The sequence below is a fragment of the Lemur catta genome, chromosome 2 (genome assembly GCF_020740605.2).
Source record: "Lemur catta isolate mLemCat1 chromosome 2, mLemCat1.pri, whole genome shotgun sequence".
NCBI classification, from domain to species: Eukaryota; Metazoa; Chordata; class Mammalia; order Primates; family Lemuridae; genus Lemur; species Lemur catta.
Window position 1 is genome coordinate 130,283,135 of NC_059129.1, and position 514,428 is coordinate 130,797,562.

Genomic DNA, 514,428 nt, shown 5'->3' on the forward strand with positions numbered 1-514,428 from the left:
CCTTATTTTAATAAAGTGCCATACTTATCCCAACCTTCATCAGCCACCACCCTGATTAGTCAGCAGTGATCAACATTGAGGCAAGACCCTCCACCAGCATAAAGATTATGACTCACTGGAGGGTCAGATGATTGTTAACATTTTTTAGCAATAAGGTATTTTTAATTAAGGTATGAACTTTTTAAGATAACATTTTAGATATAATGCTATTGCATACTTAATAGACTACAGTATAGTATAAACATAACTTTTATATTCACTGAGAAACCAAAAAGTTTGTGTGACATGGTTTATTATAATATTCACTTTATTTGAGTGGTCAGGAACCAAACTCACAGTATCTCCAAGGTATACCTGTAGTTGGAAATCAGTTGCCTTATCCAAGGCTTCATGAGGTAAGTTGGGAAAAGTAGTGCTAATGCTGAAACAGTGTGGAAGTAGAGTCCTTCCTCATTGGAGTACTAATCATTTTACCAAATATAAGCCATAATGGAACCTTTCTTCTGGAAGTATAATTTGGAATTCAGTATTTAAATGTATATTGTGCTGTAAAAAGTTATCTTTGATAGTTTTATGTCACTTCTTACCATTGGAGTAGAGAATTAGGTTCATAGTTTGACTGAGTCCATCTGACGCCAGGCAGAAATATTAAAAACACGCACAGCATCATTTCATCTTTGTTCACCTTGATTGGGGTAATTTATAGACATAATTATAATATCTATGCGAGATATTAAACTACAGATCCAGTTTTAAGTTGTGTGGAGGTATAATTTCAACTATAGAGATGGATTTCTATATACTATCATTCAATGGTTACAGTGAAACAAAATTTTACCTTTTGAATTTTCCAGTGGTATGTTCGTTCCAACCTTTGGGTTTTCATTTACCAAATTTGGTTCTATTGACCAAGTGCCCTGTATATCCTTTGAAAAATTTCTCTATGGAATAATGTTTTTCAGTATTAGAATCATCAGAGCTAATTTCAGAAAACATGGTTCACTATTGTATGTTGGCTCTCTAGCTGCTCCCAGCTGTGAGACACCTGTTCACCCCTGAGAACACTAAGTTCGTCTACCTATTAGATATTAGTGACCTAGTGACATTCCACAAATGAGAATCCACTGATTGGACATAAGCAGACCTTACCAGTGAACCACTCCATGTTCAGATAGTTCAAATGCTTCCTTTTGAAACTAAATGTGAGGGCAGTCAGACCACATGCTTCCTTGTATGGTCTCACTAGCCAAAGCTATAGATTGATTTCCTTTTGGGGACAGTAGCTTTATTTTAGCTATACCCCTGACTCAGATCATCTGTTTTACAAATGAATATTAAAAGATTTTCTCAAGGAGGAGGACTGGTTGAGAAGGAATAGGTAAGTTAATGCAAATTTAACTTCTTTTGGGAACAGGTACAGGATAACTGATGATTCATCAGTGAAGAACTTTATATTTTACAAAGTGTTTTCATGTTTTTTTTCCATTTGATGCATAGAACAATAATATGAGGTTTTTTTTATTTCTGTATTACAGAAGAGCAATATGAGACTGGAGAAATTTGGTAATTTGTCACAGTTTATTCTAAGAGAACAAAAGCACCTAGAACTCCTCTTGATTCCTCTGTTGCCTCTTTTTGCTAAGTCATGTCTAGCAAGTAAAAATAAACAATCTACTCATCAAACTTATTAGATTATCATGGGAAAAATAAAGGCAAGGGGTATGTAATTATTTGATGACACAACTATGTATATCAACAATATAGATAATCGAGGTCCAGCACTCTTTTCTCCTCAATAGAAAGATCATTAACAAAATTACTCTAGAAATTTATTTTATCTTTGCCTGCTCTATTGAAGTGAAGTAAGTGGCCACCCAGTATGATTGAAGATTTCCAAAAATGACTCCTTGTTGCTAATTCCTACTACCAACTTGTTTTGGGACTGATTTCCCTTTTCCTGACAAATTGAAAATATTAGGATCAAAATCACTATGACCCTGGAATGAATTACAATGCCCAAAGCCACTGTGAAATTTGTGCAGTACTAACAGAGAATGGGAAGAAGAAACATGGTCTTGGAAAATTGGTGCTAGCAGGGGTGATTACCTATGCTGAAGAGAGTGGTATCAGATCAAACAAGCATAAAATGATATCAGGGATCAGACATGCTTTGCTGGAGCATGAGCCGGATATATTTGGGGCAGGAGGTATGTGAACTGAACATAAATCTTCATGTTTAGAGCTTTACAGCTTTTCCTCAGGCTAGTCCTGGATAGGTTTAATTGTTAACTTTCTCTTTTATTTTTCCTTGGTGATTTGCAGATCAGATTTATTTCAAAGTCCAAAGTTTGTTCTGTCTCCCCTGCTGCAAGCTCAACCTGCAAACTGAAGACTCAAGCTGTGTCCCTTCTGCCTCTCATAATTTGTAAAGCAAAATTTGTAATCTGTACACAAAATGCTGTATGGGACGTGAACAGCATTCACCATTTCTTTCTATTTGTTTTGGTTGTGAGTAAAGCAATGCTTTACAGCAGGGGTCCCCAACCTATGGTGAGTTGTATAATTATATATTACAATATATAATAATAGATATGAAGTACATTATATCTATTATACATAATAGATATAAAGTATATTATATATTGCAATATATAATAATAGATATAAAGTACACAATAAGTGTAATGCACCTGAATCATCCCAAAACCATCCCTACCCTTAGTCTGTGGAAAAATTGTCTCTCATGAAAATGGTCCCTGGTGCCAAAAAGGTTGGAGACTGCTGTTTTAAAGGAAGAAGGTTGAAGGTGAATCTACTGGTAAGGAAAGATGTGAAATTCAGTGCTTATCAATAAAGATAAGATAATCTGCATCGTAGGCACCGCCCTCCATCCCAGTCTCACCCCATCCTCCATACCCAACAGTTACTCTTTCCTCTAAGGCATGTTTTTCCCATTAATTTTGTCAGTATGGTCTCAGGACATTAAGGAATAGGAATATTATAGATGAATCTATTGATACTTATGACTGAGTAATATTTATTATATGGTTTTGATGTCTATAAGTAAAATGTTCTTTGAATATTTCCAGGGTCACTATCATGTCAATTTTAAGTAGAAAAATACTGATATACTTTCAGAATAAATCTAAAACTTCAGGGAAGCTTACTCAAAGCAGTATTAATATTAGGATAAAATGATGCTTGCCAGGGAATGAAGAACCTTTCCAAAGCTTGCATCCACCAGAAGGGCAGTGCCATGCTCAGACTTCAGCATTGGTATATTGTTTAGGTCAGTTCCAGGGACAATGACAAAATTAGATCTGAGCTTTCTTTCCTTTAAACCCTGTTAAATTTCTGAACTACTCATTAGGCTTTTACATAAATGTAAAATCTTAAATACTACACAATTGTAGTATATAATTATCAATTATTGTCCCTATGCCATAACACTCTCATCTGGATTGTGACCTCTTGGGAGTTCATTTCTAAAAAATTAACCAAACCATCTAAGCATCTCAGGTAACTCTAGTGAAACCAATTTGGAGACAGACATTTGGGAACCACTTGAGCAGATGATCTCCAGCTTATGACCTAATTGATTCCTGGAGGGTTAAAACACAAGCTCATGTAAATCAAACATTTATTTCCTGTAGCCACAATTGGGACTCCATTACTAGAAATCCATTTCGTACCTTTAAATACCAAAATTATCTTGAAAATAAATAGAAATAACCAAAAATATATGCTTTAACAAGCATGTCTTAAGTATATTAAACAAAACTGTTAATTGGAAAGTATATTCTAAATATTTTGAGAAAATTTTCAGCATTGACTAAAATGCCTGAAGTGTCTTAGAATAATAGTTCAAAGAGTTTGGATTGAAGATGACTCTTTTTCTTTTTGGTAAATCTTTCAGAAATGAGTATTTTTAGGCATTCTTCATTTCCCAAAGATCTTTGAATTACCTTCAAATTTAGAGGCATCTGTCTAAGAATGTCACTACCAACTCAAAGCCTCTGGAAGTTAAAGTGGTAAATGCTGGGGAAGGGGCTGTTAACATGGTATCATAAAATCTCCTTTGATTCCTTAATCTAAATGCAATTACAGTTTGATGAAATCTTTATTGGATACTGGTGCCCATATGTGTTGCCATTGGTTATAACTGTAAGACAGTTTGTGGATTTGATTTTTGATCCTTCTTTGGGGTTAGAGAGGGGTTCTCCTTTATTATGAAAAAGTATATAAAGGAAGAAAGTTATGCATGTAGCCTATATTGGCTTCTTCAATCATCATGGAATTTGTAAGTCCTATAATGGCAAAGCTTGCACAACTAGATATTAGGAAAAGACTAGATACCGCAAAGACTGATCAACTTCTTCAGTTTCTTTTATCCAATGCCCCAAAAAGAAGAAATCCATTTAAGTGTTTGCCCTTTTGCTGAGTGTAAGACCTTGGACAAATCATCTGCTGTCATAAGCATCACTTTTCTCTTCTGCTAAATGGGAGTAATAATACCCTCTCTACCTCCCTCAAAGAGATCATGTATTATTCACAAGACAAAACCCTCAAAGTGAAATGTAGGTTATTTTTATGTACTCAGACATAAATACATAAAAGTGAATGGAAATTATTAGGAACATGATATTTCATAATACATCTGAATTAATTTTTCTTTAAAGCTTTGATCATTTGGAAATGGAATTATTATGGAATTTCCCCTTCAGCCAGTTAACAACAACAAAGGGATCATTCTCAGACATATTCATTATTATTGTTATTTTTAGAGATGGAGTCTCATTATGTTGCACAGGCTAGACCCAAACTCCTGGGCTCAAATGATCCTCCTGCTTCAACCTCTGAGTAGTTGTCTTTTGTGTGTGTGTGTGCCTCATCCCAGTAGTTGTTATTTTAATTATTAATTTGCCAATGCGTCTCCTATTGACTCCTCAAAGAAGTCTTCCCCAGCCATAGACTATGGTTCTCTATTTTGTGAAAACAATACTGATTTTTTGAAGTGTTATTTCTCTTGTCCAGGAGGAAAAGAATATAGCCAAGAAAACAAATGAGATTAAAAAATAAGTGTCCGATGGGTTCAAATAAAATGGACAAAAAAGGCAATTAACAAGTAATGTTGCACTGACAGCATCCAGTTTTCTGGATGAGTCAGGCAACATAAAGCTTTCTATTTTTCCGAAATAATAATAATAAACAGATTTGAGTGCCTGAATTGTTCCCCTCCTTCCCTGTAGTTACTGTAAATGCAATAGTTAGATGTGAGTTGAAGAAGCAAAAGTGATTTGAAGAAGTAAATGTCAAAGCATTTTCCTTAGGATTAGCATCATAAATGATGCTACTTTTCCTTATAAATGGAAAAAGGGTACAGGATCAGATTCTTGCCCACACTGAAATGTAATGGGAAACAACATCGTGATAAATTTCACCACAGTATTTATATATTCCATAATACAGAGTGAGTGTTTCCTAGCCAAGGGCATATTTCTCAAATTTCTAGTGGAATGAATCAGACTTTGTAGACAGGTTAAAATCTTCCAACACTTCCTAGCTGCATATCCTTGGGAAACTCATTTATCTCTTTGAGTCACAATTTTAAAAGTTTAATGGAAATACAACACCTATTTTAAGGGTATTATGTACTGAGAGTACATTCTCTCATAAGGTGGAAATTATTTTTTGCAATTTTCAAAGGAGAAAATTGAATCTCAGGGAAGTTAAAATATGTCTCATAGTCAGGGTTCTCAGTCTCAGCATTACTGACATTTAGGATCAGATAATTTGTTGTGAGGGGCTGTCCTTTGCATTGTAGGATGTTTAGGAGCATCCCTAGTTCCTACCCACTAAATACCAGTGGCAATCTCCCACCACAGTCATGACAATCCAAAATGTCCTCAGACATTGCCAAACATCCTCTAGGAAAAACATTGCCTCTGGCTGAGAATCACTGAGCTAGATTCTTCCATTGTGTCTGAATTTTCAGTACCTATCATGTTACCTTGTGGATAGTAGGTGTTTAATAAATATGTTAATGTGTTTGCAACTGGGTTTTGTTGGCAAGTGAATACCACTAAAAGCCATATGGACTTTCAAACTCTCATCTATGGGTAGAATATTGCATTCACATGCTTTGCCATAATGTCCACTCATAATTTAAATAAAATTTGTGTAAATTATACTTACCTTTCTAAACAGATGAACTTCAGCCAAGTAATGTACTTGATAAATGAAATGACTTTATTTACTCTTTTCATATGCTTTTTTAATATATGTCTTAATGTTTCATATTGACTAAATTTATATAACAGATACTATGATGATTCATTTCCTACACCTCAGCCAATGACAATAATAATCCATACAGTGCATTAAATTTTGATATAATTTCATTTGTATGGCATGACCTGCTTTAAAGATTTTCTGTTCATAAGTTATACTAATTATTGTCTCAATGTAAAGTTTTTATAAACCTGGCAGCTTATTTTAGATAAGCCTTACATTATTAAATTGTTAGATGTTTTTAATTAAACTAATTTTCACATTGACAGAGAGGAAGGTGTGATGATTTACCCAGGATTGAAAAGTCTTTGTAACAGTATGAAAGAATTTGCATATGCTTTATTGGGAACCGTAGTTATATTATGCTATCTTGAATCCTGAAATGATACATTGAAAAATTGTGTTATAGATTACTAATGCTTAAATAATGTGAAAATAATCACTGGACAATTAATAACACAACCTTTATTTCTGTAACAGTAAATTTGGTGGAATATGGAGCAGTGTTTCAAGCTGTAGAAAATAGCTCTCTTAGATTTTTTTTCTTGATTCTCTGATTTTACCTGGAAGGTTCTAATCATTTGTTTTTTGGGGTTTTCCAAGGGGTGAGTAGAGTTCCTGGCATGCAGTAGGCATATAGTAACTGTTTTTTAGTCTTCTTGCATTGTTCACTCTCCCTTATTGACTCTTCCCATCCCCAATGTCCTATTGCTCCCCAAATTCTGACCATTGAGCTTCCATCCTTACTGCCATTACATTAGTTCATATGGCCCTAGTTCATATTCCCTTCCCACTGAAGGTCACCCTGCCTCAAGTCATGTGCCCCTCCACTCCATTTTCCACAGACCAATGGTATCTTTTTGAAACATACAATTAAATTATTTCTTCCACTCACTACTATTCAATAGCTCCCCATTTCCTTCAAGACAAAGTCTAAATTCTAGCATGATCAGTGATGTTTTTTCTGACTTGGATTCTACTTTCCCATCCTTCTTTATGCTTTACCATATCCTTTGTGAATTTTGTACTGGGCTACTTGCAGCAGCTCCTCTAGCACCATTCTCTCTCCTCTCTAAATGTACGCACATGCTTCCCCTTCTGTCTAGAATCCCATCCGCAATTCAGGGCAGCTCATTTTTTTTCACTTCTCACTAGGCATTGCCTCAGACTATCTTGCCTTGACTTTTCTAGCGTGGGTTATTGTGCTCCTCTTTTGTGTTCCCAGAGTATCTTGTGAGGTGGCCTATCATGACATTTTTGGCAATGTACTATAATTGGCTATTTACTTATTTGTCTCATCCTTACTCAGTTGTAGGCTCCTTGAGGGCAAGATATGTGTCCTATTCATCACTGAATCCTGATTACCAGAGAGCCAACTCAGTTAATAAATTCAAGTTCTTGTGAATTGCGCTGCAATAAACATTCGAGTGCTAGTGTCTTTTTGGTAAAATGGCTTTTTTCCCTTTGGGTAAATACCCAGTAGTGGGATTGCTGGATCAAATAGTAGGTTTACTTTTCGGTCTTTCAGGAATTGCCATACTGTTTTCCATAGAGGTTGTACTAATTTGCAGTCCTACCAACAGTGTATAAGTTTTTTAAGAACCTGGTTGGAACTGGAGACCATTCTCTTAAGTGAAGTATTGCAAGAATGGAAAAACAAACACCACATATACTCACCATTAAATTGGAACTAACCAATCAGCACTCAGGAGCACATAAGGATATAAAACTCAACAGAAATCAAGCAGGTGGGAGTGAGGAGAGAATGAGTGAAATCACACCCAACAAGTATAATGTACACTATCTGAGTGAGGAGCACACTTACACTTTGACTCAAGCTATACAAAAGCAATTCATATAACCAAAACATTTATACCCCTTTAATATTCTGAAATTAAAAGAAAAATTCAAGTTCTTTTTCTTCTGTTCCAGATTAGCATCAGAAGATATACTTACTCTGAACACAATATGTTCAGCTTGATTTTCTGGATTCTGGAGGTTGGTGTCAAGGACAGTAAAAATGATTCTATTGTGTTAAGTGACCTTATCCTGTGAATGGAAGAATAATCTGTTGGAGGGAGGGGCTGACACATTTGCATATGTCAAAATTATGCTGTTTGTCTAGCTGACTGCCCTATAGAAGGAAATTATTTGTCTCAAAACATGTGGGCATTCTCTAAGACGGCATTGTCCAATAGGAATATAATGTGAGCTACATATGTAATTTTAAATTTTCTAGTAGCCACATTAGAAAAGTAAAAAGGAACAGGTGAAATTAATGTTATCAATAAATTTTATTTAACTCATTATATTCCAAATATTGTCATTGCAACATGTAATCAATATAAAAATCTTTAATGAGGTATTTTATATTATTTTTGTACTTGATCTTTGAAATATGGTATATGTTTTATACTTTTGGCACATCTCAATTTAGATTAGCTATATCTCTAGAGCTCAAGAGCGACATATGGCTAGTAGCTACCATATTGGAGCTTAAGTAGAACATGTTAACTTAGAATAGGACTGCAAATATTTCCAGGGTTTGTATTTAGGATTCTTGATGCTGTGATGAGATAATGTTTTTCCTTCCATGAAGGAGACACTAATGAATAGGTCCCAGAGAAGAATAACAAGAAGAGTGAGGAAACACACATGAATGGCATTACACATCTAGTAGATCTCAAGAAGCAAAATCCAAACAGAGAAAGTTCTTTTAATTGTCCTTAACCAAAGGCCAGATGGTCTGACGTAGCACTTCCTAGACTGTGTGAGGTGCCAACGGGGGTTCCCAGGGAAAAGGGTTAAATGGCTAAATATGTCTGACAAATAATGGGTTAAATAGGTAGAGCAGGGTTTTTTTACTGAATGATTTATGATAATTTTTACAAAGAAATATATTTAAAAAATTATACAAGTACTCCATGAATGTATTCACTTAAAAAAATTAAGGTATTATAAAATCTCTCCTGGATGGCAATCTAATCCCATTTCCCAATCCAGAGATGAGTATCATCCCAAATTCTGTTGCTGTGCTGGAAAATATCATTCCAGATTTTTTTATATACATTTACAAACACACATATGCACTTAGGTATATTTATAGTGTTTTATTTTGTTGTATCATACCATAATTGTTCTGCTCTTTGCTTTTTTTACTTAACAGTGTATCTTGGATTTTCATATTAAACGTGTGTATGCGTGCCCACACACACACAGCCAGTCAGGGTTTGGGCATGAAATAGAATGCAATTCAAATGGTTCACGAGACTTTAGTGAAGAGTCTAACACAGAAGAATGGGTAGGGTTGAGGGAGCTAACTTGTGAGAGTGAGCCACCCAGAGACTGGCAACAGGAGGGACTGTTAGTAGCCATAGCTTGAAGGGGAAAGAAGAGGAAATAAGAGCTGGCTGTCCAATGGGAGCTTAAGTCTTGGAGGGTTATAGCTATGACTAGAAATGAGGTACCAAACAAGGAGAAAACAGGTGAGAAATGGTCTGACCTATCTTTCTTCCTATCTTCTGCTGGTCTCTCCTGTTGTCTGAATATCATGGAAAGCCAGTGTGTGATGGGGCCTAGGTGATGCAGTTTACAGGGCCCAATCTCTCAGGGAACAGTGCAGGGCAGAGAAAGGCAGAGAATGTCTCTGGGAATGGAGAAGAAATGTAGAATAACAAGAATTCCTTCCTTATTTGTTTTGCTACTACATAATCTTTCATAGATGGATGTACTATATTTAGCTATTTGACTTGTAATGAATAATTAGGCTACTTCTAGTTTTTCATTTTTATCAACACTGCTACAGTGGACATTCTTGTATGTATCTCTTGTAAACATTCATAAGTATTTCTCTAGGATAGATGCTAAGAAGTAAACTATAGGTCACAATGATTGTACATTTTAGATTTTAATAGACAATTGTCATCATTGTCTTCCAAAGTTGCTATATTATTTTCCAGCTGTCAGTGTGTGAGAATACCTGTGTCCTCATAAAGTTGGCAGTACTTGAGATCAGAGATTCTAGAGCTTTTCTTACTATTTGGCCTTAGAACTCTTTTTTCTCCTGAAATTCTAGTAACATTTTGTTTGTAGAATACATTTTGAGAGACATCGATTTATTGGCTGGAAGTTTTTGGAGCCATCCACTTAATAGCTGTGTGGCCTTGGTCAAGTTTCTTAGCTTCTCTGAGCTTCAGTTTCCTGGAATTAATAATATCCATTTTTCAGAGTTCTTGAGAGGATTAAATGCACTTAGGACAGTATCTGGCCCATTGTAGAAACACAGAAGGTGGTAACTAAAAAGGTGTTGGGTGAAGAGGGAGAGGATATGTTTTAATGAGGTTTTTAAGGAGAAATTTCTTTTGCTATTCTTGAACTTTTCTACCAAAATTTCCCTAAGGGCAGAGGAAGGTTACCTATGCCATGGGGTTCTGAAGTTGTGGTCTTTCAAGCTATCCAACACACTTGTGAAGTGGTTTTACCTTTAAAAAGTCACAAAAATATTATTTTTGAACCAGTAATTTATACTTTTTAAGGTATAAAATAAATATATTTTTAATTGTCAGCTAAAGTTATTTTTATGTAAAGTCTTTGGGCAAAATTTGTGAATAAGAAGATGTGCCTTCTTTACCATATAGTTTCAAGTAAATTGCTATTTATGCTACATTAAGGGGCTCAGCCAGAAACAGTGCTGTCATATGTATTTAAAAATTACTTTTGAGCATGTATTAATTGCAAGGCACTATGCTATAAATTGGGAATAAAGTGACAAAGCGACCAAGTTTTTGTGCTTAAGGAACTTATAGTTTAGTGGTATAGGCAGATAACAAGTAAATAAACACAGAAGGAAGATGACTACAAAGTATGACATTTATTTTGAAGGATCTTGTAAAGAATCTATGTAGTGGACTGGAGGGGGACTATTTTGAATAGGATGATTAGGAAAGGTTTTTCTAAAGAATTATCATTTTAGCTGAGTACTGAGGGAAAAGAATGAGCCAGCTACTCTAGGATGTGGGGGAAGACCATTCTAGGAAAAGGGAATTGTAAGAGCAAGGGTTGCAAGTGAAAGAAGTTCTTGGCACATTCAAGAAACAGAGAAGACACTTGTTTGTTGCACAGTAGATACTTGGGGTGGTCTTATGAGATAAGGAAGGAGTAGGCAGAAGCCAGATGATGTGAGGTTTTGTAAGTCATGGTAAGGCATTTGAATTTTATTCTGTGAGCAATCTAAAGACAGCAAAATTTCTAAGTAGGGGAGTGATATGATTTGAATTTAAAAATCATTCTGGCTGTCATATGAATAATGGATCAGAGAGGGGAAGAGAGAGACCAGTTAGAAGGCAGCTTGGAGGAGGATGTGGGAGGAGAAGGTAGAGGTAGGTGGATTTAGAATATATTTTGGAGGCAGAATTGGCAGGATTTTGTAATGGATTGGATGGAGGAGATGAGAAAAAGGAAGGAGTAAAAGATGACAAGTTTTGAACTTGAGCAAGTTGAGTCAATGGTAGTGCCATTTGCTGAAATAGAGAAGATTTGGAAGAGAAAGCCTGAGCTTCTTTCAGGCATATCAAGTGAGAAATGACTGTTAAAATATCTATAGGGGTATCTCAGGGAGTTGATAATTACAGGTGGGTAGAAGGAGTCCTTAGCTCAGGGGGTCTACCCACCTGGGGGGAGGGTTGTTAAAACACTAGTTGCTGGCACTATCTCCAGAGTTTCTAATTCAGAAGCTCTGGGGTGGGAGCTCTGGGAAATATGCATTTCTAACAAGTTCCCAGGTAACGCTGAAGCTGCTGGTCCTGGGACCACACTTTGAGAACCACTACATTAACATGAAAGTGAATGAGATCACCTAAAAAGAGAATGTAGGTAAGGAGACACAAAGAATATAGGATCAGGCCTGAGACCTTCAGAATTTAGATGCTTAGAAAGAGAATTATCCAATTTTTGAAATTATCCTCAGAGGAAGTTCTCTTCCAAACCTCAAGCAAACTTATTTCTCTGGGTTTCTAGCAGCTGGATAGTATAAGTCCAGAACTTTAATAATTGAAGAATTTTAGCAGTTTGAATAACCTTCATCAAAAAAATGATTCATTTGTAGTAAAATAGGCATCATTATTTATTTCATTGCATTTTCATCCTTTGAAAAAAATTATCTAAGTAAAACTTCTTAGCCAAACAGTATGGAAATAGCCAGAAAACTTTGCCTGCCCCAAATATATTGAACAAATAGAGGTTTTGCATTTTGTTTCACAAAAGGGTTAGAGGTAATATTTTCCTGTTTTACCAGAAACCAATGAAGGAATCCTGTTGCTTTAATGCCTATTTTCTCCTGTGAAGAATATTTGTTCAGTTTTTCCAGCTGGATATGATGTATTAAAATCAACTGGAATAGCATAAATTTCTCATTAAGGGGCATAATTCATAATGAATATGTTGGCAGAAATGAAATATTTAATGAACTGTTTAAAATAAATCCAAATCATCAGTGGTTATTACACTGATTACAAAAGAAGTATCTTGTTATATAGAATAGAATATTTATGAATGTGTATTTTCAATCATTTTGAATACTGACAATGCACTTACAAAACACTTCAGATTGATTAAAGTTTCTCTGCCCTAAAGGACCAGTTTTAGTTATTAAATTTCTCATTGTCCTCATATCTTTCATGTGCAAGCTTAAAGGAAATAGAACATTTCTATAGTGACTCATGGCCATAAAATCATTAGAAAACTTAAAATATTGAAATGAATAATAGAAAAAACTCTATGTAGATGTAAATAAACCTTGCTTTTAGATTCTCTGTGCCGTATATTTTATTTTCTTATTAGGGATAACTATAACTACAGGAAAGCAACAAAAAATGTTTCATTATTTCTATTTTATTTTATTTTATTTTTTAGCTATTTCAGATTTTTTTAAAAAAAATCCTTGGTATGTTGAGTCATTTGTAGCAATTATCAAAACATCAATGTAGACAGGTTTCCTAACTTAGTCTGAGGTTGTCCTTATAATTTGATATCCTTTAACTTCTTGGAGACACTTGGATGACTTGTAATCATGTGATCTAGTCTCACAGGAAAATGGTGATCACTCACATTTTGAAGAAAAATGCTGTGGCTTGGTAGAGACCTTGCCTGAAAGTTATAGGAGGCCTTTTTTTTTTTTTTTTTTTTTTTAGTTTGAATGAGGTTTTAAATAATTCACAGAAGTGGTCAAAATATACATGACTAATTTCTGTATAGACTTGAGTTCTCTGCTACTTTGTTGCTAATATAATGCTAAGAAAAATTTATGAAGTCCACGAGGCAGAAGCATCATAGGCAGGCACAGTAGAAATGTATGCTCCTCCTCCATCTCTAAACTACTCCCTCCTAGCCCCCTTGGCATTTGAAAGTATATCATTATACAGATATTTATTTCTTTGTATTAAGATATCACATATGCAAAATTTTTTTTTTACTTGACACTTGATAAATTCTGTTCAGTAATATTTTACACATATGTGTTGTCAGACACTGTAAAAATTTGGGGGAATAGAAAATTGAATGAGGTAGCATCTTTGTTAATTTGTTCACTGTCCAGGAAGGAAATATAGACATGTTAAAAATTGTGCAATGAACTTTCATATGTGCTATGCTAGAAGGGCAGAATATCGTGAGGACACAAATGAGGGAATGACATGCCATACTTGCTAAAATGTTTAGAAAAATTTCTTGCTTCATAGAGGAAATGATAATTGGATGTTGAAGGATTAATAGATATGTTCCGGGTAGACAGGGAGCTAGAGTATCCTAGATAAGAAGAGCCTTGTAAATTTAGAAGGCCTGGAGCTGGAAAGTAAATTGCAGGCGGTTGGGCATAGGTGGAATGAAGAGGTGATGAGGCAAGGACAGGAAGTGAAATAAAATGGGAGAGGAGCTAAGGGTTTGAGTATGAGAAACATTTTATACCATGAGAAGAAGGCATTTAGGAATTTATCCCATTATCAAATGTGGGGGAGCATAGAATGATTTGAATCAGGGAAATGATATAATCAGATTTGTGTCTGAGATAATTTTAGTCATGTTACAGAAGATGGAATAGATGGGGAGACTCTGGAGACAGAGAGACCCTTAGAGCACCATTGCAGTAGGTGAGCTCAGGTAGGAGAGGACTTGGACTGAGACAGTATCAGGAGCAGAGAGAGGGGAGCAGTTGGGAGTTGGATAGTGCCATTCACAGAGATAAGGAGTATATCAGCAGGTACAGTTTGGAAAGAAAGATGATTTCATTTTGGGCTGTATTGAGGCTCAGGTGTTTGTGGATAACCATGCACATAAGGGGCACTTGATTTAGATGAGTTGAATGATTGAATAAATGACTACATGAGAATGGAGCTAGAAAAAAAAAAGTCTGGGCTGTAGATAGAGATGTCACCAGCACACAGTTGGTAGCTGAAGTCAAGAGAAAGGAGAAAATCACTTAGGGAAAACTTGTAAAGCAGGAAGAGATGAGGGCCAAGAATAGAACCCTGAGGAACACCACTATTTAAAGAGCTGAAAAGAAGACTGAGACGATGTGGGCTGAGTGGTAGGATGGGAAACCCAGAAAGCATAAAGTCACAGAAATCAAGTGGCATGACAATTTTAATCATGAGAGAACAGTCAGTAGTTAAATGCTGGGGAGAAGTCAAATATGCAGAAACTAAAAAGATCCCATGAATCCTTCAGGAAGTAATTGACAACTTTTGCTTGAGGAGGAAGTTTAAGTAGTGGTGAAGTGGGAACTTGCTTGTAGTAGGTTGAAGAGTGAATAAGCGGTGAAGAGAAGGGGTCACCTTGTGTAGTCTTCTTTCTTGGAGGTGTTTTTGAGTGGTGGTGAGAGATACAGTAGAGGGTCAAGAAGAATGCATGCTCAATGGAGGATTTTTTATTTACTTTTTTAATGTTTGTTTATTTTAAGAGAAAAGAATCAGAGAATGATTATAGGAAGAGTCTTAAGGGAAAGATGCACAAAGAAGAGAAGTTGAGAATAAGGAGAGAAGTTCTAGTACTGGTAAAATGATAAAGCACACACAGAAGGGGCTAGCCTCAAATAGAATTCCTGCCTTCAGCACCATTGTCTTCCCAAATAGGGTTCCTTCCTGCACTATGCATTCAGTTCCAGGAGCAATCTACCTAAAACAAGCACTGAATTAGGAACTAGGAGACTTGGATTCTAGTCTCACATCTTGTCCCGTTGAGTTTTATGATCCTGAGCAAGTCACTTACCTTTTCAGGTTGCTTATTTTTTAAACTGTAACAATTGAGTAGGCTCTTTCCAGGTCCATCTTTCTGTTTCTTTGACCATTTTTGCATACTAAAGTATAAACACATTTGCTAACTGATAACAGCTAAAATGGCATCTGTCTTCAGGTTCATTTGTGTTGTAATAGTATTCAGAACCTTTAAGAAAGTTTGAACAATTTAGATTCCAGATACGAACAAGAGGTGGGGGATTTGGGTGGGCATTTGACCTTCCTGGTATCCTGGAAATCATGTCACATAGATGCTTTTCCACATATGTGTAGAATTGGTCCTGCCTCCTTGTGTTTAAGATGAGAAGTGAACTAGGGAACAGTGGTTAAAATTTCTTCCAGACCCTGGTAATGAGGGAACTTTTAAAGCCTACTGGTAGTAACAGTTGATGATAACTACATTTCTCCAAAAATTCTTTGCCAATCCAAAAATTTTGGAGTTATCCTTGATTCTTTTTTTTTTTTTTTTAAATTTCATCCCATATTCAGAAAACCCTGTTGGCTCTATCCGTAAGATATATCCAGAGACTGATCAGTTCTCACTATCTCTAGTGCTACCAGCCTGGTCCAATTAAGCCACCATTATCTTTGTCTGGATTATTACAATAGTCTCCTCATTAGTCTCACTGCTTCCCCTCTTGCCTCCCTACAAACTATTCTTCTCAAAGCAGCCAGATCATCTTATTAAATCATGAGTCAGATCATGTACTTCATGTGCCCAAAACCTTTGAATGGCTCCCATTTTGAATAAAACAAATTCCAATGGCCTAAAAGGCTCTGCATAAACTGGTTCCCATTTGCTTTCCCAGGCACCCTCAAACCTTAGGGCCTTTCATAGGTTGTTTCCTCTGCTTGGAGCACTCATCACCTATATATTCTCAAGGATAACTCCCTCACCTCTTTCAAATCTTTGTTCAGATGTCCCCCTCCCAATAAGGCCTGACTAACCATTTAAAATCGCATCCTGTGCTCTAGTCTCTACGTTACACTTCTCTTCCCTAACCTTCAGTTCTTATTTTCCTAAGAGCACTTGTAGCATATTATAGAATGTACTTGTTTATTATGTTTAGTATTTGCTTTCTATTTCTCCCTGGTAGAAAGAAATAAGATATTTTTATGTGGTTTGTTCATTGGTGTATCCAATTCACTTAGAAAAGTGCCTGGCACATAGTAGGCACTCAATGAATATTGACTATTGGTGAATTAATGATAATATTTACTTATTTTCACTTATATTTACATAATAATTTAGAGGTTTTAAAATGAATTCACCCTATTTTTAGGAGGTTTTAGTAAATATGGAAATAGCTTGGGGGAGAGTAACCCAGTAAAAACAAATGTCAGCCATATAAGTATGAGAGATTCACCAGAGAAAGCAAAGCCCCAAGGGACTGGAAGAAAGGATATAATAGACATTTGACACACAATGACCCTACAAAATCCAATATATCCAGGTGCTTGTGTGAGATGTTACCAGTTGGATTAATGATTTGTTAGTTGGGGCTATAGAAAATAGGAAGATGATTCCACAGATAGGGTAAAGAAGGCATAAAAAAAATAAGCATTGTGTAAGTCACAATTTCATCTGTATCTGTTCCTTTTTCGGACACTATAATCAGAGAATATTGTGTTTGGTTGGTTAAGACACCAGATAAGAAACAGGAAAATTTGTTTACTTTTAGGTCATGACAAGATTTTTGTATATGCGGTTTATTCATTGAGCATATAATAGGGAAAATACAATTTTGCAAGCAATTTGAAAACAAAAATGAAGGAGAATTGATGTATTGGAAGACTGGGGCCTTTCTTTTTGAATGGGCACATTCAGTCTGTGATATATAGCCTAATGATTCCTTAGTGGTAACAAAAAAACTCCGAAAGAGTTTGGTTTTAAAATATTAGCAAATTTAACCTAAGCATAATAGCATTGCAAATATCTGTCTTATATACCTGAGGGAAACAAAGCTGCTTCAACCTGCATCAACAAACAAATATTTTTTTTCTCCCTATAAAGATAAAATATCCAACCAGAAAATAACCATTTACTTTTAGCTATAATAACTAGACCACATTATGAAGCAACTAGACAACTGGGATAGCTCCCTTAGGCAGAAAGAGATGATGCTGTGTGTTATAAATTCTACCTGTGGTTATCTTTTACATTTAACCAATATAATAAAATGAAATAAAACCTGATCTTGTAACTGGAACATGTGTTGTGAACGGAAAATTAAAAATAAAAGAAGTAGAGGCCAGGCATGGTGGCTCATGCCTGTAATCCTAGCACTGAGGCAGAAAGGTCACTTGAGGTCAAAAGTTTGAGACCAGCCTCAACAAGAGTGAGACCCGTCTCTACCAAAAATAGAAAACATTAGCCAGGTGTGGTGATGCATACCTGCAATCCCAGCTACTCAGGAAGTGGAGGCAGGAGGATCAGTAGAGCCCAAAAGTTTGAGGTTGCAATGAGCTATGATCACACCATTGTATTCTACTGGGGGCAACAGAGTGAGACTCTGTGTCAAAAAAAAAAAAAAAAGGATTAGAATTCAGAATATAGGAATATGCTGCTTTATTTTTCTCCAAAATAAATCTAGATATAGAAGATGTGTAGTTTGTTAGAAAGATATTAATTATATATCTAAGTATTCAGTTAGAATATAGAAAATAACAAAATCTGACAATATGTTACTAAAATAATGAATTAACTCTAATATTTACTATTGTTCTTTTCACACATATCATAGACTAGCTTTCATGTTTAAATAACTTCCATGTAAAAATATGCATAACATGAAACTGTTCTTGTAAGCTATTCTAAGACTTTGTTGCATTTACCTGTATAGCAAATTTTTGAAAAGTAGAAATTAGAACCATGTAGTGGTTTCTCCCAAATTTAACATTTATATAGCTGCAAAGACAGATGTTCAAATTATAGGATTCTCCTTTATGATATATTTCCTTTAACTCTAAAGATTAATCTAACTCTAACTTTTCCATTTATAACACCTTTAGAGCTATATTTTGTTTTTTTAATTGAAACTCTGGCCTCAATTCTAGAAACTAAATGTTAAATATTAACAATTCAATACTGAACTGTTTAATTATTTTAAAAGAAAAATAGTTCTTTCTTCCCAATCCCTTGAAATCACAACTATTAAAGATAATGAAACCAATGAATAACTATTCCAGAAAACAATATTTAGCCTCTCACAATGGTAGCAAGATTGTCATCAAGACAGAGTATATTTGCATGTTCTAATATGTGGGTGGAAATTACCTGGAGGTAAATAGAATTCTTTAAATTAAAAATGAATGACCATTAGTCATTTAACTATGAATTTTTAAAACATTAATTATCTCAGGAAGGATTCTATATGCAATCAACAGAATTCCTAGTGGATTTTGGCTTAAATAATATACGCAAGAAGTCTGGAAGAAAATGATTTCAGGTTTGCTATTGCAACTGGGCAATATCATTTCACTTTGTTTGCATCTGCATGTTTTCATTGACCTTCCCTTTGTGGCTTCAAGATGGCCACAGGAGCTCTAGGCAGCAAGACCACACATCAGCATCCCAAGTAGAAAGACAGGGGCCGAGACACAAAACTTTCTTCTTGCAAAGTCTGTCTTTTTTATCTTGGAACAAAAAAATTTTTTTCCAAAAGTTTCCCAACAGACTTTCTCTGAGGCCTCACTGAATGTTAACTATTGTCCCATGGCTACTTCTAGCTCCAAGGAACATGGGAAGGAGAGTATCTAATAAAGGAAAATAGGGTAATGGGATTTCTGTGACTGGTTTGTATTAATCATGGGTCATTTTCTAGGGCCAGCAAAAAGGCCTACCTTGCCTCAGATCAAGGAATCTTAGCTAGATACCTGAAAATAACTGAGATTCTGTTAGGGAAGAGTTGACAAGATATAAAGTAATATTCTTGCCTGCTGTCACAGAATATGGCTAAGATGCAAAGCTGAAAATAAAAAGAAACCGTATTCCATCTATTGCATTACAAGACCCACCCACAGTTGGGGCTGGCCATTGTCCTTTAGGGCTCACTGAGATGTGCCAGTTTAGAGAAAAGGAGACACCAACCCCTTGCACACTTGTAGTCATTATGGGGGGTGGGGAGAGTAGCGTGATTTGGGTGAATTTAGTGTTTGTAAAGAAAAGCTGTTCCCTCCTCTCTTTCTTCAAGGCCAAGGCAAGAAGAACTCCCAAGAGAATAACTTGAAGATTGCAATGGCTACAAGAAGAAGATTGGCATTTGGTTTCCTGAATGACATCTACTCAGGTTTGCCTCTTGGATCCTTTGGTAGCACAGTTCTTGGATGCTTTGGTAGCGTAGATACAAGTGACTAAGAAAGCTGATGGAAACTACTTGTCCCATTATCTACTTCTTTGCTTTCTTATAATAGATGCTTGTTATGTGGGATGGTTTTATTGACTCCTATGCCCAACAATACTGCATAGTTATTGATATGTGAGGCACAGTTGTTAGAGGTTAATGGTGATATGGCTGGGTGCTATTTTGATAATGTTTCAGACTGGGAACTAGGAATATCCAGATTCTCTCTTCTCCTCTTCTCACTTCCTCCAAGTTTCTACACAAAGCACAAATCTAAGAAATGATAACAGAATGGCTACAAGAATCACATTATCAATTGTCATGCTAGGTTCCAATAACCCTCTGGTAAAGTAGAATTGGGAAATGCATTTTAGACTCAAGCCCTAAGCAGTGATTCTATCCTTTTCCCCCTCATTTCTCAGATAGTTCAGGTGTGCTTAATAATGGAGAAATCAGCAGAAAAGCTAAAAGGAGAAAAAAGTGTGTGAAAACAGATATCCCTGCCTAGACCCATAGCTCTTGCTTGGGTTATGATGAGGTTATAAGAAGGTCTTTGAATCAGATATGGAATTAAAATTTTAAAATGAACAAAACTAATTCTAAAAAACTGGAATCAAGCTTTGTGCAGCGCCAGCATCCTAGACAATGAAGTTTACCCAAGGCATGATTATTGCTAACTAAAAAACTGAAATCAGAGTGTTCTAATAACTAAAAGTGGTTAAAAAATTCTATAGTCTGAATACAATAGTGAGAGAATAGTTTCTCAGAAGGAAAATGAAGGTCAATGGAAGAGGTTTGGTTCAGCTTTATGGAAAAAAAAACCAAACCATTTCATCTTTGTAACTCAATGAATTCTCCAATAAACCAGTCTCATAGATGTGTTTATTGTGTTGTTTGTATGTGAAGTAAATAGTTCTCATATCTGTGTTGTAGTTTGTGTGTTTATATAAGTATATAGGTATCTATGAATTAATTTATTATTAGTTATGAACTAAAAATCTAAAATAGAAAACTTATATTAAAAGACAGCACATTATTTAAAACAAGTGAAGGTGAGTGGTAAAAGCCAGGCACCAAGGAATATAACTGTGGTGAGAACTGGTGCAGTGAGTAGGTTATTAATGTTTATCCAAGCACTCCAGGAAGATTACTCATGGAGTAAATATTATTCTTATGAAGCATATATTCTCCTTATATGCTTGCTATGAGTCAATCACAGACTTAATTTTGAGCTTTCTAGCAGCCAGTGTAAAGAAGAAGCATATTTTGATATTTGATTCAAGGTGTCATAAGATAGAAGCTAAGAAGTTGCTTAAAAATATGGTCATCATTAATAGTAATACTAAGACCATAAAGAGATGTCCCCTAAATGTCTCAAAAGAACATTGTGTACTATAAACAGCAATACTTTCAACATCATCCTTGCTGAGAAGCTAGTGATGAGTTTCCTAAGGTTGCATAAAGAAATAAAAATTTGGATGAAGTAGCTATGATAACCATAGGCTACAAATCAAGTAGATGATATAACTACACAGACTACAAAAATAAGTGTTTCACCTAAGACAAACATTGTACTATTTTTTGTGGGGGTGGGGAGGAACCCATAAGATTTTTTCATGGCTCCTAATTTTGTGTTTGAATGTCAGGGTCATCTGAAATTAATGAAATCATAAGCAAGCTGACATTTCCATTGTAGTTTCCTCTTAAAGGCGAAAATTGTGTGTTAACATAATATGTAATCTAATTTTGAAAAGAATGCAGATCAACTGGCTTTTGTTTAGAATCAAATACTAATTTATTTGCTCTTTCTAGTTCTTCAAGCTTAACTGATCAAAATAAAAAACGTGGTTTGATAGTTATTGATTACTGCAAAAGAGTTTGGAATATATATAAAAGTAGGCTTTTAGTAAATATTTGTCAAATGAATAAATGAATGGGTGATATTTTGCTTTTAGTCATTCAATGGACAGACTGCTGGACTTTCTGCCTATTATGCCCTATTTATGCCTGTTATGTCTGGGACAAAATTTGAGCACTTCCTATTGAAACTGAGACATTTAGCAATATTATTTTAATGCTTTAAAATGGTATACAAAATAATACCATTTTTAATAACATGGATGCAGGGCAGGTATGTGAGTGTACAGCAACTCTTTTATTTTTAACCTTCAGAGTGAAATCAATGATTACAATAAGGACTTGACCCAAAATTAAGAACTGGAAATACTTAGTAACCAGTCATTAAGAACAACATAAATGTAGAAGCTATTTTCTTTAGCAGACTGTGTCTATGTTGAAATCTGTAATTGGCAAAAACAAAGTAGAGCAAAATTACATGCAGAGGGGAAAATAGGCAGTTGCAACTCCTTTGTACTTTAGACTTTCCCTTCCTTTGTTTTACATACACTGGAGCAGACTATTAGGACTTGGTAAAATTTCTGACTTGGAAATCCTACAAACAAATAAACAAACAACAAACAAAAACATGCTAATTTAGGGTAAACTTTCTGGAAAACAGAAGACAGTACATGTGACCCTCCTCAGTTATATCAACACTTGACTTTATTGCCAAATATAAGTCCTCCTTTTCTTCCAAGCTAATCTTGTTTCTCACCCCTGTAATGTCTTTTTGCCCTCAAATATAGTATGTACCATCTGGAAAATCCTTCTCTTTGTAGCTTTTTACTAATCCCTGTTCTTTTTCCCCTTTAAAACCAAGCTCAAAAATTGCCTGCTCTATGAAGTAGTTTCTGATTGACTCCCTTTGACCAAGATCCACTGCTAGGTGTCATTTCTGTTCTTGTGTGTTTAAGGAAACATCATTATTCATGGTGATGTTGCTACACCCTGTTATACCTTTCTGGCATTTTTATATTTGCAATTCTTACCTATTTTTGAATAGAATACCTCAAAAGTAATGTTTGAGAAGATAAAGGAAGTGATGTATCATGTAAGGTAATTTGGTTTTCTGGAATTATTTTATCACTTGGTTAGCAGTAAAATGATTTGATTTTGCAAGACATGCTCCTCAGAGTGTATTAGAGCAGTGTTTCCTGATAAGGGACGCTGGGAGCATTAGAGGCTTCTTAAAGATCATTTTATAGTCTATCAGAAAATTTCATATTTTCAAAGAAGTCTAATGGAAGTTTTGGTTTTCTAAGGTAAGACCACTTATGCTAACCAAACCATTAGGTTTCTTTACTTTTGGCTACGTTATATTAATCTAACAGGATAATTTTGTGCTTTTGTAAATAAAGCAGTTCAATTCTTTGCATCTGTGAAAAGAATATAAAAGACCTCTTTGGTGATGATAGGATTCAGTTGCCTTTGAGACCCTCTTCAGACCCTCTTTGTTATAGGTAACATATATTCTACAGTTTAGATATGCTATATTTCATAACTTATATTTAAAAAGATGCTTCAACCCAATTTTTGCTTTCTATAAATGTAACCATTTTATAGCAATGTGACATCAAACTGTTTTCTCAAAAAACAATGGTCACATATTTAGTGTCTTCCATGTGACACGCAGCCTTAGGCACTGTTCATTTATAATCTCATTAATCTTCAAAACTATTCCATGAAGTTATTATTTGTATTTTAATATTAAAGAGATGGGGGCTGAGAAGACATGAGTATTTTGAACAAGGTTACCTAGTAAGAAGAAGATCTAGTATTTGAAAGTAGGTCTGTCTGAATCCAGTGTTTACTCTTTCAACTATTCTATATTTCCTTTCTATGAAAAGTAAATGGAAATACAAACTATGATAAGATTTAGAAAAAATATAACATTCAGGTCAGAGGGTAAACCTCTTAGATCTAAGTTCTGTGGGTTTTTTCATGTGCAGTTAGGTGCTTTTCTATCAAGCAACTTTATTTAGATTCTAGTTCTGCACTCTGTGTCTTTAAAAAGTATTTTTTTTTTATCTCTGCCCTTTCCTGGATTTAGAGCTCTTTACTTTCTGAGTGATTATTTTAACCTCATGCTCTTTCCAACTAGTGATTCATTTTATCTGGACTCTGTATATGACATCCTATTTCTCAGAGATGTTTGCAAACTGTTTTGTTCTCTTCTAAATGAAAACTGAAAGAATAGAGACAAAATGTATCTGATCTCACTCTTTAGTGGAGCAAGCTTTCACCACTGTAATTATGTCCTCCAAGAAGCTCATGGTTATTGGATGACTAACATTGAAGTATCTATTTGCTACCAAAAACTGCAACTATTTGTTACAGTAATTTTGCTGCTATTTTCCTCACCAAATCATTATTTCTGAGAAATGAAGGTCTATTTTAAAATGAAAGTGTTAAGCCCATTTCAAGCTCAACTGTTCTTAATTTTACAGTCTGCTTTTTTCTGCCTTCTTTCAGATTATTTTTTATGATTCCATTGTATGTTCACTTTTGGCATGTTATTTATTCCACTTTTTAAATTTTGTAATGGTTGTTCTAAGGTTTATAATATGTATCTTTAGTTTATAGCAGTCTACCTTCAAATAATATTGTAACACTTCACATAAAGTTAGAAGAACCTTATAAGAATAACACAACAGCATATTTCCATTTTCTTCTTCCTATTTTTTATACTGTTGCTACTCGTTTTCCTTCCATATTTGTTTTAAACCACATAATACATCATTCCTATTTTTATTTTAGACAATTATCTTTTACAGATATTAAAAGAAGAATGAAAATACCTTTTATATTTTATACATTTGTACATGTTTTTTGCCATTTTGGCATACTTTCTTCCTTTGTGTAGATCAAATTTTCCATTTAGTATATCATTTCTTCTGCCTGAAGAGTTTTCTTAAACATTACTTGTAGTGCAGGTCTGTCTGCTAAGGTGAATTCTCTCAGCTGCTGTTTGTAAGAAAAAGTCTTTATTTGACCTTCTTTGTGAAAGACATTTTCCCTTGGTGTAGAATTTTAAGTTAACAATGTTTCATTGTTCTGTTTTGTGGTTCAAAGGTGTTCTTCAGTGAGTTTTGGCTCCCATATTTTTTTGATGAGAAGTATGCTGTCATTCTTTTATTTGTTTCTCTCTATATAATGCTGTATTTTTGTCTGGCTACCTTCAAGATTTTCCCTTTAACCTTTAGTTTTAATGTGCACAGATATGTTTTTCTTAGGGCTTATCTTTCCTTGGGTTCTCTGAGCTTCTTGGAAATGTTATTTGTTGATTTTCATTAATTTTTTGTTCTTGGTCAGTATTCCTTCAACTAAATCTTCTATTCCATTCTTTCCCTCCTCCTTCTGTAGTTACACATGTGTAAAAACTTTTGATATTGTTTCAGAGCCCTTGGTTACTATATTATATTTTTTTCTCCACTTGTTTTTTTCTTTGTGTTTCAGTTAGGAATTACGCTACTTTAAATTGACCTATCTTCAAGTTCACTGATTTTTATTTTCACTTTGTTTTGTCCAGTCTGCTGATAAACACATAAAGGAATTATTCATCTCTAAATATTTTTGTTTTTGAATTTTCCCTTTCATTTTATATTTTCTATTTCTCTACTGATAGTTATATTAAACTATTTGTATAATTGTTCCAACATATGGGACATCTCTGGGTTTGTTTCTGTTTATTATTTTATCTCTAGACATAATTTTTTCCTTGATTTTTTTTTTTTTGGTTTGTGTGTGCCTAGTAATTTTTAACTGAGTACTAACAGTGTATATAAAATAACAATATAGATGGAGGTAAATAATATTTTTACCCAGAAATAGGGATACTTATTTTTCTGCCAACAGAAGATTGAGTTGACATAGTCAGGAGTTGAACCAAATTTGGGTGGTGGTGTTGCTTTAGTTATCTTTAGTGCACCACAGTCTTTATATTATTCATTGGGGATTGCATTATCTTGTGATTATTATAAGGCCTGGAGTGAAAGAGCATTTTTCTCTGTATTACTGCTGTACCTCTGTTTTTAGCAGGCCCTTAACACCTGTTCCATTGGGGAGGCCTCTCTCCATGTCCCCTCTCTCAGCAGTAGACTGCTATTTCTGGTGACTTGATAAAAAGCTCATGGTTGTAACTCTTTCTTTTCAATTCTCCTGAACCAGCCTCTAAATCTGAGTGCCTAAGCTTTAGAATTGGGGTTTTTCTATGAACAACTCACTTTTAACAGAGTGGATTTCTTGACATCTTTGCCCCTTTTGAAGCTTTAAAATGTGTAAATAATATTAAATAATTATTTGTATGTACTTAATCTTTTATCTTTGCCAAGGATTTAAAGCTAAATTTCAGTCTCTATCTTTATATCAGGTTTCAATCATCCTGGGTGGCTTCAGGTACTTAATTAAACCTATTCCTGTTCCTGTTTTATTCCTTGTCTTTCTCCATCTGCCTTTCTCACCATTTTCCTTTTAACACCTTAACTTGGGCTGTTGACCAGTGATAGAGAAGAACATGTGATTTGGTGCCAAAAATTTTATAAATTTCACCCTCACCTAGATCCTTATTATGCCTTTAAATTCCCCCATCCAGCTGCATTTTTATTTATCTCAGTTCCATTTCAATTTTCCTATTCTGTACTTCACCAAATCCTCCCAGGCATTATACTAGGAATTAAAAATGTGATCAGATACAGTCATTGACCTCACTGAATTTTCAGACCAGTGCTGGATATTGATAATTGATCAGATTTAGCAACAGCGCCTTATGTTTGCCTTGCATCTCATACTTTTCTCCAACTCAGCTGTTTTGGTCTAAGTGTTCCTTCAATTCAGAATTTTTGCTCACACCATTTTCATTGGCTGGAATTTTACTCCCCTCCTCTCTTCAAAAATGTATGACTAAATTAGAGTGGGTGGGCTGTATTCTGGATTGTGTGGGTGTGAGTGTAGAGAGAGAGAGAAAGAAGGAGAGAGAGAAAATGAATGTGTTCTCTCTACTAAGGGAAGGAATGTAAAATGTAATAAGGGGAAGAATTTGCCTTAGTTAGGAGGAGTGGGACACTATACCTATGAGAAATATAGAAAGGAGAAATAAGGGTGGATTTTTAGATAGGCGAGAAACATAAATAGGATCTTCCTTGGTAGGCTTTATGTCATGGGGGGCAAAGTCCACTGAGACTGAAAGAGTGGTATAGAATAAGGATTTAAGAGATAGTGGTAAATTTTATTTATTAGTCTCTGAGAAACAGGAGACTAATTGGGGCCAAACTAAAAGATTGTTGATCAGTGCTAAGGGACTGGCTGAAGTTGAAAACCATGATTTTAGTTATCACCAATTAATTTAATATATATTAACCAAATACATATGTCCATATGTCCAGCTATTACCTCTCCTCTAAGTTGCATACCCACGTTTGCTACACATGCGCGTGCGTGCACACAAACACACATACACACACACACAAACACACACGCACTTACTTAGAATTCCCACAGGGTTAATATTTCCCAAATAATTTATCCTTTCCCTCTCTGAAAACTCCACCCTACTTTCTATATTTCTAATGGTGATAAAGAGTGATAAAGACTTCCTGTCAAATCTCCCAATTTAAAAAATTATTAACTCATCTCTGAATAAACATTTATTGAACAATTGATTGTTTCAAACATGAAGGATTTACAATAAAAAGACAGGTTTGAATCCTCCTACCTTCAAGGAATTTGTGAAATTTACAAACCAGCCATAGACAATTACAGCGTCACTCCTATTTATTATATTGCATTGACCTCTTAAAACAGGGACCAGCAAGCTACAGCTCATAGAACAAATCAAACCTTCTGCCTGTCATTGTATGGATTGTGATCTAAAAATCCCCCCCACACTTTTTATTGAGGTAAAATTCACATAATATAAAATTAACAATTTTAAGGTGTACATTTCAGTTTCACTTTATATATTCACAATACGGTACAACCATGACCTGTATCAAGTTCTAAAACATTTTCATCACCTCAAAAGAAAACCACATACACACTAAGCAATCACTCTCCATTAATCCTCTCCCAGTCCCTGGCAATCATCACTGTGTTCTCTATATTTACCTCTTCTGGATATTTCATATAAATAAATCTTACAATATGTGACCTTTTGTGTCTGGCTTTTTTTCACTTAGCATGTTTCTGAGGTTCATCCACGTTATAGCATATATCTGTACTTTATTCCTCATCATTTTCATGACTAAATATTATTCTGTTGTATGTATACATCACATTTTCTTTAGCCGTTCATCCACTCATGGACATTTGGGTTGTTTCCAGCATCTAGATGGAGTGTGTGTGTGTGCGTGCGTTGAGGGTGAGATAGGAAGGAAGGGAAAAACTGGCTGTTGTGAGTAGTACTGCTGTGAATATTCAGGTATATATATTTGTTTGAGTCCCTGTTTTCAATTCTTTTGGGTATATACCTAGTAGTGGAATTGCTGGGTCATTTGGTAGTACTATGTACAACTGTTTGAGGAGCTGCCAAACTGTCTTTCACAGTGGCTACAACATTTTACATTCCTACCAGCAATGCAGGAATGTTCCAATTTCTTCACATTTTCACTGGTACTTGTTATTTTTCATTATTAAATTATCATCCTTCTGGGTGTGAAGTGGTATCTTATGGTTTATATTTTGTATTTCAGCATCTTTTCATGTGCTTGCTGACCATTTGTATATCTTCTTTAGGAAATGCCTCTTCAGATCCTTTATCCACATTTGGCTTCAAGTTATTATCTAGTGTCCTTTCATTTCCACCTAAACAAGTTTATTTTAGTATTTATTATAGGGCAGGTCTACTGGTGAAAAACTTAGTTTATATTTATTGAAGCATATCTTAATTTTGTCTTCATTTTTCAAGAATAGTTTTGTTTGATATATGATACTTGAGTGATAGGTTTTTCTTTCAGCATTTTAACCCTTGTCATTCCTCATTTTCTGACTTCTTTAGTTTCTGCTGATAAACTGACTGCTAATGTTATTGAGGATTCCTTGTGTCCTTCCTTGTATAGTGTTAGGGTTAAGGTTTCAATGCTTTCAAGATTTTCTCTCTATCTTTGACTTTTGACAGTTTAATTATAATCTGTCTTGGTGTGGATCTCTTTGTGTTTATTCTTGAGATTATTGAGATGCTTGTATGTATAGATTAATGTGTTTTTTAAATCAAACTTGTGAAATTTTTGGTCATTATTTCTTCAAATATTGTTTCTGTCCTTTTTTTCTCTCTCTTCATCTTCAGGAGTGGCTATTATTTATATTATTGTATACTTACTTGATGGTGTCCCATAGGTTTCTGCCACTCTATTCATTTTTCTTTGTGCTCCTCAAACTATATCATTTAATTGGCATATCTTCAAGTTTACTGATTCTTTCTTCTGCCTGTTCAAATCTGCTATGGAAATACATTTATAAATTTTTTAATTTCAGTTATTACATATTTGAACTCCAGATTTCTTTCATTCCTTTTAATAATTTCTATTTCTTTGTTAATATTCTCTATTTGCTGAGATATTGCCATTCTGGTTTCCTTTATCTCTTTTCAATGGCTTTCTTTAGCTTTTTCAACATATTTAAGACAGCTGAATTAAGGTTTTTGTCTAGTTAGTCTAATGTCTGTGCTTCTCAGGGACAGTTTTTGTTAAATTCATTCTGTACTTAGGTCATATTTTCTTATTGTCTTCATACTTTGTAATTTTATTATAAGCTGGACATTTTAAATGTTATAATGTGGTACCTCTGGAAATAAATCAGATTCTCCCCTCTCCTCAGGGTTTGGTTTTGTAGTTTCTGTGTGTTGTAGTTGTTTGTTTGTTTAGTCACTTTTCTAAGCTATTTTGTGACATCTGTATTCCTCGTTGTGGATGATCTTTGAACTCTTTCTTTAGCTTGTGTTCAGTTAGTGTTTTGATAGAGTTTTTCTTGAAAGCCTAGAATAAAAAACAAAAGCAAAAAAGAACAAATAAAGAAAAAAGAAAAGAAGTAAGGAATAAAGAAAAAAGAAAAAAGAAAGGAAAAGAAACTCTTATAGTTTTTACAGGTTTTCTCTGTGTTGGGCATTCTTTCAATTAAGCCAAGCTGTTTATAACTCTGCAGTAGTCTTTGCTTCCTGCTTATGCTAAGTCTACACTAGACATCAGCCAGAGATGAAAGCCCAGGGACTTCTCAGATATTTTCTAAGCACGTGTCTTGCCTTGGTCATGCACATGGCTTTCTAAATTCCCATGTTTGCATGGGTACTTTCCAATGCCCTTATTTCCTCCAAACACTATCTTCCCTGCTTTTCCTCCCCAGCCTTTTGGCATGTCTATTTTTTTACCTCAACTGTAATCTCTTGCTTCAAGTGGCAGTGGGTTGTCCATTCACCTTACAATGTTTTCAAAGAATTTCCTCTGCATAGCTTCTTTTTCACCTGAGAGCATTCCAAGTTAGATGAATCAAAGTCAAGCACCTTGCGTCATTCCTTCAGGTGGACCCAGAAAGGCCAAAACAGACAAACACAATTCTTCTTCAAACAAGATCTTCTCTGCTCTCTCACAAACCAAAGACCAAAGTCCCACACTGGAAATGTATCACCAAGAAAGGAGGGAGGTGAGACAAGAGCAAGGAGAAGTGCTGTAAAACTTTCCTACCCTTTTAATATTGCTTTTTTCTTGGTTCAGCATTCACTTGATTGATATAAATCTTTGACTACTTTTTAGAGTTCTGACAAAGTTGATTTTGATAGTTTTGCTTCATTTTTTTGGTGTTTCTAAAGTGGGGTGGGCCCTTGGTGCCAACAGTTCCACCATTTTTGCTGATATTGTCTCTACAAATGGTTTTATATTTGAAGACATTTTAAGAAATCAAAAGGATATTATTTTGTGGCCTGTGAAAATTACATGAGATTAAAATTTCAGTGTCCACAAATATTTGGACATATCCACAGTCATTTATTTACATATTGTCTGTGTCTGCTTTCATGCTACAGTGGTAGAGTTGAGCAGTTGTGACAGAAATAGTATGTATGGTTGCTAGCCTAAAATTTTGCAATCTGGCCCTGTACGGAAAATGTTTGCCAACCTCTGTTTTAAAGTCTCTCAGCCTCCAGTGTTCTTTCTACCTGTTCTAGCCTGCAAATTGTTGTTTTAGACATCTTCATTCAAAATAGCTTTAATTTGTTTCAAATCTTCTTGGTTTGGCTTATAAGGTGCTTTTCAATTTGACCCCAACCTGCCGTTTAAGCCTCATCTCCTATCCCTTCTCCAGGTTCACTCTAATTATATTGTACTTCTTACTCTTTTCCTCACATGGCATGTTCTTTCATGAATGTTTATGTATTGACATATACTCTTATTTCTTAGAATGTCCCTTTAAACTTTTCTTACCTGTGAAATCCTGATTGTTTCTGGAGTTGTTGAATAGTGGCTACCCAAGAGTTAGGCCCACCGAGAACCAGTGAATGTAATCTTATTTGGAAAAAAAGGCTTTTGTAGCTATAATTGAGGTAAGGAACATAAAGTGAAATAATTCTAAATTAGGGTAGTCCCTAAGTCCAATGATAAGTTTTCTTGTAAGAGAAGAGAAGGGGAAAGTGCATACAGAGAAGAGGGGATATAAGGACAGAGGCAGAGATTAGGGGGATGTGTCTATAAGCCAGCAGCCAGCAGAAAGTAGGAATGAGGAATACAATGGATTCTCCCTCAGAGCCTTTAGAAGGAACCAAGCATGCCAGCATCTTAATTTCAGACTTGTGGCCTCCAAAACTGTGGGAAAATAAATTTCTGTTGTTTTTAGCCTCTATGTTTGTTGAAATTTGTTATAGCAGCTTTAGGAAACAATACACCTTCTCAAAAACCCTGCTCAAATGACATTTTATTAAAGAGTACTTGATTCCCCTATACCTAGATAAAATTACCTGTTCATTCCTCTTTTGCATTATATAGCATTTACCACATTTTATTTCAGTTTATCTGTTTACATGTTTATCTTCTCTAATAGCTCTGAACTTGTCCAGTATAAGAACTTAGTTGTATTTTGTCCTTCACACGCAGTATGGTATTGGGCATAGAGCAAGTGCTCAATGTTTATTGAATGAATGGATGATAATAGAATATCAGGTGACATAGCAAACATTGCTTGGAGTCTGTTTATCAGCATTCTGTACTGGTTCTGCCACTTAAAACTTCACCACATGTCAGTCACTTTGACCCTCAACGTGCCTGTCTATGTACCATGAGAGTGGAAGGTCAATAAGACCTTATCCAGATGTAAAATTTTAAGATATATTATTTCTTTTGAGTGATTTCTTTCATGCAGTTTCCGTTTTTGTGATTGAATATGGAGAATAATATCTTTTAGATTACACTTCTAACACTGAATACGTTTAAAAAGACTAAAGATGCTTCTCCTTTCCTTTATTTCTGGAGTAAAACCAGAAATAATCTGATATAAATATGTGAAACAATTTCTGTTGTTACTTCCACAGTAAACAAATTTTTTGGCTTTAAGAGTTGAAGTTTTATGTTTTGATAATTAATCTAGCTTTGGAACTACAATTTTTCAGAAAATATTTTTTCTAATAATAGTTATTAATCATTTGAGGTACACATATTGACATTTTAAAAATAGATGCATATAAAATACACATATTTTATTATATAAAAGATAAACTCAACTATAATGTGCTAACTAATTCATTGTTTGTAATCAGCTCTGAAATTAATTTTCTTTTTATATATAGCTCAAATTATGTACTTTTTTTCATGGTCTGTTTTCAATGTTTCTGTTGTGGTAAAATGCTAATACATCAGTCAGTTGACACAGGCACTTGTGTATCTACATGTGAAGAAAGCCAACTAAAACCAACAAAACATGTTATTTGTACTTTATTTGCATCAATGAAGATGTACCTTTATATAGGCCCCTCTTCAAAGTGCTATTAAAACTTTGACTCATCAAATCACTTGCAAGGTAATTATCCCCACAAAGAGATAAGAAAATAGAAACATCAGTATAGTTACAGAATCAAGGCTAAAAGTGAAATCAGTAGCTGAATTGGAGTCAGAAGTTGAGAACCCAACTTTTCAGTGTAGCCACATGTTATTTTGAGTGGAATTAGAAATCTTTATAAAGGCTCCTTAATTCAGGGAGCCCTTAAAAACCATGTCACTAGCTTAAAATGGAAGGAAACCTGGAAGTCTCTTGCACTTCAAATTTTGATCTTTTTTCCTATGCTGTTCTCAGACTTTTCCTTCACTTTTTTAAGTACAACCCATTTATTGAGACTATCATGTACACGGACCTGTGCCATTGGTTACAAGAGTACAATTTGATCTGATCATTAAAACCAAGGGTCCTCTCGTCTTTCTTCTTGATTGTGTAAGGCATGTACAATTCAGATATTTTCTTGGTGTAAATTTTAGTGGGACAGTTTAGAAGAGATCAGAAAAGGCAGCAATCAGTGCAGATCAATGTTTTCTGAAGGCCTCTAAGCAAAGAGATGACTGGAGCTGGGCTTTCCAGGATGGGTGAGACTCGCATGGCAGGGAGAAGATAAGCCTAAGATAGAGAGTCAGGAATGAGAGTAACATTTGTGGAGATGGTGTAGGGATGCATTGATAGGTGAAGATTAACTGTGAAGCACAAGTCAGGCTGGAGAAATTCACATTTAAATCATCTTAGAAATATAATGTTGTGCTCTTTAAAGTCTTATGGAAGATTGAACTCTTTAAATTGAAAAAAAAGAAAACCTCATGGTTCTTTGAAGTAGAAAATCCCTTTATGAACTCCAACCCCCAGATTTACATGTGTGCTACATATATCACAAGTCTTCCTATGCAGGTACTAAGATATCTCATTCAGCACTGGGACTGCTAACTTCATTCCTGAAGTTGGAATGCACCCCAGTTCATGTAATTTCACTCTCCTACAATGTTTAAATTACTTACTTACTTACTTAACTAATTGTGGTATTTACTTTTAAAATTTATTTTATAGCTATCCTGGCATTTACATTTTCTTATCCCTTTATGGAATATCAATTGATAGGTTAATCTACTGAATGATTGCTTCATCAATTTCCTGTACCCTTTTCCACAATAATCTCCAAAGATAGTTGAAGACATTCTTGGAGATTGTAGTACGTGGACTTGGAATTATAGCCTACAAAACTTCCATATCTCATTAACATCTTTGTTACATTTGTTTTTGTTGTTGCCTGCTACAAGAGAGCAATTTTCATCTAAAGCTTGAATTGCCTCAGGAATGTGGGAACAGTTAATCTTATTCACAGTAATTGTCAAGGAAGAATGAAGGGAAACAGTTACAGATTTAAAAAAAATAAAAGATCACTTTTAATTAATCCCAATTAAAATTTAAAATGTGACTATCCTATATATGAGGTTTGCTACCATTGAATTAGCAGAAATAAAAACCTGTCAGAGAGTTTGGGTCCTATGTCCTTACGATGGTTGCTCCCTAGAAAGATGAATTATACTTGCTCACTTTACAGTTGTAGATACATGTGCTGAATTTGATAATACCCACTAACCAGAAGTTAAAGAAAGTCTGGCTTGGCTTTGTAATCTCTGGGCCACAGAAGAATACTGTCAAGCCTATTTGTTAATCTTCTCCAAGTTATGTTGGGCACTAAATTCACCTTTCTTTATATCACTAGGGACATTGGTTATTCAAACCAAAACATTTTTGATAGTGAAAGGCGGTGCTAAAAATTAAGTCTTTAATTAATCTATAAGATTTATAGATCTATAACAGTCTTAAATTAATCTATAAGAAGCATATCTTGAGTCTGTCCCAGGCAAACCAGAACATATGAGTGCAAGCCTCTTCCATCACCAATTGTCTCCCAAATTCTCCTTACTGCTGTGAATATGATCTATACTAGCTCAAACCCCACCCTGATCTTCTCCAACTCTTCTAAAACACATTTTAGAATTCTGAATTCATGATCAGCAAGCTTCCTCCACTCTGTCTTTGTGCTCTTTTCCACTAAAAAGCTGATCAGAAGATTTGATGATCATCGGAGCTTTGTCTGTGATATTTATTGCAGGGTACTTTGGCTTGGCTTCTTCCTTCAAGAGCCCTTAATATAAGCACATTTTTTTCTTTCCTTTTGGATTGATCAGAATATCCAGGGAAGCATCTTCTAATCTCCTTCATGGAAGGTACAAACCTGGATGACGATTAGGGGAAGAGGGCAGAGGAGTGGGTCTCATCATTCAGTATGCGAGTAGTGTTCGCTTAATTTCCTTGCTTTCAGTATGATAGCACCACACTCAACTATGTCTGATGTTCCCTATACAGACACCTTTGTTTTACCCTTTCCAGAGAAGAGATTTCTAGGTACTTTTTTTGCCCCCAAGGTGAGAGAGGAGGGGAGTTACTTGGCTATGTGGAGTGAGTGAGGGGATCTGAAGAGCTATCTATTTCTCAAACTTCCAACCAATTCTCTTATTTTTGCCTTTGCCTTCACCTCTACATTTAGAGGTAGTTGGTACTTCCAATTTCTTAATGTGGGTTCTGTGGTATAACTGAAATTGCTTGTGTTTTCTCACTGCCAACCTAGAATTCACTTTCCTTGAATCTTTTTAATCAGTTGCCTTTTATTTCATTTTTTGGGGGCTTATTTTTTTCCTATTTTCTTATTTCCTTTTCTCTGTGCCTTATAGATTTATACCTAAAATCTCCTTATTGTCATTTTAATTAATTTATTGAGGGAACAAAAGTAAATGAATGGGTTTGAGTTTCCTTTTTTTTTTTTTCCCCAGATCTAGCATTTTTAAATTAGATTTGTTTCTGTTACTTGTTGTTATTATCTAGAATGCAGTTTTGGTATATTGGGTTTATATGTAGCACCTTTGCTGAACTCTTTTATTAATTCTAAAAATTAGTCTGTAAATTCTCTTGAGTTGTTCTATGTTTAATTCTCTATCTAAACCACTCTAGTCAGTCTTCGAATCCCAACACATGACCAAATTTCCTCTTGCTGGGGCTACCAATATCCTTCCTGTTGCTAAATCCAGGGGATACTTTTCTGTTCTAATCCTTAGTGGTGTGTTTCAGCAACATTCCACACAATTTACCCATTCCTCCTTCCTGAGCTACTCTTTTTTCTTGACTTCTTTAGCATTTCATCCTTACAGTTTCTCTTGTACTCCTCTGAATGTTTTGTCCGCTTTGATAGATTCTCCTCCTTCAGCCACCAGCCACTTGGAGTTTCTTAAATTTTATTCCTTTGCATTTTGTTGCTACTATTGTTGTCATTGCTATCACCAACAGCAACTGTCATTGGCATCATTACTAATATATAATTAGCTTTCATAACTTCCACAATCCTTTTAGAATACGAGGTTTCTAAGCCTTTGAGCTTAAGAAATCAACTCCACAATTTTCCTAATTGTTCAAGTAATTGAAAAATCTACAGGCATATTATGACTTGTAGGGTAGGAAAAAATGAAGTTTAAGCACAAAAAAATTAATTAAACAAATGCAAAGACATCTAAGAAATTATTATATTTTAATCTTCAGAAGTTCCAATTTGGGTTTATAGGTGGCCAACTAAACTAGACAGTATGGTTTATTGGGGGCAGACACCAGAATCAATATGGACTGTTCCCAACTATATTAATTATATAGCATCATATATTGATTATTAAGTACTTCTGTGGTGAAATGGGTTGGCTGGTTTGATCATGCTAAGGTCACCCAATAGAAATGCAACATATTTGAATGGCTGAAAGGATCTTATTCAAATATGGAAAATAGCATTATTATTAAGCCTGCAAAGCAATTCTTTTCATAAAAGTTTTGAACTTCAGTGAATTATCCATACTCAAAGACTAGACCTGTTTCAAGAAGATGTTACCTTCTCTGGCACAAAAATCATCCTTTATTAGCAAAAAAATTATCTCATTTGTTTTTATGTAATGATAATAATAGTAGTGACTACCATTTATATTGAAAACTATTAGCTTACTAAGCACTTTCATTTAATTCTCAAATTAACGCTACCAGGATAAATATGACTATTCCCATCTTCTTCATGAGGAAACTAGGATTTGCAGATGCTGTCACTTTTCACAGCCCCAGAATTAATAAGTTATAAAGAAGCTGGGATTCAAATATAGGTCTTATCTGACTGCAAAACTTGTGCTTCTAATTTGTAAACTATGCTACTTCCCTTTATATGTGGCAGCATTTGTAAATGTTATAAACTATATGTAAATATTATATATTATATGTAATGATTGTAATCATTATATCAGATATATATCAGGTGGATATATATCAGATATATATAATCATTTATAACTGATATCTGATGTATATAATTTATACCATGTACCTATAAGTACCAAGAAATTTATATTCATTCTCACTGCTAATACCTTAGTTTAGTTCATTATCTTCTCCCACATTGATTACTTGCAACTTCTTTTTTAAATTAATTTTATTGAGATGTAATTTACATACAGTAAAATACAAAGATCTTAAGCATACAATTCCCCAAATGTATATACCTGTGTAAGTAACACTTAAATCAAAATATGGATCATTTCCATCATTCCAGAAGATTCTCTCTCATTCCTTTCCAATTGGTCTCCCCAATCCTACCCAAAAGCAATCACTCTTCTGATTTCTACTTGTATATATGAGTGTAATTATCCTTGAAATGGAATCAAACAGTATGTAATCTGGTGTCTTTTACTCAAGATTATGTTTTTCAGATTCATCTATGTTGTTGCATAGATCTGTTATTTGTTCTTTTTTATTGTGGAGTACTGTTCCATTATATGAAGACACTACAATTTGTCCATTCTCTTGTTGATAGATAATTGAATTATTTCTAGTTGTTGTCAATTATGAACTTTCTTATGAAAGTCTTTTTGTAGACATATGTTTTTATTTCTTTTGGGTAAATATCTAGGAATGAAATTGCTTGATAATAGGACAGGTTTATATTTAAATTTACAAGAAATTATCAAACATTTTTCTGAATTTGCTTGATAACACTTCCTTCATCAATTTATGACATTTTCATTTGCTTCATATCCTTACCACTATTTGGTGTTTTTAGTCTTTATGATCTTTATAATTTTTACAATTTTCATGTGTATGAGATGGTATCTCATTGTATTTTTAATTTATATTTCCTGGATGACTCATTAGCTATGTTGAACACCTTTTCATGTAACTACTGACCATTTGTATATCTTCTTTTTATGAAGTGGCTATTCAAGCCTTTTAACCATTTTAAAAACTGGGCTATAAGTCATTTTATCATTGATTTGTGGGAGTTCTACACACAGTCTAGATACAAGCCTATTATCATACACATCTATATCTCTACATCTGTCACATACTGTCTCCAATCTGTTACTGGCATTTTTATTTTCTCACAGATATCTTTTGAAGAATAGAAATTTTTAATTTTGATATAGTTCAATTTATCATTTTTTCTTTTATGGTTAGTGCAATTTGTGTCCTAAGGTATCTTTTCATTTCTCAAAGTTAGAAAGACACTCTTCTCTGTTTTATCCTAAAAGCTTTATATTACATCTTTTAAACTGTTCTCCTTGCCTTCTCGTATTGTTCAGGTTTATGTTTCTCTTCCATTTAGTCTTCACTTTTCCAAATTTCAACTGTAAATGATGTTACTTATCTTTCCCCCACCAATTTCAACCTTCTTAGCTATTTGCTGTCATCTTTCCAAACTTCTTTGCATAGTTTACAAAGCTTTTCATCATGTCTTTCTCTCTCAGAGGAACTTCCTGCCTTTATCTCCATCCTCTGCTAGTATCTGAATTGGGCTTTGTCAAACCACTTATATTTCCATTAAAGCACCAAACTCTCTTTTACATTTGGACTATTACAGTTTCTCTGCCTGGACTATCTTTTTGCCTACTTGTTCCTCTCTTCAACTGGGTAACTCCTATTTGTTTCTCTGTCTTGGTTTCGCTGTCACATTTTCCTGGAAATTCTTTCCTGACCTTCAAAGACAGGAGCTCCTCCCACATAGTCCCATAGCACTTTGAGGTTTCCCCTATTATGGTAGTTTCCACACTATTCTGTACTAGTTGTTTACCAGTTATGTTTCTCACTAGACTCCAAGTTTCTGGAAGGGAAGGGCTATATTTTGTTCACTATGATGTCTCCATTACTCAATAGAGTTCTTATCATGTAAAATGGGTAAAGGAATATCTGAAATGGTGAATAGGGTAAGTAAAGATAGCATCTGTGACCTAGTAGACTTTGAGTCCTTGAATCCATCATTGTTAATAGAAGATATTTATTTCCCATTTTATGGTACCATTTAAATAAACTAATAGATGTGTAGTACAAAACTATTAGGAAAGAATAGAGAAAAATGAAATTATCAATTATACTTACTGCCTTCAATGTCTAATAACTGTTAATATTTTGATGTAATTTCCTTGTAGTCCTTGGCATGCTATTTTAAAATAAAACAGATCAAATAGTATATGTAGTTTCAAATTTTAATAACTATTTCTTAAATAACCATCAAAATAAATCCATGCAAAAATGACCAAAGTGAATTTAAAAAAAATACACTCATAGTTTTATTTTATTTATTTGTTTTTAGAGACAGGGTCTTGCTCTATCACCCAAGCTAGAGTGTAGTGGCATGATCATAGCTCACTGTAACCTAAAGACCAGGCTGATTTTTTAAATTTTTTGTAGAGATGCAGTCTTGTTATATTGCCCAGGCTGGACTCTAGCTCTTGGCCTCAGAGATCTCCTACTTCAGTCTCCCAAAGCACTATGATTACAAGCATGAATCACAACACCCAGCCTAAAATATACACATAGTTTTATGTCCAAAAGATTATTATTCCCTTCAGAAAGACAATGATGTTGCAGTTGTTCAAATATTTTGGGAGTGGCCCTTCATAATTGCCTTTAGAACCAAACAAATGTAATTTCTTCAGAAAAGATGGCTATTTTAACTCATTTTTGACCCAAAATGTATTCATTTAATTAACAAATTCTTATTGAGTTCTAGGTACTATTTTAGGTTCTGGAGATTGAATTGTGAGCAAGACACTGTTCTGTCTGTCCTTTCAAGAATCTTAATTCGTTTTCATTATTTAAGAGTTTTGAGAATGATTATCTATTCTCGGAAAATTAAACCCACACTAAAAGGATGATTATTTGCTATGATTAACGATATTAAAAATAATGCATTACAATTCATTGAAGAATTTTTATATCTACTTTAAAATATTTTATTAATACCAACATAGTTGGAACAAGTCACTCTTTTGAAAGTGACCATAAATTGTGAATAAGACCAGGTAAAATGCAAATTTAACAAAAAATCAGCAATACTGCTTTATTGTATTATCTCATTTAAAAGTGCCAAATAAACACTTTTTAAATGATTTCCTTAGAACTGGAAGCTTTCATGGATAAATTGGATTTGAAATGAATTTTGAAAAAGGGCAAATGCACATAAAAGATGTAAAAATGGGTGTATATTTTTTATAGAGTGAGAGGAAAATGAAAGGCTTGTTTGGTTAGAAAAAGAATGAGTAGGAGAATGGGATGAAACTTTATCAGTGGCTTTCAATTAACGGTCACATCAAGATTACCTAGATTAACTTTCAAATATATGCCCTCACTATTCTGACAACCTTTTGGGCATATTTGAGTCAGAGTTTTCTTTCACTGGTCTGTTCCCTACACCTGATCTTCCCCACCTTAGGGAAGGGAATGGTTGAACATAGTTACCATGTTTGCTTCTGTGAACCCCTTCCTCAATTACAGGACTTTAAGAGCTATGTTAAGAAATTTAGACATTATTCTGTTGGCAACTGGGGTTTAGTGTAGGTTTTGAACAATGTAATTGAAAGGATAAAGGCTGTATTTTTAGGTATAACAATATTTTGGTGGTGTGCTGGTATTATAATAATTGTAGATTTTATGCTACAGTGAGGTAGGAACACAATATGTTTCTGTTTAAACAGGAGTAATAATTTAATTTGTGTTGTAGGTAAGACTGTAGTAAGATAAAGCCTTTTCTAATGAAATGTTTTATTGGATCTAAAAATTTAGATACTTTTCTTGCTTAATTGTTCAAAAGTTGGCTGTGAGACTCTGCAAGTAGGTTACTGCCTTTATTAGAACTGTTATAAAAGATGTCTATTTTAAGCAAATAGAGCAATCACCTGTAATGTTTATGCCCTCAACAGATGAAAGGCCCAAGGGAAAGGAATTCAAATTCATTTTCTTTATCACCTAAGTTTTTTTCTGAGAAAAGATCATTAGTTCAAAGGTTAAGGAAAAAGGAAAATTTGTAAGCTCAGTTCATATGGTTTGTTTCTATTACACTCAATTTACAAATTTGGAATAAAGGTAGTGTGATATGGCACTGCTGCTAATTTGTTCACTAAGTTCAGATAAGGAATAGATTGTTGGGGCCTCAGTTTTACCATCTATAGGACTACAGTAACATGCCTATTTTATCCATCTCATATGACAGTTCTAAGAATATTTTCAAATAGTTATTTTCAAATCATATAGCCACAACATTAGGTAAACATTAGTGTTTCTGTTATTTCTTACCTTCTTTTTACCTTTATAAAATTTCCAAGTTTCATTTGCTGTAGGTTAACATATGCAGCACAGTAATGAAAATGGTTTTATCACATTTAGAACACATTTCAATACTTCAAATATAATGAAGTTTATTGTATAAATATGGTTCTAAAAGGTTTAATACTAATTAGGCTCGTAACTTGCACTTGAGAAATAGTTGCAAAACAGTTACTCTCTCTGCATTACATGACGAATAAATGAGAAAACTCTGTAAGCTGCCTGGATTTGATCTTCTTAGAGAAAGGCATTAACTCAAGATGATAATTTTAATATTCAGAAAGAATATATCCATTCATTTATTCAACAAATATTTGAGCACCTATTATGAACCAGGCATTGTTGTAGTCACTGGGGATATAGCAGGGCATAAAACAGACAATAATTGCAGCCATCATTATGCTTCCAGAATAATTGTGTTTGCTTTATGCTTTTCAATTATATTTTTATATCAATTTTTAATTTATTTGTTTTTCTTTATATTTTAAATTAAAAAAACTGATACATAATAGAGGTACATATTTGCAAGGTACATGTGATATTTTGATATGTTCATATAATGTGTAAAGATCAAATCAGAGTAACTGGAATATCTATCACATTAAATATTTGTTTTTTCTGTATGCTAGGAATATTTTAATTATTCTCTTTTGACTATTTTGAAATTTATAATAGATTGTTGTTGACTATAGTCACTCTATTGATCTATCAACTATAGTCACCCTATTAATCTATCATACACTCAATTTTATTTTATCACTTTAAAAATAAATGTTTGGGCATTTGTGGTAGAATATTATATGGCCAAATGTATGTTTGCCAGTCCATCTGCATGAATCCATGGAGCCATTGATATTTTCTAATTGTTCATGGAAGTTGATGCTTTTGGTCCTATCTCTAGGTATAGTCCTATGCATAATAATCAGTCCACTACAATAATTGAATATACAGTAAATTTTGCTTTAATTCTTATCTTTTTTTTTTTTTTTTTGAGACAGAGTCTTGCTTTGTTGCCCGGGCTACAGTGAGTGCCGTGGCATCAGCCTAGCTCACAGCAACCTCAAACTCCTGGGCTTAAGCGATCCTACTGCCTCAGCCTCCCCAGTAGCTGGGACTACAGGCATGCGCCACCATGCCCGGGTAATTTTTTTTCTATATAGATTTTTAACTGTCCAAATCATTTCTTTCTATTTTTGGTAGAGACGGGGTCTCACTCTTGCTCAGGCTGGTCTCGAACTCTTGACCTTGAGCGATCCACCCGCCTTGGCCTCCCAGAGTGCTAGGATTACAGGCGTGAGCCACTGCGCCCGACCTAATTCTTATCTTTAAAATATTTGTTTTACTCTGTTAATCAGCCAACTTTTATAAAAATGTTTTGAGTTGCTTAAACTAAGAGGTTTTATTTTCTAATTTTTGTTGTTCAGTGCATAAAGTCCAATGAAGATATGGCAATTCCTTTTTTGATTTAAGCAATGTAGATAGCCAAATTGGACAAATAAACTGAAAATTCTCACTGGGGCTTGAATTATCTTGCTGAACCCATGAATTAAATATAAGAATATAAGAAACGTCATACTAGATTAAATCAATTGTCCACGGAGCATGGTAGTTTATGGAAAAGCATGATATTTGCTCTCCACGAAATTGATCTATCTTGAACATCCATTATATTCCCTTAGTGATGTATTACATGTCAATTTTCCACAAATCAATTTTCTACAAACACCTTTTTTACCTCATTTTTAATTTTTAGTTAGTACTATCCCTTTAGTAATGAGCTTATTACCATTTATGTATTCTTCATTTCCATATTCCAATGACTGTGTAAACTTTACTTTTCAAACTACCCACTAGACTACACTATAATTTGAAATATATCCCTAACTCATCTATTTCTTTCTTTTATCTTATTCTTGCTTACTTCTTATCTTTCTCACTTGACAAGTTTGAATTTTCAACTGATTTTATGTGGAAAATTTTACATCCTTTTGCTCATTGATAACCTAGACTCTTTATTCTATAATGTTCTTTATGACAGAGAGCAATGAGAATTATGCACATGTTCATAAAAGGAGAGTGAGCACAATTTTGTTTATGGGCAATATTTACTTTATTATCATATAAGGAAGATGAGCATTCTGTTCTTTTTGTTACAGTAGCACATTAAGTCAGATGAGATAATAGGTCAGATATTTTTTGCTAGATCTCCACTACATTTTGTTTTAAATAGATTTCCCAAACCAAAAAATCCTGATAACACTTTTTACCCTGCTACAAATCACAAACTGAGTGTAATGAGATTTCATACCAGTACTGAGTAAATATTCATACTAACGATACTTCTGAATTCACATACCTTTAGCATTCTTTGCTTATAGATTAGTGTATTGACCTGTATTTGTTAATTTGCATGTAGCTCATTCTTTTAGTACTTCTCCTAAACTTCCTAATAAAACCATCCCTTGGATGTCTGCACATGTATTATACCCTGCCTCCCATAGAGAAGCCTTTATTTCTAGAAAGTATATTTGGGTGATCTTGTCTCCTCCTTTCTCAATGTCTTCTTCTTTTCTTATGTTTGTCCTTGTGGCTTCTAAAGTTCACTCTTAAATAATTATCAGTAAATTTGATTACAATTTCAAATTGATATGTTTAAAATTAGTTTTTTCTTTAACACCTCTAATATGTAATTTATGCATGTGTATAGACCTGGTATGTTATGATCCCCAAGCTTGTTCTCTTTAAAGTGATTTATTTCAACCAGCCTGAATGTGTAGTTTTTACCTAGACTTTTAAAATGAATTTGAGAGTCAATAAATCTGAACATTTAATTTTTCCTTCAGTACAGCAATGTGACATATTAAAAACAATCACTTCTGAGGAACATATATTAAAGCTAAATGTGGATTTGTTCTCTAATCCTCAAAATCATAATTAATGGTTTAAATATACACAGAAATTTTTACGTATTCACTGTATCTATAAAGTATTCCAGGAAAATCATGTTTAGGGCTTATCACACTGGAATGGCATTATCTAAAATTGAAGTTAAATGGCTACTAGAGGAAGTAAGACACTGTGAGACACTGTGAATACCTGTGGCTTGCTCTTCTTACAACAGACATCTTCTTAGGGCAGAGACAGAGAATTATTTAGTCCTATGTGTGAAGATAGGAACTTACTTTTTCTGTTTTCCTTGAGTAAACATGTGGCTGCTTCCTGAACTGAGATTTTTTAGTCTAAAGCGTGTGTACCTGGTTCAGTGCATTATTTGTGGAAAAAGAAAAAAAATTCTATCTGCTTTAGATTGTCTATGAAAAATCTGACACTTGGGAAAAAAGACTAGGTCCAGAACAAGAAAGACCTTTTGTTCTTGACTGGAGGCATCGTTTCCTTCCTGGAGTTTTATGGAACACACTGAAAGTATCTGAAACTGCCTCATGTGGTTTGTCCCCTCTGGCCTGACATGGTGTCATGCCACAGTATACCAATGACATGAGCAAGGTGATTATAAGCTGACCGATGAGGGGCTCAGATAGGCTGATCTCTCTGCTTTGCAGATAACACAAATAGCTTTGAACAAGAGTGGAAAGACACAGTGTCACTTGTCTTTTCCCTCTGAGAAAGCCAGGACACATTCTGCTCAGCCGATATGTTCCCGGAGGAATGTGATTTAACTTCTACTTTTCACACAGTAAGAAGCAACACCATAGACCTGTCGGGAAGGTGATGGCAGCCTGGGAGGAATTTGGATAAGTGTTTGTCACTCCAGTGTTTTCATGTGACCTGACTTCCATTCTCAATTTAGTTACATCTTGACCTGAAAATGCAGCCACGGTTTGCCTGGTCTTCACTTGGTTTGCCTTAATTCATGATGTGCAAGCCCTTCCTCCTCTACTCCCACCCAATGCAGTCTTGTCCCCTTTTCCCTTTCAACCTAGTATTAGAGCCTTTCCTTAGATGTCTACACATGTATTTACACTCCGTTTCCCTCTGTAGAGATTTTACTTCCAGAGAGAGGAAATGTATTTAAGTCCCTGAGATATATACAAACATATCCACCCAAAACCAGCCTAGGCGGTTCCCCACTCCTTTGGCCAGATCTGACTATTCACATATCTGGCAGCTTCTTTAAGACCCCTATGGTAGTAAAGGAATTAATTTTCCCCACTTCTCCCTAGCTTTTCTCCCTTCCTCCCTTTATCAAACGACTGATTTTTATGCATGAGATAATAGAAAAGCCTTGGGTGACCTGTTTTTTTTTTTTTCTTTCCTTCCCTCCCCCTCTTTTTTCCCTTGCGGTAAAATAGTGCTGAAGAAAGAGGGCACTAGTGTACAGCCCAGATCGCATCCTTACACCGTCTGGATTAGAGCTGAGGCGTCTGCAAACCGAGCGCGGTCGTGGTCCTGTGGCCCCGGGACTGTAGAGCTACCTACCCCGACTCAGGTACGTCTCAAGTCCATAGCCTCCAGACAGACTCAGGTGAGCGCACACTTCCTCGCGGTGAAACCCACCCACAACGGCAGCCAAAGTCCCAATCTATCAGATTTCCCTCCCGGTCCCAGGCGCATCCTCGCTTATTCTTTTAGTCCTGCATCCCCAGGAAGCGTTGGGACCCACGGGTGCCTGGGTTGTGTTCCTCCGTTTGCCTGCTTCACCTCCTCTGCTCTCCCCACCCGCTCCCATAGCCCCTTTTTCGTCCGACTCTCAACCTTGAAAAAGAGAGCCGAGAAGGAACGAGACAGGGAGCCAACTTCAGCCCCGCAGGCGGCTGAGATTTGGCGCCTCTGTATCCGAAGCGGTTGGGTTTGAGTATGTACCTGCAGAAGCTGTGCGAAGTGAACAGAATGAGGGTGGAGGGATGGTGGAAAAGCGAGGGGAGGAGTGTGTGTCTGTGTGTGTGTGTGTGCACGCGCGTGTGTGTAAAGATCGAGGAGGAGGGAGATTGAAAGAGCAAAGAGGGGTCAAGGAATTGCCATTTGCTGTTCAAAGCGTCCCTTGCAGGCCCCGCGGGGTTGTGTCTCAGCGGCTGGATCCAGCTCTGTCCAGGGTCCTGAAGGCGGCAAGGCTCAGGCTGCCTCGGAGAGAGCGACAGGGAAGCTCCCCTCCGTTTCCTTGGTAGCAACTAGGAAGAGCCAAAAGGTCCGGATTTAGGCGAGTGCGGGAGCCCCTCCAATCCCCTCCCCCATCGCAGGAAACAAGTTACCTTGTCTGCACCCCTTCTCCTTGAACATCTACAGTAAGCCTGACTTCTTAGGGGGAAACATACCAAACTCCTACATGTGAAGACTTTACCAGTCGTTGCCTTAGTAACTAATGTGGATTTTCCTCAAGCTGGCAAATGTATATTTACTGCTTGGATTGTATGTCAGGGTCTCTTCATCCCCTCAAAGTTAAAGTAAAAGGTGCACCCCCTTGTTCACGTTTATTTTAAAGTAGAGCTTCCACCTTTAAATGAGTTTCTAAATTTTCTTCTGGGAAAAAGTTGATCTTTTCAAATTCGGAAAGTTCTCGGGTTGAATGACCTAGCTCCTCCTCTCCTCTCATTTCCTTTGGCCTGCCGCCCACCAAGTCAGAAAGCACGATAGGTATTTGGGGACCAGGAAGTGACTTGAGGCTGGAGGAGCGGGCAGGTCCATGGAGCTCTGCGCCGCCCCAGACCGCTGAGAACTCAGGGGATAGACACACCACCTTCCTTGTTGACCAGAGCTGCCTCCCAAGCCGCCCCTGCAGCCGGTACCAGGATGTGCTGAAACGAAATGGACGGGACAACTATTAACATCACCGACCCCAGAGTTTTAACACAGGTCCTCTGGTGACAGGGCTTTGATTTTCTCTCTGTCTTTTGTCAGCAGCGTCCAGCTCACCGCTGCCAACACGACGCCCATTGTACTCTTGATCAATTTACCTTGATGCACCGGTGAAGAACCGGGATTCGAATTCCGCTAAAAAAACGCCTCCAGTGTGTGGAGGCGGTCGTGGAGGACCAGGAGGAGGCGGCGGCGGGGAGGGAGCCGGAGGTGGAGGCGGCAAAGGCGCTGGACGAGCAGTGCTGGCGAGGGGACCAAGCCGCGAGAGGCAGCGTCGGGCGTCTTGGTGGTGAGCGCCCACAGCCTGCAGGCGGGACCAGCGTGGGAACACGGCTGGCAGGCTGTGGACCTCGTCCTCACCACAATGGTCCGGCTCCTCTTGGTTTTCTTCCCGGCAATCTTTTTGGAGATGTCCCTTCTCCCCAGAAGCCCCGGCAAGAAAGCGTTGCTGGCCGGAGCCTCTTCTCAGCGATCGGTGGCCAGAATGGACGGAGATGTCATCATTGGGGCTCTCTTCTCAGTCCACCACCAGCCTCCGGCTGAGAAGGTGCCCGAGAGGAAGTGTGGGGAGATCAGGGAGCAGTATGGCATCCAGAGAGTGGAGGCCATGTTCCACACGTTGGATAAGATCAACGCGGACCCGGTCCTCCTGCCCAACATCACTCTGGGCAGTGAGATCCGGGACTCCTGCTGGCACTCTTCTGTGGCTCTGGAACAGAGCATTGAGTTCATCAGGGACTCTCTGATTTCCATTCGAGATGAAAAGGATGGGCTCAACCGGTGCCTGCCTGATGGCCAGTCCCTACCCCCAGGCAGGACTAAGAAGCCCATCGCGGGTGTGATCGGTCCCGGCTCCAGCTCCGTAGCGATTCAAGTGCAGAACCTGCTCCAGCTCTTCGACATCCCCCAGATCGCTTATTCAGCTACTAGCATCGACCTGAGTGACAAAACTTTGTACAAATACTTCCTGAGAGTTGTCCCTTCTGACACTTTGCAGGCAAGGGCGATGCTTGACATAGTCAAGCGTTACAATTGGACGTATGTCTCTGCAGTCCACACGGAAGGTAGGCATTATATTTGGGAAAGAAAGATACTGAGAAAGCCAGGGCATTGCATGATGTGCTTCTGGGATCGTAGTATCATTCCTGTTTGTTTCTGGCACTGTGGGGAACAGACATTACCCTTCTCAGTACACACCCACCCAGGCATTGCCTTTTATCCTCATTCCCTTATGATTATAGAGTAGAAAACTGTATCCCATGGTGTTTCTAGGGATAGTAGCAGCTCAAAGTATATCAAACTCTCCATGCAAAGTGTCCAGCTTTAGGTTTGACTTAGATGCTTGCCCTCACAGTCTGAGTTTGCTTTGGAAGGCTTATTGTTCAAGGTGTTATATTGCCCTTCAGTGACTGGCTATGACTGTCCAGGCTTAATGAGCTAATCTAGTGTGAGTGATTAGGAAAAAAAAAAAGTCACTTTCTCACAAATTGGGCTTGAAGGCTTTATCTTGTTTCTAACAGGGGAAGGTATTTCTTTGTCCTTTTGTGCCCCTTGTTACACATGCAAAACTTCCCTGTGAATGTAGGATTAATGCAGCCATCTCCCTCAGCATATTGGAAACATATATTTTTAAATTCTGGAGTACCTTAGTTACAATGGAAAAGTAAATAATATAAACCATTTATTTTCTTCTTACTTCATATGCTAGAATTATCCAGATTCCCTCACTTCCCCAAGAATTATCTTGTTTTATATGAAATAGCCCTGACGACCTCTTGAATTTAAGTTCAGTGTCTGATCTTTCTCTTCTAACACAATGAATTTGCACATTAGAATTTAAAGTTAGACCAATTATAAATTGCTAATAAAAAGATAGCAGATATCAAGTTTAAAATGGCTTTTTAAAATGAAATATGTTTACCTACGGTTAAAAGCTTTGATTTTTCCAGAGACATGTACATGTGAATTCTCAAAGAATTTCTTATACAAAGATTTTCTTTATTCCCTTCACCTTAGACTATATAGATTTTTGGATAAAATGAGATTTTGAGCTCATCTACTTAACTCATCATCTTAACTCCCTCAGTAGGTTTATGAAGAAACTGAGGCCCTGGTAATAGATTTACATGTAGGACAATTCACATTTATTTGCTGGCATATAGAAGAGAATCTTGATGATACTGCTGCATTCATATTTCTTAAAATCATATTATTTTTTAAAAGGCCATAGACATGACTTTATATTCTTTTACTATTTCCACAATATTCAGTTAGTGCTGTGAAGTCTGATTATAGAAATTAAGAAGCATTCTTACTGAAGTGGCTATATGGCTATTGTTAATGAAAATTGATGCTTTAATTTAAAAAGTAAATAAATAAATTCAGAACAAACAAAAACAATGTAGAATTACACATTATAATTTCAGACTTTTTTTGGGGGGAAAAACTCTGCTGTGATGTTGTGACTTACAACAACTGATTCAGGTTTCTGAATCTTAATTTTTAATCGTGAACTGCATACTTTTTGAACAAAACTCATTACTATTTTAAGACACAAAATTAAGTTCAGATGTTAATTCCTTACATTTTAATGTTTAAACATTAATCTTTCCTACATTTTTTAATGTTTAATATAGTTTCCTCTCATGCTTAGATGGAACATCCTGAAAGCACAAGTTAAAAATGCATCGAATATCAGCATTGGATGGATCTCTCCAAAGAGAATGGCAATTATAGATTGAATGTGATTTATTTAAATATTTAATAATTCTCCCCTATTGAGCTGGATAATTGACACTAGAAGTGTACGTTCTTCCTTCAGAAAGAAGTAATACTTCATCATTTTTACACAGTAGTTTTATTTTCCATATTTTATTATAAGATAATTTTATTTTGGGGAAAGAGGAGAGAAGTCCCCCTTCAATCTGTTTTCCAATTGCATCACATTGCTGAAAATAATTGCTGGTACTGGGTGCTTCCTGAGAACTAGAATTATGATTTTGGAAAATTAATTGGACTTCTGTTTGCTGATCTCCTTGAGGAAGGACTCATATTACAATTTCACCCATGTGTTAGTTTGGACTATTATGTTTTCTGTCTTCCTTCTGATTGGTGTTGTATGGCAGACATAATGTCTCTATAGTATTTATACTAATTGATTCCAGACTGGAATGTGTTCATACAACAGCATCATAGCTAACTTTGGTGTTTATTTTATTGACAAGAGACTACACCATTCACCTTGCCATTTATATATAATATCTTGTTTCTTCTCAAAGGAAACTAGTTACTTCTCTTACCAGATATAATATCTGTGAAAACTAAATTGCTTTTATTTTCTTCTATCTGCAAAGATATTTTGTGTAAGCTCCTTTGTGTGAACTCCAACTGAAAATTCATTTTTTTCTGAGTCTTTGCCCTCCTTCTTCTCAGGGACCCTTTGTGTACTGGCCTACAGGCGCTTTCTTAGATCATTTAGTAATTTTCCTGCTCCCAGACTGACGGGGTCACCTACTGGTGACAGTTCCCTGTCAAATAGCAGCTAAGACCACATATCAATGTTGTCTCTGCCATCTAAGCATATTCAGCAAGGAATCAAATTTGTCTGGATATTGGTAATTTGGAACTTAGAAATTTCTGGGACCTCCAGTGACCTTCACCTCTCCTTTCCAAATCAGCCATTCCCTAGGCAATTTATTATCACCATTTCTTATATTAGAAGTTAACTTAGTATAGTTAACATCAAAAGCACTAAGTGACTGAACTATTGTACCTTCATTTCTGTAGTTAATTTTGATGACTTTACAATCACATTTTTTAAATGTCCCAATTTTTAACATTATTTTATATTTATATAGCTTGGAGGTATTTCTGTTTTTTTTTTTTTAACCAGTTAAAATTTGGTTGTTATATTCTTTTCAATCTTTTATCACATCATTTGTACCACATTTTTCCTCTGGCCATAACAACTGCCAGTTTACCTGACATAAAAGAGAATCAGTGCACATAAAGTTACCTGTGATAGACTCTCCAGAAATTGTTCATAATTGGTTCCTTAGGGGAATGTTAAGATGGATCTGGCCAGAGGGAGGTGGAGTATTGAAGTAATAGAGCCTTATCCACAAATAAAATTCGAATGTACTTTAGAGCAAGCTGCTCACCTAGAATATGAGTCTTTAAATTTGCTAAGTATAGAGTATAGAGATAGCCTACTTCTGCGAAGAGTATCTCGGCCAAGGACACTGTATTTCATTCTTCTGATAAAATGAAGATTCCTCATCAAAAAAACAAATTTATCATTTTGAAAGTTTGTAGGAAACAATACTTAAAAATGATTCTAGTTGATTAAATTCAAATCACTGAACAAGTCCAACAAAGAATATTCTTTCAGTTTGTAGCTTCAAAAAAGTTTTTTTTTCATTGGATACATTTTCATTCATTTTAGCCTTTCTGTCTTAGTATTTTGTCTCTGATAGTCAGATGAGTATTGATATGATAAGGGGTCTAGTGATGCTGCTTCCCTCCTTTATGCAAACGTTCACTTTAAGGTGGACTTTTGTTTACAGTTAGGTTTTCATTGTGGTGCAACGTTTTTTTGGCATTTGCTTAAATTTAATATAAAACTGGCCTTTTTTTGGCTTCTTTTCAAAATCTGATCTTTTTAAAATACTTTTTTCTGTTTAATGTAAAACTTAATTTAAAAGTCTAATAGCATCGGAGGACTATCCTCCTAAATCATAAACACATAAGTTAACTGTTACTTTAACTAATGCAATTACATATAATAATTTTATATCTGCTAACTATCATATTTCCTATTTATGCATCTGTAACTTTACACCTTTCTTGTCTTGATTGCAACCTATTTAACAGGAAATTACCTGAATAAATTGCTGTATTATATCATATAGTAAGGTACAGGAGTGTGAAAGGTTATTCAGGCCAACCAATTAAGAATTCTTAAAACACCACTATTACATGCTTGCCCATGCTCACAGTTTTCTGATTGTGTTCAGGGTTTTTAAAGAGAGTTGTAGAATATAGGAGTTAAATTCAAAAGCAGAATTACACCTGACTTTCAGTCAGTTTTTCTGAATAATGACGGATAAGGAATAAAGGAATAAAATGGATTCCTTGAAGTTTCCACCAATTCTCCATCCATGACTGGGGGTCATCCAAAACAATACAAACTCCCCTTCCATGTGACATTTATCATCAATGAATCTTTTCTCTTTTATACTGTACCTTACCAGTTTCTTCACCCGTATGTTCTGAATTTTAGTTTCTCCACCATCATAGCTGACTCAAGTAGATCTTAGATCAGTTTGTATCCCAAAATCTTTAAAAAAAAATTCTATGCTGCAATTAAGCCATATTTCTTTCCTTTTATGCTTTCCAGTTATTAATATTATTGTTGTTTTTCTTTTACTTGTGAAATTACTAGATTAAATCTGCCATTCAAGTTATCCATTAGTTCTGCGATTCTGCTAATTTATCTTAGCATCCCAGCTTTGTGTTCTTGGGACGAATGACCACCAGAGTTAACCAGTATGTAGTTTGCTGGTGAAGGGGTATGGGACTTCACTCTTGATTCTGTCTTATTTGCGTTTCAATATATGTAATGAAATCCTGAGAACATACTACCTTGTAGATAAATAAACAACTGTAAATAGTTTAAAGGAAAAGCCATGACAATAGATAGCTCTAAATGAAGATTTACTGGAAAAAGAAATTTGAAGACTTAGTCTCAGTTACTAACTAAGTAGTTTACACTCTAAAGGGAGTACAATTGGATTACATGTAAAATAAGTAAAATCAATCATTGCAGTATAGATATTTAAAAATATGAGTGTATACAATTTTAGAGAACACTGAAGGAGAATATTAATGGTGTAATTATTTAGAGAAAAGCTAGAGAAAAAGGAATTTTGGCTAGTGTTTTTTGGGGGGAGAATATAGTATTTGTAAAAGTTAGAAGCAGTATTGAAAGTGTCCTCATTCTGGGAAAAATAAGAAGGTCTACTTAGCTAGAGTAAAGAGTATGGACAAGGAACTAAGGATGAAGACAAGAGTGAGTTTTAATATTCTGTAATTACATGAGTCTTTATGGACATGAAGGACAAGCAATGGAGGATCTTGAATCATGTGCCAAAAAATAAAAAAATATATGTCCAAGGAGAGTTTGATATCATTCAATTAAAGCAAGTTTTTACTGAAATATGTAGGGGAGACCCATTGGATGGGAAAGGTGAAAACCAACTTAAAAAGTTTAGTTATTGTAGAATGCTAGGTGTTAGGCTGTTAAAATAACTGGAGAGTATAAAAAATACTCCAAAGAATCATTTATGGAAGAATTTGGTATAGCAAAGAGGGACAAAGAGAGAAGAGTTGAATATACCTTCAGTTTTGCAATCCAGGATGATTAGGAGAATTTTGGTATAATTAACAGGTTTATGATGCATAGGTTTCAAACTCATAATTCTTTACATTTAAACAGCAATGCTTACATTTAATATGTTCAACTTGATATGAACTTTGGCCAAGAGAACACATATTTTTAGCAAGCATTCGTGAGTGGACAAAAGAATAGCTAGGGATGAGTTATAAGGTACTTTATTTGTGATTTTAAAAAAGTGTTCACATCTAAGTAATACCTTGTTTACCCATGACCTTGATTCTCTTGATGAGCTACCTGTATACTTCATACTTGAGAGTTGGTCTCTAAAGCCCAACCTTTTACATTTAAAACATTTTATAATGTGATCTTTGCAAATGCTATTGTATAGCTCCCTAACTTCTTTTAAAGACAGTGCTCAATTTAATAGATACTTCCCCTGAATATACCAAGTAATCATGAATATAAATTGTTACATGTGGTGGGATACAGTGGCAATCATGGAGCCTGTTGAAAAGTATAAAGCCATTTATTCCTGCCCTAAATGGCCTCAGATTGCCATATCTTTGAATTTTGATCTTTGGTTTTTTTTCCTTGTATGTTGGCTAGACTTATTCAACTCATTTTTAAATTATTAATCAGTATTTACTGAACAGATATGTGCATAAGATTAAGGTGAAGACAAAGATGAAAAAATAGACACTTTTATTACTTTGAGTGAAGTGGGACTCTTCTTGATTCTTCTGCCATACTGTTCTCTATGACTATATTTGTCCTGCAGCAAATTTTGTAAGAAGCTGGCCTGCATACGGTAGGTGGTGGTAGTAGCTTCTATTTTGTGTTTTTATCTTGTGGCTTGGCAGTTGTCATTCTTCTTCAGGCACTAAAATTTTTCTCCGAGTGATCTATGGAGCTAATATGCAATGACTGTTTTATGAATATAACTTGATGGGCAGTGGCTCGTGTGATGTCATCATAAAGAGACTTATCAAAAGCCATATTTTTAGTATACAGATTAGTAGGACCAAAAAAGGGTGGGGGACCACAGTCAAGGACAGAATAGTGTAGTGAGCATCTACAACCACTGAAAAACTCATAGCACATGCTGTTCTGATATTATGTTGGAAGAAGCATCTCAATATGAGAAGATAGTCAATTTTCAGAGAGGCTGTAGTTGAAAACCAGAGTCAAGGCAAGACATAAAGCCTTGTCAAAATTATTTTGCTGTCTTATCCAACAAAGCCTCATTATTAGAATCCAAATTCTTGTAGAAATATTTACTTCTTTTTCCTATTTAATTGTTATCTATAAATGTCTACAATATTTTCAATCTTAACTTACACAAGAAATTATCATTTTGTCTTCAGTCTCACAAGAGGCTTTGCTTTTTTAAATTTTTAAGGCATTATAGTACCAAATAAAGCTTTAATGTTATGATGAGAATTTATTTGCTCAAGCAGAAACTGGGTGCTCAGAAATCCCCATTTATCAATTTTAGGATTATCTATTTTATTAACTTCATAGCCAACACATTGGAGATTCAAGTCAATTATCTAAATGATTCAGGTAGAAGCCTTAATGGGTGATTGAAGCATAAGATTTTGGGGAGCAGAAATTCTTTGATTACCAAGTAGCTTATTTGCCTTCTAATAAAGAAATTTATTAAAAACACATGCGTCTGTTATGCACCATACACTCTTCTTGGTACTAGGGACACATAAATTAAAATAAAAATAATCACAATAATAACTATTATTGTTGCTATCATGATTACTATTATCCTCAAGGGTCTGATAATCATTGGAAGAGATGTAGAAATATATAAGTAGTTGTAGGCTTGTGGCTTATAAAAACACATTTAATCACCTTTTTGAAAAATGCACAAAAGACTATGGGAAATATTGTATGTACCTCTCAGTTTCATTTATAAAATGAGAATGATAACCACTACCATGTTATATACTTCACAGCAGTATTTCAGAGAACAAGGAGATGGTATACATAAATACTTTGCATTGCTTTTGCTAACCTACCACCAAAGAGTTAGATTATTCTCAGCTGATGAATATTGAGCAAGCATAAGAAATCAATTAGTCAGGTATATATTTTTCATCCCTAAATCTAGTAACATGAGAAGAAAATGAAATTCATGGTTAAGATAAAACTGCATAGATTTTAGGAAATTTTCTCATGTTACAAATGAGAAAACAAAGGTCTGGAAAAAATAAAGAAAATGACTTGCTCAAGACCATAAAATTTATTAGTTATCAAAGCCAGGACTAATTTAGGTTTGTTTTAGATACTTTCTTAACCAAAGTTTGTTTGTTTGTTTGTTTGTTTGCTTTTAACTCACATGATCCACCCTTATGCATTCGAAGTCCATATTATCTAATCCAGCTACATTCTTCCTGACTTTGCTGCTATCATTTAGCCGCTCATTCTTACCACTAGTAGTCTGTCTTTTAGTCTCCACTCTTGGCTTAGTTTTGGGTGATTCCAACACTCATGTGTCTAACCCATCAATACCTATCACCATAGTTTTTTTTACCTCAACTCTGTGTTCTTTTTCTTCACTTCAGCCATCCACTCCTAACCACAGTCTGATACCTTGAAATGCCAAGAAGTGTTTTTATCTCTGAACTCTTAAGCACCAGAAAGCCTCTGAAAAATAGAAGCCTCTTCTGTTCTTCAACTTCTTTTGCTCCCAACTCACCTGCTCTCCCCAGAGAAAATTAACTTCCAATTTAGAGTGACTACTCCACATGAAGCTCTATTTGAAGAGATTATAAATTAATTATTTTTCTTCTGACACCTTTAGGCAGAAAAATAAGTTCAGAAAGAAACACCTTATTAAAATAAAAGAAGAAAGGATTCTTTCTCTGTGAGGGTTGTGGTTAAGAGTGGGAGATCACACTTTGTCAGATATCTCTGTGATACCATCTCTACAGCAAATAACTAGGAGTGGTATAGAGTGAATAAGAATGAGGAAATCATAGAAGGGTGACTAGTGTTGGATTCCAGAGGTCTGGGATAGGATTGACTGAAAAGATTCATGAAATTAGCCATGCTTAGAGAGCCATCGTGGTAAAATGTACAAAAAACAATCCTCTAAATTTATTGTGCAGACCAGATATGACAGTGCCCTGTGTAGTGCTAGGTAAATGCAAGATGTCATTATTGTTGTCAGGTTATTCTAACATTAATTAAGAAGATGTCCTTAGCCTAATGACCCTGTTTGAAATAAGTACAGGAAAGTTCTGGGGTGAGATTGTGAAAATAAAGAGGTAAAAGGTATATCTTGCTGATTTGCTAACATTGAGCAACACATATTTGACTTCTTATTCTTTCCCTTCCTAACAATTGCACCCACAACATGTGGACCTGTGTGAAAGTCCTTTAGTTGGACAGCTTATTTCACAGATTTTGTTAGATAAGATAATCTGAGGTGGTTTCTTCTGTTTTCCACGATACTGTAACATATTTTATAATTTGTTTGTTATAAATGGCAGAAAAAAAGGATCAACAAATTGCTGACAGTATGTTCAAGAGGAGAAACTGTTTACAAAAGACTTTAAAAGGTGATATGAGCATATTGAAATAGTGAAAATAACTTAAAATAGACAAATAATATCCCCTTTCCTAGATACATAGGTATACTATCTGTTATTTTTATTTTTTGATCAACAGATATTACTCAGTTGGTAAAGAAGTCATGTCCAGATTTCTGTCTTAATTAAATATATGTTTAGTGAGCACCTTCTCTGGGCTGAACTCTGCAATAGTCATTGAGGAACAGACATAGATGAAATGTAATCCTTCTATCACCATATAGTGATTGCTATTCAGTTTGCTAAATGCAACCATAGGAGTAGGTATGAGGTAGATAGATAACAGAGAGGAGTTCACTTAGCTCTTTCTAGGCCAGGGAAAGAAGTGAGGGAAACCTCATAGAAGTATTCCAGAAGAGGTGATATTTGAGGCCCCCTTCATTACAGGAATAAGAGAAGGAAGCAAAGGAGTGAATATGAGTAAAAATATTAACATAGAAAACAGAGTATACTTTGGACACTCTAAGTATACTGCTAATTTTGGAGTATATGTTCTGGGAAAAGGAATAAGAAAGGATCACATTGAAAAGGGGGAAAGAACTAAGTCATAATAAGACATGCTTATCAAGCCAAGCAATTTAAACTCCATTTTGTAAGCATGATGAGCCAATGAAGGATTTTAAGCAGGAAGGAACCATGATCAGATTTCTATTTTAGAAAGGGCACTGTGAAAGCTTTGGAGAAGACAGGTTAAGAAAAGAAGTGAAATTGGACATTGGAGGCCATTGATGGTTGCGGGTAGTGGTGGAGGAAAAGCCATTTTAATTAATTAATCAATTTAGTCAAGAGATGATGAGAGCTTCACTAAAGAAAGTGTCAATGGGAAGAGAAAGGAGGAATTAATTTGACAGCTATGTACCAGGAGATTAGGATTTAGTAGCTGAATGGTTATACAAATCAAGAAGAAAAAGAAATCTAGGATGACTCCCAGGTTTCTATTTTGTAGGACTAAAAATGGAATAGTGGAGGGAAGCACAGATTGGGAAAAAATGAATCTTAGACTAGTTGAGTTTGCGGTATCTACTGGACAATAAAGCTGAGAGATCCTATGGGCTAAAGCTCTAGAAAGAGAGGTACATTTGATATTTGTCAGCAAATAGCTGTAGTTGAAACCGTGAAAGTAGATGAGATTGCTAAGGGGGAGCACATAGTGTGAAAGAGAAGAAGGTCAGGGGCAGAAATTTGGGGAAGGTGAAAATGAGAAATAGGATACAGAAAAGGGAAGGAAAAGGAATAGTCAGAAAAGTAGAAAGATAAAGAGGAAGAACTAGGAAAAAATCAGGTGCTATGGAAGCCAAGGGAGGAGAGAATTTCCAGAAGGTAATAGGGACAAAGAGAGCTGACAGGAAAGACAGAGAGGACCATAGAAACAATGCTCTCTACTAGTACTGTCTTATTGCATTCTTGCTGCTATAACAAAATACCCAAGACTGGGTACTTTATACACCACAATTACAGTATTAGACTGTCTGAATTTGCCTGGGTTCTCCCTTTTACCAGTGAGTTTTATACCTTCAGATGATTTTCTTATTTCATGATAGTCTCATTGGATTTCAGATTAAAGAACTCCCTTTAGCATTTGTTGTAAGACTGGTCTGGTGGTGATGAAATCCCTTAGTTTTTGTTTGTCTGAGAAAGTCTTTATCTATTCTATATGTATTGATAGGTACAGTATTCTCGGTTGGCAATTTTTTTTCCCTCAGCCCTTTGAATATTTCATTTCACTCCCTCCTGTCCTGTATGATTTCTGCTGAGAAGTATGTTGCCAGAAGAATTGAAGCTCCTTTATGTTATTTGCTTCTTCTCTCTTGCTGCTTTTAGAATCCTCTCTTTGTCCTTGACCTTTGGAAATTTGACTATTACACCTTGGAGCAGTCTTATTTGGGTCAGATCTATTTGATGTTCTCTACCTTCCAGTACCTGAATACTTATATCTTTCTCTAGGGTTGGAAAGTTTTTTTGCTATTATTTATGGCCTTTGCTCTTTTTCAACTCCTTTTTGAAGGCCAATGCCTTTAAATTTACTCTTTTGAGCTTATTTTCTAGATCTTGTATGCATTATTTATTCCTTTTCATTTTTTTCTTTTTTCTCCTCTGTATTTTCAAATACACTGTCTTTAAGCTCAATGATCTTTCTTCTTCTTGATCAATTCTGCTGTTGACACCCTCTGATGCATTTTTCAGTTCAGCCAACATATTTCTCAGCTCCAGGACTTCTCTTTGATTTTTTAAAATTATTTCAACCTCTTTGTTAAATTTCTCTGATAAATTTCTGAATTTATGAATTATCTTGGAGCTCACTGACTTTCTTTAGAATTCTTATTTTGAATTCTTGATCTGAGAGCTCCCATATCAATGTCTTATTGGGGTTGGTCGCTGGTTCCTTGCTTTTTCCATTTGGAGAGTTCATGGTTTCCTTTTTGCTATTGTCTCTTATGGACATATGTCTAGGTCTTTTCATCAAAGGATTATTTATTTCTGTCTTCATTGTCTGGGTTGGTTTGGTCTTTCTAGTGATATGTGTTTAGAAGTTCTGTGCTGTATGCCTGTTGAATCCCCTTATCTCTAGATTGTTACCTCCTCTTTGGCACTAGATGGTGCCCTAAGCCCAGGTTTGCCACTGCTCTAACAAATTCAAAGCACTGCCCATCCTGGATTAGGGGATGTCACAAAGGGGGTTCCCTGCTGTTTGGGGAAACTGGCTAGGGGTTCATGCCCAGTGGATGCATGAACACACCACCTTCAGTGTAATGCTGTTGAAACTTATCTCTGATTTGGTGTTCTCTTGGTCTTCTGCTCATAATTTTTTACTTTTCTCTGGCCCTGAGATACTCCAAAGCCTCAGTTTTGAATTCTGGGTTATTGGTGGTGATCATCTTGGCACTGGAGAATTGTTTTTGGTTTTCTTTGGGGAAGAGTGAAGTGATATTGCTTCTACACCACCATTTTGGTGACATCAATGCTTGAGAATGGGTAAATTATAAACACTAGAAATTTATTTTCTCACAGTTCTGGAGGCTGGGAAGTCCAAGATAAAGGCACCAGCAGGTTTGGTAAGGACTGCTCTCTCCTTCCAAGATGGTACCTTGTTTCTGCTTCCTCCAGAGGGGATGAACACTGTGTCCTCACATAGTGGTAGGAACAGAAGGGCAAAAGGGGCCTAAGCTAGTTCCCTCCAGACCTTTTATAAGGCACTAATCCATTTATGAGGGATGAGAGTGACTTAATCACTTCTCAAAAGGCTCCATATCTTAATACCACCACATGGGGATTAAGTTTCAACATATAAATTTTGGAGGATATTCAGATAATAGCAAGTAGCCTCCACTTCCTCCTAGCATCTGCCTTTCCAATAATATTTTGATTTCTAAATTTATTGGAAGAGCAACGGTTGAGAGGAAGTGGAAGCTGCTAATATAAAGCATTGTTCCTGGAGACTTAGAAGGGAAGGTGATTGATACAATGGTAGCTAGAGAGAGATGCACTTCTAAGTGAAAAAATTATACAGGATGGGACAGATTTAAGCAATTTTAAAAGCTGATGAAAAAGAATGAGGACAAAAAAAAACTTTGATGATAATTGACAAAGCAAGGTTGCTGACAAGGCAAGATAACATTGTGGCAGGGCCAGCCTTCAATAGAAGCTTTTCCTCTAGGTGGTGACGTAGTTAAGTTTTGGGAAGAGGAGAAAAGAAGGTTTGAAAATAACATTTGGTAGCTTTTGTTTTCTCAATTATTCAGTGAAAGGAATGGAAAGGGAGAAGAAGCAGTCAAATACCAATGGAGCAGATTTTGGAGGGCCCAAGTGAGAAACCATGATTTCTAGTAGTGTTAGTTCATATAATTCTGATATTTCTTCAGTAGCATACAACCCCCAGATACAAGCAAGGAATTTCAGCTTTCATAGCAGTTCATTAACTTGGCCACCTGCTGGCCCAATGTCCAAAACACCAGAATCTTTCTTTAATTAATTTCATAGGCTACCAGGTGTTCACCAGATATCACACACTAGAATTATCCTTTATTAAGACACTTTCAAAAGGCCAGATAAGGAAATTGATATTACTTAAGATTATCATCTGAGAGATCATTATCATCCTGTCTGCGTAAGGCTAGGTTTCCAGAATATTACATACTTAACTTTGTTTGCTTCTCCTGAAGAATTGTCTTTTCTAAATTGCATGTTAATATGTTTTCCTTTTTCATTTCTTAAAGGTCAGAACAAGGATTGGAAATATAAATAATGCTTTATAATTTTCGTGAATTTTTTTGTTGAAGATATTGCTTGTGTTGTTCAATTCCCCTTGCATAAAGTCCATTGTAAACAAATTCTTTTTAGATTTTAATTCTACAAAACCATTTGTTTCTCTTGAAGAGCTAACATGTTTCATCTTAATTGGTAGTGATAATATTATGTTTTCTGTTTTTCTCTTGCCCACCAGGAAGCTCAAAACTAAATTTAATTCTCAATCACAGAAAATATTCTAGCTTATGTGTGTAGATATTAGCTTCTTTTACTTCACATCAACAGCATTATTTTTATATATTTTTATAATTGTAAAATGTCTTAACTCTAATTTGTGAGGAAGCAGGACATTAATATATGTAATTGGAAGACCCCCCTGTAGGTACAGATCCCTACTGAAATTTCTATATGTTATGAAGAAGATGGTAATGACAGGGTGAGAGTTTTTTTAAACTGTGGAAGGAGGAGGTATCTTACATTCATAGTTTAACATGCTAAAGATGGAAGAAAAATTTTCTATATACCTTGTGTGTACAGAAGAATCTTGAGTGTTGGTCACATAACATAAAAGAACCGTGCTCCTTAAGATTAGTTAGAAAAGTCCTGAGTCCTGGATCAGATGCTCTGCCCATTGCTGTCATCTCCTCCTTTAGTGCACTCTGGGGCCTGCTATGAGGCTCTGCTTGGATGTTTCACCTCATTTTGGCTAAAAATTCTCTCTCTACTGGGACTTGTGAATTTGTAAGCTTTCTTTCCTGTTTTCCCCTCTTCTTGTCCTTGAAATAAAAATAAATAAAATCTGGGAAAAAGAAATCTGTTTGTAAAGTGACTGCTCAGTGACAAATGGAGAAGGAGCTTGCTTTTTGCCCACTTCCTAACTTTACCTGGTGTTTTCCTCATGTGCCTTCTGGACCCAAATTGCTTGTAGTCTGGTGGGTGGTTTTGCTGTGTGTTCTAGGTAGGCACAATACCTAGGATACTGTTTTCTACTTCATTCTTCTTTGTGCTAAGGGCAGCATGATTTAACTTGGGAAACTGAGCTTGATGTAGGATGAGACACTAAAGGATACCCCATGTCTCTTAATCCTGCTGATAGGTGGTCATTAAATCACAGAGAGTAGAGGGAGGCACTATATCTGATACATGTGAGGGATGATTTACACTTTGTTTTGGCAAGAAAGGCAGGATTTGAAACCATGAAAAGGCAAATATCATCTTTTTCTTCTATATTGGTACATGCAGAAGGAAAGTTTAGTATGTAATATTCTTGATCTGCCATTTTAAAAGTAAAATCTTACTTGAAAAGAAATTACTTCTTAAAAATGAAAAAAGTCAAGTGAGTGATTAATTTTTGAAGTTCTTATATTCTTCCTTTCAGTAGGTTATTTTTAGGCTCTCCTTGGTGCAGAGGAATGCACTAGAGGAGTCTTCTCAAACTTTAGTGTGCATAAAAATCACTGGGGGAATTTGTTAAATTGTAGATTCTGATTCAGTAGGTCTGGGTGGGCCTGAGAGTCTGCATTTCTACCAGGCTTTCAGGGGCTACTGATGCTGCTGGTCCCTGGATCATGATATAAACAGAACCTCTGGAGGTTTTTTTTCTGATAATGCACTTTTTTGATAGTGTATTATATATGTTTTCTCACACATTTATGAAGGATTGCATTCACAGTCATTTATATATGTCTAAAGGCAGTGTTTTATACTCCTTAAATGGCAGAAAATGGCTTACAAAATGTGCATATTTAGAAAATTATACCATGATATTTATCTATTCATTTCGTATACTCAATGATTTTTAAAAATGTGCATTAGTGTATCCTTCCCCCCTACAGTGTGCTTGTAGCCCTAGCTTGGGTGAGGCAAATGCATTACATGTAACCAAAATGTTTGTACCCCCATAATATCCTGAATTACAAAAAAATGTTGACACTTTATTTTGTCTTCAGATACTATTGCTGTATTAAAGTCAGAATAAAATTCAAACTCTGATTAATTTCACTATAATCTTACAATAAAAGCATTTTTTTAATCTTAAAAATATGCATAAGCTAACCTGAAAAATTGCTGAATGTAGCACTGTAGTTAATCAAATTTCTGGTTACATGAATGCCTTCTCTCATTAGCATATCCTGCCCCAACAGAATATCTCCCCTGGTGGAATATAAACTGCTAGAGGGTGAGATCTTAGTTTTGTTTTGTTCACTGATGTATCTCAAGCAATTAGAACAGGGCTTTGCACACTGTAGGCACTCAATAAATATTTGTTCAATCAAATTAAATACGGAGGGCTTTTGTCTCAAATGCCTTTTTGCTGCCTTAGTAAGGAGTTTGATAATCCAAGAGCTTGCGGGGCTTCACATCAATTCTTATTGCCTAGTGCTATAAATGTAAATGAAACAAGGTAGTAGGGCTATTTATTCAATGTCTAAAAAACAATTCTGAATTTTTACTGAATTCCTTATAAATTATTTTTTATTTGCTTCTTTCTCATAAAATTGGAATATAGCAGGAAAATCCACTTAACTGTATGTTTTGTGAGTAGACTCAATATCACTCTTTTACCTTTCTGATAATTGAGGAAAAAAAATCATTACATTTACTGTCAATTAAAACTCCCAGATGTTAATTTTTTTTTCATTCTCTTCCTTTGTATGAATATTAGTATCCAGTACTTTCTATTCTTGTTAGACTTCATTGCCCATATGCAGTGGGAAGTGTTCTGAGCAGGAGGACCTAGGTTTGATCTCACCCCTTCTATCAACTACCCCTATGACTCTGGACAAGTCAATGAAGTCTGTCTTCTCATCTGTGAAGAGTCTGTCATGCCTTTCTTCCAAGCTTTCTTTGAGGACCAGATGAGCCAATGTGGAAATGCTTGGGAAACTGTACACTTTTATATAAATACAACTGGTTGCATTATATTCTACCATAGCTTATATTATTATTTTCTCATTTTCACTATTAATATTTGCCTCCTATCCTCTAAATTTCTCAGAAAGTTATAAAGCAGCCATGACTATTCAGAATTTATTTTAAATGATAGATTTTTATGCTGAAAGAGACATGTTATCTAAGTCCCTGATTTGAAAAGGAAAATTAGAGTTTAGGGAACTTACCTGAGGTTGCACACAGCTAGTTTCTACATGATGCATGGCTGTCATTGTAGCCTGGCTTTTGCTCTCCTTAGTCCCTGGAGCATTTCTTGATCTTCACATGATCTGCCTACTATCTGATTTTCTTCCGTCATTAGCCTTTGTAGGTTGGCTTGAAGGGCAAGCCTCAGCTTCATATCAACCAGTCAACCAGTTAATCAAATTATTCTACAAATACAGTTCCTACTAATCATTAAGCAGTGTGCCAGGTATCAGGTATAAAAAATAAATCCAAGTGTTCAGATGTTAATAAAGTTTGATAACATAAATATCTGTAAGACATTATATAGATATTATGCTATAATACAGTAAAATAATATTCTCTATGTTTCCAGATTTTATTGATACCTGCAGTTCTTGTCATTGCTTATTTTCCACAAGGAGAGATAGAGACATGGTTATTGCTACATCAACGTGAGAGGGTGTAGAGTTTCAAGGGAGGAACTGATTACTTCTAGCTGGGGATATCAGGTAGGTATCTTGGATAAGCGGCATTAGAACTGAGTCTTAAATGATAGCTAGTCTTGCAAATGCAGAGCTAGGTGGAAACAGAATATCACATGAACAAAATCATGTGAATAAGGGCTCTGAGTAAAGTGCTAACAGGTGTATGGGTAATGGCGAGCTGTTTAATTTGTCTGGAGTAGAAGGCACCTAGAGAGGATTTGTGGAAGAATGGTTGGAAACGTGCACCCAAATGTCAGAGTGCTAAGAATGTTAGAATTTGAATTTGTCTTCCATCTGCTATGTTAGTCAAAATAGAGTAGACCCTCTTTTGCAAATTTCTACCGAAGACTGATAAATAGTGACTTATTTTTAATTTTCCCTGCCCACTCACTTTTCTGGGACTTTTTTCCTTTTTGTAGCATTTGTGCTAGAAAGTAACACCTTTGTAAGGAAGTCATCTTCTTTGTTTGTCTGGCAAAATGTCATTAATCATAAAGTCCATTTACATTTCCAGAGCAACATAAATATTTGATTTTAGGAAGGATGCAGGCAAACATATTGCAATGTTTTGCAGCTAGAGTTGCAGCCTCTGTGGACATGTGGCCCGCCTCTCAGTGAAGCAAAAGGCATATCACAAGCTGGTTTCTCAGCTGTGAAATGCCACTACTTAGGTCACATGCTTCAGTTAAAAAAACTGCCAGGAGCAACGCCTTCTTCTTGGCGGAGAGGCGTGCCACCTGTCACCCAAAGCTGCCGTCCTCGCCAGCATCACGCATGGATAACTTTGCTTCACTTCTGCATGTGGGGAGGTTATGTTCTCTGCCTTTTGCAGCGTACTTTTATATGGTATTTATCTAGTGGAGAATTTGGTCTGATATTTATTGAATTGGGGATTATTGTTCATATTTATCAGGCCCAAATCTTAATCCAGAGGAATGGTTATAACCTTGGGGATGGCACTTGGGTAAAAATGTGAAGTTTTTCATGTGAAAGATGGCATATGGCAGGCATATTTCCCACCTGACACTTAGCCATGATGCCACCGTTGGTGACATGGCAAGATCACACCTTATGTCACTCCTTGATAGTATGCATGGATTCCTGGAAATCAGCCTTGGAGAACACACATTCTGGATCTATTAGAGACCATGCCTCATCAACTTTTAAGGCATACAAAACAAGAAACATAATTCACCTCTTCCCGTGCAGGTAAAACACTCCATATGGCACATACCTTATTTCCCCAATGTCTCTGTAAGGTCTGACATGACATTAAGCATAAAGTGCTTGATTAATATTAATATTTGTTGAGGGAATAACCAAATGGTCATTCTGCTAAAAGGTTATCTAATAGGCACTTGGGCTGGCCATGGTATTGAAATCCTTTGGCTTCCTGTTTCTCTAAGAACCTGTTAAAACACTGAGTGTGCCCTACCTTTATGAAGAGATGCACATTCCTGATGCAATAATAATACCATTTGGGCACAAATGTGGTACTTCAGAGTTTTAAAAAAGTATTTTCTCTTGAATTTTTTGACTGGTTCAAGAAAAAAACCATATTAAAACATATACTTTCCAAAAATGTTTCAAATGTAATTCTTGTTTTTGCCATCTGTTCTTGTTATGGGTTAAATTGTGTACTCCCAAAAAAGAGAAGTTGGGATCCTAATGCCCAGTATCTGAGAATATGACCTTATTTGGATAGAGAGATTTATAGAGGTGCTCAAGCTCAAATGAGGTCATTAGGGTGAGCCCCAATCCAACATGACTGGTATCCTTATAAAAAGGGGAAATTTGGACACAGAAAGAGACATGCACACAGGAAGAACACCATGTGAGGATGAAGACAGAGATTGGGATGATGCATCTATACACCAGAAGCTAGGAGAGAGGCCTGGAACAGATTCTTCCTTATAGCCCCCAGAAAAAACCAATCCTGTAAGCACCTTGATTTCAGATTTTTAGCTTCTGTAACTGTGAGATGATAAGTTTCTGTTGTTTCAGCCACTCAGTTTGTGATACTTTTCTATAGCAGTCTTAGAGAACTAATACAGTTCTAAGGTTATTATATTGTAAAACCTGCTCTAAGTTTAGGCACTTGCTTAATGTGTTGAAAAAAATAGTCTTTATGGTGCAACCAATGCTCATCTGTTACTGGACAGTTAATTGCTCAACCTTTCCCCTTTCCCCACCATGTGACCTGCCATCTTCTACTCATAAATGATAATATAACTCAGATGTCTGCTTTTGTGATGATTAATTTTAGGTGACAACTTGACTAGATTAAGGGAAACCCAGATAGCTGGTAGAGTATTATTTCTGGGTATATCTGTGAGGATGTTTCAAGAAGAGATTGTCATTTGAATCAGTGGGCCAAGTAGGGAAGATCCACCCTTGTCCAATGTGGGTAGACACCATGTAGCAGACCGAGGGCCTAGATAGAACTAGAGCTGAGACCCACTTCTTATCCTGCCCTTGGATATCAGAAATCCAGGTTTCCAGACATTGAACTCCAGGCCTTGCACGAGTGGCCCCTCAGGTTCTCAGGCTTTTGGTCTCAATCTGAGAATTATACTGTCAGCTTCCCTGGTTCTCAGGCCTTTGGACTTGGGCTGAGCCATGCCACGAACTTCCCTGCTTCTTGAGCTTGCAGATATTATGGAACTTCTCAGTCTCCATGGTCACATGAGCCAATCTCCCTAATAACCCCCTCTCATCCATCTCTCTCTCTCTCTCTCTTTCTGTCTCTCTCTCTCTCCCCCATTGGTTCTGTCTCTCTGGAGAACTCTGACTAATACAGCTGTTATTATTGATTGAGCAGCACCATTGATTGAGCATTTATGTGCCAGTCACTGTGTGGTTGTTTTATGTACATTACTTCATTTGGTCCTTCCACTAACCCTATAAGGTAGGTAGGTATGATTATTATTTTGGAAAGTTTAAAAATGATTCTCTAAGTCACACAGGTAAAAAGTGGCTGACACAGAGTTAAAACCCAGCCAGTCTCATTCCAAAGCCCAAATGTCTGATCACTATATAATTTCCTGTATAAGGAGCCACTAAGATACTTAGCAGCCTTATGAGTTTTGAGCTAGATATTGTCAGCATTTTGAAGGCCTATTTAAATGAGTAAGGAAAATGTAAATAACTAATGCAAAGACTGTATTACCATGAGTCAGGCAATGTCTTAAAAAATTCAGATCCTAGAGCCATATTGCATCCAACACACCTGTTCTTGTCAAACAGGAGGACCACACAGCCCAGCCTGTTACCACTTCAGAAAAGAATAAAATAAATGCATACTAGGTCTTCCTTTTATTTTCTATTCATGGTTTGAAATATGTGTCTCTCTGGAAAAGACAGTTCTACTGTAAAGCTCGCTCTTGTTTGGCTGCATAGTGACAGACAGAGGGAGGTATTATTAGAGGGTGAGAGATGGCTACACATTGATTTGTTTTAAAGCACATCTGATCCTTCTAGAAAAACCTTTAAATATAGTAACTCCTGGAAATGATGATGAAAAGACATGCCTTCTTCTTTTGTGTATCCAGAAAAATCCTATAATTAAAAAAAAAACACAGACACACCCATATTTCTATAAACAATGGATTTTTTCATTGGGTAAAGGGGAAGAAAATCTTTAGCCTCTCTCTGGAAATTTTTAAGGCTGTAGTTCTGGGGAGTTTACTACATTTTTAACTTTGACAATGCTCTTAATTGACTCATTCTCAAAAGCAGAATGTACATACTACCAGTTGATTTTCCAGTATAGCACTAGTTCATGTAGAAGCCATCCTCTCTTACCTGGTCCATAGTGTGATTACAGGCACATGGTTGTGAGATTATTGGTTTTTTATTTTTATTTCTTTGTTATTGTTGTTTTTAAGAGGAATTCAGATATTACACTCATTTGGTAGGGCCAAGTAAGCCCCTAAACCTGAGAACCCGTGATTCTACGAGGAGTGACACATAGGCTCAATGGCTTAGTAACAGAGCAAGGCTGATGATCCCTTCCTGGGAGGGGCCTACCAATGACTTTGGCTTACCAAGAGAGCAATGAGACTTTTAAATTTTGGTTCCTCCATTTGTAGTTAAAGTTCAAGCAGACACACAATAGAAACCGTGGGCCTGAAAGAGGGGGATTAGTGGTTAAGAAGGAGGCTTCTGGAGTCAGGCAGATCTGCTTTCTTATGCCATCTTTGTCATATTAAGCTGTGTGACTTTAAGCAAGTCACTCAGCATCTCTAAACCTACTCCTCAAATCTGCAAACCAGAGATTATAATTGTACTTAATTCTCATGCAGTTATCAAGATGAGAGTAAGAACTCAATAAAATACATATGCATATACATACAGGCTAATAAAGTGGAGGTCTGATATGGTGTATTCTACTTTGGTTAGCTTCTATTGGAAGTGACTTTCTTTCCCTCTGTGCTCTCATCCTAGATCTTTTGCAGAGATCCACTACAGCCAGCACAGAATTTATTGGTAGAGGGGAAAAGAGGAGGTTCCGTATAGAGAGTAATTTGAGGGATGCCTATAGAGCCCCTTAGGCATTTAACAGCTTCCCTCCCTTAACTACTTTTCATCCAGGATATTTTGGGTGCTTAATATGCTTCTGTTAAAAGGTAGTACCTTTGGAAAGTGTATTACTTAAAGCTGTTACCAGTTACAATCTCAGGGTTTTCAGATAATTGTTCAGGATGAGCATGGCAGAATGGTGCCTATAGGGGAGAGCCAGTCCTACACAGGACAGTTGGAGGACATCAAATGTTATTCCTATTTCATAATTTTTAGTGTGTTTTAGCTATGAACACATGCATAACATTTCCTGAAGGTCCCTGATGATCATCTTTAATCATCATCACTATCATTTCCTAGGCATACTTATATAATCTTGGTTTATATAAAGTAATGGCTTCTATTATGTACAAGGGGGCCATCTGAAAGGGCACTAGGAAGGAAATACTGGCTGCACAGGGTCGGGGTAGGCTGAAGTCATAGCAACAAGATCATGAAGCTAAAAGTAGACATTTGCAGTGCTGATTGTAACTTTCTTGGGTAGGCTATAGCTTATCTTTCTTGTGATTCTTATAGCTTCTATAATAACTCCTCTCACATATACTGCAAATATTAGTTGAACTAAATTGACTGCTGTAGCTATGAGGAAAAAAAATATATATATATTGTTTTTGTCTGAGGGAAAGAATTAGAGATTTGGGGTGATTTCTGTAGCCAAACTTTTGTCACATTGTATTTACTTTACTATTTTACATTCCCCTTTCTTAGTCTTTTATGGGCCACAAATTCATTCTCTTTTTGGTTTATATCTTAAGTTTTTATTTTTTTCTTAGAGCAACAATTCTCACTTTTGGCTGCTCCTGAGAATTACCTAGGGAGCTTTAAAGCCTATAGATGCCCAGCTCCAGCTGCGGGGGCACTGATGGAGGCTGGAAAGCAGGCTGAAATGTCCACATCCCTTCCCATGGGGAGAAGGATCTAGAAGCAGAAAGAGAAGAAGGGGGTAGAGAGTGGGCCTGGTATTGCAAATGTAAAGGGTGAGCCTGCACTGGCATCATCTATCGTCAGCCACCTCATCCTTCCCCACATTCAGCCATGGGCCTCCTTGCCATCCTTCAGAACGTGAAGGTTGTTCCCCTAATTAAGGTCTTGGTGTTGGCTGTTTCCTCAGGCTGGAATCCATTTCCCTCAGATGGTTTTGTGGCTGGCTGTTTCTTTTCATTCAGCCCTTAGTTCAAATGTCATTTCCTCAGGAAGTCCTTCTCTATCTATCTAAAAGATTAGCCTTCCTCTCTCACATTCTATCCTATTGATTTGTTTTATTGTTATTATGCTGTTTACTACTATTGGAAATTATCTCATGTATGCAATTCTTTGCATATTTCTTGTTAGCCTCACCTACTAACAGGACACTTTGTATTTCCAGAGCCCAGAACAGTGTCTGACATCCAAAGGATTTGCAATAGATACTTTTTGAATGAATAAACTCAAGATTTTATGTTTATAACAGGAATGACAAGTATGTGTCTAGACACGGCCAATTCACTTATGACATCCTTTCTCCAAGATTCAGTAGCGTAGTTCTCAACACAGTTCTCAACTGTCCATCACTACGCTCAAGATAAAACCTTTTTTATATCCTTCATTTAAAAAGTACTTTTCTGTACATAGTTTTTATAGTTGAGGAAATTGAGACTTAAATAGGTTAAAAAAATTCCATTTCTCTATTCATTCTTTTAATTCATTCACTCAAAAATATTTATTGAGAATTTAGAACACAAAAAGCAAGATTCAGGTTTTGTTAAACATGCTGGGAATGGTGTTTTAGGACTTGAATTCTTACAATTTCCTCCCCCCAGGAAATTCTGTTTCACAGCCAGATTTGGGGACCACTGTGTACATCATTTTATTAATACATGAGTTTGCCTCACTTTTAACAGAAGAGTTAAGGTGGTTCCACATAATATATGGAGAGTACCATTTATAGGACTTTCAAAGAAAATCTCTAATTTTGTTTAGCAACATAGTATCAGCCTTTGAGCTAAATCTCAATCAACTAAAGACTTGCTTCTGACATTTAAATTAAATTCAACAGTTATTGAATGTGAGGGATAAAAAGTAAGACATGCTTCTTAATATAGACTCTTTAAATCCTTCTTAAATAGAGGAAAATAAGTTACAGAATCTTGCGATTCCCCTGAATTTTATATAATCATGATTTGTTGGGCTGCTGGCAACATGTCTTTTACCTTGTAAGGTGCATAAGGATGCTTAATGTGTCCTGATTTACTGTTAAAGTATCAGCTTTTTACTTAAACTATTGTGAAATTATCTACCAGGTGATAAGTACTAATACCCAAACTACTTTTTTATTATTTGCATTCTGTGGATGACTGAGGAAAGAAACAAGAAGGAAGCACCATATTTTGTCTCTCTCATATATTCAGATTGAACAGTAATAGAATAGATTTAATTGTATGTTAATCTATAAAACTTATATAACATTTAATTTTTCTAGAAGGTAGCAAGCTCTTTCCATAACAAGCTCTGTTTTTCCTAACCAGTTTTCACTTTCTATAACTTATATTTTATCCTAAGGTATCTGTCAGCAGTAAAATATCCTATCCATACACAGTTCTCTATGTGCTCTCCACAGAATGTTGGGCCTGACATATTTTATGTCAGGAGACATAGAAATTCATTTCTCACATTTATGGAGAAGAGAAAGGAAAAGAAAGACTTTAGAGACAGTCTTTAGATCCAAAGAGACATTAGGAGATTCAATGTACACTGAGCACAATATTAATATATGTTACTATATTTCTCTTTTAATGCTCTACCAGAAATGTTTTATAGAAAGAACAGGACAGATATTCAACTGCCAGAACAACGTATATGTACATTTCTTTTCCCCCAGAGGAAAGCACTAGGGAGTTGAAGGAGAGGGATGTCTGGGATGTCTGTGTCATTATTGGTGTCACCAACAGTTGTCTCTCTTATCTGATATGACAGGGAAGATACATGGGTGGATGTGGAGGTCAGGGCACAGGTGGTGGTGATTGTGGTGGCTGTGTGAGGGGGTGGGGAGAGCTGAGTGCTGGCTAAATGAAGAGATAGGAATGGGAAGGAACAGATTTACCCAGACCCAGGCTAAGCTTCCAATAAAGGTAGGAACTGACCTGTCTTGTTCATGCTATGTTACCTGGCGACTAATACAGTGCCTGGCACATATCAGCTATTTTTTAGGAAATATGTTGAATGAATGAATAACTGCTTACAGAATTATGCCAATTTTTTTGTTGATGAGGATGAAATTTAATAAGTAGGATGAGTGATGTTTAGATGAGTTTCTCGGTTCTAGTATAATCCCCTACACAAAATTGGCACATAGGGAAGTTTTGTAGCCCAACTCCTAGCATGGATATTGAAAGACATACAGATTTTAATATTTTAAATACATTTGAAAGGACTGGGGACACTTTTTAAAAAATTTTAAGAGAGCATGCTTTTGTTTTCATTTTCCATTTAAAATTTTTTTCCTGAGAAAGTCATTTCATCCAAAATTAAAATTACTCTAAAGTCATGATTACCAGTTCCTAACATGTCATATTAACTTAATTATTCTTTCTTTTGTAAACACCAACTCTTGGACTGAAATTTTAAATACAAATCGAATGAGTCTGTCATTGAGTGGTGTGTGTTTGTGTTTGTGGCTACAGAATTTCAGGGTTGGGGAGGTGTGCTTATTTTCTGACAGCACGTAGGCAGCATGTAGAGAGCAATAAATAATTTCACTCAGCAGCTGTAAAGATGGGTAATCTTTGGTTTTGCATTTGTAAATAAAATGAAATAAAAATGATTGCCAACAAAAAAGAGGACATAACTGTAAGAAAACAACTTGAGGAAATAAAAGCTGGATTGCCAGTGTTAAAAGAAATGCATATTTACTTTATTTAGTAAATTTTAATGAACTGTATTTATACACATAAGCTTATTAAATAAAAAGGCAAAACAATTGGATTTAGTCAATCACTAAATTGATTTAAAGGGAAGTAGTTAGAGACTAATCAGTGAGGAAACCTCTCCAACTGACTAATTAAGTTTGTTAACATACTTACTATTTATATGAAGTCAGTCTCACTCAAAACCATACAAAGAATGCTTTCACATAATAGATTAGAAATTATATTTTTCATTTTCATGGCTTACTGGGAACGTTGACATGTTTGGAATGTAGTATCTTTGTGTATAATCAGTTATTTTTTAAAATTTATTTTTCTGAAACTGTCTCATACTGGACAATATGGGCAGCAGGGACCACAAAACCTATACTTATAGGGGACAGACAGATGAGGCAAAAAGGTTGTCCATGCAGAAACCTGAGTGAACAAGAGCCAGCACTGTCTCCAGCCAACTGCAGTCATGGGAGAATGTGGGTCTACTGTTGCCAGATCTCTTATTTCAGGAAAAGCTAGAAAGCAGAATTTCTACATGAACTGTCCCTATGTTTAAATTTTAGCAACTAATTAATTTTTTAAAACACCACATGGACCAAACAAAGCCTAACTGTGCCAGCTTGAGATGAATGATGTTTGGACTGACTTAGGTAATTAAATGTAGTGGGAAGAGTACAACCCTTATAGCTAGATACCCTGGATTCTAACTAAGCGATAACTACATGTAGGACCTTGGGCAAGTCACTCTTTTACTTACAGCCTTTTCATTTTTAAAATTAGGGATTTGGGCCAAATGATATATAATTTAGTTTCTCTTTAAATTTCACAACATCTATGGTTTTGTAAGGAACGGTAACTGATCTTCCCATTCATTAACATTCTCATTTTCACATGAACAATGCAATTTCCCCAAATATTTGAAATCTGCCTACTATTGGCCTTTCTGAGAGTTATTTATGAACATTTGCTGAAACTGACCAGAGAAAATACTGTCAACTTGCCTCAGAGTCTGAGCAAATTGTTAGCAGAGTTACAGTACTTAGCTATCTCCTGCTGTAGTAAACATACTAATAAGCTCTCACCAGAACTGTGAACAGATGCAGTTCTTGAAAACACAGTGTCCTTGTCACATTTACATGTCTGTCTCTCCTAGTGAGGCAAGATTTGCTTGTTCTATCCTAGTAAATATTCTCCTTTTTGTCATAAGCAGCTCATAGTTCATGAATTCAGTAGAAAAATGGTTGTAACCAGTATCTTTAATATACAAAACCCAAGCAATACAGGAAGATACGCATGACATGTAATGACAAGACATTTTTCTTTATTTTGTCACACAATTTCTCTTATCCTATTGCACAATTCCTTGGAACCAGAAATAAGAGTAGTACCTTGCCTTTGTAGTCACTTTTCAATGTGTAACTTTACATGCTTTAAATGCAATAAATGTATCTATGCAACATCTTATGTGGTAAACTGGGAACCATCCCCAGTGTAGTGGAGCAATCTGGGCATCACACGTAAGCACCTCTGTCTTTGCTGATAACTAGCTGAATAACCTTGAAAATTGCATACCTTTCTGAATTTCCCTTTTATCATCTCTATTTTTATTTTTTAAAAAATAGCAGGGTTGTTGAGAGGATCACAAGAAAACAATTAGATGCAAAACATAAAGAGCTGTATGTCAACAAGATAACATGCTATTTAGTCATTTACCTCATTCAAACATGAGCAATTGAAGTACAACTTGAATAAAGGAGCTTGTTGGAAATGGCATGCTGCTGCCATAATTTTTTAGGATTTGGAATTGGCCTCCTAATTCTCTCCTGCCATTACTTCTTCCCCCATCTTAAACCATGTCTTATACCTTAGCAGTTTAATTCATTTGTGACACTGGGTATATGGAATCGAACTCAGAATCTCAGAGAAAAAGGTTTTGCCTGTTCCCTGGATGACCTTAAAAAACATTCCTTTGGATTTATTCTTTAAAGAATTATAGGTTTAATTTCTGTTTTTTTCTTCTCTGTGGACTTCTTCCAGTTTTTTCACATTAGTATTAGAATTGAGGACTTTGGGAGATTGTAATGTCACATACAGAATTATGTAGAGAACACACCATCACCTTCTTTTTGCTTACTGCTATGTAATAAACAGTTTCCTAAGCTGCTACCTAGTTGCAATATTTATGATTTAAACTGGTGGCTTGATATTCTGGATATAAAGGCACACCTCAGAGATATTGTGGGTTCAGTTCCAGACCACTGTAATAAAGCAAATATTGCAATAAAATGAGTCATACATATTTCCCTTAAATAAAAGTTATGTTTACACTATACTGTAGCCTTTAGGTGTGAAATGGCACTATATCTAAAACAATGTTCATACTTTAATTGAAAAATACTTTATTGCTATAAAATGCTAGTGATTGTCTAAGCCTTCAGCAATTCTTAATCTTTTTGCTGGTGGAGGGTCTTGCCTTGATGTTGATGGCTACTAACTAATTAGGATGGTAGTTGCTGAAGGTTGGGTGGCTATGGTAATTTCTTAAAATAAGACAACAATGAAGGTTTTTTTTTTTTAGGTCCTGAGCTTTGAGTACATTCAGTACTTTTATTTATTTATTTTTTAAATTTCAGAATATTACATGGATACAAATGTTTAGGTTACATATATTGCCTTTGCACTGCCCGAGTCAGAGCTACAGCGTGTCCATCCCCCAGACAGTGAGCATTGTACTCATGAGGTGTGAATATACCAGCTCCTCCTCTCCCCTCCCACCTGCCCGACACCCCATGAATGTTACTTCCATATGTGCACATAAATGTTGATCAATTAACAATAAAGTCTGCCTCATCAGTTGACTCATCCTTTCATGAATGATTTCTCTGTAGCATGAGATGCTGTTTGATAGCATTTTACTCACAGCAGAACTTCTTTCAAAATTGCAGTCAATCCTCTCCAACCCTGTTGCTGCTTTATCAACTAAATTTACATAATATTCTCATTTATTGTCATTTCAACAATGTTTATGGCATCTTCACCAGGAGTAGATTTCATCTCAAGTAAACACTTTCTTGGTTCATCCATAAGAAGCAACTCCTCATCTATTCAAATTTTAACATGAGATAGCTGCAATTCAGTCACATCTTCGGGCTCCACTTCTAATTCTAGTTCTCTTGCTATTTTCAGCACATCTGTAGTTACTTCCACCCCTAAAGTCTTGAACACCTCAAAGTCATCCATGAAGGTTGGAATCAACTTCTTCCAAACTCCTGTTAATGTTGATATTTTGACCTGCTTCCATGAATCACGAATGATCTTTATGGCATCTAAAATGGTGAATCATTTCTAGGTTTTCAATTTACTTTGCCCAGATCCATCAGAAGAATCACTATATATGGAAGCAATCATTTTACAAAATGTATTTCTTAAGTCATAAGATTTGGAAGTTGAAATTACTTCTTGATTTACGAGCTGCAGAATGGATGTTGTGTTAGTAGGCATGAAAACAACATTAATCTCCTTGTACATCTCCATCAGAGCTCTTGGGTGATTAGGTGCATTTTCAATGAGCAGTAGTGATTTGAGAGGAATTTTTTTACTGAGCAGTAGGTCTCAACAGTGAGCTTAAAATATTCAGCAAAGCATGCTGTGAACACAAGTGCTGTCATTCAGGCTTTGTTGCTCCATTTATAGAGCACAGGCAGGTAGATTTAGCATAATTCTTAAAGGCCTAGGATTTTCAGAATGATAAACAGGCATTCGCTTCAATTTAAAGTCACCAGCTGCATTAGCCCCTTTACTTAAATCTCATGAACCATCCTATGCTACCTTCCAACTTTTTTTCTGCAGCTTCCTCACCTCCCTCAGCCTTCATAGAGTTGGAGAGAGTTAGGGCTTTGCTCTAGATTAGGCTTTGACTTAAGGGAATGTTGTGCCTGGTTTGATCTTCTACCCAGTCCACTAAAACTTTCTCCATATCAGTAATAAGGCTGTTTTGCTTTCTTATCAATTGTTGTTCACTGGAGTAGCACTTTTAATTTCCCTCAAGAACTTTTCTTTTGGATTCACAACTTGGCTAACTGGCACAAGAGGCCTAGCTCTTGGCCTATCTTGGCTTTCAACATGCCTTCCTCACTAAGATTATCTCTAGCTTTTGATTTAAAGTGGGAGATGTATGGTTCATCCTTTCACTTGAACACTTACAAGTCATTGAAGGATTATTACTTGGCCTAATTTCAGTATTGTCATGTCTCAGGGAACGAAGAGGCCTGAGGAGATGGAGAGACAGGAGAATGGTCAGTTGGTGGAGCAGTCAGAACCCACATGACATTTATTGATTAAGTTCACCACCTTATATGGCTGTGGCTTGTAGCACCCCAAAGCAATTACAATAGTAACATCAAATATTACTGGTAATAGATCAACATAACAGATATAATAATAATGAAAAAGTTAGAAATAGCGTGAGAATTTCCAAAATGTGACTTAGAGACACAAAGTGAGCACATGCTATTGGAAAAATGATGTCAATAGACTTGCTGGATGCAAGGTTGTCACAAACCTTCATTTTGTGAAAAACATAGTATCTGTGAAGTGCATTAAAGGACAATAAAATGAAGTATAAAACATATTAAAATGCCCTTTATTTTAAGCATTTGGGATATTTATTGTTTTTGGCTTATTTTTATTTTTCCTCAAATATATCCAGTAGTGGGCTAGTTTACAGAAAACCATTTCTTGAGAAAAAAAAAAAAGCCCTAACTTACAGCATTTGCTGATTTCCCTGGCAAATTACTCCTACCATGGCTGGTTTCAAGCTATTGATTTTTTGTCATTGAACAGGGAGTTGGACAGAGATATATCTAAGATCTCTTGGGGTATTATAAGCAGCTCCAGTGCATCACTACACAGTACTATGATGAAAATCTTAATAAACATGGAAAAGAAACAACTCTGAGTATCACTTCATCATTAATTTCTTGTTACTTGTAGACTACATTTAATGTTTGCATAGTATTTTATGCAGTGACTACTCTATGGTATATATTAATGTATACATTATGTATGTATCTATATAACAATTTCCATATTGTTTTTTATTAAAAAATAAAATAAATATATCACTATTCTTTCAAGATTAATTTTTTCCATTTGATTTTCTTTTTAGTTACAAAAATATAGTTTATTTTTTTAGAGACAGGATCTTGGTCTTTCACCCTGGCTGGAGTGCAGTTGTACAATCGTAGCTCACAGCAGCCTTGAACTCCTGGGCTCAAGTGAACCTCCTGCCTCAGTCTCCTGAGTAACTAGGACTACAGGCATATGCCACTGCGCCCAGCTAAGTTTTTTATTGTTTTTATAAAAACGGGGTCTCACTATGTTGCCCAGGCTGGTCTCAAATTCTTGGGCTCAAGCGATCCTTCCACTTTAGCCTGCTAAAGTGCTAGAATTACAGGCGTGAGCTCCACGCAAATATTATTTATACTCACCAGCCTCAACCTTTTTCTAATGAGTGATAATACATTTATTGATTTATTATATTGTTAAAATATTACAAAACTTATTTCAGTCATGTTCTATCACATATTTCCTTATAGTGTGGTTCTTACTTTCTCATAGTGGATATTATTGAGTAATTTTTTTTTTTCATAAAAAGTATTTTGGTATCATAGTTTCTGAGATGTCACATATCAGAGTCCCCTAAATTTCTAAATATTATTCCATTGTCTTTTGGTAGACATTGTACCAGGAGAAAATCTGTTGAGATCCCAATTTTATTTCTTTTGAAGGTAAGTTTATTTTCTTCCTGTCTGGATGTTTGTAGCATTCTTTATCTTTGTGACAACAATAAAACTTACAAGTATGTATCAAATTGTCAAATTTTTTTTTTTGTACCTGATTTAGTTTAATTAAAATATAATGACTTACAAATATTAACATTTTAGAAAAGAAGACTCTTTAAGCAGGCCTCATTAGCAGATAATGCTAAAAACTTGGTGAAATGTTTTATACACTTTTTACCCTGATTTTTCATAATGTGTACAATAATGTTAAGAAAATTTTCAAATAATTAGCCTGTTTCCTATCTATTTTCAAATCACAAACTGATAAAAGTATAGTAAAATGTGGCTTGCTCTTTCAGAATCCATAAATATATATATAAGATGTTTTGATTTTATTTTCTAGTAAAAAAAAAAAAAGCATATATACTGACCAACAGTCTGCGTACCGTCTGGGGAATGGTCATACTTGAAGGTGCTGACTTGGGGAAGTAGGGGGTGGGGGGAGGGGATGGAGGTATGACTACATGGTGAGTGCCAGGCGCACTGTCTGGGGAATGGACATGCTTGAGGCTCTGACTCAGGGGGATGGATAAGACATGGGCAATATATATAACCTGAGCTTTTGTACTCCCATAATAAGCTGAAATAAAAAAAAATAAGTTATCAAATTAATTTCCATTAATTTATTAAAGTAAGAAACTAATCAGCCTAAAAGACTGTCGGTCAGTATATATGCTTTTTTTTTTTTTTTTAATTCACTGTGTGCATAACCTTGTAAAGCTTCTGAATTTCCAAGTCTCCCTCTAGTTCTGGTTTTTGTTCTTTGTGATTTTTACTGCCCCATTGCTCTGTCTTTTCTGGTGGCAGAGATTGCTATTCCATGTTCTGTTCTGCATATATCTTTTAAGTTTTGTGGGTTTTTAAAAATTCTTTCTAAACTATTTTTGTCCTGTATTTAGATTTGTCCACTTTATTTCTAGTTTAGTTTTCTGCAATTCCTGTTTTATTATTTTTCTTCCTTTAATGTGATGTCTTTTTTTTGTTACTCTGTTTTTAATTTGGCTATAATCTGTTCTTATTCTGGCCTGCACTCTTACCTCATTCTAGTCTTGTTTAATAGAAATTATATTTGTTTACAAATTTCATTTTTGAATATTAAGTGGATATTTTCTAAAATTGCCTTTTTTCTTCAAAAAGTACTCTTTAGGCTCTCCCTCACCCCTGATATGCCTTCATAGAGTTGTTTCTTTATTTCTGTGCTACAAATTTTATTTTCACAGACCCCTGCTGACTATTTTTCCCTTTTTCCATCTTTGAGTCAGGCTAAGTCTGACCAGGTCTGATAGTCCAAAGTAATCAACAGACACCATCTTTCCTTGGAGCTGCCATTATCTGCTCCTCTGCCAGCAACCTCCTCTTGCAGATCTGTGATTGGACGGTAGTGTGATTTCAGGACACCCAACATAGCTTCCAGTGCAAAGTACCATCAGAGCACTCACCCAGCAAATTTTAGTTCATGCTCCTACTTGTGAGAGGACTGATTAGAATTCAAGTTGAGGGGAAAATTCTTTGAAATGAGGGAACAGACCTCTGATTGCTAGTTTGCTGTTTCTTAATCCAGTCCCATCAATTTGAGAGTTTGTAGAAATATTGATTGGATTCTAGAAGATCATTTTTTGTGTGTGTTAATTGTTTTCAAAACTTATTAAGATTTTTTTTCCCAATTCAGACATTATCTTGAACATTTTAATAAAAATTTAGGAAGAAAGCTTTCTGTTGTTTTCTCATTTATATAATTCTTTACTCAAGAGTTCTACATAAAAATAATCACAGAATTTTGTTCGGTTTTCTACCTTATAAGTTTTCCTTATTCAGTTCTACACGCACGATTTAGTCAACTCATTTTTTAAGCTATAGTTTAGGCTTTTGTTTCAGTACAGCAGCCATTCATAGGCTACATGACACATTATACCATGTATCAACATTATGGATCCTTATTACCTCTTGTGTTACATACTGAAGTCAAGGAGAGTCATACACACTATGTCAGCATGTACGATAAGTATGATTTCCATATCACTGCAAATCCTGTATTAATGGAATAGGAATTAATGATATTTAAATGTATGGCATATTCAAGTACAGTCAAACTATTACCTTTGCCAATTAAGAGGTGCAATGTCACAGAAATACAATGCATTCCAGAAACTATTTGTGAATTATTTTGGATTCATATGCATTGTAACTTTTTCCTTGCTTCATATTTGCATAATTACAATTTTACCTGAATTTATATGCAAATTAACTTGGATTCTCTGAAACATACCAATTGCCTAGATTAGCATGCTGGTTCTTAACCAAGAAACTCCAACAACAACAAAAAAAGGCAAATCCAGGATGTAAAATTGAAATAGGTAATTTTTAAAATGGATAATCCACAAATAGTTAAGAATTAGCAAGTCTTCTCCATGAATCTGTAAATATTCCTGGAGTGATATGCATGTGTGTGTGTACATGTGTGCACATGTATGTGCTTGTTTGTATTAAAAGTGTATTTATTATTATTTTTAATTTTAGAGTCAGAGTCTTGCTCTGTCTCATAGGCTGGAGTGCAGTGGCATGATCATAGCTCATTGTAACCTTGAACTCCTGTGCTCAAGTGATCCTCTCACCTCAATCTCTCAAGTTGCTAGGACTACAGGCGTCTGCCACCATGCTCAGCTAATTTTCTTTTTTGTAGACATAGGGTCTCTCTTTGTTGCCCAGGCTGATCTCAAATTCCTGGCCTTAAGAGATCCTCCCACCTTGACCTCCCATAGCGCTGGGATTATAATTGTAAACTACTGCATCCAGCCCTGAAGTGTAATCAATATGAGAATTATAGCTATATTATTTCCATAGTGTTAAGTTGAATGATAGAATTGTTACATGGTTTTCATCTTAATTCTTTAAATCTATTTTCATGGGTTACTTTAATCTAATTTAAAACTCTTTGATTAATAAATATATAACCAATATGAGATTTAACAATAAGCCCTGCAGTTCTGTACTAATAATGGTTCTATCTATGCTTTCTCCATTTTCAGAAAATATTCAAACATGCAAGATTTGTGTGCAAATTCATTATTGTTTACTTACATGTGACGATTTTCCTGATTCTCAGTTTATAACATCTGTTCTACTTCTTTGATCCACTAATGTTTAATTTTGTACAAAAAAACAAACAAACGAAAAACCCAAGGGGTTAGATGTGTTCATTTTAAATCTTTTCTTTCTCATGATGAACATTTGATGATCCTGATAGTTACAGATATTTTTCTTGATATTAAGTCATTCTTAATAAACCATCTATATCTAAGTACTAGATGGAAATTTGCATTCTGTTTTACCTTATTAAACATGACTGCCAAAGTTTCTAGATAATCTTTAAAGCCCTGAAATTTTTATCTTTATTTATCGCTTTTTCAAATTTTCTTATAAAACTATTCTATTAATAATATTAAAAAAAATACACAGAATCACTCTTAAGCCTGTACCATCTAGGAAAAGCATCTTTCAGTTCTGAATTCTTTCTTGATCTCTAAACAACTACTTTAAATGCAGGAGAGAGCCTTCTTAATGTTCACTCTGTAAAAAATATGTTCATAATTTTCTTTATTATCAGGTTTTCTGTTCATTCTTAGAGTTGACCTTGAAGGAAAAGCTAATGGCTTTGTGCTAGTACGGGTTCAGGCTGTGTGTGAACCAAATTCAGATCTAGCTATACTCCTGACCACATGGAATGAAATTCCCAAGGTGAACAAAGGAGATGTCCAGGCAGGAGAAAGCAGAAGGAATGTCGGGCAATTACAAGCAACAGATGTCCACTCCATATGGGGATGTGTTAAAGGAATCATAAAGTAACAAAGAACAAATAGTCATCTTCATTATCGGAAGTACTGTTTTGGGAAAGAGATGTTACTCTCATTCCATGCGGTTACAGAGGTCAAGAATAGGACATATGGATAGGAGGTGCAAGAAGTCAGATTCCTATAATTCAAGAGGGACCCTCCCAATAGAATTATGAAATTGAATGAACTGTATAGTCAGTCTGTGAGATGCATGTTACTGGTGAAGGCTTTTGAATAGAGGTCTAAGTTGCTCATTAAAGAAAAGATTTTACATAATAAGAGACAGATAGGGAGAGATAACAGTAAGTATGTCTAAATGTACCACTCCTACAAATGTGACATTGAGGGAATGAGCTCAGATCTTTGAGAACTTGCTCTGCTAAAAATGATTATATAATACTCAATCCTCCAAATTTCTAATAAAAAATGTTGACACATTTATTCAATACTTGGGTTCTCTGCACTATAGTTTAGATGCAATTTTATTTTTGTCTTTCATGTTTAACTACATACAGTATAATCCTTGCTAATCCATGCTTACTGCAGAGTTCAGAAACATAGCTAATTCTCAAAACACATTTTAGCTAATACTTCAACTGAACTAGTGAATTTTGGTATTACACCCCAACTCTGGCATTAATAAATTTCACTGAGAGAACAGTGTGATTTATTAATTGATATGATGTTAGCAAAATAATTAAATTTGCTCATCAGCAATGAAAACAGCAAACAGATTAGGAACTTGGTTATTTGTTTATTTATTGCTTGACTATGCATTCAATACAATATATGCCTTAAATCTCCTGGGTAGGTAGGCAGTGTGTAAATTAAATTTGTGTTTCATGTTAGACATGTTTCAACCACTATTATTGTAAAGAGGTCTTAGATACACATTGTGCTTCTAGGTAACAATTTGACAGTAGTTTAGAGAGTCAATTACCAAACATAAATGTCCTTTTGAAATGTTTAAAATTTATTTGAATGGATAGAACAATTTAATAAACTAACTGTTATGATTATCCAAGTATGAAGGTGTTAAATAAATAAATAACCAAACCTGATTCTCGGTAAAGTTATTTAAAATCATTTTAAACAATTTAAATCATGCCAAAACAGATTATAATTAGCATACCTACCACAAGTTCATTGTTATACAAACAAAGACATAGAATGAGAACTAGGTTTAGATTTTCCTTATTTTTAAAAAAGCCCTCTTAAATTCTTAAAAAACAAACAGCAACAACAAAACAAGATTCTAAAGATAAAAACTCAGGAACGGAATCCTATAAATCATTCTGCAAGTAATTCTGAAAAGGCTGTTAAAATAGTTCCCCAAACCTCATGTTTGTATAATATTATGACTATGATACAGTGAAACATGATTTTTTAAATTCTCATAATAGGGAAAATGATCTGGTTTTTATCTTTCTTTTCACTAATTTGATTTTGATCAACTCTAATCCTGTTATTTCAGGGGTTGACAGGAAAAAGTTATAAAACTTTTTGAATTTTAAAAGTGGCTTATAGCTTACATACAAAACAACTCTAATATTGGCAATAATTGGCAGGATTCATGGAATATGTAATTTAAATATTATTAAATCTCCAAATAACTTTTTTTTAGACTTTGTGATATGCTAAATGATGTCATTGCATCCAGTCTTTCTATTTTATTCCTCCTGAGGTTAAAACTAAAATCCAGACTGGGTGCGGTGGCTCACGCCTGGGAGGCCGAGGCGGGTGGATCGCTCGAGGTCAGGAGTTCGAGACCAGCCTGAGCAAGAGCGGGACCTCGTCTCTACTAAAAATAGAAAGAAATTATCTGGCCAACTAAAAATATATAGAGAAAAAATTAGCCAAGCATGGTGGCACATGCCTGTAGTCCCAGCTACTTGGGAGGCTGAGGCAGTAGGATCGCTTAAGCCCAGGAGTTTGAGGTTGCTGTGAGCTAGGCTGACGCCACGGCACTCACTTTAGCCCGGGCAACAGAGCGAGACTCTGTCTCAAAAAACAAAACAAACAAACAAAAAAAACCTAAAATCTATTAGCAAGATGGGGAGAGAAGACCCAGGAATGTGGTAAGTCATGAGGAGAGTTTGTTTGGAATTAAAATTCAGGCCACAGCTAATCTACAGAATGAATAATCAGATAATTACTAAATTATTTGTCTTGGGAAAGAAATGATTGCTGTGAACCCATGATACAGCCCACCCAGTTGAGAGTAATATCGGAAGAGGAACATTTATATCATGAATCAGTAAATAAAGGTAAATAATTGGCTTGAGTATCTTGAGATTCTAATGCTGTTTTGTGACTATAATTACTTAAACAAAATATGATTTTTACATAATAATGCTTCCTCATAAAACAATAAAATGTTACTTATTTAATTCAACAATCCTTGAACATCAACTGATAATTAGATATTTTTAAAAACTGAACTTTGAAAATGTAGGCCACACTGTCTTTTAAATTTTTAATATGAAATTTATGTTTCAAGTTGGCTGTGTGACTTTTTCTCCTTCTTGCCCTATGTATTTCCTGTGAAGCTTCTAAATTCCTAACAGTCTTTGAACTATTAAACTTTTTATTTTTCTATGTCAATGGTCACTGAACATAAAATCCATGTGGAATTTTTGAAATACAGATATTAGCAGACTTTGTTTTTTTGTAGATGTACTCTAAATATTGAATATCTAGAAGTCAAGTTCCAAAATTATATTGTTTTTTAAATTTCTTGGTGACCATGGCTACTTCTTACATTTGGGAACACATGATCCTGTACAACTCCTGGCATACTTAGCATATCTGAACGTAGTGGTTATTTTTGAACATTTTATTAAATATCCTTTGCCACATTGTAAGCTTTTGAATGACAATACTCATATTACAGTACATTACATTAGTGCTATTTTTTTAATCTTATAAAGTAACTTCCACATGCTAAACATTTAAAATATTTTTATGACTGAATGACTCTAAATTATTATGAGTAATAGGCATATGAAGTCTTTTTTAAAGACGCAGATAAGATTTTAATATGTTTGAAATGTCTTTTATCCTGTTTATAATTGTTAACACACATTATTCAGACTCCCTGGAGGCCAGTTTCTAGCTGCATCCACCAGACATCCTTGTAGGCAGTACCCAATTCACAGAATTATTTTCAATAATTCATGAGTTAAGTACCCTTGGCTGTGTTTAAATAACAACGATTCCAAATTGAATTTAAAATATGGCACAACATTTTCATATGTTGAAAGATTCTTAACATTGGTTTATGAACATTATGGAAAGTATTGGAAGGCTAATGAAGCGATCTATGTTAGGGTTTAATGTGCCTTTTGTTGTACTACCACTATCACCATCATTACTATTTCCACTACCACCATTGTTTACTATATGCTAAATGCCATGCAAGGTGTTTTAAATATATAAGCTCATTTCTTCTTAACAACTCTGCTAGGGAAAAGGAAATTGGGCATCAGAGAGTTTAAGTAGCTTGCCCAAGGTCATGCAGGTATAAGGTAGAGGAAATGGTATTTAAACCAACATCCTAAAATATATCTTTATCTCCTATACTCTTCTGCCTTAATAAATAACCCAAAACATAATAAAAATGTTTATCTGCTATGTGCCAGTTTCTGTGTTTGGCTCTAGGGAAATGAAGAAGAACAGGACCTGGTCGCTACCACTTGGGAGCTAATAATCTTGAAAAAGGCCCCCCAAAATACTTCTCCATTCTTGTCCCAGCGATCTTCGTTTTTTTTTTTTTTAATCTAACAAGTTTATTCGTTGATGGTGGTCACCAGGACCAATTTTTAATGCCATTTAAAAATATCCGAGGAAAGCTGTCATAAAGCATAAAGAATATAAATGAGAGAATACATAGGAAGAGAATGGGCACATTTCTAACATTTAATACACACGATTTTATTTAATACTTATAACAGTTTTGTGGTGTCACTTTCATATAAGATTTATGAAGGGGAAAAATGAGACTCATGGTGATTAAGAGATATGACTGAGATACCTAACTTGTTAAGCAGAAATGTCAGATTTCAATCTCATCTGGTGACATCCAAGGCCTTTGCATTTCCTGTTGAACCGTGGCATGTTCCGTATGGTTTTGGTTCCTGATTTCTAGTTTGGCAACCATGAGAAAGGGAAGGTTCCCTAGCAAACCTGAGATTCATAAAGCAGCAAGTTTTAATATTATGACAGGTAGATTAGTAGAATCTATGTTAAAATAATTCACTGTACAAAGATATAAAAATAAGAGGTAGTAAAACCAGACTTAAGTAAACTTGGTTAGATACTATTCCAGTGAGGAGTGCTGATTAACCTGTTTTGTCAATTCGTGGTGGCAGAATCCTGACCTTACTAGTCATCCAGGAATCCACTTGGTTCAAATGTCCCTTGAAACGATTATCAGGAAGGATTTATTAGCTTGGGACCTTATAACGTTAAAAATATTAGTTGAAAATGGCTGAACCCATACCATGTAATGAGAACTATTAACACTTCACTGAAATATAATGAAATGTAGCAATTAAAGTACTATAAGGCAGGGCTTGCTAAAAACTTCTAATTCACTAAGGAACTGTTGAAATAATTAGCCTGTGGGACTTGGGAATCACCTGCTTTTTGTCTTTTTGGATTTTTCTTCCAAATTTGCGAGTCATGCTCTTTGTTCATGCTGTTCTTGTCTCATCCTGATCTGCTTCTTTGCATCAAGGTTATGATTACATCAACAGGAAATTCTTGGGCTCTGTCCATATGATTATTATTCAAAGGTCACTTAAGTACAGTCTTCATCTATTCTCTTTAAAGGGGATTCTTCTTCTAATATACTTTCTGTTAGATAACTTGCATCTAGTTCCTCTCTTTGGCACTAGAGCTGTCCTGGGCCATTCCCCACCACCTCTATGTTTTTCTCTGTAGTGGAAGGAAGGGATTTTATTCTGCTTAATTTCTGGCAGAAGAAGAAATTCCAAGTAGGAATCTAAGCTAGAAATGGATCTCATGTTTTGCAGAACTATGAATGACTTATCAGCATCATGCTTAATGTTATTATATATCTTTATTTGCTTAGGCAGTTCTAGAGTTTTACCCTTTAATCATGTTTCTCCTAAAATCATGCAGGCTCAAAATGCAAGACTTTTTGGAAGAGGTAGCACGGTTTCTTTAAAAGGTATGACACATTACTAAAATCTGTTACTTTTTGGTTGTCTCAGGTTGGATCCCTGGGAGGCAGACTCTGAGATGGAGATAAACAGGAAGTTTATTAGCAATGTTCTTGGGATCCACATATGTGTGGGAGAGGGAGAGAAGGAAACATTATCAGGTAGGGGACTGTGGTACAGCCACAACAAAACCTTGGTCAATGCTATCGAGAGCTCTGAAGCTGGTATGTTGTACCCATCAGAGTTGCATTTAGCTAGGGCAATGGCCCAAGCCTTTATACCTCTATGTTGATCAGTCATTAGATGCACGCTACTCAAGGTCATGTTGTCATGCCCTTGGCTGAATCAACTCTTTTGAAGGAGGCAATTCTAGAAGAAGGTTGTCTGTTGAAAATTGTCCCAGTAGCTGGAGAATAATCCTTCAGTGCTAAAGACAGGACCTTGGCAGCACAATGCAGCATTTATGACACTAGTATTTCATGAAGAAGAAATAATGACATAGATTAAAGCAATATTTCTCAACTTTTCCAAACCATTCCTCCTTTTGATAAACATAAACTTATTTCTAATATACTGAACTGAAGGAGGAGTGGTATGATTCCTGGTTGATAATCTACATTCTTGGTATATATCCACTGGACGAGAGTATGTCCTGAGCCCTGGTATTCATTAGGATGTTTCATTTCCTTTGCTTTCCTTCCATCCTAACTTCCTTTCCCAACCTCCCTTATTCACAAGTCTGAGTTTTAATATCACCTGATATTTTCTTCAAAAAAACCCCAAACAAACAAACTAAAATCAGGATAAAATCTGCACAGCAATGTTTAGATAGCTCTTCATCCGTTTATGCATTATTGTGTGATCTCCTGTGATAAATGGTCACAAAAGATCAAGTGATTGATTTTAAAAGGAAGAACCAATAGATCGTATTTGTTTTTAAATTTCAAATGTTTTTAGCAAGGTTCCAGCAAAGTAAATGAATAAAATCTAATGTTTTTTGGTCCAGAATAGAATACTAACCCTTTTTTAAAATTGTAATAATATATATTCAAGGTGTACAACATGATTAGGGTACTAATTCTGAGGTCAGATGGCATATATAGCATATCTATGTTGAAATGTGGGGATTATGAATTTATGCCATATAGAGGAAGAAAGAGATTGGGATGAAAGAATTAATTCTATTTCTTTCTTTCTTTTTTTTGGAGACAGAGTCTCGCTTTGTTGCCCGGGCTAGAGTGTCGTGGTGTCAGCTTAGCTCACAGCAACCTCAAACTCCCGTGCTTAAGCAATTCTTCTGTCTCAGCCTCCCAAGTAGCTGGGACTACAGGCATGTGCCACCATGCCCGGCTAATTTTTTCTATATATTTTTAGTTGTCCAGATAATTTCTTTTTATTTTTAGTACAGACAGGGTCTTGCTCTTGTTCAGGCTGGTCTTGAACTCCTGACCTAGAGTGGTCCTCTTGCCTTGGCCTCCCAGAGTGCTAGGATTACAGGCATGAGCCACCATGCCTGGCCAGTTCTAAAGCAAAAAAAAATAATGAACTGTTAAGGGATCAAAGGAGAAATTGATGATAAAAGCAGAAACTCTCTACAAATTTCTGAGGGCGCTTCATATATTACCAGCGAGCATTCCTTAAGTGTTTATCCCAAGTGTTTATGATTGTGTGCTAGGTGCCTGCAATACAAAGATGAATCAGGAACAGCACCTGCTGTCAACCAAATTTCTGTTTAGTGGTAATGCACGGAAAAGATGTGCACAAGGGTCTCAGTGGCCACCTGAATACGTATGTCCACATGCTTTCTCTCTTAGATAACACACCTGAAACTCTCCTGGCTCCTACACTATCCTCTTTGAGATTATTATTATAGGTTATTTAATTATCTATGAGGGCAATTGTATATTGTATAAAAAGTGTAATAACATATCTTAAGGTGTACTTACTAAGACTGAGAGTATTTGTCATTATGATTGGAGAGATGGGGAGAAAGGATGGATCTGGAAGGAAGAAGGTAAACTCATCAGTGTGCCGAACCCTATGTTAGTTTGCTGATCTTGGCTAGAAGTGGGTGTCTGGTCCTAAGACTGAAGAAGTCAACACATTTTCAATGTGGGTTAGAACATCTACAAATACACTTTCTTACAAATGGATGTTTGGGGTTGGACTTTTGAGCAAGGCATGCTGTAGTAAAATGTGGAACTGAGCCTAAGTGTCAAAAGACTTCAGCACTTATTCGCTATGTGAACGGCCAAGTTGTTAAACTTTACTTATCTTTGTATTTTGGAACTAATACTTGGCCTATTTATATAACAGTATCAAAGGGCACAAACCTGTATGAACACATTTTGAAAACTATAAAGCACAAGGAAAATGTAATAAATTATAAAATTATATGTGACCTTTCAAATGTCATCAAAATAGGAAATTCAAGAGTGACTGCATATTGTTGCCTGCATAACTAGGGGGAAAATGACTAAAAAACTTACAAGTATGGTGGGGCCAAGAGCAATATAATATGTAACCTAAATTTTTGTACTCTCATAATATGCTGAAATAAAAAAAAAAGAAAAAAAACTTACAAGTATTATAAAGTTTAAATGGCCTCAAGGATAAGCATCATCTGGAAAGGATTGGGGAAAATAACTACAATTGAACAAAACCTGGTGTGTCTGCACCTGGAAAGATGAAATTCTAAAACTGAATTTTGAGGAAAAAATAGACATATGGGGATTACAAAAGTAACCAGCCGTGAAGATAAGCAAGTGCATGTAGGGACATCCATATGTGGGGAGGGAAGGAATATTGATACTATTTAGAAATTTTGATACTAAATAATCTCAATAAATTGGTAGTTAATATAACATATGAATTAAAATCTCTAAAGATCACCAAGACTAAGGATTGTGCACTTGTTTTATCATTTCAGGAATATTAGATTTTGGGAGTAGCTACTCCTTGAAATCTGAAAGAGGTGCTGAGATAAAAAGATAAAAATTCTGCTTTGCCCAGGAGGTTGCCAGCCTGAAAGAGCACATGTGCCAAATGTTGATGGGTGAGAGATTTCGAGGCCACATCACCTCACATCTCTTCTCCTCCTCTCTAGACTGGGGTTGGAGATACAGGGGCAAGACTGGTGCAGCCCTTATCTTGTAAAGGCGAGGGGTGTGCCATTTCCGTCTTTTTGCCTGGTTGCTTTCTGTCTACGTGCCTGCTTTTTCCTAGAGGGGGTTTGAGAAGAATACTAGGGTTGACAGTGTGTGGCGACTGTGGTCTCTTGCCTTTCAGTCCTCAAGCGTCCCCATGCCTGAGAGCTCACAGGGTTATTGGGACTCCCTCAAATTCAGGGCTGCTCATCTGGGCTTAGATCAACGTCCACCCTGAGACCAGAAGTCTTTTAGCAAATGAATCTGTCCCCCATGGGACATTTTGTGTGTATTTCTCTTGCACCCAGGGTTGTTCTCACCTTTGGCTTGTGAGTGGCTTTGAATAGCCACTTCTTGGCAGGTTTCTTTATTAATATATTGTTGTTTGATTTCAGATGTTGGTATCAAAGTAATGTTACCCAACAGCCTTATTTTTTAAATAGCTTTGGCCCTTTTTGCTTTTGGCTAGAATTACTTGGACTTCTTTTTCCATACGTAATAACAGTTTTTATTGAATAGCTGAGAGTAATAAATTTGACACGAATATCCCACAGGCAATGCCTATTTACTTTCGCATAACAGTTTAATGACCTTAAACCATGGTTCTGTGACAAGTAGACACGTCCAAAATACCTGTCCAAATTACATATAATCAAGGTCTGTGGCAGCTAAAGGAAATACAGTTCTGCTGCCAAATAAGAGCATTTTAATTCATAGAAACTATAATTTGCTATTCTTGCTATGTCGACTCTACATCATTTTGCCTTTTATCATTCAAATAAGGATCTATTTTCCAGAGTTTATGTACTATGAAACAATGTAGTCATATATTTTAAATTGGATTTCATTTATCTCAATACTCTGAAGGCTTCCTGAAAGTATTCTGTATGGAAGAATTATTAGATGTTAGCCCTTTGCAAATTAGAAGGAGATATTTGATACACACCAGAAAAAAGAATATTATTACCTGATTAACAAAGCAATGCCACCATACATTTTATTGTTAGAAAGCCCACTGCCAGAATCTAAAATAAAAAAGGCACAAAAATTTCTCTTCATTTAGTTAACAAATATTAATTGATCACCTACTATGTGCCAGCCTCTATGCTAGCCCTGGAAATTCATCAGTGAACAAAATTCTCTGTCCTCAGAGAGCTTATATCTTACTGGAAAAAGACAACAAAAATAATAGATAATAAATTACATAATGTTTTAGAAACTAAATACTATGAGACTACAGAGCAGGGTGATGGTGATAGGGAGAACCAGAGTGGGTTATATTTTAAATTAAGTGGAGAAGATAGCTGCACTGGGGAGGGAGAATCTCTGTGAAGAATTGGAGATGAGTGTATCAGTTTTCTAGGGCTGTCATAACAAAGTATCGTAATCTGAGTAGTTTAAAACAATAGAAATTTATTGTCTCACAATTCTGGAGGATAGAGGTCTGAAATCAAGGCATCACCAGGGTTATGCTCCCTCTGGAACCTGTAGGGGAGAAACGTTTCTTGTCTCCTTCTAGCTTCTGATGGCTCCTGGCAGTCGTTGGCATTCCTTGGCTTGTGGCTGCATCGCTCCAAGCTCTGCTCCATCTCTTCGCATGGGTTTCTTCTCCGTGTGTGTCTCTGAGTGTTCACTCCTCTTTTTATAAGGACACTGGTCATATTGGACTATGGTCTACTCTAATGACCTCATCTTAGCTTGATTACATCTACAAAGACCCTATTTCCAAATAAGGTCACTTTCACAGGTGCTAGGGACCAGGAATTAGGACTTCAACATATCTTTGTGGGGGACACAATTCAACCCCTAACAGTGAGATAATCAGCCATGCAGATATGCGTGTTTGGGACCCAGGGACCAGTACAGAGACCCTAAGGAGGAAGTATGACTGCTGTGTTTAAGGAGCTTCAAGGAGGCCATTCCTCTGGTACAGAGCAAGTGAGGGGAGTAGAAGGCCAGAGGTCAGAGAAGAACCAGGGACAGCCCAGCCAAGGCCTTTGTGGCCACTACTAGGACTCAGCTTTTTAATGTGGGATGAAATAGGGGGTGTTTGGGATTTGATTTACATCTTAAAAGCTTTACTCTGGCATTCTGTTGAGAATAAATGACAGAGGCAAAGGAGGATGCAGGGAATCTGACCAGATGCAAGCTGCGTGCAATATTCCAGCTGAAAGCAGATGGTGGCTTGTATCAGGGTGGTGGCAGTGGAAGTGGTAAAAAGTGGCTGAATGGATTCTGGGTATGTTTTAAAGACATATCCCAACAATTTCCTGATAGTTTGGATGTAGATGTGAGAAAGAAGACTCAAGGGTGACTCTAAGGATTTTTGGCATGAGCAACTGGAAAGAGAGGGTTGCATTAGGTGATAGCAGGAAGCCTTCTGGTGGAACAAGTTCAGAGACAGGATTAGAAGCTCAGTTTAGGTCATGTGTTATCAGAGATGCCTTTTTAACACTGGAGTGGAGATGTTGGGCAGTCAGTTGTATATAAAATACTGCAGTTGAGATCTAACAGAAGAGCTGCCTCGTGCCAGGTAGTATCTGTGCAAATTAGGCAAGGTGCACTTTCTGGATCAGTGCTGTCTGGGCTGGGCATTTTAGCTCCCACTTTCTCTCTTGCCTGGGAGCTTTTGTGTGATATTAGCTCTGCTTACATCCGTCATGAGAACTGTGTCCAACAGGCTGTTTCTTCTCTTCCCCACAGGAAGCCAGGTTCTAGTTTTCATCTGTCTCAGTCAGAATGACCTTGGACAGGTCTGGGGAGAGTAGGAATATAAAGATAGGTAAAGAAAGATAATGAAACTAGGATATTCTTCCCAGGGACGCAGGGGTTCTGTTCTTATATGGCCCTGCCAGGTGAGAAGAGGTTCCTGCTGGGAAGCCTGTGCCCTACTGGGGCTCAGGGACTGGTCCAAACATGAGAGTCTTTTCTTTGTCTGTAGCTGCCAGTGACACACACGGTTTCATACACTCTCATTTTAAAATTTATGACTGAAAGATACTTACTGGTTATTTACTGTTAAGATAATAAAATTTGGACGATAAAACTGACACTAGTATATTTTAAGGATTACTGAGAGTTCTGAGTATTCTAAGAAGTGTAGTGGCTGCTCAACACACGGCACCCTTGCAAAGTCTGTCCCGTGCTCGCCCACGCCTGCACGTTGATGGACTTACCTTTGTTATGGTTGAACTATCGGCACTGTCCTGAGTTTGTCATGCTTGTCAGTTGCTGTTCTTTTGGCATTTGAATGCAAAATAACCATTAACTTATCTTTCTCATTTTCATTTAATTTGTTATGGGTTTTGTGATTGAAACTACAATAAGGAGTGAGTGACACATATTTAAAACAAAAATATTTGAGGCCCAATTTTTCAATAACTAGACTTGAAGATCCCTGAGTGTTGTGGTTCAAACACAAATATGAATTATTCATACCACCACTGCTAAAGCATACACAGACAGATACCCACAATACGTCCATTCCTTCCAAATTTTATTTGAATAGTGGCATTTCAGGGAGGAACAGGAAGACATTTACCTCCATCTCGGTGGATGTCAGTGGCTGCTATATTCCAGGGGCTGCTCTTATCCTCTCTTTGCCCTATATTGCTCCTTCTTGCCTTCTCTTTCCCATTTACAATTCGGCACTAAGGAAACAGACATTTTCCTCAACACAAGGACAAATTAAGAAGCAGTGTCCTGCTATAAAACAAGTACTATCTCGACTGAGTGTTGGAGATGTCAGTAGATTTCTGTTGAACTTTGGAAGAAATGAAAATAATAGTTTTCCACTGCTTATAAAATCAGAAAATTAATATCATATCTGGATAGTGAAGGGGGTGATAATCTTAGTTAGCCTAAATTACCAGGAAGTTCAGAAGAATATTCCTTACCTTTAAAGATTGCTTCTAAATTTTCTAGCCCACTTTTTATTTTCACAAATATTTGCTAAACACTCTCATATACTGGGCCCTGGTCTGGGCACAGAGCCAATTCCCTACTTTACTCGGCAGAAGGAGTTGGTCCAGGAGGTCAAGGCAAGGCGGAGCTTGCCTCAGGTGAGCCAGGGAGGCAGCTAATGAAGATGGCAGAACAAGAGCAGAGACTGAGCTGAGAGGAGGAAGATAATGTAGTTAGCCTGAGAAAGGTGTTCTGTATTCAGATGAAGCACTGAGTTTTGCTTCAATTTCTTTGACAAAGCAGATGCTGGTTTAGTTGACATATTCAACAAAATACAAGCAAATGAACATTATTAGGCAATAGATTTCTTTTGTTGCTCTCTGTGTTAGGAGAAGAGTAGCATTGTCAGCAGAAATTTTACACAGGATGGGAATGTTTCCTAGTGTTTAGTGTAACATCACATCTGAAGCATCTTCATTATTATTCAGGTTGAGATCTGCTGGTGTGATGGAAGATGAAAGACTGGATTTTGTTGCTAAATTCTTTTCCTGTGCCATGTCTGAGCTGCTTTTCTAATGTGTTGTTTTTAATGGCAGTCTGAAAGGCCTCAGTATGAATAACCCACTTGAGATAGCAGCTGTGGAAATACATTGTTTAAAAAAAAAAGAAAGATTCTGACTGTTCATCACAAGTGCTAGCTAGGACTGACATTCGGATATGTATCGGTTCAGCCAGGGTCTATTGGGAATGACTGATATTCCTAAAATGCTAGGACAGAGAGATTAAAGAAAATGAAAGAAATGTATTTATCACCGTTCAACTGGCATAAAATGCAGATATAGAGGTAAAGAAAGATTTATGTTATTGCTAGACTTAACATACTTGTATGAACTACAGGGAAAATTATCTTGTTACTATTTATAGAATGTCATATAGTATTTAAAACTAAAAATTTAAGCAGGAACTTAGAAAAACAATGTGACTGGAGCATTTTAATCATCCAATTATATATTTTGTTCTTGTAATTTTAAGAACATGATTCTATAACCATTATCATTGCTGTTACTCAGAAGCACTTGTTGCAAACACTGTGGACTGGAAATCAGGTTGAGCAGTATGAAGTTCAGAGGTGATTTTTGGCATAAAAGCAACACTCCATTCAGTGCCTTAGATGCATGATTTGTGAGATCCAACTTTGAGGTGATGGATGGGATAGGAAGGCCATCTGTGAGGCAGGTGAGAGAGAAGAAATGGGTAAAGTAAAAGGTGGGCAACCTCTCGTGAAGGAAAGACCCCAAATTTATCTTCCTTATTGGAGCAGATTAGTGGAGAACAGCTTTTGTGTTTATTTATTTTTAAATTGTTAAAATTTTATGACACTTTCATTATTAAAGACCTCTTATCTTGTCTCGATTGTCAAAAAGATGATCCTACTTTTTGTTTTCTTAACTCTATGGTAAAAAGCTAAGGGAGTTTGTCCAATCTCTGCCCTCCCACTTTGTATGGTACTTGGACATGGAGAGCAAGTATCCAAGGCACTGAAATGGTTGTTTCTTCCTAAGCGACCCATAATAGAGCCTAGTCTCAATCACAAGAATATAGAATATTGATAAGTCATGGATCATCAAAAATGAGCAGACTAATGTCATCTTTTAGAGGTAAGAGTTGTAGAGGAATTAACGACTGCAATTTTCCTAGTTTGCCACAGTGACAATGCAAAATTCTAAAGTGAGCACGGCACTGACAGACTGTCACCAATGAAGTGGGTAAACGTGCAGTTTTGGTGGCCCAAAGAATCACAGTATCTTCAAGAAATTATTAGTCAGAGGGGGCTTTATAGTTTTTACTGGAGGTGGTGATTTTGCTTTGTTACTGCATAAAAGAAGCTGATGTTGAGGTCGATGTAGCAATTAAGTTCAACCACTATTTTAGACATTGCTAATACAAGAATTTTACATATACTATTGTATGGGTGGCATGATAATACCAATTACTTTCCCAAGCTTTCCTCTCCTGGGTATCCAAACTTCTGCTTCCACTCCTCAAGGAAGGAATAATATAACAAAACACAAAAACAAAGGAAATCAAGTCCTACCTTTTGTGTTTTCAAAGCCTACATCCTGGGGGACCACAGGATATAGACTTACACATGATCCAAGGAGAGTCAGTTCTTCACTCCTGAGACTAGAAAGGGTCCTTCAGTGGTGAGAGAAGGGAGAAAGTTACAAGGTAAGCAGAAGAGTTAGATGTTGAGGGTTCCTGAGGAAGAGACCCCTTCCCTCTCTCCTGGGTGGAATCTGTGGTTCTCTGACAGTTTGGGGGGATCTGAGAGCAGGGAGGACCCAAACCTTAGTGAGAGATGGGAGGATGGTATGGGTTAGGGTTGGGGGAGGAGAAAGGAAAGGAAATGCAGGCAGCAAGATTATCTTTTTGTGTTCCCAGTTGTGGCTTAGAAGCAACACAGTAGAAATGGCTTCATGGTGTCTAGGTAGACAGGGCTGAAACAATATCATAGAGTTCTCTGTATCCCCACAAGGGTGAGGACAACACACTGTTGTCTGTGTGCTCAAATGTAGCATGGAACTGGGTGCTCACATGTAGCCTTACATATCCCCACTGAATTTCCTACAACCCTCAGTGGAGTGGGGGCAGCTAAAGGGTTCCCAAGTGCTCCAGACCAGAGGGATGGGGGAATGGCTCAGCAAGAGCAGGACCTGGAGCAGGCTTGATGTTGGTAGTGAAGGGTGATGCAGTGGCATCTGAGAACAGATGACCCAAGCCCAGGAAGAACAATGTCTATTCGCAAAGCATAATTTAAAACCTGTGGAGTCACTGAAGTACTTAGAGATAAAAGGGCATCTTGACAGCAACTTGCTCAAAGCTGTTTGAAGGTGAGAGTGGGAGAATGATCAAGCAACTGTAATAACATGTTAACTCTTGGGGAATCTGGGGAAGAGGACACAGAACTTACTTGTATTTTCTGTGTCTGAAATTATTTCAAAATAAAAAGTTAAAAAAATAGGGAGAGAGGAGGCCAAAAAAAAAAAAAAAAAAAAAAAGCACGTAAAGCACATAGAGGGTATTAAGCCTAAATTTCTGAAGCACAGCCAAGATAAATTACATTCCTTATTTGTCATTGTAAATTTACCTCTGTGTGTACATTTTTACTGTATTTGAAACATTTTTTTGTGTGTGAATAGTTAATTTTGCAGGATGTGCCATATCATTGAACGGAACTAAAGTCTGTGACAGTGGACATAGCTGCTGGACCATTCCATCCTATATGTAAAGAAATCTGGAATTATGATTTTAAAACCATATAACATGTGATTATAATTTTCTTAGCATTTTCTTTGTAAAGAACTAAAATATAAACTAGTTGGTGTATAATAAAAGTAATGAAATTCTGAAAAAAAAAAGATCTGCAGAATATCATTTATTCAAAAAGAGTAGTTCTGCAGTGCTGAATTAGTAGTAGCTGGAGGCCCCCCTCTTTACATCAAAAAAGAAAAAGAAGAACAGAGCTACAGAAGCTTGAGGACACATAGTGGCAAGAGCTGAAACAGAGTGGTAATTTTTTTTAAGCTGAAGTTAATAGAAAGTGAAGTGAATAGCCTGAAGCAGCCTATAGCTTGCAAAAAGATGAGTTTTGGAAAACTTGGGCTTTAGGTGAGTTAGTTAAGTGGCAAAATGTCTGATTCTACCTAGAAGCACTTATTTCAAATTCAATTTAATGCCTTTATTATTTAATTCACTGATAAGTTTACATTAAGCACTGTGCACTTGGGTGTTATGGGAGCTACAATGCACTAGGCTGGGTTGTAGCTGTGAACATTTGCTTTCAAGGTATTTGTGAGTTTCTAGAGGGGGCAGACATATATAAATGCAACCATGGACAATAGAAGGTAATACTAACTGCACAAAATATATAAATAAAATGCTGTGGCAACAAAACAAAAATTATTTTTATTGGAAGGACACAAAAGGTTTTTTGGAGGAGGTGGCATTTTAGCTGGATTTTGAATGTCAGTAGGATGTTAGTGGGTAGAGATGGGAAGTTAAGGATGGTCTTTTTGAGAAGAACATGAGCTAAAGTGTAGGCATAGTGAGGGTGTAGAGGGGACTGGGTGGATGGGGCATTCTCCGCGATGCTACTTTGGGAATGAAAGTAGGCATGGTGGAGCGGGTCTCCAACTGGGCACATTCTATGGGGTCCTTGGTTCCATAAAGGAGTTTTGTGATTACATCTTTTTAAGCTTTTTTTAAAAAAGCTTTTAAAGCATTTACCTTCTTTCCCATCTGGAGTTTATTTTGATAACTGTTTTGAAGTGAGGATCCCATGTCATTATCTTTGACACCTTCATTTCTCCACCCCCTCACACATCCAATCAATCACCAAGTTCTATCAAACCTACCTCTAAATATTTCTCAAATATTTCCATTTTCTTTATCCTCATTCTCACCACTTCATGCTGCAATCATTTTTTACTAAATTGCTTCAACAGCCTTTTAGCTAGTTCTGGCATCCACATTTCTTCCCTTTCTGATCCATTTTAAAAAGAAAAACCAGATCAAATCATTCACCTGCTTAAAATTCTTCAGTAGCTTTCCACTGCCCTTAGGTAAAGTCTGAAATCCCTGATATATCCATGAGCCCCACATTACCTGGCTCCTGCCTACTTCTAAAAATTCATTTCTTGCCACATACTCATTATGCTCTGTGTTCCAGCCATGGGGAACATCTTTTAGTTCACCATACCCTTCTCTAAGCCAGATGCCTCTTCACTTAGCTACCGCTTCAGACCTCAGCTTGCAAGTCACTTTCTCACAGAAGCATTCCCTCTGAATAAAGATGAGTACAGGTTACTCCATCCTTTAAAATACCCAGTAGCGCCCTACACATCTCTTTTAGCATATATCCAGTTACTTATTTTATGTGGATGACTTCCCCATTAGACTATAGACTCACAAGGGAAGAACCTTGCCTGTCTTCTCTTTCCAGAACTCAGTGTGGCTTCTGGTACCTAGTGGACGACACAGATAAATTTATTGACTGATTGAATCCATCCTTTCCCCTATTGCTTTGTGATGTATCCTTTGTCATTTATTAATATTGTCAGCCCAAAGAAAGAAACTGAGGCAAAATTAATATGGAGAGTTTATTTGGGCCAAGGTCGGGGAATGCAGCCCAGGAAAACACTGGGAAGTACTTCAGAGGACAAACAAGAGGCTCAAATTTTTAAGAGAAAAGGACAAATCAGGAGAGGTGGAGATTATGAAAGTTGTTCTTCAAGAATTCTCATTAATTAATGACTAAATGACATTGATTAATTATTGGCTATACATTGTTGAACTATAGGGTATGAATTGTGGTGTCCAGTGTATGGCACTGTTAGGTTAATATATAGCTGTTGGTAGCAACATTCAGTCTAGAGTCCTTATAGCAGGTGGATTACTTAGCTCAAGGGGGTAGCAGGAAGTGACGGCTGTCACATTTCAATGCCTCTCTGGGCCTGATAATTTAAAAAAGGCTTTTATTCCTCAGATAAAAGGTTTCATTACTTTCCCAAGATCTTTATTTACACATCTGTTTCTAGGCCATCTTTTCTCTTCTAGTGATTATCTCTCTCTCTCTCTATATCCATCCATCCATCCATCTATCTATCTATCCATCTATCACTGTCATTATCACTATTTATCTATTTTTCTGGACATTATTCTTTCTTTTTCTTTTCTAGATTAGTCCACAAATCCTTAGGATATTGACTAGGGTCATGCAAAACTGTGCTTTGGAAAGAACTGACAAAATAGTTACTGTTCCCAAACAGAAGCATGTAAAGCATCTCCATTTAGTCATGCCTTTATTTTTTTTTTATTTTTTTATTATTTTTTTGGGACAGAGTCTTACTTTGTTGCCCGGGCTAGAGTGAGTGCCATGGCATCAGCCTAGCTCACAGCAACCTCAAACTCCTGGGCTTAAGTGATCCTACTGCCTCAGCCTCCCGAGTAGCTGGGACTACAGGCATGCGCCACCGTGCCAGGCTAATTTTTTCTATATATATTTTTAGTTGGCCAGATAATTTCTTTCTATTCTTAGTAGAGACGGGGTCTCTCTCAGGCTGGTCTCGAACTCCTAACCTCGAGCGATCCACTTGCCTCGGCCTCCCAGAGGGCTAGGATTACAGGCGTGAGCCACCACACCCGGCCTAGTCATGCCTTTCTTTAAGTTTCCAAGGAATATTTGTAATTTTTAACACTATAAAATACCTAGAAGAAAATATAAGTGCGTGTTTATTTAATCTCTGGACAGAATATGATTTTCCAAACATTAAAGCAATGGAGGAACTGACAATAGAAATGGCTGATTGACATAACTATATAATAATGGATGTTTAGATACATTATAAATAAAAGGGAGAAACTAGAAGAATAGTTGAATAGAGATGCCAAATGGCTTCTCTCTTCACCACATGAATAAATGACACAGATTGATTAAGAGATATACTAATACCTCAAAGAAAAATGGGTAAAAAACTTGACTGGTTTTCAGAGAAGAAATTTAAAATGGCATTGACTATTCTTTTTAAGTAATTCTGATTCTGACATGTCATCGCTTGCCTCAGCTGTTTTTAGATCACTTGTAAGGCTCCTCTCTTCAGGTGGATGATACCTACTAGGTTTTTAAACTGGCTAGATCGTTTGTTAAATATACGTTACAACCTTTAAAAGTTTTATTTCAATATCTTCCCAGTCCTTTTTTATTTAAATCTCTAAGTATAAAGAAATAGAGGAAAGTGCTATTTTCTATTATTTCACAAAAAGAGGAGAAAGACCTTGGTACTTAGTTGACTGTAAGCATGTGTCAATCACTGCTTTTTTCAACTGTATGTTGATCTCAATAACCCAAGAATGTATTGGCATTTTCTTTTATTGCCATTGATCAACATGTTAACTGCTTTGAGAAATCAGGTCTTTAGTTTTCTTGGCTAATTTCTCTCATTATTTACTTTTAAAACTGAGAACAATACTTTGATGTAACTGCTGAAAGTTCATGAAATTGGTAAGTTTATTTAACAAAAATTTACAAAGTTATTGCTTTGTGTTAGCATAGTCTACATGCTGGGGATATAGACATATAAGCTGTGCCCACTACCAAGACAGTGCTTGGGTGTGTTAGTGTTATAGTGTGCATTCTTATGATGGGTGATATATATATCAGGTTTGAAAGGAGATAACAAATAATGCCCCTCTTCCTCTTTCTAATTCAGGAATGATTAAAAAGAAATCAGAGAGAGATAGTAATCAAAGTATCACTTTTCTTTCATTGGCTGAATTAGAGTATTTGTCTTAACTTATGGGTGATAGTTATGCAAGTTCTGACTTGCCATTCTGCCCTAGGTCATTTCACTGAATTTAATGTATCTATCTAAAGTGGCAGCTTTCTCCCTGAAGGACAAAACCTGTTCCCATGCTTAGAATATAAGCTACAACATAACCTCAAGACAGGTTAACAGCAAAATGTATGCCCCAAGGCCAGACTACTCTGTAGGGGAAAGGGGCTGAATCTGCATGTTTGGCTGCTCCTTCCCAAAGCTGCTAATTAGGTAAGTCTTACCTTGGAGTGGCCTGATAGAGGGCCAGATACTATTCTCACCTAAGGAGTGCAGTTTTCTGTTCCAGCATGTAATGTGAAAAGTGGGAGATAAGCATATTGAGTTTAATACCAAAGCTTGTGGTTATTACAGGGCTGTGACTCTTTCTCTCAGGGGGAAGAGATCATGAATTTATCCTACTCTTACCTTCATGAACTCCTTCTCCCAATACCAACCATGGATTCTTAGTCTGTCTTCCTGGGACCACTAATGGGCAGTGTAAATACGCGGTGAATCAGAACTGCATATCAGTTAAATTGATTCTAAGACTTTGCTGCCCAGGAATAGTAGTCATTCCCTACTCTAACTCTCATCTCAAGTCATGTCTAGCCTTGTGATTAACATAGCTCCCGGAAAGTTATTCAGGGAAATCAAATGGCAGTATAAGGGTATTCCAATAATATTAAGATGGCAATATAAAAATATTCCCAAATGTGAATTCTCCCCCTTTATAAAATTACCACATCAAAGAGATATCAAAATTATCTTTTGTCTGAAATTTTAAGGTCCAAAACTTTTACATTAAAATTTAGAGAAATTAACTGTCAAAATTAAGTTACCCATTTTCTCTTTCTGTTCAGACTCAGATAGAGGCATGTGTACTCTCAGTCTAGATAGAACTGAGCTCCTTTCATCAGCTGCAGTTTGAGTTGCCTGGTATTGGAATGAGTAAAGTTCTTTCAATCCTTAACCTCTCCTGTGGCTCAATTATTTTAACTTTTTATTTTGATATAATTATAGATTCACCTGCAGTTGTAAAAAATAATTATGGAGAGGCCTTAGGTACCCTGCACCTAGTTTCCCCCATGATAACATCTTACGTAACTAAATCCCACATCAAAACCAGGAAACTGACACTGGCATTGGTACAATCTGTAGATGTTATTCAGATTTCACCAGTTTTACACATACTTCTGTGTGTATGCATGTTTGTACATGTAGCTGTGTGAAATTTTGTCACATTTGTGGGTTCATGTGACCACCACAATCGACACAGGCCTTTTCCATCATCACAAAGATCCTTTGTGTTGCCCCTTTAGGGTCACACTCACACGCTCCACATGAACTGATGCCCAACCCCTGTCAACCACTAATCTGCTTTCCATCTCTATAATTTTGTTATTTAAATAATGTTACATAAATGAAATTATAAAATATGTGACATTTTGAAATTGAAGTTTTTTACTCAGTATAATGCTCTTTTTTTTTTTTTTATATATATTTTTTTTTATTTCAGCTCATCATGGGGGTACATAAGTTTAGGTTATATACATTTTCCATGTCCCACCCATCCCCCCGAGTCAGAGTCCCAAGCGCGTCCGTTCTCATTCTCCAGACAGTGCACCTGGCACTCATCATGTAGTCATACCTCCATCCCCTCCCCCCCCCCACCTCCCCGGGTCTGCACCTTCAAGCATGACCATTCCCCAGAGGGTGTGCAACGCACTCATCATGTAGGCATACACCCATCCCCTCCCCCCACCCCCCATCCCAGTCTGATATCCAATTGGTATCCTTCCCTGATGTACATTTAGGTGATGATCAGGGAAACCAGTTTTCTGGTGAGTACATGTGATGCTTGTTTTTCCATTCTTTGGATACTTCACTTAGTATAATGGGTTCCAGCTCTCTCCAGGAGAACCAAAGAGATGTCGTATCATTGTTATTTCTTATAGCTGAGTAGTACTCCATGGTATACATATACCACAGTTTACTAATCCATTCGTGGATTGATGGGCACTTGGGTTGTTTCCACATCCTTGTGATTGTAAATTGTGCTGCTATAAACATTCGGGTACAGGTGTCTTTGTTAAAGAATGACTTTTGTTCTTCTGGGTATATGCCCAATAATGGGATTGCTGGATCAAATGGTAGGTCTACTTGAATCTGTTTAAGGTATCTCCATATTGCTTTCCATAGGGGTTGCACTAGTTTGCATTCCCACCAGCAGTGTATGAGTGTTCCTGTCTCTCCGCATCCACGCCAACATGTGTTGTTTTGGGATTTTTTGATAAAGGCCATTCTCACCGGAGTTAAGTGGTATCTCATTGTGGTTTTGATTTGCATTTCCCTGATGATTAGGGATGTTGAGCATTTTTTGATATGTTTTTTGGCCATTCTTATGTCTTCTTTTGAAAAATTTCTATTCATGTCCTTTGCCCATTTTTTGATAGGATTGTTTGATTTTTTCCTGCTGATTTTCCTGAGTTCTAAATAGATTCTTGTTATCAGTCTTTTATCTGATGTGTAGTATGCGAAAATTTTTTCCCATTCTGTAGGCTGTCTGTTTATTTTCATGACTGTTTCTTTGGCTGTGCAGAAGCTTTTTAATTTAATCAGGTCCCAGTCGTTTATTTTTGTTGTTGCTGCGATTGCCTTAGGGGTTTTCTTCATAAATTCTTTGCCTAGACCAATGTCTGTAAGAGTCTTTCCTACATTTTCTTCTAGAATTCTAATTGTTTCCCATTTAAGGTTTAAATCTGTTATCCACCGTGATTTGATTTTTGTGAGAGGTGAAATCTGTGGGTCCTGTTTCAGTCTTCTTCATGTGGCTATCCAGTTTTCCCAGCACCATTTATTGAATAGGGACTCTTGTCCCCAGAGTATGTTTTTGTCTATTTTGTCAAAGATTAGATAGTTATATGAGGATGGTTTTATATTTGGGTTTTCTGTTCTGTTCCACTGGTCTGTGTCCCTGCCCTTGTGCCAATACCAAGCAGTTTTAAGAACCACAGCTTTGTAGTATAGTTTGAAGTCTGGCAAATCAATACCTCCCATTTTGTTTTTATTGCTTAAGATTGCTTTTGCTATACGGGGTCTTCTCTGATTCCATACAAAGTGTATAATTATTTTTTCTAAATCTGTGAAAAATGATGTTGGTATTTTAATAGGAATTGCATTGAATCTATAGATTACTTTGGGTAGTATAGACATTTTAACGATGTTAATTCTTCCAATCCATGAGCATGGTATGGATTTCCACTTATTTACGTGTTCTGCAATTTCCTTCCTTAGCGTTTCATAGTTCTCTTTATAGAGGTCCTTTACCTCTTTAGTTAAATATATTCCTAGATATTTTATTTTCTTTGTTGCTATTTTGAAAGGTATTGAGTCCTTAATTTGGTTCTCCGATTGAATGGTATTGGCATATATGAATGCCTCTGATTTGTGTGTATTGACTTTGTAACCTGAGACATTACTGAATTCGTTAATTAATTCCAGGAGTCTCTTGGTTGAGTCCTTGGGGTTTTCCAGATACAACATCATGTCATCAGCAAAGAGTGAGAGTTTGATCTCTTCTGTCCCTATTTGGACACCTTTGATTCTGCTCTCTTGTCTGATAGCTCTCACAAGGACTTCCAATACTATGTTGAAAAGTAATGGGGACAGTGGGCAGCCTTGTCTGGTTCCAGTTCTGAGTGGGAATGCTTTCAGTTTTTCCCCATTCAGTATGATGTTGGCTGTGGGTTTGTCATATATGGCTTGTATTATTTTTAGGTAGGTCCCATTTATGCCTATGTTGTTAAGTGTTTTTATCATAAAAGGGTGTTGAATTTTGTCAAATGCTTTTTCTGCATCTATTGAGAGGATCATATGGTCTTTATTTTTGCTTCTATTTACGTGGTTAATTACATTTATAGATTTTCGTATGTTAAACCACCCCTGCATCTCTGGGATGAAGCCTACTTGGTCATGATGAATTATTTTTTTAATCAGCACTTGGATACGATTTGCTAGGATTTTATTGAGAATTTTTGCGTCTACGTTCATGAGAGAAATTGGTCTGTAGTTTTCTTTTTTTGTTGCTTCCTTTCCTGGTTTTGGTATTCATGTTATATTGGCTTGGTAGAATGTGTTGGGGAGAATTCCATCCTTCTCAATATTGAAGAATAGTTTATGTAGGATGGGCACCAGTTCATCTTTGTATGTATGGTAAAATTCAGGTGTGAACCCATCTGGACCAGGGCTTTTCTTTTTGGGAAGGTTTTTTATTGCTGTTTCAATTTCAGTTGTTGATATTGGTCTATTCAGGAATTCTATTTCTTCCTGATTGAGCTTGGGAAGGCTGTGTGATTCTAAAAATTTGTCCATTTCCTCCTCATTCTCCAATTTGTGTGCATAAAGATTTTTGTAATATTCATAGATAATGTCACGTATCTCTGTGGCTTCGGTTGTGATTTCTCCTTTCATGTTCCTGATGGAAGTTATTAAAGATTTTTCTTTTCTGCTCTTGGTTAGTCTAGCCAGTGGTGTGTCTATTTTATTTATCTTTTCAAAGAACCAACTTTTTGTTTTATTAATTTCCCTTATAGTATTTTTGTTGTCTTTTTCATTTAATTCTGATTTGATCTTAATAATTTCTCGCCTTCTGCTGGGTTTGGGGTCAGTCTGTTCTTCTTTCTCCAGCTCTTTGAGTCTATTCATCTTAATGAACTTATTGTCTAGTTGTAAATTGTCTGTCTTTTTGAAATAGGCATTTATGGAAATGAATTTTCCTCTCAGGACTGCTTTAGCTGCATCCCATAGATTTTGATAAGTTGTGTCACCTTTGTCATTTAATTCAAAGAATGTTTTGATTTCTGACTTAATTTCTTCCTTTACAAAATTGTTATTCAGGAGAAGGTTGTTTAGCTTCCATGACTTTGAGTAGGAATGAGAGTTCCTGTTAAGGTTCATTATTATTTTTATTCCATTGTGATCTGAGAAGATGCAGGGTATGATTTCTATTTTTTTAATTTTTTTAAGACTTGCTTTATGACCTAGGATATGGTCAATCTTAGAGAATGTCCCGTGAGCTGATGAGAAGAATGTATATTCAGTGGTTTTCGGGTAGAATGTCCTGTAGATGTCAGTCAGGCCCATTTGTTCTAGCATTCTGTTTAAGTCTACTATGTCTTTGCTTATTTTCTGCTTGGAGGATCTGTCCTGTGCTGTCAGTGGGGTATTAAAATCTCCAACTATTAAAGTGTTGTTGTCTATGATTTGGTTTAGATCGAATAGGATTTGCTTTATGAATCTGGGTGCACCTAGATTGGGTGCATATATATTAAGTATGGTTATGTCTTCTTGTTGAATTGTGCCTTTCACCAGTATGTAGTAACCGTCTTTGTCTTTTATTACTTTTGTTGGTTTGAAGACTAAGTTATTGGAAATTAAAACTGCCACACCAGCTTTCTTTTGGCTACCATTTGCTTGAAATATCAGGTTCCATCCTTTTATTTTCAGTCTAAATGCATCTTTGCCGGTTAAGTGAGTTTCCTGAAGGCAGCAGACACTTGGTTTGTGTTTTTTTATCCATTGGCCCAGTCTATGTCTCTTGAGTGGGGAATTCAGGCCATTGACATTTAGTGAGAGAACTGATAATTGGGATAGATTTCTGTTTATCTTATTGGGTAGAACTTCATTGCTATGTTTTCTCTCTTGAGCCATTGTGGTGGCTAGAATTTGATCTTTAGCTCTTGGGTGGTTTTACATTCGTGGGTCTTTGTTGTGATGATCCATGTTTAACTCTCTTTTGAGTACTTCTTGGAGGGGTGGTCTTGTCTTGGTGAATTCCCTCAGTCTTTGTTTATCCGAGAATGTCTTAATTTCTCCTTCATATAGAAAGCTTAGCTTAGCTGGGTACAAGATTCTAGGCTGGGCATTATACTGTTTCAGAAGAGTGAGAATGGGGCCCCGACTTCTTCTTGCTTGTAAAGTTTCAGTTGAGAAATCTGGCGTAATTCTAATGGGCCTCCCTTTGTATGTTACTTGTTTCTTTCTCCTTACAGCTCGAAGAAGGGTCTCTTTAGTGGATATTTTGGTCAGTCTGACGACTACGTGGCGTGGTGTTTTCCTATTTGCTATGAATCTACCAGGGGTTCTTTGAGCTTCTTGAACCTGTATATCTAAAGTTTTAGCAAGGCCTGGGAAATTTTCTTCTATTATGTCTTCAAATAGTTTATCCAGCCCTTGCTTATTATCTTCTTCACCTTCAGGGATGCCTATAACTCTCACGTTAGGTTTCTTCACATAATCCCACATTTCTTGAAGACTCTGGTCTTTTTTCTTATTTCTTTGCTCTATCTCTGTGACTGTCTTATTTAATTGGAAAGAGTTATCTTCGATTTCTGAGATTCTGTCTTCTATTTGATCTACCCTGTTCTTGAGACTTTCCACTGTGTTTTGTAGCTCCCTGAATAAATCCCTCATTTCTAGGAGTTCAGTTTGGTTTTTTTTCAATACGTCTATTTCTTTAGTGAATTTTTCTTCCAAATCCTGGAATTTTTTTGCGGTTTCTTTGCGGTGGATATCAATTTTTTCTTGTATATCATTCAGCTTATTTATAACCCAAGACTGAAATTCTTCTGGTAACATGTTGGTATTCTGAAACTGGCTTGTGCCAATTGGAGGAGAGTTGATATTTCTCTTTGGGGGCGAGGTTTCCGTTTGGTTTTTTGTGCTCCCCATATTTTTCCGCTGAGCCCTTCCCATCTGGCTCTATCGTTAGATCTTTTCTCACAGCTTTAGTCTAGTTAACAGCACGTCTTGTACTCTGTTCTTAGGCTGTGGAACAGTCTAGGAATGTTGCTTCCTTTATCTATAGGGAGAGACTGTTGTGTGCTGTTTAGAGTTTCTTTTTTCTATCTCAGTTGGGGGACTGCTTCTGATGGGTCCACCCCCAGAGGGTTGGCTTGACCTAAGACCAGTTTGGCAAGTTAAATCATTGTGTTGCGGACTTTCAGTTAGTAGGCAGGATTCACACGATTTGCAAGCAGAAAGCCTCTTCTCCCTCTCTTCCCCCCCCCCCACCCGGCTTTTTGGTTCTTCCTCTGGATGTGTGGTTTCTGTCTCCTTCAGCAGGAAAGACACTGGCTAGGCCGAGGAGGCAGTGCCCTCACTCCCTCAGTGCCCCAGCTGCTGCAGCTCCCACGGGCAAAGGTCTACACTGTCCCAGTGTTCCCAAGGTCCGGGCTCCACACTCTTGCGTCTGGGGAAGCACTCAGTGTTCACACCTGGGAAGGGGACCTGGAGAGGGTCTATGGATCAGGGGATGGAGCCTCCTGAGGAGTCACCTGGCACCCTATGGCTCTGCAGCAATTAGACCTTGGCCCGCACAATTGTTCCTGCCCACCCGCAGATCACTGGCACTGGGGGGTAATTTTCAGGGTCCGATAGGAATCACAGCTGGGGGTCTGGAGCACTCAGGAGTATACAGTAGCTCCTGGGCTGGAGGGACACCGGAAAGGAGAAAAGAAAAAGAAAGGAAAAAAGAAAAGAAAAAAAAAAAAAAAGGAGAGAAACAATATGAATAACAAGAAGAAGAAAGAGAAAACAAGAAAGAAAAGAGAAAGAAAGAAAGAAAGAAAGAAAGAAAGAAAGAGAGAGATAAAAAGAAAAAAAGAAAAAAAAAATCCCACTTTAATATTTCAGGCTCGGGGCCCCTCGCCTCGGTGCAGGTCCGCGTCTGTCCCTTTAAGAGATAGGGCACCACGGAGACCCGCCCGAGTCCAAGCTCTCTCCCGCCTATGTCACCTGTCCTCGGAGCTCCACGTCTCCCGCGGTGATTCTGCACCAATTTCAGCCAGATCCCTGACCGAGTGGATGTGGGGGTCAGTGGGGAGATCAAGCCGCTCTGCTGTGGGGCTGTACCCGCCCCACTCGCCGGTGAGGCAGGCACGGCCGTCCCGCACTCCGCTGTCTGTTTTCCATCCCGCACTCTCCAAATTATCTCGGTCTGATTTCTCACTCGCCTCTGTTTTTTCCTGTTCCCCGTGTCCCACGGTGATTCTCCGTGGGTTCACACCGCCGTTCCTGTGGAGAAGCAATCCTCTAGCGTTGTGGCAGGTGGAGATCCACGCCTTCCTCTCTGGGAGCACAAATCCAGGAGGTCACCTCCACTCCGCCATCTTCTCGAGAGAGTATAATGCTCTTGAAATGTGTTCAGTGTGTTGCGTGTACCAAGAGTTTATCCCCCTTTTTGGTTGAGTGGTATTTCATCACAGGGATGTACACAGTTTGCTTAATCATTCCCTACTGAAAGCCATTTCAGTTGCTTCCAGTTTTTGGATATTACATATAAAGTTGCTATGGACATCCATGTGCATGTTTTTGTGTGGACAAACTTTTCATTTCTCTAGGATAAATACCCAGAAGTGCTATTACTGGATTGCATCATTAAGTATATGTTTAGCTTTTTTAAAGAAACTGCCAAACTATTTTCCAGAGTAGCTGTACTATTTTACATCCCCATCAGAAATGTATGATTGATACATTTTCTTTATATCCTCACCAGCATTGGTGTTGTTACTATTTTTTATTTTAGTTATTCTGTGTACTAATAACTCATTGGGATTTTAGTTTGTGCTTCTCTAAAAGCTAGTGATGGTAAGCATCTTTCCATGTGTTTATTTCTCATGTGTATATCCTTTCAGTGTAATGTCACCTCTTCTATTTTTCTTATTTTCTAATTGGATTTTGTTTTTACCGTTGAGTTTTGAGAGTATGTTATATATTCTAGACATGAGTCTTTTGTTATATATGTGATCATGGGCCTCATTTTAAGATTTAAAAAAAAAAATAAAACATTTGACATTACGAGACCAACCTCACAGTTGTGAAATTTTAAATGCCAAGCAAAAATTTGAGCTACTAGAGTTATAATCTCAAGCACAATAATGTTTCTAGAACCAAGTGTAAACCCAGTGTACAGATGCCTGTTACTGTTGCCAAAGATTCTAACAGGAGTTCCATGATATTTCAGAAAAGGAAAGTGGACAGAGGCAATCCTGTTTTAAGTCTTACCATGACACCAGTGTATGTCAGTGGTCCAGACATCATGATCTATACATTTCAACTCCACTCTGAGAAATCGTTCATCAAGATGTTAGTTTGGCAGCATGCATTTACCATACATGGGAACCACCTAACTATGAGCAGGTCTCCCGACATAGTGGCTGCCACCTGTGCCTCTGGCTATGAAAGAGGCTATGAAATCTGCTTTCTGGGGGCAGTTTTCCTCTGTCCTCACATATGTTTCTTCCTTAGCTGAAGCATTGGGTAAAGCTGCTGTTTGTTCTAATAGTTGAGCCCTTCAGAGTCCCATGAGTGGAGGAAATAATTGTTTTATAAATTTAGGATTATATTCTTCAACTTTGCTGCATTTGCTTTTGTCATTCAACAATACCTTTGGAAATCCTGTCAAATCAAATGATATAATGCTAATTTATTCTTTATAATACTGCATAATAGTCAACAGTATAAACATATGACAATTTGCCTAACCTTCCTGAATTGATGAGATCTAATTTCAGTGGCGGTGCAGACTCATGATGGCTATTCTTGGTATCTATACTTTTGTGCATGTTGCTTTCTTTGAGTGTAGACAGAACCTGTAACTTACTTCTAACCAACAGAATATGGCAAAGATGATGGAATGTCACTCCTGTGATTGTTTATTATGTAAGCCCCTGTCTTCCTGGCAGATTCACTCTAGCGACTTTCCTTTCTGGCTTGATGAAATAAGTGGCCACTTTGAGGAAGCCCATCTGGTAAAGGACCATGGACCTACTTTAGGTGACGTTTTAGAGCTGAGGGTGGCCTCCGGCCAAGAACCAGCAGGAAGCCAGAGGCTTCAGTCCTACAGTCTCAAGGCAATGAATTCTACCAACAGACCGAATGAGACTAGAAGCAGATTTTTCCCTAGTCAAACCACCAGATAAGAATGCAGTCTGGATGATATCTCAATTACAACTTTATAAGACCCTAAGCAGAGACCTCAGCTAAGATGTGCTTGAGTCCTGACCCACAGAAACTATTAGATAATAAATGTGTGCTGTCTCTAAATTTGTGATAATTTGTTACCCAGAAACAGAAAACCAATACAACTCCGCCCCCCCCAATTTTATTTATTTATTTATTTTTGCCAGTGGGAACAATACTAAATAGATATTCTTGTTCATATATTCTTGTATTTGATGCCTTTATTTTATAGAACAGATTTTTTAGGAGGGTATTACCGTACATTCTTTTAAATTTTAATAGGTAATACCAGATTGTTTTCTAAAGAAGCTCTAATGATTGACACGTTACTAGCAATGTATGAGAGTATATTTTTTCCTGCATCATCACTAGCAATGGGCCCTAACAGAGGTTTACAATTCTTTTCAATCTCAAAGGAATAAAGAGATACCTCATTGTTACTTTAAATTTCACTGCCTACCAGTGAGTTTGAGCATATTTTTTATGTTTCTTGATTACAGGGCTTAGCTCTTCTGCGAATCACTCTTTGATATTCTTTGCCAGTTTTACCCTCTAGTTTTTTTTTTTTTTTGGTATCCTTTTTATTTTGTAATGACAGGTCTTTGTGTATTATAGATATTAACTTTCAGTCCTATATGTTACAGATTTTTAACCCAAATTGATTTTTTTTCTGTTGACTTTGTTTATGAAGGACATTTTTGTGGTAAAAATAAAACAATAACATCCATGTCCCTTCTGTGTGCGAGGCCATAGTAAATCCCTGAAATATGGAGCCAAGTTTCTTAGTTATTTCAATAGCAAATCACAGCCTCCTTGAGGCTGTGGGGTTGTGAAGGGTGACTCTTAAAAGCTTGTGAACAGGTTCTGTGATGTCAATAGATTAGTTTCTCCATAATTTTCTTTTTAACTCTTATATTTTAAAACAACATATAGGGGAATGAAATTTGGGGCAGCGTATTTAGTACTATTTACCTATGTCTGGCATGAGACCTACTTTAGTAGCACTCTGTGGCCTATAACTTAGCTGCTTCTGTGCTTTGAAGAGCCAGTCTGCAGATCTGACTAAGAAATAGAATAAAATCAGCTACGCTGATTCCCACAAGTGCCTAAAAGGCCTTTATATTAAAGCTCTACTTACTGTAAGGTGAGATTTTATTGGAGCAAAAGAAACTCTCTTACCTGTAATATAATCCCTGTTCCATTGGCTGGCTTTAGGCCATTGCTGTGCCAGTGTGAGTCAGGGCAAGTTCAGCCACAGAAAACCACACAGACTTTAATTGTTAGGCCCCACACTCCCTAAACAATTAAAAACCAGCCACACAGTAACAATAAAATCCACAGAAAACCAATGAGGTCCAAACCCAGGAGGCTTAGGGTTATGAAGGCATTGAAGGTTTCCAGCCTTCTTTCTTGTCCCTCTGTGCACTGCCCACATTCTGGTCCAGGGTGTATCTCTCAGAATTTCTGGCCCATTAGCACATAAATTAGGGCTGGAGAGGCCCAATCAATGACATATCTCTTCATCTCCTGAGTCTGGGAAAAACTTGAAAATTACAACAGGAATACAAATGGATGATGGGAAAAATGTCTGGTTTTTTATGGATAATGATGAATTAGAGAATGCTGCTTGGCCTGTAGTCATACTTGATCTCTCTGCTATGCTTCCCTAATCTGTGAATTGAACTTACTGACTCACAATGTCATGCCTTGGGAGGGCAGAACCTTCTTGGTCATGGACGAGAAGAAAACATGTGTGTCTTGAAGCCTTTGCTTTCTGAAAAAGAGAAAGGAGCTGGTCGATTTGTTTGAGTTCCTTCTTTCCATTGTCAGGATCAGAGAAGTCTCTCCTTCCTTAGGCAAGTATAGGTGAGGAGGCAGAGAGTTCCCTCCTGGGAAGTAGAGCTCCCTGGCTGCTGTGGGAATGTGAGGAGCTGGGTGGCTGAGTGCTCCTCCAACATTGTGATAGTGTATGTACAAGGCTTTTCATAGCTGATGGGGTCCTTAGCTCTGACTGGGATTTGGGTCGTTGACTGGGAAATAGGAGTGTGACACTGAAGCTGAACTTAACAGATAAGTAGAAGTGTGCTAGATTTCTGGCAGCTAGAATGGCATTTTAGGTAGAGGAACAGCATAAATAAGGGAGAGAGCTGTAAAATTTAAGGATGTGTTCAGGGAGCAGAAGGGGGTCCAGTGTGGTAAGAACACTGGGGAAAGTGGCTGGAGCTGAGAGTAAAGTCATGCTGGGACTAGGTTGTGAAGTACATTTTATTTCATACTGAAACTTTGGAGTTTATCCTAAAGAGACTCACTTAAGGTTTTGAATATGGAAATCATTTTTATAGTATTTGCATTTTTGAAGAATAAAATGTGACCAAGTCTATCCCTGCAATGTTAATAGAATTAAGGAACAAAAACTCAGATTAATTGAGGGGGGAGTTAAGTACTTTAATTAGTATAATATGTGATTGGAGGCACTTTGCAAACTCACGGAAAAATCAAGCTGGAGAGACTCCAACATGGTGGCATCTTTGAATTGTTGAGATTCATGCTACCACCTTCCATTTCCCCAATATCTAACCAAATGCCCAAGCTGTGCATTTTTGTTTGAAATAATTTCAAAGCCATGCTTCAATTTTTCCATTCCCCAATTGTCTTCATCAGTTTGGGCTGCTATAGCAAAAATGTCATAGACTAGGTGGCTTAAACAACAAGTGTTTATTTCTCACAGTCCTAGAAGCCATGAAGTCCAAGATCAAGGCATCCACAGGTGCGGTGTCTGGTGAGGGCCTGCTTTCTGTCTTGTAGAGAGCTACCTTCTCCCTGTCTCCTCACATGGCCCAGAGACTGACCTCTAGTCTCTTTCTTTTCTTATAAGGACACTAATTCCATCATAGGGGCTCCACCACCCTCATGGCCTTATCTAAACCTAATTACCTCCCAAAGACTTCAACTCCTGACACTGTCCTAGTTGGGGTTAGAGTTTCAATATATAAATTTGGAAGGGGAAGCACAAATATAAAGTCTGTAACACCAACCATCTTCACCTTTTCCAAGTATTCATTACCTCACACCTTGGTCATTTTTGCCTGCCCTAATCGTTTGGCAGTCTTAACATTGTCATGTGGTTCAGGTGTTGTATTATTTTTAGGGATTAGACTCATGGCACAGTCTCTCCTTCCTTTCATGGATCTGATTGATAATTTACACATACAGAGTCATATGGGCATGGAATTTTTGCTTTATTTAGTTGTGTGCCTGGATTAAAGACTCCAGCAGGCCTTCCAACTCTCCCCAGATTGAGCATATCCATCTCGTCACAAGTGAGATGCTGTGATGCATATCTGAGAGGGCTTACTGCATGGAAACTGGAAGCCCGATGCCTGCTGCGTCTGAAGAAGCAGAACCAAGAGGAATCAAGGGATGAACATAGACCTTCCCTCTAACTTTTGAGGCAATGTGACTCCCACTGGAAACATTGGCCAATAAAATTAGGCTTCTTACCAATAAAGGATGGCCAATTAGGTTCATGCCAATTTCACCAAATTGATTTATTTTTTCTCTCTCCAAAAGGAGAAACAATTTACAGAGTAGAGATAGAGCCTGAGACATTTCCAGTAACACCATCCTTCCCCTTCCCAGAGGTCAGAATAAAATCTTCAATTTTGGTTAGGGAAAGAACGTGAGGTGAGCAGGAGTAGGATCTTCCACCCCATCATTCATATTATATAATACCTTCTAAGTTTTAGGCATATATCTTTTGTTTCTAATTTGGAATCTTCTTGAGACCAGAGCCCATGCATATTGCTTCAGGTTTCTCTCATACCAATATATATTTGGAATGCAAACAGATTTAGTTTGAAATATGCAAAATGGTATGGCAGGTGGGAAAGCCTCACCACCACTCTATATCTAGATAAGTTTGCCTTTAATCCAATAATTGTGTGTCTTTGGAAGATTTTTTTTCAGTTTCCAGGGTGTTCTTTCTTTTGGCCTTCTCTGACTATTGCCCTCCTCTTTCCATGTATGCTGTCTTGGTTATGCATGGGGTTAATTAAGAGGTTGTTCTCAGAATATTTGTTGGTTAACACACACTCAAAGCATTTGTGAGTACACTAGTTTTTACTGTTGAGTTAATAGTCAAGGGAAGAGACCCTTTATGAATAGCTCAGTCAAAAACAATCTATATTATACATTCCTGTTCTCCAAATCCTTCGTGGTTAGCCTAACTAAAGTTTCTTGTTTTAGTCCCAGGCCCATGCATTACTGTATTATGTATTATATCCTTCTGTGAGCTCCTCCTTTTTTTCTTTTCTTATTTCCCACCCCTTCTTACCTAGAAATTATAATTCTTCAGTCTCTATCTTCTAAAAAAGCATTCAGGTTCTCCAACTCCTTCTTCCAAACATACATATACAAATCCATCAAAGTTCTCAATAAAGGACTGCCAGAACCCTAGAGCCATTCTCCTTAGGTGCTATTTATCAGTATAAATAGCAGCTTTTTTTCTATTATAGTTAGGATAATATACTCTTATTTCTATGTTAATATTCTCCTATGTGAGTAATAGGGGAATAAATTTTAAAACTGTATTAAGAAATCTCATTGTTCACATCATATCAGGCCTTTTAAAATATAGGATGAAAATGAGTCTGAGGATAATAAAATTTTGCAAAATCTTGTTTAGGGGCCCAGAATTTAAATGTTTTTTTTCTGTTGATAGTGATTATAAGAAGAAACAAAAAATCCCAAACTTTTCTGATATTAATTAGCCACAAGCCTTTCTTAGATATAGGTACATGTTGGATACATATAGATAAAACTAGAGACAAAGAAATTTTTAACAAAAAAAGAACAATTTATTAACCTTATTAAATTAGGATTAAACACAATGAACACAAGGTCTCTACAAACAGGAGAAAGTGCAAAGTGTGAGAATGCAGCCCCAAATTTCCTACTGAGGAAATTTGAGTCCTGGGTATGGTAAATCTATGGTGATTGTCCCTTTTCCTGACCTGAGGAACCTGCTCCCTCTAGGTAATAAAAACCAACAGAACCAGTTGGTCATAGCCTTTTCTGGTCATTGCTACATTATAATAGAACTGAGGCCTTACAATTCTATTTTCTGTCATATATTATTAGCATTTATATGCCGTAAGTTCTGGAATAAATCACAGTACTATCTTTGCATGACTGCTACAGGACATATTACTAAATTTTCTTTACTATATTAATCATTTAATAAGTTGAGTAACACTAGGAAGTCTGGATTTTAAAAAAGTTACTTAGGTTACTGTATGTATGCATAATTAATTATTTCATACCATTGTTAATGGTATGATGTCAAATACTGAAGAAAAACGTTATTCTAAATGGCATGTACTCAAGCATAGCAAATACTTGGAGACTCATTTCAGACTATAATTACTTGCAGTGGAAGAGGAGAATAATCAATACTCATTCAGATATGTCATTGAGGATCTAGTATAGACTCATGACCGAACTCTCAAATCTCAGCAGATGTGTTAAGAATCATGCACTAGTTTAAAGAGGGAACCCACGGCAGTGGTTGTATTTTTTAAAAAAGATAAAATCACATATGAGCTGCCATAGGACAATTCCTCCAAAGAGCCAAAGGAAAAGTTTTATGAGTAGTCAAAATTAAAAGCTACTATTGAATTCAGTTGTTCAGAGAATAGTATATTATTCAGTAAATGACCAAGGAGATAAAAATGCACATAAGGTCAGCACTAACAGGAATATGTATGTATCATTGAAATTGAAGTTTCAAGTCAATGTCTGTAGAGCAAAAAATGTCTTATTGATCCCTATAATGTTTTTGTTCCTTTTTTTTTTTAACATTTCTTCAGAAATGTTAAGAAACATGTGGTTTGCTGACAGCAACAGGGAACTGTGCCTTAAGAGGGGAATCTGATGGCTTGCTCCCAGCTGTCCTGGCTCAGCTTCACAATCACTGTGTTTTTTTTTTTTTTTAAATTTCAGCATATTATGGGAGTACAAATGTTTAGGTTATGTATATTGCCCTTGTCCCCCCTCCCCACCCTCGAGTCAGAGCTTCAAGCATGTCCATCCCCCAGACGGTGTATATCGCACTCATTATGTATAACGTTTTTATAAAATTTGATCTTGTCATTAAAATTGCATGTGATGCCTTAAGTTTACTGGTATCACCTAAAGACAACTAAGAATGCAATTCTGACTTCATACCCAGTGTGAACTCCTGTTCTGGTTCAAGTTCTCCTGATGTACCCCACTAGCTTTTGCCTGGTTAGCCTAGTATGGTCAAAAAGGTGGGCAGATTTAGCAATTTAAGGCAGGGGAAACCAGCATATCTGTGCTCATTTTCATGGCATTCTCGGCTATTTAGTGAAGCACATGGAATCTCTGGAATGGGAGAGTTTTAGATGGTATTTATTTTTCCTCTATGCCCCTTGCCTTCCTTCAGGTGCTGCTCTACCTTCCTTTTCTCCATAAACTCTTCATTAGTGTTTCATCCTTGCTCTGTGAAGCCAGAAGTAAGCTCTCCTTCTTTGGAAATGTCTTCATGTTTCACCTGTGCTGCTTCTGTGTCACTTATCACTTCCTGTTTGGTAGCTCTCATGTTCTTGTCTTATTCCTCAGCAGTGCAGTGTATTCTCTGCATCATATTTGTCTGCCTGATAGGGCTTGCATAGTGTCTGGCCTGGGGGTAGCTTCGATAAATGTGTTGAATGAATGATGAGCTGCAATTCTGCCATGAGATTCATGGGAGCAAAAGACACTGGATTCAGGTACAACAGCTTAATGTGGCATTTTATACTGGAAGGTTATATACTCTCTAACATCCTTGCCAAGTGACCTCCCATCCTTTCCTTGAATCTCCAGTGATGGGGAACTCATCTCCTCTAGAGGCAGCACATTCCATTTCAAACAGCTTCAAGTGTCAATCTCTTCCCCTCTCTCCTGACAATGTTTTGATCCCAAGATTCAGATTTATTATCAGTCCAGCTAAGGCTACTACTCTAACTTAATTGGCCTAAAAATATTCTCTTGTTTTAATCAGTCTAAAGCCTAGAGCTATTCAGATTCTGCCTGTCTTTGCTGAAATTTTCTTCAGATACTTCTTTTGTTTTTTCTTTTAAACAGCTTTATTGAGATATGATTGATATGCAAAAAACTTTACATCTAATGTATTTGATGAGCTTGGACATATGCATACAACTGCAATGCTATCGCTATTTTTAAACTGTTATTTCCTTTCACAGATTCAGAAAGATAGAAGAGACCTGGAGACTAGCTAGTTTAAATTCCTGACTTTCCCATTGGTCAAATCAAGCCTAATTAAGAGGAAAGGACTTGCTGAAGGTCATTTGCCTTAGTTGCAGTCATCAGCTACATAGGAAAGGAGGGTGCATTCCCAGTGACTGGCTTGCGTAAAGGACTCAGTGGCTACTTATTCAACATATTTTTGTATGTAGTGATATCATATGCCCCAATGGAAGCTTTTTGCTTTTGAAATACAGTATCAATGGCATGACCTTAATTACAAGCATAAAAAATGTCTCCCTCCTCTCAACCCCTCACTTGTTCACTTGCTGGCTTATCCCTCACAACCAGGCAGAAAACTGTTTATCTTCTATGGACTGATTGAGGAGTGATGTTGGGTGGATGTTAATTCTTAGAAAGAGCAAAGAATCAGGAATTCATCATAGGAACATGCTTGAGTAACAAGTTTGATGACATAATTTTTAGCTATGAGACAGTTTTGAGTCTCAAAAAAGGGATAATTTGTTATAACGTTAAGTAGCGTTTAATGTTATCCACTGCAATGCATTTGGGTTTAGTACGGGAAACAGATGATATTTGGTCTGAAAACACTCTGTGAATTTACTTTTTTTCACAGATTGTTGCTTACTTTATAAAAAATTTCATGTTCTACTATGCCAGAGAATGACAGTTATGTTAGGTTATATAACTGGCAATAGTAAACTGGAGAAGTAAGCGATTTGGATTAAAAGGTGGTTCTGCTTGTGGAGAACATACTCAAAATAGTTGATATTGTACATACCATCCATACTTAAACTTTGTTTAGGAACTAAAATACAGGCAATCTGCGAGATGATATGTTAATTTTTAGGGAGACTTTGGTTAATGGGTGATTGCCAAAGTAAATTCTGATGTAACTCTTTTCCTCATCTCTCAGACATTCCACTCCAGAAAACTCTTTGTATCTGCATTTTAAAATATTGTTTTATTTTAAATTCATGTTCTGGCTAAATTAGTTGACTTTTGATTATTTAAAAATTTTTGGTAGAAAACAAAATTATTCTACTTAATCCTGTAAGTAGAATAAATATACGAAGATGTAGGATAGGTGTTTGTTAGTACAGGGTAAGAGTAAATTAGTAAATGTGGGTGAGGAAAATTTGTTGAATAGAATTTCATAAAGGCTTATAACTCTGGAATGTACTTGCAAAACTCTGTAGTAAGTTGTATTTTTCTGTCTTGTATTATAGCCAGTTTAAACACAGTTACTCTATAAAAGCTAAAGCTATTTCTATGTTCTCCGGGATGGGTTACAAATTGCCTATCCAGTATCTTCTCCATTTACATTCCTCCACCAAAAGAATGTTCCAGCTTCAGCAATCTCCTTTACAATCCTGGAGCACACCTAGAACTTTTATCCCCTGCTACTGCAGTTTCCTCACTTGAATGCCTGAGGAACTAGTTCCGATTCATGCACTGGTAGGGGCCAAACCTGGATTATCTGTCAGTTTCCTTCAAATGACATCTGTCCTGATTTACATAGTCTGAGTTAAATATTTCTACAGCACATTAACTTACACCTCTATTTAGTGTGTACATCAGCTTTGCCTTACGATTAGTTTATTTTATATTGATCTATTGAATTTAATTTTTATGATCTCCTTATTTGCCACACATTATCCTCCTGTTTAGCAGTCCTTACTCCTATACCTAGTACATTGCTTCTCACAGCACACAAGCTTCATAAATATTTATGGAAGTGATACTACTTAATTAGTAATTCTTCAATAAATCAGCATGGTTAATTCTGTTTATTTGAGTATCATAGTACCTATCCAATCTCTAAAATTGGATAATAAAGGATGGGAGAACAAAACAAAATATCTAAAATATGGTAACTTTTAATTTATTAGCATAGTAAACTTCAGAGTATATGGATCAAGCCACTTATTTCAATAGGATAACATGTAACCAAATGTCTTGGTAAGTTGCTTGTCCATCTGAAAAATATATTGACATTGTTGTTCTTCTGTAGAAAACCTACACAAAAAGACTATGATTACTGATAACCGCAAATAGTCCTAACTAGTAAAAATATTTCTTGAAGTAATTCTGAATTGAAAGAAAATATCCAGCTTTTTTTTTTTTTTTTTTTTTTTGAGATAGGAACTTGTTCTGTTGCTGGGGCTAGAGTGCAGTGGCCTTATTATAGCTCACTGTAACTTCAAATTCCTGGGCTCAAGTGATCCTCCTGCCTCCGCCTCCTTAGTAGCTGGGACTATAGGTGTGCATCACCATGCCTGGCTAATTTTTCTATTGTTTTGTAGAGACCAGCTCTTACTATGTTGCTCAGGCTAGTCTTGAACTCCTGGCCTCAAGTGATCACCCTGCCTCCTTGACCTTCCAAAGTGCTAGGATTACAGTCATAAGCTACAGCACCCAGCCCATACAGCTTTTAATAGCATTTTTCTTTTTTCATGTGTACTCTTATTTATAGATACTTTAATATTATAATTATTGTACTGTTTTTTTTATGTTAGGTGTATAGCTAAGCATGTTGTATAGATTATGGTCAATTTTCACAAGTTATTAGGTAAGTGTTATTATCCCACAATTACCTAAAGTTAATCTTACCACCTATACATTTTTTCCACACTTTTCATTGAGAACTATAACTTGCACACAGAACAATACATGCAATTCATATGGAAAGTTTTACAAATAACTATAAAGCAAATATCTGTGTAAAAACTACTCACACCAAGAAATAGGACATTTTATATAGAAGATTTGGAATAGCTACTGAAGGCAGAGGGAGAGGAAACTAGCAGGGCCAAGAATCTCCCTGTGTATTTTGCCAGTTGCCAACTCATTCCTTTCCTCTAGTGCTTACACTATCCTGACTTTTATAGTAATAATGTCTTTGCCTATTTTTCTGATTTTGCCACCTAAGTATGCATCCCTAAGCAAAAAGACTTTTAAAAATAGACTTTTAAAATAATTTTTCAATGTTTGAACTTTATATGAATAGAGCCATATTGTATATATTCTTTTGTGGCTTGTTTTTCTTAACCTTATGTTGATAAATTCATTCATGTTGCTGCATATAACCTTAGTTTTTTCATTCATTTTTAATACTGTACAGTGTGCATTAAATTGATATGCCATAGTTTATCCATTCTACTGATAAGAATGAGTATGACAGTATGAGTTGTTTTCAGTTTGGGGCTATTTTGAACAATGAGCCTTGGTGCATGCATTTTTTTTTTATTTCAGCTCATTTTGGGGGTACAAAAGTTCAGGTTATATATATTGCCCATACCCTCCCGTCTCCCCGAGTCTGAGCTTCAAGCGTGTCCATACCTAGCAGTGGAATTGCTGGGTCAAAGGGTGTATGCCTCAACTATGCTAGATAACTCCACACTGTTTTCCAAAATGGGCGTATAAATTTATATCCTCACCAGCAGTGTGTGACAATTTTTGATGCTCCAAATCCTGGCCAACACTTAGTATTAGACTTTTCAATTTTTTCCCCCAATCTTAAGGGTGTTTAGTGCTAATTCATTGTTGTTGTTTTTTAATTTTTTTTTACTTCAAAATGTTAAGGGAGTGCAAAAGTTTTTGTTATATAGATACACTCCATAATGCTGAAGTCAACCCCATCAAGAAGTGAGTCAAAGACATGGAAAGAATTTTTTCAAAAGTAAATAGACAAATGGCCAACAGACATATGAAAAAATGTTCAATATCACTAATCATCAGGGAAATGCAAATTAAAACCATAACGAGATACCAGCTTACCCCTGTCAAAATGGCCATTATTAAAAAGTCAAAAACAACAGATGCTGGTATGTGTGGATGCTAAGAAAAAGGTGCACTTATATACTGTTGGTGGGACTGCAAATTAGTACAACCTCATTGTTGTTTTAGTTTGCGTTTATTCTGTCACCAGTAAAATTGAGAACCTTTTTTAAAAAAAATAAGTTTATTGGTAATTTGGATTTTCACTTTTGTGAATTTTTTTCAAGTTATTTGCCTATTTTTCTTTTGGATTGTCTATATTTTTAAAATTTATTTGAACTTCTCATTGAGTTTGCTGTATATTGAGATTATTATGGGTTTGTAAATATCTTCTTCCATGCTGTGGTTGTCTTTCCACCATTTTCACGGAGTCTTATGATAAGCAGAAGTTTTTAATTTTAATGTAGTCAAAATTATCTCTTGTCTTTTATGGTAATTTTCTGTCTTTAATTAACTCTGACTCAGGGGGATGGGGCGGGACATGGACAATGTATATAACCTGAGCTTTTGTACCCCCATGATGAGCTGAAATTAAAAAAAAATCCCATCCCAAGATTATGAAGATATTTACTTATATCCTTTTCTAAAAGTTAAATTTTCTTTTCAGATCTCCCTTTGAGAAAGAATGAAAGATTTAATTTTTTTTCCTTTTACAGTTAGGTTTTTAATTCACCTGGAAGTGATTTTTATATATGAATACTCATTACAGTTCTAATGACTGAAAAGTGTCCTTTTTGTATTGCTCTGGAGTGCTAATTTGTTATAAATCAAGTGTCACTTTGTGTGTGGAGTTGTATCAGGACTTCAGTTATATTCCTGTGGTCTAAATGTCTATCCCACAATAAAAGTTCACCATCTTCAATACTATGGTTTTATATAGGTCTTGATAACTAGGCAAGTTCTTCCTACCTTATTTTACTTCTTCAAGTGTGTCTTGGCTATTCTTGGACCTTTTAATGTACATGTAAATTTTAAAATTTACTTGTTAACTTCCACATACACACAAAAATAACCCATTGGTAAAATGGAGTGTATTGAATCTAAACATTAATTTCAGGGAAAATATTTATATTATTGAGTTTTTCAATTTGTACATTTGGTATATATTTCAGGTTTTTTAAGCATTCTTTAATATAATTCAACAACATTTTATAATATTCCTGTAGTAGTCTTATACATTTTTGCTGGGACTTTTTGGAGGCACTTGATGTTTTTTGAAACTGTTATAAATCTACCTTTGCTCTTGATCATAGCCCATTGGAATCTTCTGAGACTTTATTTCTTCTCTCTAACTTGTATCCTGTTTTTTCCTCTACTGAGCTAATCCCTTTATTATATAAACATAATTTGTATCTGATTTTAAAAAATCCTTTAAGAGCTCTACTATCTCTTTTCTCTTTCCTTTCATGGCCAAGTATTTGGGTATGGCAGTCTGCCCTTCTGTCTCTGTCTTCTTACCTCTCAGTCAGTTATTTTCAAATATGCTGTGATCTGCTTCCTTCCATCAACTACCATCTGCCCTGCCAAAAGACCTTCTGATGATTAAAGCCAGGGGCCATTTTTCAAAGTTTTTATGTTGACTTTTCTGGATTATAGAACATTGCTGATAATGATAACAGTATTATTAATATCCATAGTAATTATAATATGGTAATAATATCAGTGATGAAATAAATAGTAGCTAATTGAGTATCTTTTGTGGGGTAAGACTTTATATCCACTACTTTTACAAACCAGGTATTATTATCACAGATGAGATGGCATTTCCATTGTTCAAGGTCATGTTGAGTAAGTTCTACAGGGAAGTATGTCTAATGGAAGAGTCTAACCTCAGCCAAGTACTTCTCTCTTCCTTAAATTCTGGGCTCTCACTCTCCTCTGGTTCTCCTTTTGACCATCCATCTAGCCTCTTTTTCTTATTCTTTCTCTTGGGTTTCTCTTCCATGGCCCATAGCCTCAATCTGGCTGCTCTCCATGGTGCTGACATTGGTGCTCTTCTCACTCATGTCTCTCCTTGTATGATCTCATCCCCTGCCACAACATAAACTGTCATGTAGCACACCAACTTCTTTACATCTAGGACCTAGCATGGTGCCTAGTTCATAGCTATTGAATGGCAAATGAATGGATGAATGATTCTATAAATTGATGTCTACTAAATTCATGTTTCCAGCACAGCCCAGCCCTCAGCAGACTGACAGATCTAAAACAATCTTATATCTTCATAGGATGGAGTCCAGAAATCACATCTCAGTATTTGCAAAACTGAGCTTATAATCTTTTCCTCCCAAACATGCTCCTCCTCCTATATATCTTATCCTGGTTAAAAGCACCATTCTTCATCTATTTGCTCATTCCAGAAATCTGGCAGTCACAGAACTCTTTTTATTATGCCAGCCTCAGAAATCTCTTCTACCAATGTAGATGCCTTTGCATTCTGGTCTTTAGCAACCCATCTTTCTGGTACTGTCTTTTTTGAAGCTCTTAGGAGCTTGATGTGTTGATGATTTAATGAACTATTCTAGAAAGAATAGAAAAACTGCAGATTTTACCCTTTTTGGGATAGAGGAACTTATTTTTCCTTATGAATAAAAGTTGTTCTTTCAGTGTGGTAGCTTATATTTTGAGATTGCCCAAGAGAGTGTCATACAAGGACCCACTTCTTGATTTATTTTTTTTTACACTTTAGGTGTCTAAAATAATGAAAGAAAAAACTTGTGAAGAAATTGATATTCAGATGCTTTGGAACTTAGTTGAGATTTCCAAAATTTTTCTTTCCAATGTTCACAGAAATGTGGCTGATAATATTAAACTGTGCACTTCATTAAAGTTAACTGGTGAACAAATATTTAGTTTTCTATCACCTCAGTCTTTTCAAATGGAGTCACATTAAATTCTCACTGCAGGGATCTCTCTGTACAGCTTCTGTGTAATATCCTTTGGGGGTCTCTTGCATTCTGTGGCTGTCCTTTTGGAGTGCTGGCACAAGGCCAGAGGGAACAAAATCAAGGTTATAAAGTTAGAACAGAAACTTTTATACCAAATGAGATGAAATTTGAAATTATAATTTTCTACATAATGACATAGATACTTTTAGATCCATTGGAAATCCTAACAGGTGCTAGTCATAATTTAGGAGACTGGTTTATGAAATTCTACTTTAACAGCATTGGATATTGTGGTGGACACTGTGATACTTGGTTTGCTGCTCGCAGTGTCACTTTTAGCTGACAAAGCCCTTCAGGGATTGCCCAGGCCAAAGAGGTTATGCTCCCCTTCTGAGGCAGGAAGAGGGACACAAAGGCCGAGCTCTCTCACCCCACCTTGGCACATTGTGTCCTCAGAATTCCCTGTAGTGGAATTCCATTAAGACCCCATCACAGCCTGACATCTTCCTCCACCCAATCTTGCTTGTTTCACTTTCTTTTCATTTCCTTCCACAGGCGTTGATTCTAAAAGCATTCTGTAATAAACATCCTGCATGCTAATATCCATCTCAGAGTCTGCTTCCAAGTGTACCTAACCTGCAACTCCCACCACATAAAAATTGGATGCAGCTTTGCCAGAGGAGCATAGCATGAATGGGAATGCTGTGAGGTTTTTCCCTAGCACAGGAAACTCAAAAAGGTTACAAAGCAAACAGATTCATTCATCCTGGCAACACTTAGACATCAAGCACTCTCAGAGATACAGTGATGATTAAGGCAAGATTCCTGTTCTCTGGTGAGGGAGATAGATACAAAGGAATGCTCACGATATAACATCATAAATGCTATCTCAGAGGATTGTACAGTGCATTTAGGGAACACAGATGAAGGAGCAATTAAGATTGCCTGATTTCACAGGAGGAAGCATTTGGTGGTAAAGTTAAAATAAAGAAAAGAAAGAGAATTCCAAGCTGGCAGAGCAGCTCATGAAAAAGCACCAATGCACAAAGGGAATGACATGGTCAGGGGGTAGCTTTGTTTGGCAGCTGTGTAAGATGTCTGGGGAGAGGGTCAGGGTAGGATGAGGGTGGAGAAAGGTGAAGAGTAATGAAAAAATGACCTAGGAAAATAGTTTGGGGCCAGAGATAAAGAAGGAGCTGTTGCACAGTGATAATGTATAAAATGAGGAGATAAAGAAAGTTGCCTAAAGACGACAAGTTTTTACATGGGGAGCATTGAGGAAGAGCAATTAGTGAAAATTACTGGAGAAGTATCAAAGTGGCAGAAGGAAAACTAGGAGAACATTGCTGGAGAGAACAGAATTTCAGAAAGGCCAAGGTCAAAACTGTTATGTGTTCCAGAGATATTCAGTAGGATGAGGACTTTAAAATAATATTGAGCCCCTAGTCGGATGGACTAATAAATGGTGGCATATTCATAAATGGAATATGTTACAGTAAAAAAAAAGTGACTACAGTTTCATGAAAGAAAAAAACATAAATCTTACAACATGACATTGAGAAAGAAAAGTTAAACTATAAATACAGGTTTAATTAATTTTATGGGATAAAACTGTAAAATAAAGATATAAAAATGGGTCCTTTAAATTAGGGAAATGGTTGTTCTTGTAAGGAGAGAGAGGTGATGATCTGAAGTGCACATGAAGGGATCTGCTGGGTTCTGGTAATATTTTCTTTCTTGATCTGAGTGATGTTTTTATGGGTATTTCCTTTGGGATAAATCTTTGGGCTGTATGTTTCTGTTTTGTGAAGTTTTCTTATTCTTTTGTTATTTAAAAAAATAAGCAATTGGAATGATTAATTTCAGAATCATGGTGGCTTTTGCTTAGAAGTTTAGTAGATTGGTGGGTGTTGGAAATCTGATTGTCCTGAGTTGAGAGAATAAAAAACCAAATCCAGAAATGTGAATTGTCTCTTTTGTATATTGATGGGAAATAGAAGAGATAATATGGCACTTTGGAGTAAGTAATCTTTAAGCTAGTAAACTTGGTACTTCTAAGGAGATACCTTCACTTAAAATTTATAACACATACAAGTATACAGGAATAAGTTATAAATACCCAAAGAGAAACATTGTAATAAATGATTAAAAACCCATGGGAGCAAGCAAAAAATTTAAAACAAAACCCAGGTGTTTCAAAGCTTTGTTCATAGTTGTCATTTAATGTAAATATGATGAATTATTGCTAGAACCTTGGAGCTGTAAAAGAAACTACTTGAAAAAAAGATGATTAAACTACCTAAAAGGACAGACAATTCAAACATATTTCATTAAAAATTTACCTTAAGGCACTAGAATCTTTGATATATTAGTATTTTTTAGTTTTAGCATAATGTTTGTATTTTGTTCTATTTTTGATACAGCAAAATATAACACATTTAACTTCATTAAAACCAGAATTTTGAAGTCCACAGTAAATGTCCTTCTTTTAGAGTCGAGGAATGTTAAGAATAGCAAGAGACCTTTAAGATTACTCATTCAACTTGCTTATTTAACAGATTGGGACTTTGAGGCCTTGAAGACTGACTGTCAGTACCCAGGTCTCACAGTTATTGGAAAGCCTATCTAAAGCCCAGGTCTCTTGCTTTCAGTGCAGTGATAATTTCACTACAGCACCTTCGAGTAATATCTCATCGATCAAATCTTGCCACAATAGATTCTAAACAGGCTCTTAGGTTTTGTTATAATAGAATCTGGTCTTTACCATTACAGAATGTCCTGTATTTGGAAATTGCTTTCTTTCAAGTCATAGATGTAATATATGGTTAAGTGTTATTTGTATTCTGTCATGGGGTGGTAACATTTATTTAGGAAGAATTCATCTTTTTTGTAGAATGTGATTAGAAGGTGACTTGATTAATGGAAGTTCTCTTTAAATGCAACTCACAATGCAAGCCTAGATTCTGAGACAGAGGGTCAACTGCATTGTCTTGTCAGCTTCTAATGCAATATGAGCACAGTTGTGTTGCTTCATCACAGACCCTTAGATATCTTTGTGGATGGCAAGTGCTTCTGTTCTCATGATTGTGGGGAGGAAATGAATTCCTGGCTCCCTTTGGTGGTGGGCCCAGGCCATTTTTCACATACCAATGTTGGCTTTCAGGGAGTTTATTCATAGTCTGCACATATTCTTCTTATAGAAAAGTTACACTCTTTGAACAATAGTGTCCTATGTGACGTACCGTGTGATGCTGTGCAAAACTTATTGATTTAGTTCTCATAAGAATTTTTTTTTACCATTGATTCTGTCATTCTGTTATAAGTGCTACATCTCTCAGAATGAGAGGAACTTTGTATTCAGGCATCCTGAAAATCTTTGTATCCACATTATCACTTATAACTCTAAACTCAGTTAAATCTAATTGACCTAATGGTACCATTCCTTATGCATAAGAACTAACACCGTTTCCAGATTGCAGGTGCCTTGAAGGCTGGATAATTTTCAGGCATTTCAGTGCACCTAGTATGGTGATATGCACAGAGTAAGTTCCCAATAACCATTAGCCAAACAAATGCTTTTTAGTTTTACCACTTCATGGATTCTGTAGTTCCAATGGTAACTAATTTGCTCTTTGACCTCTGGGCAGAATTTGACAACAGGACTCCAAATACTTTCTCCCTCTCTGGCCTCGATGATTCTCTACTATGCCTTTATCCCAGTAACTTGAATTTGAAAACTTACCCGTGACACCATTCCTACAATGTTTTGAGCCTATTACCAGGAGGGTGGCCTTCTATGAATTCTTCTATTCCCCATCTCTGATATTAAAAAGAATTTAGTGCATTTTTTATTTTTTTCTGTGAATATTTATATTAAATACTGTTACGATTCCATATGAGACAAAACACAGAAATACAATAAAAAAGTAATACATAAAATACATAGAAACATCTAAGCAAAATGTAGTAGTATGCTAACTTAAACATGTATTTTGCCGTTGTCTTTCTGCATAGCTCTTTTTCTGGTTTTAATATTCACTTATCTTAAGTGCTTCCAGGCACTGAAAAACAGCCCCAGGGCCTGGCTAGGCTGAGACCCCTTAGAGGTTTCCCACGGGCAACTGCAGCTTTGCCTCTTACTGGCCTGAAGTGACTGTTCTTACTGTAGCCTTCACACCTTCAAGCCTGGAATAAAACTGCAGTTGTCCGCAAAATTCTGAGCTCTCCAGGGAACTCACAAAGTCTCTCTCAGAGGTTGTTGATTTCTGCTCTCTTTTAATTACCTCTCAATTGGATTTACCCCATAAAACAATAGATGTTTGCTCATTTGACAGGTAGGTTTGGGGAAAATGGACATTTAATATATCTATGGATACTTTTCTGGAAAGCAGGCAAAAATCTATACCTATATACCTATACCTATACATATATGTACATGTATATGTTTATGTATATCTATATTTATCTATCTATGGATTCTAGGAGGCACCTTTCTATTCCTCTCACTTGAGGACCTCATTTTCGATATGAGACTTGGGGTTATCTGGGTGACCACTTTACTAATATATGGGAATGCTTTTCTCTCCTTTTAAGTCTTCTCTCTTCGATCCTCTAATTATTGGGTCTTAATTATAAAAGTTTTTTGTTATGAAGTTGTTTACTTATATTGACTGGCATTAATTGTTTTCTACTATCCAGCTCCAATTTGCTTTCTTCACTTTATGCTGGAGATGTCTTTGGCTTTCACAGAGATTTATACTTTTCAAAGTGCTTTCATATGTGTGTGTGTGTGTGTGTGTGTGTGTGTGTGTGTGTGTAAGTATAAGTGAGAGAATATTTCCATTGATCTTCACATTGACCCTGTGAAACAGGTAGAACAAAACTTACAAATGTAAAAATTGAGAGTCAGGTAAGTCATGTGATTGCTAAGTTGCCAGCTGATAAATGGCAATGTTTATGCTGAATTTTGGATGAAATGATTCAAAACTCAGTGTATTTCCATCATCTTCTACCAGCACCGCAGAGATGGCATGTAGCTTACTCTCTGTTTGTGCTCATCTAGTTCCTTTTCTCAACTAATCAAGAAATGACTCACTTTCTAGGGCTCAGTTCAAGTCCTCCTTCGTCCTGAAAGCTGTCCTTGACAAAGGCAGTCTAGAGTTATTTCTCTATAAATACTTGTTATTTGTGCCACTTATTTTGTATTTACTGATATGCTGTTTTGCATGGTTGAATACGACATATTAGATGTTTACAGATAAGGAGATGTCAACCAAACTGAAATGAAACCAGGCAAGAAGCAGCAAGATATTGTTGTTTACTTGGAGTCTTAGGAATTGCAATTCAGGAGACACAAACTCAATATGAAATTGAATTGTGTTTCCAGGAGAGAAAGGAGAGAGAATGGTTTTAAAGGAAAAAGGAGGAAGAAGTTTCAAAAGTTACACAAGTCATTTGACGAAAATCATGATTGGCTGGGATGTTGTCCATACATGAGTTCACATATGATTGCCTGCAAGGGCGGCAGTTGACTAAATTCAGCAATGTTCAGGATACTGCAGTCTTTTGCAGTTTGGCTCAGTTTAAAAGTTCACAGCAAGTTCTTGGTACAGCTGTCCTTGGGTCCCAGCTAACTTATCTGTAAAGTGGGGAATAATTAATTCATTCAGAAAATATTTGTTGAATGTGCACAGTGGTGAACTGTGAGGGAGACAGAGGAGTAAAACAAATCATCAAGAGTTGCAAGCAAGCGTTAAATGATTTAAAAAATAAAACCAGAGGATAAAGTAGTGACTGCAGAAAGGATCCACATTAGATAGGGTGGTCGTGGAAGGTCTTTCTAAGGAAGATGATACTTTACCTGAGACCTGACAGATGTATAGAGCCAGCCTTGCAAAGACCTGGTGAGGACCTGTCCAGGCAGGAAGACTTGAGGTTTGAGAGAGCTTGGTTTATTACAGGAATAAAAAGAAAGCAAGTGTGGCTGGAGAGTAATGAGCAAGCACTGTGGTCATACTTGTAGGGACGAGGTTGCTGAGGAAGGAGGGGTCAAATCATGTGGGGATTTGAGGCAGCAATAAGGAGTTTGGATTTTATTCTAATTGCTATAAGAAGGCAATGGAGAGAGCAACAAGGTCCTCTTGCTGTTGGAGGTGAGGAATGGATCAACACAGAAAAGCACTTAGCACAATGCCTGATAGTTAAGTGTTCAACATATTTTTATTCTGCCTTCATATATATGTTTTATACACTCCTCAAATGCAAGGGCCATATATATCATGCCATTATATTCCCTATACATGTGGCACACTATGACACAGATAACTTGAAAAGGTTTGCTAGATGTGAAAGTTAGCCTAGTGTGCTGCTATGTAACAGCCTTTTCCATGCAGATGACTTGCACTGTTCTGAGTAATTCAGCTAAGCTGCCTGATTTTGCCCATTTAACATCATCTCGTACACATGAGGTTATCTGATGAGTTCTGTAATAACAACTTGTGCACAGTGGAGTGTGTAAGTATGCATAATTCTCAACTCAATCTATATTTAATTGCCACTCTGGAAAAACATTGACTTTTGTATGATTATCAAAAAAAAAAAAAAAAAAAAAAAAAGAACAGCACAAGTATAAGAGATAAAGAACCCACTTAGCATCTTGGAAAGGGAATATCTTCAGAAAAGTTCTTTTTCTCTTTATTTGCCATACCATCTGCTTTTCAGATAAGCAGAACTAGTGAGTTCTTTATTGAGATACATACTGTTACTTAGACTTTGAAAGTTTATTTCTTCTTGGAAATGCCAAGCATTTGGATTTTTGTGTGCTTTAGAGCATGTATTCTTTTTCTTTCTGACAGAGGAGAGATTAAGACAGAGACCCCTCTATCCAGGTTCCCCTGGTAAAGGTTTCTTCCCAAATGGCAGCTTCCCGAGAACCATTTGTCACTGTTTATATGCATAAGAAGTAGGAAAATTTTTATATTTTTCCTTTGTATGTTCACATTCAGATCACTCACTCAGGGACATGCACTGATTTTTAAATTATCTGCTGTTTGGAATTAGAGATGTCTCTTGGGTTTTATGCAACTTCAAATCTGAGCCAATTTATCCCTCCTCTGAATTGGTGGCCCTTTTTGTTGTTTCTTCTCATTTTCTTCATAGAAGGTCACCTTTGGATGATTAATAAGTACCCTAGCTTGAGCTTCAACATACATTTAAAAATATTTGTTTGATTTGCAGCCATCTAGCTCACTTTAAAAACAATCAATAGAAGGATAAAACTTAAGTAAGTTAAGGGCAAACCATTTTTTTCATGATATTCTCTTTTCATCTTCTTACGTCTTCAAGCTCCATATTTCTTTTTGACAAAAACATCAGATAAAATCCAATAGCAATAGAGGAGCAAAGACATTAAATCAAAAGTACTCTTATTTCTTTGATATTTTCAGTCTTTAATAGTTTTAAGTGTGATTTAATTTTTTTCTCTTAACCAAAATGGAAATTTCCTGGGGGAACAGATCATACCATGTAGTCATGTTTCTCTATGATACCAAAAAACACATAGTAGATTGAATAGACACTCAACAAACACATAGCAAATTGAACAGAATATTCTGAGACACTAGATTTGCACGTTGTTTGATGACTCTCTCCTATAACTTAAAACCTCATGATATCCTACTTGTGACAGTAATTACACTATATTTAACTTCTGAGCCCTTGAATTTGACATGCTGCAAGAAAACATAGAGTACAAACCGAGCTTTATCTTATGGTAAGTACATTGCTGCATTTATATAATTCAGGCCCCCCAGAAGAAAGTGTATGCACTCTTTATTTTAAAGATAGAAGACTTCAAAATGGAGAATGCAAATGAGGGTGGCTTAATTTCTTTCCTCTTAAATTTGTGTGGTGCAGCACAACATTCTTCGAAGCTATTTTACTGAAGGTCACAGGGTATGATGCTAGTGATGTTTTGATGTCTAGAACATTGACAGTTTTTCTCTCCAAGTTTTTGCATCAAAGCTTATGAATGACAATGGAACAAATAGTACTTTTCAGAGTAAGGTTTCATGAAAATAAAAGTGTATGATTCATTTTTCTCAGGTGGATTGTGATAGATTTTGACAAACCATTAGCCTGTAGCCATTTCTCATAAGAATGGGTGAGTTTATGTCTGGTTTGGGGAAGGTGCTTTGGCCCATAAATACTTAATACTTTCTTTGGACTGAGAAACACTGTGCTGGATGTGATTTCTTGTCATAAATCTCAAATTGAGCCAGGTATTCCTCCCAAATCAGCTTTCCTTAATAAATTTTTAGGTCTGTATGTATGAACTCCTTTTAAATAATGACTACATATTTTGACAGCATGTTGAAACTGAAAAGGGAGAGATAGAGGAGATATATATATAATATATATATAAAATATTTAACTTGTGAACTCTGATATTTAATTTTTCTACCTCAAGAATTTGGAAAATAAGATCTCATTTATTAAAAACAGCTATGCTGTTACGAACATTGTTTTGAGATTTCAGTATAATAATGGTTGTTTAGAGTCTACTAAACTGACAAAAGTAACTTTAAATAATGAATAAAGTTACAAAGAGTTAGAAACTGGTAGTCTTGTACATTGCTTGTATGATTGCTTTTATAATAATTAGAAAACAATCTCGGATATGTTCTAAAAATAAAAATGTGTATAATTTTTTCCCAAGAATTCCACTTTTTGAGGATATAATTGAAAGTATGGAGAGAATTATATGCATGAGCAAATTCATTGAGGCATTTCACATAATTGCAAAAACAAAACAAAACAAAACTCAAATAAATGAATAATAGTTGTGGAATGCTTATGTAAATTAGTATGCCTCCATGCAGTGGAACATTATGAGGCCTTAAAAATCACGGTTAATTGGCATCATAAACATGATAAGAATTTTTATTGTACAATAGTAAATAAAAGTGGGCTGACTCCTAAATTATATTATTTTCATATTACAACTATCAAACTGATTAGAAAGGAATGTATTAAAATTATAATATTAGTTATGTTTGGGTGATGGGATTATTCATTTATTCATTCAACAAATAGACTATGTAAACCACGTATATTTTCATTTAATTCTTGCAATAACTGCAAATTTGCATTTCTTTAAAATAGCCCCATTTTAAAGAAAAAAATACATAAATAATAAGATGCTTTAGATTAGAAGCTTGATGTTCAAGTTTATTCTTCAGTTATTTTTCCAATACTGTGGATACTGAAGATATAATATTAAACAGATTCTTTACTTTTTCTTAAAAACGTATTGGTTTTAACAATTGCTTAATTCAGGATTAAGCACATGAAAATTTCTTCAAACAACTCAGAAAATCTGTACATAAGGTACTAAGATTAAAGTGCTGGTCAAAAACCTGATTGAGGCAATTGTTATTTGAGAAAGAATACTGGGTAACCGCCTTCAAAACTATTGATTTTTAAGATACTAGCATTATGACTTTAAGCATGTTACTTCTCTTTGGTTCAGTTTCATCATCTTAAAATGGTGATAATAATCATAGGGTTGTCTTGAATATTGAATATATATACACACATACACTCTTATATGTATGTATATACAATATATATACTATATGCATATGTACATATGTACCACATGAATATATAAGATATAATTTATATATGTAGTCTCTCATACTAGAGCAGTGCTTGACACATAGTAAGTTCTCAATATGTAGCAGCCAGTATTGCAATTCTGTTGGTCTAGTTATAGCTTTACTTTATAATATTCCAGGTACTCCCATTATTCATTCTCAACATTTCTTGATAAAATTATCTGCTTAGTCTGCAAATGCAGTACCAACTGGCAAATTTCAGTTAAAAAAATTGGGAATTAAGCTGTACAGTTATTGAAACCTTTTTTAAATAACTAGCTTAATTAATATACATCTATAATTTTGTAATACTGTCTTACTACTCAAATGTCTGGCACATTTCTTTTTCAGTTTATTCCTAGGAACCATAAATTTGCTACTCCAATTGTGAATTGAAGCTTTTTTCATAATGTTTTTAAATGTTTATTATAAAAGCTGTTGATTTTGGTTGGATAATCTTGTATATGGTCACCATTATGTGCTTTCACTTTACTTCTAATTGGTTTTCTAGCCTATTCTTCTGTATTAACAAGTAGACAAACATATCTGCAAAATGACTTTATTGCTTTCATCTAATATTTAATGATTTCTTTATTTTTTTGTTTTATTATATTGGTTATCTATGTATAATACAATGCTGCAAAGTCGCATTTATAATAGGTATCTTTGTTTGGTTTAAAATATTTTCAGTGTTTAACCCTTATTGTATTTATTATTTGTAGTTGATAGATACCATTCATTAATTAAAGACAGACTTTATTTATCTTTAACTCAGCATAATTTTTAAAACTCAGGAATAGGCTTAGAATTTTATCAAAGTCTTTTCCTCACATTCAAATGATCACGTCATTAAACAGTTAACCCATTGAATCATCTTAACAATTTTTCTAATGTTAAGTGATCATCATAATTCTAGAATAAACCCTTTTGGTTTATTCTTCTGTATTTTCTTTGCTAATATATTGTATATATAATACTCTTCTATATTTTCTTTGCTAATATATTGTACTTAGGAATTTTACATTGGTTTTTCATGAGATATAAACATCCATACTACATTGTGTGTGCATATTATATTTTTCCAGTTTGGTTTTCAGTTTTATATGCTTTTCAGGAATCAAATAAAGAATTGATTAACTTTCATTCCTTACTATTGTTTGAAGCTTGAAGGTTTGATAAAATGTGCTCATTAAGTCATCTGAGCTGAATACATTCTGGGGGTGAGATAAATCTTTTAATATTTTAAATTTCTTTTGTGGTTACTGATTTATGAATAATTTTCAACTCTTGTTATGTCAGCATGGAAGTTTACATTAGTTTTTGGCCCATATAGATTTTCTGATTTTGCCATAAGATTTTATCTAATTTTAAAATATTTTGTTATATTTATCATTATTTCTCTCACTACTCCCTATCTCTACTTTTATTTCCAATGTGGATTACTTGCATTTTATTTTTTTTCCTTGATTAAATCTGTAACAGATTATATCATTTTTTTCTATTTTTTTTAAAGTCTTCTATTGGTTTTATTTTTTGTTATGTTTCTTTTGGAATGGCTTTTATTTTCTTAGCTCCTATTTTTTGTTTATTAATTTCTTTTTCAACTTTTTTGGGTTCATTGTGTTCTATTTTTCCTAGTTTCTTGAGTTGTATGCTTGTCTATTAATATTTTGATGACATTGAGTTTGGATCAAAAAATCATGTTTATGATGTCCTCTTATATTTAATTGAGGATTATAAAATATTTCTTTTTGCTTTATACTTCTTCTTGCTGTAAAACTACTTTTTTATTAATACATTGCTATTCCTCCTTTTCTTTTTATTATTATTGGTATTTGCCTAGTGGATACACTTAACTGTTTCGCACCTTTCTTTCTCTGACATTTTATTTATTTATTTAGTAACTTGCATATAGCTGAAAGTTTAGTAATCCAATCTGAAAGTTTCTGTTTTAATTAGAGCATCTAATTTACTTGTCTTTATTGTGATCACTTTATATTATACATTCTTTCTGCCATTTTATTTTATGATTTCTTATTTCCTTGTTTATTTTACTTTTTAAAATTATTTTTATTTATTATTTATTTCAGAATATTATGGGGAGGCAAATGTTTTGGTTACATGAATTACTTTTGTACAGTTTAAGTCAAAGTTAAAAGTGTGTCCATCACTGGAATAGTGTGCATTGTACCCATTAGATGTGAATTTTCTAATTGAGGGCTGAAATTGGTAAGTAATAATGGTTGGAGGTGGTCTTCCCAGAGGAAGTGAATACAATTCCCTCAGTGAGTGAATTTAGATTCTATTTGTAGAGGAGCTTTGTGGGAAGAGAGCGTTCATGTCTGTGACCAGGCAAACCTTCTAGGTTACCCGGAGAGTTTGCTTGATGGATGCAGAGGCTGCTTGTTCACAAGCGGACTGGAAGTTATCTGAAGCACCCTGGGGTGCTCTTGCTTTTTTGTCCCAATAATATCTGTAAGTTTCCCGTGGCAGATTCTTCATTTTATTGACAGCTCTAGTCTGGAGGAACCATGGTGCGATAAGTAGTACAGTAATTCTGCACCTCATCATCTGCTACCCAGTTGTGCCTTCAGTTCCTGCTGTCTTTGATCTTGGTGTTCTTCATGGATTTTGAGAGGAACATTCACTTTGTTAGTAGTCTTCTGTCATGTCTTGACAGTGCTGCAGGTTAGCTCTATTAGATTTTACCATCAATCTGATCCCATCTGCCTTGTATCTTCTAGAAATTCCCCACTGTTCTGGTCTGTGGCTGGCATCCTTCCCAGGTTTCTAGTGCTACCATGGATTCATCCTTATTTTTAAATCTCTTCTGTTGTTTGAGTGGCATCATGGGAAGTAGGAAAGATTAATACATATGCTCAGATACCCATCATGAAGCAGAAAAACTCCATTTTTAGTTTTAGCAATAAAAGTTTCTTTCCTCTGAGGAATCAGCATAGTTTATTTTACAAAACTCATCATTTTTCTTTTGGTCTAAGTATTGAATAACCATTCCAGAAATATTAAGTGCTGGGTATTTTGCTACAGGCTTTGCACATGTATGTCTATATTTTTATAACCATGAAGATTAAATATTATTTTTTTTCATTTTACAGATCAAAAACAAATGCCTCAAAAGTTTTAATTAGTAAGTGATTTTAAACAACATCAAGCTTTCCAAAATCATACTTTTAAAAAGAATAAATTGATTTAAATATATAACACTATAGACTTCATAGCACAACTTAAAATACTAAGTTTTATGATTTTGTAATTTTGTCCAAGACTAGTGCTATATGTGATAATTTCTTCATTGTAGATTTTCAGAGAGGACATCAAATGTTTGCAATGATTTTGGAAGACATTGTCTCTAAATCTACTAAATATTTAGTGTCTTCAAATATATCATTGTATTGACCATTTTCTTTATCCCCATGGAGACAATGATCACTACAATATGTTCATAAATGTGTGTATGTTTATAACATTTATATCTGTATCACAGATATAATGTGATATACTGGCAACAATTAACTTCATGATCTAAGTATCAACTATACCTAATTCTATGGCATAAGAATTGGTTATACTACACTAAACATTTCTGGAAAAAGATCTCCAAAACAGTTAAATGATAATATTCATGAATAGAAATGAAACTGAGAACATTTTTATAACATTAAGCACTTGCTTATCTTCTAAACAACTCATCTGTAGTTATTTATAATTTCAAGAATTCAATGCAGTGCATTTCTTCAGGTTGACATTAATAAGGACAGAGGTCAGGAAGAGAAACATTCTTTAGGTTTCTTAAAATAAGAACTTTTAAAAATTCAAGACTCTTATTTAAACAAGAGAAACCTGTCCGTGATGTGAATAAAATTATGTTAATTATCTAATGTTAATGACATAATTTAAGTGACTTAAAAGCATTTGTTAAAATGCTTTACCATTGGTGTAACTTTCTGGCACGCCAAACAGGTTTGAGTTTCAAGAATGATCCAGGCTAATTTTTATGTTTCTTTGGTAACTACTTCTTGCCAAATCATGGCTCCTGTAGTTAGATTAGAAGCTGTTCTTATATTCTCTAAGAAAATATGAGTAGACAAAACTGTCTTTTCCACCTCCACCTCACAAATAGTTAACTTCACTTCATTTTTAAATGATAGTTCAATTGGGGCAATTATACACGCACAGAGAACATTGTGTCTTAATTCAGTTATTATATGTGACTGTTTTCTTTACTTTCTGGTCATTTTCAAAGCCTTTAGTAGGGGTATAGCTGGTGTTTAGATCATAGGGATGATGTTCTCTTCCTGCTTCCCTCCCTACCTTTCTCCTTTCATTCCTCCACTCCTCCCTTTTTTCTTTCTTCCTCCGCTCTCCCTCTTCTTTCTTCTCCTCTCCTATCCTTTCATTATTTTTTCTGTCTGGACGTCATCATTTTACTCTTAAACTGAAAGTATAATTTATAAGTTGAGATTCTAGGTCTATATTCTAAGTATATCTGAGGCTAAGGTCATAGTTTTGTGTTTATCACTTTTATTAGTGCTTTAAGCAACTAAGCTTTTTTGTGCTCCCCCTTCTCCATTCTGAGTTGCTATTTATATGAGTGAGTGCTTATCATATTTGCATATGTTTTATTCTAATTCACCTACTCAGAATCCTAATTAGTGGTGAATTACTCCTTCATTTTATCATCTGGTTCTTGAAGGAAACAGCCTACTCAGAAAATGTTTAAAAGTAATGGAAATTAAAACATAACCTGAAAGTGAATTCATGATTTAATTTGATTGATCAGAATACTGTATTTATCTTAGCTTCTTAAATTTAAGATTGTTTTCTAATCACATTTTTGTTTTTAATCTACTTTTAAAAAATTCTGAAGAAGTGATATATTTCTATTCATTTCTAGGTTACAGCCAGAAACAAGAGAAAAATAATTTTCAGTTTCAAAAATTCCTGCTTTATGATGTTGTGTAGATCCTAAGGGAGGTTTCTTATAATAACAAAGGGATCAAAAATTGACCCAAATAGTGGAACAAACTGAATTAATCTTAATGAAACCTGAACTAAACACAAATATTTGAACCACCACTTGAAAAAAGGTATTCTTGACAATTGTTACCTTTTATTTGTGATTATAAACATAATCTACATTCAGTACATAACATTTCTAAAATACACGAAAATATAAAAGAAGGAAAAATCAACCACAACATCATCACAAAGAATATTTACTATAACATTTTGATATATTGCTTTCCTAAATCTTCCTTGGCACATACATGTTTGTACACAAATACACACATATTTTTTAAACATGCTGCATATATGGTTTAAGTTTTAAAAAATTATTAATTTTATTAGTTCAAGTTGGAGCCAAGCTCATTTTCTAAAGTGACTGAACCAGAGCATCAAAATATTCTCTGCACTAAACAATTATCTCATTTCAAACTGATCTATTACAGACAAATTTTCAAATCCTTAAGTGTTCTTCTAAATGGTCTCATTAGTTGAATCGTATCATTTTAACTTGTTATCACTAGAGGATAGGCGAAAGATTCCCTTGTGTGTTTAATTATTGAAATTTTAAATTTTATTCATTAATTTGAGAAGCTCCCATGAACTTTACTATTGAAAAAGTTTTAAGCTCACTGTGAAGAAACTATTTTAAATTCATTGCTGCCAAACTGTTTTAAGATCTCAAGCTAATGCAATAACCATTCCTGTAGAAATAGAACTTAAGAGCTGTAGTGTATGATCCATTTTGGCTAAACTACTCTCAGGAGTAGGGGTAGATTCAAGGTTGTTGAATCTGATTTGGAGGGGCTTCTTTAAGAAAATGAATATAAAAATGGTATTACACTTGGCAATGTTGATAAAAATAGATATTTCCATAAGTACATTGCTAGCCACCCCGCCAGGGTGTTGGAAGGAGCCCATATAAATGAATAGCCCTGAAGCTTGAGGATTTCTTAGCTTCATATTAAATTTGTCTTGGCTCAAGAGTTAACATTAGTTTTCATTTCAGAAGCATAGTTACATTTCACAATATTACACTACTGAATGTGGATTTATAGTTACTTATTTCCTTGGAAAGAAATAGTGAGGGCAGGAGTGGGGAAAACCAGTGGCTGTACTGTAGGTTCTGCATCCAAAACTAAGAGAGGGACTATTTACCTGAAGTTTCATGTGATGACCTCATCCATGGCATATTATTAGTGCATGATATGTCAAAGTTCAGAAATTAGAAAACGAAACTAAGCTGGTAGCCAAATGAAGGGAAGATCAGAAGCAGAAACAGAGATCCTGTCTCAGGATTTCAGAAAGTAATGGAAAAAGCATTCCCAGGGTATAATGGGAAAGTAATGGGAAAGGCAGGTGAGCTGGATGGGAGAGCCATCTGAGCTCAAATGATCAGAGATGGAATGTGATGGACCTACCATAGTGACAATGAGCTAGGCCTATTCTCAGTTTAGCAGGGTAATCGTGAGTGAACCTTCCCAATTTTATTTATTTATTTATTTTATTTCAGAATATTACAGGGGTACAAATGTTTTGGTTACATGGATTGCTTTTGTACTGCTTGAGTCAAAGTTATAAGTGTGCCCATCACCCTGATAGTGTACATTGTATCTGTTAGGTATGATTTCACCCACCCCCCCTCCCCTTTCCACCTGCGTGGTTTCCATTGACTTTTACTTCCATCTGTCCACATGAGTGCTAATTGATTAGTTCCAATTTAATAGTGAGTACATGTGGTGTTTGTTTTTCAATTCTTGCTATACCTCACTTAGGAAGATGGTCTCCAGTTCCATCCAGATTGTTGCAAAAGGTATCAATTCTTTTTTTATGGCTGAGTCGTACTCCATGGTGTATATATATCACATTTTATTAATCCACTTGTGTATTGTTGGACACTTTGGTTGATTCCATATCTTTGCTATTGTGAATTGTGCTGCAATAAACATTCTTTTTCATAACAGGTCTTTTTCATAAAATGACTTTTTTTCCTTTGGGTAAATACCCAGTAGTGGGATTGCTGGATCAAATGGTAGGTCTACTTTTAGTTCTTTGAGGAATATCCTACTATTTTCCATAGAAATTGCACTAGTTTGCAGTCCCACCAACAGTGTTTAAGTGTTCCTTTCTCTCTACACCCATGCCAGCATCTATTGTTTTGGGACTTTTTGATAAAAGCCATTCTCATTAGGTTTAGGTGATATCTCATTGTGGTTTTGATTTGTGTTTCTCTGATGATTAGTGATGTTGAGCATTTTTTCATATGTTTATTGGACATTAGTCTATCTTCTTTTGCAAAGCTTCTGTTAAAGTATTTTGCCCACTTTTTATGGGGTTGTTTGATATTTTCTTGCTGATTTGCTTGCGTTCTTTGTAGATTCTGATTATTAGCCCTTTATCAGATGTATAGCATGTGAATATTTTCCCCCATTTTGTAGGCTGTTTATTTGCTCTGTTTATTGTTTCCTTAGCTGTGCAGAAGCCTTTTAATTTAATCAAGTCCATTTATTTATTTTTGTTCTTGCTGTGATTGCCTTTGGGGTTTTCTTCATAAATTCTTTGCCTACGCTGATATCTAGAAGAGTTTTCCCAACATTTTCTTCTAGAATTCTTATGGTTTCAAACCTCCCAAGGCTCCATCATGAAGAAATAGAACTCCAATTATGAACAGACCAATTATGATTTTATATTGCTGCTTCAAGCAATGAAATTGAAGCAGCAATAAAAAATCTTCCAACAAAAAAAGTCCAGACCAGATATTTTCACAGCTGAATTTTATCAGACCTACAAAGAAGAATGGATACTCATACTGCAGAAATTATTTCATAACATAAAGAAGAAAGAAATTCTCCCAACTCATTCTATGAAGCCAATATCACCTTGATACCAAAGCCAGGAAAGGACACAACAAATAAAGAAAACTGTAGACCAATGTGCCTTGTGAATACAGATGCAAAAATCCTCAGTAATATTCTAGAAAACAGAATTCAGCAATACTTCAAAAAAATAATCCACCATGACCACGTGGGTCTCATCCAGGGATGCAAAAATGGTTCAACAGACAAAAATCCATGAATGTGATTCACTACATAAATGGAAGCACAAAGATCATGTAATCATCTCAATAGATGCAGAAAAAGCATTCGACAAAATTCAGCACCCTTTTATGATAAAAAATCTTAACAAAATAGGCATAGATGGAACACACCTCAAAATTATAAAAACCATATATGACAAACCCACAGCCAACATCATACTTAACAGGAGAGAGTTGAAAGCATTGCCACTCAGAACTGGAACAAGACAAGAATTCCCACTGTCACCACTTCTATGTAACATTGTGCTGGAAGTCCTAGCCAGAGCAATCAGGCAAGAGAAGGAAATTAAGGGTATCCAAATTGGGAAACAAGAGGTCAAACTATCACTCTTTAATGATGATATGGTCTTATATCTAGAAAACCCCAAAGATTCTGCCACGAGCCTCCTGGAATTGATAAATAAATTCAGCAAAGTCTCAGTTTACAAAATCAATATACAAAAATCAGTAGCATTCCTATACACCAACAACAGTCAAGCTAAGAATCAAATTAAAGACTCAATACCTTTCACAATAGCTACAAAGAAAATACCTAGAAATATATTTACCAAGGAGGTGAAAGGTCTCTACAGAGAGAACTATGAACCACTGAGGAAAGAAATTGCAGATGATGTGAACAAATGGAAAAACATATCATGCTCATGGATCAGCAGAATCAACATTGTTAAAATGTCCATATTACCCAAAGTGATTTACAGATTCAATGTGATCTCCATCAAAATACCAATGTTATTTTTCACAGATCTAGAAAAAATAATTCCATGTTTCATTTTGAACCAAAAAAGAGCCTGAATAGCCAAAGCAACCTTAAGCATTAGGAACAAATCTGGAGGCATCACTTTACTAGACTTTAAGCTATACTACAAGGGTATAGTAACCGAAATAGCATGATACTGGCACAAAAATAGAGACATAGACCAATGGAACAGAACAGAGAACCTAGATATAAAACCATCCACATATTGTCATCTGATCTTTGATAAAGTAGACAGCAGTGTATTAATATACTGGTAAAAAGAATCCCTATTCAATAAATGGTGCTGGGAAAATTGGATAGCTACATGTGGAAGATTGAAACAGGATCCATATCTCTCACCACTCACAAAAATTAATTCAGGATGGACAACTTTCCAAATTTTAAATTGTGGAAGCAGCACCTGATTTGGAATCAGAAAATCAGCATCTGAGTTCTCTTGATACCTCTTTATAGCCATGTAATTAGGCAAGATTTTAATATCCCTGAGTTTCAGTTTCCTCATTTGTGAAATAATGGTATTAAGGATTTCTTTCATTGTCTATTGATATGTAACAAATAACCTCCACATTTAATGGCTTAAAATAACTTTCGTTTTTTTTTTTTTTGCATGAATCTGCAATTTATGCAGGGCTCAGTTGGCACAGCTTATCTCTGTTTTACTTGGAGTTAGCTGTGGTGGCTCCAAGGATGGGGGTTAGGGTCATCTTCACTCAGTCACTTCACTCACTCACCTGTCTAGTAGTTGGTGCTGGCAGCCTGCTGGCCGTGGCTAGAATACCTCTCCTTGTGGCTGCTTGACTTCCACATAGCACGGTGGCTGGTTTCCAAGGGCAAGTATCCCCAGGCATCTGGGTAAAAGCTATATCACAGTTATGACTTAGCTTTGGCACTCATCCAGGCCATAGTCACAGGTTTGCCATGATTCAAGGCGAGGGAACACAGAGTCACCTCTCACTGGAGGAGTTATAATTCACATTGCAGAAAGAGCATGGGATATATTTCTGGGGCTATCTTTGGAAGATACAATCTATTGCAAGAATCACTGTAGCACACATTTATCAAGAGCACTTAATATGAACCAAGAGATTTATATACATTATCTCATTTAAGTTTTCACCACAGTCCTCTGAGGTAGGTACTGCTATTTTTCAGATGAGGAAAATGCAGTGTAGACAGTCTTATTTCACCAAGAATATAGACAATAAGAGTTGGAGTCCAGATCTGAATCCATATCTCTAGAGTCCATACTCTTAATCCTTCATAGCAGAATTGTATTCAGGATTAAACAAGAACATATACATAAAAATGGTTTAGAAATTATAATTTGTTATGCAAATTTAAGTTTTTTAAAAGAAAAAACTTTGGGAAATTTTTTAGAAATATTAATGTTTCAGATTTCAGACATATAGTGAATGGTATCTGGTTGGCTTAACAATTAAAATAATATTATAATGAAGTTATTGATGATTCCAGAAGGTAAAACTTCTGAGATTCTTGTTTTTTTAAAATTCTCTCTGATTATTTCATTCTCTCATCCCAAGCATCCTTGGCCACCCCTGTATTTCCCTGAAAATATAGGCCACATTTTGCATTTTCATTATGGAATCTGAGAATCTTGAAACTGTAAAAAGCCTTAGATTTTATATGGTCCAACTCCGTTTTGTGTTCCTAGTGCCTTGAGATGTGGTTTACAGGAGCTTAATGACTTTTGAGAATAAATATTGATGTAGAGTATTTTTCCTCCTGGTATTTTCAAGTAAATGTAAAATTTCTAGCAGTTTATATGGCCCTAAAGAATGACAGACTTGGGGGGGGATTTTATTTTTAATTTCTTTTAGTGGTTAAATATTTGGGCATTTTTATTGGAATTTTTTCCATCTATTATTGTTTAACCAAATAGCAATGCAGGAAGAACAAATGATAACATTTCCATGTTCCGAGAGCTTGTAATGCATGGGAAGCAGACTTCAGAAACAGTGACTGGTTTCAACATAGCAAAGATTTATTATCTAGGATATATGGCCTTCTTCTTGAAGTGTAGTGTTTCATTAAACAAGACAAAGAATTCCCATGTGTGTACTTGAGTATATTTGGGGCAGAGAAATCAATTTTATTTATACTACAAAACACCACTCAGCATTTGTCCTATGTGAATTGAAGCCTTCCATGAAGAGGTTGTGTGCAGCGTAAAGCCAGAACCTCTCTTGGAGGCATTCTGTAATTCACTCAGAGAGGCTGCATGAAGTATCTTGGGAAGATGGCAGGGATTTGTGGCCTCTGGTTCACCTTGAGCTGAACCTCAAAACCACTTCTTCATTAAGCTACGCTACTCTGTGCCTATTTGAGATAGAAGGTCATGTTAGGATGGCAGCAGCATGTTGTTAAAGGTCACAAACTTTAGCCTGGGACTGTCCTGTGTGGCCAGTATTTGGATATCCATATTGCAGAGACTTCCTCTACAATGCCAAAAAGACCTGGCTTGATTTATGAATATTGTGTGGGTGCAACTTTCTGACTCCCTAGGAAAGTCAGGTTGTCATCTCAGAGTCATAGTTTCACCTGAGTCCAGACTCCAAAGGCTAGAGTCATAGATGTCAAAATTTTTTGTTTTTCTATCCAGAACAAAAATATCACCCAGAGCACAGACATCCATTTCCCAAGCTAGACATTTTTGGTAGTCAGACAATAAATTTTCAGAAGTATTAGCTTTAGAAAGGCTATTATAGGAAAAGAAATTCCAATCATCAGTACTCAACCTGATGCTTCATTATATTATTAAGATGATTAGTGTAATGGGAAGTCATGGAGAACTCTACCACCAGAAAGTTTCAAATCACACTGCTATGGCTCAAGATCTTGAGACTTGGTTAAAAAAATTTAATTTTATTTTCGATTATTTTCTGAGGCTCAAGGGTTTAGTTTTCCCTACCTCCCTCCTTCCATTTCTTTCTTCCTTTTTTTTCTAAGAAAAAGTCAAATAACTTTGTGAGGAATTCTATCAGTCAATGCATTTATGAGTTACAATGTTGTTGTTGCTCCTGAAAGTAAATAATGAAATAAAATTTCTTAAGAAAAGTAAGTGGAGGATGTCAGATATTCAAGAGAAAATGAAGATTGAACAATTGAGAATTAGTTAACTAGCTTTTTAACTTTTAATACATTTTTTTAAAATACCATGGTAGGTAAAATCCAATATTATGCTAAGATATAGAGAAAACTTTATGATATGCTATTTCTTCCCATTAGTGAACTTACCTTTTGCTATAGTTTATTAATAATAAAGTTATTTGGTATTTCTAAAAGGGAAAACCTCAGAGATTCTTATTTTTTGTATTAAATTTTTATTAATTTCACCAAGAAAAGACTAAGAAGGGGGCAACTAATTTCTGAGAAGTTCAATATCAAGAAGCAAGAGGTTTTACTCAAGTCTGGGCTGTGACATTGTGGTGCAGAGTGATTTAATGGTTGGACTAGCCCCACTGTGAAGTTCCTTATACTTCCAAGAGGGAGATAAATATATGCACAAAAATTTATCTGCCTGTTATGTGTTTTAAACTTTCTTTGTTAGGTATTTTTTAGACTGTAATTACCACTATTGGCATTACTAATGATCACAGATGGAAATTCTCGCCACTTTTCTAGTCAACACAACGATAGTAAATTAGAGGAGATCCTAGTGTGCTTTGTTTCTTCCAAGACCTCCTTTATCTCTTTTGAAGAAAGTTGCTCCATAATAACTACTAAAACATCACATAATGCTTCAGGATTTAGAAGAGTTAAACACTATTTGCTTCTCTAAGTACTGATTTAATCAGTTAAGGCTTGAGTGCTGAATGGTACACATTCCATTGATTATGTCATTGAGCAGTGGGTGAAGATGAATTTGTCTGTACTTTCCTAGAATGTTATAATCCTAAAGTAAATTTCAAGACTGTTTTTTCTCCTGCTATATTTCTCTTTTTGTGTAGAATTCTTAGAGGTAACCTAGAATTTTTAATGTGACAATATGGTAGAAAAAGTGGTATCCCACAAATTAGGAGCTCTGGGTTTCAGTGTGGTATTGCCAACTGACTTCCTCTGTGACCTTGAGAAGGTTTCCTTACTTTTCTGGATCTCAACTGTAAAGTGGGGGTTATGGAGAAAATAATATCTAAGGATATCCATGTTTTGAATTATATATGATATTTTTAAATATATATACATAATTTTAATGAAATACAGATAGTACACATGCACGTGCTGACACTTGCAGAGGCTGTAAAATGGCAGTGATACATACCTCTTGAAATCCAATGTAATCACACTTCAGTGGGACAAAGAGTTTATCAGGAAGACTAATCATATATTGTATTTGCTGCCTGGATTGGTCAACAATTACTTGTGAGTGAATTTATTCATCCAACAAGAGTTATTGAGTTGGAACACTGCCCAGGCACTCTGCTGGACAAAGCTGATATGGATATGATCCTTACCTTCAGAAAGTGCACACATCAGTATATAGGCATTAAGCAAATAATCACATGGATAAATACATGGTTATGTATTTATCTGTATATTGGTTCTATGAAGGGAATGAACTTCACAGGATGTGATGATGGAACCAAGGTGGGTGCCACTTTATATAGGATGGTCAGGGAGGACCTCCATGAGTAAGAGACAGAGCTGAGAGTCTGGAATCTGGATGATGAATAGCAGTAAGCCCAGAAAAGGCAGAAGGAAGTAAAGGAGTTCCAAGCATGGAAAGCACTTGCTAAATTTGAAAACAAAAAGTCCAATGTGGCTGCAAAAGTGAACTGACAAAGTGGCAAGAAGAGTAAGGCTGGCAAGACAGGGAGGCTGGAGGTCACATGGGACATTTCAAGCCATGAATGAGTTTTGGATTTTATCTTAAGTGTTAGAGGAAGCCACTAAAAGGATCTGAGCCAGTAAATAAATTGATCCAATTATGTTTAAGAGAACTATGATTTCTAGGTTGAGAATGGATTGGAGAGGAATAACAGTAGATGTGGTGAGACCACATTGAAGGATGTTGCAATAGTCAAGGAGAGAGCCAATGAAGACTTGAATTAAACTAATGGTAATGAATAGATTCAACACACCATAAGGAGGTGATATATTATAGGTGAGGAAGTGTAAGGAAATAAAATAGTTTCATCATTAATGGGCATATAAAATATATCTATATTAACTTACATTATAGATAACTTTTTTCATGTGTGATACACACACAGGTATGTGCAAGCATGTGTGTGTGTGTGAATTGTCATACATTTTATTGTTTATCCTGCTCCTTTTACTTGTGTTAACAAAAAAAATCTATAATTACTCCTATTTTACAATGGCTCCAGAAAACAGACATATGTCAAAGATATAGGTTTTATGCCCTTTCTGATCCTTCAGAATCAAAAGACCCAACTTCTTTGAAAACTAGTATTGATGTTCCTTCCTTGGAGAAGCCTTTCTTATCCTTCTCAATTGGGTGTAGGCACTCCCTCCTCTGGCCTGCACTTCAGCACCCTGTACACAGCTGTAATCATTCCTTTGCAGGTTTGACTCTTTCAGAAACATATGAGCTCATTTAGTGCATGGGCTCTTTTCCATTAATTTGTCCCCAAAGACCTGATTTTTCCTGGCATGTACATTCTGGAAGACAAAGAGATTATGTTGATTCATAGGATATAATTCTTTTTTTTTTTGTTTTTTTTGGAGACAGAGTTTCACTTTGTTGCCCGGACTAGAGTGAGTGCCGGGGCGTCAGCCTAGCTCACAGCAACCTCAAACTCCTGGGCTTAAGCGATCCTACTGCCTCAGCCTCCCCAGTAGCTGAGACTACAGGCATGCGCCACCATGCCTGGCTAATTTTTTCTATATATATTTTTAGTTGTCCAGATAATTTTTATTTCTATTTTTAGTAGAGGCAGGGTCTCGCTCAGGCTGGTCTTAAACTCCTGACCTCGAGCGATCCACCCTCCTCGGCCTCCCAGAGGGCTAGGATTACAGGCGTGAGCCACCGCGCCCGGCCCATAGGATATAATTCTTATCTCTCTCTGTCTGCTGGTGATAGTGGGAAAAGTGGAGAATAGAAAGTGACTTATTTGAGTTTGTCCATTTCTGCTATCATCTCTCTGTAATTACTCAGAGATATTGGAAGCTATGATATGGCAACCATAGAACTTGGCAAGGTGCCATTGGAAGGGCCAAATCAACAATACCTATGTGGTTCATCACCTTGAAGCTTTTGGAATTGGAATCTCAGAGGGGCTCTAGTCCTACAAATGACTTACTCTGCACTGCAATATCATAGCCTAGGCCTGTCTAAAATGCTGGATTCCTAATATTGGGCTTCTCAGAAATAATGTCTCCTTTCTTGGTTTTTATTGGTAAAAATTAATAGTGATTTAATACCAAAATGGAGAACTGGATGCTGGCACATTCTTATTTTTAAACTATTAATTAAATTATATATTTCTTCATACGCAGAAATAGGGAAAGAAATACTCGATATAGATGAAGGGAGATTTCAGAGAATGATTTCCACTCAGGTTCTTTGTAAACTTTCCCTTTCTATTTTATTTATTTATATTAATATATTCAGCCATCATGTTCTCATTGAATATGCCTATCTTCCATGCCCATCCTATTCCCTCTCAGAAGTCCTCTTGCCAAAATGCCCCGTGAAGATTTTGAATAATGGACATAAGGACTTATTCTCCATCAGAAGGTGTTTGTTAGTGATCCAAGGATGATGAGGGGAAGCCCCTGGGCCCCAGCTGCATTGTAGCATTGACAAAACTGACCTTTCCTGCAATCCTCTGCTTCCAGCCCCTCATCTCCTTGGCATCATGATACCTACAGCTGCCCACTGCTTTCAGAAAGATCTGCAAAACCAAAACATGTTAGGATGTCAAGGCTTCAGTGGGTGACCTCTCCCAGGGCCATCTTTCTTTTCAGGAGAAAGAGAAAAGTAATGTCTTGCTAATGGCAAAATTTCAGGTATCAGTGAAGGAAGTATCCTGGGTTACAGGAGCCTTTGCCAGCACATTTAATAGCATCATATGTGAGACTTATCTTGAACACCCTGGCCTGAGAGCAGATAAGATGCCCAGTAACATTTACTAGGTTGTGTTATTGGCACTTCTTTGACCGGGCCTTGCTCAGCATCCCACATAGGCATAGCATGTACCCCTCTCTATGGTCTCCTGGACCCACCTGACTCACCCCTACAGGCTTGTACTCAGCATATTGAGTGGGACTGTGGACTTCGGAGTCTGACAGCCCAGGCTGTATTTCTTCTCTCTCATTTACTGTATGTGGGCACATGAGCAACATTTCCAAGCCTTAGGTTATCATCTGTGAAATGGCACATTGCGGGTTTCTGAAGACAAAAGGAGATGAGATAATGAAAGTAAAGGGCTTCGTTTGGTACCTAGCATGTAGGCCTCAAGAAATGCTACCAAAATAAATAATAGACTCTCATATGGTGCTTACTATATGCTGATATTTGCATATATTGAAATAATTTAATTCTTACAACTCTAAGAGGTGGTTACTATTACCTCTATTTTATAGATGAGGGAGGCAAGGCATAGAGAAGTTGAATGACTTACCCAAAGTCCCAGAGCTAGTAAGTAGGGGAGTCAGAATTTGAGCCCAGGACACTCTGGTTCCAGAGTACTTGTTTTTCACCATTCTGTAATGTTACCTCTCCTGTAGATTGAGGATATTACTATAAGAGTATCGACAAAGCCGTTGGAAAACTCCTCCGTATGATCTGAATCCAGGTGAAGTGCAGGTCCAACCAGGACTCTGTAATGCACAGTGGTGTGAAAGAACATTTCCTACCACGACACAGAAAACCTGGGCTAGCCTTATAGACCCACAATCAGAGACCTCAGAGATTATCCAGCCAACCCCTTCACTTTACAGAGAAGGAAAATGGAATCCAGGCAGTGCAGGAACTTGCACGGTCATGGTTAGAAAAAGGCAGAACCAAGCCCTAGTTAGGTTTCATAGAACTAAATCTAAGGTCTTTTAAATTCACTACATTTGCTGTCAGAGATTCTCATGTCCTTTGAATTAAAGGCATTTTTCCTTCATGCCCTAATTTCCTTTTGACCCTGGGTAAAATCTATTTTGATTGGGTTAAATGGTATTTTTTACTGATAATGTAAAAGACATAAAAAGTGGGGTTAAATAGGAGGAGACCAAGTGCTTAGTAATAGGGTTGAATTAATTCCACTGAGCAAAAGGTGGCTAAAAGTAGCTACTTGGAGGGCTAAGGAAACAGCTGTACCCTGCTGAATGTCAGTCCAATGATGCTGGGCAGTATGTCTTTCTATTAGTTCAGGTTCACCTAATGAACTTGTTCTGTAGGTGGACTTGTTTTTTTTAGTATGTTGGCTGTTTCTGCAGGGAGGTGTCTTGTTCCCTGCTTTTCAGTGACTGCATACCTAAAAATGAGTATTGGCAAAAATGAATCTGCAGGCAAGATAAATTTTAAATGGTTGCACAACAAATGCTTTCTCTTCTCCTACAGTAATACACTTGTAAAAGAAATCAGATTGGGAAAGGAAAAAGCTGTTGAAAAAAAAAACTGCTAAGCAGATGCCTACTTTGAATACTGAGAATATGAAAAATGTTTTGACACGAAGCTCTAGATTATGAAAGAGTGCTGATTCATATTGTTCTAGAATCACCAAATGCTTATGCTATAAGGAACCTTAAAGATCTTCTAGTATGAACCCCATATTTTGAACATGAACAAAGGAGAATGATACACAGCTCAAGGTCACAGCTAGTTAGAGGCAGTCAAAACTCCTGGCTCTCATCCTGGAAATTTTATTGTGAAATGTCATATAGAGTATTATATTAGTCTGCTCAGGCTACTCTAAAAAAATGCTATAGACTAGGTGGTTTAAACCACAGAAACTTATTTTCTCACAGTTATGGAGGATGGGAAATTCAAGATCAGGGTTCCAGCTGATTTGTGTCTGGTGAATGACTTGCTTCCTGGCTTGCAGATAGTCACCTCTCAGTGTGTCCTTACATGTCCTTTCCTTGATTCCTGCTCACAGAGTGTATGAGATCTCCAGTGTCTCTTCTTATAAGGCTTCTAATCTTACTGTATCAGGCCCCCACCCTTATGACCTCATTTAACCTTGAGTATCTCCTTATTGGCCCTATCTCCAAATATAGCCACATTGGGGGTTAGGGCTTCATCATATAAATTTTGTTTGGGTTATCATGGGAGCGGGACTGGTGGCTTTATAAGAAGAGGAAGAGACACCTGAGCTAGCATGCTCAGCCCCTTCATCAGATGCCGTGCGCCCCCTTGGGACTCTGCAGAGAGTCCCCACCAGCAAGGAGGCTCTCACCAGATGCTGCCCCTTGACCTTGGACTTTTCAGCCTCCATAAATGTAAGAAATAAATTCCTTTTCTTTATAACTTACCCAGTTTCAGGTATTCTATTATAAGCAAAAGAAAACTGACTAATACAATCCTCATATTTGACCCCTCATTGTTATGACATGGCTGCTGCACCTCCAGGCTCAAGTCCATTTACTGGCATAAAAATAGAAGAAGGGACAAAAAGCCCAAGAAGCAGGCCATCTGCCATCTGACTTTTTCAAAATGTTTCCAGAAGCCTCACCTGGCAACTTCTGCTTAAATCTCATTGCCTGGAATTAGGTCACTTAGCTTGTCTAGTTGCAAGGGAGCCTTGGAAGGGAGATGACTTTCACTATACCCAGTCATCCCAAATGAAAGTCACTGTTTTTTAAAAAGTAAAGAAGAATGAGGAAATAGATAATGTGTAGAAAAGAGTCTGAAACAGAAAACATCCTGATGTAAGTAATTAAGAACCACAGACTTTAGGGTCAGACACATCTGAATTCAAATCTCAGCTTTGACAATTTTTTTGGCCAAGTTATTTTTTTTTCTCTAGACCTCAGTTTCCTTTGTAAATGGAGATAATTGTAACAAAATGAGGGAACAAAGTTCTAGTAAAGATTAAATAAGATGATTGAAACGTAAGGTCTCCATAAATGCTGTTTTATGCCACTGATTTAGTGTCATGAGACGTTAGTGTTGCTTATCCTTCATGGACCAAGTAAAACTTTGATGTCTTTTAACTTCAATAGACAGAATGTTCAGGACACCAAGACATTGAAGCTGGTTAAACAGGTTTTATTCAGCATTATTCCCTATTAAAAATAATGCCCCAGCCTGAGCAAGAGTGAGACCCCGTCTCTACCAAAAATAGAAAGAAATGATTTGGACAGCTAAAAATCTATATAGAAAAAATTAGCTGGGCATGGTGGCGCATGCCTGTAGTCCCAGCTACTCGGGAGGCTGAGGCAGTAGGATCGCTTAAGCCCAGGAGTTTGAGGTTGCTGTGAGCTAGGCTGATGCCACGGCACTCACTCTAGCCCGGGCGACAAAGCGAGACTCTGTCTCAAAAAACAAAAAAAACAAAAAACAAACAAACAAACAAAAAATAATGCCAAAAAGATATTTAGACACTATTCACTCTGCTTTCTAGCCTTTTGCTGAAAGGGAAGTCATCAATGGGCCAACGATCCTGGCCTCAACCTGAAGTGCTTCCTTGTGTTGGAGAAGAGATGACCAGGCCTGCAGACAAGCTTTTGTAGGAAATTTACAGTAGACAGACAGGGTGTCCTGAGCCTTTTATGTCTTTTCTTAGAGCAGAGGCTCAGTAGATTATTAAATCTACATCTCCCAGACTCAACGTCATTAATCCTTACATTTAAAAGGAAAGGAAATGGGGAGGATGACAAACTGCTTCTTTAATAAATTTGGGGGACTAACACCAATTTCAGGATTTCTAACAGGAAATCTGTGTATGCTACACATGCTCTTTCAATACAGGTATGTAGCTATCACAGGGAGTAGCACATGGCCTGTGGTCAACTTTGCTTAAGAGCAGTCACTAACACATTAGCATTTCTTATTTCCTTTAGGAAGAAAAATTGTTACATAGGCATTATGAGAGGTTCAGTTTCCTTCTGGGAAAATTTCCCAAATACCCTGTACTAGCTATGTTTGGCATAGTATTCAGTTTTCATTCCTCTGCATTTTTATTTCAAACTTATTTTTATTAACAAAGTAATACATGATTATTGTAGATAAATTAGAAGATAAAGACAATAGAAAGACATAATTACACATAATTCTATCATTTAAGAAAACCACTGTAAACATTTTTATGCATATTCTTTAAACTTTCTAAATATATGTAAATGTATAAATATACATTTTTAAAAATTGGCTTTATATTACTATTTTATACTACATTTTTATACTATTTTTAACCATTTTTGCACTTAACAATATGACATAAATATTTTCCATAACATTGAATACAATTGTAAATCATCCTCAAAAATGGTTGCATATAGTCTTTTTATAAGTACATAATGATCAAACAACCTCCTTTTGTTGGACACAAATTTTTTTTTGTTTTTGTTTGTTATTGTTTCCAATTATGTGCTGTGATGAAGATCTTCAGAACTAAAACTTGTTGGATAATAAAATTATTTTCTGAGTCAAAGGATATGAACATAATTTTAATATTATTTGTGGCATTGATATTACAAATTTTCCACCAAAAACACGGGAACAGTTTGTCATACTGTCAGCATGAACTCTTGACAACTCTGAGTATTACCGTTAAAAAGTATATACAGTTTTAGTGTGTCTGTGTATGTGTGGGGGTATTTTGGAGTACTTTTTCTGAATTTGTTGCTAGATAAAATCTTTCCAGTCTTGATTATGTATCAATACCACATAGGTAGGGATAATGAACAGATGTGATAGGGCTGCCTCTGTGAACCTGCGTCCTGCATGTGGAAATTTCAATGAAAAAATGCCATTTTTTTTTTTTTGCAAGAATGATGATATTTTTCCAGAGGTATTTTTATACCACTTAGATTTTGCCTTCTCTTAATTTCTTTCTCCATTTCGTAAAGAACTTAAGTTAGAGAATCAACGAACTGGGTCATTGCATAAAGCTCTAAATGGGTACAGTGAGGTATACATGTGTGTAACTCAAAGAAGACTCAGAATAAACAAATGTAGACTTTCAATGCATTGTTTTAAAGTAAAACACCAAAATCTCAAAAATAAAAAACAGAAAAACTTCCTTCATGCAAATGTAGCAGAAAAAAAAAATCTAGGGGCAACCTGGATGCAAGGTGACTACGAGTGGAGAGTGAAGCACTGCAGTAAAGAAACAATCACGAGGTTGGGTTTTATAAATAGGAACAGGGACATAAAAGGAGCTACAGCTCTTATGTCAATGCTAAAGCTTTATGTCCACTTTTAGATTGTACAACTATAGAGAGACATGGAGAATATTTCCTGCATTTTTCTATGTTTTGGGAAATTTACAGTCATTATCACACATAATTTAATAATCACAAGTTTTTGAGACGTATATTATGACCTTCATTTTACACAAGAGATATCCAAAACTTAGAGAAGAAAATACTGTAAGGTTATCCAGCTCTTTATTGAAGATCTAGAATTCAAACTAGATTTGAGGCTGTGTGAGGGTCATCCTCATAATCACCAGGTATAATCAGAACACCATGCTGAGACCACAATGAAGCAAATGGACAAAGATTACTTGGCCTCAATCCTATTGCATAAAGAAAAATCCAGGTTGTGGTAAATCTCTTGTCTTCTGCTTGGGTGCTATATCTGTATCTGCCCAAACTGGGATAGTTAGAGGTGGGGCTAGAAAATTGATGGTAACAATGATTCCTTTTTGTTCTTTGTGATTGCCCTGTGTGAGAAGTTCCTTCACTGACCTTGCATATAAATTTCCTTGCATTCTACCACCTGGAAACCCTGAGGCAGGTGATGACTCACTCACCTCTGCCTGACCAGACTCAGTGCTGACTGTTAGAAGACTTAGCAGGTGTTTGGATGGAGGCAGGAGAGCCATAACATTTTCTAGGTATTAAGTGGGAGAACAAAACAAATTAAAAGGTTGCTAGAAAAGTTTAAAGAAATAGGGGTTGTTTCTCTGCTGGGTAAAGAGAAAGCTGAATTTTGACTTCTAGAAGAACCCTTTCCCCTTCCCTTCACAAAGAATTTAAACCAGCTGATATCTGTCTCAGCTGAGAATAAAGAGGAAATGAATTTGGATTTTACTGTAAGGAATTTAGCTCAAAAAGAAGAATTTTCTAATAGTGACGGATGTCGAATATTGCAATAGAATTCTAGAAGTTGTTATGAAATCAACTTTCTTCACCAGAATTCTTTTTTTATTAGTTTTACCTTTTATTTATTTATTTTCAAAGTTCGAAACATTAAGGGCTGCAAATGTTTTTGTTACATGGATACCTTCTATAATACTTAAATTGGGGCTTTTAGTGTGCCTGTCACCAGAATAGTGTTCCTTATACCTGATAGGTAAAATTTTAGCCCTCACCCCTCCCACTCTCCCCTCTTCTTGGTTTCCAATGCCCTTTCCACCTCTTTGTGTGCCCATAGTTTAGCTCCCAATTGTGAGAGAGTAACAGGTGGTTTTTGTTTTTCCATTCTTGAGATACTTAACTTAGGTTAATGGTCTCCGGTTCTATCCACGGTGCTGCAAAAGATATTGTTTCATACCTGAGTAGTATTTTGTGGTGCATACATATACCACATTTTCTTTATCCACTCATGACTTGATGGGAACTTAGGCTTATTCCATATCTTTGCAATTGTGAATTGTGCTGCAATATACATTCAAGTGCAGGCGTCTTTTTGAGAAAATGACTTCTTTTCCTTTGGGTAGATACCCAGTAGTGGGATTGATGGGTCGAATGGTAAGTCTACATTTATTTCTTTGAGGAATCTCCATATTGTTTTCCATAGAGGTTGTACTATTTGGCAGTCCCAGCAACAGTGTATAAGTGTTCCTTTCTCGCTACATCCATGCCAGCAGGTATTGTTTTTTGACTGTTTAATAATGGCCATTTGACCAGGGTAAGGTAATATCTCACTGTGGTTTTAATTTGTGTTCCCTGATGATTAATGATGTTGAGCATTTTTTCATGTTTTTTGGCCATTTTTCTATGTTCTTTTGAAAAAATTTTGTTCACATCTTTTGCCCACTTTTTAATGGGATTGTTTGGCTTTTTCTTGCTAATTTGTTTAAGTTCTACAGATCCTGGATGTTAGCCCTTTGTTGGAGGTATAATTTATGAATATTTCTCCCATTCTGTAGGTTATCTATTTACTCTGCTCATAATTTCCTTTGCTGTGCAGAGCTTTTTAATTTAATTATGTTCCATTTATTTATTTTTGTTATTGCTGTATTTGCCTTTGGGATCTTAGTCATAAATTTGTTGCCTAGGCTTATGTCTGTAAGAGTTTTTCGTACATTTTCTTCTAGAATTTTTATGGTTTCATCCTTCCATTTAAATCTTTTATCCATCTTAAATTAATTTTTGTATATGGTGAAAGATAGCGATTCTGTTTCATTCTTTTGTATGTAGCTATCCAGTTTTTCCAGCACCATTTATTAAATAGGGCTTCCTATCTCCCAGGTAGGTTGGTGTCTGCTTTGTCAAAAATCAGTTGGTTGTAGGTAGGTTTTATTTCTGGGTTCTCTATTCTGTTTCATTGGTCTATGTCTCTACTTTTGTTTTCTTTTTATTTCAGGATATTATGAGGGTACAAACATTTTGGTTACATGTTGTGACTTTGCCTCACCCAAGCCAGGATTGGAGGTGTGCCCTTCCCTCATACAATGCTCACAGCATCCATTTGTTATGAGTTTACCCACCCCCACCTCCCAACCCCCAGTGAATATTACCACCATGTGAGCACCTTAGTGTTGATCAGTTAGTGCCAATTTAATGGCGAGTACAGGTGGTGCTTATTCCATTCTTGTGATACGTCACTTCAGAGGATGGGCTCAAGCTCTATGCAGGATAATATAAGAGGTGCTAGATCACCATTGTTTTTTGTAATTGAGTAGTGTTCCATTATATACATATACCATATTTTATGTCTCTACTTTTACCAGTATCATGCATTTTGGTTACTATAACCTTGCAGTATAATTTGAAATCAGGTAATACGATGCCTCCAGATTTGTTCCTTTTGCTTAAGATTGCTTTGGCTATTTGGGCTCTTTTCTGTTCCAAATGGAGCATAGAATTATTTTTTGGTGATCTGTGAAATACGACATTGGTATTTTGATTGGGATTGCATTGAATCTGTAAATCACTTGGGGCAGTATGGAGATTTTAATGATGTTAATGTTACCAGTCCACAAGCATGGGATGGTTTTACATTTGTCATCTACGATTTCTTTCATCAGTTTTTTGTAGTTCTTCTTGTAGAGATCTTTCACCTCTTGATGAAGTATATTCCTAGGTATTTTATTTTCTTTGTACCTATTGTAAATGGTATTGAGTCCTTGATTTGAATCTCAGCTTGATGTTTATTAGTATATAGAAATGCTACTGATTTGTGTATACTGATTTTATAACCTGAAACTTTGCTGAATTTATCAATTCTGAGAGTCTTTTGGCAGAGTCTTTAAGGTGTTTATAGAAATGCTACTGATTTGTGTATACTGATTTTATAACCTGAAACTTTGCTGAATTTATCAATTCTGAGAGTCTTTTGGCAGAGTCTTTAAGGTGTTTATAGAAATGCTACTGATTTGTGTATACTGATTTTATAACCTGAAACTTTGCTGAATTTATCAATTCTGGGAGTCTTTTGGCAGAGTCTTTAAGGTGTTCTAGATACAAGATCACATCGTCAGTGAAAAGTAAAAGTTTGACCTACTCTTTTTTGATTTAGATACTCTTTGTTTCTTTCCCTTGCCTGATTGGTCTGGCTAGGACTTCCAGTACTATGCTGAATAGAAATGTTGACAATGTGCACTTTTGTCTTACTCCAGTTCTTAGGGGGAATGCTTTCAACTTTCTCCCATTTCGTATGCTATTGGCTGTGGTTTTATATAGCTTTTATCATTTTGAGGTATGTTCATTAATTCTATACCTGCTTTATTGAGGGTTTTTGTTTTGAAAGGGTGCTGGATTTTATTGACTCTTTTCATCCATCTATTGGGATGAAAATTTGGTCTTTGTTTTTGCTTCTCTTTATATGGTGAATCACATTTATTCAGTTGCATATGTTAAACCATCCTTGCATCCTGGGATGAAACCCACTTGATTGTGATGAATTATCTTTTTGATGTGCTGCTGAATTTGGTTTCCTAATATTTTGTTGAGGATTTTTGCATCACTGTTTATTAGAGATATTGATGTGTAGTTTTCTATTTTTCTTGTGTCCTTTCCTGGCTTTGGTATCAAGGTGATACTGGCTTTGTAGAATGAGTTAGGGAGGATTCCCTTCTTAATATTATGGAATAATTTCTGTAGTATAGGTATTGATTCTTTTCTGTAGGTCTCATAGAATTCAGCTGTGAATCTGTCTAGTCTGGAGCTTTTATTTATTGGAATATTTTTTATTACTGCTTCAGTCTTACTGCATGTTATTGTTCTATTCTGAATTTTTATTTCTTCCTCATTAAGGCTTGGGTGCTTGTGTGTTTCCAGGAATTTATCCATTTCCTGTACCTTTTCTAGTTTATTTGCATAGGGATTTTCATATTAATAGTATTAACATATGATATTTTGTGTTTCTGTGGTATTAGTTGTAATGTCTCCCTTTTAATTTGTGGTTGAGTGTATTTGGGTACTTTCTATCCTATTTCTGTTTAATCTAGCTAGAGACCTATCAATTTTGTTCATCTTTTTAAAGAACCAACTTTTTGTTGATGCTTTGTATTTTTTTTTTTTGGTTTTGATTTCATTTAGTTCTGCCCTGAGCTTTTTAATTTCTTTATGCTACTAGCTTTGCTTTTGGTTTGTTCTTTTTCTAGTTCCTTGAGGTGTGACATTAGGTGGTTAATTTGTAATCTTTCTGTCTTTTTGATGTAAGCATTTAAGGTCATGAATTTTCGTCTTAACATTGCTTTTCTTGTATCTCATAGATTTTGAATGCTTGTGTCATGATTATCATTCAATTTGGAAAATCTTTTATTTTCATCTTAATTTCATCCTTGACCCAAGGATTGTTCAGCAGCAGGTTGTTTAATTTCCATGACTTTGTATGGATTTGAGATTTCCTCTTGGTGTTATTTTCTAGCTTTATTCCACTATGATCTGAGAAGATACATGGAAAGATTTTACTTTTTCTGAATTTGCTGAGACTTGTTTTGTGGGCTAATAAATGATATACATTGGATAATATCCCATGTGCTGATGAGAAGAAAGTATATTCTGCAGTTTGGGTGTAGAATGTTCTGTAGATGTCTGTTAAATCTGTTTGTTCTAGAGTCCTGTTTAAGTCCAGTGTTTCTTTGTTGATCTTCTGCCTCAATGGTCTGTCCAGTTCTGTTAGTGGAGTGTTGAAGTCCCTCAAAATTAAGATGTTGCTGTTTATTTCTTTGGTTAGATTGATTTATGAATCTGGGAGCTCCTGTGTTAGGTGTATATATATTTAAGATTGTTATATCTTCTTGCTGTATTGCTTCCTTTAATGACTGTCTTTGTCTTTTTTTTTAACATTGTTGATTTAAAGTCTATTTTATCTGATTTGAGAATAGCTACTCCTGCTCACCTTTGGTTTCCACTTGCATGGAATATTTTTTTCCATCCCTTTACCTTGAGTCTATGAGTATCCTTGTGAATTAGACGGGTTTCTTAGAGACAGAATATATTTAGGGTGTGTTCTGCCATCCATTTAGCTAATCTATATCCTTTAAATGCAGCATTAAGACCATTTACATTCAATGTTATTATTGATAGGAGAGATATTGTTCTGTTTATCATGTTGAATGATACCTAGTTGCTTTGTTTTCTTCCTTGTGTTACTGTTTTATAAGAATTATGAGCTTTAACTTTTGAATATTTTTATATTGGTGGTAACTGATTGTTCTTTTCTATGTATGGAGCACTTTTAAGCATTTCCTGTAGAGCAAGTCTAGTGGTGACAAATTCCCTTAGTGTTTGCTTGTCTGGGAAAGGCTTTCTCCTTCACTTATGAAACTAGTTTTGCAGGACACAAAATTCTTGGCTGGAAGTTATTCTGTTTAAGAAGATGAAAAATGGTAACCCAATACCTTTTGGCTTGAAAAGACTCTGTGAGAGGTCTGCTGTTAGTCTGATGGGTTTCCCTTGGTAAGTAGTTATTGCTTTTTGTCTAGTACCTTGTAGGATTTTCTCCTTCACTTTGACTTTGGTCAGGCTTATGACTATGTATTTGGATGATGTCCTATTTGCTATGAATCATCCAGGTGTTTGAAACCATCTAGTATCTGGATATTTAAATCTCTAGCAATACCGGGGAAGTTTTCCTCTATTATTCTCTCAAATAGGTTTTTCACGCTTGTTGGTTTTTCTTCTTCTTCTTCAGGAAAGCCTGTAAGTCTTATATTTGTTTGTTTTCCATAGTCCCATATTTCTCTCAGTGATTATTCATTCCTCTTTGTTCTTTTTTCTATATTTTTTACTACCTGAGTAACTTCAAAAGCCTTGTCTTCAAGCTTGGAAATTCTTTCTTCTCCTGGTCTAATCTGTTGTTAAAGCTTTCTGCTGTACTTTGAAATTCCCTAAATGATTCTTTCATTTCTTTCAGTTCTGTTATCTTTTTTCTAATGTTATCTATCTGTGGTGAATATTTTTTTTTTTTTTTTGAGACAGAGTCTCACTTTGTTGCCCTGGCTAGAGTGAGTGCCGTGGCATCAGCCTAGCTCACAGCAACCTCAAACTCCCAGGCTTAAGCAATCCTACTGCCTCAGCCTCCCGAGTAGCTGGGACTACAGGCATACACCACTATGCCCAGCTAATTTTTTCTATATATATTTTTAGTTGTCCAGATAACTTTTATTTCTATTTTTAGCAGAGACGGGGTCTCGCTCAGGCTGGTCTCGAACTCCTGACCTCGAGCAATCCACCCGCCTTGGCCTCCCAGAGGGCTAGGATTACAGGCGTGAGCCACCACGCCCGGCCTGTGGTGAATTTTTTATTCATGTCCTGAATTTTTTGTTTGTTTGTTTCTTTGAGATGGTTTTCTACCATCTCCTCAATTCCATTCATCTTACTTGCCATCCATAATCTGATTTTCAGATCTGTCATTTCAGCAATTTCCTTTTGGTTGGAGTTTATTGATCCAAACTTTGGGTGTGTTGAGACAGCCTGTTTTTTCATGTTGCCAGAGTTTTTATGCTGGTTCCTTCTCATCTGGGGTCTTTTCTCTCAGCTCAAAACAGATAGCCAATATGGTACACCTGTTCTCCTCTGCTGGGACCTCTGTTGCTCAGTGAAGATAGGGAGATAGGGATGCATCCCTGGATGATGTGTTTGAGTCTCATTCCAGAAGCTTGACCAGCCAGGAGGTGGGCAATGTACTGTGAACCTTTAGCTCTGTTGCTCTGCTATGTCTCCCTTATTTCCCTGTGATTGTCACTATGCTGCTGTGGCAAGGCCAGGCCCTGGCACCAGATGCACATGTGGGATGTGGCTGGCTAGCAGGATAGGGTATGCATGTGGGATGGAAGGGTTCTGCTGGGCAGGGTGTGCATGCATGCAGGCCTGGATGGTTGAGGTACCAGGCACATGAGAGGGGCAATATCAGTGCAGGGTGCGGTACAGGGTGTAGCAGATACACAGGGCATAGTGACCCCACAGGCCCATAAGGCATGGAAGGGAGTGAGCCCTCAGTGTTCAGCTGGCTAGTGGGTCACAACTCACATGCACGGTAGAGCTGGGACCCAGGACACAGCAGACATAGCACACTCTCATGAGGCAGGGTGCCTATGCAGAATGGAGCAGGTCTGCAGGGCACAGTGCTCACATGTGCTTGCAGGTCAAGGAGGCCATGCAGCAGGGCAAGTGCAGGGCTCTGTGCCAAAGGCACATAAGCAAGATGGCATGGGTCTGTGGCGTGCTGTTCACTCAGATCCAAAGGCTGCAGCTGCACTGGCTTTCATCCTGCTTGGGGCCTTTTAGTCAGCGGCAGTGGTAGTGGGTGTCAAGGGCTATGGTGCTTGCTCCACCCAAGTCCCACAAGAAGTGTGGTTAAGTGGGATCCCCCAGGCCACAGCAGCAGGTGCTGGGTGGCAGTGAAAGGGGTGCATGTCACCTAACCATGGGACACACACCAGTGACAGGATTCCCTGCCTCCTTCCCACCTGGCAGAGGCAAGGGGGAGCCAGCAGTCACAGATTTGACCCCTAGGCAAAAGTAGCATTCTGGGATTGGATATTACAGTGGCACAAGCTATAGTGCCCTAGCTTTTTTATTAATTTAAAAAAATTTTTAATTTTAATGGATACATAATAGTTGTACATATTAATGTGTTATATTTGATGTTCTGATATAACCATACAATTTGTAATGATCAAGTCAGAGTAATTGGTATATTCATCACCTCAGGGATTTATCATTTCTTTGTATTAGGAACATTCCAATTCCCCTCTTCTAGTTATTTTGAAATATACAATATTTTTAAACTATACTTGTTCTGTTTTGCTACCAAACATTGGATATTATTCCTTTTGTTTGACTGTATTTTTGCACCCATTAACCATCTCCTCTGTATAACCTTTCCCCACTATGTTTCCTAGCCTCTGGAGACCATTATTCTCCTCTCTATCTCCATGAGATCAATTTTTAGCTCCCCCATATAAGTGAGAACATATGATATTTGTCTTTTTGTGCCTGGTTTCTCTTAATATAATGTCCTCCAGTTCCATCAATGTTGTTGCAAATGACATGATTTCATTCTTTTTTATAGCTGAATAATATTTCATAGTGTATACATACATTTTATTTATCCATGCATTCTAGCCAAGTTCTTCAAACATGAAGGAGAAATAAAGACTTTCCTAGAATTCTTTTAAAAATGGGATAATATTGTTCAAGATATGCCAGAAGGCATACTAGTCAGTTGGTAGAGACTGGTCTATGACCAAAGGAACCAGACCACGAAGGGATTCACCATCAGAGGAGACTGGGTGTACATGAAACACGGCAGGAATTAAGAGTGTCTAGTGCACAAGACTAGTAGATCTTCCAAAGTAAAAACATTCCTTTTTTTAACAAAAGTAAATAAATATCTACATATTTTCCCAGTATGAATGTTTCCCTTTATATAACTAATGTGTAGACATGTAAAAATGAGCAGCGTTGAATACAGTTATTTGACCAAGAAAGTGTATGAAGATGCAATAACAGAATTTGAACTGAGTTCCACATGATGGTTGAAATGTGACTTTCACCACCAAATGAAGCACAGATTATTTCTTAAATGAGTCTCCCATATTTTAGAACTAGAAGGAAAAAATCAATATAAGACCTAGTTTTCAGTGCCTATTTTTTTTACCTGTATGATGTCAGTTCATACAGGTGGTTATGAAATCCAATACAATTGTATTTCATGACTCAGTGAAACTTAGCTACCAAATCACTATAAATCAATCTTTTACAAATGAATTTCTGTTGACTTGGCTGGAAAATTATCATCATCTGACTTTTCAAAATCATATGCAGCTTAGAAAACTCTGACCTGTAGCCATTTTTTTTCTCTTCTGAAATAGTTTCAATTTTTACCCCCATTTTAGTGCTTTTCTTAACTTTACCCTTGTATAGACAACAATTCCTACTTCTATTATTTTAAAATACTTTTATTATCATTCATATATTATAATAGAGATTTCTTTGTAAACCCCATGTTCTCCCTCATAAATATCCCCATCAATTCTGTCTAGAAGCTTAGTTTAGAGCATATCTTGATTTATTCTCTGTAAATCATTTTTGTCACATAACTAAGATAAAAATTAAGATTTTGCAACATAGTACATTTTATATTTTATGGACTTTGTCAGATGCTGCTCCCCCCTTTCTTTCACACTCTCTAGGATTTAGGCAACATCACAACAGTGAGTAAGTCTGTTATGAAATCTGTATGACGTCACAACACATACATAGCGCTTTTCCATTTTGCTATCTGGTAGTGGTGTGCCAGATGCCTCACTAGAGATCTTTATACAGTGTCATTCTATAAATCGTGACCCTTCTGCTCCAGTGGGACTTCTCTACTCATTGCTTCTAAAAATACCTCTTGAAGATTCACATTCACTCCCATTCATCCTGAATGCCAAGCTTTTGCTCACATTCTTCCAGGCCCAGTTTTAGTCCTACTTTTCCCAAGAGGTGTTCTCTGATTATCCCTGTTCTCTTATCCCAAAATCTAGCATTATGGTATTTTTCTCTTCTCACATAGCATATATGGCTCAGTATTTTTGTGATATTTTGTGTGCTTGTGCGGTGCCCTCACACTTATCTTTTAAGTTCACAGAGGAAGCAGCATAAAATGGTGGTTATGAGCAAGAACTTCTGAAATAGATGTTAAATCCTAGATCTGCCACTGTATCCCTTTGGGCAAGTTCCTTAACCTCTTTGAGCTTCCATATCCTCACCTATAAAAGAAGGGTTATAACTTCTCTATGAAGTTATTGTGATGAATAAATGAAATGCTTAGGTGTTTAGCCCAGTGCCAGACATAGTAAATATTCATCAGACTGAAAGAAGAGCCAATGTCCAATATTTCTTGGCAACTCTTAAAGGGCAGAGCACAGGGATTTTTTTCAGGTTAAGAGTTCAATTAAATATTTGCTTATTGAAGGAAAATAAGCAGCTCTCTACCAGTCCTGAGTGTTTACACTTATATGGCCTTTTTGTTTTTTAGGGTTTTATTATAAGTCACTTTCCTATATATTCACAACTTTCTTCAAGGCTGTAGATACTAGATACAAAGAAGTTATCTAGATAAATTCTTCAATACAAAGACAGGCAAGGAAATCCCTGAGTGGCAGAATGTGGGGGAGGGGGCGGAGGGTGGGCTTGTGACAGAGTGTATTATTTTCAGTCTGACATTGTTTGCTCGTGATCTGGTAGACAGCCAAAGAGTACCTGTCCCCTAGTTTCTTTCTATTTATGGAAAATCTGTTTATATTTTAAGTCTCAGAACAAGTAGCACTTCTTTTAGGCAGTTTTCCTGATTCCTAATCTGTAGCACCTCTGTTAGATACTTGTACTTGTCCTTGTCATGTCATTAGTTTTGTTATTAGTAAATGAAAGTAAAGCAATTTTAAGCTCAACGGGGGTGGTTTCCCTTTCATTTCTTATGCTGTTTACATCTAGTACTATTACCAATATAATGGGTACAATAGGGTTGTTTTGACAACCAAATAAGATAATATTGACAAATGTAATTTTTAAAGTATAAAGATTTATAAAAATACAAGTTATTATTGTTCCTCATACATTAGGGCTACTGTCATGGAAATTTATATGAGAGTTTGGAGCCTTTCAAGCATCACGAGCGAAACGTGCAGTCTAAACGTAGACCAATGTGTAATACTTAGCTCTCTATCAATTTGTATAGTTAAGAATTGCTGTCCAAACAAGAAGGTGTATATTCAGAAATTGGGACAAACATTTCATGGAATCAATTGAGTTATTTGGACATGTTAAATTATGAAAACATACACATTTAATTGCTTTTTGTTATTAAGAGAAACAAGCAGTAACCTAGGAGTCAGAGCATGTAGAACTGCTCCAGTTCTAACATCAACAAACTTCATGCCCATTCATGACAATTTCACCTTTCTGTGCCTCAATTTCCTTGTCTGTAAACTGAGGGGTTTGGACTGAGTATGTCTAAGGCCTTTACTACATTTAAAACATAAGGATTTTCTCATTCTAATGCAAAGAACATTCTTGCTCATTTAACCTGCAGGTGTTTTGATAAAGAAGCAAAATCATTTTTGTGATTGAAGTGCAAGGGTGGGCACCTTAGCAGTAAAATTATTCTCCTTGTAACATAATCTTCTGACAGACTGACAGTGACTTTCACCAAAAGAGTCTGCTGGTGATGTCTATTTACCTTGTAGATTCCTGATCCTGCATTTATTGTAAAAAAAGAAGCATCTGACTTCCTTCCTCATGCCCTCTTCTGCAGATGAAGGAGGCATTCACTTGCCAGCTGCAGTTTTCTCCCTTATAATCAGTCAGTGTCTCTTGTCTGGGCTGTGACATGTTTCCACAGTCCATGGAACTGAGGAATTTTGTGATGTGTTAATGCTTCCATTTGGGCTTCACTGAACAGAATTAGGTCGCTGAAAGTGGTAGAATTAAGAGGAAAATACATTAATTTGATCATTTAATCTTACAAAAAAGGAAATAAGAAAGCTTTCCTTTCAAACATACATCAGTATCTTATTAGGTTTCATTACAATGCTCATGAAACTTTTGTAGACATTGAAATCTAAGTCTTAAGTGCTTTTTGAATACTATCATTTTTTACAATTATTTGGACCAAATAATTGTTACACTTACCTGATATTTATCTTAAAAATTTTTGAAAACCACAGCCAAATTGTCCACTAAAAGTTTGAACTGTTTTCACCATGAGTGAATATATTTATATCTTGCCATACTGAGTATTATTTATCTTTGAAATTCTGGCATTCTAATAGTGTCTTGTTTTAAGGTACTCTTGATAATAATGTTAGTGATTTTTTTTCATATGCTTGTTCCCCACTTTTACTTATTTGGTTTAAATTGCTTTTGTTTATAACTTGTATCTATTTCTCTATTGGGCTATTACAACAAATGCACTTTTTCTATGCATTTAAGTATCTAGAACTATCCTAAATACTAAAGATGTATCATTGAACAAACCATAAAAAGTGTCCTCATGGAGCTTATCACCTAGGGAGAAGAGGAAAATATAAAATAAAAATCAGGTATATGTACAGTCATGTACTGCATAATAAAATTTTGGTTCAACAACAGACTACATTTATGACGGGGGGCCCATAAGATTATACTGTCATATTTTTACTATACCTTTTCTATATTTAGATATGTTTAGGTACAGAAATACAATTGTGTTACAGTTGCCTACAGTATTTAGTACAGTAACATGCTGTACATGTTTATAGCCTAGGAGCAATAGGCTATACCATAGATCCTAGATGTGTAGTAGACTGTACCATTTAAGTCTGTGCAAGTATACTGTATGATGTTTGTACAATGACAAATTCACCTTACAACATATTTGTCAAACGTATCCTCATCATTAAGCAACATATGACTATACTGATGTAAAAACAGAGGGCATTCTTAGGATTTACTGGGAGTCTATTTTAAGCTAATTGATCAGAAGCAGCTTTTCAGAGAAGGTGATATCTTTGTGGAGATATGATTGATAAAAACATTGGGTAGCAGAGGGTCTTTTCAGTTTATGGAAACCCAGAGGCATGGATGAGTTTGGGAAGAGAAAGATGGCCATGGGGCCAGAGAAGGTGAGGGAAGGGAAGTGGGAAGAGATGGGGCCAGAAAGTTGGAAGATTCAGTCGATGTGCAGCCAGGGAGTTCAGGGAAGGAGTTTTATTAATAGTTTTATTCCAAGATTTTGGGAAGCAATTGGAATTTTCTGTAAAAGGGTGACATAATCTGATTTATGCCTTAATAGATGGCTTTGGTTGCTAGATGGGTAATGAATCATTGGGAACAACAGTGAGAGCAGGGAGACCAGTCAAGAAACAAGGGTAAGAGCTGATAGTTACTTGGTATAGAGGATGCGGTCAGTGGCCTGTCTAGATTCCCTTTAGCCACGGGGTGCCCCAGTCTCCCAGCTACTATCAGAGATAGCTTCTACCAGTCCCAGTTCTCACCTTCCTGGGCAGCTATGCCTCCTCTCTCCTCTTGCAGACCTTAGCCAATGACTGACTAATGGGGGGGCTCCCTTGTGTGAAGGTGGAGTTAACACTATGGTATCATGTGTACTTGAACTTCCTTGCGGGAGCAGCCTGAAGCTAACCTTTAGCTGAGATGACATTTCTGTTTAGCTCTGCCCGCCTGTCCTTCTCTGCTTCTCTTGCTTCTCTTTTCTTCAATAAATTACTTGAACAAGGATCTTCATCTCAGGCTCTGTTTTTGGGGAACCTGGCCTAACACGTAGTTTAGGGTGGCAGAGGTTGAAATAGAGGAGAGAGAATGGATTAGAAATGTTCCAGAAATAGTGTCTACAAGAATGGGTCTGGAATGTGAGGAAAAGACAGAAATCAAAACAGTTCCTAAATTTAATTATTGAGCAGCTTGGTGGGTAAAGCCATTATTTATTAACAGGAGATGTCTGGAAGAAGATTTTCAAGGTAGAGAAGGAAAAATTTCTATTTCGGTTTTTAGATTTGTTAAGTTTGAAATATCTATAAACAAATATAACAGGTAGGAAATTGAATAAAATAGTCTTTTGCTCCAAGGGGCAGTTCAGTCTGAGATCTATACTTGGGATTCAACTGTGGTATTCAAATGGTATTGAAATGGTATTTGAAGGGATGCAACTAAATGGGGGTATATAGGGCAAGAGTATAGATGAAGAAGAGAAAGTTTCCTAGGACAGAATCCTGTCATGACAATATTTAGGGGAGTGGAGAAGGAAAATCAGCAACTACACTGAAGAGGGGTCAGTAAATGGTGAGGAAACCAGGAGAAGGTTGTGTCACAGAAACCAAGAAAATAAAATGTTTCAAGGAGGGTATGACTAACCATTGAATGCAGCTTGGTGGTCAATGAAGATGAAGACAGATAACAGATCATGGGATGTGGCAGTCGGGAGATTACTGGTGACCTTGACAAGAGAAGATTTTTACGAGAGAAGATTCTGAGGTGATGGGTTTGCATATGGCCCAGATCATCAAGATGTACACATTAAATGCGTGCAATGTTTTGTATATCAATTACACTTCAACTAAAACAAAAGAGAAAAAATACTAAAAAAAGGAAATGTGAGATGAAGAAGCAAATATATTGACTGAGGCAACTATTATTGCTGTGAACTGGAGTAGCAAATGAGATAGTACCTCAAGTGAGACAAGGAGTCCAGGGATGTTTTTCTTTTTGATTGATTATCCAAGAGGAAGGGATCAACTGCAGGAGAAAATCCTTGAATAGACAAAGGTGGTGGGATCTAGTGTCTGTGAGCAGGGGCTGGCCCTATCCTGAAGCAGACGCACTTCAAATTTGTAACTGGACTAGAAAAATGCCAGAGAATATAAATACCAATGAAGAAATGTTTGTAGATACTGTAGGGGGTAGCTGAATTAGTTTTTGTCTAATTGTTTTTGTGTTCTTATTAAAATAAGGACTCCAACTGAGATGAGGGGTGGAGTGGGGCCAGTAGTTTGGAGATTTGAAGAGAGAAGAGTAAGGATGGAAATAATCATGTTAGAGACTAAGAAAATTTATTTACAGGGATCATGTAGTATAATTTCCTTTTACTATTGGGTATCCCTTTTGGTATGTGTGCTCATGAATTTTAAATAAAACCAGTCAGCAAAGTGGTGAGTTTTTTTTTCCAGTCACATTTAAATGCCCAGGTTTACACATGGAATAGGTGGATGGTTGGGTTTAACTAGCACTAGGGTTTTGTTAGGAAAACAAAAGGGAGTTAAGGCATTTTCAAGGGAGTGATTATGAGGGTAGAACGTGAAATCTAAGCTGGGCTAAGAGGTAAGTGAGAGGGAAAGTGGAAAAAAATAGCAAGATTAATGGGGTTGAAGTTTTTTATGAAGCTGAAGAAATATTGCAGTAGGGGTAGTAGAATATATGAGCTTGAAAGATAAGAGGAGGAAACAGAGTCTGAGATGTTCGATGTCTGTATTCAGAGATATTATAGACATCTGTGATAACAAGGTCAAAAGTGTGACCATGGATGTGTGTGGATCATAGGAAATATCAATGGTTGGGGGAGGTTGAGAAACTGCAAGGACATAGTATTGGCTGCATCACTCACAAGGGTAGTAAAATCCTCAAGTTTGTGGAGAGGAGTAGGGAGCTAGAGGCTCCTAAGGTGGGGGCTAAAGTTGTCAGGGAACTAGAGGGATAGGGAATTGGTAAAGTGTGAGGTTTGTTTTATTTTATTGATTTTTATGAGTTTTCAGTTTTTTAAAGTGTAGTTTATCATAAGAATGATATACAATAGAAACCAAAATATAAGGCACAAATCTCCCATAATCCTATCGCTTCATCAGAGGATGGTGGATTTTGACTAAGCCCTGTAGCTGTTTCTGCTCTACTTATCTCCTGCCTGGTCAGGTGTTCCTTTTGTTTTGCCTACTCACTCTTCATGGAAATGTTGCAGGGCTTTGTATCACCACCAGTGGCTGCCTCGTAGCCTGGCAGCCAGCTGAAGCGAGTCTGCAAAGAAACAGGGCCTTCCCCTGTGCTGGTATGACCTCCCTAGCCCATGTGCTGATCTCTCTTGCATGGTTAAATTCTGGGACAACCACTATTAATCATGCTTGTACAATAGAGCAGCAATCCTTCTTTTCACAAAACTTGTTTCATTGTGAATGCCCTAGCTTAGATAATTTCTCATTATTTTCAGAGTTGATTGGTTACATTTGATTGCTCTCTTTAATCCAGCCAGATCTTCTTTCAGTCCTAATTATATTTACAAATTATTTGGCAAATCTGTTCTCTCCATTCCCTGTGATTAACAAGTCCTTATTCCAGTTTGTAAGAGTCATTGCTGCTATGGTTGTCTTGAACATCTGCTGATTGTTTCTGGACAGGGAATTATGGGGAGAGTGGAATGGACGCTTTCAAAGAGTTGGCTGCCCAGGAAGGCCTCTGCATCGCCCATTCCGACAAAATCTACAGCAATGCTGGGGAGAAGAGCTTTGACCGACTCTTGCGCAAGCTCCGAGAGCGGCTTCCCAAGGCCAGAGTGGTGGTCTGCTTCTGCGAAGGCATGACTGTCCGAGGACTTCTGAGTGCCATGCGGCGCCTTGGCGTTGTGGGCGAGTTCTCCCTTATCGGAAGGTAAGTCTCTCTCGTTCTCTCGCTTTCTTTCTCACACACGCTTTGGCACACATATGCTTCCTCTCACAAAACAGGATTTCCTGTCTTCAAAGTGGGCAAGATGTGCAGTGCTGAGCTGAACATTAGTTCTGGAGGTAGTTGGTGGTGGGGATACTGGCATCTTCCTGACAGGCAAGAGCAGAGCAGTGGATAATAAGATGACGAAACTTCTTCAGAAAAAGATGGGAAAGTATTTGCCAGAATGTGTCCTAGAGAATTATTCTTTTCATTTGCTTCACCTACCCCCAAGCCAATGTGTCTATCTTCCTTCTCTCCTTCCTAAGCACAGATATTGGTGGATGGGTATTGGTGGATGAAGGGCAGCAGTGAAAATAGAAAACATGTAATAAGATTTGAAATGTACAGAGTTGTCCAAATACAAGTAAAGATATGCAGCTGAACTCTGGGACTTGATAACATAATCTCTTGTCACACTTATGGAGGGCTAATATGGATGCTTTTCAGCATTTGATCTCCGAAATTGTAGGTGGTAGGTTCCAAAATCTCTGCACTCTTTCTAGATCATATGTACTTGTGTGACAATAGATTTTCAATATCATTGTGTTTTTCGTGGGTTTTTTGACCTAACAGGTATATTGTTTAATTTGCCTTGTTCTAATATTGCGTAAAAGAACTGCTCAATTTTTCCAAGGAACCTACTGAGTTTACCTAAGTGAAAGCCTCCAGTGGTCTTCAACCCTGTCACACTCATCTTCCAAATCTCTTCACCTCCTTCCATTTCTTCTGCTGGCTAGATTATAATCATATTGTACCCACTGAAGGACCTCAACCATTGATCCTGTGCTCTGGGAAGCTGGGTACTAATGCTGTAGACATTCTCACTGGACCTTCCCTTTTGTCCTTGTGCTGTGGTTATCACTGCAGTAGTAGTAAGAATAATCTTCCCATCATCTGGAATCAGAGGTATAAGATGCACTTCAGAGACTTTTAAGAAGAAGATAGGATAGAAATACAAATAAATGAATAAAGAAACAAAAAGGTACTCTCCAGGCATGAGGAAGCATGGAGCCAAGGTCAAAGTATAATTCAAGATTAAGACAATTGTTGAATGTGGGTAAAATTGGCTCACTGGCACAAAGAGTCAATTTGACTTCTTCAACATGGAGTAGTTTTGTGAGGCCACTTAAAGTGTTCGTAAGAATGCAGGTCTTTTAAGAAGGAGGATTTAAACAAGGTATGTTATTTCTTTCAGAAGTGAAAAACATGTAAGTAGCATTGTTGAAGTGTGTCACGGAGTAATGTTCTTACTATATGCACCGGGACAGATGGTGTACAGATATTCAGTCCTTCCAGTTGCTTTTATAAAATGACTGCTTTTATGAAGGGTGCTGGTTTTTTTTTTTTAAAAAAAAACCTCATGTTTACCATTTACAAAACAACAATAGTCTGTTTTGCAGAATTTATTCTCTTTAATATCCTCAAAGAGGCTATATACCTGGGTTCTGGAGATCTTGAACAGATGTGGCAAACATGAGCTTTGGGGTATATAGACTGCCTAATTGTGATATATAATTGCACAAAATTCTGTGGTGTGTAATTGGAGTATAAAATTTTTTAGATTTTATTCATTAGCTTTTTAAAATTTCAATAAATGTAGGGGGTACAAGTGTTTTTTTAATTTTTTTTTATTTCAGCATATTATGGGGGTACAAATGTTTAGATTATATATGTTGCCCTTTACCCACCCAAGTCAGAGCTTCAAGCATGTCTATCCCCCAGATGGTGAGCACTGCACCCATTAGGTGCATATATACCCATCGCCTTCTTCCCCCCTCCTGTCTGCCCGACACCCAATGAATGTCATTACTATATATGCACTTATGTGTTATCAGTTAATACCAATTTCATGGTGAGTACATGTGGTGCTTGTTTTTCCATTCTTGTGATACCTCACTTAGTAGAATGGGTTCCATCTCTATACAGGATAATACGAGAGGTACAAAGTCGCAGGTTACAGAATCAATGTACAGAAATCAGTAGTATTCCCATACGTCAACAACAGTCAAACTGAGAACCAAATCAAAGACTCAATACCCTTCACAACAGCAACAAAGAAAGTAAAATACCTAGGAATATATTTAACTAAGGAGGACAAAGACCTCTACAGGCGGAACTGCGAAACACTGAGAAAGGAAATAGCAGAGGATGTAAACAGGTGGAAAACCATACCATGCTCAAGGGTCAGCAGAATCAACATTGTTAAAATGTCTATACTACCGAAAGTCATCTACAGATTCAATGCAAACCCAATTAAAATACCAATATCATTTTTCACATATCTAGAAAAAATAATTCTATGCTTTGTATGGAACCAGAGAAGTGTTTTTTGTTACATGGATAAATTGTTTAATTCTGAAGTCAGGGCTTTTAGTGTATCTGTCACCAGAATAGTACATTGTACCAGATAGGTAGATTTTTATCCCTCACTCCCTCCCGTTCTTCCCCCTTCTTAGTCTTCAATGTCCATTTCACCACTTTATGACCATATATATCCCTTGTTTAGCTCCCACTTATAAGTGAGAACATGTAATACTTGTTTTTCCATTCCTGAGATATTTCACTTAGGATAATGGTCTCCACTTCCATCTAAGTTGCTGCAAAAGACATTATTTCATTCCTTTTTATGGCTGAGTAGTACTCCATGGTAATATATACTACATTTCCTTTATCCATGGAGTATAAAAATTTACTCCATCATCATTATTTAAAAGCTGGGCAGGGATGGTGATGGCAATTTAAGCCTCTCTGGCTCTTGCTTACCTCCTAATAATGCAACTGAATGCATGCAAGCATTTCTGAGAGTCTCACATGTGCTTGCTTATGAAGAGGTCAGTTTCATGTGATATCTATGTCTTTTATTCCTCTTCTCGGCCTCACCTCTGCTCGGTCCTACTGACACACCGTAGGGAACTATCACAATGACCCTGAGCTTCCAAGGACACTGCTCCCTGTGCCAATGGTTGCTGTCACTGACACCCAGAATCCTAGAGATGGTGAAGCTATGTCACACTCTGCCAAATTGAGAGAAAGTGCCTCTCTGCCTTTCTGGGCTACGTTCCACAAGGGTCTATCAAGGTGATGTTGACTTTTAATACTATATCTTAGAGGATTTTGATGAAAACAGCCTTTTTAAATTTTTTGTTCCCAGTTCTTTCTCTCTTCCCTGACATCCAGATATGAGTCCATAGAGTGCTGAGCTGGGGACAAAGACAGGTAGTGACACTATGCCATACTTGGAATTAGCCTTCCTTTCAGATGATTGATTTTCCCTCTTCCTGTGGGATGAATTCTATGCTAAATGCTGCTCTGTCATTCATGCCAATGGACATGTGGTGGGCTGTTTCCCTCATTTCAGGAGACATGTCCAGAATGTTCCACTTTAGCCTCAAGCTACAATTTCTAGCTACCCTAGTAATGCAGTCAAACCTCCTTTGAAGTCAGTTTCTTTTGTAACACATGGTATGATTCTGGCTGCTGTCATAGTCACAGGAGTGTATTGTATAGGTGGTGATTGACCTTTTTTAATACAGATGAAAATAAGTAAATCATAGTATAGATTACAGCAAGAGAGATTTAGTTAAAAAAAATTAGAACTTCTCAAATGAAGATTTATATGCCCTTGTCTCCATGACTCCTGTTTTCCCTCACACTTCACATGCTATGTATCAGGAATTTTTATTGGTGCTACCATCAAAACATATCCAGATTTGGACAACTTATCACCACTTCTACTGTTATCATCCTGGTCCAAGCCACCATCATCTTTCACTTGGCTTATTGCGATAACCTGCTAATTTACCTTTCCCTTTCCTGGCCATCTAGTTTTAACATAGAAGGCAAACTGATCTTTAAAAATTTGAGTCACATAATGTCACTGTTTATCTTACATGCTCAATATTGTAAGATGCTTTTCCATTTTGTTCATAACAAAGATTTTACAAAGGTCTTCCAACCCCCATATTCTATCATTGGACTGAATTTTTTATAATGGAATAATAAACTATAATGATAGAAAAACAGACTTAAAAAATAAGTTATCGGAGGTAAAAATATTCTGGCTTTAATAAATGTGGGATAATGGAAATACAAAACAGAACAAAACATGGGTTAAGAGTTCTAGCTCTGCCATGAAGTAATAATGTGATCTTGTTTACTCAGTGACTTTTGTCTCTGAGATTATTTTTTTCCCCTATAAAATAAAAGATTTGGCTCCATATAATCTTCAAGTATTTTTCTAGTTCCAGAATTTTATATGAAGACCCTATGAACTAACCTATGATCAATAGGAACATATTTATGGGACAAATTGTCTAATGTTATTCAAGGGTGTGGACTGATCAATTTACATTTTCTTACTAGTTACCTTTTCAAAAGCAGAATTCATTGAATAAACTGGTCAATATTAGTGTCTTAATCTGTGGTCATGGATTATAGCCAGCAGACCCACAGCGGAATCAAACCTTTGACTTTGGACAAATTAGCATAGTATTCTCAGTAAGCAAGTTAACTAATCATAGTCAAGCTAATCATTATGTAAAAGAATCATTCATTCTTGGCTGTATGAAATTGCCTTTTTTGAGATGCTTCTCAGAATTATGCTCACCATATCTGTAATAGTAATTTTACTGATGATGGTGACACTGCTGTTGCTGCTAATAGCATCTGTTTAGGACTTAACTATATGCAGGCACTGTTCTAAGCCCTTTGCGTATATTAACTCGTTTAATTATCACAACCATGTGATAAGATAGGTACTAATATAGTTCCCATTTTGATGTATGAAGAAGTAAACTAACTTGTTAAAAAGTACCTCAGCACCAAAGCTAAGATTTTAACTTAGGCACTGCAACTTCAAAATCAGTGCTCTTTATCAGTAAGTTATATTATGTGTCAAGCCAAGATTGTTTTGTTTAAGAGACATTGGCATTAAAATTAGTTTCCTTTCAATTTTATCTCTCTTCTAAAGATTTATTTCATTGTTTAGATTTACCTTCTTTGGGAAAATCAGCTGACGTATCTCCTATGGGAAAATTATTTTACATTTCTAATTAATATTTCTTTGCATCTTTTTTATTTCTCTCCTAGTATTAAATATTTTATATGGTAATTCAAAGAAGGGTACATTTAACCTCTTTTCAAACTCCTTATTTTTTATGTTATGAGACTCTGCAATATCATTCTCTGTGCATACCAGCCTTTATCTATAGAACTATATTTATGTAGAAGCCAATTTGGAATGAGTGAATGATATTTCTCTAAAATCCTAAGTTGTAATTATTAAAATTCTCATAGTTAATGGATGGATCTGTTCTAATTCTTATATTGTTCTTTTATTTGAAGAAAGTAAAGTGGAGAATTATTTATGTAATAGCTATCATTTGTTGAGGGTTTGGTATATACTAGGCTATTATACATGTTTTCTCCAGTCCCAACAACAACCCTGAAAGATTGATTTGAAAGGTAGAGAAGTTAAACAATTACCCCAAATTACTCAGTTTAATAAGTGGTGGATACAATATTGAAATTTACTACCATACCATATCATCATATAGACATGTAGGTATTGACTTGTAACCTCCTCAACTGTAGGAACCAGGTTTTAACAGAATTGTCTATTTTCTCCATCATGCCTAACATAGTGTTTTGGATGGTAACTCTTCAGTAACTATGTCTGAAAACTTGGAAAGTAGTAGAGAGAGCAGCTGGCCTCATTGTGTGGCCCCTGATTTCCCTTTGATATTCTAGAATCAGTCAATTTTACCTGGTTTGGTGAGGGTTGATACTCTTCAATAATCCTGCACCTCTACAATTTGTCTGTAAAATTGAAACATATATGTACCTACCTCTTGGGTTGTTGTTTTTGTCAAATCACAGAATGCCTGCTTGCCTGGTAACTCATGGCTTAGTCTCAGTTGTAGATCCATTGTGGGTACCTTAGCTCCCTCAAAGACACACTCGTCTCTGAGAGTGAGTGAGATCCTCCAGGCTTTAGTCTGATGCCTGGACCTCCACCCTGGTTTTCTCATCTTTGGAAGCCCTTACAGTAAGTTTACATTCTACCTTGCCAGGAGTCTCTGATCAGACATACTAGGCATACCATATTTATTTATAAATATTTGCTAGCCCCTTTTACTGGAGTATGACCACATCTAGCTTTTTCACTGTTCAAAATAAACATACAATAAAGATAATGAAGTCAATAACCTTTAATTTCATCCCCTCTTCCTACTATATCCTGGCCAATTGAATTTTAAATATGTGGTCCTTACATTTTAAATTCCTGTCCCTTATCAGTGTGTTCCATTTTATCTATCATCTGTCCCAGTGCTGTGATTTTCTCACTCATTAGACCAACTTTGCATCACCTGTCACTGCAGAGAAACACCCTTTATCTAAAGTTTGATCCACAAAAATGCTAACACCAAGCTTTTCAGTTGAAAGTACAACAAACACATTAAACACACATTCAAAAATGGTTGGAATGGAGCAATGGCTTTATGTGGAAAGAAGGCTACAGCTTCATTTAAAAAAAAAACGAAGTACTTGGTGTTTACTGTGTAATTTGAGGGGTATTTTTCTTTTGGAACCTAAATGCATATTTGGAAAAGTGACCTCCATACCCTTGAAATATAAGATTACTATGGTGCTATGTTCCATATACTTTTTTAAAAAATAAAAAGTGAGTTATTTTAGTTTTCATCTTTCCATTATGGAAAAAAATGGGTAAAAATCTAAAGTTTGCAGGCTTTAGGCAAAATTGCAAAGGTTATGTATTTTAAAGTAGATGTAGACTTTCAGTGAAGTGTGACATATCCAAAAATGTATTATAATCAGGAGGCCAGCAAGGCTGATGAGCATTTTCTGGTGCATAATGGTCACGACTTACAGATACGTAACTTGGCCTTCTCTCAGCTCCCAAGGGCAGAAAATGGTTACAAACCTGCTGACAGGCTATACCTTTCTTAAAACACTCCTGTTCCAAAGGCAGATTGATGAGAGCTTTGTGGAAAATTATATTGTTAGAAAAAGACTGTGAGAAATGTGTGCTGGGGAAAGAGAGGGAATTTTGTTTAGAATCCTCGGGAGAATAAACATTATTTGTAAGCTATCAACAGATATTTTGAGTATAGATCTCAGATACAGAAATGCTCAAGATTTCCACAATAATTTGGGTGGCAGAGTTGCATTAAAATTAATAATTATTAACCCATTCTTTATACTAACACCTATTCCCATGTTCCAGATAATGAACATCTGAAAAGTAAAAGACTCCACTTTCATGGTCCCTTTTTGCCTTTAGGGTATTAGAAACATGGTGAGGGGGGGAGGATTTCTGGTGCCTTCTGTATCTATGAGCCACTGTTCAATTTGAATGGATGAAAAAGGAGGTCATTATGATTCAGTCCATTTTGTCTTTGAGGCTGATCGGAGTCAAGAGGGAATTTATCTTAATGCATTCTTGTATCCGCTGTGACAGTCCCTACTTGGCTTCACATCAGAACCAGAGGAGGTGCTTAGAATATAGATTCCTGGCTTTCACCCCAGGCCAACAGTAAAATTTCTTGGTGAGGACTTTGGATCTTCTTATTTTTTTAAACCTCAAATGAGCTTGCTTTCAGAACCACTACCGTATGATGACTAGAGCAGTGCTTTGCACTCAGGCGGCGTTCACTATGACTGAATTGCTTACAAAACATATTCGAAAGGGAAGACAAAATGAAAGTTTAACTTCGCTTCCTTTCATTTCACCATTTCAGCTCGCTTTTTTATTTCTTGAAATTTACTTGCCTTCAAGATTTTTTTTAAAAGTACAGTTATATAATATCTGAGAGTAGTAAATAATAATAGTAGTAGTAATATTCATAATAATAATAATAAAAGTCTTTGCAGCTCTGCTTATTTCCTGTGTTTCTATTTTTCCCTGCTGGCCAAACTGGCCTAATGGCCCAACCCCTGAAAACAGAGCTAGTTCCAGTTTTCACACTAACCAAGATATAGAGTAAGAAGCATTTAAACATGTGGCAAGTTTAGCCTCAGACATCTGTGAGTCTAGGGTCACCAGGGGCCGATCAATGAACTGATCTCTTGCTAATTACCAGAATTGGGGGCTGATGGCTAAGTTGCTCTTGAAATTAGACCTTCTCCACAGCTGCCTGTCTGTTTATATCATAAACCTGGGGAAGTTTTTAAACACTTTAGCTTCTTGGGCTCTACCTCTTTTAGATTCTAATTTACTATGCCTGGGCAGGGACTGGGGAATTTATATGTACTTTTCAAATCAGCTTTATTGAAATTTACCAATTTTAACTGCATAATTTGGTGATTTTTGGTAGCTCTATACAGTGACATAAGTACCACTGTTTCATAACAGTCATGGTATGAAACATTTACTTCACTGTACAACATGCCTTAGTGCCCCTTTGCAGTCTTCCCTCCCCAACCTCTGGAACCATGCAACCACTGAGCTGCTTTCTGTCATTACACTTTGGCCTCTTCTAGAATTTCATGTAGAGGGAATCATATAAAATAAGTCTTTTGTGTCTGACTTCTTCCAATTGGTATATTGCTTTTGAGATTCACCCATGTTGTTGCATATATTACTAGCTTCCTCTTCATTGCTGAGTAGTATTCCATGGCGTGGATATGTCTCAATTTCCCTATCCATTCACCTGTTGGTGGACATTTGGATTGTTTTTAGTTCATGACTATTATTAATAATATTGCTGTGAATATTCATGTACAAGTCTTTGTGTGGACATATATTTTCAATTCTCTTTAGGAGCTATCTATATAGCTGTGAGATTATGGGTCATAAGTATATGTTTAAATTTATAAGTTACTTTATAAGAAACTACCTATTTTACAAAGTGGCTGTGCAATTTTGCAGTCTCACTAGCAATGTTTGAGAGTTCTAATTCTTCCACATCTTCACCAAAATAGTATTGTCAGTCTTTTTACTTTTAGCTGTTTTAGTGGGTGTATAGTGGCATCTCTTTGTGGTTTTAATTTGCATTTTCCTAATGACTAATAATGTTGAACACTTTTCTATACTTATTTGCCATTTTTATATCTTTTTTGGTGAAATCTCTTGCATGCAACTATGTCCATTTTCTTTTTAGGATGTTTGCCATCTTATGGAGTTATAAAAGTTATTTATAATTTTTGGACACATGTCATTTATCATACATATAGGAACTATTTTCTCTCAATATGTGTCTGAAATTTTAATTTTGTTAGTAGTGTCTTTGGAAGATGAAACATACTTAATTTTGACAGTAAAGTTATCAGTTTCTTCTTTTATGGTTTATGTTCTTTGTGTTCTGTCAAAATTAGTTGGCCTACTCCAAGGTCATAGATATTTTCTAGTTTTATAACTTTTGCCCCTATATTAGATATATGATTCATTTGGACTTAATTTTTGTATATATTGTGAGATAAAAATGAATGCTTTGTTTTCCTTTTGCTCTAAGAATCCAGTTGTTCCAGAACATTTCATTAAGATGACAATTATATCCCCATTGAAATAGCTTATCGTTTTTTAAAAACAATTGAATATATATATGTATATATGTATACACACACTTTATTTCTTATCATCCTTCTTTATTTTAGATTAGTTGAATATTTTAGCATTCCATTTTATCTCTATTTTTGTCTTACTAGCTGAGATTATTATTTTATGAATAGTTGATCTAGGATTTAAAAATATTTCATTAAATTATTATTGTACATATCCCAAGAATATTATACATCACATATGGTGTAAGAACTTTATAGCAGCATATTTCCATTTCTCCCTCTTGATCTAAGATTCTATTAACACTCTTATCATATATTTTACTGTTATATTTATTATTAGACTCAAAATACATTGCTGTTATTTTTGCTTAAGTGATTATTCAAGAAATCAAAATTGAGAAAAAAATTGTCATCTATAATTATCCACATAATTAGTATTTATGACTTTTATTTCTTTGTATAGATTCATACTTTTTCTTTTCTCTTTCTTTCTTTTTTTCCTTCCTTCCTTTCTTTCCTTATGACTTTCATTTCTTTGTATAGATCCATATTTTTTCTTTTCTCTTCTTTCTTTCTTTTTTTCCTTCCTTCCTTCCTTTCTTTCCTTCCTTTCTTTTTTTTTATTTCAGTATATTATGAGGGTACAAAAGTTTAGGTTATGTATATTGCCCTTGCACCCCCCCCAATCAGAGCTTCAAGTGTGTCCATCCGCTAGACAGTGCGCATCGCACTCATTATGTATGTATACACCCATCCCCACCCCCCCATCTGCCCAACACCCGATTAATGTTATTCCTAAATGTGCTCTTAGGTGATGATCAGTGAAACCAATTTGATGGTGAGTACATGTGGTGCTTATTTTTCCATTCGTGGGATACTTCACTTAGTAGAATGGGTTCCAGCTCTATCCAGGAAAATACAAGAGGTGAGATGGGGTCTCTCTCTGTCTTCCAAACTGGAATGCAGTGACCTCATCATAGGTCACTGCAATCTCCATCTGACTCCTGGGCTTAAGCAATCCTCCTGCCTCAGCCTCCTGAGTAGCTGGGACTACAGGCACGTGCTATCATGCCTGGCTAATTTTCTATTGTTTTGTAGAGACAGGTTCTCTCTTTTCCTCAGGCTGATCTCAAACTCCTGGCCTCAAGCACACTTCCCACCTCAGCCTCCCGAAGTGCTAGGATTACATGCGTGAGCCATCACACCCAGCTAGATCCATATTTTCATCTGGATTAATGTCTTTCTGTCTGAGGAGTGTCCTTTAATATTACCTGTGGATTGATCTGCTGAGATAAATTCTCTTCCACTTTTTTTTTTGTCCACAAATGTTTTTACTTTGTCGTAATTTTTAAAAATTTCCCTGGTATAGAATTCTAGGTTGATAGTTGTTTTATACTCTCAACACTTCAGTGATATTGGTCAATTATATATGTATTTTTTTGACTTGCATAGTTGTTGAAGAAATCTGATATACTTGTTTTTCTGATATATATTATCATCTCTGATAGCTTTTAAGCATGTTTCCTTATCACTAGTATTCATCAATTTGTTTATAATAAGCTTTGATGTAGTTTCCGTTGTATTTATGTGACATTAGATTTATTGAACATTTTAGATAGTTTATTGTTTTTTAAGAAATCAAATTTGGAAAATGGTTGGCCATTATTTCCTTAAATATTGTTTCTTTCTTTGCCATTCTTTTCTTTCTACCTGAGATTTCTATTATATGTATGTTTGACTTCTTGATATTTTTATTCAGGAAAATTATCTGTTCATTTTTTTCCTCTTTATTTTTAACAGTTTCTATTGCTCTAGCTTTGAGTACACTGATCTTTTCTTTTGCAGTATCGAATCAGCTTTTAATCCCATCGTGCACATTTTTTACTTCAGATATTGTATTTTTCATCCTTTGTTTACTTTCAATTATTCTTCTTAACATGGTCATGTTTTTCGCTGCCTTCTGTAATACACGGGAACATATTCAGAATAGCTGTCTTAATGTTCTTGTCTATCTTGCCAGAAGAAGCTTTCTACTGCAGTTTATGGAGGTATGGGTTATTTTCAGTATTGCATAAGTTCCGGGACTTCTTGTTCTATGTTTTCTAGTGAATCTTTCTCCAGCGTCGTATGGTTTCTTCTCACATATGTTCACATTAGAACTTAGCGAAAAACTCGAGGGGATCCCTTCACAGATCTCTCTTTCAGTGAACCTCTCTCCTTTTCAGCACTCTGTACTACTAATTCTACCTGTCTTGACCTTTCCAAACTCTGATCTATCTTTTCTAGTTCTTTATTCAGTTTCCCCTTCCTTTCTCTGTAGCATAGAGACTACTACCAGATGGTAATATAGGCAATTTGGCTTATCTCTTTGATATTAATTTTCTGGGAAATCATAGTCCTGTACTGATATGTATACAGTGTCTGACAAAAGTTGGCTGATATATTTTATTTGGTGTTCTAGTTGTTGAAGGCAGGAGGGTACCATATTATATTCCCACTAACAGTGTACAAAGGTCCTAATTTCAATTTCTCCGTATCCTCACTAACATTTGTTACACTTGTTATTGTCCTTTTTTTTATAGCCATCTTAGTGGGTGTGAAGTGATACTGTGGTTTTTACTTGCATTTCTCTCATATTTGTTTATCTGGAAATATCTTCTTTTCACCTTCATTTTTGAAAAACACTTTCACTGCATGTAAGATTCTTGTTTAATAGCCCCCCCCTTTTTTTTTACCAGCACTTTGAATATGTCATCCAACTACCTTCTGACCTCCATTATTTTTCATAATAGATTACCTCTTAAACTTACTGGGTTTTTTTTTGTATGTGATGATTGTTTTTCTCTTGCTGCTTTCAAGATTTTATTCTTTATCCTGGCTTTCACCATTTTACTATGATTGGCTTGAATCTTTTTGTGTTTATCCTCCATGGAGTTCATTCTTGCATATGTAGATTAAAGTTTTCCAGCAAATTTTATTTTGGAAAGTTTTCAGACATTACTTCTTTGAATATTTTTTGTGCTCCTTTCTCTTTTTCCACTTCTTCGGGTACTCTTATTATATGTATGTTGGCACACTTAAAGATATCACATATCTCTCTGAGGCTCTGTTCAATTTTTTTTTTTTCATGTTCTATTTTCTCTCTGTTCTTTGGATTTTATAATCTTCATTGATGTATTTAAAGTTCACTTAGTCTTTCTTCTGCCAGTTCAAATCTACTGTTGAATGTTACTACTATGTGCACACCAAAACATTTGTACCCCTGTAATATGCTGAAAAAAAATCTGTTGGGACTTCTGGTAAATTTTTCATTTTGTTTATCATAATCTTCAACTCCAAAATTTCATTTTGGTTCCTTTTTGTAACTTCTGTCTCTTAACTGGTATGCTGTATTTATCTAGACATAGCCATCATATCCTCTTTTACTTCTTTCAGCATGGTTTCTTAGTTCTTGGAATATGTTTATAATAGATACTTTGAAGTCTTTGTTATAGCTGACATCTGATCCATCTCACAGGCAGGTTTTGTTGCTTGCTTTTTTTTTCATGTGGGTAAGTCACACTTTTTCTTTGAATATCTCACATATTTTGTTAAAAACTGGACATTTTTGTGTAATATAGCAACTCTGGATACCAATTCATTTACCCCTGCTATGAGATTTATTTTTATTGTTGTTTGTGTTTCTGTCTTGGGTAGGCTATTTTGTGGAAGTCTATTTCCTCCAGTGCGAAATCACTTGAACTAATCTTTTTTTGGATCTGTGCTGTGTACTGGATCATTTTGTGTGTGAGGAAACCATGGCTCAAAGAGGTTTAGCAACTTGTCCAAAGCCACTTAACTAGTAACTAGAAATAAAGCTATTCAAATAAAGATTTGTCTGGCTTTAGAGTACCCTGCTGTGTAAACAGAGTACAGTGATAAAGGCTGCAGAGGAACGCTATTTGTTCAGATACTTAGCAGTGTGTATTCATATTCTATTTTCTGCTGTAACAAATTACCACAAACAATGACATATTACAAAATTTCAATACTAAGCTGGATGTCAGGAAGTCTGAAAAGGGTCTCATGGGGCTAAAACCAAGATATTGGCAGGTCTTTTCCAGCTTCCACAATCTGTCTACATTACTTGGCTCATAGCCCTCTTCCTCCATTTTTCAAAGCCAGCAGCATTGTGCTGAGTCTTTCTCACACTGCCGTTTGTTTCTCTGGTTCTCTCTTCTCATTTCCTCTACCATTGTTAATGACCCTTGCATTTAACTGGGGACATCTGGATAACCCAGGACAATCGCCCTAATTTATGGTCAGCTGATTAGAAGGCTTTATTCTATTTGCCACCTTAGTTTCTCTTTGCCATGGAAGCTAATATATTCACTGGTTCCAGCAATTGGGGCATGGACATCTTTGGCTGGCCAATATTCTGAATGGAAGGCCAAAGAGAGGATAGGTAGTTAGTTGCCTGTGGAAAAGCAATGTTTAGGAAATATTTGGTGGAGGGGTGAGGGAGACTTAAAGGTTAGTAGGCTAAGAGAAGAATTTGATAGAGAGGAAGAATTTTAATGTTATATGAGGTAAGTGAGAGGTAATCGAGTAAGATCTTAGCATAGTAATACTCCATGTGGGGTTGGGATGAGGGTGAGGGCACTATACTTCTGCAGGGCAACTTAAGAGTCTTGGAGGGTAGATTAGTGGTTTGAAATTCAAACAGTATTTGTTAGGGCCCTAGGATTTGTTTTTGTCATTATATTTAATATTATTAGAGCATAAAAAATGCATACCATTGTCATACTTTACAGAGAGGGAGATAAGTTTTGGAAGGTGAAGAAACACTGACTGCTAAGTTGATGGGGAAGATAGGATCATGAATAAATTTATGAGGGCTGGATTTTGAAAAGAGAGGCAACCCTTCTTCCTCTGATCCAGGAGAGTGAGAGAATGGCCAGAGAGTAAGAGATGGGCTTTGGTGATAAAAGGGTTCAGAAGAGAGAATGTTCTAGTACAAAGGTCCTTTCTACTGCAAAGCCCTTGGTCCTTGTCAACACTAATCATATCCCATCTCTTTTTGTGGATAAACTAATTTTGATGAATAGTAAAATAATTAAGAATCACTGCTTTAACCATTCTAGACAGTAAAAATAAGTAACCTCTTGTCAATGATAGATGAGTCCAGGGTTTTATCTAAATTCTGCAGAATGTTGACAATCGCACAAGAGAAATCAACATTTTTTTCCCCTAAGGTACTCACCCAGAGTTCTAGTTTTAGTTCTAATCTATGTCAGGTGTGTTCACATATTTGGGAGAATTTGGATATTTGCTTTTTATCTGATATTGCTTAGAGTTGAGCTTGGTTTCTATGTATTTTTAAGTCAATATTGAAAGTTGAAAAAAATCATGCCTCAAACATTCCATTTTAGTAATTTTTACACTTTTTTCCCTTGTATTCATTTTACCCCTGCACAGGTATATTCCCTAGAGATTGCTAGAGGTATTTTTTTTAAAAATGTAGACATAGCTTTAGGCATTTGTGGAAACACTACACAATAACTAGGGGATATGACCTTAAGGTATTCTGGATTTGGCATTCCTTTCTAGTAAAGAAATATAAAGATATATTTTTCCTTCTTTGGTCACTAAATATCCCACATTGTATAGTTATTAAATTTCATTCTAGTCAATGCCAATGGGGATTGCAAACCTAACTAAGTGCAAGGGAGCTGGAATTGCAAAAACTGTTTCAGTAAAGAGGTACAGAAGAGCAAGCAAACTGCTCTTCTGTACCTCTTGCATGTTTGCCAAAGTAGAATATTGAAAATTATTAAATCAATGTACTGATTTTGCTCACGATATCCTATTGGAAAAATTCACATTGATTGTTATAAAATCACATAATTAAGTTTATAATTGCCTAAAGATAAGCAAGAGTTTATTAGCTATTTTTTCAGGTGATTAAATTAGGGATGTTAACACTTGGATCCCTAAGCTTCCTGCCTTGAGTTTTCTGTGAAGAGGGGAAGGTGTTTGCTGAGCCTGACTTTCTGTAGAGAAAGACTTGTGAAATGCAAATAGTTTTCACCTATCCAAGATCTTGTCATCTCAAGGCATGACTTGGAAAAAATATACTTCCAGACTCATTCATTTTGCTGTTGCCATTTCTCAGGTTCTTGCTGGATTTTTGCTGCAGCTATCAGTTTCTTGCCACATGGGCCTCTCTGTGGGACAGCTCACATGACATCTGGCTCCCCTAGAGTGACCCTGAGGTGGGGGGAAGTCATGGTCTTTTTGTTGTAACCTAATTCTGGAAGTGATATCCCATTGCTTTTGCCATATTCTATTCATTAGAAGTAAGTCACTAGGTCTAGCAAGTCAGGGGGCAGGACAAATTACACAAGGAACTGAATACCAGGAGGCATCTTAAAGGCTGCCTATTATGATAGTATAAATGTAATCACAGTATTTGCATTTGTAATTCACTTTCTCTGATTAAGTGAGTTTGTTTTTCAGTCATTTTATGGTCTTTTTTATTATGGGTTATAATAGTTGTACATATTTATGGGGTGCATATGATGTTTTGATACAGGCATATACTGTATAATGTTCAAATCAGGGTAATTGGGGTGTCCATCACCTCAAGAATTTGTCATTTCTTTGTGTAAGGAATATCCCAATTCCACTCTGTTACTCTGTTAGCTATCTTAAAATATATAATAAATTGTTGTTAAATATAGTTCCCCTATTGTGCTACCAAATACTAGATCTTATTCATTCTATGAAACTGTATTTTTATACCCATTAACCACAACTCTTTATTTCCCCTCCCCTTCCCTAGTCTCTGGTAACCATTATTCTACTATCTCTATGAGTTCAATTTTTTTTTTTAGCTCCCACATATGAGTCAGAACAAGTGATATTTGTCTTTAAGTGCCTGGCTTATTTAATTCAACATAATGTCATCCAGTTCCATCCATGTCCATTGCATATGACACATTTCCTTCTTTTTATTGCTGAATAATATGCCATTGTATATATATATCACATTTTCTTTATTCATTCATCCGCTGATGATCACTTAGGTTGATGCAGTACCTTGGCTATTATGAATAGTGCTGCAATAAACATGGGGGTGCAGATCTCTCTTTGGTATACTGATTTCCTTTCTTTTGGGTATATACCCAGCAATGGGATTGATGTATCATATGGTAGTTCTATTTTTGGTTTTTTGAGGAACCTCCATACTGATCTCCATAGTGGCTGTACTAATTTACATTCCCAATATGGTCTTGTTTTTAAAGCTATTATGCTAATGAGTTTAAAGCAGGAATTAGTGTGGAAATTGTGCAATGACACCATTGGAGGACATAAGTACCCTCTGCTAGTGTTATCACCTGAGTTTTCTGCTATTTGTGGTATATACTTATCACAACCTCTGCTTTCTCTAAATGCCATCTATTTAAAAAGCTTCACGTAAAGCCTGTCACCGTTTGTCTGGACATGCTTATGTAGATGATGTTTCCTTGCTGGATTTATCATAGTATCTATAGGACCTGGAAGAGCAGTATATTAAAAGCAGGTGCATTTTAATTTCTTGAAGTTGGTTTGACTTTCTAGGTTGTCCTTCAAAATGGTAAATAGTAAAAACAAAACAGTACAATGCACTTAAATATGAATGCAGAATCCATCTCATAAATCCAGCATATCTTCTTCTGAGTTGGGGAAAAGTTTTTATTTCATAAACTAGAGTTTTCAAATCTTCATGCACAGTTTCTATGGTAATAAATTAAGATATGAATGCTATATCTTCATAGTGAGATAAGAAAGGCCTAATGTCTTCCCTATAGATGATATGGTATGCATTGCATTAGGTCTTGAAAATATACTGGTTATATATCATGGACATACTCTTAACAAAACCTATATGTTATAATAGCACTGTGGCTTTGGGAAAACCTCTAACCCTCTTTCCTCACTTATAAAAGGGAGACAAAAATGTACAAAATAATAACATAGTACCTATGTTATTTTGATGATTAAATGATCAAATATAAGCATAATAAGGGTAGGGTCTTTGTTTAGCTCATTTATGAATCCCCAGAACACCTATACCAGTGCTTCAGACTTCACAGGTATTCAATACATACTAAATATTAAATAATGTGTCCAGTTCAGTACCTGACACACAAGAAACGCTTAATAAATGTTGATAATTGTGGCTATCTAATCAACAATAAAATAGATTTCTCTAGGAATCAGCAAGGATACTTTAACTGGAAATAGTCGAGCAGAAGTTATAGAATCATCCTTCAGGAACTGTAAGAGATTAAGATATTAGGAGATTTATTAGCATGCATAACTTAAGTCATGATGTGTTGTAACTGCTCTTTTAGAATTGATGGATCGACAGGTTTACCTCTATTTGAGGATTAAGGAACACAGCTGTAATTTGAATGTCTCCCCGAGGTCTTCTCTGGTCAGTTGGGATAAGGAAATCAGTAATAAAGACTCAGAGATCTTGACATACGAAAATTTTGTTTTAGTTTACTTGGCTCTATCTCTTCTAGAATCAACAACTTCAAAATACTTGAAAGGAAAAAAATCTGTGAGTCTTTCTTCAAAATAAATTAAATATTGTAGTTTTCTCAGGTTCTCCAAGCAACAATGAAGTGGTATCTATTATGTATTAAAATAATTTGTTGATTCAGTAAGCTTTTAGAAAAAGAGGTGATTAAATATTTTAACTAAGTTATTTCTCTAAATAACCAATAAATTGCATCAAATAATTACTCTAATAAAATCGTTTGTGACTAGCAGCCATAATAGTCAGAAATACCTGGATTCTAACCCCAATTTCCTCATTTGTTGCTAAGAAATCTTGAGTAAGTTACTTAACCTGTCTATAAAGTAGTACCAATACTAGCACCTACCACATTAGGGCTACTGCAACCTTAATGAAGGTAATGAAATTTAAATGCTTAACAGAATTCCCCCAAGTGTCATTAGAACAAAACATGTTAGCTGTAAATTTTAGTCTTGTATTACTAAATGGATTCAGTCTGAGCTTTCTTTTCTTTTTGAGGCATTAAGTATTTGGCTTCAAATCTATGTGGTATTTTCCTAACAGAGCACCAGGAAAGGAAGCAGCAAAGTAAGTGAGCCCTCCATGTCTGACTTTTAGACCATTGTTCCAATTCAAGATTTCCTAATCCAAACCCAGTGGAGTAACAGGAACTGACATGTATTCCCAGAGTGACTTTCTCTGACAACTCACAGCAGGCTATAATAGAATAGAATAGAATAGGCTGAGCTACTTCTTTAATCCTAAAAATTTTAGATTCTCTTCATTCTCTTTCTGCTTGACAAGTTCTGAAAATAGTTTGTACAAGTTAAATTTCATCTCTTTCCTCTAGGATACCGTTAAGTGTGTATTTTAAAAATTTTGCTCTCTTTGATTTTCTGTGTAGCTTAAGGTATATATTTTTTCATATGCTTAATGTTCCTAAATTCCCAGCATTCAGTTTTAGAACTTCTATTATATATCATAATAAAACCTGATATTTACATGTTTGCAACTTTTTAAAGCCAGGTAACATATGAGTGCTATTTTGAAAACAATGAATTCCATTTCTTTCTCAGTTATCGTTATTTACATGTCATCTCTGCCTTCACTGAATTTTTTTTTTTCTAACTGCTGGTCTCATTAAATGCAGTTTTGAAATTCTGGTTTGGCCATTTCTTGTTCCTGCCTTGAAAAATGCATTTTAAAGTATAGTTGTAGCCAAGAAAAATGACTGTGAAAGACCATAGCCTCAGCCATACACGTACTGCTCCTCATAGGTCTACAGAGATTATTTTTTATAACAGGCCTACAGGACTCTTTCTTTTTATGTATTATTTTGGTAAACTTTACTTTTTAGAATAGTTTTACTATTTTTAGAACAGATTTACAGAAAAATTGTTAAGGTAATACAGTACAGTTTCCATATATACTCAGCATCCAATTTCCCATGTTAGTAACAGCTTTTATTAGTAGAGTACATTTGTTACAATTAATGAATCGATATGAATACATTATTATAAGAACAGTCCATATTTTATTCAGATTTTCTTAGTTTTTGCCTAATGTTCATTTTCTGTTTCAGGATACCACATTACATTTAGTTGTCATGTGTTCTTAGACTCTTCTTGGCTGAGAAAGTCAGTTTCTGAGACTTTCCTTGTTTTTGATGACCTCAGGAGTTTTGAGGAGTACTGGTCAGGTATTTTGTAGAATGTCTCTCAACTGGGACTTGCCTGATGATATTTTTCATGATTAGACTGAGGTTGTGGACGTTGGGTAGGAAGACCACAGAGGTAATGTGCCATTCTCATCATATTGTACAGGTTAAGTATGCCTTATCTGAAATGCTTGGGACAAGAAGTGTTTCTGATTTTGGATTTTTTTGGACTTTGGAATATTTGCATATACATAATGAGATATCTTGGGGATGTGACTCAAGTGTAAACACAAAATTCATTTATGTTTCATATGCACGTTATACACATAGGCTGAAGGTAATTTCATACAATATTTTGAATAATTTTGTGCATGCAACAAAGTTTGTGTACATTAAACCATAAGAAAGCAAAGGTGTCACTCTCTCATGTCAGTGCTCAAAAGGTTTCAGATTTTGGAGCATTCTGGATTTGGGATTTTTGGATTAGGGATGCTCGATCTGGATCAACCTGAATTATCTCTTTTGATGTTGACTGTGACCATCTTCTTTTTGTGTATTTTTAAAAAGATAATTTGCTCATTTAAAGGCCATTCTCATTTGGATGCTAAATATTTATGCAGATATACTCATGTTTGGGACTATCTGGTCTAGACCAGCTTTCCCACTGTTTCATTACGTACATCATCCACTGGCACTGCTAAGATGAAACTGGGTAAGGGACAGCCTGGTGATTTAATTCAAAGCTATTAATCCACTTAAGAAAGCATTCTAATCTGGGGTGGTGGTATAGGAGTGAAAGTATGGGTTGAATTTAATGCTTTAGAAAAGGGTCCTGTGAGAAGTAGGGAGTGGTCAGAATGCAGACACATGGGCTCTTCATCCTGGAAGTAATTTATTTTCAGATAGGAAATACAGTACCAGACTACACACCACTGCAGAATTCCACTTGTACAAATTGGGAGAATAGAGTATATTGAAGAAAACAAAATTAACTCTCTCACATGCACATGTGTTCTCAGGACTACACCTGGTAGTGCAATTCAGACCTAAGGCAGCAAGACTAATTTTAGAATCCAGGGCCTAAAATGCATTAGCGCCCCCAGACAGGACATGGCTTGGCTGGACTAGCAGAGAGATGACCTTATGATCCCAGCTAAGCCTTTGAAGAAGGAATGGGCTGGTTTCAGTGTAGTGTCAATCAAATGAACACTCTGCTCACTCATTCACATGACAAAAAATTAAAGGACAAGGTGCCCATTGTTTAAATTGTGCAGAGTCTGTAGCATGCCCAGACTTAGAACTCAGAATCCCCAATTTTCCTGTTCCTTATTCCTTTCTGTATCTTTTAAGGGTTTTTAAAAATATCCTTAAAATGTTATTTATATTTTTCTTTCATTTCTTAACTTTAAGTTTTATATATTTTATGTAGATATTAATTGCTTTTTTTTTTAACAATATAGGACCAAATCATATAAAAGATTTGTTAGATTTTGTTGCTGCTTATGTTAGGTCCCAGATTTTCCAATTAAGCATTAGTTTATTTTCATTGATGATGAAAGGTAAAACTAAGATTTGGTTTATTTTTATTCATTGTGCAAGAGGGAAAAATAGTCTGCACTGATTTTTATACCATGAGGTTATACTCACAGAATTATCTCTTTTAAAGATGAAATAACATGTACTTTTTGTCTTTACACACAAAGCAAATTAGATCTTAGAGCTCTCTGAGGGATAAATGTGAAATATATATTGTGTGGAGTCGTAATTGGTGAATTTTTTTTATTCATTCAAAGTTAGATGTGAGCCAACATCTTTTCTTCTGTTTCTGCCTTACAAGTTTGTAACTTTGATTATTTTCATTTTTTCATCTTTTGTTTTTACCAAAATGAACTGTAGCATCCAAATGTCATGAACTTAAACTTTATTAAAATTGGTTTTCTTCACCGGAATTTTATTAGCTTCTTATGATTTACTCTTTCCAGCCCACAGCCTAGTTGTTCTTTTAACACACTGTACTTTAGGTTTAAAATGATCTAATAAAGTGGTACTGCTAAATATGTGACCCAAAGCAAAGTTGAGTCTTGAAGAAAAATTCACTTTCAATGAATATTTTAAAAAGTAGACCTTTCTGATTAGTCTAGGTATAATAGCAGAAGATATAATCTTAGTCTAAATATAAATAACCCCAATGTGACAACACATTTAAAACCCACAGGGTTATGAAATGTATAATTATAATAGAACTTCTACTGAGGAACATTTAAGCCAAGGAAGGGATAACTCTATTTTCACTGCCCATCAACCGAGGATAATTTGCAATAACACACCTCAGGTACACAAATAGATGTGCAGTGCTCATGGATAACAAATACACTTCAGCAAGAGATTGCAGTGAATACAGAATGAGCTTAGAAGGAGGCTAGGAAACTTGAAATGTTCACACATAACTTGCCACCTTTAAAAAAAACTGAACCAAAACAAAAATCCATAAACTCTTCCAAGAGTAATGGTGAGAAATGAAATGTTTGAGGCACTGAATAATGAACTCTTCAGGATAGCTTCAGTTCACGAAACAAAATGTCTTATCATCCTAAGATATGAACATCTTCAAGATTAAGAAAACAACCCAAAATAACTTCCAGTTTTCAAGTGAGAAAAGAAAATGTAAAAAAGGAGATATATATCCTTAACTCATCACTGTGTTGAATATAAGTTCACACTGCCATGATTACTGTTGTATTCTGAGTATATCTACAGTACTCGGTATATAATAGTCACTTAATATGTTTTTGTTGAATGACTTCAGAAGGAAAATATCAATAGAGAACAAAATTATGGCAGTATGTTAGAAATTCATAGGTTGATTCAAGATATCACTATAGCTCAAGCTGTCAATTTCTTTCTTCTCCCAAACAACTAGCAAGTAAAGTAATTTTGTCTCTTTGTCCTTGGTCAGATGTGCTAAGGACTGAATCTAGTAAAAGGTGAGAAGAATAGATGAATAAATACAGGGTCAGGATGACTGACAAGGAAAATCAGTTTGTAATCATTTTTTTCAGTAGGAGTTATTAATAAACAAAAGCAGAAAGAAAAAATATAGTTAATAAGAGGATATAAAAGATTATTCTTGGAACACATAATAGTAGAATTATAGGGATATGAAAGAATCAAAGAGGTCACTACAAAGGAAAAGTGATTGAGAAGGTGTAGTTGTTTTTGTAATTAAAAAGTTGTGAAAGGTTATATCAAGCATTTTCATAACTTACATAAGAAATTCTCATTTTACTGAAAGTAATGGAAACTGATTGGACATAACATAAAAATTATTAATCTACTTTGTTATTGAACACTCTAACCTTTTCATCCCCATATAATTTTCATAGAATATACCTTAAAATTTATTTTATGGTAAGCCATAAAGGTTTGCAACACTGGGTTTGCAAACAGATTTATTTCATTAATAAGCAGGAAAGACAAGAAGCTTGATTCTAGAGTGCTTTGTCCTCTAGCAAATTGTTTCTCTCCGAAATGTATTTTCTAGAGTTCTCTTTAATAGAATGTCCAAACGACAGGTGGATGAAAACTTTTTCTCTTTTGAATTTGTCTTGATTGCAAGAAATTTAGCTAATTTCATCCCTCAGTTCCCCCTAAGTCAGTTACAGCTGTGCATGCAGCATTATCTGAATTGGAAATATACTTCAAAAATCATTCATATGTATGTCCTATAAGGAGAACAAGCAAAACTCTGATGGCAACAATTATTTACCTTTTCCTGGTACTCAGTTCGAGACCAGCCTGAGCAAGAGTGAGACCCCGTCTCTACTAAAAAAATAGAAAGAAATTAGATGGACAACTAAAACTATATAGAAAAAAATTAGCCAGGCATGGTGGTACGTACCTATAGTCCCAGCTACTTGGGAGGCTGAGGCAGAAGGATTGCTTGAGCCCAGGAGTTTGAGGTTGCTGTGAGCTAGGCTAATGCCACAACACTCTAGCCCGGACAACAGAGTGAGACTCTCTCAAAAAAATAAATAAATAAAATAAAATAAAATAAAATAAAATAAAATACTTTGCAAACTCTATATTATCCATATAGGATATGTTCACAGAAAAACACTTATATTGGCTAAGTGGGTACTATCTCTAGCATTGCATATTTGCATAGCAGTGTTTTATTTTTTGTTTTTTTTTTTTGGTCTAGAGTGGGATGAGACTCAGTAGTTCATACATTCTCAGGGTTAAATCACTAAAACATTCCACTCTAGTGCTTTCTTTGAAGAGAGGCACTAACCAAAGACAAAGTATCCTAGACAAGCTGGGTGTCAATATTTCCTCATAGAATTGGTAACAAAAATACCTGCTTTGCCATATTAATTGGGTGTGAGTTTGGTTACTAGAATAGGAACAAAACCAACACTTAATCTAGAGGTAGGCAGTTCAGGGCTGGTAAGTCAGCTCTATTCCATGAGGTCTTCTAGAGATTCAAGTTCCTTCTAATTTGTTCTTCCATCATCCCCTCTGGTGTGCTCATTGGCAGGGTATGAGATGACTTACTACATCCTCTATGTTCCAGTCATTGGAAAGAGAAAAGGAGACAAGCGGAGACTCCCTTTCTTTAAAAGAAGGACATGGAAGTTTTATATATTCGTCACTTCTCCTCATATCTCATTGGCAAGAACTTTGTTAAAATGGCACATTTAGTTTCATGAGAGATTGAAAAGTTTGTTCTTTCTTCTGGTTTGCCCATGTGTCCAGCTAGGAACTTGATTATGTAAGAAGGGGAGAACGGATTTTGGGAGACAATTCTCATTTTCTGTCCCACGTCTCAGCTCTTAGAATTACACTCAGGGTCAAATAAAGTGATGAATGGAGAGGAGATGTGAATATTAACTGGTACCACAGTAAAAATGGTAATTACTGGTCTTGAAATCAGCTGCTAGGACTGGGGTGGGAACATAGTTCAATGACCTTAAATAAATCCCTGAATTTTAGTTTCTATCTATAAAAAGAAGGCCTGCATAGGTGATCTCTATGTGCCTTTTCCATGTCTTGTATTAGGATCATAAAATTGTTCTTTGTATCTTTCTTAAGTAACTCTGTGATCCCCACCTAGAACCTTTGTGCCTAGGCTGATTGCTTGGCTTTATCCTGTCTAATTCAGATACTTTTCTCTCCTTCATCAGTTTTCCCTCCTTAGCCTGACTCCTGATGTTGGTGGTTCCAATTTCTGACCAGGCTTCTGTCTTTTGCTTATGGCCTAAATACCCACATTTTGTCCAGTTCTTTGTGCAGTTTCTGTAAGGATAGGAACACAGTTGAAAATGGGAAGATATACCTCAGGAAGTATGGCAATAATCAGGCCACTTAGTCTATAAATCACACTTGGAGTGGGCAATTAAATAGGTCTCCTCCCCACTGAGAACCCTGAAGCATTGTAAAATGTAGGACCTGGAACACTGCTGGATTTAGCCAGGAATTCAATATTAAAATGGGTCACCTCGGACATATAATAGCATTTGTCAGATGATAAAAAAAAGTTTAACAGAATGATCATAAATCTTGGGTTCAACCTGGGCACTTAGCTTCCACCTATCTTGTTTTAAATCAGTTTAAAAAGACAGAAGGGGAGATAATTACGATCACAGAATCTTTGACTTAGAAGAAAATGTAAAGGTCATTTCACTGAACTTTCCTCCCAAAGCAGAAGTGTCTCTCTAACTTCCCAAACATGTTTGTTCTGTTTTTGCTTGATTGGAAGCTCACTACTTTCTGAAACAGCCTATTGTTCTACTGTTTACAATATTGAGAAATGCTCTAATCATGTGTGTTGATATGTCTTTTCTGTTTTTTAATTACCTATATGTGGATTATCTGAATGCGTCTCACTGAACGCTGTGAAAATCCACTAAATTGTATCCTCCTTGACTCAGAGATTTGTTACTTAACACTAAAATGTGAGCATAAATTCAGTTCCATTATTAACCAAATCTTTATTGGGTCTGTGGTAAGCAGAGCACTGATTTCCCATACCCTTGTATCTTATCTTAGTCTGATAGGCTATGCTATGCTGCAGTAACAAACAACTGTAACACTTTAGCAGCTTAAAAAAAATAAACATTTATTTATTTCTCATGTTGTATATCATCTCAGATTTGTGACGGTCTGCTTCGTGCTGTCCTTACGCAGGGATGTAGCCTAATGAAGCCTTCATAATCTGTAAGGCTAGTCAACATGGAAGCAGCAAAGGATTCAATTAGAGTGCTTCCCTTAAAAACTTCCCTTAAAAACTTTTACCTTGAAGAGACCACATAGCTTCCACTCACATTTCACTGGATCAACTGTATCTCATGGAAGGGGAGTATAATACTGCCATGAGTCTGAAAGGAGGAGAACCAGAAATATTCATTCTCCAATAAAATATTAACGGCAAACATGTAGTATTTGGTAAACAAATAGCTGGTTTATTTTTATCTCCATGTGCACAATACATTAACCTCTTTCCAAAAGAGAAAACCTGGAAGTCTCATCCAGTGACAGCATAAATCTCATAGACGAATGACATCTGGATAATATGCAGTAGCCTCCATATCAGATCTGAATATGGCCTCTAGTGATCTGGAGACATAGGAATTAAAAATAAAAGTTAACTTCCTCTCACAGTCTGATATACACTGGCTGAAGTAAAATAGGATAACTTTGATAAACATTCCAATTTAGAAAGGGGATAATGAAAGACACTGGGTTAGTCTGGCCTAGAACAATTCTGCTGTCCCATAGAGCCAAGACTGTGAAAGCTGCCTACCTTGAGGGTGGGGACTATTCCTTGCATCAGCCCCAGTTCTTCTACCTGGGAGTAGCTTGCTTGTCCATTGTTCTCTGTGGCCCTCTGGGAGATTCTTTTTTCTCTGTTATCCTTCATAGGCATATCTGAAAAATGGGTGCTGGAGAAAGTGTCTTCTCTCAGGCCTGAGCAGCTTTCTGCATCCTTTTCCTGCTACAGATGCTTGATAGCTCAAGGGTTGACTTAAGCCTAGATCATTGGCATTCACATTTAGTCCAGACCAATGATTTTTTTTTTTTTGAGACAGAGTCTCACTTTGTTGCCCGGGCTAAAGTGAGTGCTGTGGCATCAGCCTAGGTCACAGCAACCTCAAACTCCTGGGCTGAAGCAATCCTACTGCCTCAGCCTCCCGAATAGCTGGGACTACATGCATGCGCCACCATGCCCGGCTAATTTTTTCTATATATATATATTTTTTTTAGTTGTCCAGATAATTTTTATTTCTATTTTTAGTAGAGATGGGGTCTTGCTCTGGCTGGTCTCGGACTCCTGACCTCAAGTGATCCACCCGCCTCAGCCTCCCAGAGGGCTAGGATTACAGGCGTGAGCCACCGCGCCCGGCCTGAGACCAATGATTTTTAATGATAGTTAAACTCTAAAACTTTGTGGGTGTCTTATCTATTTGATTCCAGTCAGCACTTTATGCTATATAGCAATCTCACCCACAGTTCTTTGTAAAACATGTTTCTCAAGATAGCTAAATTCTTTAACTTTCTCATTCACGTATCTCTAAATCTTGTCTATTGCACATATTTTCAGACACGTAAGATTAAAGGAGAGTAACACCATTAAGTTCATTTTTCTGGGAGGTATACCTATAGTTAGATCTCACTCTGAGATGCCTTAACCCATTCTGAAATGTATGAAATGAGTGCTACAGCCTTACCCTTCATTTGACCATTTCCTGAATGACTTAGTTTTACTTGGCCTTTGTTGCTCAAAGACTATGAATTTTATTTTTCACTGTTTGGGTTGGGAAACAGTTGCCTCTTCTCTGTATTCCTGAATTCAGGGACACTTTTGATTTCTTTTTCATTCTTGATTGTGAGCCAGTACATTTTTTTTCTGACCAAATCTCTTTCTTATAATGCTTTGACAAATGCAGCTAATAGCTACCTACACATATCAGAGATACTATTTCTCTAACTTCTTTTCTGAGAGTTTAGAGCTTATTATATATATGATCTGTCTACCAACTTAATTACAGGTGACAGTTTTACCAGATGTTTCCCCACTGCTTAACTGATAGCAGTTTCTTCCCTATCTACTGCCTAATTGCTATGCCAGTGCCACATATTGTAGCTTTATTGTTGTTGTTGTTGATACAGCTGCCTCCTTTTCTTGTACAAATGTCTATATTAGTCAAAATATGCTAGATTATTTTTTAGTAACCAAAACCCACAACATTTTAGTGGTTTAAGGCAATAGATGTTTATTTGCAGTTTGCGCTCTATATATATTGGGTAATAGGGGTGATGTTCTACACTGTCCTCGCTCCAGGGTATAAGTGATGGAGCCTCACTATTTCTGGTGTTAGTGAGTGTTGTAGATGGAAGGGAACTTTAAAGGTTTCTGCCTAGAAATAACAAATATCAGTTAAATTCCTCTTTTATTGGTCAAAGTAAGTCGTATGACCACATCTAACTTAAAGGGAAGAAGAAATGCAGTATTACTGTGTGTCTAGAAGGAGAAGCAGCAGGAATCTTGGTTATCAGTATTAATGACTACCCTGCTCTTTTTAATTTCTATAAAAGATTGGTTGATTGTGTTTAAAGTCCAGAAGGTCTCGAGCTCTGCTTGTGCTAGTTTTTGCACAGAGAACATCTGAATTTGATTTCATTATTCAAATGTCTGTAGAAATAGAATATATTCATCAACTAACTATAATAATATTTGGATATCTGCTAAATTTCAGCATAAAGGAAGAATGAATCCATTATAAAATATATCAAGACTGGATCAAGAATATTTACTTACTTATAGGGATAGAAAGTGTTTTATTTTCCAAATGAGGGCATTCATAACTCATACCATACCATGAAGTCTTTGATCAACTAGAATTTGCTTCTAAGTTTCTGTTAATCCCTTACTTATGTCTGAAGTATGAATTAGGGGATAATTTTAAAGATGTCTTTTAAGGGTCTTAGGACTTTTAAAATTTGTCTGGTGGGGGGGCGAAACTCATATTCTTTTAAAAGATCCATGATACCCAGTAAACACAGAGTACTTGGGAGGCAGAGACATATTTCATGAACAACAACAAAAACTGATGTTCTTTTATTACTGGGTTAATTCCATTGAAATTTGATTTATATTTGCTAAGACATGAGAAGAAAAATATCTGCAACAACTAGGCACAAAGGTACACATGATGAGCAATTTTGCTTCTTCAAAAAAACCAACAAAATGAAAGAAGACAAAAAAGTCAAATAAATAGAAAATATTTTTGGAAATTATTTTCTACAGTTAGTATGGATAACCAGGCAAATGCAGCATCATATGGGGTCTAGTAGAATGATTGTTTGTTTATTGCCATTTATGTTCTTATTTTACTGTTCAAAAGCTCTCAGAACTGAATATCTACTTGGTAAAATAGCAAGACTTTTGTCTTTTACAGAGTGCCCTCTTTGTCAAACTAAAGTCCCTTATATTTATGTCTACACATAATTATCACAGTCATGTAAAGTGTTTCCAAAAGGAATTAGTTTTTCTCTTGTGGCTACCATAGGTAATAGAATTAACAGGAATCTCAAAAACCCCTGTGGTCACTGTATCATTGAGATGACTGGAATAGCCCTTTCTCTAGTTTCCTTTCTTCCAGATATCTTCCCTTTCAAATCCATCCTGCACCCTACTGTTGAATCATTCTTTCTGAAAACACTTCTTTGTCCATATTAGATTTCTTACTGTTTATAGAATAAAGTCCAGATCTCTTGCCTTCAGGATCCTTCACAGTCTTTACAACCATTGCTTTTCTCTTCCTCAGTGTGCCACAGACATCCTCATTTCTGGACTGAAATATTCTCCCTGCCCTGGCAATTTGTACTCGTACTCAAAATCCCAGAAGACTCCCATGAATATTATCCTACTCTTAAAGTTTAATGTTGAAACTTTTTATCCCCCCCCCCCATAACTTATACATTCTGTTTATACAAAGGTGTGCAACTATCAAGTAATGAGATGATCTTATGAATCAACAGGATATATTTTCTAAATTCTTCACAAGACCAACCTTATGGTAAATGCTGAATAAATGTTTGTTAGTTTATTGACCTTGAGACTTTGGTTTAGTCTCTATCTCCTGGCAAAACCATAAGTGAATCACAAAATTAGACTATCTATTTTAGTTTCTTATTCTTTAAAACCAGAAACTCTTTTAAATGATGATACCGGCCAGGCGCGGTAGCTCACGCCTGTAATCCTAGCACTCTGGGAGGCCGAGGTGGGCGGATTGTTTGAGCTCAGGAGTTCGAGACCAGCCTAAGCAAGAGCGAGACCCTGTCTCTACTAAAAATAGAAAAGAAATTATATGGACAGAAAAGAATAGAAAAGAAATATATATAGAAAAATTAGCCGGGCATGGTGGCACATGCCTGTAATCCCAGCTACTTGGGAGGCTGAGGCAGAAGGATCACTTGAGGCCAGGAGTTTGAGGTTGCTGTGAGCTAGGCTGATGCCACAGCACTCTAGCCTGGGCACCAGAGTGAGACTCTGTCTCAAAAAAAAAAAAAAAAAAAAATGATGATACTGCTTGCCTCATTTCCAAGTAACAAAAATACTTAGTTCAAAATTTCTGTAGAGATTTTATTTCTTAACTGGATAACACCATGTTTGTTACTTATCAGTGTGAATTAGAATCACTTTTCGCACTTTAAAAAACTGTATTCTACCTCCAAATACTCTAATTTAACAGATCAAAGTGAGGACAAATATTTCTACTTTAAAAAAACTCCATGAGTAATTTTTGTGGGAACTTACCTGTTAGAAACCATTGCTCCAATAGGTTAGAATCCTTGACTATGCCTGTATTTTTCTCAATATGAAGAAACCAAACTAGTCTTGATCATCTTAAAAAAGTTCATTATAACCTTCAACTCCCTCCTTTTTACTCTATTTTTCATATTGGTTCATACTATACTGGTTTTAGGTATGAAGCACTGGTAGTTCTAGGACTGACTCCCATCAGGCACAACTCAAACTTATTGCCTTTATTCTACAGTTCTTCAAAATGTATCTTATAGACCACAGTTCTGCAACCTCAGCTGTCTCCCTCACCAAGAAGAGTGTCTTTCACCCTCTCCTGAGGTTCTGCTATCATGAGGGAAACCACCAGGAAAGTTCATCCCTTTTAATAGGTGGAGATTTGTATTTCCACTGCTGAAGGAACAATTGAAGTCACCACTGTGGTTCTCTCTGAGTCTCGGCTGTTCATGGCCAAGAATATTACAAGTTTTCCTCTAAGCTGTGTTGGGGTTTAGAAAAATGAGGTTGGAGAGCCCTGTTATAGACCACCTGAAGCAGAATTATCCAAGTGGCTTTGTAAATATGCAAATTATTCAGCTGCATCACAGACTATTCTCCATATATATGAAAGTTTGAAAACTACTTTAAACCATTATTAACTATTCTATGGTATAATCAGTCATATCAAGGATAACAAACCTAAATCATAGATTAGTGTGAAGCTCCATAGGAAAGCCTCGAAGAAATGAATAGTTGGAGCTCATCAGATTAGTTCATTTAAGGGGCAGCCTAAGCTAATATGCAAAAGGATGCTCCCCAAATCCCATAGTTTAAAAACAGAAGCTTGACTCTCTCTCACTTAATAGTCCAGATGTGAGTGGTCTGAAGCTGGCAGGGTGTTGTACCCACTAAGGTCATTGAAAGACTCAGACTGGAGAATTGTCTCTGTCATACTGAAAATGTGACTTCCTTCTCTCAGTTTATGGCAATGGGCTCAGGAATTGCCATTTCTTGGTTATCCAAAGGAGGGGAAAAGACTAGCTTTCGTTTTTCAAAAAATGACATGCAAGTGATATATATATCATTTTTTCTCATAATTTGTTGGTGTGCATTTAGTCTCTACACATGCTCACACTTAGCTGTACGGGAGATTGGTGGCATCTCACTGGGTAGCCATGTGCCTTCCTACAACTCCAGGGTTTTCTTTAGTTACAAAAGGACAAGGGAAATGGATGCTTTGATCCATGAGTGGACTCTGCCCCAAATAAGCTCTGTTATGTTTTGTTCTCACCCTAATTTCTCATAAGAAACTAGACTTCTAAAAAATATACACACACACATATATATGTGATGTCTAAAAAATATATTTATTTTCATATAAAATATAACATATAGAATATGTAATTATATAAAATATTTAGATATTTACTTTTATTATTTTACTAACAAATATAAATAAATATATATATATTCTTTGCAGTTGGGAGTATTGTTAAGCAAATTATCCAACTGGCAGAAGACTGTGGCAAGGAATCCAAAGTCTCACTAATATTTATTTAAATTATATTAATTACCTTTATTACACAATCTGCAACTGTATTACAAAAATACTTTGATCTGGCACTTTTTAAAATTTGTTCTTCCCAAAGCCATTCTATTTGTTCTATGAGCCTTCCAGTGACGTGTGTTTGGTAATCATTTTGCTTTGCTTTTCTCAGGAATCCAGTGCTGACTAGTGCAAGCTTCGTGCGTTTGCTTCTTCTACGCCCTTTGAAGAAGAGCACTCTCTCTTCTATTTTTTTTCACTGTGCAGAGGCCTCCTCTGTTCTCTCTGTGCACTCACAAGGGAAACTTGGCCAGGTGCAGTAGCTCACACCTGTGGTCCCAGCATTTTGGGAGGCCAAGGCAGGAGGATCACTTGAGGCTGGGAGTTCAAGACCAGCCTGGGCAACACAGTGAGAACCATATCTCTATAAAAAATAAAGAAAATTAGTAGGGAGTGGTGGTGTGTGCCTGTAGTCCCGCCTACTTGGGAGGCTGAGGTGGGACTATCACTTGGGCCCAGGAGCTGAGGCTGCAGTGAGCTATGATCATGCCACTGCACTCCAGCCTGGGTGACAGAGCAAGATCCTGTTTAAAAAAAAAAAAAAAAAAGCAGAGAGTGGGGAGCATGTGGCTCTGTAACATCACCTGTCAATTCCGAAGTACCGGAGGAGCTTAGTAAAGATACCCTGTTGGTTTACATAAATCTCCATGTTAACATTGCACATTCCTTTTTCCTGGATTTTTCCCCTCTCATCCTAGCAATTTTCAGATTTATTCATTCAAAATTCAGTTGTTGAAAATGTCGTCTATAGTGGGCCACTGTGCCAAAAACTAGGAATGCAGAAACTGTTTCTGCCCTTAAAGAGTCCATAATGTATTAATAGTAGTGGAGACAGAAGCCAAACCAATATGCACAATAATGCTATGAGTGTTGAGATTAAAATACAAATGAGTATAATGGCAAACATTTGAAGTTTAGTAAAATAACAATTCCAAAGCTCCTGCTTCTTAATTGTTGATATTTTTCCCTAAGTATCATTTTCTCATTGCTATTCCTGTTTTACTTCATTGAAGACACTTTTACATTAACTTTTTATGTCTCTCAAATGTTAAGATCCTTGATCTGGTTCCCATGCAATGGACTATTTTACTGTTTTCCTCAGTGACCTGGCCTGCTTTCCACTTTTGTGGGATTCCCACTAGCTTTTTGAGCCTCTCCCAGCTCTGGGTTAAGCCGCCATGACATCCTGCTGCTTTTTCCATCTGTCCATGTTCCTGTAGAAATTCCTATTCCAATTCCTAAGTACGAGGTTAATGTGATGAGTTAGCTGACTTTTTAAATTTTCTTGCCTCTGAACTCTTCTTCCATCTGATTGCTTTCCATGAGCATCCTGGCCTGTTGACCTGAAATATTGACACTACCACTTGCTGCTCTCAGACTCCCAAGTAAAATAAAAGATGCTTTTATATCATCATTCTACTCCACCTGTTAGAGGTTTTATGTATTTCAAAATCATTTCTATTCTCCTCATTTTGTTAATAAAAAGCTGAAGTACAGCAAGGATATGAAATTTGATTGTAGTGTTAACAGTAAGTAGGACAGTTAGGATTTGAACCCAGGTGTTCTGATTTTAAGCATTCCCTGCAGAAGCAGTATTTGGCTCTTTCCACAAAGGTTATATCTGCTGTGAAAAACTTTTCTAAGACATTTACTTTCCACTGAGGTAACATAAATCTTTCTCCTGTTAATAACACATAGAATTTCTGGATATATTTTAATTAATAAAAATTCTGACTCTTAAATAAAGGAAGGGAAATCTCTGGGTGCCAGCATTGAAGGAAAATTTAAAATCAGAATTGTAAGTTAAAGTGTTTTGCTTTGGCAGCTCACAGATGGGAAGGCAGGGATGTCAGATTAAGTCCGGGTATAAAGCCTTGGGGCTAATGACTGGCATGAGTACCCACTGGGAAATAGGATCTGTGACCTTGGATTACATTAAAGGGATGGAAATTAAAACCATGTTCAAGCTGGGCCTTTACAGGAATGAAGTGAAAGAGGATGTGGAGAAAGTTTGCTCATCTGCCCAAGGAAGTAACAAAGAACTTGACTCCACCATAACCCAGAGTGGAGAATAAAATATTCCTGGGAGAAATGGAAATCCGAGACCAGAGCTACAAATAGACATGGAGTCTGAAGTTATTTTATGAATGTTTTGCTACACTTCTTAAGCCAAGCTATTAATTTTAAACCATTCTGATCTAGTAAACACCCTGCGAGTATTAAAAAAGCAAAGGTGAAGCAATTATATAAAAACCAAACCAGGGTACATGGAACTCTTACAGCAAAAACAAATACAAAACACTAAAAATGAGCTCATGAGAAAAAATAGAAAGCACACAAGGAAATATCACACCTTGAGGGAGTCAGCCAACATACATTAGGAGGAGGAGTTCTCTTGAAACTTGAGATAATGGAGCAATCACAAAGAAGCCATGTATTAACAATAATCTCTGCACTGTTAGAATAACTAAAAGGCAAAAGGGAAATAGAGTCATAAATAACAAGAAAAGACAATGACAAAATAGCTTGCAGATTTGAAAAAGAACAAAATGAAGCCTCTGCCAATGAAGAAACTAGTCACAAAAACTAAAATTCATGAAATGCTTATAGAGATCATTATATAACCAGAGAGATTTACAGGGAGATAAATCTGAGGAAATTACCCAGAATGTAGCACAGAGGATAAAGAGATGAGAAATATGAAATAGAGGTTAAGAGATATGGAGGATAGAATGAGAACAGGATGATCAATTGGAACTGCTTTTAAGAATGTGAGTGCGGAGAAGTTATGATTTGCTGTGGATATGCAACTGCATGAAATGACCCTTCTGCTTCAGATTCCAAGATCATGATATAATCTTTGTCTAAAGAAGCATTGTAGAAATGGCAGGACATTTGGAATGAGAACTTAAGTACATCCACTTTCCTGGGAAGGGAATGGGGAAGGGGTGCATCCAAGAAAAGGTCCCAGGATGGATTTATTTTATTGTTGTAAACTTTAATAGCTCTAATATTATTTTTTATCTTTCATCTATGTATATGATATAGGGCTTAGATGTGTGTGCCTGTGTGTATAGAGTGTGTGTGTGTGTGTGTGTGTGTGTGTGTGTGTGTGTGTGTGTGTCTATCTCTAATCTAACTATTTGGTTAGTCATTACATTTTGGGATTTGATGTTTGAAAACTGCTACTTTATGTATCTAGTAATTAACACCCCTTTTCTGCCAGTCAGACATGCCTGGCTGGTACAGTAGGGCAAAGAGGTCATCTCTCTCCTGACATGGGCTTTTGAAGAATTTTTTTCCTTATCTATGAATGGTTGTTCATACGTGGAAAAATGCTCCTGCCTCCATCAAAAAACTTTTCTTCTGACAGCAGTAGTCAGTAACAAATGTGTTAATATAATAAACCAAATCTTTCTGGTGGAAGGATGGCAGAACTTAGAAAGAGGCCAGTCTAGGCAGCTGCTGGTCTCTGCTGCTGCTAACCAAGCATTGGCTCATTAACTCTACGGATGTTCTTTGAGCACAATGGGCCAGTCACTGTTCTAGATGTTAGAGACAGAGCTGGAAACTAGACAGAGTCACCAGGCATCCTGCTGTAGGTTTGGAAATGCATGTCATTTGCATAGTCTGTCAGTCCTTAATAGGCAAAGAGAGACTACACACTTGAATCAGTGTGAGACATTTGGAGTGGTCATTTGCTTTGTAGTGATTATGTATGCATCACTGGATACTTGCCCACAAAATCTCAGCATGAATTTCACTTCTCCTTCCTCCCTCACTCATTGCCAGTAAACTGATGCATACTTGTCCTTTCTGCCATTCTCTAGGACATTGTCTAGAACTTGTATTCTATCTAGATCTTTCAGTCACATAGAACCTCATTTCTCTTCTGGTTGTTTACACATAACATATAAACCTGCTCAGGTGTAAATCTTAAAAATAATACAAAGCAAAACAACAATAACAACAGAAGAAACAAAAAACAATCTTCCCCATGTCTTCAATGCCACCATTTTTGCAGGGTAGGCAGCACATTTTAGTGTTTCTACACTGTTGTTATCACTTCACTCTTCAATCCACTGCAGTCAGATGTTTGCCCCTCTAGGCCTGAACCTGTTCTAGTAATGACCTCCTAGTTGTAGTATCCGAGAGACACTTTTTTCTTTTTCTTTTTCTTTTCTAGAAAGAGTCTCACTCTGTTGCCCAGGCTAGAGTGCAGTGGCGTCAGCCTAGCTCACAGTAGTCTCAAACCCCTGGACTCAAGTGATCCTCCTCCCTCAGCCTCCCGAATAGCTGAGACTGTAGCCATGCACCACCATGCCCCGGCTAATTTTTTCTGTTTTTAGTAGAGATGGGGTCTTGCTCTTGCTCAGGCTGGTCTCAAACTCCCGAGCTCAAGCAATCCTCCGAGGGATCCTTTTCCATTCTTGTTTACTTGCTCCTGAATTATGATTACTGAATTTGTCACTGTTAAAAATCCTCTTTTTCCTGGTCTTCTCTTGTGATTCTATTCTCTCCTCTTGCTGTTCACTGTATCCTTTTCTCTCTTTCTTTGGCAGTTCCTTTTCTGCTTCTTTTGTCTCTCTCTTTTCTTCTGCTTCCTCCTTAAATGCTGTTATTTGATAGGGTTCCTTCCTTACAGTGCTTCATTTCTGACTCCATCCCCTGGGGGATTTCATTCACTCTGAAGGCTTTGGCCACCACCATAATCTCTCCTGAAACTCTGCCTCCACACACATATGTACTCTGTGTGCATTCACTACCACATCCCAAAAGCAACACACACTCTGACATCTGAGGCTGAACTCACCACCTTCCTCCTCTCCTTCCCCACTTGTTCCTCCTCTTACTTCACTGTCTTAGGGAATATGCCCCAAACTACTGCCCCATCCCCTAAGCCATACACTTGGGAGTTGTACACACACACTCAAATCTATCACTCTATTTGGTCACCACCTTTTATGTTTTTACCTTTTCAAGAGTTTTTGGCTATTGAAGAGGTTTTAGTCCCCTCTTCTCCATCCCTATAGCTACTCCCTTAGTTCAGGTGCCCACCAGTTCTCATCTGGATTACTGTCACAACCTCCTAGCCCATTTTCTTGACTTCAACATTGCAATTTTACTTCCCCTAATCTTGTCTCTATTCCCATTTGTTCTTCACATTGCTGTATCAAAATGTGGCATCCCCCTAATTTGAGTATTTAAGGTTGTTTTTAGTCTTTGGAGTGGAGTTCAAGCTCCTTAGCCTTGTAGTCATGGTACTTCAAGATCCGACTGCAGTCTGCCTCTCCAATATCATCACACAACTGCCTCATCCTCTGTGCACATGCTGTTCTCTTGCTCCCCTCTGTGCCTTTGCATGCTCTAGCTCTGCTGTGTGGAAAGGCCTCCGAGTCCCCTTTGCCTAAGTCAGTCTCCCTTTTGGGAAGCTTCACTGACTCAGTCTCTCCCCAGCCTGTTCTGGAGTCTGGGTTAGGTTTCCTGTCATCCTGCCCCCCTCCCCTCTGGCATCTCCTTCCATTGCATCCTGTGCATTTCATGTCGTGACATTACTACAATGTGTTATGATGGTTAGTTGAGTAGGGTGATCACAACACGATTGTGGGCTCCCTGAGGGCAGGGACCAGTTCATACTTGTATTTTTTCCCCCACACATTCAGCACAGTATCTAGTACAGATGATGAAGCCTGTGCTATACGGAATGATTTTCTTTGTTGTGGTTCCTCTCTATTCAATCCCATTATTACTTTTATTTTCAACTTAAGCCAGAGCATTTCTCTCTGAGCTACCCTGCTGCAGTATTCCAAATGGATTTGATGTGCATTTAAAAGTCCCCCCAGCTTCAGGGTCACATCATTATTCCTTAAGACTCCTCTACCTGGGGCAAAGCTTGATGATTTTACCTAAATGAGGGAGAAAATATTGAATCCTCTCTGCTTTTTATCTTGTATCTTTTGGTTTAGTTTATATTTCATTTTCTTTTCCTCATTTTTCATCTTTTTCAGATATTTTCTTCATTCCTCTATGCCTCTTTGATTTGATCCATTTTCTCTCTCCTTTCTCTCACGCTGACACTAAAAGCAATCTGTCACCTTTTGTTCTTTCCTGTCAGTCAATCTCTGGTCCACAATAGATTAATGTTGACAAGTGTTTGTGTTGAATATAAAATGGTTTCTCTCTGTGCTTAAAAGGGAATACGCAGTGCACAAACAAGTTGGGGGAAAGGACTATTTATCACAAAAGAATTTGGAAGATTGGAATAAACATATTGATCTATTGCAATCTTTTGATTGCACTAAGATCAGACCACTAACTAATCATTTGGAATACTTACTAGCCTCTTCACACTTTACGATTGCTTACTTTCCAGCATAAACAAGATTTATTGTGCTCTAAGACAATCTATAAATGCTAGCATTCACCTTACTGAAAAGGCAAAATCTGTGGAATAAAAATGTTCTACCATACTCCTTTTAATGCAAATGTTTATAGTGATATTTTGAAACAAATATAAGTCATAACAATTACATGACAGTAAACTGAAATAGGAAAAATGGGGCCATTATCTGGGTTTTTAAATTAGCATAACCAATTTACAGAGCAATAATGGGACATACATGGAGGAAAAATATTATTCTGGTTACAGAGGCTGGGCATTAAAATTTATAGAGCTGGGTTAGAATTATGGCTCTGCAATTTATTAGCCACTTGGTCTTAGGCAAATCCTCAGGTTCCCCATGCGTAAATTTGCCTAAGAATTAAAAGGGACACTGTTTCAAAGTATTTACCATAGGCATACAAAATACCCAATGTATGTAAGTGAATCATTAAAATAATGATCATGATTAATTGTGTCTCTCATCCTCCTGCTCCTTTATTTTTGTCATCCAATTTACATGCCTAGTCTCAGAACTCTGCATTAAAAAGTAGAATAGAAAATATTACAATGAATTGCATGTACTAAAAATTAATGTTTTTGTGAAACTTTTCAGTTATACAGATGATTTGACTGATATTTTAAACAGACTTTCTTGGCCACTGTGTGTAGTGTGAACTCTAGGTGGGCACAGATGGAAATAGGAGCTTTTGCCATTGTCTAAGTGAAAGATAATGAGGAAAAAGACCAGCATGGAAAGAATAGTGTTGGTGAGAAGTGGCCAGATTATGGATATAGTTCTTGAGTAGAAGCAACAGGTTTTGTTAACATGCTGGATATAAAGTAAGAGGTTTCTGTAGGACCAAACAATTGGAAAAATGGATTTGCCTTTTTCTGAGAAAGGAAAGCCTATAGGAGGGGTAGGTTTGTGGGGTAGAACAGAGAAAGATAGAGTTTGATCTGAGGCATATTAAATTTTACATGTCTATTATCATGGCTGTAGAGATGTTAAATAGGTAGTTGGACATACAAGTCTAAATTCAGAGCAAGTTGTGGGTTGAAGGTGAAAATTTGGGATTTATTAGGAGATTATATATATATATATATATATGCCATTATTTAAAGTCATGAGACTGGATGAGATCACCAAGGATGTGAGTGGACTTAGAGAAGGGATGAGGTCCGAGGACTGAACCCTGGGTCACTGTGGCATCTAGAATCTGAGGAAATAACCTGAAGCAAGTAAAGAGACTGAGACACTACAGCCAGTGAGAGAGAGATTGACACCCAGGAGAGTGGTGTCCTGGAGCCAGGTGAAGAAAGTGCAGAAGGAGGGAGTGATCACCTGTGTCCAGTGCTGACAGTAAGTCACCAAGTGGAGATCATGCATTTAGCCACTGGTGCAAATTGATGGTGCATAAAAGCACCATTTGGGTAGGGTGGAGGCAAAAGCCTGAGGTCTATATTTTGTGTATATATGGGGTTTTAAAATACATAATTGTTATTTGTTAATACATGTTTCTGTTTTTACCTTTTTCTTTTAACATCATGTTTTTAAAATTTATTCTCAGTTGTATGTCTAGGTTGTTGCTTTTTATTAGTGCATCTAGCAAATTTTAAACGCCATTTCTCTAACAATGGAGACCTAAGTAGTTCCTAAGTCACTGCTATAATGAACATTTCTGTCTCCTTTTAGACCTGTGCAAGTATTTCTCTGGGATGGATACCTAAGACTGATTACTGGGTCATGGGAACAGGTCATGTGCATTCTTGATGTTCAGGAAATACTGCCAGATTATTTTTTTGAGTAGCTGAGCCAGTTCATTTTCCCACCAGCAGCATATGGGAGTTCCATATCTTTATAACTTTTATTACACATGGTTTCAGCCTCTTTTTTGAATTTCTTTGTCATTCTAATGGACAAGCTGTGGTTTTACAATGTTTTAATTTGCATATCTCTCATTACTAATACTTTCATAATATTTTCATATTGATGTTGGCAATTTGGGCTTCTCCTTTTATACATTTGCCTATTCGTATATTTTCTGTCCAGTTTCATGCTCTTTCACTGAACTAGCTGTTTCATTTTTGAAGTCTCCATTATCCACTAATGACATCTTCTTTGTCATTATTTGCTAGCTGCCCTGGCACTTGGTGACCTCTCTTTATGATTTCAGAGTCTGCATTACAGTTTTCCTCTTCATTTTATCTTGAGCCTTCAAATCAATGATTTAAAATCCAACTAAGACTTTAGATTAAGGCAATCTTAGATTGCCTTAACTTTCTCAGCTTCATCAGCCAAGTCTCTAATTGAACCATCAGGGGCATCTTTTGGGACTTTTCACTTTTAATCTTTCAAAATAACAGCTTCTCTCTTTTACTACAACAATTTTACCCTCCAACTATCCCATTACTTAACTCCCTATTGAACTTTCCAACACATTGACCAACATCCCTCAGTACCTATTTGGTACCCAGCTGCAAACACAATTCTGTCCAGAAAGAATTTAAGGACTACTGAGCCAAACGTTTTCCTCTGCAAGAAACCACACATACCTACAGTGAACCCACATGGCATTAAGTAGATACTGCCCCATATGTCACTCTTTATTTCTGGCTCAACTGTCCTAATAGGTTGTAAATTGTTGAGGGCAGGCATGTTAGCATAATCAATATAACATGGGAGCTAAGAATAGGCATCTTGGACCTGGTGGTCTCGGTTCAAGTTCTGACGATCACTTAAAAGCTTAGTTTCTTTGTGCGTTTGGTTGGTTGTTACTCCATTGTTGTGAGGAATTCAATGAGTTACTACATGTAAAGCGCTTAAAAAATGTCTGGAATATTGTAATAAAACATTAACTATTGCCATAAATGTTCATATCCCCTCTACTTCCAACCCAGAAACATGTTGTACATGTTGACAATCATGTTTTCTGAATGACTTGAATGTGAATGCCATGTATTACAAGTAGTGGGTGAATATGAGAACTGGGAGTGAAAACAGAAAGCTGTAAATGCAGCCATTTTCTATCACTCCTTTTCTCTACTTTTGCCTTGGCCCACAAAAATGGGAACTTCCCAGACAATAGGAGGAAACTTTTCACCTGTCTCTCAACCTCCTCAGACCCACTGTCCAGGAGGAAGGCTCTGCTGAATGGTGAGATTGAGAGGATTACCAAGTACCCCTGCTGGAGCCCTGTTTTTGCCTTTTCTTCCATTCAGCCTTCCTGCAGGGCAAGTCCCTTCTCCTCCTCTCCACTGGTACGTTTACAGGGGCAGGCCTTGACCCTGTGTAGGGAGGTGCCCATCCCAGAGGATGTAGGAAAGCCTGTGTTTGCCTCGGGTCAAATTAAATTCTCTAACACAAATTTACCAGCAGTAAGACTGATATTTTGATTCTTATCTGATTTCCGTGCTTTATCACTTAGTTTGTCCCCTGAGAAGTGCCCATAAGATAGAGTTAAGCGAGGAGACAGAGAGCGGGAATAAATTTGGAGACACAGATAGAAAGGGAGGTGGACAGTTGTAAATAAAAGGATGGAGGCTTCTTTGTTTGTTTTTCAGAGTAGAAGAGTTCATAGAAAGGCAGTGCTAATGATGAATGAAGAAGGAATGGATTCAAGGGCAGAAAGAACCGAGAGAGGAATGGCTAGGACCACTGTCCTGATTTGTCTGGGCCCATCCAGATTTATCCCTATGGTCTTAGCATTTTGTCCAGTTTAGCATTGTCCGAGACAAAGTATTCCAATTTGGATAATCAATTATACAGTCACTATAAGTATGATGGAAAGAATGACTTTTGTTGGTGCATTATAATGGGCAAAAAATAGATGAACAGTCTCATGGGAAAGGTGATTTTTAAATGACAGTTACCTATTAATACATGTTTCTAGTTTTAAATATCACCTAAAAATTGTGTAACATAAGGCTTCTTTGAGGAAACAGGGTCATTAACATAAGGATGGCCACAGAGACTGTTTTTATTTATCTAGTTCAGTGGTTCTCAAAGTGTGGCCCCTTAAATAGTATCAGTGTCATCTGGCAACTTGTTAGAAATGAAAATTCTCAGGATCCACCCAAATGTGCTGACTCAGAATCTTTGAGATTGGGAACCAGCCATCTATGTTTTAATAAGCCCTCCAGGTGAATCTGATGCACGTGAATGTTTAAGAACCAGTGGTTCAGTTTATGTATAATATTGTGAAGGCAGAAATATTATTTTGCTATAATCTATCAATCAATTAATTATTTGTTAATAATCTATAAAAAGCTCTGTGTTGGGCGCTTTATCCTGTGAAAGATATACCAGAACACAAAAATAGTAAAAGAACCCATCTCTACCCTGGAGAAGATTAAAATCTAGTTGGGGAGATGGCATCTACACCCATAAGAAGTTGTCTAATAATAGAAAATGGTGAATGTCTAGGCAGGCTAAAATGGCTATTGGAGTTGAGAGAATTCCCAATTGGAGAGCACAGTTAGGAAATGCTTTGTGGAGGACATAGACCTCAGAGAAGAGAACAGATGGGAAAATAACAGGGACCAGGGGAGTCTGACTGGGGAGACAATATCAATTTTCACTAAAGAATGATCAGCAACTGAAGAGAGCAGTGTTAACGTCCACAGGGCATTGCATCAGACTCATTGGGAAAAGATTCTGAGGTAAAATATGTTTTGGAAACTTGGGATTAAACAAAGTTAAATAAGCTTCTTTTACTGCATATACTTCTCAGAGTCTTTAAAATGCTAAAGAGAAATGTGGTGCTTCAAAGGGGATTATGGTGTTTACTAGTTTAGTTGTGTTCCTCAGAGAAGTGGATGCCAGATAGGATTAGATCCCTGAAAACGTCTCTGAAGTGGAAAGTCCTTGAATCATCAAACCTCATGTGGCTAACAAGGCGTCCAGCATGAAACCCACACCTTGCTTATCCTGTTCACTCATCTGAATTATATAGCTGATGAAATAGATCAAAGGGATGTCCTGTGGGATGTCTACAATCCAGACCTCTTTAGACTTTATTATAATACAGGGTGAGAGAAATAGCATAGTCCTGAGGCACAACTGTAAATGAATAGTGCTGTTCATCCCCTGCGAATGGCAACTGTTTGTGATCCTCTTTGCTATCTGTAATAAAAAGAAAAAGAGCACATTTGCCAAAACAGTGGTAGCATGCCACTTTCAAGGAGGTATCTGTAACAGTAAAACTCACAGAAGCAGAGAATACAGGGAGTTGTTCAATGGGCATAAAGTTTTAGTTAGTTAAACTAGATGAATCCGTCCTAGAGATTTGCTGTACAATATAGTGCCTACTATTAGCAATATGGCATTGTGCACTTCAGAGTTGTTAAGTGAGTAGATTTCATGTTAAGAGTTCTTAACATAAAAAACAAAACAACAACAACAACAAAAACCAAACAGATACAAAGAAATTTCAGGAGGTGTTGCTTATGTCTATTACCTTGATTGTGGTGATGGTATCACAGAAGTTTGCGTATGTCTGAACTCATCAAATTGCACACGTTAAACATGTGCAGTTCTTTGTATATCAAATTATAATTCAATAAAGTTGTTTTAACAATAAAGTTTTACTCATCTTCTTTAGCAGTACCACATCCAGCATGGCATCTGAGATGAGGGCTACTGCTTGGTTGAGACGGTGGTAGACGATGGTCAGTCTCCAGGTTCCATTTGGTTTCTGTGAGAACTAGGTCAGAGAGTTACATAGAGATGTGATAGCAACACCAGCCCTGCCTCCTTTGGGAATTTAATAGGGCAATAATCTCTAACCATCTCTCAGACCCAGAATAAAATGCATATTTTTATTTGCTCTTACTACTTTGGCCAGAGGTAGTAGGCAGTTTCAGTGGTTTCTACTTGGTCTTTCTTAAAACTAATGATCTAATATAGCGGTGACTCCAACTGCCAAGTCTATCAATTCTAGTTATACACTCAGAGCCTGGAGGAATCACCACTGGGTGGGGCCATGGACCTTGGGCCCACCCTAAACTGGACTTGGGCTGAAACTTCATTTATTACCTGGCCATCATAATCCCCTACTGTAACAGAAAGACTATAATAAAGCTCAGGGTTTCTGGGTATTGATGTCGATTCAGACCCTATGTCCAATAGTGTTTGAGATGTATGGGCATTCCCTTTCCCCAGTGTACAGTTATGTAAATATATGACAAAAGAGCTGTTTGGGGAAGGACCAGGGAAATGCAAGTCCTTCCTCTTAAAGACCCTGCCGACTCTTCAACCAGATGTCTCCAAATCTGAAATTTGGCTCAAGTCTGAACTGAGCAAGGGATGGTGACTTTCTATTGAGGTAATTTCCTCAGCCTTCTGATCTACCATTCTTGCTTACTTGGTTGTAGGTATTAGGAAGCACCCTTATTAACCTTTAACCTATTTTGTCCTAGGAATACCATACTCTAATAACTGTCTCTACGACCCCCACTAATGTAAACGTCTTGGCTGATCCTCCAATCCTTTTTGTTGTTACAGTAGTTTCAGCCTCCTGGCTCCTGGAGGTAAGGCCTCTATCATCCTTGTGGATATTAACAAGCCTATCTCTGGGACTTGTTAATCTACTCTTTTAACAACTCTGAAGTGCATAGCATAACACCATATTGCTAACAATAGGCACTATGTTGTACAGAAGATCTCTAGAATTTATTCATCTGATCTAACTATCACCTCTCCTAGACCCGGTCAGCAGAAGAGAATCACCATTGAGCAATTTTGTGATGCAGGTGTCCCTCTTACTAGCGTATTCCCAATAGTGGTTGGTGTGTCCACTGGGCTTCCCATAGGACACAATTCTCTGGTGGGGTGTCTGACAGTACATAATATATCCTTTACAGCATGCCCACTCGGCTCAGCCTCTTTATTCCCTCCTCTACCATTTGCAACTCAGGTGTATCCATTTTTCCCAACATTGGCCATTGCTTTCTCCAGGCTTCTAAGAGTTACCCTAGAGTTTCCCCTGTCCCCTGCCATCCTTGCCAGGGTATTGAATCCCATGTGTCCAAGTCAATGAATTCTTTCTTTTCAAGTCTTAAATCATGACCCTCTCAATTAAACCACCTCAAAATTCAATCCCAGGGGTAATTTCCAGGCTCCTGCTACACATGCTAGCTCATTCTTACAGCCTTTTTAGTATCTAATCTCTTTCCTCACTCATCAGATGCAACATGTCCTTAGCAGGGCTGTGCTGGGACTCTGCCTGTTATCTGCCTGCATGCCAGCAGAGGAGGTATGGGACAGCCCCTGAGGGGGTACTACTGCATTGTGGGGGGAGATCTTTGCAGCATTTTTAAGCATGGTAGAAGTGCTTGCTCTCCCTAGGGAAGAATGGGCTACCTCAGTAAGCTTTGCAGGTTTACAGGGTCTACAGAGCCGACATCCTCTGAAGCCTCCATCCAAATGTCTTCATCTATGCTTTAGGGTCCCAGATTTTCCTGCTGGAAACTTGACTTTAACATATACTTGCCATGGCTGAGCATTGAAACATTTCTGGAGCCCTGCAACTGTAACAGGTGGGTCTTTAGCCTGCCACTCATCTGCATATGCCTTCCACTTTGGGAAATACTAGTTTCTTGGCAAGCTACCAACAAGGCTCTCTTGCTCTCATACTTTAGTCTTAAACTGCTTTTCATGGTTTTCACTTTCTGATTATGATTCTGCAAAGTCTTACTCCAACTTAGCATTAATGAGACAACACCTGGTCCTTCTAGTGATTGTTCCCATCATCTCTGTTAAAGGTGGGCATGCCTACACAGGGAATATTCCCCTAAACATTCTTCCTAACTCTCCATTACTAAAGTCTTTAGCCATTGGGCTATCCCCTTCGTCCAGGAACTCTGCATAGTCCATATACCCCACAGAAGGGTATATTCTTTGTCTTCTTGGCAGTGAGTGAGCCAGTATCCAAACTTTGTCTTTCCATCTGTTTTCTCAGATCACTTCTGGTTTCACTTGTGATAGTTCAGGTCCTCCAGGAGGTAAATGCCAAGACCGTATTAGATGTGCAGGGGAATTGGGGGTAGGGGGTTAAAGCCTATGAAAGATAAAGGGAAGGGAGCAGGAGAAGGTGGAGAGAGCTTTCAGACCACAGTGCAAATCTGAAATCCATAAAGAAGAGGGGAAAGGGAAGAGAATTGGGTGGAAAGAGTCTCACATTCAGTGCAGTGCTAAGAAAGTTTTGGTCAGGTTGATCTGGAGTTTCAAGTCAAGTATGTCCATTGGAAGAATCCTGTGTCTTGCATTAGTTCTCTTGCTGTACTGTTATTGGTTATGAGGAGCTCATGGGAAATGTTGTCTCAGTGCAAACGTGAAGGTGGATTTGTGCCCCACAATAGATCTGAGTGATACTTTTCATAACTGCCAAGAGGCCTACATTTTCAAAATGATTTGATCATGGGATTTCCTTGTGACACATCATCAGAAGATATTCTGTGGAACATACTTTTAAAAACTCTGGGATTTATATTTGTGTTAAAATTTGAATTACTGATATAAATCATTTAGGAAGGCATATGATACCTTTTTTGATGTCCTCCTTTCATTCCTTTTCTTTGGCCCAGAGAATGCTCTGTGTTTTTACTATATTTTAAAACAAATATCTATATAGCAAATTACCATGTGATAGTAAAATTTCAAGGCTTCTGTCTTAGTTCAGGCTGTTAAAACAGAATACCATAAACTGGGTGGTTTAAATAATAGACATTTATTCTTCATAGTTCTGGAGTCTGGGAAGTCCAAGATCATGGTGCCAGACAATTTGGTGCTTGGTGGGGGCCCTTTTCCTGGATTGCAGATGGTCATCTTATTGAATCCTCACATGGAGGAGAGAGAGATTAACTCTCTTGTGTTTCTTCTTATAAAGGCATAAATCCCATTCATGAGGGCTCTACCTTCGTGATCTAATTACCTCCTAAAGTCCCGACTTCCAAATATCATCACATTGGGGATTATGGCTTCAATATGTGAATTTTGGGGAGAAAAAATCAGTCCACACTTCTATAAGTATTAACTTGTGACAGTGCATATGAGACAGGCACTCTTATTATATCCACTTTACAAATTAAGATTCTGTGACTTAGAGAGATTACATAATTGCCCCAAATCACATAACTAGTAAGTGGCTGTGCTAAAAGTTGAACCCACAGTCTGGTCCAGAGTCTGTGCTCTCAACCACTGTGCAATGCTGCCATGTGGGCATTCCTTCGTTGTTTAAGCCCTGCAAAAGGGCCTTTGGAAGCTGATGCTGAAGGACTCTGAGTGGCTTGTGTGACATAACTTGGATGACTCAGATAAACAGGACTCCAGTAGCCAGAGAGTGCACTCCCCAGTGAACATGTACACAAGTATGCACTCTTTAAGTACATATTATTTGTACCATGGATCAATGCATATATAGCCTGCACTACATGCTCCATGCATACCAAATGGATTATGCAGCTGTACCAGGCCTTATAAGTTTATTTTAAGTATACACAGTCAGAACTTTTTCAAGATGCTCATATATGCATTAGTAGCTGGTTAGTGTAGGATCTGTGGGATTTGAAGCCATACAGAACTTCACTTTTATTAACAATGGATTCTTGAGCAAGTTCTTTTACTTTTTTGAGCTTCAGTTGTCTCATCAGAAAAAGCAGCTATCACTACACCTATCTCACACAGTTGCTCTGAAGATCACATGAGATGAGAGGAGTGAAACTGCTTAATACTGCCCCAGTACTCAGGAGTGCAGTACAAGTTGAGTTAAATGGAATTAAATCATCTACAATTCTTAATACGACATGTGTTTTTAATGATATGAACTTGTACTGTGTTAACCTGAGCTGTCTTCAAAACATACACCCTGCTGGTTCTGCTCTGAAGCCCAGCCTTCTTATTTTCCTTTAGGCTGAAATCATCAGGGGGCCTGAATTCTCTTCCAAAGCTCTCCCACTGGTTGGATACAGAAGCTATATTCTATGTGATTCAAAGCTAGAAGCTGTGATTCTAGACAAGTTCCTTTCTTCTGTGGGCACCAATTTCCTCTTTTGTTTCTAGGTTGAGATTCCTAGATTCAGAACCTTGCAGAGATGCTGAGTTGGCTGCAAGAGAATCAACAGAGAGGACTTTAAAAAACTACAGTTGAGGGCTTTACCTCAGTGATTCTGTTTTACAGCATTTTGTTCGTTAGAGTAACACCAGCTACTATAAAAATAAATTTATGAAGTTTAGTGGTTTAATACTGAGAAGTTTACTTCCTGGTCATGTAATGGTGTGATGTAGGGATTTCTCTCCCCTCTGTGGGGATTTTATCTTCTTTTATACTGTTGCTCTGTCATCTACCAGGACATTAGAGTCCTCTGCTTCCAGCTAGCAGATGGAGAAAATTGCATGTAGAAGTGCATGCAGAGTAATGCACATTCCTTTCTCCTAGCTGATACTGACTAGCACTTAGTCAAATGGCACACTGAGGTTCAAGGGGTTGCCTCTAACTAGATGGCTACATCCTAGGGGCAGATTTGTGTTGAAAAGGCGAGTACTCCTTTCTTCTGGGGACAGCCAGCATTCTCCACTATAGCCAGGCTTGTGACTCAGTGGACTTGATGGCACCTAAACTCCCTTCCAGATAAGATTATCAGACTATATGGCTAAAGCACAGTATGTATAGAGGAATCTTACTTAATTTTTATTTAACAAATTTCTTAAAACTTTTTGGAACTCTGAAAATTAAATCTGTATCCTAAATCTGAATTCCACAGGGAAGAGAAAACCAGAAAATATTATGTAAAACTTTATCTCTTATCTAAGTTCCCAAAATTTTGGATGTTGGAGCAATCAATGATTACTGTCACACTTTGTTAATTCTCTTATCCTTTGTGTGTATGGATAGCAAAAATTTTTCAAACTAAATGGAAGTATTTTGTTCAATCACTATACCAAACCTTTTATCAGAATGAATTCCCTTGTTCTTCAACACATGTAGATTGTGTTATTTTTGAATATAATGTTCTTATTGAGTGTTAATTGCATGCACCTACAGCTTTCAAAGAAGTGATAACTAGATACTGTCAAACTGATACCAGCCCATTTTCTCTCTTGTGTTATGAATGTGTTAATTTATAAGGTGGATTAGCAGGAACTTCACAAACCCTTTATTTTGGGGCTGCTTGATGATGTGAGGGATAAAAAAATGCAGATATATTGCTTCTGTTTAAAATTCTATAATAAGGCCATGGGCAGAAGTGCTCTAGCACAGAAGTTTTTATTGATAAAGGCATCAATTGACCCTAATTTCCTGAGCTTTTAGTGCTAGCAAAGAAAGTACATGTAAACACAGAAAAATCTAGACATATTTCCCTTTAATTTTCTTAATATGCGCTGCATTTGGAAAAGACTCCATGTAATTGTGTTTAAAATCCTTTGGAGCACACTCAGCCTACCATCTACATTTTTGTGTAGCTTCATAGGGTCCTATAAGATGGGTATGGTTGGTGTAGTCCAGGCCATTGGGTCTGATATTCAAGTGTGTAGTGCCCCAGTTGAGAATTTCACCTTTGTAATAAATTTCATTAATTTTTGTGATAATTAAAAAATAATTCAGATTTAAGTGTTTCTTTCTTGTAAGAGTTTGCTAGACAAAATAGTGCAAAAAAAGGTTAGAAGAGGATATCAAACTTTAAAGCAATTTAGAAGTGTTGGTTACATGTGCTTTTGGAATGCTAACCATCACGAACAAACACAGCTGGGGAGGTTTCTTGTGTGCAGAGTTCTGGAATAGGTATAAAGGAATAGAACCAAGGTATAAGGCAGTGGCCCTGTTTTAAGCCACTCTATGGCTTGCCCTTGTAATGCCTTGAGACATATTCTCACATCCTGTGAGGACAGGGGCTCTGTCTTTATAGGGTTCTGGCATCCTAGCCTTTAACACAGAGGTGGTCCCTTTACAAAGTGTTATGTAATATTTTGTTAATGTTGCATATATGGAAAATACAATGACTCCATTATTTTCCACATTTAATCTATTTCTAATTGAAGTTTTGAATAATGTGAAAAGTGGCTTCAGGATGCTTTGAGGTGTAAGTTATGTCTTTTAAAGTACAAAATATTGGTAATATTCAAAGACTTTGTTAGACAACAGCAAAGGAGATCATTGAATTATGGTTCCTTTCTCTACAAGCCAATCTCTTATTTTTCTTTTTGAACTACTGTTTAAAACTCTTTCATAGCATACAAAATTTATTTCAAATGCTAACATTCATTTTATGGAAAACTTTTATGGTGTTCTGCCTTGTTCTTTTCTTTTTTCTCATTTCTTTTTCCGGAATTATTTATCCCAGCATGTATATTTCAGGTGAATGAATGTACAAGAAAAAAACTCTAAATGGTTAGCTGATCTGACAATGAATATTCAAAAGGTTAAAGCAACAAAAATAGCATGGAGGAAGTTCCAGAAGCTTGATGAATTATGTGGAAAAATTTTGGAAATTTATTTTTCAGTTGTCAGTCTGCACCTGAATTGTTATTGTAACAATGCAATATATCCTTCTCCCTGAATTAAGTACAGAAAGACAAAAAAAAAAAAAAAACAAAAAACAAAAAAAAAAAACTATACTTAGAAATGATACATGAAAACTCAATTTCTTTATTTTTTCCTCTTTTTAAGTTAGATTCAGCCCTTTGTCTACTTTCACTCCTGTTCTGGGGCACATAGGTTTTCTGAGTGCTATGCAACCTTTATGTTGTAACCAAGCTGGGAGGCAGCCTTACTTTGCCCTAGTTAATATTTGGCCGTTTACCTGTTCTCCTCTTTCACACATGCCACACAAAAACCTGCAGGCATGTGTAGAGTCACAGACAGGCTCTCCCAGGGAGGTGGGAGCAGAGGACCATTATCTATAGGATGTGGGACCTTTAAAGCCCAGGTGGAAAAAGTTCAAAGGAAGGAGCAGGCTGATATACGCCATAGCAGAGGAAGACAAGTAGGGGCATCCACAAGGCATGGTCAGCATGATTTTCTATATCCTAGGAAAGAAAATCAGGACCATCACTCTAGCGCCCTTATTATTGGGGACCCTATCTTGCTATTGAGTGTAAGGCAGAAAGCTGTGATTGAAAGCAACTGCAGAGAAACAGGAAGTAGCGGCAAGACTTTGTGGGAGAAGATAGGGCCTACAGTGTACACCTGATAGGGAAGGGTGATTTTATTCCTGTCTTCCCAGACCAGTCCCGTGGCTGGTTCCTTAATTTCATCGTAGATGTTCTCGCTACAGAGAAGGAGGAGTTGCCATCCCAGGTCTGAGATCTTGATACTGTCAGTTGGCAGGGTTATTATTCCTTAAAAACTGCAAAATTATGCCTAGTTATTATTCTCTTCTTGGTTTTGTGCAGCTAGATGGGTAAGTGGTGTTAGGGTCTCTAGGAGCTCAGTTAATAAGCACATTCATTCTCTCTCTTTCTCAGTCTCCCTAAAATATACTTGATCCTATTGGTCCTAAGATACAGACTTGGAAGTGGTTACTTTCTTCAAATAATCTTTTATCAAAGCTCTATTTTAGGTACCTGCATAGTTATTAGTTAAGTCGTGTTTCAATTACTATTATCCTGCAGAGAGAAGGAGTAACAGGCAGGACAGGCTATATATCTGGCCATAATACCATCAAATACCACCCAAATCCCAATGATTCAAAACAGACGGGCAGCTCAAAATATAGAGAACCAACTTGCTTTGGTGGGAGAGAGAAAAAAGTCATTCGGGGTCTAGCCTAAACACTTAGTGACTATTTATTTATTACAGATTAAGTTGTTTGTCTGAGCCTATTTTCTTATCAATAAAATGGAGCTTATAACATTTTCCCTGGAGAGTTGTCGCAAAAGTCAGAGATAATGCACAGTCTTTGACATATAACAGACATTAATATTTAGGCACTTTTATTCTAATCAGTTTCTCATGACTTTTCCCTACTTTCCCCTGTCCCAAATGTCCTCTTTCTCTCTTTCATGCACAATGCTCAGGCCGCCTGCCATCCTTCTGTGATTTCTCTTTTTTTCTTAAAGGTTACGCTGATTCACTGTCATCAGACTTCACCTGTGTGCAGACATAGAAGCAGTTGAGGTTTGAGTAAAGTAGAAGGACATAGTCCTGTGGGGTTACAGTGACTTAGATAGCACAGGCATGTTATAGAGGTTAGCTCCCCGTCAGGTGACCTGATGCTCCTTCTTGGTAACCCAAGAAGGCTAATACCATGACATGCCTTCAAACTGATAATCCTTAAATATTTTTCAACTTTTATTTAGAGTGAGCAGATAGAGTTTCTATTGAAAAATACTGTATACTTTTTCTGTGTGTGTTATAAATTAAAGATTCATTATATGCAATGAAAACAACATAAAATGTTAACTTTTTAAAATTATCTTCTATTTCACAATTTTAAGTCACTCATAAACAGGTAGCATAGGTTATTCACACAGAGAAAGTGTTAGCAAGACTAACATCCTCTAAATATGTTCCTTGCCTTTCCACTACTGGGTTAATAAAAATAGCATCTAAATAAATATTTACATTATTTCTGGTGCCTGCCAATCTTTCTCTGATCTACTCATGTCAGGGTAACAATTGACTGTTTGTTGATGTTGTTGTTGTTATGTATTTTGGTGTTAAGACTTTTATCATTTTATTTCACACATACATATATGAAATACACACACACACATACACACACACACACGCACATACATACACATATTTCTCCCTAGAAAAAAGATAAATTACTGGCAGTATTTTGTTAATCATAGTCATTCATTTTGTGTTATAATTTTGAGTAGTCTCCAGCTCTCAATTTAAATAGTTTTTCCTCTTAAATTCTTATAAATGCCAGTGATTATGAACAGTATAGTTTATTTTTTTCAAAACCATGATGACCTGACTAAATCAATGAAATTTTGAAATCCTGTAAAATAATATAAAAATTTCATCTGTGGGTAAAATCTTAATGATATAATACTAACATTGATATATTAGTTTATAATTTCTTAACAGTTTACCAAATAATTTCATATCCATTACTCTAATTATCCCTGACAACAAACTCATTAATCAGTCATTATTAATATTCTAGACAAGGACTAGAGACACAAATCTTTTCATTTACCCAAGAGTATGAAGCTGGAAATTGGCATAACCAGAACTTAATTCTAAATCCTTTGGATCCAAATCCTATGTTCTTCCCTGGCCATGTTGCGGGTAACAGATATTTTTATTTTTAGAAAATTGAGCAAATGCTCCAAATCTTAGGTTAAGAGTCAGAAAGACAAGAATAGAAAACCATCCCCCTGGGATGATTTGTCCTAGAGAGTGCAATTAACTTGGTCCCAAAGTGCTTTAAAGATCTGGGACATTTTTTATTAAGTAGGTGAAGGTTGGTAAAATTTGCCAACTTTTTCCATTTTGACTTCATTCACTTCTTTGTACTTTAAATGTGATTTCATAGAGCCAAGAAGAAATGGACTATCACATAAAAGGTTGGCAGTCCACGGCTACAGGGATTTGAAATACCTTTTATTCTACTATGCAGGATTTCTGAATATATATATATATATATATATGTATATATATATATATATATAGTCTACCATATGTATAATACATATATTTGAAAGATTCATGGAAAATGGGCTGGAGTCAAGTTACACAAAACAGAATGGTGGTTTGGGATGGAAGGGTGTATTTTGTTCATGGAAAGGGATGTTAAAAATGTCTCAGGTATTATTGACATGTGAGTATCAACTAATAGGATTTTGTTCATTTACACTATAAATCAAATCAGTATTATTATTTTGGATTCAGTGTTTCACTTAACTTTGATGTTGCTGATAAGTAGTAGACACTTTACTCTCAAGACATTTTTAGAATGTTAGGAGTTAGGGGGCAGGAGTGTAGGAAAGATAGAGATTGAAATAAACCTTCCAGCTTTAAGGGTCTTATTGCTCTTAGGAAATGTAGTAATATTATTAATACACTCACATTTTATGTACAAAGGCATCTCAAGTAGGGAATTTCTACTTTGCACAATGTGATTATATCCAAAGAACAGCCATGCTATATTTTCTGAAGGTACTGTTATTTGGGGATGCAGGATTGAGGTAGAATTATAAGCTATTACATTTTCAGTTGCAATATTATCGGGGTTCTCTTGGCTTTTACACTTTCAGAATTTTTCAGTGACTCAGCAGATTGAACTGGAATGGTTGGGGAAGAGAGGAGAGATCACAAGGAAGGAGCTGAGAAGCTTGGCCTTAAGGGGCAAAAGGAAGAAAACCAAGTCACAGAAGGTTGGCAACTTATCCAAAGTATCAGGGCTTCTAAATCTATGTTCTTGAACTCTATATCCTCAGAGTTCTATGAAATCTTTGACATAAGGATAATAATAACCCTAGTCCATAATGTTACTGTAGTATTAAAGTAGAGAATAAATGGTAAGTGCTTAGCACAGTATGAAGCAGACACACTGTAAGATACTATAAGGTTATAATGACACTAATGATAATAATTTTACATCATATGCTGCTTTCTTTACCATACCACACTATAGTAACACAAGATGATTCAGTGCTGGGACCAGAGTTGGCAGAAAAGCTGCTGCTCCTTTGTTTCTATAATGCAGGAAAGTGGCTGGATTATGAGTAGGTGTGGTAGGGACAGGGAGGAGGGTCTGAGGTGGGTGGAAGATGGAGGAAATGGTGAGAACAAGACCCAGGAGCCTGCTCATGGCACTGTTGTGGAAGTTAACATTCCTTTACCAAACATCTTAAGTCCACCTCCTACCCCAAAGCTAGGAAAAGTATTTGAAAAAGGGCTCATTCACCTACCAATTCTTTATTCTGAATAGATGATCGTTCTCCAAAATAAAGGAGACCCATTTTGCAGCAGTCCCCCAAATGCAGGGGTTGCTTGCATGGCATTGAGAACCATGCTGCTTACCCCTGTGGCACATAGACAGGCATGTGTGTGCTGAAGAATGGAGAGCATAGCAGGAATGGGAAGGAACCTTTTCAACCTCACAGTAACTTGAGTACGGGGTGAAATAGAGTGCCTGTTCTGCACTCTACCCTTCTGATGTGACTCTTTCAGAATAAAAACCTTCTCAATATAAAGTAATTATAACCTCCTCAAACTAATCATTCCTCTGCCTTCAGCTCCATTGACTTCTTCAATTTCTATCAGTGTTCCTTTCTATTTGAGTTATATAGGGAGAGGGGGGAAAAATTTGGTTTAACTTGCTACAGCATTTTTCAAAATTCAGGCATCCCTTGAGTTCTTGGAAAGTAATGAGCATTGAGTTTGTCTTTGGTCCAGAGAGTTTTTATCCACTCTCTTGGCAGAAGTTGACAGTTCTGACATTTGGTCATTCGTATTTGGTGACCTGTGCTTCTCCAGTGAAACTCTAATAGACAACCCAGTCTGTAAAAAAAGCAAAGCAAAGAAAATGTGTGTTTTTTTTAATTGCCTGCTATAGCAGATGGACAATTTGTATTTTAAGATAAAAATTGAAATTTTTTAATAAATGAAATTTTTCCTGGGTCTCTTAGATGGGAACAGTCTGATATCATTTAATCAGGTTAAAATATAATCAAATAAAATAAATCCAATTATCAGGAGACTTTTTTCTTACACAACATCCATTGAGGGTTAAGTTTAATTGCTGAATAATGTATCAAGTGGCTAGAACAGAATTTATTAAGATTTTATTTGATAAAAGCATCCACAAACTTTCACCAAACATCTCAAATTATACATTGTAAAAATCCATAACTATACTTAACTTTTTATGAGCTGATAGTTCAAATAATAAATGGCAATAAGCTAATGAACAGAAGTATTTATTTTTAAACTTTTTGCCCTATAAATACTAATTATACAGTTCTTTATTTAAAATTTCATTTTTATATTCCACTGACTAGCCTGGCTCTTGAGAACAAAGCTAACCCAGAGGACAGACAATATGTGTATCAGTCAGGGCTCAACCAGAGAAACAGGACCTTAGGAAATACAGATATGAAGAGATTCATTGCAGTGAATTGGCTTACACAGTTTTCAGGGCTGGCTAGGTGAGTCCAGAACCCACAGGGCAGCCCTCAGGAAGGGCAGGCTGGAATGAGCGGAAGCTGCTGTCCACAGGTGAAATTTCTTCTTCATCAGGGAAGCCTCAGCTCTGCTTTAAGACCTTTGTCCACCCAATTATCTAGGATAATTTCCCTACTTGAAGTCACCTGATTATGGAGTTTTAACAACAAAATACCTTCACAGAAACACCTAGATTGATGTTTGATTGAATAACTGGAGGCTGTAGCCTCATTAAGTTGACACATCCAAAGACCGTCACAATGTGTCAACATGCAACAGACCCAAGTGGATACAAAGAATTAATGCTAATCAACTGCTTGATTGAAAGAGGTCTTATCTGTGCATTTCAAAAAAGATACGAATTTGAAGATGTTTCAGAATTGCCTTCTAATTCATGGTGTAGCTCCACATAAATAAATCAGTGGGTGACCTGGGTGGGTTTTTTGTTTGGAGACAATGCCTGAATAATCTAAACCAGATATTAATGCTTCAGGACTATTCATATCACCACATTGCTATGATTGGAGGGCATGGGCTTATCTTCTTCTTTTCCCTCTCCATCTTCTTTCTAGTCCTAATAGAGAAAACTGTTTTTTCATTAAATTAATTATTTGCTGCTATAGTAAAGAAGGAATAGGATTTTTTAACATATAAAATAATGTTGAATACATGGTGGTTAAGTTCCCAAGCTAGCCCCTCAAAACTCAGTTCAAAGATCAAAAACTGTACTCTTTAGGTATACCTACACATATTTGGAGATTTCTTCCCTAAGGCAACTACAATTTGAATTTATAGCTAGCTTATGAAGTATACATACACCTAACTAACTCGTTTATTAACTTATTCTCTTATTCCCAATAGGAGAATTATTTGTAATTGTTTCTCATAAGCTAACATTTCTTGAGTTTCTACTATATGCTACATTTGATACAAGATGCTATGGTGCAAACCACAAAGGTGAAGGCTTTTCAGAGCTTAATTGTACATTCAGTTCAGGGTAATTGGTCCTGTAATAAGGGAAGCAGAAGATTCTATAAGAGTCTATGGCAGGGACACCAGGAGTTTGCTTCCTTTTGCTGAAGGAGCTAATAGCTAAACTGATGTTCACCTGGTTTAAAGCAAGTGGGAATGGGAAGAGCAGGAAGATAGAAAACATGTGCATGGAGGACAAGAGGTAAGAGAGAACTATAGCTTCTGAGGTAATTTTATCAAGTTGAAGCACAGAATTCAAGATGATAACGTTGGAGTGTCCAGAGATTGAGAATGAGGAGGCAAATAAAGGCTAGATGTTAGACCTTCACCTACAGAAAATCAAAAGCCTGCAGAGAGTTGACAGTAATAGAGAAAGGAGGGGAGCAGATGTACATTTTAGAAAATTCTTTCTGAATGTAATATAGACAACAGATTGAAGAAGAGGATCTTGTAAATTCAGAGAAGTTAGAGGGTGTTTCTATTTTATACGTCACGATATACATTCCTACTGACTAACTCAGTGCTTTGAATATGGTAGGCATTGATTTATTGATGTATTCTTTCATTCATTCAATATATATTTGTTGACTAACTGCTGTATTAGTGAGGGTTCCCCGGAGAGATAGCATCAATAGGATAGACAGATAGATAGACACATGAGAGGGAATTTATTAGAGGAATTGGTTCATGTGGTTATGGAGGCTAAGAAGTCCTGTGATACGTTGTCTGCAAGCTGGAGACCCTGGGATGCTGTTAGCATGGCTCAGTCTAGTTTGAAAGCCTTAGAACCAGGGAAGGCAATGGTGTAACTCTCAGTCCAAGACTAAAAGCCTAAAAACCCCAGGGGTTGCTGGTGTAAGTCCTAAAGTCCAAAGGCCAGAGAGCCTGGAGTTCTGATTTCAGAGGCAGGAGAAGAAGAGTGTCTCCCAGCTCCCAGAGAGAGAGAGAGAGAGAGACTAATTCACATTTTCTCTATTTTTTTGCTATCTGGGTCACCAGCTGATTGGATGGTGCCTGTCCACACTGAGGGTGGATCTTCCCACTCAATTCACTCAGACTCATATGTTGATGGCTTCTGGAAATATCCTCACTCTATATCTCTCTTAATCCAGTTAAGTTGACACCTAAAATTAACCATCACAACTGCTATGTATGATACTTCTTGCTATATGCAAAGGGGATAGTACTGAATAAGACTGGCATGTTCTAAGCCATAATGGATCTGGTGAGAGAGAGGAAGAGAGAGAGAAACAATAAATTAATATATAAAATAATTATATATTATGCTAGGTGTCATGAAGAAAACCAAAGGATTACTCTGATAAAGAAGAACAGCAAGTGCCTACCTTAAGTAGGGTTGTCAGGGAAGCCTTGCTTAAGGAGATGGTAGCCTTGAGACATAAATTGGAAAATGTGTATTTTAAAATAAACTATGAAAAGCAAGATCATGTGGGAGATACAGCAATGACCCAGGGAGGATATGATGAGTATCTACTCCAGGATAGCGGAAATGGTCATGGAGAGAAGTGGTGGATTTTAGGACACTGATGATCCTATGGGACCAGGCCATTAAATGGATATGGGAGCTGAAGAAGAGGGAGGAATGCAGGATATCAGCTAGTGGACGGTAGTGCTGTTTCCTGAAGTAGAGGTTCTAGGAGAAGCAGGAGGACCTTTATGATGGGCAATGGTAGATTGAGTTTTGTGCCCTTGTATTTGAAGTGATTGTGAGATATCCTAGTGCAGCAGTTACCAATCTTTTTAGCACCAGGGACTGGTTTCATGAAAGACAATTTTTCCATGGGCCAGGGGGGTAGGGATGGTTTTGGGATGATTCAAGTGCATTACATTTATTGTGCAGTCAAACTTCTCTGTTAATGATAATCTGTATTTGCAGCTGCTCCCCGGCACTGGAATCACAGCCTCAGCTCCACATCAGATCATCAGGCATTAGATTCTCATAAGGAGAGGGCAACCTAGTTCCCTCACATGCACAGTTTACAGTAGGGTTCCCACTCTTATGAGACTCTAAAGCTGCCGCTGATCTGACATGAAGGGGAGCTTAGGCAGTGATGTGAGCAATGGGGAACGGTTGTAAATACAGATGAAGCTTCACTCACTCACCCACTGCTCACCTCCTGCTGTGCAGCCAGTTCCTAATAGTCCACAGACTGGTACCCGTCTGCAGCCCAGGGATTGGGAACCACAGTCCTAGTGGTTATAGCCAGAGAGAAGTAGGATACACAGCACAGATCTAGAGCCCAGGAGGGAAGTCTGAGTTGGGCAGAAATAGGAAGAAAGGAAAAGTAATGTCTCAGCAGCCACACGGAGGTGCCATTTCAAGTAGTAAGTGGGAAAGAGTGTCAAATTTTGCAAACCAATCAAGATAAATATTGGAAACTGCCACCAACTATGGATATGGATTTTAAAATAGTGACTAGTTGAAATCTTCTGGAGTTGGGGTTTGCCACGTGAGTGCTTCTGAAAGACACTGGGGCACTAGGGAGTTGAAGAAACTAATTTAGGTAAAGAAAGAAATGAAGAAATGGGCCAGGAGCAAATGTGGGCATAAAGGATGGAGCTATCTTGGTGCAGTGGGAGAACTAGTATCAAGGACCAGGAAGTCACTGAGAAGGAGAGTAGAAAAAATAGGTGATTGTGGTCATAACGTGGGACACCCAAACGTGTGGTGCCAGTGGGGAATCACTTCAAGGTGATCATAAGGTCCAGAGTGTGGTGTGGGCACTCTTTGAGCTGGGCAGCACTGGGGCTGCCCAGAAACAACTGCGGCGTGGTGGGCTGCGCAGCTGAGGTAGAGGTAGAGTTTACAAGAAGGAGTCAGTCTCAGACCAGACTGACTGTGAAGGCTCCAGGAAGAAATCCAGGCAGGTTTCTTGTGCTCAGGTCAGGGCAGATGTACCCAGGCAGGCAGGAGACTCTAGCTGGAGCTTGGCTCTCATACAGGTGCACACATCACACATTCATATTACATGCATGATGTTATTTTTAGGCATTCACCAAGAGCTGCATATTTTGGTATTTCTGGAATTTGATATAGTCAAACCTCATTCGATTCTTTCTTTTGCTTAAAACAGCCATGGATTGAACTCAGAGACAAGGATGTGGTCATTATCCTCAGAGAACTCACAGTTAAGTAGGGGGTGGGGACAGAATAAGGAAACATAATTGTAATACAGTGAGATGAATAATTTAACAGAGTCATGTTCAAAGTGCTATAGGAGAATAAAGGAATAACTACTTCTTTTGGGCATATATAGAGGAAGTCTTCACATAGAGGGTAAAATTAGATCTTGCTTTTGAAAAATAGATAGGACTCCACTAGAGAGAGAAGCTAATGGGGTACAGGTAGGAATTGCCAGTCTGAGAGCCGAGCATGAACAAAGGCATGAGAGAGGCAACAAAGAGCATGGTATTCTCAGGAATGACAGGACTGATTGGTCTGTAACACAGAGTTTGTAGGAGATAGAGGAACTCAGGATGGGAACACATGATGGTGGCAGCTGGTGATCCACCTTGCTCCAAAAGGATATTCTGACTCTACTAATCCAGAAATCCACCTTATAATATATTTGGGCTAAAATAGGCCTATTTTACGATGGTGCCCCTATTTGACTTTTCCATGGTCTGATTGTGATGCGCCAAGTTCATCATTCCATGCTTATTACTGTTTTCTATAGTGGTCACTCAAACCACCACTTTTTGCTTTTAAATATCGGTGTATTTTTCCAGAAGGCCAATAGAATAAGATGTGCCTAAACATGAGTGTTAGTAATTCCAATTTAGTTTTAACAGTACAAGGAAATCTCATAGTCTAATTTATTCTCTTCCTTTAATGACAGTTGAACATGTATTTATTTGTTTTTCCATGTGTATCAGTATTTCTTCTTTTATATATCTTCTCTCTCTGAATCTTGTCTCTTTTTTCTCAGCCACTTTCTGTCCCCTTTTCTTAATTGCTTTTCTCCATCATACTTCCTAAGGTACAAATCTCTAAGTTTCTTTCTCCAAAACTTGTCCTTCCAAGAAACAAAAAATATATGTGAATAATGTTGTCAAATCATCCTAGTTTTTCTGAGGTCTTATTAGAATATTCTTCCTATAAGCAGTGACTTTCTTTTAAATAATTTTAAATACTATTACTGATATTCTTAAAATGTGTGTTTTGTCATTTAAAAATTCACAACAAAATCAAAAAGCCACCTTTTCCTAAAGATACTGTATATTATGAAAAAGTTATTCTAATACTATTTTGTAAATCTGACTCTAGTATATATTAGATTTGTCCATATGAAAAATGTGCTAATGCCATTGTGCCTTAATTTTTTTTCTTTGTGTAGGTAAACATTACTAACAATAGAGACTGAAAATCAGGAATATATCAACCATTATTTAGAAATTTAATGCTTTTTTTCTTTTTTTTTTAATTGTTTTTCAATCAACCTATCCAGTTGTTTATAACCCCAGAGTGGATAATTTAGTGGCAGAAAAGCGTTGTAGGCTGCTATTTTGAGAAGAGTATAAAAAACTGCAGTTTCAGAAGTGCCATTTAAAATCATTGGGTCTACATTGTCATCTTCTTTTGAATGGTGAATTCTTACTTTTGTTACCATGTCAACAGCTGGACCTGAAGTTCAATCTTCGCTGGCCTCTAGTGGGAAGATACTCTTCAGCTAACTAGTTCTTTTAGAGAAGTTTATTAAAGCTGGCTAGACAATTTGACAGTGTAGCAGAAACTGGGACTAAAGGAGATTGTGGCTTGAAGGTGCCACATTTAGCATGGAAAAGATGTGTTTCTCTAAACTGTAAAACATTCACAGCAGAGTCACTGTGTACTGTCATGAGCTGCCTCACATACTTAGGTCAAGTTATCACTCAATACATTGTTGAGAATATTTCATTGGCAGCAGAATCTTTTAAGAAACATTTTCCAACTAAGCACCACCCACCAGAAGTCACCTGTTGTCTGAGCAAAGTGGTGCCCAGTTAAGCAGCCTACTTAGTTTTAGTTTCTAAGACATCTTTCCAGATCCTATAATATTGTAAAGCTAGAGAAGATTTGGTACAGGCAAAGTCTAAATGTTCTGAACAATAATTATTTATTGAGAATTATTCTTACATGTCAGATCTGTGCTAGGTACTGGTTACAAAAAAAATAAATAAGACTGGAGGAGCTTTGTGTGGGTTTATACTTCAGTGAAAAGAAAAATACGTGAAATTACCTAGTGATATGGGTTCTTACAGTTAAAGAGTGCAGATGAACCATAGGCAAGTGAGGTAAGATAAGAGGAAGCAAAGTAATCAAAATCTCTCATTTACTGTGACACACAGAATACCCACTAGAATAAGTTAACCTTTGTGTGTGTTCTTGTTGAAAATCTCTGCAGTGTGGCTGCTAAACTGTAGCATGTTCGTTGTTGAATTGATCACCCAGACAGCAGTAGGTTTGGCTGGTACATTGACTTTATTCACTTTCTTCTCAACCGATCATATCGTTCTGCTTACAGATGAAGCCATGATTTGTAAACATTAGCACAGGTACAATAGAGTGCCCAATTAATAATATTTTAAGACATGCATCTGGGCAGCTAGATATTGACATGAACTGTCATGAAAAGTCTTTAATAATTATTGTACTCTCAAAACATTTAGAGTAAAAGACAATTATACCAACAATAGAGTCATTCATTTATGCAATCAGGGGAGGAATATAGGTGCCTACTGTGTGCCAAGCACTATGCTAGGGGCTAAAAAGGCAACATTTACTAAGACATGGCCTCTACCTTGTGTGCTTTCAACAAGAACATTCACAAGGAGCTTATGATCTATATGAAGTGATAGAGACATTCTTAATTACAACACAGAATGAAAGGACTAATAGATGTAAGTAAAACATGTTTGGGGAGCATCAGGAATAGAGGAATATTTGCAAAGTAAAGGCTTCCCAGAGAAGGTGGCTTTAGAGCTTAATTTTGAAGGAATAGCAGATTTTGTAAGATAGATATTCTGTTATTGCAATAGTAGCAAAATTCTTTTATCACATACATTTTTCCAAGTATTTTGTTCTGCATCTTATTTCTTTGCAATGTATCTTTTAATCATCATAATAACCCTGTTAGTCAGGTACCATTATCATCTCCATTTTAGGGATGGGAAAATTAGCAGGCTTAGAGAGGTTAATAATTTGTCAAGGTCTCCCAGCCTGTGTGTGGAGGGAAATCACTTGAGAACCTGATCTCTTAACCACCAAAACTAAACCATTTCTCACTGTAATGGTGAGAAGAATAGATACAAGGATCATGAAATCCTTTGCATCATTTTCTGACTTTGGTGATTGGAGTTTAGTTTTGGTGAGATTGTGAGATATTGAGAATAAGGTTCAGTTTGTGCCTTTCTTTCATATCCCTTACAATGCCGTGGGTGAATTTCCTAGTAAATTACAGACATGAACACTTTTTTGTTTGTGCAAAAATATTTTGGAGCAAGAAGTCATTTACAAATACAAAATACCACTTTTAAAATCTTGGAAATAAAGGTGTTATCTGAAACAAGTGCCATGACATTGATTCATGAGTATTGAATCTTTATTAAGGAAACTTTGCAAAATAATAAATGATGTATAAATCAGTGATGTGCTTGCAAGATTCTGACAAAGTCGGTTAGTATCAAAAGAACAGACATAAATAAATTAGTTTCTTCTTGAATAAAACATATGAAAAAATCAGAAGGATGAAAACCTGAAGGGATCCAGATCCTGCTTTAATTATATGGGTAGTAAAATATACCAGCCATAAAATGTTAGTTTCTCTGAATATATCCACAATTTCAGATGTATTAATAACATCCTGCCTTTTGCTGTGACATTGCATATCAATTTTGGGAGGCTCACTAGGTAAATTTAATGTTTAAATACAAAGGAAACTGAGAAAAGAAGGCGTGCTTTCTATCACAATATGGTTTGTAATATATCCTTCTAGAAATAATATTATAAGGCAATATCACGGCTGCATCATATTTAAATCTGTTCTCTTATTTCTTTAGTGGAAAGATTTGAAATCACCTACCCAGGGTTTGCTTGATTTCTCCATCTTCACACAGCCAAATTATGTTATGTTTTAGAAATGATTTTGTGACTTCTTTTTTCTCTAAATCCCTTGATTGCTCAAGCCCTGGTTATTTTTAAAAGCTTTAGATTTTCTTTGCACTCATTTCTCATTTAGAGTTTGAAATGATATGATCAAATACATCTGCCTTAAGAAATAGCATTCAAATCAGTATCTGGGTGGATGGATTTGAAGTAATTTTTTTTTTAAGTAGAAAGCATTTTATTAACTAAGTTTCTGCCCATGGGAATATTTTAAATGTGTGAGGATAAAGAGAATATGTTATCTTCCCAGCAGCTGGTGTGAGAAAGCTGTGGTAAGCCTGTTGAGAAGAGGCTTTGATAAAGCCACCAGGGGGTGGGAACAAGACTTTGGCATCTCTGGTAGAATTTATGCCTGAGTTCCACGTAAGGAAGAGAGCAGTTCTGAAAAATGAAGAATGAATGAAACAGGAGTTAGAATGGTCAGTCTGTGGGACAGCCCAGAGTGGTGGTTTTCAAACTGTAGGACACATCCCATTTGGTTCGTTATGGAATCAATTAATGGATAGTGACCTTCCATTAAAAAATGAAATAGGATCTGCAATATAAGGAAAGACCTTGGGACTTTGAATTCAGACACGGGTTGTTTAAGTCCAGGCTCTGCCATGCATTAGCTCTTGGTCATCTTTCTCAGATTGTGGTCAGCTCATTTATAAAATAGGGATGCTCATATCTACCACTTTGAATATTTGTGAAAATTAGAGATTATGAATATATAACAACTGCATTATACCTGAGCCAATGAATGTTTGGTACCCTCAGGGAGACGAAAACCCAGGGGTCTGTCAATGGATATATAGACTAATTATATTAATATTTTGAGAGCTTAACATGTTCTAGACACTGTGAAGCAGATTCAAACTGTTTAAGTCAAGGGAACAGCAGAGGAACTCGATTTATTTGCCCAAGTGGGTGACTGAGTTTTAGCAGAGTTGGGGAAGAGTATAAAAAAAGCTTCCAGTCGCTGGCTGGGGTGTCGTCATGGCCCAGAGGGGGTGTCACCAGCACACAGAAGAGAGGCAGCTCTCACTTCAGGAAGGCAGGAGTTGTGAGATGGGGACTTCTGGATCACCATTTCATCTTCATGCAGAGTTGGGGAACCTGCAGCCTCAGGGCCATATGTAGCACTTCAGACCCCCAAGTGCAGCCTCTTTACCAAATCCAAACTTCACGAACAAATCCAAATTTGGATTCAGTCAAAATTCTGACAGAGTTTCACCTGTAATGATATTAATTACCTCAAAGCGTGAAGAGAGAGTTAGGTTGATCAGTTACTTAACTACTACTTAATGGAAATCAAATTTGCACCAGGCCCTATGCAAAGTTCTCTGAATATAATAATGAACAAGACAAGGTCCATCACTTTTGAGGTGAGGGAAGTAAGTATGTTAAAGCATAACACTAATTGGAGTTAATTGCTGAGGCAACAAACAAAGCCATAAGGAGGAAGGAGCTGAAAGATTATTAAATTAATTAATTAAAATGACAATGATTTTTCAATAGCAAAGTACTAATAGAAATGTACCATAATGTAAATATAGGGGTAGGGTGACCCCTCATCCTGGTTACCCAAGACCTTCCTGGTTTTAGTGTTGAAAATATTCCAATCTAGGCCAATGGGAGACACCTGGTCACCCTATATAAAGGTCAAAATCAAATGCCAACATAGGCCAAGTAAATTAATGAAGTAGGGTAAGTGTGAGAAAAATAAAAGCACAAACAATAAAAATTCCAACTTATACTCCATCTAGGGCAGAAAGGGGAACGATAGGATTTATAGTACTCCATGAGCGGCAGTTACAAACTATGACACACAGGTAAATCCCATTGGCCACAAGCTAAGAATTGTTGTAACCTTTTTTTAATGGTTGAAAACAAAATTCTAAGAAGAACAATATTTCTTGATGCATGAAAATTATATGAAATTCAGATTTCAATGTCCACAAATAAAGTCTGTTGGAACACACACACAAAATAAAAATAAAATAAAATAAAATAAAATAAAATAAAATAAAATAAAATAAAATAAAATAAAATAAGAGACCAGCCTGAACAAGGGTAGGGTAGAGCTTTTCTTTGGGGGAGAATAAAACCAAGAGTTTGTAAGCCTTCTCCATCTCCCTGGCTAAAATTTCAGTAAATTCTACATTGTTTACAAATACTTCCATTAAAATGATGTTTACTGCTGTTGTTTTTTGTGTGTGTACATGTGCACACACTTGTGTACACATATGGGAGTGTATAAGTGGATTATTGTGTACAAGGAAGGTTTCATGAAGGTAGGAAAGAACAGATTCCATGGATATGTAGAATTATATGTGTGTGTGTATGTGTGTGTGTATGTGTGTGTGTATCTCCATATCTGTGTGTCTTAAAAGTATCCTCATATAATGGATACCACATTTAAATTTTTAGATACATTTAAATAATATCACTGTTTGTCAGAAAATAATAAAATTCTGATAGCTATATTAAGCATAGAAAGCAACGTAGACACAGATAGTTACTTCATTAAATTATTCAATTTGATTTTGTATTCCCTCACCTGAAACGAAATGTACGGTTAACTAAATGTGTAATATCAGGTCCCAATGCTAAAAGTGACTTTACTTTTAATGATTTTTTCACATTGCTGAATTTCAATGTGCTTTCAGAAAGATTGTCTGAGTATGCTGTTTTTAATAATTTTTCACAAAAATGTTAGCCTGAAAAGTCTACCTATGTTCGTGAGTGCGACTTTCTCTGCACATATGTCCCAATATTTTGTGTTAGAATTTAGCATCATGGTTTATTCTGTTTTCTATATTTCATAATCTATAGATTAAATTATTTTAGAAGCAATTCAGAAACTGATGAACATTCTTTTTAGTATCTCCATTATAACAAGTATATTTCATTTTTCCTTCCTCTTACCATTCCTCCTTTCTATTCTTCTTTCCTTCTTTCCATATATAGACTGAACTCCTCATGTGCCATATGCTGGGAAAAGTGGTGAAAAGATAGACACTGCCCTTGCCCTCATAAAGTTACAGTAAAAAGAAGGATGAGGTTTGAGAGTGCACAAAGGAGGAACATCTAGCAGAGACTGGGAGTGTTATAGAAAATCCCTGTGTCGAATGACATCTAAGATGCTACCTGAAGTATGAGAAGCACATGACCAGGCAAGCCAGAGCGGGGATGAGGTGCAGAGTGTCATAGGCAGAAGGAATAGCATGTGCATGGTGTGGGGGACAAGAAACACATTGGAGGGAGAGGTAAGAGACGACCACAGGGAGGTAAGAAGGGGCTCCTCTCATCATGAAAGCTACTGAAACCAGGGAAGAGTCTGTATTGTATCATAAAAGCAACAGGGAGTTACTGATGCCATTTAAGCCTGTTCCCTCCGAGTTCCACTTGAGAAGGAATATATATATGAAAACAGCCCAAAGCCACTAAACATCTAGTATAGACTTAGACCAGAGATCAAAAAATTTTTCTCTGTAAAAAACCAGATATTAAATAATTTAGGCTTTGTGGGCCATATGGTCTTTGCAACAGCTAGTAAACTCTGTTGTTGTAGTATGAACACAGCCATAGACCATATGCAAACAAATGAGTGAGATTGTGTTCCAATAAAATCTTATATACAAACATAGAAATTTATATTTCATATAATTTTCATGTTCCATAAAATACTATTCTTTTTGTTGTTTTTTTAATCATTTAAAAATGGTTCCTAGATCATAGACCATACAAAAACAGGCTCTGGGCATGATTTGGCCCACAGGTTCTAGGGTGCTGAACCCCACTCTAGAGAATAATTCAGATGTGCAAAGTAGGTAGTAACGTTTGGCTGGTGGCTGAAGACATCTACACAGTAAAGTACATGTGGTTAATCTCTAACTCTAATTCCAATGGCAGAGTGCAAAGGTACTTTAAGCATTATGTACAATTGCAAAGACTCTTCAGTTGATACTTTTGAGGGACAATACATATTTTTATTTATATGTTCTGATATGTTTAAGGAGAATTAATGTTTTTTTAAAAATCAAATCCTCCAGCATCCCCACCCACTGTAGATGGAAACAGGCATTATAAGAAAGACATACATGGACAATGTATCAGTTTAGGTTCTCTAGAGAAACAGAACCAATAGGAGGTGTGTGTGTGTGTGTGTGTGTGTGTGTGTGTGTAAAATTGGCTCACATGGCTATGGAAGCTGAGAAGTCCCAAGATCTGCAGCTGGATACCTTGGAGAGCCAATGGTACAATTCCAGTCTGAGTCCGAGGGCCTGAGAACCAGGAGAGCCGATGGTGTAAGTTTCTCTCTGAGTCTGAGTCCAAAGGCAGAAAACTGATGTCCCAACTCAAAGACAGTAAGGAGAGGGGAGAGGAGAGAGAGAGAATGAATTTTGTTTCTTTCTTTTTTATTTATTTATTTTTTTTGAGACAGAGTCTCACTCTGTTGCCCAGGCTACAGTGTTGTGGCGTCAGCCTAGCTCACAGCAACCTCAAACTCCTGAGCTCAGGCAATCCTATTGCCTCAGCCTCCCGAGTAGCTGGGACTACAGGCATGTGCCACCAAGCCCGGCTAACTTTTTCTATATATTTTTAGTTGTTTGGTTAATTTCTTTCTATTTTTTAGTAGAGATTGGGGTCTCACTCTTGCTCAGGCTGGTCTTGAACTCCTGACCTCAAGTGATCCTCCCGACTTGGCCTCCCAGAGTGCTAGGATTACAGGCATGAACCACCACGCCCAGCCTGAATTTTGTTTCTTACTCAATCTTTTTGCTCCGTTCTGGCCCTCAATGGATTGGATGAGGTCAACCCACGCTGGGGAGGGCAGTCTGTTTTACTCAGTCTACTGATCCACCACCCTGTGGTGCAGTTAAGTTGACACATAAAATTAGCCATCACAGAAGAGAAATGGGCTTATAAGTCAGAATGACGTGACTAGAGATGTCTGGGTAAATTCCTCTGAAGAGTAACGTGAAATTAGGGCCTTCAGATGAGTGAAGCAGTGGAGTCATTGAAGGTGTTGCAGGCAGATAAGGTAAGAGAAGTTTAGATGGGAAACTACACATATTTGAATCTAGAACAACATGGGAACATGGAAAAGACTAGAAGAAATACTTTATTTCTATCCAGCTATGTAGAACCCCAGGAACACTTTGTATCCCTTATCATTTGGCCAGAGTAGAGCCGGCCGTGAGCAGCTTCAGATCACTGGTACTACTCAATTCTCCAAGAACAACCACTCTCCTTAAGCAATGGGCTCCCTGCACCTTTGCACACACACCCTGCCCCAGTCTTATCTAAGTAATTTCTAAGAGCTTTAAAAGAATGATCCACATGAAAAACTTCCAATTTTCAGAACAAAGGCCATGTTTTATGTCCTTGATTTATGTCCTTGGCCTCCACAGATCCTTTGCTCCTTGGGGAGAGGCACCTGGGAAAGTCATGATGTTTCTTGCACATCATCCTTGGCATTAGAGTGAGGTAGGGTTGATCTGTGACTTAAAAACTTTTCATCTGCAGGCTCTAACTTGGTTTTGTTAGCCTCAAGTCATGTGTTTGAGAGACAATGAACAAAGGATTTCATGCCAATAAGAGGAAACTATTTAATAACCAAAGGAAACATTAAAAATTCATCTGTACATGCCATTCTTATCAAGCAACCTTGAAAAATGCCATTTTTTTGGTCAGGAATATCACTAGAATATACTTGCAGAATAATAATTCTTGTAGCTGCAAAAGCAAAGCATTTCCATTGTCTTGGCACCAACTTCTTCAACATCAGTGAAGCACCCTCTAGATTCTGCCATGTTTTATGAACTGCATTAAAAGAAATCATAATGTAATCTACTGCAATTCTAGGCTTACATCTGCAATCTATGTATATCACATGTACATTCTGATATTCTTTCAATAACTACCCATTATAACCCATGCCCAACCACAGAAAAGAGAGCTTCAGCATTTTCAATATGATGAAGATCATAGTTTATCATTCTGATGTAATATTAAAATTGTTCCTTAGGGCCCAGGCACATAGTGTAGATTCCTAACATTGTGGCAGATCATTTTTAAAGGTGGAAAAAAACCCAGTATCTTCATTACTTATGAATAATTTGGTCCCTCCAGAAATCCAACTGTGTTACCATAGAAACCTCATTGGCCTAGATGTGATGTCATCACCCAACAAAGGCTAAAATTCAACCACTCTATTATAAATTGCTAATACAAGTAAATATTGAATCATCTAATTATTAGTTACAGATAACACTTTCCCACTTGCTTTACTATAAGGAGTTTTTTTAAAAAGCCATTAAATATGATTGGTCAATAATGAAATATCAGAGTGGAGGTGGAAGGGTTGGCTGAAATGATAAAATTTACTATTTTTTTTCAAATGTAGCAAATAACTTCTGAAAATATATCTTTGTGACAAAACAATATTGATGTCTTGAAAAGGTAAGTACAACTTGCTAAATAAGTTCTATACTTCTCATTCTAACAGAAGGGGCTGGTAGCCATTCTGTTCAAAAAGGAAATCTCAGAGGGTGCCATCATAAAGCAACTTTATTTTTCTTGCTGACTCTCCCTTTAAACTTTCACTAAAGGGTAATAATTTTCTTCTCCCCTTAAGTGACATTTAGAGTAAGTTTCATAATTTAGATAATGAAAACTCCTGCCTTAACTTCTCATCACAAAATAATCTCTGTTAGGTAATATGTCTGGTCCAGTGTAATATTAAAGCAACTGGATTTTGATTAAGCTTAAAGCTTCTGCCTTTCCTTAGTCAGAGCTTGTTTATGGTAGGAGTCTGCAGTCTGACTGGGGGAGGGCTTAGGCAGTTTTTTCCTTAGAGAGTAATATCTCCTCAACAATAACTACTGCTTGGGATGGGAGGAAGCAGGGAGAAAAGTCAAGAGAACAACAACAAAAAAGGTCTCATTTGTCTGTTCCTGGAGAGTTAGCATCAATCCTCTGTAAGGCTATCAGGACTCAAAGCTGACTTACTCTTGAGGCACTGCATAGGTTCTAGGGACAGTCCCCACTCCCCATTTCATTACAGGAGATGCATCTCCTCGAAATGGTGGTGTATATTCCCCATCATCCCTGGGCATCTGGGCATAATTCCAATTTCTCTCTGCTAAATTCTCCTTAGCCGTATAGTTAGCACTTCTGGAAAGACTTACAGTCCTAGCCTTGTTTTTTCTTTTGCATGACCGATATCTGGTCCACAGAAATCATGGCGCCTTTCAGTCATTGTGTGTGGGAGTGCAATCTTCTTGTTTCAGCTCCTTCACAGACGGCTCCAGTTTTTTACCTATCAGATGTCTCAGACATGGTGTCTAATAAGATCCAGGATCATATTTTGAGTAATCATGTAGTTTCCTTGAAACCTTCCCCCTTGTTTAAGAGAAATACCAGGAAGATGGAGGAAGTACCACAGTATAGTAATCTCCGGGAAAGTCCTCTTTCAGCGTTCAGCCTTCTCTGACCATTTCAGCTTCAACCATATAAAACTCCTGATGTGAGAGAGAGGAAAGGGTAACAAAACCAGTTGTTACACAACAATTTTTAAAGTTCTACATAGGCCAGACCTCCTTTTGGGATGCTGGAATATTTATTTGGCATCTATTTCCTTGGGACCTCAATCAGACATAAAATAGTTTTCAATGTTAACATTCAGGAATAGTAGCCATTAATATTCCCCTTATTGAAAAATAAATTATAACCTAATAATAAGTTAAGGCCTAAATTTAATAATAAAAATAAATTAAATTACTATATAATTATAAAACTTTTACATGTAAGCGCTCAGTACTTTTTTTTTTTTTTTTTTTTTTTGAGATAGAGTCTCACTCTGTCACCTGGGCTAGTGCTATGGCATCAGCCTGGCTCACAGCAACCTCAAACACCTGGGCTCAAATGATCCTCCTGCCTCAGCCTCCCAGGTAGCTGGGACTACAGGCATGCGCCACCATGCCCCGCTAATTTTTTCTATATATATTTTTAATTGTCCATATAATTTCTTTCTATTTTTAGTAGAGATGGGGTCTCACTCTTGCTCAGGCTGGTTTTGAACTCCTGAGCTCAAACAATCCACCCGCCTCGGCCTCCCAGAGTGCTAGGAATACAGGCGTGAGCCACTGCGCCTGGCCACACTCAGTACATTTTTAAATGATAGTATTGTTAGAATATTTGGATGTTCAACAAAATATTAGGAATTATATGTAATCAAAGTTAACTGCACTTACCAAAATAAGTGAATAAAATATATTTTAAACCATATAATATATTAGTTTGGACAAGATTAGTGATAAATCTGCCCAACCAGATAAATTTGCTTCCTTTGACTAGGACAACTCAGCCAGGTGTTTGGCTTGCATTTTGTTATAACCTAACCTAGAATGAACCTTTGTTTGCTTCGAATGCCTTTGTAGTAACTGTGTTCTAAATATCTTTTAGATATGAGTTGGGTAGGAATGACTCCATTCTGAGCCCCAAGGGCAAGTTCTGATTCAGTTAAGCTAACCAGTAAAGTTATTTCCTAGCTTTGTGATTGGTTAAAGGATAGAGCTATGAGACAACATTTGGGCCAATGAGGCAAAAAGAAAATTTCATTGGTGAACTTCTGGGAAAAGCACTTTCTCCTTTTCTAGAGAGGAATTCAGAGAGAGAGTCTCTCTTCCTAATGGACATGAATTGAGGAAAAATATAACCGTGGGGATTTTTGGAAGACATTGAAATGTCAGGAAGAACCAACTTAAAATGATAATGACACTGTAAGAAACAGAAAAGAGATGGAAAGAAACTAGGATTTTCATGGTATTTTTGAGTCACTGTAATAAAACTAGTCCAAAGTCTGCCCTTCCTTTGGACTTTTCAGTTATCTTAACAAAAAATCCCCTTTGTTCTTTAGGAAAGATTTAGTAGATTTTCTGTTTGTTGCACATAAAAGCATCTGGGATGACAATGCCTGTTCAGAACATTATCTGTGTATTATTAGCAATCTAGCTATCGGGAACATAATTGGATGCTCATTATTACCTCCAAAGGCAGCTGGATTATCTTAATTAAAATGGCTACTGTGTTTGTGCTCTGATCATTTATTTGCTCTACAATTGATCTGTAGGTGGTTGGTTTGACCAATTACTGCTCATGTTGTTTCTTCTTCATCAATTGTATTTAAAGTGCTTTAATGGACAGAATTTTAGTATGGTCACCTGTGACCCCATGCTAAATTTCCTGTTGATCTCTAGACATAGGTCCTAGCTGATTCTTTTTCATTCACTTCCCAGGCTCTGCCACAGTATCTATTACTACAGTTGTTCTTTTCCCCAAGATTGCACCATTAAGAGATGAAGTTAGTCCTAAGTAAGAAACATGTGCATTTAAAGACCCATACCTGAGGCAAAACAAAAATAATCCTCCAAAAAGTTTTAAAAGACAAAAAGGTTTATTTTTATCCTTGTGTTTTATTGAACAAAAGATTTGGTTGCTGGTAGTTTATAGGGGAGATATTTCAAAATGCTGAAATGAAGGAGCAAGGAGAGTGAGAGAGAAAAAGAAGAAAGTCAATAAAGGGTAAATTATTGATCTTGTTACTACTGTAGGCTACTGGAACTCAACACTAGTAGAAACTCCATGAAGAACCGTATGGAATAGCGTAAACTGTGTTTCACATCTCTATCCCATTCACATTCATTGCAACTTTTTCACTTGATAGGTATTTTCCACCAGAAATATAGTCATTAATCATCATCACAAACATGACCCCTGGAGATGTGTCCAGCTATTTGATATTCTTCATCATAGGTATAAAGGCCAAAATTAGTACTAAGTATAATCAATTATATATACATATTTACTTCGAATTTAAAATTAAAATGTTCCCCCAAAGAATGCTAAATTGGTTATCCAGTTAAATTACATGTAAAAAGAAATAGTTCTATTATTCAAATTTTAAAGGCTAATTTATTCTGTAAATTTATTTTGGCTTATCAAAAAGTATACAGAAAAAGGTGCTGGGTGTGGTGGCTCATGCCTGTAATCCTAGCACTTTAGGAGGCAGAGGCAGGAGGATCGCTTGAGCCCAGGAGTTTGAGGCTGCAATAAGCTACAATGACACCACTGCACTCTAGCCAGGGCAACAGAGCAAGACTCATCTTAAAAGTATGCAGAAAAAATATTCAAAGGAAACTATTTTTATATTTTTGTCATTTGGCAATGAGAACTGGCTGTATATACATGTTTTTAGTCATCAACGTTTTGAAAAGAAGTGACTTTCCCTTTAACTCAGCAGGGAAAAATTAGAATTTCTAGATAAAAGTATTTTGTTTTGTAGTGAAAATTGTTTTGTTTTGTTTTGGTAAAAACTCAGCCTTTCTACATACCATGAATGATAAGCCGTAAATGGTTTACTTATTTTATATCAAGAAGGATTGCATAGTCTATGGTATAATTAACATTGGTAAGCAATAAAGTTCCACAAATTGGGCTAAGCAGCACTTTTGGAACACAAATAAGAAAGATACCTTGGCAGTGAGATTATTCAATGTTGCTGATATGATTGGACCATCTCTGCTCTTGATTCAAAAAACTGTAGTATACCATGAATAAAACGCTTGCAAAATTATCAAAACAAAAGCCCTAAAGAAAAGCAAATAGAAATAGCAAAAACAATAGCAGTTAATACAGTTCCAAAAACTTATTGAATTAATATCTTTCCACTAAAAATATATCTGTTTATCTATCCTTAGTGGAAGGATATCGATTTTACATAAAACAATTTTTTATATATGTAAAACACAGAAAGACTTCTGCTTTCTGGCTCCACTTTCACGGTGGGGTCTGGGGATGAACCTACATTGACATATCATGATCCAAAGTCCGTAGTTTACATTAGAGTTCACTCTTGGTGTATATTCTGAGTTTTGATGAATTTATAATGATATGTATCGACCATTATAGCATCACAGAGAATAGTTTCATGACAATATTTTAAAAATGATATTCATTGTATTTATTGATCTAGCTTCAATTTTTGATTAGATGAATAGGAACTAAGAAATCTTAAAAGAGCCCTTAGAGATACCATCAACTAAATATGGCCTGATCCATGAAAATTTAATATGCTACCAATCTATCAATGCCTCATTTGGGCCAATCTCAGTAATAAAAATGCATGAAACAAACAGAAATGCCGATTAAATAAATTGCAACTTTGGCTTCTTGCAAAAGGAAATGGAAACACAGACAGCTTCCATTACAGGATGAGAAACTCCTTGATTTTGAGAGGAAGGCCTCTTATTCAGAAGGAAGCACAACTGAACATCCATTGCATCTGAAATGAAACGATTGTGTAAGGAAGTTGTGCATTCTCATATATTTTGAAGGTACTGAAAATTTATTCTGGCAAAACATTCTTGTGGGCCCATCACATAATAAATAGCTACACTTCTTAATTAGAGATATTTTTTCTTTTGTTGTCAAGTGAGACCAAGATTGAAACACTTAGTCTAAAAGTTTTCTCTGACATTTATCTCTTCTATGGTAAACTATACAAAATTTTAAGGCCTCAGAAAGATCTGCAAAGTATTTATCTACTGTTGACTAAAACTCAAAGCTGACGCTAGGTCTGTCTTACATCACCTTAAAGCCCCCACTATTGCTGAAGTGGATTTGTATTTGATCAGTATCTTAGTCTGTTTTCTGTTGCTATAACAACAACAACAAAAAAAAAAAACATAGACTGGGTAATTTATAAAGAAAAACAATTGATTTCTTAAGAGTTCTGAAGGCTGGAAAGTCCCAGAGCATGGCACCAGCACCTGGTGGAAGCCTTTGTGTTATGTTATCCCATGGAGGAAAAGTGGATGGGGAAGTGAGTATCTGCAAAAGAGAGGAGCACCAGGGATTTGACTCACTTTTATAACAATCAGCTCTCATGATAACAAACCCACTCCTGAGAGAGCAACATTAATCCTTTCATGAGAGTGGAGCCCCATGGCCTAATATCACAATGGCCATGAAATCTCAACATGGGTTTTGGGAAGGACATTGAAAGCACAGGAGTCAGAAAATGAGGTTTAGTTCTTACACTTGAACAGTGCAACGACAGTCATAACTCTGAAGAATATAGGTCTCCTATGACTGACAACATAGATAAGTTGCATTATAGTACACATAAGAAAACTCAATCATAAGTTCACTGCAGTCCACATCTTGTCTAAGACTGTCTTGAGATTCTTGGTATTTGACAGACAGTCTACCAGGCACATGAACTATTGATTCCTGTAGCTTCTCCAAGTTATGCTTTTATTTAATTACATCATTTATAAACTAAACTTTATTATCTTTGTGCCAATCTCATACTCCTACTCTTGCTTTATTGGGATCCACTTACCCTCCTCTTCAACTCCTACAAATATCTTTGTTTATCATTTCTATGTTGCAACCTCATTATTAGGAGTTGGAAAAAGAGATTTTAGCATGGGGGTGAGGGTGTAGAGAATACATAAACATCTTATCATTGTACACTTATCCACATTAGCCCTTGAAGGAGGAGATACACTGTACTAGCAGAAGAAGGTCAATTTTAAAATTTTATTTATTTTTAAAGTTTTGAAAGTTGTGTTCCAGTGAAACTCATGTATAATAATGGAGTTACAGTTTCAAAGATGAGAAATTTAGAAATTATGTCAGATTTACAAAATTTATTATGTTTCTAATTCACATGGACAAAATCTTTGATAGACAGTCTTCAATCCTATCCTGAAAGTTTTTAAAATTATAAATGAACTTAGTGTAACTCCTTTTATAGGAGGTATTTAAAATAGACATTTTGCATTCTTCTAAGTTTTGAGATGAGGCAGGCCTCTGCTTTCCATTACAGAAATCCTAGGGAGCCAGGCATTTCTGTCTTCTGCTCCAGTGATGGAGTCTGGGCACAGGATCAACTGTCAAACATTTGATGTCCTTATCCAGGACTTTAAATTGAGAGGAAGTAACATAGAGTTTCAGGGTCGGGTAGTGGTAAGAGAGGGTAGTGGTAGAGAGTCTGAGATGGACCGTTACGGTGAATGACTATTTGCTGTCTGGTCTCCTTTCACTCTAGCCTATTTATTAAGGCTGTTTCTAAAGTCTTTAGTTAATATCTGAGCCACAAAATAACTTTCAGCAAAACACTTTTCTGCTTATGTTAGCGGGTCAGATTCTGTTTGCTTCCCACCAAGAACTCTGACTCATTCAGTATGCAACCATTCTATGTAAACGCTGGCATATTAAAGCTGCATGTTGAGGAAATATGAACTGAATGTACTAGATTGCATAAAAGGTTCCTGGAGAGGAATTGAAGTCCTGAATGAACTTCTGACATTCTGAATGGTGCTGCACAGGTTAACTTCTCTAGACACCAGTGTTCTTGTCCATAAAGTTAAAGGGGTGGCTAGTGGTGATTTCCATACAGTGTCAGTGACTTCTGTGCTTCTCGGAGCCCTAGGGAATCAGAGGAGTCCCCTGTTGGCTACTAAAAGTGAGCAGAGTAGAGGGGCAGGAGCAGGATCTGCTCTGGAGCTTAATTTCCTCCCACCCTTTGGAAAGTCGCCTGAGTCATATTCAGTTTACCCACTAAATTCTCTTCAAGATTGCTTTTGAATAAAGGATTCCTTAATGTTTAAATAAAATGGAATAAAAGATATCTATGATTTCTTCTAGTTCCATAACTCTATGGATCTGTGTTTTGTCCTGGAAATCTCTTCTGCATTATATTCTGCAAAAATAATGGGAATAAGGAAAATTTTATGGATATAACACCTACCCCAAACAGTTTGCATTTCTAATAAAGGTAGCTATCGTTTATTGAGTGCTTATACTAAGACTTATATATGTGCTGAATGAACAAATCCACTTAATATTCACAACAACATCATAAAGTTGAGATTGCTATCTTATGTTCATGAGGGAAAATGGTGTGAAATTTTGTTTTCTTGTAATGCCTCCATTTTTTGCTGTCAGAGCACTCTTGTTCTCATAAAGTGAATTAGGAAGTGCTCCCTCCTCCTCTGTGTGCTGGGAGAGTTAGTGTTGAATTGGTATTTTTTCTTATTTAAAAAATATTTGGTAAAATTCATTGGTAAAGCCATCTGGTCCTGGAGTTTTCTTTATTGGAATTTATTGACTATGAATTCAATTTGTTTAATAGAGATTAGATAATTTTGGTTATCTATTGAATGAACTTTCTCAGTTTGTGTCTGTAATAGTTTGCTAGAGCTGCCATATCAAAATACCTGAGGCTGCTGGTGGTTTAAACAGCAGAAATTTATTTTCTCACATTTCTAGAGGCCAAGAAACTGAGTTTAAGGTGTTGGCAAGGTTGTTTCTTCTGAAGCCTCTCTTCTTGTCTTACAGATGGCTATCTTCTCCCTCCATCCTCACATGGCCATCCTTCAGTCTGTGTTATTCATGTCCTAATCCCTTCTTTTTATAAGCACTCTAGTTATATTGGTTAAGGCTCACCCACATGACCTCAATTTACCTTAATTCTCTCTTAAAGAGAGAAGGCCCTCTTTAAAGGCCCTCTTTAAAGAGAAAGGCCCTATCTGTAACTCTTGACACATTCTGAGGTACTGGGAGTTAGGATTAAATGTACGGGAGGACACAATTCATCCCATAACAGTGTCATCCAGGGAATTTGTCTACTTCATGTAGGTTGTTGAATTTATGAGTGTAGAGTTGTTCATAGCATCCCTTTATTAACCTTCTAACTTTACAGTGTTGATAGTTATGCCTCCTCTTTTATTCTTGATAGTGGCATTTTGGGTCTTCTCTCTTCTTCTTGATCAATGTGGTCACATGTTTACCAATTATATTGTGTTTTCCAAGAAACAGCTAAGGTTTAATTTATTTTCTCTATTGTTTTTCTGTTTTCAGTTTCATTGGTTTCTGACCTTATCTAAATTATTTTCTTCCTTCTGATTCCCCTGGGTTCAATTTTCTCTTGCTGCATTTTCTTAAGCTGTAATCTTAGATCATGAATTTATAATCTTCTCTTCTATATAAGGATTTAATACAAATAGCCCTCTAAGCATTGCTCTAGCTACATCCAGTGGTATACTAGATTCAGCTTATACTGGTTCATAAGAGCTAATTATAACATCTCTTCCCAACTCCATTTTCTGTGATGTCAACCATGATGAGAATATTTACATCATGAAAACTGGCAAATACTACAAATCAAGACTTTTCTTCCCTCCTAGAGAGCTAGCTGTTTAATATTTACTACCCCAGTGTTTTCTGTGTTCTATAAATTTTGGTACATCATGTTTTCTCTTTTACTCGAGCCAAAATATTTTCCCATTTCTCTTTTGATTTCCTCTTTGACTCATGCATTACTTAAAAACATCTTGTTTTATTTAGAAATATATTTGAGGATTTCCTCAGATATTCTTTTACTACCATTTTCTAATTTATTTCACTTATAATCCAAGAACATGATTTGTATAACTATGATTCTTCTAAATTTTTTAGAGTTTATGGTCCAGAATATAGTGTACTTATGGTCTAGAATGTTCCCCGTGCACTTGAAATAATTGTGTATTCAGCTATAGTTGGATGGAATAAAAATATTTACTAGATTAAGTTGGTTCACAGTGGGGCTCAGTCTCCTATATCCTTTCTAGTTTTCTTTTTCCTTGTTCTATCAATTACTAAAAAAGAAGCATTGAAGTTTCCAACTATGACCATGAATTTTTCTGTGTCTCCTTTCAGTTTTAAAAGTTTTTTCTTTGTTTATTTTAAAGCTCTATTGTTAGATGTATACAAATATAGCATTGTTATGCCTTCTTTTTGGATTAATCCCTTTATTATTATGTAATGTTGCTCTTTTTCTGATTTGTCTGGTAATCTATATAGCTACTTTAGTATTCCTTTGATTAGCATTTTCATTTTTCTAATTTTTTTACTTTCTTATAAGAGCTTTACTGAGATAGAATTTATATACTAAAAAATTCTTTGAAAGTGTACAACTTGGTTGTTAGTATTATTTACAGAGTTGTGCAGCTATAACTACTCTCTTAATTTCAGAATATTTTTCATCACTTCAAAAAGCAACCGTTAATCCATTAGCAGTCACTCCCCTTTGTGTCTGGTTTCTTTCACTTAGCGTAATGTTTTCAAGATTCATTCATGTTGTATCTTATATCATTCAGTGCTTTATTCCTTTTTATGGCTGAATATAGAGTATACCACCATGGGTATATCACATTTTGTTTACCCATTCATTCAGTGATGAATACTTTGATTGATTCCACTTTTTATTCTTACTTCTAACTTATCGTTTGATGCTTAAAGTAGGTATGTTGTAGGGAGCATAGAGTTGGATCTTGCCTTTATATTCATTCTGGAATTCTCTTTTCTTTTAGGTGGTCTAGATATTTGTAATTATTGATACAGTTGTATTAACATTTGCCCTGGTCTTAGATGTTTTCTGTTTATTTCATTTGTTCTTTTTCTATTTTTTCTTTCCTTTGGATTAAGTTATTAATGATTTATATTTATCTCCACTCTTGCCACTATTTGTTTCTCTCTGAAATTTATTTAGTGATTGTCCTTGGGTTTACAATATTCATCTTCTTTAATCAGAATATGCCTTCAAATAATTTTATACTACTTTATATACAGTGTAAGGACATAAAAACAGTATATACTCAATTCTTTCCTCCCATATATTGTGTAATTTTTGTCATAAATTTAATTTTACATATTTTATAAATTCATACAATTATTTTTGCTTTAGACAATTATCTTTTAGAAAAATTGAAATAAGAAAAGTAAAATCAGAAATAAATACTTGTTTAAAAAAAGAAAATAAATTTTATGTTTATCTTCATTACTAACTCACTTAATTTATCTTGCAGATCTGGATTTCTCCCTGTCATTATATTCCTCTGCCTAAAGAACTTTCTTTAACATTGCAGTGCAGTTCTGTGGAAAATGAATTATCTTTCTCTCTCTCTCTTTTTAAATTTCCATTGTATTTTTGAAATATATTTTCACTGCGTATAAAATTCTGGATTGACAGGATTTTTTTTTTTTTTTTTTTTGGTCTTTCAACACTGTAAAGATGTTGCTTCACTGTCTTCTGGCTTGCAAAGTTTATGATGAGAAAGCTTCTGTTATTCTTTGTTCCTTTATACATAATATATTTTTTCCTGTTTATCTTTGATTTTTCAGAAGTTTGAATATGATATGTCCAGGGATTTGTGTATGTATTATATATTCTAATTGTTATTCTTTGAGCTTCTAGGATTTTGTGGCTTGGCAGGTATTACTAATTTAGAAAATTCTCTGCCATAATATTATCAAATTTCTTTTCTTTCTTTTCTCCTTCTGAGATTTCAACTACACATGTTAGATTGTTTAAAGTTTTTTCACAGCTTTTGGATATTCTGTTCTCTTTTCTCCTTGTTTTCCATTTGATTGATTTTTATACTCTATCCTCAATTTCACCATTTTACTTTCAATTTTATTTCAGTTGCCAGTGTATTGACTGATGAGTCATCAAAGACATTCTTCATCTCTCTTATCTTGTTTTTATTTTTAGCATTTTCATTTGATTTTTATAGTTCTATCTCTTTGCTGAAATATCTATATGTTTTCCACTAGATCCCTTTACATATTAATCATAGTTATTATATTAATTTTCCTTTTGGATAGTGCCAACATCTGAATCATATCTGGGTCTGGTCCTGTTGATTATTGTTGCTTGCTTCCTTTTATGCCTTATCATTTTTTGTTGAAAGCTGGGAAATTTTTGGTAAGAAATATAGACTGAGATAAATAGTATTTTTGCCTGGAAATAGACATGTTTTGTCTTTTGCTAGGCCTCTATTAGCATAGGTTATGTCATTCGTGTTAGGAGCTGAACAGGGTATAGGCTTCCAATTCTTCTAATGCAACATTCTTGCCAATAGAAATATTATGCATGACACATATGTAATTCCTCCAGAGACTTAAAGTTTTCATTCTATAGGAGAGATAGGAGAGATGGGTCCAGGTAGGGTTTTATGTCTTTCCTGCAGTCCTGCTTTTCCATTCCCCCAGGCCCAACAGAGAGTTTTTGCAGGATTCTTGCCCTGCTTCAATCAAGTATGGTAGCATCCCATGAGGTTTGTGAAGAAGAATCTGAAAGTGGGCGCATCTCCCTGGGTGTTTTTGGTTTCCAAGAGCCATATGCTGTCACGTCAGTTCACACTCTACCTTTAGCATGGTCAATTTTAAGAAAATTACTCTCACTGGCCTGAATGATACTGGGTGTTTAGCAACTGCCTCAGGTAATCAAGGACTAGTGTGATGTTTCTCCTTATAAACACTTGTTTTTCCTTAGTTTTCAAGTTAGTTGCTTGCTTCGTGATTCAACTATCTTATTGATTCAAGAAATATTGTGATTTTGCAGATTTTTCTGTTCTTTTTTAATGTAAGGGTGAAAGTTACACTATTTTCAGCTTTCTATAGGAAACTGAAATTCCTGATGCTTACTTTTTGTTAAGTATAAGTCTCCTATCCCTAGGAATCTCTAATGTACCTCACTGAAATTCATGGATATGCAGAAAGTAAAGCCTAGCTTTTACAAACCTCCTTAAGTCATATTTTATTATGGTTTGGCATTAGGGAAACAATATGTTTTAGTTTGTTTTCAAATTTAAATTATAGTAAATTGTTAAACATCTTTTTTATACCATACTGCCCCTTCCAGAGAAGCTGGTATCCTGATAAAGGGAGGACTGTCCCTTCCTCCCTTTTCTGTATACACTAGGGATCAATGATACAGATATTTCTTTGTAGCTGGAATGACGGAAGCTTGACTGGTGTCATTGGTGAACAAGCAAAATAAGACTGGGTAGTGGCAATTTCTATATCCTCTTAGATATGTGAAGCTATGCTGTCTAATAGAGTAACATGTAATTGGATGTCAGGGTTGGTGCAATTCCACTTTTTTACAAGGGAGTAAGCTCAGACCATGTACTAAAGATTTATGTAGACATCTATGCTATGCTCTGAACACATACGTTTGAAAAGCATTTGGAAAAATTGTTTTTAATCTGACATTTTTCACCTCCAGGTATGGATTTTTGCAATGACCCATGGTTACAAATCATAGCTACTAACTGAGGGGCACTATGAGCTTATGGCTTCATTGACACACCATCGTTTTCATGTGTTTTATGTTGTTTTTGCTGGAGTGTGCTGTGACAAGCTAGATCCCATCTGTCTGCTCAGTAACAAGCAAAATGACAAATACAACTTCAGAAACATTGTTCAGATATCCAAGATTGTTTCTGTCATTTGGTTTTCCTAATATGCTAACATTTAAAGCAGATAAATAAATGAAAGATGGATAGGACCTTGAAATTGGGATGATCTTTATGAAAACTGCAATACAACAGCAATAGTTTCAAGTGGACATTTGTTTGCATTCATTTTTGTTACACATTTTTATATTTAATTCACTTATCTTTCTCCCAAAGGTTCCAATGCTGTGAAATAAATTAGCTGTCACATTTTATACCAGTAGAAAGTAAAGGAGCTGCCTTCCTCTTCAGAGCTGGGTTTTACAGAACAATGTGGACATGTGCTATGACTGGTATTTTGTTTCCTGATTTAAAAATGTTTTTAGAAAAGAATAAAGAAGGCATATATCCTTTGTTGGACATCTTTTCTACTATAGTTACTGACATATTGTAGTAGAATAATTTTTCTACAAGTTAAAGATGGATTTGTGTGAATTTTGTATCCTTAATTATCCCTATTGGGAGATGGAAATTTTTTTTCCTATGATTGCCCATTGCCTTTTCTATAGTGGTGCAGCTGTGCTTGGGAGATGCTTTATGTTTTTTCTTTAAGTTGAAGTATAGTGGATAGATTTAGCAATTTAATGAAGTATCTTAAATGCAGGGGATATGCATTTAACACATTTTATGCTCCTTGCCTAACATACACCCTTATGTCTCTCCATTTTTCACAAAACACCTTGTAAATAGAAGGTTAAGCATAAAAATTATGCTCCATAAATGCACATTGGATTAATAAAACCAGTTCACCTGACTGTAAGTTACTCTCCTAATGGTGATATTTGACCATGAAAGTCTCCCTCAACCTTCATACTTTCCCAAAAACCTACTGACTTTGACTCCAGAGAATGCATGAACTAAAATTTTATGCAGTTCTTCTACAAAAGATGTATAAATACCCATTATTATTGCTGTTATTAATATTCTTTTGTTTTAAAGAGAAAAGTACCAGCTCCTCTCATTTCAGAGCAAATAACACAACTGTAAAAGCTGTTGCCAAGCAACCTGCATTCACAGCTCAGATGGGCTGAATTGTTTATATTCATATATGGATAAAATTGACCCACTCTTTCTCTAAAAAATATATCTATGAAGTCTTCGAGATATTTCTACTAAGATTTTAGGGTGTGGGTCATGGCATTGCTATACTGTAGGAGGATCTGAAAGAGACACATCCACTGTCTATCTCCCTGTCACTGCACTTGCTGCATTACAGTATAAATATCTGGTTTTGGGGTCTATTTTGCCATTAAACTGTGAGTTCCTTGAGGGCAACTGTTGTTTTCTAATCATCATACAGAAAAGGATGTTCTGCATAGCCAACACTCTGCAAGTGTTTGATGAATGCATGAAAAGAATGATTTTATGCAAGTTTCTGTGCTATAGACTTTCTACAAAAATATTTTCTTTCTAGAACTTAGAAGGAAGAAAAAAGAAAACTGTTCAATTAAAAAAAATCTACCAATATAGCTATCCAAACTGAAGCATTAAGTTTGAATATGCTGGAATTTAAAAAATTATAACATTTTAGAATCAGAAGAAATTTTATGAGGCATTTGGTCAAATGGTTCTCAACCCTAGTTCTCATCTGAATCACACAAAGAGCTTAAAAATGTAACTGGTTTAAGGTGAGGTTTTGAACCGAGGTATTTTTTTTAAGTTCCCAGATGATTCAAATGCAGAGCCAGGATACTACTGATGTAATCCAACAGTCTCATTTTATGGTGGAGAAAATGGCCTCAGAGGAGTGAGAATGGTGAGTTTGTGGGAAGAACAGAGCTCTGGTGTCACCTGCCAACCATGTGACATCTGACTTAGCCACCTGTTCCACGTTGTCTATAAAATGGAGAAAATAATACTTGCTCATGAGACTGCTGGGGAGATTGAATGGGATGGTATGTGTAGTGTGCCTAGAACCTTGTTGGTGAGAGCCTGGCAAGGACCACTCTTTCCCTTCACGATTGTCTCTGAGTTGCAAATACGTCATGAAGAGAACCTTGCTCCACTGACTTTCAGAGTCTTCAGTACTGTGGAAAACAGCATAGGATACCTCCAGCTCTGATGTTTTGACTGGAAAGGAGCAAGCATTAGGATCCCTGCAGGACATACATGCGGTACCCAAAAGGGTAAACTAAGAGAGTTAAATGAGGGGACTTTTTTCAAAGGTGTGACAAGGTTAAGGGAATAGCCAAGGAACTGTGATGCAAGGAAGGGCTGCCACCTGGTACTATCTGTGACTATAAGAAATGGGTTCACCTGGCAGGAGCTGCATCCAGATTAAAGGAACAGAGCTACTGACCCAACTGCAGCCTGGCCAAAAGGGAGCCAGGGAAGGAATCTCCCTCTCCCACCCTCTAATTTTCTGCTGGTGATCACATTAGCTAAGTCAGGGCATGAGAAAGCCCAGCTGAAGCAATTCTAAAGGTCAGCCTCCTGGGACACGGAACAGGATGAAGAAAGATGGAGAAGGTGCTGGAAAGGAAAACAGAAGATATCTAGGTAATTGCTGGGCTTCTACTTTATGCTGGGCACTTTTTATGTATAATATCTTTAAAGCTTGTGTTGCTTTGAGGCTAATCCAATTGGAGATAAATTACCTAAAAATTACTGACATTCTTTGTAGTATAGTCTTACTTGCCAGGAATTCACATGTATACCTGCTGACTTGGCCCTGAAATAAATCTTCCAGGTAGTGAAACCCAAACTTGACTGCAGAATGTGGGTTTGCTACAGAAGAGGCACAACTTTCACTTCAGCACCGAGCCCTTTTGTCAGGGAAATTCAGGAGGGAAATCAGTATGCAAGGTCTGCTAGCTGGGGACTTGGAATAACCAAAATCTGCTCCTGCCTCAGCAGCTTTTCCTGAGCTGTCTGTTCACCTCTTTCTTTTCTAATTTATCATCTAAGAAGTGAGAAAACACCTGCTTCTCATTATAAGATTGAGATATTTTGAGGAAAATGAGGATCATTCTTACAGAGGGAAGATGCTATCTACTTAAATGCAAAGTTGAGGTGGGAGGCATGCTACTGGCATTAATTTTCCTCAACAAATGGGACACATAAAATACCTGATGTTTTGTTTCTTTTACTATAACTTTCTTGAGACTCTCCTAAAAACTCAAAGGTGCATAAGGTGGCCCCTGCCTTTGAAGAATTCATGGTCTTGTGGAAAAAATTAGAAATGAAACATTTCTTAAAAGGGAATAGTATTGGACTAAAGATTTTGGTATTCTTGTATAATTTGCTCTTGTATTTATTTTATTTAGCTATATATATATTTACATATTTTTAAAAATAAAGTGTGGTCTACACACACTCTTTCAGCACTTCCAATGCATTGGAATCCTGCCAAGGAATCCCTTTGGCTCCTCCCCTCTGTGGCAATACTTTCCCTTAGGTTTCTAGGGTTCTCCAACCATTTAATATCCACACCTTGGTTCTTTCCTGAACACTATCTGATTCCCCACTGACTTGCACCGTTGTTTTGAATAATTTATCCTAATTTGGTTTTTCATTTTGTTATGTTAAATTACTCTGTGCTAACTTACTCAGCATCTTCATCCCCATCGCCACCTGGCAAGAGAGATGTTTTATTCAGTAGTTTTGTAAAATACCTACTGGGCATCCACAGATAGTAAATATTCTGTTACTCTTTTCTTTTTGTCCAATGGTGAAGGATCCAGGCTGTTCAGTCACTGGGATTTTGGGACCAATAACCAGTGAAACCTAGGCTTATAAAAATTAGTTATGCAGTATCTCATAGCAATATTGAAGGGAAACGATGACCTCTGCATTGACTTGAGTGTGACCTCCGGGTGAAAAGGAATAGCATTCCAGGGAACAGCTTGAGCAAAGGCTCAGAGTCAGGAATGGGCACGATGTGCTCAGGTGCACAGTGACAACATCACCCTACCTGGGGTGAAGATTCCCTAGTGAGGTGTGATTATAGTGTCTACAATTTATTGTGTGACTACTGCACGTCTGAAGCTTTGCCAAATTCCTTACATATGTGAGCTCTAATCCTCAAAACACAGAAACTTGTGTCACACACCTAGCAAGCAGTAGAGCCCTGTCCAGTACTCAGCTCTGTCTATTTTCAAAGCCTAAATTTTCTCCACAACAGTTTGCTGCTTTATCTCACAAGTAGCATAGGATTAATGATGGAGGACCAGATATCAGAATACTTGAGAACCAGAAATGAGGAGTATGAGAAAGATCCAGTGGACATTAGAGGCAATCGTCATATGTATGTATCATTTATATAAGAACATTCCATTCTCCAAGATTCCTAAGTAGTTAAAATATTTCAAATTTTTTGACTGAATATTTTTTAAAATCAGCTGCTATAAAGCCAGTTGCATGAAATTCTTGTGTTCTACCTAAACACTTCTGAATCATTATTTTTCTGTAATCATTAACCGAGAGGCAAAAGAGATAACAAAGAGAATGAATGGTGGCTAGCTTCCACTGTGTCTTCCTCTGTCTTGCAAGCACTTTATTATAATGCCTCTAGATCTGAAGGCTTACAATATTTTTCCTTTTCCACTGCCACCCTTTCCAAAAGAATTTTACAGAAAACTGGACATGAGAGGCCTTGTAATGATGCCATCTGAGGTACAGAAATTGCTTAATATGGAGAAGAGAAAACTTGTGGGGCCACATTAGCATTCTTCATCTATGGAGAATATTCATGATATTATTTGTGTGTTATCTGTGTTTAAGCTATAACCTGTGTACTTCAAGCATTCTAATCGGTCACTCTTTGTCCCAGACAGATCACTTGACCTTCAATCAGGTAATCCAGAGGCAGCAGCAATAAACCTTTCAGTAATCCAGGTCTTAATCAATGCAGGAGACTTTGAGAGCCAGCGGTGGGTTTGTATTAGTGAAACTGCTGTCTAAATTAGCATGATGAATGTTAGAAATGGCCTTTCATCAGTGAAATAAGATAAATTCACAATATATGCCTCCGCTAAAGCATTTTAGAGATTCTCTAAATAGAGGATATGGATCTGGTAATGTCTATGGTGTGTAGCCACAGGAAGGTTCCTGGACTCGATCCCTAAATGGTACTCAGTCTAGCCATCAGTTTAGGGGGGGGTTCGGTTTTCCTAATGGCAATCCTAGAGGTAACAGAATCCTATCTCTGGAATGTTCTTGTCTCTACCTTGAGTAATTTTTTTCATGCCAGGTATAGTTAGAGCACCTAAAAACGACAGAGAACGGGGCCTTCATTGAAAGCACAGAATGGGTCATATGAAGTGTTTTGTGCCTCCTTCCAAATAAAATGTCTATGTGTTTGGCAGACACAGCTAACCCTTTGGCACCTCAGATTTTTGAGGGACATTGTTACAAGTAAAAAGAATTCGAATTTTTAGATTAGTTGGCAACAGTTATATGTCTTTCTATTCTAACTACTTTGTTGGCTATGCAGGGTTTTTTGGTGTGCTAGCATTGATAACTTATAGATACATTTGTTCTAAATTTTAATTAACCAGTGTAATTGGTGTTTTGGATCAAGCTCTTTGTTGGGTTGGAGATAGCCCACGATAGCGAATTTTTTATTTCCTAGCAGCCCTTAATGGTCCTATTAGCAAGCTCTCGTTTATTTACTCAGTTTGGGGAATAGGAGCAAAACTAGAAATGCAGCTGTGAATTCACTAATCATTCTCTGCTGTGGCCATCAGCAAACCTTTGGATATTTCTCACCATTGCTGATAATTCAGAGGAGAGCAGTTAGCTATTGCAAATTTGATGGCTGTGCCTGTTTTGCCACTTCTATTCTCAACCTGACTTTTTCTCCTAATTGATAGACGCTGCCTTTATTATGAATTATTAACAATAAGAGTGGGTTTTGTTGTTTGTTAAAGTGATAAATTATTCTTTTGTTCTCAAGGTTAATTGCAGTCCCTTGTGCCCCATGCATGCATTAACAATTCCTAATGGGTACAGGCAAAAAAAACTATTGAAAACTTAAATTTAATTGTGTCAGAGGTGTCCTAAAATAAAGATCACAAATTCATTTGTGTTTAGGGGCAAGAATGGTAATAAAAATGTGCAAGAGGTGGGTGTAAGACAATAGGAAAAAGTAGGAAATGTGGCACCAACAATAAAACATTTGTACATCTTTTCTTTCTGAGCTGTTCAAATATTTTAAAGCCAGTCTCTGGGCTCAGTGGATTGTAGCAAGCAAAACATTAGACATAAAACTGATGTTTTCTAAAATTCAAGGGTTTTACACATAAATATCTTGATGAAGAAATTGATATTCTATGTGCTTAAAACATACTCGTCATAATTACTATTTATTTATACTGTTACCAAAAATGGTACAAGGATTGAAATAGGTGGTTTTAAAAGTCAAGTGTGTATGATCAGATTTTATACAGGTTGAGATAATTATAACAAGATCATAGGGAGTGGTTAAATACTCAAAGCCTCCATTTTCCTGTCACAGACATACAGTGAGTATGTTCATTTTCTCAAATTGCTTACACTTCATAATTTCAAGATTAATGCTCATATGGCAATTAGTCATTATAGTTAAAAGTAAAATATAATTGAGAATTATTTAAGGAACAAATGCTTTTTTAAATAGCTACAAACCAAATGTATAAATCTTACAAGAAAGAACTTTCATCCCTGTCTAATATTTATAGTCTTAATGCCCTTCAAAGGATGTGACTTGTGAATATTTATCTTAGCAATATAACAGGATATAGTGGCTAGTTTATTGAATTGTGTCCTGCAAACCCTGTTTCAATAGCTCCGCTGGTCACAGTCTCTCAAGGTTCCTGCTGTTAAAAACATGTAGCTTCTGATGTACACTTTTAATTCTAAACAAGGCTAAATTAAATTATGTTTATAAATTTTAGATTTTACAAATATTAGAGGCAACAAGAACAAGTGAGCAGAACAGTCTCTTTGTGGTGGGAGTCTTATCCCACAACATCCCAGGAGAAAACTCTTGGTCCCTAGGAGGGATACGTTAGAGAGCAGGTGTATGGACCAATTTGTCTTCAACCATTTATGGGTCTGTACCTGCTGCTCAGGTGATGCAACCAGGGCTTGAGTAGTTTGCTTTAGCTGAGAGCAAGAGCTTTAGTGACAGGTTCTTATGGTTGGAAAGCTGGTAAGATTCCTGGATCAGGCTGCTATGGAGGGACAGGGCTCAACGGGGAGTTGACATGCAGGTGAGGAAGATGGCTCTTAGTAATAGCTTTGGAAGGTAGAGCTCATGACCTGTGGGAGTCAGTCTGAGGATGCACGCTCTCAGGAAAGAGGGGATAAAAGGATGAATTAGCTGAGGGCTGAGGGTTAAGTATAGTTTATTAATAGCTGTATCTAAAACAGAATCCGCAGGAGGGCCAAGGGTTCTCACTGACAGTGGGAAGTTTGCCATGTTCTATCACAGTTCATCTATCTATTTCATATCTGTTACTTCCAGGGCAATGTGTCATCTAAAATGCAAGAACTACATGAATATTGTTTCATTTTTATACCCAATACATGAAACAGGCATCTTGATAATAATAGGTTGGTTGATATAAGTTGTATTTTGACAAAATTGGATATATTTATAGAGACTCATTGGTTCCAAGTTACAGAAATGTATTTGAGCTAGCTCAGGTGAAAATGGTGAATTTACAATAAGGGGAAGGCCACATCTAGGAATCAGAAAATTAACTCTTACCAGGGACATAAATGTATATGATATTCTTCTCCCCATTCTGCCTCTCTGCAAAATACTTCCCTCTCCCTCTGTGGACCAGCTTTCTCCTCTCCATCAGGCCACATGGTGCAACACATGGCTCTCAGTGGGCACCCACATTTACAGGAGACAGGATCAATCTCTTGCTGAGAAAAGATCTCAGTCTCAGTTCTAAATTCTCTCAGAAGGGAGGCTGTGCGTTGCATCTCCGGCTCAAATGCCCACCTGTGGGTCCACTCATATATGACAATGGTCTTGGGGTGACCTGCCTGCCTGTAACCTAGTGATATAACTGCATGGAGTATGGGTAGGTGAGGTTTTTAGGAAAGAACAAATGAAACAATTCTAAAGACAGGTAGCCTGCTAATTTAGAGGAATCAATGTTAAAGCAGCTTAAGAAATATATATATATAAAAATATATAATGTATAATATATAAATATATAATATTTAATATAACCACATTATATAATATACACCAGTATATTATATATTATAATATTATAGTATATTACACACTATATCAACATACTATAATATAATATATTACATAAATAGTATATATAAAATACTATACTATAAAGTCAACCTATTTTTTAAAGATTCTTCTTGGTCTTAGCAAAGGTGTACAAAGAACGAAAGAACCTGTATCAGATGTTTCCCTAGGAATCTTTTGTTGAATGCTGGGTCCTAGGAATTGTAAAGGTAGCAGATCTGTTCTGGTGAAACACTAGGTCTTCAGACAAGAGCTTGTTGCTTAATAAAGGCTTTCTTCCTTCCTCCCTCCCCTCTTCCTTTTCTTCTTTCATTCCTGTAGAAGTAATCCATACCGGTGTGGCTGCTTTCATTCTAAAAATGCCCTGTTTGTGATAAGAACTGAGGCTTCATGAATGAGAGGAGTGGCAAAGATATAAGAAAAGCTGTATAAATACTGCTAAGATAGGTGAATTAGATTGACAATAAATATGATAGAGACAGGCAGACGTAAAAAGGATTCAATGTATTTACTTAAATTGCATCTGGACATTGATGACTTTATACGCACATTGACTATATTGCACAGATATTTTGGTTTCACCCAGAAAGTTTTCTATATATTTTCTATGTATTTAACATTGTGGTTGAGCTCTTATATTGTTCTAGGCACTGTCCTAAGCATTTTACTTATTTTATTATTGAATTGATATAATAACTCATGAGGTAGACTCTTATCTTCTTCATACAGAGGAGGGATCTGAGACACAGAGAAGTTAAGTAATTTGACCAACATTGCATGGTGGAGCCAGGATTGGACCCAGTGAGTCTGGTTCCAGAGCCCAGATTATTATGCACTCCACATCTTTTCTGTGTGGGTACAGTGGCATGATAATTATGTAGTTGATAGAGTTATGGAACATATTACTGGAAATGTTTGAATAAATGAGAACTATGAAATTATATAAAGGTGATAAAAAGTACACATAATTTCCTGTACTTCTGTCACTTCTAAGGTGACAGATGGGACTATTTTAGCAAGACAAATGTCTTAAAGAACTTCAGGGTTTCTAACATTTTACTTCCCAGTCCAGATGCAATCCTTTGATTAATGAAGTACTGGTTTGAGTTTTCCTAATTTTCAGGCTTACATACAAAGTCCTTGGAAGGATATATGATATGTCAAAATGGAAACTTTAGTGTCCATCTGTCACTTGCCAAGTAAGACCATTCTAATGTTCACAGAGAATTGCCTATATTAAAACTATAAAAATATGTTGTAAAACTTCCTTCTTTAACCCTATTACAATCAGTCATCTTTAATATCAACTCCATAACTATTATCTCTCCTTTCTCTCACTGGAATTTAATTGGCATAAATCCCTAAAGCTCCATCAGTAAAATAACTTCCAAATTAGTTTCTCAGTCATCTTTCACAGTCCTTTTCTAACCCCAAGATAATTTTATGTTAGTCCCTGTGTTCATTCTATTTTTAGATGTCAGTATCACATTTACAAATGGGCAGTCCTGGAGAAAGTAGATCATACCCTATTCTCCTTTGAATTATCTGTGAACTAAAATTTAAATATTAGAAGTGAGGGACAGACTTGCTGGATGTATCTAGCAGGTCTTAGCTGAAAGTACCTTAGCCCAAAAGTGGCAGATACAGTTTTAGTTGTTCATTAGTATCACATGTAAGTAAAGATGCTTTGTCTAACCTAGTCTCAGCATTTGACTTCAGTGTATGGATGAGGGCAGAATTTGTGCAGTGTGATCCTCATAAGTCAACTCCAATCATATACATCTACTTCCATCCCTCCAGTGGCTTCCTATCTCATTCAAAGCTCATTGCCTAAAGCTTCTGTGATCTGATCTCTTCTGACAGCTTCTTTTATCCCTGACTTAGTCACACTTTCTTGATTTTGTCCAGCACATTCCTAGCCAGGCACCTTTGAATTATAGATCCCTCTGCCTGAAGTGCTCTTCCTTACACATTCCCAGGGCTCATACCTTCACTCCCTTTATGTATTTTCTCAAATGCATCTCAATGAAGCTTTCCCTGACCACCCTCATAGAATTATAAGAGGACTCCCTCTTTTTCCTTCTAAGAAGTTATCTCTATCTTACATTTTATATATTTGAATTATTTTTCTTATTGATTATTTTTACATCATGAAAGGAGACATGTTTGTCTGTTTTATTCACTGGTGTATATTCAGAAGCTAGAAAAGTGCCTTGAAAATAGTAAGGAGCACAATATTTGTGGAAAACATGACAAGCAACAGACTCTATGTGCAAGAAATAGAGACAATAAATGAGGATGTGAATAACTCTTTAATGGTATTAGAAAATATTTGGAAAGACTTCCTGGAAGAGGTGACATAAGAACTAAGTTTTTAAGGATAAATAGGATTTATCTAATAGGGCAAGGTAGAAGAGGAAATTCCATATAGTTGAAACAACGTGTTCAAAGTTACAGATACAAAACCATATGCTGTGTTCAGAAAACTCCAAGTTTTAAAATGTTGGTGAATTGTTTTTTATTAAAATAACGATATTAGAATTTATCATTTAAATAATGGAAAGGCCATTAGAAGTTTTTAGAATGAATGATAGAGAAACATGTCCTGCTCGAATTTCATAAAGATCCTTATGGCAGCCATGTGAAGCATGGATTTGAGGAAATTGAGGATTGATTTAGAAATATAAGTTAGGGCCGGGCGCGGTGGCTCACGCCTATAATCCTAGCTCTGGGAGGCCGAGGCGGGTGGATCGCTCGAGGTCAGGAGTTCGAGACCAGCCTGAGCAAGAGTGAGACCCCGTCTCTACTAAAAATAGAAAGAAATTATCTGGCCAACTAAAAAATATATATACAAAAAAATTAGCCGGGCATGGTGGCTCATGCCTGTAGTCCCAGCTACTAGGGAGGCTGAGGCAGTAGGATCGCTTAAGCCCAGGAGTCTGAGGTTGCTGTGAGCTAGGCTGATGCCACGGCACTCACTCTAGCCCGGGCAACAAAGTGACACTCTGTCTCAAAAAAAAAAAAAAAAAAAAAAAAAGAAATATAAGTTAAAAGCATTAGCAGTAGTCCAGGTTAAAGAGGGTGAGGGACTGCACTACAGGTTGTGGGATGGGGAGGGTAAAAAAAATACTTAACAAAAATGAATGATTTTGTCTGTGTGTGTGTGTGTGTGTGTCTGTGTACGTTTTGGGAGGATGTTTAAAGGATTGAAGGAGCTGAACTGTTGATGAAAAATGGGGTCATTCAGCTGAATTATCCAGTCTATTTCTTGTTTGTTGATGTATTTCTTGGGATAACTCCTAAGCTGTCCACTTTCATTTGTTATATTTTGAGAGTTCCAAAACTCTGGTTTATTGGTAAGAGGATACAATTAATAGGATGATAGATCTTTCTTTCTTAAAATCAATGAAAATACCAGCAAAATACCCTAATCTATATTTTCTCTCAACATGCCATAGTCTTAAAACCGTCTGTAAAATCTCAAGACTCCTGAACTTTCACTTGAGATTGGTAGAAAACTATTGATTTTAATTCACTCAAATAAAATAAGAACTACTCACTGACAAATCCTCTGCATAAAATTGTTCTCTCTGCATGGGAAATATTAATACATGGCTGTCTGTTGCCATGTGCATTGTTTGGTAGAAAGAACATAAATTTTGAGTCGCAACAACCTGGTCTGAATCGCATGCCTGCGAGATAATCTTTAGCAAAATTACCAAACAACATGAATCTTTCTTTTCTCATTAGCAAAATTAAAAACAATACCCTACATCACAGTATAGTTATGAGGTGTAAAAGAGACCACATATATGCATAAGTTGAGGGTCCTTTGATTCTGAGCACAACCAACTCTGGCCGATGACCCAAATAGGATTTATTGGAAGGAAATCAGGACTTAAAATATTGACATGAAGCTGGAGAATGGGCAAAAACTATGGCAGCAGGAATCACAGAAATGGTCTCATAGCACAAACAAACTGGTCTAGATGTTGCCACTAGAAAGGATGTGTGTCATCTATTCCTGTTTTCCGTCCTTGTGTCACCAGCTTGAGACTCAGTCTTCTGGGAGAGAGTATCCAGTTGGCAGATTTGGCATCATGACCTAGGGTTCACATATGTGTATGTGTGTATATATTTATATATAACCAAGACAAAAGTTTCTCTAAACCAAGCTTATTTTTACCTTATGTATTGTATTCTGTTTTGTTCTATCTTATTCTATTTCACTTTTTAAAAGTCTGATCATGGCCCACTAAATTGATTTCATGATTTATGATTGGGTTGCAATCTACAGGCTGAAAAATGTTTGCTACATTGTGTACATTATTAGCATATTGCAGAAAATATTAGCAAATTGTAAATGTCAAGTTCTAATACCATCTTCTCCCTTTATTCTCCCTCCCACTCCCCCATCAAATAAAGTTGCAGACAAGCACTTGAATGACCAAGATATCTGAAGCTTCCTTCAGTTTATTGGCCTAATGACATAGTGATAATCATATTTTCCTAAAGAATAAGAGTTGTAGCAATTTCAGAATTTTAAGAGACAGAGTGTATAAAGAAAAAAAGTATAGAAGGAAAAAATAGTGAAATAAGGAATAATACAAGATTTAAGCCTCAGAAAACTACAAACTACAGTTCTCTTCTTGAAATATCATAGAATAGTTTTCTGTTCTGCATACACAACATCTGCTCCTACTCACTGAAATAAGATTTAGAAGGTTAAGCACACCTTTTCTCAATTTTGCCTGTATTGAAAGAGCTAGTTGGCTTTTTTTTTAGTACAAAAATATATTTTGGCCTAATATATTGAAGTAATTGGCTTGGAAGTTTAGGGGATTAAATTAATAAAATAATTGGCTCACTTCTTTATTTCCTTTTTTGTGGTCAGTCTATCACCAAAGCATTATTGGACTCAATACATTTGACCAAAAGGCCTTCCATCTAATATTATTAGAGAATTGAATTGAAACATTTTATTTTTATTAATTCCCTATCCCATTTCCAAGAAGAACTGTGGCAATCTCCCTCTCCAAGCCTTTAGTGCTTGATCTATCCTCATCTAACCCTAGGGTGCTTTCTCGGACTTGCATTTGAGGACTTCCTTGCTGAGCCTCCTCTGTTTCTCTCTCTACAAGTATGTCTGTGTCTCCCTTCCTGATGAAGCCCTCAGATTTTAAGGTATACTATGTCTCCTGTGTCTGGGTCTCATTCCCTTCCACAGTTTTTGGGTCCTAAGTTCCTGAATTTTATCTTCTCTCATTTGCTTCTTCAAACTGTCCTTCTCCACTGTTAACTTCATCTCTTTATATGAAAGTTCTCTGATACCCTAAGAAAGTACCATAACACTTTCGCTATACTTTCCTATTCTTACAAGCTACCATACTGTAACTGCACCTTCCTTCAAATGCTAAATTTCTTGAAAACATATCTTTGTTGCATCTACTTCATTGTATTCACTCACTTCTGTGTCTCTTATCAAGCTGTCACTTCCACCAGTCTACTAAAACTGTCCTCTGAGTCCTCATGATACAAGTACACCCAGAGGTGTATTTGTTTGAGTAGGTTTCCCTGATGTCATGCTATTCTGGTTCTTTGACTCTTTGCCTGGATTGTTGCCCTCGAGCTGTACCCTAATCAGTAGGCATTTTCCAAAGCCCTCTCCTGACACCTTTGTTTGGTACAGCAATGAGGTACATGGCCTTCAGAGCTACACAGCCTTAGGTTCAATCTCAGCTCTGCCACTATAAGCCATGCCATCTTGCCTAATTGACTTAACCTTTCAACATTGCAACGTGGAAATAACAATAGCACATGTATTCTAGGATTTTTGGAATATTAAATGAGAAAATGTTGGTAAAGTGCTTACAGAGTCCTTGGCTGGTAATCAATGTCAGCTATCATTCCTCCTCCTGCCCCCATGGAACTAGAAGGCCTTCTTTGCAGATAGTGGGGCATGTTTTTCCAACTTCTTGAAAAGGGAGTTCCTCCACAGTACCACCATAGGCCTCTATCTGGCCCTCACTCCTCCCTTGGTGTATTTGGGGAAAAGGTCCCCACATGCAGTTTAACACACTCTATCTTCCTTCCTCTCCACTCTCTTTGTTCATGCCCTAAATTTTCTCAGTTTTGTGAGCAGTCTGTGTATGATATGTTTATCTAAGGCTAGGGCTCCATATTAGGAAGGTTGTTGAATACCCCTAAGCCATGGTCTTCAACACTTTTTGTATTCATCTGTCATCTCTTTTATCAATTTCAATTGACAGAGAATTTGAGTAGAGAAAAGAGACCCATTGGGCCCCCTCAATCTCCAACATTTATTGCTTTCTTTTTTCCTACTTCACTGGGTTCTAAAATGCAGGCTTTCCCTGCTATAATCCATCCTACACATCACTGCCTACAATCTTCCAAACAAAACGTTCTCATGATGTCATTTCTTTTACAACAAATACAGTTGCTCTCTGTTATTTACAGAATTGTGTGTGGATTTCATGGAGGCATTCGTGGCCCTCCACAGCATGGTCTGATTCCCACTGCTGCTTTTGTGTCACTCAGTGCTCCAGATGAGCTCGACTTTTTCCCGAACAGTGCATGAATTTTCCGCCTTTGTGCTTCAGCTTATGTTGTTTTTTCCAGCCAGAGAATTGTTCCTTATCCCTCTTTATTTTTTAAAATTCTGATACTATTTTAAGATTATCTCTGCTGTCACCCTTTCAGTAAAGGCTTTCTTGATCTACAATGAGATATATATATATATATATTTTTTTTCCCTTCTTTAGCATATATTTTTCAATTCTCTTATGGCATATAAACACACACACATACACACGTATGTATAGGCATCCTTATTTTAAAATTAATAATGGGACTAATTTTTCCTCTTACGTAAGATTATGACCTGTTTAAGGACAGGAAATATAGCCTCTTCCTTTTTAAACCCCATAGTGGCTATTGAGCATTGAGCAGGAGGCCCTGTAGTTAATAAGTGCTCATTAAGTATTTTATGGTTTAAATTGAAATTAATAAATTAACAAATAATCCAGTGTATTATTCTGGGTTCTCTAGAGAAACAGAACTAATAGGATATATATGTGTGTACACACACACACACACACGCATATATATAAAACACTAGAAACACTTTCTGAGACATACACAGAAATAATGTTTAATCTGAGCACCCCATGTCCTAGTTAAGTGACACATAAAATTAACTCACACATCCAGGATACCCATGGAACACATTTCCCACTATCTGTTCTTTTGTTAAAATTTTTTTTTCACCAAGAAGTTACCTGTGGTGTTAGTATCAGTAATAAGCCATTTCTTAACTAAACTGCTCAGTGGTGACAGTTGTGTAAGCAATTTTCTTCAGGTTTTCAGATGGAAGAAGTTAATTTAAGATCTTAAAACTTATAATGGAATTAAAGGCAAAGGGGAGGTTTAAAATGGTAGTTTGAAGACTTACCTGGTTTTTATCAGCAGTGGGATTCATGCAAAATTTTCTTTGAAAATGAACTTCCCAGCACTCTAAAAATGCCCTGCACTGCTCATTCTCTTTAATGCAGCCCATAAAATATTTGTCCAATGCTGATATGCACAAGGCATTGAGCTAGACTTAATTTTAAAAGGCCATAATTACAAAGGTAGGCAGCCTGCTGCACCTGAGAGGACTTTGCATGACACTTCACCTTTCTCAACCAGAAATGTGTTAATTTCTTCTGTTTTTTCGCTATCTCAGTTTCCTTTCTTCCTTTTTTGTTTCTGAGTCTCTGTCATATCCTGCATTTTCTTCCTGGAAGTATTTTATTTTATTCCTGATTTATCTGCCTTCCACCAAATTTACTTCAGCTGTGAAGCACTTGTGAAGCCTCTGAGAGTACCAGAGAGATAACTGGAACAAAATAGCTAAGAAGTCGCCCTTACTACCTGCAAGACAGTGTAATAGTAAAATCCATGAGAGCAGGGGTCATAGCTACCCTTCTGGGCATTATAGCTTCAGCATCTTGCTCAATGCATTGAAATAATAGATATATTTGCTAAATAATAAATTAATGTGAATGCTAATACATGAAGAAGCCCTTTCTGTCACATCTGGAATACTGAAGTCTTCTTTACCTGGTCCTACCCACAAGGCTGGTGAAGACTTTGCTATCCAAGATTCCACTAGTTGCCTGCCCAGCAAACATGTGCTCATCCCAAATGTGTGCCGGGCATATTCATGATGAAAGGTTAATGCTTCTAGAAAACTCTTTCCCACCCACCTCTTTTCTTGGATTACTCTTATTAATCCATCAGTTTCTAGTTTTTTTTTTTTTTACATAAATCACTTATTTTTATGGAAAATGACTAGACTTGTTCAGAACAATTAGAGTGGCATTGGTTTATAGTTTTGCAGCTCTCTTTAATGTCTAGCCTAAGAGAAAACAGTTAGATTCCTATACAGAATCTCTTTCATCATTCAATCTGTTGGGATATATTGTTTTGATTGAAGTGATAGGAAGAAAATTTGGCCTTGCGTAGTTACGTAGTTGTAAAAAGGAGGAGTATGTTAATAGCCTTTTCACATAGTTATCTACATATTCTTTTCTTTTAATTTCAGCTCATTATGGGGGTACAAAAGTTCAGGTTATATATATTGCCCATCCCCCCCATCCCCCCGAGTCTGAGCTTCAAGCGTGTCCATTCCTCAGACAGTGCGCATCACACTCATCAAGTAGGTATACACCCATCCCTTCCCCCTAGCCCACACCTCTGTCCGATACCCAATTGGTGTTATTCCCAAATGTGCACTTAGGTGATGATCAGGGAAACCAGTTTGCTGGTGAGTACATGTGGTGCTTATTTTTCCATTTTGGGGATACTTCACTTAATAGAATGGGTTCCAACTCTCTCCAGGAGAACCAAAGAGATGCCATATCACCGTTATTTCTTATAGCTGAGTAATATTCCATGATATACATATACCACATTTTGCTAATCCATTCATGAATTGATGGGCATTTGGGTTGTTTGATAATCACTTCTCATACAACACAAATCTAGGATGGATGTCTGATCTTAGACACTATTGCATTTTTCCACTCACAGTGCTTATCACACGGTTTTATAATTGTGATAAGAACACTTAACATAAGATCTACCCTCATTACAAAAATATAGTATTGTTAACTATAGGCACAATGTTGTATAGCAGATCTCTAGATCTTATTCATCTCGCATAACTGAAACTATGCCTGTTGAACAGCATAGTTCGTCGCCCTCCCCCCAGCTAGTGGCAACTACCAATCTACTCTCTGATTTTATGGTTTGACTGTTTTGGATATCTCATACGAGGGGAGTCATGCAGTAATTGCCCTTCTATACTGCCTTATTTCACTTAGCATAGTGTCCTCCACATTCATCCACTTTGTCACCTATAGTAGTATTTCCTTTTTCTTTTTAAAGCTGGATAATACTCCATTGTATGTATCAACCATATTTTCTTTCTTCCTCCCTTCATTGATGGACATTTGTGTTGTTTCCCTATCTTGGCTATTGTGAATAATGCTGCAGTGAACATGGGAGTTCAGCTATCTCTTTAAGATCCTGATTTCAATTTTCTTAGATATATATGCCCAGAAATAGGATTGTTGGGGTATATGGTATTTGTATTTTTAATTTTTTGAGGAATCTCCATACTTTTTTCCACAATGGCTATACCATTTTACATCCCATCAACAATGTACAAGGATTCTAATTTCTTTACATCCTCACCAACACTTATTATCTTTTTTTTTCATAGTAGCCATTCTAACAGGTATAAGGTACTATCTCATTCTGGTTTTGATTTGCATCTCCCTGATGATTAGTGAGCATCTTTTCATATATCTGTTGGCTATTTGTGTGTCTTCTCTGGAAAAATGTCAAAGTCTATTGCCCATTTTCAATTAGGCTTTTTGCTTTTTGGCTATTGAGTTATAGGAATTCCAATTCATTTGTCCCCTTCTCCCTTGACTGTTAGGTATATTTGGACAGGGATCTTTTCTTCCATGCTCACTGCTATTAATATATGTTCAGCATCTAAACACTCTGCTTGGAAACAGCCAGGATAGAAACATTGAAAAAAATCTATTAATTGAAATATTTAAAAAGGGACTTTGGCTTAACCTGGGTAGTCTGCTTGATGTTGTCTGAATGCCTCAAGGGGATGAATGTAATTCCAGGGTGTCTAACCAAGCCAGCTGTACTGGGAATTTAGTTGGAGTGAGAGGATCAGGAAAAATTAGCTGGCAGACTAGAGATTGTGGAACCATGGAAGATCTGAAAGGCAAAGTCCAGGGATGAAGCTAGAATAAAGTGCTAAGAAGACAATCCAACTGTAGCATCTTTCTGGAGGGGAGGCAGAGTGGGTATGCAATGAGGGCTGAAACTAGAGGCTCAGTGACATTGAAAATGAGTAGGAAAGGAGGAGGGTGGCTGAAAAAGCTGAAGGCCTTGGAACCTAGTCTGAGGGTTGTTCTATGGAGCTTCTGACCTAGAGCACAAAGTGAAGGGAACTGTTCAAGTGTGTCAATCTAAATTGGCTAGATGTTGCTATTCTCAATTTCCCACAAAATGCCCTTTAATATGGAGAAAAAAACATTAATTTTCCTAAACTAAGTCTGATTATAAGCCTATTATCAATCTTGGATGAATTTTCATTAATTTAACATTTGGGGCTGAATTGAGAGCTAGTTGGCAAATAACAGAAAGCTTCTCACCTGGTATAGACCAAACTCTAGTGGCCTGAAGGACAGTAGCCCTAAGCCAAGCTGTCTTTTATTATTATTATTATTTAGTCTCACATGTGATTTGAACAAAAAATCAGTGTTGAGAACTACTGGTATACATTATGTTATTTAATCTCATTTTAGGGGATGGGCTTGAGACGTTCTCCCAAAATGCAGAGGGAAAAGCAAATAAATAAAAGTAATGAGAAAGCTGACTATAGATATGAAAAACATAGGAAAAAATGCAAGCTATGAATCATAGTTATTTTCACAAGAGAGGACAGGGCAATTAGAACAGAAGTAATGATTAAAAGCATCATTTTAAAAAGTTACTACGAAGGAATCCCCCTTGAAAGGGCATGTTTTGGGTGAAACAAATTAAAAAAAGGGGGACCTAAGCATATCCTTGAAATATCTATGGATTTCAAAAATGTAAAAATTTTGGTGGAAAACAAAACAAAACAAAACAAACAAAACCACTAGAAACAAAGCTATAAACTTGGGCTAGCTTCTGGTTTTTATGATGGGAGAAAATGTAAAAATGGCCAAGAATTTTGTGGAAGATCATTTGTTGTTATTTGTGCTCAGTCAAGATGTTGTCTTCATGTGGAGGCAAGAGAAAAACATTTTTATTTAAGATCTTATGTAGAAGAAATTATCTTGACAACCTGCTGAAAATTATATAAACATACTCTCCATCTGACTAGTTTTTGAGATTCATTATATTTTAATCTCACAGCATAGACCAAATGCATCTTAAATAAATAAAGTATATATGTGTCTGTATTTATTTATAATTTACTTTATGTAAGTATATTAAGAGTATAATGAAAATACATATTATATACAATATTTATATCTAATAAATATAAATATTTCAAAGTAATGACATGAATCAAAAAGGATAGTATTTATAACATTGATTCTTTAAACATTATTATAACAGAAATCATCATAAATAAAAATTTTAAAAAGACAACAAAGTAGGAATATATTCCCAACATATATATATATTATATTCTCTCCCTATGCATGTCTATGTATATGCATACATATATACAGGTTTAAAGACATATGTGAAGTGAGCAAAGAGTCTTTAAAATAAAAATTTACATGTAATGTTTGATTATGAATTATGATTTATATTATATATCAATCCATCCAATAAGGACTACATAAATCACTTTGTGTCATGGAGTAGAAGGCATATATGTATGTGTATGTGTGTGTGTGTTTGTCTGTCTGTTTCATGTTAAACATGATCTAATAGGGTGTTCATACAGATTTAGTTTCCTAAGGCTTTCAAGTCTTATTCTCCTGTTAATTTTTTCCTACCCTCAGCCCCCAGGAAGCCTTGTCTTGATTAACTCCTTGATATTTTTGCCACTGGCATCAATTGTCCAACAAGTATGCACTGCCCGTCATTCTTGACTCTTTTATTTACCACTAACATCTAATTCATCACCAGGTTCCACTGGAACCTCCTCTTTTCCAGTTCTTCAATCATTCACTTATTTCCAACCATACTCCCACTGAGCTAGTGAAGAATCTTATCAATTATCATCCAGACTATTCTCTCTTTGTAATTTGTATCAAACTTAGTAACTTTGTAACTAGTCTCCCAACACACTCTCTCCTCCCAACCTTTCTTAATGGGCTGCCAGAGTGATCTGGTTAGAATGTAACTCTGCTCACATCAGATGGAAAGCTATTCCACGTTCATGGATTGGTAGAATTAATATTGTTAAAATGTCCATACTATCCAAAGTTATCTACAGATTCAACACAATCCTTATCAAATACCAATAACATTCTTCACAGAAATAGAAAAGAAAATTTGTATGGGATCACAAAAGACCTTCAGTAGCCAAAGCAATTTTGAGCAAAAAGTACAAAGGTGGAGGCCTCACACCATCAGACTTCAAAATATACTACAAAGGTGTTGTAACCAAGACATAAAAACAGACACATAGACCAATGGAACAGAAGAGAGAGTCCAGAAATAAACCCACTCGTTTACAGGCAACAGATTTTTGGCAAAGGCACCAAGAATGTGCAATGAAGAAATGACAGTCTCTTCATTAAAGTTCTAATTTATTTTTTTCCCTAGGCTTACAAAAGGTATTCGAGATCAGTAAGTACAGAATAAAAGCAAATGTGTATTCCTTATGGAAAGGAGATGATTTCCCACCCCCTCAACTCCTTCTGAAACAAGCCAGGTAAAATGAGTTCCTGTGATGTTAGGTAAAAGATGGCACTATGATTCTATCTATTGACCCATAAGATAAATGTCCTCTGCTCAGATTCTGAAAGAAAGCATCTGACCAGATTCCAGGTTACCATTGCATAAAAATACAATGATTAATGTATAATTTTATACGTCTCTAATTTATATTTGCAGGCCCTTTTATAGTTAATAAGTGGATTCATGCTTCATATCTCATTTAATCCTCACAACAATCCTGTGAGTTGGCATAGAAATAAAAACTTATAGAGACAGTGGTGGTCATGTACACGTTCACGTCACTGGGAGGGAAATCTGGATCTAAGTTGGTTGTTTAAATTTCAGAAGACAATGACCAGGATGGTGTGCAACCTTTGAGAAATAGTTGAGTCTTGTGCTCAATAAATACTTGCTAAACAGGATTAAATGGAATACTGTAATTTAGAAAACCAGCTCATTTAAATAAGAGCCAAGAAATGGGGAGAAAGCAATTTCCATGAAATTCAGATACAAAATGATGTTGTAGAAGGCTAAATTTACATATTCTTTGCATATAGTAAATTAAAGCTTTATATTTTGATCCATCATAAGGGCTTGCTAGCTAGAAAAATTTGATTTCGATAGGTTGAACTTTTTCTTGAACAGTATATATTTTCAAGAACTCAAAGAGAAAGAGAAAGAGAGTGTGTGAGCACATGCAAGGCACATATTAAAATTATTTGTCTAACAAGAGGTTCAGGATTCAACATTTTTTCCTTCTTTTCTTTTTCGGAAAGACAAAATTGACATTCAAAATATTTTGAAAATAAAATGCAGTGCAGAACTCAGTAAGCATGTTTTATCTGGTTCCATGTCTTTAAATTCTTCATTAAAACTTTGTTTACCTCAGACAGAAGAACTTTCTGTATTATGTCAATATTTTTAAAACAACATTGGAAAGAAATGTGGCTTTTCAATGACTTTTGTCCCTAATTAATTTTCATAGGGAAGAATTCCAGGACAAATGCAGAAACAAACAAACAAACAAACAAACAAAACCCTATTGCGGAAGAAAGTGTCTCCCTGCAGACCCACAGCAGGAGTTACTGATGGCTTCCCCACCAAGGTTGAAATTTCTCCAACTTCTCTTCATCATTTTCTCTTCTGTGACATCTGAGATAGCTGGTCACAGTCTTGGTCCAAGAAAAATTTTAGCACCCTAAGCCACACAGAAATTGAACCAATAAACTCAGTTTCATGGGCACCATTTTGGGGAAGAACCCACTATGGATTCCCCTAATTGCTGAGTTTTCATTATTGTACCCACGAAAGATTTTTTAAATAGGCTCTAGTGATACCCAGTTGAGAGGTTGCCAGGGCTCCCTGGCCAAGGGCCTAGAACCAGACTGGGAGTAATGAGGCAGGAGGGATTGAATGTGGCTCAGGACAGAGCCTTGTTGGAAAGCTGGTGGGGGAGAACTGAGAAGGAGGCCAGTGGGGAAGGAGACAAAGGAGTCACTGAGGAAATCCTGGACAGGGGAGGACAGGCTGTGCAGAAAGGCTTCTGAGAGGCAGGTGGTCTTTTGAATGTTTATCTCATCCAAACCCAATTTCTAAGTCTTTTAAGGTTTGCCTGTCATTAAGTTTTGTAAGCTTAGAATTACATTTTTCTTAATGTAGGCTATTTGTCATCTTAAAAAATGCTGGCCTTGTTTGTAGAAAAGGATGAAGAATAGCTGTCTAAGTGAGCCACTTAATTTTCTCTGTGTGTGAGGAGAGTCCACTAACTGGCCATTTTCAGTGCAATCTCAAAATTCACAAATATTGCTGGCTTATGATTTATAAGGCAAATCACCCATTAGAAGAATGAGTCTTCAATGGGCAGATAAAACATAATTCATTATCTCTAGGTTCTGGTAGTCTTTAATTTCTGTAATAATTTGCAGCCTTTGTCAGGGAGGATGTATATTCCTGCCTGGCCACAGCTCTGAGGAAAATGATGGTTCATTTTCAGTTTTGTCCGGTGATTCTCCACATTCCTACATTCCATCAGCATTTGCAGGATTCCAAGGCTCTGTCCAAACATTCAGTAAAGTTAGCTCCCCCTTCCCTGTGGATACATATGAACACATCCCTCATGGATATGGATACATACATACAGTAGGCATTTGGCTATTTTCTATAATTTGAGAAGATTTAAGAAAGCCCATTTTCCCAAAAATATATCAATCAGGGGTGCTTGGGGATTCATTTGAACTCATTATTTTTTAAAAATACAAATTATCCTTAGTGAATGAATACCATAATCTCCTAATACTTTAGCTGGGATTCATTTTATCATATAGGTTTCAATTCAGCAAATATGTATCAGTCACATTTTATGTTTAAAATGCAAAGTGATTTACTTTGTGGGACATAAACATAAGTAAAAAGTTATCCTTGATCTGATCAGCATTTAGGCTACAAGACTGTGAGTTTCTTAAAGGCCGATTGTCTTTTATAGTGTCTAGAATGATAGAATTAATGAATAGTATTTACTGAATAAGTACATTACTGAATAATTCCAGTGGATTCCTCATGTACACAAATATCTATGACCAATACAGTGTATTATGAGCACAAGGAGAATATTAAAAATGTTTTGGCAACGGGAAGAGGCAGAAAAGGATTAATAGAGGCTTCATAGAGGATGTTTCATTTATCCTAATCATTGGATAGAATTTAAAGAAGCTTGTTTGAAGGGGTTATGAGGATTTCTATTGTGGTAAACAGTAAAGACAAAGACATAGAGAAATTTTTTTTAGAGGATAATCCTATGTGGGGAATTAGCTAGTGCTTATAATGAAGCTGGGAAGTGAGAAACAAAGCTTGTGACCGTGAACAGAGTCTTAGCAGTGTCATGTAAAGGAAGATGCTTATTTCACAAATAAACAATAGGGAGCCACTGATGGCTTTTCAGCAAGAGCAGGACTATCATAATAACAAAATGAGATCATCGGGTACTTGAGAATGGTTTAGGAACAAAAGGCAGGTCTTTCCTCCAGCACAGTATACAAGATTGGCCTAGAGCTCCATGGATTCAAGAAGAATGCTGTGTGAATTGCTCTGTGAATGGTGATCCTCTATGTAAGAATAATTTTATGCTAAAAGTACTTCCTCACCACAATCTGATGCCCTCCTTGTCTTGGTCCTCTGGTATTTGAATCAGCTAACGCATTTGAAAAGCCTGTTTGGATGGTTCTGTGAATAGTATGGGGCTTCCTCAGTGTGGGACTCCTGAGGCCAAACCCCTTCAGCTGAGGAGCTGAAGCCATGTGATATATGTGGGGCCTGCCCTCGGAGGAGGACATGCCATAGTGGAGGAGGAGAAAAAACCCACAGAGTTTATTTATGTGAGAAAAGTAGTCAATTGAAGGAGGTGTTCTCCAAACACAAAGCAGAAACACTGCTAAATAATCTGTGATTATATCTTAAATAACTTTATTGTTAATACTGTTCCCCGTGTCTCCTAAAATCTCAGCTAAATGTTTTGAAATCTGGCCATGTTGAAAAAGAGCAGAAACACCCACATGGTTGCTTCTCACCCTTACAAACTCTAAGTGTTGCCCAGGGCTTAAGATGCACCGTTCTTATAGATGTTTAATGGTAGTCACATGATCTCTCTGTTGCTTTCCCATGATGGAGACTTAAAAAGGGGTCCCTTTATAAATTGGTGGGTAAATACAAAAGGTCCTTTATAGAGGAGGCTGCTAAGCAGTACAAAGGATTGAATTCAGTGTTTTAAAACTTGCTCTTTTTTTTTTTCCCCCAGATGGATAATTGTTAGAGGGTTATTACAAGTAGTTAAATGAAAAGGCAATTAGGAGGAGACTATGGACAAATCTGCCTTCATTTTGATTTGAATATTGGAGCATTCGCAGTATTTTTTGTGTGTTCCTGGTAATGGAATTCAACCCTTTATCTTTGGTTAAAATGTTCTCCAATAATATATGATTATGCAGATGCATAGGAATAAAACATATATTACAGAGTCAGTCTCTCTGCAACCATTTTTCTGCTATAGCAAATTTAAAGTCTTTTTTACCTTATGTAACTACAATAAGAATGTGGCTTTTGATTTGCTTAAGATATACATATAAATTTTTTTTTGTTTTAGCCACTCAAATAAAGAGGAACCAAACACAAGAATATCACCAAGATATCTTTTGAGTAAGTGAAAACTTATGGAAAAAATAATGGCAAATCATCTGGCAATTTTTTTATATTCTATATCATTCTATCTAAATTTTTCAATTTAATTAACATTAATTTTTTAAAAAATATTTTGCATACTGCAATACATGATGTTTAGATTTGTGAACCATTTTCAATAAAATCATTCTATATAGGCTGTTTTCTAAGAATATTGCAAAGAATATCACTTCATACCCTTAAAAATATTGACTAGGGAGTAAAATAGTTTAACAATTAAATATATTTCTATATTTTGTCACAATACTCTTGAGTCTAAAGTTTTCCAGCAAGCTTGGTATGTTACTGTTTGCATAGTAAATTCTGTAATATTAGTATGTGTGTAGGAAAGAGTTAACTCAGTAGGCTTGGGTTAAACCTGAGTTGGTCAAACCCTGCACATTCCCCAGGAAAATCTTGTCTTCAGAAATGTCCCTTGGCAGCTCCTGCAACATAAGTTAAACTTTTGCAATATTCTGCCTGAAAAGAATGTTTTCATGTACCTGAGGTCTTGGGCCACCCAGCACCGATTAGGTGAGATAACATATGCTAACAGTGTGAACTATTGTGAACACTGTTTTTGTTTTTGGAATGTTGGAGGCTGAGTAGCTTAGGTCAGTCACACAGGAGCTGCATGCCCGCATGGCTGACCCCCAGTGAAAACCTTGGACACCAAGGCTTGGGGGGAGCTTTCCTGGTTTGCAGCACTTTGCGTGTGTTCACACATCATTGCTGGGCAAATTAAGAGTATTTATGCAACTGCACTGGGAGAGAAAACCTGCTTGCTTCTGGTTTCTCCTGGACTTCACTCTTTGCACTTTTTCCTTTTGATGATTTTCATCTGTATCCTTTTGCCTTTTGTAAAAAACTATAGCCATAAGTGTAACAGTTTTTCAAGTCTCAGAAGTTCTTCTAGTGAATCTTTGAGCCCAGGGGTAATTTGCGGGCCCTGACAAAGTATGGTTCAAGACAGTTCTGTCTTTTAATTAGTAATAGCAGTTCAGAAAGCTTTCTTAAAATATTTCTAAAATCAAACAAGATTTTATTTTTTATTAAAAGTCCAATAATTAATTGTAAATTACATTAAGAAAAAAATAGGATTTATAAAAGCATACTACCTGTCTTTAGACCATCTGAGATGTTTTCACATCTATTTCCAATTTTTTAACTTTTAGTAATTCCAGATAATTTGGATTCAAGATTGAAATGATTACTTTTTCTCTCATTGGTTCATTGGTGTAATACCCAATTGATACAGGACCTCAAAAGAAATATCATTATATGCCTTGAAATCGTATTTATTTGGAAGACCCATTAAATGCCAGAATCTATGCTGTAGACTTTAAATATATTTAGTCTTTAATTTTCAGTATCACCAGGTGATATACAATTAATGTTGCTTTATATTTGAGAAAAATAGGGCTTAGAAAGTTAAAGAACTTACTCCAGTCATGCAGCTGGAAGTGGCAAAGGGTATTTGGACTAAAGTCTGTTGGAAGTAAAGTTCATGCTTGTTTTATTATTCTATAAATTCACCCTTAATGCCATCTTACTTATTCCTTGTCTAGTAGTAGACAGTAAGCTACTTGCACATTTCTTCCTTAATTATTTAATGGAAATAATCAGGCATGCTATTGAGAACTAGAGTATTTTTGTGGGAATATTTTTAACTGTAAATTTATTAATAAATATTTTGATTAGCTGTAATTTCCAAATTCTTCTTATGTCAGTTTTTTATTCTGTGTCTATCCAGGAATTTTTCAGTTTCTTCTAAGTTGTCAATATTGGCACGCAATTTTTCATAATACTTTTTTATCCTTTTAATGTCTGTTAAAAACATATACATAGACATCTACAGTGATGTCTCTTTTTTCATTACTGGTATTGGTAAGTTGTATTCTTTCTCTCTCCTTTTCTCTCTCTCTCTCTCTCTCTCCATCAGCATACCTACAGATTTATAAATTCTATTGGTATTTTTAAATAAACACCTTTTGGTTTCTTTGATTTTCTTTATTTTCTTTGATTTTCTTCAAATCCATTCTTACCTCTATTATACTGTTTTTTTCTACATATTTTTCATATACTTGGATATTCATTTGCTAGTTTACTGAAGTAGAAATATATTTTAATATTTTTGTTTTCTTTCATATGCATTAAGAGATATACATTTTTTCTTTTATCACTGCTTTAATACATCCTATAAATTTGGATATATTGTATTTTAGTTATAATTCAGTTAAAATTTTGCTATTTACTCTTGTGATTTATTCTTTAACCTATGGATTATTTATAAATGTGTTGCTTAATTCCAGATGTTTGGTAATTGTACAGATTGTCCCATTATTGATTTCAAAGTTTTATTCTGTTACAATTAGAGACATTGTCTGTCTGACTTAGTCCTTTGAGTTTTATTGGGATTTATGGCCCAGAAGTGACTTGGTGACTATTGCAAGAGAACTGAAATTAATGTGACTTATACATTTAACATGTTTTATAAATGTCTAGTAGGATAACTTCAGTTGGCATTGTTTGTCATATTTTTATATCTTTGCTAAGTTTTTATCTACTTGTTCTATCAGTTACTGAGAGGGGAGTGTTAAAATATCTAACTATAATTGTGAATTTATATGTTCTCTCATTTGTTCTGTCAGTTTTTGCTTTACATGTTTTGAAACCCTGTTATTGAGATTTCTATGTGTGCCTGATGAATTGATAGTTTTAGCATCATAAAATATCCAGTTTCATCTTTGAAAATATTTTTTGTTCTGAAGTTGTTTTTTTCTTATATTAATATAGTCATACCAGTTTTTTTATGCTTCCATTTATATGATGTATATTTTTTTCTATCCTTTTGCCCTCAATTTATTTCAGTCTTTGCATTTAAAGTGAACGTTTTCAGACAGCTTATGCTTGCATCTTACTTTTCTATCAAAACTAACCATCATTTTCTATGAATTAGAGTACTGTGTCCTTATATATTTAATGTAATTATTGATATAGTTTGGTTAAAGTCTACTACTTTGTTATATGTTTACTATTTGTCCTCTTTGTTCTTTGGTTTTTTAAATGTTTTTAAAATAAATTTTTAAAGATTGTGGTAAAATATATATAACAAAATTTACGACTTTAAGCATTTTAAGTTCCATCTTTTGGTGAGTGAAATAGCATGAAGAATAGGATGTGGGAAAATAAAAATATACATTCCTAAGGTTTTAAGAGCATAAAAGAACTGATATAGGTGTGAATTTCTTTGTATTTATTTTGATAAAATTTTGTTGAGCTTCTTGGATATATGGGTTGATAATTTTGGTCAAAACTGACGATTTTCATCATTATTTACTCAAATACTTTTTTCATTCCAATCTTTCTCTTGTATCCTTCTTGAACTTCAATTATTTGTATATGAGACATTTTGATATTGTCTCACCTTTCTCTGGGGCTTACTTATTTATGTAAGTCTTCCTTTTCTCTGTACTTCAGTTTAGCTTCCATTGCCCTGTCTCCAAGGGTACTTCCTCCCCTTTGGCAGTCTCTAATCTTCTGGAAAATCTATCCAGTGAATTATTTTTATTCCCATGTGAATTTAAAGTCTTAGAAATTCTGTTTGTTTCTTTCTTATTGCTTTCATTTCTCTGCTTAAATTTCTCATATGCTTTCTCATTATGGTCATCTTTTCTTATAAACACTGTTAAGGTCTTTGCCTATAGATTCCAATGTTGGTGTCCTTTCAAGGCCTATACCTCTTGACTCTTTCTTTTCTTCTGCTTATGTGTCACATTTTCCTGCCTCTTCACCAACCTAGTATTTTTTGACTTTTTTATTGTAAACATGTCCTTAAAAAATGTTATGTGTTGAGAGTCTAGATTTTGTCTTTGAGTTGTTCTAGCAGGTAAGTAATTTACTGATGAGTCAGCTTTATTATTAGGTTTTAGTAGGGTAGATATAGATTAAGGATTCTTGACTATACTACTGACATTTGGGGCTGGATAATTACTTGTTTGGGGCAGTGCAACATCCCTGGGTAGTGTAGCACCCCGGTGTCTACCCATTAGACACCAGTTGCGTGCCCCCTCAAGTGACAGTGTCTCTAGACACTGCCAAATCACTCCAGTTGAGAACCACTGATGTAGAGTAGACATTCTGGCTGGTCAGGCACTGTGTGGCCTCTGGAATCTCAATTCAGTCAAATCCCCTTCAAAGCTGTTTTATTTTAGGCCTATGGAGTCCTGTTTTACACATTTCAGTTTGGTTTTCAGCCAAAGATTCAAGTGGATTCCTTTGCAGGTTTATGAAGTCCCTTCTCTGTGTAGCTCCCTCATATATGTTACCCTATCTTGAAAATTCTACCAGTGTCTTCTACCCTAAACTCCGAATTTTATTTCTTCCACTCACCAGGACTCAAGCTCTCTGTTTAGTCTCTGCTGCCCAGTGCTGTGATTTGGGATAATGATCACTGGCAGAAAGCTGTGGTTAATGCAGAGATCATTTTGTACAGTTCTCCTATCTTGATGATCACAGCCCTGAGTTATCTGTTGTAGTTGCTGCAGGTATTTGTTGTTTATGAGGGAACTTAACGTATGAGGACTATTACTCTTTCATACCTGTTATTCTGATAACTATCACTCTGTTTGAAATCTGAATGTTTCTAGTTTACTAACATAATTTCAAGAACTTTTTTTATTTGTTTGCTTTTTGTCAGATTGAATAAATTTCACACCATGGCATTGCCTGGGTTTCTTGGCCCGACTCCGGGTTAGTATCTCTTGATACATGCAGAAAATCTTGGGCCCAGGATTATATAATTTTTCTTACCCAAACACATGAACATTTTCTACATAATTGATTCTGTCTTTTTTCTCTGAATTTTGCCTATAACTTCCTCTATTTTTTTATGTTTATTTATTTTTAATACCGACCTCACCTATCTTTTCTTGCCTTTGGGAGGTAACTTTATACTATGAAAATTACTGTTTTAATTATAAGTGATTTTTTTGTCTAGGTAAGAATTGACTCACAGATTTTAATTTTTTTTATTTCATCATATTACAGGAATACAAATGTTTAGGTTACATATATTGCCTTTGCCCCACCCATGTCAGAGCTTCAAGTGCGCCCATCCCCCAGATGGTGTGCACCACATCCATTAGGTGTGTATATACTCATCCCCTCCTCCCCACTCCCATCTGCCTGACACTGATGAATGTTACTACTATATGTGTACTTAAGTGTTATGCTTGAAAATTTTTAAAATGCAACAACAAAAACCTTTGGAAGAGTTATTTTCTCATAGGCACTGCTTTTTCCCATTATTTTCACTTGTAATTTCTTCTGAGCTGAGCTTCTGTGATTTCCAATTTCATTATTAACCAAATTCTCAGCCTCTTTTATGACTAGTGTAACAGGAAGTAAACTAATCTGGGACCCAGGGACCAAGATTCTAGCCACAGCTCTGCTCCTGACTAGTTGTATGATATTTGACAAATTACTTAGCACATTTGGTTTCTGTCCTAATCCTTAATGCTCTCTAATGTCCCTTTCGACTCTAAATTCTATCTTAAATCGTAAAGGCACCTGAAATGTCTCTCTTTTCCCAGCCGAGCTAACTCAGACTCCTAAAGAAATTATAGTTATTAAAACTAGCCTTTTACTCTGGTTGACAAGGAACAAAATGTGATAATAAGCATAAAAGCAATTTGAAAGAGTTTAAAGTGCTTTAGCAATAAAATTTTATATTATAACTATTATGATTTCAGGAGGCTATATCCATTTTTTATGTTCCTTGTAGTACATTATATATGGTAGATCTTGAATACTTTCACATTTTATATGATTTATGTATTTCTGGAAGAGGAGCAATGGCTGAAATCACTTCATGTGACAAAAGAAATATGGCTGTCCTCTTTTCAAATGTGATCTTCTCTGTGATTCTCTCACTGCCCCTTGCACCCATTCATCTGCAGTCTAGGTGACTTGATCCCATCTTGGGCCTAGACTGTCACTGATTTTTAGCTACACAAAGCCTGCATTCACACATTATGCATTTGGCATCCTTGTGTTGAAAGGAGCCTTCTGTTTGGTGCTGTGGATGAAGACATCATTAAGATACTATGTCCATACTAAAGGAGCTCAAGTTCCAGTGCAGAAGATTGACAAGGCAGCCGGTAATTACAAATACAGGTGACCAGTGCACAGGGTGTAAGGGAATCACAGGCAAGAAATTTAATTTAAAAACAGTAAATGGGCCTTTCATTTCAAGATTGGAGTTGAGAATACTGTCAACACTGGTGTCTTTCTGTACCTTAAACAGGTCACACTCCTTCTTGTCCCCAAGTCTTTGCACACACTGCTTCTTTTTCCAGCTAGAATGTTCTTTCCTTATATTTTCACTTCCCATTATCTAAGTTTCAGCTGAAATACTATGTTCTTTAAGGCTTTCCCAGTCTACCTTATCCAAAATTGTCTTACCCCTACAATTTAATTTCTCTAATATTTTAAACTTTTTAGCCACTTACCATTATCCATAATTAACTTATTTATTTGTGTCCTTGTTTGATTGTTTATTGTCTGTCTCCCCAAATGATAGGAACAACTTGTTTTGATCACTTCTTTTTTTTTTTTCTTTTTTCTATTTTAGAATTGGTATCTCACTATGCTGCTCAGGCTGGTCTTAAATTCCTGGGCTCAAGCCTCCGGCCTCAGCCTCTGAGTAGCTGGGATTACAGTCACATGCCCCCATTCCCTGATCACTTCTGTATCTCTACAGCCTAGAACAAGCCTGGCTCATAATAGCCACTCAAAAAATATTTGTTAAATGGGAAAGAAAGAATGAAGGAAGAAAAGAATTAGAGAATGGATATCTCTTTTTCTACTTCTTCCCCCACAAACAAGTTGGGCAATTAGTACAAAAAATGGCTCTCAATATTCCATTTTTATTAATTAAAAAATATTTATCAAGTTAAGTACTATTCTAGGCCAGAGTTCATGATATATAAAAGAATCACATTCTCGCTTGTTAAGAAAAATGTTCATTTCTACAGATGATCAGCAAACTTGAACTAGATGGATTTAACTATGTAGTAAAAAAGATATAAAATGTTAAAATGAATCATTTAAAATTAAGTATATCCTTTAAAATTTAAGTATATATACACAATAGTGATTTACATCATTGCTAGTAGCATAATCTAGTCTAATAGATTAGATAACTAGTAAGAAATATTCACTTAAACCTACCCCCTGCAGAAATGGTGCATAATGCCTGTTCCTTGACTTAGGGCTCAACCATGTTAATTGCTTAGGCCAGAGAAACACTGGCAAACCTGACACGAGAAGAGATGTGAAGTATGTTCGCACAGTTGGCCTTGTGTCATGTGCTTCTGCCATCACCACAAGCAGAGCTTCCGCTAAGTAGCTGCTGCTCCCTCAGTCTCAGACCACATCCGGGATGAATACAAAAGCGCCATTCCAGAGCCCGGTGCACAGCAAGTCCAGAGCATCCCAGCAGAGCCCAGCACCCCAGCCTACATGAGCTGAACCCATATCATCTGCAGATGTGTGAATGAGCATAAATGATTGCAGTTTTAAATCACTGATTTGTGGGGGGGGGTTCTTGTATTAATAATTAAAGAATGTAAAAATCATCCACATCTGAACTTCAAACCCCTGTTGAAGTACTGAGTTAAGAAAGTCAAATGTATATGTGTCCCTTGGTTTTATGTTGTTGGAGATGCAGAAATTATTTAGAAAAACATCAAGTGGTCCTGTGAGCTAGCAGGGCACAAGAAGCAGGTTTTTATGGGCATACTTATGCCAGAAAAAAAGCAAAGCAAGTCTGCCCTCACTAGTCATATTTGCCTTGCAATTTAAAGCCAATGCAGCATGTTATAGAAGAGCTTTGGGTTGGCCTGTGGTGTTTATCTCCTGTGTTAACTAACTCCTGCATCCTTAGAGGAAGACTGGGAGAAACTGATAATACCTCATATTTATTGAGCACTTGCTATGACAGGCACAGTTCCAGGAACCCATTATTTATTTAAAACTCTGAAATATATGCGATAGATATATTATCCCCATTTTATAGGTCAGAAAAGTAAGGTACAGATCCCTTAAGTAATTTGCTCAAGGTCACAGAATTGGGCAGTGGCGTGATTGAGATTCTACCCAGCCACACGGATCCAGGAAGGCAGCATTGAAGTATTTCAGGCCTATGACTCATATATAACTCACATATGATAGATTTTAGAGAAACATCTGGCTTCTCGGTACTGTTTCCTTCAAAAATTCCAAATAGCTCAAAATTGATTTCAAATACTGCAGTTTTGGTGATTTAAGCTTTGCTAATTGTGGTTGTTCTGTGTCAGTCCATTTGCAGAGTGTTGTGTGCTGCTAGCTTGGGCTTCTGTCCATTGAAACAGGGCAGGCGGCAGAATATCAAAGATCAGTACACAGGTAAAAAGAATTTGGGGGTGCAGGGCCTAAAAAGTCCATGGAGGGGTGGATGAGAAGGCTGATAGACATGTATCTAAATCCTTCTTCGTAGCTGGTTAGGAAATGTTGGTTTAAAAATTATAATAATAATTATAGTAATAATGTGAAGACACCAGTTTACTAACAAATGTGGGCAAGGACAACCTCAAAGTTATTTTTTTTAAAAGAAAAGTATCCAAAGCCAATATTTTTCTTTACTATATGAGCACAGCTGTTTTTATCTATCTATCTATATATATATATATATTATAGAGAGCACCTGTTCATAACTGAGTGCTCTTTGTCCTGGATTCTAAAATGATAATGGATGCTTCATTATACCAGTAATGCAATGAGAGGTTTTTGAGATTAACTTATGTGAATTTTAGGATATGTAGATATTGGACATTTTAGCTGCAATCAGTCTGCTTTTTACCTTAATGGTGGGTGAGTCCTTGACATCGAATGAAATATAAAGTGTTCAAGTCATAGTTCCAAGCACTTCACCCAATAAGAACAAATATGAGAGTTCACGACATTCCTTTCAGATCACTCTCTTTGCCTCCTTTCATACAAGCATAGAATTTTAAAGAAGGAAGAGATTTTCATGTCATCTAGATACTTAACTGGTGGATTCTACAATTTTCTCTGATGGAGAAATGTATACCCCATTTCTGGGGTATATCCAACCTCACACCTGATATACTTATTTGGCTGTCTCAAACTTAACACATCCCAGACCAAACTCTCGTCTTTCCCTTTCTTGATTTTCTCCATTTCTGTTAATGTTTCTGCCATCCACCTGTTGCTCATTCAGAGATAGAGAATCATCCTTGCCCTACCCCCTTCATCCTTCACATCTAGTCCATCATCAAGGCATGATGAGCTTATCTCCAAATGTGTCTTAGAAGTCTCCACTTCCCTATGTATTTACTGTCACAAATGAGTCCCAGGCACCACAACCTATAGTCCAGACTGATTTAATAGCTTCTGACAAATTTCTCCTGTTCTGCTCTTCCATTCTTTTTTTAAAAAAATTCAGGACATTATGGGGGTACAAACATTTTGGTTACATGAAATGTGTTTGCCTCGCTCGAGCCAGGGCTACAAGCATGTCCTTCCCCCGTACATTGTGCCCCATTTCCATTAGCTACATTCTTTTATTCTGTCCTCCTCATAGAAGCCAGAGTATTTTGCTTTTCTTAAGGTGAATCAGATCCTGTACTGCCTTCTGCAAAACCTTCAACAGATTCAAACTGTGCTTAGAAAGAACTATAATGTTTGGCCATGCAACCTCTGCTGTCCTTATCTCTTTGCACAGTTTTCCCATGGTGACTTTTTTTGATTGCACTATATGCCATTCCCATTTGTATTTTAGGTTGTTGTAAGTATTAAATGCACGTAAATTATTTAGAATACTGCCTAGCTGATAGGTATATATAGACATTTTTATTATGTTGCTGCTATTGTTCATTTATTTCATCTTTGCTCTTCTGTTAGAATTTGAGAGCAGGAGCTATGTCTACTTTGTTCAACAACTCTTAGCAGAACACCTGGAAAATAAGATATGCATATTTCACATTTTTAAACATATGCTGAATGAAATCTATATTTAGTGAGTTCTAGCCTATAGGAAGTTATTTTTTGTGATGAGTTGAAATTTAGCTTCCATCCAAATGTTGGTCCTACTATACCTTTAGGATGTTCAAACTAAGTTATACTTTCTTATATAGTTATAAATAGTTTAGTTATAAATATAAATCTGTATCTTTGCTATCACAACTGAATCAATGTCAAATTCATCAATGCCTCTTTTAGAAACATTGAATTTAAAGTATTCTAGATACCAACCATTTTATAAATCCTAGTTATTTATAAAAGTCATTATTGATATCTAGATATATAATACTAAGCATTTTAAATTTCCTCCAAATTTCTAAAAGTTGTCCATTCTAAGAAAAGTCATCACACATAAATGTAAAAGATGGAAAAGAGCTAAATAAGGATGTACTTTTTTGTTTACCAAATGGCATTTTAATTTAAAAGAGTTTTACATTTAAATAGCATGTGACTTTAAAATAGCATCTCTACTTTCTTATTTTTCAGAAATTTTATTGATTGCTAAAATGTCAGGATTTCATCTATAAACTAAACCAAAGCCCTCTTGTTTTATACTGTAACTTTAAGTTCCTAAATGAATTGCAGGAATCTTTGTAAGAATGAATTCTTTAGACTTTGCCAACAAGAGAAATATACTTTCAGTTAAATTATATATGTGGCAACTGAAAAGACTTCATGTTTAGATATAAGGAAGGAACCGAACAATTGGAAAGCACAGCTGTTAACAAGTTTCTGCTGCAAAGGGCTTGAAAATCGGCTTTTAAAAACCTGAGGTTACTGACACTGACGACCTCAGCTAGTTACAAAAGAACCATAGTGCTGAAAAGTCCTCGTAGAATGTGCTGCTTCTGAAAAAAGTCTAAAAACTGACAACCTCTTGTATAGATTTTTGTGAAACGGTAAACAATCTACAAGGAAAATGATGTTAAATGGCAGGCATATATCACTCTAGGGGAAAAAATGGAAATCAAATGTTTTAGCAGTGTATAAACATTAAATGAGATGGCAAGATGAACAATTATTCTTTATAGTTAATTAGTGTGGACAGGCAGGCTAATCATTTGACTCAAAAAAAAAAAAAGAATACACCTTTAGAGGTTTTTGAGATAAATTTTTGCTCAAATAATCTAGATTATTGCTTCAATTTTTATTATGAAGCCATTGGCCAAGAAAGAGGTTCTTTTTAATGAAAAGAAGAGTTTACTGTAATAATAATGGCTTAGAGACGCTTCCCATAATTTTGGCTCCAAGCTGTGTGGAACCAGTCCAGGGCAACCCTCCTGGCTATGGCTTATGTGATGACTTTCTGCCTCATATAACGGGTTGGGGGCCTTCTACTTTGCTTTTTCTTACTTCAGTTAACCATTTAAGCATGAATTTATTTTACCACATGTAAGAGGGTCTTAAGGTAAGAAATATAAATTTTATTTTTTAAACAAGGCCAGCTTATGAACTATTTATGGCATTTGTGTGGGCTTCAATTTTCTGACTCCTCTATTTATCTTCTGTACAGTCACCAGAGCTATCTCTAAAAGAGATTTTGCTGTGTTGCTTTTTTATTCAAAATACTCACTCCCCCACTGCCTCCAGCATAAAGAGTGAGCTCCCTGGCCTAATGTGCCGGTCCTTTGATGATGTTGCCCCTTAATTGTCCATCTGGACATTTCTCACTCCTGCTCTAAGACACCTACCTCAATCGAAACCTCTTCTCATTTACTCTCTGTAGGTAGGCAGAATAATGGCAGCCCAGAAGATATTCATGTCCTGGAATCTGGGTGATAAGCAGAGGCTGGAAGAATTTTAAGGAGCATGATAGAAAAAGCCTAGAGTGTCTCTAACAGATTGTTAGTGGAAATATGGGTGTTAATGACTCTGCTAGTGAGGATGCAAAAGGATGTAAGGAGCATGGCAGAGAAAATGTGTGTTGTCATAGAGAATACCCAAGTCACGAACAGATGGTTGGTAGAAATAAGAATGTTAACGGCATTGCTGGTGAGGGCTCAAATGGAAATGAGGAACATGCTATTGGAAAGTGGAGGGGAGGGGTTCCTTATTATACAGTGGCAGAGAACTTAGCTGAATTGTGTCCTGCAGTTATGTGGAAAGCAAAACTTGTAAATTATGAACTTGAATATTTAGCTAAGGCGATCTCTGAGCACAGCATTAACAGTGCATCTTAGTTTCTTTTGGCTACTTATGTAGTCATGCAGTACATAATGATGTTTTGGTCAATGATGGACCACAACTACTATAGTGATCCCATAAGATTATAAATAATGGAGCTGAAAAATTCATATCATTTAGTGACATCATAGCTGTCATAATATCATAACACGACGCATTAGCCACAGGTTTGTGGTGATGCTGGTATGCCAAACCCATTGCACTGCCAGTCTTATTATAAAAGCATAACATAATTATGTATAGTACATAGTACTTGATAATGATGATAAATAACTGTGTTACTGGTGTATGTGTTTACTATACTATACTTTCTATTGTTATTTTAGAGTGTGCTCCTTCTACTTATTAAAAAATAGTTAACTGTAAAGCATTCTCAGGCAGGTCCTTGAGGAGATATTTCAGAAGAAAGCATTGTTATAGGAGAGGACAGCATATTATTGCTCTTGAAGATGTTCCAGTGGGACAAGAGGTGGAAGACAATTATATTGAAAATCCTGACCCTGTGTAGGACTAGGCTAATGTGTATGTTCGTCTTAGTTTTTAACCAAAAAATTTTGACAGTAAAAAAAAAAAAAATTAAATAGAAAAAGCTCATAGAATAAGGATATGAGAAAAAAATATTTTTGTACAGCTGTACAATGTGTTTGTGTTTTATGCTAAGTGTTACTACCAAAGAGTGAAAAGTTTTAAAAAATTAAAAAGTTTATATAGTAAAATAGTTACAGTAAGCTAAGGCTAAGGTAAATTTATCATTGAAGAAAGATAATTTTTATAACCTTAGTGTAGCCTAAGTGTACAGAGTTTATAAAGTCTACATTAGTGGTACAGTAAAGTTCTAGGTCTTCACGTTCACTCACTCACCACTCACTCGCTGACTCACCCAGAGCAACTTCTAGTCCTGCAAGCTTCATTCATGGTAAATGCTCTGCACAGGTGTATCATTTTTTATCATTTATATTGTATTTTTATTGTACCTTTTCTATGTTTAGATATGTTTAGATACACAAATATTTCCCATTGTTATAATTGTCTACAGTGTTGAGTACAGTAATATGCTGCACAGGTTTGCAGTCTAGGAGCAATAACCTATACCATATAGACCAGGTGTCTGGTAGGCTATACAATCTAGGTTGTGTAAGTGCACTCTATGATGTTCCTACAAGGACAAAATCACCTAAGGATGCGTCTCTCAGAACCTATGCTCATTGTTAAGTGATGCATGACTGTACCTGTAGTAAAGAGTGTGAAGAGGGAGATAAATTGAGGACCGAGAAGTTAGGCAAAAATGAATGATTTGAGAAGCCTATCCAGATTTCAAAAATGCTAAAATTAGGACATTCACTGTCAGGAAATCCCTGCCCTAGAGAAAATCAAGGGAATGTCTAGACAACCTTTTGTTAGTGCTTTAGAAGGATCAAAAGGTGCATCTACTCAGTCTTAGAGAAGGTTCCTTGAAGAGATTAGAAAGCATTTTACAGCTCCATTTAGCCATCTCCATGGAAGCCAAAAATAGAGATCAGACTATGTAGGAAAGACCTGTGGAGGTGCCTCTTGTTTATGGGACAAATTTCCTTGACATACACAAGAGAACCACAAGGTTCTTGAGAATGTTCTAACAACATGCTCCAGAAACCTTTTTTTGGAGAAATGGAAACGTGGATCCTCAAGTCACATCCAATTGCAGTGAGCCCCAAATATCCAAACAATATTGAAAAAGAAGAGGAAAATTGAATGGCTTTTTATTTCCAAAACTTAATACATAGTTATAGTATCAAAACAGTGTGGCAACAGCATAAGGATAGATGTATAGACCAGTGCACTAGAATTGAAAATCCATAAATAAATCTATACATCTATGCCCAAGTTATTTTCAATGAAGAAGCCAAGAACATTCCATGGGGAAAAATAGTCTCAACAAATGTTTCTAGGAGAACTGGATGTCCATATGCAGAACAATAAATTTGGACCCCTACCTCACATTATACACAAAAATTAACTCAATGTAGCAATGACCTGAATATAAGAGATGAAACCATAAAATTCCTAACAGAAAACATAGAAGTAAATCTTCATGGCCTTGGAATTAAATTCTTAGCTTTTATTGGTAGCCAAAAGCACTACCAATAAAAGGAAAAATAGATTAATTGGACCTCATCAAAAGTAAAAGTTTCTGTACATCGAAAGACATTATCAAGAAACTGAAGAGACACCTACGGGGTGGGAGAAATATTTGTAAATTATATGTCTGTTAAGGGTCCAGTATCAAGGATATATAAAAGAAATCCTATAACTTAACAAAAGACAATCAAGCAATTAAAAATGGGAGAAGGACTTGAATAGATATTTTTCAAAGATGACATAAAAAGGGCCAACAAGCACATGAAAATAATCATATCATTAGTCATCAGGAAAATGCAACTCAAAACCATGATGAGATTCTATTTCATGCCCACTAGGATGTCTAGAATTTAAAAAAACAAAAAGGAAAATAACAATTGTTGGTGAGTATGTGGAAAAACTGGAACCCTCATACATTGCTGGTGGGAATATAGAATAATGCAGCTACTATGGAAAACTGTTTGGTGGTTCCACAAAAAGCTAAATTTAGAATTACCATATGACCCAGTAATTCCACTCTTTAACCAAAAAACTTGAGAAGAGGTACTCAAAAAAAATGCATGTACGTATATGCCTACAGATGGTCTATCACAATAGCCAAAAGGTGGAAACAACTCATAAGTTCAACAGGTGAATGGATAAACAAATTACAGTGTACATAAACAATGTAATAGTATTCAGCCATAAAAAGGAATGAAGTACTGATACATGCCACAAAGTGGATAAACCTCTAAAACCTTATGCTAAAAGAAAGAAGCTGGATGCAAAAGTTCATGTATTGTATAATTGCATTTACATATGAAGTATCCAGAATAGGTAAATACATAGAGACAGAAAGCAGATTGGTGATTTCCAGGTACTGAGGGCAGGGAGGAATGGAGATCAACTGCTTAATGGATATGGGGTTTTATTTTGGGATGATGAAAATATTTTGGAATTAGGGAGAGGTGGTGAATGCACGACATTTTGGATGTCCTGATGCTACTGAATTGTTCGCTTTAAAATGGATGATTTATGCTATGTAAATTTCACCTTAGTTTTTAAAAATAAAAGAATAATTTCAAAAAGAGGAGAGTGGGGAGATGCTTGATGCAGGTAAACTGGAGACATAGCCTGAGCTGATGACTCTGACTTTTGCTAGTCCTCTAATTAGGCCAACCAATTATAAATGCAAGAAAAAAAAATTCTTGCATGACTTAATTCAATATGGTTGTGATAGATTATCTTTTTCTATCTTCTTTAATTTTATAATATTAATTTTTTGCATCTGTAATATGAGTTATATTGGCATATGTTTTCAGAAATATTTCTTTGTCTCTGGTTTTGATATTAAGTAGTTCAAATAAGTTGGAGAATTTTCACTTTTTACATTTATGGATGAGTTTGTATAAGACAGTGATTATCTGTTTCTTGAACACCTGTAAAACCATCTGGTGATTCTAGTATTTTTTTATTGGGTACATTTTAAACTGCTGATTTCATTGTTAATTAAATTTATGATTATTCAGATCTTATATTTCTTTTTGAGTCAGGTTTACTAATTAAGCTTTTCTAGGAAATTGCCCATTATCTGCTTAGGGTTAAAATTTTTTGCCATCAAGTTTTTCACAGTATTTTCTAATTCATTTTTAACTTCAATTGTATCTTGTAACAGTATATTTTTAGTTTTATTCCAAACCTTATTTATTTATGCCTTCTCTCTTTTTCATCCATGCCAATAACCTCAGAGGACTGCATATTTTATTGATGTTTTCTAAGAACCAATTTTTAGTTTGGTTAATCATCTTTATTATATCTTTTTCCCAATTTCATTAGTTTTTACTTTATTTTATGTTTATTCTGTGTGCCTTTCTACCTTCTTATGTTAGATAGTTAGCTCATTTATTTTCAGCTTTTCTCTTTTTCTAATATAAGCATTTCTGACAATATATTTCCTTCTAAGAACCCCTTAAGCTACTTCTCATAAATTTTAATAACTAGTATTTTTTCTTTACATTCAATTAGTATGTTTCAAATTTCGTTTATGACTTTTCTTTAACCTCAATTTTCTTAGAAGTTTCAAGTTTTTAGTTTCCAAGTAATTGGAGACAGGTTATTTTTTAAAAATTCTAATTTAATTTGTGATGCTCAGAGATGTGGGCTATTAATTTTTGAAATGTGCTGAGACTTGCCTTATAACTTGGTTAATTTGTTAAATTTCCATGTATGCCATAGAAACATGATATCTTTTTTGTTACATATGAGATACAATATGTGTCCATGACATCAAGTATGTTAAGGTGCTAAAATTTTCTAAATCCCTACCAAATTTAGCCAGCGTGCTCTATTCATAATTGAGAGAAGTATGGTAGACAGTAAAGAGACAGTCACACGGGAAAGAGAGGTTTCTATCAATTTACTTTATATCTTGATGCTATGTTATTTGGTGTATAAATTTCAAGTTATTATACCTTTCAGATACATTGACTCTCTTTATTCCTGATACAGATTTATGTGTGAAAATAAATTATACTCTTACATTAGTATAACCAGCTTCACTTTGTTTTAGTTAGTATTCATTTGGTTAATCTCTTATTATCTTTTTACTTTCATTCTTGCAGTATGTTCATGTGGATGGATCTATTACAAACAAGATATAAATATTTATAAGTTTTTATTTTAAATCTAATAGAAAATCATTGTCTTTTTACCTGGTGAATTTAATTTTAATTACTGATATATTTGGAATTAGTGCATTGCCTTATTTTGTGCTTATTTGTCTTACCTTTTCAATGCTCTCCCCCAACTCTCCTGTCTTCTGTTGCATTGTTTAGGAGTTAATTTTTTAAAAGAATACTTAATTGTGTTTCTGCCATTTTTTTTTTGACAGTAGGATTTTTGATCCCTTTTCTTTCAGTGATTCCATATCACTATGTTTTTGGAATTTCTTTTATCATAGTGATAGGTTTTAAAATCTAGTTTTAGAATAAGTGTCTTTTAAAAGCAAAGTTTAATCCATTTATGGATCTGATGTTAGTTTAGTACTCTGGCATGTGTGCATGTGTATATTACTGTGAACTTATCTCACTAGGTATATTTTATTATTAATGAACAATAATTATATATATTTGTAGATGTGATGTTGTGATATATGTATACATTCTAGAATGATTAAATCAGAATAGTTAACCTATTTATCATCTCACATACTTATCATTTCTTTGTAGTAAGAACATTTAAAATCTATTCTTTTAGTAATTTTGAAATATACAATATATTATTATTATTACCTATAGTCACCATGCTGTGCAATAGATCACCAGAACTTATTCTTCTTAAATGAACTTTGTACCCTTTGACTAACATCTCTCCTTTCCCCATCCACCTTGCCCTGCAGTATGATAAGGATTTAGAGTTCCCTAGATTTTTTTGAAAGTATCTTTAAATATTGACTTCCAATGGCATTTCATTCTAGGGGTTGTCCATAATCTTAGCTGAGTTTTCATGATACTCCCTGTGCTTATGGCTCTTGCACCAAATGTGCTATGTTAATTCATGCATTACACACGTGCACTGTGACTTTCCTTTGTTATTTTTCTATCTCAGTGCCTGGACTGACTTCAAGCCTTCTCAGACTGGTGGGTAACACTTTCAGTCCCATTCTATTGGATTTTGCAGGATTTCAAAGCTCCCAACTTTTTGCTAGAGTTTCAGCTTCAATTCTCTGACTTCCATAGTTCATGAAATCATCTTTCACATTACCAGATAGATGTTAGAACCCCTTTCCAATTCTTTAGGGTCTCCTACACAGAAGCCAATCCCTTGTGGGCTGCTATTATGTGTCTTCTCTATGCTTATCATTGGGCCTTGATTTTCTCACCATTTCTAGCACCTGGAAATTACTTTTTGTTTCTTCATTATATTTCATTGTTTATTTCTATTTCTTTACTAAGGGGAATATCTGCATCAACTTAATTGATCACATTGTGAGAAATTTTAACAATTTAAAAGAATATATTCTACTTTTAATGAAGAAAATCAGGAATAATTTGGACACTTGGGATGAATTAACAAGTCATATAGCTATTAACCCAAAACTGTTAAGGACATTTTTTGTTCAAATGGTAGGCCCTAGATATTAGAGATGAGGATAAATTGCATTGAGTTTGTTAAGGGACGTCATTAACAAAGTTCCTAAATCTTTGGATTCACTTTTGTAGAGCCACAAATTGCTTTGCTTTGACCTTTTGTTCAAGTAAGAAAAATAAATGAGTTTCTTAAATGAACTGGAAGAGATCCTGACAGGTTCCTTATCTTCTTAGAATATAAGGAAGAAGTAATGGAAAATTAACCTATTCTATAAGTGTGGCTGACTTTCCAGCCACTGTGGACCTCATATGTTCATGCCTTAGTCCTTCTTTCCATTCCTTTCTGTGTTGTTTTCTTCCTTGCTTGCTTCCACAAATTACTGAGGACATAAAGTTACATTCCCTGCAGTTCTGGAGAATTATTCTTGTGGCCTGAGACCTCTTAGCTGGGAGTTTCATTTTAGCCATTGCAATGACCATGCAAACCAAGAAACTGCCCAGCCACACACAATTGCCAAGAATAACCCAGCATCCTGACAACTTAGTTACTAACTTATTCATTCTCTATTTTCATTTTGTAGACCTCTCGATAACATCATTATTCATGATGCCTACTCTCCCTGCCTTCATTCATACTAGTGTGCCCTTTCACATATGACATGAAATCAACTGAGGGTCAGATTATCTACTGTCCTTATCAAAAAACACTTTTCCCCCCTCCTTTTCATAGAAATGTGCATAGCTCTTCTTCCAGTCTACTGTCTCCAAACAGAGCCCTCCTCTCAGGAGAGCCCCAGGTCTGCTTTAGAACCAGTGGTCACTAAAAAATACATGGTAATGGAAATTTTGGTAATGAGGTGGAGCCTATTAGATGAGTTCACTTTCAACTCTGATGAAGCCAAAGTCTAAGACTTCAAATTCCACTCAAATTTTGCAAAATTTAAGTTTCAAAATGGGTCTATTTGAACCTAGTCCTAGTGGAATTTTATAGCTAGTAGCTTGCCATAATGCAAGATGGTTTGGGGGCCATATTGAGTTTGCTCAGAACATGATTTTAAGATTTTTCCAGAAGGCACTTGGCATATCTTTGTGAGTTGTTTAAACAGTAAAGTGTTTCTGAGCTCACAATGACATAGAAATAGGATCTGCTAAATGAAGTACAGGGAAGAGAGCTGTGGCTTGCTCTAAGTCCTGATGGCCTTATTGATTTCTCTAGTTTTGCTCTCAGAGGTGATTTATTAATCTAGGTTATCAAAATGAGACCACCTTCTCAGAGAAAATATCATCTTCATTTGCTAACAAGTACTTAAAGAAAACTGTGAACATACTTCAAAACTTTAAGATGTCTTAGAGAATATCAAATATACAGTGGATAGCTGAAAAATAGAATAGTATCTACTCAAATATCTTCTGTTTGAGTGAATGTAAACATTTTTAGCCTAGAGCTCTGTGGCCATGGGCAATGTTCAGCCACAGCTACTTGGTCCTTTCTTGAGGCCTTTGCATCAGCTGCCCAAGATCCTCTTCCCTCTCATCCTCACGTGGCTTGCGCACTCACCTGCCTCAGATCTCAGTTTACATGTTTTCTCTTCAAAGTTGCTTCTCTGACCACCCAATCCTTTTCCTGGCCTCCTAATCTAAAATATGCTCCTCTTCATTCATCTCACATGACTCTTTAAAAATCCTCTATATAAGCTACATCACCGTGTGACAATTTGTCATAATTGTCACTTTACTGTCTCTTTGCCCCTTAATCTACACATGGATTTACATGCCTGGTAATTTTTTATTGGATGTGAGACATTGTGAATTTTACCTTGTTGGGTACTAAATGTTTTGTATTTTTAAAAGTATTTCTGAGCTGTTTCTAGGAGAAGCTTAAGTTACTTTGATCCTTTTATATCTTGCGTTTAAGCTTTGTTAGGCAGGACAGAATAGCATTTAGTCTAGAGCTAATTTTTCCTCACTATTGAGGCAAGACTTTTCTTAATACTTTAACCAATTCCCCCTGAAATATGAAGTTTTCCACTCTGGCTGTTGGAAACAGTTACTATTCCCAAAATAAGTGACCTCCAGGCACTACTCCTTCAAATTCTTTTGGTTGGTTATTTCCTCAGCCTTATGTAATTCCATCAACTGCATCGTTGAGGGAGATGTAGTGAAGTCCGTTCTCTCTCTCTCTGTAGCTCTCTCCTCTCAGGTACTTTGATCTGTGAAGTCTGGCCACCTGGCTTTGCCAGACTTCAGCTCCCTCTTCCCAACTCGGCAAATCCACTGGGTTGTATCTCAGTTTCCCCCGACACCCACCTTCTTGTGCTGTGGTTTGGAAACATCCAGGCAGTAAGTTCAAAAAATTATAGGGCTCACCTCATTTGCTGCTCAGCAAACGAATCTAAATATTCTAGATTCTGATCCATAGTCTAAATTATTGTTGAAAAAGCCGTATTTCTTCTGTGACATTTCCCACAATTGATGTCACCTGCCTTAACTTACATTATGCTATAGTTCTTCCACCTTTGAGAATATGCTTAACTTTATAAATAATAGGATTCTGTGCTTGTTTACATGTGTTTTGGAAAATATTATTACATTATGCTTTTATCTTTTCCTGATTATATGGTAATCTCTGAAATGTTTAAAAAGAATTATAGTTTTATCAGTACACACAATTACTTGAACTCATAACAAATAAAATTGCTCTAGTACCTAAATTGTAATTATTTTAATTGAATGGAAACAGTCTTTTAGAAAAATGTTTTGCATGTTTAAAAAAATTAATATCACTGTAATTCTGTTTTTTACTATCAATTTGCTAATTATATTATTTAACTGATAAAATGCAAAAGTAACATTGGTGCAGCTTCTGTCAAATTATAATTGGAGGAAGTATAAATAGTATTTCCTGTTGTTACTATTAGAATTTATTAGATAGAAAAACCTTATAATTATTCAAGTTTGGAATGTGAAATTTTTCAGGGAAAAGAAATGATTTGGTTGGAAGAGAAGAACAGCCTCATGAAGAATTGCTGTTGAAAAATATTGAGGGGGGATAGGAAATAAAGATTCTTGTGTTAGTGAGAAATACTTAAGACATACAACTTTCTATTAAATGTTCCACAATATGCAGTTTTATTTCCAGGGCCCAGCTAGGAAAAGGAACTCATCATTGGGAAGCAGATGGAGCAGCAGAAGCTGCTAGAGGTAGCGAATGTGCCTCGCAGAGAGTCAGCACTGTCTGAGGCCAGGTCACCACCCAGCACAGCACAGTGCACTCCAGGCACTCAAGGAGTGACCAGTGCCTGCAGGTCATCTCAGCTCAAGCACCATCTATACTACTGCCACCAACTAAGAAAGATCCTGAATCAGGCCTGTTTTAAAATGTGCTTTACAGATAATTCACCAAACAATATCCTCACACAAAATCCCATTACAACTAAACAGCAAAAATCCTTTAAAATTCTCTGTAAATGCATTTGATAAGTGATACCTAGATGAAACAATTTAAAAGTAAAAAAACCAAGAGTTGCTTTGTGGGTATTTTCCAGGAATATTTTTGCTGTTGTTGTTAGCATTCCCTCACACCTTACCTGTGATAGGGTTAAGATCCCCTCCAACTCTCGAAAAGATACTCACCAAGTAATCCTACTTGAATATTTTCCCTATTGTACCCTGCTTCTCCTTGATTTTATGACCTCTTGGACTCAACACCAACTCTAACTCCTGTAGGCATCATCTACAGTGAGGGTGAAGGGCTTTGATCAGCGTGAAGGGGATATAGGGCTCCAGACCACTAAATCACGAGACTTAACATCAGTCTATATTCACAGACAAACCTTTACTCCTAGGATGTGCCCTTCTGTGTTAGTGAGCTCAAGGGCAGGAAGTCACACTTTTCTCTGCTTCTGGCATTGACATAAGATATTTACCTTTATAAACTAAGCATGATTTAAAAAATGCAAATATACATCATAGAAAGCTCATTTCATGCATATTTTAAAACTGTGAGATTGTGGGTTTCTTATACAAATGGTAATCAAAAGAAATCTCACATAATATTAAACCTTGAGGATAAAGATGTTTCAAGCCTTAATCTTTATGTCAAAAAGCAATTGTTTTCTTGAAGTTATTAAACCACTTTGATTTTAAGTATTTACTTGTAGGCAGAATTTCTTGAAAGCCTAACTGGTTTTATTTTTACCATTCTTTTTAGCATGACATGAACTATGGCTCAAATCTTCAAATTGCTGTAGATGTTTTAAAGATATAAATATAAATAAATTCAAATGTAAATAATTAAACTAGTTGGAGCCTTTCCAAATAGAATGAGCCTATGGCAAAATGAAAGAGTCAGTCTTTTTTTTTTATATATATATATATAATCTATTTGGCCATCATTTTCAATTATGGTAAGCAGAGGACTCACCGTACTCTGGTCACTTACCATGAGGGATGAGAGCTGGATGCCCTTATTGAGTAATTGGCTCACAGCCCATTGAGGACTTCCCATAGTCCTCAGGCTAACAGTTGCTAGGCTGGGATTTAGGTGCCCACTCCCCTCTCATGTCATACTTCTCTCTATGCTCCGGTTATGCTGACTCTTTCTAAATTCCTTAAATGTGCCATGTTCTTTCTCATATGTTAATCTATGAGGAACCTTCTATACTAGTCTCTCCCCTTCTGTTCACCTAACTAAGGGTTACTCCTCCTTTAAGTTTCAGCTCAGACATAATTTTCTTAAGGAACCCATCCTTCATTCCCCCTCACACACACACACACACATCTACACACCAGAATAAGTTAAATTCCTCAGCCCTCCCTCTCCACGGTACTGGTCCTTCTCTTTCTTTAGCCACTAAGAGTTTGTCATTCTTGTTTAGTGTTTATTTTTTCCATAAGTCTGCAACACCATGGGGGCAGGGGATAGAGTGTCTTATTCTCTATTGAATTCATAACAGAGCATCTGGCAAATTGAGGCTGCTAGCTAAATGCGGAAGGAAGGAAGGAAGGAAGGAAGGAAGGAAGGAAGGAAGGGAGGAAGGGAGGAAGGGAGGAAGGGAGGGAAGGGAGGGAGGAAGGGAGGGAAGGGAGGGAGGGAGGGAGGGAAAGGAAAAATAAAAAGACTGGTGAAGTATTGTAGAATCTCTATCCTAGCAGATTTAGAAGCACATAGACTGTCTGGTCTGGTTGGTTAAACTATACTATACCTCAAAGTCTCTTCAGTTGTGGATCATGTTAAGTCAGCTATATCTTCTATGACCCTTGACATGTTGAAAATGCCACTCATGTGTGGCTCGCTGGGAAGATGCTAGGGAGGAACTACACCAATTAGCTCACGTAAGTGGAGAACACATTTGTCCCAATTGATCTGAGGTAACAAAGGATGAGCTATTGTCAGTCACATGTGTTTGGCCCAGTTCCCTGCTCTGCAAGAAGCAAGCCATAAAACACTCTGTTTGGCAGAGGCTGCGTAGTTATGTTCCACAAACTGCAGGGCACCAGTCTGTGTGGAGAGAAATAAATCTACCCCCTGATCAAGATGGTTTTAACATTTCCCTCAGCTTGACTAAACTTTAGACAGGTTTTTTTCCTGAATATGGGCCCCTGACTTCCCATTTATTAGAGTAATTATTTTAGAGAGGCTGAAATTATAAGTTCTTTCTTTCTTTTTTTAAGGTGTTTGGTATATGTTGATAAATCTTTTTTTTAATTTCAGAATATTATGGGGGTACATTTTGGTTACATATAATGCCTTTGCCTTGCCCATGCCAGAGCTACAAGCATGTCTTTCCCCCATACAGTGCTCTCTGCACCCATTAGTTGTGAGTTTACCCACCCCTACCACCCCCCTCCCCCCTGAGGGCACTGGATGGATGAATCTTATTTCCAGGTAAGCACCTTAGTGTTGGTCAGTTAGTATCAATTTGATGGCAAGTAGATGTGGTGCTTGTTTTTCCATTCTTGTTATACTTCATTTCAAAGGATGGGCTCCAGCTCTATCCAGGATAAAAGTTGCTAGTTCACCATTGTAAATTTTTTCTCTGCCTCTTTCAGATGTAAATATTCTCCCAGCCTCTTGCTGGTATCAAAACCCAGGGATGTCTTTCTCAAAGACCTGGGGGCCATGCCTTTGAGATGTAATTATCACAATGGTGTCAAACCCTTATCTCCCAGTTTCCATGGGAGCCTAACTTAGATAAGTGACAATTAGACAATTAGCAAACACAGATGCCTGATCACATTGACCAGCCTCCCCTTAGCAGGGGTCCTCCAGTACTTTCCCACCAGCCCACCCCAGCACTTAAAAACCCTCCCATCTTTTGTTTCAGCAGAGTCAGGTTCAATGTCTCTCATCTACTGCAATAGTCTTTGAATAAAGTCTTTCTTGGCTGTTCAACTCTGTCTGGTGCAATTTGTCTTTGTTGCCCTCTTAGGCCTGGCTCACATGTAAACTTGAATTAAATTGGAGCTACATCACTCCTGGTAAATATGAATGTTCTAGGTGAAAAAATTGAAAAAAATCTATCCCACTGAATAAAATGTCAGTGAACTTCCATTTAGTGAAAAGGAGGATTCTTTTTACACTTGGAAGTGAGATTGTTTTCCTTCAATGCTGTTATTTTGAAATAGCATTAGAAAATAAAAGCATCTGGTCACTTCTGTGGGAGACAGATTTGAATAATGTCCCAGCAGCAAAAACTGTGGTTGGCGTGTTTCAGAGCTATATCAATTTTCTACCCCAAATAATGCAGCTCCACATAATGGTCTTGATTGCAAACTTGAAACCTTGCAGAGGTCTCATTGTGAGGGACTTGAGGTGCTTGGGTTTTATTCCCTTCTGGTTTGGACAGAAACTGATTGGTTTTGTGGTTTAGTGGTAAAGAGCACTTGACTTGAGAGACAGATTACCCGGACCCACCAGGACTTCAGCTAATTGCTGGACACCTTCCATCTCAGTGAATATGAACAGCATAAATCTGATGACTAGTGAATGCTCAATGAACTTCAGTTGTAATTGCTGCTGTCATCATCTTCATCATCACTTTCACAACTGTGAAAATCAAACAAAGACACAAAGAGGATATTATGGTTTCACAACTTTCTACTCTCTACCAAAAAAAAAAAAAATCTTTGATGGGTAGTAATGCTGACTTAAAGTAGACTTTAGACTTTGCTGGATTGCTTCATTCATACATAACTCTGAACTCTATTTGTGAGATGTTTGTCTTTCTCTCTCCCTACCCCGATCCCTGCATTTTTCAGTGATGGATGGGCAGACAGAGATGAAGTCATCGAAGGTTATGAGGTGGAAGCCAACGGGGGAATCACGATAAAGCTACAGTCTCCAGAGGTCAGGTCATTTGATGATTATTTCCTGAAACTGAGGCTGGACACGAATACGAGGAATCCATGGTTCCCTGAGTTCTGGCAACATCGGTTCCAGTGCCGGCTACCAGGACATGTTCTGGAAAACCCCAACTTTAAAAGAATCTGCACAGGTAACTTGTGTTCACAAAATCACAACTCAGAGGTTTGGTAGTCTCCTCCAGATTGATTTCAGCTTGCTGAATGAGAGAAGAAGGTGCCAGGGATGGAGATCCCTCTTAGTTTATAAAATAGCCAGAATGAGGTAGAAGTGTGGATTACCCCAAGGATTCAGGGAAATTTAGAAAGACTGCTTTGGTCTCTGGAGGAGCAAGTGATAAGAGACAACATAAGTAAAGGAAAAGTATACTGAGAAATCAGGTGTCTAGTATTCAAGCCAGAGGGAAGAGATTTTGTTGCAAACATGTTTAGGAGATCTTAGCCTTTGCCACAGATATAAGTAAGCAGCACTATTTAGATTCCTTTTTTTCTTTGTGACTTGCTTAGATACACAAGTCAGGAGAAGATGAGGTAATGTCACCCTAGGCCACAGCAATGATATATGTGTTTGTGAACATAGGTGGTAAGAAACTGTTCTCTCATCTGTAAACCAGAATGACGGTTCCCAGTTGGGCAAATACCATGCACTGCTCACTGACGCCATGCCAGGGAAGGGCAGTACATTGTTGCAGGTCTTTCAGGGGCTTGGTGAACTCCACAGCATGTCCTTCCCCACTTTCCCCAAGTAACTACTGTAACCCAGATTTCTTAATTCTGTAACATTTATGAGTATTATTATTACTGCATGAGGACATTGCTGTTACCTGTCCTTTTATAATATTGTCTGTACTGCAAAGATAGATCATCTTTGGCCTGTCATAGTGCCATTCAAAGCCAGTTGTTCATACTGAGTTGATAACATACTGCAATGGACTACTCATGATGGGTGATAGCCTCTACCCATGACCTAATTTGCATTGTAGAACAGTAGGTGGGGCATGTATGTCCTGTACCTAGGCTCAGCAAATATTGGTTAGAAAGGTCCTGAATCCATTCAGTCATATCACACTCATGTATAAAACACTGTAAATAGCATAAAAAGGGACAGAGAAGCATAGAATCCATGACTCTTGACCTAGAGGAGCTTGTGATCTCTTTGGGCAGACCAAAACAGATTATACACATGAAACAAGTAAATAACAATAGAGGACAATAAGTAATGAGTTTTACAAGGTAGGATAAGAATATGGATAATTACATAAAATATTTATATTTTCAATAATATTCACATTTTGATGTTAGAAAATGCTTTAAGACAACGGCCCCCAACCCTTTTGGCACCACCACGGACTGGTTTCAGGGAAGACAATTTTTCCACAGACCAGGGGCAAGGGATGGTTTTGGGATGATTCAAGTGTCTTACATTTATTGTGCAGTCAATCCTCTCTGCTAATGATAATCTGTATTTGCAGCCACTTCCCAGCGCTAGCATCACTGCCTCAGCTCCACCTCAGACCATTAGGCAGTAGGTTCTCATGGGGAACGTGCAACCTAGATCTCTCATATGCTCAGTTTACAGTAGGGTTCGTGCTCCTATGAGAATCTAATGCCTCTACTGATCTGACAGGAGGCAGAGCTTATGTGCTGATGCTGCCAGCTATGGGGAGCGGCTGTAAATACAGATGAAACTTTGCTGTCCCTGCTCACCTCCCTGCTCACCTCCTGCTGTGCGGCCAGTTCCTAATAGGTCATGGACCAGTATCAGTCTGTGGGCCGGGGATTGGGGACTGCAGCTTTAAGATACCAATATATTTAAATGCACCAATATATGTCTGACTTGGTAAGGCTCAGCAGAGTTCACTGGGAAATTGCCTGGTGTGAATCTGTTTCTAATCAAGCTTTTTAGAGCTTCCTCAGTATGGCTTCTAGGGAGGCTGAGAAAGACAGGGAATGATAGGATGAAGGGATTACAGTTTTTAAAATGATGCCCAGAGAAGGAAGGCTCACCAAGAAGACGATTAAAGATGTGAAGGTAATGAAAGAGTGAACCATGCAAACATTGAGGAAGAGCTTTCCAAGCAGAGGGGACAGTGCATGAAAAGAGGCACAAGCATGCCCGGGTTAGTGGAAGAAAGTAAGGAGGTCAGGGTGGCTGGGGCAGGTGAGTTGGTAGAGCACAGGAGACAATGTCAGAGAGGCACACAAAGGAGCAGATCATGTTGCATTTAAATGTCCATTGCAAGAACTTTGGCTTTGTTCTGAATGAGATAGGAAGCCACTCGGATGGGTGAGCACAGCAGAGATAGGGTCTTACTTTTTCTGAACAGAATCACTCTTGGTGCAGTGTTTAAGCATTGACAAAAGGCAGAAAGGCCCAAGGAGGGAAAGCAGTGAGGAGCCTGCTATGATAGTGTAGGATTGGGCCATGGCAGGGGCAAGCAAGGGGGAGAAAAGTGGTTCAGTGCTCAGGATATTTTGAATGAAAGTTGAAGGGATTTGATGATAGAATTGTCAAGAATGACTCTGGTCTGAGCAACTAGAAATATGGTGTCACTGTTGACTGAGACAGGAAAAGCATATTAGGGAAGGACCAAGAGGTTGATTTGGGCAAGCTAAATTTGAGATGTCTATTAGTAATCCAGCTATAGATGTCACTTTGTCATTGCTTTCTATTAGTAAAATTCAGTATACTACTTATTAAATGTGCTTGGATTCTTTAAGTAAGTATTTGTAGGAAAATATCTGGTGACTTGAGCTCTCAAAACAAGTTAAAACTCTGCAACTGTGTACACTAATATTTTGGGTTTTCAATTGTCACAGTACATGCAAATGTCAAGGTTAAAGCTTGAACTTCTTTAACATTCACAGCAGGAAATACCAATTTGCAAATTCATGAATTATTCTTATATTGTACTTGAATCTCAAAACTATTTTTAAGAGCTTCTTATTTGATTACAACCTTTAATAAACATGTTTATATTTGCATTTATTCTGGAGTCAAGTTCAGCAAATATTTCTCGTTTTTCTTAGTTCTAGGGAAGGCAGAAGACTTCTTTAACTTTTCTCTTTGGAACTAATTTATAAAACTTACTGATCTTTTCTGTTGCAGATATCTTAGAATTTTATCTTTAGCGGTGTTTATCTATATTATCTGTGTGTGTTTGCATTCATGTAAACCTGTGTTGCTCTTCAGTTTTAATCTCTGTATTTCTGTGAAATTGGCTTCAATGTTATTGAAGAACAACATAAACATTTACTTCATGCATTATTCTTATCCATTTGAGATCCTTGAATATCAAATGAATTCCATGGTCTTCTAATAAATATGCAGACGCATTTATGAAAATGAGTGTGAGGAAGTGGAATTAACCTTTCCATACTATTGATAGCTACTTTTTGTCACTCATTTTTATCTCTCTTAATTGGGTCACTTCTGGAGGTTTGAAAAGTTTTGATATTGCTGTTAGTTTCCATAGAAACCTTTATTGAGCTTAATCTCAGATGTCACTATTTAAATAAAGAGTTTACTTGCACTAGATTGCCAGTTTGAATATTAAGGGTCCTGAGCCCAGGCTGAGTAGTTTGGGAATCACTGTGACTAATTAAAAAGTACTTCATGTAAAGTCCACATAACTGCTTAATTAGTTGAGTATATCATGGGATTGGAGATGTGTTGGAAAAGAACTAACTGAAACATCAAAACCTAACTTCTGAACATTAATCATTGTAGGACAGTGGAAAGAGAAGTGTAAAGCAAATCAAAGTCACTCCTTTCCAATAAATGTCTTAGCTACTTAAAAAATTTGTATCGTGTTTGCAATGGCATAGTGCTTTATCATTCCTGATAGAATCACTGAGAAAGAGCCCGTGGAAGCTGATAGAGCATAGCATGTGGAAGCTGATAGAGCATATCATATGGAAGCACAACCACTAAGCCCAACACTGGTTCAGATATGTATCTGCCACATGACTTGGATGACCTCACTTAACCTCTGGGTCTCAGTTTCTGCAGCTGTAACATGGTAACAATATCTACCTCACACAGAACTCTGTGTAAATTGAATGAAACAACACAAGTGAACTACTTTGCAATGAAATAATACAAGTGCAATACTTTGCAAACTGTAAATACTTAACATAAGTATACATTATTATTATTTCAGCATATTGTGGGGGTACAAAAGTTTAGGTTATGTATGTTGCCCTTGCCCCCCCATTCCCCGAGTCAGAGCTTCAAAAGTGTCCATCCCCTAGACAGTGTGCATCGCACTCATTATGTATGTATACACATATCCCCCTCCCCCCCCCCCCGACATCTGCCCAACACCTGATTAATGTTGTTCCTAAATGTGCTCTTAGGTGATGATCAGTGACACTAATTTGATAGTGAATACATGGGGTGCTTATTTTTCCATTCTTGGGATACTTCACTTAGTAAAATGGGTTCCAACTCTATACAGGAGAACATAAGAGATTCTATATCCCTATTATTTCTTATAGCTGAGTAATACTCCATGGTATACATATACCACATTTTATTAATCCACTCATGTATTTATGGGCACTTGGGTTGTTTCCACATCTTTGCAATTGTGAATTGTGCTGCTATAAACATTCGGGTGCAGATGTCTTTTTAATAGAATGTCTTTTGTTCTTTTGGGTAGATGCCCAATAATGGGATTGCTGGATCAAATGGTAGGTATACTTGTATCTGTTTAAAGTATCTCCATATTGCTTTCCACAGAGGTTGCACTAGTTTGTAGTCTCACCAGCAGTGTATGAGTGTTCCTGTCTCTCCCCATCCATGCCAACATTTATTGTTATGGAACTTTTTGATAAAGGCCATTCTCACTGGAGTTAAGTGATATCTCATTGTGGTTTTGATTTGCATTTCCCTGATGATTAGAGATTTGAGCATTTTTTCATGTGTTATTACTAGTGTCATGTCTTACCAGAACACAAGGTATGACATAGATCATCTCATAACTATTATAGTTTTTGAAGTTATGAATTTAACGTAACTATATTTTGAGATGTAGAAAATAGACAATATAAGCACAGGACCCTTAATCAATCACCCTCCACAATTAGTGTCAATACGGATATATTCTCCTATTTTTTGCCTATATAGGCTTTTATAATTGTTTCTGATTATGAAACTAATACATGCTTACTAAGTTTATTGCATGCACTTGGAAATACAGAAGAGCATGAGAAAGATGAAGAGCATTAAGAATTTTATCTAATCACACTTAATCACATTAAATTTTTGGTATATTTTCATTTTTCTCTACATAATTTTAAATGATGTAGTTAATATTATTTTATATATTGCTTTTAAAAATAAATTCTGATTTTTCTTATCACTTTATAAATTTCTCTTTGTCATTAAATTCTTTCATTCTTAATGGGTGCATAACATTCTGCATACAGATAAGTTACAGTTTATTTAACTATTTCATTCTGTCTACATATTTAAGCTACTTTTGGTTCTTCACAAATCTTACAAAATGCAGTGCTTTACTAAAAAGTCTTCTTTGTTAATCTTTTTTTTTCATTTTGGATAATTTTCTTAAGTTGTATTTCTAGAAATTGAATTAAATTTCTAGAAGTTCAATCAAAAGTTATGAACATTCTTAAGACTTTCGAAAAGAGGGCATTCCAAAACGCAACTCCTACTAACAGTGCATGAAACTCTATGCATTTTTTCCATTTTGTTTTGCATAGTTTATAATCATAGTGTGCATATAATTCTTTATCTTACTTCACTTAGGATTATACTTTACATATTTTTGATGTTGCTGCATGATCTTTATAACCATCATTTTAATAGCTCCATAATATTCTATCCAATTAAAATGCTATAATTACTTAGCAATTCTTATGTTGTTGGATATTTAGGCTGCTTTCAATTTTCCTTATTATAATAAAAACTCTGAATGTGATACAGAGAGTACATTTGTAGTTGCTGTTACTATTTTTAGATTGTTCCTTTATGGTAGATTCCTAAATATATAATTATTGGTTGAGAATTTGATAGTTTTGGGTTTCCTTAAAAACATATATTGCATTGTCTTGTAATATGGCAATATTAATGTTTGCTGTGGCTAGCAGTATATTAACTGTATGAGATTACTGGGTTCATTATGTCCTTATCAGTCTTTTTACAACTTATTAAAGTTATAGCCATAATTTTACTATTTTTCCCTTATTCGTTGCACCAATTGAGAACAGATGGGCACAATGCTTTTTAAAACTAGTATATATTTGTATTTGGCTATTATCCAAGACATGAAAGAGTTTGGCTGGTATCTGTAATGCTCATCAACAGCTCAAGGCTGGTAAGATAATGACAGCTTGTCTAGTAAGATAAAATTTCAAGACTTCTAAGCAAGGGGATTCTTACTTCAGTAGCTTGAAGACTGCCATTCATAATTTTTAGACTGGTACTGATTGTCATAATATATTTGACCTATTGTCAGGTTTCAAATTGTATGGACTTTCCACTTTAAATTAACTTATTATGTAAGGCCAGGTAAGATTGATCCATTACAGTTTGATCCAGATTAAGATTGTCTATCAGCTGAGGTAGGTTCCAGTTTACTTCAGCCCCTTGGGTCCTAGGGTAATAACTTTTGTTTGTCTCAGAAAATTTGACCCAAACACCAATATGCACTCCTGAAGAATTTCATTTACCTTCAACACAGAAATTGGTATTATTAATTAGGGTTTTGGAAAATGTCACATTTCTCCACCCCTTCCTGTGTCCATGCTCTTTGAAATATGACTTTGTATCACCTCTGATCAAGAAGTAGAGTTTTTTTCCCTATTTCTTGAATATGGATTGACCTTACAACTTATTAGCTCCAAGTTTAGGCCTCAAGAGATTTGACCTACTCCTTTACTTTTTTCTTGGAACCCTATCTTAGCCATATCAATAAGCCTGAGTTAACCTGCTAGAAGATGAGAAATAACATGGATCATAAACAGGGTGACCTCTCAGTTGAGGATGTCCTAGATCAGCCAGTCCTTGGCCAATTACCTAACTGTAGACGCATGAGTGAGCTTAGCTAAGATGAGTCATGTCCAACCCAGAAAAGCAGAACTTCCCAGTTGGCTACTAGATTCATGAACTAAATAAATTCTTGTTTTGAGCCACTAAGCTTGGGGTGTTATGTGTCATGTGACGTTGCTATGGCAGTAGATAACTGATAAAGGGTCTCCATAGCCTTGTAATCTATGACCCTCACATGGAGTTTGTTTAATTAAATTAAGGAACATAATTCCTCAGCCCATGCTATGATGCCCCAGTGTTTCCCCATCATAAGAATGCTATAATATTGCACTGTGAATCTCATGGAAGAAAGCCAAATATTTTTATAGATTCTATAGGAAAGAGGACTTTAAAGCCCCCTGATTCGAGGTAGTAAAATTATCCTACTTAGAAATTTTGATGTGCAAACAAGAAGTGCTGAAAAATGGAGTATAGTTATAACTGATCCAAACGAACACCCTCAAAATAAAATAATCATATATTCTCATACAGTGCTGATATAAGTTGCTTTATGGAGGTATGTTTCAAAAGTCTTAGATGTGTTTATATATTTTAGTTGGAAGAATAAAAGTGAATTGACCTTGTGCCTCATCTGGACACTGTAATTTCTCAGACACATCTTATTATCACACATAGATGAAGATCTGAAAATAGCCTGCTATAAGCACTGTGTTGGTCTGCCTATCTCTTATTAACACTTTTGATAGGCATTCTGAAATGTGTTAGCCACTAGCTACATGTGTCTATTTGGATTTAAATTCAAATTAATGAAAATGAAGTGAAATGAAAAATTCAGTTCCTCAGTCTCATTTGCCACAGTTTGTGTGTCAACAACCACATATGGCTAGTGGCTACCATACTGAATAGCACAGATGCAGAAAATATCTACTATTCTAGAAAGTTCTATTCAACAGTGCTGTTCTAGACTGTGTTCTACTTTTCTAACCCCACAAATGCAAGTTTAATTGTTTCTGTGGCTATTTGGATCTGACTCACAAGTTAGTGCTTTGAGCATGGTCAATTTGTTGAATATTCTGACCATCTACAACAGCTGAATATCGACTTACTCTTTGGGATGAGCAGAGGCTGCCAGCTTGCTTGGTGATGGCCACAGATCTGCTATGCAAGACACAGTGGATTGGTTCCCACAAAGATCAGGCTAGCCTAGCTAAGTTCAATATAGTTCCTTATTCCATGCCATTTTTAATATTGGATGGACTTAGAGAAACATGTACATGTTCTGTCATCCAAAAATCTTAAAGATTGATGTAGGGATATGAGTTTTCCATTCTTTTACTTCATGTATGTCTTGATTTTGTTCCCAAAGGCCTTAAATGACTTTTAGTAACAAGAATATATAGACTTGAGGTATAAAAATGGAAATTCTTTGAGGTGCCTAACACTCATGGTAATAATGAACAATTACCATTTTATCTTTTAATAGAAACATTTAATTTACAGTTGTATATTGTTGGATATGCTAGGGAACTTTTTTACAGTATCAGCAAACCTGTTACCTAGAGATTGGCCTAAGGTTCATATATCCTAGTTATTAACATTTGGTTCAAATCATTAATAAATTCTTAAATTAGATTAATATTCTCCTCGTTAAATAATTTACGTTTCTAAAGTTGAAAGCTCCCTCATGTGGTCCAGCCTGGTTTTGAACAAGTTTGAGAGTGGGTGTTTTCAATGATTAAAACCTATGAATGTTCTTCATAAAGATTTCATCCTGATATGAGTGGCTAGTATATATTTAGATTGTCTCAGATGGCTACATAAGGGGTTACTCCATATCCTATGTACTCATCAGGAGAATAGTTTTGCATTCCATATCTTGTATATGTTTGCTTCTGGGGAAATTCACATGAAATAAGTCATAATTTCAGCCATCATAAGAAGTAACAGTTTTTTCATGATGGGTATGACCAAATATACTTGATGTCTGGTCCATTTACTCTTTTTTTCCTATTTTTATAGTTTCATTAAGGTATAATTGATATATAATAAGCCATAAATATTTAAATTGCACAATTCAATAAATTTTGATACCTATATATATATATATATATGCCCAAGAAACAATTACCACAATTAAGATAATGAACATATCACTCCTCAGATTCCTTTGTGCCTCACTGAAAATCCCTCCCTCCAACCCCACTCCACCCCCATCCCCAGGCTGCCACTTATTTTCTGTAACGATAATTGACTTGCTTATAAATGGAAGTGTATGTTGTACATTGTTTTCTACCTGCCTTCTTTCACTCTGCACAAGTATTTTTAGATTCCTCATTGTATTGCATATATCAACAGTTAATTCTTTTTCATTTCTGAGTAGTATTCCATTATTTGTATATATCATAATTTATCTATTTACCTGGTGAAGAGCATTTGAGTTGTTTCAAGTTTTTAGTTATAACAAACAAAGCTGCTGTGAACATCCATGTACAAGTCTTTGTGTAGATACATGCTTTCATTTTTTCTTGGGTCAAGTTGTAAGAGTGGAATGGCTGGATCATGTAGTAGATGTATGTTTAACATTTTTTATTCATCCCTGATCTATTCATTATGGAGATATATGATTGGGAAAATGGCATCATAAAGGGATCAGATGCTGAGAAGATGAATGGCTTGTTGAAGTTCAAGAACCAGTGAGACTGCTATTGAATTGCTTCTTGAGTATGTTCCATCATTCCATTATCTCCTCTATTTGGAGGTGACAGTTTAAGGTTAAGAGGGTATTTTATGTCCATTTTATGGGCCAAGTCTTAGGTCATAATAGCTATTAAACATGATTCCCTTGTTAGATAGTGTGGAATCAAGGTTGTCATATCTGTGATAAGCTCTCTGAATATGTTCCCTAGTAGTAAATTCTCTAGTGGCTGCTTTTCCTGAAAACCAGCCTCATGGTCCAAGTTATAATATACATTTGTGTCCTAATGACTGGGGGTTACCTTTTGTAATTATCTCTCAGCCCCTCAGTTACACTTATAGCATAGTTCTATGTTGGAGCTATTGGTCAAACCTCTCACACCAATGAGCTGTGTGAAGTACTGTTAAACATACTATGATAATCACCTGGGCCCTATGTTAATGTCATGTCATAATTCTATGTGACCACTCTATTTACTAATTAATCTTTCGTTGTAGCGTCACTGGCTGGCAAACAACATTGTTACAGCACAAATCCTCATAGACATTTGGTGGGCACCCACAGGAACCACATGGGCATAAGTACGTAAAATTTATTAGAAATGCCAGTGGATTGAATCCATATAGACTTGCCTCAGATAGATTTGGATCTAACTTTAGTTGGCTTAATGCTATTATTCAATACATTTGGGTAAATTAATAGCCCGAGCCCTTGAATCTTGTCCTTTAGAGCAGTATTTCTCAAGCATGGTTTATTATAATAAAACCATCAGGAAAGCTTTTACAAAGAAGCTTCTGTATATCAGTTTGGGTCCCACACCACACAAATTGAATTAGAATCTCTGGAGTAGGGCCAGACGTTTATTTGAAGGATAAGAAGAACTTTATACTTAAAATGTATGAGACATTCAAATTTTCAAATTTGGAACCATTTATCACTGTCCAAGTTGAGAGCTTGCTAAAGTTTTGGCCCTGGCTATGGCATGTGAGGTAGCTAATGGAGGTTTAATAATTCCTGATGCTGAATCAATCTCTTTTGTTTGTTTTATTTATTTATTGGTAGGCTTGCTTTTGAATTTAAAGTATTGGCATTCCAAAACCAATAAATCATGGCCACTCTGTTTTTCTATGTCCAGATTGGGTAATTACTAGATGTATTAATTTTCCATTGCTGCCATAACAAATTACCACAAACTCAGTGGCTTGAAACAACACAAATTTATCATGCATCAGTTTTGTAGGCCAAAAGTCTGACAAGGGTCTCCCTGGGCTAAAATGAAAGTGTTAGCAGGTCTATATTCCTGTATATGGTCCTACGCTAGAATCTATTTCCTTGCCATTTTTAATTTTTAGAAGGCACTCACATTCCTTGACTCATGGCCCCCTTCCTTTGTATTCCAAGCCCAGAACATTGCAGTTAACTGACTCCTCTTCCATAGCCACACCTTTCTGTGGCGAAGACCAGGGAAGTTTCTCCACTTTTAAGGACTTATGATTAAATTGGGCCTACTCAGATAACTTAGGATAATCTCCCTGTCTCAAGGGAAAATTAATCACATTTGAAAAGTCTCTTGTATAATGAAAACTAATTTATCCACAAGTTCAAGATTAATTAAGATGTAGGCATCTTTGTGGGACCATTATTTTGTTTACCGCACTAGATGTACAGACAGAAGCATTAGCTTCTTAAAGGCCTTTCTACTAGCTACTTCTTTAGCTCTGTCTCCTGCTGCAGCCCTGCCTCTGTTGGCAGCTGCTGAGAGAGCTGGATATAAGTCTTTGGGAACAGATTTAAGAAATCATTGTTATTGTGTTTCTGTGAAAGGTAAAACATCCAGGCAGTTGAGGATGTATGCCGCTTACATCCAATCTTAGGGAAGTCCTCTTTTTCCCACCATCCTCCTTGGCCTCTTCTGATACAACACTAGGGACTATTTCTTTGAGGCCAAGCGGCTCTCCTGTTCTATTCCCTGGCCCAAAAATGTTGGAGGCCCAAGGACCGTTTTAAATCTCTAATGCTCACAGTCCCTTTTAGTCTAGGGTGTTAGCCTTTTTGTTTTCCTAACAAAAAATCTTCTAAAAAATGTAGTTTCCTCCTTACCTGGTTTATTAGGCACAACATGTACCAATAGCCAGGACTACAATTCTTGTTAGACAAGCCTCCCTTTCAGACTTAATTTTGGGTACACTGACTTCTAATGGAAAGCCACAGTCTTAGTCTCTTTCTTAGTCATTTTCTTCATCTGAAAGATTTATAAGTGCCAAATTAATTCTTTCAGAGATTTTAAGAAAAGAATATAAGCCCCTTTGAGCTCTTGCCATGAATCTGAGTTTTCATTGGTCTTTTATAGCACAGAGACCTTCTCAACCTGATCTGTAATAGTTGGAAATAAGAATCAATTTCACTTTCATCTCTGCAGAATTAATATTCTTACCTCCTTGCCTAAACATGAAAGCTCATTTGAAAAAATATCTGTCTTCCAAGATATTTCAGATGACAATATTACTGAATGTTTTGCCACTGCATAATAATGGATTTGTGTCCTTTTAGACCTTGGTCACAGTTTCTTTGCCATCTGCTATTTGTGTCTATATGCCTTATATTTTATATTGCATTGTTGATTTTGTTGTTGTTATAGTATCCCCCTACATTTAGGCACCAATTTCTATAGTAGTCAGGATAAGCTAGGATGTACTATAATAACAAATGACCTCTTATTTAATGTCTTACAACCATAAATAATTATTTCTCACTCGTGCTACATGTCCCTTATTTGTTAGTTAAAACTCCCTTCTGTGTCTTCTGTTCTTTGGAAGCCAATCTATAGAACATCTTCTATCTGGGGCATTGATAGATGTGGCAAAGGGACCTGATGGCAAAAGGACCTGAGGATGGCCAATGTGTACCAGGTATAAAGCTTCTGCTAAAAGTTGTATGTGTCATTTCCATCCAAATTTTAAGCCAGATATCAGCAGAGAGAGGAAATATGACCTACCTCAGGGAAGGGGTACCTAATATTTGGGAGCAATAATTCAATCTACCAAACTATTAAACTAGGGCCAATACTATAGCCTTTTTCATTCCTAAGAGTCTTATGTGTGTATAATATATGGTTAGAGTATTTAGAATTTTGAACTTATTAAAGCTTTAACTAGCAAAATTACTGTGTTAGAATGCCTTGGGAAATTTTTGCCAGAGATGAAGGGAAATTTCCTTTTTCCTTACCAGGGACCCATTAAATTGATTGTAGGTACTTTTTATTAATATTAAGGCAATGAATTAAAGATTCAGAGTTCCAAGATAGATACTTGCAAGAAGGGCTTGTCAACAAAATACCTTTGTTTTCTAATCAAGGTAAGATTAAGCAATAATCAGGTATTACTGTACTGAGTTTTCATGTTTCCACTAATGAAATCTTTATTTAAAGGCTTTGGGCAGAACTGGAACTTATTCCCATCCTAAGAGGGACAAAAAGGAAGGAGTTTATGCATAGTCCAACACAGTGACCTTCTCTCATTTGAGTGGTCTAACCTAAGATGATTGGCACCATTGAGCAGTTACAGGATTTCCTTTCTCACATGGGGAATAAGAGACCAACATCACCTCTTCTACAACAGAGACAGTACTTTCAAAATAACAAGCATACACAAATTTTTATGACATAGTGTAATACAAAGATTGTTGAACTTCTCAGGCTCACATTTTCCCCCTTTATATTATATTATTTATATTATATCGTAGGAATAAAATGGTATCAGCATGCCTCTACCATACTCTCTTAGTGATAATCTCCCAGGTCTGTATGTTCAGAGGTTAAGGCAACATTATGCAAATGGCTGTGAATCCCCCCTTCCCTGCTCCAATATCCTTCACAAGACTGTCCAAAGGTCCCTGGAACACTATTATTAAGAATTATACTTTTCAAAATCCTTAAATTAATCTGTCAAAATTAGTGTCACATTTATTTTTTATCTTTTTTATATTAGTGAAGCTATTTTCTCAGCATTTATCATTTTATCTTCTGTTACATTTTTGCTTATGTCCTTTGTCAGAGTGACTTTTCTTGAAATTAAAATTGGTTTTATTTTAAAATTCTTATTATAAAAAATGTATACTTGCTCTTTTTAAAACCCTACATCATATAGAAAATAAGTCCTGACCTTTGAGTACTTAAAACCATGTCCTTAGTGACTGGTTCAGTTTGCAAGTACAAACACATTTAGTTATGGGGACATCAGTGTTGGACTCTCAAGGGATGTGAATAAGTTAGAGAAGTGGTCACACAGAGCTATTAGAATTGAATGTATTGAAAAGCGAAAAATATAAACAAAAGTTAAAGTGTGTTCTTGAGGATATACCTATATATCACCATTTTTTTAAAAGTACCATGAATAAATCACACTAAAATAAGTAAATAAGTGAATCAAGAAATAAAAAAGTGAATCCTTAAATAAAATAAGTAAAAAGTGAATCAAGAAATGAAACTTAGGTACTTCACAGAATTCTCCCATTTTTTTGGTATAACCCACATTAACTAATGACATTATAAAAAACTGTACCAAAGGCTATTTATTTAAACAAAAGCTTATGTGTTCTTGTCTGTATGTGTTTTATGCATAACTCTCAACTGTCTTCCAAAATGTATTAAGGTAATCTACAAAAATCCCAACAATATGACTTTTTATTGTTGTTATTGAATGAATAGGAAAGAATACCAGAAAGTTAGCAGTGGTATGATATAAGGTTCCTAATATGTGCCAAACTTTTAATTTTAGAATAGTTTTAAAGATTTATAGAAAATTTGTGAAGCTAGAATAGAGTCCCTATATACCTTCAACCAGTTTTCCCCATTAAGGTGTTACATTAGTATGTTTTATTTGTTGCAATTAGTGAACCAATATTGATACATTTTCATTAACTGAAGTTCATCTGTTATTCATATTTTCTTCAATTTTATCTAATGCCCTTTTTGTCTGTCCCAGGGTGCCATCCAATGGACACCACATTACATTTAGTCATCTTGTCTCCTTAGGCCTCTTGGTTGCAATACTTAATATAACTTTTTAAAATATGGCAATTTTGTAGAATAAGTGTAAAGGAAAATCAGATAAAGCCAAGGTTGTGTTTAGAGCCAAAATACGTGTCATGAAATAATGTTCTATGGCTAGAGGTGGGCAAGAAATATGACCCTGAGCCACAGTGTCCAAAAGAAACAAATATGCCAGTTGTTTATGATGCTTCGTAGAAATGAAACTTCCTGATAGTGAGTCCTGAGATAGCATTCTCCTGGAGCTCTCAATGTGAGGGCACACGCTTTGTAGTGTCCTAAACATTTTCCTTAACATCTTCCTTATGGAAAGTAAAAAATGGCTTGTTAGGGCTATTTCCCATAGCATCTTTGAGGCAGCTAAGGTCATGGTGACTAGATGCATTTCAGGTGCGTCGGTGGGGGGCTGGCAGTGGAGGTGAGGTGGTGCAGCTGTGCAAGTTCATCAGCGGCTGGAGCTGTTCCCACATGGCTCTTCCCCAGGCTCCCCAGGAAGACCAGATACCTCAGTAGGTGCCAGGTCTGTTTCCCAGTAGACTCACCGGACTCCACCTCACCTCCCCCTTTCCCTAGTTTCTCTTTTGACGCAAGACAAACAAAAGACTTTCAAACATAGGCACTTGAAGAGAAATTTCAATGGGAAGATTTAGAGTAGGCGGGCTTCAGGTCAGGTAGTGGTTGAGGCTGGCAGGACTGGTTTCCACAGGCAAAGATTTGAGGCACCTCACGGATGGTAGAGTAGATGTCCGCTCTGTCTTTTCCTACATCAAAGTTCATTTGTTCATTTTGGTCAGGGACAGCTGCTCGTAAAAATGAAACATATTTTCTTTGGCCACATCTGTCTACAATGCAAGGTTGCCAAAAGTTTGAAGCCACCTTCTCTATGCAATTCTAATATGCCAGAAACCAGATTGGATTTTCTGTTATTGCAATCATTTCTATTGTTCTCTGGATTTGGAATTCCTCTGTGGACAGATTGCCAATGAAAAAATTGCTGCAATTAAAATAAAAGTGTTGCACACTGTCCTCAAGCTCCCTTAAAATATCACACACACATACACACACATACTCACACACTGATGCAGCTCTCATCGGTGGCCTACATCTGTACCCTAGGATTAATAGATCTTCATTTGATTTCTGGCTTTACTCCTAGGTATCTGTGACCTTGCAAAAGATTTTTAACATCTCTGGGCATCAGTTGCCTGTATGTAACGTGGAAAGAATACAGTGATGTTAAAGGACAAAGATTAAAAATAAAGTAAAATAAATTATGTGATGGTCCTACACAATTATATAGACAGTAATATTGCCTTAATGACATTCTCTATCTCTTTATGTATACATATATAATATACATATCTTTAAAATCATTTTTCTTACCTAAACATGACATATGATACCTACTTTATGTATCACAATTAGCCCAATGTGTCCTTTCCTTTATGATGTTTGTCATAAGGTTCTGCTGATATTTCTTTCTGTTTTCTTGAGTTCATGTTTCCAGTTGTTGGGTGCATTCATAGATACTCATCTCAGGGGAATTTTTATTGAGTCTGAACATTTGGAAATTCTGTCTCAATCTTCATTTCATCCTTACCTGAGGAGAAAGGATGCTATGACCCAGAGGAGGACATGAACTTGGGTCTCAGTTATCCTTCATCCCCTGTAGGGCAGGCTCGGCCAGTGGCATGGGGAAGCTGACCTGTCCATCTGTCGGTAAATGCCATGTCTATGGCTTTAGTGTGAGCACTCCTAACTCCACTTCACCGCTCCCTTGGACCATCTGCTACCATCTGTTACCTGCACATCTTTGAACTCTCCTTGAAGAGCTTCTGTATTTCTTGCAGTCACTGTCAAACTTCTCTCTTAGACTATAGTTTCCTTAAAGATTATGAATTTAGGATACATATTTATATCCTCTCCTCACTAAGCACAATAGCAAGGTGAATGTGTGATACATGGAGTTGAACTAATGGATGAGAGATGGCATTGAATATCCCTCACATGTTCTCTGGCCCAAAGCTCTCACTGCCTCAAAGCTCCTGTTACCTATTGTAACACAAGCGCTGTCTTGGATGGGTCATGTTACTAGCTTCAATGCTGCTACAAATGTCATAGCAAAGGACAGGGCTCTGATGGGCAAGCTCATATGTTTTGTGGAGGATCGGGCTCGTGAGTAGTTAGGCTCCTGGGATGTCCATCTTTCGTGACAAGGTAGGGTGTTGTAGAGAGAAAACATCATGAAGGCAATGACAAGAGCTCGAGGTCTTTGGAGGGAGTGACCAAAGATATAGAGACACAGTGGCACTAAAAGTGAATCTCATTAAACTTCTAAACATAACTTTACATGATTTCCCACGAATTACAGATGCTCCTTAACTTATGACAGAGTTGCATCCCAATAAACCCATCGTAAGTTGAAAATATCGTAAATCAAAAATGCATTCAGTACACCTAACCTACCAAACGTCACAGTTTAGCCTAGCCTACCTTAAATGTACTCAGAGCACTTACATTAGCCTATGTTTGGTCAAAATCATCTAACACAAAGCCTATTTTATAACAGAGTGTTGAATATCTCATGTAATTAAATACTGTACTGAAAGTGAAAAACAGAATGGCTGTATGGGTACTTGAGGTACAGTTTCTATTGAACATGTATTGCTTCCACCATCATAAAGTAAAAAAAAAATCATGTGTCAAACCATCATAAGTTAGGGACCATCTATATTTCTCAGATTTCCCAAGAGTTCTTACTGGCCTAACATGGCAGTACTAAGTAGGAGTTTTGTTAGCTTCAGGGGCAGAAACATGTCAAACTATATAAACTAAGAACTGAGCTGACCAAATTGTGCAGCAGCGAGTTTACTGAATGGCGGGAAAGATAGCTGTGTGGTTATGACAGAGCAGCCCGAGCAAACCTCGGGCCTGCCTTTAAATCTTTTGGCTAGGAGGGGAGAAAAGTGAAGATTCATAGCACACTGGTTTTCATTTTTCCTGTTGAATAGATTTTTATTAGTTGTCTTAGAGGCAATTATTTGATTTAGCTTGGAAAGTAACTCAGGAGACAGAGAGCGAATTTTCCAGAGATAATTGGTATATCTTATAAAGAGTTTTTACTAGGAAAACAATGTTAAAATAACAACAGAAATCTATGGGGAATTTTCTCACACTTCCATCACCTTATCATATCTGTTGTCACTTGTCTTTTTGATATTATAGACTTTATCCTATGCGTGACAAATTCATGCCTGTTATAGTGATATTGTTGATCCAGTATTGTAATTAAAATTTTCAATTTTGTGTTGGATTAAAAAAAGTCTTTTTAATCTTCCCATTATCTTTGTATCCCTTCCCTTACCTTCTCTTACTTCTTGCAAGTCTAAACACTGCATTGTCAGCCTGATATTATCCCCAATCTACTGTTTACTTTTATGTATGATGCTGCTTTATTACAATTCCTTAATGTTTTGATCAGAGAAAACAGGGCTTAATATATATATTCAGTAACAAGGGCAGGATCAAATCAACTATTTGGGGTTAAATGTAAGTAAATCTATATGCTGTTTATTCTATACTATTATATCCCAATTACTGTGTGCATATGTAAAAATATGTTATGGGGTGCAAAAGATCAATAAAATAATATCTGTGCCCACAGAAGTTTGCAGTCTGGTTGAGGTGATAGGGCATACTCACATGATTTAATTCACTAACATTACCTTTAGCAAGATAGGCTGAAATAATAGTATGCCGAACTGTGAGATGGAGAGACCACCAGGACAGGAAAGCACATACATAAAATGTGCTAATGGTGAAGCTCAGGTTCATGCAGAGAGAGAAAGAGTGCAGAGGGCCCTTTAGTCTTTCATCCTCAGGGGAAGGAAGGGTTCTCAGAGAAGCAGCTGGTCTGGGCTGTTGCCCTGGCAGCATTTAGGTGGGCACAGGAATGGATTTCAAGTCACCCTCTGAAATGATCCATCCACTGTCCTGGAATGTTTGCGGGAATGTACTCATCCTGTGCCTTTTAAAGCTGTGTCCCACCACAGCAGTGGCTCCAAGGGTTTGTGTCAGCTCAGAAAGAACACATTAGGGGAGGAAGAATAAATCTCTGTACAACAAGACAGTATTGTATTTTTACACTTAATCTTTTCCTAGCTAGAGAAAAAATGGTCAGTAAACAAGAAATAATGAGAAAAAGTATTGTACAAACCAAAGAACAGAGACTGTGATGTTATATATATGGGGGGTGTGTGTGTTTGTGTGTAGTTTAAAATTCTGATAACAAATTCATAAAGCCTGTCATAAGCAAGGGGTATAATTAATTGTTAACCAGAAAAAGTGCTTTAAAGACCCTATGCTTAGGAGACAAACAAAATGAATTTCCATCTCTCATGTGCTGCTTACTAATTATGGAGCCAGAAGTGAGGTCTGTAGAATGAGGATCTTGATACTGTCTTCATAGGGTTTGAAGGGAGGTAAGGAGTACAAATAGATGCCAGTTTTGTCTAATTTTGTTTTAAGATAAAAGCTTTCTAACCTCAAACATGTTTATTTTTGAAGATGACTTTGAGCTTGTGTTAAGTGTCAGTAAAAAATATAGTGTAGCCAACAATTGCCCTTGAAAAATGGCTTTAAAGTTAGCTGGTTGGTTGAAAAAATTGGCCTTCAGAGTATGTGATAGTTTTGAAATCACAAAGAATCATGGGTTTAGAATGGACACAATACACTGTCCAGTTATCATTTCAAGGACATGAGCATTTTTATTCCTTATTTATTCAGAGGGAAGTACTCTTAGACCACAATAGTATTTATTGTGATAGTAGATTTCATGAAATATTAAAGCCAGCTGTTTTTTCCATGGAGTAGCTTTTTATCTACTTTCTGAATGCACCATGCATATCAGCCAATGAGAGGTGTATTGGTTTTCTACTGTATCCTTAACAAATTATCACAAAGTTAGCAGTTTAGAATAACACCCGCTTATCATCTAACAGTTCTGTAGGTCAGAAGTCTTAGTAGAGCATGGCTGCATTGAGTCTTGTTTAGCATCTTATAAAGCTCTGGTGGTGAATCTGTTCTAAGCTCATTTAGGTTGTTGGCTGAATTCTGCCCCTTGCAGCTGTAGTACTGATGTCTCTGTTTCTCTGCTGCCTGTCAGTCAGCAGTTGTTCCTGGAAGTTGTTTTTATTACTGACTTATAGTTGTATTGGTCAATATGAATAAGTGGAGACCAAAATGCAAACCCACTGTACTTTCTCCATAAAGGCTTCCCACCAGCTTTTGTCTGGCCAGGGATAGGGAAAGCATGTGTATTGTGATGGAGTGGATATACAGGGTGGAAGGCACCCAGTGGATCATTATCTGCATCTTCACACGCTATTTGTGTGTCATGATCCCTTGTTTCCCACTAATAAATCACCATAAGCTTGAGGCCTTTGTCTTGACAACCTCATTTTCTCTCAGCCCAAGATTATTCCATGGTCCTGGTGATATATGACCAGACCTCATCTGTACATGAATTTCTGTATAAACAATTTCTCTTTGTTTGAAAGTTTTTTTCCCTTTGAAATGCAGCCAAAATTTAATAAGAAAAAATGATCTATTATGCAGTGTCACTTTTTTTTTTTTAAATTTCAGCTCTTCATGGGGGTACAAAAGCTCAGGTTATATACATTGTCCGTGTCCCGCCCATCCCCCTGAGTCAGAGCCTCAAGTGTATCCATTCTCCAGACAGTGAGCCTGGCATTCACCATGTAGTCATACCTCCATCCCCTCCCCCCCATCTCCCCAAGTCAGCACCGTCAAGCATGACCATTCCCCAGACGGTGCGCAATGCACTCATCATGTAGGTATACATCCATCCCCTCCCACCCCCCATCTCAGTCTGATATCCAGTTGGTATCCTTCCCTGATGTGCATTTAGGTGATGATCAGGGAAACCAATTTTCTGGTGAGTACATGTGATGCTTATTTTTCCGTTCTTTGGATACTTCACTTAATAGAATGGGTTCCAACTCTCTCCAGGAGAACCAAAGAGATGTCGTTATTTCTTATAGCTGAGTAATACTCCATGGTATACATATACCACAGTTTACTAACCCATTCATGGATTGATGGGCACTTGGGTTGTTTCCACATCTTTGCGATTGTGAATTGTGCTGCTATAAACATTCGGGTACAGGTGTCTTTGTTATAGAATGACTTTTGTTCTTCTGGGTATATGCCCAATAATGGGATTGCTGGATCGAATGGTAGGTCTACTTGAAAATGTTTAAGGTATCTCCATAATGCTTTCATATGACTGTCCACTTGCAGAAGTCTTATAGGTGTTATTTGCACTTGGTTAGAAATAATTTAGATATCAAATAAGAAATCCCTTTCACTGATTGACATCTTATAAATGAAATCTGCTGCTTCTTGAACTTCATTATAGCTTCATGAATATTGTAAGGCTTCAAAACTTGGTGGTGGTTTTGGAACTCAGCCAGGCAGGTATTAATGGTGTTATAATTCATATTTATGTACTGTTCCTTCTTCCAGCATTTCAGTCTATCTCCATAACATGCAAATGAGTTGTTAAGTGGAGGACCTCACTGTGCCCGTTTTATAATTAGGGGCCGTAAGTCTCAATAAAGTGACAAAAACTAACAAAGGTCACGTAATGCTCTAGGAGATATCTTGGTGCTCTGAATCTCTCCCTGGGAAAGTTGCTTTCACTATTGTGATGCCTCCTATCTGCATCACATTGTGTTAGCTATGCGTTCGATCTCAACTTCCCAATCAGCCACCCATCTCAGCTCCTGGGCCCCTCTTCTCTTCCTTTGTCCACCCACTTGACTTCCATCTCCAAGTCCTGAAACATCATTCTTAATCTTCAAAGTGCATGAGAATTTTCCAGGTGCTCTGGGGCCCCAAAATGATGTGATTCTTTTCTGTGGGTCTAGGATGGAGCCTAGGAATCTGCATTTTAATGGATACATTAAAAGGGTCCAGTGCTGATAAGTAATTGAAAAAAGTACCTCATAATCAATTCTGATGTGGAGTGGGAGAATTGAGAAGAGTGTTTGAATCTCAAGCCTAAGAACTACGGTATAGTAGATTCCAGACTATCCATCCTATTTTAGGTTGAGTTCCCAAGGAGTAGAGCCAGAGGCAGAGATTCTTCTGCTAATGATTTGTTGAGGTGTGCTCTCAAGAGAAGGAGAGACAGGGAAGCAGGATAGGGCTGGGGAATAAGATAAGTAATGTCTCAGCTGGACAGAAACTTCAGTCTGATCCCAGGGGTATGCTCTAGAGCACAGACTGACCAGACTGACCAGAGTTAGCAAGGGGTCCAGCCTTTCGAGCTCCAATGTTAGTCATTGACTGAGTTCTTGCATGCGGCAAAGGGTGGGGAGATGAAGGCTTCCTGATGAGGTATCTGTATAATAGCTTGCCAGAGAGCAATTCTGCATAGAAGATGGCAGTTGTGGGTTGCTATCAGCAACACTTCACCAACTGGGATGTGAGTGTTTTGGCTTGTAAGGTGATTTGGGGGGGCACCAAGTAGCATCTGCTACATCTCTTTAGTCAACAAGAGCCGCCTTTGCTCCTCCTAGCCTTGACCTCCCGGCTTTTCCCTTTCCCCAATATTGGTATCTCTTGTGATTTGAACCTGAGATACAGTCGCAGTTTGAACCCAGTTCCAATACCTGACTCTGTATATGTTTTGTGCCTGAGTCCCTTTCTTGGTTACAAACTTGTTCTTAAGAATCCTTTCACTAAAGAGTGAAATCCTGATGTGGAACCTGCCCACTGAAAGGGTGCCCACCCTGGGCTTTGTCAGGTTGCAGGTGTCTGCATGACTCTTCCATTACTTCCTATTTCGAAGGTCCCAACCTCGGCTCTCCCTTTGCTGCTAAACTTATTTTCCTAGTTCCAGGAAGGGCTTCCATGTTGCACTATTCCAGAAGCACCACTGTCATCACGTTCCCTGAGAATGACATCCTCTGGAGGCATGCAGCCCAGGGAATACTTGTTGGATACAAAGTTCTGCCTCTGGACTAGACTTCTGAAGCAGCCCACTCCCCCCACATATCCTCTCCTAGTCTCTCTCGTGTCTCAGGCTCTGTCTAGAGATGTCCCATAGGAAGTCAGAAATGCTTTTATTTCCTCTGTGCTTATTTTCTTCTATACTTTTCCTCTTTTAATTAAAAAAGATTGTAAAACCATAAGAGGCCATCCAATGTTCTTCTGCGTTTGGCCAGCTAATACTGACATTGAATGCTTCAATAAAATTACTTCCCTTGGGAGAGATGTTGCAAAGATGTTACTTGGGAAAAGTAAACAAAGGAGCTCAACTAAATATGAAGAGTAAAGGATAGAGATATTAAGCCAGCTTCCTAGGCTGTCTAGTCCCTGGGATTGTTGCCTGCACTCGACTTGGCTTTCTCATGGAACTTGGGGAGCCAGGAAATCCCTGTTCTAAAGATACAGCACAGTGATGTGCTTGGTGGCTCAGACTTATGATTTGTGTTCATTTACAATAAGTTCAGAAAAGTGAAAAAATTATAACTACTTAAAATACTGTAATAAATATTATCATTATAAATTTAAAAATAATGAGGCAGCAAACAGGAATACACAATTCCCAAGAATGAAAAAGATTTACTCCTCCTAGTAACCAAATAAACAAAAGAAATAATTTTCCACTTGTCCAATTGACATATATTTTACAAAATGATAGTATCTAGTTTTGGTCAGGATGTGGTAAAATGGACACTCAGACATGTAGCTGATGGTAGAATGAATCGTTCAGTTTTTCTGGAGGACAGTTTTTCAATATGCATCAAGAGTCTATCAAAACATCTTGATTGAACAACTTTATTGCAATGGATTTATACCAACGACGTGATCAGGTACACAATGCTATAAACAATCGTGTATTTAAAAATTCCCCAAATTATAACCTCCAACAGTGCAAATATTAAATAAATGCTGGCATATTTTTACCATGGGCTGTGTCAGACATGCCATGAGTTGACCTTTTCAATGGTAATATAAGCCAAGCTCAAAGGTTCCTAAGTCTGGGGTTAGGTAAGTATGGAATAGACGGAGCAGGGTTGAAATTACTTAAGTCTAACAAGCTCGAGTCTAATAAAGCTTCTATGTGCCTATCTCATCCTGTTTGAATTCTGTATTTGGTTTGAGACCCCAGCCTCAACTAGTAGGAGAATGTTAACTTTGCTTTTATTGCCTCTTCATTTTATAATCCTTTTCAGGACCTCATGGGTGTCTATGGCTTAGAGTAAGACTCATGCATTTACGCATGTTTAGAATAGTCACTGTGGACTGGACACCATCTAGGTGATAAGGCCTCTGAAAAAGTGAAAATGCCAGCAAGTAGCCAGAACCTTCTATGTTGAAATACTACAGGAGCTTCCTTTGACTTATTGCTTTAAGTCTAAGGAGCTCTGACTGGCTATTTAATGTTCAATAAATAATAGATATTATTATTATTGCTATCTTTATTAACTAAGTTATTAAAGGGTTAGATCCTTCCTATCCCCTCCACACTCAGTGTTTCCTCTCTATTTTACACCTCTATCAATATTACTGTCACTTAGGAGCCCCTTCCGCCTATTCTCTTTTCTTTACTCTGTGTATTACTCTTGCTTAATAGCAGTCTTATGTCCAACCACCTCTATAAAGCTTCCCTGGGATTCCACAGTGACTGGTGCCTTTCTTTAATCCTTATCCTTATGGTTGACCCCCCGCCCCCTGCGCTGCCAAATTTGACTCTATTATATACAAATAGCACAGAGTTAGACATATGGAACATGTTCCATGGACAGTTGGATGAGCGATTTTCAAAATGAGAATGTAATCACTGCAGTATTAAATTCTCATTCTGTTGAATAACCTCAATGAATGAGCAGGCATTCTCATTTTAATTTTATTCTAAAACTGTTAAAAATTCCTATTGTTCCAGGTGCTGACATCTTTATCCCATCAAAGAACTAAACGGACATGAGCCTTGAACATTCCCTTCCAACCAAATTCAGTTCACAAGCCTAAAATGGAGCATATTTTGGTTCTCCTTTTAAGGGATCTGAAGAACATTCTCACTTAGTATTTCAGGCTAAAATAATTACCTGAACTTCCCCCTTTCATTTTTTCCATTTATACAGTTTATTTTATTTCTACATGCATTAAGAGCTCCTGATTTAACTAATATACTAAATAGACACATCATTTTATATTATAGTTTTTATTCAATATTCTAAAGTGATAGCTTATAGTCATCATATCAAGTTTTCTTTTGAATGTTCTTAAATATATTATAGTCACCATCAGTAATAATCATGCCTCCAGTTAGATCATCATCCCACTGCTGAGTTGTCAATCATTCACTACCAGAACAATTGAGATAATGTTGAAGACAATTGTCTAAATAACTCATTACTGCATGAAAATAAGCAAGGTGTACTTACATTGCAAGTGGAATCTTCTCTGACAATATAATGAAGGTTTTGCAATTGGCAGTAGGAATAGGGAAAGTGCTGTGGCAAATTTCTGGCATCAAAATAGCCCTCAACTATCTGTTCTCTTTACATCATAAGCCACTCTAGGCTTATCAGATATGATAACTTATATGATAACTCATATCACCATAGCATTCCACTGCAAGAAGCCAGGGACAATAGAAACTTCCCACTAAAGCACAGTAACCCTTGGCACACAAAACAGGCTTTTCCTCCTTGACTAATATAAATTGAAAAAAATTCATCAAGGAATTTCTCATGCTGTTCTAGTTTACATTAGCAGCTGCACACATACCTGGTGATTATGATTCAGCAGTTGTCAAGGGAAAGAGAAATCATTTCTGTCTTCACTTCATAGTTCTATGAGCTTTCAGCGGGCACTAATGAAAAATCAATGCCAGGTGCATTCTTATAGAAGGTGCTGTTAATGGTTTTCCTATTGACATTGCCGCTACGTGAGGCTGTCATATTTGATCAGTATGGCAGTGTCATGCTGATCAATCTTTTCCCTGGTTTTACTTTCTCAAATATTTCTGAGTATATACAGAGTGAATACACATGCCTTGGTGTCAGTGCTCATTTCTCAGCAAACTAATCTCTATAATGGGTTTCTTATCCCTAGTTCAGGTGCGGGATTAATTGCTGCTGCTGCCTTTTTGTTCCCAGCTGTGTAAGAAATCAGTGCAAAGAGAGCAAAGCCATCTATCTAACATCACTCGCAGGACTGTGATAGCCCTGTGTTACTGAGAAGAAGGTTTCTTCTTTCTGTGCTAAATTCAATAGGAGGATGCTACAAAACAGCAAGCTCCAAAACAGTATGGTGCTTTGAATGCACACATGCAGATATTTAACACAAGACTTGTACCAGCCTGTGTTCATGTACACACACACACACACACACAGGGATATATACACACACATGGAGTAAAGAAATTCTACTGTATTATCACTGGATTTTGCAGCTGGAACCAGGATTGCCCTCAAATAACACAGGCTTTGGTGTAAATCTAGTATATCAGCCCAACTTCTTCTTCCCTTATGATGAGTTACAGGTATCCATTGTTCATTCCTTCAGTCTAGCCTTGGTTATGTATGACTAAACTTGGTACATCATTTTCCCTTTCTTGGTTTTGAAACTTAGTCGTTAGCAGTGTGTCAAGATCTCTGCTCTCTTCCTTCTCTCTAGAATTGGATTTTTGTTTATGTGTTTTTTAGAATTAAATAGATACATTGACAGAGCAGAGAGCACTCCTATTTCATCAAAATTCCAAGCTCTAATTGAAGACGTTTTTGTTGTAATATTAGAAAATGTCCACTTTTGACACAAAAACGAACAAGGAATAAGTGTAGACAAAGAAGCGTCTTGATCATATTTGTGGTTTTTTTTTTGAGACAGAGTCTCACTCTGTTGCCCAAGCTAGAGTGCCATGGCATCAGCCTAGCTCACAGCAACCTCAAACTCCTGGGCTTAACCAATCCTTCTGCCTCAGCCTCCTGAGTAGCTGGGACTACAGGCATGCGCCACCATGCCCGGCTAATTTTTTCTATATAGTTTTAGCTGTCCAGATAATTTCTTTCTATTTTTAGTAGAGATGGGGTCTGACTCTTGCTCAGGCTGGTCTTGAACTCCTGAGCTCAAACAAGCCACCTGTCTCAGCCTCCCAGAGTGCTAGGATTACAGGTGTGAGCCACTGTGCCCAGCCCATATTTATGTTTATCTCACATATTCTCATTTCAGAATAACTAGAAGCCATCAGTGAAAATCTTGACAGGTTGCCCAATTAGTATTTCAGCAGGACTGAATCCCTTGACACAGATATAATCCCAAAAGGGTATAACACATGGCATTCTAGAAAGCAAAGTTCCCATAAAGTACAAAAAATATCCCACAGTCAACAGAAATATTGGCTCAGAAGTCTAAATTTCATATGTTCCTCAAGCACTTTTGATGAGTGTGTTTTGATAAGCTTGAGCAAGGTCAGTTTGCAAAGACCTAACCCCAACAATGCAGTCTGCCTTAACTACAGGCATTGAGCATGAACACTCCTTAGAATGTTCACATGGTACGGTAGAACTTCTTTAAAGTTTGTTCTTATCATTTGGCCTTTAAAGTAATATTAACAACCTAGACTGTATGTCTGTCTCAAGGCCCACTTTTTTAATTACATTCTTAAGTTAACCTTCTGTGGATATTAACCCCTAGAACAGAATGTGCACTGCAAGCTTCTTAAGTGCGTGGACAACAATTGTGTTCAGAAGGAACAACCATGGAACAGTCTGGGAACTCAGATAAATCCTTAGGGAAACTGTTAATTTATTGTGGCTAGACTGGTCTCAGGGTTACAGAATCTACAAGACTGATTTCTAGTGGTAACTTTCTTTCCAAATGATTTTTGTCTGTTAATTTTAACCTTCTCTATGCAGTGATGAACAGAGCATCTATATGAAAGAACTATGAAAAAATAATCGGCTTCTATATCAACACCATGCATGTGAAATAAATCATGGCAACACTACCATGTGGTAACATGTCGTAGAGGGTCTCTTTATGGATGATAGGTGGTCTACAATAAGGGGAAAATTTCATGTTTCACACACAACTTTTTGTTAATACGGTGGCAAATATCACATCTTTCCATGATCCTGCTGAGTGTAATGTCACTCCCGGGTAGTAACTAAGCAAGAGACAAAGGAAGATAGTACTTAACGAGTGAGAGATCCAGAGTCAGAAATGTTAGTCTAGTGACCACCACCATCCATCTGTGGGATCTTGGACAAGTTATTTGACCCACTAGTCTGAAGTTTTCATCAGTAAGCCAGGGATGGTAATATCACCCATTTCATAAGTCCTTGTGAGGTTGATAAGATAACACATGTAAAGCACCTAATTTAGTTCCTGTCACATGACAAGCATTTCCTCATGTTCTTATCACCTGATGCTGGGGCATATGTGATGCTAATATACCTGGACATTTTTAAAAACTAAAGTTTGCATTTTATAATACTTCCAAAGAAAAGTTGCAGAGATAGCACAGAAAGCTGTCATTTACCCTGCACCCAGTTTTTCCTATTGTTAGTATCTTACAATGCTATATAGCATTTACTACAATTAATGAACCAACATCGATACATTATGATTAACTAAATTCCAGTTTTTTTCAGATTACATCTTTTTTTTTCCTTTTTTGCTCCAGGATTCTATCCAGGATATCATGTAACATTTATTTTTTCATGTCACCTGAGGCTTCTCTGGGCTGTAAGAATCCTCCAACTTTCCTTGTTTCTTGTAAACTTGACATTTTTTGACATACTGGTCAGGTATTTTGAAGAATGTCCCTAAATTTGAATTTAGCTAATGTATTTCTCATAGTTCATCTGGGATTATGGGGAGGAAAGACACAAAGGTGAAGTGACACTCTCAAATACACACGATCAACTTACTACTGATGATGTTAACATTGATCACTTGGCTAAGGTAGTTTACAAGATCTACTGTAAACTTACATTTTGTACAGTCTTTTATGCTTTATTCTTAGAAAGCAAGTCACTCAGTGTATCCCACACTTAAGGGATGGGGAGTTATGTTCCACCTTATTGAGGGCAGAATACCTACATAAATTATGTGGAATTTTTTTTTTTTTGTACAGGAAATTTGTCTCATCTCTCTTATTTATTTTTTTTAACTTAATCCTTTATTTATGTAAGCATGGGTATTTATTTTATACTTTGGATTATAATCCAACATTGCCTTATTTATTTATTTTGTTGCTCAAGTTGTTCCAGCTTTGGCCATTGGAAGTCTTGCAGTTGGCTCTAGTGTCCCTTTGTCATAACTCCATTGTTTTGTTGTTTGAGCACTTCTTCACTGTCTGGTACTACAAGGTACTCTAGCTTCATCTTGCATATTTTCTGCCCTTGCCCTACAATTGGTTATTTCTCCAAAAGAGTCCTGATCCTTTTTAATAAAGAATAGCATTAGAAACTGAGATCTAAGGACTTGGGTGTGCTTGTTGTTATTGGAGTGTTTTTGCTTCAGTGGAAAGAACTAGGAAATATATGTACACCAATGCACATGTAAACATGTATCTGTAATCATTTCTATGTAAACTTATCAGTTTATATGCTAAACTAAATTTAAATTCATACTGATGTTTTCTAATCTTATTCCAGTGTGACATGGTTTGTTCTAGCTTTCCCCTTTTGCTTGTCTGAAACCTCCCATTCCAATAGTGATAAACTTGGCTTATACTATTTGCCATTCATTTATTTATTTGTTCATATTGGTATACATATGTGTAGCTATTTCAAAATTGTTAATGCATACCCCATGAGAAATGACTTTACCAACTATCATACAGTGCTTATATTCCATTCCTGAGTGTAATTTTAATATATTTGGATCAGCCTTGTGACCTGTCCAGGGGATCCTCCTTATTGTAGAATATATATTTGTCTTTCTTGTTTCTGTAAATATGCCCTTCATGACATGAGCAAAGTGGTTGACATATCCAGACAGACTTTCATGAAGTCTGGACCCTAAATTTGTTTTACCAACAGATTCTGCTAGGAGATCTTTGCCTATGTGCTCTTGACAACATTAATTTTGGGAGCTATTCTTATAAATTATGTGATAGATACTGACTAAAGTCTCGCTACCCATAAGTTTTTATTAGGCCCTCGGGAATTCTAAACTTGCCTCTTTCAAGTGATGCTGTTGGGAGACACCATGTAAAAGGAAACATTCAAGAAATCTCCACAATTGTAACATAGGGACAGATGGTTTTGTGGTCTACCTGGGCTGAAAAATCTATATAAAATATCAACATAAAATATCAACTAATAGTGCCCTAGGGAAATGAACCTTAACAGACATCCACAGTATATCTTATTCCCAAGTAATGCAGACATGGTAACAAACCTTAGGGCCTATATTCAAATCCCACAGTCTGTCCAGAATATTGCAAACTTCTGTTCCATGCTCCCATTTCGTCCACTTGGCATATGAATTCCAGGAAAAAGGCTGAAGGGTATGAAACTCTTTACTACGTCCTAAAGTAGACATTTTTAAATACAATATTTTGTCAAGTTATAGATACCATGCTATATTGATCAGAAGTCAATCATAAAAGTGGATTTGAAATGCTAATGCCATCTAACATTCATAGGTATGCTTTTGCAATAATCAAGACACTATATTGGTTACCAGAAGATGTTATGTTATGCCCCAATAAATTAGATCAGAGATAAGCAGAGTTTTCACAAATAGCTCTTACATTTCTGCAAAGTCCTTTCTATATTATTAGCTTAGCCTAAATCACTACAGACTAAAAACAGAGATACTCAAAAAGGACAAACTATTGGTGGGAATTCAAGGAGGACCATAATAGCATTAAACCATGAAACTCTCTTATGTTAACTAAAAGAAGGCATCTTCCTGTCACCCATTAGTAAGTAGAGGTGGTGCTATGAGCATAGACTTGCTTCCTTAGAGTGTAGAAGAGGCCAAGAGGAATAGGCTTGGCCAGATTCTGACCCAGCAGGTTGTTAAGTAGGGAGCAGGTTCCTGATGAATTTTAACAACAGTTTAACTTCCCACACCAGCTAACACAGTTAGCTCTCTGTAGCATACTCTATCTCTATGATTATGTACCAGATGCTTACTGTATACCTACAAAGTTTAGTTACTCCAGGGGGAATGGTTTATAACTCCATGATACTGTTTTGTGCCAGATCAATAATAAAAGCAAAGGCACACAGCAAGCTGCTTGTGTTTTATCTCCTTAGAGAAACCAAGAGCCCCACAGTTCAACCGAATGTTACTAATTTGCAGCACCACTTAAACGTACCAGTGATTGTCCTTATTTGTTTTCTGCATACACCATAATGTTTTAAAACATGAGTTAGCTAAATGTAATTGTATTTTTAGGGAATTGAAGGTTTATCATACATTATCATCAATTCTCATGGAATCTGCTGTTTATGTGTCATATAACTGGGAAATTTCCCTCTTGGCAATAGGTTGTGATGATGTATTGAGAAAAATGTCTGTGTTGTTCACATATGTTAAGACCACGTGGAGTAAGCAATAGAAATTCAACTGATAATAACAGTGATAATAACTTGTGCTTGATTAAATGATCTTTCCATCTTCTGTCCTACATAGTAGTTATTTACATTTTAGTAAACTAAATAGAGAATAGTGGAGAGGTCATATTTGTCGGTGATGTGAACAAAATGAATCCTTTAAGGAAAGAGTAAAATATAGTGTCAGAGGAAACAAAAATTCTCAAGTCTTAGACTTTAGAATGAGCAAGTCTCAGATGCTCTGAATCTTACCACAAATTCTCCCCAGGAGAGCATCAAGAGAATTTAGCTGCCCAGGTCTCCAAGCGAAACTGCGAAACTAAGAATACTTTAGCCCTTCAAGGTCATTATAAAAAAAAAAAGACCTGATTAATCTTCCTTCGATAAATCTAATACTCAGGCAATTTAAAGGAATATGAATTTCATTTTCTTTGCTTGATATGTTAACAATATAAAATAATTACAGCCCTTTCTATTTTGACCTGAATTAAGATTGTATCAAATTGTATATTGAATATATAATACTCTTGGGTAAAAAGAAGCAGTGGTGAGCTACAAATGCCAAGAAATCTAAAGAATATTTTCTCCAGGGAGAATCATGTTTCCCAGAAGACTGTCTTGTTTTATGAGGAGATAGAAGAAGGCTGGTTGTATTTGCTGTTTTTAATTTGAAGTTAATGCCCAGGGTTTAGACTTGAAAAAGGAAATACCACTAGATCTGCATGCATAACGATGGGATTGCATTAACAAAATAGAAAGAGCAGGCATCAACAAAGCAACTTTATTGGAGCAAACATTCTTTCAATCTATTTTCTATATTTTTCAAATCTGGACATATAAATTGGCACAATATTATTAAAAACTAAAAACAAATAAACATCATGCTAATTATTTTTGTTAATAAATGTCCTGTTATCTGCAATAGGATGGCTCCACCAGTTGGGTAGGACTGCCATGTGCATACACAGTGCTACTTGGCAGGGAACACCTGCATATGACTCCTGCTTCTGTCCTTGCTGGCTATGTGACCTTGAGCATAGAACTGCCAGGACTTTAGTAGGCCAGTGTACTTCCTAAATTTGGATCCAAATAGACCTAAGGAGCACACGTGAATTTACATAGAACATTCAAAAGAATTTATTAAAAACTTAGAATTAATAAGTAAATATAGCAAGTTTGCAGGATACAAAGCTAGTACACAAATATCAATAATATTTCTATGTACTAGCAACAAAAATTTCAAAAGTAATAAAAATATGCCAATTGTTGTAGTACCAGAAAAGTCAAATACATAGGGTCTGCACATTGAGGCTACAGAACATTGCTGGGATAAAGTAAGAAAACCCTAAACAAATGAACACCTTCTTCTGGAAATGCTCTATACCATGACCTGGGAAGCAGTTACATGGGTGTGCACATATATAAAAATGTGTCAGCCTGTACAATAAGGATTTACTATATGTGAGTTATGTCTTAATGAAAAAGTTTAGAAAAACTAACTGACAAACAGAAAACCAAATTGGATTGGAGACATGCATTCGATATGTGCCCACAGTAGACTTTTGAATACTTGACCCAAGAACTAGACAGATAAACGTGTCTCTAGTCACTTTTGCAGCTGGACAACCATAGCCCACATTTACCACAGCTCACAAAGCTAACCGGAGTCTTTGAGCCACGTGCCTGTCTCCAAAAAGGGAAAAGACTGAGCTGAGTAAGCCCAATTTCTCTTTCTCAGTCCACCAATGAGGTGAATCACTCCTCTTCCCAATAGGTAAGAAGAGAGGCCCGCCCGAGGTGTTACTCTCTGAGAGTCTCTTCACAAAGAGGGATGAGATGAAGGGAAAGGAAGCTGTCCCTCCCACCCATGACTCAACTTCTCTGCACCATAGTCTTCTCTTTTCCAGAATGGCAATAATAGACCCTATCTCCTATGGATGTGTGAGGTTTGAAAAAGACAATCCATGTAAATGGCTTTGCCAAGTACCAATAAACACACAATTGGAGGAGTGAAGCATAGGACTTTAGAGGGGAAAGAGATTTTTAGGAAGATAATCTGATCTATTTGTGTTATTTTATAGATTAGGAAACTGAGATGCAAGGAGGTCAAGACCCTTGTCCAAGTGTCCTGGCTTGTTGGAAATATATTGTTGCTGTATTATAGCACAACTGTATCTAGATCCCAGCTGTTCATGGGCCTCATGCAGAGTTCTTTCTGCTACACTTTGCCAAATAACCATCCTAAATGGCAACAAATGGAATTGCTGGTCCTTTTCCCAGCCACCATGAATTTCCCGGCAGTCCCGGTGTGCTGCTGTACTCACATAGCAATTAGAAGCCCTTGTTGTGCTTTTGCAATAAGAACAAGATTACTATATAGAGCCAAGGTAACTATTTTCACAATCTACTGTAAAGTAGTTAGGAAAGTATTCTTTTGAAGGCAAATAAACACAGTCAACTACAATTATGTGGTTCCATTCAGTATATTGGAAAAGGTAATGGTTTAATGATATCCTAGTGGTCTCAAATAGTTAATACACCACAGAAAATGATTCATAAAATTCCCTTCTCACTAATAACTCTGATATTGGTGTTATGAAAAGGCAGTAAACCCCATGGAACCAAAGTGTTTTCACCTTCCCACCAAGTGACAATGTTATTAGTTTACGATTGTCTATTTACTGGTCTTGGAAATACAGGATCTTTGGAGGACAAGGAAGCCTGTACTGTGTTTTGTTGTTAGATGATATATCCTTGTAACATTATCTAGGACAGTTACTATGGCAAAGAAAATGGTCCTGTAAAAGCCACATGACTTTCTAACTTTATGTCACATGTCCCCAAATGCTAGTTCATTAGACTGGAGCCAGCAGGGCTGAGACCAGGGTAGTAGCTGAAGAGAGTTCTTCCTGATGGTAGGAAACCCCTTTGTGTGCAGAGCCCGTGGGCTGACAGGGTATCAGAGTGCTTGTGCTCACTCAGACTGATACAAACACACAGGCTGTTTGTTTTTATTTTGGAAAGGGGTGCGAGCTGAAACATGTACCTAGCTTCCTGGCTCCGTATATGACACATACTGACAGAATCGGCTGCTTTTTTCCTAGTTTGCTGTTGATAGATTGGGTGCCAGTACTCCAGCCAGAGAGATAGCTGTCTACCCCTGCAAAGATCCCAGGGAGAAGCCTGAAACCAGGCTTGACAATGATGCTAGTGCACAACAAGATGCCTTATTTTCTGTCACCAGAAAAGTGCCTCCTCTGTAGATTCCTGTATCTGCCCCCATGTTGCCACTGAGTGTAATAAAAAGAGCAAGGACCAAGGAGACATTTGGATTCAAGTTATACCATACTCTTTCCTCACCTGTAAAATGTGTAAAATGGTGAGATTAATGTCTGTTTGGTAGGATTATGGTAAGTGTTAGAGCTCATTTACTGAGTACTATATGTAACATACACTCCAAACGTGATAATAATATCATTATATTGTAGATATTTCCAATTAAAATTAGATAAATGTAAAATTAAAGATTAATAAGAACACTCTACTGATAGTTTATGGTTTATATATACACGTGTATGGGTATGTGTGTACATATATTTACATGTGTGTATACACATATTTATATGTTAATCTTACCCATAAAAACACGAGGAGATAGATACAGTTAGAGGACATGTGGCTCAAGAGACATGTCACATTTTGCCCAGTTTGCCTTGTTTATACCTGTACTCCTGAGATAATTATCACTGGCACTAACTTTCACTCTAAAAAGTGACCCAGTTAGGATGATAAGCTATGTGATCACCCTAAATAAGGATCAGAAGGAAAACACTGATCTCACATAAATCTAAAAACAACCATTGGCTTAAAAAATTTGTACTGGGGATGCCAACATAATGTTTTATCTATATAAAATACATCTTAAATAGTCATTATCAGAACAAGAACTACAGACTCAGTGGCCATAAGGCTTGTCTCTAGCAAAGGATTTTCCATTTGGTAAAGAACACTATGTGTTTGTTCTGATATTTTCCTACAGTTTTGTCCTGATGTTGACTGTAATAGCTGTGACTTCAGGGGAATGGTTTTTATAACAGTATTGACTAGGACTCTTTAACTGCCTGCTGCATGGAAGGTTATTTTGCCACTCAATTTCTTTATTTTTTTTTTCTTTTTGTTAACTCATGGTAATTGCTCTGATTCTAGCAGTTTTAATATTTAGCTTCTGCACTTGCCCTATTAAGGCTTGGGCAAGCTTAAAAGGGCTTGTTTAAACTTATCAGATGGATGTCACAAATTTACCTCTTTTATTGCCCTAGTTGGTTTGGAGAGGGAGGGAAAGAAAACTAACATTGAGGGCCAGGGGTTCTGGGTGACAGACATAAATTACCCTGTTTCCATGACTTTGTGATTTTTGAAAGGAGGATCTTTGCTTTCTGTCTTATATAATTTTCTATGCTTATTCTGTGTGGTTTGAATTTAAAATGCCCTTCTTGCATCTCTTACTCCTCATTTCCTCTAGGAAAATTTCCTTTCAATTGGGAAAATATGACTTTAGCAAATTACACTTTTAACAATGTTCTATCAAGCAAAGCTGGAAAATGGCTCAAAGCCTAATCTTTTCCCCCTCCAACCTGATCAGGGTATTTTGTATTTCACTCTTAGGGTAGATACACATGCATCTTTTTCACATTTTCAGCTACATCTAAATAGATCAGACTTTAAATAGAACTCTTTAAAAATGTCCTTTTTCATCCCAAGTTCAATATCAAAGTCAAAACTCTTTACCATTTCTTCTAAAGACTCAAGCTCTCTAACTTCCTGAATATTCTCTGCTAGTTTTTAGTCCAGGAACCATAGTGTCCAGTGACCTATTTAGTCTGGAATGAAGAGGGCAGCTGGCAGGGAGTGTGACAAGCCTCATGTTGTTCTCAACCCCATAAGCAGCTGCGCTTGCCAATGTTCCCAATTTCTAGTACTTTAATCACATAGACCCTCACTGTCATTTGAGAGAGGGAGGAAAAGTCCACTGCAGAGAGAAGCAAATTTCTGAAAATAAAATACAAAGTCTCTGAATTGTGCCAGTGATGTGATCCAAATATATTTTGTTTTCCAAACATGTTACCTTTATTTTAGCAAACCCAATTGGCCTCCAAATTTCTCATCCATATGGAAGTCCTAAAGTTTAGACTTCCAATATGGAGCTAATACCCAACACAAAACTTCTTGTGAAACTGTTTGGCAGTTGGGGAATTTTTGATCATCTGTAACATAGGTAGAAATGATCACAGGGTTTTTGAAATTAACAGCCAAAGGCTAAAATTAATGTGTAGTATGATTCCTCCATCAAGAAACATTTTTCCTGTGTTTCTAATAATTAGCAAATATGATTGAAATATTTCTTCCCTGCTAACCATATATAAGAAGAGATTTATATTGCCCAGTTCTTCTTCTAACCTCTGGGTTTTTGTGGCCCTGGAGATGATACATATAACAGAGTCAGCAAAAGAAAATACCCTGGCTTAGATAATGCACAAACTGAGTTACTATGAACTGTGAATTGTCATAGAGGATACAAAAGAAGTGATTTTCTAGTACTGTGTTACAGGAAGACTTTTAATATAAGTTCCTGTGAACCAAGAGGGAGTAAGTTATTTCCACTGCTCCTTAAGGATTTCCTTACAATATCTGAAAATTCTTTATTTTCACCTCCATGGAGTTTGTCTTATACCTCATAAAACCATTACTGAATAGAGAAAATGAAACCGAATAAACCATTTGCAGATAGAATCCACTAGAGCTAGCCACAAGTACAAAGCTTGCACATGTGGGCTTGGCTTTTGCCAATAGCATTGCTCTTTCTCTTCCTCTGATAGCCCTGAAAAGCATTTGAGAATTCACCATGCAGTCCTGGTCCTTATTATCGTGACCTTGATAGTGATCTGTTTTTATCATTACAGGCAATGAAAGCTTAGAAGAAAACTATGTCCAGGACAGCAAAATGGGGTTTGTCATCAACGCCATCTATGCCATGGCACACGGGCTGCAGAACATGCACCACGCCCTCTGCCCCGGCCACGTGGGCCTCTGTGATGCCATGAAGCCCATTGATGGCAGCAAGCTGCTGGACTTCCTCATCAAGTCCTCGTTCATTGGCGTATCTGGAGAGGAGGTGTGGTTTGACGAGAAAGGGGATGCTCCTGGAAGGTAAAGCAATCTTTCCATCATCGAATCTGAATGACCTTGCAAGCCTTCCTGAGCCAGAGAGATGGCAACTGTGGCTTCATTTGGTTCCATGGTATCCGGGTGTCATGAGGATAGATACAACCATGTAGCTAAAAACAGATAAAATCAGATGGAAATTACCAAAGACCAGACTGCTTTTTAAAAACCATTAAGATTCTATTTTTCCCTTTGGGTAGGTGCCTCTTGTTAACCCCCCAGAACCCTGTGTCCTGCCAGGGCCAACCCCTATGCGACGATCACCTGGCTGTTCCCTCAGCATGCCTGGGACCTCCCTGCAAGCCCAAGAAACTAACGAGATTCCACGTGGCCAGCAGGAACCTCCCAGGCACTGCCAGCACCAGGCCAGCGTCTTTCTGATTCATTGGCCACAACGCTCTTCTTGTCGGGAAATATTTTGAAATACTTCACTTGCTTAAAGAGCTTAATATGTGAAGAGAACCAAGTCCTGCACATGTGCCCCTTCTTCTTAGGCTAACTGATGTTTCTGCTACCCTGTCTCTTAGAACAAGAAAGGGAGGGACTTTCTTTTCTGAAGTGAGTCCCTGTGGCTTCCAAAGAATTAACCAAACAAGAAGGAAGGGAAAAATTAAACCTAAGTGTGTGTGACACACACACACACACACACACACACACACACACACACACACGAGCGAGAAGTGGGTCTGAGATTCAGAACATCTGCTCCTCTAAACCCGCTGTTGGACTCTGGCGTTCCACTAGAAACTAGGCTCAGTAAAGGTCAGGTTTGGAATGTAAACATTTCAAGCTTCTGAAAGATCACATACACAATGTGCCTAGCACGGGGCCACATGCACTTTTGACACTTTATAAATTAAATATTCTTCGTCTTCTCTCTCTTTGTAAGTTGTCCAAAATGTAGGTGTACAATTTTAGCTTGTTTCTTCTCCATGCTTAATTAAATATTCAAAACATGAGCTTTCCCCTATTTCTTTTCTCAGGGATCATTTCCTCCTCCCTGAAACTGGTTGGCTTAATCTGTGTTCAATCCCAGTTTTAACCATCTCTCTCTGCTTCCACCTCCTCTTACACCATCATTCATGCTTTTGGTCCCTCTTGTAATTATTTCAGCTGTCACACAACATAAACTGACTGCATTGGGAGGAAGCTGTAAAGATGTAATTTATAGAATGAAGATATGCCAAATAAGGGGCGACTTGCCTGGGAGGGACCCCAGGGTCAAGAGAAAAGAGCCGTGTTCAGGAGCACACACAGTAAAGGGAGGGCCTCCTTTTAGTAAGTCAGTATTTTTCCTTGGTGTCCTTCAGTATTTTTTTTTTCCTCCAGCTTTTGGGACTTTTTAAAAAACTTTGCTTTCAAAGCAAAATATTGTGAATTTTTCTGTTTCTAAATGCTAATACAGTGTGAACTCATTTCCCTTATGAAAGAGCAAATAATGAAGTTGAAATAAAAGCCTTAGGAAACTGTTTTAAAGGAAAAAGATATTCTAAAGCAAGCATTGCAGCAAAGCCTTCATTGAAAGTACTAAAGGAGCTATAATAATGTAACATGGAGTAAAACACAAAAATTGCTGGGAATGAAAAAGGAAATTTACTCACACCAAACATTCACAACAGGTTCTATAGCTGTAATGAATGTTAATGGAAAGATATTGGAGGCGTAGATTAGTGTCATTGATCACCAAGATCAGTGTGAGCCATCCACCCACAGTCAGTACCCATGTGGATATCACTCAGAGCTGCTCTGAAGAACATTCTGGTATATCTCAGCAACAATGGGGATAATAGCTCTCTATTAGCCAAAAGTCAGAACAGCAAAGAGATAAATAATGTGCTCCAGATGCACCATTTTCTCTTCTCACTGTAGGTGACTTTTGTTCATCTGGCAGGGGAGAATTTCCTGTGCTCTTCTTAGAGTCCCCTTTCCCTTTAGGAGACAGCTATTTGTAGAAATTGCCAGAATCTGGATGTGGAGAAGCCACTAGCTACCCTGTGGGCGACAGGATGCATTCGCACATTAAAAACAGGCAGAAAAGCCAATAAACTGTATAAACTGGTATTCGTTATCTAGTTAAAGAACTAGGCCAGATATGGCCAACAGGTTTCAGATGCCAACTTAAATCGATTACTCGTAGCTTTCTGGAATGGTGTGTTGAGAAGGATTGTGAGTGTGTCAGATTTTGAGAGCTAGAATTCCAGGATGGATGAGGCAGGGGCATGGGGGAGGCGAGAGGGAGGCAGAGAGCTGAGGAATAGAATGTGTGTTGGTTTGTGGCCATCTGTTTCCCTGGGTCAAGCACAAGGAGCAGTAGGCCATGACTCATATTCTAGCCCAGGAGGGTGAGCACTATGCATAGGTGCTGCACAAAAGAATCTCACTTTGCAGAGGGTATAAGGGCTAGTCAGACATACAATTTTGGGAAACTTTCAATTAGTTACAGTTTACTTGGAGTGACTAGCAACATGGAAAGAAGATGTAAGAATACCAGACAGTTTCTGAGAGATAAATGACTGTGCCAACACAAATATATTCTCCAGTTTTCTTATAGTTATAAAAATAATCAGAGTATTTTAGGGCATTAATAGTAATATAAGTATGAATGATGCCATGTTTTCCTTACATATTGTCTTAGTTCATTTGGGTTGCTATAACAAAATATCATAAACTGTGTGATTTAGAAACATCAGAAATTTATTGCTCACAGTCCTGGAGGCTGGGAAGTCCAAGACCAAGATGCCAACACATTTGGTGTCTGCTGAGGGTCTGCTTTCTGGTTCATAGATGTGCCTTTTAGTCGTGTTGTCACCTGGTAAAAGGTACAAGACAGCTTTCTTGGGGTGCTTTTATAAGGGTTCTAATCCCATAATATATATGTATAGCATATATATATATGTGTGTGTGTGTGTATATATATGGTATGCAACATGATTTTGGTATACTATTAATGTACATATATAGTGAAATGATTACTGTAGTGAAAAGACTTCTAAATGAAGATTTTGCCATTATGTAGCATTGCAGCATTTGAAATTAATGAAATGACTGACACCAATTATTTGGTTTCAAAAATATTTGTCCTAATCAGGGAAGAGATTAGTGTAAATGTCAATGCACAAGATGTTAAGTCTCCAACATCCTTACTAATTAAAGATGCCTTTCTCAGATTTCTTGCTCTATTAGCACCTTAAAAAGGTTCCAGACTTGATAAAACTCGTTTTTTTTAATCCAGTGTAAAGAAAATGGCAACTGAATGTGAAAAAGAAATTTGGATTAAAGTAATCAAATAAAGAAATTAATGTTCTCATCGATTGTTACTTGTTCAAAAATAACTTAGTGAATAATGATTTGAAGAAGATGATAACCTCCACATATATAGAATTAGTTTTTTTGGAGCATAAACAGAAAGAAAAGTACAAGAGTAATATATTCTTTAGCAAATATGGATGATACACAGAGATTATGGAATACACATTCTGGAAAATCAGAACAAACTTAGAAATAAACTAAAATATTGGCAGTAGCTGGTATTGGGATGTGGGATGATTCTAGCTTGTATCTCTCTTCTCTCTGTTATCATCTATTTACCAAATTTCTTTGTTCTCTATGCTATGTTTATATTCTGTAAGACACAGATGTTTTCTTTGTAGGTATGATATCATGAATCTGCAGTACACTGAAGCTAATCGCTATGATTATGTACATGTCGGCACCTGGCATGAAGGAGTACTGAACATCGATGATTACAAAATCCAGATGAACAAGAGCGGGATGGTACGATCTGTGTGCAGTGAGCCTTGCCTAAAGGGTCAGATTAAGGTAAGCCACAAATGCATTCTTGGATGGTGTTCTTGAGGAGGTCTACCGCCTGGGCAGTAGTAAGGAAAAACACAAAAACACAGACATTTTTTTTTAAAACAAGACCCTCCACGAAGGGTGTGCCAGACTTCCTGTTTTTGCTCTGTGTTTGGCTAAAATTGAAATGACAAAGAAAGATTAGGAAACAGAGTAAGTAAACTAGTAGAATACTTGAAATAGTCTTTATTTGAATAGCACTAATGGGCTGGGACCTTGAATACAATATAGGCAGGAAGGGGATGAATAATCAAATTAAAAATTGAAACAAAAGTAAATGTGGAAACCAAAACCAATAATACTGCTTAGTCATAGTTCTAGCTATTATTAAAGAAAGCAAAAGCTGAACAATGCTAAATAAGTATCTAACTAAAATACCAGAAGTTGAAATGAGGTAACGTACAAGCTCTGAGTTTCATCTTCCTTTGCTCTACCTAGTCCTTTGATTCTCTTGAAACTGGTATTTTTTTCGAGCCAAGAGAGAGTCTCTACTTTCTAATTATTTTCAGCAGCTTTTTTGGGGGAGTGAGGGGGGGGCGAGTGAGTAACCATGACATTACTGTATATACAAAACTGGAGTAAATAAGCACCAGGTATGAAGTCCTTGGCTGGATGTATCAGAGAGAATTCTCAGCGAAGAAGGCATGGAAGCAACACTCCGCTTCCCACGCTATTTGAAACCAAAGTGGATGATGCGCTAGGAAATGGAGCATGGAGGAGCAATTGTGAGCTGGCACGGGTATGGATTAGATGACCTAATAGACCTTTCCCATCTCTAATTTTCTGTGATTCATCTCAGGGAACAGACAGGCTGTCATGTAAATGTCACGCAGCACAGCTGAAACTGGAGGAGATCGTGTGTAAGGCTCTGGCCCCCACTGTACTGCCGGCTGCTGTGACATTCTCTGCATAGGAGCCACAGAGCCACCCATGCAGGGGAGATGCCCTGAGAAGTGCACTTAGCGGTCTTGAGGGCAAGAATGTAGTCATGGAGTGTGTAAATTTTAGTATGGAGGCTGGAAAAAACCTTATCTCACCTGACTAAAGAAGGTGAGAGATTTGGAACCTGCAACATCTTTTGGCAGCTGAGAAGATCTGTCTTGGTGGACTCAAATTCTCTGTGACTCCAACCACTTGGAGGAAGAAACAAACTTCTGTGATGAATCACCCTAGTTTTAAATACCATATGCCTTCTCTTCAGAATGTATATTAAAAATATTTGATAATTGTCATGACAACCAGCCAGTCAGAATGGACTCTATTCTAGTGCTCTGACAGGGTGCTGCAGGCCTCCTGCCATGGCCATGGAAAATCCTCAAGTTGGTGGATTGTAGGGAGATTTGGCCCAGCCATCCTATATGGCTGGGGTAGTGTGGGGCATTCAGGAGAAGTGGAGACACTGCTAGCTTCCAATGAATGCACAAGTATTTCAGTAGTGTAAGAATGGCTCCATCCAAACCAGTACACATGGGCTGTCTGAAAGCTCTGGTTTTCACCAAGAATCCATTTCTGATTCCTGTCCACATGAAGCTGATTTGTGTTGTGGACTATGTCCTCTGAAATCCAGAGGCCCCAGACTTTTCCTTGCCTGTTGTCACAAGATGCCAGACCAATGCATTCTGGTTGCAACATCTTTTGTGGATGGTGGGAAAACCCAGACATCTGTAGACCGAATCATACAGTAGGGGAGAACACAGAAGCCCTGAGCTCATGCACTTCTGCCACCCAAAGGATGTCACACATTTGTTCAACTCAGATCTCCTTTCCAGTGTGGATGTAGCATTAAATTTGCTGTGTAAACAACCACTTTGAAACAGTTTGTGGACATGTAAAGTTTGGTTTTGCAAGGTATAAGAAAAAACACCTGTTAGGAATAAACACATTGTTCCAAGGATTTACCGTATTCCAGCTCCCTTTACGATTCCCTCATGTTGCTCTGACTGCTGGCAGACCAAGCATGGTGCTCACACACCATGTGTATTCCATTTTCACATTCCAAAAGAGGCGCCTTTGTTCTCCCCAATTCAGAAGCAAGGTTGTCTGCATATATTTCTACACCTAGACATTGAAGTATTTCTGGCATCATGTTTGTGCTACACCCATACAGTGTTATCAAAGGAGATCCCAGACACCATTGCAGAGCCATTGCAGATAATTCACTATAAATGCAAAGCTCTTGGGGGCCAATTTTAGAAATATTGTGTACTCTGCAGGAGGAAAATGTACCTGTTCTCAATAGCACCTGGAGTGGCAGTGAGGGGGGATGTTTATTTGTTTCCCATCAGCGCCTTGGGAGGGTATGAAAACAATTAAAATTTGAATCTCATTTACCAAATAATGGAATACACATTCTTAGATTACTAATTTGCCACCTACCAGGCCCAGGATGCATAGAGCCAGATCTCAGTAGCCACTGCAAAGATGGGGGAGAGAGGCAGCTTACAAGGTGATTGTAGGACGTGCGCTTGTGTCAACTGGGAAATACAGCTTTTAAAACAAGAGTGTTCATTTTAAATATCAAATGCCATTTACAATGCTAAAATAATAATTTGATGTCTTTTCTGTTAACCTATAAAACTTTCTTATGATAGTTTTATAGTTAAAAGCCCAGTTTTCTTGTTGATGATTTTTAGATATGTTGCTATATCTTATAAAGATACCATCTTATGGAGGCAGAGAATGACTTCAGTCATACCACAAACACAGGTGAATAAGATGATACTTTTTATTGTTATATGTTACACTAGGGTCCAGGCAGGAAACAAGAGCTCATGTCAGGTGGTTCCATAGGGGAAATTTAATAGAAGAAACTGGTTATACAAGTGAAAAGGGGTATTGAGGAAACACAGACATGAGCAACAGCAGTAATCCATTCCAACTCCAGGGCCAGAGGGACCCAGGGAGAAGTCAGCTCCTGCCTGAGATACTCGCTGAAGTGTGTGGGTGCAGGGGCTCTTTTCTCCTTCTCTTGCATTTCTCATTAGTTTGCTCTGTTTTGCCAAAGCTATCCAGAAGACAGTTGGCGAGAGATTCTGGAAAATGCAGTTCGCAAGTATCTTAGCTGAGGTTCCCTTGACCCCAAAACACTATGCAAAGCTTAAGTGCTAATGCAATATTGGGAGGTTCATTCCCAGAAAAACAAGGGTGAGGGGGAAAGGGGAGTGAGACATAGAAGAACAACAGGGAAAACAAAACAAAGTAAAACAAAATGAGATGACATGTTATTGAGCAGGACCCTGCTTCCCCACGTAGTCACTTGGCCACACAGAGATGTCTGGACGGGCTATTCGGACAGTTAGAGGAAGGAAGGGAAAGGAATGAATGCACCCACACCATCCTATTTTTTGCTTCCTGTGGTCAAAGTTTATGCTCACGGGGAGTTATATCACCTGATCCCTTTAGGCAGCTACTGGAGAGGCCACAGTCCATGTACTGTTACACGGTGCTCCTTCCAATTCTGACAGCAGCGTGAGGAATGAGAGCCCTGTGAGTTCCCTGTGGTCTGGTCTGGGCTCCTGCTGTGGTGAGCCCTATAGAGGCAGTTCTGGAGCCCAGCACTTATGACAAGGAAGGGAGAAACAGCTGGAGATGCCAGAGGACAAAGCGACCACGTCAGGGTGGTGGTTGCAGCAGCGTCCAGAACTCTCCAGTCACTAGTAACCAAAGGCCCAAGACACAGGTGAGGCCAAAGAGAGTCTGAGGCAGCACATGAAACGTGGACAGTGTTGTGCAAGCAAACAGCACTGGCCTGGCGCATGCGTTGGTTTCACACACCGAGCATGCTGCTGTTTTCTTTGTTGTAGTGGAAGACAGGAAAGGAGTAAGAAGGGGTGGGAAGGTGACAGAAGGGAAAGGAAGGAAGAAAGGAACAGGGAGGGAACAGAGACATGGACTAACATTTGTCAAGCGTGTCCTTATGCAAGAACCACAGCTGCTTTACAGACAGCATTTCAATTACCCCTTGAAACAACTCTTTTAAAGTAGGTATTATCACCCTCATTTTAAAGATGAGGGATCTGAGATGCAGAGGGATTAAATCACTTGCCCCCAAGCTCTCTCAGCTAGAAAGTGCCAAAGCTGGGCTTGGAGCCAACCCAAAGCTGTTATCATCCCACGGACACATGTTGTTCAACTCTCTTTCATTCCGTGAACTGGTAGATTTCCTACAAATGCAAATTTCAATGTCAAAGACTTATTTTTTCAATAGTTCACAACAAAATCATAAATAGTGATCAATCTTAAATGTTCTGGGGGGACAGAATCTAGAATGAAGGAAACAATACTTACAAAAGAGGTTGCGAGAGTGTATTAGAGGCTGGGGCATCCGCAGAGAAGCCAGGGGAAGGATGCTGGAGCTTGCTGTTACTGGCCTCCTGTTCTTTCTTCCTCCTTTCTCCTCCCCTTCTCGCTTCTCTGTCTTTTCTTCACTTAAGTTTGTCTTTGGATTCTTTTCTCCAAGATGATGGTTTGGGATTGGGAAGTTGGGGTAGGAGAGTGGAGATGATCATTACTTCCATCCTCACCCAGCTAGTCACAGCAGAATTCTGGAGGAATTGGTGAATATGGAATGTATCCTATATATGTAGAACAAAGCCCTGTTACACATATCTTACAAATTGTAGATTTCAGAATTGGTTTAACTATTTCTATTCATGTGATAAGACTGATTTCATTTTATTTATTGGAATTTTCTATCAGAGAGATGAAAATTTAGTTTCAAAAGGCATTAGAAGTGTGGCCCCCAAAAGACTGCTTAATTTAAACCTCTCGAGGCCCTTTGCTCAGCTCTAGCCTCCTGTATCACTCTGATTTTTCCACGGTTGAGCAAAGAGGCCAAAGAACAGATTTGTTGAGTATCAAAGTTAAGGGGACATGATCATTCTCACTATGATCTAAGATATCCTCAAAGATGGAAAGAAACTAAGACAGTCCAATAGGAAACCATTTATATTTTCCTCTAACTGGAACTTTAAGCGTGCCTGGGTTTGTGTTATGGGCATTATTAATAATATGTAATGCCACTAGAGGAGTTTGTCTCTGGCTTTTCCTGTTAGTAGGTATAGCTATTTGAGAGAAGTTGCCAATGGAGAAAACTTATGATTTCTAATACTATCCTTTTAAAATGTCATAATTGCTAATATTCATTTTCACATTGACACCATCACTTTTCAACACAAGTCATTAATTAAAAAGTAGCCAAGTTGTTTTAGATCATGTATCTTCAAGGCTCTGCAGGGATTAGGGTTAGGTTTTCAGATTCCAGAACATTTGTCATCTTTGGAAACCTAAGATCATCCTTGTAAAGTGAGCTGTTAAATAAGTGTTTTCTTAGTTCCTTTACTTTAATATCATTTTCCTTTTTCTGTGTATATTTTCCTGCTCCTCAAAGAGCTCGATATATTTACAGTTATTTATTTAGCCTAATTTCAGCATTATTCTGTCACAGATGCTGTCTGTCTGGAAGATTGGATACTCATTCTTGACCAAAACTCTCAAACAATCAGTACCACCCTAACTTTCCTAATAATAAGAAAACGGATGTGATAAGGATAAAATTGATACTCTGGAATATATGTATGTATGTGCATGTATGGGCACATGTGTACATAGAAGTGTGTGTGTGTGTGTGTGTGTGTGTGTGTGTGTGTGTGTACTTCTACTGTTTGCTACCAATTCTCCCTGTTGCTTTATACAGAAATAGCTACAGGAAATGGATGTATCTTGAGTCTATGCTATCCAGTAGCAAAGTTGAAAAGAGAATACGGGCACATTATTATCTTCCTACTGCAGGTCATAACACACCTGTCAGTATCACAATTTAATGTCCTCAGGTGAAAAAAACAGCTTCAATAATGTGATAGAATATGAAATTTGTATTCTTTGAAATCAGCTAGATGAATTTTGAAAAGCATCATCATTCCATTTATTTTGCAATGACGGAAACATTGCGATATGTCCATCAAAATATAAAATAGCCAAAGTTATGCTATTACACATTTCCTGGTAAGATCTCCTACCTGATGAGGTACTGCCCTTGGACCACAGTGCCTGTGATTGGAGGGCTAAGGAGATGGGAAGCTCTAAAAGCACAGGGAAAATGACGTTGCGAGTACAATCTCCCTTGTTTTCTCTCCCACCCTCCCTACTCTCACACTGAATCTGAGTAATTCCTCTGCTGATTTGCTTCTAGGTCACACTGTGGATCATGCTGGACTGACCATTGTATGCTCAACTTTTCCATCTGCAGTTGCTCCAAGTTCAGAGTTCAAAGTGTGTCACTTTGTGGCTATATTTCTTTACACTTCTAGCTATGTTTATTTTTATAGGCTAGGACATAGAATTTAGAAATAGTTTCATTCTCCTTCAGTGCATGTGCTCCAAAATTTCCTGGATATGTTTGCTTCTCTCGATGGCAGTAGGAGGAAGAATTTTGTTGTGAATTTGATGGCAAGAGAATTGTTTTAGACTGAAATTGATCTCAAATTCTGCTTTTATGGAAATAGTCATCATTTTCTGATTACTCCCTGGTTTGCCCTGGCACATCATTACCCTGGCTCCACAACCCAGCTCTTCCAGACCCACCTGGCTGTATCTCTGGGAGATTTTTTTTTTTTGCCATTTTATGCCTACTAACTGTGGATTATCTTTGAACACTTCTCATATCTATAATGCATATTTTTATTCTTGTTCAGTTATCTCCTTATTTTCTCATAACTTTGATCTAGTTAATAAAGACTCCCCTTCTTTGTTCTCATTTACAAACATAAAAGAAAGTATTAAAGAATAGTACAATAGTTCACCCATGTATCCACCACCACCATTCAAAAATTGTAAGTCTTTTACCATGTTTCCTCTCTTCTCTACCTCAGTCCTTCCCTCTGTCTCTTTCTCTCTCTCCCTCATGCCCTTTTTTGAACCATTTGAAAGTAAGGTACAAATATCATGAAACTTCAAACCTTAATACCTCAGCTTACATCTTCTAAGAATTAAAAACAATTCTCACATAATCATGAAACCAGCTAAGAAATTTAACAATAACATCCTTAACCATAACTATCCCATCCACCCTAGCTTTCTTTTTTTGTGAATCAAACAAACTAACCATTTAAATTGTTTACAGTTAATGTAACCATTCTGGCAATCAGTGAGACAGTGATTCGGTTCCTGCATTATATAACATCTCCTCAGTTCCACAGCAGCATGGCAGGTTCTGAATATAAATTGCTCACAGCCATATCAAAAAATTCTATATCTGAGAAGCCTATAATTACATAATGATGATGTGATCTGCCCCTGCTACTAAAAATATTGGCTAAGATTTTGAAAAAAAAAATTAAAGCCAAAATATTATCTTTTGTATCTTACTGTGCATGTGAAAGAAAAATAAAATTACTGTAGTATCTCTGAATGAGGAAGAAACTTTGCAAACATGGATCATAACAAAAAATTCTACTCAAGTATTAATATTTTTAGTTTATCCACAAGCACTCTGAGTCACACCTATACCTTCATCTCTCCCATTTTGGCCATATCTGTGCTGGTTTCCTGGTTACTGAACTTTTTGGTGATCACTGTAGCTTCAGACCCAGCCTGTCTACCACTTTCAGGGACAGGTCCCAGTGGGGACTGCTGTGAATCACAGGACATTGGGCAGAGCAGGGCCACAGCAGGGCTGACATGTCTTAGGTGGCAGTGGCAGAAACAGAGCCTATTCTACTTTTTAAAGTAAATGTTTATGAAGTATAATGCACATATAGAAAAGTAGAGGAGGAAGGCAAAAGTAGGAATATGCAGGGGATGGTATTCCTCCTATCCAGCCTTTGCTCTAGCTCTTCCCTCTGCCTGGAACACTCTTCTACCAGATATATTCAGGGCTTCTGCCCATTCCCTCCCTCAAATTTTTAGTCAAATGGTGACATTTTAGTGAGATCTGACCTGACCACCGTATGCAAACTTGCAACCCCCTATTCCAGGTAACTTCCTACCAGGGCTGGGACCAGGGAAAGGCAAGTGAGGTACAGAGGGCACAGATTTCAAGAAGGTGGTCACTGTCAAGGCCATACAAGTTCAGGTGAGGACTTGCACATTCCTGAGGGAGAATGTCTCTTTAGATTTGGTCCCTAGGTGCTTCCCTTGCCTCACCTCAGTCCCTGCCATGAGCCCTACTCCCCTTTCTTGCTTTATTTTTCTGCACAGCCTTTTCCTAGAATGACAGCTCCTCAAACATGAGAATGCTTGTTTTTGTTTTGTTTATTGATTATTCCTGGCCTGGACAGAGTGTCTGACACACTGTAGGCACTCAAAGGCATATTGTGAATGAATAGATGGGTGAATGGATGAGTAAATCATTGAATAGCTCTGCACAGGAATTTTGTTTCCCCTTTTAGCAGTATACTTAACATCTTATGCTAGATATTAAGCTCTTTAACTTCAATGAACAGGTCTTTTCATTTATTTATCCCCAGGCATAGCACCTGTGTGACAGAGTGGGCCACTAAAAAAAGATTGATTAATTGAATATATATCTGCCAATCTCTGAGATAGAATTTTGGTTCTCAGAATAACCCCATCATCCTGGCAGCCACAGTTACACTAGAAAGAGCTTAGCTCTTGGAAATAACTAGAGATAACCTGACTGAGGCTTGCACAAGATGTTGAGCTTCTTTACAGCTGTTTCTTCTTTTGCAAAATGTACGTAATTAACCCCATTCCTGGAGTAGTTGTGAAGGTTAGTGCAATCCTATGTAGAGTGCCTAGTACATAGCTGGGCTCAATATATACCCATTTTTGTGACTATTTTATGTTCTTAACCTCTTTTCATTATATTTTCTCTGTAATAAATTATGAAGTAGGAATTTTCTTACATTGATATTTTTATTTAATTCTATGGCTCTCTTTAATTTCCTCTTCTTTTTTTTATTCCAGTTGAATTTTTTATTTCCATTTCTTCTGTTCATCTAATATTCTATATTATTTCCTTCCTTTCTTCCAAGTACATTATTAAGTAATTAATATGTTCCAAGAACTGTGCTAGGACTGTGAATGCAAAAGAAACTTAAACATGACCCCTTCTTTTCAGGAACTCATAGTGTAGCTGGGGAAAAACATGTCACCAATTGGAGACCATTGTTGCCCAAGCTCTCAGAGAGGGTGTGAGGTGCTGTGGGGGGACCGTGGAGCTAGCTCTTCTCTCTTACAGATGATTCTCCTACAGTTCTAATTAGGGTAGAACCAATTTCTTTATTATTTGTAGCTTAAAAATTTATGTTTCCTTTTATTCAGTTACTTTTCCACCATTATGTTCTCTTAATACTTTTGCTTTCTTTCATCCATTCTGTAAATAAAACCTTAATTTTTAAAAAATATTTTCAAGTTACTGCAGAAATTTAGACATACATAGAGTGAATGCTTGATTTCCTATGGTGTAAATGCTTTAAGACTCACACAGTGTATATATGGATATAAGTGAATCATAGCATTGTGTATAGCAGCAAGTCAGCTAGTCTCACTAACAAACATGGCACCACATACACAGTATGTACGAAGATTCAAAACAGGTCCTGCATCTTAAAAAGCCTTAATCCTTTCAGGCAAGTTTCAGTGAAATATCAAAATTTTTACCATGTCTCATTTAGTGTGACAAAAATTAAACAATGCTTTATTCATTTATTAAGTATATGCTTCACACAAAAGAAATATCAGTTGCTATGTCAAATATAAAAATAATAAAAACAACGTTTGTGATCTTGGGGGAGATTAGAACATAAATAAGAGATAACAACCTAAAAATTAAAAGAAAAAAAGAACCCATGTGTGAATGAAACATATCTACCACATATATGTGAAACAATTAGAGGACAAAAGTTAACCACATTATATTTTAATCATTAGAGAATTCCAATTAAGGTAATATTTTGAAAGGCTCACTGCTCCAGGAACACTTGCTAGAACATGCGACTTTTGTGTCTTGTCTTGAAAGTAGTGTTATAGATGGACTGTTGGAGGAAAGATGACATTTTAAATGGTAGATAATATGCATTCTAGCACAGAGGCTGCTCTTTCTCATTTGGCAGACTTATGTAAGAAATTAATAACAGATGAAGTTAGGTGCAGAAACAAGGACTAAGGCCTAAGTGAATGCTTGACTAAAGAGCTGATATTTCAAGGGTATTTGAATAGGGAGACCCTAAAGTTCTTTGAGTAGCCTAAGTATATTTTTTTAAAAGATTTAATTAAACACTCATTCATTGGCTGTCTTCTGTGTGTTCTTGGTATGTTTCTCTACCTTGACCACGATGTTCTGAAGTCACTGAAAGTATGGCATGGTCCTTTCCCTTGAGGCACCCATAGGTCATTCAGATGATCTTGGCAGCTCTGTGCATGTTACTTTGGAGTAAGAAAAAAAAAATCACAAGCATGTTATTATATGATTAGCAGGAAAGGATGATAATTTAGGTGTAAAGTAAAAAAGTCTGAGTTTAGAGAGGTGACTGTGAAGACAGAAAAGAGAAATCCCATATTATAAGCATTGTACACTGCTGCCCACACTTGATAGCAGTATAAAGGAGTGATAAAAAATAACTGCATTTAAGCGTCTCCATTTTTCATACTGTATTAAAGGTATAAGTTAATTACTCATTCATTCAGTCAGTCAGTCAAAAGCTAATGTTACGTACTTTCTAGTATTTAACACAGAATCTACTTTCACCAGTATCGACATAAGTAAATTTGCTTAGTGTTATCATCTTTTGAATTTGTTTAATTAATAGTACTAATTTTATAGGGACAGAAAAAGACAAAGCTGGTTGAGGTGACATGCAGTATTTTGTAATGGCTCTTAGTGTACTGCTTATCCTAATTAAAATAAGAAAGTGGGTTTTATTTATTAATTCAATTTTTCTCATGTCATATAAAAATATATCATTTGGAATTTAAATCTCCCTTGCCTATTCTGAGGATAAGTGTGAAGTTTTTTTTTAAAAAAAGACTTAATTTGATTCTACTTTTAAAAGTTATTTGAGAGTAAAAGAAAAAAAAAGGAAAACCTTTTACATTTGCTGAAAATATTCTGTCATTTGATCTTTTTATGTCATTCTAAAATAATGGTATAAATTTCAACCTGATCTGCAAGAAGAAAATTTTATTTTCATGAATTCTAGGGTTTCTGTTATTTTAAAGTATGGCAAATTAAAGTTTAATTTCTGACTTTACCTGTGGGAATATTTGATCATTTTTAACATGTTAGAGAGGGACTTCTGCTCCTAGATATGAGGGATTAACAGAGTTCAAACTTAGCCTTCTGCTATAAACAACAAGAAATCTTGATAAAATATATGAAACAACCTTGTTCAAACATTGGAAAACAGTACATGACCTTGATCTCATGGAAGTGAAGTAAACAAGGTGAACCCCAAAATCACTCAGGCTTTCTGCCTTGGAGGCAATTTCCTGATTGTTGTTCAGTAGGAGAGAAGGTAAATAGAGCTTGGCCATCTTGCTAATTTAAGAAGACAGAATCAGAGTTTTGGAAGACCAAGGCACTTAGAATTTGCAGTGCAGAGTAAAGGAGAAAGAAGATGGATCTATGCACAAAAAGAGTCCTAGAAATTAGCATAAGAGTTCCTTTGTGAATTTGATTGAATATCAATCTGCATGTGAGCAGTGTGAAATTATAAGAGTCCAGGTAAAGAAAAATTGCTAAGGAGTTGAACCAGAAGTTGTCCCAGTTTCTACCAGCCAGAGGAGAGATATCTTGTTGAATACACAAGGAATTAACTAAAGATTCTTGAATGGTCACATCTTAACAATGAGGCTAAACTATCCCTAAACCAAAAACTATTTTAGACTTGTTCTAAAGGATTAAAATCAAAGCTCAAAAAGGAGCAAACTGAGCCATAAGTAATATAGCTGCCTTCCAGAATAAAGTCTGAAAGAAAGAAAGAAAAGAAACAGAAATCCAGCACTATATGCCTTAATGTACACAATGTCTAGCACCTGGTCAAAAATTTATAGACAAGTGACAAAGTGGGAGTGTGACACATTACCGGGAGGAAAACCAAGCAATGGAAATAGTTCCAAAAATTACATTGATGATGGAATTAGCAGTCAAGGACATTAAAGTACCTATTATAAATACATACTAAAAGATGCAATAGTAAACATAAATATAATGGGAATAAAAGTTAAAATATAAAAAAATACAAAATGAAAGTTATAGACATGAAAAATAAAATATCTCAGAAAGAATATTTTAATAGATTGGATTAACAGCATATTAGACGTTATAGAAATAAAGATCAGTGAACTCAAAATTGTGGCAATAAAAAACAGCCAAATGAAGCACAGAGAGGAAAATAAGCCCCCCAAAACTAAAAGAAATGAGCAAACTCTCATTACTTTATATAGTAATATCAGTGGGTATAAGTGCAACTGAAGCTCCAAAAGGGTAGGAGAGAGAAGCAGATCAGGAAAAAAAAAAACCTGAAGAAACAATGGCTGTTAAATTTTCAAATGTAATGAAAATGTAAACCCAAATCCATAAAGAACAATAAATCCCAAGCAAGATAAACACAAAGAAGACATTATAATTAAGTTGTTAAAAACTGCTGATAAAAAGAAAAATATTAATATCCCAAATAAAAGGCCGGTTACATACAAGAAAGAAAATAATTAGAGTCAACTTTCCATCATAAACTATATGTGAGGCAAGAAAGGAATAATATCATTAAAGTTCTGAAAGCAAAAAAGAAAATTCAACCTAGACTTCTATTCCCTAGGACAATAAAATGACATAAAGCACTGAAAGAAAAAAATACATACTGTCAACTTAAACTTTCAGACCAAGTGAAAATATTGTTTTTGGAAAATTAAGGCAAAATAAAATTTTTTCCTTTGTTTTGTCTTAATAAAAGACCTTCTTAAATAAAACCTGAGAGAAGTCATAGTCTCAGGCCAGCACTGCTGTAAATGTTAAAGAAAGTTCTTCAGAGAGAAGAAAATTATAGTAGACAAAAACTTGTATTTATATAAAGGAATGAAAATAACCATAAATGGTAAATGTGTGGGTAAATATAAAACACAATAATGTTTTTTCTTATTTTTAAAAAGATAATTGACTGTTTAAAGCAAAATTAATAATAATTTATTGTCAGGGTAGAAGCCATAAAACATGTGTAAGTAAAATGTATAACAATAATCCAAAGGATAAGAGGGTGAAATGGCAGGATATTGCGTAGAGTTCTTACATTATACATAAAATAGTAGATTATTATTTGAATACAGACTGTGACAAGTTAGTGGTGTACCTCATCAACCACAAAGCACTGAAACAAAACAAAGAGATTTAGCTAGTAAGCTACTATGGGGGATAAAATGGAATGCTAAGAAGGCAGGCAGCAAAACAGGGAAAAGTAAATAAAGAACAGATGGGACAAACAGAAAAAAAAAGAGGAAATGATTTATTTATATCCAACCATACCAATTATTATAATAAATGTAAATGCACTAAACAATAAAAGGCAGAAATGGCAAGACTGAAGACAAAAGCAAGACCTAATTGTGTGCTGTCTGCAAGAAACTCACTTTAATACTGTATAAGTGTGAAAGCGTTCACCAAACAAATTGAAAGTGGGAAAAGCTTAAATTGCTAAGATAATAAGCAACTCTTCAGTGATTTTTGGATTAGTAATTTTTCTTTCAACAATTGATGTGATCTTTTGAAATCACTAGAGCAAATCATGACAATACTTGGTTATACTTTCTTAGTTATCACTCTGTTTTTAATCTATGTAAAGCTGCTCATGAAAGAAATTGTCTATAATTCAATCTTTCTTAATTATAACAAAAATTTAATAATTCCTGTTTTTATGAATTATTAAGGTTTTATTGCATAGAAATTTTTGTGGTTAAACATTACTTGCTTTATCAGAGAAGAAAAATGTATAATTTTTATTTTTGAGAATAATAAATACTAATACAAAAATAAGGACAAAATTAAACTATTTCGTTTTTTAACTCTGCAAAAATAATACAGTTAGTTTATCCATAAAAGAAATTAGTATTGAAAAGTTTCCAAATCAAGGATGGGATGAAATGACATTCATATCTATACTCTAAGATAATCAAATATATTCTAATCTACATTTTTAAGATGATTCAGCATATAGGGTTTTTTCCAAAGTTCTTTTTTTTTTTTTCTTTAATCATAGTATGAAAACAAGTCCTCATCTAAAATAGAAGCTTTTCTGGGGAAACCATGTTGAAGACATATGAAATGTTCCTATGTTACAGGTCATAAGGAAAGGAGAAGTGAGCTGCTGCTGGATTTGCACGGCCTGCAAAGAGAATGAATACGTGCAAGATGAGTTCACCTGCAAAGCTTGTGACCTGGGGTGGTGGCCCAATGCAGATCTAACAGGTAAGAGCTGTCTCACTTGTAAAACTTATGCCTGACTATTGGCCCTTCCAAGGTACCCATTGTTTAAATAACAACAATTATTAGTTCATGTCTTTTCAATGTTAACTTACAGTGCACATTTTTTATTGCTCATGTCAAAGAGTATTCATAAACTTCTTATAAGTTTTCTGTACTCTATGTTGAAAAGGAAATTCATTTAAATCTAAATAAAACTGAATTGATGTGTGGTAGGATATTCTCTTATAGAGTTTTCTATTTTTCTTTTTTTGGAATTATTATATATTTGAAGGTATTTCTAGCCACTTAAACTTATATTTGCAAACATTTCTTGAACATCTGCTATGCATGAGACACTATTGTAGGCCCAAAAAGTACAAAGGTACAAAGTCCCAGCTTTTATTTTTCTTAAAATCTATCAAAGAATAAGCATATGGAGAAACATGATATAATTATTAATATCACAGAGATGTTTATAAAGTACTATAAAATTTATTAGGCAGATAAGGAGTTGAAAGGAATTCCAGACAGAAAGTAGAATATGGGAAACATGAAAGTTTATAACACATTTGAGGAAACCACAGAACAAGTATGTAGGGTTGGTCCATAGACTCAAAGCCCCAGTAAAGCAGTGGTCAGAGATGAGACTGGATAAGGACGCTGGTAGCGGACGGCAGAGTTCCATGTAACATTCTTCTACATGTTTGGACTTTGCCTTTAAGCACAGGAGAACCACGGAAGGTTTTTTTTATTTTTATTATTTCAGCATATTACGGGGGTACAAATGTTTAGGTTACATATATTACCTTTGCCCCACCCGAGTCAGAGCTTCAATTGTATCCATCCCCCAGATGGTGCACACCACACTCATTAGGTGTGAATATATCCATCCCCTCCTCCCCCCTCCCACCTGCCCGACACCTGATCAATGATACTACTGTATGTGCACATAAGTGTTGATCAGTTAATACCAATTTGATGGTGAGTACATGTGGTGCTTGTTTTTTCATTCTTGTGATACTTTACTTAGTAGAGCTCCAGCTCTATCCAGGATAATAATACAAGACAACCCAAGTGCCCATCAATACATGAGTGTATTAAAATGTGGTATATGTATACCATGGAGTACTACTCAGCCACACAAAACAAGGGTGATCTAGCACCACTGAGGGGTTTTAAAGCAGTGAATGATGTCATATCCATGTTTCTGAAGGATGCCCCTAGTGGTGCTATGGAGTGTAGACAGCCTAGACAAGAAATAGAAGTTAGGAAGCTGTCACAGTGCTCCAAGTTCAAAGGGTATATGGACTAATGCAGCTGTGGCAGGAATGAAGAGGAATAAATGAAAGCAAGAGACGGGTCACTAGTAAAACCAACGGGACCTAGAGGGATTGATTACATGTTTATATATTTCCTGAGAACAATGTTCATATATGTGAATTTTATTTTTCATAGACCCTGGTATGAGCTCACAAATGAGAGGTGTTTACCAAATGTTTTTCATCAATTTTAAGAGTCATAGAGACATAGAGCCTTTGTCATCTGAATACTTAGAGACTTTGGCACATGAATAATCTAGCCCCTCATCTTAGAAAAAGGAAGCTGAGGCCAGAGAGGTGAAATTGGGTGCACAGGGTCAGGCAACTAGTTGTTAGAAGCAGAACCTAGTTCACTAACTCCTGATTTCATGCCTGCCTGAGTGCTGTTGAAAATCACCAGAGATTATTGTAACATTCTTGATGGTTGGTTGCTTTTTTTTTTACTTTCTTCCAAATAAGACTATGAGACTAAGGAATCATGCAGTTTATTCAAAGCACATGAAAAATGGTTGGGTAGTAGAACTAGGTCACATAACTAAAATTATTCTTATTAAGTGCCAGTACCTTGAAAAATGTTAATTCTGTTAGAAAAAATTAAAGTAAAATGAGTATCAGAAAGCTTTTAGAAATCACCTAGTACAAAGGCCCTTTTTTTAAAAAAGAAAAAAGTAGATCAGAATATGATATTTTTGAAGGTACAAACTGCATCTTACTTATCTTTTTATTCTCTGGCTAAAAACTGGCTTTTGAACTTTCATGTGCCTAAAAACTACCCAGGAATTATTCACCTCCAGAGATTCTCCTTTGCTAGTTCTGGGGTGGGACCAAGCAGAGCCTGATGTGTTTAGTCCATGTCCCACCCATGGAGAAACTCTGCTCTCTGGCACTAACCTGATGCCTTGTTCAAAATAACTACCTAATACATGCTTATTAAATTGAGAGAATTAGGAAGAAGAAGGGACTCAGTCAGGTTCATCGAGGTCAATGCAGTTGGTCAATGAAAAATCACAATGAGAATCCAGGAGTGTTTGTCCCCCTAATGCTCTCTCACCCTGCCATTTATCCCATGGTGGCAGGCAGTAGACTGGCTTGGAAAAGCTTTTCCAACCTCCTTCTGGACTCAAGCCTCCCAGCCCGCTCACTTTGTCTCTCTTCAATCTTTATCCTCCTTCTCAGTGTGTGTTTCCTGCCAGGTATATTTTTCTGACACAACTAGGTCCCCTTAGATCACCAGTGTGTTCGAGAGTTGAGTTGACTTCATAGTAATTTCTCTCATCTATTTCACTGAGATCACAGCGGACTAGAAAGAGGCTCACAGACAAAAGTGACCTCTTTACAGGTTGATCTTAGAAGTCAGAAGTCCTGACTTTGAGGTTCAAGAGTTTTTTTCTTGTCTACATTCTTTTGAGCTTTCTCAAACTTTTCCTACTACTCTATTTTCACTTCAATTAGGGCTTATCTCATACATGAAAAAGAATTTCTATCCTATTTGAAAACATTTCAAATTTCTATCCTATTTGAAAAACATTAAAATACAAAAGGATTTAATATGCTGTGATAATGAAACTGAAAGTCATATATTTTATTCCCTGGAGTTCTTCCACTGAGGGATTATTGTATATTGTCTTCCCACTGCCAAATGATCACCTCCATTTATTAAAGTTCTTGAATTTGGCAAAGTATAAAAACAACTCCTTGACTATAAATAGATGAATATTAATACAATTTTCTTTTTAAAGATTTAGTATACTATGACCTATCACATATCTAAAAGTCACTTTAAAATTCAAATGAGTTGAGCCACGCAGCAGCTCAGACTCTTGACTTTAGCTAATAATGACAGGTAAGCAGCTACCCTTATCAAATGCAAACCTTATCTTTGAGATCTTTCAGAATATACACTTCTCATACTAATTTATAGTTACGTTTTAATGATGCCTATTGTTTCTGCATTCCTTCTAGTCTCATACATGAATGGAAAATGAGAACACATTTGCCACTTACTTGGTGCCATGTCAAGCACAGAGCAAGGGCACAGTACATGGCAATGTGGTGTTGGTGTTGCCATGGTAGCGGTAGTTGTGAAAAGAGAAAACTCACAGGCATAGAATACCAAAAATCAGTAAAAAGTCTCGGAAGAGCAAGTGCATTACCATTAAGTAGGTGTTTGGTTTTATGTTTTTTCTTTTTAACTAAATTTTTGTAAAACTGAGAAATGCCTTCTTTGAAAAAGTTTATTTTGCTGAATTAAAATATACTTTTTACTTTTAATAGTGTATTAAAAGTGTATCTGTTAAAGTCACTTTAACAGATAGTTACTTTTTATATACACCCCAAAGATTCTAATATTAACGAATAAAAACTGGCTTGTAAGTAGTTTTTAAATTTCCATTAAAATATGTTGTTTTTTGGCTATGAAGAAAAATTGGTGTCTTTCTTAGAGGAAGTGTTTTTAGAAGGTGTTAATAAGTTTCTCATATTTTCTTCTTGTGAAATTGCACATTTTAATTCAGCATTTAAATTTCACACTTTATTTCTTATGATGCAAAAACAAGGATCTTTTCTGCCATGATACATAGCTTGACAGTAGTTTTAACAATTCACAAACCAATTATATGTTATCCAAAGCTACATATTTCTTATGAAAAGTCAAATAGTGTAAGAGGATTGCTTAGCAAGATAGACTACATTAATTTTTTTCTTACAAAAAGAAAACACTCATATTTAATAGAAATTAACTAATTTTAACCATTTTTCTACATCCCAGTAGTTGCCCCAATCTCTCACACTATGGTGTAGTAATTTATTTAATTCTATACTGCTCACTACCACCTGTTTTGTGCCAGACATTTTTTTGAGAAACTCGAGATATACAGGTGAATTAAGCAAGGTCTGTATCCTGAGAGAAGAACTTCATATGAAACTAGATATGTAAATAGTCAATTATAAGTCCCACAATAGGCATATGTGTAAAATGTCATATAAATACAGAGAAAGTAGCAATTATTTTTCCCTAGGAAGAGAAAAGCCTTCACAGACAAGGGGACATTGAATTATAAATAGAATTTCACTTTATAGAATTGTATTGAATTATAATAGAATTATCATTGATATTGATGTAACAACATTAAGGAAGTCTTATATAATCATGCAATAGTATTGTAAATGTTATGAATTTCCCCAAGACACACTGGATAAAATAATTTTTTTTGCTTTTATTTCTTGATTTATATTAAATTTGACTTGATCCCATTGGAAAAAATTATATTAAATTCTAGCCTCCTCCAATATATTTGGATCTAATAGGCATCACCATATTTGCTTCAAAAAATTATAAGTAGCCCCTAGTCTTTAGATCAGTGTTATCAGCACTTTTCTTTGATTTTGCTCAGTAATTTGTAGTTTGCTTTAAGGAAACTGACTTATCTGACAGCTCTGAGTTTTCAAGGATAACTCTAACCATGGACATGTGCCAGGTCCTCAAGTTCTCAGGGCCTCATATATAGTATATACAACTCCCAAGGCATCTTCTCCTTTTGAATTCTGGGGGTCAGGTAGACACTACTCACCACTGGCTGAAGGCAGCCCCCACCCCTTCTAGTCTTGGGATACACAAACATACCTGGGGGTTGGATAAATCTTTTTAAACTTCAAAGCAGGACAAAAAAAATCCCATATTATATTCCATATGTGGGCAATATGGATATTACAGCTAATTTCCTCAAGATGGCAAAGACAATGCTTCTCAAATTTAGGATGTCAAAAGAGAGAGAGAGAGAGTGAGAGAAAGGAAGAAAGGAAGGGAGAGAGGGAGGGGAAAGAAATTCCAACTTTTAAGAAGCATATTAAAAATGTAAATTATCAGTTCTAATCTCCAGGAGATTCTATTTTGGGTGGTTCTGGATTGACCTTGACAAGCTTCGTTTCCACATATGAAAAAAACAATCTATAATCTTCCCAAGAGATAAAGCAATCATGGTGGAGTTGCAAGTATGTTTCTGGGTGTTGTCACGACAAACAGCTACTATTAACACAAGAATACTTATATTCCCTTCTAACATAAGAACATTTTTCTTCATTTGTATATGGTATATTGTGTAGGATACGGTTATTTTATAGCTAGACTGAGACAACTTTATGATTATCTGTGGAGATGCTTTAGTATCTGTCTTTGACTTTTGGCCACGTTACTGGAACTTGGATTGATGATATGCAGTTTAATATTTGAAACTCCATTGGTGACAACCAAATCCAGTTTATTTAATGATAGATTTCACCTGGCATAGCTGATTAGACTGCCTGACTTGGCTACATGACTTGACGGTGATAAAAGACTCCACTGGGAACTTCTGTCTTAGCTGACTCAAAGCCAATTTCATCGTACAGATCTTGGTGGTTTAATTCACAGATGAAGTATGTCCATGTGTAAATAAGAGCCTAGAAAGCTTGTATCTTGATATCCCTTCGTCCTGTGGTGCTGACCTGCTCTTTCTCTCACTGTATTATACCTATTGCCTTTAAATAAAATCATGACATTAGTATCTTCTGTGAGTCTTCTGAATCTTTTCAAATATCTGAACTCATGAAGTCTCTGCATATACACAGAGTACCATTAGAAACATTAGTGTAACATACTTTGTACTACTTCTTAAATTATCTTTACTAACAATAGCTTGATATAACTGAATTACTGAGTTAGAGTGATGATCATCTCTAATAACATCTAGGCTCAGGAAAATTCCTATTACTAGCAAGGAAAACAGTAAAGACAAACTAAAATTTGTACAATTTAAAATCAGTAAAAAAAAAACAAAACATGAATAAGCAAAAGTATATAAAGGAGTGTATGATATCCAGAAGGATCTTCTTATGATGTTCTTGCACAGAAGATCATTGTATGGTCATCAGCGTGCTCCAAGGTTCTCAGGTTAGCAATCAACTTCCATGACCTTTCTGTTTCTGGAGGCTTTCTGCAGAACCTCAGTTTGAAATCTCTAATGGATATAATCATCAGTAATACTAATCTTCCTGTTCATTTTTCCAGGGGTTTGGGAATGATGAAGAAGACATCCTTGCACAGTTTAAATTCATGCATAAATGTTCCAGTGAAAATGTCACCATATCACTGGATTCTTAAATTGGAAAATTCTAGCTAAGAAATAACAATTTAGTAATATTTTAGCCATTGTGAAGATTGTGGCCTATCAACAAGGAGTGCTTCAATCAATTCAGAAAATAAACACATTATTTGAACTGGTATATATTCACAAATTATAGAGGGAGACAATCCATTTGGAGATGCTCAAAGGATTCTTTTGCAATTTTATCAGTCAATGTCCCACCTTCACAGTTGTTCCAGATTTATTTAATTACAAATGAAGCACAAATTGGTCACATCTTCTGCTATCCTGGACATGTTTTCTCATTAGTATTTAACTTGGTGGCAAATTATTCCCTCCTGGAATAATTAGTTTCATTTTTTCATGAGGATTTTATCGATTGTTCATTGAATATTTTATCTGGTGCTACCAGATAGCCATTCTGGTTTTGCCAATATTATCTTCATGGATCTTACAACATGATCATTTTAGAACCTTTTTCAGAATATTTTCTGGCCTGATTTTGAATACTTGAACTTCTCCAAGGATTTTTTATAATTAACAAATTATTTTTATTTTTTATTGTTTTATATGAGACCCTTTGGTAAGGACTTTTAGTCAGGGCAGACTATTCAGCGTGTTCATCCCGAAAATATTTATATTTCTAAAGTATTTTTATAGTATCTATACTTTTTATAGAGCCTCTTTTACTGTGAGTCTCAACCTTTATGATGGCAATTATTTTAGGTAACATCAAGACATCTTATTATTAAAATTATTGTTTATTTTCAAAGAGTATCTGAAGACTTTTTAAAACATGTATTTATATCATATTAAATAAGTTAATTATTCTGCAACCATGTCAACTATTATTCATCTTTTCCTATATTTTAGCAATTTGATATACCATAGAGAAGGCCACAAAAGAAATATTTAAGTTGAAGTAAAGTTCTGGATTTTATAACACCTACTGTTTATTGCATATCAAGCCTAGTTTCCCTTTTCTTTTCTTTTCTTTTCTTTTCTTTTCTTTTCTTTTCTTTTCTTTTCTTTTCTTTTCTTTTCTTTTCTTTTCTTTTTTTTTTTTTTTTGAGACAGAGTCTCACTCTGTTGGCCAGGCTAGAGTGCTATGGTGTCAGCCTAGCTCACAGCAACCTCAAACTCCTGGGCTCAAGCAATCCTTCTGCCTCAGCCTCCCGAGTAGTGGGGACTACAGGCATGCACCACCACACCCGGCTAATTTTTTCTATATATTTTTAGTTGTCCAGCTAATTTCTTTCTATTTTTAGTAGAGATGGGGTCTCGCTCTCGCTCAGGCTGGTCTCAAACTCCTGAGCTCAAATGATCCTCCCGCCTCAGCCTCCCAGAGTTTTAGGATGACACGTGTGAGTCACCGTGTCCAGCCTCCCTTTTCATTTTTATTACAAGACCCATAGTAAAACAATATTAAGTCAAAAGTTAGTACTGGAGTCTTCAACATTCTATGCTGTGCAGGGACACTTTTGCCTGACATAAAGACAATTCTACAAGTCTCCTTCATTGACTAGCTTTATAAAGTTGCTGTATTATGAGTATTACATCAGTGGATCGTAACATGGGAGGAAGTAGCAATAATGCATAACTAGTTAATTAACTATTAAATGATGTTGCACAGTTCCAGTTAGCAACAGGGATTCATTACATATGGTAACATTAGATTTAATGACCTAGTACAAGACCTTAAAGGTATTTTGACTAATTTAGTTTATTTTGCAATTGCCCTTAGGCAGAATGTAAGCATTAGCTATTGAATTATGTTTGGATTTAATAGGCTAATTGGTTATCCATTTCTGTATTAAAAATTATTCCAGAACTTTGTACCTTAAAACAACACACATTTATTATTTCACATTTTCTGTGGGTCAGGAATATAGGCACAGTTTAGCTGGGTCCTCTGGTTCATGATCTTTCTTTCACAAGTCTGGGTGGGGTCTAATCTAATGGCTTGAAGGGGGAAGAGTATACTTCCAAATTCATTTATGTGGTTGTTGGCAGAATATAATCCTTGATGCTTGTTGGACTGAAGACCTCAGTATTTTGCAGGTGGTTATATGGGGACTGCCTTCAATTCTTTGTCATAAGGACTTCAGCAATATAGCAGGTTGCTTCATCAGAGCCAGCAAGAGAGAATTTGCTAGTCAGTTATAAGTCATTACCTTCTGTAACCTAATCTTGAAAGTGACATCCCATTAATTTTCCTATATTCTACAGACTAGAAAAAAGTCACAGACCCTATGCATACTCAAGGGGAGGGGATTATATGAGGGCATAAATACAAGGAGGTGGGGATCACTGTAGGCCATCTTAGAAGCTGCTTACCACAATGGACAATGGTTTTTCCACAGTGCCATGCTATTAAGTGAATGCACCTAGAGCATGGTGTAGCTTTTTTATATTAGATCATTAAATTTGCAATGTCCAATTTTGAATCAGAAGTTTAGTTTATTATATCTCAAACACAAATCAGTACAATTAATCAAAGTATATGCCTAAACTATCGACACAGTTTTGCCATCTTAATGGTAGATTGCTTATACCGTCAGCAAAGAAGCCTGCAGAGTGAGTGGCAATGAAATCACAAAAGGCGTTTTCCACAGGTTGTTGAAAATTGAATATTTATTTTTCCTTGCAATAAGTAGTCCAAAGCCTGGAAGAAGTGGTAGTCAGTTGGTGCAAGGTCTGATGAATACAGTTGCTGACAGAGAGTTTCCATGTCCTGCTTCTGTAGTTTGAGCAGCGTTGTTTTCTGGGATATGTGGTCTCGCAAGAGGATTGGCCTTTCTCTATTGACCAATCTCGGCTGCTTAATTGCAAGCATTCTTATCATGTCATCCAGTTGGTTGCAGTAGATATCTGTTGTAATCGACTGAACAGGTTTCATGAAGCTGTAGTGAATAATGCCAACTCTGGACCATCAGACACCATTAGCTTTTTTTGATGAATATTTGATTTTGAACTGTGTTTCGGCACTTCCTCTTTACCCAATCATTGTGCTGAACACATGTGACTGTCAAAAAGAATCCATTTTTCATCACATGTAACAACACAGTGTAGAAATGCTTCACCTTTATGTTGTGACAGCAAAGAAAGGCAAACTTCCAGACGATTTCTCTTCTGATGCTTGTTTAATTCATGTGGTACCCATCTATTTAGCTTCTTACCTTGCCCTTTTGTTTCAAATGATCCAATATTGTTGATATAGTAATGTCAAACATCACTGCTAATTTGCTCGTAGGTTGAGATGGATTCACTTCCACTACAGCTTTCAGTTCATCATTATCCACCTTGGTCTCAGGTCACACTCACATGGGTTATTTTCAAGATTAAAATCACCAGAATGGAACTTTGCAAACCATCAATATATTATGTGTTCATTAGCCACATTCTTCTGAAACACTTTGTTGATATTTTGAGGTATCTGCACTGCATTGGTTCCACAATGGAACTCATTAAAAATTAACACAAATTTTTGACTTATCCATGGTTCCACAAAAATTGCTCTAAAAAGAAAAATTGGAAGGAAAATCACAAGCCAAAACGTGAGTTTGAAAGAATGAGGATGTACAATAAAACAAAAGAAAACAAACAAAAAAATCCCAGAAGTGTCAAAGTGAAATATAAGAGATATCAACTGTCAAACATAGTACTTAAGGAAGTCAGGCATTCCACACTTAATAACCTAACACTGATACAAAAAGAAAGATTCATGATAATCTAGGTACCTATGATGTTCTGTTCCAGTCATCAGGAACATTGAGATGGTGTGTTAAATCCATCTTCATATTTCTCTGGAGTCTTTTGTCCTTAGGGATTCTGTGACAAAAGCTATTTCTTAGATAATTTCTTGAATTATATTTAATGTAAGTATTTTCATGTTTGGAGCAGCTATAATTTGATCATGTTAGAAACTATAATGTCTGGAAGTAGATCCTATCTATTAAATTTGTTGGATTTGTGTCACAGAGAATAAAGAAGTATTCTAATAATAATCTCAGCTGTAGCTTGGAACATAGGATTGTCTGTACTATTTGAGTGGTTTTATTAAATCAAGGTTCCTGATTTTCTATTAATAATTCAATTATTGGTAGGCATAAAGGCACCCATACCAATAAGAAAAAGATATTACTTCCCTTGGGATTTCAGAGAAAGGACAGGGAATTCCTGGGTGCCAATGTCTGCCATGGAGTTAAGTCATTGGAAAGATTTTGGGTAGCTGTCCCAGTTTTAGCCAATGTTTTTTAAGTGATGCTTCTGCTTATAGTACCTACAGGTTACCTTTTTGATAGGCTCCTAAATCATAGAGAATACAGACCATTTTATTTGGTTTACCTAAAGATCCACAATTATGTTGATTTCTAGCTTATTTACTCTTTAAGTCTATCTGAAAATATCTAGCCACATATCAGATATTTTATAAATTGGAAATTTTACATTTTAACTTTTTTTTTCTGTTTGATTCCACTTATTCAGAATGTCTAAGACCATTTACAGAGGAAAAGATATGGTCCTCCTGAAGTCAGTCGTTGAGTCTACCCCAACACTATTTGAACATTTCCCAAAGTTTATCTTTCATCTTTATTTAGTTTACAACTTTGAATATTTATTAAAAGGAAACCTGAAAGTGCCTTATGTAATGCATTTTCTATTTTTGGTTTTTCAATTTTGCATGACTGAGTTATTTAAATCTTATCTTTTCTACTCTGCTGCTTTTTAACACTTTTCTTCATGAGAGGCTACTAATTAATTGAATTAATTGGGACATATTTGTAATATGAATAATAAGTATCTAGTAAAAATCCTGAATTCTATAGCAAATATTTTTCCCTATATCCCTGAAGTTTTGAAAAATATTCAATTATAGTTCTTAATTTGACTCTAGATCAGGGTTTTATTAGATACAACTTCTATAGATCTGACCTATATTCTAAAAATTTTAAAATGTGACATTCATTTCTAATGAAAACTCTGAGGATAGAGTAGCTGCTTTAGGAAGCCAAATAAAGTTGCATAGAAAAAGAAGGAAATGCAAAGAGGATAGCTTTCAGAAGATTACAAAGGCCTTGACAAAAAACTCTCTCTGAATTTTATTTGTTTTTCAATATGACAGTGAAAGGAGTTGACTTGACTGTTTTGTACTTTATCTCCTAATTTTTCTAGAGCTCCTTTGAAACATTTTAATTCATTGATTTTGTCATATCAAATGTCCCTATATGGCCATTGTTGTTCTAAATATCTATCATCTGTCTGCTATCATCTATCTATCTATCTATCTATCTATCTATCTATCATCTATGTATTATCTATCTGGCCTTTATCAGGGAAACAAAAAATGTAGGATTAAAGTGTGGCCTTATATGGGAAGCAGGAGTTCTTCCAGAAAACTAGTGAGACTTAGACACAGTCTCAATTTCTGATATACAAGAAGAGGGGCCACTAATGTCTGTTAAGAGGCTGTGCTTGTGAATAATGTTTTAGATTCCCAAAGCAAACAGGATGTAGAAAGACATCACACCATCACTAAACAAAGTAATCTTTCGCAATTGCCGATATAGGAATTACTCTTGTAAAGACTTTTTAAGGGACTTGAAGCTAAGAGTCATCAATTACTTTTTATAAATTGGTCATCAGTTTGGATCTCCAAACACTAGCACCCAGAGCCAGCTTGGACTGGACACTTCCCAGGCCTACGCTTCCATCTGGTCTCTATGGACCAGTCCCGTACACATTCAACAGAAAATATGACTGAAAACAAAAAAGAGACTAAGTGAGACTTCGTGTACATAGGCAAACAATAGCAAAAGCAAATAAAACAGCAGGGGAGTAAGAAGATATGGAACAAATTATTCATCAGATTTGTGTATCTCTAAAGTGAAATGTTTGTTGACATTATAAGAAGCTTATGTGTAATTACCAAATGACACACGTCAAAACCAAAGGTTGAATTACTCAATACAAAGATATAAGTGTAATTTCCTTACACAAAGACCCAAGTTTAATGGCCTTATATAAAGGCCTACAAATCTTAGGATAACCAAATAAATTAAGCAACAAGAGCTCAGTAAAATTACCAGAGGTAGAATGTTGTTGAGACTGACTCTTACATGGCAGTACGTGGGAAGGACAGAGTTTGGGGATGAAGGGCCCATGAGTGAACCTGTTGGTCAGAACATCTCCTGGAATGTTGCCAAATAAGGGTATTCAAAATGATCTTGGTGAAATCTTTAGAAATATGAAAGATGATGAGACTAAATACATAAAATTTTAAAAAGAAATGCAAAAGCTAAATTTATTGCTTATTACTTATTATAGTAAAGGATAGCTATGCTAGTCAGATAAATTTTCTCTGAGCAGAAAAAACTGCTCATCTTATATGGGGCTTTTGGAAAGTGTGGCATTCTGGGATTATACTGTTTTTGGAACATGAGCTGGTTGACATCATCCGGAGAAATGTAATTACTCATCTGAGAATGTTGTTGATTGGATGACACTCATGTATTGAAGTGATTCTGTCTCTGATTCTGTCTCAGAAGTAAGGGTTGACACTCTGTGGTTGACGTGCAAAAACATGTTCATTGAGGCAAGTTCTTGATTGACTGAGCATGTTTAAGATAGGTTCTGGTGGTTCTTTGTTGCCATGGCTACAGAACAATGAGTCTTTCCTAAATTTATGAAAATGATTTTATTCTTACAATTTGGAAAATACTGGCCCAGACCAAACATAAAATCACGTAAAGGGATTGTTTTCAGGGCCTGATAAATTTTTCTTTCACTCTGAGATACAAAACAGATTTTGTTTTTTATCTAGAAGGAAAAGATAAGCAGGACATTTAGAAACATAATGTTGGTCTCCCCTTTCAAGAGATAGGTGAAGGGAGATTTCACTCTTCCGTGGTATGTCTGTTAGAGGCTATGGACTCAAAGGCTCTCAGATGCCAGATACAGATAATTCATGACTAAAGAAAAGGGATGATATTTAAAGTGAGTAATACAGAATTATGTGATAAATAGAAGAATGCAGATTCTTCCAAAGAATTCAAATTACATTTATGTTTAAAACATTCTACTGGCCAAAATATATTTGCCTATGTGTTGGACTTGCCTGTAGACAATGACTGCATAAAAATAAAAATTTTGTTAGTTTATTTCTTACTAACTTATTCTATTACATTATTACCATTCACTGGAAATGCAGTTTTGTTTTGTTTCATTTTGTTTTGTTTCTCTTTTTCTGAAAGTGTAGAACTGAGTTCCATCCACAGAGTGGCATCCATTTATAATGCTGGTGCTGGAAGAAAAGATCACTTTTATAGGTTCAAGAATGTCCCATTAGGCTTGTGATGAGATTAGATTTGGGGAGAAGATTTACAACGGTGTATCTTTATTTGTGTAACAGTGAAGCATTTTCCAAAAGCATAAAAGAACATAAATCATGAATGATGCAGACATAGCTGTGTCTCTGGTAACTAGTAAGCACTGTCATTATCAGTCAGCAAAAACCGTGGATTCATGTTAAAACGATTTTTCTCATCACAGGCTGTGAGCCCATTCCTGTCCGCTATCTTGAGTGGAGCAACATAGAGTCCATCATAGCCATCGCCTTTTCTTGCCTGGGCATCCTTGTTACCTTGTTTGTCACTCTCATCTTCGTACTGTACCGGGACACACCAGTGGTCAAATCCTCCAGTCGGGAGCTCTGCTACATCATCCTAGCTGGCATCTTCCTTGGTTACGTGTGCCCTTTCACTCTCATCGCCAAACCTACTACCACGTCCTGCTACCTCCAGCGCCTCCTGGTTGGTCTCTCCTCTGCCATGTGCTACTCTGCATTAGTGACCAAAACCAATCGCATTGCACGCATCCTGGCTGGCAGCAAGAAGAAGATCTGCACGCGGAAGCCCAGGTTCATGAGTGCCTGGGCCCAGGTGATCATTGCCTCCATTCTGATTAGTGTGCAGCTAACTCTGGTGATAACTCTGATCATCATGGAGCCCCCCATGCCCATTCTGTCCTACCCAAGTATCAAGGAAGTCTACCTTATCTGCAATACCAGCAACCTGGGTGTGGTGGCTCCTTTGGGCTACAATGGACTCCTCATCATGAGCTGTACCTACTATGCCTTCAAGACCCGCAATGTGCCCGCCAACTTCAATGAGGCCAAATATATCGCCTTCACCATGTACACCACCTGCATCATCTGGCTAGCTTTTGTGCCCATTTACTTTGGGAGCAACTACAAGATCATCACAACCTGCTTTGCAGTGAGCCTCAGTGTAACGGTGGCCCTGGGGTGCATGTTCACTCCCAAGATGTACATCATTATTGCCAAGCCCGAGAGGAATGTCCGCAGTGCCTTCACCACCTCTGATGTAGTCCGCATGCATGTTGGCGATGGCAAGCTGCCCTGCCGCTCCAACACCTTTCTCAACATTTTCCGAAGAAAGAAGCCAGGGGCAGGGAATGCCAAGTGAGTTATCTGACCTGGGTTTGTCTCCCTTCTATTTTCTCTCTCCTTTCTCTCTTCTCTCTTTCTCTCTCTCCCTGCCTCTCTCCCTCTCTCTTTCTCTCTCTCTCTCTCTTCCTCTGCCCCCTCCCTTCTTTCTCACTCTTTCTCACCCTACCTATTTTCCTCTATTTGTCTGAATAGTTTTCTTCCATTTCCCCAATGTTTTCTCTTCCCTTTCTTAATCTTTTCTCCCTTTTTCCAATCTCACATTCTGTTTCAGTAGGAATGTAGAACTGAAGGTCCTCTTTGTTTTCATTCCTTTGAAAGAACAAGGAGAATGAAATGACCAGCAGCTGAGCATGTTCTCATTTTTGCCTAAAAGCTGAAGCTTCAGTTTTGCCTGTAACTTTTCCCCTTCATGTGGGTCCTCCCTCTATAGAGCATCAACATACCTCTGGAGTCTGGGTCAGAGAGGCAAGCACTTGTCCTAATTTCTAGGTTAGACATGGTGAGGGTAGCTTCTGATTTATTTTCATCATTCTGGAACCACATTATTATTAACCTGGGTGAAGAGGAAGGAAGCTTAGCACTTGGGGAAATTGCCCATTTCAAAATTTGATTACAGTTGAGCACCAAGTATGTCCTGAGAAAAGGTCCCTTAAGCAACTATCTTAGCATATCACTCTTATTTATTGACCTATAATGTATATTATAATAAAGATAATCCACAATACTACACATGAATTGGGCTATCTCTACTGCAAGGTCATGATCAGAATAGCTTCTTAGTCACAAAGTACCAAAAAAAAAAAATAGTAATAATAAGGGACCAAATAAGGATGATGAGCCCCAAACTTGAGAGTTGAGGTGAACGTCTAAGTCCAGGTGATTTCTATTGTGGTACTTCTTCTGGGTAGTTTCTGTAATAAAACCTTTCCTATAATTTTCTCGACTCTCTTTTGAGAAGCAGCATATGTTAGAATTTGCATGGGTCATCTCTTTCTGAGACCCATGAAAACACATTGCATGTAACATTTTTAATTTTAAAAATGCACTGATGCTTGGCATTCTAAGGGTAATTGAATTATCCAAAAATTAAGAAATATTTCGTATTAGTATTATCGATTTTGCTCTTTCAAACAATCTTCACAAAAGTGAAGAATTTTAACAGAAATAATTATAACACACACACTGTTTTATAACTATTCTATCCACCTAAACCCTTCAGCAAGGCAAGGGGGATGTATGTTATTTCCCCCCATTGTATAGGTGAGGAAACTAAGCCACTGTGAACTTGTGTAACTGTTAAATGTAATTCCACTTAGCCATTCTTTGCCAAGGACTTAACTGGTATGAATTCTCTCATCTTGACACTTGCCAAAAAATCTATATGCCTTAAATTTCTGTGTTTTGTATCTTTATTTGCCAAGCAACAACCTGGGCATCTTTCGCAGAAATCATATACTTTGAGGGACCAATGAGGAAGTCTATGGAAAAACATATCTTTGAAATCCATAAAGTTATTATTAGTTCAAGTATACAAATCCCTAAATTTTTTCAGCATGAGAATGAAGCCAATAACTTATGCCTACTTCTTGCTGTATCAATTTTAAGTTCTTTATGTTGATCATAACAGTTGCTCATTTTTTTTCCCTTGCCATTTTTTTTTAATTTTTATTTTTTTAATTCTAGGCAGCCTACCCTCAGTATAAGCCTCCTGGCAGGGAGTTATCGGCAAGAGTGAAAAACAAAACAGCAGGGTCATGAAATGAGGGGGTAAATAGACAATTAGCCAGAGTCCAGATGTAAAATGGCATCATAACAATTTTCATTAAGAGGGAAGGACTGAGAGGAAACAAAATGAAAAGAAAGAAGACACTCTTTAAACTGAAATGTTTGCAGGGATTAAGAGATTCCCTTTATTGTATCACATATGGTTTTCCGAGGGTTCCATCATGCGGTCCACCATCATCAGCTCCATGTTTCTAACCTTCCCGCTTTTGTTATGGTTCTTCAGAAACTTTCAAATGATTTTTGGTTATGGGTCATTTCTCAAAGCTCTTCTTCTAACCATTTAATGAAAAGAGAAAACCTATATAATCAAGATATCTTGTGTTGATACCCAGGAATGTGTATTTTTTTCATGTTTTCCCAATGCTTCTATGTACAGACAGATGTGGGCACCCATCCAAGACACGCATGACTAATGAATAGTATTCAGTGCTTGCTGTTGGCATGAGATGGAGCTATCTGATATCACATTAACGATGCTGAGCACTTCTCTAGCGGACAGGCACTGCTGTAAGAAATCACCTTCCCATGCCTGGAACTTCTTTACACTCTGAGAATAGTCCTTTCACCATTATGAATTTAGAAATAAATTTCATGTGGAATCTTGCTTTTGAGAGAAAAGTTAGCTTGGTCTAAATTAACTGTATTGGTTGTGTAGGAAGTGCTGGTTTCATCAGTAAATTGTTTAACTATTAGCTGTAATTTATCAAGCATTACCAGATTAGTATGAGAAGGAATATATTTCTAATTAGTAATTATAACATGCAGCTTTCTTAGTATACTGTGTAGCTTCTCCAAGATGCACCACACATACAAGATGACCCACAGAAGTTTTAAACTTCTATGGAAAATAGTTACTTGTTACTCACTGTTCTCATTTATTCTGCTATTGCTTCTACAGGGTGTCCCAAAAGTCACCTTAAGGAAAAATTTTATAAAATTTTGTAATGAATATTTTGTAAATAAAGGTACATTTAGCTACAATTTTCCATTTTCCCTATGTATGGTGACTTTGGGGACAACCTATATTGTAACTCTCTATGAGAATGTAATTTCAAAATATAACAATAATTTCAGTGCCTATGTTGTTACCTTTCTGTGTCACTTAATGTTTTCCTAGTTTGTCTCCAAAGTTACAAAAACCTCAAACAATCTAACATTTTCTACAGCAGCATAAATCTAGTAGAGTTTTGTCAACTGAACCAAGGGGCTGAAAACTCTAAAGGACACATCATCCGATGAGTTTATGACTATTCAGGATGTGTAATTCCTACGTTTATGATACATTGAGGGTGTTCGGCATTCTGCATATGTAGCTATAAACACAGAACAGATGCTATGATGAAGAGCTTCCAACTGATCTCTCTGTCTGAATATTGTTCTGGTTGCAAGTCCAATGACATTCTCATGACAGGCTGTTTCTGAGATACATGGGAGGGATGATGTTGCATGACTGTTTTTGCAAAGTTTACTTCAATTTTTTTATTTTCTGCACAGCCAAAGATATACATGCAGCAAAAGATTTGAGTATTTGCTTTACATTTTCTGGAATGTAATTTAGGCAGAGTTTAGTCAATGAATGTCAATAAATTGGGTGTTTGGGTTACTTGAGTTATTTATAGACAGAAGTCCTTTCAGGCAACCCTATCCTTGAGATCAACTGAAGTTGCCTTTGACACTTCTAATTTCTTTAGCTGTTATTTTAATGTACTTAAATGGGAAAATATTCTGGCCTAAGATAATATAAACATATTGGAAAAATTATCTTTCTTGGCATTAGAGAAAACATACAAATCCATAGATGGTTATAAAAAACTAAATTATTTAGATCTAAGTTATTTATCACTTCCTTTTAAGGCAAAATGAGTTAACATAATTCAACTGAAAAATTAAAATACTATGCAAATGACATACTTCTTCTTAAAAAAGAATCATATCAATGACTAAATGTCAAAGTAACATTTCTAGTTATTTTTTGGATAAATAAGCTGAAGGAGTGCCAAACAATCTGATGGCACATGGAGCTAAAATGTGACAATAAACTCTTATGACCTTTGCATGCAATTGCAAAATAGAAAGCAATTACAGCCCTCCAAAAGGCATCAGATTGATACAAAGAAGTGACTTTAAAACATAAATTCCTAAGTGAATAGAATATTATTATGCTCCTATGATTGTTTCTTAAGCATTTGAATATATGTTTTTACTTAGTGCAAAAGCTAAGTGAAATACTAAATCGAATGATGCTCTGTGGAAATTTTCCTTTTCATTCTCTGATAGGAACATATTTTGTCCACCAGTAGAGCTAAATAAGTGTGTGGCATTAGTCATTATGCCCGGGGTAAGCATTTTGATATGTTTTTTCCTCTTTAGATCATAAAAGAAAATATGATAATGATACAACAGATATCATAGTCAAATAGTGCTAACATGTTCTCCTCTTTTTTTTGATAAGGCATTGATTTATTTTTTATAGCTCTGGTAGTTTTTATTATGTTTAACTGACACATAATAATTATACAAATTTATGAGGTACCATATGCTATTTCAATATCTGTATACTATGTGTAATGATCAAACCATGATAATTAGCATATCCATCTCCTTATTTGTCATTTCTTAGTGTGGAAACATTAAAAATTCTCTCTTCTAGCTATTTGAAAATATACAATAAGTTATTGTTAACTATAGTCACCCTACAGGGCTATAGCATAGTAAAACTAATTTGGAAGAATTTATTCCATATTCTGGCTCATAAATGAGAAAATCTGTCATTTTGAAATTATTTTTTCCCTTAATCACACAGTACATGGCATTAAAAGTTATTATAATTCTTCACTTGATTTTGTTGCAAACATCAAATTTTATTGAAGAATTTGTCATAGTTTACTACTTGGTAGTAATATTTATTGAGGATCTACTGTCCATTCATTCATTTTTATAATCAATCATTGTTTCAACAGTAAGCTTGAAAGTGGTTAGGCACTTGATATGGTGCTAGATAATATTCAGGATAAAAAAGATATAAGAGGCAAACACTGGCTGTACCAATTCTGCAATATAGTAGAGGGAACACTCAAAAATATAACTAAATATATCGTGTTAGATACCATACTAGAAGACGAATATAACATTTTGAGTATCTAGGGAAGAAAGAGATTAAGTCCAGCTCATGGAGTAGTATCTGTGGAAGGACTAGAAAGATTTATCAGTAAAAGTGGTGTTTGAACTTGACCTTAAAAGATGTTTTTCAACAAGACAAATTGTGCTCTCATGAGACCATTTCACATATAGAAAATAATATAAGTGAAAATTCAGAAACGTTAATGCACTTTTGGGGCACAGTATGGAATGTGGTGTGTATGAAGCACATAGAGAAGTGTAGTGGTAGGTAAATTTGCAAATGCAGAAAAAGGATAGAATATAGACAATGGTCAATGTTCTAATAGGAAGTTTAGATACTTTTCCTATAAATCACAAGATGCATTAAAGGTTTTTGTGTAGTTTCATGATCATGTGTAAGCTTTCCTTTATGGGAAAAGGTTGACCATAGAAAGACTAGTTAATAGAATCCCACAGTAATCCAAATGACAGTTTAAAAAGAAAGGCCTTAAACTAGAGCAATGGAGGGAAAGTTGAACCCAAGGCATGCATATGAAAATGTTTTATGAGCTTAATTTGTTGTAACTATAATACTAGTTATATGAGGTGAAAGAAGTAATAGAAAATAGAACTCTCATGATTTGAGCCTGGGTGAGTGGAAAAATACAGCTACCAAAAAAACAGATAAGGAATACAAGAGTGGGACATGGGAGATGTTGATGACTTGGGTTTCAGACTTAGCAACTGAAAATGCTATAAAGACATCCAAATGGTGGCATCTAAGAGGTACTTAGAAATTTAAGTCTGGAGCTCAAGAGAAAGGTCTACACTAGAGCTCTAGATCTGAAGATCAATTGTGAGAATATTTAAAGTGGCCAAGAGAATGGTTATGACATGAAAAAAAGAAGAAAATAGGAGGAAGAACATTAGGGAATAGTAGCACTTAAGGGGTAAGGTAAAGAAGAAAAATCCAAAGGCAATAAACAAAATGTAATCAAAAAGAATGGGAGAAACAAGAGGGTGCAGTATTATGGAAACCAAGGAGAAGACTGTCTTTATCTGCTCAGGCTGCCATAACAAAATGCCACAGGCTGAGCAACTTAAATAACAGAAATTTATTTTCTTGAAGTTCTGGAGACTGAGAGTCCGAGATCAGGATGCCACCATGGTTGGTTTCTGGTGAGGCCTGTGCCCTTGAGTTGCAGTGAGCCGTCTTGTGGCTGTGTGCTCACACAACCTCCTCATTATGTGAGCACACACACATACACACACAGAGAGAGAGAGAGAGAGAGAGAGAGAGAGAGAGAGAGAGAGAGAGAGAGAGAGAGCATGGGGGCGCTCTGTGGTGGTTTTTATAAGAGCTTTAATCCCATCCTAGGAGCCTCATCCTTATGACCTCATCTAAACCTAATTACCTAATAATAACCCAAAGGCTCTATCTCCAAATACAATCACATTTGGGGTCAGGGCTTTTACATATGAATTTTGAGGGGGGCACATACATTCAGTCCATAACAGACTGTTTCAGTAAGATAGAACTTGGGATCAGGTCCTTTGAATCACCAAGGATCGAGACTAAACTTTGAAAAGTTTCAGAAATATGATCTGGATAGAAGTTATATTGCAATAAATTGAGAAGTTTGGCATTAAAGGAAATAAGAACTTTAGACAGTATTTAAGGACGTTGAGGAAGAGGGAAGTATAATAGAGGAGAACTTTGAGCTTATTTGTAATATCTGAAAAAGGAGCCAACAGAGAAAGAAAAATTGAAAACGTAAGAGAGAGATCATGTGGTTTATTCTGAAAGGCGCGACCTAGAGCCGCGGCGTTAGAATAGAGCCATCTGACATCAGTTGACAACCGCCACAGTGAAGCACCAGCTCTGACCAAAGTGTTGTGTGCAGTGACACTGGTTCTCACTCAGCTGTGTGTGTAATGCTTGAAATTAAAACAGGATGAAAATATCAGGATGGAAACTTATATAGATTTTAATTAAAATTTGAAAATAAAAACCACACCGCCAATTTTATCAGAACTCTGGATTTATCAACATTGATTATAAGATTGGAGAAGGGGCAAATGAGGGAAATCCTAGAAAGTGAGGTGTGCTTTTCTAGAATTACCAGTGGCCTGCAGGATTCTCAGCCTGTGGGGGGTCATTTGTAGAAGAAGTGTATTGTGTATTCAGAGCCAGACTTAGCTGGGGATGAAGCAGCTACATCTGTTCCACTGTGATTGGAAAAGGTTAGAAATCCCTGGATCTTTCCCTAATGGCCAGTCAGTGCCTGAGGAGGCCAGAGTGAGGCTATTTCGTTTGGGGTAAAGTCTTGTGCCCCCCCCCTCAAAACCAGGCTGCCATGTCTTCACTCCTTGAAAGATGCAACACTTTATCGTCATCACTTAAAGGCATTACAGGCATGATTTGGAATGAACATAGCTTAGTAAGTAAACGGTGTGTGGAGGAAGGTGTTGCTGTGAGACCACCAGGAGAAGCCACATGCTCAAGTGGGGAAGGGGTGAACAGCCTCAGGGCAGTGGGCATGGGCACAACCTGTCCCCTGTCTGGTGCAGCAAATGTGCAGTCACCGTCATTTCCTTGTTTTTTCGTCTTGCAAGTCACACATGCATTCTGCAAATAACACAGAAATAGCTACTTTTAATACTTATGTTTTATGTCTTCAAGTTCTAAACTGAGATCGTGGACACCAATTATGCTACAGCTTCAAAGAGATGATAACTCCTTTTAAATATAGGTCACTTTTATATTTCTTTCAAATTCAGATAAACCTGTATGAGCTGATTGTCACATATTTGAGTTCTCAAACTTAATATTTTATTCTTAAATGTTTATAACGTGTAGTTTCTAGACTGAATTCAGAAGTATTCTCATATGATTATCCATAATGGCCCAATGTAGGTACATTTATAACATCATTTAGCAAATAAAGAAACTGAGGTTTGGAAAGCTCAAGGCCATTTTTTAAGAGGAAGAAATGTGACTAAAATATTTATTTTCTAGATAACATTATTTATTTTTTATCACTCTAATAGATCCCTATGTCTGTTACCTCAATAATGTATTCATTCATGCATGCATCAAATAAGCTGAATAAGACATGGAGCCTACCCCCAAGGAGTTCATAGTTTATTGGTATAACACACTGTTAAAATAACACTGAGTACATGAAATGATAGAAACAGTATAATGTTGTGATTATGTGAATGAGTAACTTCAGAGTCAGATGTTGTTTTAGTCATTTCGAGCTGCTATAAAAAATATCATAGACTGGGTAGCTTAAACAGCAGAAATTTATTTCTCACAGTTATGGAGGCTGGAAAGTCTGAGATTAGGGTGGCAGCATGGTACGGTTCTAGGGAGGGCCCTCTTCCTGCTCTGAAGATGGCCGTCTTCCCACTGCATCCTCACATAATAGAGAGCAGAGAGGAAGCAAGCTCTCTCCTGGAGTTTTATTGTAAATAATCCCATTCATGAGGGCTCCACTCTCATGACCTAATTACCTCCCAAAGGGCCTACTTCTTAATACTAGCACATTGGGGTAAGACTTGAATATATGAATTTTGAGAGGACAAAAATATTCAGTTCACAGTGATGTCTATTGAATCACCAGTTTTCTTTCAAGCTAGTAGTCTTTGGGCAAATATCTTAACTTCCGTGTATTTCAGTTATAAAAATGAAATAACAATAGTATTTATCTCATAGAGTTGTTAGGATTGAATGAGGAAATTTATATTAAGAGCATAGCACAGTGCCTAGTACTGTATTGAGAGTACAGAGCAAACTCTCAATAACTGTTAGCTTGTGATATTAAAATTATGAAAATATGAGCGAACGTATAGAAGTTTATGTACTAACATAAAAGTCTTCATTACACATTCAAGTAAAGAGAGTTCTGGAAGTTAAGCATATCCATTACCATTGTGAGATAATTATATTCATGCTGTGTAGAAGGGAGGGGCTGTATATCTGCTGAAAGTGGAGACATGCAAGTGTTACTCACTGTGACGTGTGTTGGGAAGGACACACTGCTTGACATGGGTTGGCAACCTGTCTTGTGCTTGGCCCCAGCTGAAGAAAGATGAGGTCATTTACATTCCATCTGTTAGCCTTAGTGTCCAGTGTAAAGTGTTATCTACTCAAAAGGGAAGTAGGCCACGTGAACATGTTTGTAAAGCTAGTCCAAAAGCAAAAATCCTGACAGTTTGCAGAATGAAAAAAAATAAGATAAAAGTACCAGTGGGTTTGGAAGCTTCAGATTATGAGAATAGAACCTATAGGCTCATGAATTAGACCTTTTTGGCTGAAAATTATAGATGCCACCTTAATCTAGCCTAAGGTAAAGGGGTTGGGGTACTTGACATAAGGAATATAAGGAACAGTATCAGGTACCTCATATTACGTAGAAGACTGGGCTCCTGAGTAGAAAGGCTCCAGGACTTGTCTCTTCCCTCCTGTCTCCTGTCTATGTCTCTGCATGCCACCTTCATCTTCTTCTCAGAGATCTTCCTTCTCCTTTCTTGGGCGCTCATGGTTGGTCTAAGGATAACTGTCCCAATGCTCCTGAGTTTACATGTTGCTATAGGTCCAGCTACCCAAAGAGACTGATGCAATGCCCTCCACGCATGTGGTTCTGCATAACGCAGAGAGAAACATTGTCCAGGGAGAGGGGAGAAAACAACTCCTCAGCTCTGACACAGCATTTATTATGAAGATCCGAGGTATAGAGTCAACCAAATTTAAAAACTAGACCTTATCTTTGCTACTTTTATATAGATTTCTGGCTATAAAATGCTTCTCAGTTGCCTCAGGATGGAGAAAGAGAAAAGAGTTTTGTTTTCCTTTGCTTTGCTTTGTTTTATAAGAAAAATAGATCCTTAAGACATTGTCTTCTGAATTAATTAAAATACATCATAAGTTATAGGACAACAATAAAATATTGTTCATGGTTAACATTAGTTAATAGTATAAAAAGAAAAGCAGAAAATATTTAATCAAGTTAACTCAGAAATGTGTCAATAATGTGATTTCATTTCAAAGGGTTAAGGGAAACCTTCTGTAACTGAAGGCAACTTAATAATACCCTCTATGCAGATTACCTTCAAGATATATGAGGAATAGGCTGCTAACAAAATTAGGCCAAGTCCCTGGGTGATGCTGCTAAAAGTACTGAAAAACAACTGTTTAAAAGAAATCAATAACAGTTAAAGAATGCTTTCCTCTCACTGATTTTCTGGTTATAAAAATATAGACTCAGTTATGCTCCTAGTAAATGCTGTGGGATTTAATATCACTTTCCACTTGATTGAACAGAACAGTACACTGCTTATATTATTCGGATTAGATGAGTATGAGATGAGGAGTAGGAAAAGTGTTAACAAAAAATTTTATGTGATCAAAGTACAAAAAAGAAATGATGACAATGGAGGCAGGGTAGGGGTGAGAGAGGAGAAGGGATGCCACCAGCCAGCTCTGCCGCCATAGCTGTTGGTTCCATCAGTGTCTTATTGATGATAGACATTGCAGTAAAGTTTTTATAATTATGCCTTTCATTTAAAACAATATACTACTATTTCACAAACTATGGACAATGTATTGGTAAAGAAAATAGCATGGTCTGTGACCACACAGGACATAGCATAGTGGAGTGGTGGAACCCCAGCATGAAACCTGGCAGGGATGATGAGGCAGGGTGAAGTTCTGTGACAGGGGAGGAAGAGAATGTTCAGGAGGCATAAAGACCTTGGAGTCAGGGAAGGTCTAAGAAGAGCTATGGACAATGGTTCCCATTGCTTTGATGGTTACAATTATAGGCTAAGTTTCAAGGCCTAAGACACAACTTTAAGATCCATAAGAGAAGCATTGTTAACTCATTCATTCAGTAAATGATTTTCAAGCATCTAATGTGTGCCAGGCACTGGGACAAGTGCAGAGAATACAGTGATGAACAAAACAGACACGGCCCTGCCTTTGCGGAAACTGAAATCTAGCCAGGAGGCCAGACATTGAATGAGTAATGACAAATGTGGTGAGTGCTTCTAAGGAGAAGTACAGGTGCTGTAGGAGTGTTATTAGCAGTCTCTACCCAGCCCAAGGATGCTGGAAATGTTTCCAGGAAGTGCTGCTTGGCTGAGACTTCTGAAGAAGAAGAAGGTACCCAGAAAAAGAAGAGGGCTGGGGGCATAGAGCAGTCAGGGCATCGGAATGTAAAGGCTCTAAGCAGGAGAAAACACTGATGGCTGAAGGATACGAGGCAATTCTAGGATGCTTGCAGCAGGGAAAGCAAGGAGGAAAGCATGTATACCAGACGGATGGGTCTGCTGGGGCGTAGCTGGAGGCCTTTTGAGCTTGGGCCTTATGCTCTAGACAATAGGAAGCCACTCAGGTCACAAAGCAGGGTGCACGGTGGTCCGCAGGACATGTGTTTCAGAACTACTGCTCTCCCCTCAGTATGGAGGGCACAGGAGAGCAAGATGGGAGGCTCTGGGCTCTGGCTCCAGGAGGAGGCTGTTTGCAGGGTCTGGGGAAGAGATTACTCAGGCCTGACCTAGGGTTTTGACAGTAGGGGATGAAGGTAAAAACAAAAATAAAAGTAGATTGCTCACAAAATTCAATTTTAAGGTCCACACAGAGTGAACAGAGACATACCTTCACCTCAGGATTGATGGTCTCCAAGACCTATAAAAGTTGAACTGTAACCAGAAGAAATGTATGAACATCCTAAAACATGACTGATCTGTAAGAGGGGAGATTGATCAGATGTGAAAGCAGAAAAAAGTAGCCACACAAACAAACATTAGAAATGGCCACAGATCTCTCTTAGGTGGATGTGGGTAAGGGGCTGCTGACCCATGGACTTGTTGAGAAATTAAATTCAAATGACAAGATAATCCCTAGATCTAAAATGATGAAACAAACTATACTATCTTAGCTTAATCCCATCAAAGGTTTAATTATTGAAACTTGAACACCACCCCCCCCCCCCCCGCCCCTCCTTCTGAACAAGCAATCATCAAGTGTCGTCTTCCCTGGTAGGTCTGTTTACATACATTGTACCAATTTCAACACTATGTTATTTCCATTGAAATGAAATAGCAATGAATTCTGGCACATGACAATCTTACTACATGAACTTGCTTAATATAAGTCTTACCCCAGCTGATATGCCTACCATTCTTTCTGGGCAGAAAAGCCCTGCATTTAGGATTCCCCTGAGAGGTGAGTGGTGGGAAGGATGACAGTAAGATGGAGAACCAGATTCTGGCTGGCCCTGGGAAGACCTCTTTTGGGGAATGTGTGCTCTGCGTGGTTCATGGCAGCACAATATGTTTTTTACATTTTACTTTTTTACAGAATTCAGTTTCTTTATCTCTACAGTGGAGATGACAATACCCACATTCTGCTTACCACACTCTGCTTATGAATACACTGTATTCATGTGACATTGTTCTAAGATATTGAATTATGTAGTAAGTAGGTTTCAAGAATCACCTCAAAATTAGTGGCCCATGTATTATCTGTTCTCAGCCTTTCTGACCAGAAATTCATAGACAGCTCATGTATTCTGTGACCTATATATTTCATTTCTTCTAGTTCCCAAGAAAACAGGAGATGAGAGAAACAATATCTCACAAGTATATATTTATATTATCCCACAATAGCCATACAAATGTCCTAGAATAGCTACTATAACTACCACTATCAACTCATTACCAAGGAGAGCTAAGACAAACTGTTTGCATATGATCTTTCCATCTCCCTCTTTTTAAATAGTTTTATTATATCTACATTATCTGAGTATATAGCTGTTACATTTTATTCTTTTTTTAAAAAGAACTCTCATTTAATCTTAGTTCCACAATTAAGGCTATTAATTAATACAATTAACACCTGCAGTCCTTCTGATGATGGCTCCTAGTTATTAGTGGTATGAAGCTTGCAAGCTTGTTCTGGAGTAGATTTCTCAGGGAAAAGGTCATGGGAATAATATTCACTTAATTTTTGCTTGCTGAAAACATTTTTGTCTATGACTTTAATATCAAAAGTCAGTTTTGCTGGATGTAATTCAGGGTGCACATTTTGTTTTTCTTAAGTATCCTCAAAATGTTCCAGTTACATTTAATATAAAGCTTTGCTGTCCAAAATTCTTATGATCATCTTTTTTCCCCTTATAAAACACTTACTGTTTTTTTCCTAGACATCCACAATGTTTCTTTTTCTTTTTTCATAAAGTTCAGTGGTTTTACTAGAATATTCTTTTGTATTGGTTGTATTGGGTCAATATTCTCAGGTACATGTTATTATTTTTCCGTGTGTAGTTACAAACTTTAAATTTTAGGAAAATTTTCTTGAATTATAACCTTGAGTGTTTCTCTGCTTTAGTTTCATTCATTAAGGATTCTTAGTATCTTCATGTTGAATCTTCTTTGGCTTGCTTTGATATTTACACCTTCTCTCTAATCCTTTTTGTTCTTTCATTTTATATACCTTTTTATTGAAGTATAATTACATACAGTAATAGGCATAGATGTTAATGATAGTTTGATATATTTTGTACAAATGCATAGTATACCCATGTAACCAATACACAATCAAGATACAGAGCATCACCATCACCCTAAACTTCCCTCATGCTCCTTTCAACCTATCCCGCTCTCCATCTAGGGATAATTCAGCTCTGCATCTATAGACAGCCACTATTCTGATTTCTATGCCTGTTGATTAATCTTGCCTATCCTCGAACATCATAAAAATGAAGTCATATGGTAGATATTCCTTTACGACTCCGTTCTTTTGCACAGCATGGGGTTCATCCATGTTCTTGCATGTATCAGTAGCTCACTCCCTTTAATTGCTGAGTAGTGTTTCATTGCATCAATATGCAATGTTTGCTCTGTGGATGGATTGATGGGTTGTTTCCAACTCTATGACAAATGAAGCTAAAATCAACATACATATACCAAGTTTTTATGAACATATATTTTCATTCTGTGTGGTTATGTGCCTAGGAATGGAATTGCTGAATGATAAGGCAGGTGTATGTTTAACTTATGAGAAACTTCCAGATAGACTTCCACAGTGGTTTTGCTGTTTTATACTTCTACCCAGAATGAACAAGATCCATTTGGTGTTGATAGTCTTTTACATTTTAGCCGTTATAATGAGTGAGTAGAGGTATTTAATTATAGTTTTCATTTGCATTTTCTTGATGACTAATGATCTTGAGAATCATTTCATGTGCTTATTGGCTATTTATATACCCTCCTTCGTGAAATATCTATCCAAATTCTTGTCCATTTTAGGGGGATCATTTGCCCTTTATTATTGATTTTATAATCTGGATTTGAGTCCTTTGTCAGATACGTGTGTATTGCAAATACTTTTTCTTAGTCTTTGATTTTACTTTTTATTTTCTTAGTCTCATCTTTGATGAGTGGAAGTATTTAATTTTTTTTCAGCACATTATTGGGGTACAAAAGTTTAGGTTACGTATATTGCCCTTGCCTCCCCAGACACTACTGTGTCTGATATTGTTATATCTGACAGCTTTTATTTTTGGTTAGTATTTGCATGGTATAACAGTTTCCACCCTTTGATTTTCAGCTTTTTTGTGTCCTTACATTTAAGGAGTATTTCTAATACACTGCATAGTTTGCTTTTGTTTTTCAGTCAGTCTGATAATGTTTGCCTTTTAATTAAAATATTTAGTTCATTTACATTTGCTATAAATGCTGACATAATTCTATTTATATCTACCATTTAACTATTTTCTACTCATCTCACTGGATTTATGTTCCATTTTCTCTGCTGTGTTCCCTTCTTTTGATTAATCTAGTACTTTAATATTCAATTTTCCCCTCTATTAATTTTTAGTTGTACAATCTCTTATTATTCTGTTTATGATTATCCTAGAGATTAAAAAAAGCAGCATTCTCTAACCTTTTACCATCTCAAATAAATTAGTAGTTTTATCACTTTCTAAACAAAGTGAGGATCATGAAACAGTTAAATGGCATTTATCTTGTGTCAATTTTTGTGCTTTTTTGTCATGTATTTTAATTCTACATATATTTCACATCCCATCTTGCATTACTATTATTATTTGCATGGTGAATACTTATTTATATATTCTGGTATGTTTTTCCTTTATGTTATAATCCAATTATGGACTGAGCTAATTTGAGTGTGAATTGTAGTTTTATAAAACTTATTCTGCTTCACCCGGTACATCCTGTTCCAAGGGCATAGCTGTCCAGGCTTCCTGAACAGGATGCTGGATCTCAGTTGTCACTTGGACCCCTCATCCTTTGAAATTCATTAATTCTAATTTTGATTCTGTAACTGAGACTTCCAAAAACTTTACTCTGATTCTCAGCAGCTTTCTGCTTTGTTTTGTTTCCTATGCTTTATGTGGCCTAAAATTTGATAACTTTTCTAGAGAGAAACCACCAAGCGTCAGTTTCACTTTTCTTTACCTTCCTCTCTCCAGGATCTTGGATCCTTAAGTTTTGGCTTCCTTGGAAAACGTGAACTCAAATTTGTGTATCTTCCATCCTGTGAATTTATCAAAAGTTTTTCTTGCTGCTTTGACTCTGAGTTAAGACTCTCTGTTTGGATTCTCAGTCTATTGTCCTGTATCAAGAATCATCAAATGTCCTGAGGGGAAAAATAGAGTAAAGATTATCTGCTTCTCTGAAGTCCTCTTCCTTTTGACTTATTGATCCCTTGGATTCTGGTTGCCATGACAGCTTCCCAATGTCTTCAAATGGTTTTTAAAAATATTTTATTTGGTTTTTCTAGTTGTTTTCAGTGGGAGAGTTGGTTTGTCCCAAGGTATTACATCTTAGCTGGAAGCAGAATTCTTTCTTATACCAATTTTAATCCCTCCCTTTCACCATTCCCAATGGGCTGTGAGGTGACGGTGTATTTTAGGGCTATGGTGACTCTATATCTAATACTATTAAAGAAATTGTATGATAATTGCCTATTTAGTTCTTTTACAGGTTTGATGGGTGGTGACATAAGGGCATTAATGCTTCTGTTTAAAGAAGAATAATAGCATACAGTAAACCTTAGTGGAAACATATATCTAATAGTGACATTAGTACAATAGCCAAGAATTTCAGAATCCTCTCAACATTCTAGGTTTAAGTGATCTAAGTCCTTTTTAGTTATCATTACACCTTCAATTTTATCAAAACATCCCCAAGTGAATATTTTAACTTTTGGTGAGTTGGTTTCATCGTATTTTTCTCTCCTTCCCCCTCTGTGATAAATCAGAGTAAAATAATAACAAGTCTCACTTTGGCAGTTTCCCATCTTGAAACACAGCAACAAATTTTTGTCTTTTGTGTAACATGAGTTGCCTTTTTTTCTCCCTAAATTTGAGCTTCTACTTTCTCATTAGTAAAAAATGCCTATATGTGAGAACAAACACTTAAAATGTATGTACAATAAAACAATTTCTTTTCAGCATAAAGGCTAACTCTACTATAAAATTCTATACTCTACTACAAAATCCTGAAATCAGAAAGGCTTTAGTACTGATTAACATAAAAGTATGAGTATTGACTGTCAAATTTTGTCATTTCAATTTTATATGTTTCCTTAGATGCTCATATATTTTAATATATATTTTAGAATTTATACTTTTTTTCTTTTTATAAAGAAAAGAAAATATGTTCACAGCTCCCACATAATATCATAGTTATTGGGGTAAAGCTAAGAGGAAAGGGAATCTTATTTTTGAATTATAGGTCATGATAAATGTCTTTTTGTAATTACAATTATTGCTTATTTTTTATTTTAAAAGTAACAGGACTCACTGTGTGCAATTTGGAAAATATAGGAAAACACAAGGAAGCTAATAAAAATAACCTATAATTATATCAATATGCAAATAAAAACCACTACTAACATTTTATGTGTATCCTTATTTTGATACACACATATACATATGCATTATTTTTACTAATTTTTTAAATTTTAAATTTCACTGGGGATTTTATGATATTCAATATTGAATATTAAAATTAATTTAGGAATTAGTAATAAAAATAATAAATGCTTTTACTATCCCTGCAATTACCAAAGTGATAGAGAAGCTCAGGACTATTAAGAATTTTTTTTTAGTCTTTTTTGATTTATTCAATCATTCATTCAACATTTTCAATAAATAGAGTGACTATATGCATGCCCAGGACATTCCCAGTTTATGCATTTTTTATGACATAATTATTAAGAGCACTTCCTTTACTCTTAAAAGTGATTGGTTTGCATGAGAAATTACATTAATTATTTGCAAAAATTGGGGCATGTAAAAGAGGGATAAGGTGGCACATAAAGGTAAATCTGTCATAGATTCTGCCCTCCAGAGCATATGTCTTACCTAGTATGGGAGATAAGAATTAACACCAATAACATGTAATAAGAAGTGAAAAAAATCCCTTGAAAGGTACAGAGATGTCACATATATTGCAATGTGGTCAATTGTACAGGAACTTGACAAATATGTTAGAATTGTGGAAAAAATATGTGCAAAATTCCTTGAAGAGGAGGGGTACTTTAGGTCCAAGGAGCCTAAACATGACCAAGGAACAGAAATAGGAAAAATATGAAGATATCATTTTACAACCATCAGTTTGGCAAAATTAAGAAATTTAGAACTCTGATGAGACTTTTACTTTTGGTAGAATGGAAGAGGTTGTGGCAGAACAGCTCCCAACAAGACTAATCAGAAAAGAAATAGGAAAGACAAAAACGGTCTGTTTACAAAATCAGGGAGTTGCTGAAACAATCAGGATTAAGGAGACTGAAATTTCAGAGAGGAGAACTAAGTAGTGGGCAGGTGATCTGTAAGGGCTTTTCCGTGGAGACTTTCGCCAATTCAGGGACTGGCTGGAGGCTGAGTCTCCGGGCTCAGCCCAGGCAGAGAGTCAAGAGAGGGAGCACAGAAGGTAGATGAGATCTTGTGGCCCCAAGGACTGGGGTGATAAAATGCAGGGCCACCTTCTTGCTGATGTCTGCAGCTGGGTGTGTCAGAAAGGCTACAAGGTAAGTTGTAAACCTCTGTCACACAGAATAGATTTTCATGGAGTTTTCTAGCACTGAGGATACAGACCTCTCTGAGGAGAGAACTATAAAACACTTTCAGTAATTATGTGAGGCTGCAATGACAAAACTTGAGACTCAAACATGTGGTCAGGGTTTCCCGTCAAGATGTTTGCCTAATTCTGAAGTTGTGTGTGGCAGAAGGCCAAAAAATCTGAATTAAAAATTTTTGAAAAGTAGGAGGAGATAATAAAGACCCAGATGAAGTGAGCTCATGCGCAGCCAGGCTGTCTGTCAGGAGTCATGAAGGGATAGGCCCTATGGTAGACTGACATCTATCAAAATTGCAAAGCAACTTGGACTCCACTCAGGCACTGATTGGAGGAAGTTAGTCAGTGCCCCTCTACCTAGCAGAGAAAATGCCAAAGCAACTCTGGTTGAGGTAACAATATCTAGAGCCTCCACGTAATATTATTTTATATATACACAATGTCTCATCTAATACAAAATACTATTAGACATGCCAAGAGGACAGGACCATATAACTGGAAGACTAAGGGAAACAGACAGTAGAAACAGCCCCACACATGATACACCAATCATTGTTGGAGGATATTAGAAAACCAACTCATTGTTCTGAACATCAGTAAATAAAAGAAAAAAATTATCCGTTTGCTTTTCATTTTCTGTTTGAACTCAATCTCAGAGGAACTAAGTAGCTGATGAGGGAAAGTTTTTCTTTACCAAAAAAATCTACTTGACAAATGTAAAAGGGTTGATAGAATTGGATCACCATTTTTTAGTCTCATAATAAAATAATTGATCTACATTATGATCATTAATGACTACTAAAACCATTAGATGAAAAGACCGATGAGTTTTATAGTGTGTTCATCAAGCTGACAACACCTGATATTTTTGAAAATTTTCATTGTAAAAAGTTTATTTTAAAGATGTCTAACAACTAAACAATTGAACAGAATAATATCAACCCTCACACACTATTCCAACTTATGTAAGTACTTTACAGAGAAATACGATAATATATAAGAAAGAGGAATGTGCATGCACAACCATCCACCAATTCTATTTCTAGGCACATACCACAGAAAAATTCTCCCATATGTGTGCAAGGAGACATACTTAAGAATGTTTATTGCAACACTATTAAAATAGCAAAATGTGGGAAATAACCTAAATGATCATCAGCAGGAGAATGAATTTTTTTACAGTGTGGAATTCATTCAATTTAGTTTAAGTGAATTAACTAGAGCTATATCTATCAATATAATGCTGTGCAAAAAAGGAAATTGCTGAATGGAAATGTATTTTAATGTCAGGTATATAAAATCTAATAATATGCTGAACATATTATATCACATATCATATGTTATATGTTAACATATTATCACATATTATATGTTAACACATATGAAGACACCTGTTGTAGAGGTATTAAAATATCCCCCAAGTGATGATACGCACCATCTGTGCTGGTAATTAAATTGAATTTTATTCAATCATTCTCTGCAGAATGTCTCTTATTAGCTCCCAAATATTAATAATTAAGAATTTTAAAATGGAGCAATATTTTACACCTATGTGGAAAGACTGCATTGTGCATTTATATAAAGAGCTTTAATGTACATGCATGTGTTGAAAGAAAGAGTGGAAGAAAGGACCATTTACAGAGGGCCTATACACACAGAGCTCCATTCTCCACTCCAGTGGACAAATGCTGAGAAATAAATATTAAAATTCAGATAAGAGAAAAAATACTCTTGGCTTTGGAAAGTAATCAAAGGCATAAATTATCTTATTTATGTAGAAAAATAACAAAAAATAGACTGTACTCTGCTAAAATGGTCTTGAGTGGTTGCTGTCATTTTTTGATTATTTTGGACAGCTGCTGCCACATTATTATTTCCATGGTGAGCTTTAAATATTTTTAAGACTGACCATCTGGAAATGTATAGATGACTTTATCTCTGCTAGAAGTAGATTTACCTCCAAACCCACCATAGACACGCAACTTTGCAACTTCAGATGTAGACAGCTAACCTGACTGACTGTACATAGCTTTTACCTGCTCCTGACACATCCATTCAATGTCACTAATGTTGCCTGAAAAAAAAAAAAAACTGGAAGAGAGAGAAAACAAAATTTAATTTATTTTCTATTAGAAGTTATTGAAATTCTTGAGTAAGGAAAATGGCTGCAGTCTGAATAACAGGAAGGGACGTTTGAGATATTAGCAATTAGTCTAATCTAAATACTCACTGAGATTCAAAATATCTGGGTGTTTTGTCTGTGCCTTTGTTTCTCCATCCTTCAGAGAAAGAATATTAACCATACGTAATAGCTTAAGCTGGAATAGCATTTTGCTATTTGGAAGCATTTTCACACATACTTTTTCAACAAGCCTTCTTTATGGATGAGAAAACTGAGTCTGAAAGAGGTGATCATACAATTGGAAAGTGCCAGGTCTCCAGACAAGGAGTCTTCTAATACCACACTGAGAAAAACTTGTCTGTAACAACTTCTCAGGTTCATTGAAAGAATAAATCCTGATGTAGAAACCGACATGTGGGTGACCTGATGTAAATAAAATAACACATTAAAACAAAGTCATATGGAGCTAAGTACAACCAAAGAGAGATAGGCCATTATACCAAAACAGATTATTTGGACAATGAAAATAGATGGGAAAAGGCAGGCATAATCCATCAGTGTATGACCAGTAGTGACTTTATAAAAAGAGGGCAAGGAAAGAAGGGAGGGAGGGAGAGAAGGAGAAAGACCTTTGTGCTTCCAGAAGAAACTGAAAAGGAATCTTCCTAACTGAACTTCTGGGGTTTCTTTAAATCCACAGTTTCTGCCAAAAGATTTAAGCACAGATTTGGGACTTATATATTTGACAAGCCCCCATATGCTGCATTTTCCCTCCAAGCTTTTACTCTGGCTTGCTGAATCTGTGGTTGGTTGAATATGTTGTTTTACCAATTGCTAAAAATACCTTGAAGTCAAGCTCCTTCTCTCAGTTTTTATGCAGCTGATAAAACGGCCACTCTGGCATCAGATTTTCCGAGGCTTGGTCTGCAACCTTTAATAAACCACTCCTTTCATAAAAGCAAGGTCCTTGCGCAGAGGTCATTTACGTTTCACTTCAATGCAAAGTGAAAGTCAGAGAGTAAAGAAATGGGACCATGAAGGAAATGCTCTATTTTTTTTTTTTTTTTACTATCTCAATCAATAGTTAATCAGGATGGCTCTGAGATTACTTAAAGTTACTGTGTGAAGCTTGGCTGTCAATATGACTGAAACCCCCACAGGAATGACCAGAACTGTCCACTAACAGCAGAAGTAGTTCCAAAAAAGTGTCAGCTACAGAGGACAAGAAGCTTCCTGTCCCAGTTCCTGGGAGACACAGAAGTGCGATGCTGCCCGGGCACGGCACAATCTGTGCACCTGGGCTAAGGTCAGCACATTAAGTTTCTAAGCTGTCAAAAAATCTCCCTCTTAAACCTTGTTTTATCATTTTACATCCCCAGCAGGCAAGACCAGCATATTATTTTCAGGTTCCAGTGCAAAATGAAAACATGGAGCCCCTGGTTCAATAAGAAGGGGAAAAATGTTAAAGGTACTACAATATAAAGGTTTGTCCTTGTTTCTGTGGGCTCTGTTTTGATTTGTCACGGTGTTTTGTATTTGCCATTTGCCCTGCTCCCTTGTGAGGAGCAAATGCCCTCCCACCTAGATCCTGCTGCAGCCCCCATTCCATGGCTCTGCACACACGCAGCCCACAGGCTGTCGGGTTCTCCTGCGGTCAGTCACTGGGCAGTGCCATAGGGAAACTGAACCAGTCACCTCCCGTTTCCATGTGCCTCCTGCACCAGCCCATGTTAGATGGGTGACTCCCAAGGATATCCCAACGACAGCGTGGGGATACCTGAGGTATCTGGATCAACAGGCTGTGTGCTGCTTGCCAATTGTGCAGTGTCCCTGCCAGTTCAGGGAGGAGATGGCCACTGCAGCCCACTGCCTGGAGATGCTCCAGGGCACATGCACCAGACCCTGATCTTTTTGGTGCTTGTTCCCAGGCCCCCACTAGTGGGGAGGGTGGTGGTGATTCCTGGGCAGGGGCAGGTAGAAGGAGGCTGGATGAGCTGGGACCCAGCAGACAGGGGAGCAGAAAGCCAAGAACCTGTCCAGGGAAGGGAGAGAGGCTGAGGGACATGGGGCCATGCGTGGATGGAGGTTCCAAGCCCCCAAACATGCTTCATTTTCCCATCAACTAACACTTACAAAACACAAAGTAAAAGATAAAATTATTGCAAATTTCAAAAGGATGATCACAGAGCACTAATCATCAAGCTCTTCAGAGGGAGGACTGTGTGTGTTTGTACTGGTCACAGGCATATGAAGTGGCCCTGCCAGGGCCCTGGTTCCCAGCACCATTTGGCCAGGCCACATGCAGATGTTGCCCAAAAGTAGGATTAATCAGAGGATTCAAGAGGATGCCGGTAGTTTGGTAATGCTCAAATGCTTTGTGTGTATTTTCTGTCTTCTGTCATGAGAAATGAAGTTGTTTTAATATTATTTTACAGATTAAGTGTTCTTTCCCACCAACTTCATTTATATAGTAATCACACTTTTATTCCTGATCATCTCTTTGCTAATGTTTCCATTGTTTGATGATCTTTGTGACTTCAGGTGGGCATACTGAAAGTCAGGGACATATTACTTTGATAAGTTTGTTAGCAAACATTGTCTCTGTCTAATTTTCTTAAATAAATGGGTTAGTGCAATAGCAATAAAGTTACACCAAGGTGTCTCAAATTCTTATTTATAGATGAGGATTTTAAATTTTTCAGAGTAGATCATGCACTTTTAAATGGTTTACTGTATGGTCCAAACTTAATGGAATTATACATATTTGATCAATTTTGCTTTTTGTTACATTCAACTGTGCTATAGAAAATCTTTTTCCTCCTTATAAATTCAGCTCAAATCTCTTGCTTTCAGGTAGTGAAAAGCTATTCCAGTGTATTCTTGTTTAAAATTTCAAAGTCATGTCTTTCCTTCCCTGTACTGGTCAGGCCTCAGGCTGAAAGACTTGGAATGAGAAGGGGTGTGGCCTACTCCTGCCCTATGTCTTCCTCCTCCTTCTTCTGCATTTTCACTCTTTGGTCTGCTTTGATGGGAAAAAGAGATAAGAGAGAGGGAAAAAAGGTCTCTTACTTTCTGGGAGCTGCTGTGGCCCTCTTCCAGTTAACATCAGATGGTTGTCACCAAGGTCTTTGGGGTTCATGACCAAATGCTAACACATGAAGAACATTTGTGAGGTTTTGGGGAGCCCTATAGAGAACTTCCTCACTGCAGAGTTTCCTAACATGGGAGATTTCTCTCCAGCTAAGCCAACTTCATCCATACCACCCACAGCATGTGCTGATAGTTTACCCTTAGCATCTTGTCCCTGAAATTGTTTTCTATGACAGTCAGCCACTCTTATGTGTCATGACAGCAAGACTGCTTCATCCAACCACCTTCTGAAGTGCTACTTGACACATGAGAAAACCACTTATCCTCCTTCCAACAAATGTAGAAAGGCCAATACCTATGGCTCCCCCATCAGCCTTGTCATGTCTGCAGTGCTCATCTTCCCTTGCCAGAATGGCACAGAGGGCAGATCATCCAATGTGCTGTCTAAGGAGACATCCAACCAGGGAATGAGATGAGACTCTCCCCTTGTGGCAGATTTCTCCTATCTCAACAGGCGGGTCTCTTGCTTCTCCTCCTTTCTCCACCATTAGACACATTCCATCTTGTGAATGCCAAGAGATAAATGTGACTTTATATGAAGTGACAACATGCTTTTATGATGACATAGTATGGAAGAAAATTAGTAGTGCAATTAAAAGTCACAGTGTCAGATGTAAATCCATGAACTTCCTTTAAGAGGGGTGGTCGGTGGGGAGATTCAGCCTACATTAACGTGTGCGGAGGTGAAGCCCACTGCCACCAGGCACACAGGAGCGTATCGACAGTGGAGGGAAAGAGCCAATCTGGGACAGACACACACACAGCAGAAAAAGCATCTGTCACTTGGAAAGAGATGGTCCCAGGAGGCAAAAGAAATAATGCACTTCACCGACATGGCTTTCAGAAACAAGCCCGGCAGTTAGACAGCCGGGCCGTGCAGGGACCATGCAGGACCTGCAGGTGCAGGCAACACGGAGGATGGCTCAGGACCAGGCACCGCCTGAGTGGTGGGATTGCCATATCTGCACATGTGTGTAACCACTCGCTCACTGGGTGTCTTTTTCTTTTCAATCTTCAGGAAGAGGCAGCCAGAATTCTCGCCCACCAGCCAATGTCCGTCGGCACATGTGCAGCTTTGAAAACCCCCACACTGCAGTGAATGTGTAAGAGAAGCTGCATGGAAAATATAGTGGTTTGCCCCTTGCTTTCTCTCTCCTGGGTTTTCCCACTTTCTAACATGGAAACAGATGTGGTGCATGCCATCAAGAATGAGAAACTCATTTACGTGCCATGGTTTGCACGACTGCCTTAATTTGTCCATCGTTCTTAAAAGGACACTGTCAAGTCGTTTGTTTAGTTTTTTTTTTTTTGCTTTTTTATGTTTTGATGCAGCATTTTTTTTCCAATTCTGAAGATTCACTTTTGTTTGTGACTCCCACTCACAAGCTCAAAAGTGAATTTTCTCCCTTCAGAAATTTGTCAGCTTCTCCTTAGCAAAACAGCTCTTTCTTTTCTGTTCTTTTCTTTTTTAATTTTTTTTGCCTTTTTGCTGTTGCACAAATGTTTGAAGTGATCCTGTCTGCATTAAAGTAAAAGCCATAGCTTAAATTTTGGAAGAGTTCTATAATGTCAGTTTGAGGGGGTGGGTGCCAACATGAGCCTCTGCTGGGTGCCTTCCATGCCCTGGGGAGCATAAAACAAAAGTTTTGTGAGTCCCACAAAATTTGGGTTTTACAAAAAAAAAAAAAGAAAAAGAGTCATTTTCCCAATATTCCGAGTGATTTTTATCAGATTTCCCCATCTGATAAAAACAGTGCATGTTTGGTCCCATTTTTGACCTTTAGATCTTGACAGTGTCTCTTTAAGTTAACAAAAGAACATAGACCATGTTCAGTTCGTTGTGCACGGAGTCTGTGGTCATTTTCAGCTGTTCCTTTACAGCCCTTCAAACTCCTGGGAGAGTCAAAGGTACACATTCCTGCAGCAGGAGGGAGCCCACTGATGAGGCGTCTGTGGCTTGACGAGCTCTTCAGATGAGAAGAGCCCGATTTGTTCAAATGTTTGCTACTGAGCCCGGCCATAGAGGCTAGTAAATGGGGCCACAGTATCTCTTCCCTGCACTCAGTGGAGTGCACTGGGAAGTCTGTGGTCTGCCTTTCTGCTATTCCCTGAAAAAGCCCAAATAGAAAGACTGTGGTCTCCACCAAATCAACTGATTCTTAGAGGGACAGATACACTAGTCCTGTCCATGCGTTTCAGGTGGTGATTGTGAGGACCCTGCACATCCAGGTCAGAGCCACTCCACCATGGTTGGATACATTCTCTGTAATTCTCCCAAGTCAAAAGGCATTGAGTGTTTCTTGCACCATGGGGTGAGTCTGACCAAAGACACAGCAAGGAGATCCTAATTCTAATCATGACAGCTGCTGGCTGCCTGTCAAAAGGGATTGATGGGAGTGGGTAGATGTATTTGTCCTGTCATGACATCAGGGCCAGAGAGAGAGGAGAGTCGACTGGCATTTTGTGACTTAAAGGTGAGTCCCTAAAAGAAAATATAAAGGCTGAATGTGGTACATCCCTGGTGAGTGACAAAAAATAAAGTAACAATCAAAAAAGTTGACAGGTTGGCTGCTAAAAACTTCCAGAAGGGATCGATTCATGATTTCCTTCTTGAGACTATAAAGGATCAGGAAGTGATAAGTAACCTTAAATCTGTGCACCATAGTAGACTAAACTAAGACTGGATATTTTTAACCTTGGTTGTTCCTGGAAAATTAAAAAAAGAAAGAAAAGAAAAGGTATGTTCTTTCTGTGACCTTCAGTTCTCACTGTTTTTGTGAGCAGGAAAGGCAAAGGGATTAGTCATGGAAATAAACCTGCCTACTGGACTATTATGGTCTGTCTAGATCTATCCTGCCCCTGAGGAATAATCCCAACAGAGCAATGCAACTGGCCTATATTGCCAGGGCAAATTGAAAGGACTCCAGTTAGAGCTCAGGGGCATTAAATAACTTGCTATTAAAATTATAGGTCTGGTAGCATGGAACATAGAAGAAATAAGGCTTGACCTGAAGTTCCCTCAAAGGGAACATAATAATCTAGGCTCATCTATACTTCCTTAAAAAGGTATAATTATATCGTGTATACCTCTGCTAAAGCAATGCCCTGGCACCACCGTGATGTCTCAAACAAACTTTTGCATGAGAATTTCTTTTGTCAGCCAGAAATCATGATTAGGTTGAGCCAAAGACTATTTAAAATTTGAGAAAAAGTTCAGTGACCATCAGAATTCTATCTACTCTTTAGTTTGGAATAGGTTTGGCAATTTTCTCAGGACAGTAGAGCCTATGCAAAGTTTATGGGGCCTTCTTCATTGCACTGAATTTGATGTGATTGATAATTTTATCTCTGGATGTCTTTTTCTTTATTGATTCCATGAAGAAAGTACAAGGCTTACTAAGGGCAAACTGAGTTTCTTTGCATTTTCTTTTATCCTGTATCATAAACTTGAGGATATGGGATATAATTGATCTAAAGATCCTAAAAGAAGGACTGTATATTTAGACCTTGTCATATTGTAAATTTCAGCAAGCCGATGATTCTCTGACTAGCTTACAATGAGGTTAGAATGAAAAGGGAAAAGGACAAAATTCACAATGCTATTTAAGATGTCATATCAACAAAAGCTACCAAGTTCTCATACAATTAGAAAGCATTTGTCTTCAAAAGCACATTCAGAGATTCTCTACTTCACAACCAGTGGTGAGTCAAAAAAGTGAGGAATTTTAATTATGTTCCAACCAGCCCCCAGGTTTGACAATATATGCTAAATATGCATATTTTTCTGGAAAGCTTTCAAAAAGTGGAACTGGTGTCAGTGGGAGTCCTTTGTATCGATGACAAATTTGGGGCTGCCCGGGAAAGCAGAAGTCTGATCCAAAGGATGCTGGGCCTGAGCTTCTGCAACAGCAGCTGCTCAAACTGCATTCTGGCACGTGGAGGCGAGATTACTTGGACAGCTGTATTTCCAGCACTTCTGGCGAGTCTCTGTGGGGGCAGCACCTCTCCTCTCTTCCTTGAAAGGCCTGATGTCCCAGCTGCAGGACACCAGGCTACAGCAGAACTGCCCCAAAGCCTGTGGCTTTTGGTTTCTTTTCTTGGCGAGCCATTCATTCCCTCCATGCAGGGACCCAGTGGAGTCTCCTGTTTCCCTGTTCACTCTCAGAGAAAACAAATGCCCCCCTCCTTGCTTTCCAAGGAGTGAGACTTTCTTTGTTATGTGAAGGCCTTGCCTTGTCTGGGGGCTCTCTGGATCCTGTCCTTGTATCTGTTGAGACGCTATTAAGCCTAATGGCAAAGACTTGAATTGGACAGAAGGGAGACAGGTGTTGTGTAAGCTTCCCCTTCAGGCAGTTTGTGCAGGAGGCTTCCCTACTGATCTCAAACTCCCACCCACTGTTATTCCCATTTTAAACCTCTCCGGAGCAGAGAGCAGTATACTCTGCAGATGTAACTAGTACTTACCAAAACAAATAAAACAGACAGGATCACTGAATGCCAAAGATATACTAATCTGTTTATACCACCTAGTCTCTGTTCTCTAAAGTGCTGTAAATATTGGATTTTCTGTGTGGGTGATTGTGATACTTATCTAATGAAAGAAAAAGCAAAGCAAGGTACTGAACCTGTTGTAGATGGAGCTGCAGTGTCAGGGCTGCCCAGCTCTGCACACTGTAACTATACATCGCTCTATACATCTTTAGTCCCTGTAAGTCTAAAGGTGTTTTCCTCCAATAACTTAATAGCAATAAATATATTTAGCCACATGAGATGTTTATTCCAAATCCTGATGCATTTGATCTTCAAATATGAGATTGTTTTAGGTCTAAGGTCTATCTTTCTGAAGTTAGAGAGAGAAGGATGGGGTGCTTTGTAATAATTATGCGGTGTTTTCTAAACCAAGTTGCTTTTCCTAAGATTAGGAAACCATATAAAATTAAATAATAGAAGGAAGAATCTGGTGGCTGAAGCAGAAGCTATTAAAGTTATCTTGGATTAAATAAACATCCTATTGCATAGTAATATTGTACATTTATAATATATTTCTTTCTTTTTTATGCCCCATATTTTATATATTTTTCTCTTCTTAACATCACAGCAATGGGTTCCCAATGTTTTAAAATAAGATACTCCCTTTTCTCACCAAAACAGTTATTAAACTTTCACCTGAGTCTATGATAGTAAATATACCTTTATTAATAGACATTTGAATATAGAAGACAACAAAAGTTTCTCAGAATTTAGTTACACTTGTATCTAACAGCATACTTTACCATAACAGCATCTACAAACATTTAAAACAGAAATGCATTATCTACAAAGACATAATATTTATTCAATCTAAAAACAATGCTTAATGCACATGTAGATTCATGGACCATTCATGTTATATGTGGACCACAGGTGAGAAATGACTGATTCTGAAAGACCAAAGTCTACAATTTGTGTTGCAATTTCTGTGTGATGATACATGTCTTCTACTATCTCTGTTTTTTAAAAAGCAATTTATTTTGTCCTTGAAAACAAAAGATTAGTCTAATTTTCCTAATCTGATAAATACCCTGGGGCATTAGATCTGTTTCCTAATTAAACAGTGCTTTACAGGAAATCTAGAGCAGGACTCTGAGGGGAAGGAAAGTTGCTCATTTTGATAGCCACAGTGAAAATTTCCCATCACAAGAATAAAAATTGGATTCAATTAAAATAGAACAAAATTGTGATTATATCTTTCTGCAAGATTATTAATAATTCTGTTAACATATGGACATATGTGATTTTACAAGAGGCCCACATAGAACCCCTAGACAATGAGGAAAACAGCCCATGTGAGTGAGTGGGTGAAGTGGAGTCAGGGTAGGGTTTCCCAGGAACACAAGGTGCCTTTTTGCTAACATGTATGGAGACTGGGGCAACGTTTCATTGGACATCTAAGCCTGCTGGTTGAATTAAGTACAGACTGGCTCTCAAGGGACCTGTTGTTTTTTAAAACACACTTATACTCACACACACACACACACACACACACACACACATAAATGAAGACAGGATAGCATTTTAGTTTAATGTTTCTTAGTGAATATTGATGGGTGGGCATTTGGGGAAGAAAAATATTTTTTCATTGCAGTTGAAAATGATGCAATAATTGGGTTGGACAGTATTGTAAGGCATATTTAAGGAAGGTAAGAGGCAACCAGGTTTTATATTTTCTGGAAGAGGCATATCAAATGCATAAAGAGAAACCATACATATATAACGGTAGATGGAGATAACGGAGAAAGATGAAAGTGAGAGCTAAGCTTACTTAAAGTTTCAAACTCAGAAGAGAAACTGTGTGTGGATTCTGGTTTTGTCTTTGGCTGACTGGTTGACTGTCTGTTCTCGCCAGGAACACCACTGTCCTGTTCCTTAGTTTGTTCAACTTGGAAGAGAGTTAGTTATTCTAACAAGATAATGTGGAAGTCAATAAGTCAAAAATTCTGCATTTATAAGCAATTTTACATCCTCAGATAATGTATTGATATACGTGAGAGAAATATTAAATTTTTTATAATAGTTCAGAGGTGAAATTTTTCTTAGACAATTAAAAATGCAGCACAGATTCTCAAATACGTGGAGGAACTACTTTTTCCTCAATGAGGTCAAAATTTTAGCTGTTATATCTATTTTAGAGTCTTTATGTTCAGAATCAATATCAGAGTTTCTACATTAATCTGTACTTATTTGACTCACTTCATTTTTTAGGATTATAAAATATGAAATGTCAAAACATTACCCTCATCATAAATGTGACTGTCACATACAATTTTTGAAATATGCATTCTTGTAGTTGTGAAATGTTTAAATGAACCATTATGTTAATGATTGATCATTTCCTACATTTTTCCAAACAAAAGACTAGAATATGGAATAGTCTAATTCATATCTCCACCTGAGACAAAAATGTTCATTTTCCTATTTCTTTTAATGTCACAAATGTGTTCGTATTGTGCTACCTTCTCTGTTGCTTTAATAGTGACAGAGAAAAAGCAAACTCCTAAAAAAACAAAAGAAAAAATTATTTCTCAATTTAAGGATTAACATTCTTGTTATTAATAGAATTCTGTGGTGAGGTACCACCATCTGCTAAAAGTTGTAGAGAAAATAAGCAGAGTTTAAAAGTAAGGCTAAAATTATTACAATATACAGAACAGCATTTGAGGTGTATAACCCTGTACATCTCATTTTTTTCTTTTTCAGGGAGAAATTCTATTTGGTTGGTTTTATGAGGGTCCCATGAAGATGAAAGCTGATAAGGCTAGAAGGTAGCTGGCACCCTAAGAGTTTTCTCCACCAAAGCTCAGTGATGAAAGAGCCAGGCAGGGAGGGGTCTTCGGGTCTTCATCTCAGTAACTTTTGCTTTGTTTGAATCTTAATTTTGTCTTACTTGTATCAAACTATACTGGAGGACAAAAGCACCATGTAGACGTCTGTATTTTGCTGGGTTTTCCTGTGCTATTGCTTTTCAAACACAACTACCTCAATGTTGCCAGTGGGAAAATCCCAAACTCTGTGCTATGAATCAGGGCCTTTATGTGAATTGTGATCCATTGGATGTGTCAGATAATGCTTTGCAATTCAAAACGAAAATCAGAAGGTATGAAGCACGTGAATGGACTATGGGTCTGGGTTTTTCTGTCATCTGCTTTTTTCTCTTCCATACAGGTACAATGTGTATGATCATGCTGCTCTGGTAACTGGAAATACTTGCATGTAGGAATGGGCTACCCAGAAGGACCTATTTTATAATCCCACAGAACAATGAAAGTAGCTTTATATGCAGGTTTTAATTTGTCCCAGGGACTAGAGTTATTATGTTTTGTTGTCCATGTGTAACTAATATTTCTTTTTAAAATTTTTTCCTCCAGTTTGGGAAGCTTTCAGAGGGTGTGTGTGTGAGAGAGAGATAGAGAGAACAAACTTTGTGAAATCTTAGACCTAAATGAAAATAGCTGTTTCTACAATAGACTGGCTTTTCTCCCCAACAACTTTTCTCAGGATTAATATCTCCTTTCTTGGTGTAGGGTGGACTCACTGGTTGCAGCTTCAGAGGCAAACCTGGTAGCTGCAGCCTTCAGTGTTTGATTTATATAAGAGGAGGCTGGGGGTGGGGAGCAAAGACCTATAGAAGAGGGGGCAGTTAAATGACATTGAGCTGGGTTTGCACATGTTTTATATGTATTTTGTGCTGTGTGCATGATCTATCTGCAAATAAATCCATCTCTATTTTATTCATAGTTCTAATGGCAAGTCTGTGTCATGGTCTGAACCAGGTGGAAGACAGGTGCCCAAGGGACAGCACATGTGGCACCGTCTCTCTGTGCACGTCAAGGCCAATGAGACGGCCTGCAACCAAACAGCCGTCATCAAGCCCCTCACTAAAAGTTACCAAGGCTCCGGCAAGAGCCTGACCTTTTCAGATACCAGCACCAAGACCCTTTACAACGTGGAGGAGGAGGAGGACGCCCAGCCGGTCCGCTTCAGCCCTCCGGGCAGCCCTTCCATGGTGGTGCACCGGCGCGTGCCATCCGCGGCGCCCACCCCGCCTCTGGCCGCAGAGGAGACCCCCCTCTTCCTGGCCGAGCCGGCCGTCCCCAAGGGCTTGCCCCCGCCTCTCCAGCAGCAGCAGCAGCCCCCGCAGAAGTCCCTGATGGAGCACCTACAGGGGGTGGTCAACAACTTCGCCTCCGGGATCCCGGATTTGCACGCGGTGCTGGCAGGCCCCGGGGGGCCCGGGAACGGGCTGCGGCCGCTGTACCTGCCCCCGCCGCCCCCGCAGCACCTGCAGATGCTGCCGCTGCAGCTGAGCACCTTCGGGGAGGAGCCGGGGTCCTCGCCCGCGGAGGACGAGGACGACAGCGAGCGGTTTAAGCTCCTCCAGGAGTACGTGTACGAGCACGAGCGGGAGGGGAACACGGAGGAAGACGAGCTGGAAGAGGAAGAGGAGGACCCGCAGGCGGCCAGCAAACTGACCCCGGAGGATTCGCCCGCCCTGACGCCGCCGTCGCCTTTCCGAGACTCGGTGGCGTCGGGCAGCTCGGTGCCCAGCTCCCCCGTGTCCGAGTCGGTGCTCTGCACCCCTCCCGACGTGTCCTACGCCTCTGCCATTCTGCGGGACTACAAGCAAAGCTCTTCCACCCTGTAGGAGGAGGGGTCCGGGTGGAAAAGCGAGAGAAGCCGGAGCGCCAGCGCCTCCAGAGACGGGCGTGCACGAGGCCGGGAGGAGAAGCGGGCAGGGAGGGCGAGGCCGGAGAGGAAGACGACGCTGCTGCTGCTGCTGCTGCTGCTGCTGCCTTAAGTAAGGAGAGAGGGAAAGACACCAAGCGACGTGATCCAGGCCAGGATTCTGAGTCTTGAGTTATGGAACAGCCTTCTCTGGGAAGAAAGGAATTCTGACAAAGCACAATTCCATATGGTATGTAACTTCTATCGCAAAAAATATATAGATAAATAAATAATGAAATCAACAAAAATAATCTCCTCTTTTGCACAATCGTGCATAGCTGTATATGCCCACACACATTTGGCCACGCTTGGGAAGGGACAGCCCACGCGGATGTGCCGGCTGAATCACGAGCGCACCTGATGGCATTCACAGCCTGAGGGAGCCAGACAGGAGGGCGCAGGGTGTGGAATCGCCGGGGAACAGATGCGGGACGGCAGCTCACTTCTCAGCAGCGCTTCTCCCCGCTGGGCGACAGACTCCTAGACTTCAGGAGACTCAGGAACTGGCACCCCATCCAGTGCCAGCCTTGCTATGGCGCTTGAAGGAAGGTGCATGAACCCCTGTTGCTCTGCGATTTCCCTCTATTTAGGAAAAGAGGAAGAAGAACAAACTCGTCACCAAAAAGTGCTTCCTCAGGAGTGCTACGCGAGGAAGGAGTGAGAAGCGGAACAGTACCTAAGCCTGGGGCTTTGAACAAAACCAGTCACCACCACCGGCTTCTCACATTCCGGACTCGCTTATTGGTGATTTTTGGAAAAAGGCCAGAACAAGAGATTGTTTTGAGAGTGGCAGAAGACCTTTTGTGCATTAACTTGTGTTTGTGCCAAATGGGCTCTCCAATGCCCTTCAGTTAAAAGAGAACAAACCATGTGGCAAAATTGTTACCTTCCACTTATTGTAGCAAATAATACTTACCAGTTGAACTTCTAAGATGCAGTCTATGTACAATGTGGTGCCATTGTTTCTCCTATGTACTACAGAAACAAATCCATCTTTGAACCTAACCGTGTACTCATAGCAACTATTACTGGTTTAAATGACAAGTAGTTCTTTCCTATTGTCACTGAAGTCCCTGTAACTAGCGAGTGAATGTGTTCTTTTGTCCTTACGTATGTGTGATTATAAAATTTGCGCAATGTAACGTCAATCTAAATGCAACTAGAAGAATGTCTTTCAGATAGTATAGCTATTTTTTGTTCTAATAATGTTTTATAGACCATTGTCGCCAATATGTACAGAAACTCTTTGAAGGTTTGAATACTGTGGCCCAATATTTTTCAGAGGCAGCTTAGATGGTCGTTCCTCTTCTAAGAGGGAACTTATTTTTCAGATATTTTATGATGTGGAAATACGTTATTAATGAAATGGTTTGAAAATTTATTATATTAAAAGTTCACAGAAACTGAGGGTGACAGTCAAAGGTACATTTTATAAGCTTGCACATATCATTATTATAACATAAAATTGGAAAACCAGTGTTTTGAGTATTTCAGGTTATTTTACATTTTTTTGAAGGTTTTCCACAGCTACTTGAGCATTATGTGTTTTTAGCATACAGTAACATCTAAGTCTGGTCATAATTTCTCAATTATTTATCACTTACATTTTGCCTTCCTTTCATTTTTATTTTTGTGTACTTTTACTCTTGTATTCCGCTGTCATAACTTTTCTTTACATTTTTGTTATTTGCTGTTGTGTAATATCCATGGACATGTAATTTACTTTTTCCATCTTGACCCTCCCTTTTTGCACCCAATAAAAGGATTTTTCCCCTTGTTTTGATTTCTTCTTTTATTTGTGGAACGAATCCTACCCCCTTAAAAATCTTTGTTTATGCCTTATGTTCAGTCATATTTTAATATGCTTCCTTAATGTTGAAGCTGCTGATTTCTCAGCTAAAATCATCTTAGAATCTTTAAATATCCACTGCATCATTTGTTCAGAACTTAACATTAACTTCAGTGTTGGAGGCTTGTGTTTCTTATGTTTCGCCATATTCAACTGCCAAGTTTAGTTAGTTCCATATCAAGAATGAACTGCCCTTCCTTTAAAAAAAAATCATTTGAAAACACCTTTAAAGACCTCATGACTAAAATGTGGATTTTAATTCCATGTTTTCATTGTAATAAAACAGAATGAGGAAAATAAATGGTCCTGATGCTTAGTAGATGGATTTGTACTAATTAGCAAACTTACAAGGGAAAACATATTATCTATTATTAGTGAAACTTTTTTAAATCTTAATGCCACTAATATATGTCCTTGATATCACAGGACTTATGCATTCAGATTTTTTTAAGTTAGAATGGATGAAGGAAACAACTTCTATTCAAATGTAAGGTGTCAGTTTGCTCTGAGGTTTTGCTCTGAGACATTTGGTGAACACATTCAATACTGATCACATTATTATTCTGAATGCCTACTATTATCATGATTACGAATTTTCCTGAATAATAGAGTATTAGTTCTAACATCATAATTGTTCAAAACTGGAAATGTACACACACATATGCCCTATACCAAAAGGTCAGAAACTCTTCACCTTAATGTATGTGCTTATACAAGTTGTTCAGCTTCTTGTAAAAGTGTTTTCCTTTGGCTCGTTACTGCCTTTTGTCAAATAACCTTGATAATGCTGTATAATAAATATTTTCTACTTATTAAATGTGTATGTTTCTTCTCTATGCTCTGTAAGAGTTACCATAATAGAAAAAGACTAGTGTAAGAAACAATTCCAAGGGTTTGAATTTGCTCAGAACATATCTTCTAGGTAAAAGTTGGAGAACACCACACAAAATCTGCAGATCAGGTAGGTGATAAAGTAGAGCATAACTTGATGATGAAGAAAGTGGTACCTTAAGCTATAGCGGCTTTACATGGAGCCCAAAATTAAAATTTCCAATGCCCTTGACAGATATTGTCATTCATGTTTTTGGTAGAGCTTGTGAGGCTCGACAGATTCCTATGAGGCTTTTCTGTCCTTGGCTCCCCCGTGAGGGGGAGCTACTTTCCTACCTTGTTGATGTCCTTCTGTTCACCTCACGTTCTATTCCTCTACATTTCAATGGGGACTTCACTGGTTCCTAAAACAAGAGAATCTCTGTTACTCACACTCTCTGCCATGAGAATCCTGCAAAGTAGGACATTTCCCAAGTATCATTCAAAAAGAGAATGCAGTGGTACGGAGGGCACACCCATGAGGCTGTGATGCATTTGGATGGTAGGAGCAAGTTCCATACAGGAAGGCTGATATTAAAGAAATTACTAGAAACAGAGGGTAAGACACCAGGGGTTTGTTCAGTGTGCCTAGACAATAAAATAACAAATCATGAAATGAGAGCTTGGTGTCTCAGGAGTAAAAGTCATAGGAGAGAGAATTTAAAAAAAAAAATAGGGAAGAAAAAGATAAAAGGAGAAAAGCAATAAAGAAGAAAAGGAAAATGTTTAAGGTGGTTAGTCCAAAGATGTACCCAATTATCATGGTAGGTCACGAGGGCCTCCACTTGGAAAGAGTCTAGAAGCCTTACCTGGAACCTAGGGAAGACATTTGGACAGGTTGGGATTATGGTCCACATGCCACAAATGATGTATGAGTAACTGCCTCATGCTTTCTACAGAGAGTGCCCTGGGAAGGAATCAAAAAGACAGGGTACAACATTTGACCCTGCTCTAGGCCAGCCACTGTGCTAGGTTCTTTGCAGTCATTCTAATTTAATCTTCCCCGTACCACTGCCACATGGAAACTTGCCCAAAGTCTCAGCTAGGAAGTGGCCAAGCAGGGCTCCACTCTCAATTTTCAGCAAGTACAGAGCCTGTGAATTCATGTTCCTCTCCAGTGCCCAGGGAAGTATGTAGGAGTTAGTTCCTTTTTGCTTGGAATCAATTTTTCTTTCTGATTTCTGAGCCTCAGGGCACAGCAGATACTCAGAAAAGGTTTATTGAGAAAGTAATAACAGTAAATGAACGTTATAACAGCATATAGTATCCCCAAATCAATTCCCTGAAGATTTATCCCAAGATCCTTATGGGGTCTAGAGCTCTATATTTCTACCTGCTAATCCTAACTCTGCCAGCTGGAACAACACATGCTTTAATCATGAAAACTAAGCTCTCCTTTTGGCATCAGCAAGAGCTGTTCCACAGGGCACCAGGGCCTCCTTTCCTGCAAAGAGGGAGGCAATACTCACTGTCCATTGAGCCCAGCCAGAGGGCTGGCCCGGCAGTGCTGGGTGTGGGAGACAGCGTCCTCTGCAGCAGAACTGCAGGTGAGACATACGCTGCTGGGGCAGGGACCAGTTTAAGTGAGGGCAATGCAAACACCCAAGAGACAAGCAGGGGCTGGGGTTCCTTCCCACAGAAATACACTTCTTCGGGCAATGTGAAAGGCAAACCCAGCTACCAAGGTTTGGGGCAACAGGAAGCAAGGGAGAGCTTAGTTACAGAGTTGAACTAATAACACCGTAAACAGAAAACCCGCTTGATTTTCTCAGAGTAGAGCTTGGAAAGGAAGACTTATAAGTCAATAAATAAGAGAAGTAAAGCTTAAGAATGAGAATAATAAAAACTAAAAAGAAAAATAATGACAGAATCTTTAGATTTGAAAGTAAATTTAGGAGTCATTTAAAACAAGGACTCCACTTCCTCATGCCCTGGTCCTCTTCCTAGAAGGTGAGAAGCTGGCACTGACTGGGGTGGGGCTTGGGCACAGTGCCCATTGCCTGTAGTCGCTATGCCAAGGGAGAAGGCTGAGAGCCCTGGTCACCAGGAGAACATGTTCGAAACCACGTTGTTAATCCACGATACTGGCCAGAGAGCAGAACTCAGGCACAAATCCGGAATGAAGGTATCACAGGAATCAGGGAAACTAAAAGGAAAAACTGGCAAGGCAGGCAACAGGCGATTACATGTGTGACCTGGGTTTATTTTAAGGGATGGTATAGATGTAGATGATTTTTGCTCTCTGCTTAAATATTTCCAGGGTTTAGGTGCTTGCGTGGATAAGGGAAAGCTCTAGTTGTTAGAAAATTCTTCATTTTCCTGACCTGAAATTTGCCTTTCTCTAACTTTGCCTTCTGGAAAAGGAGTGAACAAATTTCATCCACTGTGCACATGACTTCCCTTCAGCTTCTTGAATATAGTGATTATGTCCTTCTTCAGTAATTTATTCACCAAGCCAAATAGCTTCACTTCCTTTGCTATTTTTGTTATTATGTACCTAAAGCCCTAATCAGGCCAGGGTCATATTGCAATTTTTGAATATCCTTTAAAAAATGTTGCATCCAGACCCAGACACAATGCCACATATATTTTGACTCTAACCACGATTCCACTATTGCTGCCTATGGTTGTGTTAACTTTGTCAGCAGTCTTGCCACAGTTCAAGCTCACACTTAGCTCAGAGCCAACTATAACCCTTAAGCCATTTTTATATGAACTGCAGGATATGATATGAATGTGAATATTTTCTTAAGTTGGGTTTTTTCCAGGAAGAGACCAGGAGAGGAGTATCTGAGTCCAAGTCGTGTATTGGAAAAGTGATCCCTGGAAGCTCCTGTAGGAGGGTGGGAAGAGAAGCAGCCAACAATGTGCAGCCAATAAAGGGGACATTACCACGCAAGTTACCACTGTGGGAAACGGGGAACTCTCTGAGACAGTGGAGAACTTGCCTCACAATTGTCCCCCTTCCCATGGGGCAAGGGAGTTGGAGACACTGATCCAACCAATCATGGTTGGGGAGGGAGGTGCATGCTCATTCCGGTTCCTCCCAGGGTGTCCCAGGCGCAGGTTCCTGTCTCTACAGAAAGCCCTCAGGCAAAGAGTCCCAGATGCTGGCATTGGGCACCTTAATGTTGGCCTGTGAGAGGAAGGTGAGTGCCAAGGAGATATGGTCAAGGTACCAAGAGAGCATCTGCTACAGCTATGATTATGGAGAGAGAGAGGAAGAGAGGGAGGGAGGGAGATGGGTAGAAAGGGGGGGGAGAGAGAGGATATATTCATAGACACAGATACCAGTACAGACAGAGGTGTGAAAACAAAGAGTTGTAGAAGGCAAAGCAAAGGTGTACTGAAGCACTTTCAGTCAGAACAGGCACTTCTAGAATCACCCAAAGACACTACTGAAGAAAGAGTAAATTAAACAGAAAATGAGAGTGGAACTTTGCTTTAAATAGGTGTGTTTGCTAGCCTCTGAATTATTTCTTTGCAATGATTTCTAAAACCGTCATTTTCCTGTTAAAAAGGTAATAAAATACATTGTAGAAATTTGAGAAGCAAAAAAAATCTATAGTCACATTATCCAAATATCAACATTGTAGATACTTTTATTTTCCATTTTAGTGACTTTCACGTAAGTTTTGTTTTAACGGAGTTAGAATCATCTTTCATTTGTAAGTGCTTCTTGCTTTTTTTTCATTTAGCCTTATGATCTATTGCAGGAGTTTCCATTTGATCAGATCTGAGGAATCACCTGTCTGTGCAGTTAGGCAAAGTCCCCCCACCCCACAGAATCCAGGAACCCTTTGGGAAATAATTCATACCTGGTTTCTCACTGAGGCTCAAATGTATAGCACCACGGCTGAGAGACGGGAGGGTCCTGCGGAAACCAGGTTATGCGGAGGGGCAATAGATGGCCTAAAATAAAAAGAAAAAAATCATGAGAAATGAGAATGGAATCTGGGCTAGAAGGGCTTGGGTAGGTAGGAGCAGTGACTAAACCCATCGGAACATGGTGCTCTCGGCGGTGGAGAGGGCTGTGGCTCAAGGGTAAGAACGGATCTCTAGGGGCTGAACTGTCACCCAGCCCACACCTCTCACTCTGCCTCCCCTACTGTACCCCCAGCCCTGCATGTATAATTTAGAATAAGCCACAAACAGGGGCAGGGGGTCCTTGCAGGCCAGTAGGAAAGAAAAGTGCTACAGACTGTGAGGGCCAGAGCCCCTGTTTGTGGACAGCCAAGCAGAGCGCCAGCCTGCAGCAGGGTGCTGACACGGGGCCTGGGACATCGGCAACAGAAGGAGCAGGTGGTGCTTGAGCTCTCAGTGACAGCAAGGGAGAGAGCCCCAAAGCTGTTAGAGGTCAAGGGTGGGTCAGCACCACCACACGGGCAGTCTGAGTCAGGAATAGATGGATGGATGGCTGCGGGCAGATGCAGGGAACAGCCACAGGGACAAGTAAAGTGTCCACAGGAAACAACAGACAAAACAGGCCATAAGAGCAGCCACTGAAACAGGGAAGGCAGAGGCGCAGGCAGTGTGCAAATCATATGAAACGCAATGCTCTCCCTTCTCCAAAGACCCAGCAGAATTAGGAATGGCATGGTCTTTGCCATGTGGCATATAGGGGCTTAGGGTGAACCATTAAGTGACCTGATTAGTATTCACAAGCTAAAAGCATTAAAGGTATTTCTTACTGACATTCACAAAAATCCTTCATAAACTTCATTATGTGGATGTCTTGTAATTTATTTAACCATTTCCCTACTGTTAAACACTTTGACCATTTGATAAATTATTTCATGCCAAAAGCTTTTTCTATATAGTATTATTTCTTTAAGCTAGCTTCTAAGATTATTTTACCTTGTCAATTATTTAATAATAATTACTTTTCCCTACCCAAAATACACATCTAATATCATATTTGACCTGGTGAGACCCTTTGACATAGGGCTCATTTTAAGTGTATAAAAACTGAGGCTCAAAAAGATGGAGTAACTTGCCTAAGATCACAAAGCTAGTGGAGTACACCCACTGGATTCCAAAATCCACACTCTTAACCACCATACTATGCTGAAAAGCTGTGCTAAATTTTTTTTCTCAAAGTTCTTGATGCAAATAAGCACACTTACTGTGAAAGCAAAATAAGAGAAATTTTATACCACTGGCTCTAGAATTGTCAGTTGCAAACTGGGTATGAATTATCTCCCAAGGGGCTTTAAGCTTCTATGGATTTGGGGAAGTTTGTGTAACTACACAAGCAGAATTACTAACACACATTGACTCACAATGGAAAGCGACCAAGGGAAAAGAAATTCTAACTTAAAATCACAATATAACTGTAGTAATTTATAAAGATATTAACAAAATACTTGAAATAAAAATATTTATGGTAATCATCCTATTTTATGGTCCTGCAATTTAATAATGTACATGCCATTATAAAAGTAATATGTTTACTTAGAATTTAGAGTTTCTTAAAGGGTTGCTACTAAAAAAAGTGGGTCATTATTACTTCCAGAATATTTACTAAAAGATTTTAAAGCAAAAAAAAAAAAAAAAAAGTTAGAGAGGAAATTACTCATCTTCTCAAAAATGTGAAAATTTTCATGAGTGGATATAAAAATAGTCAGCTAAATTTCTAATAAGAACCACCCAACAATTATAAAATTAAGGTCAACATTGTGTGTATAACAGCAAACCCTCAACGTATTAGCTATATTTTCAACATAAACTCAGTTCCCATTTTGAACAGACTAACCTCACTCAGCAGATTAAATGTGTCTAAATATTTCTTTCACTGAAGTGATATATCTGATTTAGGGGAAAAAATCTACAGTAAAAGAACCGTAGGTTGGAAATCTCTAATTGTACCAAAAGTTAGCTGTTTGGTCGTGGGTAAACCACATGATTCTTTTAAGCCTCAGCATTTTTATTTATAAAATAATGTGTTTGGATTATATAAAATAATAATAAATGTCTTAAGAACTTTTCATGTGCTCCTATGTCTCTAGTATTGTATCTTTGATGTTGTTTCACCCATATAACTGGGTGAAGTAGGTGTGAAGTGCTGTATTAATCAGGAAAGACTCGGATATGCTAGGAAGGATGGAGGAAGGAAAGAAGGAAGGAAGGAAGAGAAGGAGGAAGGGAGGGAAGGAAATCTCAGTGTCTAAATAAAATAACATGTGTTTCATGCTTACATAAAGTCACATGCAGGCTTGGTCACCCATTTCCATGCTGATAGCAACCCTAGCTGGAGTATGTGGTCCCTGAGTCACTACAGCAGGGGAATTGAATGAGCTGGAGGTCTGTGCAGGATGTTTGTCAGGACCAGAAGCAGAAAGGGCTGGCTTAACTTCCACCTACACACCTTGCCAAAGGAGCTCAGTCACGTTTCCCCTGAAACCTAACCGGGAGGGAGGCTAAGAAATGTAGTCATCCTAGTGTCTAAGGTCACAAACGGTGAATACAGTTCATCGCCTCAGCCACAGCTATCAGATCTAACCTACATATAAGAAAACTGAGGCTTATATACACTAAGTAGCTTGTCTAGGGTTATGGGGCTAATAAGTGATGATGATGCGACTCATAGGATCAAAAGAATCCAGGGCTTACCCTACTTGACTTCTAAATTATGCAAATCTCTAAATCTCCTTCCACTTTCACCCCTGACACCACCATCGCTGCACCCAGTCAACAGAGTAATTGATAGTGCAGATTCCTTTGATTTGCTTTCTTTTTTTCAGATTTTGACTACAATGCATGATCTGTTTTCATGTAGCCACACAGACAAGCACGTGGCAGAAATTTTTAGCACAGATTTTTGTGACCAGTCCTTTCCATTTAACACAACTGAGTCTGATAGTGAAGACCGACATCAGGCCCGCCCCAAGTAACCAGCAGCTAGATGTGTTTTAAAATAACCTTCACCCCTTTCATATTGGAACACTCTATTTAAATTAGTATAAGTAGTGGGGATGGGGAGAAGCATTTTTAAATGATTGAAGACATTAAAGTTTTTAATTTGTTTATAAATTTTAGCTAATGCAAATTAACTTCTGCTTATTGCCTAACTGGTTCAATAACTAGTTAAAAATTATGGTAGTGGGGATAAAATTCTTACTTCTGCAGGGTTATAGTAGAAACTCAGTAATAGAATGAAAATACTTTTCTAGAAGAAAGGACTTATAATTAATGAGCAGTTTCTGCTTGTTCAGGCTGGCAATGTCTGACCTGATCAAATACAATCTACTTCTCCTGTAGAAATAGGGATAATTTACTACTTGATTAGATACCTTCTATTTCTCCTGTACAAACACACACTTTATTGCAAAGACTGCAATGCCCTGGCCAGAGGTGCAGGGTCTGAGACCCGGAGAGATGGAAGCAATAAAGGGGCTCTGACCAGTGACCCACATCAGCAAAGCCAAGAGACCCTGTAGACTGACATGGTTATTTCCACGATTTTCGGAGGGTGGAATTTATAGCATGATTTACATTTATTTCCCTGATCAGGTTGCTGCACTGGTGTTGAGATATTTCCTACCTATGTTAACAGGTGGCAAAATTATGGTCCAATTTTGTACAGCTTTAGCCTGTTTTACTTTCAAAAAGACTGTTGATTCTCATTGCTTCTCTCTTTGACCCTATTTTTGAATCTTTAGATCTGAGGTCTGAAATGCTAGAGATTGTAAATATTATCCTTCTTCCCTTTTCCTATGTGACCATTCTGAATTTGCCTTAAATAGAAAGGCTAAGCTAAAGGGAAAATAGGCACTCATGAAAGATTTAGTTTTCCCTGATTACCATCATTCTGTTTGCTATTTCTGTTGGAACATGCAGGTAGAATGGAATGACAAATTTTGTTTATCTCTAGCTCTTGTGTATGTCAAAGTAATGATACTACAGAGCATTATGTATAATGTATAAAGCAGTTTCACTTAAAAACAAATGTTATCCACATTCCTCTTCTTTAAAACCAACATAAATATGTGACAGGTTTTAATTTTATCTCCAAGTGTTTTTCCAAAGCTTAACAAACACCATCTATGTATATTTAAAACTTTAAAAATATGATTTTCAAGCTGATTCTTCTTAAGCTTCAGTCTAGAAAGTCCTGAACCACACCTGAATATTACAAATAAACTTTGTCTCCTCTGCTAAGGAAGGAGAGAAAAATCATTTTTCACATCTGGAAATCACAAATCACAGGATCACTCAAGATAGTGAAAATAAAGCCTGGAATATTGGCAATTTTAATTTCTCAGCAAATATCATTGTTCCTTATATTCAAAAATAAAGTTAGAAAATGATATTTCTGCCTATGCCACTGCCCACTTTGACCATATAACTTCTCAGACAATTGTTTCTTTCAAAGATTTTTATTAAGAAATAAAGAGGTCCATAGCTACTTTGTTTGTCACCAATTGTATGTCACCTGGCAAAAGGCAGAATTAGGGTTCGTTTCTTTCCTATTCTATAACCATTAGTACTGGAGGAAATGCAGAGGAGGTTGTCAACTTAGGTGGCATTTAATGCTCCCGACACTCACCTATGAATTATGGAATTTTCTTACTGTTTAGAAAGAGGAAATATAGCTAGGATCATGACTGCTTGGTGAGTGTGTGTGTGTGTGTGTCTGTTTAACATAAGATCTGTACTAGGTACTGTTTAAACCACAAAGACGAAAAAGAAAAAAAAAACCTGCCAGCATCAAGAACTATAATAGACACATTACATAAGTGATGCATTTAATTTATATTACTTACTATATTTACTATTTGTAATCTCATTTAATTTAATCCTTCAAAACAGCCCTATGAGGTTCGGTGCTATTTTTCAGGTTTGTAGCTAGCCAGATTTCACTCCATAAGACCATTCTCTTTTCTAGAATTTCCTCCAAAAAATTGATATATGAAAAACAGAATAAAAAGGGTGTTTCATGTTCCAATAATTTTTGGAAACCGTCAGTCAGACAAAGTTAAAGGTGCTTGCTTATTCCAGACGTTCTCAGAGCTTTTACATGCACTATTCTTTGGGACTCTCTAAGAGAGCGGCTTGTGCCCAGTGTTACCTCCACTGATTTGAACGTGGAAACCTTTGCTGCCACGAGCTCCTCCTGGGGACACTGCCTAGGGAAAACCTTTCTGTGTAATACTGCTATATATCATAGCGTCCTACAGTCCCCCAAACTATAGGCTACAAATGGAGTTGAATAAAGACACAAATATCCATCCTAAAGGTGGAATGTGGTCTGTTCTCAGGGAGGCAGAGACAGAGGCCAGCGCAGCCCAAAGAAAGAGGAAATTACCACTAGCTGCTAGTGTAGGCTGCCCAGGAAATGTGACATTTGGACTCATCTTCAGTGGCATCAGTTTCCTCTCAGGACCCCCCACTGCAAACTCAGGGACTGATAACATCGGCTGAGATTTCGAATTCCTAGGAAGCTTTAGAAAATGCTAACATCTGCATCCTATTCCCAGAGAGGCTGATTTATCTGATTTGGGGTGTGACCTAGACATCAGGATTTTTAAATTTTCCCAAGCGATTTAATGAGCAGGCAAGGTGGAAACTATAGCTGTGAACTTTGGCAAAGTCCGTGACTTGCCTTATCCAGAATAAAGAACTTCTGCAACAATTCTCGTGCCACTTCCCTCAGCCATTCCACAGCTAAAAGCCGTAAGTCAGGTATAGGCTGTAACCTTATTTATATCTATGTCAGTATTAGAGATACTTCCAGATCTGCCTTTTTCTTTCAGATTTTCTCTCTTGAGATATACCTAACATTTAAAATTAAGGTTACAGAGTCATTTCAGAACCAGGACAGTAGAGTCCTTAAGAGCACAGGCTTAGTAACAAGCTGCCAGAATTCAAATACATGTACCAGGTTTCTAAATTTAGGTAAGACGCTCAACTTTTAAAGCCTCAGTTTTCTTATTTGTAAAGCAGAGTTAATAATATTACCAACCCTTAAATGGTTGTTCTGAGGATTTTGACAAGTTAACCTGGGAAGCCCTCAGCACAGCGCCTGGCACGCATTTTGGACTCATTAAACGTTAGCTACCGTTGACGTTATCATCATTATTATTTTATCATTTCTTCAGTTACCTTATATCCTTTTCCCGAAGTCAGAGACCAGCCTGTCAGGAGCCTGTTAGAAGCTGGGAGCTTGTTAGGGATACAGTATACCAGGCTCCACCCCAAACCTGCATTTTTTCAAGGAGAATTGTACGCACGTTAAAGTTACAGAGACATGCTCTGGCTTCTAGGCTCTCAGGCTTGGCTGCAGGTTAGAAATCACCTGCAGAGCATTTAAAAAATCCACCCCAGACCAATTAAATCAGAATGTCTGGGAGTGAGACCCACGTATCAGTACTCTTAGTTTCACAGGTGATTCCAGAGTGCAGCTGAGGTTGAGAACCTGGGCTTTAGATCTAGAGGTTACCAGTAGCTTCCAGAGTCCTAGGCCAGCTCTTCTCTCTCGCGCTCTCTCACTCCCTGCATCCCTCCTCCTCTTTCCCTCCCACAACTTTTCCCTCTCCCCTTTCTTCTCCCCTTCAAACCCTTCCTCTCTGCTCATCTCTCTCTCCTCTTCTACTGCAGCCAAGTTCTATTTTGCCTTTCCACCAAATTCATATATTTATTCTTCCCTCAAACTTGCTTACATTCAGATCCTGAACTCTAGCTTGATAATTGATCACTCCCTTATTTGAATGAGGTTAAGACAAGCTGCTATTCTAAGCCCATTAACGCTTCCTGCTTCCTAGATGTGTCCTCACAGCTGTGATTACTCAGGTACAGCCTCATCACCATCACCTGCATTTATGTCCTTTACACCAAAATCAGCTAAAGGGAAGGGTCTATATCTATTTTATTTTAACTCCTACTAGGTGAATGTTTTTTGACACAAAAGCAAATAATAAAACCTCTATTTGGCAAAAATAAAACAAGGTTGTCCAAAATGTATTCCAAGACGATGGATTGTGATTCCTTTTTTGTGTAACTTTCAGAGTTCTTTTACTTTCATGATCACATGTGATGCTCACAACAGCCCCTTAAAGTATTCTAAACCCCATTTCATACTCAAATAAGGTGACCTTCAGAGAAGTTAAGCACCTTGCCACGTCTGCATAGCTAGTAAGTGGCTAAGCCACGTCTTAAACACTTCCCTCCTGGTGTATTTAAGACCGTTTCTGTGACACCATGCTCCGAGTCAGAGGTCCACAGCGGGATTGCTCAAACTCAGTGTCAAGTAGTGCCAAATAATGAGAATAAAGTGGGGACACTGTGAGCTGTGCTTGTCTCTGGCTTTGCCTAATTATGTCAGAATGGCAAAGGAAGGCCTGCTTCTGAAGCCCAGATGTTCTATATTAGACAAAAAATAGAGGTCTGGGTCTTTCATCCGTCTATCTTCAGTAACCTGCCCTTTCTACGTTCACTAACGACTAGTCCCTGGTCGGGCTTCTGTGCAAGACCACAGCAATGATTGCCTGGATAATGGGTTTCCAGCAATGCCTTTGACCTCACGTGTACCTGTTTCCAACAGGACAACTCAGCCCGCAACCTCTCACCGAACACGGTTCGGAAACAAGAGGGAGTTGGGGGTGAGCAGATCTGCATATAATAGAAAAACAAAACAAACATATAATCAATAGGAACACGTATCACTTATCTCCCAAGTGCACTTAGCTAGTGAATGACAAAAAACTACTATAAAAGCAGCAAGCCGTTCCTGATTAAGAAACATGCTCATGACGTCATGATAGATGCCATTTTAACACAACCCAAATCTAACTTTTTAAGACATATGAACAAAAACCATATCAACTCAGTTATTTCTAGTGCTTTGTTGCCACCAAATGAAGGTTTTAATGAAAGGAAAGGCTAAGAGCCTTTAGTTAGAAATGATCTTGATCTCCCCTTAACATCAGTAGCAACTCCTCTGTCTTTCTAGTCCAGCACAGCTTGTTTCAGAATGACATGGGTATGTTTGTCCCAACCACTAAACTAAGACATCAGGAGAACAGGTGATCTGTCCAACACTCTTTGTATCACAGCAAATCCTTGTTCATGCTTTGTGTAATGTATACACACATATTAAATGATGAATACTTTTAATTGAGTTGAATGCATTTAAATGATTGTAGAGATTTTTTCTTTTCCTCTCAATGCTTAAGAATAGTGCTTGGCAAAAAGTGGGCATTCAATGATTGTTGATAAATAAACATGTAAGTAAATGAGGAAATAATGTTTTTAAAAAGTCAGTGTGTTTCCCAGAGAACCTAATTTATTTAGCAAACTGTAGGGAATTAAAAACATTAAGACTTGCAAAGTAAAAGAGCAGCCATGCTACAAATAAGTGAGTAAGTGTTAAATCTTGTTATTTCTGATATTTTCTAGGAGTTTGGCTCCTACAGCTCAACTAACCAAGTTTGAACAAGGGACTTTCACAACTTCAAAGTCCCCCTATGTCAAAGGCCAGCTCTTTAGCTGGTCATACCAAACTTTTTCCTTATGTTCATGTATATGCAACTTCCTGCAAGAAGAAATATTATGGAATATATGGAATATTATAGAAGTATTATGGAACATTTTGCAAATGCTAGGCATCTGGGAGAATCTGGATCAGAGATAGACCTTTAATACATCGATAAAGTCTTTTTCTGAAATATATGGTTAAAATGCCATTTAGCTTTTGCGTAAGCAAACCATTAATAACATACTTGAATCTAATCAAAACTCAGCCAGTTTTCAGGAATTATGGGGGGATAGAAGGACAAAGTAAATGAAACCATGAAGAAGCAAACAGATAAATACATACTGTGAGATAGTCTGCAGGAAATTGACTTAGTTTCTTTAATAAGCTAATGGTATAAAAAATAAAAAGGGAGAGGATATTGCTCTAGATTAAAATATCTTTATGATAATAATCATTTAATGTTATAAAAATTATAATTAAAAGAAATATGTAAATCTTTTCAAAGACTATTTTTGAATAATTGAAGAAATTTTAAAATGGCCTAGGTATATCATGATATCAAAAATTAATTGTTGCCTTAGTTCAGGCTGCTGTAACCAAGTACCATAGACTGGGTGGCTTAAACAGCAAACATTTATTTCAAAACAGTTCTGGAGGTTGCAAAGTCCAAGATCAAGGTGCTGGCAAACCCAATGCCTGGTGAAGGCCCACTTCCTGGTTTTCAGATGTCCTGGTATCCTCAATTGGTGGAAAGAGCTAGGTAGCTCCCAAGCCTCTTCTTATAAAGTAACTAATCTCATTCATGAGGACTCAATCTTTATGACCTAATTACCTCCCAGAGGTCCAACCTCCAAATACCATCACATTGGGATTAGGACTTCAACAGACAGAGTTTGGGTGGGCCAGGGGGAGACACATTCAGTCCATTGCAATTGTGTTAGGAGTGATATTGGTATTGTGGTTATACAAGTAAATATCCATATATTCTTAGAGATGTTTGCTGAAGTACTTACTGATGAAATGATATGTTGTCTAGAATGTGCAATAAAATATTTCACAAATAAATTTTTAAAAAGACACAAAAGAAGCAAGTATGGAAAATTATGATAAGTGTTGAATATGGATGACAAGTATATGGCGGATTACGATACTATTCTACTTTCATGTAGAAACATTTTAACAACAGGAAAGAAGGTACACAGTAAAAACTGAGTTCAGAGTTACAGTTCTCTGTGAAGGTAATCAATTTTATTAGGTCCCATTAAGCTTTAAGAATTATTCTATGTATCAATAATCATATAACTATATGGGTATATCTGGGTATCTGATACTGTTTTTCTTTTCAAAATCAATGAAATAGTATTACCCAGTGACAACAAGAGAAAATATTTTTAGAGGAGAAACTATAATTTTCTCAAATTGAAAAGGATACAACCTTAAGTTAAAGATCAATTTAAAAGGAAGGGTTTGTTTTACTCAGAGAATTATAGATACAAAATGATTTTCAGAATGACATTTCACAGATTTGAAGCCAAAATAATAAAGATAAAGCCAATATTCTCATTTACCTTTCTCTTTTCTTCTCTGTTCATCTAAGGCAACAAGAACCACTGAATATTACTTTAATTGTAATTATAAAGAGTATTTTCAAGAAGGAAGGCCAAATGTTTAACTGTAAAGGGAATTTGTGCATTCTAGTTTTAATATATTTACATTCAATCAAGAAAATTATTAAGTGACACCTGGACATTCAACCAGAAATAATGCATTATAAGGAAGCTTGTTTTATTATCAGCTAGCACATGGGTATGTGGAATGATAAGTTTGAGCCTCAATATAAAGCAAAGAAAGGAAATTTAATTTTTTCTACCAAGGGCCACAGATGATGCTTCTGTTATTCAATACCCATCCACAAAAAAATTTCTACACATCTTGTATTTTCCTACTATTTACTTAGCAATTTAATAGGCATTGTGTTAAGTAGAAAAGAAATACAAATACTTATATACCTCTCTAACCATTTCCCCTTCCCAACAATCCCCATCCTCTCAAAGAATAAGATACGGTTCTTGCTTTTTATGGTGCAATAATCTCATCTGTATTCATAATAGAGTTTCACAGTAGAATTGCCTTCTGTTATAACGTTTAGCGCATTCTGACTTGCTCCTGGAGGCTTTGCCATTCCAAGCACATATCCTTAGGATATTGGTTCTGTCTTAGTTTATCCCCTCACATCTGATTTCATTACTCAAAAACCTAAAATAGAATAATTAAATGCTCTAGACAGAAGGGACCTTGAGATGCCCGAACATAACTGCATCAATGGTGCAGTAATAACTATCATTTATTGAACCACTATTGTGTGTCAGGCAATGTGCTGAGAACTCTATGTCATTTAATCATTGCAACAACCTTATGTGATGGATACTGTATCTCTGATCAACAGTAAGGATAGAGTGGTTCACAAATGTTAATTATCTCATTAAAGATTACTATGTGAACTAGTGGATTTTGTCTAGCTCAGTATCCATTCGCCTTTCTTCTTATACCTCAGTTTTGCTTTAAGGAACCCATCTCTTCTTCCACACTCTCAGTCAATATAATTAAGTTGAGGCTGACTCTGCCCTGGCTCCAAGGAAGAAAATCTGCCCCACCTGGCCAACTAGAAGCATTCATTGGTTGAAGAGCAGGTATATGTCTTAAACTGGACCAATCAGAGTGAATCCCAGGACTGATGCTGGTGTTCTGGGAGACTAGATGCCCTTATTCTGCGGAGGTTGCTGAACTGGTAAGGAGAAAACTGTGGCTCATGATGACATCTTGCCACAATGCAGGGAGAAGTCAAAAGGAATGAAACAAATTTCTCATGACATCAGTCATGCATGAAGTCAGAGCTACTCCTGGATTTTGGGTTATATAAATGAACAAAGTCCTTTTGAGTGTGTGTGTGTGTGTGTGTGTGTGTGTGTGTGTGTGTGTGTGTGTGTGTGTTTAAGTCTGACTGAGTTGTTTTTCTGTGTTTCGCACTGAAAGGAGTGATGAATGACCCAATCACTAAGCTGACACTGACAGAGCCAGGAATTAAATCTGGGATTCCTGTCCTAATCCTGTTCCCTCCCACTATTTAGATTTGATTTAATCCTTGGTTGCCTCTAAAGAACTCAAGCAAATTAGAATAAAATTGAGACACAGAAATTGTCTTCAGTTGAGTTCCCCAGAATCAAACCCTAAGTCAAAACTTTATGTGCAAGTAATTTACTAAGGACATGCTACCAAAGACAACTGACATGGACCGAGGAAGCAGAGTGGGAAAGGAGAAGAAGCCAAGCAAGGGTGAGACTCCCAGCAAAGTCCCAGCCTCAGCCTGATTCCATGGGAGTTGTGGAGCGGCAATTACACTGCAGAGTTTGTCCTGCCTCCGGGTGGGCTGCGGGGCTTCCTTATTATATTCTAGTCAGCCACTGCCAAGGGGCAGCCCTGGGTGGAGGGAACATACACTCCCAGGTACTTCCTGCTCTCTGCAAGCCCTGGAAATGAGACAGAGCTGCAGGAACCCAAAAGTCCAGTGCTCTGATGAAGGCCCATTCGGTGCAAAGCACTGACAGTGTCTGCTACAGAAGGTAGGTCTGAATTACAGGAGCCTTTCCCGGATATATTCTGGCATGATCAGCTTTTCTTAGGTGAGATTTTGAAAAAGTCAAAACTATAGGAAAGTTCTCACTAAAGTGATATAAAATGGAAGTGCAATTTGTTTTCTTACTTACAATGTTCCCGAAGCCATAGACAAAAACTTCCTCAAGTTTATACTTTTCTCACCTTTCTTTTGGTGCCAGGGACCATTTTCTCATCCACAAATCTCAACCGCACCTACCTAGCCTCAACACCAACCATCTTAGCTTCACTTAGTACATATTTTTCACATGTACAGTGGGCAAAATAATAGAGCCTATATTGATAAGTTTTTTTAAAAGTTAAGTGACAAAATGGTTATCATAATGCCTCATACGGAGCTATTTGCATGATGTTGTGGACTGAATCATGTCACCCTCAAAATTCATAGGTTGAAGTCCTAAGCCTCAGTAGCTCAGAATGTGACTGAATTTGGAGATAGGGCCTTTAAAGAGGTGATTAAGTGACAATGAAGTCAATAGCTTGGGACCTAATCCGATATGACTGATGTCCTTATAAGAAGAGGACATTTGAACACACAGAGACACCAGGGATTAGTGTGCGCAGAGGTGTGGCCATATGGGGACACAGCCAGAAGGCTCCAAGCCAAGGAGAGAGCCTCAGAAGAAACCAGACTTGCTGACACCTTGATCTTGGAACTTTAGCTTCCAGAACTCTCTATGAGAAAATAAAGTTTTGTTGTTTAAGCCTCCAAGTCTCTGGTATTTTGTTACAGCATCCCTAGAAAACTAATACATACACATATCAAAACTGTCCCTTCCTTAACTTCTCATTCTAGTATCCTGTCATTCCTGGGTACATAGGAGTGGATGGCTACATGTCAGGAAAGAAAATTTTTCTGTAGCACAACCTACTGAGTTGGACATATCAGAAACAACTCCCAGAAGAGAATGGATTAGTATATCCAGAAGGAAATATTAAATAGACTCATATTCCACATTCTCTGACACTGTGTTCTCAGCAGGCAAAAAATCATTCTCAAGGCTATGGCCCAGAGATCATAGTCATCTCAACACGAGGACCAGATGGAATACAATCAGGATCCAAGTGCATTTATTTTCAGAACATTAGTAAAGGATGGGATGGAGTGAAGGGTAGATCTCCCTTTGGTCTCTTGGGTCTAACTTTGGCTCTCCAGTTGTATAAAAGCTGCTTAGGGACACTAGGTACTTACTAAAAGCTAAACAATCTCTCCACTTCATGTGCATGATTCTGAAAAATGAATCTAGGAAATCAAAATCATAAATCTCTTTATAACTGCCTTCCAAAGAAAGCAATTTCTTAAATGATTTTTATTGGAATAGTAAGTTCAACAAATAAATCCAGAGATGCAATAAAGCTTTTTAAAGTGGAAAGAGAAAAATGAGTTAAAATATTAAAGCTGACAAAACAGAACTGCTATGTGCTCCTCTTTTTGAAATCCTAGTTAATGTCCCTGAAGCAAAAAGGATGCCTCACAGTGTGCACAAAGCATCTTTATATACATTATCCCATTGAACCTTACAAAAACTCAGATGACAGACGGGGAAGGTAACTTAAGGTCAGAGAAATCACCACGTGTTTTTCCTAAGATCAAAACAATATGTGAATATAATAGGGAAAAATCAAATTTTATAGCAGTTCTTTTATGTGGGCATTTTGAGGAAAACATTTAGATAGATGAAGGTAAATTCAATTCAGGTTTATGAATGTCCTGTCAATCAAGAAGACATTATTTAATGCACTGTTTTAACAAAAATATGTTCTTGCTGTTCACTAAAACTTTAAGTTGTATTCTTCATAATTTATAGATAATAATATCAAATATAAGAAGCCAAAGGCAGGAATAGAAGCAGATTTCCTAAATATAGATCACACTTTAGAATATTTAAAGACAAAGAGCTAGAGCCTGAACTTTAGATTTATAAGTGATTTAGTTTTATAATCTCTTAGAAGAATTAGAAAGAGAAATTCTTCCACCCTTTCTTCTTTTATATCATTTGTTCAACCAAAAAATCCAGCAATCTATATAAATGAGAGGGTCCATACAAGTCAGAGTCCAGTAAAGAGCCAGAACCCCCACAAACTGTGACTTTGGCTGTGTTAACTTGACTAGGCTACAGTCCCCAGTTACTCAAGCAAATGCTAATCTAGGTGTTGCTGAAGGTATTTTGTAGATATGACTAAAGTCTATAATTAGTTGACTTCACATACAGGAGATCATCCTAGATAATCTGGGTGGGGCTGATCCCATAAACTCAAAGAGCTTAACAGCAGAGGTAAGTCTTTCCTGGTGAAGAAGAAATCCCACCTGTGGACAGAAGCATCAGCCTATTCCTAAGCATCTCAGCGTCCAACTCCTGATGGCCTGCCCTGTGGGTTTCAGAGATGTCCAGCCAGCACCAAAAGTCATTTAAGCGAAATTGTGTGTGTGTGTGTGTGTGTGTATGTATGTATATGTATATATGCTACATACATTACACATGCATATGTGATATATACATTATATAAATATATGTATACATATACATACATACAAGTATATATGCACAGATGTATATATCTATGTATACCTATATAAGTATAGATAGATAGGCAGGTATCATATAGATATAGATCCCATTACTTCTGCTTCTTTGGTTGAATTATGACTCATACATCAGTTATTTTAACAATGAAAATGGAATATAAGTAATTGTTAAGGATGCAAAAAGTTATTAAGTAGGTAACTGAAAGGGTAGACAAGAACTGAGGCAGCAAAGAGGAAGCAGCTACTGCCCATAATGCTCAGGACACAAGAGACAGAGGGTGGAATTATTAAAATTTAGAAACTTGGAGGAGAAAGCCTATAGGGCTCTAGGACAGTCCTCTGAGGAGGTGGGTCTAGCTGGCTGGTGTTGATGTCTCTGAGCAGGCAATGTAATGCTGGTTTGGAGAAAATGGGGAAAACAGCAAATTCCCTTCAGCAGCTGCTCCAGGAAGGCACTTGCTAGTGCCAGAGTGAAGAAGTGAGGACAGGTCATGCTCACAGGAACCACAAGCAGCCAGGGGGGAAGCAAACAGGAAGGGGAGTATCTGCTCTTCCTCTTGTAGCCGTCCATTCTTCCTAACCATCCTATGGTTTTTTTGTGTGTGTTTTTGATTATTTTTTAATGACAAAAATCGACAATTTATTTTCCTCCATTTTCTTTGAAATTTTACATATAGATAGGATCTTAATGTTTGGAAGCTGACTAGCTCAGGGATAGCTAACAAGTCTTTTGAGATCAGCTGGTTCCTTTGCTCTTCACTCTGGGCAGCCCCTTTTCTCAATGCATGTTCACAAACACATGCATTATCACACAATCTTATAGAGCCTTGCAAACAATGGGCAGGAAGAAGTTGCTTCTCTCCAGGTATTTCATCCATCTGCAGTTCTAGTGTTGATTATCAGAAAGGTGACTTGTCCTCTAGGGTAGTAGGCCAGTGTGGAAGATGATGACCTTCGCCAGAGCGAGAGAGATGAGAGAGAGAATCTCCCTCCATCTCTATGAAATGACAGAATTATCTTAATTCTTATTACTTCATTTAATCCTTGCATCCCTTTTACAGATAATCATAATAGGATTTAGAAAGCTTTTGTGTGGTTTGTCTACGTCATGTAGCTAGTGGAAGACTGAGAATTCATAAATCAAAAATCTTTAATTCTGAGTTTCAAGTGACCTCAACTTTTAAGAAAAAGGCATTAGGCAAGACTTGGGATTGTTTCCTGAGGCACACAGATTACAAAGAATTCAAATTAATTTAATGGGGCTTGTGAGAATGAGGTGCTTGACAGCATGAATAATACTTGTGAAACATAATGCTAATATAGTACTCCATAAAATGATCCTTGGTTTACTCATGCCCCAAAATGTTTTGTGTTCATTTGCAACTTGTTATTCTGCTGGAGATAAACACATTCTAGTCTCTCTACTTAGTTCCGCATGGTTAAATGACTCCTTCAGTTCACAGCTATTTTTTAATTAAGGTAAATGCATGATCCCCTCTGTCTACGCTTCTCAATACTGAGAAAAGTCATCTAAATGAATCAGGGGAAGATTACCCCTTAACACCAAGAGCTTTGTTACAGCAAATTTTTCTAAGGCTATTGTGTTCCGCCATTCTGTGGATAATGGATCTGAGCTGGCTTTTCCAAGAAAGAGGATGCAGATAGTTTGTAAGTATTTGTTCTGAGGGGAAAAGGAAAACCAGTTGAGCAACATAGGAAGATAAGGTGGAATATCTTAAAGTCCTCACCCTACCCGACAATATTAGTGCTGTGCAAGAATCCTATTTGAGCCATATCTCTCAAGAGAATTGAAACTGAGAATTGATTCAGAGTAAGATTTTGATCCATTTGTTTTATTTTGCTTTGTCTTCTTTAATACTTTCAGTTTTGTTTTCTCTTGTAAAATATTCCAGTCATTACTAATTTGTGTTTTTAGGTCTTTATGTTGTTATTAGACTATTGGCCACTGTATCTCAAATCTAAACAGGTCTTTATAGCCATCATGTTAATTGTCAATAAACTAGTCTGTACAGATTTTATCAACATCTTGGTTCATTTTCTGTTGCTATAACAGAATACCACAGACTGGGTTATTTCTAAAGAAAAGATGTTTACTTAGCTCATGTTCTGGAGGTTGTGAAGACTAAGAGCATGGTGCTGACATCTGGTGAGGGCCTTCGTGCTACATCATAACATAACAAAGGGTATCACATGGTGAGAGGGCAAAAGCATGTCAACTCAGGCTTCTCTCTTCTTATAATGCCACCAGTCCCACCATGGGGCTCCCACTCTGAAGACCTTACCTAATCTTAATTACTTCCCAAAGGCTCCACCTACAAATAACATTGTGAATTACAATAAAATTTTAAGGCTCGACACCGCCCCCCTGCCCCCAGTGGCTGACTGAACGGACCCTCTCATGGCCAAAGTAATATCCTAAAAACCAAATTGCCTGCCAGGAGGAGGGAGGTCAGACATGCCTCATTATGCCCCCCTCCCTTCTTGCAGACATCCTTTGTAATCTATTAACAGGCCTAAGGGTATGCAAGACAAACCTCCAGGCCCTCAATTTACACAACAAATCTATGTCCCCTGGTGGTTTATCTCTGATAAACAGCTTCTTATCTTAAAACATTCCAAGCCTTTAGACAAAGTTTCATGTCTTTAACCAATTACAAGTCAGAGAATATTTAAACCCACCTATAACCTGTGAGGATTGAACTCTGATCTTTTTCTTTTGCTCAAAATTTCTTCCTAAGGGGGCCAGATGAGTCACGCTCACAAATGGTAAATTCCCACTAAGCAGGTTTTGTTAACCAAATATAGTGTGGTTTACTTCCCAACCTGATTCTGGTATAGCATTAACATCACCTAAAAGATAGAAAGCCCCCATCTGAACTCAAGCATTCTAGCAGATGCTTATCTTAACTTGAAAGATTCTCCTGTCTGGACCTCCCAGAGTGCTCACACCTTTATTTTAAATTAAGCATTTCCTTTCTGGTCTTTTAGATAAAGCCTAACTCTCTCAGCCAACTGTCAGCCAAAGAATCTTTAAACCCACTTATAACCTGTAAGCCCCTACTTCAAGATGTCCCACCTTTTTGGGCCAAACCAAGGTATGCCTCCCATGTATTGATTTATGACTTTACCTGTAACCCCTGTCTCCCTGAAATGTATAAAACCAAATTGTAACGCAGCCACAGCAAGTCCACTTGCTCAAGGCTTCTTGGGTGTGGCTCCGGGTCATGGTCCTCAAATTTGGCTCAAAGTAAATCTCTTTAAAATTACTTTACAGAGTTTGGGTTTTTTTTTCCGTTAACAAGATCAACTTATAAATTGAGGGATTAAGTTTACAACACATGAAATTTGGGGGATATATTCAAACCATAGTATCTTGGTTACAGGTATTTGAAAAACAAGTCTTAGCAATATGTCTTTTCATTTAAATTTATACTTTTGCCTACTGAAGTGGTATCTGCCACACATCTTTTATTTAACCTGCACTAGGGAAACTTTTAACAAGCAGCCAGTACAATCAATACACATGCTACTGAGCCCTGGTGAGTTCATCCTTCAAAAGATTTTAAATTTATCATTTCGTTTTGACTTTGGATCTGAAAACCAGAAAATGAATCATGTGGATGTTACAGAAAAAGTATGTGGGAAGTGGCTGACACAGAGGCCAATGCTAGCCACAGTTAGGATTATTATTCGTCAATTTGTCTGGATGGGCAACTCCGTAAGAGATTTGGGAGAAATGAGAACTCTGGATGAAGAGCCCTAAATGCTGCCTGTATGTGAACATTATTCTTTCTGGGGCAAAAGCAAAAAGGGACATTCAGTAGAGAGCTTTTGACTGTGCTGCATAATCCCAAATAACTAAAATGCTCTAAGGTTTCATTGCTGTATCCCTGAGGATTCCAAGAGCAGGAAGGCTACAGAAGGACAAAAAAGAAAACATGCTACATACATGAGAAAAAATTGGGCTCCCAGCTGCTCTCACTTGGGGAGTGAATATTGTAAAAAGGTGACTATAAGCTATTTTGCAGGTCAGGCTCAGCTACCCTAGTCCCTACCTTATACAGCTTCTTGGAGCAAGTAAGCCCCCAGACACAGCCTCAGACCTCCCATCCCTAAGCCAGTTGTGGAAGAGGGAGGGTATACAGGAGGAAGTTCCCCAGTCCCTGTTCACTGGGATGTGTGATTGAGTCATAGTCATCAATGCTGAGTCATAGTCATCAATGTTGAGTCCTATAGGTCCTGGCACAGTATTGGATTCCCACATTTTCCTAAGTTTACATGGCAGCCTCCCAATCAGAACAAAGCTCTGGGCTTCTATGAGGACAGTGTAGTGTTCCTAACCTTCCATTTGGTCTGGGGTCTGGGTCTAGGCTATTTCTTTAAGGTCCCCTCTGTGCTCTGCCCAACTGTCCTGCCTGGTGTTCTGGCCCCTGGGGAAACTGAGAGTCCTCTGCATCCTGCCTTTTTGGCATGTGCCTTTGTGCCCTGCCCTACTTCTGTTTGACCAGTGGAGAGGGCTAAGAGCAGAGTTTGTCTCTTTACCTCCTGCCAACTTGTAGGGAGTAACATCCAATGTGAACAATAGCTCTCTCACAATGGCATCCATCCCTGACACCAGCCCTGCCTTCCAATAGTCTGACATTACCTGGATCTATGAGAAGCAGCTAACAGTAGTACAGTGACTAAAAAGGTAGGCTCTCGCACCAGACTGCCTGTGTTCAAATCTCTGCTTCATCCTTCACTAGAACTGTGACTTAGGAAAAGTTATCCAACCTAGCTGAACCCCAGTTTTCTCACCTACAAAATGAGAATAGTAATACATTTTAACTCTTGCGGTTGGCATAAAAATTAAATGAGAACATTTAATATTTGCAAGAATAAGCTGTTATTATGTTGCTGATTTATTCTTTTGCATACTTAGTATTTCTGATCAAATGTTCCATCTTCAATTTCTGTGATTATTTGGAGTAGCATACAACCTAGCAAGTACAGCAAGAATCATGCTACTATGCTGTTCAGCTGTCTCTTCTGCTACGTAAGGAGATAACTAGAGATAACTGCAATTTGGGGGAGAAATGCTTTATTTTTTCCACTTTTTAAATGGATTATTTTTGAAAATTTTAAATAATTTTAGACAAATGAAAATTAACAAGGTTAATATAAAAGAATAACAATATACCCTCTACCCAGACATCCTTTTTAAGTGTCGCCAATTGTCCTAATCATGTCCTTTATAACGAATGTTTCCATGCCAGAATTTCACATTGTAGCCACTTGTTGTGTCTCTCCAGTTTCCTTCAGTCTGGAGCAATTTCTCCTTGACTTTCATGATCTTGACATTTCTGAAGTTGCAGTACATTTCTTTTGCAGAGTCTTTCTCAATGTGGGTTTGCCTGATGTTTCCTCCTGAAGAGAACCACGTTATGCATTTTTGTCAAGAATATCATAGAAGTGAGGTGATGTGCTTCTCACTGTACCCTAGCAGGTGGTACATGATGCCAATTTGCTCCACTGTTGATGGCGTTAATTTGGTCACTTGATATAAGTGGGGTCTCCTCTGTAACATTACTTTGGAATTAATAAACAGATTGTACAGAGAAAATTTGGGGCACTCAAAAGTCTCATTCCTCATCCCACTTTCATCTACTAGATTTAGCATATATTGAATTAATGATTGGTATAAAGGGTAGTAAGTGGTGATTTTTAAAGTTATATCAGCTTTTCTATATTTATTGTTACATATTCAACTATAAAAATAGTTTCTCTTATATTCATTTTTTTGTTTATACAGATACAGTGATGAGATTTTTTTGATGATCACATTTTCCCAGATTTGGATAGTAGCAGCCCTTCAGGCTAGATACTATGTTATTTTGACATATTTCCTTCATTCTTCCAGCACTTCCATTCACTTCCTCATCAGCGAGAAGCCCAACCCCAACATCTTCAGTATATTTGCTTATTTGCTCAATCCGCCTATGTGGCCAATGTCCCAGCTTACCAGGCTTCCCTCACCTCCCAACTCTGACCACCTTCCACGTACCAGCCACCATTACTGGTCCTGCCCTATGTCAAAAGAGGAAGCAAGAAAGTAAGGGAAATAAAAAAGAGGGAAGGAAGGGAAAACAACATTAAAAGAATTGTCCTAATTTGTTCGTGGTTTTGATTGCTCCTTATCTTGCATTATTTAATATATTCCTAACATTACTGTTAGGTCTTGCTTTTGTTGACTGTTCTGCTCCCATGAAATTGCTGTTGTTTAATCTTTGATTATTACTTGGTTCCTCACACATTCCCTGTATGACTGAGTTCTAGCCCACTGAAACTGATCATGAGAGGGATAGGTAATCCATATGGTCGTGGACCAAGAACTTGGACCCTTTGCTGTGCCAGCACGATAGCATACTGTGAGTGGCAGTTCTGCCAGAATCCCCTAGTGGCAGTGTGTGTGTGTGTGTGTGTGTGTGTGTGTGTGAGTGTGTGTGTGTGTTTGGGAGGAGGCAGGGAGCAGGTTCTGAAAGGAAGGATACATCTATTTCCAAACGAAGGAGAAAAGAAATGTGTTCCCTCTTCTCAATTCCCATGTCTTTGCTGATTCATTGTGATGGTCTCTTGACTGGCCTCTCTGCCTTTGATTTTCTCAAAATTCAACATTTTTACAGGACACCATGCATCTTCCTCCAGCAAGCTGACATCTTTTTTTTTTTTTTTTTTCTCCTTTACTGCTCTGGGTGAGCTTGGGCCTGGCAGGCATTTCCCTTTTATCATTTATGGTACTAATATGAACTGTCTTCTTGTCAAGACACTCTGAGGTTCTACAGAGCAGGAACCATTTGATTTATCTTTAAATCACATACATAAAAATACCTATATTTTAGAAAGTGCTCAATAAACACTTCCCGAATGAATAAATTAACAGATACATAAGACCAATGTAAGAAAGTGAGTGTTAGATATTGTTATCTCTTCCTTTATAAGTTAGTTTTTGCCACTGATTATTTAGGGGGCAAGGCCCAGGGAGTCTGCCCTTTTAATACGAGCCCCAAGTAATCCTATTCCAATAATATTTTGATAGAAACTGAGATACGCTTTTAGTTCCTTAATTTCAAGTTTAGAGAGGGAATTTTATTCTCCAGTGCTACTCTTAGAGTGTTCAGCATTACAGACACTAAATAAATTATGTGTTTTATAGGGAGACAAGATGCAACCTTAATTACCTATTGATCTTTCTGGGATGAAAATTGACACAGCATTATTTTTTCTCTACTCTACCCTGCATACCATTTAAATACTTCTTTACATTCTTCCCAAGTACTTTTTATTACCTATGTACTTTATAGCTGAATTTAAAAACGAAACATCCTGTCTCTAAGAAATACGGATATACTGTTTCTCTTGATTTATAAGAAGCCATAGGCAACCTTTCTAGGATTTCAGGAGTATTAAAGCAAGACCACAAACCCAATGAGCTCTAAAAAATTGAGACTTAGACACAATTTACACACAGCCCAGTCTCCTATGCTATGTACAGGACTAGATAAATGGCAAACATGTTTTTGGTATCCTGCATACTTTTTTTTCTCACTCAGGGTGATATTAACAGGTTTTACCCTCTTCTCCACAGCTGGGTTGCTTTATATCTTTTCTACCGAATAAACTCATGAATTCTTCCTGTTTCTCATACCCTTTGTTGAATAAAAATCTGAAAGAGTTGTGGTTGTGTTTGGAGAAAAATAAGAAGAATAAACTGATTTGGTTTTGTTACTGATTTCTAAGGGGTGAGCACTCCACTGTCAGGAGAAGAATCTGCACTCTGTCTGGGGAAGCATTCTCTTTGGGTAGCAGGTGGCCGGGTCGCACCGCAGGCCAGATCAGCCAAGCCTTTGGCTGGAGAGAGTAGGCAAGATCAAGGGCTCCCATTTCTCTGCTGCACACATAACCGGAATCCTGACTTCTTGCTGAATCATTCATATTTCATTTCCACATCTGATACCAGCAGTTGTATGCTTCACCTCCCTGTTAGCTTTTATATTTTGTCAATATATTTTATATCCTCTAGTCTCTTGTTGAAGCTCCTCTTCCCCTACATCATGACCTTTGCACATTAAAGTTCATATCAGAGCTGCAGGGCCCTGAAAAAAATCCAAAATATTCTCACAGTATAATGCACATTTGGCAAGAGGGATATGAACTGCACTTGTCCTCCTACATTGAATTACAGAAATCAAAGAGAGGAAATCACAGATGGAATCTGTAAATCCATAGCTCTCTCTCTTGTTTACTCTGTCTTTTCTGCCTTCCCTCTTTCCCTTTTACTGTGAGGGAAAAATGGGGGGTGGGGAGTTAGACTTATATAATGAGAAATGTTTCTTAATTATATCATAATATAAAAAATGGGAATGAACTATATATAATCAGTGACAGGTACTCCAAATGTGGTGTGTAGCTGTATCATTTTCCAAACAGTAGCAAAATGCATTGACTACACCCACAGCATGGACAGGATTTTTTTTTTTAAACATGCACGCAGAGCACACTTTTAATGTTAAGTATCACCAATGCAAAGTAAAACTGAGAGACGAGCAGTTATTAATCAACAAAGACAATTCTCTGGATAACCCATTCTCACAAACACTTCTCTGCAATAGTAGTTTTGGTTTCAGAGTTTAATCATTCCTGAAATTCTCTGCCTGTGTAAATATATGTTTACGCCCAGTCATCAATTTATTCAGTAAAGTGTTGTATATACATGGTTACTGAGCATGTTTAATCAATATTCACAAGAGTAGTAAAATTTGGCCCCAAGTAATAGTAATTTTCTCAAGAGACATATGGGCTGTTAACATTGTTCATTAAGAATCACGTGGGTCAAATACTCTTTTGTCCTTGAGGATACCTATTCAGCCACAACACATCAGCTAAGCTGGTAGTCAATGAAGAAAACAGTAAAAGTCAAGGCTGCATCAGTCTTAACTCTGTAAACCTGTTTTTCACAGACCAGGCCGGTCCACTGACATTCCCCAGGAGAATCAGCAATGCCAAGGCCACTGAATCACAGTGCTCTGCCACAGACAGCCTTTTTTACTTTAGAGAATTATGCTGGGAAATGTGGCGTATGAGTCTTATTCCTCTCTACACATATAGAGAATTTCCTTCTGCTATCCTAAAATAATTATTTCAGAGGAGAGATGTTCTGAGGTTGTTTGGTTTTATCGGAAAAGGCAGAGCTGTCTAGCCTCCCCTAAATTTGGTGTCTCTGGAAATGGGAACACTCACAGAACAACAGGGCTGGAAGGAATGTATAGGAAGCTGCTCATTGTGAAGGAAACAGAGGAAAATCTCAAAGCTTATATTGGGTCAACAGGGAAAGAACATGCATGCTTTCTCGGGGTGAGGGAGGAAAGGAGTGAGTTCCTTGTCTACCACCCTCACAACTCACACCATATAATTATCCAGAATGCATCTGAATCAATCAAGAGACAGTCTTTCATATTAGATTTGGGCAAGATTTCCTTAACGACAGAACATAGAGTTAAAACCAGCTTCACCACATACTTGCTGTCACCTTGGGCAAATATATTTAGCATCCTCATATCTCAGTTTTACTCATCTGTAAAAAGAAAATAATACTAGCATATACTTTCAACAGAAGAGTTCATTGTAAGGATTAAAGACATTAGAATTAATATGTGGGAAACACTTAGACACTTCATTTTTGGCTGATAATTTTTTTAGTGGAAGTAAACATAAATTAACTTGCTTTAATGACCTCTTTTAATGTTTAGGGCTAGCATTATAACTGTCAGTTACATTACTAAACAGTGATTCTGCCACTCTTATCCTCCTCTCCAACAGTAATTTCTGCTAAGCAGTTTGACTTTTTCTATTAATTCTCCCTCCACTAATGTTTTTTAAGAAATCAGAATTGTGAGAAAATTGAGAATCAATAAACTTGATTTTCACTTGACAATTTCTCTTCCAAAGTAAAACCATGTTTTTGATACATGAGAGGAAGGATAAGTGGGGACATTAACATATTTTGAATCCCTGAACATCCACTAAATTTCTACATGGTAGATGTTAAAATTTTCATTCATAGTTGAAAAAAACTTAGGCCCAGGGAGGCAAAATAACATTTTCAACATATCAATGCTCTCTTAAACCTTTCAGTTATAAGAACCCTTTCAAAGATAAAAATATCATAGATCACGCCATAATATTAACAATAGTACAATAGTCATAAGTATTATATTGGTTGACTGAGGAAATACATAGTGATCATAATTGAGTATAGATTTATACACATATATCACAATAGGAACAAAGTAAACACAAAGGAAGTAGGTTGATTATTTATATTTAGTTTATAAATCATGATGTATAGATCAGTCCATGTCTCTAGACTTCTTGCAACAAGACTGTGCATCCCAAGGGTTTCTCAAGCCAACAGTTTGAGAAATAACACACACTAAAAAATCCTTCTTCAAGGATTATGTAACCAACTTTTTGGCAGTTTTGAAATATCTTTAGGTATTTATTTTAGGGATTTGGTGTCACTCAGTTTAAGTTTATTAAAAATATGATATTTACTCAAATGAGATTTAATAATTATAAACTGACATTTTCACTGCTATTAAAATAAGCACTTGCTTACTTATCTAGAGTACATATATTTTAGAAGAATTTTTTGTGAATCCCATATTAATAAGCACTTATTTTATAAGGCAGTGAGTGACAGTTTCAGAATAAGCATTAGTCAGAAAGGCTTTTTAATTATTTTAAACAAAATTCCTTTATATTCTAATTGTGGTAATATTAGGAAATAAGTAGTTACCACTGACATTGACAAAAAGCAACAAAAATTTTCCAGAATGGATAAAATACACAATACAAATATAAGGACATACGAAGCTTAAAAATAAAGGGACAGTAAAATATATAACATGTAAACACTAACCAAATTAATGCTGGTTAACACTACCAAAGTACTCCCAAGGTAATGTGTATAACTAGGGAAGAACTTGTGTCCAGCATATATAAACAACTACAAAAATCAGGCAGTTCAGTACAAAAAAATAGCAAAAGGTTTGAGCAGGCATTGCACAAAAGAGGCTATCCGTTTGGCCAAGAAACATAGGAAAACTTATTCAACTTAACTAGTCATCATGGAAATGCAAATTAAAACCACAAGGAAATATCAACACATATCTACCAAACTGAAATGATATCGCAGAATTGGAACTCTCATAAACACGTAAATGATGAAAGAAAAAGAACTGAAAAGAGACTGGAGGGCGTAAGTACTTTAGCCACACCTGGCTACACCTCTCAGTGGTTCAAAACTGATGCTAGCACTATACCAAAGGGTTTCTTCTTACAGATCTTATATTCTTTTTAAGAAAATACACACACACACGATACACACCCACATATACATATATAAATTTTAATATATATTCAAATATATATCCAAATATATATTCAAATGTAATGTGCATATATTCAAATGTATATGTATGTATTTTAAAATAAATATTTAGTGACCTTTATTTAGTTCTTATCATATGTGGATACTTTTGTTCTTAAATGATTTCCTTGTCATTATAAATCCCATAGTAAATAACCCTCTCAAATAACCCTCTCAATATTGCTAAATGCATTTACTGGAGGTTCAGATGTTCCAAATATGTAGACTAGAAAAACCTCACCTTACAGCATGTGCCTGAATAAGACCTATTCCTCTTTAGAAGTGCTGTAGTTTAGACATCATCCTAAAAATGGAAACACCATCCTATCTCTTAAGTGGAGAAAATAATTGCAGTTTGAAAGGCATGATATATTGGTATCACAGAAAATGGAATTTAAAATATTGTTTTCTAATCTCAAGCTAAATTTGTTTAAACCTTGAGTGATTAGAATCTCCCCCAACATCAGCATTCTGGGGTCATCTTTTCCTTTATTTCTCAATAAAATTGCTTGTTACTCCATCTCAATTTCCGTGAAAACTCTTGCACCCTCCTCAAAGATTTACAAAGATTTCCTGGAAGTCTTTAGATTTTCTTGGCCATATCACACTTTTATTACTGCACTTGCTGGATGTTGAAGCCCCTTCAGCATTCACCTTGTCTCTCCTGCCGTCCTCTCTCTGCACAGCTGCCCTCAAGCCAGTCATCCAGCCTTTTCCTCTTTTCCCAACGCACCGTTCCTCAGTTAGTCTGATTTGCTAAAACAAAGTATCCTAGATTCGGTGGCTGATAAGCAACAGACACTTATTACTCACAGTTCTGGAGGCAGGATGTCCAAGGTCAGGGTGACAGCGCTGTCTGGTTTTGGTTGGGGCCCTCTCCTGGGTTGCAGATGGCCAACTTCTCATGTCCTCACATGGCAGAAAGAAAGCCAGCTAACTCCTTAGCCTCTTCTTGCAAGGTACTAATCCCATTTACGAGGGCTCAATCCTCGTCACCTAATTATCTTTAAAAGGCCTCACCTCTAAATACCATTACACTGGGCATTAGATTTCAACATGTAAATTTTGAGGGGTCACACACATTTGGTTCATGACATACTAACAACAGAAATTTTAATGAAGATTTGGTAATAGCATTGCATAGAACTATATTTTAAAATAAGTAAAATGCTTATTTTATTGAAGCTATAAATAAGCAAATAGACTAAAGAAAAAAGCCAAAACAGAGGAAGAGGCCTCATGTCTTATGTACCATCTGATGTTCTGGGGGTACGGAGTTGTTACCTGGGGTGACCATGTGGTGTGCTCAGGAGCTCCTTTAAGAATGAGCCACAGGGTTGGCCACTAGTCAGAGACCTTCAGCTACAGCAACAGTGTGGAATGAGACCAGGGTAAAAGAGTAAATTACTTCAGCTTTTCTGAAGGTTCAAGGACCTGGCAGAGGAGAGCAGTATAAAGATGTGCCCCTCCTCTAACACCACGAGGTAACACAATCCATTTTCCCTGGCCCCTTGGGATTTTCTTTTTTCTTTTCTGGAAAGAATTGGGGGTAGGTGAGCATAGGAAATTGGAACTTTTGATTTTTTTAATTAAAATATCTAATTTTTAAAAAATAAGCTTTATTTTAGAACGGTTTTAGATTTAAGGAAATATTAGGAAGGTAGTACAGAGAATCCCACATATGTCACACCCAGTTATTAACATATTAGTATGGCATATTTATTACAATTAATGAACCAATACTGATACATTATTAACTAAAAATACATTCTTTTCAGATTTCTTTAATTTCTTTTTACCTAATGTCTTTTCTTGTTATGGTACACTATATTACATTCAGTCATCATATTTCTACTTAACTTTTTGAGCACAAAGAATACATTTATAGTCATTTCTTAAATATCCTTGTCTGCTAATTCTATCATACATGTCAGTTCTTTGTGGATTTTATTAATTTATTTAATCCTTACAATAACCTAAGAAGTAGGTTACTAATATTATTCTCACTTCACAGATAAAGAAACTGAGGCATAGAAAGACCAAGCAGCCTGCCTAAAGTCACACGATAAAAAGTGATTGAGTCATGCCATGAACCCAGGCAGCCTTACTCCCTTGAAGTGAATGCAAAAGAAATAATCTTTAGTTAAATTATCTTAAATTTCAGGTTCCTATAGTGCAGAGTTTCAGAATTCCTAGGAGCCTATAGAGAAATGAAGAAAAATGAGCCTCCTGGCCATTGCATCTGACATGTAAAGCAATCTGGGCTCTAGCTTGAGCCTGGCATTCTGCTGGAGACAGCCTGGCTTGCTGTCTCCACCCTTCTCTGTCAAATGAAGGCAATGGACTGGTGTGTCAAAGGTCATGTTCAGCTACAGCTTGTATAAATCAAAGATAAGATGCAATACAATTCTATTGCTTTGTGTACTCTCAGGCTATGGCAACTCAGAGACTTGTGTTTGGTCTTTGTCTCTAAAGAATCTTGAATAAATTATCTAATTTTTCTGAGTTTAGTTTGTACATTTATAAAATGAGGTGACATAAGGACTGCTTTATATGATTGCTGTAAGGATTAAAGGAAATCATATAAAGCATCTAGCTTATTAGTTTCCTTCTGTCAATCATCTTTATAAATGGAGTAGTGAAAAGACAGGAAAGACTTCTGCTATCGTCTTCAGCCTGTGGTGTAATCAAAATAGAATAAAAAAATGGTAGTGATTTCTCTGAAAACTTTGTAATAAAGTGCAGTGCTGCATTTTCCAGGAAATGCATGTCTATCAATGGATCATTGGTTTATATGTCAAGAACCTTCTGGTTGGGTCCAGTGGCTCACGCCTGTAATCCTAGCACTCTGGGAGGCTGAAGGGAGGATTGCTTGAGGTCAGGAGTTTGAGACCAGCCTGAGCAAGAGCGAGACCCCCATCTCTACTAAAAATAGAAAGAAATTAGCAGGACAACTAAAAATATATAGAAAAAATTAGCTGGGCATAGTAGCACATGCCTGTAGTCCCAGCTACTCAGGAGGCTGAGGCAGAAGGATTGCCTGAGCCCAAGAGTTTGAGGTTGCTGTGAGCTAGGCTGACTCCACAGCACTCTAGCCTGGGCAACAGAGGGAGTCTCTGTCTTAAAAACAGGGAAATGCAAATCAAAACCACAATGAGATACCACTTAACTCCAGTGAGAATGGCCTTTATCAAAAAGTCACAAAACAATACATGTTGGCGTGGATGCGGAGAGACAGGAACACTCATACACTGCTGGTGGGACTGTAAACTAGTGCAACCCCTATGGAAAACAATATGGAGATACCTTAAACAGATTCAAGTAGACCTACCATTAGATCCAACAATCCCATTATTGGGCATCTACCCAGAAGAACAAAAGTCATTCTATAAAAAAGACACCTGCATCCGAATGTTTATAGCAGCACAATTCACAATTGCAAAGTTGTGGAAACAACCCAAATGCCCATCAATTCATGAATGGATTAGCAAAATGTGGTATATGTATACCATGGAATATTACTCAGCTATAAGAAATAACGGTGATATGGCATCTCTTTGGTTCTCCTGGAGAGAGGTGGAACCCATTCTATTAAGCGAAGTATCCCAAAAATGGAAAAATAAGCACCACATGTACTCACCAGCAAACTGGTTTCCCCGATCATCACCTAAGTGCACATTTGGGAATAACACCAATTGGGTATCGGACAGAGGTGGGGGCTGGGGGGAAGAGATGGGTGTATACCTGCTTGATGAGTGCGATGCGCACTGTCTAGGGAATGGACACGCTTGAAGCTCAGACTTGGGGGGGTAGGGGGGTATGGGCAATGTGTATAACCTGAACTTTTGTGCCCCTATAATGAGCTGAAATAAAAACAAACAAACAAACAAACAAACAAATAAACAAAATAACCTTCCATAGCATCTAGAGTCAAAAGAGAGCATCAGCAGAAAAACCTTAACTCAGAAACACCATACTTCTTGGCCTTCATTGCATTCATTGGGAATCCTTGTACACGGTCATGCAATGGTGTGGATGGTCAGTGGATTTACAGTGAAAGTCTAAAGCCTTCCAAAGACATTCTTGAAAATTCCTGTAAATTATACAAACTCCTCTTCTATGATCTGAATGATTGTAGGCTGCATTGTCTTCAGACTAGCCACACAACTGCATTAATATTATATTAATGTTCCAGAGAAGGTGTTTTGACAGATACAGGAAGTGGGGGAGGAAGAGAAAAGAGGGGACTCAAGGACAGGAAGGGGTCAGGTTCCCTAGTATCTAGTGACCTCTGACATCACATCCCAAATATTGTCCCCTCGTCTTTATTGTAAGTGTTGGAGGATCCCCAGGCTTTGGAAACTTCTAGAAACTCTTTGTCCATGAATTCTGAAAGGCTCTCACAGTGATAAATCTGTTTCATATGGAAAACATGGATTCTAATGTAAGTCAAGTTTTCTGATATTTAGCATTGGAAATAAAATAACTTTTTGTTTCAGTATCTGGATGACAGATGTGTGATTTTCTTCAAAGGCTGGTAACAAAAGAATACACTTTTTTGATTATTCCCTAATACTGGGATGGAAGCCTTATCCAATCATCTTTGGAAACCAATTTCAGCACATATGAATGAGCTGGGCTAGAACTATAGGAATTTGCATAGTTTTTGATATAGTTCTTTGCCTCTTTCTGAGATGTTAGAAAAGAAAGAAGGAATTTCAGAAAGTGATTCAGTTGTAAACAGAACTACTCCAAGAATTTGAGAAAAGAAAAATTTCACCTTTTACTATCAAAGAATGTTGATGTCATGAAGAATGAATGTGATCTTTCTATACAAAGGTTAGTGATTGCAGTTTTGCATCACAGTTTATTTAGTTCTGATTAATAATCAGGATTAGGAGAGAAGAGGAAGAAAAATGTGATGGACAAGGGGAAATCAGACAATGAAGTTAGGTACTTAGTTCAATCAGAAGAGATTTTCTAACATTTGAAAAAGATCAACTGGTTTAAATGACAGGTGATAACGAGAAAGTAAAAGGACCAATCTGATGCTGGCATTTTGCACCCAGTTCATCAGCAGTAATCTTTTCAAAAGTCAAGACAATGAAAATCATAGCACAGGAAATGGGTAGCATGACATTATCATCTTAAACCCTTTTCACAGTTAGGATATGCATAGAAAAAGAAAAATCCCTTGGCAGAGCAGATGGCTTGATGCACACTAGCAGAGATTTGTGTACACACAGTGTAAAATGACAGTCTTTATTGTTCCCTGAACATGGCTTCTGATGACAGAAACAAAGTCAACAGGCTTAAAAATATGCAGACGTGTTAATACAATTTTATAAATGGAGATTGCACATCTTCTATTAAAAAAACCCTCAAGGTCATTCCTTACCATATGCCATAAAGTTACTGGTTTCACTGATAGATGAAAAATACAATCTGGAAAGAGCTATGAGACAGCAGTCACCAACTTCCAAAATAGAGTCATAAAATAAGAGAATGCTGAGGGACGTTTATCTTTAAAAAAATGGTTACCATTACAATAAATCATCTACAGAAAACTCATTTTAATTTGGAGTGGCAAAACCAAAAATATTTTAAAATATAAATTTTTTAAAATTAAAAAACAAAACCCAAAACATATAGAACAAGTTACAGTTTTTAGAGTGTCTGTTTTTAGAGAGAATTCAATGGAAGATTTTGGAAGTTATTTAGGGGAAAAGTCAGGTATAAAACTAAAATGAGTACTTTTTAATATTAAAAAGACCTATTGGGAAAAAAATAAAGTTAATTCAAGTTTGCCTGTAAGTTGGAAGTATTCTTTTTGGGGGGAGGGAGGCTCAAAATGAAAGACATAATGGTGTGACTATTTAAAATTTCAGATAAAGAATATAAAATGTATTCACTAATGAGAACAGAAAACCAAAATTACATTTCTCTCTCATATTATATTCAGTTAAGGAAAATAAGCAGAGAGTTCTAGGGGAAAAAAAAAAAGTAAAAGAAGAAAAAGAAACCTGGGAGGAGAGAAAAAAAATAGAAGAGGAAAAACCAATAGATTCTCACTCATGGATGAACAGTGGACTGATATTGGTCACCAAAGAGGCTAAGGTCACATCCCAGATGGTGCTGGAGGATCAAAGGGCAGTGTGTCCTTTGCCTGGTTACCAGGTAGGGCAGTGGGAGAAGAAAGGGCAGAACTTTTTCACACCTTAGCTGTTCTGACTCCATATATATGCCCATGGAGAACAAGAGTACCTACTCTGTCTTAAGTCTAAGAACCTGCAGGGCTGTGCTACCGCCTGCAGAGCTGAAAGGGATTTAGGCGTAAAGTTCCAAATCCCAAGCAACACCAATGCATACACAATCTGGATGTGCCCTTCCTTCAGAAAATGCTGCAGAGATGGAGTCATGCATGGGTTTTGGAGAGTCCACAAGCTCCTTGAATTGCATGCAAATTTTTAAAAAAATCAGTTGCATCCTTTTATTTAATACAACCTTAATAATTAACAATAAAATTTGGTCGTACTAAGTTTATTCCTTCTTGAATTTACCATGTGGCTATTATATAGAGAGCACTATGTTAGACAGTGAGATTGTTTTGCATTGTTTGTGTGTATTTTTCTGGAAAGAGAAAGTACACTTGCATCATGTTTTCAAAAAGGCTCAATCAAATAGAAAATGTGAAGAACCACTGCTGTGTAAAATAAACTGAACTTTGCATACACAACAGGTGGGAAGGTACAATAATGGATATGCACAGACTATAATGCTAGATTTATTGAGAATTTACTGTATACGTCAGGCACTGTGTTATCTCATGTGATCTTCACAATGATTCTATATTGTACCCCTACATTTATAAACGGTAAAACTGAGGCCTGAGGTAGATGAATATGTGCCAAATGTTACAAAACAGATTAATTCTCTAGACTCTCACATTTCGTCTCCATTGCAATTGTCGATGTCCCCTAGGGCTTTGTCCTATCTCAGGAAACTTTTTAAATTAATGTTATTTCAAAATATTATGGGGGTACAACTGTTTTTGGTTACAAGGATCACTTTTGTAATGCTTAAGTCAGGGCTATAAGTGTGCCCATCACCCAGAAAGTGTTCATTGTACCCATTAGGTAGGTTTTTACCCACCCCTTCTTCCTGCCTTTTCCCTGCTTGATTTGCAAGCTTTATTTCCCTCTGTGCACATGTGTTAGTTCCAGTTTAATAACGAGTACATGTGGTGTTTCTTTTTCCATTCTTTAGATACTTCGCTTGGGATAATGGTCCTCAGTTCCATCCAAATTGTTGCAACAGGCATTAATTTATCCTTTTTTATGGCTGAGTAGTATTCCATGGTATGCATATACCATATTTTGTTAATCCACTCATGAATTGATAGGCACTTGGATTGAACACATCTTTGAAATTGTGCTGCAATAAACATTTGAGTGCAGGTGTCTTTTTGATAAAATGACTTCTTTTCCTTTGGGAAAATACCTAGTAGTGGGATTGCTGGATCAAATCGTAGGTCTACTTTTAGTTCTTTCAGTAATCTCCATACTGTTTTCCATAGAGGTTGTACTAATTTGCAGTTTCACCAATGGTGTATAAACGTTCCTTCCTCTCTGGATCCATGTTAGAATCTATTTTTTTTGACTTTTTAATAAAATCCATTCTAACTAGGGTAAGCTGATATCTCATTGTGATTTTAATTTGCATTTCCCTGATGATTAGTGATGTTGAGCATTTTTTCATATGTTTATTGGCCATTTGTCTATCTTCTTTTGAAAAGCTTCTGTTCTTGTCCTTGGCCCACTTTTTTTTTTTTTTTTTTTTGAGACAGAGTGTCACTTTGTTGCCCTGGCTAGAGTGAGTGCCGTGGCGTCAGCCTAGCTCACAGCAACCTCAAACTCCTGGGCTTAAGCAATCCTACTGCCTCAGCCTCCCGAGTAGCTGGGACTACAGGCATGCGCCACCATGCTCGGCTAATTTTTTCTATATATATTTTGGTTGGCCAGATAATTTCTTTCTATTTTTAGTAGAGACGGGGTCTCACTCTTGCTCAGGCTGGTCTCGAACTCCTGACCTCGAGCGATCCACCTGCCTCGGCCTCCCAGAGTGCTAGGATTACAGGCGTGAGCCACTGCGCCCAGCCATTGGCCCATTTTTTAATAGAGTTTTTTGTTTTTTGCTGATTTGCTAGAGTTCTTTATAGATTCCGGTTATTAGTCTTTTATCAGATATATAGATTAAAAATATTTTCTCCTATTCTGTAGTTTATCTATTTGCTCTGTTGATTATTTCCTTGGCTGTGCAGAAGCTTTTTAATTTAATCAAATCCCATTTATTTATTTTTTGTTGTTGCTGTGATTGTCATTGTGGTCTTTTTAATAAATTCTTTCCCTAGACCAATATCTAGAAGAGTTTTTCCTACATTTTCTTCTAGAATTCTTATGATTTCATGCCTTATATTTAAGTCTTTTATCCATCTTGAATTAATTTTTGTGAGTGGTGAGAGATATGGATCCTGTTTCATTCTTCTGCCTGTGGTTATCCAGTTTTCCCAGCACCATTCTTTGAATAGGGATTGTTTTCCTCAGTGTATATTGTTGTCTGTTTTGTCAAAGATCAGTTGGCTGTAGGTAGATGGTTTTATATCTGGATTCTTGTTTTTTGTTCCATTGGTCTATGTCTCTATTTTTGTGCCAATATTACGCTGTTTCGGTTACCATTGAGTTGTAGCGTAGTTTGAAATCTGGTAATGTGATGCCTCTGGATTTGTTCTTTTTGCTTAAGATGGCTTTGGCTATTTGGGCTTTTTTTCTGGTTCCAAATGAAGCATAGAATTATGTTTTCTGGATCTGTGAAATATGACATTGGTATTTTAACGGGGATTGCACAGAATCTGTAAGTCACTTTGGGTAGTATGGACATTTTAACAATGTTGATTCTACTGATCCATGAGCATGATATATTTTTCCATTTGTGTTATCTGAGATTTCTATCCTCAGTGTTTTATAGTTCTCTTTGTAGAGATCTTTCACCTTCTTGGTTAAGTATATTCCTAGATGTTTTATTTTCTTTGTAGTTATTGTGAATGGCATTGACTCTTTTATTTGACTCTCAGCTTTATTGTTATTGGTGTATAGTAATGCTGATTGCATACATTGATTTTGTAATCTGAGACTTTGCTGAATTTATTTATCAATTCCAGGAGTCTCTTGGTGGAGTCTTTGGAGATTTCTAGATATAAGATTATCTCATAGGCAAAAAGCTATAGTTTGACCTCTTCTTTCCCAATTTAGATACACTTTATTTCTCTTTCTTGCCTGATTGCTCTGGCTAGAACTTCCAGCACTATGTTGAATCAAAACTATGACTCAGGCTGCACTCTTTTCAGTTCTGCCCATGTAGACTTCTAGCCTCTCAAGATTAGTTCACAAATCTCCCTTCCATGCCCCCAAGAAACATGATTGAGTCCGTGGGTATAGGATCTGGCCTGTGGGCCTGTCTCCAGGTACCCAAAGATCAATCCCTGACCATGCCAAGAACAAGTGTGCTAGTCTGAGTTGCCTATAGGGTTCTCAAGTAGGTTTGACGTCCCTCTGCTTTGGGGTGTGCCCTGCTCTGATGGAGCAGCTGGGCAAGCATCAGAGTGGAGGGCCAGTGAGCAGGGAGCTCACAGTCCAAGCACCCTTTAGTCTGAAGCAGATCTTTAAGAAGAAAGGTTTGAGCCCCACTCTCTGTGGAAGCCTCCGTGAGGTGGATGCACCAAGAGAGGGGAAGCAGCTGCTCCTGTGAGCCCTCGCTTAATCATTTCTCTTGGCAGCCATGGGTGGGGCAGGAGAAGGGGAGGAAAAGAGTATGGTGGAGGAAAACTAGCACTCTGGTTGTCTCTGTCCCTCTCTCAGGAAGGCAGCCCAACCTGGAATGTCGAGGTTCTGGAGTCATGCAGATTCCCTGGGACCCACCAACCTGTGGTTCCTGCAGTCTGGGCCAGAGTTGGGAAATGTTGGCGTGAGAACAGTGAGATGAAAACATGGCTGAAGCCCACTGGGGAGGACAAAAGCGCATGGTAGGTGGAGAAGCAATATGGCACCTGTTGTCTCAGCTCCGGTTTGCAGTGATGGGAAGCCACCCCAGGGGGCTGGCAGCCTGGTGCTTGGTCCTCAAGAAGCTACCAGTTCACTGGCAGCAACAGCCTGTGAGGGTAGAAAAGCTCCCCAGCAGCTTGGGAGTCTCCTGAGTGCCAGAGATGTGAGGGAGGGAGAAACAAACCACTTCACCTTCCCTTTTCGCTGGATTCCAAGCCTCTCGAGAGTTGATCTCTGCCGATATCTTGCTCCTTCTTATTCTGCTCCACAACTTCTTCCTGTGGAATCTCTGATAGGTTCTGGCACTTTTCCCTCAGAATCATATCTAATCTATGTTTGTTGTTTTGTTTTCTTTTTCATCTAAAACTTTTCCTTCTTTCTGAGACAATCTGGCAGCTGGTATCTCCGATCAGCCATCCTCTCTTCTCTGAAACAAGGAAACTTAGGGAGGTGTTGGGTATGTCTATCACCTAGATTGTGGTGACAGTGTCACAGGCATTTGCATATGTCCAAACTCATCAAATTGTACACATTAAACACGTGCATTTTTTGTATAACATTTTACCTCCATGATGCTGTCTTGAAAAAAGAGCTAAAGTCATATCTTAGTAGATTTCCTGATCCCTCTGGAATACATTAGATAACTACTGTGTGTCCCCTAACACTGTGCTTTCTCCATCACGGCACTTACAGAATGGGCTTTTTCTCCCACTAGACGGTAACATCACGGAGTAGAAAGGCCACAGCTGCCTTGTTCACTTTTATAGGCCCAATGTTGAGCCCAGTATCTAGCACATATTAGCTACTCCATAAATACCGCTGAATCACTTTAACTTGATCCTATGAATGGAGCCCCTTTACAGAACATTGGCTGATGCTACTTTGGTTAGGGTTGCCACATAAAATGTAATTTGTCTAATTAACTTTCAATTTCAGATAAACAATGAAAAAACTGATAGTACACTATGCTCCATGCAATGTTTAGGACACACACTAAAAAAAATTATTTGTTGTTTATCTGAAATTCAAATTTAACTGGCTGCCCTGTATCTTTATTTGCTACACATGGCTACACTCTTAACTTTGACATTTTCTCAGCCCTTTGTCAAGGACTTTTCAGGTCCTTTTAGTTCATAATAAAAAGGCCTCTCCCACAGGCATCAAAGGTAGCCATGTTTTCCAGTGACCTTCACCGTGCACTTCCTGAACTGCCACGAAGCCTCCTCTGACTCACTTCTAGCCTTATTGCTTTGATTTGGCTTCTGGGTTTCCCGTTACATTGCTCCCAGTGACCACTTGCTTTTTCACGACTGACCATGGCCTGATGCCAACTTTCTGATGATGCCTTTTCCACTCACTCCTGTCTAGCAGTAAACTGCTACTCAGTCCATTGTTCTAGACCCTGCCTCTACTATGTCCCATCCTAGAGTATCACACCCAAGTGTGGTGATGAAATCTCACAAGACACCCTGTTACATTTTTGGACAGTTCTAATTGCTATGGAGTCTGTCTTTGTGTTGAACTGCAACTGTCTTCCCTGAGGCTTCCACCTGTTTGAGTTTCAGTAGACAGTTTGCTTCTTGACAGTAGAGAAATGTCTGTGCACTGTGGAGTCTCCTGGATCCATGGCAGTGACTGGCACACGGAAGGCTCTCAATAAATGTCTGCTGCATAAAAACGGGTATTATTGCCTCTGGAGCTACACTGTGTAAAATGAATCTTTTATCCACAGTCAGTTTTTCAAATATGTGAACAATATTATAGAGCTCTGCATCAGTCTGTTTTTTTATAGACCAGGCATTTCCAGTTTCTTAAATCATTTTTCATTTGAGAAGCAGAGTACCTGGCACAGATGAGGCACTTGATAAATGTTTATACGTTAAGAATTTCTTCATACTTAATTAACAATGGCAAATATTCAAGTGAAAACAGTGCTAAATATAGCTTAAAGGACATAGGCATTACTAGGTAAAAATAAAATTAATGATCAAAATAATAATTGTATCCCATAAAAAGCATTCCGGTGAAAAGAAATCTTCACAATATAGATTGCCTAGATCTTTTGAAAATGTTTGCATGCGCACACATACTCAAACATGCCTGTAATTTGAGATATTTTAATTATGAAATATAACACACTAATTTTGTGTCATATTTGGAAAGAAACATTCAACAATTCTCCAATCTTATTACTTGTCAGTTCTCATATTCACAGTGACTTGTCTAGATTATTTTGCCTCAACATTTAACATGTTGCAAGAGAGTTATCAATATTTTCTCTTAATGTAACACATTTTTCCATTTTCTATTTAAATAATTAGCAAGAGAAATAATTGTGTCATCTTATTGTTTCTGTGCAAAGAGATCCACAGGGAAAGAAATAAAAGAAGAGGAGAAATCAGTGATTCAATCTATTAATTAGAAGGAAAATCATGCTGAAATGGTAAGGAGTTCATCAAGATGCTGGATACATCTTAATTAGGCTATTAAAACAGGGGGGTAATTATCAATGTATCTTCAAAATTGTATACTTTCCTTTGGCTTACCTACTAAACTGAAAAGCTACATTTGATCACTTTTAATGATTAGAAAAAACCAAAAATAAAATTTTTATTAAACTTTGTTTTTATGCCAGAAAAATTTGCTATGGAATGGGCAATTCAACACTTTACTGCCTTTTATTTATAACCCTCATTAGTTTCTATGATGTTGTAGTGACTCTGCATTCTATATTCAAATCTGACATGGGGTCGGATGGTACTCTGTCATTTCTGTAGCCCAAGCAATCTGAGTGGGCTAGGAGAAAGATGAATCTTACTCTGTATTAACATTTGCACATGGCCACACTACAAAGCCATCACTGGATTGGTTGCTATAGAAATTTCAGCCATAATTAAAGGGATGAGAAATAAAAGGCATTCCTCTCAGCAAGACTCACCATAGGAAGTGTGTTTTAAACAGGGAGAAGAAACGTACTCAAGAAAGCTTGCATCTTGACTTGAATCAAGGTGCTCATCATTAAAGACAGCATTTTCTGCATAGAAATTCCTGTTTTAGAGAGTCATGTACATATGCATGGTGTGTACATGTGTATGTGTGTATTTGAACAAACAGAGAGGGAGAGTGTGTGTTTATATACTGTCATTGTCATGCTGATATCAAGCCATATAAAAGCTCTAGGAGTCTTACTGGGATTTCACAGTCCAGGAAATTGTCTTCTTCCCAAAAAACACCATAATAGCCACCAGGTTTCAGAACATTAGGTATCTCCATGTTCTAGGGGCAGATCATGTGCTTATTGTCCCTAAGGAAGTCAGCAGTAGTCCCCTGGCCCCAGTCCCATCACCCTCACATCGCCTCTGCTCCACTGCTATCCATTTTCTTAAACAGAAGATTGGGGGGAATCCCTGGAGTAGGTTATAATAGGTTACCGGAGGAAATGCTTCTATTTTAAAAGAAAGAGCAACAAGAACAAGAAGATTTCACTGGCTCTATGATACTCCCTCTGACAAGCTGCTGTGCAGAAGGCAAATCTACTGCTCCTGCCGCCTCCACATGTATCTGGGAGAGAGCTGCATGAGAAAACCCTCTGTGCTAAAGACTGTTCTATTCTGGAGATGCAGCTCGTGAGGAGTGGCCAACCCCCTGTAGAGAAAATGAGATGAGGCACCTATATCTGAACACTCTTTTCTTCTCCTTCTACCTCATCCACCTTATTTATTTTTTAACAGATTCAGGGGGTACAAGGGCAGTTTTGTTACATGATATATTGCGTAGTGGTGAAGTCTGGGCTTTTAGTACATCCATCACCCAAATAGTATACAGTGTGCCCAACAGATGACTTTTCATCCCAGATCCCCCTCCTGTCCCCCGACATTTTGGAGTCTCCAACGTCTATTATTCCACTCTGCATGCCTGCGTGTATTCATTGTTTAGCCCCCCCTTATAAGTGAGAACATGCAGTATTTGACTTTCTGTTCCTGAGTTACTTCACTTATATTCCAGAATACTTTTATGAGAAGTCACATTCAGGATCCAGTGAAAGAGAAGATCCAGAAGGCCTTCTGGGCCACATATCATAAACAGTGGAGAGATATGAATTGCCTTCATTGTCACCTGCCTTTTGGCTGTGTTCTCAGAAGCCAGGGAGACTCAGGTTCTTAGGGTTATCTTTATTTGAATTTTAGCATATGTTCAAGCTGTATCCATAAACTCCTGACTGAGCTACTAAAAATAATATGACTCCTGAGGCAAATAATGAGTAATATGCTGAACAGTGCTATAGGAGAGGGAGGAGAATGTTTGCAGCTGAGATTTGAAAGAGAAGAATCGGGGAGGGAGAGCTATCAAGAATGACTGTAGGAGCTGATCTAAGAAAGACACTCTGTCCAGCAGTCTCCCAGTCTGTCAAAATGAATGAGCATTAGGAACAAAAGTACTTCAGGGATTCTCAGAGAATGGCCCTTTGGAAAGTCTAACATCAAGAAAGAGCAATCTGAAATGATTCTTAAAGTTAAAAAATAGCATCCAGAGGAATTGAATAAAACCATACCTAATTCAACCACAATTTAGTCTTATAAATAGAAAAAACAGATTAATTGGGAAAGGTGTAGTTCCGATTGGAACAGTTGGATGATGTCAGTGCCATGAGAAAAAGACAAAAGGGTTTTCCCTGGGACTCAGCTTCATACCTTCTAAGAATCAGGAACAGCCTAAATAAATATACCTAGCCTTTTTAGCACAGACCATGAAACAAAGCCCTCACCTTTTCATCACATTGGGAAAGTTGGGAGACTGCTGTATCTTCCTCATGTTCCTTGTGGGAGATTCCAAATTAAGCTATGAATAAAGAGCACCAACCATCATTCATCAGGCATAAACCAAATCAATAAAATCAATGGGGCAACTGGCATGACATGTTAGAGCCTCAAGATGGACAGTGCCTAGGTGTCAATTCCTGAATTCTTCCAAGGGAACTAATTCAGATGGTACTTATTCAGGTATTTTTGGAGCTAATGTAATTCAGATGATTTTCCAAGTTTGAATAATCTTCATAAAGTTAATTTAATTTTCACTATTCAGAAAAGTACAGAAAAGAGCAGGCTTTTCCATCCAAGTAAATACCATTGACTTGAAGGGGCAGTTGTCTTAGGATTTTAAAAATGAGAAAAATAAGCTCTCCCTCTCCTTTCTCTATATATTAGTTGTAATCTGTGATTTGAAACCTTCTAACCAAAAAATATACTCTGATTATTGTGGCAGCTGTCCCAGAATATCTTTCAAGGATTTATCATTCATTTTTATATTGTGTTAACATTTAAATTTGATATAACTCTAGGAACTCTCTTTGGTCTTTCACTTCAAAATGACACTCCATGAATCTCCTGTCCAACATCATCATTATGATTATTATTTTGTATAGGGAGGGAGAGACTTATATTTCCCCCAAACACTAAAGATTGATTTTTAAATCAGTGATCTGCCGGCAAGGGATGAGTGGGATGCTCTTCTCTTGAAACATCAAATTAGAGTTTCCAAGATCATCAGAGAACACTAAATCACTGGCAGAAATTGATAACCTCACACAAAACTAGTCATCTCAACAGCTCATTTCCACAGTACAGTTATAGGTGCCAACAGGTTCCGGAAGTGCTATGTTAAGAGTTAAGTTTTGGGGAAATGGAGATTTTCTACAGTCAGGATGACCTCTTTAGGGATACTGGTGAGTAGGGAGAGGCTAACTCTTGCCCAGTTTTGAGCACTTGCCCAAACCAATGACATTAAATTCTGTTCAGTGGTGAATCCAGTGAGAAATCTGACCATTCATAAATACCCTATCTCTCCCTAGAAGTATGGCCCATGATATAAGAGCTTTTATTTCACCTAATCTCCAGACCACACTAAGGTTTAGAGTCTGGCTCCAAACACAACTGTATCTGCTGGGGGAGACAAGGACCAAAATTAAAAGGTCAGGAGCTTATCAAAAGATATCGAGGTATTTTGGCAAGAGAATGTAGTTCTCCGTGGAAGGGATAGAAGTCCTGAGACAAGTCATTGGTTTCTTGGAGGACTGAACCTGCAAAGGAAGAAATGGGTTACTTTTTGCCTAGGCTATAAAGCAAATCGCAGTTAAGTCAGAATCTATGACCTATTATGCATGTATAAAAATCAGCTGGATAAAACTTTAAATTCTAGTCATTTGTTTCAGCAACTCTTCAGAGGACGTTCACTCAACTTTGTTTAGCAAATGTCTTTATGTACCTGAGCTATGTACTACAGTAAGCTGAGAAATAGAAAGAACAAGGGCATGAAAAGATTAACAATTCAATCAATACTGATCAAGTGCCGTATTAGGGAAATGCTGTGAGAAATCCCGTACATGAGTCCTGAGACCCCTGGTGGGCTAAGTAATGATTTTTCTTCTCATAGGAACTGGAAGTTAACAGGTATGTCCATGTGCCCCTTGCCAGAGCTGATTTGCCTACCTGTGGTGAGGGAAGAAAAAGGAAAGTTGGCAAAGCCGTTTAAAGACCTTTTGTTGAGAAATCGTGCTTGCTGGTATTTCACATTTCTATAAATACTAGAGAAAGGCTTGTCCCTTTGCAGCCCAAATAAGGCAATGGGAAATTATAATTGGATGCTACCATGGACACCCAGATTCTATCCAGGAGAATGTAAGCAGAAGTGATGAGAACACCCTCTCCCTGCTGGAACAACGTGTGGGGTTTGACTGTAGGCCCAGGGCAAAACAACACTGCCTTTTCCAAGGCAGCTTCATAAACCCTGAGATGCAGAAGTATATGCGCATTGAAAAATCTCACTTGTAGCTGAGGGCTGGCAACATTACAAGGGCTGTCTGTGGGGTACTTAGCATTGTGGTTGATGGGGAATAAGGAGAGAGTAGAAGCCTTTGCTTTCTCTGTTAATGTCCTGCAATTCCTATCTCATCAAGAGCCAAAAGAATCCAAGGATGGTCTTGCCCATAGGTAGCACTTACGAGGGCAAAGCACCTGCTAAGATCAGGGGTTTACAAAATCGAATAACAGCCCTCTGCTAAGGGCAGAGTCAATGCATACCTAACAAGGAGGCCAGGCACATATATAAGAGTTGAAAATCTAGTAAAAATAATAATAACACAAAGCAGGATTTGGTTGTTATTTAAAAAATAAAAAAAAACACATCATGCTATTAGAAAAGAAAGGGAGAGATTTCCTCTAAGATATGAGAAAAAAATTAATAAATAATCACTGAGTTTTGAAATTAAAATTTTTCTAATACTTAAGTATTTTCAAGAGTGGTACAAAAACTAGGAAAAAAGCAAAATGGAATAAGTGTGGTACTTTCTATCTGTTATATAGTAAGCCAGCCTACAGGTGTGTGCTTTAGTTCTCTCATCTATAAATCCAACTTAAGATGGAACCCAAGATGGAAACAGCAGTTTCCTTTCTGCTTAATGGAGAGTTCTTATATGGATGACTAAACTGATGCCAGTATGGTGTTTTGAGATCTTCAGCAGAAATAGGGATGAAAACACATTATATTATTTATTCTTTTGTAAATAACAGGCTTAAGGAGCACTGACATTTTTTTAAATGTTATACTAGTCTGTGTATCTGCAACAGGAAAAGAGGTTACTCTGACGTACTCTGTTTTATATGAACAAATTTGCATTATATGAGATCCTAGGATCTTGGGATGTTTAAAATACACTTTATAGAAAGTATAATATTTAAGGCTATTTTATTAATTTCAACAGAAAATAATTTTTCAATATAGATAAAATTATGAGCAGACACCTCACTTAAGAAGATGTTGGTGGTATAATATAATTAAAATATCTCTCATCCTCAGAAGCCAACAGAGATGAGGTAAAAAGTCGCCAGCAAATTAATGCAGTGAGACTCTGTAGTATACACATCTACAAATGAATGTGGCAGCCAAGGAGGAAAAGTAACTAGAGCTATCAAAAGATTCAGGAAAGAGTTTACCAAGAAGGTGAATATTTGAACTGGATCTCATAGAGTTTTCTGTGTATAGGTTCTGGGGCAAGGACAGATCAAGCAGATGAATGTACAGGTGAAAGCTCAGAGATGTCAAAGAAGTCACAGAACGCACGCAAAATGTTGCACATGGCTGGAGCTTAGGTTGGGGATAAGTTGGGCAATGACAGCTGAACAAAAGACCAATGCTCTCATTGCATGGATACTCAGTCTTTTCTTTAAATTATTATTTTTATCGCACTCAAGCTATTTTTTTCTAGAATATTTTCATATGGACTCATTTTAGCCATGATAAACACGATAGTTTGAAATGGTGTCCTACATAGTTCACTAAGGATCAAAGCACATATATTTATTTCCCTTATACATAGTTTACCCAACTGCATAGTTTATCCACATGCTTAACTTCAAGGTGATTAATTTGGCACAGCCATCAACTACTGAATGCTAATTATTTGCACTGCCTCCAAGAGGCTTGTTACTGTATATTTACAACAGACTTGCTGTTTAATAGTTTAGCAGAAATTACAAACTAGTCACAACAAAGATTTGGGATACTTAATTTTTAGACTTGAAAGTTCAAAACTAATTTGGATAGAATGGAAATTTAATGAGGTCACAATGAAATGGAGTTGCTTCTGGGCCATAAATGACACACTTATCGAGACTTAGCTGACTTACAAATGTCAACCCTTCATCAGAAGGAACTTCATATCAACACACTTATATATTATTACCAAGTCATAAATTCCAGAGTTGAAGATAATGCAATTAATATTTGTTGAGTGAGTCATATTTGCCAGGCACTGCTCTAGGAGATGGAGATATAGCAGTGAGCAAAACGAAGTCCTAACTCTCAAAGACATAGGTTCTATGCAGGGGAGACCGCCAGAATGTACACGCACCCATACGTACATACACAAAATGGGGTAAGGAGAATGGAGAGTGATGAAGGTATGGATACTATGTTCTGTTCAAGATCAGGGGAGGCCTCCTCAGGAAGGGAAGACCTGAAGTGTGGGAATACGCTAAGCAGCAGGAGCTAAGGTCACGTGGTTGGACTGCCCAAAGTGTTGGGGGACCAGCAAGGAGGCCGGTGTGACTGGAGCAGAGTCAGGGAGTGGAAGGTGATAGAAGGTGATAGAAGGGATATCAGAGCAACAGCAGGGCCCAGGTTGTGGAAAGCCTTGTGGGCTCTGGTAAGGACTTAGTATTTGCTCTGAGTGAGATGAGAAGCCCATGGAGGGTTATGAACAAGGAAGGGTATGATCTAACTTATGTGTTAAAGTGATCACTGTGGCTAGTATGGAGAGAAGAGACTATGGGAGACGAGAGTGGAAGTGGGGAGCTATTGCAATAATTCAGAGAGATGAAGGCAGTTTTGTCTCGGGTGGCAGTGGTGGAGATGTGTAGGAGATTAAAGGTCTTGGTTGTGGATTTGTTTAAAGGCATGAGAACTTGAGAGCAGTGCTTTGATCTGCTTTATTGTCTTCTGTATCTGCAGGTTCCAGAACAGTACCAGGCACATAGTGGGTACTTATTAAATAGTTTTGTAATACGCAGCAAAGGTAATGGCCGGGGAGAGAAAGGAGGAGTCAGTGATGGCTCCAAGATTTTTGGTCTGCACAACAGAAAAGTGGAGATGACACTTGTTGAGACGGTGTAAACTGAAGAGGAACAAGTTTTGGGGTGGGAATGGGGAGTTTGGTTTTGGCCAAACTCTGGTGGGCAGACGTAAAAGTCTAGAGTTTAGACTCTACAGTTCTACAGGTCAGGATTAAGATGAACATTTGGGAGTCTACAAAATACAGACAATACATAAAACCGTAAGACTGGATGATTTCACCTAGGGAGTAGTAGATAAAGAAGAGAACCAGGCTCCCTGAGGAACACCAACATATCATGGTAGCAAGGATGACAGAGCATCTGAAAGGAAAAAGCGACCAAAGCAGGAGGAAGAGGAGAGACAGAGAGAGCTTCCCAGTAGGAAGAGAAGGGGAGCCATCACTCAGGAGGGCTCCCCGGCTGTGCCAGTGTGGTGACGGGTGAGATCTAGACTCAACCATGGGAGGATTATTGTTATCTTTACAACAGAGAAGCAGAGAAGAACAAGTGGGAGAATTGAGTAGAGAAAAAAAAATTTTTTTTCTGTTAATAGGAGAAAAAAAAAACAAACCAAGTGGTAACCTAATGGGAAGGTGGGCAAGGGAACGGTCCAGTAACAAGGAAAACCCTGACGATCTGAGACAGCTAGATAAAAAGACAGTGTCAGCTGACAATACAATAGTTCGTGAATAATACAAAGTAAATATTGAAACAATAATCCTTTGAATCTTGTCCTTCTATTTGACTTTTATTGCTGAAACAAAATTGACTTCAAATACATTTGAGGATTGATTCCCGCCAGCAATACCCCTAATTGTAAAGCGTGTTCTTGCCCATGCAACACTTAAACAGCATCATCTTGCCCCTCTCTCTACTCCTCTTCTTCTTCCTCCCCCGGTCCTCCTCCCCCTCTTCCCCTCCTGCTCCTCCTAACACAGGTCAGAACTGAATAATCCACCTGAGCTCATTTGGTGAGGTCACTAGTTGCCAGTCTTCCCCTCACCCCACTTGTGTATCCCTGAAGCAACTGCCTCCTTTGCTGGGGCAATGGCCTCTCCTCCAGACCTCCATTTCCAGGTGCTTATACTAAAAAAGGCAGAGGAAGCTTTTTTTTTTTTTATTACTACTCCTTAACAGAGAGAAACCTCATAATTATCACCCAGAATCAAAAGCTTAGGAGGTTGTTAAATTGTTGCATACATTCACTGAATCTAGTATGAAGGATAAATTATTTAAAGCCAAGTAAATTGCTATGAAAATTTAAAAATTCGTGCTATTATTATTTCTGAAACTCTGACAGCAGGGCACCTAAGCATATTAATTGGGATGGCTCTATCAAATAAACTTATCATGCAAGGAAGGCAATAAACCTTAGGATATTTGGGAAATTAAAATCTAATGAGAAAGCGTCTTCAATTCATGCAACTGAAGCTTACCTTGTTCAAGGCACCATGAGGGGTTGCATGAAATATACAATTGAATGTGAAATAGTTCCCATCACTAAATAAGAAAAAACCAAAAATAAGAATCAAGTATATTACTATTTAAAGCGACCCCAACCCCCAACACACCACACACAGATGCATACACACACACACACACACACACACCAAATTAATTATTCTCCAAATACATCAAATATTTTCACACACAGTGCTTCTGCACAGCCATTCCAACTCTCAAAACACTCCTCCTCCGATTCCCTGCCTTTGAAATGCCACTCATTCTTCAAGATTCAGCTTCCTGGGAACCTGTGGATCTCTCTAATGAGCATTAATCACCCTCGTTCTCTTTGCAATTGGACCACTTTACTACAAATATGTACATATCTGCTCACCTCATCAGACTGAACACTTTGAAGTCAGGCATCATATCTTATTATACTTGAAATCCTCTCAGTGTCTAGCCGAGTGCCTTACCCATAAGAATGTGACATAGTTTTATGGAACTAAACTGTTTCATTGATCATCAGCCTGAGAAAGTTCAATCAAGGACAAAAAAAACCTACATAATTGCTGGAGTCTCAATAACACTGGCTAGAATTCATTGGACTTCATCTGTGCCAGGACCTATGATAAGAGCTACATATACAGTATGTCTAATCATTACTTTAAACTTTACAAAACTCCTTTGAGATATATTTTATTAAACTTCTTTTAGAGGTGAGAAAACTGCAATTCATAAATGTTACCTACCATGATCAAAATCCCACATTAGCAAGGGGCAAGTCTGAACCTAGTCAAGGTCCAAATCAAACCAGATTTGACTCTAGTTTTATGCAACTCAAAGTCTGTGCTTTTATCCACTATGCAAGTTGCCCTAGCACCGCCTCACAGCCATCTGCTTCCTGCCACTGCAAGAGACAGGAAGAGCTTGTCATTTATTGAACGCTTACTCTGGGCCAAGCATTGTGCAATTGCTCAATGGCATAGACTTAAAGAGGCTTAGAGTGCAAGTTAATTATCCACCATAGCATAGTCAGTAGTGGCAGAGCTGAGCTTTCTGCCCTGGACTGTGCTCCTAAGGAGAGGTTATGATGAACTTTCAGACAGTGAGGCCTGCTTGAGCCAGAGCCCTCAACGCTCACTGACACCCCTTTGCAGGTTATTTTCACTGGTCCTAATGCCAGCTTTCCAGGAGTTTTCCACCCCTTCCATCAGTTGCCTCTAGCCCTCTTTTTCCCACCTTCCTTCCCACAGCTCAGGGCTTCTCTAATGCAGGGAGGTCTATCTCCTGGGGACATCCAAGGCAGAACCAATGGGGGATCCAACCCAGAGCACATTATCCCTCCTGAGCACACACCTCTCCCTCCTCCCTGCCCAAGTCACAAAGAAACTGAAACTTTCTCCCCTCCTTCTTTCCCCAGATTGTCCACCTCTATTTACCCTGTTCCTCCTGCCCATAGATTTCCTTTATGTAGAGTTTTTTAAATTTTACTCTTATAAGATTTGTTAGAGCGAGTTGGCAGATGCTGCCCCTCCCATAGTACATTTTTCTTTACTAGGGGCAAGTGGAAAAATTGGAGTGGGAGGTGAGTCAGAGTGAGGAATTGGTTGCCCTCAACCAACACAAGGAATGTAATACCTGCCTACAGGGACCTGCAGATGAAGAGCCATAGGGAGATGATGGGGGAGGGGGCGCTAATTCTGATGCCTCAGATCAGGAAAGGTTGGATGGAGGGGGAGTTAGGGTTTGATCACATTAAAGGGAGGAGGATTTTCGATTGGGTGAAGGAGAGATGCACCTAGAGGGTAAAGTGAGCCTGGAGTAATGAGAGAGTACAGGGAAGAGAAAAGGGATGAGTCACTATTTGCTGGTTGTGAAGGTTGATGATGGAGGGAACAGCATGATACGAGCAAAGGCTAAGAGAGAAGTAAGCAGATTGATATCGAAGAGTAAATTGTCCAAACAAGGAATTTAAAACATGTTTTACTCAAAACAATCGCCAGTATCACAAGAGGGAGTTTAAGTGTCCTCTTTGCTCTTTGAACACTTTATGTAGCTTGCAGTCATTTAATTAGCCAAATTATTGAATTATACATTGACAGAGAATCACACTTACATTAATGAATCTCTACTTTTTAAAAAGTCTTTCTTAAACTGAAAAGTAATTGGGGTATTTAAAGATTAAGGTTTAGTCCAAGAAAGGCAAAACAGTTCCAAGTGATCACAGTTAACAACTGAACAAATGACCTGCACGCTGAGCTTCCAAGTGGAGTACATTTTAAGAAATTACATTCCTTATCGTTTATATGAAAGGTGACCTTCTTTAATCGTACTCTTAATCATTCGTGATTTTTTCTGCTCTAGAGACATGTAGTTCAAGCTTCCAAAAAAATTTAATGACTTTTAGTAGTTGCATTTCTCCTTTCAGTTTGATGAGATTAATTGGAATCAACATTATAGAATGTTATCAAATGCCTATTAAGTGAGGGGTGTTTCCATTTCTCACAACTCTTCCTGCAGCACCTGCCTGCATGCTCAGGGCTTAACAGCATTTTTCACAATTCTTCCCTCTCGCTGCTCAGAATATCATTCTTCCCTTCCCTCTTGGTCTGCCCTGTAGTTCCCTATATTTCAGTTCATTTTTTCTGTGCTGACTCAGAAATAAAATGCAACCTTTGTTTGTTCCACTGCTTCCTATCATTCCCTTCTGTGTGTTGCGATGTTTCCGCTGCTTTGCTGGAAGTTCTCTGGGTGAAGTTCCTCTCTCTGAAGCACTGTAAATCCTTCTAGAAGAGCACTTAGCTTAATTGTCTCCAATTAATTTGTGTCTCTTATCCACTAGACTGTAAGTCTCCGAAGAGCAGAAACTGGATCTTTTATCTTTGTATCCTCTGTCACTAGAACAGTGTCTGTCTCACAGAAGATACTCATTAGACACTTGTCAAGTAAATGCATGAATCTGAGTGAGAGGACTTAGATTGTGTCGTCTCCCTGCCATTTCGTCGTCTTGTGAAATGGACAAAATATTTCACCGTTTTCAACCGTGTCCACATACATTGATTATAATAATACCTTCCTCTTTAAATGCTTTCATTAATTTAAAGGAGGCTGTGTAAAATGCTTTGTATATTATGAAGTATATATGCATGAATATGTTACTGTATGACCTCTAAGGTTTGCTGCTGAAAATGATATGGGGCACAGTTCCAACCAGTGGTCCTCAATCTAGGGTGATTTCCGCCCCCAGGAGATATTTTGTAACATCTGGAGGCATGTTTGGCTGTCACATCTATGGGGGTAAGGCGCGGGCTACTGGCATGTAGTGGGTGGGGGCCAGTGATGCTGCTACACGGCATGCAATGCACGGAAGAACACTGTACAACAAAGAAGTATCCAGCTCAATGTCAATAGTGCTGAGGTTGAGAAACTCTCATTCAAACTTAAACATACATGATAAGCAAAACACTTTCCTTAACATATTTGCCACTAGACAATTGTCTTGAGTTTTAGCTTTTTTATACATAAATAGGGGTCATCATATTAATTTACTTATACTATTAGAATAACTCCCTACCTTTCATAATATAAATGTGTTTTCCTACTTCCCATGTAGCCCTTTAGAAACAATAATCTATATATGGTAGATACTCCTGGCTTCCTCTTCTTCCAGGCACACGATAAACTCCCCCATCCCCTGTATATGTAGATAGGTCTTCACGACTGGTTCTAACCAGTGCCTGTGAATGGAAGTGACATGTGTTACTTCTGGGCTAAAGCGTTTAATGACTGGTGCAGCCTGTCCTGCCCTCTCGTTCCCTGGCTCAGTGACTACAGAAGCAGCAGCCGAGATGGTGACACCACAAGCTGGAAGCAGCCTCTGGATTCCAGTGTGTCACGTGGTGGACAGCTGCCTAGAGATGTGCTCAAATCCACACTGGATTTTACATGACAAAAAAATAAACCTTTTCCAGTTTAAGCCACTGCAATTTGACGGTTGTTTCTTAATGAGGTTTAACAAAGACCCATCTGATCACTAGCTAAAAGGGAGTGCAATTTTGATTGTATTGAACACTTTGTACTCAAGTGGAACAATTTCTAGGATAAAACAGGTACTTAAAAATATCTTAATGCCTAATTGGTGGAAGAAAGGAAAAGGAAATTATTGGCCTAGTTTTTTGCTTTTCAGAGTATTTCTGTCCAATTATGACTGGTATGCTGGCCTCATGGTTTTGTTTTCAAAGGGTCAGAGTCTAGAAAATTTTGACTAAGGCATGTTGTGATATAAAATCCTTCAGCCACTAACACACATTTAAATAATGTGCAGCAAATCTTGAAATTCCCTTGACCTTCTCATTGACCCCAAATGCCATAATCACATGCACTGGACACTGCACTGAGGACACTTTCTGGTCTTTTGTTACAAGGAAACTAATAGGTCAATTAGTTAGGCGTTCTAGGTCATTTGTTGTCACTGTTTAACAGGGTTGACTTTGCAAAGCTTGCCCTCTTGAGGCCAAACAGCTCTAATTCACAAATTGTTATACCTGGATAATAAAGAAAAATTAGTCTACTTACCCCTTTTAATCTATCGACTGATGAGGGCTGGAATCTGCAGCACTGCAGAGGTGAAGGGCAGGGACTCTGGAACCAGATGTCTGGGTTCATGTCTGGGACTCACTACCTCCCATGTGTGAGCCTCCTTTCCCTTATCAGAAAATATGGATAATATTATAAAAGTGCCCATATTACAGGGCTGTTCAGGTAAATGTGTTAATACATGTATAGGGCTTAAAACAATATTTGCCACACAGCAAGTGTTCAAATAAGGTGAACTAATATTATTTACAGTGACTGTGAACTAGTATCTGCACATAATTTCCTTGTAGTGCTATAGACATTAACTAGACAAGGAGCTGCTATTATTATTATTGTTATTATTATTTTCTTTTTCTTTCTCTTTTTTTTTTTTGATAGGGTCTCACTCTGTTGCCTGGGCTAGAGTGCAGTGGTGTCATCATAGCTCACTGCAATATCAAACTCCTGGGCTCAAGCCATCCTCCTGCCTCAGTCTCACGAGTAGCTGGGACCACAGGCACCCACCACCATACCTGCTAATTTTTGTGTTTTTTGTAGAGATGGGGGTCTCACTATGTTGCTCAGGCTGGTCCTGAATTCCTGGTCTTAAGTGATCCTTCCACCTTGGTCTCCCAAAGTGCTGAGATCAGAAGCATAAGCCACCACACCCGACTGCAGCTGCTATTCTTAAAGGGGCTACATGCTTTACCAACTAACAGTTCAAACTGTATTTGAAATATAAAATTAAAAGTTCAAGAACATGACTATAATCTATGTTGAGACCTTCCAAGTCATACAATTCTATACAAAAGTGTCCATAAAACCATGAAGATATTCCCATGAAGAAATGAGACTCTAAGATGTCTAAACAGTCACATCTTCTCAAATTATGTTCTTGAATGATTCAGACAGAAAAGAGGTATGTATTAGATATTCTTTCTCCCATCTTTTTTATTTCCTTTAAAAATTTCCAGGTAATTGAATAAACATTCTAATGACTAGCTTAGAAAATCATATTGCAGATTTTTAAAAAAGCAAATAAATTGAATCAAAAATGGCCTTTTGTGAATCCAGAGGGTATATTCAATGTGATGGAAGAATAAATTACAAAATTGAATATTATACATTGTCTGGAATATTTTGTCAACTAGTTCTGGGAAGAAATAATTTTGGAAAATGCCTCCTGCCTCCACAAATTGTGGGGCCTCCACAAAGAGCATGCAATATAAAATGCAATCTCCTACACTGAGAAGAGATTATAAGTTGTATTTGGCTCTCTGGTATTGTGAATATTAGGTTATCCTGCACAATTCAGAAACAGAAGGCAATAAACAGAATTGTCAAACTAGCTAGAATTTCATTTATATTTTGCCAAGCCGTTCTCCATTAATTGTTGCAAATTATATATAATAAACATGGAATGAAAACAGTTAAATAAGAACAACATGACCTATGGAAAAACATTGTAAAATTTAATTTAAAATACTGAATACATATATAATTACTTAAAGTAATATTACTAATAGGGGCACTTTGCTGCTTTTTTTCATAGTCATATTACATTACTATAGACTCTTAAGAAAAATGAGAGGTTGATAATTTAGACACAAAGTTGTGAGGAAACACACATACACTATAACAAACTTGGCAGGGAGCACAGTACTAGGTATTCAATAGCTTCTTAAAAGTGAGATTTATTTTTAGCATATTTTATACATTTGTAAAATGTATTGCATATTTATGAATATTCTCTACATATCACTTTGTACAGAAATAAGAGCATGTATTTTAACTCCAGTTAAAGCGGAGAAAATGGAGATTGGAGAAGTTGTGACCTGAGATCACATGTGAAGTAGCAGAGCCAGAAATTGACCTCAGACCACTTCCTCTAAATCCTGGCCCCTTTTCCCACCAAAGATCACAAAGTTGATCAACACATAAAGACAAGTGGTAAACCTAGGTCTTGGAATAGAGTCTAATGCTCATTCAATATTCACTCAGCAAATATTTAATGAATACCTACTACAAAGACACTGAGTGTTTACGCCACAGTGAAAAAGACTGAGTCCCCACCTAGAGTGGGACATAGAATACTAAATGTACATGATAATAAAGTGTCAACATGACTAGCACAACACAAGGGATAATGGAGAGGAAAAGATGGGCATCCAGCCAGGAGTGGAAAGAGAAGGTGGTATTTAATATTTCAACCAAGAGCTCAAGGCTATTAGGAGACCTATGAAGGAAAGAGGAGGAAAAGGGCAGTTCCATGCAAATGCCCTGAGATAAAAGAGAGCATGATATCTTAGGAAAATAGGATGAATTTCAGTAATGATCGGTAGAGATAGTATGAGTGGGAGTGGGGTTGTTGAGAAACAGTTAAGTGTCATCTTACAAAATTTACTCAAACTGAGTTTTGCGGGGAGCCACTGATGAGTTTTCCTTTTCTTTTTTTTTTTTTTTAGCTTTATTGAGTTATAATTGATACACAAAATTGCACATATTTAATGTATACATTTTGATGAGTTTGGATGTATAGATACACCCATGATGCCATCACCATAATGTACTAAATATATCCATCGCATCTGAAAATTTCTTTGTGTTACTTTATATATATGTATGGTTTGGTTTTGTTTTCTTTTTGTAGGAACACTTAACATGAGATCCATCCCCTTATAATTTTTTAAGTTCACAATACCAGATTAACAATAGGTGGGTAAGTCCTGAAACTATGTAACTTCTTGAAGAAAATATATAAGGAAAATTTCTTGACATTTGTCTTGGCAATGATTTCTTGGATTTGACACCAAAAGCACAGGTGACAAAACCAAAAATAGACAAGTGGGACTACATCAAGCTTCTGCACAACACAGGAAACAATCAATAGAGTGAAGAGGCAACCTACAGAATGGAATAAAATATTTGCAAACTATCTATCTGATAAATGGTTAATATCCAAAATACATAAGGATAACCTCCCATATATAATACAGAGTTATAATAAGGAGGAAAACACTGCAATAAATAGGGAAATCTGGAGATTATAATTTAAAACTTTAAAAAGAGAGGAAAAAGAGAAAAAAACAATGGTTAAGCTTGATATGAGAAAATACTTCTTTGTTTAAAATGAAAATATGCTATTAAAAAAATAACAAATAAGAGTCCTTAGAAATAAAAAATATGACTGCAAAAAAGAAAAATCAGTGTGAAATCATCTAGGAAGAAGAACCAAAAAAAAGGAGGAGGGGAGTAGAAATGTAATATGGGTGTAATAAATTAAATAATTTTTCAGAAAAGAAAAATCAGTGTGAAATCATCTAGGAAGAAGAACCAAAAAAAGGAGGAGGGGAGTAGAAATGTAATATGGGTGTAATAAATTAAATAATTCTTCAGAAAACATTTACTCCTTTTCCCCGTTTGGTAAAGGATATTTTCCTACTTCATTGTGTTGGGCTAGGGCTACCAAGCCCTACTTACGGGTAGAAGGGGCAGTGTGCTGGTTGCAAACCAAAGTCTTAAGAGGCATAGGAGTTTCTGTTTACTTTATTGGATATCTGCCACTCAAGAAGCCACTGGTCCAAGAAAGATGAGAAATACATGGAGAAAATGTCCCTGATCAGCCAAGTCCAGCTGACCCAGCCAAGCCTTTCAGAGCTCCAGCCAAGTGCAGACTGGTGAGCAAAAAAATAAATGCTTGTTATTGCATGACACTGAGCCCTAGAGAGGCTTGTTATGCAGCACTATTGTAGCAATAACTAATCTAAGACAAAAAACAAAAATCTAAAACAAACAAACAAAAAAGAATCAATCCAGAAGTTTAAAGAACCAGCTGATACAAGTTTCAGAAGGAGAGAACCATCAATACACGAGTGGATTAATAAAATGTGGTATATGTATACCATGGAGTTCTACTCAGCCACACAAAACAATGGTGATCTAGCACCTCTGTATCATCCTGGATAGAGCTGGAGCCCACTCTACTAAGTGAAGTATCCCAAGAATGGAAAAACAAGCACCACATGTACTCACCATCAAATTGGTATTAACTGACCAACACTTAAGTGTACATATAGTAATAACATTCATCGTGTGTCAGGCAGGTGGGAAGGGGAGGAGGGAATGGGTATATACACACATAATGGGTGTGGTGCACACCGTGTGGGGGGTGGACACGCTTGAAGCTCTGACTTAGGTTACAATATATGTAACCTAAACATTTGTACCCCCATAATATGCTGAAATAAAAAAAAATTTAAAAAAGAGACAACCAAGAAAATTAAGGGGAGAATTTAGAAAAGAAATAATACGCGAAAAATTCTCCAAATTGAGTGACATAAATTTCCATATTGAAAGAGCCCAACGAATATAAGAAGACTTGAACCAAGGCAGATCCTATGGAATTTCAGAATATCAAGGATAAAGAGAAGGATAAAAACTTTATTCTAGACAAAATAAAAGTTTATCAAAAATTGTCTATCAGAATGGCATTGAATTTTTCGAGTAATGCTGAAAGCAAGAATTCAATAAATAAATATCCATGAAATTAAAATTGAAAGGGAAAAAATTATATAACCTGAAAAGTTTTTCCTTCAGATCTTTAAATTTCTCTTTTTATTGTGGTTTTTTTCCTCTTTATTATGCCTTTATCCTATATATGGGAGGCCATCTTTAAGTGTTTTAGATATTAATCTTTTATCAGATAGATGGTTTAAACATATTTTATCTCATTCTGTAGGTTGCCTTTTCACTCTGTTGATTGTTTCCTGTGATGTGCAGAAGGTTTTTAGCTTGATGTAGTTCCACTTGTCTATTTTTGGCTTTGTTGTCTGTGCTTTTGGTGTCAAATATAAAAATTATATAGTATTGATATTTTCAAACATGTAAGGACTCAAAAGGTACTTGAGTACTTTCAAAGTACCTTTCCTCAGGAAGTTATTAAATGATACAATATGCTCTAATAAGATGAGGTAGTCTTAGGATTCAAGAGATCAAACTCCAATATATAAGAGAGGTGAAGAAAAATCTAGAATGATGGGAAAGGAAAATTCCAGAATAGCTGTGTTAACCAGACTAAGAGCATTCAGTCCAAATTAGAGCAGGATATTGAAAGGTTCAAGGAGGGAATTTCTCCATGGAAAATAATGAAGCTAATCGTTTACCTCATATACTTGAAAATTTTGTGAGGGATTTTACTGAATTTTGGAGAGTTTGGGGAAGATTTCAGAATAAGAACATAGAATATAAAAAAGTGAAATGAGACTATTACTATTACTTACTGAGAAAGGCAAGATCCCTTTGAAGGAATGAGGTTTCCATCAACACAAGGACTGAGGTTTCCATCAACTACACCTTATAATATTTTTTATTTCATATTTAAATTATACATACTGCATGTATTAGTTTGGATTTCTTCAGAAATACAACCTGATTCAAGGTTAGTGTTTTAAGTTAAGTATAATAGTTTATTTGGGAAATAAAGGAAACTCTGGTAGAGGAAAGGGGAAGTGATAGGGGCAAAAAGGAGCTCATAAAACAAGAGGGAAACCAAAAGGTAACTTCAAATGTCTTCAGGCTCCATAAAGCTTGATATTACAAATAATTTCAAAACCTCCTTTTTTCAATCCACATTATATTTTTGAGATTTCTCCATGTCTTTGTATGGTATTTCATTAATTTTATCCCCTGTATATTATCCTACCATATAACTAAATCACAGTTCATTTATTCATTCCTCTTGAATGAGGAATGATCAAGTTGTTTCTACTTTTCCTCTGTTACAACCAATGATGCAATAAATATTTTTGTACATTACTTCTTGGGAACAATTGTAACAAATTTTTAAGCATTAACTATAGGCACAATGTTGTGCAGCAGATCCCTAGAACTTATTAGTCTTGTATAACTAAAACTTATGTCCATTTATTAGCAATTTCCCATTTATCTCTGCCCCCAGACCCTGGAAACCAATATTCCACTTTCTGAGTCTATGAGTTTGACTATTTTAGATACCTTATGTAAGTGGAATCATGTAGTATTTGTCCTTCTGTAACTGGCCTATTTCCCTTATTACAATGTCTTCAAGGTTTATCCATGTTGTTGCATATTGTAGGATTTCCTTAATTTTTTAAGGCAAAATAATATTTCATTGTATGGGGATGGTTACTATACATTTTAAAAAAGACAACAAGTGCTGGTAAAGATGTAGAGGAATTGGAACTCTTGTAAACTCTTGGTTGGAATACAAAATGGTGCAGCCACTACAGAAAACAGTACGGAGGTTCCTCAAAAAATTAAAAATAGAACTACCATATGATCCAGCAATCCCAGTTTTAGCTATTTATCCAAAAGAATTGAAATCAGAATCTCAAAGAGATATTAGCACCCATAGCCAAGGTATGAAAACCACCTAAATGTCTTTTAGGAAGGAAAAAATGGATAAAAAAATGTAATATACTGTATCCATATGAACTTTTAAGTTTGAGAAGTGAGCTCTGACCCAAACCACTGTGCTCCTAGACTCTCAGCAGCAGCATCACCTAGGAACTTGTTAGAAATGCAAATTATTTGCTTCACCACATATCTGAATCTGAATCCTTCTGGTTTGGGCCTAGTAAGCTGTTTTAACAAACCCTTAACACTCAAGTTTGATATCCATTAATTTAAGCCATTATCCTGCTTTTAGTTTGAAAACCAAATGGTTCCAACCCTTTATTCTGCCTTTAGCAGTGACCATTTCTAATTTTAAATTATTTACAGCATACGATTTTTAGCACCAAAATTTGTAAGTTAGTGGAAATCCAGGAGGGCTAGAGAAGAAGAGACAAGTAAAAATCTATGGTATTATGTACCTGTAGAAAAAAATGCTGCATTTATGGCAAGAATTGGAGGATTTCCTCTTTACCCAAACTGGAGAAGGGTTTGGAAGGGCTCTGTAATTGGGTGAACATAAAAGCCACGTGCTGGTGGGCCATATTTCCTTAGAGACACATCCATGATTTTTCAATAGCTATTCTAGGAAAGGTTTTACTCCCACCTTGACTTCTAAATTTTAAAACGCCTCCACCTCTGAAAAACACTTTTCAGTGATTGTCAATTAGAGTGAGGGTGGCAGGGCAAGCCACCGCTTTAGTTTATTTAAGGAAGCTACCAGAGGATAACAGCTCCAGGTGTTTCTAAATATTAAGGCGATAGGGTGCATCCCTCAATTTTATAAATATAGAAAGCAAGACAAACTTTCCTATGTTTCTTCTTTAAAATAAAATCCCACAATACCACTACATTTCAATCAGTTTCCTAGGATTTATCTTAGAGCCTTTACATCTATTCTAAACACTACCAGCTGAAGGTTTAAAAAGGCTTTCTTGTTAGGGAAGTAAAACAAGATGACTTTAGAGACCCTGTGTCTTCTTTCTTAAACTTACTCCTTCATTTAAATACTAAGGCAGGCCAGGTATGGTGGCTTACACCTATAATCCTAGCACTCTGAGAGGCCAAGGTGAGATGATCTCTTGAGGTCAGGAGTTCCAGACCAGCCCAAGCAAGAGTGAGACCTGTCTGTACCAAAAATAGAAAAAATTAGCAGGGTATAGTGGCACACACCTGTAGTCCCAGCTACTTGGGAGGCCGAGGTAGGAAGATCCATTGAGCCCAGGAGTTTGAGGTTGCAGTGAGCCATGATGATGCCACTGTACTCTATCCGGGGTGATGGAGCAAGACTCTGTCTCAAAAAAAAAAAAAAAGGAAAGAAAAAAATAATAAGCATTATTGGTTCTTAAAATATATATTTTTAAATAACATAATTGTATTTATTTTTGTTTTATATATTTAAGGTATACAACATGTTTTGATATACACAGGGAAATAGTTTCTATAGTTAATCAAACTGACATATCTATCATCTCACAGTTACTCATTTTTGTAATAGTTGAGAGCACCTAGAATCTACTCTCTTAGAAAATTTCTATTTTACAATACAATATTATTAACTATAACCCTAATTTTGTACATTAGATCTGTGGACTTATTCATCCTATATAACTGGGACTTTATACCCCTTGACCTACATCTCCCCATCTCCTCCCTGTCCCTGCCCTGGTAACCACCACTGTTTCTAGGTATTCGAACTCCACATATAAGTAAGATCATGCGGTATTTGTCTTTCTGTATCTGGCTTACTTCACTTAGCACAGTGTCATCCAGGTTCATCCATGTTGTAAATGGCAGAATCTCCTATTTTAAGGCTCAATAATATACCTCTGTGTGTTTGTGTGTGTGTGTGTGTCACAATTTCTTTAGCCATTCCTCTACAGACACTTTGGTGGTTTCATCTTAGCTATTGTAAATAATCCTGCAATTAACTTGAGAGTGCAGATATTTTTATGAGGTCCTGATTTCATTCCCTTTGAGTACATACCCAGAAGATGGATAGTTGGGGCATATCTCGACACTGGCTTTAACAACAATTTTTTGTATACCATACCAAAAGCCCAGGCAATGGAAGCAAAAACAGACAAATGGAATTACATCAAACTATAAAAAGCTCCTACACAGCAAAGAAAACAACCAACAAAATCAAAAAGCAACCTACAGACTGGGAGAAAATATTTGTGAACCATGAATCTGATAAGGGGTTAATATACAAAAATATATAAGGAGCTCACACATCTCAATAGCAAAACAAAACAAATCAAAAATACTCAGTGAACAAATGGGCAAAGGATCTGAATGGCCATTTTTCCAAAAAGGACATAGCCAAAAAGTATAGAAAAAGGTGCTCAACATCACTAATTATCAGGGAAATGCAAATCAAAACCACGAGATAACACCTGTTAGGATGGCTATTATCAAAAAAACAAGTGATGACAAAGGTTGGCCAGAGTGGGGAGGGCAGGGAGCCCTTGCACAGTGTCGGTGGGAATGTAAACTGGAACAGCCATTATGCAAAACAGTATGGAGGTTCCTCAAAAAGTTAAAAATAGAACTAGCATTATCAGTGCTTGACAAATAGAGACATGAAGACCAGAGATACAAAAACTGAATCTATGTATCCAGGCTGGCCACTACCATTAACTGACGGTAGCCAGTGAAGGACAGGCCCTGATATGGAGATTAATACACTAGAATTTGGTGCTGCAAAACATTTGATTGAGACAAATACCCTTAGTTAATCCAGAGTCATTCTGCGTCCCCCTCTCACGCCTAGAGTGTGCTGGACACGAAGACGAGGCCTCCCGCTGCTGAACTCCCTCCGGGCCGAACGCGGAGGGAGGTTGATTCCCAGGCCCGCAGCCTGCAGGCCAGGGCGGGCGGGGGCCGAGCACCCCCAAGCCCGGGCCGGGCCCACTGGCTGAGGGGCTTCGGCGCCTTTTCGGGCCACCGGGAGCCTCCGGGGCCCGCCAGGGGGCGGCCGGGCCTCCCTCCGCGCCGCGCCGGCCGGCAGGGGACGCCCCGGAGAGGAAGTGGCGGCGGCTTGGCCGGGCCTGGCGGACCCAGGCGGCTCCCGGAGCGGCCTCGCGCGGGGCCTCCCCGGCCGACCCCGGCCCCGCCCCGGCCCCGCCCAGGCCGCGGGTGCCCGCGGGTTCCGGGTCCTGTGACCAGTCAGGCGGCGGCGGCGGCGGCGGCGCGGAGGAAGCCGGGCGGCCTCGGGGGAGTGTCTGCGGCCTCCGGCGGGGAGCGCGGGCGGCTTGGGGGCGGCGCGTAGCCCGAGCTCGTCGCAGAGCCGCGGCGCCCATGGCCGGCGGGGGAGCCGGGGACCCGGGCCGGGGGGCGGCCGCCGTCGCCGCCCCCGAGACCCGCGAGCACCTCTTCAAGGTGCTGGTCATTGGCGAGCTCGGCGTGGGCAAGACCAGCATCATCAAGCGCTATGTCCACCAGCTCTTCTCGCAGCACTACCGGGCCACCATCGGGGTGGACTTCGCCCTCAAGGTCCTCAACTGGGACAGCAGGACGCTGGTGCGCCTGCAGCTGTGGGACATCGCGGGTAAGCGCGGCCACCAACCTTCCCACCTTCAGAGCCTGGGCCGCCGGCTCCTCTCTGCCTCCTTCCTTCTTTCCCTCCTCTGCCTGAGGTGTCCGTTTGGGAGAGGCCGAATGGAAAGGCGAGGTGCGGATGGATGCTCGCTCTCTCCTGACAGGAGGTGAGGAAGCCACCGGGCCTTTCCAGAAGTCGGAACTCTGAATGACAAGTTTATAATATAACGGGAAGACTTGGGGTGGCTGCTCTCATTTAGCCTTAACTGAAGTTCAGAGTGACTGGATGACTTCCCCAAAGTTGCAGTCCTGGTTAGTGACACAACCAAGATCAAAAGCCAGATTCCTTTTCAGGTCATTTTTCATCACTGGGATTGGCTCTGAGACCCGCCTTTGTGAGGGAAACTCCATTCCACAAATACTTGCTCTCTTGTGAAGCCAGGTCACCAGGCGAAGATTTGGGAAAGCTTTTCTGAAACTCTTTCCTGGCTCCCTCCCTAAGCCAACACCTAGCCCTATTTGGCCCCCTCGCCCCGCCCCAAATACATTGTTTCTCTGACATCTGCTGCTTTCATTTGTCATTCTGGAACAGAAGAATTGATCTCTTTGAGGGGGTATACTTTTTGCTCTAATTTATGAGCATCTGAACTCTGGCTGGTGTGGTGGGTGGGATGTGGGCATTTAAAAAGATGCTAACTTTTGGAAAGGTTAATTATGGAAATGGTACCAAAAATTACCCTGCTCAATCATTGCACGTGTGAAGAAACTGAGTCTGCAGTAGAGCATTCCAGTGGGAGCTGGTTTAGGGTTGGAGGGCACCATGGGCCACCCTTCATCCTACAGACCCTACACTGAAACCCGTGTATACCCTGCTGGTAGCAGAGCGTGGGAGGGTGGGGCCCGCATCTACTATCTGCTAAGTAGTGCTCTTTTCATTTATATCTTGTTACGTGAGAGAGTACTGAAGAATTGTAATCTATAACTCATTCATTTAAGACCAGATTTCTCTACCTCAGATATGAGAATAAATTTATGCACATCAGAGCTTCAGAGAAAGGGTAATCAGCCTTGGGCTCAATTTTTTTTTTTTTTTTTGGTTATCAAAAACCAAAAGTTCGTTTGAAAAGTCATCTTTCGAAGCCAGAGGCTTTTTCGAAACACTTCCTGCGGTTGCACAGAACACTAAGGAACAGTATTACTGCTTCTTGACAAAGTCATGGATTCTAAAGTTTGCTTTACCATTTGACAGTCAACTTTCAGGAATCTTCAGTGTAGCTGAGGATTTCCACAAAGGTGATTTTAAAGCCCTGCTTACAAGGGTGGTTGACTTTGTCTTTTTTGGTAAACTATTATAGTATTTAGCTATAAAATTACAATTGTGTCCCACTGTAGGTGGGTAACTGTGAATAACTAGATTTTTGTGGAACAGTGTGTTGTTAAGCTTCGAAGTATTTAGAGACTTGACAAAACAAGAGCAGGAGTAAGTTTTCTTCCTGGATATCACCTCTTCTTTTTTCATTCTTTAACAGGCCTCAATAGGCAGGAAGGGGACATATCCAATCTTTATCAGAATCTGGTATACATCTGGCTAGCCGAGATATCCTTGCACTTTTGACTAAATCCAAAGCTTGAGCTTTGCCAGGAAGGAAAGCAGAATTTTAAGATCTCCAGAAGGGATTTCTGGATGTCAGATACTGTAGCAGGTACTGTTGTACCATTCAGCAAGTACATGCCAGCAATTAAAGTAAGAGGTAAACTTATGAGGTAATTAGAAATTATTAGGCTCACCTTATAAGTAAGATTTCCAGAGATGGAATCTTAATATACAGAAATTGAGAGACAGAAATAGCTTAGTTTTAGTCTAAGGTATGGGGAGCTACATCATTATGTTTGGTTTGAACGTTTGAGCTACTTGTGAATCCTGGTTCATACCATTTGAATTAAGTAGTAATGACGTAGTGAAGGCAAACTGAAGGCTGCTCCAAAAATTTCCCCCATGGCTAAACATATTTGCCTTATGTAGTAACAAAGTTGGATTATATTTAATTCTCAAAGAATAGAAATATTCCTTGATTGCAAAACAGTAGGTGGAGCTGGCCACTTGCTATGACTAACTTAAGGTGTGGTGATATTGTTACTAGTTAGATTTTATTTTCTTTCTTTTTCCGCTTTAGTGGTGGGCAAGGCAGTAAAGAAATTATGTCAACAATCTTTATCCTAGAAGGTTTTGTCAAGTGTGATAGGCTAGAAATGTTGAATGTTTTCTGTAAATATAGCCAAGCAGATTTAGCTAAACTCTTCAAGTTAAGAACCATGTGATTCTCAGGTATAGGCCTTAATGAATCTTTTCTTATGTCATTGAAGGAATCTTGCTTTAAAATACAGAGGGAGTTTAATGCAATTTTGGTGTAAGATAATTGCAGTCTCTTAATTCATACCGGCTTTGAGACTGCTGCTCAAAACATAACTGAAATAGACTAAAATATTGAAGTCTTTGATATAATTTTGAAGAGATCTTAATAAATGCACAGTAAATTAAGATATAGCAAGAGATGTCTCTGATCTTCCTTTTAATGCTTTGCATAAAGTAGTATTTGGTGTACTCTTTATGGTAAGCTTGTTGTGTAGTTATTTGTGGTCTCTGTCTTAAACACAGAATACTACAGTAAGTTTCCTGGTGTTTATTGGTGGCTAATTACATACGAACTCACGTAGAAGGTGTTTCTATTACATATGGGTAATCTGACTCTTGTACGGGCTTGCCATCCTCAGCCTTATTCAAGCTCCATTGTTGTGCTGAATCACAAGCAAAGCCTACTGTCCCATTTTACATCTTTAAATCTTTCACAGTTCCTGGGGTCCCGAGTCTCCCTTGGGTGCATAGTCTAGGCTGTGCATTCACAATTGCTCAGGCAGCCTTTTGGTCAGTGTAACAGTGTGTTTGTATTCCTGCATATGGGAATTCCTCTGATAATGATATGCCTATGGCCTTTCCCTTTTGATATGTTACCATCCTTAGTTGCCTTAGTTAGCCTAGGTAAGCTGAAAGTGGCTCAGGTTAGTGGTAGAGATAGTCCAGCACTGATAGGAAGTTCTAAAACTTGCCTTTGCTACCAGCTATTTGCCTAATGATCCTACCTTTTGGGTTGAATGAATTACAGGCTTTTAGAGATCCTATAGTTTAAATGCAGAGAGAGGTGTAGTAACTTGACCAAGAAAACACTGATACCCAATGGCACTGTATGGAGACAGCTTTCATGACTCTGAGATAGGAAAATAGTAAGCTTTTAATATAGCTAGTTTTTGACTTACTGGTTTCAAAAGAGTAGCACAAATTATTTTCTAAATTTTCAAATGTTCTGGTTATCCCTAAATTAGTCATGTATTAATATATGTTATTCTGTGCTTTCAATTTTCTTAAGCTTTCAATACAGAATTTTCAGTGACTCTCACACTGTTTGAAAATATACCCAGGATTGTGTTTTTATTCAGGTTATGATGAGGCCAACAGGTCAGGAGATGATTGCCATTGAAAGAGATTCATTGCTCACAGTTCCCAAGAGTGGGAGCACACCACACCCCACCATGCCGCAGGGAAAATCATCACGGTTGGTCATGAGACAGGAGCAAGAGGAATTCATGGAAGGAATAGGTGAAGTAGGCTAGGCAAGCTAAGCAAGTTTAGGATTGGCTAATTTGAATAATTTCAGTGGGCTCTGGGCTGTAGGCGTGATCTCTAATTGTCTGGTACCTGGCCCTGAGGTGATTTAGGGCAGGAGGATAGCATCCCAGATAGCAGGAGCCTAATGCCAGGAGGCAGATGGGAGGACATGGACTCAGGATTGGTTGGTTTGCGTATCAAAGGTGCACTCCAAGGCAGGTTTGGCTTTCTCTAGAAATTAGCTAACACTGGGAAGGGCAGTTCTTCCCCAGGCCTGCAAGGCCACAGTATGTCAAAGAATCATGAAATACAGAAAATAAAAGGCATGATTAATACATATTCCCAGGCACTCACTAAAATAGGTTGAAACATGATATAAAGTATTCTTCCATAGAAGGAAAATATGAAGGTTTCAGATTTATAGCCCAGGGATAGCATATCCTTAAAATAGTGAGGATTTCACACTTAATCAACACTTTAGTAATAGAGAGTGGGCTAAGTCAACAAGTTTAAGTTGTCTTATGGCTGTAGAGATCTTCTCTTGGATGGTGAAAAGCATACAAATAACTGTGGGGAGACTTCTGGAGGGTGAGACAAAAGATCAAGGAAAAGTTGCTTCAGAATTCTATTCAGTTATATTTTCAAAAGATTTTTGTACTTTTTGTGATTGAGTAGGCTAGAAACATGTAGTTCCTTCACTGTTCTTTACAGAGAGTTAGAACCACATGAAAATGAATGGATGGCAGGGATTTCATTTAATGATCTAAGAGGGTCTTTCTAACTAACAGACAACCTCATACTCTCTTCTTCCCTTCTCTTTCACTCATTTTTATCTAGATATGTTCCTTAAGGATCTTCTGCAGTGGTTTTTGATTGCTTCTTGATATTAAGGTAAATATGTAAAGTTTTTTTAGTGTGATTATTTGGAGCCTCCTTCATCAGAATCACCTGAGGTGCTTTAAATGAAAATTCTTTAACATCGATAGAATCAGTAGATTTGGCACCATCTGACATACATCATGGTTTAGGAAGGAGAAAGTTAATTGTCTCACATATAAAGCTTATAGTTGGGCAGTCCAAGACTGGTGAGCTGCACCAAAAAATCTTCATGGACTTAGGCTGACATTTCACCCCTCAGCTATTCCTAGGCTATATTTTTGGTCTCTGTGATCCAATCAAATAGACATGCCTAGCTGCAAGAGCAGCTAGAAATTCTAGGGCTTTTAACTTAATCTGTGCACATTGCCTCCCCAAATGAGATTCTGTAAAGGAATGTTGGGATAGACAACTAGCAATCCTCCATACCTACACCAAATCAGAATTCCTAGAGGAAGGGCTTGGAAATACTCAATCTATCAAGTATCATAGGCGGTGATTCTGATTTATACTAAAATTGAGAATCGTCGTTTTGTACTTGGCTTTGCAACACCCTGCGGACACACTCTTCTCGCGACACTCCAAGAGTTCTCCACTTAGCTAGACACACCTCCCACTGTTCCCACTCACTCATACCTTCCATGACCCTTAAGTTCCTTTCTCAATTTCATATGAGGAGGTGGCATCACCTCCCCATCTGTGTGGCTGTTTCAGGAACCTCTCCTTCAGCATAGTGTATGGATACAAGAGTAATTTACAAGACGGAGACAGTATATTTTTTCTCTCTTGTTGAATACATTTGTTGAAAAGGGAAAAGCCCAATATCTCACACTTGTAAGACTTTCAACTTTGGAGACAAATCAATAAGATATTTTTATTTGAATTCCTAATTTAAATTCATTAAAGTTAGCTGCCCCTTTTATAGTCACCACAGAAGATGTAAATAGTTGAATAAGACAGATGTTAGATATTACCCACAATACCACGAAAGCCCAGCTGTTTCAAATTAGCAAAAGGAGTAAAATCCATCAGAATTGTCACATACCTGGGAAAAGGTAATTTTGAAAAAAACTGCTTGGTGATACTGTTGCTAACATCTCAAAAGCAGTTTGTTTATTTTCCTTTTAGGTATTTTCCTATTTTTTCTTCATTCAGTTTTGTTACCCTTTCACTTGACAAACAGGTTTATTTAATCTCAATCTCAAAAAGTGGTGAATAAGCAAAAATGGTGCTTTTTATGTGATTTAAGTAGCAACTTTGCATATCTTTACCTATCATATGTATTATTCTAAATTGAAGCACATTTCCAGATGTAAGTATAGAATCTTTGAGTTGGAAACTTTTGGTCATTGACCCTCCTGTACTTGACATTTGTTAAAAGCTGTTTTCTAGTCCCTTTCATTCTCTTTACTTTCATTCTCATTTGTACTTAATAATCTGGAGAAATAGGACTTATTCCCAGTTTAAAAATGAGTAAGCTGAGTCTCAGAAAGGTTAATGGATTTGCCTGAGGTCTGTATACGTATAGCTTGCAGAGTTCAAGCATAGATCCAGATATTTCTGACTCCAAAGGTTTAACTGCTATGTTTTACTGTCTCCCTCTCATCTTACATCTGAGAGAAAGGAAAACTAGATAAATTAATAGAATTGTGTAAAATCATGTGACTCCTTTTATCTTTTAAACAGTGTAGTATTAAACTATGAAATTCAAACTCAGATGGTACTGCTTTGATGCCATATAGTTTTATCTGAGGTTAATACAGCCACTGGTTTTGTGTAAAATTGTGCAAGCTAGTGGGTGGAGGAGTGGGAGTAGGCAGCTAGTAGTACAGTCTGTTTTTAAACTGCGTTATGGTTAGTGTTATGGTAGTTGTTTAATGTAATAAATTGTTTTACTTTTAAAAGTGCTTATAATTTCAGCATGTTAAAGTGTAATGCTCAGGCAAGTTTAGAATGGCTTGATAAAGTATAATGACTCATTGAGTTGATACCCTAAAAATAGTAAGGCCTATGTGCCTACATATTGTATCCTCTTGTATATAAAACCAAGGATTCATCATGATATCACAGTATTACCTGTATTAAGTTATAAAAATTTTAATGGATAAAAAAATTATCATCTTAAGACCAATGATGAGCTTTAGCTTGCTAGGAGCATTTAATCTCTGAATTGTGCAATGATATTTAAGGGTTTTTCTTTCAAAGACTTAACATGTACTAATTAGAAACTCAAATCACCTTGAGTAAGAATATGTAGCTTGGTGATTTTTAGCGGATGGGAAAAAGGTAAGCATTTGTACTTGGAAAACTAAGCACTGTTTTTTCCTATTGTTTTTATTTCTTTTCAGTTGTGAAATTTATATTTTGAGTTTCAACTAATATTAAAAGAGACATTTAGACTACTTATCAAAAGTAAATATAAAATGTGGATACAAACATTAAAAAACTAAGCAAAACCAATGATGAAATTCACAAGAGAAAGTGTCCTTAGATTGTGTTTCTGGTAGCAGTTCAGAATTTAGTACTTCTCTTTTCAAATCTAAAGAGAAATACTGTCGTTTTGAGAATTTTCATTAGATACAAAGATATAAGGCAAACTATTTTGTGTTTTTTCTTTAACTTAATGGCAATGCATATTCTTGGAAACATACTAAATTTGTTGTTTCAACTCCTTTTCAATGTCATTAGTGTTGGGTACACCAAAATTAAGATAAACATTTTAATCTTTTGCCAACATGTGTACATACTTTAAGGTCCATTCATTTGGGTATGTTAAGAGATTGTGTGAATCTTTAAATATCTTTTAGCCTGTATGACTAGCACTGTTTTCTTTTTCTCCTTTCTAATTGCCAAGATATTAAGTTATAATAGTTTCCTTCTTCTAGAGAAGTAACACATTGTTTAAAGCAGTGGTCCCCAACCTTTTTGGCCCTAGGGACTAGTTTCATGTAAGGCAATTAATTCTTCTGATGGGGATGTGGACTGGGGGGTGGGGCAGGGTGGGGTGGAGCTCAGGCTGTGATACGTGGCCCGGTTCCTAACAGGCCACTGATGGATACTGGCTGTGGCCTGGGGGTTGGGGACCACAGATTTAAAGGATGAAACATTTTTGCAGTCATTTGGACTGTGCTGGTGATATGCCAACAGCAATGTGGATGACAAAGGCTGCCTCTAGTGTCAGGATGACTGATGCACTCAGCAGTAGGGGATCTTCCCTTGACTCCTATGGTAAAGCATTAGGTAACTTAGAGAAGGGGGTACAACTTTTGTAGCAGGACTGTGCTATCCTTAGGGAAAATCACTCTTAGGCTATTGGTACTGCTAAGGATTTATTTGGAAACACAGAGACACATGAGGGATGGATACTTCAGCAAATACTTGGCTAACAGATTAGACAGCACATTAGAAAGCAAGTCAACCTAGGAAGTTTCAGTAATCTCATCTCCCTGGGACTTTATTTTCTCATCTATAAAATAAGAGGTTAGACTAGATGATTTTGGGTGCCTCTCAGTTATGATGAGTAATGACTATTGCAGCACTGGTCAAAGAAGTCAGTATTGCCTAGAGTTTTTCCTGTACTAGTCTAAACTAGCCTACAGACCTATTAAGAGGAAGATCTTCCAGGTTTTGATGAATTTCTATACTGCTGCAAGCCTTAACTCTGCATACACCCTCCCCCATGAAGCAAAACTTATGCAGCTTGTTTTTGTATTTAATAACTACAGACTTCCTTCTCTACCGAGCCTTCTCCTGTCATGAGACACAACCCAGAACATTCAGCAGGGCATTTTTTGCCTCCATTTTATTTATGTATTTGTGGAAAGTAGAATCACAGAATAACAAAGACTTTACAGACTGAACTTAAAATGTCTGGCTGCATCACAAAGTATCTTGTTTATGTATTTTGTCTTTAAAAAAATTAAAATATTCTATAGATTTCAATGCAATTAAAGTTTGGAATGTCAAAGTCTTTCCAGTTTGTTTGATCCTTAGCCCTTTTTTAAAACTATGAAGAGCTGAGTCCTGGTGTGTTGTGAAAGGGGAAGTCATAGAATGCATAATTCTAAGGGGGATGACTCAGAGCACAGTTGGGAAATTGGCATCTAGAAGTTATACATGAAGCTGTTTAATTATTGATGGTGAACACAGCCTCCGGCCAGGCTCCCTGGACATGTGCTATGTGCACTGCTGCATCCAACGTGAACGCTGAAAGTATGGGAATAAAGATAACTTAGGAAGGAAGATACTATAGTTTCACCATGAATAAATATTTGAGTGGCCTCTCTTCATAGTATACCTTGAGAAAAGACTAGTCAAGATTTGCTTATGCATATATATCTCAATGAGTGGTGTCCTCTTGTTGGGTACCATGATATACTCTGGCTATCTCTGATTACGCCTAATACATGTGGTGTCAGTTTGCCCATTTCCTCAAATAGACTGTGAGCTCCTTAGGAGAGGAAATCATATTCATTGTTTCATTATTTTCATCAGTGTTTAGCATAGTACCTCTTATATTACATAAAAGGAACCTAATAAATTTTTTAGTAGATATCAGATCTAGAGTTTTCAAAAGACATGAGAAGAGAAAAGAAAAGCTAAAAAGACATTTGGGAGTTGTACCAGTCAGAATAGGCTAGGTTCTGTTGGGGTGCCAAACAACATTAAAAATCTTAGTGGCTTAAAATAATTATGTCTCACTTTTGCTAGATGTTCATAGTGGAGTGTGGGAGTTGGGGTGGTGGCAGTGGGTGTGAGGGTGGTTTCTTACTGGAGTCACCTGAAGACCTGGGCTAGCAGAGTCCACCATCTCATGAAACTGTCATCTCAAAGTCAGGATCAGGATTCAACTTTGCTGCGGCAGGACAAAGACACTGGCACCTATGTGATGCTGCTCAGAAGCAATGTTTCTGTTCACATTTCCTTGACCAAGGCTAGTCTCATGGCTTCTCCTTGGAGGGGCAGAGAAGTGTAATCCTCCATGCATTTAGAAGTGCAGGAGAATAGTATATTCATAAATATTAGTAATGTTTTCTCCTGGAGTTCTTTGCTTTAGAAAATAGTAAAGGAGTAGCTAGCATTACCCAGGGAGAAATCATAGCAAAGATATGGGACAACTCTTACTAGGGTAGCAATAGAAAGTCAAGTTTAACAACTGGAAGAGCTTAGTATATCTATGCATTGTAAACTTTTGAAAAAATAGAGTTAAATCTAGGTTATAGCCGATTAGGTTTCTGGAGAGTAACTCTTAATTTTATGTTAAAAGTGTGATTTTAAATGAATTCATTTTAATCTTTTCCCATTCCCTAATTAAACTTCATGTGTTTTAGAAATTTATATTTTTTTACTTGCTTTACCAATTAGGGAATATCTCCAAAACACTAATGGATTAGTTTGGAATTTTTTAAAAAGAGATTATAAACTCATTAAAATAGGAAGTGTATTTTACTCTACATTTAGAAAATAAGCTATGTCCCTAAATGTAAGGTCTCTGCCTTTTGATGCTGGATCATTTACATTTGATTCCAATTGCTGTCTGGATTCTGTGATTGCAGAATATGTAGAAAACAAGTATAACACTAAAGTTATAACACAGGAAGCCAAAATGTCAGTGTTAGAGCTGGGAGGGTCTTAGGTAGTCCCCAAAGAGCTCTAAGGCCAATCAGCATATTTAAGTAGAAAAAATTTCTTGCCTGGGGTTGCCTGAATGTTGGGTGCTTGGTATTTTGATTCCCTAGTACAGGTGAGCTTTCATCAAGTTTCTTTTCCTCTGCAAATCTGTTTTCACCATTCAAAGTACAGCACATAATTAGCTAATAGTTTAAGGCTTTGCCATGTTTAATTGGTACCATCTTTAAAAAGCATACTCAAGCTTTCATCATGCAATAAACTTATTTTTTTATTTCAAAGTGTTACAGGGGTAAAAATGCTTTTGGTTACATGGATCGCTTTTGTAATGATTGAGTCAAGGTTAAAAGTGTGCCTGTCACCCAGATAGTGTTCATTGTACCTGTTAAATAAGTTTTCGCCCATCTTCTCCCCCAGCCCTGCTTGATTTCCATTGAGCTTTACTTCCCTCCCTGTGCACATGTGTGTTCATCAGTCAGTTCCAATTTGCTACTGAGTACATGTGGTATTTGTTTTTCCATTATTTAGATACTTCACTTAGGATAATGGTCTCTAATTCCATCCAAGTTGTTGCAAAAGGTGATCCCGCAATAAACTTATTGAGCACTTAATACTCCTAGCTGACATATATGCAGGGCTTATCTGACATTTTGCAGTTTTTTTGAACTTGTAGTATAACTTATATGCACAGACGCTAATAAATATCTTCATGAATTTTCATATAGCACTTCCAGTTCAAAATGTAGAATATCCCTAGCTTCCTAGAATAGAAATCAGTAACTTTTTCTGTAAAGGGCCTAATAGCAAATATTTCAGGTTTTGTAGGCTACTTTGTCTCTGTTGCAACTACTCATTGCATTGATTGCCAGTCATTTTTTCCTTCACGCTCTAGTCAGCAATTTGATGACCCAAAAGTATAAGCATTAGAAGTCATGACACCTATAAGATTGTTCAGAATGGCTAGTGTCATATTTCCATAGGCACATCGGGGTCAGAAGTCCTGGGTTCTAGTTCTGTCTTCTTTAGTCAGTGCCACCGTAATCTTGGCCAAGTGTTTCTTTGGCAGTTCTTTTTGTCATCTGTCAGATGGAGTTAAGGGTCCTATGTATGTCAAAGATTATTATGACAACAGATAGTAAGAGAATGCTTTGCAAAGTCCTATAAAATATACGAAGCAGTAGGTTTTCCCCAAAGTGTTTAACATAAGTTACATTATTTAAAAAGTACCATGATATTTGAAGAACTCTGAAATTGATTCTTCTTGTAATAACACATCACTTGTTCCACTTTTTGTTCTGAAGCGGCAGTTTTCCATGTGTCTGCTTCTTAGAGCGGAGCAAGCTTGTATATTGAGTCAGAAGTGGGTGTAGGCTAGAGATGTAAAGGACAGATGAGTGGAGAACGTGAGCTACTTTATCTCATGTCCAGTCCTAATCTTTTTGACTAGTGTGTTCCCGCTGCACTTATCTTCTTCCTGCAAGCTTTATTTCTTCTATTCTTGTCTCTTCTTCCTCCACTCCTAGCTTTATTTTTTCCTTTAGTACCTCTCTTCTCTTAGGCCAAGGGGAGAAGAGGAGGAAACAATAGAATTTGTAGCTTGAAATACTGTCCTATTGATGTTTATGGAGAATGTGTCGTACATGCACAGAACATAAAACTAGTTAGTTGTGCACTCAAACCAAATTACCAGCCACTTCTGCTTTAGGGTCATGATTCTCTGTGGATGTCCTCAGTCCCATCAGTTTATATTGCTGTGGAATGGAAGATATTTATTTATAGTATTATTCTTAGGGTCAAAGGGGTTATACCTAAATATAGATTCTGCCTGAATTATGAGTTTTTTAATCTCTTATATTTACTTCTAGGGCAGGAGCGGTTTGGCAACATGACCCGAGTATACTACAAGGAAGCTGTTGGTGCTTTTGTAGTCTTTGATATATCAAGAGGTTCCACGTTTGAGGCAGTCTTAAAATGGAAAAATGATCTGGATAGTAAAGTTCATCTTCCAAATGGAAGACCTATTCCTGCTGTCCTCTTAGCTAACAAATGTGACCAGAATAGGGATGGTGGCCAGACTCCTGCCCAGATGGACCAATTCTGCAAAGAACATGGCTTCACTGGATGGTTTGAAACCTCTGCAAAGGTGAGATCTGCTTTGTTTGTCAGTCTGCTCTGCTGTTTAGCTCATAAATCTGAGCTGTAACTAAGAAGTATTTAGATGGATTTGTGTGAGCAATGTTTGGAAACCTAGAAAATGCAAAGCCTAGCATAGATGTTATAGCTTCTTTCCATCTGCAGCAAGACTGCTTTCAAAATTGGCTAATGGGGAAGTGAACAAAAGGGTAGATTTCACATTAAAATAAAAATGAGTGGTTATTTCGAGCAAAAAGCAAATTACTTTTCTGTGAGTTTGAGTTTTTAACCGAGGTGCTTCTCATGCGACTGGAGTAGAAGCGGGTATTGTCAAGCACAAGCATTTTTTATTTTTATGAAAGGCTTAATGAAATACAGGGAGATGCCCCTTGTGAGGATGTGTGTCACATGCAGGACCAATGAAGGCATTGAAAAGGTCAGAGAGAAGATTTATGCAGATGATGTTTGAAGAGTTTTAGGTTAACTCCATATGAAAGAATTTGAACAACAGGGAAATGTCAACATTTGTGGGATGCTTCTTCATGAATAGTAGAGTGAGAATTTTCTCTTTCATCCATTATGGGAAGGTGGATAAATATTTTTTGAAGGGGGGGGAAAAACCCACCAAGGTGGTGTTCAAAAATCTTATCCTATTAATAGATATACAAGAATGCAAAGGTGAAAATTGTAAGTACAAAATATTGAGGGAGTTATGTGCATTGGAACTTTCACACAGGAGGGTTAAATAACAATCAGACTTACGTAAGAATGATGAAATGTTTGAGAAATTCTGTGATAACAAGCAGTAGGCGATAAATTTGGTATAATTTTAACACATTTCCAGCTTTGTTATGCTCTTTGGATTTCTTTCACACACCCACCTACACACACACACCCACACACACACACACACATATGCATATATATGTGTAAATGTATGTGTATATACACGTTTGTATCATTGTTAAGTCACCTGGCATATTCTAGAGATTTACTACCAGGTTACTTTTAGCTTTACTAGAAGCTTACTTTCTGGTAAAATGAAAGATTATTTGATGCCATTGGAATGATGAAAGCAAAACAATGAGAGACTGCACGAAAGAGCAGCTCTGAATATATTGTGCAATGATGGAGTCACTGGGAAAAAAGAATGTCTGCTGGAGGCAGGAGTGTATACTCTTAGGCAAAAAGTAGTGGTGGACGATAGATGAAACCCAGAGGTGCTATGTGAGCCCTTAGCCTGACGCAAAGAGGAAATCACAGAAGGGAAGGCTTCTTTTAGCAAAGGACTTGCTCTGGACTTGCTCTGTGTGCCCTGCATGTCTGTTGGGTGATTTGTTTTACTTCTTAGCTTTGTTGGGAAGGGGGAAGGGGGAAGCGGTAAATATAAATGTTAATGCGAGCATACATACTGGTGGAGTGTATTACAGATAAAATTCCCCTGTAGGTTTTATTTGAATTAATCTTTCAGGTAATAAATCCAAATTTTCCCCCAGAATCCAGATATAAGATTTATAAATGATCACGTCCTGTGACTTGTAACTTGAGACTGTATTAGTCATCAGTTTTGTTATATGTATAGACAGAGTTATGTGTAGAGGTGAGAAGGGAAACACTGGTTAAGAATAAAAGTTTCAGGTAGGAACTGTGCTTCCCTACAAACTCAACAGAAACAGCTTCTACAGAATTTCCTTAGTAATAAAGCAGGAATGTTCCAAAAGAATAACATAATTAAAAATTTTACAGTCAAGGCCTGAAGTGTACTGCCTAAGTGTCACTAATAGCCACACTTCTGAGCTGACCAGCAGCTAACTTAAAATTTAATTTTTGCTTGAGTTATGGTAGTCTGAATTTCTGGAGGACATAGCCAAAAGAATTTTAAATTCATGAATTTTATCATTTCACCTTTCTGGAAAATAATGAATTTCTAATATGAAGCTTTGTGACTAATTATACTACCATACGGGAATTTTTGTTCTTAATCAATTGCTTCTAAGTGCAGTTAGAGAATTTTATAATTATTTGATATAATGGGGCTGGTGGGGACCGAATGACACTTGGACATTTAGAAGACCCATACTTGAATTAAAGTTAAACTTATCTTGGGAGTAGAGGTAAAAAAGCATGTGTTAATGCCATGAAAAATGCCTGTATAATAGCATAGCTCCTCTAGGTTGCTTATTTTCTGAGAAAGTTATTACTAATAAGGGAGAAGGTGTTGGATTGGATTGGAGATATCAGTATGAATTTAATTAAAATTAATATTTCATATAAATATATATTTGTGTGAGTTTATACATACACAAATATACACATCCATATGTATAACAGAGACATAAAGAAGTAGATGTAGATGTGTATCTGTATACATACATATGTTTACTAACTCTGTCTTCTGAGCGGACTTAAAAGCGATGATAACTCAGAATCTGGTTTTTAATTCCATTCTCCAGTAGAAAGAATCCCTGGAGAAATGACTGATTTCAGGGCTGGCGGGACAAGGAAAGCAAAGATGTACATGAGAAATTTTGTGGTGCGAGAAACTAGGGAAGCGCTCACAAAATGATGAAGACATGTCAGGAACCTACTCTAGGAGCTCCAGAAATCTAAGACAATTTGAGCAACAAAGTAAATAATTATTCTCATGGGTTTAACTCATAGAATAAAATAATAATACATGAATATGAATAAACAAATAAATAAATAAATGAGGGAGAAAATAATTTCTTCTTAACAGCAGAATTCCAATCAATAAAAGTAGAAGAAATGATGGAAATAAAAACTCACTATTAAACACCACAGTAATAATTGTTTTAGGGAAGGATTAATCAATGCTAAAATTAGTGGGGAAAAGTATGGTGAGAAACAGGGTATTTACATATTTGCACTAACTAAATACAAAGGGAAAAATAGCAACTTTTCAGTGGAAAAACCAGCAGACACAACTTCAAACAAGTGTGCTTTCTGATAGACCAAGAGAGACACATCACTAGTGTTTTGTTATTGCCAAAAATTCATAACTTGATTTAATGATAAAGAAACATCAAACAGACCCAGATTGAAGGATATTCACTGGCCGTTACTGTGTGTGTCAAGGTCATGAAAGGCAAGGAAACTGAAGAATTGTTCCAGATTTAAAAAGACCAGGGAGACATGGCAACAAAATACAGCTTGTGATCCTGGATGAGAAATAGGGCATTAAGTTAATTGATGAAATTTGAATAAGGTTGATAGATTAACATTGACATAATACTATTATATAATTTCCTGATTTTGATAATTGTACTTTGGTTATCTAAGATGTTAATATTTGAGAAATATAGGTGCATGGTAAATAGGAAATTTACTATTTTTGTAATGTTTTTGTAAATCTGAAATTATTTAAAAATTAAAAGTTAAACAGTTTTTAAAAATAAGCCGTTTTTGCCCTGTGTCACTTACTATGTATTTAATGACAACTTGTAATTCAGTCACACAAATGCTGTGACAGTTAATGATTCTGTAGGGTATCCTTAATGAACATTGCACTCACAACATTGTTTCAGGCTAATTTATGCATGACAACTAAAAGGAATAATTTGTTCTTAGAGACGGAGAAATGACATGATATATTTATCATATTTTAATGTGGTTTGAGCCGTTTTAAATTTTTCTTTACAATGTATCCTGAATACTTGAACTAGATATTCTAGGACAGAGATTTGTCAGCCTGAGTGCCTACATTTATGTGAGTGTAGCCCAGAACAGGGTTAAGATTGATTTTCAACCATTAAGATAGTTCATTGAACCTCATTGGCAAAAAGTTTAAAACAGGAACGTAAGAAGGGGTATCCTGGGTAAAAAGAAGAAGGTTCCTTCTATGGCCACATTACTCAGGAGCATGGAACTCTTAATGTGCAAACACTTTAGTATTAAAGAAGAAAATAGTAGCTAGTGTACTTTTAATGCTTCCTCTGACAAAGTTTCCTAAGTTCCCATGAGTACTCTTAATGCTTTATTCTAAGAGGTAATCCCATTCTTTATTTCTTCATTACAGGATAACATAAACATAGATGAAGCCACCCGATTCCTAGTGGAGAATATTCTTGAGAACCACCAAAGCTTTCCTAATGAAGACAATGATGTGGATAAAATTAAACTAGATCAAGAGACCTTGAGAGCAGAGAGCAAATCCCAGTGTTGCTGACATGGCTTCTGCTTCTCTCGTGCCTGCCTCCGTTCTGAGCGAGTTCCTGAGAATGAGTTGCGGATGATGTGCTGGCTGTGACCCTTCCCACAGTGGTGCTTCAAAATGCAGCATCCTGTGCACCTACACTTATTTGAAAATGGAACGTTTGAAGAAGTGTCCCTGCCAGTGGCTCTGCAACGTAACAGATGACAATTAGGCTATTGTTGTTGTTGCCATCATATTGGGGATAATGTTTACATCCTTTTAAACATCTTTTTGAATGACAGTTCCTGAGGATTTGGTAAGACTTCCTCCCAAGTTGTAGCTTTTAGTGTAAGGGCGAGGCGGTAATAAAACCTTACCTCCAGTCTTATGGTCACTTTGAGTCTATATTTTTGTCTTGGTATTCTATCCTCCCTTTTGTGTGAGGTTTTTATATACTCTGTTAGCCACAAAGGCTTGAAGTTTCTCTGTAGCAATTTTCTATTCAAAACTTTTGTACTTTACGTAAATTTGTTATCCTTAAATATAATTTGACCATTTGTAGCTGATGTGGTGCCTCTTAAACGTTAAATTACTCAAAAAGTAAACATACCACACCTATACTATGATGTCTCCTGGATCCAGTTGCTACCCTTTGAAAACAAAATAAATGAGCATTTCTTCTTCTTTCTCCCTAGTTCTTTCTCTCTTCTCTTCTTCCTGTGTGTTTATGTTTGTAACTGAGGGTCCGACTAATTGGACTGGTGCACTTCTCTCTAAGTGGAGCTGGTTTTTCATATCTGTAACAGTAATGGTCAAGGAGAGAATGTATTTCAAAACACACACAATTAAATCTAAGTTTCTGGTATATGAATTGTAAAAGACACTAGGTCGTGTATTGTTTTATATAGTGTTTTGGACATTTACAGTAAATACCTGAGAAACTTCAGACGGAATCACAATATTTGTATTACCATTTAACCCAGTTAAGAAAAAATAAATATTTTGACTGATGTTTTATTTTTGAATTAATATAGTTCTGGAAAGGTAATATGGGGTATATTTTTCTGCCTTAGAAAACTGTTCACTTTTGCCTTCTATTTTTTTAATATTTTTATTTCAAAATATTAAGGGAGTACAAATGTTTTAGGTTACATGGATTGCTTTTGTACTTGCATTTGAATGTTTATTGCCCTTCTATTTTTAAGGGACTTAATCATATCATGTCCAACTTAATGACTTAAGAAAGGTCCAACATAGTATCTTTCAAAGAAATTTTAAGGGTTTTTGTGATATAATCCAAAGCTAATGCAAAATGAGATGTTGACCAAATTGGTCTTATAACTTAAGTGAACTTGAGTAAGAAAGATCCATGCATTTGGGAACAGGAAAAAAAAAAAAAAGCTGGCATAGAAGTGCATTTCCTCTACCGAGTGTGTTCTACTAATAAATAGTAGTTGCCATGGATCTTACAATGTAGCTCTCTCTAATTAAACTAAGCCTTGCCTAGAAATCACAAATATATGTTATATATTTAAGTAAAAAATACCCTTTGACCATTTTAAACACGTATTCTATATAGAACCAGATTTTCTGCAATGACAGAAGACCCTGATTTAAATAATACTTATCACTTAATATAACCCTTTTAATTTTTTAAAATATTGAATTAAATCTTGCTTTCTAAGATATATGTGTCATACTCTAAAATGTTTTCTACTCTGGGTATGAAGTACAACTCTTTTAAATCTTGGAGTCCAACAGTATAAATATGAAATGGTGCCAAACCCCAAATGTTAGAAATACACAACTTATCCTAAGTAGTTACCAAAAGAGACTAAAGTCTGCTTAGAATTTTCTCTTTTTATATTGATTTTCATTTGTGCAAGAAATTCATCATATTTAAATTCCTATTAACAGTGGATTCAAAATCAGGAATATTGTAGTTTCTTTGCCCATCTTTACAATATTTGCTAACTCCTCTTAAGGTAATTTTAAGCATCAATAGCACCTTAAGTAATTGTTTTTTGTAAAGATTCAGGATTCTTTGTCAATGTGAGATACTTTATTACATTTACCGTTTACTACAATTTAGAAATAAAACTGAGTAACTATTTTGCATTACTCCTAAAGTCTTGCCACATTTTTTTTTTTTGTAACTTGAAAATAAAATTTGAATTTAGGGTAAGCTACATAAATGGCTGAAGAAGAAAATACTCTGGCTTCCTTGTTCACTTTGAAAAAGCAGTTACACAAAGACACATACCTACACAAATACTAGCTGAGAAACTGGCGAAAACTATAGACTACTTCATCTATTTAAAGGATATATGTCTCTTTGCATGAGTTGCAGCCATCGTGAAATTCCCAGTGTTCTAATCAGAGTGTGTGTGTGTATCAGTAACCCATAATGTTTCTAAAAGTGGTTGTTACCATAAGCTATGACTTTTCAAGGTGTTGTTTGGTTTCCTGAAATATGTATATGAGGCACCTAAGTTGCTTAGTGAAAATTCCGAAGCCTCACTTCAGACTTACTGAGTTAATTTTCTAGGCATGGGGCTCAAAAATCTGCTTTTACTAAACATCTGATGTTCATTTTGGAAACTTCCTAGAGTAAGTAACAGTAGTTAAAGTATTCAATTCAAAATCTATGATATTACTCAAAACATGAACACTTAAATATAGCATTTTCATTTCCATTTATAAATTATCATTATTAAAAATTCTGAATATCTTAAACAATGGAAAAGCAGCATAAGTTTGCTTCCATCCACTTAAGAAAACAGGTTCTGACAGGCTGGACTAATCTATAAGTATTGTTGCTACAACTGGCTAGCCATTTGAAATGGACTTCTATCGCACTGCTTCCAAAATGATACAATATGGAAATTAATCTAAATGTAAAAACAAGAAAAAAACTATAAAAAATTTAGCATAGATTGAAAAAAATTTGATGGTGGGATAAGAAAATGCTTTCAAATTCTCAGGTGATGACAGCCAAAGAGGAAATGATAGATACATTTGATTGCATCAAAATACCTTGTATAGCAAGATTATATAAGCAAAATTATAATAAGCAACAGACAAAAGAAAATATTTACAATTCTTTTAATTAGGTAAGAGTTAATAAGCAGAATCAAAAACCCCAGTGTAAATGAGTAAAAATGGGAGAAGGACATAAAACCACTATTTTACAGAAGTGGCAAGTCTTAGTAAACAAGAAACGTTAAAAACGATCAAGCAAGGTGTTATTGGATATTCACACACACACACAAAAAAGGCATAAGGCTGAACATCCCTGATGTTGGTGAACATCCAGGAAAATAGGCATTCATAATCTGCTATTAGACTAAGTTTATTTTAATAAATACTACCAAGTTTCCCTCCAAAATTGCTGTTCAGTGTATACCCTTAGTCCGTGTCTTGCCAAAAAGTGGAACTGTTACTATTGGGGAAGTATAATTAAAAACAAAATCCCTTCCCAACCCAGAAAACATCTCCATAAAGACAGAAGAGAAAGGAAACAGTTTTGTTATTGATTAAGTATTAAGCCGGAATGTGATACACATTGTAGGCAATTCTGTGAGAGACTGCAAAGACAGAAAGAAAGCTTATATTTTTATGTATCCAAGTAGATTCAATATCTTACATTCATGTTCTCAAGATAATAACTAGTCCTTAATCAATTGACAGGACCATTTGTTACACATAGTTCATCTTAAATTCACTTAGTACTTGGGATGACCATATGTGTCAGCCAAATGGCTTCATTTAAAGGAAAAATCAACTTCTTAAATCTTTACAACAGGTGCTAACTGCAACTTGGTGTAAGGTACCCAACAAAGGAAGGCTACTGCCCTCCCACAGAAACTGAGACATAGGGCTGCCATCTTCCTTGATGCTTTCACTTCAAAGAGATGGCTCCCAGGTCCTTGGCAAAGCTGGTGAGAGACTAATTTAGTTTTTAAAAAGATTTGCACACATTTCAAAGAGACAGCAAAAGAATTTACAAAATTTCTCATGTAGATAATCTCAGAAAAGGGGCAGAGGCAGCTTGGAGAATCTGTTCCCTTATTTTCAGCAGGGAGAATTAAGTCTTTCATTTTCAATTTGTATTTGCACCTACAATCAACCCTAGATAAATGTTTGCTTGTGTGTACAAGAAAAAGCAAATATTTAAGGTGATAGATATCTCAAGTACACTGACTTGACTGTACAAATTATGTGAATGTATTAAATTATCACATTTACCCCAAAACTATGTGCATTTATTATGCATTAATAGAAAATTTGGTAAATACTGAAAAATATTAAAGAAAAAATTAAAATAATCCATAATTTACTACTCATAGATAATAACTATTATTCTTTAGTATTTCTTCATAAATAGTTAAATTCACATATAGATATATATTATCTCTATATATTCATAACTACATGTAGATGTTAATGGACTGCATAAAATTTAATAATTTCTAATGAAACAATTATATAACATTTACAGCATTATAATATTTTTCATTTAAATTTTAGTATGAGCTTTCCTCATGTTAATAAATGTTCTTAAAAATGAATTTTAAATGGCTCCATAGTATTCCATTATGTGTTAGTAATAAATCATAAGAATATAATACCCCCCAAAAAAGAATACATAATTGTGCACTCTAAAGAACAGGCTTGATGTGCATATAAAATCATATGTACGAACTACCTAGCTACCCATTTCTTTTTCTTTTTCTTTTTTCCTTTTTTTTTTTTTTTTGAAACAGTGTCTTGCTCTGTTGCCCAGCTGGAGTGCAGTGGCATCATCATAGCTCACTGCAACCTGAAATCCTGGGTCCAAGTAATCCTCCTGTCCCAGGCTCCCTAGTAGTTGGGACTACAGGTGCACGCCACCATGCCCAGCTAATTTTTCTATTTTTTATAGAGATGGGGTCTTGCTGTGTTGTTCAGGCTGTTCTCCAACTCTTGGCCTCAAGCAATCTTCCCATGATGGCCTCCCAACGTGCTGAGATTACAGGCATGAGCCCAGCTCCTGGTCCCATTTCTTTTATGCAGGATTTTGTTTTGAAAGGTAAACATACAAAGGCATGATTCTTCTTTCTAATTCATCAAGTTGTGTGTATATACGGAAGGAGGAGAAGAAGGAGGTAAGAGTATGGGTAACAAAGATTAGAGTTTACAGATAAAGTACTGCTGGTACTATCTATTTACATATTAGTAACTCAATCCACTGTCTCCTATTAAATCACTTTAATACCCCCTGGTATTGTTATAGAAGTCCATCAGCATTTCCCAAACCAAATCCATTTCTTTCGATCTTCCTGCCACTGCCAAACCTGTCGTAGAGGTTTAAGTGTTTATACATTACAATTTAAATAAGTTATAATTATATTCACTCTAAGATAACATGTAATGTTATCTTTTAGTGGTACAATTATTTTGCTGAATTTTTTTGAACCACACTAAATTTATAGCTGTCATTTCTCTCCCTTTATAAAAACTTTGCTTTTGAGTCTTTGGTATAGCATTAGTCATGCTGTTAAATTGTGATTTAAGCCTACAGAATTTTAAAGGAATACAGCAATTGATTTAAATGAAGTCATATAATAATGTTGATTGAATCTGGCTTCAATTACAATTCAACATACTTTTTAATTTGCCATCTGTGATTGAAGGTTGATGTCTATGGATTTCTCTTTTTTGTTGATTACAAAATTTTAAATAGTCCCCAAAAATTTTCTTTTATAAAAAGTTTGTGCTGTAAACTACTGTAGTACTCTCATGCTAGTGACTCAGAATAATTTAATAGGTGGGAGTAGAGTCTAATTTTTCATAGCATAACACCTTTAAACACTCTAGACTGTTCTTGTGGTGCTACCCGAGCATATTTGTATCCAATCCTTTTTAACAAGATGATGATTTAATGATAAATCAAAGACATTGCTAATGATGTGTAATGTGTGCAATAGTTGACCCTATGCATAGAGGAATTATGGTTAAAATAGAAACTTGGTAACAGGATGCATATTTAAGCCCTAGGAAATAAATATATCCCCAACACCAGCTCCACTTCTTTTATAGATCAGGAAAAGAAGTTGAAGTGGGAAAAAAAAATCAGAAAAAAACAAGGTCAAATTAGAAGCAATACAGAGTAGAATAGATTGCTGAAAACACAGTAAGGAATATAGAGTGCAAGATTGCAAAAAGAAATGGAATAAGTAAAATTTTGTAAAATATCGGAGAAAACAAAAGGGTTAAGCAAACAAGATCTAACAATATGCTGCCTACAAGAGAGTTGCCTCATCATTAAAGACAAATATTAAAGCCTGAAAGTGAGGGGATGAAAAGAGGTATTCCATGCAAATAGAAACCAAAAGTGAGCAGTAGTAGCCATACCTATATCAGATAAAATAGACTTGAATTCAAAAACTAAAAGTGATATAGGGATCAATTCAACAAGAGAATATAACACTAGAGAACCCCAGTATATAAAGCAAATATTATTAGACCAACGGGGAAAAATAGACAAATGGGATTACATCAAACTAAAAAGCTTTAGCACAGCAAAGAAAACTATTAGAATGAAGAGACAACCTACAGAATGGGAGAAAATATTTTCAAACTATATAGCAGACAAGGGGTTAATGTCCAGAATACATAAGGAACTTTAACTACTCAGCAGCAAAAAAATCAAATAGTTCAATAAACAAAGGCAGAATAATCATTAAAAATTTATAAAACTTTGATGTGATTGAATAGATTATTGGAAGTAATGGTTTCACAATTGATCAACTGATTCAGTAGCCCTTTTTTCCAGCCTGGGTGGTGACACTTGATGATTTTACCCTTGGTTAAATACTCCTGAAACACTAACTCAGGAAATTCTTTAGAAATGTGCCTCCAAAATAAATCAAAATCAGACTGAGGACCATGCACTAAACCTAGCAGCTATACTTCTTTGTCAATATTCTTCACAGAGTAAAGAGCAACCAGCGTTGATGAAGTAGCCTCATTGAAGCATGGGCTGTAGTAAACGACATTGGAGAGGCCACGTGACCATGTTGGAATCAAGACTGAAGGGCTTTCTGAGACAAGACAGTGGGGCTAACTCACTCAACCTCCTCTCTTAGCATCTTATGAGTGCTGAGTGACTGAGGTAGTGAAAACTGTACCTGGGAATTACAAGACCATTGACGCGCCTTTGTAAGCAGTCTGTATTGCTGCCTGTCTGTAGTCTTTCCTAAGCTAGTAAACCTGATGCCAGATAAAGCCTATTTTGTTTCATGATTTGTCTATCTGAACTGAAGAATATTGCTATTAGTAGTAGAGGAGATTTCTCAAATACAGACTTCTAATAATTGTAGAATTGTTTAATGAACTAGGTAGTATTCATAACATTAATCAATTATTCTTTAAGAGCTGCATTTAAATTTTAGTTGTTTGATTCAATTTAGAACAAAGGTCCTTAAAAAAAATCCCTTTGGGGAACTTTTTAAATATTACATAAATTAAAACGAAAACATTAATTTTATTCCCTAAGGGATCAAAGTGACAAAAACTCCAAAATCATATAAAGCAATGTCTGTGATAATCTTCAAACCAGACATGATAAAGAAGCTAAATAATGAGAAAAATGAAGTATTCAAAACACATTTTTCCTTTAAACTTCAAAACTAAAGACTTAACTAGAATGTTTTAACAAGACAATTATATAGTTTTGAGTCTATGGAAACTAAGACTTAATTTAAAAGATAATCCAGAAAGATTATTGGAGACTTCCAACCATTTTCAGTAGTTGAAGAAGATAATTTTTAGATTTTTCTCAGGTTATGAATTGTAGTAAAAATTCCTTGTAGAAAACATTACTGTAAAAAAGGGTTGTTGTTTTGTTTCCCTGAATTACATTTTGCTGTACAAAACTTTTTAAAAAAGTTAAGTGTACTACTCTGAGTCTTGTATTTCAGGCATTTGAACATGCAGGAACAATAAGTTTGACAGCATAGCTTGTTGTGTAATGCTTCTGTTTTACTTATTTGTAAGCAGAGAGATTTCTGGGTCCCACACAGAAATCCACACAGTGAAAAGACCAAAGACATATTTAGAGAATGGAAAACTTTTAAGAAAAGTGATATGAAATTGTCATTGTCAATAAAACAAATATACTAGAGACTGTGAGAGGTTTAGCATTTTATTAATGCTCTTTATTTTTATGTTCAGAAAGTAATTATCATGCTAAGTAAAGTCATATTTACTGGTCGGAAGCAGAAAAGTAGCGAGCCATTTTAATCACCTGTGTATAGTCAAAGACAAACCATGTGACGTAAATGAGATTTTAGAACTTCCAGTTCTGAACATACAGGAGATGTTTAAGCAAGGTAGAAGAGAAGATACTACATGTAAAAAGGGAATCTGAATCAAGACAAAAAAACCCCTTAGTTATTAAGTAATCTAATGATGTTAATAATCTATGATTGCTTGCAGAAGTTGTGATTATTAATAGTTTGCTGGAGCCTGCTAATGAAGTAACCAAGCTAATATGTCTGAGAATGCATACATTTCTCACATGGTATTTATCATAACATCATTTGATCATTCAACTCCAGGGAAAAACACCAATATTGATGAAGAACCAATGTAACCGAAATGCAGATGAAAATTAAGAAATGATTTTGTTATCTTGAAAAATATTGTTCATTGTTCCACTTCCAGATCCATAGCTTATGGTCAAATATTTCTTAAATAATAATGTGAAATGTGAATTCAGGAAAATATTAGTAATAAACATTTACTTAAGGCCAACAATCTACATCTACTTCTAAAAATATTCTGAAAGCATTTTCTTCAAGCAGGATTTGAAATGGACTTTCACAATATGTGAACAATAAAGTCAGCTCATACAGGAATATACCTGCTCTGAGACTGAACCACTCATCTTTACAAAAAAAAAAAAAAAGGAAGAAGTTATTTTTGAGCAGTTTGCAGAACTCAGTATTAAACTGCAACTATTATATGTGGCTTCTTTCTGTTGCTATGGGCAAGTTACTTGAATGACTTCAACAGATTCTTGAACTCAACAGAAATTGCTTCCCACTCAGTTTTAATTTTACAGTGCAGAGGCTAGAAATTGAGAATAAACAATGAAAGAGGTCGTTCAGGTTCACATTTAATGCTCTGTGTAGGATGTAGCTGATGACTGGGGAGGGAAACATGACCTAGTGATAGAGAGATCTTGCTTTATGATCTGAAAGATATTCTGGCATCTCTGACTTTAATTTCACATAAGTAAATGGAAAAAAAAAGGCTGTCATGAGGGAACAAATATAGTTGGTAAAGTTGTGCTTTTAAAATTTTAACCTACAGAAATAAGTAAATAACCACCAATAAAGAAAAGCACAGAATGTGGATTTCTTATAATCTAAACATGCCTGTGGAATCATTTGTCATATAACTGATATATTATTAGATAAACATTGAAGACATGAAAGACAGAGAAAACATTTTTCCCCAAAACAATTTTCCTGAAATCCATAGCTTTATTTATTGACAAGAAAGTTGGTGGGTGTCTTAGTCAGCTCAAGATACAAAATACCATAGACTGGGTGGCTTATACAACAGACATTTATTTCTCACAGATATGATGGCTGAGAAGTATGTATCTGTAGTTCATTCTTTTTCTTCCTGAATGGCATTACTGAATATATCATAATTTGTTTATTCTCCTGTTGATGGACATTTGGGTTATTTTCATTTTTTGCTATCATGAATAAAAGCTAGTTTGAACTTTCTTGTACAAATCTTTGTGTGCACATATGTTATCATTTCTCTCAGGTAAATACCTAAGACCAAAATTGCTGGATCTTAAGGTAGGTGTATGCTTAACTTGATAAGAAACTACCAAACACTTTTCCAGAGTCATTTCCTATCATTAATGATTACCACTTGCAGTTGTTTGGCATCCTCTCTAACATTTGATATTTCTGTTTGTTAGTTTTTATTTCATAACAAATCTCTGCTATAAAATAACACTGATCTGAGCAGTTCATTGAAGCTGGATGGCCAGGGATAGTCTCACTTGTATATTTGATGGCTACCTCTTTGTTAATTGAGATGATGGGCATGACTTGGCCTTGTGTGTTTCGGAAGCTAGCAGGACTCTTTCATAGAGTAGCTAGGTTACAAAATTAGCAAGAGAAGGCAAGCTTTCACTTTTCAAATCTCCCTTTAGGTCAGAGGAGATATTTGCTAATGTCTCAGTAGCCAAAGAAAGTCACATGGCTAAAGAGCATATTTAGGAGGTTGAGAAATGGATTCTACCTTTAATGGGAGGAGGTGAAAAGTCACATCAGGAAGGAGCATTGCCACAGAGATAGGAAGTATTAATATTTGATGATTTTTTGCAATCTTCCCTTTGATTACAGATTGTTTTATTATTCTCACACGAAAAATATAATCACCTTTATTCTAGAACCCCCAAAAGTTTGTTATCAATGATGGCATCAAACTCAAAGTCAAAGATCTAGATATTTAAATTAGATACAAGTGCAGATGAGTTGCCAGTAACCATAATCAAGGCTCGGTCAGTGAAACAGAGCTACCATGAGCGTTGTTAGAATAAGGGATCTTTGTAGGAATTAGATCTTACACAAAAATGGGAGTAGATGGAATAAATGTGAGGGTCGTTGGAAGACCAGAGAGTCACCAATGAGTTTGCCTAAAGTACTGGGGAAGGTGGACAAGTTAGAGCCTTCAGTGGAACATGAGAGACCAGGCATATCTAGCTAGCCACTACGGTGGCCAAAACCAGGAAGTTCATGGAGAGGTCTACAGGAAGCTGTTGCCACCGTGGAGCTGTCACCTTTGTGAGTCCACAGCCAAGCATCTGGTGGTAGAACTGCAGCTGTTGCTGGTCATCAGTGTCACCAGCCCCGAAGATGAGTGAGACATGTGGCAAAATAACGTGGTATAACCCAATGAGCACATTTGCACCTCTCTGCTGCCACATCTGACACCGACCAACTGTTCAGAGTAACGGTCACTGCTTCATTATGTGCTTTAAATCTTACCCAAGTTCCTCTCTTGTCCAAATCTAAAACAGAAAGAGAAATTCTGGGAAATGTAGTTCTCTGTTTAACCAGGTTGACATAGAATAATCCAGCATATTAGTATCAGTTTCATTTTTTAATTTTGGCATTGTCATACTTCTGTTGTGTATCTCACTAGGTTTTCATTTATACTGTGCTAATGGCTGTGCTTATTGACCATTACTATGTCTTATTTTGTGAACGTCCAAGTTTTGTGCCAATTTTCATTAGGTTGTTTTTTATTACTGAAGTTTAGAAACTCCTTATATACTCTAAAAAGAAATCCTTTGTTATATAAGTATATTGCAATGATTTTATCATTGAGGTTTGCCTTGTCATTTCCTTAATGATGACTATTTTTGAAAAAAATTTTTAATTTTAGTGATGTTCAGCTTCTCAAATGCTTTATTATGTTAGTGATTTTTGTATTCTAAGAAATCTTTAAATACCCCAAATTTGCAAAGATATTCTTTTATATGTATTTTCTTCTGGGAGCATTTTCGATTGATTTTTTATGTTTGGATCTACAATAAATTTTGAGTTAATTTTTGTACATAAAGTGAGGTATTGGCCAAGTTACATTTTTTCTCATGCAGATATCCAGTTCTTCTGGTACTATATATGGAAGAACACATATATCCTCTCTGTACACATTAAATTTCATTGGTACTTTTATAAAAATAATTTTATCATATCTCATTATGCATATATTTACTTCTGGATTTTCTATGTTGGTTAATTGATCCGTTTTTCTAGTCCATAATAAGAATTATTATAGCTTTATAATAATTCTTAAAGTAATATGAAGATTTCAAATTTGTTTAATTTAAAAACTTAAAAAATATTCCAGGTCATTGGCATTTCTATATAAATATTAGTATCAGATTGTCAGTTTCTACCAAAAAAATTTACCTGCTTGAATTTTGATTGAAAATGAATTTAAATCAGTGTTTTTACAATATTGAGTCTTCTCACCTATGAATATGATATATTCCATTTATTTAGGTCTTCTTTAATTTTATTAAATCAAATTTTCAGGTAAAAGCCTTGTGCCTATTTTGTTAGATTTATTGCTAAGGTTTTCTTGTTTTGTTTTCTTTTGCTGGTATTGTAAGTGATATTGTTTTTAATCCCCCATTCCCTCCTCAATCTATTGTCAGCATGCAACCAGATTATTATTCTAACAAAAATTAGATAATGTCACTCCTTGTTTCATAACCAACAAATGGCTTCTCCTATTACTTATAATAAACTCCTATTACTTATCATTTTAATAGCTTAAAAAAATCCCATGTCATCTTTCCTCATCTCCTACCAGTTTCCCCCTTGCTCCCTCTCTGGCAACTATTCTGACATCCTTGCTGGTTCTCCAAATGCCTCCTCCCAAAGACACTTGGTCATTGTTGTTTCCTTTGTCTGTAAGGATCTACCCCAAATACATGCATGTCTCCTTCCTTCACTGTCTTCAGGTGTCTCCTCAGATATCACTATACTATTTATTCTTGATCACTTTGTATGAAATATACCCAACTGATCCCCTCAATGCCCTCTTCCCACCATCCAACTTATCTGGGTGACCTTACATCTAAGTTTGTCTAGGATGCCCCAGCTTATGCACGCTGACCTGGCATCCCATCTAGTGTTCAGTTCTTTTATTCTAAGAAAGGTACCAATTTGGACAATAAATTACTTATTACCCTACCTTTATCCTGATTGATTTTTCTTTGTGACACTTACCAATTATTTGTTATACTGTACATTTGCATGTTTGTTTGTTTTCTAGGTGCCGCTTTTAAAGGGATTGTAAATTCCATGTGACAGTCTTTATTGTTAACTGCTTTATCTCTAACCTTTAGAACATCACCCAGAACATAGGACTCAGTAAATATTTGTTGTATTGAGTAATTAATAAATACACTAGTTGCATGACTTTGGGCAAGTCACTTTACCTTTTGAACTTCTGTTTTCTTTTCCCTTTCTCTATAATGAGGTCCTAGGTTAACTGGGATCATAAGTCTAATACCCAATAATTGCTTGTGAAACCTTCTTCCTTTCTTGCACAAGTCTCATTTAAGTTGACAGTTGTTCTGTATAGAGGGAGAATATTAGAGCAATATTTTTAATAAGCTAGAGTAATCATCTAAACCAATAAAAAACATTGTTCTAAAGTGGAATTTCATCTAAGCAACATGGATTGATTTAAAAATAACAGAGTGGTTTTACTTCCATGAAGAATGAGCATAAATCCTTAATACTTTTCTGACTTACTTGAGGTTTTTAAGGTTCTTACAAAATTAAAAGTATATTTTATGGGATAAGTGAAGTTATTTAGGAAATTTAGTTTATGAGGATGATCTCCAGATTTCCGTCTCTAGCCCAGACCTACCCATCCCCTGAACTCCAGACTCATATACCCAACTACCTCCATGAGATCTCTGCTTGGGTTTCTAATTGGCACCTCAAAACTAACATATTCGAATCTAAGCTCCTCATTTTCTGTCAAAGCCTACGCTCTCAAAGTCTTTCTCATTTCAGTAGATCGCAATTCCATTCTTTCAGCTGCTCAGACCAAAATCTTGCTGTCACTTTGGTTCCTCTTTTATCTCACACACCATATCCAATATATCAGCAAATCCTACTGGCTATACCTTCAAAATAAACCAAGAATCAGACCAGTTCTTACTCTCCCATACTTTTACCCGAGTGTAGCCAACATTGTAGTTCTCTGAATTACTATAGTAGCATTTGAACTTGATTTCCCTAGCTTGTGCTCCCCTTATCCTGGACACCCACCTATGTCTATTTTCAACAAAGCATCCAAAAAGATCATTTTGAAGCCAAAGTCAGATCATGTCACTTCTTTGTCCCAAATCTTCTAATTGCTTTCATCTGACTCAGAATAAATGTCATGTTCCTGATAAGGGCCTATAGGATCTACCACCCTGCTGCCCCTCTAAATTCATCTTTTACTACTTTTCTCCTTGCTCTCTATTTGCTCTACTCACAGAGACATAGAAAACATCCTATACCCTCTTACTTCAAAAGCTTCACTTGCTACTGGCCCTGCCTAGAATGCTCTTACCCCCAGAGGTCTGGGTGGCCTGCTTTCTTATATACTTCAGATCTTTCTTCAAATGTCACATTATCAGAGTGGCTATTTCTGTGCCATTGATGTAAAATAGCAATTTCCTCCCCAGTTTCCTCCTTATTTCTTATTTCATTTACCCTACTTCCTTTTTTCTGCTTAGTAGTTATCACCATTTAAAGTATCGTAACAACATATTTTTCTCTTCAAATTACTTCTTGATAAAGCAAGCTTATTTTAAATGAGTTGCCTTTAAATTAATGTGTATTTTTAAATTGTGTTTTCTTAAAACACTTGGTTATGAAGCTGAAAATAGCACAGATGCCAACAGTGTAAAATGCCCAATCACACTTGTAAACCTCATCCTCTGAATGACCAACACGTGCCTGGAGTCCAGAGGGATGAGAAGATTGGCTGTCAATCCTTCTTAGCTCTCAGAGGAGCTGGGCTGGCAGAATCAGAAGTACTTTGCTGCCTTTCCACTTCTTTTCCCAGGCCTCTGCCCTGCTCACTTCTTGCTGTTTGAGTTCTGCAAACAGCCCACCATGCATACATAAGTCCTCATGCTACCTTCTAGCTGTTCAGAGTTCCCCCAGCTGCAATACCCTACTAAAGACTTTCCCAACTAAAGTTTTCTTTAATCCTGGAAGTGCTGGTGTCTATGTGTTATTGCTCACAAAGATCTGGAACTTCATATGGTCCACCAGACAATTTTCTAAGTGAGGGAACTAGAACTTGGAGACATGAAATGACTTATACAAAACCACTCACAGCTGGGAACAGTGTCCAGGCTTCCAGTTCCCTGGTCTTGTTAAGCTGTCATGCATTGTACTTCAGCAGCCAGGCATTCACACTAGTTAAATGTAGGAAATAACCTAAAATTCCAACAAGAGGACAATGGTTAAGTACATTCATGTGATGGCTACTACACAGCTACTAAAATTGATGATCTAGAAAATCATTAAATGGCCTGGGTAACTATTAGCAACATGATGGTGTGCACCTATAGTCCCACCTTCTTGGGAGGCTGAGGGGGAGCATTGTTTGAGCTCAGAAGTTCAAGACCAGCCTGGGCAACATAGTGAAACCCTGCCTCTTAAAAAAATGTATTAGCAACATAGTTAAATGAAAAAAGTCAAATCTTGACTTTATGAAATAATTGTGTATATGATGGGGAGGCTTTATACATCAAAATGTTATCAGTGGTTATTTCTAGAAGTTGGGATTAGAGATTTTTTACTTGTCTTTATACTTTTTTATTTTCAAAATTAACACTTTTATAATAAAAGTGTTCTCCTGCTCCACACTCCTGATTAATTTTGTCTGCATTTTTAAACACTAGAATATATTTTTAAATGTTAAATATTTTGTATAAATAGCATGTGTAAGATAATGAGATATAACTGTGTATAAAACTGAATAAGCTCCTTAAATGTAAAGAACTACCAGCAATTAAGTCAAAAGAGGGAATGGCTTCTAACTATCTTAACAAGGTATGCAATGTGAAGATTCTTTGGAGAATAGCATATCTTGTTATAATCATGACACTTTATTTTTTCTTTTTAATTTTCATGTTCTAAAATTATACTTCAAATTAATTTTTATCCTCCCAAAAGTTTTTGGAATTCTTTGAAACGCTTATAGATCATTACAACACAAAATTTTGTTAGTCTCTTCTTTGCAACTTCGGTTTTTGCCAAGTTATTTTAGAATCTTCATATAGACTAAATAATGGTGCCTCATGGGAGAATGGCTGTGCTAAGTTTTGTGTTGCTTCATTTTTGTTTAACATATGTATATCAATCATTCATCACAATAATCAGAAGAGGAATGAAGTTTATAACTATTTTTTAAATGTGTAAAATGAGGTTCAGAGAGCCTACATAGCTTGCCTAACATCATACATCTAGTACGTGATGGAGCTATGTTGAAGTCCAAGGCTAAATGCAAATAAACTCACGCTATCCTGCTTATATAGACTTTTAATTTGGTGACATTTTGTCCAAGTGAGAAAATGGGGCAGTTTATCCTAGTGTTCCTTGACCTGCTTTTTCCCTCTTGCTAGGCCGCTCCAAATGTCACCTCTCACTGTCCAGAACTTCTTGCTGCAGCAAGTCACCCAGGACTGCTCCATGATCCAGATCTGAATTGTCACTTCCACCCTCTCACCCTCTATCTGTCTTGTGCTTGTACCCACGTTTCTTGATCTCAGCTAGAGATTTCTATC

General features: G+C 36.9%; 2 protein-coding genes and 3 long non-coding RNA genes across 6 annotated transcripts; 3 read left to right on the top strand and 2 right to left on the bottom strand.

Moving 5' to 3' along the window:
• The first annotated feature begins 47,408 nt into the window (after nucleotides 1–47,408).
• On the top strand, nucleotides 47,409–413,198 carry GRM1 (glutamate metabotropic receptor 1). Of its 2 annotated transcripts, none has more exons than XM_045544531.1 (8): nucleotides 47,409–48,345; nucleotides 174,078–174,327; nucleotides 309,605–309,840; nucleotides 347,037–347,283; nucleotides 350,949–351,117; nucleotides 365,443–365,569; nucleotides 379,557–380,487; nucleotides 412,022–413,198. In XM_045544531.1, the coding sequence occupies exons 1-8, from the start codon at nucleotides 47,646–47,648 to the stop codon at nucleotides 412,926–412,928; spliced, it is 3,567 nt and encodes a 1,188-aa protein (XP_045400487.1). In that variant the 5' UTR covers nucleotides 47,409–47,645; the 3' UTR covers nucleotides 412,929–413,198. The 2 variants fall into 2 exon arrangements, with proteins under 2 accessions (XP_045400487.1, XP_045400488.1); XM_045544532.1 differs by lacking the exon at nucleotides 412,022–413,198 and adding an exon at nucleotides 404,766–404,826 and having other exon boundaries at nucleotides 47,646–48,345.
• Nucleotides 412,803–416,576, bottom strand: LOC123633348. Its single transcript, XR_006733580.1, has 3 exons — nucleotides 416,537–416,576; nucleotides 416,025–416,092; nucleotides 412,803–413,590 (listed from the first exon to the last, which is right to left on the bottom strand). It is a non-coding gene; the product is annotated as an uncharacterized LOC123633348 (long non-coding RNA).
• A 44,517-nt stretch (nucleotides 416,577–461,093) lies between these two features.
• On the bottom strand, nucleotides 461,094–479,251 carry LOC123633347. Its single transcript, XR_006733579.1, has 4 exons — nucleotides 479,215–479,251; nucleotides 471,613–471,742; nucleotides 467,028–467,091; nucleotides 461,094–462,062 (listed from the first exon to the last, which is right to left on the bottom strand). It is a non-coding gene; the product is annotated as an uncharacterized LOC123633347 (long non-coding RNA).
• A 1,929-nt stretch (nucleotides 479,252–481,180) lies between these two features.
• RAB32 (RAB32, member RAS oncogene family) lies at nucleotides 481,181–498,429 on the top strand. Its single transcript, XM_045544533.1, has 3 exons — nucleotides 481,181–481,594; nucleotides 493,615–493,892; nucleotides 497,919–498,429. The coding sequence occupies exons 1-3, from the start codon at nucleotides 481,345–481,347 to the stop codon at nucleotides 498,066–498,068; spliced, it is 678 nt and encodes a 225-aa protein (XP_045400489.1). The 5' UTR covers nucleotides 481,181–481,344; the 3' UTR covers nucleotides 498,069–498,429.
• LOC123633350 lies at nucleotides 481,601–482,143 on the top strand. Its single transcript, XR_006733581.1, has 2 exons — nucleotides 481,601–481,751; nucleotides 481,939–482,143. It is a non-coding gene; the product is annotated as an uncharacterized LOC123633350 (long non-coding RNA).
• Nucleotides 498,430–514,428: the final 15,999 nt, after the last annotated feature.

Coding starts and splice junctions, on each gene's coding strand:
- GRM1 (XM_045544531.1), top strand. CDS start 47,646: ATGGTCCGGCTCCTCTTGGTTTTCTTCCCGGCAATCTTTTTGGAGATG. Junction 48,346..174,077: donor CTCTGCAGTCCACACGGAAG/GTAGGCATTATA, acceptor GTTTCTGGACAG/GGAATTATGGGGAGAGTGGA. Junction 351,118..365,442: donor GCCTAAAGGGTCAGATTAAG/GTAAGCCACAAA, acceptor CCTATGTTACAG/GTCATAAGGAAAGGAGAAGT.
- RAB32 (XM_045544533.1), top strand. CDS start 481,345: ATGGCCGGCGGGGGAGCCGGGGACCCGGGCCGGGGGGCGGCCGCCGTC. Junction 481,595..493,614: donor GCAGCTGTGGGACATCGCGG/GTAAGCGCGGCC, acceptor ATTTACTTCTAG/GGCAGGAGCGGTTTGGCAAC. Junction 493,893..497,918: donor GGTTTGAAACCTCTGCAAAG/GTGAGATCTGCT, acceptor TCTTCATTACAG/GATAACATAAACATAGATGA.